Source organism: Watersipora subatra, unplaced genomic scaffold, assembly GCF_963576615.1.
Source record: "Watersipora subatra unplaced genomic scaffold, tzWatSuba1.1 SCAFFOLD_35, whole genome shotgun sequence".
In the NCBI taxonomy this organism is placed as follows: Eukaryota; Metazoa; Bryozoa; class Gymnolaemata; order Cheilostomatida; family Watersiporidae; genus Watersipora; species Watersipora subatra.
In genome coordinates, this window is record NW_027045221.1 from 68,847 (window position 1) to 645,562 (window position 576,716).

The 576,716-nt window shown below is 34.0% G+C and overlaps 6 protein-coding genes, 1 long non-coding RNA gene and 1 pseudogene across 7 annotated transcripts in view; 2 read left to right on the forward strand and 6 right to left on the reverse strand.

Moving 5' to 3' along the window:
- Positions 1-9,959: 9,959 nt before the first annotated feature.
- LOC137410003 (uncharacterized) lies at positions 9,960-382,114 on the reverse strand. The gene is made up of 10 exons (XM_068095633.1): positions 382,042-382,114; positions 381,844-381,940; positions 380,737-381,519; positions 19,764-19,987; positions 18,861-18,936; positions 15,818-15,952; positions 13,429-13,569; positions 13,122-13,177; positions 10,347-10,457; positions 9,960-10,135 (listed from the first exon to the last, which is right to left on the reverse strand). Exons 1-10 carry the CDS (start codon positions 382,112-382,114, stop codon positions 9,960-9,962), a joined length of 1,872 nt encoding a protein of 623 aa, XP_067951734.1.
- On the reverse strand, positions 96,930-122,084 carry LOC137409999 (cell death protein 3-like). The gene is made up of 10 exons (XM_068095629.1): positions 122,005-122,084; positions 118,415-118,498; positions 108,239-108,337; positions 107,725-107,829; positions 105,677-105,822; positions 105,346-105,522; positions 104,638-104,857; positions 104,117-104,347; positions 102,059-102,171; positions 96,930-97,578 (listed from the first exon to the last, which is right to left on the reverse strand). The coding sequence occupies exons 1-10, from the start codon at positions 122,069-122,071 to the stop codon at positions 97,456-97,458; spliced, it is 1,365 nt and encodes a 454-aa protein (XP_067951730.1). The 5' UTR covers positions 122,072-122,084; the 3' UTR covers positions 96,930-97,455.
- LOC137410001 (leucine-rich repeat-containing protein 40-like) lies at positions 217,151-316,726 on the reverse strand. The gene is made up of 17 exons (XM_068095630.1): positions 316,552-316,726; positions 316,027-316,123; positions 315,345-315,479; positions 310,041-310,181; positions 306,408-306,548; positions 297,349-297,489; positions 295,918-296,058; positions 293,737-293,877; positions 280,167-280,307; positions 278,046-278,186; positions 274,970-275,065; positions 266,702-266,842; positions 232,895-233,035; positions 232,138-232,278; positions 228,662-228,804; positions 219,637-219,884; positions 217,151-217,285 (listed from the first exon to the last, which is right to left on the reverse strand). The coding sequence occupies exons 1-17, from the start codon at positions 316,724-316,726 to the stop codon at positions 217,151-217,153; spliced, it is 2,439 nt and encodes an 812-aa protein (XP_067951731.1).
- On the forward strand, positions 367,454-373,748 carry LOC137410002 (aspartate and glycine-rich protein-like). Its single transcript, XM_068095632.1, has 4 exons — positions 367,454-367,457; positions 367,555-367,738; positions 371,880-372,175; positions 372,658-373,748. The coding sequence occupies exons 1-4, from the start codon at positions 367,454-367,456 to the stop codon at positions 373,746-373,748; spliced, it is 1,575 nt and encodes a 524-aa protein (XP_067951733.1).
- Positions 382,115-497,003: 114,889 nt separating the features above from the next.
- On the reverse strand, positions 497,004-498,831 carry LOC137410004 (general transcription factor II-I repeat domain-containing protein 2-like; annotated as a pseudogene).
- A 22,091-nt stretch (positions 498,832-520,922) lies between these two features.
- LOC137410000 (uncharacterized) lies at positions 520,923-524,475 on the forward strand. The gene is made up of 3 exons (XR_010980945.1): positions 520,923-521,111; positions 521,607-521,765; positions 523,598-524,475. It is a non-coding gene; the product is annotated as an uncharacterized lncRNA (long non-coding RNA).
- Positions 524,476-524,982: 507 nt separating this feature from the next.
- On the reverse strand, positions 524,983-531,057 carry LOC137410005 (uncharacterized). Its single transcript, XM_068095634.1, has one exon. The coding sequence runs from the start codon at positions 531,055-531,057 to the stop codon at positions 524,983-524,985; it is 6,075 nt and encodes a 2,024-aa protein (XP_067951735.1).
- A 45,372-nt stretch (positions 531,058-576,429) lies between these two features.
- Positions 576,430-576,716, reverse strand: part of LOC137410006 (leucine-rich repeat protein lrrA-like) — a 10,106-nt gene continuing 9,819 nt past the window's right edge. The window contains exon 4 of the mRNA XM_068095635.1: positions 576,430-576,586. Coding sequence (XP_067951736.1) covers positions 576,430-576,586 — 157 coding nt within the window. The remainder of the gene's footprint in view (positions 576,587-576,716) is intronic.

A 576,716-nucleotide genomic window follows, 5' to 3' on the forward strand; every position in this document is an offset into this window, starting at 1 on the left:
AAATACAATGCAAAAAATTGTTTGTTAAACTATTTCTGGCCACAAGCAGCCTGATGTCTACTACAGAAGCTGGTTCATCAATAAAAAATATTTTTTCACAAACAGATTTTTTGTGGAGAGAAAACTCAAAAAGATTTGGTTGTATAAGTGGATTTTAATAAACAGGCACCCAAAAATATTTTACTAAACGAGTATCTCAACGCAAAGTTTTTAGACTGACCTGCTTGGTAATTTAATCAGCTGGCAGCGAGACAAGTCAAGATACTCTAGTGACTCAAGCTTTACTATTTCATCAAGAGTATCAGGATCTAAAGGATTGCCACACAGGTCTAAGTTCCTCAGCTTGGTCAATGATGACAGTCTGTAACAGAGAGTTAGAGCAACTGATTTTCACAACAAATAAATAAGCCTAAATAACAATATATGCCAAGCTTTACATCTAGGAACAGTATGCTAGAATATTGTTTGTGTAGTCCAAAAATGTAATAAGCTAACATTGATGTCAACTCTCATCATATTGATGAGTGATGCTAATCTGTTACTAAATATTGTGGCTGACCGCAATGAATTCCACTTTTTATATCAAGTATTATCTATATTCATTAGCAAAGCCTTTGGAAAAAATGATTTTCTATGTCATTAATCTATTCTAAAGATCTACCTTAAAACATCAGTGTCTAATAAAATAATCAAGTAGCCTAGAGTCAATGTTTAGATAAGAGGAAACAAGTCTTTAACATTGGTAACACTGTTTTGCTAAAGTGGTTTTTAGGAATTTATGAAAAATATTACTGTCAATCATATAAACTCAACAGATTGTAGTAAAATTTTAATAAAACATTTTCGGTGAATTCGAGTTACATGCATGATCCCATTTAAACAAAAGTAAAAATAATAGATGGCAAAATTACTATTAGAAAACAGTAAAAAAAATTGTGGTTGAAATAGCTAACTTTAATAATTTAAGCTTACCTAGATGCCCGCTAAAGGCACACACAGCCATATGCTGATACAAAAGACTAAAATTTGTGGAAATAAACTAGCTCAGCTCAAATGATTGTTAAAAGACAATAAATAGCTTGTGAGTAATACATATATTTGTTTAACAAAGTTTGGAAAGGCATTGAACATTTACTAATTGTTTGTGTTGACTTTAATGCATTCCTGATTATGATCAAATCATGTAAAGTTTATCTGATTTTTAACCAAGGTTGCCCCATAATTTGCTGTTACAATAGAAGTAGAACAAGTCTTTGGAACACAAAGCTCATATCAACAACTTTTACCAGTTTATTTTTAAGTGCATAAAACAATACGCATTGAAACTTTACTAAAGCAATTAATAAGAGCTCCTTACAGAACTACCTCCCCAGACCAAAAATTCAGAGGTTTCCAATATAATCATTTCAATGGTTATACTTTACTTGGAAAAAACTGCTTCAATTTTTCAAATACTATTACAGTTGCTTCATGTTTTTCTTTCATTCTTTTTCAATACAGTGAGAAAATTTGGCACAATGAATTATAGTATTTTGGTTCCGCCTCCTGCTGCAATGGCTACTTTTTAATGTTATCCTCTGCATACGTTACAGCAAACTGCTTTATAGTCATACCAAAACTACAAGACTACAAAACTAGTAGACTACTAGTCGACTAGTTTTGTAGTAGTTTTCTAGTCGACTTGCAAAACTTGTTTTAAATAAATAAAAATATGTTGCAATGTAAAGAGCTATTACTTGTTTGAGAGTTATTATCAAGCGTCGATTTATCAGTAAGTTTTTTTGAACACTGGTTTTAAGAATAATCTTCTTAATGGCTAACTACTCATTTAATTTCACACTTGGTGACTCAAGAACAAAAATTATCAATGCTGAAAACTCACAATTTTTTACAATAAACCTGCGTCATGATACAAGAGCATCAAAAAGTATATTTAGAACTATATAATGAGATGCATTTGTACTATTATCGTTAGGGTGATAGAGAAATAGCACACAAATAGTTAATTATAGTTTGTACTGATTACATTTTATGTCCATTTAAGTTCAGTTCAAATAATTAGCATCAAACCTCGCAAGATTGTTCAATTGAGTTTATGTAGATACTGACTTGAATGGAAGTTTTTTAAGGTCGCAAGAACTCAAGCTGAGCTTTTCTAATGACACCAGCTTTTCCATGCCGACAAGTAAATCAGAACGCAGTTTATTCCAACTGATGTTCAACTCTCTTAGACTGGTGAGTGAAGCAAATCTGTAACAAAAAGTTGTAAATATCCACAAAATTGCTGGTATATTCAAAAAGAAGAAAGTATTATGTGTCGGTTATATTTTTAGGTGACACCCACTAGTCAGTGTGTAAGGGTAAAAAGAAACAGTTTATTGCAATTGATATTCAACTCTAATATATTGATCAGTGAATTAAATCTGTAATATAATATGATGTATGTATCACATATGGCTATATCTGCAATTTAAACTTCTGGTAGCAAATAATAAAAGTGAATCTGCTGATCATAACACCTTTTATATATTTTTAAAACTGTCAGTAGGTCATGCTCATCTTGGTTAAAAAATGAAGTATAATGTTGTTGTAATGTTATTTTTACACTGGAAGTCAGCTGTTGGGAACTGCATGATCAGTTTATATTTATTTTAGATCTTCTGAAATAATAAAATTAAATTTTTAGTTAAAATAGATAATATAAATTTCAAAATGCATAGTTCTATTATAATTCAAACTAATTATGAGCTTCGTGTACTAAAGCATGACACGATTACCTGATTTTATCAACTAAACAAAGTACTTCATTGATGTTACTCAACAAGATATGAAATCAGTTGATTAATAAATAAAAAACAAATAGAAACCTTTAATGAAAGCTGATAAACAAAGTTTTATTACCTTAATAATGCTTTGAAATTTAGTGCATATTGTAAAATATTATGGAAATTTAATCCATCGCTGTAGTAACAATGTGCTCATTAGTTGTAACAATGGCAATACTTACTTGACTGGGGAAATAGAAAATTTATTATGTAAAAAGTTAATTATGTGAAATTTTATAGGTCAAAGAGCAGACAAACCAACTGATTAAAAATGCGTTTCGCAGTCACGAACTATTTATTTCTACAGCTGCCATAAAAATTTGTTTCTCAGCTCTCATCACCTAACCATTACTGCTTATCACATATTCAAGTATGACTTGACTCAAAATTTAAGAAATAACCTAACTTGAAAACAGTAACAGTCAATCATTCATTGACCTTTGTCATATTTCACTTGGAATTCAATTTCTAAAATAGTTTCTGTGAATTAATTACTCATTTAGTTTCACGATTGGTGACTCAAGAACAAAAATTATCAGCGCTATAGACTCACCACTGTTTACAATAAACATCTATCATGACACAAGAGAATCAGAACTGATATTCAGAGGCAACAAAGTAATGACCTTTACTTGTGCTATTATATTTAAGGTAATAGAAGCAATAGCAAACAAATAGTTAATTTTAGCTTGTTACTAATTGTGTCTTATGTTCATTAAACTTTGACTAAAATAATTAGCATAGAACTTTGCCAGGTTAATCGATTGACTGTACATTAATACTGACCTAATTTGAAACTTCTTCAAGAAACAATAACTCAAGTTGAGCTTCTCTAACAACACCAACTTTTCCATATCGACAAGCGAATCAGAGTCCAGTTTATTCCTGCTGATATCCAGTTCTTTCAGATTGGTCAGTGAATCAAAGCTGCAACAAACAGACATAGAGAACCATAATATATGTAAAAGTAGTCAAACAGGTCACAGTAATACATGTAACTATATGACATTCAACTCTCTTAGATTGGTAAGTGAATCAAATCTGTAACAAACAGTCAAATTCTCATACTAAAGGTCAGCAGATGTTAGCTGTCTCATCAGCTTATATTCAGTTCAGATCTTTTTAAAATAATGTAATTCAAGTTTCAGATAAAATACAAAATATAACCTTTTACATGCGTATTTGTATCATAAACAACATAATTATGTGCTGAGAGCAAGTAAAGCATAAAACAGTTGCATGATTTCATCAGCTAAAATAAGTACTTTATAAATGTTACTCAATAAGCTATGAAGTCAGTTGATTCATGAAAAAGCAAGTAAAAATTGGTTTTGAAAGCTGATATAACAATGTTTCATTACCTTAAAAATGCATTAAAAACTTGTATTGTAAATTATTATGGGAATTTAATTCAGTGATATACAATGAATGTTTTGATTAGTTGTAATAATAACGCTTCTTACTTGAAAGAAAGTTTATTATATGAAACGTACTTCATGTTTCGTGCTAAATGTTAAGAATGTCTGCATCTGTTTTTAGTTAACTTCACTTGAGCTAATTAATCATTAACATTAATATATAATACTTGTGATCTGAGACATCACAGAGAGGGTTTACTGAAAAATAAAAAAATTGTTTCTAACAAATAAAAACTTATGTCGCAGCCTCCCGACCTATTTTTAAAAATTGAAATTTATAGATTGAAGAGCTGGCCAAATATCTGTAAAAATGCATTTCACAGTCACAATGTGTTTATTAATACAGCTGCAATAAAGTTGTTTCTTACCTCTCATCAACTAAGCATTACTGTTTATAATATAATCAAGTATGACTTCACTCCAAACTCAAGAAATATCTTAACTCGAAAACAGTGACAGTCAATCATTCATAGAAACTTTGTCATATTTCTTTTGAAATTTAATTTGTAAATTAGCTCCTGTGAATTAATTACTCATTTAGTTTTCCACTTGGGGATTAAAGAACCAAAACTATCAGCGCTAAAACTTACCACTATTTATAATAAACATCTATTATGATACCAGAGAATCATAAATTATATTTAAAGGCAGCAATATAATAACTTGTATTTGTACTATTATATTTAGGGTTATAGGAAAATAGCGCACAAGTAGTTAACTTTAGTTTACTACTAAGTGCATTTTATGTTCAATAAAATTTGGCAAAAATATTTTGCATGGAACTTTGCTAGGTTGTTTGATTGAGGGTATATAGTTACTGACCTAAATGGAAGTTTATTCAAGTGACAAGAACTCAGGTCGAGCTTCTCTAATAACACCAGTTTTCCCATACCAACAAGTGAATCAGAATCCAGATCATTCGAGCTAATATCCAGCTCTTTCAGATTGGTCAGTGAATCAAAACTGTAACAAACAGGCAAATGGAACCATAATATCTCTAACAGTAGTTAATCAGGTCAGAGTAATACATGTAACTATCTGACATTCAACTCTTTTAGATTGGTGAGTGAACCCCTGACAAATAGTCGTAAATAATAAAAATTTTGCCGGTATTATTCTATAAGAAGAAAGTTTTCTGTTTGTTTATAATTTTAGGCAACATCAACTTGTCAGTGTGTGAAGTGTAGAAGAAGAAATTTCATTGCATCTGATGTTCAACTATGATATATAGGTCAGTGAATCAAATCTGTAACACAATATGACATACTTACCAAATATGGTTATACCTACCATTTACATTTTAGTCATGAAAAACAAAAGCAAATCTGCTGATTATAACACTTTTCAGAAATCTCTAAAAGAGTCAGTAAGTCATACGTATCTTGGTTACAATATGAATTATCATGTTGTTTTCATGTGATTCTCACATTAATGGTCAGCAGTTATGAGCCAACTCATCAGTTTATATTCATTTTAGATTGCTCTGATTGCCTTGTAATTAAAGTGTCAGATAAATAACAACATAAAAACTTCAGATACATATTTTTATCATAAGTAAAAATATTTATGAGCTAAGCTTAACTTAGGTATAACACAGTTACCTGATTTCATTAACTAGAAGAAGTACTTTATTAACTCTACCCAACAAGCTATGAAATCAGTTCATTCATAAAAAAACAAGTAAAAACTGTGAATGAAAGCTGATATAACGAAGTTATATTACCTTAATAATTCAGTGAAGTTATTAACTATTGTAAATTATTATGGAGATCTAATCCAATGATATATTGTGAATGCTTTCATTAGTTGTAGCAATATCCCTACTTACTTAAAAGATAGTTTATTATGTGAAACATGCTTTTGCGTTTTGTGCTAAATGGTAGGCATGGCTGTATATGTTTTCAGTTAGTTCCACAAGTTCTTTATTATTATTAATACATTACGCTCATGATTTGACACATCAAAGATCAGGTTTTAATGTAAAATAAACAATTTGTTATAAAAAAATAAAATCTCATGACGCAGCCTCAAAACCTATTTTTTTAAATTAAATTTTATTGATCAAAGAGCTTCCCAATCATCTGTTTAAAAAAGCATTTCACAGTCACAAGCTATTTATTAATGAAGCTGTAACATAGTGTGACTTATTTATCAATTAAGGTTATACCTACCATTTAAACTTCTGGTCACAAAAATAAAAGGGAATCTGCTGATTAAAATACCATTTAAAAATTTCAAAGCGTTCAGTTAGTCATGCTTATCTTGGTTAAAACATAAAATATGATGTTGTTGTTATATTATTCTCACACTGAATGTCAGCAGTTGTGAGCTCTCTCATCAGTTTATATTCATTTTAGATCTTTCAAAAATAATGCCATTTAAGTATCACAGAAAATACAATATATAAACTTCCGAATATTTATTTTTATATTTATAACTAACTATGAGCGTAAGTAGAGCATAACGAAATTACCTGATTTCATCATTTAGATAAAGTCTTTATTAATGTTACTTGTCAAGCTATGAAATTGGTTGATTCATGAAAGAACAAGTAGAAACTGTTAATGAAAACTGATACAACACAGTTTTGTTACATTAATAATGCATTAAAAGTTAGTAAATATTGTAAATTCTTATGGAAATCCAATTCAGTGCTAAATTGTGAATATTTGCATCAGTTGTAACAGTGATACTACTTTCTTGACTTGCGACATGAAAAGTTTATTATGTAAAAATTCCTTTATGTTTTGTACTAAATGGTAGGATTGTCTGCATCTGTTTCAGTTAGTTTCATTCGAGCCAATTAAATCTTTATTAGTATTAATATATTATGCTTGTGATTTGAAAAATCAAAGAGCTGCTTTCACTAAGAAAATATACAATTTTTGTTTCAAACATATAAAAATCTTATGGCACAGCCTCCAAACATATTTTTAAATATGAAGTTTTATAGATCAAAGAGCAGGCAAACCATCTGATTAAAAATGCATTCCACAGTCATGAGCTATTTATTAATACAGCTGCCATACAAAAGTTTTCATAAATCCCATCACCTAAGCTTTACTGTTTATCACATGAAATTATTCAAGTATGACTTGATTCAAAACTTAAAAAATATCCTCACTTAAGAAAATGTCCCAGCCAATCATTCATTTGACCTTCGTCAGACTTTTTTTGGGAATTGTGTACCCCTACTGACAACTGATAATACCATGTAGCAGTAAATCAGAGTTTATATGGGACAGGTCAAAGATCTAAAGCTTGGTTATGCTCACTTGTTAAAGTTTAAGGATTTTATTAATGACTTTAATGTCCAAAATTTAATGGTGCCCAAATTTAGAAATTTAAAAAAAATAATATTTCATTCAAAATTAGTTGCATGCATCATTAATCCTAAGCAAAGAAAAAAGATTTGAGTATTTATATAAATTTTTGACCAATAGAAAGCTGAAGAGCATTAATTAATAAGGGAGTCTTTATTTAGCTATGAATGAAAGCTTCAAACTTGATGTTTAATAATTGTTGAGCTGTACCAGGCGGTTGAAGGCAACTAAAAGCAGCTCTAAGTATCCACAATATTGCTACACAACAAGACCAGCATAATTTAAATCAAAAAATATTTACCAAGATGACATACTAAGTCAGTGCTGTGCAACTGGTGGCCCTGGAGTTGCATGTGGTCCCAGAAACTTTTTATGCTGCCCCCAAACACCTTCTTAATCTTTTGTAATATTTAAAATATGCACTGCTGAATCAATGAAGATCACTGTCACAAGATGTCAACACAGTACATGTACCATACATGTCCATATCAAGACTAATAATGTATGCAAGCAATAACAGTATGAACAATTAAAACTGTTTAATCATTACAGGTACATGAAGTTGGGCGTTTGGAATTAGGAAATTGGGAAAGCCCAAAAACTCCAAAGGTTTTAATGGTAATTAAAGATGGATGATTAGTTTATCAGATAGATTATCTTTTATTCAAAACTGTTATAGTGTAACAAAATAAAATTTTGATTATGGAGACATGTGCAACGGTTCGTGGGTCTTAGTACTTACATATTTTCTACAGACTCTGTAATGTAAACTGAAATACAATCTCTCATTCCGTTGGTACACCGTCTAAATAAGGACAAGACGAATTGAAATAAAAACTGAAAATTTATTTGAAACAACTTTAATTGAAAAAATCAAAAGCACGCATTATGCGCAGGTGTTTTTTTGTGCCTGAATGGACATGGTGCATGGTGAAATTCCAGGAAAACACTTGTCCATAATTACCCCTAAATTACAGCTCAGAAACTAAGTAAAACCAGTTTCAATAACTTAATAATAAGCCTTTTGTTATGAAAAATGGTACAATGTTTGATAAAGTTATGGTTCAGTTCAGTTCATGGAATAGAAGAGTCACAGAAATGTAATTTCCGGGAAATAAAATTATTGGAAATTTCAGCCATGCAAAGGAAAGTTGCTGAGGTAATTGATTGCTAAAAGTCAATACTAATGTAAACTTATCCACCACTTGCCGTTATATTATGTTATTACACTTAATTTACCATTACGTTATTGTACAGCACGTGGCTGGCCGAAGCCACCCCGGGACTTTGTGGGACAGCTCGGATGAGCACTAGGGAAACCGCCACAGGAGACTTGGCACGCATGCAGGCCGCTGGACGTGGACCAGTAGCCTCCATGTACCTCTCTACGCAGCAGGCAACAGAATTCACGCTCAAGCATATGGAATTGGACAGATTCGAGCTGCAGCAGCTACACCGCATTGGCCCATTCTTCCGGCTGCAGAATGGGGTACTGGAGGCACGTACTGCTCCACACAGCCAGCCAAGGTGGTGCTCGGTCTGCCTCCCACCTCACTCGGTCCGAGAAACTGCCGTTTGGCAGACTCTCACCCTGGCCCACTCTGGGATAAGAAAAACTGTCAGCCGGCTCCGACTGACCTGGTATTGGCCTGGTATGACGACCATGATGAGAAGAAAGGTTAGGTGCTGTGAGGTCTGCAAGGGGACTAAGCACAGTAGCAACACAGGAGAGCAGGTAGCCGACAGAGGTTGTACGCAGGTCGCCCCTGGCAAAAGGTGGCAGTAGACCTGGTTAGACCGATGCCGGAGACACCAAGAGGGAACCAGTGGATCCTGGTGCTTTACAGACTATTTCACTCGGTGGCAAGACACACTGGCCCTCCCGGATGCCACGGTTCCTGTAGTTGCCAATGTGCTGGACGAGCAAGTATTTTGCTACATGGGCTTGCTGAAGCAAATACATACAGATTAAGGGACACGGTTCAAGAGCCAACTGATGGAAGAACTGTGCCTGATATGGCGAGTGGAAAAACGCGCACCACACCGTACTACCCTCAGGCTAACGGCATTGCGGAAACAAGCAACCGGCAACTTGGAGACTCACTACAAGCGCTTCTGCTAACACGAGGACAGGAGGAGTGTGACAGACTGCTGCCCCTGCTGATGCGGGCCAATAAGGGTACGCCACACTCTGTTACGAGCAAAACAGCAAACCTGCTGATGTTCGGCCAAGAGTTATGCCTCCCTGACCTATTGGAAATCTGCCCGCTTCCGCTCGAAGAGTGGTCTTCCTACCAGTATGTACAGGAGACGCAGAAGAGGTTAGAAGCAGCTCACAAGATATTGAGGGAGGCCCAACGACAGTGAGACAGGAGGACAAAGAAGAGCCACCACTATACGCGCCAGGAGAGTGGGTGTGGCTTCTGAACAAGCGCCGGCAAAAAGGAGAAGACCTTAAATGACTGGCCAAATACGTGGACCCTTTTAAAATCATAAAGGCCTGGGCATTGATTGGGAGACAGGGCCAGTCCTCTATCCAAAATGAGGGCTGGCTTAAACCTTACTATGCCTGCAAGGAAAAGCTAGGCCAAGCACCAGCTACACTCGAGCCGCGACGTGATCAAAACAGAAAAGGGGCCTGCGCAAAAAGACAAGAGAGGGACTGCCAGCTCAAACTGGAGCTGGCCAGAAGGCAAGCAGAGGAAATCTCACAGCAAAAAACAATAGGCGGTGAAAAAAAAGCCAGTCAGAGTTGGCCCGGAAGCAGGCAGAGCAGCTACTGTTCTTGGAGGACACGGTCTCCCTGTGGGAGGAAGAGGCTCGACAGCACTGGCTCTGGGCCCAGATATTCTCATCCTCCGGTGTCGGTAGGATGGCCTCCGTGGCCAGTCCTAAGGAGGAGAGTGTGAAGGAAGAGCATCGCAAGTAGAGCCGGTGCCAGCGTGACAGTCAATTGACAGGCCCGGCCAGGCCTCCCCCTCTTGCCCGAAGGCTAGGCCGGCAATAAGGATAGGATAGATGCGGGTCATGTAGCCAGAAAATGCTAGGGCGGGAATCAAAACCGCAAGAGGGCGGAGCCAACAAAGAGCAAAGAAGATAAAAGAAAGGACAATTGGAAAGGCAGGCAGAGCAGCGCAGCTCTCTGCATACGATAGACACTATATTCTCATACTGTTTATTATTTAAGTATGCATGCTGGACCTTGTTGTATTAATACAAATATGTTTATCATGTAAATATACATTGTGTGCTCAGATAACAACTCGGTCTTCGTGATTTACTCGACTTATGGGTAACTGTGAAAGTGGCACGATAAAATCCGCCACGCTATTACATATCTTACAATGTTCTTGCAGAATATTCTCATTGCTCATTATATTATGTTGAGCTTAGTAGTAATGGTTAGCTATGGTGACTGTAGCGTATTTAGTTTTTTTAGTGTTTTATGATCTCCAATAATATGTATCATCATTATATGTAAAGTACTAGGTGCAGAGTGTATTGTTGTGAGTTCTTACCTTCAATACAATTATGGTGTTAATATCTACACATCTATTGAACGATGTTATTTTTACCTATAGCGGTTTAAGAATTAAGTACCACAATAAGTATGTAGGCTACCTGGTATCATACGTTATTGCGCCTAATAATATATGCCATTTTCAGTAGGCCTTCAAGAAAAACACCACACAAATTTAAAAGATAAATATTATTAAAAATCATAGATTATTGTATTTGGGTAATGGTTGGAAAACAAAAAAATGCAAAGAAACAGTCTGTGGTGTCGTATGTACTCTCGCAGCAAACACGAGCGAAGCATGTGTTAGGGAGCTTGATGATAAATGCCTCTGTACACACAACTCCCGAAAATTATTTATCTATGGCCGTACCCAAACCCTTGTACCAAAATCTCATCAAAAAATATAACCATTTTTGTGTGGAGTCGTTTAAGTATAATAACGATACAAAACACATATAAACCTGTTTAAATATGTTACCAAGTCTTTGAAAAGTGTAGACAATATCTTAAAACTTACTCATCTGATTGGACTATACATAACAAAACAGATAAATTTGGCCTAAAATCGCCATTAAAACCTGACAAGTCTTTTTTAAACAAATTTAAGACCCGCCAACAAAACGCCGACAAAGCCGTGCGACAGATAGTAGAGTCATGCGCGCTTCACGAAAAAAACATGCACATTTCAGCAGTTTATGGCATTGTCCAACTGCTGAAGGTTTCTGTAAGTAACTTAAAAGTACTGAAAAGTAATCGTTTCTTTTTTGCCAATTTTAAAAATAACTCTGACGTTTTGAACACTTATAACGAGTACTTTGATATTCCAACTGATGTCCAAAGCAGTGAAAGTAAAGGAAATGACGATGATATTTTTTAACGATTTTTATAAGATTATTACAATATTTAATTATAAGAATAGTTATTCGATTTTATAAGATTATTATAAAAATTAATTATAAGAATAATCATTCGAATTTATAAGATCGAAGTATATAGTGACAGATGATGTGCAATATGTTACTGTTATTATTTTTCTAAGGATATTGTTGATGATACTAGAGCTGTGCTCAATATTGTGGTAGGCCTACTGCTAAGCCGTTTTTAATATCTGCAAAATTAAGTAAAAGGCCTACATTTTCTTTTAGATATACAGCTATTTCTATGACAACCAAAAAAAATCTGTTTAGATTTTTAACTTCAGCATAATTCTTTAGATATAAATACAAAAATCTAAATAAATATCACAATTTATTGATAATGGTTGCTATGACATTTTGAAATGTAAACAAAATTGTGCATTGATTTTCATTTCTCAAACTTTAATGCCAGTTTTCTCAGAACTATGTTTTTGCAGTAATGGTAAACATGCATTCAGTTTATTGAGCATAGAATTTGCTGTAATTAAACTGAAATATTTTTTTTTGCAAAATAACTGAGAATGTTCTACTTCTCATAGTGTAGATTACTCTAAATCTTACACAACCGACTTAACCATGGTTTCTGTGATCATGACCAATTTTTTCACTTCGCTCCAGTTTGCAAAAAACTTCCAGACGCATGTGAATGGTAATGCTTGCTTTCTGTTACAGATCACTGTCAAAACCATTCTACATTCAATACAACCAACTTTCAAACTGTTTATATTACACCAGCTTGCCATTTCACTTCTAATATTGCATTTCTCCTATTGCAGGGGAAAAATAAAAACATATATTATTTTCCTTTCATTGTTGCTGTTTGTTGTACATATTAACACCCAGTACATTACAGCTACCATTGCAGCTACCATTGCAGTTTTCTTATTTCACTGCAGTGCCATTTGATTGTTAATATTGAATTTCTCAACCAGCAGTACCCTTTATTTTTCCCATTATCAATTTAGTCATGGGCTGTATGACAGAGGAATTTCTTGTATTACAATATTACTGGGAAAAAAAACCTGTGAAATATGAAAGGATGCAAAACGCCAAAGCAGTTTAATATATTCCTGTCAATCTGGAGCCATAAAATGTCACATTATGCTGGGCTATCGTACCTGTTCTTGAGCATCTTATGACCATAATGTGGTCATTTTGCCGCATACTATTGCATCTAGGTAAGATATCACAAAAGTGTAAATATATCATGAGGCAATTTGCGTATCTTAAAGTTTTGATGTTTTAGATATATAGAATGTTATATAATAATATACTATAAATTTTGAGCGATGATAAAACTTCCAAAAAAGTTCAACAAATTGTATGCAAGTTTTTCATAAGAAAAAATCTCGCCGATAAGCAAGCAAACATCCATCAGCAAAAAACCCTAACAAGTCGACCAACGGAGGTTATATAGAAACTGACCTATATGGAAGTTCTGGCAAGCTACAAGAGTGCAAGTCCAGCTTTTCTAATGACTTCAGCTTTTCCATACCCACAAGTGAACTAGAATTCAATTTATTTCTGCTGATTTCCAGTTCTTTCAGCTTGGTCAGTGAATCAAAGCTGTAGCAAACAGTCATAGGTAACCATAAAATTGCTATAGTTATTCAATCAGGGCAGGGTAAATCCTGTAAAAATATTTTATTTTACTTCTCCTAACACATTGTTGTAAAGGAAATGGCAATAAAAAAATTAAGATAGGTTAGTCAGTCATGCAGGAGTTTGGTACAATTTATTAGCAGCTACTCCTTAGAATATTGATGTAAATATGCAATGTATACATTTGGGTGAGATTTTTATCATTAGAATCATCAAATTTTGTAATGCACTTTTCTATTGGTTACTTTCAATTATGGGTTCATAAAGCTCAGAGAAGTCAAGTAGTAGTGTCGTTAATTTAAGGATGGGACTTTATTTACATGTATTTACCTTCGTCTTAAAGTAGCGAGTTAGTAAAGGTGGCGTTCAGAAGAAGGCGACGTTCGGATAAAGGTGGCGTTCAAATAGAGGTTTTACAGTGATTAAAATTCAGGGTAAAATAATCTCCATCAACCGGCTAGTAACTTTTCATTGCAGAAAAGAATAAATGACTTTTTTTCCGTAGCAGTTCTAGACACTTGGAAAATATTTTTATTTTCTTTTATATTAACTCTTCCGCTACCGCAAGTTGATGTATCGGCTCGGGTTACCTTCTATTTGTCGCCGGAAGCTGATACATCGCTTTTTAGACAGTGCGTTAGTTTATCTATGATTACTCAGCTTTCGCTTCAGACAGACCAATAAGATTTGGTCTCCATAAAAACAAACTTTTTGCTAACGATATGGACTGATCATTAGGCCTCTCACTAGCGGCTCACTGATTATCAAACAGAAAGGTCACCACAGAAAAATGACAGGCAAAAAAGAATACCGTGATCGTTTACAGCTGTAGAAGCTTCTAACATTCTTAGCCATTGAGTCTCTAGTAACTATATATCAAGTGATTCTGACTCTTCTAGTGCATGTATTTCATGTGAAAATAGTAATGGTAACCAAATATTAAGGCGACAGTCAAAATACGACTATTGAAATTGCTGGCAAAATAATGGTGGTGAAGTTTGTAAAAACTTACCATTTTTAAATGAATTTACTTTAAGATCTTTTTTAGTTTCCTAATCAAGTTTCTGTTTTTTTCAAAACCGGTTCACTAAACTAAACTGATATCTTCGTTCTTTCTCAAGCTATCACAAAATTAGTGACGTTATGTCAACATTTGTGTGAATAAAAAAAATACGTTCTAAGCTAAGCTAAAAATAAATTTGGTAGCAAAAGAGTTAACGTGAAGTTTTAGAGTAATAGATTTGGTTATTTCATGATATTAGTAAATTATTATCTATTTTATGTTTGGCAAATGCTGAAAAAGCTTATAAAAAGAAGTTAATGGGATCATCCCTCCTATATAATCTCCAAACTTTCACAATAAAATGGCTTTTGAGAATCAGCCAGTTTATATTTGCATAATCAAAAAATCTTTCGTGATACCCCTATTATTCGTTCATTTAATCTTACAATGTGAAACCTAATAGTTTGTCGACCCCTTGATGATCCTTTTTTTCCCCTTAAAATATCAACAAAAATTTCTCCTAAAATTCAAATTTGGCAGTCGGTGTGCTGAATACCTCCGAATGGCAAAGAAGTAAATATTTCTAATCAGCTAAATCCCTCCCACAATGCATGAAAGAGATACAATGCCTGCTCTACCTTTTAGTTCAGCATTCTTTGCATTTCTTAAATGCTTGATATTGCGTGATTAGTACAAAAATTAGTGAAAAGTCACCAAAAGTGTATTTTACATTTATCGTTTATTATAATATTTACTATGGACTTTAGTTTATGATAAGAAAATGATTAACAATGTAACAAATCGATGCACCGTGAATTTCAACCCTTCAACTAACTCTTTTGAGTTTTTGGAACATAACCTTCGATGCGGTTGCACACAATTTTTAATAATAAATGGTAAAAAGTCAAAAACGCTTTAAGAAAAGCATTGTAAACGCTTTAACAAAAATTTGCATGATATTCTATGCTGGTATGGACAATCTTCAAATAACAGTCAAAAGTGGTAGTATTTTGAAATAAAACTGTGAAGAAGAGTTTGAAGTAATGAAAACTAATATCCATATTTTTAAAAGTGAGAATTGAAAACATAATTTGAAAGAAAAAAAAACTTTAATCAATGTTAGCTGTGAAACAAATAATTTGATAAAACTTTCTGCAATAATTTGCATAAGCCAATTGACTGCTTAATGTTTCATTTTCACAGACTGACCTGATTCTTGGGAATTTACATCTTTGTAGTCTGAGCCTCTCTAATGATGTAAGTTTCTCTAAAGCTTTAAAATCACTGCTATCCAATCTGGTATCCTCGATTTTTAATTCTTTAAGATTGGTAAATGACGCAAATCTGTAACAGGCATTTGTGTTTCGATTGTAGTTTATTTCAAAAATAAGATTACAAAAAAATTTCTAAATAGTGAAAATCTTAAAAAATAGCCTCAAATGTTGCATAAGTTATTGTTGCAAAATTTTCTGCGCATGTGGAGTATTACAACCAACATATTCTCTCTTCATTATTTTTCTATGTTCGCCACGTTCCTAAATGATGTGGAAAGTTGCTAACAAGATCCAAAAGCTGTGATAAAGGCGATGATGCTGTGTAATCTAATAGCAACAACCATACATCACAAACATTACTTGCCTGAGCTATGACACTAATCTACAGTTGACCAATTACGACTCTGATTTATTAAGATGTGATGATCCTTAAAAAAGAGAGAATGTGACGCAAAGATGAGCTCAGTGCAAACAGAAAAGAATAGCTCAGTTCATTAGATATGCAGATAAATGATGATCTCTAATTTCAACACGGCAATCATCTGTGCTAATTCAGTCCAGGGTAATGGAATCATCTACTGCCATGCTGATATGCATGCAGACATTTGAGTTTTCAGAACAAGTAAATAAAACAAAATTATAATAAGCAGTTTTTATTAAAAAAAACTTTTCAAAAATTTCTCACACACAAGGGTATAACAAATATTGTAACAGAAGAAAATTTTATACCGTTTTACTTGCTTTTCATGATTCAGCCTGGAAATAAAGGTTGCTTTGCAACAAAATTCATGTTACATTTATTACTTATCAAAAGGTTTCTCTTGTCTTACTTTGCTGTGTTGTAGGTGCAAAATAGGTAGAAATGGGATTACAAGCTGTTGAAATCTCAAAAACAATCAGATAATCGCAGCAATCAAAAAAACACTGTGGCTGAGAATCCCTTTATTTCTATGGCGTACTCAACTCGACATGGTTATTGTTTTGATACATGATGTTATCATGTGAAGTGAAAGGTCAATAAAAGGCTCAATATAAAACATATCGTAGCAATAGTTTATGACAAACACTTCGGTTCTACCAGAAAGCCATTATCAAATATAGATGCTCGCTACTGTACAGTTTCGTTTCAGCTTGGTCTAATCATCTAGTCGTAATCTGATCATGTGACCCATACTTCCTGCCAAATGGAGCAAATCATTTCTGCAGCATTTTTTGATTATCACAGAGGACCAGCAGGCTCCTCATTATTACCAGAGGGTGAAATGCACCCTTTCAAGCTAAGGTTAAAAAATTAAACTTGTTTTTAGGCTAGGTTTTGAGATATCAGTGCTCAAAGTAACAACATTACAATGACGATGAAATATATGTGTATGGACAATAGACTCGATTTTATTGAATGTGTGAACTATATTTGTGAAAATATTTCGCCGAATGAGGTTGCATGAAAGTGTAAACAGAAGCACGTCGTGTTCAACTACGTCCCATTTGAGCCGTTTTGGAGAGATCACAACCTACGGCGTTTTTGTTTTGGCTGCGATTCACGGTTCGTTATTTGAGCTTTTAAAAGCTTGTAATCACATTTCCACATACTTTTCACCAACAACACAGCAGAGTAAGACACGATGAACCTTTTGATACCAAATAACTGTAATATGACTTTTGTAGCAGGTCTACCTTTAACAATAAATCAGCTTAACATGAAAACCACCTTCTTCCAAGTAGTCTTAACATTTTAGTGGGTAATGACACTCTCAAGAAACATCTTACACCCCGGAGAACAACTATTTGAACACCGTCTTTTTTTTAATGCTGCCTAAAGTTGACTGGCACTATAGGAAAAAGTGTTGAAAATTAGAGTGTCACCCTTTACTTAAGCACCACCTTTTTTGACCGGCGCTTTGACTTTCTTTGATAATTACAAACCCACAATAGGATGGGATCGGTAAAAGTGTATACAAAATAGTTTGGATAATGACTCAGTTACATCAATAACACCTGATTATTTTGTGGTTGGCTGCTGTTTGTATCAAAGTCTGTTTTTTAGCTCAAAAGCTTATGACGTTTTCTTTAATGCTTTGAAACCAATTTCATAAAAATATGTGATAACTGCCTCAGACTAAAAATAGTTCCTTGTTTAATGTGGTCTTGATATTTTGATGTATGAAAAAAGCTGTTTAAAATGACAATGGAAACTGTACCACTAATTTAACTGTAACTTGTGCTGAAAGTTAATTATTATTTTTTCGCAAATGTGCTCTAAAAGCGGTGCGTAAAAGTTTCGCTCTGCTAAAAAATTGGTTGAACCCTAATATCAACTAATTTAGCAATACAAATGAACAGTTGAGGTCAGCAGACACTTTGAAAAGTAATAGGCAGCCAGAATATACAATGATTTCATATGAAATCAACGGTCAGAACACAATCTGTCAAGCAAATGATGCAAATACTTTTGTTTCGAGCGTTAATTGAAAGTGCTAGTTGAACCTGAACAGACAGTTTTGGCTGCAAACTGCTGCAAATATATTAATGAGTGCAATAAACTTTAATGCCGCATTTTTACATATAGTTATAAAATAAAAACATGTTTTCAAGTTGAGAAATAAATAGATAATTGAAAGCTCCCACAAATTGCAATGCAGGCCATAACATCAACATAAGATAATTGCCTGGAAAAATATCAGCTGAAGGATTTTTTCTCAGCTTCAGAGATCTACAACAATTTTGAGCTAATTTATAGTAGATTTATTGCACCCAGGAGAGTTATTGCCGCTCCTCTCGAAGTTGAGTGTAAAATATAGTCGGCATTTTCTCTGCCCAGAAAAGGGATAAATTTGGCTTACTAATTCTTTGACAAGCTACTTGAAAAGTGCAATGCCACCCTTGAGTTGAACGTCTCCTCTGATAAAACGTTACTAAGAGAAAAGGATTGAGAATAGAGTGCCATTGCGTTAAAAAAATATTTTACTGTTATTTGTTACCTTTCCTTGTTATATCTTAACTCTGCTGCACTTGATATGCTAAGCTTTTCTTCAGAAGTCAGCTCCGTCCCTTCACCTATACAACAATAATTATTTATGCCAAACCTATGCAATGCAACTATATATACAGTGATGTTGTGCACTAAGTATTGTTTTATTGTAAATATGATGTTAAGTCATAAGAGGGTAACAAAACATGATTGCCTATAGCCATAAACTACATTAAAAACTCATAAAGATCACCAAGCTAAAAGAGCGATCAAACTAAACAAAATTATTACACAAACGTCACAGAAACAGTAAAGCTGTCGTTGATCGCGGTTCAGTTTAGAAATGTAATTTGTTTTGCTCTGCATAAATTTTTAACAGTGTTTATTCATTTTACAACAAACTATATTTTTATAAATAGGTAACACAAATGCTAGTGTTTGACAGGAAACTGGGAGCACTTTGTTTTATATAGTAAGTCAACAGTCGTTTAATAAATCATTTCATTGACGTTCTTATTTTCTTGTCAAGTTTTCTTAATGACTGATTCAACTTATTTATTGTTAACTAAGTATTAAGTTATAAGTTAATAATCATTATATCAGTCAGCTGCTAGTTAGTAGGAGAAGTTGACACAGATGTGTAACACTTCACACGGCTAAGGCACCATTGTGACATAAGTAGTACTTAACCAGCAACAGAACCCGATGTACATAAATGTGTTGAACAAGGAATCTGTTTAAAACTGCAGAATCTGCCCCTGAGTGTATTAAAAGACACGCAAAGCACATTGTGATGTTCAAAGCAATCCTTGACACACCTGACAGTATTTACCACATAACGCAGTAATTAACATTTAGAGCAACATTTGACATGTGGAATGCTACGAAAAATTGGAAAGAACTTTTCTCAAACCAGAATAGAGAGATGATGTTGGATGAAGCTGGATATCAGAGAAGATGTCACCAAAGTCTCTCTCTATCTCATTCAGTGCTTCACTCAGAATAATAGCAATGTAAATGCTTGATCCATACTCTGGTATTTCTACTGTATATTTGCCTACCAACATAGCGATTGGTATCCAACGACCGTCTTTGTATTGAATGTGTATAACCTTTCCAGAGTCACCTTCTTCAAACCTTTAAATAGAAGTGAAAATTGATATACTGATTAGTGCAGAGTAGTAAAAAGTGATCTAGGGCCTCATGTGTGCATTAAACAAAGGTTTCCTCTCGAAAAACCCGTTTTCTTGAAGCTGTTATGATTTGTTGGCAACTTATATTTTTAACTACAGAAGGTCGTTAATACCTTTTCTTGTATTTAACCAACCAAAAATATCGACCTATATATTCCAAAAATACATATGAAAATGTTACCAAACTGTTTTCAACAATTCCAGATTTATCTGTGTGTATTTTCATATGAAAAATTACATCTAGCAGGTCCGGATCAATGAGCTAACATTTAAAGAAAATATCAAGGGCAAGCGAGTGTCCTAAATACTAACAGAATAAATACACAAACATGGCTACTGCGATTACCATGCTAATAACTGAATATTTTCAAAGACAAAAAAAAGTTATTTGATAGTAATTTTATGTTTATCTAAAAAATATCAGGTATGGATGTCGAAGATCAAAGGTTTTTGTTGAAGATCATTGCATTAGATATGAAACATTATTGAAAAACTTTTGCATGCAAGTTAGTGTTGTGCATTTGTGAAGGACAGCTAATAATTTAGCTCCCAGCTGGGTAAAACTTATTATTAATACTCAATTTTATAACATCAGTTGTTTTGCCACAGCTACTCGTGGTGCCATTTATCTTTTATAGAAAAATAAACAGTGAGTAAAGCAATGTTAAGATTAAATTGGTATGGCGCCTTCGCGGTATACTTTCATTTTCTTCTATAGACTGCCTATCTTCCTAGCTCTGTAAATTAATCTCATCAGTTATTGATGATGATCATTATGTCTAATAATAGCAGCTAGTAGTTACAAAAATCCTACTATATAGTTGGTTACTTAGCAACACGATGCTCTGATATATCAGGATTACTGTCTATAGTGTCTACAGAACTTTTACACCAAGTTGATAGTGGCTAAACAAACTTATATAAAATGTGTCATAGCTTTGTTATTCAGCAGAAGTTTTTTTTTGTGCAGATCCGCTCACATGTGACTGAATAATAAAGTGGGAAAATTATGAATATGATGGAAATTTTGTGAAACTTTTGGAATACTAAGAACTTTGGGCTTGTCAAGTTTTTTTAGTAAGAAAACTGAAGTTTTGCCATTAAAATGTTTGAAAAAGCTGAAGCTGATGGCTAAATTATGAATGTAAAAAATGGAATTTTTTAAACATTAGATTGCTAAGAATTTCATTAAATTTAAAGCCTTTCTTTCATGCAAGTCAAGTGTTACAATTGGTCACTAAATTTCAGAACTAATTGCAGAAACTATTTCAATTTTTCACGTTTTTTTTCATTACATAAGCTCTTTTTGCCGCTATGAACCTGGTACCTATTTGTGAAATGACAATCAATAAACCTAACATTTACATAAATAAATTGATATTTGTTTTATGCAAATATCATTTCATCTCCATTCACAGACCTCTGCGTTTGGTTGGATCCTGAAGAAGGAATCACAAAGGCAAGGTGAAGCCCCAAAACCAAACAGCCATTTCCCATAACATTGGGCGATGGAACAATTCGTCCATCATGACCTTCAACCATCACTACAGATTGCCTACGAGCGAGAAAGTTGATATAGGATTGATTTGGAATAGGCAGTGGCTCCACAGCACCATTCAGGGCTTGTTTTGGGTTCTGCTCTAACTTCAGAAAAGCAATGTCATTCATATGGGAGTGACTTTGTTCATCACTTTGGATTTCTGTAGTGATTCTGTACTTGACCAATGGAGTAGCCTGGAGTTTGCAAGGTTGAGTCTCATCTTCAACAAAGGTGTAGATGAACTGCTGAAAGGCAGGTTCAACAAGGTTTATTGAAACTGGTGGTTGATTGCTTTCATCTATGCCGCTTTGCAGCAGGTGTGCTGGGACAATAGCGTACTTTAGTTCAAGCTGATTTCCATCGGGTAGTTTCTCTTGAGCTGTTGCAATTAGTTCACATTCAGCTTCTTTTTGAACAACACCACTTTGATAGTCCACAAAAATCTTTCGAAGACTAGCCAGCCATGATATATATGGAATTCCTTGAGAAAGTCCAAGGTTTTTTATTCTGATATCAAGTCCGTATCCTGAAAAGACATTTTGAATCTCACAGCGGACTCTTTCGATATCCTCTCCACAGACATAGACGATTTGACCAGGTGCGGAGGAAACAAACATATGTCGGATACCATGTCGGACCTTTATTCTAAAACAAACCTCCAAGATTTTACATTTTGTCAATATACCATGAAAACTAATTCAATATTCAGTTTTAACCATGAAGAAATAAATGGAACACGGAGTAGATGTTGTCTCCCTACTTCTTATTAAAGCAAAATGCACAAAGCTTCAAATCACCGTCGTGTATGGTATACAGTTTGTGATACATGTCATTTGCTTTTAACATCCTTCATGAAATTTTTGTTTAATTATGATTCTTTTTCAAGCAATAATTACATTTTATAATGTTAACCTAACAGACATGATTAAATGTTATTAAACAAACTTTATGTATTGGTTATAGAACCTCTTAAACACACTATCTTATTTTGAAATCCAGATAATAACAAGGTACAACTGTTAAACCAACATCACTGAGCAAAACATACTGTTTCAGATTTTCAAAGCACTGTAAAGGGACCTCTTGGAGTTGAAAACAAAGTTGATCTTCAAAGAGATTTTCATATCTTGCTCGTATGATGTTATCTGCAAACAGAAAAGGGAAGTTTTAGCCTGAACCGATATCTCTTTTTCACAATCAGTACTTTGATTGAAATATTCTGCTTCCATTGCACATCACTGACACAACTATATTAATGACACTGTATTGTAAGAAACAGTTTTAAGACAACTACCAAAACATTACTTGCTGCTGTGTTTCTCGTCACATTGATTAATGAACTACTTAGCCAATAAACAACAAATGCGGGGGAATAGTTTTTATTGGCAAATAGAGACATAAGAAATATGAGCTATGAAATATTCTTGCATAAAATATTCTACAAATAAATACAATTACCTATTCCTCACCTTCAACCAAACTAACGTCTTCAAATGTGTTGTTAATGCAAGGTGCAGAAACTTTGTCTTCCACTTGTATATTGCTCACGAGTTTATGTGAATGATATTCTGCAAAATTCATAGTGATGATTAGAAACCAAATTGAGTACTTTAAATAGGATATTTCGTTTTACTGTTAAAAATAAAGCATAGGGCTCTGTAAAGATATGGTAACATCTAATATAGTTAACTAGCTGCATTACCCGTGTTCGGGAACAAATTTACGTAAAGCAATAGTTTTATTGAGAGTTGTCTTTCATACTGTAAAACAACTCCAACTATGCAATCTACTGAAATTTTTGTGCTGATCTGACTGCATACGCATATGCAGTCCTACATGTCAATAATGTTAAAGAGACCAATGGAAATATGCAATGTGTTTTACAGCTAGTCTACAATGCATCAGTCTCGAAACGCTCAAATCAGAATTGTCCTAATTTTGTACACAGAACTGATAACGAAATTGACATTGCTAGGCAAACTGACATTCTTCAAACTGGCAGTATTGAAGAGTTTTACATATTTTAGGAAATTCTAGAAAATATTTTCCTTTTGCACTGCTTAGCTGTCACCAGCATTTATTGAATTGAGACTTCTACATGCTTGAAACACTAATCATGACTCACCAGTTCTTCGTCTATAGCCTGTGTTTTAACATTGTATATACAAACTTTGCAGCAGTAATGTGGTCGTGTTGATAAAATTTATTATCAATAAAATCTACTATATAAACTACATATATGGCCTCTCGCCTTTTCAACGTAAGGCATTACATCTGGAGCATTTTTGGCCATTCGTCCCGTAGAAAAATTCGGCCCTATACTATGTTGCAGGACTGTAGTCAAGTGTAGTTTTCTGTCCATACACGGCGCCTGGTAGCAGCTGTTGGAGTTAGTGCATCTCGCTGTTGTCGCCGTTTCATCTGCTCAAAAAGTTCAGCTCACCGAGCAGCTGTTGTAGCTAGTGTATTATGTTCTTGTCGCCGCTGCATCTGCTTGGAGTTTTCTGCACGTCTGGCCGATGTAGCGGCTGCTCTGAGCTGTTTGAGTCGCTGCTGGGTCGGTTCAGTAGTCTCTGCACTTCTAGCGGCTGCAGCATCTATTCTGGCCTGCTCTCGTTGTACCTGTGTTTGTTCAGCGGTTTCTGCTCTTCTAGCAGCTGCTATTCTGTTTCGTTGTAGGCATAGCTGTGTTTGTTCTGCAGTTTCTGCACTTCTAGCAGATGCAGTAGCAGTTCCGCTTTGTTGTGGGTGTAGCTGCGTTTTCTCTGCAGTTTCTGTTTGTCTACCTGCTGCTTTGCGAATTCAGTCTCTTTATCTACGGGAATCAATCTGTTCTTGTGTTTGGGCAGTAGGCTTTTTGGAAGGCATTGCACTGCTTCAAGCATTTCTAAAATTAAATGAGATGGTGTGCTTTTTTTGTAATATACACTGCTCGCTTTCTTCTCACCGTCGCCTATCGCAACGCTCGGAGTGCCCATGCAAGTTCTGTAGTAGCTGTAGATCTGTAGTGATTGTAGCTGAAAAGAAAGTAAAAGTAACTCAGCTGCGGATTGAAATGAACATGTTTACTATCACAAACAGTGGCAAATCCAACGTTTTCAACCCTTTCACTGAAGTAGACTCATTCATGCGCTTTCCATGGTCGACTGCCGTAAACACATTTTTGCCACTTTCCCAGCAATTGCTAGCAACTGAATTTTATTATTCATTGATAACATAACCAACGATCTTTAAGACTTTTATAGTAGTGACAGTGTTGTCCGAAGATTTCTCTATAAAATTAGCCTAAAATTTAATTTTAAATCTTTATTTGAGAATTTCCAACTTAAAAACGAAGATTGTTTGTGCGAGTTCATTAAATGCGTCCGAGTTAAAAAACAAATAACCACTTATGTTGATGATACTATAGCCATTTCAGATTTTTGTGATTACACAGATAATCAAAATGCACAAAGTATAGATACAATGAATTTTTTGCATAGCAGTACTTGTTAACATGTTGGCAAAATCCACTATATAACCAAAACAAATGTTATAGATGGAGTTTCAAATTGAAAAAATATTATGAAGCAATATCGGCAAAATGGCTGGCAGTAGGCCAATAGCTAAATTTGTACGTGGACGCAAGTGAAAAGGTTATGCAGTGGAACTGTGGCAATTCATAGGCAATGCAACATTGAATAAGATGTAGGCCTACTAACCTTTTCGATGTAGAAATTTAGTAGGTAAAACGCAGTAGCAGTACCCGTGCAAGTTTTGTTGTAGCTGTGGTACTCGTAGCTGGAAAAATAAGTAAAAGTAACTTAGTTGCGGAAGGAAATGTACATGTTTACTATCACAAACAGTGGCAAATCCAACGTTTTTAACCCTTTCACTGAAGTAGACTCATTTATGCGTTTTCTATGGTTGACCGCCATAGACGCATATTTGCGACTTTCCCAGCAATTGCTAGTAACTGAATTTTATTATTCGTTGATCACATAACCAACAATCTTTAGGACTTTTATAGTAGTGACAGTGTTATCCGAAGATTTCTCTATAAAATTAGCCTAAAATTTAATTTTAATATTTTGGTTAAGAATTTCCAACTTAAAAACAAACAGTTTAATTACAGTTTAAAACAAACAATTACTCACGTTAATGACGTTATAGCCATTTCAGATTTTTGTGATTACGAAGAAATAGCAAATAGCAATAAAATAGCAATAGCAGCACTGACTTTGATGGTGGTGGAAGTAATGGTTTTGTAAAAATAAGCAACATTGTAAGGGATCGCTTCGTAGCCTCACATCGCTTTATCAATGCACTGAGTATAGATACAATGAATTTTTTGAATAGCAGTGTTTTGTAAACATGTTGGCAAAATCTACGATATTGTTATAACTCCTTTTACTGCTTTTATAACTAAGGCAATGCTATAACGACACTATATCTAACCTAGTTTAGCTATCTCAATCAATCACGTTACTGATGAATGCAATCAATGTAATAATTCAAAGTACCTTGAGTTCAGGTTTCCTATAATTTAAATAGCGTTCTTGAGTTGATGTCGATCCCAATGCGTCCACCACGTTGGAAATCCGGACTTCAAAAGAATACCTTTTTGTCCTCCGAATCTCCCACCTCAGGTTAGTTAGAGACACTCTGCCAGCGTGTAACAATCTTATTAGATCTTCCCTTAAACCTGGAAGTTCTAGCCTGAGACGCAAAGGTAAAAAAGATGTTGAGTTAGACTGACGATGTCGTTTGGTAGAATAACAATATTCTAGACTACCTCCACTTTCTAACTTTAGCTTAGTTCTTGTTGACGTGGTTGCACCCCATAAATCAATGTTATTGAAGGTTTCTCTTCCTATGAATGTTGTGAGTCAACCTCCGCAACATTCTATTGTTCAGAATATATAGACTCCGTCTTATGTTCAATTTCAGCTATTTACTATATAGAGAACAGCAATTTTCCAGTGGTTCAGATCAGATTGTTCTCACCAAGTTCTCACCTGATCGTATCAGAGTCTAGTATGCCACTAATCTTGTCTTAGTGTCAGCTGGTTGCAAGAAACAAATGTTTACGTGACCTTCCTGGTACACGTTAGCAGTAAATATTAATTATATGTAATTTACTACTCATTAATTTATTTAATAAGAAATAAATTTTATTTAATTCACTACTAATATTTACTACTAATTTAGTTTTACTACTTACTCATATTAATTAAGTTTGCTTTGTACGACCGAATCGAAAAAGAAAAGACCGCTCTATAATCTTTTTATACTACTCATATTTGGGAGTTATCGAAAACTAGATATATCTAGAAGACAACTCCAAAAGATACGATACTATTAGCGTAGTATTTATCGTCCACCCCTACAATGAATAGTAGTTTACGTATTATAATAGATGCGTGTACTAACCGGATATTTCCGTTAATGCGCCCTAGCGATGAAAGAAAAAACCACAGAATAGCCGCGCCCTTATATTAGCCGCATGGCTCACAAACCATCAAAAAAAAGTAGCGGCTAATAGTCCAAAAAGTGCGGTACTCTATAAAGCGGACAGATAGACAGACAACGATTGCCGTTTATATAGTAGATGAGCATGGATTCATTTAAAATAAATGTGAAATTTGGTAATGAATTTTCGCAACAGGTTATACCACATCACTACGTAATGTAAGCTCAGGCCATGTCCTGAATAGCTTTGAAACTAAATTCTCTAAAAGTAGCCAGTACCAAACACTACGGCTATAATGTATTTGTGAACTATGTATTGGTTGCAGTAATACTACAATAGTGTCTAAATATTTTAATATATTTATGTATCAACTGCTGGTTTTGGTTTAGCAAAGTTTTATAACCGCTGTAAAGGATTTTAGTTAGTCATATTTTGATTTTCAATTGCAGTTCCTATCTGTTAACCCTTTAAACCCTGACAACCAGAATACTGGCATTACATAGGGCATTTCAGAAACTCTGGAAGCTGGAATACCAACATTCACATGGTTCTGTTTACAATTGCTGCTTCTAAGTAACAGTGTAAACCAATGAAATTCATTCTTGCACAGTGTGTTAGACCAGAAATTTCACTTACATTCGTAACCATTTTTTTAATATTTTAATCTACTTCCTTTGTTGTAATAACAATTTTAACAGAATAATATTGCAAAAAATTGATCTGACTCGTTTGTTGGTATGTCATAGATAGTTGTGATGCAAACGAACAATTATATGATACTAACTTAATTTTTCAGTTTCTTTTGAATCATGAAGCGGCGATGAACACGTGCTTGATGGATATGATGCTACTGTAAAAACTGTTAAAGTTTTTAAAATAATACAAAGGTTTATGGTTTTAGTCTGAACAACGGTGGAACACTTTGTTTTCTATTTGGTAAAGTTTGCTGTAGGTTGCCGAGCTTTCTAATTATGTTTTGCCAAATACCGTTGTTCTATGAGTATATTTAGATATCTTCAATAAAACTTTAAAAAATTTCAATTTGTCACACTACCGATTGTGCAGAGTTACTGACACACATTGACATGGCCGGCCAGAGTTCATAAGGTTAATTAATGGTCAGTAAGTGCTATAACTCATATTTGGAATCCCTAATATCTGCTGCATCAACTATATCAGCCAGCATCTGCCATGTTTATGATACATAAAAAGCCCCAATTTTAGAGTAGGACAGAATCAGAAGTGCAGTGTGTCAAAGATTAAGATCTGGTACATATATAACTCTATCGCTGTACACCATGATTTAGAGACCATTTTATGTTATAACATCAATAAATGGATTTGTGCAAGTGTAAAGTTGTATAGAAGAAGTCAAGCCCTGCCATCTTGAATATAGATATAAACAAGTGCCAGTCACTTTTTAATATACTACATTTACATTCATGAAAGTATTCATCACAAAATAACAGTGACAATGACGAACATTGAATGACGAAATTGAAATCAAAGACAAATTGCCCTTTTGTGACCAATGGTCAATTTACCTTTAATAGCGCTTTCGTGCAATCTTACTGAAGCTTTTACCAATGGGTTGTCCTCTCCATGAGTTGTGCATGTGTGTAAAGTTGTCATAGCTTGGCATGCTGAGAGAAAAACAAGGATGTTTGCATTATTAAGCAGATTAAATGAGAATAGTTAAACTCTGACGGTATGTGTTTGATTAAACTTAAAAGAGATTATGTTCTAGTATGAAACAAAATGGAGTAAATTTTAATTTTACGTACACAAATTGGAGTGTTTAATATCAACACATTTAAGCATCACAGATGCAATAAGACAATTATAATTTGAATCTTTCATGCAAACTTCTATTTTTGCTTGCTTGATTATTGTCCAAATCGAGTTTTGATTCACTTCTTTTAGCTCACTGGTATGTGATAGTTTGTTCAAATGTTACCGACTAAAAACTTAGGTTTATTGTAAATCATGCTTTTTATCATCGAGGAGTAAATATTTTACAAATGATCAGTTTTTATAAGAGAAGCAGTATAATATCGGCTTCTGCATTCGCTAGGTTTGTAAAATCTAATTAAAAAGCTAAAAAATAGTATAGCTCGTATAGTAGCTAGACCTAAGCAAGAAATAGTAAGCAGTGCAATTTTTATATAATTTGTACCCCATTTCTAATAGCAGAATAATAATGCTTACATTGATTCACCACTGATTGTACAGTAGACTGGAATGCTATACTTTAGCATTTATAAAGACAGGTTTGTTAGAATTTTGCATATAACTAATCCATCCACCAGCATTCAACTGTTTCCATTATTCTGCACAAATCTATATGCACGAGCATGCTAACCTATCATAATGATTCTCATGAAGAATTGACATTCAAGGAAAACGAGGTAGTAATTTTAATAAAAACCACAAAATTTGCTACCGTCACTTGTTGTTTCATAAGCCGTAACGTTTTGGATTAAAAATTTGAAGAGCTAGAATTACTTCCCTGAACAAATGGCTTTGTATTTATCATTAAATATGCATTTGCCTTAATAGAATATATTTTCAATTTGGTTAATTGTTTTATTATAATGCTGAAGCATAATTTATGAATACCTCTAGTTTAACAAAGATTTCTACCTTACAATCTTGCTGTCAAATACCTGGTCACACATTTGACTGAATTGCCATATAATATTTAAATTTTATGGCTTTAGAGGGTTTAGTCTAATTTTCAAGATGAACAGTTTCCTACTTCGCAAAATTATATCTCAAACTTCAAAACATACAAGAAAATATTACAAAGTTATAAGTTACTGTGACTTTTCTTGATTTGTAAAAATCAAACAATATCTTCAAGTAGCTGTCAAATAGAGGTTGCATTCCGTAGCAGGTGTGACATTGTATCATTCAACTCTCATCCTAGAGTGCCATTTTATTAAAATGGGCATTAAAATCAAGGTAGAGTTCAAATAGAGGTTTTATAGTAAGTATAATAGAGGTAGCCCCTTAATAATGTTATAGCCTTTATGACAGCTAGGTAATCTAATCGTTACACTGATGCAAACTACCCACAGTGGCTAAACATTGCTACTTGCTTTCAGGCTGAGCCTCTTGTGAAGGTTCATGTTTCTCATTCTTGCTTCTATTTATAGAGTGTGTCAACTGTAGATTAGCTGTAAAAAGATGTCCAATAATTCAAATAAGTAGATAATAAATTAAAGTTTACACATGCAAAAATTTAGTTTTAAAAATTGTTTTCTTATGGTTTTCTTTTAAATGTAGATCTTATACTGAGTCTTAAATGAGGCTTGACATTAAAATTCATCAAATTGCTAACTTATCAACTCCTAAAAACGGGAAAGAACCACAGCGTTGATTATTAGTTATGTATGGCTACAGTCTGATTTTCTTGTTTTGAGTGTTTTGCATCAGATTTGTCTGGACGCAAACTCAGTTTCACAGTTTTTTGTTGATATAGTTAGATACAAAGATGTTTTAAATCAAAACCAAAAATGCTATAAAACAGATCCTACCTAACAAATTCTCTCCGGTGTTTTCAGAATCATCAGATGAGTCTGAGTCAGGTACTTTGCTTGCCATAGCTACAACAAATTTTACAAATAATTCATGCTATATAAATGACATGCAAACATATTGAGCAATCTATTTTAGGCAAACATTTCAAATGCAAGCAATGGTTAAGTGTAAAGTTTGCAGCAAAAATAATTTGGCGTACATTGTTTTTATTTCATTGAACTGTACGATGCAAACCGTTCATAGCAAAATATTTGGGTTTATAGACGTTTCAATTGTAAAATAAAACTCCATTGTAAACCAGCAAAATTAATTAGCTTTGGTTATGGGTTGAAAATGCTCAACTGTAAAAAGCAGTTTACATTCTTTCAGGATTAGTACTACAACATGCGGGTATTGAAGTATTCCATTGTGTTTCATGAACGTTATTATTTCATGACATTGCAATAACCTGTTTACTATCACACATGCATTGTCTCACCATGAGGTGATGAACAGGTGAGATATGCGTGTAAAGGGTGGTATCTTGCTGCAATCATTATAAACGTATTATGCTAAAAACTGGAATGAGTAGGGAACCAAAAAGCTTTTTTGTCATACAACCTAGAACTCTGCTAATAAAGTATAACACTGAATGGCAAAAACTAGAGCTTAATTAAATGATTAACGCTGTCTATACAAATAAACGATAAACTGAGTTGGGCCCATTAATCTTCAAATAAAATGCAACCGCGATGATGATCTTGATGTGGTTCCTTTCCTTTGTACTATTTAGTACCATACCGTTATCGTAGCAGGTTACTACCATTTAATTTACTAACAAATAAATATTATGACAAGCAACCCCTTGTTACCAATAAATTAAACCACAATTATTTTGTACTCAAATATGAAAACAAATTGAGTCGCTAACATTAAACTTGTTTATACAATACAATGCACCAGCGCCGTGCCGATCTAGCTGTAAGCAGCCATGTTGTTAGTTGTTTGAACATGTTTCTATGTAATAGCAACAAAAGTGATTTCAGTATTATTTAATACGCATCTTACAGTTTATTTTTGTTTATTTTTAAAAACTTTCTTAAAAGTAAATTATACATGTTTTTTCATTTTTCAAAAAAATCACAATCATATTTCAGCTTCAGAATATTAGTAATATAAGATTGACACTTTATTGGAACACGAAAGCAGAAAAATGTCTTCCACCCTAGGTAGCGCATTTCTATAAGTTGTTGGAAGCGTAAACAAAAAAGCGAAGTGCAGTATATGTCAGAAATAATTTGCTTACCACCACAGCACATCATCATTAGGATATATTTTAACTACATGTAATTCTCCTCCTACCGTGCAGAAATCATAACCAGCTGTCGCATACAGAAACTAATACTACTGACTACCGGCACTACTGTCGCCAGTGAGCGGCTATTCTCTAAAGCTGGCAATATTGTATGTAGGAAGAGGGCATCTCTTTATTCAGATAATGTGAATAAACTGTGCTGCCTCAACTCTTGGCTGACTTAATTATAGACTTTCATAGACAGTTTTCATACTCAGAATAATTATTACATTGTAACTTATGTACATTGTATATAACATGTACTACTGCTAACAATTGTCTAAAATATAATTAATCTATATGTAGCTGTATTATTTATTTTTGAATATGCAGGTTTTTGCTAGATTAATTTTAAGATTAATCGAAGATTAACTGGTTCAGACCAGTTAATAACCGCGATTAATTTTTATAATCATTGTGCAGCTTTAGCAAAAACACAGGGTTGATTTTATCGCAGTCCTCATGAGAAGGGCAAAGATATGGCTGCACTTTCTGGCGTGTGCCCAAACACAATTAGGCGGTTCACCAGCAATCTTTAATGCAAGCAAGCTTGTAAATAGCCCAAAACATAATGTATAACAAACTTCTCCGGAGTTAACAACAAAATTATTGGCAAATGTTGCACCTTCCAGGCAACGATGTAAACATCTCATAGTTTTGCTCAACACTATCAGTTTCACAAATTTCACACTAAAAGAAGACATGAAAACAATTGTGGCTTTTAGCATTAAATCTTTTTGAATGCAAACAAAGTGGCTACAATTTTGTTTTTAAACTGGATAGCTTTTTTATTTGAGTGTGCTTTGTAGTACAGGACTAGGTGTGCCCTTATTAAATCTATGAACTGTTCAGTGCTTATTTAATAATGTATTACTGTAAAAAATAGTAAAATTTCGTTGTTGAAAATTGTTGACCGTCAACATGAGAAAATTAGATGTCAAAAAGTTAATTATCGGCTAAAACAACCAATCGAAATAAACATTGTGTGGGATAAATCTCAGATTGAGCAAGTCTAGCATTATTGCTACGCATCAACTCGACCATTGCACAATATCATACTACTTAAGCCTAGTGTGTTTGCTCCTTACCAAATTTGGCTTTCTGCAATAAAGAACAGTAAATGTTTCAAGGTAGATTTATATCGTGAAGTTCAGCAACTACTCGTAATAACCTAACCCTGACACGATAGTATAGATTACTTAGAAACAGTTTATCCGTGGTTGAGATCCATATTTGAGTATACTTATTAACACTCCTTTCTTGGTTTCTGTTCTACCAGTTTACTGTAATCACCATCAATAATTGAGAACACTAGCGTTCAATACAACCAAACACCTCTTAACAAAACCTCAACAAAAACTTTATGAAGAAAATGCATCACAGATTCTATTCTCTGTTTATAACAAGGTGTGACACATTGTTATACAGCATGTTATGTTCAGATGTTTTACACATATTTTATACACTGATTTTATAATCTAGACTATACAAAAATTGTGCTATTGCACAAAATATTGTATCCCACTTCCGTAGCATTCCTAGCAACCTAAAAAATACTAGAAAATCTATTTGAACGTCATAGCGCTGTATTTTTTCAGCCGTACACTGTACTGGTGATTTGGTAGAGACAACATTCAATAGCAGTTTGCTCTCCATTTTTTGAATAAGCCATAAGATTTTATAAAGATTAATTTATTCCTGGTGAAGGCTGAGTGATACTAATTTCACCTTTATATTGGGCTCTCCTCCAGGCGGAGAGACCTGTCGTAGGCCTCAGAGTCTTTGATCAGCCATTTTTTGTACACCATAGTGTCTTACCGATCTAAACAAAAAACTGTTTTGAGTACAAAACGTGTTAGCTAATTACCAATATTAACCATGTTGGTGGTAACCTTTTTAAAGTTTTAAAGAAAAGACCATGAAACTGTGGCAGTAGAAAAGAAGTTTTATATGTCATTACATTGGTTGCTATAACATTGTATGCTTCTCCCAAGAAATATGAACATCGCTCATCATAATGCTTTAAAGTTTTCAGTTAAGATTGTAAATCTTATTATAAACAAATTTGAAGACAATGAGCTAGAATTCGACCTTAATGACTTCAAATCAAAGTTCAGTTTTGTGAATTGGGATGACCTTTGTTATTGAGCACACCATAACTGAACCTATGGCTACCGAGACAGCAAAAACAAAAACAATTTTTATTGTCAGAACTGAGTAGCTTTTACTACCAATTTATGAACCTTTCTACTTATCACTTTCTATTCTGGGTTTTTAAAGATTTAATAATGTCAATGCAGAGGTTATCTAAAGGTAGCATTTGATTATATGGTGGCGGTCTATGCATCAACACTTCTATTTTAGTGTCCTTTTATATAAGTTGTGGCGTTCAGATAAAAGTTGCTATTAAAAAAAGTGATTTTTAAATAGAGCTTCTACAGTAAGCATTACATGTTATACACTAACAACTATTCTTCAACTCTTTCAACCTTAATTGATGGTAACCTTAATTAAACCTTAACCTTAATAACCTAAACAACAAGAATACTGATTTCCATATGAGTCTGTTTTCAAGTGGTGTTTTTTAGTAACAGTGTAAGTCTGTGAAACTAATTCTTGAACAGAGCTTTAGACCAGAATATTCAGTTCCAGTTTAAACTGTTTTCAATTATCTTCATCTACTTTCTTAGGTATAATAACAATTTTTAGTGGAAGAACATCTTTGAAAAATCAATACAGCTCATTTGTTGGTAGGTCTGGGATGGTTGTGGAGGGCATGAAGAACTTTGTAATACTTTCTATAACTTTCCAGATTATTTTCAGTCATGAAATGATGATGAATGTGTGATTTATAGATATGATACTAGTGTAATTAGCTTTACAAGTTTTGAAACTCCTATGAATTTTCGTCATTATACCAATTACATTATGTCAATAGAAGTTACAGTACGCCCTCGGGTTACGATGTCCCTGTTGGATAGATTTCCTGCCTTGCAATATAGAACACAAGGTTTATTTGTTCCCACTATAGGAGGTTTCTTCGGCCTCACCATAAGACATTTCTCAGCCAGAGAACATCAATAGAAATTTTTCTTTAAATTAAAAAGTAACATTTAGTGTGCTGAATTTGTACAAACAACAAAAACGTCAGTGTGATACTTTCCAAAATTCATATCACGATTCCTGAAAAAGATACAGTGCCAGCTCTCTCAGTGCAGCATCTTTTGTTGCAAATTAGAGTAAAAAAGGAATTGGTAACAGATAGGTGATAAAATTTGAGACAATGACAAAGTTGAAGTTTAGTTTAGTAAGCTACATTCTGAAACTCAGCTTTAAGGATGTGTTTTGTGAGCTAAAAACAATGATTTTAAATTTAATGTTTTTGTTATACTTCTGTTCCAAAGGTAAGAACTCCCTATGGTGCATACTGCACATAGTATATTGTTTAGCTTCTAAATACCCTAAATTTACTGTTGGTAACCATAGTTAGTAAAGTTTCCATTATTTTTTGTTACCTATTTTCAATATGTACCTTATATATATAGAAATTGGACATGTTTTACCAGGGGGGTTTCGATTAAATACTTACTAAGGGTTTCTATACCTTTCTCTTCATTATTTTTGATCCAAAATTCCAACACTAAAACAAATTAAAATCATCTAGCGAGGATCAAATACATCAGCAAATGGAATCTGGAGAACAGACTTAAATGATCATCAAACCTTGTGAAAAATAGATCCGCAAATGTATTCCTTAGGAATAGATTCTGCACCATAATTTTTGCTGAAGGAAATTCAAATTATATTGTCAGGCAGATTGTGCATACCTTGACTGATTGCTAGTACATGTATTTTGAGAAACAGATTCTTTGGGTTCTAATTTCAAGAAAAAATGGTACAATTGCTTCAATGTCTAGATGAAGCTTGAATCACATTTAACAAGGAGAGGTGTACATTTAACAAAAAGAAGGAACATCTCTCAGTCATCGGATCAGCAAGAACACGATTCATGCTAAACAAAATTGCTCTCAGAGAAGCCAAATGATGTATTCAAGTCTGCCAAGCAAATGTTTAAGCTGACCCGAGAGATAGAAAGCCAACTTTATTTTTAGTACACAAATCCTTGTGGGAATAAATAATAACGAGACAGGTCCGGGGCTGTCACTATTATAGTATTACAAGCTGAATTGGCCTCTACTTGGTTTGAGTAAATTAATCTTCTTAGCCATGGGATGGCGTAGAGCAATTATTAGGTACAATGAAGAAGATAGTAGCCCAATTAACTTCAAAGCAACCATTTTTTACTATCAAGAGTCTAGCTAATCATAACAAGCCAAGATAAAAAGTTGTGCAGGATTAATTTCATATCCTAGGTAACTTCTGTATTTATGTGACAAGCACTGATAGTACCCCTAATCAATCAAGTGTAACTTTGAATATTTGCTAGTCACATTTCTTAACAAATTAGCGCAAGGAATTGGTTAGCACATAAACAGCGTAGGGCATACATGTATATGAATGCCGACTTGAGAAAATAACAATAAACCAACTACCTTGCCTGGCTGACCTTGGGAAAAGAGTCAATTCTATATCAGTGCTCATGAGTTTTATGTACACAATCTGCAAGTATAATAAACCAGTTTTGTACTTATTGTGCATGTGACTATACTCACATTTACATATATACTTGGCTAATCAAAGTAAGCTTGATGTAAGATTTTTGTTGGCTAGATGGAGTGATCTAAAAACACATAGTTTATCAAACTTAGCATAGTTACAGTATTTAAATTGCTATAGGAAATATTAAAAACAAAGAGCCATTATTTCTAGATAAAACAAACAAGAGTACAGGGCACCTACAAAAGATGTGTTTAATCCATTTCTAGGTTGGTATCGTGTAGTGAAAAAATCTTTCAAGGGTCGTTAAATCGGTGAAACCGTATAGAAACCATAGTAATTACATAATGAAAACATACTGTGGTAAAAATAATCTGACTTTTATACAAGTACCGCATGTATTAAAACTTAGTAACCAAGTAGTATGTTAACATTAGTAAATATAGTTACCTACAGTAACTTAAAATGTTACTGTGCGTAACTACATGTAACTTAATATGTGAAAATGATTGCTGAAACCAGAAAATCCTTGTTAACTATGAGCAGAGGTGGACTGCTAATTGTTATTTATGGGTCTGAGAAACTACTAATGGTGCTAGCATGAAAAGATGAGTGCGCTGTTTGATGCTGGCCTTTAGGTACACAATATTGTCAAGAGAACAACAATATACAAAGCTCTAAATCCAATGGAGTGATAAAAAATTGAAAATTTGTTTTCAAGTTTACAATATTTATAGATTTGCTGATTTTACAATTACCTAAACAAATCATAAAATAAATACTCCTATGTTACTCTGTTTGGAGAACTATGTAGAATAAGGTGAAAGGTTAAGTCAAAATTTAGCATAAAAAACTAACATATCACAATTAAAGTGTTAATGGATTTGGCAGGAATTAAAATTTGTATCAATTGCCACAAGAAAGGAGATCTTCTGTGAAGGGCTCTCTCCAACTGCTCATGATAAATTCTTCGTGATCTGAGCTAATATTTACAAAGAACTGGTTGATACACATTGCACTATTTTACATCACTTAGTAAGTGAAAATGATTTCTAGAACCAGAAAACTCTTGTTAACTATGCAGCAGAGGTAGGCTGCTAATTGTTATTTATGTTTCTAAGAAACTACTAAAGCATCAGTAAAGCAACATGCTTATAAGGCTCAGTTTAAACTACATGTAGCAGGTGCAAGTAAAAGTTATGGCACCATAAGCTGATGGATTGTGAATGTGTGGGCTAAGGGATAACCAAGCTCTATTTTTAGTGCTTGCAAGAAAGTAGGCAAAAGTGGTGAGCTGCAACCAGCTGGTAAGTTTAACTTGAATAATGATGAAGAAGATTCCGAAATAATGAGCACTGTAATAGCGGCAGCTGGTTAATTGGAATATGCATAATGAAACCTCAAGGGTTTTGGGGAACAGGGAATACTTTATTTAGTAAAGTTGATTAAGTTCACTGTTTAGCCTTGGTTGTTTTTACGCATGTTTTAAAAAGTTCTTATAATATTATGCAAGATATATTTTGATTGAGTACAGGAACAGACCACAGAATCAAGATTGATTCCTATGTTACGGTGCACTGTGTGGTGCGGCTAAATTTAGTTCATTATAACTATAATAACTAGTTAGAACTAAATGAACTCTGTCAGCATTTTTGACAAATACCATTTATTTGGTTTTGTTTAATTATAGTAAGGGGGGAGCTATGATGAAAACAAAAGATTATAAATAATAATGTAGTTACATTAGTCAAAAACTCCAGTACAAAGCACACTCACAATTTTCATAATTACAGATGTTCTCAAATGTGAATTTGAATATCAAAGTAAATGTTTAATATGTGTAGACAGTATGGAGTAGACAGTAGAGAGTAGAGCTGTATAGACAGGAGCTGTCATAGCCCATTAAAGCCTGGTTTCCATATGACAGCGCAATGATCGTGCGCGGTCCAGTGATCGTACGCAATGCATTTCTTGCGCTGCGATGCAGTGTTTCCATATCGCGCATTGGTGCCATGATTGCATTGGACAGGGTAGGTAATTTCCTTACTTTTTTGTAGGAGAGACCGATTTCTTCGGAAAAACCAGTCCTCCATAGCGATAATGCGCTGTCATATGAAAACCGGGCTTACTCTTTCATCTGGGAGACCAAGTTTTTTGGAAAACAGCCCTCGGTTTGAATTGTGGGATAGGTTGAAAAGGATGAGCGACGTATTGTGGGATATATCATCGTGCGCATTCGTCGCAAGGATCTATTCTGTTGGATCCTTGCGATCAGCGATCAGCATACGCGCATCGCGCGATCGTCGTGCGTTGACGTTTCCATATCAAAGCCGGCCTACGCATGACGTTGTGCGCCTTGTTGAGCGCCTTGCACTGTCATATGGAAACCAGGCTTAATCAGTCACAAACTTGTGGTTTGTGCATTAAGAACTTGACAGATATAAGACTGACATTACGGTCATACAAATAGGATTAGCTACAACTTGTCTCAAATGTGCCAATTTATTTAGCCATGAACAGGCTTAACGCATTAATCAGGTACAACAAGGCAGTCAATAGTTATCAATTTTAGGTCATAATTTATATGCTGCCACTATTCATAAGCTGCATCTCAAATTTTAAAGTTTTTTTTAGGGGAATATGTTAAATCGTAGGCATATTACTCCCCAATAAACCAATACAGTGCACTTTCATAGCACAATTATAATCCTCTCCCGGGTTGGCATCATATGGAAAAAATTGTATGCAGTTGTTATAAAAAACTATTGTAATTATATAATGCTTAATCCCTTGGTAAAACTCTTCTAAATTTTATTTAAGTGATGTACATATTAAAAATGAGTAACAAAATAGTAAGTTAACCTTAGTAACTATAGTTACCAACAGGAATTTTAGTATATTCAGTGTATTTATTGGTTATGATCAGCATTAAAATGTATTGTTTCAATGTGTTATGTGCATTACAATGCACTGTATAGAGTTGTTACCTTCAAGACAGCCGTAAGCATAGCATAAACTTCAAATTCATTTCAAACAAGTTTAGCTTACAGTACTAAACTCACACACTTAAAGCTAAGTTTTAGTATGTATTTTGAACTATTTTAGAATTTCAATCTTTTAAGACGGAACTTTTATCAACTAGTTTCTGTGTCAATTAGTGTATATCTTCGTTTTTACTAGCCGTTTTAACCAACCTGATTAAAGTTTTTAATGCTAATTCCACAAGATGTTATTTTCAAAAATTCTCTGGTTAATTCTTAATAAGTAGATTTTTGTTAGCAGCTTAAGAAAAGATGCCTCATCACTGACCTCCTGTTTGAAGGAAACGCAACTCTAACTTTACTACTGGTTTAAAGGAAAATTATTACTGTTTTTTACCTGAGAATAGCCATCGTTAGCCAACTTGTTAAATCAGTAGAAGTACTAGATATGTTTTAGCAACTTTTTGTTGAATGAACTATTTTAGCATTGTTACATTTCCATAGTTAATTTGAATTGTGTTCATTTTAATATTCAAATCTTATTCAAATTTATCAATAATTTGCATTATTTTTTATAGTTATATTTATATTTTTTATTATACATGTATGTAACCCCAAACTTCCCATGTGACAGTACATTAACTTTGGACGTAGTGAGTAGTTTAGAGCTAGCAATTTGCAACTGCATGTACTGTATAAGTTGCATATCAAACAATTGAAAATTCAAAAAACTCAGGCTAACAGGTGTGGCTTATAAACAAAGGTTTTAGGTAAATTAACTCAGCTCACAATTAGAATTTCTTACTACCGCTACTCTAAATGAACTTGCAATGATATTATTTATAATCCACCATGCCAATTTCATCCAGAGTATAAAAGAGCCCTGCTATCAGCACAAACACAGACCTTGCGTTAGAACAACTTGAAGAAATAGAAAATATGACATAAACAACATCCAAGTTCACCTTAAATCATAGAACCATGTTCTTAAAAAACTAATAAAAATTAAGGCATACGGGATACAGCCCAAACACGTAAATCACTTCATTTAAAAAGTTGCATATTAATAGATAGGTTGGTAACAAAGTAACTTAGGTGCTCAGTGATATTATTGCAGTTATTCAAGACACAATGGTTGACATTGCAAATTGGTCTTAATGAGTAGCCACTTTTAAACAAAATTTTCCTCTACTGAGCTCCTTGTATATTTTTTAAGAACCACACAAATGGGTATTGCGAATATGTAAGTTCATTTACTTCAGTATTGATGTAGCATTACTAACTACTATGCTGACCTTTCAACACAGACTATTCAGAATTCTTTCAATGGGCCATACCAGTTTGTCCAATCAAATGTCTGCAGGCAGGACAGAACTTCACACTTAGCTTTGTGGATTGAACAATTACTGTGCACAATCTCTAAATATTGTTTGATAACTAAAACTATTGCAGTAGGCACTTATATAACATTTACCTCTAATTATGAAAAAAAATCTGAATTCCACATACCATAACCAATTTATGTAAAGTTTTTGCTCTGTGCAACATAAAGAACTATATATACCGTAAAGTGTTAGTTGGTGCAAATTCTCAAATTTGAGCCGAAACAAGAGAATCTCGTAGTTAACCCTAAAAATATCGATAGCTTTTGCTGCAATGGAAAAAGGAAACGGCATGCGCATAAGACGATATTGTACCCTGGCAATATAGTTAGTCATTAGAGATCATCAGGTAAATTGACCAGGCACAGAAAATAAATAGCCGTGCAATTATTTAAAAGCACTTAAAAGTGATATATTTGTGCAAGTGTCTGAGAGTTGATATACCAAGTTAAGGTCAACAGTTTTAGTTTCATCAAAAGCTATTTTACTGTAACGTCACACCCTGGTGGAGGACAGAGAAACATCATTTCTAATAGTGAAGCCATTTTTTTGTTTTACTTTAAGAATTGCCAAAGGTTTTACATAATGTCTTTTCTGCAAAATAGAACGAACTGTCTAGAAAAGTAAAAAAAACCAATGCAAAATGCTAGTGAATGTGCGTGTTCCTATGACATTTTGTAAAATTACAGTTATTATGAACCATAAACTGAATAAAATTGAGAAAAGTAAAACTTTGTCAATGCAAACCATTAATAATAAAGTTACTTTTTAATCTTCAAATAAAAAAATTTCATTTACAAGTTTTTTTTTCTGGTAAGGCCTAAAGGAGGGAGTTTTGCAAGATCTTAAAACAGGTTACACAATTTACCTGTATTTTACAATTAGTATAACGTAATCTTCTATAAAGTAAATTTTCTAACAGCAGATTATTTTTGTTGGAGGAGCATCTACTGTTTTTTGTGTGTCACACACCATCATTGTGTGAAAAAATGGTAAAAAAAAAAATGATAGCTTACACCTTTTAGCACCTGTTTAGCCCAGTAATTTCTATTCCAGTGGCCTATCGTCTTTTAGCAGATAAGGAGTAAATAGCAAAGTAAACATGAGTAGAAATACACCAAATTTTAATTATTTTATGAGCAATTTGGTGAATCAGCTAGTCATATCTGTAGTCGCAAATCTTGAACATTTTAATATAAAGTTATTTGCTTGCATCAAAACTAGTTGACTACTTTAGGTGCTGATTTTTTCATTGGTTCTAACCAAAATCTCAAAATGAATGAAAAACACAGAATTATTTCGCCGAAATTCACAAAATTGTCAGAGCTGTTTATGCACACCAAAATCGTTGATGAAACACTTTTAATTGGCTTTACAAATTATCAGTTAACACGATTTTAGCAGCTTTCACAATTGGTATAGTCCAAGACACGTACTATGACGCACAATGAAAATACTAGTAGAGTTCAGCATAGTGCATACGATGCAACTGCTTAAATTGCGCTGTTGTTGGTTTTTTATTGTTTAGACACTATGGTTAAAAGCCATTTCTTTTTTAATAATAGCATTTTTGCAGTAAGAGTGTTGTTGTAAAAATAGTTGTTATCTTAAGCGCAATAAAGTCTGTTGCATCGTATTTACTATGGTGAAATGTGTTAGTATTTTTTTTGTCTGTCGCGTTATGTGCATCAGATTATATACATTGCAGAATCTGCTAGAATCGTGCTCGCTAATAGTTTGTTTAGAAAATTAAAAGCTTTTTTTTGATGATTTCGGTGTACATGCACGGCTTTACCAATTTTGTGAATTTTGGTAAGATAATTCTGTTTTTCGTTCTGTTTGCGATTTTCGTTAGAACCAACAAAAAAGTTGGCCTGTGTGGCCGTACCTTTAGTCTGTTTCCAACATCAATCAGAAAGGGTCTGCTTTCAACACGAGTAGTGGCAGTGAACACTTCATGTCTCTACTTAAAATGATTCTATCATTTAACAAGGTTGTTATCACGCATTACATGATTCATCACAATTGATTTTCACATCTTATAAGCCTTACAAATGAAAAGAAATGGTTTTCATGAGTGATAGAGCACTAATTATAAAGAGACTGTGTGGTCCATAGGAAACTATCAAACCTCTCAGCTTATAACCCATATTTTGAATGTAACTTTTTTACCAAACGTAAAGGTTGGTCTTATACAAGCGTAACTTTGATTGAAAGCAAACACAATGACATTATGCTGTCTTATTTCCAGTAAGTACAACTTGAACAACACTCAGCATGGATGTGATAGCTTTTTACTAGCAATTTGTTTTGTACAGTAGTGAAGGCCTATACGTGAAGAAAAGTCACATGTGAAGAGTCATTAAAAGGGGATACTACAACACTGGTGCATGTAGCTTTTTTTCCAGCTTAACTATGACTGCAATAACAGTCAGGGTTGAGCAAACACATGATCGCTAGCGTTTTATGTACATCACATGCCACGAGAAAGAATTTACCACAGAAATGTTTGATTTATCCATTAAATAGAACTAATGTTTTACACTGATTCTTTAATAATAGGCAACACCAACACCAACTAGTTTGCTAACAGTATTTTTTAATGAAATAATCAAGTATTTGAGTAAGATTAACATTTGACAGTGGAAAAAACATTGTCATAACATTTGAACGAATTATTTCGCCCAAAATTGTATTGCATTTGATACGAAAAAGGCCACGAATTTGATAAAAAGGCCACGAATACATGTGTGTTACAGTATGAGTTTTAAGCACTTTTTGGCTCAGGTTGTAAAGTACTAACATGGTAAAAAAGTTGAGCATGTTTTGACTAACATGAGTTAGCAATATTATTGTAGCCGTTTAATAGCCTTTAGCATTAACATTACATTAGAAACCAAACATTCAGCATTACCTCACCATTTAAGGTGTGTCAAAAACCTTTACAGCCGCAATACACCATTCACTTTATAACATTTTTTCTAAGTAGTTGATCAAATTAATTATTGCACAGGGTGTTAGACCCGACATTTTACTTACGTTTTGAACTGTTTTCAAAGATCTTCGTGTACTTCCTTTGTCATAGCAACATTTTATGTAGGGCGATATCGCTAACTAATTCGATTTGACACGTTGTTATACATGTATGTCATGGATAATTGTGATGACGATGAAAAATTATATTATAGTAACTATAATTTTTCAGATACTTTTGTCTCGTAAAACGAAAATGAACGTATGTTGATTACGATACTAATTTGAAGATTTTTAGTTGTATCTAAAACCATACTAATTATTATAGTTTGAGGCCGTCAAACAAAAAAACACTTTTTTCCCATTTGTTGAGAGTTGCTTGACATTTTGCTGGTGCTTTACTAATTACCATTACAATATGAGCATATTTAAATATGTTAAGTAAACTGCAAACTTCTCATCAATGGTCAAATAGCCAAAAGATAATAAGACACCATGGCAAGGACGGCCAGGGTGTAAATGATTAAACATAAATACTCATGGCCACTACTGCTAATGCCCAATATATACTCATCAGATGTTCATTGATCTACTATTTGTAAAATCTAAATAACTGTAAAGTGTCTGATCATGGCGCAGAAAAAATAACTTTTACAAAACAAAACGGAGCTCTGTAGGATGTAGGATGAGCTCAACATGTTCTCTATTGGCTAAATGCAAACAGACTATTGTTTATTTTTGATTAAATGGAGGCACAATAGGCGAACTATAAAGCTACTCATCAATATGAAACTTTTAAAACTAAGCCTGTAAATGTTGCTTCTTCTACCTAGATTTTTGCATCGATAGGTACGTACGACACGTTAGAATTTATAGGGTTGGCTTATATGTGAATTTCTATAAATTCCCTGATTTCGTACTTCTTTTTTCAATGTTGGCAAAATCGGCTTATATGCAAGGATATTTGGTAATTGAAGTCATCACAACAACTCTTATTGTTGATTCATACAAATAGTGAGCCAACACATCAATCAAGTGTTTCTCAAGCTACAAGATATAGCATATCATGTAAAGAAACCAAGGTGAGAAAATATTAAGCTCACTTACTCCATGGTTCAATGGTGAATTGAATGAATAATCAATCACAAAGCAAATGCAGTTCTTCAATAAAAATTTGAGATTTTGTTAACAAATTAGCAGTTAAAAAAAGATATTTCTTAATCTAAATTAAAATTTAGTATTTTGTTTACAAAATCATGTATCTGCCAATGTCGTGTATATTATTGTTGGAGTTTTGTTAGTGGGAGTGTCCAGTAGTCAATGGTATGATTTTAATCTTATCACTGCAAGCAGGTTGCTCAGTTAGGAAATGATTCAGCCATGGTAAAACTGCTGCAAAATATATGCATAGAAAATAAGTTCACTGCTACCCTTCATGTAGAAATAAATACTGTTGCATAGTGTATACACAAATTGTTTCTACCACAACTAAAGTCAGTAAGTTGAGCTCACAATTTTGTATGAGTTGTATAAAGCAGAACTTAATATTTCGAGAACTTTTTCTTATGACAAATTTGGTCCAATTTCTTGCGCTTGACTGAAAAAAAAATATATAGTTAATTTGTTCATGTTTCATTCTGATGCAGTAGGTAAGTTTTATAACTAAAGTATTAACATTTTATTGATTGTATGTAGTTGAAAATGTAAATGTATTTGACCAACTGTTGTAGGTTTATCTAGGTAAAGCAGTATCATAAACAATATTTTTTAAGAAAGAATATGGTGGTCTTTTTCAGCCATAATCTTTTCTCTAAATTTCATTTGCCAAAAAAAACTGTAACTATATTTTACATAAGTCTGCTTAATTTCCTATGCAGCCAATGGAGTCCCAACAATGTTGGCCAACATAATAGGTTATCTAGCTAAATACTTTTATATGTATTGCTGATAAAGATCAAGCCGACATTTTTAAGTTAGGTGTGAAATAGCAAGCACAAAACATAATTATTTCATTGAAATAATTTTGCACACAGGAGAGGAAACTAGAAATAAACTTGCCCGCTAAAGGGTTAGCGTATACATATCTAAAAGGGAAAAACAAGACACCAAACAGCTGGTAATTTGGTTTCAACTGTCGCAGTAACAGTGTTGGCATTAGAAGCTATTCACTTCAACTTTACCACTATCATTACTATTTTATCTACAGTACATCGGTATCATCTTATCTCTCTACACTTCTATTACCTTCGTCTTCTTGCAAAAGAGCGCAGCTACCAAAATAGACTAGAGGTTCATTTCTAAATATTTTCACACAAAACATGCATCTCACATAATTGACAAAAATAACTCTGAACTAACAGCTACCACATCAAACTAGTCATTTAAGGCAAATTACTACACACTTTTAATGCCTAGAATGCATCCCTGTAACCGTATAGAATGGTAGCAACAGTAAAACTTTAACTCAATTTTACTATTTCCAAATGATACTTTTTTCTTACAAAGTCAAATTCTCCTCAAAGCTCTACTCACATCACTCAATACTCCGTCTTGTCTCAAAGACTACAAAAACCATCACTGTCCTAAGTGGTAATCACCCCTCTTTTCAATACAGAATGGCAGCGAGCCAGAGCCAGTCAGCCAAGTAGCAATAACCAAGAAGTGAGAGTCAGTCTCCAACAACACTCTGCACATAGATAAGTTTAAGAGCATCCATGGTGTTTTCACGTTGTTGAACTGATGTCTCCTAAATTTTCATGATATTGTGAAGAACTTTACTTTTTCACCTAAGTTGGTCCCCTGCTCAGCCGAACGCCTGCCAGCCTAGTTCATTTCTGCCCTAATTGTCCGGCAAGGGGCCGGCTCAGCACCAATGAGTTGAAAAGAAATTGCTAGGCTAAACTTAAGAAAGAGGAAATGAAACTGGCCCAGCCAAGAAAAAAACTGGTCTAGCATTAGCAGCTCTGAGAAGAGCAACCAGACACAGAGAGAATGGGCAACTTTCCCATATATATTGATGCCATTTTTGGCCAAACAAAGCAGAGCACAAGGGAACCGCAATGCAAACAGTTGTGTATATGTGCCAACTGTTCTAAATAAGTTAGCACAAATATAGTATTTTGTCTCGAAACAAGAAAATGTTTTGGAGTTGATCAGTAAAGATCACACAGAACCATTTGGAATATCACACCTCAAATTTTCCATAGTTGTCAAATTGCAACTAGCATCTGAATTTCACCCAAAAAAAACTTACTGTTCTTTGCGATTTAAGATAGCCATCATATTAATGTTTTTTTTTCCGATAAGAAAATCCTTTTTTTCAAAAGTTTAATTTCAAAGTACATCTGTACAAGACATGCAGCTAATGATATCTAAACTCTCTCTCTTTTAATACCACCATAAACTAGTCAACTAACAGTAAATTTGGCACCTTTTCAAGTAGATGCTGTGTTAAGCCGAGCAATGTACCGAAAGCATAATTCAGCAAGCATAAGTCATCACTACAACAAACCTAACCACTGAACAACAGATGAGCAAATCAATACAAACATGCACACACTCACACATGAATACCATTCACACCACTCATACCACTTGCACAAGTTGTACTACTTGAAGCTTAAAGTAACATGGTCGACAGCCAGCTTTAAAAAATTTGTCAATTGCAGGCAAATGGCTTTCAGTTATTGACATCTTTTAAACGCTTAATAATGTATTAGGCTGACAAATACATTGACAAATGAAAATTAGCCACAGCTCAGTAAAAACCATTATATTCTTAGCGGCTTTGTCTATTGTATCAAAGGACCATTTGAATTGTAACACATATGATCAGTTATATGTGGTAGCTTTAGCACTTGTGAATTCATTTGCTTTTCTACATTTTGCTAAAAGATAGGAGCTTTACCAGACCCTCATGTACATAAATGGCCTACATTTTGAGGGAAATTTTGTAAGCAATAATTTAAAACTTGTGCTGGTTTTTGGTACACCTCAACTTCCTCACCGAATATATTAAAACTGAGAGTAGTCAGTGCACTGCCGGAGCAAGGACTTCTTCCTTAAGAAATTGTTAACACGGTGCCCAATGCTACGTTGAGTGACTATGCTGAGAGAGAATATTTTGAGAGAATAATTTTCAAAACCCCTATAAAATCTATAACTACTAACCTAGCCATTTCCTGATGGGAACAAATTTGGGAAACTTACACACATTGTTGGGTTTTACACCATCTTCAGATGGTGTAAAACCGTAGCAACCAAAAACAAACTGCAATAGTTGCTACAACATCTATTGGTTGCTTTAGCGCGAATAAATTTTTGACAAGTGATCAAAGAATAATATGAATGAACTCGCATTAAATATCAATCAGATACTGAAATTTGACCATCTACTCACTGCTCCTTAGTTTGCCCAGATGCCGTAAGTATGGCGGCACGCCGATGAAGCCAAAGACAAAAGTTGAGCTAACTGTGGCACAGCTGTATGACCACAGAGATGAAGCTTTCTACCTCGCAAGTAGGTCATGTGGTATACTATGCTCTGTAGTATTATGCTATTTACATGCAGAAGATATAAATTTACAGACACACAAACAAATGTCACGGACCACTAGTTTGAGGATTAAATGAGAATAATCCTGGTTACTCACCTGATAGTGACACTGATGAAGATTTAAAATGGAAAAATGTGTAAAACTCTTTAAGTGGTTGGCAGAAATTAGTATTGTGTCAGTACTTGGCTTGAGTATTGGTGACCAGTCTATCAAGGCAGGAAGAAGGGGAGGAGGTAGTAGGATGGGGAAGGTGGCAGGATGAGGGGGAGGTGGAAGGAAAGAGAGGAGGAGAGAGGACGAGTGGGAGGGAGGGAGAAGAGGGAAGAAGTTGGGAGGGGAAAGAGGGGGCAGAGGAAAGAGAGGAGGAAAGGATGAGGAGTAGGGGAAGGAGGGGGAAGGGGGGAGGGGAAAGAGAGGAAGGGAAAGGTAGAATAGGGGGAGAATGGAGAGGGAAGGAGGAGAGGGAGTGGAGGGAAGGAGGAGATGGTGTTAGAAGGGAAAAAGAAGAGAGAGGGAGAATAGGGGGAGAGGCATCAATCTCTTTCTTTGTGGGAGACCTTTTGACAAAAGGCAACTCCGCATCATTGTTAGTTTGAGGTATTCATCATAATGACTGCCAAGATTAAAGTTTGAGAGAAACTTTGGTTGATGTCCTATAGCAACAAAAAAATGTTGTATTGCTGGGGAAAAACATTAAGTTCAACATCATAAGGCAAATAAATTGTATATCAGGAGAGTTGTAAGTCGGGGTGCACTGTACAGCTACAGAAAACTCACCCCAGCAAATAGAAGGAAAAGGAACAGCTCTAGCCAGCAAAAAATTAATGCATTGCAAAGTTGCATGGTAGTGCACATGTAATGGAAAAAGGAATCGAAGCAGGATGGAACTTTCCAGCTGCCAGACATATAGAAGACCAAAGTTGCAGATGATTGTCAGCTGCAATAGTGTTTTTTTATAGCTGAGGCAAAAACTGAAATGAGTGCAGCGCTCCAAATCCTTTGACCTTCATAATGACAGTATCAGTAGTGCCTTGCGCAGAAGCGCCTACAAGAGAAGCCAGCCATAATGATGGGCAGTGTAGAGAAAAAGCGATGCGAGCACAGCCATCCAAACAGGGAGATTGCGCTGAAGCCTTAAATGCAGCAGAGAAGCCAGATTAGCACCATAACTGATCATATAGACTAACTCGTAATACTATTAATAATAAGGAGCTACAAGCTAAAAACCTTGAGCTAACACTGTTTACAATGCAGAGACAGTTAACCACAACAAATTTGGCCAGCTACACTGAAAAAACTGAGAAAGACCACAGTACTACAGAGAGGCGGAGAAACACTTTCTTAAATCTTCAAATGGGCAGCTAATCATAATTAATGAAAAAAGTTCTGATGTAGAAAGAGAGTTATATATGCAGAAGGATAAAGGACAGCAAGGGTGAACACTGTATGGGAAATTTTTTCCTCAAAATAGATGAGACAGAGGAAACAATCATAAAAGTGCCTTCTAGTATCACAGATGGCTATAAATTAAACTAACATTACAGAGAGAAGAGAGACATTAAATATGAAAAGTAATATACTTTACTAAAAAGGGCTATTTTACAGGAAACTAAAATAACACAGCAGGAAAAGAAAATGGAATAGTAACTGGGATATGCAAGGCCTACTGATCTGAAGCTAAGAAAAGAAGGCGATATACAAAGAAAAATAAGGATAGGCAACTTCAAAGGGCAAAGCGGTATCTACCACAAGAAAATCTATACAAATAACCAAAACGTCAAAATTTATGAAAACCTTTTGATGAGTATCAAACATAACAAACTCCCCAGCAAGAAACCACTGCAAAAATGAGAAAAGAAGAGCATTAAGAAAACATTACAGATCAAACAAGAGATCTTAAATTCCTATTGACCAACAAATAACCTATTAACCGACAAGCTCGGAACACAGCTACCAAAATCTGATCATACATGAGATCCACTAACACTACAGAGAAAATGGTCATGCACTAATGCAGCAGTTACTACCAGCATGGCAAATAACCAGCAAAATGAATAAGAAATGACCATGAAAATTAGAAAATCGAGGAAAAAATCTAGCACATAAATCAAGCATTGGAGTTGTCTGACAAACGTAAGATAAAAAACTTTCTATAGACAATGAATCAGACAATACACAGCATAGCTTAACCCAAGTACTTACTATAAAAAATTCTCAAATGTCTGTCTATTTCAGGGATAATGGAGGCAAATGGCTAATCCCCAATTAATCAAAATGTTATCAACTAAACCTGAACAATCTATACATTTACTGAAAGCTAACAAAGTGAACAATCTACATACATTATAGTGTAGGTTTTAAATGCTCATTACATACACTATCTTCGACGATGCATAATGGGGAGACAATTTAATAATTTTGTTCTAATATTTTAGGAGTTGTATGAAAAGGTAGTGTCCTTCTCTTGAAAATGTTTTCACAGAATCCAGCAACATTAAGTTTGAAGAACAGCTGCACAAAAATTCTAAAAATCATATTTATTGTTATTCATTTTATTGCAGTTTTATCTTAAACCGACAAAGTTAAAAATAAGGAGAGAAAATAAATTCTATAATACTTGAGTGTACAGACTGCATCAGATGAACGCGAACAGAGAAATACAGTAAATTAATTATATTATTAATATATTGATAATATAATAATATACTATATAATATAATTTTATAATATAAAAATATAATAATATATTAATAAAATACTAATACTATAAAAAATGATTAAAGTAATCACAGCTTATGAGTAAAGATCTCATAGCAGCCTAAATGACAGCCCATTTGGCATGCCACACACCAGGTACGGATTTGCTTGCGGAATTTGGCAGAGTGATCGGAACAGACAATGCAATCAAGTTCCCATATTCCGGAAGCGTGAGTTGATTGATGGCCCTCAGCAGTTGCCTCTTCTTTATCAACAATGGCCCCACTAACTGCATAACTATTTCAGACACAAAGTCGGTGATGTCCATCTTAGTGTTAAGGTTTTTCAGCTTGAAAAGTTCATGGTAGATACGAAGTGTAATGTCTATCAAGTTCCAGGCAACTTTTACCCAATACCTATGTGTTGCACGCTTGGATGCAATTTTATAAACCACGTTGTCCCTTAGGTTTACCTTGACTATACATACATGTATATTCTATAGCAAAACCATGATAAATTTGTTTTGCTTACGAGCCCTGCGAGAAGTACAATCCGTGACAGTATTTTTGCCAGCAGAGAGCAAAAACACAAGCTTGCGCTGGAATAGCTTATCACAATAAGCACAAGCTAAGATAGTGCCAGAGCCACTCTTCATGTACTTTGACTCCTGGACTTGTAGGCAGGCATTACCTAATGACTTTGGGTAGCCTCGAGAATCTAACCGTACCATGCCAGTAAGCATAGTACCATGAGCAAACAGATATTCTGCGAGTGAAGGTGTTGTGTAGTAATTATAAGTTACCAGATGATAGCCTTTATTATACATATTGGAAAGATTCATTAGGTGTTTGACAACTTAAATCGCTTGTCCCTCTTCAGATCGAATGTCAAAGTCTAATGAACAATAAAACCTCGAATGAGCCATGACACATTTTGGATACCAAATCTGCTTCAACCTGTGCTGTTGGCAGCACAGGTTGAAGCAGGTTTTAGATCAAGTATCACATAGCTGTGAATACACTTTGTTTTTCTTTAGATGCAACATGTGACTCTTACTAAGTTCTGCTGCAAAATGAAAAAACTGTTAGGACCAACATTGGCTCTGTGTGAAACTACTCTCAATTTCGCTTTTTTAAAAGGTCTATGAAATTTTATGTTTTAATTCTGCGTATCTACAGATCAAAAACATTGTAAAAGAACAATAAATTATTATTCAAAAAAATATTAGCGCTATGGAGATAACTGGATTGTTAGGAGCCTGAATGACTTTTCCCGAAAAATGAAACTGTTTCGGATTATGTTTGACAGGTTTTAAACTCTATATCCGACTTATATCTCATCGACCATGACGGTAACAACCAGATTAGCATACGATGGTTAGTCGATCAGTTCTACACTGTCTAGCAGTTCAATATAAAAATAACGATTATAAGATACATAGTTCTGTATGGCAAACAGCCCAACTAGCTTAATGATGATTACTAGCAATCATCCTTACTGCAGATGAATAGAACAACGTAAGTCTGGAGCCATTAAAACAAAACTATTAATAACATCAAGTACCAAAGAAGAATAACTTATGACCAGTATGGCCAAAACTGCAGGAGCCAGCAAGATTTACAACTTACTGAACCGTTACAGCATTCAATCTATATATTGTATAAGCCTCATCATCACTTGCTTTGTATTGGTATATCTATTTTTTATTATTAGAAATTAATTATACACTCTAATTTTGCCAACCATGTGATGGGTTTATTGCTTTATTCTTTTGTTCTATTTTGCTATTGATGAAACAAACAAACATATAGAATTATCAATCAACCACAAGCAAGGACAATGTTTATAACATTTGATTCATTTATGTTGACTACGTTTAAAGCATTATTTTGTTGGTAACATTGTATTGTACAGATCATAAAATTGTTTGAAATATTTTTTTCATTGAACCTACATGTTGAAACATGATATGAACACACTTAAGCAATAGCTTGACAACAACATGTGCAAAAATATTTCTAACAAGTTATGTATGTAGTTGGTAAAGCCTTAAGCCATGGAGCATAGTAAAATACTTTTTATAACGCATGCGCTAATAGTATTTAGCTCTCTGAATTGTGGCTGTCCTTTTCAATGTGTGTCAGTATCACTGGGCAGTTGGACCAGCAGGCAAAAGTTTCCAAACTGGTATTAAACATATCTAAATATGCTGATAATAACATAATATTTGGCATAGCACTAGTAAAAAATTTTGACAACATACAGCAAATATTACTAAACAGAAAAAAAGTGCGTTTAACAGTTCTTTAGGCTGGAACTATAAAAATTTTTTACAGCTTTAAAAACTTGCAAAATCTTTACAATAGCATCATATCTAGCGAGCATGTGTTCATCATCATTTCATGACTCAAAATATTCTAGAAAATTATAGTTGGTATTTTATAATTCTTTACTTGCATCACAAACATCCATGGCCTACCAACTTACAGACGAGTCGTTTTAATCATTTTCGCTATATTGTTCCGATAAAAAAGGTTTTTATGATGAAAGAAGTCAATGAAATATTTGAAAATGGTTTGAAATGGAAGCGAAGTGTCTGGTCTGAAGCCCTATGAATGAATTAATTCGATTAGTTTATATTATTACATAAAAACCGCATCTGTAAACAGTCATGTGAATGCCCATAGTCCGGTTGTTAGGGTTTTGACACACCCTATGCAATACCGGAGTACTGGTTGTCAAGGCTCAAAGGATTAAGTTGCTACCATTTAGTGAAGTATGTTGCAAAATTTCCCATATATTGCTAACAAAATAATTATAATCCTGACATCGGACTGCAAGCAGTTTCATCAGAAGACATCAAGAGTTTTAAAACAAAATTTCTATGGGTTTTGCTGTAAAGTGTCAAAATTTAGTCAGTGCTAGTTGGCATTGAAAAACGGAAAGCTATAAAAGCAGGAACAATTTAAAACACTAAAAAATGCATTTGCAGCAGAACAGCAGATGCCAATCAAAGCAGCAACAAAAAAGAAACTCAAGGCGCTAGTGACACCAACAACCTTCCAACATTTAAAAGAGCAGAACATTCAGCAAGGAACCTAGGGAAAATTTGATCACTAGAAAAGGTAGCAAGCAACGAAGACGTAGAGCCTTGAAGGATGACAGTACAAAACAACTCTTAGACTCATTAAATAGCCTGTCACTATGACCAATACAGCGTCAGTAGACAACTGCCTACAAAAATTTACCACAAATGAGAAAATGTAACCAAATAGAGGTAACTAAGTATACCAATGGTACTGTCATCTTTGCTTGAGCTATTGAAAAACATACCAAGTAGTTATATTTGACTCCTTACTAATAAATAGTAGCATAGATACTTCGAGAGTTTGAAGCTTGATACTGTTATAAGATCGCTATTCCTGAAGTATTATTGGCCTTACCACTTAAACCTTTCTGTCCCAGCCACTGTCACTCAAACTTACTACTTATCAGTAGTACAATACTGATATAATTTTGGAAACACGAATTACTTCCCTGCCCCTACTTGATTTTGCAACAAATTTTACACCGGCATGTTTTCCATTTATGCTAATGATTGGTATTGCATATGCTATGCTTATACAAAAAGGATGTCAAATCTCCAAAATATGGTTATGAAACATAATCGGTAGCTTGTATGTCATTAAAATACCTAACCTAAATATATAAACATACATGTTGCTAAAACGAGTGAGATGTTCCCGTAAGAGTTACTTTATAGTAAATTAAGAGACAAGTAGCAATAAACACCATCGTTGCTGCAATAAAAGGATTAATAACACACTAAATTCTAGATACTGCCTCCAAGTGGTTGAGTGCAAAACAACGAAGCTTCTGTTTTTAAACTTAGCCACTTATGAACAGTGCTTCAAGTTGGATATACAATCAAAGGTAGATGCTCTGACCAGTCTTGCAATCAGTAAGAAGCCCAAATATTCAATGAATTATTTAATGACTCGATCTTACACAGACTAATCTATAATAATGACTTGATCCTAAAAGGATTTTATGATATTTTATAGAAAACTAGATAAAGTGTGTTTCCTAAACTTAGAGTAAGAAAATATGACTTTATTACTAGGAAAGCTGACATACATTCTTGCTATGCCTCTTCATATGAAGATCGGTAACAAACCAACTCCATACTATTTTTAACACATGTGGCAGTCTAGGCTGTACTCCCAGCATTGCTGATTGCAACAGACCACAATTACTCAACGTTGTGTCGATCCAAGATAGCGTTTGTATTTGAATGTGATTGCCTGCTTCGCCATGGCTAAATGTACAGTACTAAGACAACCAATATGGTTTATTGACCAAATACAGCTGAGATAAACTGTTGGTTGTCCCATACATAATAGCGTAATAGTAAACAACCTTTAGTTTTATTAAGCATTATCTAGTACAATGAACTAACAAACAGGCAGTATACATTTACAGTAATAATTTAGCTAGATAATCACAATGGTATTTGTTCTTAATCAAATATATTTGTTGCTACAGCTAATCCTAAAGCTTTGAGAGTAGTTAGTCTATTAATTTGCATGTTTTATTATAAATTTCAGTAGCAATTACTTTGCTGCTTCTAAGAGGTCAAGTGTAAAATGTGTCTTCGTTTATGAGAAGATCCCAGCAAAGTTTGTTTTCAAATTATTTTACAAATGTTTCCTCATTTGCCCATTTAACCAATTTCATCTCTTCGTAATGTTATGTTGGAAGCAAAATTTTTGGTTTTAATTACATATAAGATGAATAGAAGATAACTGTTCATGTTGAAGTGTATCAATTGATAACGGATGTTTGGCAATGAGGATTGGCAGCAGTGGAGCATTTGTGTATAAACTATGACAACTATTTGCATACAAAACAGAGAATATACAATTTAAATGCATTGTCAATTGACTGAAAATTAAAGTCATTAATTTTTAGACTTAATAACTTGTGGCTAATAGTGTTTTCTGGGTAAGATTATCAAATGTTATTTCATATTAAAAATCTAGTGATATTATTATCGACAATTAATAATAATAACTTTAATTACTTAATAGCTATTAAAAGTTATAAGCAATTAATCACACACAGGATCAACCAATTAATACAAAGACACTAATCTGAAATCAATCATTCAGTCGTTAACATTTTGAGCACGACTGGTTGTTGCATATTTAAATATCTCCATTTGTATAACTGAATGATGATAATGATAATGATGATGATAACAGCTGGTGATAAATGAATTATAATGGAAATAGCTCATTTAGGAATACTTTATTTGCATAAAAAGTAACATGAAATCTAGAAAACACCATTAATAATCCTTTTTTATCACAGCATTAATTTAAATATTCACTATTTTTGTCAATAATGTGTTTCTGCCAATGTCACTTTATTTTAAGAACAAAATGTGTAATTTAGAATATGGTACAATATTGGAAAAGGTTACTTGATTAAGTAATGATTCGAGAACACAAAAATGTGTTTGCTGCTGAACAACAGACGATCAGAAAAGGAGCAATCAAAACATAACTTAAACAGCCAATAACACCCACAAGCTTCAACTCACTGTAAAAGCTGAAAATTTAGCAAAGAGTTTAGAGCCCACTCATTTCACTGAAAGAGGTGGCATGTCACAAGAATAAAGCTTTAAAAAAACAGAGAATCAACAACTTTTTGCCAAATTGAGAGGCCCGTCACTATGGCCATCGCAGCACCAGTGGACATTTACATATAAAAATTAAAATTGAAACTAAAGGCCATAAAAGCGTAGAGCTAGGTACACAAAGGATTTTGTAATCTTCTCTTGAGCTATTATAAATCATATAAAAGGATTGTAACTTTTGACTCCCTCTCAATAAATTAAGTTATAAATATTCTGATAAGTCAGGGTTTGGTACTATAAAAGGATTATCTCTAAATGTGCTTTTCGTAAACTCACAACTCAAAATCGTCCATGTGGAAAACTTATACTTTGGACTTACTGCCGAACAGTAAAATCATAACACAAAAATTTATGCAACTATGATAGATTGAAATTTTTGACAATACTGCGGAAACATTTATTGCATCACTGCCTCAACTTGGTTTAGCTAAAAATATAATTTTTCTGCTGAACTGTGCCCCTTTGACCGACATAAAAATTTGTCTTGAGAGAAATTATGTAAAAGTCCAAAGGTTTGATGTAAGATCAAATGCCCTAAAAAGTGTTCGATTTTACTAATCATAGTGATTTTAAATTAGCAAAACTTCTTTAATCATGAAGTAGCGCTTTATTATATCCTTAGGAAAGCCTGCAATGATAAAATCTAGAAAATCAACAAGGATAAATATTAAGCAACTTTCATGTTCAACTCATTACTTGTCTTGTTTCTCTTCAATACAGAGATCAAAGCAGCTTTCGGACAATGAAATATGGCAAAAGTTAAAAAAAATTGTTTTATAATTTTTACTATAAAAATGTGTGTATGAAATATACTCATGTTTGAATAGGTCATGTTGCTGTACGAATATTATAAATTTATTCATTCTTTTCTATTCAAAATAAAATAACTGGTTGCTTGAATGTCGTTAAAACATCTAATTTACATATAGATACATATTTTGCTAAAAAATGCCATGTGTTTGTAAATGTTACTCCATAGTAAACTTGCACACAAGTAGCAATAAATATCATTGTTGCCCAAAAAAATTTTTTTAACAACATACCGAGATCCAGATACTGCCTACCAGTGGTTGATTGCAGAACAACAGATTTGTTGTATTCAAACTAAGCTACTTCTAAACTGTACTTGAAACTTGATGACATTCAGAGGTAGGCATACTGATGTGTCCTACAAGTTGTGAGCTTTAAAATTTTGTCAGTCATTCAATGGCTTCATCTGCAACAGACTTTTTTATATTATTGCATTAATCATACACATAATTTCATAACTGATTGAATATTAGATACATCATAGCTGCTAATTAAAAGTACATTAAACAGGTCACATGGACTTTTTCTATGCATTTAGCCTTGCTATCAAAATTGTTCTTGTTGACAATTCATTATATTTCTTATAGCCTTTTAATAGCTTTGAGTGTTTTTACTTTATGATTTAGCAAGTTTTTGGTTAAGAAGCTTAGTGTAGATATTTTGCTGTTGCCTGCATAGCAAATTTTACAGCGCACATTCAGGACACAATTATGATATTCGATTTTATCCCCTTACACAATGGAACATTATGATGTTTTTTATCTCAACATATGAATCTTATTTCACATTATAAATTCAGCAAATTTTTTGATTATGTTCAATTTTGACAGTCGGTGTAATTATTGTGCACATCAAAATAAGAAAGACCTTGAAATTCTGTACGCTAAAAAATACTTTCACATTGCCTGAAAAAGACACGAAGATTGATTTATCTCAGCTCTACAATTCTCACATGAGTAACAGTGGTTTTTTCCTGAGAAACCAGTAGAAAAACTTGTGTTGTGATTCCTTCAAACATATCGACGGTCAAACAACTTCTTTTAGCCTGCTAACAAAAATTTAATTCATTACGAAACAGCATCAATCAGGCTTTTTGCCAAAATAGTTTAAAAAAAGTTGTAATAAGATTGACTTAAATTATATTGATAACAAAGCCAGATACTAGGAAGTGATAAAATTTTAGTAATGAAAAGTTTAAAGTCAATAAAGTATTTAAAAAATACAAATTAAAACTTAGCTTTAAGTGTTTGCTTAGTAAGCTAATCTTATTTTAAGTGAACTGGAAGTTTATGTTATATCTACACCTGTCTTGAAGGTAATGACACTGTGCGGTACATACTGCACATAGCAATATTAAAATTTAATGCAGATCATAACAAATAAATACACCAAAAATATTAAAGTTATTGTAGGTAACTATAGTTTTTAAAGTTAACATACTATTTTATTACTAACTTTTAATATGTGCACTACTTGTGAAAAATTGTAATGTTTTTTTGTGATTGTGACGAATGTAATTGCATATTTATGTGTGTACATACATACAAATGTAATTAAATATGTACATACATGTGTACCTACCTATATAAATATTTGCATATACACCTAAACATATGCAAATACACACACACATGCATATATTCATACTTGCACACCTGCGGGAATTTACGCATACTTGCATGTGTGCAAGTGAAAATATGTGTATCGTATACGCATGTAAACATATATATGATTAAATGCATGTTTCTATGCACACGTACTGTATACGCATGGTAGCCGGAAAAAATAAAAAGGTTTTGAAAATGAACAATGAGAGAATTAATTGTTATCAATGGAAGCCATGTAAATGCAAGCATAGATGCATACAAACATTGCAAATGTGTTCGCAAAAAATATTTAAGTATGCATATGTATGCACATACATGTATGTGCATGTATGTGTATGTGTACAATGTATGTGCATGTCTAATGTATGTGCACATACATTGGATATATGTTTGTAGTAGAGGAGGGTGAATTAAGTTGAACATATATTCAAGTTGAACCACCATAAGATTTGCCTTTTTCTGGATAGCTTTGACCTAATTTAGAGGTCACATCTCTAGCACACTGCGATTACGTCATTTCCTTTGAATAGCCAATCAATACAGCATGGCAATACAAGCTAAAATTATACATAATTCAATTTTACTGCCTAAAAGTAAATATGATGACATAATAGTTTTTGAAGCTGAAAGGTAAAAATTCATCTTGGCTCCTGCAATTTTTTATTTGTATATGTCTATTGCATAGAAAACAATTATTGATTATTGTTATTTCCATTGAACACAAATGTTTACTTTCATTTAATGAATCATTCTTGTTCTTTTTATAGGGCAAGTTGAACAAAGGTTGATAAGTATCGGTATGAAAAGTGATGGATTTTGCTCTACTTGATGTTTCTATGGAAACTTCAACTAGGAAAGTGGCTTTAACACATGACATAGATCAAGTTGCCCTAACACAGTACAAATTAAAAAAAGAAAATAATGACCCAACTGTGATCAGCTACTTTCACACGAAGATAGCACAAGTGGTCTTCACCAATAAAATGGAAAAATAATTAGCCTCTCACATGAATGAGCTGACCAATTCTTTCTATGGGTTGTGCAAGGAAAAAACTTTGGAGCTGGCTTATGAATTTTCAATAAAGATTCAGTTAAAAGTATCAAAATCCTGGGTAGCCAATAAGCAGGCAGGTAAAGTTAAGTATGATAATTTGTTGTAGACATTATAATAAAATATCTGGTTTAAAGTAACGAAAAAATTGGGGCAGAGAAAGAGAGATGAGAAAGTCGGCTATAATTAAAGACACGCCGGTCAAAGAGACTACTATTGAGATTGAAAAATTAAAGCAGTCATAGCCTAAAGTCCTAAAGTCAGTGAATTGTTAAGCACACTGTGGTCAATAATTTTGACACCAGCAAGGATGAGCCAGAACCTGGCTATCCGAACACTTGTATGACAATGCAATCACAGAAGGAAAAGAAATTCAAGCAAATGACATTTGTGCAGGAACTTCGATGACTGATGAATATAAAGGAAAAAACCAAATGGGTCTACAATGCTTAGATCTGGTCAAGAGAATGAGATCGATTGCCTAAAAAGAGTTGAGCACTTCAATCAGGTTATCAAGCCCGCCATCAATGATTCTTGCGCTAATGGAATTGGCAGAATAGTAAAAATATTAAAACCAATCTCAGAAGGAATTAAGAGTCATGAAATTGGTGGTTTAGCCTTTTAAATTGACAAGAAAAACAACATTATACGCTAGATGTAACTTATATTGTCATAATTTGCTGCACAATATATTATTCCTACTTGAAACTTAATTTGCTATATCATTACTATCATATGTTCAACTTGCCCCAGTAGGTGGTTCAACTTGAAATAGGGTCTGGGAAAGATGAACCGGCTAACAACGGTTTTTAAATAACCAGCCATGAACTAAATTTTATGGCTGTTCACTTGTAATGATGATGTTACATTGAAAACAGTTCTTTGTTTCCACCAAAAAAGTTAAATAAAGCAAATATCAATATTTAGTGATATAATCTGCCTTTTTGTAAAAATGGATGCAACTTACCCCGCCCTCCCCTGCCTATACTTACGTGCATACTTACCCATACACAACTACATACATACATGTATCTAGGTGAACTTATCTAGTCAACAATAGAAACACATATTTGAAGCAAAAGCATTGAATTTCTCAATTATTAAAGTTTAAAAAATTGCTTATATATATGTTTAAAAAGTTAGTAAGATTAGTGCTGGTTTCAAATATTTCAACACTGTTTTGAAATCAATAGTACGCTTTTGTAGGTATTGGCCAGGTTGTGAATGTTACTGAAATCAATAAGTATGCACTGATGCTTAAATGTTAAATTCAATAGTGTTGTAGTTATGCTGTTTTGAGAATTTTTATCAAGTGGCATTAACAGTGGTGAGGCAGCAGTAAGAATTTCACAGCCATGCAAAACGTAATATGATTATTTGAGGGTTTTCTCACTTCCACATTGCATTCGAGCGCAGCATATTTTCGTGAACACCAATCACAGATCAATGATAATTATAAAACCAACAGGATAGGCGATGGCTGTGATAATGGGGTTTAATAATCGAGCTCTGTTTGGAATGTGCTAGCCTGGGTTTTGGATCTAACACAGTTCTCGCGGGGTAGTCGCGGGGCCTTGTTAGGTTTTGGAAAAAACGATTTCCTTTTATCGTGTCATTAGCTTATTCAGTCAGTAGACCACCGTGGTTCACCATAGCAAACCTTGAATTTATAAAGTGTAGGAGTAATTTCGGACAAAAGTGCGTCCATAGAAAGCAAAACATTTCAACTTACCCATTTTTACCAATTTTGTGATTGGTAGGGGTCGCGATATATGCTTAAATTTAGATAAAATTTACCCTGAACCTCCCCAACAAGTCCTCTTTTCCCTAGTTTTTGATTAATATTTTGTCACTTCTAATATAAAATGACAAAGTATTTCATTGTTGTCACATTTTTTGACCTAAAAAACAAGATGGGACAGCAGGCAAAGCTGTGCAGTGTAGTTTTCATATTCAAAATCTAAATATAAATCCTAAGTAGGGTCATTTCACAACAACAACTATTAATATCAAAAAAATGCTTGTGAATGGCAATTGGCTGATCATAACTGTGACAATGATGTTGGCCACTATATTTATTTGAAAACAAAATGAAACCAACAGATCAGTAAAATAATTATTACTCACTATAACAAGTACATATGAGAGTTGAAGTGCAAGGTCATGAGCTTGCTAAACATAGGTTCTTAAAATTTAATGTATTGCTGTGCAGAAGTTTAAAAAGTTAGCAGTATCAGCTAATCTATGTATGGTGTAAACAGATACTATTGCACTATTATTTATTGCACTATTGTTATTACACTATTGCTGGGTTATACCTAGAGTATTGAGGATTTGAAGACATAGTGCAGAAGGACCTGATTTTCAGCAAATGCCAACCATACAATAGAAATTTGAAAACAGCCGGAAAATTACAGTTTGCTGTAATCTTGCAGTAAAGATGTAATGCAGTGCCTCACAACACTTGTGTTACACAAGTACGCATATACAATACATTAAAATACAACACATTCTAAATAACATCAATGAGTATCATCATCATCATCTAATTGTAATATTGAATGATAATAGAAATTGATTTAGTGTCGTGGATGCAGTGGATGAGCCTGAAGATGAGAACAAAAGGAAACATAGAAATAAGATGGTAAAAGAAATAATGACCTTTACCAATGTGGAATGCATGTCTAAACACACTAAGGAGACACTCGCTACATCTTATGTTGGCTCTAAACAATGAAAAAGCTTATAGTGAAGATCATCAAAGATAACTTAGCTGCCATTGACCATAAGAGCAGGGAACCATTTTGTAAAGAGTCACAGTGACAAAGTCCTGGCTATCTCCCAAACATTTAGTTATATTTATTTATAAAATACATATTAAAAGTAATGTGTAAATGGTGGTGTGTTCTCTAGTTCCGTCATTGATATAATCCCTTTCCAAAGAATATTGAGAGTCTAAATATCTTCAATTTTAAAGTCTAGAATGGGAAAACTCTTGAGTGACCACAGGACCTGTCAATTCATATAAAACGGGTACCGGGTCCTCCTCAATCACTCGTATACGCGATTATGCGACGATTAGACGTCTTTGTACTCTTATCGCTAGAGTTAATTGAAAAATTGAACAGAACATGTTTGATCCAAAAATTCTGCACAAATTATGCATTTTATTTTAGGCCGTAAAAACAAACTAAATCAAATTTTAACATATTTCTCCCAAATCTAAAATCTACATCCAATTGCATCCATGTTGAATAATCTGCATAAGCAGGTTAACTTTAACCTGCTTATATGTCATTTGTCTTGTCAAACCTTGTTGTTCTAACATACTAATTATTCAGTGCTAAAACCAGTCATAAAATCAAGGCTGCACTATTTTGTCAAAAAAATTTAGCTCATTTTTAAGCATTTGATTTTATCCTCTTAATTTGTAAATGACAGCATATTAGAGTACAAAAGGTACATTTGAGATTGTGATTTAAGTTTACAATTTTTATCATCATATATAAATCACAAGTACATGTGTCTACTAATCGGTATGTCTAGCTATAGCTAATAAAATCTTGAAATAAAAGCTTGCTTCGTGTTTGACATGGACTTACAGAGTTAGCAACCAAAAGTTTCTACACATACATTTTACCACTGAGCTACAGAGTCCTTAGAATTATGTTGCTCTTATCAAACACCATATACCATTTTCTCAATTTCCCGGGTTAAATGACGTATGAATGGATACACTGCACCCTTGAGTCCTGATGTCCTGCTATACAACATGTGTTCTCTTAAGTCTATGAAACTTACTGCTTCTTTGTCTTCATTACACTAAAGTGGATTTGTTTTGGTCATATGATGTCAACAATAATTTCTCCAAAAGAAAAACTTTGGAGATTGTTGTACTGATTATGAAAAATAACGTGCAGCTTTTACTATAACATCTTTATCGATATGGAAAATCAGCTTTACAAATGGCAAATTTTTATAGTTATATTTCGTTTTTATGCTATATTTTTATTGCATATTATTTATTGTTCATTGTTCAAGTGAACAATAAAAAATAGTTATTGTTACTCACTGAAAAGGAATAATGAAAATATTATTCATTTATGGTGAATAATATTCCATTCTTGCTACTTGTTTACAAAAGAACTTTGTAATCATTGACACATTATTAATAATGAACTTGCAGAAAGTTTTGGTAGCTTTTATGAGAGAGTATTAAGACTTTCTTATCATTTCTGATTATGTCTGATGCTTGAGGTGATTTTACAGCCAAAATGCTGAAAAATTCAAATTAAAAAAAGTTGATTGTAGTTCAAAGCCTCAGATCAAACGAAAACATGATTATGACGTTTATAGTCCCAAAGAGACTTGAACGCAACATCAAATATCAACATAGCAATGATAGCATCAGTGACGCCATTTTACATGCATTTTCATTCTGAGCATTTCAACCACCATCGATCTTTGTCAATTTCGATCCTAATCTATTTTGGCAGTCAGATTGCATCAAACATCACAAACAATTGAAAATAAATTTTGAATGAATTTCGCAAATAAATTCGAAATACAGAATAGGTCAAGAATTACTCTCCACAACAGTTTCTCATCTTAAGCTCAAATAAAGTCAGCATGACGTGAGCTGTTGGTTAACGAAGCTGCTGATCTGTGCAAAATCACTAGACTAAAACTAACGATGGAATAAATATTTTAAGTTATGAATGACCAGGCGGCTGAGGTGAATTGTGAATTTACACAGCTTGGCTCGGCAGAGCCAAGAGAGATTTGAGCCTACCGTACAAGACCAAGCTTGGAAAAGACCAGATCAGCAAAAAGTATGACCTGTTAGCTGCTAAACAATAAAGATTGTTAGTGATTGAACACAGAGTAGGAATTTAGGCAACGGACCACCTGCTGGGCTGGCAGAAGACTGTTATTTAAACGCCTAGATATGAATGCAGAGCTAAAGCTTTCCTTATCATATACAATTGGCAAAATGATCAATGAGGGAACTGGGCGAGGGAAATACCATATGCAGTTTAATTTATCTATAAACATTAATTGTGTTTTCATGTATTTGTTTATGTAAGTATATCTATATCTGTCTACTCAATTTAGAGGTTGGCTCAATGTGGAGCAGTAAAGGGTTCACATTGGAACCTTTACATTTTTTTCTGAGACTTTGTAAACTCAAGTTAAACCACTATGCAAAGTGCCTTGACACTATATTTAGTAGGTCACGTTAGACTCATTTTTACATGAAAGAGATTGTTACAACTCATTATGCTTTCATAATTTTATGATCGTCAAGCAATTGTGGAGTAGTGGGATAGTAGGGTAATGTTTGTTGGTTTACAGTTACCAAATTTTCTATTTTTACAAGTGTACACAAAGGTCTAAATGCAAGCATAAAACCATTAAAATGGTTAAAGGTTGACTTGCAACAAAATCCACATTACAGTTTTTTGATATCAAAAGATTCACCATGTCTTGCTCTGTTGTGTTGTAGGCTCAAAATATGTGGAAATGTTATTACAAGCTCTTAAAAGCTGAAAAAACGAACAGTCGATCGCAGCCACAAAGACCGCCGTAGTTTGGATTCTCTTTCTGAAATGGTTCAAATGTGACGTAGTTGCGGTAAATGGTTTTTGTTTACACTTTCATGCAACCTTATTTGTTGAAATGTTTTTTGCAAAAAATACTTCATGCATTCAATAAAACCATCTCTATTATTCTTACGTGTTCATTTTGACGTCATTGTAATGCTGTCACTTTTAGCAGCAGTAATTTATAACTTACCATAAAAATTAATTTAATTTTTTAACCTTATCTCGAAGAAGTACATATCATTGTCTGATAATCAAGACGAGCCTGTTGGTCACCTGTGATAATCGAAAGTGCTGCAAAAATTATTTGCGATGTATTGGGTCACATGATCAGATTGCGACTCGACAATTAGATCAAACCGAAACAAAACTGTAAAGTAGCGAGCATCTATATTTGATACAGGGTCTTCAGTAAAACCCGAAGTGCTTGTCATAAACTAGAGCTACGATAAGTTTTATATTAAGCTTTTTATTGTCCTTTAAATTCGCGTGAGAACATTGCGTGACAAGAAAATAACCAAACTGTAATGACTACGTCAGATAAATAAACACATTCCAATATACAAGGCTGTTCGTTTTTGAGCTTTCAAGAGCTTGTAATCACATTGCCATATATTTGGCGCCTACATCGCAACAGAGTAAGACATGGTAAATCTTTTGATACCAAATAACTGAAAGTTGAATTTTGTTGCAAGTCAACCTTTAAAGTTTAAAAACCATGGGTTTTGAACATGATTGCTTGTTCATTTTCAATTTACCATTGTCGACATTATTATTGTATACTTCAAGTCTTCAACTAAAGCAAAAGCTAACATATTTCTCTTAACTTGTACAGAGTAGAATCTGACCGTTTCACATTTGCACCAATTCATACTTGTTATTAGAGCAAGGAGTTACTTCACTTTTTGTGAGAGAGAGAATCCTAATGAGTGCAAACTTGTTAGGAACTTCCGTTGCAGCACGCTGAAGGGTTTTGATGCAAGCTTCAAAACCCTTCTTTGATTGAGAATTATAATTGTCATTATTTGCTGGCTGTGAACAACTTTGGACAATCTGTAGTCTACAGCCCATCATAAATTTCAAACTACCTCTCATTGTACTTGAAAAAGCTTTGGCATGCTCAGATTAGTAAGCTTTTGTCTAATAATAGAGCTATACTGATTACCTCGAATGCGTAACCAGTATATTGTTTACATTCCAAACTCCAAGTAAAGACTAAGTCAATATAGTTATTGTTTAAAAAGCCAAGTGTTGAATTTTCACCATTCACATGTTCACCATTTATTTCGATTTCACTGATGCTGAAACAACAAACAAAAATGTCCTCTTCTATGCTTGTGGTTTGGTAAACTAAGACTAAATCTCCCACTTATTATCTAATGTAAGCCCAGTATTTTATCAAAGGGCAACTTAACTCAATACACTTAAAACATTTGGTTGGAAATTTTCAGGGCCATTTTTCATTGTCTTATTATTGGCATTAGATTCTACCACTGAAATATTAGAATTTTTGCATAATATTTTATAACTATGTAGTTTTTTTGCAGTTAATCACATCAGATAACATTTAAGAGATAACCTTTACCACCAACCACAGTACTAATCATGCAAAATGTTACCATCCATAAAAATATACATATTTAGAGTGTCACTATGCAAATCAGCAATGAATACAAATGATTATGTAAAAAGAAAGCACCAATCCAAAAATGAGCAAACAATAAACCCAATAAATTAAAATATCCTCTTTCATTGTAATTTTTCAACAATCATCTTTTAGTGGCAGAATTTTATTGTCCAAAGAAAATATTATTTTTAACATTCCTATTGATTTTACCTTTAATGGTCATACTTCCTTGTCATAACTCGCAAACAACAGCCGTAACAACAGCCGTAAAAAACATAAAAATAGTGTAATGTACAATTTGTTGTCTTTTAAAACAAATAGATCTAATTTATTTTTGATAATCTTCGATTTGAAAAAAAAACATCTTAAATAAACAAAAATGTTTAAATCTCAAGACCCATACACTTACTCTCTCACAGAAATATCAGACTTTAAAAGATTGACAAGTTTTTATTTATAAATAATAAACCAATTAAGCCCAAGTAAACGTTTTTGTCAGTGGCCTTTATAAAACAGTACTTTTCATTATTCTATTAGCAGTCAAAGTGAGTTGAAGAATTGAGTTGGTTAGCCATTAGCAATGATTAGAAACCTTTTAATTCATTTATATCAATTGTAGAATATACATGTAAATGAACCCATGAGTGCAAATAAAAGGCAATATTCGATTTGCCGATGAAATGGTTAAATTTGTTTTCTCGATATTCTGTCAAAGTGTTTGCAAATTACGACACAACCATTTAATTGAAGGCGGCCTCTAATAAAGATTTGCTCTAAGAAAAGAGTCATAAAATAGAGCGCCATAGCCTTCAAATCAATGATATTTTGTATGTAGACAAAGTTTATGAAAAAGTATGTCCTATAATAGCTTTACCTTTACAAATAACTGTGTTTATCCACTATTATGGCTGTTGATTAACTAATCAGGCTGTTTGAAGATAGAGTCGAATGGTCCAGACTGCCATTCTTTCCTGGCTGAAGGGCAACTCCTCACCTTTTTATCTTCTCACCTTCTGACCTTTCGAGAAGTTGGTGGGAAGGTGAGAATCTAAACTATGCATATTTTTTCATAAAGTTAAAGTTTGCTAGTGTTCAGAAGTATAAGATTTTGAGAGTTTGAACTACATCAGTGCAATTTTCACCTACTACCGTAACCTTTAATTTGTCTTATAACAAGCTAAAGAGCTCCTCTTTTTGTGATTGGTCTCTTCTAAAGTTACCATCTTTCCTACAATATTTATGATAACAATGTAATCTGTGCAAATGTCTATTTTCCTTATATTTAGGATAAATTGTGTAATGCTTCAGAGTTGGTGGTGTCAATGCCAATATTGTCCCAAATTGTGAATTCTTTCAAATGATAATAACAGAAAACAAGTTCTAAAATTGCAATAAGAATTACTAAAAAAAACCATAATCATTCACTTTAAGTTTCCATATAAATAGTTTGAATTGAAACTGTTTTAGTAACAAATGACAAAGATTTTTTCAAGATTATAATGTGAAAATATCAAATTTAGGGACCTAATGTGATTAGGTTTTCTGGTTCTTCTTATATAAATTCCATTGCTTGAAATTTGGTTAAGTTTTTTAAAACATTTTGTTAGCTTTGATCATTTTTACAGGTTTTTATTTAGTTTACAAAATCTTTCAAATTTGCAATTTAGTATTCAAAATTCACTATATGCGAGTCACTTGTCAGCATTTTATAGCGACAATCAGGTTGTAGAAGTCGCTAGTTGATTGGCCTATAACAGTTGCAGTGAGAAAAAAACATTTTACCAACCTCCATTCTATTGGAATTCATAAAAAATTAGCCCCAATACAATTCAAATTTCAACAGTCATTTTGAAAATTGTGCTTTCTAGGTGGTCTCCAGAAAGCACCTAAAACACACCTAAAAATATGGGTTCTTTCCTTGCACTTTTATTTTGACTAAAAAAGTGCAAATGAATTTGAAAAAAAACTAATACTAGCCATTAAGATCAAATTCAAACTTGGACAGAAAAAAAATTTGTTAAATGACTAATAGTTCTGATGTAAAAAAATCTAATTGAACCAGCAAGGGAATGCATATCAGGGCTACTGTAAGTATGAATAAAACACCCATTAAAAGTTTTGAGGAAAAGCCAATTGTTAAATAACTTTATTTTAGAAGAAAACAGTTTGAAAAGCCTTTTTCAGTACTCAGGAGCTTGCTAAGACATACTTATAATGACTTCCATCATGTCAGCTTTTCTATACTGCGCTTTATCAGAGGTACTGCTTACATTACTTATTTTCTGTCAGTTAGTTCTAGCACTCCATCAAAAAAGAAAAGCAAGATGGAACACCTTAAATAAAACAATATTTACTGAAACATTTTCTAGTTCCTAGTCTGTATGATTTAGAAATATGTTAAAGGTTGACTTGCAACCGATTCAACATTAAAGCATTTAGGACCAAAGGGTTTACCAGGTCTTACTCTGTTGTCTTATAGATGAAACCATGTGTCAGTGTGATTACAAGCTTTTAAAAGCTTAAAAATGAAAAGCTATTCACAGCCATCAGAAAAAACGGCGTAAATTGGAATCTCTTTAAAAACAGCTAAAATTCGAGTTAGTCGAACGGGATGGCTTTTGTTTACGCTTTCATGCTACCTCATTTTTTAATTTTTCTTCACAAATGTCCTTGACATATTCAATAAAACTATCTATATTGTCCTTACGCGTCTATTTCATCATCATTTTAGTGCTGTCATTCTGAGCAGTGATATCTCAAAACTTACCTTAAACATTGGTTTAATTTTTTAACCTTAGCTCGAAGAAGTGCATATCATCATCGATAAACTTGAGAAGCTTGGTGGTAACCTGTGATAGTCAAAAAATGCTGAAGAAGTTGTTTGCCCCATTTGGCAGGCATTATGAATAACATGATCAAGTTATGACTAAATTATGAGACCAGGTTGAAATGAAACTGTAAAGTAGCGAGCATCTACATGTATATTTGATACAAGCTTTTCGGTAGAACACAAAACGTTTGTCATAAACTAGTGCTATGAGGCGTTTTACATAGAGTCTTTTGTTGGCTTTTAATTTCACATAATAAAATCATGTGTCAAAACCATAACCACAATGTTTGAGTACGTCATCAAAATACAGAGATTCCAAGCTACGGCATTTTTTTTGTGTGATGGTTGCGAGAACTGTTCGTTTTTAAGCTTTTAGAAGATTTCACATATTTTGCACCTACAACACAGCAGAGTAAGGTATGGTGTACCTTTTGATATAAAACAAATGTAATGTGCATTCTTTTGCAAGTAAACCTTTAGGATAATATAGGCTAATTGAGTAGGTGAATAATGTATGATGATTTCTGGTAAAGCACTAGGGGAAAAGACCGGAAACCAATAGAGTCACTAAACAGAAAAAAAAAGTTTGGCAGTTATTTGGGCTAGAATCATAAAAATTTGTATGATTTAAAAACTTCTTAAAAACATTTAAAGTAGCATCATATTTATTGAGCACACACTCATCATTGTTTCATGACTCAAAATGAGATGAAAATTAAATTTAGCATTACATAAGTTTTCATTTGCATCATACTCAGCTACGACCTCCCAAAAAACGTACCACACTAATTCTTTTGGGATTTCATTCCACTAAAAATTGTTATTATAGTCAAGTAAATAGATATTTGAAAATAGTTAAGAGTGGAAGTAAAGTTTCAGGTCTAATACCCAGTGCAAAATCTAATTTGAATGCTTCACACCGTTACTTAAAAAGGGGGAATTTAAGCAGAGTCATACGAATTTTGTTACTTGGCTGATAGGGTTTCTGATACACCCTAGGCATAAGCAATGCCGGAAAACCCGCCATTAGTGTTCAGTAGGTTGAACAAAATTTTTGTTTAGCTTATGTCGATCATTACAAAAAAATTATTACAGTCCTTTAATCCTTTCACTGCCATAAACACATTTATACGTATTTAATGTTTGATGCGACTTTCTCAGCAATTATGTAGCGCAGTGTAACTTAATTTCATTTTTCGTTGACAACATAACGGAAGATCTTCAGGAGTTTTATGATATTGACACCGTTGTTTAGAGGTTTCTCTTTAAAATTAGTATAAAATCGCAAAACAATTTCAACTATTTGTCAAGAATTTTTCAACCTAAAACTAACCTTTTTTCTTACTGATAATCAAACTATTTAGTATTATTATGGCTTTTGTAAGTACCTCCTAAGTTAGAAAACAGAGCATTACTTATGTTTATTACATTATTGCCAATTCAAATTTTTTGTGATTACACAGATAATTAAAGTAGCATCCCAAACACTGTTTGTAGTGTAAGTAATAGTTTTGCAAGAGTAAGGAGCATTGTAGAGGATCGTTTTAACTTTGTAGCGATCATAGTTTCACATACCTTTAGCAATGCGCAACGTATAGATAAATTGGAATTTCCGCTTAGCACTATTTGTTAATATGTTGGCCAAAAAATATAGCAAAATTGCTCTAGATAGAGGTTTAAGTTCAAAAAAATGGTATACATATCAAAAAACGAATTGGCAGTTTTCGAAAAAATGGCTGGCAGTAGGCCAATAGCTAAATTGGTACATAGGTGGCAGTGAAAGTATTAACTTTCATTAACATAAACTAAAATACCAAAAATTCAAAAAAATAAGGATTATTTATTTAACAACTCCTACTCTGAGAAGCTAAAAGTTACGTACTGAATGCGTTAAATAGAAGTTGTGCCTGGCCGTCAAATTAAAATGTATTAATAAAAAAAGAAGTATTTATCAATTTTAAAAGATTCTGGAAAGCTTCAACTTGAATACTGTCATGTATGTAGTAAGAGTTCTTAAGAATTTAAGCCGATCATTTCACCGACTTTAGAGCCAACTTTGTAAGTAATTTATTATTAAAGCTTTTATTGGTGCATACGTTTCAATAATTACATCTATTTGTTTTGTTAAAAGTTCAAAAAGCATTGATGTTTACTGGCAAAGTTGTTTGGTTCTCTCAAAATATACATTTTTTGAATAATGACAGTTGATTTTTTGCTTGTAATATCTCTTAGTTATTTATCCTAGGTGAACAACATATTATTTTTTGTTCAGGTTTCTGTCAGTTTTCAGTCACATGTCAGAGTCACATGACTTCCACACTCAGTACAGAAAATCTCTTTTCATAATATATTCTTAACTGGGCTTTGGGTTTATGTTAAAATAAGATAGAATGTACGTGTACTGTTACTCCACTTGTTCCTCTACCAAAGTTACATCATCTAGCCATAGCTACAGCCTTCCATTTTTCCTCATTTTTGTCCGAGTCTCAATTTTGTTAGGTAGCCTTATTTAGCATGTAGAATTACTTTCTGTAGCTTTAAAGTTATGCTAGTTTATTTGCTGTGAAATAGATTTATTTTGCTTTCTATATTAATAATCATAAAAGTAAATAATATGTCATTTGAAAGAGTATAAGTGAAAAATATAATTCTGATATTAATAGCAATAAAAAAATACTATGCAGCTTTGGAGCAATAACATTCAGTTAAAGAAAAAAAGACAGTTATACTGTTTTTATGCTTATACTGATACTTATATGTTTATTTTGTCAAAAATATTGTCTTTAGGTGGCTTAAGAGAATAATACACAAAATAGGTGAATTACTTAGCCAAAACAATTATTGGTACATTGGTGACAAAAACGTAAACATTTATGCAGTAAAGCCTCGTTTTTCAGCAGAAATCTGTTTGGTGGTTCGACAAGGGAGTTTTACTGAAATTGACAAAATATTTTTGGTCGTAGTAATATAATTAATTTTTTTTTAAATCCTCAAAAAAATTTTAACAGATTATTTCTGGACATGTTATGCCATAAACATGTACACCTATTATAAGAGACCAATAGAGTTCAAAATGCAATGAATGTTTATTAAAAAGAATATTAATAGACTAGGTTGGGGAATTTTCTATAGGGCTGTATCTAAAGCAAACTGTAGGTCAACATAGCAACTAAAACTCCAACCTCGTTTACTCAGTCTTGTATTTCGCATACCAAAGTGTTGAGGTGTAGAAAACTATTTCTTTCATTATATATATAAGGTATACAAATACAGTATATGCATGTATTTAATTTTATGTTTTTAATACAAATTTAAGTATATACTTATGTATATTTAGTATACATATATATAAACCAAAATATATTAGGAATAAGTAAATTCTCAGCAAACACGCTACAAATTTGTTTCGTGCAATGCACTTCTCAGACACTGTGCCAAAATGTTAGAAATAGGCAAATTTAGAAGTAAACTATTGTAGAAATCAAACTTAAGAATTTAGAGTTCTTAGAAACCGTGCATGACAATACAAGTGGATTTGTGTGGTGCAATTGGTAAGGCATTGGACTGTGGAACGAAATATCTGGAATATGGTCTCCCAATGCGAAAAGGCTTTTTCCAACTTTTTTATTACATAAATTTAAATATTTGAACGTTTACCCAGGCAACAGTTTCACTTATAAAAATTTTGAGCAATAAAAATGTGGTTGATTTATTAATCATTACAAAAAGTTATTTTGTATATTACAGTTTATCTACAGAAAAGAAGCTTTTATTTCTGTGTAATATTACTCTATCATCTATTCCTGTAAGGTGTATATTGTGCTGTTGCGTGTGTGTTTTAGTCTGCATCATAAAATTTATTTCCACATTCTTGTATTAATTTCATTCAAACTTCACTACATAGAAGTTGTTCCTCAAGCTGTCCGTGAACTAAGTTAACTTGATAAATCATACATTCTCTCATGAAACCGGAGAAAACTATCTCAGAGGTATTTTTTATGTATGGGCATACTCACTTTACAAGTTAATTACAGACAACTGTCTGTACCGTCTCCTTTGTTTTTCAACGTTATTATTTATAATATCACATCTTGAATAACGGATTGAAAAATTCACATTGTTTTTATTACTATTTATTATTATTACAGTAAATAATACAACAGACATCAGTGAAACTTAATGAGTATTCCAGTTTATTTATACTTTAACGAAATAAAAATTTCAACATAAAACAATTACAAATTTTTGGTAGCGTTACAGCAAACAGTTCATATTAATGAGGCTTTTACTGTGTTACTTTGCAAGATATGATAACTTAAAATTTCAGCTATGTGTTTAGCCTTAAGTGTTTCTTCGTTATGGTGATGATAATTAAAAGTGGATGGAAAGAAATTGGCGTGTTTAGTTCAGACAGGCAACTTTCTAGAAGCTGGATCATAGCACTTGAAAATATTTATACATTGCTATAGTCTCTGTATCAGGTGCTTCATCTTTAAAAATTAACAACATTTAATAGTCGGGTTAAAATAAATCTTTATACCATGTTCTAATCCTGGCTTTGGAAAACCAGACAAACTGTCTGACACAGCTGTTATATTAGTAATTTTTTTTTTAACTTTATTAAAGAAACATTAAAATATTTTTGATCATGACTTTTGATCATCACTTATCTGGTTAGAAAAAGAAATTAAAATATATCTTCAACGAGTACGTTCTTCTTAACCAAATTTTTTATTAATGTAATCGCTAATACCAAACCAGATGGAAGTGATGAAGAAACAAAAAGTTGTTACAACAAAACCAATAGTACCTCAGTTACTCTAAAATCATTAACCCTTTCACTGCTATCGAAGTATAGAGTTGGCTATTGGCCTATTGCCAGCTATTTGACTAAGTATTGGCAATTTTGCTACAAGATATGTATACAACATTTTTAACTTGCAAAAGATGTCAATGTATGTATTCCTATAATTTCTTTTATACATACTGTAAAATCAGAAGTAAACATTTGCTGATGCACCTGGAATCAACTATACTTTGTTGTATTTCACAACAATATACTTGAATAAATATATTATTAACAGTTCAAAGCATGCTCGTATACACCACTGTTCTGCTTGAGGATTCTTCCATAGTCTTACCGCTTTAAATTAGTTGCATATTTTATATGTGTTAGCTCCACCTCATTTGAAAACATTGCCGGTAATTACATCACAAGCTATTTATTTTATATGTTCAATAAATAAAATATCATAGCAAGTTAATGTTGATGAATTAGAATAAAAAAATATATTGACTAAACTTTGAATTTCATAAAATATACTTAGCACTTTACCTACCGACTGTATTTAGCATCGAACTGCAACTATTTAGTATTTATTTAGCAGAAACAAATTTAGACTAGAGACCATGCCAGTATATATTATTTTACTTGCATTAGTTTCTCTTACATCTTTGATTTTTCATCAAAATATTTCTGTTAACAATTATCTCTTGTAACAAAGCGATTTTTGGAGCAGTTTTAGTTTAGCTATAAGTTTCTAATTTTAATTCTGACAGTAGATATTTGAATGTTTAAATTTTTGAATTTTTTTCCTAAGTATTTCTTTTCTTTAGTTTATTCCACTGATGTACTTTTCTCTTATTTTCATCATTTTTATATGCCCAGTTCCAAACTGATAGGCATATTTTTGGTCGGGATAAGGTCAAGCTTGGGTTATCGCTACTAATTATTAATTATCTACATTACAATAAAGAAAAACTATTTAATCGTTGTTCAGAAATTGATAATTTTGGTTACCCAAACTGCAAGCTACAAGTTTACAAAGTCTTGCAGCAAAAACAGAAATAGACAGTTATTCATTCTGACAAATTGTTTTTTTCCGGTGGTTAGCTATGCAAAAAAAATTTAATCCAACACAAAATGATTGACATGTAAAGGAAAACGAAATTTGTCACATTATTAGCCACAGATATAAAAACTTGCAGCCTGAAATTAAGCGTAACATTTCAAAGGTAGCAATGCTCAATGATTAATTTTTAAAAGTTTTTAATCAACTTTGCTGTCAAAAGTTTAACGGCGCCCTACTTCAGCAATCGACGAATGTTGTGTCAGTAAACATGTATGGTATACATTATTACATCGAAACAATTAAATGAAGGCGAAGCTCTAGAACCTTTAGATTGTAATTTAATAATATTTATTGCAAAATGGCACAAAATGATTAAAGTAGCAAAAGTTAATTAGTCAAGAATGATTAAGCTTGACCAGATGCCTGTTGAACTGGATCTCGCTTAACTGGATTTGCGGTGAACTGGTTGCACGTTTTACTAAATGCACATTATTTACCTAGAATCTAAATATTCAAAAATTTTAAACTTTTATAAGCTTTTACTAAAAGTTTATATTGACACTTGATGCGTCATGTTTATAGCAAAAATTTGTTTTGCTGACTTAATTTCTAACCGAGCACCGTCTAAAAATAACTAGAACTGTCTAAAAATATGATTAAAACAGAGCAAGCTCTTAGACAGTGTAAAACTTGTCAACGAGTCTTGCAACAAAACATTTTAAATGCATATGACATCAAAGATGTGGTTGCGTCAAAAAGGTCGATTTAACGAAATTAAGTCCAATAAAATGCTAAAACATCAGCTACATTTTGATGTAATCTTTGTCTTTGTAGACTAACCCTGTCCAGAAATATATGCATTTGAATTAGGTCATCTTTCAGAAATCTCAGATTCCAGTGGGTGCTTCATTTGGGACGTAACAAGTGATACATGTGGAAAGAGACCACAAGCGATAAATATAAGATCTCTTCTTTAGCCAATCATCAGAACAAATTTTTTATTTAGGTCATATTAAATGTTAGCGCTCATAAAACGAGTTGCGTGTGATGTCCAAGATTCTTGTTGTTAGGGAGATTACTCTATTACTAGTTAGTTACATGCATCGACTACTGGTAGATTCTTGTAGCTACATGCATCGACATATTTATTTAACTATAATAATCAGACATGCAGACGGGTTATGGTTAGAGCTGAGAGGCATCAGCAGCGTTCTGCTGCAGAGGAAGATAGGAAAATGGAGTTAAATTTATCTTCAACTTTGAGTATCCTATACATATATTCTGAGCTAACGGTAATATTTTTAGTACCCCTAAATACATCTAATAATAAGTAAAATTACAACTTTTTGCTATCACGAATTATCGCTGCATAACTTTTTAATCGTTTCACCACTTTTTATCGTTTCCCTTAGCTATAGCATTTGCTTTGGCATTTTTAGCTAGTAAACTAGATTCATGATTATAGTTTATGTTTAGTGTGTAGAAAGTGAGAAAAATGGATTGATCAATGCTCATCTTCAACTCTCATAAACAAAGCTTTGAATTGTTGGCTTTGTTATTTATGCTTTTGTTAAACATTTATTCGTTTTGAAAATTACACTCACAGTCTATCTAACTCTCAAATTGAAAGCTTTCAGTAGACACGCGTAAGAACGATATATATATATCTATATACAATGTATATATATGTATATATATACATTGTATATAGATATATATATCGTTCTTACACATTATATATATATGTATATATATATATACATGTATATATATATACATGTATATATATATATATATATATATATATATATATATATATATATATATATATATATATATATATATATATATATATATATATATATATATATATATATATATATATATATATATATATATATATATATATATATATATATATATGTATATATATATATATATATATATTTGAATGACATTTATTACATTTGTTTTAATGCTGCAGGATGCTTATAGGTTCTTTAGCTGAGCAGTCGTGTCGGTCTGGCAACTGCCATAAATGGGAAAGATAGACACAAATGTGTGCTACACGAACCATAAGGTGTTATGTTAGTGTTTGCTGCAGTATATTAATTTGTCCTATTATATGAACTGAAACTATGCAAATGACCACAACTTAGATGAATGTTTTTAATAAAAACTTTGTGCTCCGATGAAATTTTTTTGGATTATAAAATTAAATAATAGTATAATATTGTTGAAGGCACTGCAAAACATGATTTGCAGAACATATTGAATAAGTTATAGCCCTGTTATCATCTGTGCTGAAATCTTCTCTTATAGATGGATTCATGAGGTGTAATAAGAGCTTTATTGACAGGTTTTTTTGAACAGCTTGACTCAATTCCAACGATCAAATATTAAGTTCAAAAAATTGTGTGCTTCACCCTACTAATTGAAAACAGCTGAGTCCACAAACCTCCAACCAGGTGCAAAAATGGTTTAATTAACCCTTTGCCAAAATTGGTGCGGTAATTCATTTCAATGAACTTGGCGTTTTTTGTGTTCACTAATTTGGTCTAGTCATAAAATCATTTGTTTTGTACTTGAATTAGCTATTCGAATGGGACCAGTAAATTTATCTACAAATTGATACTAATTATGACTAGATAACGTAGACTATACATGACTTTTTTGGATGCAGCTGGTTTCGCCATATATTCGTACATATTATTTCCAAAGATGGCGGCATGCTTGTTTTATTTAGTAGCTAGTTTCCGGTGTGTGTGTAGCTACTGAGAACCTAGCTGATACAAAAGCTATGATGAAATAAACTGACTCGACGACCTAATTCCCGTAGACCGGTAGAATTGGTAGTCAGTACTCAAATGTTTACACAGCTTTTAGAGGAAGTTAATATGACAAGTTTCCACTCCCCTTATTTGAGATGTTGGAAACATTCATAATAATGTGTTAGTAGCTGAATTAAAAATTTTACTATAACCAACATGAGCAAATACTAAATAAAATATATTTCAATTGAGCCGATATTAATAGGAGAGATAGAGACCAGTTGTATCACGCGTTACATCATTTTGAGCAAGTCTGGGCATGTTTTTTTTTGGCGTGAGCGTTTTCATGGGTTCAATTTTTTTCAATTTTAATCTTCAAATATCTTGAAAATGAGATTGCATAACACAACAAAAACCTTATCAACTGATAGACAAAAAGTAGCTTTCTTTTAAAATTAACTCAAATTTGGTGCAATCAAATCTTTAAGCATAGATATTATATTGTTCAACCATCGCATCTGATGGTTGAGAAATGTAATATTAGCAGTCAAATGGCACTGCAATGCAATAGAATAACTGCAAAGGTAGCTGTAATGTACTGGGTGTGGAAGTTATTATATACAACAATCAGCAACAATGAAAGGAAAATATTATATGTTTATATCTCTCGCCCTGCAATAGGAGAAATTCGATATTGGCCAATACTAGAAGTAAAATGCACGAATATTATTAGTATAACCAATATTATTAATATAGTAATAATAGAAAACCAATGCACAATTTTTGTTTACACTTCAAAACTTCATAGCTAGCAATATCAAGAAGTTGTGATATTTACATGTATATAGATTTTTAGGAAATATATTTAGAAAAGGGTTTGGTCATGACAAACAGCAATAATGAAAGGAAAATATTATTGGTTTATATCTCTCTCCTTGCAATAGGAGAAATGCAATATTAGAAGTAAAATGCACTGATATTATAAGAATAACCAATACTGCTAATATAGTAATACAGTAATAATAGAAAACCAATGCACGATTTTGTTTACAATTCAAAACGTCATAGCTAACAATATAAAGAAGTTGTGATATTTATATACACAACTTCAGTAGATGTTTAGAAAATCTATTTAAAAAAACTATTTAAAAAAATAATAACAGTAACATATTGCCCATCATCGATGTTGTTAGTGTGACTATAACACTTCAATAGTCATCCAAACTTATAATTAAATATTGTAATAATCTCATAAGAATCGTTAAAAGAAATGTCATCGTCATTTTATTTACTTTCATTGCTTTGGACATCAGTTAGAATACCAAAGTACTCAAAAGTTTCCAAAATGTCAGTTACTTTGAAATCAGCAAAAAAGAAATGATATCAGTACTTCTACGCTAATTACAGAAACCTTCGGCAATTCGCCAATGCTATAGACTGGGGAAATGTGCGTGTTATTCTTTCGTGAAATGCGCACGACTTAATGGTTCTATTCTCTGTCGCTCGGCGTTTCGTTTGCCAGTTCTAATTTTGATAAAAGCAAGGCTTGGCAAGTTTTAAAAACGATTTTCGGCCAAATTAATCTGTCCATTTGTGAATATTCCGATCAGATGGGTAAAGTTTAGGAATATATCAACCATTTTCGAAGACTTGCCGACATATTTAAATATATTTTTATGTGTTTTGTAACATTATTATACTTGAACAAATCTACACAAAAATAGTTAAATTTGTTGATGAGATTTCGGTACAAGGGTTAGCGGCGTTGTTGATGAATAATTTTCGTGAGTTGTGTGCACCTGCATTTATCATAAAACTCTCAAACATTCGCTTCGCTCGTTTGGTCGTACACTTTTCACTGTATACTTTAAAGCTTTTGACAAACTATGTTTTTTTCAACATGCTTGAATATTTAATAAAACCTTTTGACTGTTAACCTAATTAACTGTCAAAATCTGCTTCAACTTTAAACACATTATAAGTTTCTATTTGAAAAGTTATTTGCGGAAACTAGAATAGTAATAAATATTTTATGATTGACATGTAAATGAAAGCACAATTTTTATTCATTAGCTGTGACAGATAAGCAAAACTTGCGGGTTAAATCCAAGCTTATGTGAGAGAGAATGCAAAAATCAAACCTCATAAGTTATTATGCTAAGGTTTCTAGTAAGGTCATTTTGGTTTTTCATGAAGTGAAAAATCTATTGACGACCAAGTGTAGTGAAGTATTTAAGAAAATAAATCTTAGACAAACAAGTTGCCTGCATTGTGAAATTTATACGGTGATGAAAGATTAGAAACTTCCTAATGATACTTGATAACTATAAAACTGAGCAAGGAGAAGTTTAGTAAGAGTAGCTTTCCTTAATGATCGCAGATTGAGTAAGCTTACCTGAACACACCAAAAAGCCACATCCGGCAATTAGTGGATGTAGAAAAATTATTTTTGCAATTTTTAAAATTGTAACTGTCAAGTTTTTTTTGTATCGCTTCTAGAAAAAAAATGATTTTGTAAGTAATACATTATATGAGGCAACACAAATGGAACTGTACACTAAATGGGTCCATTCATCTGAGTATAAACCGTTATAAAACTATTTGAGAAGAGATGCACAGTCTTTCCTGGAAAAAGTAAATGTTATCAAGAATTTAAGATTAAAGAGAATTCATTGTCATACACTTGTTGGGCTTCAGATTTTGCAACAATATCAAGGTTGAGTTTTTTGTACAAACTTGAAAGGAAGTTTCTTTAGGTCCCAATGTCTCTGGTTGAGCTTATCTAGTGAGACCAGCTTTTCAATGCTCGTAAGAGAACCCGGCGCGAGCTGATCATCATTTACATCCAAGTTTTTTAATGAGAAGAGTGAGTCTAATCTGTAAAAATTATTCTAGGTTCCCAAAGTTTTGCTACTATTATTTTAGCAGCCATAGCAATTAATGATGCTGATCCATTTTAAATAAGTGCTACAAAGCCGAGCAAGTTAACCCTTTAAATCTGGGCCGTTATTGTCAATGTACATCCGTAACTCTGGGCCAATTGTCCAACGATTCAAAGTTCTTAAGCTTTGTTAAAAATATCTAAACAAGCTCATAAGATAACGATATATGGTAAAACATCAATAAAAAGTATTGCAACCCAGACAGCAAATGCCGTCATAGAAAAAAAACAACAGTATTTTCACTTACTATTCTTTGGTCTAGAACTATAAAAATTTGAACGATTTTAAAAACTCGTAAAAAATATTTTTAGTGGTATCATATCATATTCATTGTGCACTGAATATAATCATATATTCAGTGGTTATCATAAATTCATGAGTCAAAATTAACTAAAAAATATTAGTTGATATTACGAAATTCTTCCCTCACATTGCAATCATCCATGACCTACCAAAGAACCAGATAAATCAGTTTTTTTTGCGATGTCGTTCCAATGAAATTTGCTTTTATAAAGAAAGAAGCCGATAAAGATAATTAAAACCGTTACAAACGGAAGTCAAATTTCTTGTGTAACATATTGTGCAAGAATTAATTGAATTGATTTAAACTGTTACTTAGAAATAGCTTTAGTAGACAGATCCATGTAATGCCATTCTGACACACTTTACGCAATGTCAGAATACCTGTGGACCGGGTTCAAATAGTGAATACTAAAAAAAATCAAGGGTCAGTTCATTACTACTTACTCCAAATATTTTTGATTTTATGAAACTCAATTGCACTGATTCTAAAGCTATGAATAGTTTAGATAATAATAGTATTTTCAATTTAATAATTTGAAAATATGAATAAACAATTTAAAAGCGAGTATGAAGAAACACAAATAAAACTGAAAATCAACATTAGTCCATCAATTCACTCAAAAATGTTACAAAATAAAATAGACAAAATAAAGAGTCATTCTGAAAAAAGGTGTTCTACAGTGTTCAAGATTAGGTGAGTTTATCATGATACACTTATTCTGCTCTAGAGCTCGCGATTCGTCATTTAGGTTAAGTTTTTCCTGTCACCACTCAAAAGTAAAAAGCTTTTTAAAACATTTTGTGTTGTATTTTTAATGAACCCGAATTGTTAGGAAAATAATTTGTAACTATACCCACAGCATCGATGTAACCAAGCAATAAATACATATATAAACAAGTTGGCCTCAGCTAAAACCATGTCATTTTTTGTACAGTGAGATTCTATTTAGACCAGAATCGGAGTTTAGTTAGGCCACAATATGTAACTCAGTTTGAGCTTCACTAGAGAAACTAGTTTATCGGTGAAAGCAAGAGCATTATTATCCAGTTTATCACCACTGACACCCAACTTTTTCAGATTGGTCAACAAATCTATTCTGGAAAAATAATTATAATTAAACACAAAATTTGTATAATAGTTGGTATTACAATGATGTTTTCTTTATATTAATAACTTGCACTATATTATTGACTTAAAAGTGACAAGTTCAATTCATCTAGTAACATGCATGTATTAGGTAATTTTTTTCGACTTTGTATCAAGAAAGATTAATGACAATATTTAAAAAGATTATGCTTGTACCACACATAATTTTTTAAAATATCGTGTTATGTGCCATGGTGTGCAATTTTACGCTTCAACGTAAAACAACCTTCTAATAACCTTCTGACTTCTAATAAAAAAAATATTTTACCTCCCCCTCAATTTTAGGCTGGGTCTAAAAATTGTTTACTGGAAATGTAATTAAGACAAGTAGTAAGATTTTAGACATTTCATGTCCATAAATTGTCAGTTATATAAATTACTAACTGAATAACGCATACGGCACAGATAATAAAAATATTTTGGCACAGACAATTTCTTTTTATTTAACTTACCACATTTATCATTCTGAAATTCAAATGAAAGCATTAGAATTTATTTAATGGTTTTTGTTTGCTGTCTTTCATTGTTTCCAGTAAAAGAGAATAAAAACTGCCAATGAAAAATCCACTTTGTATTGAGATTAACTCTAGAACTATTTGATCTGCAGACAGATATTTATCAAATACATTACACAGTTATAGTAACCTTACTATAAAATAAATTGTTCAAAAACTCATTACATATTTAGTATTTTTGTAGAATCATTCTAAATATTTCAGCAAGAACGGTTGGCCAGATGAAAAATGCTTAAACTCACATTGCCCGCAAAATTATTGCAATCAGTATAAAGCTGTGGCAGTCAATACAGCTGTTAAGTATGAATTACACAGGAATGAATGCAGTACTGAAACTATACACATTACATGCAACTAATCTGATACCTTCATTTGAAAGTTACATTGGTGGAAATGGTATAGAATGATCAAAAGTGAATTTTCCCTGCAAAATTGTTTTATGAGCATTCAACTACTTTATTTGTATATTTGATCATTTTTAAATTTGGCCAATGTTCTTGAGCTGACTGACACCTGCTTTTGTAATTTCCACACCACTAGGAAGTAGACAAATAAATCATTGCACATTTTAAGGTGGCGGGACCATCGATAGGCACATCAACCCCCAAACTTGATACAGCTGGTAATGTCTAAAGATTTTGATAATCACACATAAATTTTACTACATTAAAATAATAATAAATAATTTTTAAAACTTGATTTTATAAGAAAAGTGAATTGGGTGGTTCAAAGACTCAAAAACATAAATAAAACGCTACTAAAGTTGTTTTCATGTGAAATAAGTATTAAGTAATGGGCAGAGAAAGTCTGTGCTAGTACCATGATTGTAATAAAAAGATTAGATACTGATACAATTAACACAAGCTAAGAAAAACAAATAAAAATCATGAATATGTTGTTTAATTATTTACAGTAAGTGTATAGGAGTGTCAGTATAAAAAATGCCTATCGTTGTAGAAATTATCCAATAAAACTTTAAATGCGGCAATGCCGGTGCAATTGTTATAATGACATGCCATAATTAAAAATATGAATCAAACACACATGAAACTTGCAGAAAAAATGGTAATATAAAATCAAAAATAAATACTGTAATGTGATTTTGGGATGAACGGTCATAATGAACTCAACACGTAGATGAAAGGAAATTATCCCGGTTAATGTAGTATAACGATATAACATGCAAGAAAATGCATAAGAATTATGATATGCTTAGAAAAGCTGCATTTAAAAAAAATTGATAAAAATGGTGGTAAAAAACTTAGCATTAATTAAAACCAATAAAAAATAATGAAAAATGTAAATCAATAAAATTGGTAAGGCTTTGTTTGTATTCAATCTAGCATGGAAGCTGCTCAGCACATAATCCAACGGTGAAAAAACCTTGTTTAAAACCAAATGCAGCGCACAGAAAAAATCTTGCTCAAAAAAACTCGACTATTGCATTGTTAAAATTGGAGGAATATTTTACATCTCAACAATCAAACTAGGTGCATTCAGATGCATGTATGCAAAATTACGCCCATATTACTTAGTAGATGCATTAAGTATAGATTCTACGAAACAGTAGAGCATCGTAGCAACACAGAGTAGTTTATTGAATGGGTGTTTCGTGCAAATCGGGTTTCAGAATTCACTACGAAGCAGAGTTTTATAGCTAAATCGTAATGGTCATATCTAGACATTGAGTAAACCAAAAGGCAAAAAGATGAACACTTAGGTTTAAATATATATATTTGTATATGTAATAAAATAGTGATATGTTGGTGTAAAGTATCATTTACCTGCAAAGTTTTAAAAATAAATAGTTATAGAAAGTTAGAACTGACAATAATTTACTATTGTGCTGTCACAAATATTGGTTAAAGGCCAGAAACAACTTAAAAAACAATGTGGCTTTATTTTAGTACGTGTATATAAAGATTTTTTCCTGCACCGGAAAAAAAGGCATCTATATAAAGTTTGCCAAAAGACACCTTTGGTTAATCAATTTACAATAATCAACTATGTACCCATAATGCAAAAGAAAAGGAGTTTATATCGGGGGTCCTCCCATGTTTTGTGACGATTCTGACGACCCAACAACAGGGATATTTAAAAAGTGACAGACGAGACGACCATTTATCAAAGTAGGTGACGAGGTGACGATAATTGTGTAGGTAGGATTACTTGAGGTACGACGGCACGTAACAAATTTTTCGTTGGTTCTGAGTTCTGGCCGAAATCACAAAAAACGCAGAATTAATCGGTCGAAATTCACAGAATTATTTGAGCTGTGCATGCCCACAGAGTTTGTTGAAGAAACGCTTTTAACAGATTACTGTAAACAAATTACTAGCTAGCACGACTCTAGCAGCTTTAGCAACTAGTATAGCCCAAGACATGTATCGTGACACACAATAAAAGTATGAAAGCAATTCAACGTAGAACACACGATGTAACTGTTTAAGTTGCGCTATTCTTTGTGAGCGAGCATGACTCTAGCAAAATAATTTTAAAATTTTTGTAGTCTGAAAACGTAATGCGACACACAAGAAATATATTACGAAACTTCACCATAGTAAATACGACGCAACCGATTTGATTGCGCTAAAGATGGCCACATTTTCTACCACAAAACTTTTGCTGCAAAAAAGGAAATACAATTAAAAAATAAACAATTTGTAGCTCTAGTGTCCAAACAATAAATACATACAATAACGCAATCTAAGAAGTTGCATCGTGTGTACTATGTTGAATTGCACTTATACTTTTATTGTGTGTCATTATACGTCTCTTGGACTACACTAAATGCAAAAGCTGCTGGAATCGCGCTCGCTAGCACGATTCTAGCAGCGCAGAATAATTCTGTGTGTTTCAATCATTTCGCGATTCTGGTTAGAACCAACAAAAATTTTGTTACGTGTAGCCGTACCTTTACTAACTTATTATTTGTCCATAAATCAACACATAAAACCGAAACTTCACAGTTTTGGTTTGAGGCATCTGGTCCAGCATTTATAGACTGCCAAATAATTAAAGTAAACTGCAATGAAATGTCACAACATTGACAGTAAATCCGTTTCCAAGTCTGTGACTGACAGTGATTATTAAAGACAATCTCGATCTATTTTCAGTACAAGAAATGTAGCCCTAAAAGCCTGAGACGGCTGTCACGCTTCGCGGAGTAATCAGCATCGCTCCCAAACATTACTAATAAGTTTGTGAAGGTCCCTGGTTGAGCCAAGCTTTTGGTTAGCAGAAGTTCAAACTGAGCAAGTTTCAGGGTTTTAACACAATCCAGTGCCACCAGAATGGATATTTGTATTAAAATAACGAAGTTGAAAAAAGAGGTTGTTTTGGTTACCACTTGAAAAAGGTGACAGTAATTTTTAAAGTGACGACAGGGATTTTAAAAGTGATGACAGTGAATTTAAAAGTGACGACAGTGGTTTTAAAAGTGACTATTCTGACGACAAATTTGTGTGATAGGACCCCCTATAATATTTGACTAAAGGTGAGTAGATGAAACATTGTTAATTGAAATGATTTTTTTTAATCCCAAATTTGATCTTCTGTTTAAATAATAATATATTTCAAGTTTATTATTCAAACTTATATTTTATCTTTCAACTCTGGCAGTTTATAGTGTAACTAGTTTGTCTAGTGTGTGTCTGGTTTGTGTCTGGGGTGCATTGCGTGTGTCTAGTGTCTGTCTAGCGTGGGTCTGGTGTGGGTCTAGTGTGTATTGGGTGTGTTTAGTGTGTGTCTAGTGTGGGTCTAGTGTTTCTCCGGTGTCACGATTACGGTGACTCTATTGTGTGCCTGGTGTGCGTTCAGTGTGCTTTTAGTGTGTGTCTGTTGTGGGTCTGGTGTGTTGGCTAGTGTGTGTCTAGTGTGTGTCTAGTGAATGTCTAGTGTGGCTGATGTGTGGGTCAACTGTATATTGTGTGTGTCTAGTGTGTGTCTACTCTGTGTTTAGTGTGTGTCTGGTGTGTAATAACTGTTAGTCTATTGTGTATCGAGTGTGTGTTTATTGTGTGTCTAGTGAATGCCCAATGTGTGTCTAGAGTTGGGTTGTAGAAATTATCAAAATCATATTTTTAATATTGGTTAATGTTATTTATATTCATTTATTAATCATAAGAAATAAATTAATTATACTTTTTATAGGTGTTAATTTGAAGTGATTGTAAAAAAAAATGTCATATTTTCTTAAAAAATGTTCAAAAGCTTGAGCTGTCTTTAGAAGTTTAGATGGAGATTGTATCTGCTTTTAAACAGATTATTTAGTTAAAATAAAGATATATATATACATTAAATACCAAACCTATAAAATCTGAGCTCTTAGTGTGATCATTGTAAAGGTTGTATTTTACTTGTTAAAACGAGATTCTTGTGTAAATACTATTACAACCGTTGTTTGAAGTGTGTAGCAGTTTTTTATGTGAAGGATATAATGAAAACTTAATGGAATAAAGCACAGTGTTTTTGTTCCTGCTTCAGGTTTGAATGCTTACCTCTCAAAGTAGTGAACTGTATAAATCCAAACTCAAAGTTTATAGTGGTGATCAAGTTGCAAAACTTGTTTCAAATATAGGTCAGAATTGGCTTATGCTAGGTTGCAGACAATTAGTTACTTCTGATAGTTAACTACTTGAGATTCAACATTAGGAGTGGAGTTACTAGCAAGCATGATCATTTGCAAGTTTTAGAGCATGTGACCGATAACCTATTACTCAGTTTAGCGCCGTCCATGCTGACTATCTAATAGGCAGAAGCAACACTTTAAATGGAGCAAGTTTTCTATTCTGATTGTAATGTTAGTTTATCTTGTCACACTTTTGGAAGAAAAACCTTTATGCCTATAGAGTCATATATAACTTTAGCCAAATTCTAGTTCATCATAATGGATCGTTAAAAGCGTCAGCAAAAAAAGTGAATAGGATAGCTGCTGTTAATAAATACAAAGGCAATCGATTAATGCAGGTATTACAGCATCGGTCTTCCAATATGAATGTCTTGAGTTGGAGTATTGTCGAAAGTTATCTTATATCCTAACCTTGGCCTTCTCGATACAGATAGACGACAGCCAGGGAAAACTGTTTTTTATAACAAAAAATATGTTGATTAGTCTTGTTGTACTTGTACAAAATATTTGTCATTAATTTTACTTTGCAGAATAGACTTCGTTGTTTAGAAGAAACAAGGAAATCAGTGTAAATGAAAAGCGAAAATGTGCCGTCCTCATCGACTTGTTGTAAAATCAGCGCAATCATGATATCAATCATCAAAGGGAAGAAAGTTTTCGATGCAAAAAATAATGCTGTAGCTATGTTACAACGCTCAATTTAAAAGAGTTCAGTCAATTTTTTTTGCATGGACAAAGGAGTGAGTTAGAAAAGATCTTGGAATGGATCAGGCAATCTACATGCACTTTATTGTTCTTAAAACAGAAATTCCCCATACCGTAAACTGAGCTGGAAAGGATTATTTATGCTGTGAGACCGCCTGCTGTAATCAAAAATTACAAAGACACAACAAAAAACTTCATGAGCCTCTCAATCGGTCTGAAAAGTGGTCAATATAATCTGGAACAATAACTGAGTTTTTTCTGAAAAACCAAATGTTTGCCAGAGTTTAGGATTAAATGATAATATTTCTCATCATGCTTTAAAGCTTTTGATTAATCTCAAACTGATCGAAATCATCTCAAACTGTTTGACAGCCTTTTGCAAAAGTTGTGGAGTTTGACAAACAATTTGACTCTACAAATTCAAAAAGTAGCAGATGCAGAATATTAAAAAAGTTTTAAAATGTCAAGACGTCTTCATTTGTTGTATCCATTAACATATTAAAAAAAGATTGAAATATTATAAGCAGAATTTACGTAATCATAAAGCTATTTATAACAATATATCAATATTTATATCAGAAATATATGAAATTATTATGCTAAATAAAAATCAATATTCTGTCCGAAAACTTTTTGGTTACCTGCGCAACGCCGAGTAGTACAGCTACTACTAATAATATAATATATAGTACAGCTAATAAAATATATACATATAAATATTATATACATGTATATATACATCTATGTATATACATGTTTGTTACCCGTGCAACGCCGAGTAGTACAGCTAATACTGATAATTTAATATATAATACTGCTAATATAATATATAGATATAAATATTATATACACGTAGATACATCTATGTATATATATATATATATATATATATATGTATATATATATATATATATATATATATATATATATATATATATATATATATATATATATATATATATATATATATATACATACATATATGTATATATACGTCAACCTATATATATATATTTATATATATATTTATATATATATTAATATTTGTATGTCAACTGTTCTGTAGACCATTTACATACACATCATAGAGCCTGTACCAAAGCCTCAGCAGTATGTGGCCTGTGTGATATGGTAGCCTAAGCTGTGCAAGCTGGTTCCACCAAACATACTTTTGCTATGATGTACTACTAATCCTAGTATTTCTAACTAATAATTACATATTTTATTAGTACTTGTACTAGAAATTTCTCTGTCATACAGCCCAAAACCTGATAATGGAATAAGTGACAATGGAAAAAAAATGGCAGTGCTGGTTGTTGAAAAAGTAGTTGTCAGCAAGAATTGGCACAGTATAGTTTAACTGAAAGTTGTTCGAGAGGACATAAAATGAATTTGAGCGAGCACGACTTTAAAAAGGAGCAAATAACAATTTTAACAAATATAGATAATTTAGGTAAGTTCAGCGTTCCGTTTAAGGTCGCGCATTCTAGTCTCCTCTCTTTTACGTTGTACTCATAACCTACCCCGTTACTCTTACAAGAATAAACAAACCTATCATTTATGTCATAAGCCCTACCATTTACCACACTCGGGGATGTGTGCTGCGACATAACTACAGTCTTACAATCATTACAAACTACTTCAAACAAACTAGTCATACCATATACCCTATCAGTCTCAACTAACCCTACATTAGTACTACAACAGACGGAACACACTATATGAGAAACTAAGCTATATAAAAATTCCATACTCACTACCCTAAAGCTGCTTGCCCTAACACTGCTTGCGGCGGTATCACCAGAAGCGGTGTCAGCACCAGCAGAAATAGGAGAGCTAGCAGGATACTTCCTGAAAGTCTCCAGCTTGCGCTTGGACGCAGAAACTGGAGCGGCAGCAGAAACTGGAGCGGCAGCAGAAGAATCTGAAGCAGCGACAGAATCTGAAGCAGCAACAGAATCTGGATCAGCACAAACTGAAGCACGAGATGTGGATGGTGCTGATGAGAGAAGAGATGTGCTCGGCGGTGTTGTGGTCTCATCAACTCTCTACAAATAAACATGTTTAGAAATTATTAGTTACAGATAATTATTTTTTGCCGAGATGTCATATTCATCTTGGGTTCATATTCTGCGATGTATACAGCATACTGAAGCACCACAGCTAACTTTACCACTGATAGAAAGGCCTAATAGAAAACCTTCAACGTGTATGTTTGGTATCGAATAGCATAACATCAACTCGGTATCATCGATCCATAACCAATATCTATTAATGGATACTATGTGAATCGTTTGGTTAGCCTAATGAAATGGGATAGTAGCTAAAAAGATTTCTAGTACCGAATTAAAACTAGTCGTAGTAACTAAAAATTGAATCGAAAAAATTACTAATAAAAAATAGCAAAGCGATAATGCTAACCTCTTCATCAGTCTTTTTAGACGGAAAGACTCGCTTTCGTTTCTTCTTCCCAAACGCAATGGCTGAATATGACTTCACCATATCTTCAATGTAAATTCAAGTATAAAAGTAGAACGTGTGTGAGAGCTTTGTAAATCGCTTGTAGCTAGGACCTCGGTCAGAGACAAAAGGAATGAACTAACCGCTGGCATCGAGATGTTTACAATCGCTACCTACGTCACCGGCATTTCATTGGCCAATCTTTATTATACGTCGATTTCATTTGATAAAAAAAAGCAGCTCCGATGCAAATCAAACCAGCTGGTTTGATTTGCTTCAACGTAATTCCTTTTGGCGGGAACAAAAAGGCTCTATCTCTTTATTGGTTGATTGAACGTGAATGTAAACAGTACCATTGGAGAGACCGCGTGTTGAGCTCTCATTTGGTATATGGATTACATTTGATATCGGCCGATAAGGTGCCATTTATTATGCAAATAAAGAGGTCGTAAGGGTCGAATTTTTGCGGTTTTCTTGCGGTTTGTATTATGACAGGGTGTCAATAACAAGCTTATTGTAGAGTTTTGCCTTAGTTTGTGTCAATCAAATGCATATCAGTTGAAAGAGCACATTCTACTGCTTACAGTGCTTCATAAATCTGCAATATAGAAAAATTGACAAAAAATTCTAAAAATTCCTATATACTTTAAACTTCGGCCTTAACAAGTAAGTCATTAATGTTACGAACTCGAGAGGGAGCAACAAATGATATTCCAGCGGTCATTTCGTGGTGTCCTATATTAAGTATACATAAAATGCAAAATTAGAAGTAAAATGGCAAGCTACTGTGTACTATACATAGTTTGAAAGTAGGTTGTGTTGTATGTATGTAAAATGTATGTAAAATTGTTTTGATAGCGATCTTTAACAGAAAGCAAGTACGAGCGTTTACGTGTCTGGAAGTTTTTGTAAACTGGAGCAAAATAAAAAAAAATGTTCTCGTCATAAAGGGGCATTGTAGTTTGGCCCTAGCTTGTATATAAGCTGTAAAGAATTTTGGCTAATGTTTTGAATAAGTTAATGAAACCTTCGGTAATTGGACAAAAAACATAGGCCAATAAACTGTGTACCACAATTTCGTACCTGTAAATCGGTCTACGCCTCAAACAGTCTACTTTTATTGCAGAAACATTCGGATAAATTTGATCACAAGTAAACAATGCCATAGACTGGTGAAATGAGCACGCTTTTCCCCTGAAATGCGCACTGCTAAATAGTTCTACCATCCATCGCACGGCTTCATTGGCGTATCATATGCCGTTCTTAATTATTGTTAAACCAAGCTTTTCAACGCTTTGTGGCGATTTTTAGCCGAATGGATCTGTTTATTTATGTATAATCCGATCAGATGGGTTAGTTTTAAAATATTGTGGTGACTTTTCAAAGACTTGGTAACATGTTTAAATAGGTTTATACGTGTTTTGTAATGTTATTATACTTTAACGAATCTACAAAAAAATGGTTAAATTATTGATGATATTTTGATACAAGGGTTTGCGACGTTGTTGATGAATACTTTTTGTAAGTTGTGCGCACATGCATTTATCATAAAACTCTCAAACTTCGCTCCAAGAAATAACTGGGCTGTCAATCAGGTTTTAATTTTTGTAATAGCCTGGGTAGCATTTCATATAATTGCAACAAATAGAACTACAACCTGTGCCACTCGGGTCATCTACCCACAGGCAGTAAGAAGGGAAAAGTTGAGAATCACACCTGACAGCCACTTTAGTCGCTGATTTGAGTGGCTGACCAAATCAAGTAACTACTGAATACTTAGGTAACTCTAATGGAACTCCAGAATATTAGAGTAATTCATGGACTTCAAAGGAGAACCCCAACTGAAGTCAATTAACTATGTAGAGTATAAAAAGTGATTTGTCACCGAATTTAGTTTTTTGCGCCTATGCTGAAGGCTTTGAGCTTTATCTAATAACATTGAGCCACCTGGATAGATATTGGCAGCCTTCTGTACACTTTTTTGAAATATTATGTAAACAATCATCTTATAGTGAGTTTAAAAATACTTTGTCACAGTATCAAGCTCATAGTGGTGCAATTTTCAACACTCTTGATACTTCGACGCATTTGGAAAAAGATTTTTTTCATTTACGATGTAAAATATTCTGCAAAGTTTTGTGACGCCAAAACCTTGAGGTCATTTTGATCACAGGCAATTTCTCTTTCGTTCCTCGAAAAGTAACTGTTTGAAAAAAGAGTTAGAAAAACACGTGGTGAAACTGCATTGCTTAAAGTTTTGCACCACGAAAAAATAGTTCAGATGCTAATATCGATTAGCTCAGCTTTGCAGAAGTGGATTTGAGGTCAAAAGACGTGTGAGAGGTATGGAACAGCCCAAAAAAATGTGAAAGGATTCCAAACAGAGGAAACTATCTGAATACAAATGGCCGAGCCAACGATGCAAATATTTTTTATTTAAACAATATTAATCTCCTCTTAAAAATGTCAATTTTTGCTTTCGATCAAATTATAAATATAGTTTGTTTATGTCAATTGTTCTTCAATATGTTTTTTAGAGCTTGATAGCTCATTATTAGATAATTTATAAATTTGCAAAAAACTATAGCACATTAATTGATAACATTATTTAGACAATTCATCTTAGGCTTGCAATGGATCGGCACTCACAATTCGTTTTCCATTGCACATAAAAAACCAATTTCGCCCAAAAGCTGTACTAAATCTAGCAATGCATGCACTGAACTCTCATGCAATCTGGTTACAAATATTTTTAAAATGAAAATAACTTCATCTTCAAAGTAATATCTTTTATCTACAGATAACCACGGTCAGCTATTTTCCTCATGAATATTAGTGTTTTCATATTATCTTTGATCAGTTATTAGTTGTTATATTTCAGGACTAGATGAGTTGATTGCCCAGACTTAATTTCTTCACCAGGTAGACTTGGTTTAGCTCAGGTCTTTTTTTTGCTATGTTTGGCTGGTCTGACAATGCACTCTATTCACAACTTTATTATTCTAGTACCCTGGGAGAGACTGGACTTGAAACCATAATCTTCTGGTTGACCAGATTAATGATGATAGATTCAACATTCATGAACAACATATATCATTCAATGAGGTCAGTGTTTTTATGCATCAAGTTATGTACACAATTGGGTTCAGTTTTTTTCACCCACAGAAATGGTAACACACTCATTGCTTTGCAGCGAGTAAATTAATTAGAGGTGCAGGGTTTATATACTACACTGAATGAAGATTTCTGCAAACTAATTGTTGGTAGTTGTTTTTGATTAGATTGGTTCAATTATAGTTGTGGTAGCTATCTTTAATCAATGATTTGTGTAGCTTTTCAAACCAGTTTTTTTGCACTTATTTTCTATAACTTGTTTAATGTTTAACAAACAGCAAAGATTCGTATTCCTGCATTCGCATAGCCATAAAAGTACCACTATGCATGACCAGCTATACTCGGTTTAGACGCATAACGTTTTCAAAACTACACACAATTTTACATGTATCTTGAATAGCTGGACATACATGTATTTTTTTAGTATCCCAAACACTTTCTGATGTTTTTTCATTTGAAAAGATACAGTATGTCATCAGTCGTCTTACAGTTTACACTTTGACCATCTTACCATCATTATGAATTGGTGCATGTTATACTGGATAAAAAATCTGACTTTCATTAGTAAGGCCTGAATTTAAACTTGGATGAACTTCAGTCATGATATACAGCCTTTTGAGCTATCAGCACTCATTGTGTGAATATACACTTCCGGAGCATCAGTTAATCTAATACTCTGTACTCTACTATACTATCATATACTTGTACCCTTCTGTTGCTAGAGTCTGCTCTAACACAGCGGCTGTATGTGTCACAAGAATTCTAAAAGCAATGATCAGAGATGAATATGGAAGGATGACGTCCAAGACTTTAGGAAATGCCATTGACCCTGTTGATATCATGAACATAAGTTCTCTTGAATGCCTATGTAAGACACTCGAAGGTGGCAACCGCAATTTCAAAATGATCTCGAAAGGTACTGTATTCTACTACTTGTTACTTTTAAGCATATTCACCTACTCGTGGGATGTCTTTGTGTAAATGTAAGCTGTATTTATAGAAGACACTTTTTGCCACAGGTCTTTTATGATATCAGTCAAGGTTACAATATTTTTAAGTTTGCGTCATTCTCGCAGTGCCAACTTGGCATTTGGCCAACTTTATTAGTTAATTTTTTGCATTGGTAATACCTGAAGTTGAAAGAACTTAAAATATTTTAGCTAAAGCCATTTTTCTGATCTCACTACAACGGGAGGACTACTCCTACAGGATCCTAAAATGTGGAACAGATGCTCTGTGACCTGTTCTTTGTCCCTACAAAGCGCATGGAAGTAACAATAACCTTGGTGAATATATCGTTATGTTTTTGTAGTTTTGTGAATGCATTAAATTCATGCTGTTTAGAATGGTAGTCTCTTTGATTTTACTAAAGCATTTTCAGGGTGTTCTGTTAGATTAGAAAGCATACCGTGCCAATCCTTGTATACATTGTATGCATTCTAATCCAGCGCTTGTAACGAGTCAAAGTGGTCGGAATTGGGAAGTTGTTGTTACAAATCAATAGTATTACAATCATAGTACCCTCATTAAACTTTTCACCTGTAAAAATTTATCTTATCAGTCAGGGACTATTGAGTCCCAAAACTGGTTTGGTTTTCAACCCTAGCTGTTGTATGTTTTATGCATGGGAGCCCATTGATTCATTTGAGAGTTTACTTTTCCGCTGAAATATATGCAGCAATGAAATTAACACGAGTGTACACTCACAATGTAATTATATTGTCTTGTCAGTAAAATTGAGATAGGTACTAAAATATGTTGATACCCTTAAAATATGTGAAGCGTGCATGCACCAGCGTACTATCATAAATCAGTTAACTTTCCTTCTTTAGTAGGAATGAGATAACTCCTGAGAAATGTTGCTAGTTCATGACATTGAAAAACGCACATCACTTCTGCCACCACTGGTGATGCAATGGATGTTTTCTTTCTGTTCCAATGACATTTCTGGCATAGAAAACATGCTCAAACCAACAAGGATTTTTGTGCTCACATGGTTTAAAAAGAAAATGAAAACTTTCCTTTTGGAATCAGTTTCTAGGACCCATCTCTTTAAATTATTTTACTATACTGTAGATAAATCCCAGTCGATGTGAAATAATAGTTAAGTCTCTCATAAAATTTAGAGAAGAGTGTGTAAAGGACTTTGTGTATAATAGTAAGTGATATGCATACTAAACAGCAGCAACTATCAAATTGGTACGTAAAAGCCTCTAAAAGATGATAAAAATAGCACAACGTGAATCAACTGTATGGCATAGAACTGACCCCAAACACCACTGAAACACAATAAAAATTGAAATTCACCCGCTGAAGGTACCCATACTATATTTCATGAAGAATCAGATTCAAAACGCATAAACTACCCAGATTAAACTCAGATGCTATGTGATCTGGTTCCTCAACATTATCAAGATAAACCAGATTAACATAATATAAGCAATCTACTGAGAATGTCTTTAGATACATATAAACCAGAAAGTAAAATTATGATATGTTAGATCGAGTTTCCATGTTTGACAAGTCATCCGTTAAAGCGGCAATGTCAAAAAAGATAAAAAGAATGAACTTCTTGCCACTACTTGAAACTTTGTCTTTCGATTGGTCAGTAAACACCACAGCTGTCTATAGACATTAAGGCTGTTAAGAGCAAAAAATATTAGCAGTTGATTAGTCAGGGTCAGGTGGGTTGTATCCAGGGAACAAGAAGAGATCCTTTAGAAGAGTGCAAGTCATAGTAGGCTGTTGACCCATCCTACGCTGTATGCTGTAGTTTCTGACCTTTGTCCTAATCTATTGTAGCAGAAAACAGTGTCAGCCAGTATATATCGGTAATGTTTCTTTGAATATGAAGAAATAATACATAAAGAACTTCTTTATAATTTTCTGCTAAGGCAAAGTGAATCCAGCTATAACACTTTGTCTAACATTAAAACTGTCAAACATTAGCTTAACCCTTTAGCGACCGCGCGGTTACGTTAGAAAATCCACTAGAGTACCGTGCAATAACTTGCGCGATTTGAGCTGTCGACATGAACGCTTAGAAACTGCAGTAACTTACAACAAAACTGTGGCAGTTACATAAATTAGTATGCATAAGAAAGCTGAAAAGTTTTTCTACAAGCTGATGTTTCTTCTATGTAGATAACTCGCAAATACTCACCAACAAAACTGTCGATTTGCTGAAGCTACGAAATTTTTATTTTTGTATGCCATTTTCAATTGTGTTTTTTTAATTGATATAAGTAATTGACAATGTTTTACTAATGATACTTGCATAGAGTCATATGTTCACAACAATTTGCAAAAAAAACTGATCGTCGAAGAGCATTGAACGCGGAGTTACAAGCTCCGTTGTAACGCAGGAACGCCTTTCGAGATTTTCAGCGTAAGGCTCTAACAACCTGCGAATAATGGAGGCGCGACATGGCCGTCTAAACTTGGCTATAACTCGCATGCAAATTCGCATGGAGCTGTAAATGAATATGCATTTGAAAGCTTAGAAATGTTTTAACAAACAGCCATATATTCCCTGTACATCGGCTGGGAACACTTTAGTCACAAACCAGATTTGACGAAGTTGTCACCACTCTACCTTGAAATTTCGATAACAAATACATTTTTAGAAGCAATATCTCTGCTAAAACCGGTTCATGATAAGCATCTGCATGGTGTCATATGTTTACAAGAGTTTGCAAAAAAATGGGTTGTCCAAGCGCATCAAAAGTGTAGTTAAATGCTCCTGTGCATCGCGGGTGCAGACCTACGAAATGCTCCTGACGCCATGGCGATAAGCAGTGCTGCAGTTACCGGACATGGCCCCTCAAACTCTGCTATAACTCTCGTGCAAATTTATATAAAACTGCAAATGAATATGCATCTAAAAGCTGAGATATTTTCCTACAGACTGAAATATTTTTCTCCTGGCAGCTTGCAAACACTGTAACTTCAGATCTATAATTATATTCAGTTATTATTTTTTTCTGTCAGATTGATATGCATTTCCTGAAACTATAGATTCATGTAACAATTTTGCAAACTGATCGCATGGATGCATGTGTGCTGCAGCAAAGATTAACTGGTTGTGCACAAGAAGAATTGAGTGGTGAGCCTGTATTCACAGTTGGTGAAGCAGCAAAAGACAGGAAGCAACATTTATTATGAGCAGAAACGGCAAATGATGGAGAAATCCTTCTGCCAGATGGCAGAACAATATGAGAACTGAACTCTTTGATTAGATGTGGCCCTGAAGAAGGCCGTGGGCAACAAATACAACATAACAATGCACAACAACTACAATATATCATGACATTTCAGCAAGTGTAAGTACAATAGCTAACAACACAACAAAGCATTTGCATAAACTAAATTATTTTAAATACAATTTGGAAATTTATCTAGCATGGTAAGGCTCAAAACAGGGTTCGCACAAAGGTACTCCACATGCTTGGCATTTAAATCTAGTTTCATCTCGCTTACGGGTGTTGTCATCAGCTCGCTTTGGGCAGCGCCTACAAATTCTATATTTAGCTTGTTTACTTTTTCCTGGACTATTTAACACTAATCGATGAGCGGAAGAAGTTGAAGCGCGGGGAACAGTGTTTTTGCGGCAAGATCCAGTGTATTCAAATATTTGTTCAATTAATTTCTGTCAAAACTCTAAGTCATTTATTTTACAACCGCTATGGATTCTATAAACTATGGCTGCATTGTACACACAAATATCTAATAAATGAAAAAATAGTTTTTTGTACCATTTCATGGTTTTACGCGCAGCGTTATAATAATGCAAATTTTGATCAGATTTGTCAACTCCTCCCACGTATCGGTTGTAATCCAAAATAGCAGCTTGTTTGCAAACTTTATCCACTTTATAGTTTACTTTGCCTGTATCTACGACATCCAATTTTTTATGCATAGTTGAAATTACAGAAATATATTTCTTATCTCTCCAACAGCCAATCATACTTTCTCCATTAGAAAAGCTTGTTGTTTCACTTTTTTTAATAGCTTTTCCATTGCAAACTTTCAAATCTTTAGGAACACCTTTTCTGTTTGCACGCAGAGTTCCACAAACATGAGTGTTATTTTTAATAAGTTCAGCTGCTAACTCTGGCGAATTATAATAACTATCCATATATAAACAACGACCCGAATTAAGCAAATCATTAATTTCATCCCTATGTTGTGAGTGATTCCTCTACCAGTTCCTTCGGCTTGTTCTCGCTCATCACCAATATACACAGACAGCTTGTGCACATAGCCAGAGACAGCATCGCAGAGAGCAAATAGCTTTATTCCAAATCTAGATCTTTTAGATGGAATATACTGCCTGAAGCTGAGCCGTCCTTTCCAAGCCAGCAAGCTTTCATCTATAGATATAAATTTACCAGGCAGCAAAACAAAAGATAACCGGTCAGATATCATGGCTAAAACATTTCCTAGCTTGAATAACTTATTGCCATCAGGGCTTTCCGAATTGTCAGTAAAATGCAGACTGTTCAAAACCATTAAAACTTATTCCTCGAAATCATTTTACTAAACATTGGCATTGATAATAACGGATTGGTAGACCAATAGGACACTAAAGTAGGCTTCTTGACAATACTCATAAGCAAAACTAAACCAAAAACTCGCCAAATATCTTTGCCATCGACAGACTCCCATGCATCGCCATGTTTTTGAAGGCCATATCTTTTTGTTTCGTTAACTATAACATTCATGATGGCCGATGTAATAAAAAGCTGTAAATAATTGAAAATACTTATCTGTCCAGTAATTCGACTTTGTACACCTGCCAAGCTCTCATCAATATGCAGTTCTTTCGGTTTTAGATCAGCTCCTCTTTGAAATCCAAAATTACTCCCTGGTTCAACGTCGGTCGTTTCACTTTCACTTTCGTCATCAGATTCACTCTGTCGATCTTCTTTTTCACTTTCATCGTCTTGCCCACATTCTTCTGACCTGAAATCCTCTTCTTCACTTTTGAACCAGTCGATATCATCCTCTAAACAAATTTTTTTAGCCGAGCTCAAATTATCACGTCCGTCCATGTTGATCAGTTTTCCATAAAGAAAGATCAAATCTTTACAACGTGTTCTTTTTGCACATGCGCATAAAATTTATCATTTATAGCGTCAAAACAGTAGTAAAAAACTTACTGAAATTGCTCAAATTTTTAATTTTAATTTTTCACGTTGTTTTTAAAATAAATAAAACATTTTAAAGAAGGTCTATCGAAATTGGCAAAAATGTCGGGTTTGTCAGTTTTGGTACGCTGAAAAATTGCTCGTAAACCGACAAAGGTCAGTCTTGGAACGCAAAGGGTTAAGTTCACCTGAAAAAATGAGATTTTTTGCATGTTTGAGAAAAAATTGGCCGCAACATTTAAACCAATTTTCAACTATGTCTGAAGCATTTCCAACCCTTTGAACCCTGGCCGATTTTGTCAATGTGTGCCAGTAACCCTGGGTAATCTGTCCAAAGATCCAAGGTTTTTAAACTTTCAATAAACATATCAAAAACATGCTCATATTACCATTATATTTGGTAAAACACTAGTAAACAAGTTGGGCAACTAACAGCAAATATCAACAAATAGAAAAAAAATGGTACTTCACCATTATTCGGGTTGAAACTATAAAAATTTGGGACGATTTCACAAAACTTGTAAAAAGATTTACAGGAACAGCATATCCGTTTAGCACTTTTTCATCATAATTTCATGGCTTGAAATATACTGGAAAATTATAATTAGTATCATTAAATTTTTTATTTGCATTAAAATCCTTCATTCCGACACAGCAATTACTCTATTGAAGATGAGAAATGAATCAATTAGTAATGTTTTTCAAACACTGAACTCATCTAAAGCTATGCAAATGTTTGCGTCATGTGGAGAGAAATTATTTGCTACTATGTCAAGTAATGACTTTTGTTGATGTACTACCAAACATGCTGTTATCACATGTCAACAGCCCACACCATTTTTTTATTGTGTATTTTTTCTAACCTTCAAGGCAAACGCAACCATATATATCCTTAACTGTGAGGAATACAACATAATAATACAATTTCGAAAAGGCAATTATTGGGTCTTCCATACGTGTCAGGTATATTTTTGATTGCGTTTGGTTAATACACTAGTTGTGTCGTAGTAATGTCTTAATGTGGTGAACATAGACATATTATTACCAAATAAATGTCAAATGATGAAATATGCATGAAATTCAGCTCGAACGTAAAGTGTCCATTGAAAGTAGTTTGTTCTTACCTGCTTTTCAAACAGATTCTTGAGGTCTCGATGGCAGGCATGTTTGGAAAGGGAGTCAACAACAGCATTGACAAACCAGGAACCATATCGACAATGCCTATATGCTACGCGACCTGTCAAATTGGAATAGCATTTCAGTGTATAATAATAGCTGTGAGGTAAACTCAGATCATTTTAACCATTTAGGTGCCATTTTGGCACTTCTGCGAAACACTTACATGACCTGCTTGCCATTGTCAGTTATGTTACTTTGCAGTGGCTCCAAATTTATCAAACTTATCAACTGATGAATGAGCATAACATGTTTACAAAACATCTACCAACTTGATATGTTCACAGTAGAAACATATTCAGTTTGCCTATGAGGCGGTTAAAGCTGTTAGGAGGAGCCTTTTATTATAGTGGTATAAGAAATAGACAAATAAATAATGATACCCTTTTTGTTGTGATATACGAAACAGTTTCTATATATAAACTTTGTAAAAGCACTTTGAATAGCAGTTTCATTACACTATAAACTTCTATATATCAATGAAATATTAGGAGAAAAGGTTATATTGCTTGGTAGTTGCTGAGCTCACCAATAAAAAATACAACGTTTTTAAAAAGTCCATCATTTGAAAACTTCATTGCCATTAACAAAACTTATGTTTACAGGATGTTTTTTTTCAACGCTGTTGCAATAACTTTTAGTCTAAATTCAAAACCATCCTTTGTTAGACCACTCATTTTCATTCATTTCTGTAGATTTTTGCTATGAATAATTAATTTTTTTGTGAGACAATTTTGTTTGTTAGTCGATCTTACTCAATATTTGTTTCATATTGTATTTCATTCTTTAACTCTGCAGTAGATTGTTCTAGCTTTTTTAAACTGCTCTCATGTTGTGATAATATTTCCAACCGCAAAGCAACATGACTGGCATTGGTTCAACATAAGCTAGAGCTCAAACAATTGTTTGAGCTTTAGCTAAAGCCGATGATGCTGATTACAAAAACAAGGTTTTTGTATTTGGCATCATTAGGTTTGCTGCAAGGTCACTCAGGACAACTACTATTAAATAAATTTGGGTGCTAAAAAGTTTTTAATGATATACTGCTTATTTGGTCTTCGTAAAACATGAACAATGCTGTGTTTTTTAGTTAAAACAAGTGCTGCAATGAGCTACGGAAACATGCGTTACAGGTCGCACTGCAGCTGTAAAATAATCTTTCTATATTGTTATATTTTCTAAACACATCATTCGAATGAGTTGAATACAATATCCAACTGCAAAAAATTACTCTTATATAATGAATATTTATTTATGAGCATTGATTAGTTAGTACATTGTTATGTCATACGTATACTCGACCAACATGAAAAAGTTCAGTAAAATGGTTAATATTTATGGGAATATTGAAAAGTTAACACTCATCAAATTCTGATAAAGATTCTTCCAAAGTATTAAAAACAATAGTAATTATTGTCGAGCATTTAAAATATGAATAAAACAGTGTTTCTTATTAGACATACTATTCGTGAACAACAAATAGTATTGTGGTTGATGGTGTCCCCTTAAATTTAGCCAAACCAAACCGATGCACAGCGAAGCCATCCCGAGCCAAGCCAGAGCCAATTGCCAGAGCCGTACCGGCTCAAGACCGAATCGAGCTGGACCGAGCCGTGCCGGGTCTAACCAAGCAGAACAAGGGTGGGGTTTAGCAGCTTATAAAAGCCTGAACCATTGCATAGCAGAGCAGAGCTGTTCTGGGCCTGTTCATTGCCTGTTACTTGATTATTTTTTGTACACCTTGATGAACTAAGCAGAAATATATGTATTGTACTCATGCATGAGTCTAGTACGAGTAGAGGAAAGTGAAGGTCACTCAAACCTTTACAGTATGTCCGTCAAAATAGTTAAACAAGATGTACTGAAATTGTGTATTTCCACTTCAAAACTTTTGCTAGAGACCAGTTCTCAACTTATTTAATACGCAACAAAGTAAATTATTGACCATCCAACATGTTCGCAATTAATCGTTTTCATCTAAAAAATTATTTAAAAATTCCACTCACCGCGAAAACTAGCTTCCCAGATTAGCAAGTCATCGGTGTTTAAGACTGCATGAGACCCCGGTGGGTGTATCTGAACGGAAGATGTAGTTGGCCGTGAAGGTGTCGGTAGTGTCATAGCTAAGTACGCACGAACTTCCATGGTAGGTGAAACAGAAAATGATGGCAGATTGGAACCTGGATGAGGCGATGAAGTGGCCGGTGGCGGGTCAAGACTCACTCTATCATGCAAATCTACAAAACATAAAGATTTCAAATTGGTAGAATTTAATAATGTACAAAAACGCAGAATTTAGTATATTAATATTCATTGAGGTTTCATCATAAATGATAGGTTAACTATATTCTTTTATCAATAATAAAAAAAGATAGACTCGAAACTATTCGACTTACAATATATAAGATTCTCAGTGTTTAACATGGTCAAACACCCAACCATAGATGGCAGTTTCATGCAGACTGTGAGAAAGAAGATGTAAGACGGACTCAATTTTACACATATATACAGAAACTAGGTAACTCACCTCCGGAGCAAGCCTGAATAATGATAAGTTTTGGTTTTCTGGCCATTGCTGGAAAGTTCTCTGCTGATAAGGCATTATTAATGTCTGTTTTATGTACCATTGTTCCGTCAGCTCCAGATATGCCTATCTCAGAACCATTACTCATGATGACCAATACAAACATCCCATAATTTTCATCTGCGTGTCTGTCTGTCTCATCCCTGATCACTTCCAACATGCGCTGAAAAGCATGAATGGATTAAAATGTTTAAGAGTGTTTGAAACTCAATAAATAAAACAAACAATAAAACTTTAGGAAGGGGTAATAAATTGCTTTCATGAACGGATTTTTGACAATGATGCGGAATCAGTACAATTCTAAGTCTAATTTGAAAATACTAATAAAATAAGAAAAGTCTTTTAAAACAATATTTTAACATAAGATGCGCTATGTTAATCTATTCCAACATTTACACCATTTATTGCACCGTTTTAATATTAAATGCAAAATTATTAATTTTTTTATTTTAAATTTCAGACCTGAAGCATCAAATTATGGTTTTTTATTCAATATTCTAAATTTCAACAATAAAAGTCCAAACATAATAATACCTTGGCTAAGCAATTTCTCAAATACCAGTATCCGTTCATCAAGTTTAGGCACATTGTTTAATATTATATTTTCTTGGAATGGTTGTTAAAATAGCGTAAGCAGATTTTAAAACAAACCTGACCAGAGAGATCTTCCTTACAAGAGCAAATAAATCCAAGTTGATGAAACAGATACAAGATTCTCTGACCATCTAGAGGAGAACCTTCCCTGACGTCTGTAAATCCATTAGGATCATTGAAAGTCATGTTGTTAATAATAAGGCAACGTCCTCTCACGGTGCTCATTCTGTAAACCTGTGTTAAGAAAAAGCACCAATAGAACCCGTAACAAAAAATGATATTGATTTAGTTTAGTTGAAATAAATTTGTCTAAACCTTAATGCAGTTGTATTTTCATTACTTAGTAGATATTGAACTCGTAGCTAGTTTACTGGCTAAGTGGGCTCACATCAGATGAGTGAAAGAGATCTTTGCCAAAAGATTTAGAGCATAGTTTAACAGTCCGTTCCTTAAAAGCCTCGCCTAAAGTATCAGAGAGCTCTCTGTCACTTGAATCTTTAGCTTGTTGTGGTTGAACCGAAGTTGTACGCTCATCTGTAAATAGCTGGGAAACATGAGTTACATATGTAGCACTGCAGCTGTAAAATAATCTTGCTAATTTTTTTATTTTTTCTAAAGACATCATTCGAATGCGTTGAATACAATATCTAGCCACAAAATAATTATTCTTACATAATAATTATTTGTTTATGAGCACTGATTAGTTAGGCAATTGTTGCGTCATACTTATACTGAACCAACATGACAAACTTGAGTGAATTTTTAAATATTGATGGAAATATTGAAAAGTTAACACTCATCAGATTCTGATAAAAATTCTTCAAATTATTAGAAACAATAGTAATCATTGGTGATCATTTAAAATATTAATAAAAAAAGTGTTTCTTTATTAGAGTACTTTCCAACTATGAAATGGTAGCAAGAACCTATCAATGCACATACTTTTCACAAATGGTAAGGCATTGTATTCATTGATGTTTTTTATGGCCAATAGTATTTCAGCAACAACAGATAGTTCTAAACATGCAAATTTACTCAACAAGCACTGAAAATTATAACACCAATCTTTTCAAGTAATTGTTAGTATGAGCATTCATTATTCAAAAATTCACTAACAAAAATTCGCTCCGTTACGAAAACAGCATAGTTCGAATTTTTTGGCCGAATGGAGTTAAAAAATATTTTAAACAGGATCACTAAAATTTATTCTGAATACGAAGACAAAACTGATAGTTGAGAATTTTTTTACGTTAAAAAACTAAAATTTTATAAAATAGTTTAAAAATGCATATTTAAAATTAGAGTTAAGTATGTGTTTTGTCAGCTAAACCTACTTGAGGTGAACTCGAAGTTTTCGTTACGCGTAGATTGTTCTTAAAAAAAAAAAAACTCCCTATTGCATGTACTCGACATGATACATTATAATGTTACAATTTTTTGCAAATCATAAGCACTAAATACACAAAACATGCAAAAGTTACAGTAGGCAACTATAGTTGCTAAGGTTAACATACCATAATGTTAATAATTTTGGTACGAACAGTGACTATATAAAATTTTGATGATTTTTTGCGAGGAAATGTTTGCATTATATAATTACTATACTTCCAATTTCCTTACATACAAATCTTTGCAATAAAATTTCAACCCTTTAACCGATTAAAATCATATCCTCAGGCTGCACTGCATAGATGTCTGACATATATAGATACATTTAAACATAAATACAACAGCATACACACATATTTATATCTGTATATATTAGTATACATAAATATATATATGCATATATATATGAACATATATATATATAATATATATACATATATATATGAACATATATATATATATATGAACATATATATATAATATATATATATATTATATATATATGTTCATATATATATATGTTCATATATATATATATATATGTTCATATATATATGTATATATATTATATATATATATGTTATACATATATATATAATACATATATATATATGTATAATACATATATATATATATTATACATGAGTGAGCATAAGATCTGAGCAGAGTGTTCATAATAAAATTAGTATATCGCTCTTAGTAAGAATGAAAAATAGCAATCAAGTGTTTTATCTTAAGTTATAGTCTGTTTTATTGATTTTATAAACAATCAGTACACAAATCACCAAATTTTAAGTTTAAGATTAATTATTGTTCGTATCGTGTCGCGGAATAAATTAGCCCTAACAAAAAAACACCAAAGAGGCATCACATTGCCAACACTTAGATTTAATAGCTGCTGTGTTTTGCATCACATTGAATAATAAGTTTTGTAGCCAATAAACAACAAATAAATTATAACGATAATATTGTTCTAAAATTTTTGATAATAAAGCTATTGATTGATTAAACTTATTCAACGAATAGATACAATTACCTATCTCTCACCTTCAGCCAAACGAATTTCTTCAAGTTTGTTGTTAATACAATCTGCAAAAACTGGTTTTTCCTCTGCTACATTTATATGGCTCACATGATTATTTGTTCCATGATCTGAAAAAAATAGTGATGATTAGTAACCACATTGAGTACTTCAAATAGTTTACTCTTATTTAGTGTTGAATATGTTGCATAGAGCTCTGTAAATATATGGTAACATACAATATGACTAATGAGCATGAAGTTATTTTAAATAAAAGGAACATGTGATGCTAAACTATTGCAACAGATATTGCCATATTACTACATAATATAAGCTCAAGTGGAGTCTTGAGTAACTATTAAACTGAATATTCTAAAAGTAGCCAGTACCAAGCGCTACAGATATAATGTATTTGTAAAATACATATGTAGTACAGTAATACTACATTTATGTTCACAAAATTATTAACCACAAAATAGTCAACCAGTGATGACCACATTAAAATACAAATTACTATTTAGTGACCGATGGCTAGTTTACCTTTAATAACATTGTCACAATATTGTATGGAAAAGTTCTTCAAAGAGTTGTATTTTTCCCAAGTTAGGCCTATCTGCGAAGGTGCTTTAACTTGGTATGCTGAAAAAAATAAAAAGATGCTGTATGACTACGCAGGCTGTATGATGACATTTAAACACTGATGGTATGTTTTTATTAAACTTAGAGTAGACTATGCTAAAAACAGTAACAAAATGTGAAAGCTAGCCAAAACTAAAAAAATTCATTTTTTGATTTGAGTCAAACTTGTCTAGCAACATATTAATGCCTGCAGCAAGTGACAGCTGGCTGTAGTAGACTTGAGGTTTTTAGCTTAACATTTGTGAAACCTTGTCTGATAGCATCGGACACATTGCTGACCATTATCCCGATTGTCATTATTCTGCTAAACTGTCTGTGTGCAAGCGTGGTAACTTATCATAATTTTTTGCATGAAAAAATGGCGTTTAAGGAAGAAAAATAGTGAGTTTCCGAATATGAGCAAACTTTGCCACCACCATGCCACCTTTTATAAAAAGAACCATGTTGAAATGAGAATCTTCAAAGCTAGGAATATTTCATTGAACAGATGGTTTTGTATTCATCATCAAGTATGCAATTTCTTAAGTAGAATAGATCATCAAATTAGGGAATTGCCTTGCCATAGTTGATGTAAAAACCTTTGTTGGTTGTTGTCTTTAACCTTATGTATCAGTCTCAAAGCCTGTTGTTAGGTATAGCTAGTTATTGCTATTAGAATCTAACAATGAAAGGTCCACTTTGTGCTAGATTTGATCTTGGAATTTTCCATTCACCAGGCAATAATCCAACCAATGTAGTTACCTGAAATGCAATGATCTCATCTGGCGATACGAGTCGTTATGTTCGTTAAAATACACATGGCACTCTTTGTTATGAAACGTCAATAAAACTTGCTTTCATAGCTCTTAATAGTAAGTTAAGCAATATCGATAGTGGTTTACTCAAATTAGCCATTGGCACTGTGCCAGGCTAATAGCCAGTGGCAGACAACTACATCACCTGTACTGATTTTAATATTCGTGCAATGCCAGGCCTTTGGCTAGTCTTGAATTAAAATTGACCGAGTTGATCACCTTTGACTAAAGTATCATATAATATTTAATTCTAAAGGCTTTAAGAAGAATTGGGTAATTTCTCTATGTAATGACACAAGTCTAACAAACTTCACCAAAGAGAGACATTCATTTTTATCTGGTATTATACCTTGTACATGTAATGGCACACTAAATTGAAGTTATTATGCAGCTTTTGTAGAAACTGCTAATGAAGTACACAACTTTGAATGAAGTTTGATTTATTCTTTTGCTAGAAAGCACTATCCCATGTTGTATTATCCTTGTATAATAGTAATTGTGTCAATTTTCACATGCGATTAAGAAGCAATAGTTGCTATCCGGTCTCAAATGCAACCTGTTATGAGAATGTGGAGCAATTTTGGTGCTATGAAAGAAAGTCGCTTAATAGGCAATTCTAGGTCCGTGAAGCGGAGATATCCATGACCCAAAATGGAAACAAAAAACCTATTTTCTGAGCAACCAGACAGTGTTATATAATATTTATTAGCGACCACAAAAAAATTAAAAATAACAAAAATCTCTGGTAGCTCCAAAATTTTTGCGGTATTTAACAACAAAAAAACGCCCTATGGCGTGATGCCGATAATTTTAGTTTTTAAGTCTAGATAACTTGTTTAAGCTCAAGTGAAAGCACAAGTATAATTATCTAAATTTACATGTAGCTCAAATTCCGATAGGCGTTTTTATCCGCAACTAGTGTCTAGTTTGAACTTTTAGAGGAATTATAGATGTAATAACAAAAATCACCAAAATTAAGTTATACTCAAATGAAATAACGCGTGAAATTAATTAATTGTTTAATAAATAACCGCAATAATATACAAATATATAGTTATTCCCCAGGAAATTCACATATATATAAACCCTTCCTGTACTAACTGGCATTACTTGAGTAATAAAAGATTCTTTCAACAAAAAATTGATTTGTATTTAACATATAAAAACCTTTGCCATTCTAACTTTCAAACTACATATCATGAGAAAATTGTTTTGTGTAGTTGAAATAAATTAAAAGAGATATTAAAAACTACTGTAAAGGTTTTCCAACTCTGTCAATTTATTGTATTTTGCAAGCTTCATCATATGGACAATTTTTTGATGAGGTCAAATAAGTTTTTAAAATATAAAACAACTTCAGAGGGTTTAAATGCAAATGTGAAACAATTAGCGAGTAAGTGCTAATTTAAGTCTGTTTTGCTACAATCACAATAAAAGATAATTTGGTAATGAAACCATAAATTCGAACTGAGAAAACAAAAATAAAAATCCTGAATATATTGAATGAACAATAACAATCATTGCTTAAAAGTGTGTGTATAAAAAAAATTACTATTTCACCAGAAGCTAATCTCTCGATATTTGTCTAGGTGTAAAAATGATATGTCGTACTGCCTTTGTCTGACCAATCAGAGAGATAATGTAACGGCTCTTCCAACGGAAATAATACAATTGTCAACGTAGAAATAATCGGCCTTTACCACAATTGAAACCTTACAAAAAACCATCAATGGAAGTTCAAGAAAATCGAAAAAAGCATATGTTTCATAGTGTTAATGAACTTCATAAAGTTTCAAATAATGCATAATTTAGCGTGTGCATGCCGTATATGGTAAATGATAGTGTCTTTAACAATCGTCCTGCATAGCTTAGTGGTAAAGTGCTCAGATTTAAAACTTGTGGATGCAATATCCGAGTTCAAATCTATCAGAACGCAGAACTTTAATTCCAAGATTTAAATAGTTATAGCTGTACATACCAAAAGACAGACGACGACAGACTAAAGACTTTCAGAAAAATGCATAAATACATGTACAAAAATGTGTATATATATATACAGATATATACATGTATATATACATATTTATATATATACGTAAACTTTGACGCAGAAATATTGTATGTATGAATATTCATATATATGTATGTACGTATTAAAATCTTTTATAGGTATGTAAGTATATACATACCTACATACTTATAGATATATAGGTATGTAGAAATGTATCAACTTAGAACTAAAATCAGAGTGCTCAACTCAAAATGAAGCAGTATAAATTGGAAAATTAAATTGTTCACTTATCTTTTTTCAGCTACTGACAGTTTCCTGCTAGTGCATTCTTCAGTCTGTAGACTTCCACTGAAACAAGATGGTGACTTTTCAAACATCTTACAATTTCACATGATTGGTGGATTTTGTCGCGTTCTGATTAACTTGTTACTAAAATTGCAAAGAAGATGACTCTTAGAATGAGGACAAGATGAGACAATTTCTCTTCTTTTATTAAGGGTTGAAATATCAGGTTTTTTAATAATGTAATATTTTTTAGAAATACATAAATTGCACCTTTTCCTTAAGTTACTGTAGGATTTTGCGTGTTTTAGTATAGTCCATTCAATCTTGAAGTTAAAATCTCGGCCTTTTAGTGCCCATATGTGTTTGCTCAGTTCTGTACCATTTCTTTTTGAGCTATTATTTATACTGTGTTTATAGTTACGGTATCTAGTTTTAAAGTTGGTTTCACAAAGTCTGACGTTGGTCTCAGCAGTGTTGCTGTCTAGTCTTGTCACTTGTGCTTGGTACACCGTGCTCTTCTGATGGCAGATTTGGTTAGGCGGACAGTCTGATTTAGTTCTGCAGTTGCATTTTTTGGTTTCGCTAGTTGGCGGATTTGAAAGTAGCTTTTTTATGATATTCTATTTTGTTTTTGATGTTAGACATAGTAGAGTAGCTCAATTTCAGGGTATTTTTGTTAAATATTTTATGTTAAGGATTTGTCCTTTGAAAGCACTTGTTGATCATAGTCAGGAATCGTTTTCTTATATTAGTTTTTGCACTTCAATTAAATGGTGGGTTATACTAAGTTATGGTTTATTGTTTAGTTTGTCTTTTTTTTGTTTGTTGAAGTTGTATTTTTAAAAGTAAGTACATGTATATGATTGTATCCACTGTTTGTCAGAGCTGTCTAGTATGGTTGTAATGCCTTGTCAAAAATATTTTTGCTAGAAGAAAATCTGTTCAGTCTTTTATTAATGTTAAGTGATAAGTTTTTAATTACGCAAGGGGGGTGGTTGCTCAGTTTATGTACATATAAAATAGTGATGTTAGGTTTAGTGTATGGTCAGTATGAGCCTTTGACTAAGTCAAAAGTCATGTCCATAAAGTTGACAATTTTCATGTTAGCTTTGATTGTTATTTTTAAATTGTTTGCTTTAAATATATTGCAAATCGTCTTTTTCATGTTTTCGACATACTGCATAATTATTCGACCCCCTAGCATAATTAAAAACTTACCACTAAACATTAATAAAAGACTGAACATACGTTCTTCTAGCAAACAGATTTTTGACAAGGCAGTACAACCATACCAGACACCTCTGACAAACAGTGGATACAACCAAATACTTACTTTTGAAAATACAACTTCAACTACCAAAAGATGAAGACAAACTAGACAACGAACCATGACATGGTATAACCTACCGTTTAACTAAAGTGTGAAAACTAACTTAAAAAAAGATTCCTGACTTTGATCAACAAGTGCTTTCAAAAGACACACCCTCCACATAAAATATTTAACAAAAATACTCTGAAATTTAGCTAATCTACTATGCCTAACATCAAAAACAAATAGAATACCATAATAAAAATCTACTCTCAAATCTTCCGACTACCGAAACCAAAAAATGCAACTGCAGAACAAAATCAAACTGTCCGCTTAACCAGAACTGCTTTCATAAGAGCATAGTGTATGAAGCACAAGTGACAAGACTAGACAGCAACACTGGTGAGACCCACGTCTGACTTTGTGAACCCGACTTTACAACTAGATACCGTAACCATAAACGCAGTATAAAAATAGCTCGAAAAGAAATGCTACAGAACTGAGCAAACACATATGGGCATTAAAAGACTGAGACATTAACTTCTAACTTGACTGGACTATACTAAAACACAAGCTAAATCCTACAGTAACTTAAGGAAAAGGTGCAATTTATGGATTTCTAAAAAATATTACATTATTAAAAAACCTGACAAGTCAACCCTTACTAAAAGAACAGAAATTGTCTCATCTTGGCCTTATTCTAAGAGTTATCTTTACTGCAATGTTAGTAACAAGTTAATCAGAGCGCGACAAAATCCACCAATCCTGTGAAACAGTGGGATGTTTGAAAAGTTACCATCTTGTTCCAGTTGAAGTCTACTGATTGAAGAATGCACTAGCAGGAAACTGTCAGTAGCTGAAAAAAAGATAAGTGAACTAATTAAGTTTCCATTTGTATATATATATGTATATATATATATATATATATATATATATATATATATATATATATATATGCTAGCAAAATGACCGGTGGAGCATGCGTATTAAAAAACAGCTTATAAACAGCCACATGTGATGTAGTTGCCTGCCACTGACTATTAGCCTTGCAAATTGGTTATGGCTAATTTTAGTAAGCTAGTATCCATATTGCTAAACTTACTAATAAGAGCCATGAGAGCAAACCTAGTGATGTTGCAGTGTAACGTAATGCAGAGACGCTATGCTACTCTTAGCTTTCCAATGAATTTGATGCATCTCGAATAGATCAGTTGTTCAGCTTATTGTCTGGTGAAAGGATGGTTTCAAGGTCAGATTTTCTGCGATACGGATTCTTCATTGCTAGATACTAACCAGCTATAGCTGGACATATGATAAAAAACTTGCAGTTATATAGAAAATAGCTTTTTTAAAGCAAAACCAGTGATGATTTAAAATAGATCTGTAATAGGCCTCAATTTGACTTCCCAAAATCTGACAAGCCATTTGAGAAATGCACCGCCAGCCTCTTTTTTAACGCCTCCTCCAATTGACTGCAACTGTACAAAAAGGGTAGACAGTTAAAGAGTCATGGCTTTCCATTAAAGGTGTTACGGTATATTTAGATGTACAGCTGTAAAACTGATAATGCTATATAATAGGTTATACCTGACAAATTATCTTCATTATCCATTGAATGATCAGATGAGTTCAAGTGCGCTACATTGCTTGCCATAGCTACATAGAAACTGCCAATTATATGTGTTGTATTAATGCTTAGGTACTATTTTGAGCTTTCTATCGTTGGTCGACATCTAAGAGCAAAACGGTGGTTAAGTGTACTGTCATACCGCAACATGCAACTGCCCAAACATACGAGAAAGTTGAAATATGAGCAGCCTTCTGAGAAAATTATTTTTGACATACGAGTAATCTTTGAGATACGAGCGTATAAGTCCATTCTCTATGGCCCCTATTTGACCAAATATGCAAGAGACCAGTTTTAGAATAGCTTTGTTTGATCTTGCTCATCTTGCTCAAACTTATTAAGGTTTGATCACAAAGGCACTCTTAAATTTTTATGACACTTGTAGTAGAAAGTTTATATTTTAAACAATAATTTTAATTTTCGTTCATATAAAATTTTGAATTCTGATATTACCTATTTTTCGGCCGGCTACATTTTTATTGTAAATCAACTTACATTGTTTGGTCTATTGCTGGCCATTCTCAAAACATCTTTGCTAACCATCATCTAGCCAACCATAACAAAAATACAAGAGTAAACACCTAGTACTGTTAATACTAATAAATATGGTTGTGTTAAATTAAAAATGTTTCTGTTGAACAGTGACAGCATTCACAACATCAAAGCTCACAGAGTTTTAAAAAAATAGTTTGATATTTTTATGGAGTGGTTCAGTTTTAGACTACACTACAGGTAACACACTCTATAGAGTTTATATACTAACCAATAAATTGCGGGATTTTAGTGTGAACATGTACCGAGAACACCATGTGATGCAAGGAAAATGTTTGCCTAAGCATCTTAAGATTTGACGGTACATATTTAACCCCTGGCAATATAGTGTTTATACGAGAGTACAGTGAACGCTTTTTTGATGCATACCTTCCATAATGTGAATTCCGCATGATGTGAAATTTTATGAGCAGTTTTTGCTTTGATTTATGGAACAAAATCTATAAAACAAAGGTTTCTCACATTTGATTTGAATAACAAGAATCTGATAGTTAGCCCTATAATGTTGTTTTCTTTTTTGAGCAAGAAAAGGACAGTCAGAGATCAAAATAGCAATGGCAAATTAAGTCGGCTATTAAATTTTGAGACCGAAATTTCATATATTCGATTCATTCGGAGAAGGAGCTTGGCCAATAAGCAGCCATCGCCTATAAGGAACTCCAGTTGACACAGACAGAAAAGCATTGGAAAGACTCATTGAATGCAGCTGTTTGTGGAGCATATGCACTTTGTGTATATTACATATTAGTTAAAATATACAGGCTTATATTACCTTACACTTACAACGGTTTGGTTAATTTTAGAGCAGTAAAGGAGACCAACAGATTTTTACATAATATCATGATGTGATTACCAACTTTTCAAACGTCATTTAAAATGTTTAGACAAAGGCTTAACATATATGTTAACAAGCTCTCAGTAAGTATCAATCACATTATCCAACTTTTTTAATGAGAATTTTAGCTCAAGAGTTGAATACAAAAACCCTTGTAAATCTAGCAATACTTATGAAATACGGACATCACTCAAACTTTCAGGGTGATTTTGAAAGCATTTACTAACATTTTTGAAGAGTTACATATTCTAAATACTATTTCAACCTTTGAACCCTAATGACTGGGGTTTCGACATTGCGTAAAATGTGTAAGAATCGAAAACATCCGGAATGCCAACATTCACATGGCTCTGTTTACAAAAGCTGTTTTAAGCAACTGTCAAAACCAATCAAATTAATTCTTGCACAGGATGTTGGACCAGAAATTTCACTTCCATTTGTAACAATTTTTGAATATCTGTCTACTTCCTTTGTTAAATAACAAATTATTTTAGGACGGTATCACAAAATAATTGATACTAGGTATAATTGATGATAGGTTATAAATGATTGTGACGCAAATAAATAATTTTAAAATACTAACCATAATGTTCTTAGATATTTCAAGTCATAAAATTATGATGAACATGTGCATGATATATATGATACAAATTACAAAGTAAATGTATTTAGGAGTTTTTAAAATTGTCCCACCACCAAACTAGCGGGAGAGAGGTTTGAGAGTTTTTATGATAAATGAATGTGCACAAAACTTGCGAAAATTATGCATCAACAACATCGCCAAACCCTTGTTTCAAAATCTAATCAACAAATTTAACCATCGTTTTGCAGAGATGTTAAAGAATAATAACGATACAAAACACATATAAGCCTATTCAAATATGTTACCAAGTATTGGTAAATTGTCGACAGTCTCTTAAAACTTACCCATCTGATCGGATTATACACAAATAGACAAATTAATTTGGCCGAAATTTGTCACAAAACGCTTGATAAGCTTGGTTTAAAAAAAGTTAACACCGGCAAACGAAACGCCGAGCGAAAGGGAATAGAGTCATTAGGCCGTGCGCATTTCACGAAAAAATAACGTGCACATTTCACCACTCTATAGCATTGTCAAATTGCCGAAGGTTTCTGTAATTAACGTAGAAGTACAGAACTCGTTTCTTTTTTGCCGATTTCAAAGTAACAGGCATTTTGGAAACTTTTGAGTACTTTGGTATTCTAACTGATGTCAAAAGTAGTGAAAGTAAAGGAAATGACAATGATATTTTTTTCTAACGATTCTTATGAGATTATTACAATATTTAATTATAATTTTGGTTGACTATTCAAGTTTTATATATCCTATAGTCTTAGTGTGGACTAACAACTTTGATGATGGGCAATATGTTACTGTTATTATTTTTTTCTAAATACTTTTGTTAAATATATTTTCTAAAAATCGATATAAGTATCACAACTTCTTGATATTGTTAGCTATGACGTTTTGAAATGTAAACAAAATTGTGCATTGGTTTTCTATTATTACTGTATTACTGTATTATTAATATCGGTTATTCTAATAATATCAGTGCATTTTACTTCTAATATTGCATTTATCCTATTGCAGGGGGAGAGATATAAGCATATACTATTTTCCTTTCATTATTGCTGTTTGTGGTATATAATAACACCCACACCCAGTAAATTACAGCTACCATTGCAGTTATCCTATTTGACTGCTAATATTGCATTTTTCTACCATCAGTACCCTTTCTTTTTTTCAACATCACCTTGGTCGTGGGCTGTATGACAGGGGAATTTCTAGTACAAAATTTTATAGTTATTGCCCGAATAATGGTGAAGTACTATATTTTTTAGATGACTTACTTATACTTACTTTTTTTAGATGTTTTACTAAATATCATTGTATTATGACCCCATTTAGATATATTTCATAAAAGTTTGAAAGGTTCAGATTGTTAGGCAAATTTCTTAGGCTTATTGAGCAAGACACTGGGTTGACAAGAACGACCGGGGTTTAAAGGGTTAACTGAACACAATACTCTCCAAAATTGCTTTGGGCTGACACTAATTAAAACCCGTCAGCTGTGGGTGTTGTCATTAATCTTTGGTTTTACAAACGTATGACAACTTTTAAATAGATGATCTTAGATGGAACTTGAATTCTCCACTCTTGAAACTTCTTTATTTCTTCCACAATATGTTAATATAATTATAACAATTTTCCATGACAAAAGTAACTGATATCAGTCTTTCCATTTATTTCCAATAACAAACCTGAACTTTTAAAGGTTCCTTTCATTTTACTAGATTGAGCAAGATATTAAGCAACACTGCATGTCAAATATTTTTAAAATGAATTTCCACATTCTGGTTATCGATTTAGATCAACTCAGCACAAATTGCAGAATGGTACAAAATAGTGAACAATGTTTAGTGATGATGTCACACACACAAACATACTACAGCTAACCATCTAAATAAATTTAAATAAAAGTATTGAGCAAAATCCATTTTAAAACAGACTGCTAAAGCCATATTTTAAACATTTGGTATAGGAAAAAGACTCCAAATGTTAAAATTGGCATTTTGCGATTATCACACTAAAACCATACTCTATCTCATTCAAACATTTAGTAAATCATCAGGTTGCATTACCTCGACTGATAGTCTCTTTGACGCCTTGTGGTATCTTTATCCAATGAGTGTCTACTCTGCTACCACCGCTTCTCTGGGGGAAACCTGAAATTGGATGGATCAAAAAATTAAGAGAATAATAATAATGACATGGTAACAGTTGCGCATAGGTGAAAAATGCTTCTTTCAATCACTCGCTCTCTTCAGCAACAATGATTTCGAGGTTTAAATGTGAGGAGATTTAAAACATAATAAATTCACTTCATGTGGAAAAACTATAAAAATAAACAAATAGCAATAAATCGCAGATAGCAATTGTTTCTTGCAAACTAATTATTTAGCTTGATAAAAAGCATTTTTCTACAACCGTAACTGAATAAAAGAAAGCAGATTTGTTTTTATTCAGATCAACAAAAATTAATTGATGCTAAAAGTGGTCATAACATGGAACGTGTGTGCTAACTGTTATATAACATGTGTTAACATGAGTTATGGTAATGATTACTGTTTATATTATAACAAATTTAGCAAAAAGCATTTACAGATAAAAATGAAGTTTTATTGCCAACCAAGTAGTTGGTGCAACTACTTAGTAGTGGCGACAACCACTTGCCATGGCCAACCAGTTGTATTACACAACTATAATGACAACAATCATTGTTTACGATAGACTTGGGTAACTGCTTGCACAAAAAACTTTTCAACTACCCTAACTTTTCAACTCACTTTATGAGTAAATGATACTGGTAAAAAGGAAGCTGTCTTTCCTGTCTTCATAAAAACAGAGGCAATTTTATACTTTTTTATGTCAAAAATCAATCCCTGCAGTGATGAAAATTGAATGAACAGAGAACCGAACTATAGATGTCTCAGCGTCTTAGAACTTGCATTTTTGTCTTTAGTTACGCAAATAATTGTATCAATTATCAGATATTTGTCTAGTCAACAGTTCAATAAAGAATGTGAATGTTTCTTATTCAGAAAATCCATTTTACATAGTGCAGACAGTTTTAATAATAAAACTTAGTAAAACTTAGCTCAGGAGGTCGATTTGCCAACACTTTGGTATAACGATCTTGAGCTACAAACATCATTCAAAAATTTTTTTCCTGTATGTCTTTTCCAAGTATTTCTTTGTTGCTTCTTTCAACAATGTATTCCAAACACCATTAAATTAAACTAAACAAGTTATTCTCAAACTGCTTTGAACTGAAGCCTTAAGATATCTACACATTTTTTGTTGTATACCTTTTCATAAGATATTCTACATGAAAAGTTGTATTTTATGTTATGAAAATAGTTTTCTTATTGCTGCCAAAATAGCTTATTCATTGTGAAGACGGCATGCCAATGCGTTGATAACTGAACTTACTGATACCAGCCTGGTAAAGTAGAAATGACCAACAAGGGCTTCTGAAGAACGTTTAAGAATCATATTTTGCATCAAACTAGACAAAACTAATCATGGCAATGTAATTCAAATTTAATTTAATTAGTGCATCATTGGTGCTGTGTTTTCTTCTAAAATTATAATTCACATTGTTAAGCAGTAAAGTACTTTTGAGGTTTTCTATAATCAGTTTAACTACAGCTTTTTCAATTATCTTTTTTAGTACCGGTAGCAAACTAATGGGTATTTGTAATTTTACTTGAACCTCTTTAAACAAGGGTTTTACTTTAGCTATTTTCATTTTACTTGGTACTTGAGAAGCTGTTATGCTGAAGTTTAAAATTTCAGTTATTACAGGAATAATATCTTCGACCGCATTATTATTTAGTTTTGATGGAATGTTGTCAAATGCCGTTGCTTTGGTTGGATTAAACTTTTCAAGAAGCTTGGTTACATCATTTACGCTGACTTGCGATAATTTGAATATTAAACTTTTAGTTGATATCATTTGCGTTAGCTTTACTGGATTATGATTGAAATTTTCAAAATTTTGGCCAGGGACGGACCAATCAAGGACGGATCAAAGCTTTCAAATTTTTGTACCAGGGATGGACCAATAGAAGTAAAATGGATATTAAAGGCGTTGGCTTTATCAATTTTAGTAATCAGTTCTTATTCATAATGTATTATAGATTTAAGGGCTAAAGATGATGATTCAGTTTTGCCAGTCCCATTATTAAAGATTTGCCACAGCTGTTTCAGCTCAGAAGCACTTTTTATTAAGGATTCAAAATGCTTTTTTTTGGCAATGTGGTTCGTTAGGTAGTTTCATTTTGCCAAATTCTTGTTTGCTTGATGACAGTATGTTGATAAAAAAATCCCTAGAAATAGAAACAGTATGTCTATAGTTCTAGTGATTTTTTCGATTACGGTCTTAGAGTGTTTTTTTGTGTTTATTTACATATCGTATGCTGTTGCCTCATTTTAGCTGAAGAAGGCGAGTGTCTGTTGTCAAATTGAAAGTTGCATGTTGAAATTTAAATACGTGGTTGTTGGCCTCAATAACGGCTTTTATGTAATAGTCTTTGAAGATTTTATAAATGGATTTTTATCTTTCATACTTGTTGTAAGTTTCTTTCACATACTGTTAGTCGATTTTTTCTGTATAAACCAGTACCTGTTGTTAGCTCATTTTTTAAAAGGGCAAATATATACTCTTTGACGAGCTTGCATGTTAGTGCTACATGTATATCAAAGCTGCCCATAAGTGATATAAAATCTGAATGGCATTTTCCCCCTCACAGCTTCCTCCCTCATTAAAACCAATGCACCATCTTACAGTGTACTTATTGTGATCATGAAATTAAGGTACTCACCTATGCCAAATTGAAGGTGCAGAGAGAAAAAAACTCTTAGAATTTTCAACTATTTAAACTTTGATTGAAATACATGTAGGTTGGTCCATTACAAATTAAATAGCCCATATTTTACTAGTAAAATTTGATCTATAAATAGCAAAAAACTGTATAATCTTCATGGGATTCTGTGTTTTAAATGAAATTCTGAATACTTTACGACTGATTTTAACGTTTAGTCTATATTCAAGACAGCATTTCTAGCCTCTCAATTGTACTATTGCTAATTACAATTTTATCCTCATTAAAACCTATTAAAGACTCAACAATTGTGAGATGCTCCAGAACCATTTGTATTTAAACTCAATTAGTATTTTAGAAATGCTTTATAGCTAGCAAAGAATTTTTGCTAGCAAAAAAGTTACTGTCAGTTGTAAATATGTTGCTGAGACCAAGCAAAAGGGCTTTTAAAGTCATTCAAAAATTAAACGTAGTTTTGTGTACAGCAACTCACTTGTTATTGTTCATTGCTGTGTTAAGTGCATAATCATGTGTAATGCAAAGCTAGAGTTTTTTTTTTTCAAAAAAACAGCTTTATTGACGTTGCATAGTTTGTTATTTCTAATTTTTATTTTTACTTTTATGTCGCTTTGCTAGCAAAATATTAACCTATAATATACATGTACTACATAAAATTAGTCTTTCAAACTTCCTTTGATAAGGTTACACTGATCTTGGTTTAAATTATTACAGCGTACTATCAGTTACTTCATTTATTTAAAATTTTTGATAAATTATATACAATTTAATATATCTAACTTACTGTAACACAAAGTTTGAAATTTGTCAGAAAGGATGGACAATACCTTGTAAGTTTTTTTGATCGTCATCAGGGTCATCAGCGGGTTTTGGGTCAGGCACTTTGCTAGCCATGCCTCTGAGTAGATTAGTGTTTCTGGTATCTAAAAGTAAAAGAAAATTTTACCCATGTTCATACTTGTTGACATCCTAATTAGTGCTAATTTCAGCAGTTTCAAATTTTGAGCTTTCAAATTTAAAACTGGAGCATCAGTTAGTCACCTAATAGTATTGATCTAATGCTATTCGGATTATTGTAGGGTGTTATGTTATGATGAGCTTAAATTTCAAGCATACAAAATTAAAAATTTCCTCTTTCTCATCTGGCTATAATTCCTTACCCTTTTCACAAGCGTACAATTATCCGTTAAGTATCATAATTATGTTGTTTTTATTAAACCATTAGCTCTATCAAGACTTGTGGCGTAGTTAAGTGGCTCCTTCTTACTTATTATGTTTAAATGGTTAGTTTGTAGGAAATATATAACTTAATAGAGTATAAGAGAAAAATATTCTTCAGGAAGCACAGCTAAAATGAAGCAACTCAACTCCTTAGATTTGTAATATATGTACATCTTTATTGTTGTATAACTTTTCATAAGATATTCTACATGGATATTTGTTTTTTATGCTATGAAAATAATTTTCTCGTTGCTTCCATAATAACTTATTGATTTTAAAGGTGGCACATCAATATTTTGATAACCAAAGTAACTGATATCAGATTGTTTTTTTAGAATTGACTAACAAGGGCTTTTAAAGGACGCTTAAAAGTCTTATTCTGCATCAAACTACCCAAGATTAAACATGGCTACAAAACTTCAATCAACCCATCACGCTGAATATTGACTGGTGAGAGTTTTACATTCTGGTTGGTTTCAAATGGGATCGACTCAAATTTCTGGACTGTTTAAAATGTAAGAATTTTCAATCATAGTTTATTAATTAAACGCAAATAAATAAACATAAAAAATATAAAGGTTCATTTGGAATACAGGTGTTTAATAGTTGTGGCTTATTTGGTACTAACTTTAACCATCAAACACTGCACTTTGGCTCACACAGTTACATCACATCAAAGGTATTATTACTTTTTTCTTGGCTTATTACTTATTACGTCATTTTGAGCGTGGAGATATCTTTGGCTTGTGCCTAAACACACTTGAGGGGTTTACCAACAAATGATAATGCACCCACGCTCACAAATTGTCAATAAAAATTTGTATTATCAGTTTCTTTAGAGTCAATGATAAATCTATGTCAATATGGAGCCTTCTAGACAAACCACTCGTTGTTATTTTATTAGGCTTATGATTATTTTATTATTTGATTATTTATTTTATTCTCACATTTAAAAATTGTACACTGCAAGAACACATAAGAGAAAATGATTCTTGTATTTTAGCATTTTTTAGCATTTGTAACATTTTGAGAATTTGTATATAGTTCACCTTGAAGTTTTTGTTTCAATATATGTAATAACGGTTTACTATTCTCAAGATGGTCAAACTGCGCATCGATTGACACCCAAATGTTGGTTTTACGACTGGGTTTTTTTTTGTGTGCTGTGTTGTACAGGACTGAGTATGATTTTATGAAATCTATGAACACTTTTGAGTGTTTTTTAAGTGATGGTTTAATTTTTACGAATTAGCAAAATTATATTGCTATACATTGGTGAATAGCGACAAAAAATTTACAACCAGAGCATCTCATTCTAGAAAAACACAACCAATTAAAATACATCTCGCCCGCGAGAAAGTTTTGATAGAGAAATTTTAGCGTTTTTGCTCAGCCTGAACTTGTTGGGTAATTTCCAGTATAAAGTGGCACTACATCTCGCAATATTGTGCTACATTTCGCCTCGTGCATTTTAGCTGTAAACATCCAAAAAATTAAATATATAAATCAGCATTTTTAAAAATACAATTATATACATATATATAATCCAAGTAGTCTTTTTTCGTGGTAATTTTATTTGTTACTTCAACTTGGTATGTCATGTTTTTGGTGGTGCACTGGACGCCTTGTGCAAATTTCACTTTGCGTTTGCATGTTCGGTTCAATTCATTTATTCATCTAGTGAGTTTATTATTCTGTGTGCTTATTATGCTCATCAAACTGGCGAATATGAGTAGCTGCTTTGAGGAGTGTATTTTTATGATTTGTGAAAAGAGCGTTCATCGCGGAAGCATGCGGTAATAATTTGGATGTATTTATTTTCTATTTTAGTTACAAAAGCTGAGCTCTATGTATATGTGTAGGTGATATAAACTTTTTTGCTTTGTTTACTCTGTGTTTTATTTGTGAGCTTTGAATAATATGTGCATTAGATTTTTCGTTAAAGTTAGATTATATCCACTTTGTTTTAGTCCAATCATGTTTTTTGTTTTTTTTTCGTGATTTTTCTGCCATCGTCAAAACTAATTAACCAAAATAAAAGAGCTAAAACAGTGATGAAGCCTATAATACGCAATAGCATAGCTAGTCGGGGCGTCATACTTGTCATCATCTTGTAATCAAGATCAACTTTTATGGGTAATTAAGTTTCATTCACCTGTTAGAAGTTGCAACCTAAATTCTCTCTTGAAACTGGCGACCTTCTGTATGCTTTTAATAGGCTTAGGGAATGGGTTCCAAAAATGACCTGTTGGAAATCTACCCTGCGATGGTCTGCACAGAAAACAGATTGTGAAAAATTTAGACAAGAATTGGAGAATCGGGTTCCAAATATTGTGCGAGGGATGCAATTACAATAAAATTATGATTGCTTAATAATTACATTGTATTAATAATTACCGCATTAAGTATAATGCGGTATGAATATAGTGAATTGATAGATAGTATGAATGATGATTTGAAAAGATACTCTTTGTGAATGGTCAATATCATGCCCTTTTGGAGGATCATTAAGTTCATAAGATGAGTGGGAGGTGCATTGCCTCATGCCTCAATGCAATATGAAAGTTTGGATATAAGCATGGAATTGTATAATAAAAGTAGGGGTTTGTTGGGTAAATATTTAGATCTGCGGAAGGGTAAGCCTGATAAAGTTCTCAGTTGTTTTAGTAAATAGTCGATGTGTTCTTTTAAGTGATATTAGAATCCATAAAAATACCTAAGAATTCTGTGTGATCTGTCTCACCAATTGGTTTGTTGAAAGTGAAAAAAGGATGAGTGTTAGCTAAATGAAATTTATTTATGTTTTTTTAGATAACATGAAATTAGTACTATAAGCATTTAGAGTTAGTTTGTTAGAAATGCACCAGTTTTGAATAGCAAGAAGTTTGTTATTTAAACAGTCTATGTGCTCGTTGATGTTAGAGGATTTAAAAAAAAGATTAGTGTCATCTACATATAGAAAGCACATGAAAAGATTGGTGACATGTGTTAAATCATTTGCGTAAACTAAAAAAAAGAGTTGGACCAAGGATGGAACCTTCAGGTACACCTCTTGCTAAATGCAGTATTGAAGATAATGTGTCACCAATAATAATAGTGTGTTGTTTACCTTCTGTTAGATAGCTTTTGATCAAGGTAATTTCAGTGATGTCAAAATTAATATTGTAGAGTTTTGAGTGCAGAATTTTATAATCTACTGTGTCAAAGGCTTTAATAAAACTTAGAAAGATGCAAAGAACACAATTACCAACGTTTAAGGATTTTAAAACATTGTCAGTCAATTTAATTAGTGCATCCTTAGTGCTGTGCTTTCACCTAAAACCATATTGCCTATCGCTGAGCAGTAAACAACCCTCAAGGTATTCCATAATCTATTTATTTACAGCTTTTTCAATTATCTTACTTAGCACTGGTAGCAAACTTAATTTAATTTGAACCTCTTTAAAACAAGGGTTTTACTTTATAGCTATTTTCATTTTACTTGGTACTTGAGAAGTTGTTAGGGTGAAGTTTAAAATATCAGGTATTACAGGAGCAATAGCTTCTGCCACATCATTAAATAATGTATATAGAGTGTTGTCAAGTCTGGTTGCTTTGGCGGGTTTAACCCTTTTTAGAAGCTAGAATTCATCATTAACGCTGACTTGCGATAATTTGAATGTTAAACTTTTAGTTGATATCCTTTGCGTTAGCTCTACTGGATTATGATTGAAATTTTCTAAATTTTGGCCAGGGATGGACCAATAGAAGCAAAATGAATATTAAAGGTGTTGGCTATATCAATCTCTGTAGTCAGTTCTTTTTCATTGTGTAATATAGTTTTTGGGGCTAATGATAATGATTTAGTTTTGCCAATCCAATCATTTAAGATTTTCCACAGGTGTTTAGGCCACGAAGCACTTAGGGATTGAAAATGCTTTGATTTGGCATTGTGGTTTGTTAGGTTGTTTCAGTTTGCCTAATTCTTGTTTGCTTGATGACAGTACGTTGATGACAAAATCCCTAGAATCATAAACAGTATGTTTATACTTCTAAAAATTTTCGATTATATTCTTAGAGTGGTTTTTGTGTTTATTCATGTATTTTTGTGTTTATCGTATGCTGTTGCCTCATACCAGCTGAAGAATGCGCATGTCTGTTGGCAAATTGAGCAAAACAGGTAAAAATTTAAATACATGTTTGTTTGCTCCAACAACAACTTTTATGTAATGGTCTTTGAGGATTTAATAAATTAACTTTTTATCCTTCATACTTGTTGTGAGTTCCCTTCACATACTATTAGTCCATCTTTGGTAAAAGTGCAAGTAAATACTATTCGACGAGCTTGCGTGTTAGTGCAATATTAAAGCTGCCCATAAGTGACATTAAATGTGGGTTGCATTTCTCTCTCCCAGCTTCCTCCCTCTCTTATTAAAACCAATGCATAATCTCACAGTGTACTTATTGCGATCATGAAATTATGATACTCACCTACCCTAGGACACTTATGTATTCGCGGCATCTAACTTTCGCGTTTTCGCGGTGTCATCCTCCCGCGAAAGTTTCATGTGCGAAACTAAACTATCATAACAAACGAGCAAAAAAGCGAAACTAAATAGCTTTGTTCATTGATACTGTAGAATGGAATTTTGTAACGACATTTATTTTAACGTTTTTAACGACCACTATAGCATCGTTAAAATATAAACCAATAAAATAAGTTGACTGTCAAAATTTATTATGTTATTATTTTGCAATTAATTATGATTATTTTCCCATTAAGAATGATTTATAATGATAGGAATTTGATGTCAATGCACACGCATTAGTAGCGTTATCGTTTGCTGGGGACATCTATCAATGCAGTGAGCACCGTGTGTTGAAAGAAAATAAGACACATGCACTGACACTCGCAGTACTAAACAAGCAGCATGGCTATGAAAAGGTTTGAATTCACCACTGACACCTCTTCAATGACTTGTGATTTTTTGAGATTTGTTTCGTTTTAAGTGATGTGACTGACGAGACGTTTTTAAATTAAAATAAGCAAAACATGACCGCAGTTAAAACGCTCAGAAAAAATAGATCTTTTTCTTTTGAGCGTTTTAATAAAGATCAATTTTGCGGATTTTATTTCAACTTCATTCGGAGGCTTTTACGCTTTCGATGGGACATGGCCAAGCGGGTGTTTGATAAAACTTAATCTTCTGCAAACCTTTATAAAAGTCGTTAACAAAGATATTTTGCCTCTGATGATCATAATAATGATGCCTAAAAACTACTAGAAGTTGATGTTTGTCTCTATGGCTTAGAATGAAGTGATATTCTACAGCGATAAAAACCGCGTCCATGGCCGTTGGGCATATAACTTTTCGAATAAATGATGTTGAGGTCGAGTTATCTGAAGGAATTTATCATTGCGTTGGAACTGACCAAACAAATCCGTTTGAGTTGACCTTGTGTTTGAGATGAAATGTTACATTTTATCTGAGGGCGAGTAATCCGAGTTGGACTGTACTTACCGTAAAAAATTCCCAAAAAGTTGGGGCGGTTCAGCCGGCCAGCTGCCCCAGTGAAAACGGGCCTGTTGATAGTCCAAGAAACAAATGGCAGCAAGCGATCAAATTGCATTATCGACCTTGCCCACACCATTCTACCTGCGGTTCACAATTACAAACTAGTCGCAAATTAAAAAATTTTTTATCGGTGAACTGAACCTGAGGAATCTAATTATGTTTGTTCCACTGCATTTATTTTCACATCATTATATTTTCGCACTCATCAGAGCTGCGAAATTAAGTTGCTTCGAAATTTTACTCTGTGAGCTACTCACGAAACTAAATACTAGCGAAATATAAGTGTCCTAGGGTATGCTAAATTGAAGGTGCAGAGAGAAGAAAACTCTTCAAATTTTCAGCTATTTAATCTTTGCTTAAAATACATGTTGGTTGGTTAATTACAGATCAAAAAGTCTCACAACTTATTAGTAAAATTTGACCTATAAAGAACAAACAACTGTAAAATCTTCAAAGCTTCATGTGTCTGAAATGAAAGTTTGAATACTTTACTACTGATTTTAAACATTTAGTCTATATTCAAGACAGCATTTCTAGCCTCTCAATTGTACTATTGCTAATTACAATTTTATCCTCATTAAAACCTATTAAAAATTCAACAATTGTGAGATGCTCCAGAACCATTTGTATTTAAACTCAATTAGTATTTTAGAAATGGTTTATAGCTAGCAAAAATTTTTTGGCTAGCAAAAATGTTACAGTCAGTTGAAAACATGTCGTTGAGAACAAGCAAAAGTGTTTTTCAATTAATTCATGGATTAAACATATTTTTGCATACAGCAACTCACTTTTTATTGTTCATTGCTGTTTTGATCCCACAATCATGTGTAATGTAAACCTAGAGATTTTTCTATAAGACAGCTTTATTGAGGTTGCATAATTCTTTATTCCGGATTTTTATCTTTCTTTTGGTCTCTTTGCTAGCAATCAATGAACATATATCATACATTTACTACATATATTTAGTGTTTCAAACCTCTATTGATGAGGTTATACTGATGCCCATTTGAGTTATTTGCCATACTATCAGTTACTTTATTTAACAAAAATATTTCACCAATTATATATATGTCATAATCTCTGACTTAGCGTAACAAAACGTCTGTAATTTGTCAAAAAGTATGGAACCTACCTGGTAAACTTTCTTCAGCGTCATAAAATTCGTCAGAGGAACTTGAGTCAGGCTCTTTGCTAGCCATGACTCTGAGTAGATAAGTGGTTCTGATCTCTAAAAGTAATAATACATTTTACTTTTGCTCATCTCTATTGATAGCCTAATTACTGGTAGTTCCAGCAGTTTCGAATTTTTAGATTTCAAATTGAAAGCTGGAACATCAGTTAGTCACCTAAAAGTTTTGATTTAATGCGATTGAGAATTTGGTTGGAGTGTTATGTTACAATAAGCTTAGATTTCTAGCATAAACTAATCAAAACTTTTCTCTTTTTCACCTGGCTATAATTTCCTACCCTTTTTGCAAGCATACAAATAATTGTACGCTCGTGAATAATATCAATAATATCAATTAGTTATCATCATTAAGTTGTTTTCATTAACCCATTAGCTCTATCAATATTTGTCTGTGTAGTTAAGTGGCTTTTTTACTTATTATGTTTAAATGGTTTGTTTGTATGAACTCTATAACTTTTTAGAACATAAAATAATAATATCCTTCAGGAATCACAGCTAAAATTAAGCAACTCAACTCAATAGATTGGTATGCTCACAAATCTACAGGGAAGACAACTATTTTTTTTAGATGAACGAAATTGGTTTTAGTCAACTTCACAATGGATTTTGTTCACTAATAAAGAGTGCTGAAATATAAGACTGGCACTATTTATACGATATGTACAAACTGAGGGCAAGGTCATCCTGTTCTGCATGAGATAAGGTATTTTACTCTGCTAGCAAGCAGCACAGATATCGTTTTGTGTCATTATACCAAACGATATTATCGATGAAAGTTTTTCGAACAGATACCACCAAACATAACATCAAAAGAAAGACAAATTGTCATTGAATCAATTTATTCAAGCTTCTAGGGAGTCTTTCAACGCAATTAACTTTTGTTTGAAAAGTTTGTTGGGAAATATGGTATACAAGTAATCTAAATGACTTGCTGGAAAATTGCTGGAAAGATAGATAGGTTAAAGTTTTTTTGGCAACAATAGCAGCTTCTCGGGAAAGTTGAATAGACTTTCGTTCTACTAATCAACATACATTTAAACAAAAACAAAAAGACTATAAAACAAAAATGTCTTCACATTCCAAAAAGGTTCCAAAGACCACCAATCTATCTCTAGAACAATTTTGTTGAGCAACTATTTCATAGCTGCAAAAATATCTGGCTTTGGAAGGTCTCTATAACTTTTCTTGGTTTATTGAATAAAAACATGATCTCTGAAATATTCTACATTATATTGTATAAAAAATTAACCTAATGCAATTGTAAAGTTTACTTTTTTCTACTTTGATTGCTGGTGTATGTCCTTTATTTTCTTTCTCTACATTTCTGCTATCCAACGTGAAACGCAAACTTATTAAGGTTTGATCACAAAGGCACTTTTTAGGTTTTTATGACACTTGTATTAAAAAGTATACACTTTTAGCAATGTTTTTTAAATTTTGTTCAAGCATAATATAGAATTCTGATAGTACCTATTTTTTGACAGACCGCATTGTTATTGTAAATCAAAGTACATTGTTTGGTCTATTGCTGGCCATTCTCAAAACATCTTTGCTAACCATCATCTAGCCAACCATAACAAAAATACAAGAGTAAACACCTAGTACTGTTAATAATAATGAATACGGTTGCGTTAAAATAAAAATATATCTGTTGAACAGTGGCAGCAATCACAACACCAAAGCTCACTGAGTTTTGGAGTTGGTTACCGCACATGCAGTCATTTCTTACTATCGCTAGTAATTAAATAAGAATAGAACGTTGTTATGTATCATCGACTCGCCAAATAATTACCAGACTATCATTATGTAATACTAACAGCACAAACAAGATGAAAATACACAAACAAATGTTTATGTCAACTAAAGAGAAAAAAAAGCTAGCACCGACACCATAAAAACAATGCATGACCTTCTATTAGAGCATTGAGAACACAGTCATAAGAATGCCTTCCAATCTTTACAAATGAGACCATCCTAAATTCAGTTTTTAAGAGTAGTATGTAGAGAGCAGGTAAAACTACTCATTACAGTAAAATATTTTGTTGTTTTGCTTCATTTAAAATGTAAAAAATATTTGTTATTAATTTTAGTTTGCAGAATAAACATTGCTGTTTAGAAAAAAGTAAACAAGTTGTTGTAACTGAACATCCACAATGTGCAGTTCACATTAACATGTTGTAAAATTACCAAAATTTGGGTCAGTAAAACCAGTGAAATTGATCATAAAAAAGACAAAGGTTGTTGGTGCAAACAAACTACACTGTAGTTACAATACAGCCCACTAAATTATAAGAGTTAAGTCTAGTTTTTTTTTGGTATGGCCAAAGCGGTAACTCTTATATGATCTTGGCACGGATTAGGCGATGTAAACGTACTTTACTATTTTTATGAAGTAAATTCCCTATAACGTAAACAGTCCTGGAACGGATAATTAAAGTTGTACGAGTGCCTGCTGTATATTTTTTTACAAACTTTGTTTACAAAATCTAAAAAGCTTCAGTATGTCCAAGCAAGATTCATTTTACTGTGCATGTGACAACACTTACCTCTACAGATTGTTTCATAAAATCAAAGAAAACTTGTTCTTTTGTTGGCTAGAGCGAGTGATCTGAAAATACAAAGCAACTTTAGCATGCATAGTTACATTGTTTAGACTGATTTTGTGAATGTAATAAGCAGACATTTATTGTGTTCAACTGAGAAAAACATGAGTGCACTGTGAGTGTCCCACAGTACAATACCTCATTTTAATATTTGCACCGGGATCGAGAAGTACCAGTATCGTCGTATTCAAAGTTTGGATAGATAGTTTCTCGTGGAACAGTAATCTTTTTTTTATAAAAACATTCTTTCACACAAGAATTTTTATCACTAATTCAACGCATTCCGAATTTGTATTTGGTTTTCTCAGTTCGTATTAATTGTATTATTACCGATTCATCTTTAATTGTATTCGCACCAAAATCGACTCAGTTTAGCTATTACTCACTAGTTATTTCATGTTTACACTGTTTACATGTTACATGTTATTTACATGTTTACCTTATTATAGTCATTTTATTTTTTAACTTATTGGACCTGCACCAAACATTTTTTTCATGGTATGAAATTAAATATGTTACAGTTGTTTGACAAAGTCTAAAAACCTTTACCTTTGTTCCGTCTTCACTCAATTTATTTCAACTACACCAACCCTTTTCTCAAGATATGTCGTTTGAAATTTAGAATGGCAAATGTTGTTGACTTTGAAATGCAAATAATTTTTTATCCAAAGACTTTTATTACCTGGGCTATGCTGAGTAGTAGAGTTGGTACCATAATGAAGAATTCATAAAAAATACACATCTTAGTATGGGTTGATCATTTCATCAAATGGCCTAAATAGTAACCAAAGACCAACTAGGCGCGACAGTTGCTGCAACATTTTTTTCACTTTGGGAGTAAAATCTGTGAAACAATCAAGCAAAGCATCACAGTTGATGTTGCATTTATGACCGATCAACTCCTTAAAAGTTACTATGTATATCATTGACATTTATATTTGTTTATAAATTTCATTCCTTCTTTATTAAACTTTTTAAGCTTTGTAAATAACTAAGTTTATTTTATAACAAGGTAGAATTTCTATCAAAATATATTTAAATTCTCAAATTTGCCACCCTTCATTATCAAAGATTTTGAAATATAATGTTAAAATACTCTTTATTTTATCTTGTCTTTGGACAACTTATTTTAATTTCCAGCACCAAACCAAAAGCAGCATTATATACTAATTAATAATGTTTATTCAATTGAAAACCATTAAATTTAATCATTTAATTTGAATTCAAATATTATTCAAATTGAAGGAGCTATATATTATTGATCAAACCAACTTCAATTTTTACTGTTTATGCATATTAAAACCTTTAAGTTATGTACAAAGTTTATTCCATTGTGAGTCAATAAAGACAATAGATATGCCCCTGGTAGGCATAAATAAATGTTAATAGATAAAAAAAGCAAAAAGCAGAAGACGGCAGAAGTATGTTGATGTAATATAGTCATTATTATTATCATTTTGTAGAATACATTCTACTGATCTTGTTATTTTTATAATTCATAATGATGGAACCAACAGTTTTAAAATTATCACCAAAATTATTGAAGGTTAGCCTCGCAAGCAGTTAAACTAAAACAATCTAGGAGAATAGCTACAGAAACTCTAACTCCATTCCTCTTCTTTGGAATAAAGCTCGTAATCTTCAACAATAGACTCTCTTTAAAATTCTACTCATACTAACTAATACGCTACCCTATCTCACAGACTATAAACAACTACTTGCGCACCAAAAGGTAATTTGCTCTATACAGAGTGGCGCCAATCTGTAGTGAGAATAGGCAATTACATGTTTGCTCCTGGGTGCGGCGCCTATAATATTGGTAGGCATTAGATTTGGAATACAGTCCAATCTCAGTTCTCCACCCTTTCGGTTTACAACAAAAATAAGTTGTGTCTCGAATTGCGAACATCAATTTGGTTTTCGTTTAAATTAGACCATGCAATTTGGAATTAAGCATCTGTAATGGGTTCGGAAATTGCAAATCTACATCTAACGACATTTTCATTAGCCACTTTGGGAAGGTTTTCAAACAAATGGATAAGAAAGTTACGCTTCACTAATTATTTACAAAAAGAAGAAACCAGCTGGGACAACGTCTCCTCTACCAAAGAAATTTGTTAAGGAGACGAAGCATCCAGTCAATTGCCCTAAATTGCTTAGGAGAAGGATTCTTCTTCCGATACGTGCAGTAAATATGTCATTGCTGTTTATGTTCGTTCCCACAATTATTTTGGTTGCAAATGGTTTGTTGCAATTTTTGCTATTTCCTTATCATTTCTATCAGATTTTACTAAAACTTGATTGCTAAATTGATGAATGCTAATTTTTTCACATAGACAGTAATATCAAGAGTGGGATAGCCTCTAAATTGTCTCTCCGTTCAGTCAATCAAAGACAGTACAATGTTTCAATTTCACACTTGAACCAGTATCGAGAAGTACTAGTATTGTTGTATGCAATTTTTGGTGGGTAGCTTCTGATGCAACAGTAATCATTTTTAAACCCACACTTTCTATGAACAAATTTTTACTATTAACTCAATGCATTCAAAACTTTTATTTGGTTTTCTCAGTTTGTAGTATTAGTTTGTTTATTAGTTGCATCAATGCTAAATCGTTTTTCATTATAATCATAACAAAACAGACTAGGCTGGCTGTTACTTTCTACTTGTTTCATATTCACATTTTAACACTTTTACAGCTGAATTATTTCTTTTCTAATTTATTTGATTTGTAGAAAACATTTATTTCATGGTAGAAATTTGAAAATTTACCGTTGGTGGACAATGTTTAAAAACCTTTACTGTTGTTCTATTTTCTCTTAGTTTATTGAAACTGCGCAAAACACTTTCTCATAATATGAAGTTTGAAAATTAGAATGTTAACTGTTGCTATAGGTTAAACAAAAATATGTGTTCTGTGCAAGAACTTTTTAATTCTTGAGCAATGCCAGGCATTCATCATGTGAAGCATAAATGTTCTTTCACAATAACAAATTTTGCATAAACCAGCAGTTACACAGTATTCCGACTAGTCGCTGAACAGGTGCACCCAAAGTTTGTAATGCTTTGTTCTGACATCAGATTAAGGCTGATGAACTTACATGCATAATGAATTTCAAAAGCGTTAACAGGTATTGCGTTGAGATATCTAAAAAATGGTGAATGGTAGTTTAATGAATTTGGTCTGCACTTATAAATAGGCATGTATATATTACTTTGAAAAGCAAAATCAACATCACTCAAAAAATTTATTTATGTTTCTTGAAATATCAGTATAGTATAAGTGTAATTACAGCCACGGTTGTAGTTTAATAACTTTCTAGAAAATAAATTTTACAAACTTTTGATTTTTTTATTGTGCAACATTTTAGCATGAGCCAACACGACTTCCATTATAGGCTCCAGCCAATTTAAAGATAGAGTTATAAAAAGTGTTACTAATGATACAAGACAGATTTAGTGATGTTAAGGTCACAAACTGTCATTAATAGTCTTTTTTGACTCCATACTTTTACCTTGAAAGATTAGGTGTGACAAAATATATATTTTATGTAAGATAGAGAAGTCCATAAGGAATCTTCTAGTCCAACGAGTAACCAAGAACTTCAAACTATCTTCTATGTGCTGCTTTCTGTAAAATGTGCCTAACATGTTAATTACTCAATCACAGACACACCCAAAAAATTCAATAAAATATATATAACAGTTTCTACTAGGTAAAGATCCATTTGTCATAGCCTAAAGCATTAACAAGAGGCTATTGACAATGCAGCATGACGATTACACATACCCAGTCAATGTACTCTTTCGACTCAATTGCCATGTACATGTGTGCGCGCATGTGTGCATGTGGTGCGTGTGTGTGCGTGCGTGCGTGTGTGTGTGTGTGCGCCCACGCCCTGATCGAGGTTAGATATGTTTTAATTTGCATAAAACTGTGAGTTCCCCAAGCATCAAACGGCATCATCAGTTGTAAATAAGCCATATAGGAAGCCAGGGCTGCCAATTTGATTGGCAGTGCTAGCTCTGCCAATCACATTAACCCGAAAATAACATTTTGTAGTCGTCCTTTTTCTGTCCACACCATTGTGAAAATAATTTACAAAACAATATACAAGTGTTCTACAACACTTGTACACAGAGAAAAATTTTGATTGAATTTTAAATCATTAATAAATCTAAATTCAGGGTGACAAAACTGTACTCAAAATTGATTTAATTTGCATTTAATAATGATTTACTTATGCCAACGCATACTGTGGCTATTAAATCATATTATGATTGATAGCTGAGCTTTTGTACAGCTTTGCTAGTGCCTTTTCAATCATATACTGATTGATGGTTGAGCTTTTGTACAGGTATGCTAGTGCTTGTTTAATCATATAATGATTGAAAGTTGAGCTTTTGTACAGGTATGCTAGTGTTTTTTCAATCATATTATGATTGATAGTTGAGATGCTGCAAAGGTATGCTAGGGCTTTTTCAATCATACAATGATTGATAATTGAGCTAGTGTACAGGTATGCTAGGGCTTCTTCAATCATATTATGATTGATTGTTGAGCTGTGGTACAGGTATATTAGGGCTTCTTCAATCATATTATGATTGATAGTCAAGTTGTTGTACAGGGATGCTTTTTGTTGAAATAACCAAAACTAAATCATTCTGTGATTCAGTGCTGTGCTGCTATGGATGCTCCCTGTTCACTCATAGTACCGTCATTTTTAAATCACAATAAAATTGTAATTTTATACCAGGAGAAGACAATTACAAACTTGAGTGAACTGATTACTATGAACTTCTTATTTTTATTTTCATGAAATACTGAGGTTAAATATATGTATAAGCAAAATATATTATGATAACATTAAAGCAATAATATGAATAAAAAGGTGAAAAATGAACTGTTTTGCAATGAAGTATTTACATGTAAATGTTTACAAATAATTATAAAAGGGAAAATATTTTAATTGAGTACTAGCGACACCAGCCAAGATAGCATCAGTTGGAGTTCTAGAGAAGCTGTTACTTGACTATCCCCATCATTTGAAGAAGTCTTATCTACAATGCAGAGGTTGTTGTCATCAATGATGAGAGCAGTCGTAACAGACGTTCCACCAGAACCCCAACTGATGAATGGGCTTGGATGTGGTACCTTAGCGTGATAGAGCCTTGCTGATTAAACTAGAGAACAAATAACATACAAATTTTGAGATAGCATAGCTTTGATGCGATAGCATAGCTTTTAAGTGGGTGATTGCAAAAGAATATGAGCTGCTTTCCAACAAACAAGAGCACCGTTGAACAGCACCTGAAGCTGGATTAATCTTGGTAATTTATTAATCAACTTTTGTACTCGGGAATGGTGCTAGACAAACACAGTAAATGTTTTGATAGAACTTATTTGGCACTATGGCTAAAGCCTGTCCCTGGTCACTTTTCATATCTATTTCTTTTCAAAAAGATAAAAGATAATTGACCTATCAGCTATAGAAATGTCAGCAAAACGGAAACTTGGGCTAGTTCACATTTGAGAGAGGGAAAGCAACTCCATTTCAGACTGAAGTAAAAAATTTTGACTTTACAATAAATAAAAAAGTTCTGGAATACTGGCAATTCTCCTTTTCTTCAGCGGAATGTGTCACCACTTTTTGTATCTTTCGTAATATACTGCACAGCCTATGTAATAATGCTACACAACCTATGTAAAAATACTTGCATACCAGTGCTTCCACCCAAAGTTAATGGTGTTTCCAACTTCAATCTTAAAAACTCTGAAGCATAGGAACTGGAAAAAATGCGTATTGGCCTTTTTAAAAACGTTCAGAGAAGTTACACGTGTAGTTGCAGAGCACCTCAAGTCATGCAACATTCAAACAGAGGCATACTGACAAGTCCTGTAACATTTAACAAACCAAATACTTGATTATAGAGTTATGTTTCCGTCTACTTGGCGATGACTTTAGTCTGTATTGATAACCCATATGTATGTATTTTCAGTAGATTTTATTAAAAAGTATCAATATTTTTTCTATCTTTTGTTACAGTGTTTTTACTTTAGAGATAGTCTGGCTGCCAGGATGTTTTAAGATTACAGTGGTCAAACCCTGATTGCTCAAAACACTCATAAACGCTCCGAAAAAATATTGTACAAAGTGATGTAACTAGGTGTGATTGTAGCCTTGATCAATGATTTTAATCCTGACGTGGGTGAGCGGTCAGATCGCCTCAAGCATTACCACCAATAGCAAATAATGCAAAGTTTCCGTAATTTCTGATAAAATCTGCTAAAATTTTGTGTAAGTTCAGTTTTAATGTTGGGTCATGTCGAAAAACGGTGACAACCATAACTCACTGGATTTAACTATGTTGCAGATATTGTGGGCCTATTTGTATTGCAACACATATAATCAATGATAGATGGTAAAACTAAGGCTTGCTCAGTAATTTGTTTCTCTGCATTTTTCCAGAAGAGAACATCTTAAACACATCCATGATAAAAACAAGAAAGTGCACAGATATTTCAATGTCATAACAGGAAGTGAACTATACAAAAACTATTTTTGTGAGCAAAATTATCAGAAAATCATCAAAAGATTCTTTAAAATATTTTTTGTTTGTATGCAAAAAGAATTGTTTCTATGAATGGGTGTTGTTTATACTGTTTAGTTAAGCGTTAAAAATTACCAAAATCGAAATAGGATTGTGATAATAAACGCTTTAGCCAATCACAGTTACATCTGTTTCTGATCTACCGAAATACATACACCACCATTTTAGATGTTGAAACAATGCATCAACAACTTGTTCCAGTCAGTTAACTAATGATTTGGTCAGGATTATTTTGGTGTAAGCAACCAGGCCTTCACCAAGAAAGCAGTCTTCTTAAAGTATTTATGCATACAAAATAGTAAATTGACAAAAGCTTTGTTATGGAGAAATATGCAAATGATACATGAAAAGTAGAGCACTGGCATATACATGTAGCATCATGATCCTTAGATACATAGACTGGATTACTACAGAAGTTAAATATAAGAAAATTAACTGCATTGACTAAGCGAAGACCTCTTCTAAAAATATTATAAACACAGTGTTACACATTATATCAGATTACCAGCTTGAGAAAGAATATACACGTACTTCATGGGATGATGGTTGAAAATCTTCAATGCCATAAAACAAGCAGCAACTACTGCTTTGACCAGGCTCTGTAGTCATCCAAACTTATAATTAATTATTGTAATAATCTCATGAGGATCGTTAAAAAAAATTAACGTCATTTCCTTTACTTACACTGCGTTGGACTTTAGTTAGAATACCAAAGTACTCAAAGCGTCGAAAATGTCAGTTACTTTGAAATCGGCAAAAATAAAACGATTTCAGTACCCCTATGTTAATTACATAAACCTATAACATGTATAATTGCTATATAGACTGGTGAAATGTGCACGTTATTATTCTGTGAAAGGCGCACGACTTAATCGTTCTATTCTCTGTCACTCGGCGCTTCAATTTCCAGTCTTAACTTTTATTAAACCAAGCTTGTCAAGCATTATGTAAAGATTTTCAACCAATTTAATTTGTCTATTTGTGTATAATCTGTTCAGATGGGCAAGTTTTAAGAGAATTTCGACAACTTACAAAGACTTGGTAACATATTTAAATAGGCTTATATGTGTTTTTTATTATTATTATACTTTAACGACTCCACAAAACGATGGTTAAACTTGTTGATGAGATTTCGATACCAGGGTTCTTCTCATCGTTGATGAATAATTTTCGTAAGTGGTGGGCACATGCATTTATCGCAAAAACTCTCAAACTTCACATCCGCTCGTTTAGTAGTGGGATCATGTGCAAAATGCTGCTTGCTCCACTCACACTTAAGATAGTTTTACCAAAAAATGATAAAAGCGGAACAGCAAAGTCTATCATTGTAGCAAACTCCAGACAAACTGTTACCAAAACAAAACAAAAGCCACATATATAAAAGACCAACAAGGATTTGCTGGTGGTAGGCACCCATGATTGCAATGTTAGACCTATTTAACAAAAATATTAGGTCTGCCTAGATTGTAATCGTATTGAGTATACAACAATACATATTACAAAAAATTTCCATTAAAAATCATGATTGTTATGCTAACTGTAGTGAACCCAATTTATTGCATCTATCCTGGGTCATCATGATTCACCTTATATAAACGAAGCCAGTTCCTGTTGCACTGACCACAGTAGTTTAGCAGCATATCTATTATATAGCCTTATTATAGCGTAGTGCAATTAACCAGTAAACAAGGATTAAAACTTTGTGAAACTTGGCAGCAATGATTCATTATGTGTATTTATCCTTAAATAATACCTTTTTTATAGATCTGAGGTGTAAACCAGAGATTCATACTTCTTGTGATAACATTTCAACATAAAAACATGTTTTTGTTAGTTTTGTATAAAATCAAGCGTAGGAATCAGCAAATTCATTTATTGTCCAGTAACTCCGTCAGTCACCTCACCGAATCGTGTAGTCAATTTTGACTACACTATAGACTATTTGCGTACATTTTGACTTCAATTATTTACTCACACGCAATACGTCATTTTATTGCAATATATAATCTTCTGCAATCATATCAGGATTGCTGACTCAATTGGGAATAGGCCATAGAGGTATGTTTTTTTATAATATATTATATCGTTCATGTCTCATTTCATTGTTTGCCTGATAGATTTTTACGGATTTATGAATGCAATTTATGTTTTAATTGTATTGCGGCTTATTATCATTTTAATCAATTCTATATAGGACATTAATAGTTTTTCTTGCTAAATACTTTTATGTTTATTATGTTATTAATCTCCATGTATTTGTTTACAGTTTTCACGGTTCAATGGTTTATGGTTTATGATTCAATAAACTATTATTGACCTAACAATCAGTTAGACTCCATCCTTAACTCCCTATGAGTCAATACAGTGAAAACTCTGGACTAAGAAGCGAACTCTGTCAAAAAGTGTAAGAAGTGAAATCTACTTACCTATGAAACAACCTTCAACCTAACCTACCAGACAAGAGAAAGATCATACCAAAAGAGACAATTCAACCCTAACTAAAGATCCCAAATCAAAGGACACTCAGACACTTGAAAAGCTGTAAAGACCAGGAGAGTCACACAGGAATTCATGTCAAGATAAGTGAAAGCCTAGATAGGACAAATAGTTAGCAGCGTTGCATTGTAAATAGAGTACACAATAGAGTAATAGTGTAAAAAGGTATTTTTAAATTTTGCGTCTTTTAAGTAAGGTAGAAGTTACATAGATAGGTAGGTTTATCACCTTTGTAAGTGGTTGAAGCAACAGCAATTGACTTCATTTGAATGGTTACGAAACGCTTGTTAGACCAATTAGAATTTCAAGCTTTCACAGATTTTACTAGGGAAATAGTGCATAGGGCCTAATTGACTTAACAGACTTTGCACACATCTTTAGGCAGCATTCCCACATTGTTACTCAGTGACAACAATATTTGTTTACAATGAGTGAGTCTAACTCAACATTAGTCAGCATTTCCAAAGGTAGTCAGGAAGAGCAAAGCAATTGCGCAACCCAGTCAGATATCATAGAACAAACTAATACTCAAAGACATTCTTCCAGAATTGAAACTAAAAAATTGTCAGATAGTTTGAAAAGTGACATTGAAATCTAAAGTGAGGTTCATGTTGCACTCTTGAAAGAGCTGAAAGATGCCTTAAAGTTTAGTAGATTATCTGAAATCAAACTGACTCTAGAAAAAAGTGCTGAACATACAAACGAGGACTTTGCCAACATTAGGAAGATCTCTGAAAAGCATGATTCTCAACTAGTAAAAGACATAGATAGACTTGCTAGAGATAGAAGTCCAATTTCACAAAGTGTTGATCAATTGCTATCTGAACAAGTTGTAAAGACAAAGGAGCCATCAGCTCAAACACACATAGAAAGCACCGAACAATCACATGCACTAATAAGCAGCGATAGTGTTAGACAATCACAAGTTGAAGCAGTGCATGTTGACATGGTGAATTCACATAGTGGCAAGCCACTAAAAAGCAGTGTTTTAGATACATCACAGCACAACTCACATCATACTGCTTGCAGTTCTAAGTCTCAAAAAGGGGCCACGGCTCAAAGCTTCCGATCTAGTAGCTATCGATCAGGCTCAGTAAAATCTCGATCAAGTTCTAGCAAATCGCACAGTAGCGTATCCATATTACATATGAAAATGGCTGAACTAGCTGAACAAGAAGTAGAACTCCAAGCTAAACTTGAAAATGAAAAACTGGAACACAAATTGCAACAAAAAAGAACAGAAATAAAACAGGCAAAAATTCAAGCAAAAATTACTGCAGAAAAACGAAAGAAGGATATACTTCTTCAAGCCATTAATGAAGAGCAAGAGGAAACAAATTTGAGCCCAGTGTTGCTCAGACCTCCTACAAAACCTCCAGTTAGTGTAAAATCACAAGTCACTTCCAATCCTGGTTTGCAAATCTTAGTACTAAGCCAAAATGAAAACAGTCATGAAATAATATTCCCACAATTGACAAATGCCATAGTAAATTATTTCACATCTGCTATGAACTTATCTTGCTTGCCACCTCCAGAACCTTTTGTGTTTTACGGAAATCCTCTAGAGTATGCTGATTGGAAAATAGCCTTTGATACATTGATAGATCAAAGAAATGGTACAACAGTTGAAAAACTGCACTACTTGAAAAAGTATGTCAGCGGTGCAGCAAAGGAAGCTGTTGATGGCTACTTCTTACTGCAATCGCCAGAAGCCTATCATACGGCAAAACAAACACTTCAAGACAGATTTGGAGATTCTTTGATTATAGCAGATAAGTTTAGAGACAAAATAGATCAATGGCCAAAAATAACTTCCAAAGATGGTGTTGGACTTAGAAAGTTTTCCAACTTTCTAAACCAATGTCAAATAGCTCTAGCTAGTGTGCCTGAACTTTCAATACTGAATGATAGTAGAGAAAACAGGAAAATGGCGGCAAAGCTACGACTGGCTGCACAACCAGTGGGTACGCAGAGCCACTAAGGCCAGACAAAAGGACAAAGGCAAATATCCAACATTTGCTTATTTTTGTTCATTCATTGCTGAAGAAGCAGAAATAGCTTGCTATGCTATGCTGGCAAAAAAACCCAGCAGATGCAAATGACAAAACCTTTGCAAAACGAGATAAAAAAGGTCACTCTTAAGACCAACACAACCGAAACTACACTGTCAGATAACAATAAGCCTGTAGTTATAAGTGCAGTACAGCAAAAAACTTCCTTCTGTAAGTTTAGCAGTGAACCAAGAGGACATCTCACCACTGAGTGTCATGATCTAGCTAAACAGCCACATGAAAAGAAACAAGAATTTGTCAAAATGAACTCACTATGCTTTTCATGTCTAGAAAAAACTCACGCGACTCATAGATCAAAAACTTGCACAAACAAAGCAACATGCTCAAAATGTACTAAAACACATCCAACATCATTGCACATAGAATATCCGACTAGCTATAGTCCCAACATGCCTTCTGGTTCAAAGTCCAATCAGGCTTTTAAAGATAAAAAGCACAATGATAGCCAAGTGTCTAAGACCGACCCAAAGCATGAAGCAAATGAAGAGAAGCATGTCTCTCACAATTTAGAAACTCCATATGTAGTCAAAGCTGCATCAATGGCAATACCTGTGTGGGTGTCTAGCGCAAATGAACCAAACAAAGAAATGTTGGTCTATGCCTTGCTTGATAGCCAATCTAGTTCCTCCCTTGTCACCACAAGTGTAGCCAATGCAACAAATGCATCCAAAACTGAAACTATGCTAAACCTAGCAACAATGACGTCTTCAAGTTCAACTATCATGTGTCAAAAAGTTACTGGACTTAGAGTAAAGGTCAAGATTCAAAACGAATAATCAAACTTCCTCTAGCTTATGCAAAAGATGAAATACCTGCAATTAAAGAGCATATTCCAACCAGGAAATCTGTCAATGCTTGGCCACATATGCGATGAGTAGTAGCAGAAACGGGTGCAGATCATGATGTTAATACACCAGTAGGTCTACTTATTGGTTATGATTGCCCGCTAGCATTTAGGTCAAGTAAAAATGTCATAGGTAATGACACAGAACCATTTGCTATGAAAACAGAACTAGGCTGGGTAGTTATCGGAAACCTTAACTCTAGGAATCAAACGAATGACAGAAGCATATGTCATAAGGTAGTATCCAAGGAGATAATATCTCCTCACAATGAAACCAGGAACATGGTGAACTTCTTGGTCAAGAAGGACACTTATAGCAACATAGAAACTGATACAAAAACAGAAATTCTTCAGGTCATGAGCACAGACTTCACTGACACCAAGGTCACAGAAACTGGCTTGTCAGTCGAAGATCAACAATTTATCCAAATCATGAAAGAAAGTACACATAAGGATTCTCAAGGTTACGTAGCAATGCCTCTACCACTAAAGAGCACACCAAGCTCACCAAACACCTTACCATCAGTAAAGCATCGCCTGAACTTGCTGCTCAAAAATTAGCCAAGGAAGCTCGAAAGGAAGTCAAAATATATGGACTTGTATCCACATGCATGAGTTCAAGAGCAGTTCATTTACAGCTCTTAAATGACACGTCCACTGATTCTTTCATTAACGCTTTACGGTCCTTTATAGCCATAAGAATATCGGCAAGACAAATCAGGTGCGACCAAGGTACGAATTTTGTAGACGCCATGTCGGAATTAACAAAGGAGTTGCAGAAGCAACTACCAAACCAGTCTATGAATACTGAGTTCGTATTCAACCCTCTACATACATTTCACATGGGGGGAGTTTGGGAGAGGCAAATTCATACAATAAGAAGTGTTTTGAAGGGTTTGTTCCGTAGGCATGGTGGGAGATTTGGTAGTGCAACTTTGCGCGCTATTCTTTTTGAAATAATGGCAATAGTCAATTCTCAACCTCTTGGTCTCATCACAGACGAACAGGTCCCTCATACCCCAAATTTACTTTTGACCATAAAATCCGATGTAGTGTTACCTCCACCTGGTCAATTTCCTGAACCTGATGTTTACTCCCGAAAACACTAGAAACAATTTCAGTACATTGCCAACGAGTTTTGGAAGCGGTGGCGTATTGACTATTTAAGCACACTGCAACAAAGGCAAAAATTGAATAAACCAACAAAAAATATTAAAGTAGGAGGCATTGTAGTGGTAAATGACAGTGATGCTGTTAGAAACGACTGGAAACTAGCCAAAGTTGTACAGTGTAACAAGTCTAAAGATGGTTTAGTAAGATCTGCTAGGTTGCTGATTGCTAATCCTGACTACCGTAAAGGCATGAAAAAACGGCAACGCCTAGATAGACCAGTAACAAAGATTGTGGTTCAGGTTGAAAACAAACTGTAAATACGAATTAGTGAAAAATAGAGTAAAATTATTAAATTTTAGGTGGGAGTGTAGTGAACCCAATTTATTGCCTGCATCCTGGGTCATCATGATTCACCTTATATAAACGAAGCCAGTTCCTGTTGCGCTGACCACAGTAGTTTAGCAGCATATCTATTATATAGCCTTATTATAGCATAGTGCAATTAACCAGTAAACAAGGATTAACACTTTGTGAAACTTGGCAGCAATGATTCATTATGTGTATTTATCCTTAAATAATACCTTTTTTATAGATCTGAGGTGTAAACAAGAGATTCATACTTCTTGTAATAACATTTCAACATAAAAACATGTTTGTGTTAGTTTTGTATAAAATCAAGCGTAGGAATCAGCAAATTCATTTATTGTCCAGTAACTCCGTCAGTCACCTCACCGAATCATGTAGTCAATTTTGACTACACTATAGACTATTTGCGTACATTTTGACTTCAATTATTTACTCACACGCAATACATCATCTTATTACAATATATAATCTTCTGCAATCATATCAGGATTACTGACTCAATTGGGAATAGGCCAAAGAGGTATGTTTTTTTTATAATATATTATATCATTCATGTCTCATTTTATTGTTTGCCTGATAGATTTTTACGGATTTATGAATGCATTTTACGTTTTAATTGTATTGCGGCTTATCATCATTTTAATCAATTCTATATAGGACATTAATAGTTTTTCTTGCTAAATACTTTTATGTTTATTATGTTATTAATCTCCATGTATTTGTTTACAGTTTTCACGGTTCAATGGTTTATGGTTTATGATTCAATAAACTATTATTGACCAAACAATCAGTTAGACTCAATCCTTAATTCCTTATGAGTCAGTACACTAACCATCACAGCACAATCATAACAATTTCCGGAACAACCATGAGCTTATTGAATGTCTATTAAAGTTCTAGAGAAAGTGTGATGTTTATCATTGAATTCATGACCACAGCAGTTTCCTGTTAACAGTTGCCACAATGGATGTTTGCGATAAAACAGAATGTAAGTGTGAATTGGAATTGGCACTATTCTTCAATTGAATACATCTTGATTGTAAGTAAATGATGACTTTAATATTTCCATCACTCTTCTGAAACATGAACTTTATTATTAAAAAGATTATCAAAGAAAGATTGTTTGACTGAGCGATGAAGAACTCTCATTAAGTTCATAGTCAACTGGTCCAATGTTGCATTAGTTTCCGAGAAGGTATTTACCGCATAGGCTGATGGTAGAGAAACACTAAATGGCATGATATAACCGACTGACTGAGCCACAACCTAATAAAACATTATCGGCACAATCATACTTTCTTTTTCCAAAACATAGTAGCTCTAGCAAAAAGTTGGATGTCTAATACATTCCAAAGGCTATACAAACTAAATATTACTGCCAAAGCTCTTCCAAACTACTTACAAGTATATTATTGAAAACAATCGTGCCTAGATATGTGCATTTTTTGGGAGTTGTCTAACTATAGCAGCACTGCGTATCTTCCATTTAGTAGTCAACTACATGCATAATTTTCAAGCTCACTTCCATTTGTAATGTGTCCATTTTCAAAAAGTGTTTCAAAATTGTGAACTTGTTGATGAGACATTAGGAATATCAATCAAAGCTCTCTATGAATGTCAAATACCATATGCAACTTTAAAAGTTTATCAAGTAACCAACAGTTTCACTACTATATATCCACTTAGGTACCAATTTAGGTGAATAACATAATTTTTAGCATTGCCATTGATCAAAATAGTAAGAATTCAGTAAGCACACTGCTTTCAACAGTATGATGTCTAAATTAAGTTAAAAGCATCATTGTACACTATGTCAGTGTACCCAACTCACAGCACATGTTTCGGAGTAAAATTGTCCTTTGCGTCTTTCGTGTGACAATTGTATGAAACAAAAAAATAGAAGTTTTCGTCATCAAAAATTTCAAAAATGTTTTAAAGTTTTTTCTATAGCTAACAATGCTTATGTCAAGAAACTCAGAACAGTTGTTTATTTTTTATATTTAGTAGCAGCAACACAGCAACGGGTTAGTCATGACCCATATTATCAAACATTTTTAAATTATAATAATTGTTTACTGCAGTTCATGAATCTATCAATATAAGAGTACACTTTGAGCAGGACTTAGACGAGTTACACTGTAAATGTTAGGTTCTTTTGACTAGTTTGCAACAAGACTACTTGCGTACATGTGTGTGTGTATATATTTTATTTTGTCAATTATTAGAATTATACATGTTACATGAAGCAAAATGCCGTGAAGTTTGTAACAATAACAGGTTGCAAATTGCTTACTGTGTGAGCAATTTTGCCAATTAACTTTACACTAGCTGCCAAAAAAAGCATTTTATATGTATTCACTTTTATTTGATTGCCATGGTGTTCAAATACCTATTCCCTGTGGTAAAATTTCATTAGAAGTGACATTCAAATAAATGGTGTCTTTGCATTTCTTAACTTACCCATCACGATTTTGGAAAACTAAATTTAGCGACGCATTGCTAATGCTACCAGTATGTTGCTCTCTTCTATGGTCAAAGCGACAGTAATGCCATCAGCCTCAGCATTTTTTAAGCAGTTATTTATATAAGTGTTCATTGAGCATGAGACTGAGTCAAACAAGGGACTACTTTGAGTAAAAATATCAGCTAGATAACACTTTTAATTATTTTGTAAGGGTCACTTTAATAGTCTTAAAGATGAAGCCACGCAGCTTTGAAGTAAAAAAAACAGACTTTAATAAACCATAAAAATTGCGACTATATCATCATGCAGTGTTCCTCAAGAGTATATTCACTCTTCAATAAAATGCTTCAAAGACTTTAGGTAAGATTGCTAACTACATCATAGCTGAAACTAAATAAATGTGTTAGGTTTAGACCCTAATGACTTTGAATCAGAATGTGACTCTGATTCTTGTGACAATTAATTTTCTCAGGTACCCCATCAAAAAAACGTTGCAACCACTAGATCACCAACCTGTGAATTAACCGTTAGTTGTGTAACTGATTGTTATTAGAATTATTTTGTGGACACCTTTCTGTCGATCACTTGCTATTATTAGTTTGTTAAGATCAACAAGTTTTGTTAAGATCGAGTTTTCTATGATCACAGCCGATTGCTGTAGATGTGGCATTTAAAAAAAAGTTGCATACAAAAAGAGATTTTACGGTGTTTTACCAGCAGACTCACTTATTTGTAGCACTGAAGATTTAGGCTGAAACAAATTCACATAACGGGCCGGGTTTATACTAGAGTCATTTGTTTGATATTATTGTTCTATATGAAGTCCACAAAACAATTCTACGATTTTAAGTGTGCAGCAATGTGCATCTGTCTATGTAACTGCATCAACTCAATAAAAACTGATGCACTCAGACAGGTGTTGGGCTAAGTGTTGGTCTGAACACTGCTGTCAACAAATCACGACAAAATTACTTGCCAATTCAGAAAAGTTTTTTGTGAGGCACTACACATATTGTGATGTATTCTTACGAATCGTTTGATATACTTTGTAATGTCAGTTTTTTGTCTATTTTGTGATGTTGCTTACATTAATCATATCTTTCCTAAAATATGTTGGCTAGTGATACGATATAACTAAAATGATTTATATTTCTTCAATATTTATTTACATCACTGGTTTTCTATAAAAATTGGTATACAACATCACCATCAGTTATTGCACGATGAAAATGAATGCGCCATCTAAAAACTATAATTTTTGTGCTATGCAAAACTCCAAGAGGCAACTTGAAGCAAAACCAGCTGTTAATATTTTGAGCTTTCAGCTCGCTGGCTTCAAGAATGCTATAGCCTATGAAACCGCTGGACCATTTGTTTGGTGCATATTGTTACTATGGAATAATAATAACGGTTTCCATTATTCCCAGACAAGCACAAAAGCGGGAAATTAACTATTGGCAAATAAAATAATACAAAAGATCTTATACCAAAAAATCATTGGGGCTCATCAATAATTTAAAAGGACTATTCAACCTAGTCTACTGTCCTGGCTACACACACAAAGGTTCATTGTTTGTAAAGCCAAGGCAATTGTGATACCAAAGAAATGCCTTTTTCATGTATTGTGTTAAAATGACTATCTTTGTCTGCGCTGGTACCAAAACATTTTTGGTAACTGTAGCTGGCCCAAATAGTCGATTCAACCTTATTCATTTACATTTAAACAAGCTCCGTCTAATATTAGCTGATGAGCGAAGATGACCATTAGTTCTCAGAAAATTACTTATACATTTCGGACATTCATGCATCATTGTATCCTCTATATTAGCAGCACTTTTACAATTTCAAAGGATTTATGAACTTTTTAATTTTTATTTTGTTATTGTCTCTTTCGCAGCCAAATTTATTTTCAGTTCTGTTCAAATTTTTGATTTTATTCTCCCAAATGATGACATAACGTCACTGATATTGTGATAACTTCAGAAATAATGAAGATATCAACTTAATATAAAAACAGCTTGTTGAGAAGAAGATATTTCATAACGAAATAAAAGAGAGATAAATAAAAACTTTAAATTAACTTCATTAAAATGACAAAACTTTTATAAACTTTATCAACGATATTTTGCAAGCAATTTTGATTGTCATATTTCGATTTTGCCATATTGTTTGTTTACTATTACCTTTTTTTCACATCAAATATATGCACTAAAAGAGTCAGAATCATTTGATATAAAGTTACTAAAGTTCCAATGCCTAAGAACATTAAAAGCTTCTACAGCTTAAACAATCACGGTTTTATTTTTGTCCGTGATCTTTCTGCAGTAATCTTTCTGTTTGATAATTAGTGAGGTGCTAGCGAGAGGCCCGCTGACCAGTTCATATAATTACCAACTAGCAGGTTTTATTGGAGAATACATTTTATTGGTCTATCTGAAATGAAAGCTGAGTAATTATAAAAAACTAGTGCACTTTCTAAAAACCGATTTATTAGCTTCCGGCCACGAAGAGAAGATAAACCAAGCTGATACATGGGCTTGCTGTCGCAAAAAAAGTTAAGCATCTTAGGCCAACCACATTTTGTCTGTAGTTTAGCAATTTCATCAACCTAAAGTATACCCTATATTAAAAACTATATTCGAACATCACCTTTAGTTAGACGCCCCTGCTATTTGAGTGCCACTTTGGAAGAAGTTTTCAAAAATAGAGCTTCACCATTTAATTGAATTTTACTTCTGTTTTAAGACCACTTCTATTTTACCACCGCTATTTGGCATTCTTTATTTTTAAAAACCTATAATAGCAAGTGAATATTGAAAAGCGTCCTTATAAGCGTACTGATAATTCCTTTAGTTCATCATTGGCAATTTATTCATTTGTTGTATCTGTTCATATCAAAATCTGTTTTCCAACATTGAGTTTCTATGATTTTTTGTTAAAATTTTCAATAGAACACAATAAAAATAATTAGTAGCTGTATCAGGCTGATAATAGTTTGTCTGACATAGTCTCAAGACTGTCATGCAAGTGAAAAGCTTTTAGTGTCTATGATGGAATCAGAGCTACAACTTATTTTGAGGCTAGAACTTTTAGGCTATTTTGAGTAAACAGTTTTAGTTTATATTTCGGTTGTAATTTGCAGTTTTTTTGTGTGCGAGAAGTGTGTATTCTAAAGTGCAAAGCGTAAAAGTATTGCTTTGCTAAAAATTGTTCAGCACTAATATTGGCTATTTCAGATGTGCAGAACCTGGGTTGAAGTGACATAAAACTACGGAAGGGATTGAACAGTCGTAAGAATATAAACAGGTTCCAAAGGAAATAGATGACTCACTTCATTTTGGCACCACCAAAAACTTTATAACTTATGTTATGAAACATGCTAATAAATAAATTTAATAGTACACATAATATAATAAAAAATAAATACAATAATCAAATTTAATCGTAAATAATAATATGTAATAATGATATAATAATAAATATATAAATAGTTATGCTAACAAGATGAAGTCTAGGCTAAGCATACAATGACTTGCAGGTTTGCAAGTAACATATATTAACTATTAAAGACTTTTGTCAGCCTTTTATGCGTCTTTATTTAGAGATCTACGACAAGTTGGACGTAAGCTGGCAAATTTCTCGCATTCAATAGGCAAATGCCGGTTTGCCCAAAAGAGAGTGAAAAACATAGGTGAGATTCAATTAGCTTGTAAAAGGTTTAAATTTATTTTCTCAATATTAGGAGGATGAAGTGGAACAATATGATCAGAGGTACTAATGCAAACCTATCTAATTATCTTTAAAAAAGCAATGTCATATCAACGCTTCAACACATATTCTTAACACAAGCAGGTAGTTATATATAAATTCTATACTCTGGGAATTCCATGCAGCTGTAAAAAACTTGAATGCAATTTTTTCATGTGACATGTGTAAATAATAGTTTGAATCTGATGTAAAATACGTGCAGTTTTAATCAAGCTGCACTTTATTATCATTGTACTCAAATTGATTTATCAAACATTACATGGTCATAAAAGATGTTGTAAATGAATAGGTATCAGTAACAACCATTTGAGAGATGAATGAATTATATTTATATTTTTTGCAATAGAATAAATTGTCAACCTAAAAATACATAGAATACTTTGGTATAGGCTGAAAATTTATGATCACCTTCAAGCGAAATTGACGTCAACATTAAACATACCACTTAATGTCACTTTGCATCTCTGCTAATTAAAATTTTTTGAAAAAGTGAAAAGAGGCATAATATTGAAAGCTGTTGAAATAGTGTAAAAAACTTGTTTTTATCATTATTTCCATGCAATCTGCCGCAATCGTAAACATATGTGTAAGCAATATGTAGGCATTTGATCAAAATTCTTTTGAAAAGTTATTCAAAACAACCGTTTTTAATTGATAGCATGACAAGAATAGTACACAAAGTAGCCGCTTTTCTGAAATTAGGATTACTTTAAAGGAAATTGGCTGTAGTATTCATATCAACATAATTTACGTATTTTTATGTGTGCACAAGTAACTTTCTTTTAGACTTTAATGATGTTAGTTAATGTGTTAGTAAGATTGTGCACACAAAACTATGAAATTATATATTTCCTTTTGCTTTTATAACTATATAATATTTGTATTTGCAACCGAAACAGCAGAAACAGTATTTGCATTGTATCCCACACTATCCATGGATATTTTTGTTGCTTTGTCTTATTAATAATTATATCTACCTTATTGTTGTATGGTTGTAGTTATAGGACTCAAGCATCATTGACTATGCTTTTATGACAGGTTCGAGTAGTCAGGGCAGGTCAAAATTAATGGCGTACCGATCTTGAGCAATATACAGGTTGGTAAAGAGTAGGATAGAGTCTTTTTTGATTAAACATTAACATCACTCACTTTTATTATTAAGATAACTATGAAACTCAATGGAAAAGCTAAAGTTGACAAACCAAAAAGTTAAAAGAATGGAAAAGCAAAGACTGCGGCATAATTCTAGCTACCTCTGTTTCCTTACCGGGATGACATGCGTTGAAAATTTATAAATCATAAATCTACACAGCCTTATGAGCCAAAACTAGAAAAAAAGAAAACAGTCCACACATTTTTCACTCAAACATACTATTACTGCAATAATTGGGTGCAAAATGCTACACTAACACCATAATCCTTCTATGTCTGACAGTGTTTTGAAAGAATTGGACAAAGTAGAGCAACCAGCCTTATCCTTGCAGCGAGCTCTGTACAAACTGTTACCAAAACAGCAAACTTAGAACAGATTTCAATGATCAATAGGGATCCACTGGTGCTAGGCGCTCATGAATGCAATGATAGATCTCTTTAGGAAGAAAACGGGGTATGTTTTGATTGCAGTCATATTGTGTATTGATGCAAACTAACAGGGTTGCTACTGCTTGATGTTTCATTATTAACCCTAATTTTCCTGCTAGCCAATACAGAACAATCATAGCAACTGTTTATAAAATTATAAGCATAACAATTGTCGATGATAGTTGCAAAGGTAATGAGATATTTCTCACGACATTCTTAGCCGAACCAGTTGTCAGCTAACAGCCGGCGCAATAACTGTATAAGATAAAACAAACACATGACATTTGAATTTGAGTAAGTTTTGAAGCTAATTGCTGATATTTTGACAGAACCTTTGTGAACAGTGTCTTTAAGCTTTCCTCACTTATTTATTTTTAAAATTACTTTCATTCTTGATTAAAAATAGAAAAATGTATTGAAACTGTTACACTTTTAATACTCTAATATTGTTAGTAATTAATCAGTAACAACTTTGGCATTTATTCTGACATATGTATAATTTTCTATTTCTAATTATTAGGTAATTTTTGTGTATAACTTTATTAAGTGGTTCAGTACGTATAATGTGTTTACATTATGAATTATAAAGTTAAAATTGTTACAATGTTTATGTTCTATTTGGCAACTTATCTGTACAGGCAACCACTTTAGCAAGCTTATTCAATGACAACTGAGAGTATTTTAGTTAATCATCTTTCAGTTGGAGTTTAAGTTTAACATGGCTAATAATTTGTATTTTGAAAATCCTATGTGTAAGATGACAAATACAAAAATTAAAGATTATTTTTAGTAGTAGCTCTGAATCATTGCATGATTAGCAGTGTGTAGATTAGCTTATAGTATAAGTAGTAAAATCAGCTCGTCTTTCAGACAACGTGTAGACAATCAACTATTTCATAGTTGTGCTATGCTGGCAAAGGAACTAAAGCTACATACATCAGATATCAGAATTGAACAGCAACTACATTATTATGCTAGTGTAAACTAGAAGCGACAGGTTGTTACACTACCATTAAGCAACAGGCTAATTATTTCATCATACAAATGTGACCCAGGCAATCAGAATGTACAATCGTGCTAAAACAACATTTTTGAGTTATTTACAGATTCAAAATTAGCAATATCTGAAGATTGTAATGCAATTTAAATTTTTTAAATCGGATTATATATGCCGAGGTTATGCAAGATTTAGTAGAGAAGGTCTCACGATGAACTAAAACTGTTGTTTTGAGTTTAGGCAGGATAAGGTTGCCGATTCATGAATCGTAAATCATGGTATTGTTTACAAATCAAAATGTCATAGCAACAGACCAATTAATCTCAACCTGTATTGATGAAACCTGGCTTTCTACACATTAAAACCCTGAAAAAGATGATGGACACATTTTTATTTAAATTTGATTGATGGTTGACCTTCCAATGGTCAGGGTAAAGTCAGCAATATATGTGGCTAAAAGCTCACCTTCCTGGAGATTTACATTAAAAGGGTATGCTTCAAACTGGGCACTTCTCATCAAACTATATTGCTATGACTGCATATAATGACAATCCAACGACTTATCAAAATGTTGGATGTGTATTCAAAATTGTCCATCTATACAGAAGGTCATGATAAGGTCAACAGAAGGTGACCATAGAGGGCATCAAGATGCGGAAATATCAACCCAACTCATCAAGTGACCATTCAACCTAGAGCTATTTTTATGTAGTTTAACACGCACACATTGTAACACAGAGTACACTGCAAAGATTTATTGTAGCCCATTCAACGGGTATGCTTGTTATATTAGTGGCAGTTTGTCCCAACACAACCATATCAAATGTGTCCTTCGGTAATTCTTGATACACAGTTCTAACGAGGCTTATTTGTTTAGATGACATAAAACTAGTGCAGAGTTCCTTACATTTGCATCCACATATTAGTTTGATGTCAACAGCTATAATGGGAAAGTTATCAGCAGTGATAGGCTGATCATTATTCTCTGTACAGTAATACTTCAACTTACGAGTGCTTCAACGTACGAGAAACTTGAGATACGAGCCAGCTTTTGAGTGAGTTTTTGCACTAACATACGAGTCATATTTAAGATACGAGCACGTGAGTCAGTTGCCAAGTATACCGAAGGTGTTTTATAACAACAGCATCAATCTGTATTTTTCAACTGCACAGGTTATACTTTTGTACCGTGTTTTTGTGCACGCGTTTCAGTGCAGAATTATGTGAATTAAAAGTAGACCGAAAGTTTGCCAGTAAAATGAAAAATAATACAAAGAAAAAGCAGAGGATAACAATTGATATTAAACGGAAAATTATTGAAAAATATGCAAAATGTGTATGCATGATTGAGCTAGCTCAGCAATATGACAGAAATACATCCACAATTATCAAACGGAAGAATTACATTCAGGGCATTTAGCTCGCATAATTACTAACCATAGTTTCTAAACGGCGCAGCGATCTTCACCACCGCTGATGGAGCGACCGCTCAGACATTGGATATAAGATAAACAATTGGCCGGTGACAGCGTAACTGAAGCGACGCTATTTGAAAAGGCCGGTGCTATCTATCAAAACTATAAAAATAGACCTTCGGACTAGTTGGCTTGTGGTCATGCATTCAACCTTTGTGACGAAACCTGTGTTCGTCCTAAACGCGACATGTTGAAAGGGCGACAAAGGCAAACGTCCTTAGATAGGTTCATCTTAAAACGGCCGGCTAGTCGTGAAAGCAAAACAAAGGAAAAATTAGCTAACTAGCGAGAAACTTCAAACTATGAACGCCGAAGAAATTTTAATTACGTTAAGTTAAAAATGAAAGTTTGCTTTTAGATTTGCTTCTAAGTTTGTCTTTGAAAATTTTGATAAAATCCAAATTTATCAAAGTCAACTGTTGTAATGAAGGATAACTTATATATATATATCTCTCTGGCAAATGCTAGCGTTAGCTGCTATTGTATGTATTTAATTTTACATGTTAATTTAACACATTTCCTTGCATTATTTTTTATTTGTTGCTTTTTAAAAGCAAGTGGTAAGTTAGAAAAAACACCAACATGTTCTTTCTGTTACGATATCTTGTTTTAAGTGTTTAATTTACATTTTACAGAGTATGGAAACCAATAAATATATATTTAATTGTTCTATATATATATATATAAATTGCACCAACATGCGAGTAAATTGACATACGAGCTCAGTCTCGGATGGCATTAAGCTCGTAAGTTGAAGTATGACTGTAATTTAATTAATTAGGATGATCGCTGCTACTCTCCTTATCGTTAGCGGCCACATATTGCGTAAGCAGCTGTATTTCTGAGGTTTCCCTATTATCACAATCCTCATCGCTTTCACTATAATCGGCCATAATCTGAGGCAGCTGACTCGGATTCTAAGTAGAAATACTTAGAATTACATCTAAATTATTAGCGTCAATTAGCCGTAATTTGTGCGACAGTTTATTTTATTTTAGCCTGAAGCGTTGAAACAGAAAATGGCCACATACACGCGCCCACCCGCAATTAGAGTCTATACTTGAGATCTTGGGTTATGACAAATTCCATAGCAACCACCGATATGGGTAGATTTAAATGGCAATTCTGGCTTTATGATTGGTCAAACGCAAAAATAAACAAGACCATGTGAAAGAGCAGGGTTGAATGCACTATAAACCACTGCTTGCTAAAATAGTGACGGTGAGTCATATAATAGCATATAGCACGCGTTGCGCTCTATTGTGAACAATCCAATTACCGCACGATTGTACATTCTGACTACCGGGGTCACAAATATACAATCAGACATACCACCAAAATGTCTCATCAGTCATTAATAAAACTTTAGTAAATATTCAAGAGCTTCAGGTTAAGAAATAGCTACTAAAGAACCTCCAACAATTATTTTCGGTTGAAAAAGTAAAAGTTTCACTAATGATTATGTTCCACTTGCAAAATACTTAAAACACTTATTATCAATGTGTTTTTTCACCACCATAATTTCCTTTACATGTAAATATGGCCTATTTATTAGAGATTAAAAAGATAAGAGTATTAGCAATAATCTCACCAGTTAAGGTGCTAAGCTACATCCATGTGATCTTCAAAATCCATCTTTCAAAGTTTTGCAAACAATACTAACGTCAGCTTCGTGCGTTCCTTTTGTCACTAAAAAAGCGCAAAAAGTATTGTGCAGTGAGCTTTTGCACAACAGTCAGAATAAAATCAATTATCAGCAGCTAAATGAACAAAGGACTTTGGGTTAACCAAGCATAATGGGCTTTGGGAAAAAGGGCAGTGATGCGTAACCAGTGCAACCGGTTATTTGTAATGCTTGCTGTAGTGAAATTCCAACCGTAAGCAGATAATATGGTGCACTTAGTATAGACTAATTAAAGTACGGCTGTGAGTTACTAATTGGTGCTCTTCAATTATATTAGATGCACCGTTTCTCTTAGCAGACGGTGAATTGCTGCCCAGTTTGTAGTATATCTCAGCAGTGATGAGACATGCTTTTTACTAGTGATCTGATGTAAGGAAACTCACATGTATGTTTTTGTTTATAATTTTTTGATTGGTCAATTATTTGTTTTTGTATTTCATGCTTGTAAATTCAATCTTGGAATTGTTGAAAAGTGTTTTCAAGTTTTAGGGGTGTCAAGCTCATGATAACATGAAACCTATATCATCCCTAAAAAGTTTCAAATATTCTGTTGGCTTCAGTAGCGACTATTCTGTGAGAAACTCTAAATTATTTATGAGATAGCCAGATAAGACGACAATATACTGTAGACAATAAATATCACCAGTGCAGTATGAAATATAATGCTAACCTATTTGTTGAGTATTATTTTCTCCATGACAAGCTAAATCATATCAGATGGTAATGACAAAGCATCAATACCAGGTCCAGCTGCCTATCAGACCCTAAGGCTGACGCCACAACTAGGCTAAGTCCTAGCCCATCAGGGTATCTAGTCCGCCGGTTAATTTTTGGTTTGATAAAAGAAAACAGCCAAGGCTAACAGAGAATCAAAGGTACGATAGGCCAGCCTGCAAGAGATAAGGTGTAAATAAAGAGGCCAGAAAAAACGAGTAGAGCAGAGATTGCGGGCAGTCTCTTGAATGTTGTTTTGTAGATTTTTTGCATGCACTTGATTATCTGTATTCATGTATTCGATGATTATGTGTTTTGTTGCCTTGTCCCCAGTAGGTGTTTACCCAGTAGGAAACTCACATGAATTTTTTGTTAATAATTTTTTACTTTGTCACCTTTTTCGTTTTTGTATTCTATTCTTATAAATCTACACTTGGAAATGGTTGAAATGTGCTATTTAAGTTTTAATGGTGTCAAGCTAAGAAAAAAATGAAACCAACCTAGTCAGTAAACAGTTTCAAAGTTCTTTTGGCTACAAACAAGACTATTCTGTGAGCAAGTTAAAATTACTTATGAAAGGGCCTGTGAAAATTTTATTACGCTATAGACAACATACATTCTCAGTGCAGTATTCATATAATGTTAACCTACTCGCTGAGTATTTTTCTCTCGGTGACCAGCTAATTTATTTCACATGGTAATTGCAAACCACCACTACCAGGGCTGGCTGCTTATATGACTTCAAGTCCGACGCAACAATAGGGCCAAATCCTAGCCCAGCAAGGACCCAGTGGTCGAAAAAGACTGGGTTGGCTGAAAGAAGACAGCCAAGGCCAACAGAAATCCGAATGTCCAATGGGACAGGCCTGCAAAAGAAAAGGCGCATATAAAAAGACCAGAGAAAAACACAAATACGATGACAAGTAAAGATGGCTGGTACTTCTTATTGAGCTGGGTAGGTTAATTGATCATGAAACTAATTGTGAATATTAAAACAAGGTGCACAAGGCAGAAATGGTACCGCTGGAAGTTGATATCAAAATCTATATCAGCTTATTATGCACTGCAAGCCAAGGGTAGTGCAGGCCCGTGCCGCTCAGAGCGGCATCACGCATAATACATTTTTAATGTGGTTTCAGATGTGGTTTGGCTTCGGTAATTTTGTACAGAACATTTCTCATTAGTGATTAGTTAACTAATGTGTCAATTATATTTGCACTTAACCAAAAGAAAGTTTTGTTACATACCAACTTTTTTTCCTTGCAATGTCATATTCAAGGTGACCAGCTACGCCTGAAGTGTTACAACTTCTACAATGCTCCCCTTGTAGACAACTTGTTACAAATCAACGACATGCTCAACTTGGTACTACCAATAGTTAAAGAAGGTGCTGAAAAACTCTCTGAGCTCATTATGTGTCACATTTTAAGCCTTCCTATTTTATGATATGAGCTAACGGAAAAAATATTGATAAAATTGGAATAAAATTATTTTACAAAAACATTGTGGTTGAAAGTAGTTATTATACCTTAGACGTGCCATTGTAAAATATTATATTTTGCTGTATATTTAATTACGTCCTAGTAAAATAACACTTGGGTATTTTTTGGAAATAACTTCTATATTTTTTCGAAAATAACATAAGATGAGGAGATGCTTCATGACAATCAAAAGTCACAAACTGTACATTTTTATATGGCAGCAACAGCTATTATCCCAATGCTTACAAATAGGCTAGTATGCAAGGCTGAAGTGAACCAAAATTATCTCATGTTTTGTTAAATGGAATACAATCCTGAATCTTACTCCATTTATTTCTTGACTTGTATGACAGCATAATGTTCTCTTAGCCTAAATAAGCCACACACAATGCCTCGCTTTTAAGGCTACAAATATACAAGAGATCAATATTGATGCTAAACAACAGGGTTTATATGTGTACGACAAGAACAAAAGCTATAGAGATACATCCCGCAAAGTTTTTCTTTAGGAATTTATTACAGATATTTAAAGTTAAAGATTAGAAAAGAAGAATTTTGAAGTTGTCTTTTCACGCCTTTAAAACAACCCAGGCATTATATAGATTTTATTAAAGTTCTTCAAACAGTTTTTTTTTAAATAAAGATGAAGCTAACAAATCTAAACATATTTTTAAAAAGATTGTTTGTTGCATTCTACATTTATTATAATTATTGATTGCATATGTCCCTCCCTTTTGCATCCCAAAGTGCCAACAACTTCGTTCTCGTTTATTAACCAATTTATCTTACTATTTATTGTTAACATTGAACAGATCATTATTATAACTTTGATAATTTTGCAGATCTTTTGATTGTTAAATAACTGTAAGGCCCTTATCTGGTAGTATACATTGCACACTGATGGTATATATTATTATTGACATAGCTGTAAGGCATAATGTATACCACCATTGTGTGATGATTAGAATGTATATTACATTGGAGATGCTGATTGGCTGTTGCAGATTGCTTCATATATATTTTCCCTTCATGATGATCGCATTAGGATTAGTATTTCATTGTTTCAGCAACACCAAGTAGTTAATGAGAATGCAATGCTGCAAACATTTTTGGTGCCGTAAACTGATGATGCTTGCTGATGCAAACTGTCAAACTACTATAAACGTGGATGGGTTTGAGATAGTTTGAACAATATTATTGTTAGGCAAGTAAGGGGAGATTACTGTTTACACATTGTGATACAGTGTGTACTGTCATTTACTTCTCTCAGCATAAAATGGAAGCTATGGAACGTTCGATAGCGGACAGGTCTATAGATGGCTAAAAATAAAACATTGCCAATGGATGTAAACTTGTAATATCACTAGGCTCTGATGGAAAGATAGAGATCCTTCAGTGTTTATTTTGTATCAGTTTCACAGAAAATATTTTAAGGATGACGACAAAAAGCGAGGATAAAAACCAGACAAATTAAAAAAAATTTAAATAAGGTAATAAAATTGTGATAAAGAAAGAATTAGAATTGAGTTTATTGACAGATTAAAACTTATTCTTAATGTGTGCTCACCTAGTTAAATTCATTTGAGTTAATATTGAATCAGCACAAATATGTATCCCACCAAATGTGTTGCTGTCAAGCCTGTATCAAACATCGGTTAGCTGCTGTCATTTGTCCGCAAGGTGAAAACTCAATACAGCGCTGCATATATTTCATTGCAGATCACAACAATTAAATATATATTTGTTATATTGTGAGTTTGAGGGCTTAAGTTAAAAGCACATTTTACATTGTATTTACTGGTTTTAAATTGTTTTTATGAGGATGACAACAGATTAATTTGTATTTAGCTTGGTTATATAAAAAAGTGCAATTAAGATCTGAAAAAAATTACATTCAAGCTCTGCCCCAAAACTGAATGTGTTGAAGTTATATGCCAAGATATGACTGTATGTAAGTCAGTGATAATGCAGGAATACCAGGTGTTAAAATGAATTATTACAACCTTGAAGAGAATGAAGATTAACAGAACCTAGTAATAATATCAGGAACTGTATTAATATCAAGAACAACCAGCAACACAACGCTACCCATAGCCTACAGCAGTATCTTGATAAATGATCACAATTTATTTCTGAGATGAGAGCTTGTCCGTCAATTTAGATCTATCTCAAATCAGTTTTTTTCCATACAAAACAGCTAAAAAAATTAAAACAGGTTTAACCACCACAAATCACTTCAAACGATATGTAAAAGAGCTAAAAAACATGATTTTTATCGTTCCAATTCAAAAATGTGTAAAATGTAGAAATTCCTGTCAAACTGTTAGATTCCGCATTAAAGTGCAACTATATTATGCACAACACTGTTCTTACAGTTCTCACCTTTGAGACATAAAGGAGGGGTTAGCAGCTGTGTGAGTCTTGGAGAAAGGTGAGTTTTCTACATACACATTAAACAATGAGTTTAACATTACGCCACACTGAACTAAGTTTTAAATGTGTTTAGCGTTTATTTTTTACTTTCCTTCCTAATGGTTAGCAGATTTTTCCTTGCTTTACATTTCGCTTTTACCTTTACTTTTAATTAGGCCTTTTCAATTTATCTAATCTATTTGCTCTGATCAACATAAAAAAAACAAAGCGGTTTTTTGTCAGCGTCAGCAGCTCAGTTTTCTAGCTACTATGTCAGAAATCATATCCCATTCTCATGCCGCATACTTGTCTTGTATCTCAAGCCAGAAATTTTAAACTTTTATAAACTTGGTACTCAAACAAAAGTAAACAATTATCTGCATGAGTTTAGCCAGCGAAAACATAACCCATCCTTTGGGTAATTTGGCACTTTGGGTAATTTTCAGTTAATTTAAAGTAATTAAGTTAGTAATTAAATAATTTTTAGTAAAATGGTAGAAAAATGGTTTCGTGATGAAGCCATAAGCAACAACAACGAGATTGATGCAAAAAAAACTCTTTAAAAAGTCAGACAACATAATAAGCCAATACAGTCTATGGAAAATAGTGTAGATGTAAATGAACTGTATGTATAGTTATATATGTACCAAGACCTTATCAGGGAAGGTAGAGCTGAAGAGTCAGTGATGCTATAGAATACACCATTTATAACTATTTAGGTATAACCACAAAAAGCAGGCCAACAATGAATCACTAATAATTTAAAATGCAGATGTTTCTCTTTCAAAATTAGGGGTGCAGTCACTGAAAAGATTAAAAGTAATAAAGCTGTATTCACAAGTATTAAACATCATGTTTATGAGACCATATTTTTTTCAAACTTATATTGCATGAAAAATATAAAAATCAATACAAACGCTGTGAGCAGGGGTGATTGAACAATTTTAATTGAGTTTTTCGCCCCTTTTGTGCCAGATTGAAAAAGAAGTAATGGACAGAAGAACGGAAAAAGAGGAATAGAAAAAAGGGAGAATGGTTGTGAAACCGAGTGCTCTAAATTCTACTCAAAAAAACATTAACGACTTACCATTAATACAAGAAATATCTTATCGCATGATTGGGGATGTAATTTTCTTTTATTTAGACGCTGCATCCAACTTTCATGCCCTGCAAAAAGGAAGAAAATTTTTTTTAATGGTATCTACTCTGTGTAAAACCAACTCAAGACATCTCTCTCGAATAATGCCAATAAAGTTTTATATTTTATCTTATGTGTAATCGACAATCACAAAATTTTTTAAAGCGCTTTTACTTCTCAAGAACTATGAGTGATATGTAGATAACTAGATGTTTGCAAGTTAGAACGATTTTCATGAGCATAGAAAAAATATTACAGGCAATATTAATGTGAAGTCATTCTTAGCTGACAAATATCTAACTGACTGAGACGCTAGGAAAACAATAACTAAACTCTGGTCATACACTACTCTCTCTAACATAACTGATATAAAACCCAGGTTTTAGAGCGGCAGCTAATACCGGCACAGCAAATAATAAGCAAAAAAGTCAACGATGACAATGGATATGCGGATAATCTCTTTTGAAATTCATGGAAAGAATTTTTTAGGAGTTTTTGGAGCAAAATGAGATCAGACTTTTCAAAGCATCAAAGTAGACACTACCCAACATACAGTTTGCCATAGTTGTAGCTTATAGTCAACTAAAAAAAAACATGATACAATGGCCAAATGCAATGTACCATATTTTTAGCAAGTCAGGAAATGAACCTCGGCCATACACTAAACATAAGATTGGTGTGTCTGACCAATATAAGATAAAAGATTTGCAATGGTAAACGGCTTGAAAGCTAACTAAATTAAAATGAACTAGATTGCTGAAAGTTTAAACAACTTTCATGAACAACATATATAACAACATAAGACAAAACTTTCCTAGATAGATTTGAAATCCTCTATCGCTGACAAACATCTCGATGACCGAGAAGCTATGAACACAATTAACGATTATTTTCATAAATGAACCTCTCTAACAGCACAGAGAAAAAGGCAGGGTAATAGAGCAGCAGGTACTACAGGCATAGCAAATAACCAGCAAAAAACCAGACAAAAATGACAAGAATGGGCTGATAATCTTTTTTTAAGTCAAGGAGGCGATTTTAGACGTCAATCAAGCATAGGTGTTATCTGACCAATATGAGATATGACTTTGTAATAGCAATGAAGCAGAAACTACCTATCTCAGCTTATGAACGACAAAAACAAAACAGCATGACAAAAATAGCAAATACAATGACAATCTTTTTTGCTAGAGTGGGGGAGTGAACCTCCTACATATGCAAAGCGCAAGAGTTGTCTGACCAATGTGAGATAAGACCTTTTAATGGCAATGAGGCAGAAACTACCTAGCTCAGCTTATAATCAACAAAAACAAAACAACATGACAAAAACAGCAGGAACAATCGGTTTTGCTAAATTGGGAGTGAACCTCCAACGTATGCAAAGCGTAAGAGTTGTCTGATTAATATAGGCTAAAAAATTTGGAACGACAAACGACATGAAAGATAACTAAACAAGGATTACAAGCAATCATTTATTTCAATCAAGTTACGTACATCAACAAAACAGCATACTCCTGCAGCTATAGGGCAGACCACTTGAGAACATGCCTAAGTACAAAGCAACAATAATTATGAATATTGTCACCAATTTTGCAGGAGGCAACAATATTTACAACTTGTTGAACCATTACAGCAGTCAATCTACTCAAGATCATCAATCAATCACAAGCAAGAACAATCCTCATAACACTTCAACCATAACTTGGGTTTTAACTATAATTAGAACATGAGTAAGATTTTTCATATTCAGAAACTTTCATAAATTCTTGCACTTTTCCCAACTTTTAAACTTTTTAAATTTTTAGTAGGTTATAACATAATATATTTGCCATGAAAAACTTTGAATTTTTTTAGTCAATTAAAAAATACATCCTCTGAAGAAAAATAAATTCATACTTTCGAAATTAATTAATTTGTTGGTCAGCAAAGACCTGCTTGTTTTAATAATAATGCTAGCAAAACGGTGTAAACACCAATTATTGCTTCCGCGGCAAAATGACTTTTGATTATTTTTGGTAGAAGTTAATGAATCCATTACCTAGTAACAATAAAATGCCAAATAAATGCTGGTAAACTTAATATATTGTCATTAGGATGTTCATCAATAAATTTTGATATTAAATGATCATTTGAAGCTTGCTGAATGGAAAAAACTAATCAGCAAGCGGTTCACTTGTGAATTGAAGAAATAAACCTTTTTTATTTGATTAAGTGGTGGTCAGTAATCCTTTAACTGATCAATTCAATATTAATTATTTACATGATAATAACAACGCAAAATCTAAAAACGTTGAATATATAGAGAAAAGTCATGGTTATACTAGCTTGGGCGATGATACCACATCCACGTGTGTTGTTATTGTGAATATCAAAAATGTGACTCTTAATAGCAACTTCAATACAAGCAACACCCGTGCTACTATCTTTAATGCACCAGTTATGACTACTGAAGAATCAGAAAAAAATCATATACAATAACGCACGCTTTTAATGCTTGAAAGAAATTTACTTCGTTGGTTACAAGTTTTCATCGCTTTTTTCATCGCTTTTTTCTCTCTTTTTCATCACATGACATTTTTCCTTTTACTCATAGCCCGACTTCACACTACCTGCCAATACTCCACTGTTAGATTATTTTGATTACTACTTCCTTCTTACTCAGCGAGGAAGAAATAATTTGTAGAAGTTTACAGTAAGAGAATTTAACAAGTATTACTATTTACTATTACTATTACTATTACTATTACTATTATACACGTGCAAATATTAGAGCTCTGCAGCTGCAGTCCAAACTTAGTTTATGGGAAAGTGCTACAGAGGAGTGATGGAGGGCAGTTATTAGACTGTGTCTGAACTAGAGTTTGTAATATGCTCCAAACAAGATAATTCATATCAATACAACACATCACATTTAACACCATCCAATAAATATGAGCTGTAACCATACATTTTTATAGAATATCGACTTTTTTGATTTGTCAACCAATTATTTGACCATTTTCCGACATTCATCGGAGACCTTTTTCTCAGCTTATGCATTAAATACTAACAAGTCAACTTTACATTAAGTACATGTTAAAACAATGACATAATATCATTTAACATAGCAATAAGGAATATCTCCCTTTTATCTTTTAAACCGACGAATTATCAGCAACGTTTTGTTATTTGATTATGTAGGTATTAACCGTATCATTGTTGAGATGGCTCTATTGGTAATATTTTCGTTCGCTAAAATTAATTTATTTAAACCACCAATGACGCCCATAACCCACAACCAGCTATAAAAACTGAAAACTTAGCAAGTTGTCTAAAACCCATTCATTTCACTCAAAGAGGTGTCAAGCAAAGAATAGAAAAATGTTGAGACTTTCCAATAATTTTTTTTAAAACTTCATTTGAGAGGTCCAGCTGGATGCCCTACATGAGAGAAACCTGTTGGAGGGCTTAAACCCCCTCCTCTCCACACCCCCAGGTGTTCATAACTAGTCGTCTAACATTAGCCGCCCCAACATGTAACCAGTGAATACAGGCCTGTGTAACTGTGACAAGTACAGCGTTAGTTACCAAATACCCATGGAAATGAAAAATATACCAGTGGCCATAGCCACATAGAGTTTAGTACAAAAAGGCTATTGTAATCTTAGCTTAAGCTATCAGATATTATATAAAAAAGGAGATACTTTTAATTTCCTTCCTATAAATAAAGTTGTAGATACGCTGAGATTTTGAGCTTTGATACTGTTATACAATGACTGCTCAAAATCTCCTTATTCTTAGCCTTATAACTTCAAACTCAAGCTTTTCCATGTCGCCATCTGTATTTCAGACTCGCTACTGAGCAGTAGAATAGTTATATATAAAGAGTGTTGAATGTTCTTTATTACACTTTGCATGTCGGATTATACATCATGCTAATTTATAATAGTCTGCCATGCAAATTCAGACTTCATTGCATTGTTGGCTTGGCATCGGTGTTAGTGATGTGACACAAGTGAGATAGTGAAATAAAACACCACAAACTCATTCATAAATGTTAACCTGGAGGTTGTAAACAGTTTAACAGCTAGTTTAGTTCTAGTCATTACCAAATCGCTGCACCAATCAGCTATAACAAGTTGTCCCCCATTTCACTCTTCCATAGTGTATCCAGTTGTAATAAGTATGACGCGAGACATGGAAACCACAGGAAATGGTAAATATACCGTGACCCAGCTTTATGACCAAAAGCTGAAGCCGATTACCTTGCAAGGGGATGTTGTGGTGTGACATTACTCACTAGGAGAATCTCATTTTAAACACCCTAAAGATATACTTTGGAAAAGTAGTATGAAGAATAATTGAGACTAAATCCAAGGTATTCACCTGAAATTTATGCTGGTGAAGATAGGATATGGAACAATGTCTGAGACTGGAAGTGGTTGACAAAAAATCGCCTAATGTCAGTTCTAAACTGAGTAAAAGTGATGAGTCTAATGACATTATTATCACAGATAGCCAACCTGAAATCACCAAGAAGCTGCTAGTAGCTGGATAGCTATAGCTCAACATTCTTTATACAAAAGAAACGAGTAGCAACAACTTATTGATGAAGCAAGCAATTATACAAATAAGAACTTTGAAATTAGTCTGCAAATAATGAAATTAGTTCAATTCCCACCAAAGACAAAGATTAAAAATAAATCTAGTCTGCAAAAAGAGACAACTCCTAAATGTGAGAAAGACCTTCTCTACAACACTTGATAAAAAAACTGAACCACCAGATCTGTCAAGGTTGCACGATCTATGGTAGCATGTAGCCTTGACAGTTGTAAACAAGTACATTGAGAAAGATAATCATTGTACCAAAATTTTGTTGCAGGAACCACCATGAACCAGTACACAATCACATGAAAGATAAACTTTAGTGAATGGATATGGAAATACCAAAATACTTGCATATACTAGAACAATGTGATCTAACGGCATTTGCATTTTATGAATTTTACCAAAAATTTCATATCATATTTAGATTTAAAAACTGATAATTATTATTGCTCATATTAACAAAATTCATAAAGTTTTAATTAACATGTTTATAACTGTTTAAAATTTGTGAAAAAACTGAAGTATTTTCATGACAAATTTGAGGTTTCACTGAAATTACTTTAAATTCAGAATCAGACTTTAATACAATATGGTGTAATACTATTTTTCTTACCTTGTTTACAAAACGAAACTTTATTTTGTTTCAACACCGAACTAAAATAGCTTTATATACTAGCTACAACTGCTCATTCAAATTCAAAACATTTCAATTCTACATTTTAACCAATATGAGTCAGTTAATATGTAAACCCATGCACTTGGTTAGCATAAGAATGCAAGCAGAAGAAACAAAAATGAAGAGAAATCAAAACACCAACGACTTATAAGTAGAAACAGCAAAGGAATCTATGGGAATGCCACCACAGCTACGGAAAAAGTACTAAATGAATAAAAAGGAGCTAACTCCAGTCAGCAAACAATCAACGTAATCAAAAAATACATGCTACAGTTTGCTCTTTAGAAAAAACAAACCTCAGCAAAATTAAACTCCGCAGCAGTCCCATGCATCAAAGACGAGAGTTGCTGATTATTGTTGACTATGATAGCGTAGTGCTTTATAATCACGAGGAATATAAAGATGAGTGGAGGTATTCAAATCATTTGTCCTTTACACAGACTACTTCTTTTCTAGGAGGAGTACACATTGTCGAAGCTTCTACAAAAGAAGCCAGTACAAACGATGAACAAGATAAAAAACAAACAATGCTATTACAGTCATCAAAACAGAGAAATTAGGCTGGAGCCACTGATACAACATAGAATTTAGCTGAGTACCATGATTGATCATACAGACTATAGGTGCAAACACACTAGGTGACTTTATCACATGCCTCATGAGGAAGGTGGATGTATCACTGACATGGGCCTAAATACACTTGGGCAATTCACCAGTCAGTAATAACATGGGCATGATCACAAACATTTCCGATCAGCTCCACCAGTTTTTCATGGTTTTAATACACTTAAGTAATGACTTGAACAAGTTATGCTTTTTTTATTAAGCCTATCTCACATTAACAAAATGCAATCTTTAAAAACACATGAAAAACATTATTGTATTTTAGCGATAGTATTTCATGATTTTTATATGTAATTTACTTCATGGAATTTAATATTTTGCAATATAATAAATGTTTACCGCTTCCAAGCTAGTCAACCAACACCAAAAATGACTCCCAAATGTTCGTTTTCAACTAAGTATCTTTGTAACTATTGTGTACTGAGTTGTACTGGACTAGGTGTGCTTTTATTAACACTTTGAACAATTATTTCTTTACTTTAATTAAACACATTTCAATTGTAACAAAATATAAAAACTTTGTTGCTGTACATTGGTAAACAATAACACCACAAATTTAAATCTAGAGCAAGGTTTTCTGAAAAAAAACAGCTAATTAGATGGAGCTAGTGTTAGAGGTGGAACGAGACACGAGACGTCTCGAGCATCGACCTGTCTCGTCTCGTATCGGTCTCGTCTCGACTTAACTATTGCCAAACTCGAGACAGGAAATAGAACTAAAGCGCCTGCGCACGGTTGTTAAAACATGGCTTCTTGCAGTAGCAACAACTTCATATATTGTAATGGATTGCGGGCAACTGCCTTTAAAGTTATACCCGGTCCGTTACTACCTGTTGCTATTGATTATGTTGGCCACTGAGTCTAATCATGTAGTCCGGACAACGGCCCTGTTAATATATTTTAGTTCGGTTCTGTGTCCTTAAAACAGATACCGGGTCGTATCTAATTACTCTTCGGATATTCCAATTTAATAAATAAGACTTTTGCGGGTAAAATATCTGTATTTTATCGTATCGTGTCTAAACACCAACTGCCCTTCATAAAATTCGCGCCTCCTTACGTATATACTACCAATCGCGGGTAAAACCTGTCCGGACACGGAGAAACGAATAAAAGGCCCTAGTCCGTATTCGGTTAACAATGACGGTTTGTTCGCTCAAAATAAGAATATACATGTGCATGTATACAGTAATTAATATAATTTCATGAGTAAAATTTAAATATAATTCACATACTACAGTTAATATACAAACAAAATTTGACATTAATGAAACGATAAAAATGAAAGTGTTATCGTGTGTTATTTTAGTTGCGGTATTTCTTTGTAGAGCGATGGCTATCGGTTTCATTACACATTACATTAAAAAGTAAGACCTATTCAATAGATGATAAAAATATACATTTACAAAGCAATATGTTTATAATAATTATGATCAATCAAGCTCAAAATTCTTAGAATATATAACTTCAGTATTTTAGAGCTGTTTGTGACACTTTTGTTTACAAAAACTACATGCATATCCTTATTAAAATGTTGTATTTAAATCGTTTACACCAGGTGAAAATTCAATCTAATAATAGTTTTATTAATTTTATATATACCAAGTAGCTAGTACTTGTGCAGTGAAATCATCACCAAATGCTCATTATTTTACTGTCTCATGTCTCGAGTCTCGAATTTTTACAAGACAGTGTCTCGAGTCTTGTCTCGAACTTAAAAAACCTGTCTCGTTCCACCTCTAGCTAGTGTGCTATGAAATTTCGATGGAGAAAGTCTTGCATTATTGCTCAGCATCAACTTGGTTGGCGTGTTCCTTCGCGGTTTGGCGCTACGCCGATTATGTTGCGCTACATATTGCCTAGTGTATTTAAGCCTCATGCCATGCTACACTTACCAATGAGGAGCTATAAGCTAAACAATGGGATTGTCCGCCTTCATGTAAACATAAAACTGCTTCACTACTTTTAGTTATTTGCACCATCGGTGATGAAAGGTCTGTTTCAAGTAACTATTAATCAAACCAAGGTTGGACAGTAGGGAGATACCACAAGTGGGAAAAGTAATTCACAGACTACAAAAAGGACTACCTTAATAAAAACCAAAAAAATTCTGTCATGAAAAGGGAATGGAAGAGTGACAGGGATATGCAAAAACAACAAAAAGAGAACTAACAAAATAAATTAATACCAAATAAAAATAAAAGGACAGACCACGTAAAGTTTTTAAATTGTTCACTATCACAAGAAGTTATAGCAAGAATATGAAACTGCCAAATTCATGGGAAAATAATTATGAGTAAAAAAATAATTGAACCCCAGCATAAAAACGTTAAAAATGAATAAATACAAAAAAAACAGTTAATTAAACATCATCATTTGTGCTTACTCTGATGATTGCAGGGCGCACACTCTCAGTACAATGTACCACTATAAAAAATTATGTCAAAGTCAAATAGCAAAAGCAGATGAGGAAAGTGGTGGGGCACCAAACAAGAGAAAAGATAACTTCATCAGAAACTTCACTCACCTAAGCAAGATTTGAGCAACAACAACTAACATGACTCGAAGACTAGAGGCAGTGCAAACCGAATGAGAAAATTTTATGCCTGGGACTGCTAATATGATATAAAAATGTTTTATCAAACAAGTTAGCAAGATCATGAATCATAACTTCCCATTCCAGCTACAAATACAGCTTGGTAAATAATATGACAAAAAGATTTATGCGCTTGTCGACCCACTGATCATAAACATTACGCAAGGGCTATAATAAAAAAATCAATCTATCTTTATGAAATCAAAAGCCTTTGTTTCTTCAATATTAATCACAAGGCTTAGAGATTTTAGAATTCATTTAAATAAAAAACCCAAAAAAGACTGTTTATACAACAAAACCATTGCTCTCAGGCAGACACGGCAGGAGTAAGGTGGAAAGTAAGCTATACACAAATGTAGCCAGGATGTTAGCAAAAATAATAAAAAGTTTTAAACGGTCCTTCAGCAGAAACCACCTTCAATAACATTTCTAATTAGTATTGGTAAATATACTATCATTATATTTCACTGAAGTTTCCATCATCACATGCTATAAAATTACAGCAAGAAAGCCAAGTATGAAGAAGTATATGATATGTGCGCAGCCAAACTTTTTGTGGAAGTTCCACTAACATATGTGATAACAAACTCGGTAGATTTAGACAACGGAGAGAAACAATAGTCTGGAGGTACAGGTAAACAATACGCTACCGTTACCACTATAACCAAAAGGTGGTTTTGCAAAATGAGTGAGCGACACAAGATATGAGAATATTTAGATCTGTCGAAAACATGTGGTGAACTTTAAAAGAGGCCTACAAACCAACCCTATAGCATGAAAACTGAAAACACGCTTTCAGAAATGTGCAAAGAATGGAAAAGATACATACATTTATTCTTCATGAGTTAGCACAAGCAAACACGGCTGTAATTAATCAAAAACATAATGAAGTAGAAGTGATAAAGCACATTGAAAGAACATGGTAAGCAGAGAGCTGGTGTGACCTTCACAACTTTTAGTAGCAGCAAAATAGACAGTCATGAGTAATAAAAAATAGACCTTCAACCAAAAATTAACATAAACTGTTTAAACCGCTGTTACAAATTACCGATGTAAAAGCAGTTCTACATCAGATAAATTGTTCTAAGCGGACAGGATATCAAAAGTTTTAACTTTCTAAGACCGCCATGGAGGCAACCTTGCAAACATGACAAAGCGCTATCAGAACTGAAACACACCTCTAACATTATAAAATGAAATTCATAATGAGTGGGTCACCGAGACGCCAAAATTACAATGACATTTGTCAACAGCAGTATGGCTGTTAAACAACAAACAACTCGCACAGGGCGCTCAACCCTAGCAAAATACTTAAGACCAGCTTGTTAAAAAAATTGCCTATGTCTACAGAATATTGGGCAATATTAAGGCAATAACAATGAGTATCATGATTCAATTCCGAAATACCCTAGCAATTATGCATAAAATTGAACAAAAACACATGAGTTCACAAATGAAGCAATGCAAAGAGTTGTAGCAAAGAGAAATAGCAAATAAATATGAAGTAAGAAAGTTTACGATTTTTAAAAACTGGAGCTAGAAGACTGATGATATCACAATTGGGCAACATCAATGGCAATAGTGACTATCTTATTTTTAACCATAATTATAATGCAGTAAGCTATTGTAAGTGTCGCTTGTATGTCTTGAGACATGCTCAACTTTATACTCACGATAGTTAGAGAAGGGGCTCAAAAAGTGCATGAGCTCACCATGTGACACATTTATGCCATCCTCTTTGCGATATCGGCTAATGCAAAAATAATACTAATAAATTTGAAATAAACGTATTTTACAAAAGCATTGTGGTTAAAAGTAGTGGTTATACCTTAGATGCACCATTGTAAATTGTTATATTTTGCTGTATAATTAATTATGTCCTAGTAAAATAACATTTGGATAGCATAAAAAGTAACCCATGAAGATACTACAACTCATAGCAACACAAGTTCAAACCAGTTCAGGTTGATCACAAATCAAATTTGCACTACAGTCTGGGAAGACCAATTCAACAGAGAGATAATGTAACAGATGCGGAATGATTGTGAAATACGCTGAGCATTGGAAGATCAAAATCCTAGATCAAAATTCTCAAGGACGATCACCAAAGGCCACACAAGCAACATGAACAAAAGGGAGACAAGACATATTGATACCACAACGGATAGATATTAAACCATAATGACATCAGCATAAACCTTTAAATGAATTGTCTTCTTACAAGGTTAGACAATGGACTAAAAAAGCAACTAACAGCAAGCGAGTAAGACGAACTAAATATTCAAGTCAACAGAAAATGACTGACTTTTCCGGCAATAATGTAAGATGAGGAGAAGCTTCATGACAATAAAAAGTCACAAACTGTACATATCCATATGACAGTAATAGCTATTGTTACAATGCTTCCAAATGGGCTAGTATGCAAGGCTGAAGCAAATCAACATTATCTCATGTTACCTTAAATGGCGTATAATCCTAAATCTTGCCTCATTTATTTATTGACTTATATGACAGCCTAATGTTCTCCAAGCCCAACTAAGCCGCACAGAATGTCCCGCTTTTAAACCTACAATTATAAAATACAGCAACATTGATGCTAAACAACAGGGTTTATATGCATACAATGAGAACAACAACTATAGAGATACATTACACAAAGTTTCACTTTAGCAATTTATACAAATTTTTAAAATTTGAATATTAAGAATGAAGAATTTTGAAGTAGTCAGCTCATGCCTTTTAAACAACCCAGGCATTATATAGCCCTTATTGAAGTTCTTCAAACAGTTTTCTTTAAATAAAGATGAAGCTAACAAATCTGAACATCTTTTTAAACAGATTGTTTGTTACATTCTACCTTTAAAATGAATGTTGATTGCACATGTCCTTCCCTTTTGCATCCCAAAGTGCCATCAATTTTGTTCTCGTTTATTAACCAATTTACCTGGCTATCTATTGTTAACATTGGACAGATCATTATTATATACCCTACAGGATGAATTTATTCGCGGAGTTATATTTCGCGAAAATTGTCTTTTCATTCATATTCGCGGATGAATTTATTCGCGGCTGAAAACTGCCACTCTCTAGGAAAAGTTAACTCTATTGCGGCTAGTAATAGTTATCCCTACGCATGCGCACACCACGTTTTCCGGTCTATATTTAGCTTACAACTGCGTGGCGATCATGCTATTCTACGGTAAACAATTTTTGCTGCATCCAGAGGTTTTCACGAATATTCATCGCTTTGGAGGCCTTTGATGAGCCAACAACTTGTGGTAAGTAATGAGTTTTTTAAATTTACTAAATTGGTTGAATTTTACTTTGGTTCTTCGGTAAAACGCAATATTATTATTTTTCCTTCCCTACTGCTTCATTATTTGTTTTAGTGTGAGAGAGAGATTTTTCATCATACACCGAAGAACAATGATTGCAAGGGTGGTAGATGTCATTCTTAGAAGATCACCAATCATTCAGGGAGGTCTGGAAATTGAGGTTGAAGTGACCGCAGCTACTTACGAGAAGAATATATCTGTTTTAAAAAAGGAACAAAAACGCCTTTACGAGCACAAATCTTAGGCCAACCGGCAGAACTTTGCAAAAGTAAGCCTTGAGGAGAGTTCTGATGATAACTTTCTTACTAGCCATGTAGTAGCGAGAGAATCGCCTTCAACACCTACCCAAGACAGTGACAGCGACAGAGTTGCTATTACCAAAATAACTAGTCAGAAAGCACCATTACACGCTAGTATTCACATATCAACAGTACCAGTTTAATTTTATTGTTAGACAACCGCCATATGGACTAAACTGTTTATATTTACTCCATTCATCGTTTGTAAAATTTTATTCGTATTTGAAATATTTTATTTGTACACTCAAGTTTGTAATAAATTATAATACAGCTATACATGAAATAAAATATATAATTTAATCATGTTTGCTACAGCGATATCAAGGAGTTGTTCTCGATGAAGGGGGCTAGGTTGACTGGTTGCCTCTGCCAATATTCCTGCCTTGATGAATATTACTACTTGTCTCTAGTTTTCGTAATCGGAGTAGGTTGTTTCATTCTCAATCTGCAGTAAACACCAAAAAGAAAAAATATTAACGAGTGTTGAGGAAGTACAAAAACGATAGCTGAAGTATTTGATAAAAGTGATCAGTTTTTAAACAAAATAATTAACTAATGCAGTTGATTATGGAAAAACGTATCTGCACTGCGAATCAAATACATACCATAATGTCCAGATCAGAATCATGATCGTCCTTGACTTCGGTATTAGAGATTGATGGAGTTGATTCTAATGTAAAAAGACTAAGAGAGCTTTTTTTGCTATGCTGAAGCCGTGCCGAATAACTTGTAAAAACCTTGAATAATTTTGTAAAGTTTGACGCAATGGCAATAAAGCTCGAAGCCTGGCGATGATTTTAAAGAAGTTTTGGAACTCGGCTACGTTTAGTACTTCTGCCTCGCGGCTATTTTCGCGATGACGCCATTCTGCATATCTTGTGACAACCTCGAATAATTTTGTAAATAAATGTGATGCATTGCCAATGGTGTTAGCTCAAAGCTCAGGCAATGATTTTAAAAATGTTTTGGAACTCAATTACATTTAGTATTTACATTAAAAACTAGGCTAGCGACTGGTTTTCAATTTGATGCAGTAGTTATTCTCTCTTGTGATTAAAAATAGAACTAATTATTCACTGAATTTAATAATTCGCGGGATTGACTGTTTGCGAAACCGCGAATTTTTATGACCAACGAATATTTTCATCCTGTAGGGTATTTGATAATTTTTCAGATCTTTTGATTTTTACCTAACTGTAAGGCCCTTATCTGGTAGTATACATTGCACACTGATGGTATACATTATTATTGACATAGGTGTAGGGCATAATTTATACCACCATTGTGCACTGATTAGAATGTATATTACACTAGAGACGCTGATTGGCTGTTGCAGATTGCTTCATATATATTTCCCCTTCATGATGATCGCATGAGGATTAGTATTTCATTGTTTCAGCAACATCAGGTAGTTAATGAGAATGCAGTTCCGCAAACATAGCTGCAAAAAATTTTTGCATGCCAAATGTGTTGCTGTCAATCCAGTCTCAAACGGTCATTGTCAAGCATGTCCCGAACAACTGTAGCTGCTACCATCTGTCTAGAAGGTGAGAAATCTATACAGTACCGTGCATATTTTATTGCAGATCACAACCATTAAATACATATTTGTTATTTTTGTAGCTAAAATGAAAAGCACGTTTTACATTACATCGTAATTACTGGCTCAATATGGTTTTTTTCAGAGAATGGTATCAGATTAATTTGTATTTAGTTTGGTTATATAGAAAAAGTGTCGTTATGATTATAAAGAATCATTTTAGCTCTGTCTCAAAACTGAATGCGTTGAAGTTATTAATATGCCAAGGTATGAATGTATATAAGTCAGTGATAATGCAGCAACACAAGGTGTTAAAGTGAATTTTCATAACCCAGAAAAGAATGAGGATCAACAGGGACCTGGCTATAGGTGAAATTGATTTTAAAACCCCTGAACCCCCCTAACCTATTGGATTAACAATAAAAATTATATAATTAATCTAACAGGATGTAAACACAATATATAACTATGGTAAGCTTATTATAATATTTATCACTAAGCTAATGCTGGGAGAATCTACACCAACAAATAATAGTTCACTGAGAGAAGATTACATAATAGCTAAAGCATTGAGATTACGCAAAGTAGTTTATGAATGTCACAAACTAGACCAGTCGCAATATGCTATTAGAATGTTTGAAGCAAATAACCAAAATGTGGCCTTTTGCTGCTTCTCATAGTTTATAAAGAATCATGGAAACAAATACAAATGTATACGGACTGGCTTCCTAATATTTTGCACCAATTTCAACTGACAACGCTTAACCAAACAACAGAGACGCTCTAACCTACAAATGCTAACTACTTTTTAATGGAAATGAGACAAACTGAGAGCTAGCAATGCTAATAAGGATACAATAAAAATGTTATTTTACCACGATATAACATACAAGTACAAAAAAATATATTCGACAATATGGCAAAAATAGTTTGGAAGAGAATAAAATAGCTAGGCAAGTTGGCAGGCTGCCAGTGACATCAGTATCAACCAGCACTACAATACTATTCTGCAGTCTACAGTAATATCTTGATAAATGACCACCCTTTTTCTGAGATGAAAGCTTGTCTGTCAATTTATTTGTATCTCAAATCAGTTTTCCCCAGAAAAAACTGAATAGAAATAAATCTGGTTTCACCAAATGAAAAAAAATTCCTCACTCGGTTAGTTAAAAAGAAAAAAACGTGCTTTTAATTGTTCCAACTCAACATTTGCATTGCATGGAAAAAATATATTTCTAATGGTTACAATCTGCAATAAAATGTAATAATATTATTTACATTACTTGTATAACTTGTATTACTATGTAAAAACATAGATAACCAATGTCATTACCAGTTATTAGCCAATTGGTAAAAGAAAGTATAATGAGGTTTGTTAGGCGCCATTTTTAATACATTTTTGTTAATCAAGTTATAATGATTAATGTTTTGGATAGCCAATATGACAGATAAACAGCATAATGTTGTAGCACATGGTTGAAGGTCGTCCTGTGGCAGCACAGGTTGATCAAAATCATTAAAATTAAAATTTGTTCTGATAATCACCTTCGTTGTACTAAAGAAGAATAGAAAGGAGGTCAGATTAGCTGTGTAATACAGAGCTATGAATAAACTTTGAAAAATACACCTGACCCACCTTTGATGGAAGAGATAAATTATCATATAGCCAGGAATACACTGCTCTTCTCTTTAGATGCTACATCAGACCTTCGCTCAATGCTGCTGCGAGATGAAACTTAGTGGATCGCCATCTACTAATGTATGTTTCGCAAACCACTCAAATGTTGCTTTAGAAGAAGGCCATTGGGATTTTCGGTTTCACATTTTGCGTATCAAAAGATCACAAACATCGTCAAAGCATGATTAATTCTAAAATATTATTAGACATAATTATCATCATGTAGATAATTGGGCCAAGACTAGAAATAAAACTTCTTTGCACCGATATCAAACTGATATCAACCGTCAGGCCAACAATGAATCGCTAATATTTTAAAACGCACGTGTTTTTTTGGAATTAAGGAGTTGAGTCATTAAAATTATTAAAAGTAATAAAGCTGGCTGTATTCACAAGTACTAGATATTAATTTTATATGAAATCATATTCTATCACACTAATCCTACACAAAAAAGCTGAAAATCAGTAGATGAGGTATGAAAAATAGCAGTTGAACAATTTTACTTGATTGTTCACTTTATCTTTGCACCAAATAGAAGGAATGGAAAAATGAAGTTGATAGGAGAATAGCAAAAATGGAAAAAGAAGGAAAAAGAAGTCAGACCGGTTGTGAATGACAGAGCTCTGAACACTACTCAAAAAGGCATTAATGATTTACCATTGATTGAAGATATATGTTGTCGCAGGGCTGGAAATGTAAGGTTCTCATCATTGAGCACTACTTACAAGTTCATCCGCTGCAAAATGAAAAAATACAAATAAAACAGTGTGTTGAATTACTCTGTGTGAAAACCACTACCAATATTTCCTTAATATAATGCTAATGAAATTTTATAGTATATACTACCTTATGTGTAATTACCGATTACAAAACTTTTCAAAGCACCATTTCTTTTCAAAAATCTCAGTGTTATGTAAAAAACTAGACTGTTGCGAGGCAGCATGACTTTCATGAGCGTAGTTAAATATGACAGGCAATATTAAATAAATTTAAAGTCCTCTACTCCGTAACTGATAAATATCTACATTTAACCGACTGTCCGGCATGTTATTAGTGCATTAGCTATTACTAGCATGGCAAATAGCGAGCAAAAACCAAACAAAACTCGCAATGGATGTGCAGATAATCAATATTTTTAAAACTCAAAACGAGAATTTTGGACCTTAATCAAAAATAGGAGTTGTCTGACTAACATGAGATAAGAAATTTTAATAGCAATAAAGCAAACACAACTCAGCTAAGTTTTTAACCAACAAAACAAAAAAAGGACAAATAAGACAATGCTAATGCACAATATTTTTGCAAACCAGGGAATGAACCTCGGACATACTCAAAGGATAAGAGTTGTTTGATCAATATAACATAAAATATTAGAATGATAAACAATGAGCTAACTAAAAAAGGATTTCAAGCAATCATCTATTTCAATGATGTACTATAATACATGAATAGAACATCATGTTCCAGCAGATATAAGAACAAACATCTTAAGAATATACTTAAGTACAAAAAAGAATAATTATGATCATTATCACCAACGTTGCAGGAGCCAACAAAATTCACGACTTACTGACCATTTACAGCAACCAATCTACATGAAGTCATCAATTATTGACGACTAACACCAACGATCTTTATAACAATTAAATCATTGCATTTTAAATATATATCTAGCATATAAAACTTTGCGTAATCAGAATCTTGCATAATATTCTGGGCATTTTCCTCATTTGCCAATTTTTCCTAACTCGAATAGGTTAACAAGTAACATCCTCGTTATTTAGAACTTTAAAAACTTTTATTCGATAAAGAGACAATCTTTTAAGCAAAAAAAATTTCATTTTAAAACTCAGTTCTATGAGGGTTAGCCAAAAACATGTTTGATTAAACTTTTAGCTGGGGAAACGACAAAATAGTAAATTATTGTTTCTGTTTAAAAACAACATAAGCGTAGTTTTTAGTAGACGTTTATAAAGCGGGCGCCTGGTAACAATAACAAAATAATATCAACGTTATCAAGTTTAAAACTGTAATTTCGATATTTCTCTATAACTTATGTATGATAGGGAAGAATTATCTAAAAAGGAATTTTTTGCTACCAGCCAAACAATTCCGACTTCAATATTCCATCCAAAAGTTTGAATTGGAAAAAAACTAGTCAGCAATCATTTTGGCTTTTGAAATGAAAAACTAACCCTTTTAATTGATTCTGCGGCGAAGCAACGGTGGGAAACAACATAATCATCATCTTTGGTACAAGCTTTTAAAGCCGGCACCTATTAACGAAAAAATTATAAGAAAGTTGTTAAGTTTAACATATTGTCATTAAACCTTTTTTCCATAAATTATGCTATTAAATGATCATCTGAACAATGCTTGTTTCAGCTACCAGCTAATAAGTTATGAAAGAAAAACCGATCTAAGAGATGTAAACTGAAAAAACTAGTCAGCAAGCAATTCAGTTTTTGAAATGAAGGAATAAAACTTCTATTTGATTCCGCAGCAGTCAGTGAGTGACTGACTGATCAATACAGTAATAACACACATGATAACAACAATATCAACTCCAAAAAATTTAAAAATATAGAAAAAATTCATGGTTATGGCAGCTCGAACAATGATAATGCTATATCCACTTGTACTGTTTGTCATGAATACCAAAAAGTGCCTCATAATACTTTACTACGACTACAGTTGCTACGAATAGGGGATCAGAAAATTAAGTATACATGTATATAATCACACAGGCTTTTGAGGAATCAAACTGTTACTGAAGTGGTGACAAGCCTTCATTGCTATAGAATTCTTTTTTCTCATCCAATGCCCAACTTTACACCACTTACATTTGTTCTACCAATAAAGCCTTTTGATTAATTTTTCTTACTAGTGATCAAGGTGGTGGAAGTAATTTGTAGAAGCTCAAAGTAGCAGAATCTAACCAGTTTTAGAAGTATACAGACACAAATATTGTAGCACGTCACTGACCGTCCAAACTTCAAATTGATAGGAAAGTACTACAAAGAAGCAATGAAGACCGAGTAAGAACAAAATGTAATTATTGGGCTGTTTCTGAACAAGGGGTTGTGACCAGCTCCAAACAAATTAACTTACTTTAATGAAAAACATCATATTCAAAACTATCAAGTAACTATAAGCTCAACCATGTGTGCTCACAAAACACCCACTTTATTGATCTGTCACCCAAAAAATTGACAACTTTCCAAAATTTTATTAAAGACTTTTACCAAACGTAATGGTTAACAACTAATAAGTAATTTAACTTTGAATTTTCGAGAAAATTTTAAATCAAGCAATTGAGAAAATCAACCCTTTCGGCAACATCTCCCTTGAAACCTATGAATCCACAAATTCTGCGAAATATTTTTCTGTTTGAACATGTACAGTACGTAAATATTGAATCATTATAAGGATGGCTTCTTTGACTTTTTTGTTCATTGAAATTGAAGATCAATAATAGACAACTCAATAATTAATTAACAATTAACCACAGAATTGTTCTTAATATTCACAATGTTTTTCCCTAATACGTTGCAGCAAAGTCCCTTATTTCATAAATAACGTTTAAGATCTTTAAACTTACATCTATTTATCCCATTATTATCACATTTTGTTTTAGCAATGATTTTGATGCTGTATGAACAAAAAAGAGATTGCGTGATGCAAGCTTTACTCTGCAACATAAGCAGATTGTAGCCAAACATAAAAGTAAGATAAACAATGTCAGCACCGGTTTTTAGCCAATGTGTAAAGGGAAATAAAATTGATTTTGTTTGCTGCAATTTTAATACACCTTGGTTAATCAAGTTATAATGATTCATGTTTTGGATAGCCAATATGGCAGATAAAAAGCGCGCGGTTGAAGCACAATGTTGAAGATCATCCTGTGGCAGCACAGATGGAAGCCGACATCACAAATATTAGAAATTTTCAGGAAAAACTGTTATAATAATAATTCGTTCTGATAATCACTTTGATTGTACTAAAGAAGAATAAAAAGGAAGTCAGACAAGCTGTGTAATACAGAGCTACAAATAGACTTTGAAAAATACACCTGACGCACTTACGATTGAAGAGATCAATTATAACATAACTAGGAATATACTGCTCTTCTCCTTAGATGCCACACAAGACCTTAGCTCATTGTTACTGCCATATGAAGCAACTGAATGGATCGCCATTTACTCTGTTTCCTAAACTACTCCAAATGTTGCTTTAAAAAAAGGTCAATGAGATTTCCGGTTTCACCTTTTGTGTATCTGTAGAGCACAAACATTTTCAAAGCATGAATAATTCAAAAGAATTATTAGACATCATTATTAATATGTAGATAATTGGATTGTGCAAACCTGAATAACAATTGCACTCCTTTAAAACTCTAACAAATCATTTCAGACTGATTATGAATCCTCAACAGCCTTTAAATATCTCATTAGCCATGAAGTTATGAAAATGATTAGTATACGGTAGTCATATTGTAAAAATTGTATAATATAACTTATCAAATATTTAAAGGTAATGCATATGTTTTAAAACTTTTAAATTTCAAGTATTTCTGGCAATGAATCAGTGAATAGTTTTATTTCTTATGCCAATACAAAAGAGTTCAATAATTAAGCAGTAAGGTAACTTGTTCACTTTACTAGCTCAACACCCAATGATGTGATATGTTGACAAATAAATTGAATAATCACTCTTGACCTTACCTTCAAAAACATGTCATATATTGGAGCCCAGTTCTAATAACAGCTGTGAGACAGCGTATCAGTGCATACACTAGTGCATCAGCTGTTACTAGCATGGCACTAGTGCATCAGCTATTACTAGCGCGACCACTAGTGCATCAGCTATTATTAGCATGGTACTAGTGCATCAGCTATTACTAGCATGGTACAAGTGCATCAGCTATTACTAGCATGGCACTAGTGCATCAGCTATTACTAGCATGGTACCAGTGCATCAGCTATTACTAACATGGCACTAGTACATCAGCTATTACTAGCATGGCACTAGTGTATCAGCTGTTATTATCATGGTACTAGTGCATCAGTTATTATCAGCATGGCAAAAAAGAGCAAGAACCAAACAAACCTGAAAATGAATGCGCAGATAATTGATTTTTGCAAAACTCAACAAAAGATTTTTGGACCTCAATGAAGAACAAGAGTTGTCTGACAATTATGAGATAAGAATAATATACAATCACACCGACTTTTATTGGTTAAAAATGTTACTGAAGTGGTGACATGCCTTCATTTCCCTACAATTATTTTTTCTCACCTAAGGCCCAACTTTACAGCACTTGGATTCGCTCCATCGTTAGAGAATTTTTGATTAATTTCCCATACCACTGAGCAAGGTAAAAAAATTTTGTAAACGCTCACAGTAGCAAAATCTAGCCAGTATTACAAGTATACGCCTGCAAATATTGGAGCTCGGCAATGACCACCCAAACTGCAAACTTATAGGAAAGTGCTGCAGGGGAGCAATGAAAACCGAGTGAGAACAAAAGGTAATCATTGGACTGTTTCTGAACAAGGGTTTGTGACAAGCTCCAAACAAATCAACTAACTTTACAAGAAAACAGCACATGGAAAACACCATATCATAGTTAATTGATAGCTTTACTATTCAAAATTATCAAAGAACTATCAACTATCAGCTCAGCCATGTGTGCTCACAAAACATCCACTTTATTGGTCTGTCAACAAAAGAATTGACAACTTTTCAACATATTTTTAAAGACTTTCATCAAGCATATTGATTAACAACTGATAAGTAACTTAACCTTGAATTTATGAGAAAAACTTGATACCAATTAAGAACCCTTTTGGCTATATTTCTCTTTAAACCTATGAATCGAAGATTTCAAAGCAATATTCTTTTGTTTGAGCATGTACAGTAGTTAAATATTGAATCATTGTAAGGATGGCTGCTTTGGTATTATTTTTGTTTGTTGAACTTGAACATAAAGAACAAACAACTCAATCGATAATCTCCTGTACCACAGCATTGTTCTTGATATTTACACTGTTTTTTACTAATACGTTGCAGCAAGCTCCTTTAATTAATAGATAACCCATAAAATATATGTTTAAAGTTACATCTATTCATCCCATTTTTATCCTATTTTGTTTAGCAATTATTTCGATTCTAAAAGAACAAAAAACCGCTTGGAAGACAAAAACTTCCGTAATACAAGCTTTACTCTGCGAAATAAGCAGATTTAAAAAAAACATAAATAACCAATGTCATTACCAGTTATTAGCCAATGGGTAAAAGGAAATAAAATGAGGTTTATTAGCCGCCATTTTTAATACATTTTTGTTAATCAAGTTATAATGATTCATGCTTTGGATAGCCAATATGGCATATAAACAGCACGAGGTTGTAGCACAAGGTTGAAGGTCGTCCTGTGGCAACATGGGTTGATCAAAGTCATTAAAATAAAAATTGTTCTGATAATCACTTTCGTTGTACTAAAGAAGAATAGAAAGGAGGTCAAATTAGCTGTGTAATACAGAGCTATAAATAAACTTTGAAAAATACACCTGACCCACCTTTGATGAAAGAGATAAATTATCATATAGCCAGGAGTACACTGCTCTTCTCCTTAGATGCCGCATCAGACCTTCGCTCAATGCTGCTGCGAGATGAAGAAACTTAATGGATCGCCATTTACTATGTTTCGCAAACCACTCAAATGTTGCTTTAGAAGAAGGCCATTGGGATTTTTGGTTTCAAATTTTGCGTATCTATAGATCGCAAACATCGTCAGAGCATGATTAATTCTAAAAAAATATTAGACATACTTATCATCATGTACATGTAGATAATTGGACTGTGCAAACCTGAATAACAATTGCACTTATGAATCCTCAACAGCTATTAAATATCTCAATGACCAGGAAGTTATGAACACAATTAGTATACTGTAGTCATAAACAAGGAAATAGCATAATATACAAAATAGCCAAAATTAAATAAAAAATCCTTTTGTATGGTTCTCAGCACCGAAGTTAACTAAATCAATTGTGCTTGGAATAATATATTTCAATCAAATGCTATACATGACTAGATCAGCATACTCCGGCAGTTATCAGAACAAACATCTTAAAACAATAAGTAAAAAAAATAATAAGTATGATTATTGTCACCGATGTTGCAGGATGCAACAAGACTTTCAAACTATTAAACTTTTATAGCAGACTATCTAAAGTAAACAATTAATCAACCACAAGAAAGGACAAGGTTTATGAAATTAGATGCAATACATTTTAGTTACATTAAACTCTTGCTTTATTAGGGAAATTGTAATCTACAAATCAAAGACTTTCTTGATATGAATTTTTGTTAACCTAAATGTTGAAACACGATAAGAACATACAATGTTCTTTGTAATAGCTTGAGAACCAAATGCTCAAATTATTTTCAACAAGGGATGTATGTAGTTGGTAGCGCCACGGGCAAAGGAGCGATGTAAAATTGTTTTTAATGTTAGTGTCAATATTATTTTAGTTCTTTCAACCCTGGCTGTCATTTTCAATGTGTGTCCTGTTTCACCTTTTGTGTATATATGGATCACATATGATCTTATCAGTTATCTTAAAAGTTATCAGCTCTACATGTATGTAGACAAACAAATTGCTGCAAGCCCGAATGCTTTTTACAAGCATATAAAACTGTTGCATATCATCATAAGACCTGTGTACAATTTCACTCAAATAAGCATTAAGCTTGGGCAATGAGCAACAATGATGGGCTACTATGACACCAGTTAGCAAAAAAACAATTTTAAGAAAATGAGCCGAAGCTCTATTTGATCTTCAAGTACATTAAAACTTATGATCACTTACCTCAGCAAAAGATTAAGCAATTGTTTGTCTGGTTTAATTTGTAGCTAAACATTCTACAACCCTCTCCTTCTGTACACTATAAACTATTAGCCTACAATAATTTAATATAATAAAGTTTTTTAATCATAATAGACTCAACAATCATTTAACAATAGTCTACCAAAGACCTTCACAATAATGGTTACAATTACTTGAATATACGTATGTTCACACCCCACTGATCTCTTTAAGAAAAAATGTGTTGGTTATCCAGAGAATTTAGACAAATTGTGTAATATAACTCATCAAATGTTTAAAGACAATGTGCATAGCTTATAACATTTGAAGTCACAGTATTTCTGACAATAACCAGTGAATAGTTTTATTTCTTAAGCCAGTACAAAAGAGTTTAACAATTGGACAGTAATGTAACTTGTTCACTTTACTAGCTCAACACCTAATAATGTGATATGTTGACAAATAGATTGATTAATCACATTTGATCTTACATTTATAAACAATGTTATTTATTTAAGCCTGGTTCTCATAACAGCTGCGAGACAGCGTAATCTCATGCACCAGAACAATGCGGTGCTAGGCTCGACGACGACTTAGGTTCGCATGAAGCTGTGTTGCTGGTCAAAGCAAAAGCAAGATATTAACTATGTTATTTTGAAATAACTGGTCTTCACTTGTACAATGTATTTCAGGAAGATTTTTGCCTGTGACCCCTTTTAAAGGTTTACCAGCAAAGAGCTCCAGTGTTGACTGCCTGCAACTACCACCAGTACTCGACACGTAAACTCTGATTTCATCACAGATGATTACGTGATGGTCATGTGATCGCACGCCGCAAACACCAACGTAACATCAGTTTTTGCGGTGTGTATGGGAACCAGGCTTTACTGGTTGTTCCTGAATTATTGCAAGACTAATAATAAAATAAGATTCAAACTACCATTGTGCATCACTATTGTATAATATTACATATAAGGATTTATTTTTAGAGTAGTAAACTACTAGTATTATTACTCTACATGAAATGAATCAAACAAATAATTTCATTATTCACCATTAAAACTGTCATCACTACAATTTTTTTCTGAAACAATGTGTTTTTTGTTTAATTTTATGTTTTTTGTGATATCTGCTTAGCAGCCCACATTTTCGTAATCCAACCAACATATTTTCTATTCTTTATTGATCCTTTTTCCTGTAAATGAATCACGATTAATGACAGAGATCTGTCTTGCAGCATTGATTTTTTGTTAATACGTACATATTATAAAATGTGGCATTTTTTTGCAAGGCAGGCCTATTTGCTGGCAACATATTGTTTTTTTTAACCAGGTGGTCTTCACTAGAACCATCGCCTCTCATTTCTGTGTGAATTGTAGTACATGTCGCCGATGGCACAAAAAGAACATGGACATTTTTGCCAACTGATATTTTAAAGGGCATATTCTCAGCTACACAGCCCCTGCCTCTGATGCTGACTGTGCTATTATGGTCAAGTGGTTTGAGTCAGAGAACTAGGTTGACTCGTACGGCAGGTGCATGCCAAACCCAGAATGGTAAAATCAAACACGTTGACCTCGCCCTATGTTCTGCATCGTTAAACAAAGGATACCAAAACAATACATAAAAAACCACAAAATCTTTCTTGATGAAAGGGATTTGCTCGTGATGTTACAATGCATTCAAAAAACATCAAACAGCAAATAGCAGACAGGCAGCAAGTAACATACATTGAAGGTTGAGTCAAGTAGCAAATCGCCCGATTTTTTAGCAATAACCGAAAGTGCTAAGACAAACCATAAAAATCAAAAGTCGTAACCATGACAGACTTGGATGACAGCAAAAACTCTAATTCTAGCGGTTACAATTAGATTAGCAGATAAGGTTAAAGCAAAACTAATATAAACTATGCCATGTTACATAGAAAAATGTCTGTGATCTGACACCGACATAGCACTTGACTCACCTGGCGATATGTTTATCGAGGCCAAATACACTACACTGGATGTAGCACTTTTGTAACTGCAAATACACAAAACATCATTATCGATACCAGACAAAAAAGCTCTTTAGGGGATAAAAAGAATATCAGCATCAAAAAGATTACAACAAGTACTAAATTAAGATAATAAGTTTGATATCAAGATATTAAGATAGTACTACAACTTTGTATCTAAAACCTCACAATATGACAGGATAATAAGACAGAAACCTAATGAAAAATAAGACTATATGAAACTATGACTATATAAACTTTAATGAAAAAGATCGAGTATCAACTGAGCATTTAAGTAAACCCGAGTATGAGTGGAAGGGTTCGCAGAAAGAAGTCAATTGATAATTACTTAAATCTACGGTTTCAATTGCTGATTTAAATATATGGTTTAAATCAGCAAGAGAAAGCTAAAGCATAACTAAAATAGACTATGCCATGTCACATGGAAAATGTTCTGGATCTCACAACCTCATAATACTTGACTCACCTGACAAAATGTTTATCCAGGCCAAATAAACTGCACTGGATGTAGCACCTTGGTAACTGCAAATATACAAAACATAATTATCAATACCAGACAATAATGCTTATTAGAATATGAAGAGAGTATCATATTTAATGAGATTACAACAAGTATTCAGTTAAGATACTAACAAAGAGAAGCACCTACTACAACTTTGTATCTAAAACCAGGCAAGAAAAGGCAGTAAAATGTAAGTATGGCAGGAAAATAAATCCACAAATCGGAAAACTAAAACTTAATGAAAAAGATGAAGTATTAACAGAGCATTTAAGGAAGCCAGTTTATGAGTGGCGGAGTTGGCAGAAAAAAAACACAAAGTATATTTGATAAATTACTTAAATATACAATTTCATTTGGTGTTTTAAATCTATGAATTAAATAACCAAATCATTTAAATAAATGATTTAAATCTATGAGTTAAGTCATTGAATTATATGATGTTATTTGGTCAAAATCCCATTTTTTTATTTTCTCCTTTTATGTCAACAATTTACAAAAATTCAGTATTTTTTGACAAACTATCTTATTTTGCTGCATGGGTAACATTTTTGTAAGCAGTCCTTTGCCTAGTACGACACTTTAGAAAAACCTTTGAAATTAGAACCTATGGGTTAATTTAGTTACCCTGAAAGCAGGATAAATTGTAGGGTGGTAATTGTAAGTAGTGCAGGTTTCACTGGCTATTAGGTTTAATTATTGGCATTGTGAAATCAAACTGTTATAAAACATTCTCCATTTTTGTTACGAGTTAATCAAAAATATGTAAGCAGCCGAGTACTGCAGCAAAACTATATTTGTATTTTGCATGATCAACAGTTTTGAACATAAAAAAGATCTACCTAAGAATTGTAATTTAGTGAATTAAAGTTTAGGGCAAAGGAGAAAACTAGAGTTGTCCTCTCATGTCTTCAAGACAAAGAAAGGGCCTGGATTTATATAATACATAATTTTAGTCAATAATTTAATTTTAAAAGTTTATACTATAGATTTTAAAAAATGTTGGATTTGTTATTATAGTAACTGATTTTCAGCTCAAGGTAACATGATACGGTCTGTATATTATAAAGCTATTGTTTTGGACACTAAGTCATAAATGGTGCTAGTAGTACCTGTTTATAACAGTTGGTCTTTTTTCGTGCAAACTCTTTGAGATTGTCATGTATAACACTTATAACCAATTATATTGCTCATAAAAACTAGTTTTGACCGTAAATTGCAGCAAACATATCAATGAGTGCAAAAGTTTTTAGGCAACATTGTTTAATCTAGTTATGAAATGAGAGAAAACTTTCAAATTTAGAACAAAAATAAAAATGTTTCACAAACTTCAAATCAGGGTACAAGCTATAATATAATTACAGGTTAATTGTCAGCGGGAGATATTAACTTGTAAAGGTATTTCTTTATGCATATTTATTTAGCGATATACAGAAAGTAGCGCGTATGTTAGCAGACTAATTGCATTCAAAAGAGTTAATGTTGCTTAGCCCAAAAGGGGGTGCAAAATGCATGTATAAGCAACATTGCTTTACACGTAAAAGGATTAAATTTATCTTCCTAAAAATTTTACGACTAAATAAAAGTCACCTTTAGTTGACTGCCACTATAAGAGAGCGGTTAAAAATAGAGCTACCATGGCATTCGAATTCAGGTTTTATGGTAGGTCAGAAAGCATTCAACAATTTAAGGTACTAAAATGATTTATCATAATGCTGGTGTGGATGAGGGTCTAAAAGGCCCTAAAACAAGTTAAACAAATTATATCACCACCAAACTACTCTTTAGAATCAACGATGTGATAACTATTCTGGTAAAGCGTAAACACATTATGTAACAATGATAAGAACACTATGATGGAGATCACTAATCTACATATTATTTGGCGAGTCAACAACAACAGTTGGAAAATTACTGGGAGACGATTACGTAATAGCTAAATCACTCAGATCAAACAATATAGCAGATTATAAATGCCACCAACTGCACAATGAGCTACAAGTATGCTATTATAATGTGAGAAGTGGATATAATGTATATTTCTACTGGTCATAGTCTATCATGGGTCATGGAAACAATAGCAAATGTATATGATTTTTACTCCTAATATTTTGCACAAACTTTAGTTGATGTAATAGTGCTAATCTAAGGAGACACACTCTAAGCTAAACCAAACACTGCATGTTATTAACTACCAAGCATTATGAACACAACCGTTTTTAACACTATTAATGGTGTAGATAAAACTTACTTTCCCAAAACATAACATACACAGACCAACTATTTTGGAAAAACCTGTAAAAATGGTTTAAAGAGAGAAAAACTGTCAGTCACAAAGTCATGTAGCCTGTGTGACCAGGAACAACCAGCAAAGCAACACCACATTTGTTTTGTAATACCTAGAAATACAATGATAATGCTTTTCAACCCCCCCCCCCCCCCGAGCTTGTCTGTTCATTTGCTAGTAACTAAGACAATATTTCCAATATGAGATAACAAAATGCAATCAAGTCAGCTCAACACTCTCAGATACTGACAATTTAATAGTCTTAATATACTATGAACTATAACTAGAAATAGCAGATAAACATTGAATAACAAATAATTCAAAACATAGATGTTGTTTGAGAGTTAGGCATTGAAATTCTTGCAAGCTCTAAAATCAACAATGCTGTACTTGATAGCTTTAGAAACAAATTTTTATGACACTCTATATTTTCAACCAAACGTGAAAAAAGAAAGTTGTCTAACTAACAAGAAAGTTAATAAAAACAGAATTCAACAAATTCAGTTGAACTGGCACACACCTTCTTCCTGTGTAATATAAAAAATGCCAGGGATTTCCTACAGCTTATGTATTACATAACTCTAAATAAAATTTGAAAATTTCATGAAACGACTCACTTTTGACTGGTGATATGAATTCCTACATTGCTGAAAATATACTGTTCTTCTTCTTCTTAATTTCTGCATCTGATTTTTACTCACTGCCACTGAAAAATGAAGAAACTGATTGGAACAGTAGTTATTCAGTATGGCACTACTCTTTACAGCTTATAACATTAGAATTACCATGTTTTTCATTGTTTCATTAGGAATACATTATTGTAGAAAACATAGACTTTATTGCCATCATTTCTCATAACCCTAAATGTTGGTACATGACAGGGGCAAACATAAGAAATAGCTTGAGAATAGAGCACACAAACATATAACAAGTTATTTGAGTATTTGGTACCATAGTCCATGGAGTAGCCTATGTAAGACAGTATTTTCATATTGCTAGTTCTAATAGTATCTTGATTTACTGCCTTTTATTAAAATGGTTTGAATGACAACCTATTTGAAAGCAAAAGAGTTGGTGTTTCACCTTCAAACTAGAAGTTGTATCATAAGCAGAGATCACTAGATTTGAAACAATATTAATTTATGGTTTGTGGTAAAATATCAAAATCAATCATGAAAAATCACAAGACAGCTAATGCCAGTTGGTATTTAAATAATGACACCTGTTTTAGCAATGACTAATGAACGCGGATCCTAAGCAAAGGACTGACAGAAAACCACCTCAAACTACCAGTGACACACACAAATCTCAACCAGCCAAAAGAGGTCATTATTCAGCCTTGTAGCCAACAGCCATTTCACTTCACTCAAATAAGTGTAATGCATTGAAGACAAAGCTTTGAAAGAAAAGAGCAAATAAACAACTCCTCGACTCAATCACAATCACTATGTTTCCATGACTCGCATAATCCGCATGTTTCAAATAATTCGAACGATCCGCAAGTTGAGTTACTTAGCAATCGAGCGTTTCAATGAACACCTGGCGATGCGGATTTAACACCAGTACTTGACCCCGTACGTCAAGTATTAGCCTAATTAATGACTCTATAAATAGCTAAGCAGTCTTGTCACGCTTAGCTTAGCAGCGATCGTTCGGAACGTTGGCGTATTGAGACTGCTGAAATCGAAATAAAACGACTGAAGCGTGAAAATGTTTTTAATGTAATAGCCAACGATAATCAAATGCGCATTAATAGCAATTACCGTTTCCACGATTCGCAAGCACGATGGATTCGATAAAGTTTTGCGTATCGCAAAACTCGCTTAGCTTGCGAATTTATGTGGATAGCTTGCGGAATTATGCCGTTTCCATGACGCGGTTATCTTGCGGATTGGCTCTAATTTGCGAATTATGCGGGTCATGGAAACACAGTGATAGGGAGACCTGTCAGTATGGCCAGCTGCCAGTTGACCAGTAGTTGACCTGTCAGTATTACAGCGGCCAGTTGACAAATAGAGTATATACAATTCCTCAACTGATTGAGAGACCTGTAAGTATGACAAGTTGAGACAGTTGACAGAGATTAATTGTGGACTAGAAGCACTAACTACATAGCGCTAAGTACACAAAGGATATTATTATCTCCGCTTGACTTTTTGTAAATAACACAAAACATTGGTTATTTTTACTTTCTCCTAAAAAGTAGTGATAGATACTCTGAAAGTTTCAGGTTCGATACCGCTATTTGTAAAATCACTATCTTTTTGGTATATTTAAGGCATGAAAACACACTAGGCAATATGTAAGGTGATATTGCGCTGAATGGTGCTCACCTGCACTGGAATTTTCCCAGCTAATTGATATTAAACAATATGGATAGAGTTTTGCAACCAGAACTTTATAGCTTGTTAGGTGCAATTTGATTCGTTGTTTTTGTACGAAAATGCGATGAGTTGGCTGCTAGTTTGTTTGTGTCAATGTTTACCAACATACTGTAGTATGATTGTTATTGTGTGTATTATCTTCTGTAGTGTAGGACTATAGTAGTTTAGTTTAGTGTCTCGATGTGTATTGCTAATTAATGTTAGCGTGCTTATTGCTTCACATCTAGAGCCCAACTGTCTCTATTTATTAATTACCAGTAAAACAGTAAAACACATAAAAAGGTCAGAGGTCAATAGTAGTCACATGATATTTGCCTCTTCTATTTATGTTCAAAATAACACAAAATAAAATGTATTCTAAAAGATTAAAAATTCAATGCTAATAAGTCTCATAGGCAATCAACATGTCAAGCTTCTAGTGCATTTGTCACGTTAACCAAACTTTGACATTCCGCGACCCACCACATTCGAGCAGAGCTCAGACAAGCCAACAGGAGAAACCCCGTCCAGCGGGTGAACCCCTCCAGCAAGTCGCAAGCAACAGCTCCCGTCACACAGGCACCCCGAGTGATCAGTCCGAAGCGCCCCAACTACTAATCCAAAGCGAGCCACTCAACCCCAGCACCAATGGACAACAGGTCACAACCCTGCATGACTAGACAACTCATAACTTGGGTCAAGGTGTAGTTAAGGCTAATCTATTACAGTAAATTTAACTAATTATATTTTAATTATTAACTACATGCATATCTCTTAAACATACATGATGACTGGCTAGCATACTTCTAACCAATTAATTTATGTACCCGCATGCATGTCCTTTGATCATACATGGTGACTGGCTATTTTTATTGCACCAGTTGAATTAATCTCATTTATCAACACGATACACTATTGATATTCACATGCCTTATCTTACCACCTGTCTACAAGCTACTTATTATCTATGAAAAACAAGATTTAGAAGTATGTCCATTTTTACCAATATAAATGTTGACTACCTATGCAAACTAATAAATTGAGTAAATGAGAATATACAGGTAAGCATAATCAAACATAAGACAATTCCAAAGTCACTACTCAGACACCATGCATTCCAACCTCCACTAGACATTGTCAAACAAGCATAATATACTACTACTACTATTAACTACCATATACTACACTACTATCTAATCTACCTAATTATATACTACTTCCTACTCCTCTTTCTCTTCCCTTTCCTATGAAAAAACTCAGCTATCAAAGAATCAGGAATATTTTTAGCTGGTTCCCAGGTGCGATCACTAAAACCTTTCCATTTTATTTTGAAATATCGCACACCCTGTTTTACAAAAGTATCTAAGAGTCTGTCAACTATATATAAGTCAGAGTCAGTTTGAGTTGCAGGGTTCCCCGCAACTACTGGTATGGGAGTGTCTATAGTTGTGCTACTATCTGTAGCAGCAGCAGTCTGTGGAGTTGTCTCTCCATTTCGGGGATGTTCAGTGTCAAACTCTTCAGAGTTTACTGGCCCATCTGGGTCTGGGTTTGCACTTGGCACTAGCCGCTCACCATAGTATGGCTTAAGACGACATGCATTTACTCTATGTCTAAACAGTTTCATGTCATTGCACCTGCGCAGCATATATGTGTGATTTGTGTATGCAGTGATAATCATGTATGGTCCTAACCACCTCTTACATAGTTTAGGGCTAAGTCCTGTTGCAGTTTTGCACAGTACAACCATACACGATCGCCTGGAGCAAATGTAGGCAAAGCAGCTTTGTTTTTCTGATCAAAGTTAGACTTGTAAGTTTGTTGAGCAGAAACTATGTTTGATTTTGCAATTTCACGAGCACGGTGCAGGTCAGACAAAAGACCATTCATGTATGCAGTGTAGTCTGGGCCACGTGGTGAAACAGGAAGCAACTCATTGTCAACTGGAAAGTTCATATCTCTACCAAACATCAAATAGCTTGGAGAGAACAATATGGACTGCATTGCAGGAGTAGCGCGATAAGCAGCCATAATGCTAGGTAAGAGCTTTGGCCAGTTAGTCTGATTTGTGTCAGACATAGCCCTCAGTTGTGTGAGAATAGTTGAGTTCATTCTTTCACAAGCAGCATTAGTTTGTGGATGATATGCTGACGTGCTGACCTTCTTGATTTCAAAGAGTTTACAGAGTTCACTAATTAATGAAGACATGAAATTTTGACCACGATCTGTTACCAATGTTCTAGGTGCCCCATATCTACATATTACTTCATCGTAGAAAGTTTCAGCAACTTCTGTTGCTTCTTGTGTCTTCAAAGAAAAACACTCTGGCCATTTAGTAAAAGAATCAACAACCAGAAGTATATGCCGATATCCATCAGCCTCTTTGAGTGGACCAATAAAATCCATGTGAACTCTACTAAATGCCTCTGTTGACACTGGCAATGGCTGCAATGGTGGGACATGATCTTTCCTAAAATCTCTTTTGCTTTGTTGGCATATCTCACAAGATTTGACAAATTTGAGCACATCTGTATACATATTAGGCCAAAAATATTTCAATTTGATCAGTTGGTATGTACGATCACTACCTTGATGACCCTCCATGTGATTCCCATGATAGAACTCCAAAATTGTAGGTACTAGTGATCTGGGCACAACAAGTTGCTTTATTGGGCCAATGTGTCTGCCACTAGGTGTATAGAAGTGATACAAGATGTTATCTTGCAAAAACCATATATTGTGACCTAATTTCTATAACTCTTGCCAATTTAGAATCATCAGGCAGCAAGCCCTCAGACAAAAAGTTTATATAATGACTCACAAGCTGATCACCTCTTTGTTCCTTCGGCTGTCTATTTTGTCATCAAAATTGACCGCATTTATGGTCCTAGCACCCATTTGTTCCAAAACGCTACCATCAATTTCAAGCTCATACAAACAAGGTTTGGGTGCATTTTCACGATGAATGTTTCCTGTGGCTAAAACAGGAAGGTGATCTACCAGGTCAGTCACTGTTTTCTCATTATCATTGTCATTTGTATATGGTCTTCTAGACAACCCATCAGCATTCCCATGCTTTTTGCCACTCTTGTGTTGTATTTCAAAATCATAGGGCTGTAGCAACAAAGACCACCTGCCTAATCGTCCATTAGTATCTTTAATGCTTTTTAACCACTTGAGTGAAATATGGTCAGCCAGCACAAGAAAATGTTTGTCCGCTATGTAGTGTTTGTATTTCTCAATAGCTGTAACTAAGGCCAGACCCTCTTTGTGACATATAGAGTAATTTTTCTCAGCGTCATGAAGCGCTCTTCCTCCATATTCTATCACAGTCTCTTGTCCATCACTGTTTATTTGCCCTAGTATAAAACCTACCGCCTTTTCACACGCATCCGTATATATTACTGGTTTTGAGTCTGCTTTAGGCAAGGCTAGAATTGGTGGTGAGACTAGAGAATTGCGTATTTGCTCAAAGGCACTTTGACATTCTGCATTCCAAACAAATTCTTGATTATTGCTAGTCTTTGTCAGTCCATGTAGCACACTAGCTATGCTACTGTAGTTGGGTATAAAACGTGAGTAATACTGTGCTACCCCAAGAAGTGATCTAACTTCACTAACAGTAGTTGGTACAGGATATTCTAGCACAGCTTTCACTTTGTCATGATTAACAGAAAGGCCATTATCACCAATTGTGTATCCTAGATAAGGAACCTTAGAGCAAGCTAGCTTACACTCCGCTGGGTGAAGTTTAAGATTTGCTTTTCTAAGCCTAGCAAAAACTTCAGTCAGATGCTTTTTGTGTTCACTCCAATTTTCTGAGAATACTGTCAGATATCAGTTTTGGAAGAAAACCGGGAGAACCTATTTTGCCAAGGAAACCAGCAACTACTATGACCCATGAAGACAACAACACTCGCAAAAAGGAAATTTAATCACCTATTCATCTTAGCACAATAAACAGACCACCCCAGGATGTCAGATGCTAGCTGGACGGGGAAAACCACAAATCTCTGTATCTTACCATAATACATTTATTATATTATTATTATTATATTATTATAATACATTTATTTATATGCTTATTCAGATTCACCACAACTCATCAAAATATTGCATAAACATTGGAAGGAGAGACGTGAGAGCTGAGCAGCCATCCAATCCTATAGAGAACCTGTACAGAGTAGAAGAGAGCCTCCATGCGTACATCCCCGAGCTACAACAAATGATTGAGTGTCTTACATAAACAATAACTGCATGACTTGAGCTTACACTTTAATCTTTGTATTTTATGCTTTTTACTTTATGTTAGTTTTAAATTTTACGTTTTATGCTAGTTTTGTTTTTTATACATTGGTAATGCCAAAGCAGTCCTCAGAAACTATCAAACTCATGAAAAACAGTCCTTTCAACTATATCTCCATGGGATTCCATTTAATCATAGAATTTCCCAAGGAGCTGGCTTCTAGCAGCAAGCAGAGCCTAAAAAAATAAGCTTTAAGAATTTTCACAGCTAAAATAAAATTTTTTAAAATATGACATTTATAGTAATAAAAAGAATGGAGCGAAATACATACTCCAGAATTTTTCTAGATTTTTAAAGCTAAAAACAAAAGAGATAGAGACACTTTTATAAATTCCACTCTCAGAAAATTGGCTAAGTTTTTTAAACATCATGGGCTTCCCAGAAAGATGAGCTCACGCGCTCCACCACGGCTGATCTATTGTGATATGCACAGTCAGCAATTGCACAAAGTTTGCAAAATGCTGACTAGAAGCCAATTAGAAGTTATTATTCCCAGACAGCTAGTATATAAGGAGCCTCTGAAAGTGATTAAGACAGAGAGGACAGGGGCGAGATAGACAGAGGACAGGCCAGAGAGAGGCCACGCCGGACAGGCCAGAGAGAGAGCGGGCCAGGGAGGCCAAGTGGGTGAAATTGTATACCCCTTTTACAACTGTTGCCTCGAAGCGAAAAAGCCATTTGGCTGAATACTACGATAATATTTGTACGTTTCTGAGGACACATTTTTATCGCTCATTTTGACGAGATATACACTTATTATACTACGAACAACGAATTATTTGAACAAATTTCTTTATTCGTTTTATGCCCAAGTGAGGTTTGCTATTGATAAATATACTTTATATCGAAGCCTGAGATAGGCCAATCTATTATTGATACGACAACAATATTTGAGTTTGCAACCAGCACTTGAAATTGACGCCCTAGAGAGGCTATATACTGATAAAACAACACTCATTCTACAGAGGAACATACATTGGTGCCCAAGCGAGGCAAGACAACTACTGAGCTGGCAGATAAGTATAAAATATTCAGGAGAAGACAACTTGTGTCAGAATTGCAGATACGGTAACAGATCATACACAAAATTCGCAGGATTGATTTGACAGTTGATTGATATAGAGAACATTTCTTTACCTGGCAGGAAGAGCCACTTTGCCAGTTCGAAAAAAATTATTTTTTACGTGAGAAAAACAGTCAGGAGTGCTACCTTACACAACATTATATAGAACCACACTAAAACACAATTGCATTTATAAGTTGTATTTTTAAATTTTGAAACTTTCATTTAGTTTGAATAATTATATGCATACATATTTATAAAATATTATTAAATTTTCTCCAGTGACAAAGCTGTAGCTTTGCACCACACTACGAGTAATTTAGATATACATTATATTTATACAAACAAAAATATATTTATATAATTTAAATATATTATATTATTTCGTTTATTACATATATTATTTAATTTATTATTTTTATCATTTTTCTCACGTGACAATACTATGATATCATCCATAAATGCAAGACAGTACTTCCAGCTAATACCTTTTAATGCTTTAGACATTACTGCTTGAAATGACATTGGAGCATTCATGAGCCCAAAAGGAATTCTGTTGAATGTATATACTGCATCATGGGTAATAAAACTAGATTTATCCTTAGTATCTTTGTCTAATGGCACTTGCCAAAAAGCACCTTTTAAATCCAGCACACTAAATATCTTAGCATCTGCACTGCCCAATGTATCTATGACTTCAGTGAATAGTGGTAAAGGCCATATCATTGGTTTAGTGACAGCATTTATGCGCCTATGATCTATTGCCATGCGCCAAGAGTTACCATCTGACTTCCTTACCATAACAACAGGGGAGCACCATTCACAATCGTCATTTTCCTCTATAATACCTAGCTCTAACAATTCTTTTACTTGTCTAGAGATTTCTTGCTTTATCACTGGTGAGGTTTAATAAGGAAATGAGCGTATTGGATGAGCTTCACCCGTGTCAATTTTGTGAGTATGCAGATCAGTGCAACCTAGATCAGTCCATGATTTGGCAAAAACATCAGAATTTTCCTCTTCCATGCTAACTAGCTCAGCCTCATCGTTGCTATTTAAAGCACATGTTGAAAAGTCAATGTTCAGCTCATTAGCTGAAGCTTGCCCATCAAGGGGAACCACTTTCTTGCTACACACTTGCGCGTTCATATGGTTATTATTAGCTGTAACAGCTAGTTCACTGGCTTTGATGTTCTTTGTGGTATTTGTGGAATGTCTGTTGATAGGGGAAATTCTAGCTATGGGGATTCCCTTTTGAACAGTTATGTCCTGATCTGTGTCATTTGATATATGATAGACTGGTTTGTCTCTGCTAATGATACAATGAGCACCTTTGCAACCTTGCAATGGACCAGAACTATAGTCTAAAGGTTCAGCTACACAGTCACGTAGTCCTCTATTGTCACTAGCTATTGCATTATCAGAGAATATTACAGGGAACACAACGATGCTTCGGGAAGGTATATCAAATGTTTCTGCTGTGATAACACTCACAGTAGGAAAGCGTTTATCTGAACTCTCAATGGTAGAAACAAATACACCTTCCAGAAACAAAGAGCCATCCTGATTGTCATATTCTACAGTGGCATTATGAGCCTTTATGAAATCTACACCTAGTATGATGTTATGACTAAGATTCTCTATAATATGAAACTTATGACTACAGATAAAACTACCTATACTAACCTCTACATCAGTAACACCTAATATAGGAACTACTGTGTTACCTACACTTCTAAGATTTAGAGTTGTCATGCTCATGCAAGAAGTTTGTGCCCCCGTGTCCACAAGTGCACGAGCAGAAAGGCAGCAAGAATAAGGCACTCAGAAAAACCCCCAAGGCAACCGGCGTGAACAGGAGCATTTGATTGCTATTGCCGAGATGATTTCCCGAGGCACCAGCTGAAGGCTGTGACCCAACTCTGCCAGACCTGCAGTAGGCCACAAAATGCCCCCGCCGGCCACAACCCCCCCTGTAGTTCAGTCGAGACAGAAGCACTAGCCACAGACGGTTGTGTCGTAGTCATAGGACCTGTTGTAGGAGCTAATATCCTGGCATACTCCAATATAGCTTCAACCGTGGCTGGTCGATGGCACATTACTTGCTTTTGTACATCTACTGGCAGTCCTCGCATTACTGCTTCTAACTTCTCTCTCGAACTTTTATTTGTTTGAGATATCAGACGGTCAATGTCCTCAGCAAATTGTTCTATAGTTTCTTTACCAATGTTCCACTTACGAGCATTAAGCTCTGCTGTTGCTCTCCATATTTGGTCGTCGGTTCTACCATAGCGTAGGCTCAGCTCTGACATAATTCCTTCAAACGTTGCTTTCTTTGCATTAGGCAACGAACTATAATAATTATAGGCTCCACCCGCAAGCAACAATGGTATTGTCCTTTTTGTTTTCACTGTCTGTCATTTCATTGTCCTGCATTACCAACACTAGCTTTTCTGACCATTCTATAAACTCCGTAGTTGCACCATAGCCTGAAAATGTTCCAATTAATGCTAATTCTGTCCTTGAAATACTTTTCTTAGGCTGCTGTGGTCGCACTTTCACTTCCTCTTCATTGTCTGACATTTCTCCCACAGCCTGATCACTTTGCTGCTGTAGCTCAAATAATTTTAGTCTGTCCTCCAAGCGTTTGAGCTCCTCTTCCTTCTCAGCAAGCCTCCGACGCAAAGTCACAGTCTTGGGTGGCATAGCTAATGATAGGTACTTCAAGATCAAATAAGGCTACCTCCACCATGTGTAGTATGATTGTTATTGTGTGTATTATCTTCTGTAGTGTAGGACTATAGTAGTTTAGTGTAGTGTCTCGATGTGTATTGCTAATTAATGTTAGCGTGCTTATTGCTTCACATCTAGAGCCTAACTGTCTCTATTTATTAATTACAAGTAAAACAGTAAAACACATAAAAAGGTCAGAGGTCAATAGTAGTCACATGATAATACACTGGCAACAATTTGCCATTTTGTTACCATGGAAACAGCATCAAAATCATCACAGAATTCACCTAGCAAGTTGGTGTTGAGTGAAAACACTAGATTGGCATAATAAAGTTGTACATGTATTTAATAAGACTCTCCTCATTCCTGTATGACATGACCAACAAAAGGTGCAAAAAATAACCAGAAAAAAATTAACATTTTGATGTCAATTGTTGCAAAATTAGACCATTTTAAAAATGGCAAGTTTTTCTTGCTTTCAAAATTGAAAACTATTTTGAAGTAATTACTACATAAAAGTGGTTAAAAATTATTGTTACAAATGCATGAATTGATTTGTGCGGATTTCTTCTTGTAGTGTGCAAGAAGTAGAATGTGTTGAGGCCCAAACCAGTAATATCTCATCGGTCTTCTGCATGCAATAAATTTGCCTAGTTTCATTGCCTCTTTAGTCTTATAACTCAAACCTGTCTATGTTGACCACTATATTTCAGACTCATCACAGAACAGTGGATCACTGATTTGAAAAGACTAGACAATTACAAGACATGAGACTTTTTAGGATTACGCACAATACTGATGAAACATTGCTTCAACTTTGTTAAATTTTCCTCAACTTGCCTAGTAACATTTTATTTTGGAGGCAAACATACTTTTGATGCTACTTTCAGTGACATTAATTTGCAAGTTTGATGGGAAATTTGGGAAAATTTCCAAAACTCAAAATTTATTATGGCCTTAAAAAAGCATGTGACGATATATGTTAGAGAATCAGCAACAATGAATATAAAGGAACTTCAATGTTTCACTGTTGAGTACTTTTGTCTTTTACTAATTATAAAGGTCAGAGTAGCTGCATTTTAAACGAAGATGCATTATAATCTTCAGGCTGAAATGACGAGTATGAAGTGTACCTATGGGTTATGTTGCTATAGGCCATTTTGCTGCACAAATATCAGAAAGTTGCTTAATCTATTGGAGTTACAATAGTAACAGATAGTAGACACTTTTCTCAAAAGCACAAAACTGATCTAAACAACTGTTTCAATATTTTTGCTGTGTTGTTTCACTCTTTGGTTTATATTATACACTATCACCTTTAAAACTGGCCATAGATGACAGCTACATACTTAGCAATCTAAGTGTAGCACAAACAATTTAGTCTATACCACCATTTTGGTCTAGGTATGCTAATTGTTGGCACTGTGGTTTACATGCTCACACAAAGGACGTCAAATTTGAAAACTGTGATTATGTATAATAATTGATTGCTTGTATGTCATTAGGTTACCTAATTAACATATAAAGGTATATGGAGCAAAACAATGGAGGTGTTGACATAATAGTTACTTCATAGTAAACTAAAAAGCAAGTATCAATTAATACTATTGTTGCAGGAATAAAATGATAAATAACTCGCCAACATTCAGATACCAGTTTCATGTGGTTGATTGCAGAACAGTTGAGCTGCTGTTTTCTATTTAAGCCATTCCCGAACAGTCTTTAAAACTGGATGACCTTCAAACGTCGACGTACTGATGATTCCTGCAACTAGTGATAAATGACATTGGTCAGTTAGTTATTCAATAGCTCGATCTTTTAGAGACTTTTCTTTGGGTATATTACAATATTGATCAAACATTTATTGCTTCAATGTCTCAGCTTGATTTAGTAACAAACCTTATTCTGGGGACAACTGTGCTCAATTGACTGACATCAAAATTAGTTTTGGGAGAAATTAAGTAAGGGTCCAAAACCTTGATATAAGGCTAGATGTCTATAAAATAATTCAAATGTAGTAATCACAGCGATTTTAAATTATTACCTAATCAAATCAAAAGAGTTAACCTGTGAAAAATAGGTTATTTGATCACAAAACAACATTTTTTTAAATCTGGAAAAGTTAGCCTTTATTATGGCTTTGAAAATGCACGTAACCAAAGGATTTCTGATGGCTTTAAGAAAGCATGTAGCAGTAAATAATAGGGAATCAGCAATAACAAATATTAAGCAACATTCTTGTTTAACTTTTTAGCAATCTTTTGATTACCCAATACCGATGTCAAAGCAGCTTTCAAAAATAAAATAAAGCAAAACAAGTTTGAAGAACAAGTGTTCCCTTTCTCAGTATAAAGGTGTGAGCGTTGTGTTGCTTTACTCAATAGTTTATATTAGTCATTGAAATGTTTAAACCCACAGCTGGATGACATGCACATATCTAGCCAGCTAAGAGTCACACAAATTATCAGACTTATACAAGCATATTGGTTAAAATATGCTAATTACTGCATCTTACGCAGAGAATAATTGTCAGGCAGATAAAATACAAAAACTTTGCACTAGTAAACACCTCAAAAGCTAACTGATTGAGGATAATGAGTGGATAACTTTTTCACAGGTTGAAGCCAATTGAACAAATACTCAAAACCCTCATAAAAATAATCAAAAGACTGTTTGACCTGGTAATCTATGTTTTTGTTTGTACTAAAGAAGAACAGAAAGGGAGTCAGGGAAGTTGCAATATACAGACCTCTAAGTTTACTTTGAAAAAAACACTTAATGATGTACCATTGACTCGAGCGATAAACTTTCACATGGCTGGGAATACACTGTTTTCCTTTGTAGATGGCACATCAGACTTTCACTCACTGCCTCAGCAAAATGAAAAAGCTGAATGGAACACCATTTACTCTTTATGAAAACTACACCCAATATGGCTTCGTAAGAATGCCAACGAGATTTCCTGTTTAACCTTCTGCCAACCTACATATCACAAACATTGCCAAATAACTGATCGTTCTAAAAAAATGTTAGTTTTATATAGACAACCGAATTTTTGCAAGCTTAAATGACATCTACATAGATATAAGACTGTTATAAATTATGTTAGGCAGATTTAAAATATCTCAAAATCTCAAACATGACAAATATCTCATTGAAAAGAAAGCTAAGAATTATTAGAGATTTATAAGATTAGAGATTTATAAGATTAGCATAGTCTGGTCATACACAACCAAACAGTATAATATATAAAACCACCTTTATAAGAAAACAGCTCTTGTATGGCAAACTGCTCATAAGCGAGCACAATGAGGATTACTAACAATAATCAGGACGGCACATGAATAGAACACAATACACCCTCAGTTATCAGAATAAAACTCTTAAGAACAACAAATCCAATTGAAGAATAATTAAAACCAATACGGCCAAATTTGCAGGAGCTGACAATATTTAACTGTTGCTGAACTTTTGCAATTTAATCTACATTATATGAAATCGTCAATCATGCACAAGCAAGAACAATGATTATTACATTTGATTCAATATATTTTAGTTACATTCAAAATTTTGCTTTATTCAGGACATTCTAATGTACCAATCGTAGATTTGTTTGATATAGTTTTTCACCAACATAAATGTAGAAACATGACATGAGGCTACTAAAACAATACCTTGACGGCAAAAAAGACTAGAATACTACTAAAAAGTTGTGTTTGTAGTTGGTACGCTCCATAGGCCAAGGAGCGTACTGAAAGATTTATATTTTTTTACCATATTTAAACCTTTTGAAGCCTGGCTGTCATTGTCAATGGCTGTATGTATCTCTTAGCAATTTGTCTAACAATCGGACGGTTTTTAAATTTTATCAAATACATGTAAATGTGGTAATAATACAAATATTTTAGGCAAAGCACAAGTAAAAAATCCGAAAACACACAGAAAATGTCTCAAACTGAAAAAAGTGTTTCACAGTTCCCCCGACTACAACCATTAAAAGTTTTTTCAACAAAAAAACTTGTAAAATTCTTTGCAACAGTTTTATATTCAGTGAGCATATGCTCATCATTGTTTTATGTCTCGAAATAATTTGAAAAATCTTAGTTAGTATCACATAAATCTTTACTTGCATTACAATCATCTCTGACCTACCAACAAATTAGTCAGTTCAAATTTTTTTAACAAAATTGTTCCAATAAAAACTGATATTCTAATGAAGGAACCAAATAAATACATTTAGAATTGGTTAAAAAAAAGTAAAATTTTCGGTCTAAAGTCTTATTTAGTTATTAAGTTCCATGAATAACATTTTTACATAGAAACGTCATTTGTAAACAGACTCATGCGAAAGCTGCTGTTCCGGTCATTAGGGTTTCTGACACCCTTTGCAATTCCGGAAAACTAGCCGTCAGAGTTCAAAGGGTTAAGGCACTGCTTTTTAGTGGAACAAACTGCAAAACTACATGCAAGCAAAATAATTAAAATTCTGACATCAGACCATAAGCAGTTACATCAAATAAAACAATAAAATAATAAATAGCAAAATAAAACAGGAACAAGAAAGAAACTCAAGTCGCTAGTAACACCAACAACTCTCCAACATTTAAAAGAGCAGAACATTCAACAAAACATCTAGACCACATTCACTTCACTCGAAGAGTTGACAAGCAATGAAGATATAGAGCCTTAAAAGATAAGAGTGCAAAAACAACTCGTAGAGTCATTGAGAGGCCTGTCACTATGGCCAGTATAGCATCAGTAGACAATTGCCTACGGAAAGGAACCATAAACGAAGAGTTATAACCACATATAGGTAGCCAAGTACACAAGGGGTTTTGTCATCTTTGCTTGAGCTATTGAAAATTTTATCAAAATAATTATTTTTGACTGCCTTCTAATAAATAGGGTGGTAAATAATTTGAAAGATTGAGGTTTGATACTGCTATAAATAACTATCACTGAAGTATTCTTGGCCTTACAACTAAAACTTGTTTGTGCCAACCACTATCACTCAAAACCTACGACTGAAAAGTAGCTCAATGGTGACAATTTGATGGAAACATTGATTGATTTGCTGCCTCAACTGAGTTTTGTAGCAAGCTTAATTTAAACATGCAGTTCCAGATATGCTAAGGATTGACATTGCATATTATACACTTACACAAAGGATGTCAAAGTCTAAAGAGTATGATTATGTAGAATGACTGAAAGCTTTTAGGTCAATAAAACACCTACAGTAATTTACATATATAGACATACAAGCTGCTGAAACAAATGTCTTGGTGGCATAAGAGTCACTATGTAGTACACTCAGAAAGTAGAAGTAGAAATAAATACCATTGTGGATGAAATAAAATGATAAATAACACATAAAACTCTAGGTACTGCCTCCAAATGGTTGATTGTAAAATAACAAAGCTGCTGTTTTCAAATTAAGCCACTTCTCCACAGTACTTGAAGTTAGACATCAGTCAAAAGTAGACACGCTGACGAGTTTTGCAACTAGTAACAAGCCCAAATATTCAATGACTTATTCAATGACTCAATCTTACACAGACTTGTCAAAAATAGCGATTTGATCCTACACAGACTTTTGATAGTTTAGTGAAAACTAGATAAAGTTTGATTACTAAACAAAAAGTAATAAAATATGACTAAATTACTAGAAAAACCGACTTACATTTTTGCCATGCCTGCTTCATAAGAAGATCGGTAGCGAACTAAATCAAAACTATATTTAACACATGCAAAAGTCAAAGCAGTACTTAGAGCAATGCTGATTGCAACTGACTCTAATCACTCAACGTTGTGCATCGCTCCGTGATAGCGTTTCTATTTGAATGTGATTGGCTGCTTCACCATGGCTAGATTTACAGGAATAGGACCACCCATATGGTATATTGACCAACCACAGCTGTGATGAACTATGTTAGTTGTCCCATATATATTAGCTTAATAATACAAAAACCTTTTGTTTTGTTGAGCATTATCTAATACTATGAACTAACAAACAGGCAGTATATATTTATGCTAAGCAGTTAGCTTGGTTATCAAAATGTTACTTTTCACAATCAAATTTATCTGTTGCTACAGCTCATCCTAAAGCCTTGATAGTAGTCAATATATTATTTTGCATTTATATTATAAATTTTAGTAGCACTTATTTTGTAGCTGCTGCTAAATAGCCAAGCGTAAAATATGACTTTGTCTATGAGATGGTACAAGCTTAGTTTTTTTTTGTTAATTCTTAAACAATTATTTTCCCATGCGCTCATTTTGCGCTCATTTAGCCAATTTATCTCTTCGTAATGAACCAAAATATATGCTAGGAGCATAAATTTTGGTTTTGTTGGAAATACAGATATTAATACAGATAATACGGATAGAAGATAGCTAGTCATCTTTTAGTGTAAAGATTGATGGAAGTGTTTGATCCTAGTTCACGGCAGCAGTGCAGCATTTCTGAGTAGATGAGGATAATTATTTGGATACAAAGCAGAAACTATTCAATTTAAACGCATTGGCATTTGATAGAGATTAAAGTTATTTATTAGAATTAATAACTTTTAGTTAATAGTATTTTCTGGGTAAAAACATCGAATTAATATTTTTTCATATTAAAAACCCGATAATAATATAATTATCAGTAATTATTAATTTTAACTTTAATATATATACATTTCTCAAAGTAGCTCGCATGTTTGCATTCAGGCGATAGCTATTAAAATTTGGAATAAACAATTTGCATCGATGAAGATTTGATCTCAGACCCTCCGGTTCACAAGTTCGGCCCTGTACGACTTGTGATGTGTGATTAGTGATTTGTTTTCATCAACAAAATTAGTTAAGCAAAAGAAAAAAGCTGGAGGAGTGATTAAGCCCATATTAAGCAATAGCATAGCTAGTCGTGGAGTTGGGCTTGTCGTCATCGGTTTTATTCACATGTTAAAAGATACAACCTGAGTTCTCTCTTGAAACTGGCCACCTTATCTATGCCTTTAATAGACTAATAGGGAGCTCCCTTTAATAGGGAGCTGGTTCCAAAAAATGGCTTGTTTGAAATCCACCCTGCGATGGCCTTTGCTGGAAGAAGATTGTGGGAGATTTAGACAGAAGTTGGAGAATCGGGTTTGACATTTTGTGGGAATGATTTAATTACAATAAAATTATTGATGGGCTAAAAGTATGATGTGGTATGAATATAATGAACTGATAGGCATTATAGATGATGATTTGAAAGTGTGAGTGAGGCGGAGGTTTTTTGGTGAATAGTCCTTATTATGCGTTTTTGAAGTGTTATTAAATTTGTAAGATGGTTAGGAGGTGCATTGCCCCATGCCTCAATGCAACATTAAAGTTTGGAATTAACCATGGAATTGTATATTAAAAGCAATGGTTTGCGGGGTAAAATTCAAATGTGTGATAGAGTAAGCCTGATAAGGGTCTCAGTTTTTTAGTAAGTATTATATGTCTTTCTTCCAAGTGAGATTAGAATGAATGAAAATACCTAAGAATTTAGTGTGATCTGTATGAAAAATTGGTTAGTTGATACTAAAAAAGGGATGACTGTTAGCTAAATAAAATTTTTTTTTTTTTTAGTAACATGAACTTAGTTTTATCAACATTTAAAGTGAGTTTGATAGAAGTGCATAGTTTAGGCGACAGACATTAATTTGTTTGATAGCTGATATATCTTGCTATATGTGAGCAAATACCCAATGACTTTGCGTAATACGCAGGGTCATAGCACAACTTCATGAGAAGATGGTAGCTCTCATTATTATGTGTAATCAAATTTTCCATTGATATTGTGCCAGGCTAATAGCAAGTGGCAGGCAACTCTCATTACTTCTTATTGTTGATAAGCTAATTCTAATACCAAGGCAATGTCGAAAAGCACAGCTAGTTACTTAGTATAATTATGTAAAAGGTTACAAGCATTAGCTAAACCAATTACTACAAAGACAATAATCTGAAATCAATTGTTCAGCTGTTAACATTTTTATTGCTAATGGCTTCTGCATATTTTAATAATTCAATTTGTATATGTTGGTGGTAACTGAATTTTATATGTGGATAATATTTTATCTGTGGAAACATTTATTTCTTCACTGCCTCAATATGTTTTAGTTAAAAACTTCATTTTTCAGACCGACTGTGCCATATTGACCGACATAAAATTTGCGTTGGGAAACATTAAGTAGTTCAAAATGCTTGGCGTAAGATCAAATGGCTTTTAAATTGTTCAACTTTGCTAGTCATATCGAATTTTAATAATTGCCCAAATGAGCAATTGTTACCCTGAAAAAAATGCTTCTTGGTTTACAAAGTAGCGCTTTTTATAGCCTTAGAAAAGCATGCAATGATAAGTGCTAGAAAATTAACAGTGATAGATATTAAGCAGCTTTTGTATCCAACTGATTAGCCATCTTGTTTTCTATTTGATACATATGTCAAAGCAGTTTTTAACAATCAAATAAAACTTTTAAAATTTAAAGAAAATGTGTGACAATTTCAGTACAGAAGTATACTCATGTTTAAATAGGTCATGTTGCTGTGGGAATATTAGAAATTTATTCATTCTTCTGTATTCACATTATCACAAGCTCTAAAAAGCATGAATTTTTATCCATGTAACTATTTTTTTCTCCCTTGTTTCACTCGTTAGTTCATGTTAGCCAGTAACAGGTTTAAAACTACAGCTGGATGATATGTAAATATCTAGCAAACTAATAATAGCAAAAATAGTCTATCTTATACAAGCAGTGTTGGTCCAGATATGCTAATGATTGATATCGCATCTTACACAAAGGATGTCAAAATCTACAAACTGTGATTATGCAAAATAACTGGTTGTTTGTATGTCATTGAAACATGTAATTTACATATAGATAAATTTAGTACAGATGCAATCGAGATTTTGACGAGGGAGTTAGTACATAGTAATCTTAGAAAAAAAGGAACATTAAATACCATAGCCTAACTACCCAAATAGAAAAATGAATAGCGCACCATAATCTAATTACTGCTTACGAGTGGTTGATTGTAGAACAACAGGTTGGCTGGATTCAAACTAAATCATTCCTAAACAGTAGTTGAAATTGGATGACATTCAGAAGTAGGCAGACTGATGCGTCCTACAAGTGATGAGCTCAAAAATTAATGTTAGTTATGCAATGACTCAATCTGCTAAATAGGCTTTGTATATTAATAACTTGATCATAGACCAACTTTTTATAGCTGGTTAAATATTAGATGCAACGTAGCTGCTAAATAAAAGTAAAAAATTATGCCTTTTTTATTTTAGGAAAACTCTAAAAAGCTGATTTACATTTTTGCTATGACTGCTTTATAAGGAAATTAGTAGCTGATATACTCCATATCAGTACTCCATGCCAGATCTTCTGCACATATTTCACATGTGCAGAAGTCTAGGCATTGCTCTTGGGTTGCTGATTTGGAAGTAACCGATGATAATCACTTAACGTCATGTTGCAACGTCATAGCTTTTGTACTTACGCGTAATTTGCTAGTTGATCATACCTAAATGTACATGACCACACATATAGATCATTGGCTAACTACTGCAGAGATCAATTATGTTGGTTACTCATTGCAAATTAGTTTAATAGTAGCAAAACTATTTTGTCTTTTCAGAAACTATTTGGTTCTATGAACTAACAAACATGTCATATGGACTTAACTATGCACTCAGCATCGCTATCAGAATTCTCATTTTTATCAATTGAATTTATCTCCGGTTATGGCCTCACAAAGCTTTGAGAGTTTCTACTCCAAAATTTTGCAAGTTTTTTTGTCAATGAGGTCTCTCTAAGTATTTTTCTGCTGCCTGCATAAAAAATATGGAAAATTTTGTTTATAGAACTATAGAAGTAAAGTTTGTTCGTTATTTATCAAAAATTGTTTTTTATGTGTTGAATTCGCCAAGTTTATCTATTTGCATTGTTATGTTAGGAGCATGAATTTTAGTTTTGAGTTTCTTACTGATAATACAAACAAAAAGCAACTATTTATATCAGAGTGTATTGATTGACCACAAGTATTAAACACTGCACAGCAGCGATACAGCGTTTGTGAATAGACTTTGATAATTAATTGTGGTAAAGCCAGAAATATACAATTGAAATGCATCGTGTCGATTGACTAAGAATTAAAATCATATGTTAATATTAATAGTTTTTAATTATACATTAAGTACATATACATTTGTAGAATACATTAAATTTGGCATTTGATTATGTTCGTGATAATTTAATCATGATGGGATAAGCTTCTTTAGCGTTGTCGTATCTGAGCGAAAATGAACATTGAGCTCAGACAATTTCATTACAAGTATTTTGTATTGTTACCTTGTTTTAGATATTTGTACTGTTTGTCATTAATGCAGTATATGTTATATTGCTATGAAAAATAAATGCAGTCTTGCAAAGAGTTTGCATTGCAGTTATTTGGCATCAAAAGGTTCACCATGTCTTACTCAGATGTTTTATACTTTCAAAATATGTGGAAATGACATGAAAAGTTCTTCAAAGCTTAAAAACTAACAGGTTAAAAGCGGATGTAGGTTGGATTCTCTTGATTTTGATGACGTACTCAACTCCATGTTGGTTGATATGGTTGTTTCATGTGATTTTATCCCGTAAAATTAACTGCCGATAAAAGGCTCAATAAAGCGTCTCATAGCACTAGTTTATGAAAAAAACTTTGGGTCGTACCGAAAATCTCTTGAGCGCCCCTCGAGCTAAAGTTAAAAATTGAATTGATTTTTATGCTAAGTTTGGAGTTATCATTCCTCAAAGTTACAGCATAACAATAAATATGAAATAAATGCAATAATTGATGAAAAAGACAAAACTAATATGATGAATGAGGTGGCAGGAAGTTGTAAACAAAAGCACACTGTGTTCAACTGAATCAACATGGATCTGCTTTGAAAAGAATTCCAATCTCTGGCGTTTTTGTGATGGTTGTGAATAACTGTTAACTTTTTGGTTTTTAAAGCTTGTAATTACACTTCCACATTTTTAAGCCTACAACACAGCAGAGTAAAACTTGATGAATCTTTCGATATCAATTAGCTGTAATGTAAAATTTGTTGGGAGTCAGCCTTTAAATTTCAGATTTTGACCAAGTCATGGAATCTTGCAGCAGGCTAGGTTATTAATCTGTAAATTCTCATTTGTAAACAGTGCACCCTCAGGATACCATTACCCTATACAATTTTTTAACCTTACGAAGCAGAACATGATAATTAATTCACCTCATCATATCAATCTTATTTCACCATACGCACTCATTGGTTTTGTCTGAGTTCGATTTTGGTGTTTGGTGTGCTTATTACAAGCATCAAAATAAGAAAGACGTCAAAATGCTGTTCGGCAAAAAACATTTTCACCGAAAGCAACACAATGACCGATTTCTTTTAGCTGAGCAGTTGCCATGTGTAAAATGGTAATAATTTCTCTTTGAATTTATTGGCAAAGTTAGAGTTGCGATCACTTCAAGCAAAAGGTCAGTGTGATCAGACAACTTCTCTCAAACCAATATGGGATAAAATTTAGGTGATGAATGCTTGAAATTCAGTAATATACAGTAGTTAAAAAAACAAATGTATGTTCAGTAAACTGAACTTATTTAAAGTGATTTCAAAGTTTGTATTAGACTGACATCTGTCTTGAAGGTGGGAACTCTTCACGATGCCGACTGCATATAGCAACAATACCTTTTAATGCAGATCATAACTAATAAATACACTAAAGATCATAAAGTTAGTGTAGGCAACTGTAATTATTACGTTTAAATTACTTTTGTGTTGCTAACTCTTAATATGTACAGTACTTGTATAAAACTTTGCCAGGGGATGTTTGCACTATATTATATAATTGCTACTGCTTCTATTACCTTTCATGCAATTTTTTTACTATACAACACCAACCCTGGAACGGAATAAAACTATACTGAAAATGTGCACAGTATTTGAATAATTGTAAAAGCTAAATGTTGTAAGTACATACATGTACATGTACTTTCATACATATATGTATATAATATATGTATACTATTTAAGTAAAAGTAAATAAAATATATATGGTCATAAATATATATATTGATTTAAATATATATACATCAACTTTTGTTTATATTGATAGCAACGCACACACACACACGCACGCACGCTTGCACACATGCGCACGCACACACAGGCACACCCACACACTCACACGCACAAAATGAGCACAGTTAAAATATATATATATTAATATATATGTTTATAGATACATTCATTCATTTTAGTGTATGTGTATGCTTTATGTACAGGTGTATATGTATATATATACATACATACATACGTGTACATACAAACAAACATACACACATGTATACATTCAAACATGCATACATACGTACATACATACGTATATACATACATGCATACATACATACATATGTATGTACATACATATGTACATACAGCCGTACATACATACATACATACATACATACATCCGTACATACATACGCACATACATGTAAACATACATACATATGTACATTACACATGTACATACATACGTACATTACACATGTACATACATACGTACATTACATATGTACATACATACGTACATTACACATGTACATACATACATACATACATACATACATACATACGTACATACATACGTACATACATACATACATACGTACATACATACATACATAAATACATACATACATACATACGTACATACATACGTACGTACGTACGTACGTACATACATACATACGTACATACATACGTACATACATACGTACATACATACGTACATACATACATACGTACATACGTACATACGTACATACATAGATGTGACACCTAAACAATACCTGCTTGTGTCAACATTCACCAGTTTCCACACCTATGAAACTATAGTCATTATTTACCTCCATCTTTAGACCTACCTATAGGTTTGTTGATTGGCACAGGCTGCCCGGAAGCATTTGAACTTTTAGAATCCATATCAGGAAAAAGAGGAGAACCTTTTGCGCAGTGAACTATGTTGGGATGGACCCTGCTTTAAAAAAAATCCAGCAAGGAAAGGAAAAAGAAGCTACAGAGAATATAATCAATTCAACAACATTACTTGACTCTAATAAACAAACCATGGCCTCTCAAAAAGATATGAAATTAATTGAGATGCAAGAAAAGCTTTTAAAATATGAAAAGATTAAAGTACTGAAGGATTCAGAACCTGAAGTAAAAAAGGTTAAGGAAGTCAAACAGACCAAAGTTAGTCCAGGGGCCCAGATGTTTGACAGATTCCTGATGTTCAGTAGTCTCGAGAAGCTGTTGACTTCTAAAGCTTATTTGCTAAAAATCTGCCGAATTAAATCATGGAACAATATTTATGCCCCCACAGTCACAGAACTAGATGTAGCAGAGAAGTTTGTTATTCGAGTAGCTCAGAGAAGGCATTTTGCAGCAGAGTCACATGCATAAGAAAGGAAACGACAGATATCCAGAACTAGCACCATACTTCAGTTTGATCCATATATCGATGGAGAAAGACTATTGCGCATTGGTGGGAGAGCTAAAAGCAGTATGATGTACAAGCTGAGTGAAAATCATCCAATTACCATTCCTAAGAATAGTCATATAGCTAATTTACTCATCACAGAATGTCACAAACAATCTCACCTAGGATGAGCAAGCGCATATATTGAATGCAGTTAGAGAGAGTGGCTACTGGATTATCGCTGGTGCCAGAATGGATAGAGACATAGTGAACACATGCATCCAAAGTAAAAAGCAAGAACAAGCCAATATAATGGGATGAGCAACCTTTTTGCAAAGACCAGTACAAAAGCTTGTGAAACTTCTTTAGGAACTGTACAGAAATACTACTAGAAACTACATTTTAATCATTTATAATTTATGTAGACCTTACTTTAGTAATTTCATGTTACATATTTATGTTACTCTCATCTTGTCATTATCAGTATAATAGATTGTTTTTAATCACTTTAGGTTGTTATGTGGGCTATATAAAAAATTTAATAGTAAGATTAATTTGTTGCAATTTTTAAGTTTTGTAGGAGTGTAAATGTTTCTGATTTTCAAGAAATTGGACTAGTGTTTTGTTTCATGGCATGATACAAAAAGTTATGTAACAAGTGTGAACAGTAGATCAAGAACAGTTGTGCACTGCACAACTGTTCGTTGCAGATCGGTTTGTGCTCTGTCTGAATTAGTGCTTTTTTGGTTATTGTCACGCCATGGGTGTGTGTTTGGATAGGATTGGATTAGGCTCTTAGGGCTGGTTTTGTTGACCAATGAGATGTGACTTTATGGTGTGCAGACACATTTTAAACTTTTGCCGCCTTGAACCATTCGCTCAGCATGTTCAGTCAGTTTAGACTATTTAGTTAGACAACATTCCACAATGTTTTCAACAACATTAATTTGTTGTTAAAAATGCATTCAAGTAAGTATTTTGGTTTGTAGTGTGATCCATTTTATGGTCGTTTAGAGAGTAAAGATTTAATAGTAAAGGAAACAAAGGTTAGAAGTGCATATGTCTTTTTACACTTTATTATCTTTTGACTGCATACACTTGTTTACATTTTTGTTTGTATTCAATGTAATTTGAAAGGTTTTATATGTGTTATTGTACATTAGTGTGAATTTTGCTATGTAATTTTAGACTTCACGATGAGGCTGATGTGCTGTTGGTGTCAGTGAAACTGTGAAATAAAGTACCATATTACCAAAATACCAATACTCATTGGTAAAAATCCAAGCCTTCCTAGTTGTAAACAGTTTATGAGTTAGTGAATGTTTTGCAAATACCGATTCGCTATTACATGTATATAAATTTTTGGTGTCCTCACTTGGGAGTTGGCATTATAAATTAACTATAGGCGCTTACATTCTCTTCACCACATTTTCATTTTATAAAACTAACCTCTGCAATCTAACCCTAAAACTAATAGCAGGGTTAGATTTAGGGTAACAACTCTAAATCTAACCCTGTAATATGACATTATTATAGATAAAATAACAATGTCATATTGCAGGGTTCACTGTATTGAGTATATATACATTATTTTCTAGAGGTGCCATAATTTTCCAATTTTACAATGAAAAAGTTTGAGGCCTACTTCGGTACTCTTTTGATTGTTAGTGCGTGTCATTTCACTGATTTTCATTCAATCCTAGTAACCAACTATCCCTGCTAATATTAAACCAGCTAAGCTATATTTTGCTATTGCTATATACATGATGTGCTTGTATTCTATTAAGAAAGTAACCACCACTCACTTGACTGTAACTTATCAAGGCTACCTATAGCTCCACTGCTTGGAGTTGTCTCATACTAATTGTCTTTTTGATACATATCACAATCATCTCTAAACACGTGTATGTAATGAAACTCATGGCTTACAAATGTATATACACACACTCATACTATGTGCCCGTCTGTGTTTCTGTTTTACCATATACCTAATTTAAATGTATGTACAAGTTGTAATATAAATTTACTAGTAAAAATGGGAGTTGTACTACTTATTTTCATTAGTTGACATGTTATATATTGTCTAAGACCAATGGCAGACAAAAACTAGGTAGAGAACAAAGGTTACTGGATGAAAAGCATTAGAAAAAGCAAAAACTAGGTGAGTGCAAAAGCTAGGAGCCAAAGAATGGATGGAGACTAATACTAGGAGAAGGCATAGCTAGAAAGTAGCTAAAACTAAGAGAAAGACTGGTCGTTTTGTCCAAAAAGAAATGCATCCTCCCCTGAAGGATTCTATCATCCATAAGCTGTAAGTCATACAGAGTTTTCATAATATGTGACCAACACAATAATTCATTTATTGCAGCCATGCAAACCAACACAATAAATCATTTTTAGCTGTTTCCACAAAGCAAAGTTGTCATAGACGAAAAGCACTAAAATAATTATAATTAGCTTTCAATGGCTTTAAGTGCCACACATTCACTTAGCGAGTCACAGCATCCGCTTGAATTCGTTATCATGGACCTTCATGTTCTCCAATCAAAGCAAAAACTGCTGTAATTTTCATGAAACCGTAAAGAATACACAAATGGGATTCAAACACATTGCGCATACTGAATTATGAAATCGTTATGCAAAAAATTCAAAAGCACGAAATATGTTAGAAACAGGGTGTCTAGAGTGCCAGCATCCCATTAGCATTTCATCACTGTCAATTAACTCATTTCACTAATATAGTTTTCCTACGTTTTCCCTTGAAGACTGGTTCACTATATTGACGTATATCATGGTTGTACTGTCAGCAACTATTCACTCAACTCTGTGCCACAAAAACCAGCGGCATAACCAAGACAGGAAGAATACATTGATAAATATTGTAGCTGTCATACTTTCCAATGATTTGCCTTGCATCCAACATATTCAACATGTTCGAGGCAATGTGCTCCGCTTTGGCGTTAGTTATTGACCATCACTAACTGGTTGGTCTACATTTTATTTCATGAAAGATGCTGTGGGAATAGTATTTCTTTGTTTCTTCGACCACATTCAACAAATAAACTGCTATGCTGCAGACTATTTGTTGATGTGCAAATCAATGGGTAATATAATGATAACGTGTACAATGTAATCACAGACTATCACCTAAGTATTGTGCAATGAACACGGACATATGACGATATAGTAAACATTGATATTTGGTGTCATCTGTTAATCTGCAACATACGGTCATTATGTCAAGAAAAACAATAACTACAACTGGCAAAAGCTTAGATCAAATGCAAAAGCAATTAAAAAGCTTAAAACAATTAACTTTGTGTTCACATCATTTTAGAAAGACTGTAGAAAAAATATAAACTACATTGTATGTTAAAACAAACAACTCAAAACAAATCTTCGTAAAATGAAAGTAGTGTAGATTCTAGGATGTACGCCGAGTTTAGAATGCAAATAACATACTAAGCAAAAAGCTCCAGCTTAGGCGTAATGTGCCAAAGACAAGTGCATAATTCTAATTGCACTAAAATTAAATGAAATTATGCTAACCTAATCTCAACAACTACAACCAAAGGCAAGCTGGTCATGTTAGATAGCTTGTTATAATTAGTATTTCGACCTTTTTGCTACAACCATTAGTACCAAGATGCGACCGTTCTGAGGCAGATAAGATGGCAATATTATTATTGATTTCAGAATTACTATTACCACAAAAAGTAATTAACTACAGTCACTAGTACCATTGCTCAATAAACAATTTCAGAAGATCATTCATCCGCAATTGGTAAAACCTCACTAGCTGTAACGCATTTGTCACGACTGGTATTCGCGAGAGAGAAATTGCAACAAAAGATGAAGTTTCTACAAAATAAGATGGAGCTCAGCTTGGACTGTAAACATGCTTCTTATTGACCCAACACAAATAAATGATTGTTTCATTTTGTATAAGTACAGCTGCTGTGATAGGCTAATTAAGGAACCACTCAGTAATCATAAACATATTGTGCAAAGCCTACAGAAAAAATACCAAGCCACTCTTGGACATACTGATACACTGAGTCAATCTGCACTACACAGCTGGTAATACGCAATGAGTTATGCTTTCATGCAACAGTTTGTCATGATAGGTGGTACAGTCAGTCACAGCTTCCTTGGCCAGCTTGTGTGTAAATTTTCCCATAAATTTATTCATTTGGCTGCTGCTTTTTTAAGGTTGGCTTACAGGCAAGATAGGTTTGTATCCAAGAGTCTACAGTATTTTCATAATTTAGTAAGGCCATTGTTTTACAAAAAACAATTATACTAACTAGTATATATATATATATACATGTATATATACGTATATATAAGTATATATATATATATATGTATATATAGTTGTTTCCTCACCCCAGTTAACCCATATGGGTGGTAATTTATGCTTTAACTCGGGTCTCCTACCAGAGACCTGGTAGTTTGAGCACTTGCCTCAAGATCTTAGCTGTTCCCAATAGAGCACCTTTCTGCAACTCACCTGAGTTGATTGCTATCGTTATCTGGACAAGCCACATTTTATGCGCCGGTGTTATTGCGCCCAGTGCCCCAATGACTACTGGGATCACAGATGTTCTTACATCCCAACATTTTTCAATATTTCTCCATGAGGGAGATATTTCTCTACCTTTTCTTTTGTTGTTCCGGCCATATTGTAGTCATTGGGTACTGCCATATCTATTATGGTGGCCTTTTTGTTCTCCTTGTCCACCACCAAGATATCTGGTTGGTTTGCTAGGACGTGCTTGTCAGGCCGGATGTTAAATTCCCAGAGGATCTTACCGTGGTCATTTTCATTGACCTTACCAGGAGCTTCCCATGAATTATGTGGTTTATTAAGGCCATACTCATCACTTGGAATTCCATACACAACACCTGCGACATCATTATGCCGCTCTGCGTATGCGTTTTCTGCAAGTCGCTTGCATTCACTGATGATGTGTTGGATGGTCTCAGGTGCATCTTTGCACAGTCTGCAAAGGTGCACCTGTATATATATATATATATATATACGTATATATATAGATATATATATACGTATATACATATATATATGGATATATATTTATATATATCTATATATTACATATATATATCTACATGTATATATATATATATGTACTAGCTGTGCTACCTGGCGTTGTTCGGGTAATAAAAACGTAAAGATGTAAATGGCAAAAACAAACATATATATATGTATATACATATATATAGTTCACCCATTTACCAGAATAGTAGTATACTTCTTGGTTAGATGGTTTCCAACCAATCCTTGCTTTGCCAGTATTATTAAATCGGTTTCGATTGGTCACTTAACAATCAAATCCAACAATACATTAGCACTAAAAATTGTGTACTCCAATGAATATAGGTCTTAGAAAAGTTATTGAGCTCTGGTAGCCCCTGTTGAGTTTACAAGCAACAAATTTGCTGCTTTGAACCACTGTTTATAAAGGCCTATATTATAAGTCCCAAGCAATGTCTCTTTAAATCATTTGAGCCAAGGAGAATCAAGTATAAAATTGTGCATGAAAAAAAGCAAAATTGCCGTTGGTTTTTTTATTTAAAAAAATTAGCATTCCACCCAGTAAAACAATTTCAAAATTTTGTACTTTTTCGTAAGCATTTCATGCTTTAAAAATTCCTACTCCATTTACTACATATAACGCAGACCCTTCTTTGATAGCTCCATAACTTTCATCTTTCTCCTCAGCATTGGGTCTTAGATGGAACGTTTCATATGTCTGAAACTTTGGTCAAGTTCAAGGAATGCAATTTTAATATTTTTATGGTCAAGTCTCAAACAACAGCTCTTTGATTAACTTGAGCGATTGCTGTGTTGTTTCATTAAAGTATTTTAACCAATTCATATGCTAGCCCCAGCATCGTGACTAGCTACGCTACTGCGCAGGTGAGTTATCGTTGAACCTACTCTTTCTCATTTCTCACTGTTATGTTTGTTTTCTTCGATGAAATAAAACCAACAGTTCAAAACAAATCTTCAGGTAAAATGAAAGTAGTGTAGATTCTAGGACATACGCTGAGTTTAGAATGCAAATAACATACTAAGCAAAAAGCTCCAGCTCATACTTAATGTGCCAGAGACACGTGCACAATTCTAATTGCACTAAAATTAAATGAAATTATGCTAACCTAATCTCAACAACTACAACCATAAGCAAGCTGGTCATGTTAGATAGCTTGTTATAATTAGTATTTTGACCTTTTTGCTACAACCATTAGTACCAAGTTGCGACTGTTCTGAGGCAGATGAGATGGCAATATTATTATTGGTTTCAGAATTACTATTAGCACTAAAAGTAATTAATTACGGTCACTAGTACCATTGCTCAATAAACAATTTCAGAAGATCATTCATCCGTAATTGTAAAACCTCACTAGCTGTAGCGCGCTTGTCATGGCTGGTATTCGCGAGAGAGAAATTGCAACAAAAGATGAAGTTTCTTCAAAATAGGATGGAGCTCAGCTTGGACTGTAAAAAGGCTACTTATTGACCCAACACAGATAAATGATTGTTTCATTTTGTTTAAGTAAAGCTGCTGTAATAGGCTAATTAAGGAACCAATCAGTAATCATAAACATATTGTGCAAAGCCTACATAAGCAATACGAAACAGCTCTTGGACATACTCATACACCGAGTCAATCTGCACTACACCGCTGATGATATGCCACGAGTTATTCTCATATGGAAAATTTTGTCATGATAGGTGGTACAGTCAGTCACAGCTTTTCTGGCCAGCTTGTGTGTAAATTTTTCCATAAAAATTCTTCATTTTACTGCTGCTTTTTTAAGGTTGGCTTACAGGCAAGATAAGTTTATATCCAAGAGTCTACAGTATTTTCATAATTTAGTCAGGCCATTGTTTGACAAAAAAACAGCATATGATTTTTGTTAGGAATCGTCTGTCAGTTGGTACTTGGTATTAATTGTAAATGCAAACAAGGATGTCTGCAAGTATTTATATCTAAGATTTCTACTTGGTTTTAAATATTTGATTCAAATAAGGTTTCGTCTATTGTAAATTACGTTTCGTATCAATTTCTGCAACTTGATTTCCTGCTGCCAACTTCTATCTCTGGGCTAGTTTATTTAATTCAACCACATCAAAGCTTTTACACATTACACAAAATTTTTCAGTACAATTTGAAAAGCTTTAAGAAATTAGTTTCTGTTCTTATGCAAAGATGCATGATATGTATCAACAGGTTTCATTGTTGATACATTATTTTACTTAGCAAAACTGCCACAACCTTTCAGCAGCATCATCAAACCTAGTGGAATAATTCCAACCTTCATTACTCTAGGAGATAGCTTCTATAGCCTAGCTAAATGCGTGTAACCATTTTGTTAAATTTCAAATATTTCTATTTCTTACATTGAGAACCTCTTAAAATTGTTTAAAGTGCATTGCCTGTTTTATCGCATAGCAAAACAATTTTTCAGGTGAACACAGACTGTAAAAAAAATTGATGAATTTTGATTAGTGTTTATGATTTTTAAAAATGTATAAAAATTAGCAACAGATTATATCACTCAAGATCATCACTTATAAGCAACAAATATGAAGCAAACCACAAAAAGCATGTTTAGATAACAGTATTTCTAAACAACAATAAAATATGAGTTATGGAATAACATAAGAAAGTTTGAGTAGTCACCATATTTTACCCTGGAAAAACTATACTAAAGATGTTATATGACCACTAGATTACTAACAGGCTTCATATGATCGGTTAATAACGCGTAATGATATGAGTGGGCAGAATGAATAAGTTCTGTGACTTGAGGAGAAGCAGTGCTTTACCCTTTCATCGCTTCATCAGTTGGATTAGCAGGTACTTCTTCTTCATACATGTGTTCTAAAGTAGCATTGAGGAAAATCTTTACAGTTCATTAATGGTAATGAAGGAAAAAAGCAACATTAAAAAACTATCAAAATTGACATATAAACTAATTTTAGACCAACCTTACAGAGTGAAGATAGTTAGAAACTCTAAAATAATAAATCTATACATATATATATATATATATTATATATTATATATATATGTATATATATATATATATATATATATATATATATATATATATATATATATATATATATATATATATATATATATATATATATATATATATATATATATATATACTGTGACTACTGACAATTGGCCTTCTGGACTTGGTGTCGGTATATTTAGTGTAGTTTCCTTTTTATATTCACAGAACCCTGTAAGTGTGAAAGTTATATTGGGTTGCATATTATATTTCAATGAATGCTGCATTGGTGCCTTATTATTAAGCTGTGAGGTTGAACAGCCATTTTCACATGATGCTATAGATCAATTATAATATTATCGTTTCAGATATGTGGAAAAATACGAAGCCAACAATTCTTCAACTCTCACTCTAAACTTCCGCTTAAGGATGTTGTTCTCCATGAAACAGGAAACTACAATCAAGGAACACCCTATCAACTGCTCCAATCGGTATTATGGTCTCACCCGCGAAGCTACTCGAAAGTTTGTTTATGATTTGGTCAAGGACAACAACATCAAGACGCTCAATTCCTGGATAACAAACAAAGTTGCAGGAGAAAAATGGCTGGTTGGTTTTACGGCGAGAAACAAGGAGCTATCTCTGCGACAACCTGAGGCAACTTACATTGCCAGAGCAGCAGCCTTCACGAGAAGAAATGTCAGTAGCTTCTTTGATTCATTGGAAGAAGTGTACAAACATATGAATGTTGATGGCTGTAGAATATTCAATCTTGACAAATCCGGGAACACTACTAGATAAGAACTACCCAAAGTCATATCACCAAGAAGTCAAAAACAGGTCGGGCAACAGACAAGTAGAGAGAGAGGTGAATTGGTCACCTGTTGTGCGATAGTCAATTCAGTCGGTAACAAGCTGCCCCCAGTGTTGATTTTGCCAAGAAAAAAGTATTGCAAAAGGTGGTTCACAAGAACAACATCATTTGATCTTTGTCTTCCAATTAAAAAGGATTAAAAAAATTTGGCAATAGGTACCAGTTAATCGAGTCTAAGAGCAAAGCAAAATACGGCATTAGATAATAAAAATAAGAAAATTAATACAGAAAATATAATTAATTTCAGTGTAAAATCAAATGTTTTTAAGTATGCACATAGTGAGCGAAGGCTATTTAACCTACAGGTACATTAAAAGATTAGGTTACTTTATGAAGTGTCACAAAAATGAACTCAACTACCTTCAACCATCAACCCTCTTTTGCACCTCGATTGGTTGCTACCTCTTGTGTTGATGGTAAGAATTCCATGCACTTCTATGCATAATATTATTATATTTAATCTCGAAATTTATTGGGCTTAATCTTTTAAGCCCTGGCCTTTAGTTCTAATCAATGTGTGTCAGTAACCCTGAGAAATTTGCCCAACGATCTGATGTTTTAAAACTTATGTTAAATTAGGTCATTCCGCATCTTAGTATCACTAAATGAGTGATTTAGATGGCACCACTAATACCACTTATTAGCAGGTATTATCAGTACCACTAATGATGTGGTTTTATTAGCATCACTCAAACAGAGATATTTATCTTGATGATTTATTATAAACTCTCTAGAATGCAGCAACATAATTAAAGCACTGTTTAAAACCGCTCAAGCCATGGTATTAGTTTAGTCCCACTTGTGGTGTGGTAGCAATTAAAACTCAACCAAACCCCATACTGGCTTGGCAGCCACCATGGATATTCTATAGCTATAGCAATTGAATAGGCTTGTCATTTCATGGTAACACAGCAAATTTTACACAAAATGAGCGCGAGTGTTAGAAAGTTTACGAGACAGAAAACAATTAATATTGTAATGATATATTAAAATATTATGTGTTGCATTTTATAATTATATAGTATTTGTCCAAAAGGCAAATAGTTATTTCTTATTTCTTGTTTTTTAATATCAGACCACGAGTGGTGCTAATTAATACCACTGCATGAGTGGTTTGGAAATGACCACTCACACCACTGGACAAGCCATATTATTCATACCGCTTTCTAAATGGTATTAATGTGGGGATACAGTGTAAATATATCTATATCTGCACATAATACAATGATAATTGGTAAACACTAGTACAAATTATGGTAACAGTAAGTGCCATCAAACAGAACAAAACAGTATTTCACCACTGTTCGGGCTAAAACTATAAATATTCAGAAAATTTTAAAACTCGTAAAGATTATTTACAGTAGTACCAGATCAATTCAGCAAACGTTTACCATCATTCCATGATTCACAGTGAACTGGGAAATTATAGTTAGTATCACAAAACTCTTCATCACAATCATCCATGACCTACTAACAAACGAGTTGCATCAATTTTCTCGCGATGTTTTTCTAAAAAATTCTGTTGCTGTAACGAAAAAGTAGATAAAGCTGTTTGAGAACTGATTGAAATGGAAGTGAAATTTCAGGTCAAACAATGGGTGCAAGAACTTATTTGATTGGTTTTACGGAGATACTTAGAAATGCACTGATGAGGCTTCAATGGCCGAAACAGTACTCTATGTAGCATGAGTATAAACATGTACATTTATATATGTACATATATACATATGTATACACATGTTTGCACGTGTGCACGTGCACAGATGCAAGCAGCTAGCTACACATTCACAGATGCACGCCCAAGCATGCATGCAGAAACACACGTGTACACACAAGCAACAAGGGTTTTTATTGATATGATCCTCCTTATTGGAATATATATACTTAAATATACAGTATGTATATAAATATATATACATATATTTGTATATGTATATATATACTGTATATATATGTATATACATATATATATATAAATATATATATGTATATACATATATATATATATATATATATATATATATATATATATATATATATATATATATATATATATATATATATATATATATATATATATATATATATATATATATATATATATATATATATATATTTAAATATATATGTACACCATGTGTATATACATATACATGTAGTTCTCGAAGTTGTCGTCCGCCGTCTGTTTTTGTTATCTGTCATCCTTCGGTATGTTCAGCTATGGCTAATAAAATTTTGGAAAATAAATTTTTCTCATTTTATGATGAACCTGAACTCACGGAAAGAGAGGGAAAAAGGGGGAAAGAGGGGGAAGAAAGAGGGAGGAAAGAGGGGGGAATAAGAGGGCAAAAGTGGGGGACAAGAAGGGAGAAAAGAGGGGGCCAGAAGGGGGAAAAGAGGGGGGAGAGGGGGAAAGAGGAAGGAAAGAGGGTAGAAGGAAGAAAAAGGAGGAAAGGGGGGGATAAAAAAATGAGAGAGAAAATGGAGAGAGAGAAAGAGGGGAGAGATAAAGAGAGGAGAGTTGAGATAGGAGGGAGAGAAAGTTGAGAAAAGGGGGAGAGAAAGTTGAGATAGGGAGAGAGAGCGTTGTGGTGGATGGAGAGAGCGTTGAGATAGGGAGGAGAGAGAGTTGAGAAAGGGGGAGAGAGTTGAGAAAGGGGGGAAGGAAAGTTGAGATAGGGAGAAAGAGAGTTGAGATAGGGAGAGAGAGAGTTGAGATGGAGGGATAGAGAGGGTAAGAGAGGGGCAGAGAGAAGGGGAGAGAGAGAGGTAGAGAGAGAAAGAGGCAGAGGGAAAAAGTTGAGAAAGCGTGAAGAGAGAGGGAGAGAAAGAGGGAGAGAAAGAGAGAGAGAGGGATAGATGGAGGGAAATAGAGGGAGAGAGAGATAGAGAGAGAAAAATGGAAAGAGAGGGAGAGAGAAAGAGAGGGAGAGAGATGGAGAGAGAGAGAGAGAAAAAAGGAAAAAGAAGAGAGATAAGGGAGAGAGAAAGAAGAGAGATAGGGGAAAGAGAGAGGGGAGGGAGAAAGGGGAGAGAGGGGAGAAAGATAGGAGAGAGAGAGAAAAGGGCGAGAGAGAGGGGAAATAGAGAAGGGAGAGAGAGCTGGAGAGAGTATGAAACAGTATTTTTCTTCCTACAGACACATACTTCTATGCAAGAATTGTTATTATTATTTGAACACATTCAGGATTTTTATTCTCTTTTGTCAGTTCGTAGCTTTTTTATCATTACCAAATCATGTTTTATTGTAATTGTAGCCAAACAAATTTAATTTAGTTATTACATGGTACTCATTTCAATTTTACACCAGCCCGACCCTTGCATTTAAATTTATGCGCAGTAGAGTGGATTTAGGGTTTTCAAATATTTGAAATCTATATTTATATAGATTTCAAATAATTAAAAAACAAATTTCAAGTGCAGAAAACTGAATTGACTTTTAGGTGTCACGGTAGAACTATATTTTTGCTGAATCCATGATTAACTGTAGATCACAAACAAAGAATGATATCTGAGTCTCAGCTATATGTTTGCATAGAATTAGCTCAAAGATAAACATAGCATACATATAATTAACTTTCACCTTTTTTTGCAGAATTTCAGTAGGTAATGCCAAAAATATTTGTCGTAGTACCCGCAATATTTTTGCTGCGAAAGCCTAAAGTTTCTGTTATGAAGCGTTCATATAGTTTTTTTAATTGAAATAGTATGCAAAAAATCAATGCATTCAAAAGAAAACATTGATGTTTTTGTTCATATAGTTTTTTGTTTTCTGCAGAAACACTGCTGTTTCTGCGGTTTTACCAAAATGCCAATCTCTACTCGTTAAGATAAATGTATATTATAGTGATTTCAAATGATATATAGTAATCAAAAATATTTGATCCCCCACTGTTGATGACTATCACTTGAGAAAGATGTGTAGGTCGTCGTTAACAGTTTTTTCTTTCATATGTCATAAAACAAAAATGTAAAAATCTGAAAACTATGATGTTGTATTGTGAATTCTGAGTCAAATGCAATCTAATTGGTTCACTTTTCAGCAAAATGATGGCCCAATTCCCTCAAGCTAGTATTTTATTATTATTGCCATTTTTGAGTTGATCTGCTAAATCTGTCGGCCGTGATCCAAACTTTTGTACAAGTGCAAAGGCAGGCCATCATATAGATTATGTAATAGTATGAACGAAGTGAGCAAGTGAAGGTAGTGAAGGCGTTTAAGCTTGTCCTGCAGCTAAAATATATCAAACAAACCAGGAGAGCAGCCAATTCATGTAACATGAAACATTACTAGTACAGTCATTCTGTTGAGACTAGACATTTGTGATTAGATTAGTTGATGGTAAGTATCGGGTGCAGTCAAGGCTGAAGCTGTGTGTAATAGTTTTTTAACTTTTAAACAACATCTGTTGTGGTGAAAACTTGGAGCATTGTGCAGTAACCGAAATATTCCAGCCGCAATGATTGAAAAACCAGAAGTGTCAGTTGCTCTGCATCATAAATTTTACACCAACGTGCAGCTGCAGTAAACCTCGATTATTGCACATTCACAATATGCATGATTTGTTGAGTTTCAGGTATCATAGAAGTGAAAGCCCGGTTGCATGATCAGTAAATAAATATCGTGTATTAAAAATATGTAATGCACAGCAAAATTGCAGCATTCCGCACACTAATGATGTAGTGCATTTACAATGTGTAACAACTTCGTTTGATGGAATAGTTAGAAGTGGTGTATAAGTAAGCTGAGCAATACCTCTGGTGATGCGGGTCTTTGAAAAGCCAATATCCCAGATGTCAATGTCAGTGTGTGTTGGTAAACTCCTGAGTACTGAGGGATACTCTTCAAATTGGTTACCTTCCAGCTGAAGTTGTCTCAGGTTCTTCAGCCTTTCAAAACTACAACGAATGTTTCATCACCGCTTACTTTAGTCTTGGTATGCATCCCCTCACTAGTTTTCTAAGACGATCTCTTTTGGCAACTTTTATGAGATGTTATAACCAGTGAAACTGGATACCAGAAGACTTGCTATCAGTCATAATAGCATGCTTACAGCCATTATATTATTTATTTGTTGTCCATGTAAATTATATTGGCAAACTTTTGAGCACTGAGGGATACTCTTCAAAGTCATTCTCATTCGGCTGAAAAAAAATGTCTCAATTTTTTCAGCCTTTCAAAACTACAAACAAATGTTTCATCTACACTTACTTTAGTCCTGGTATGCATTACCTCACTAGTTTACTTATACTATCCCATTCAGCAAGTTCAAAGAGCTGGTTCAACCAGTAAAACTGGATATCATAAGATTTGCTATAAGTTAAAATGGCATGTTTACAGTCCTTATGTTTATGCTTACAGTCATAAATAGTTTTCTTAAAGGATGGAGCAAGATAAATGTGCATGAAATTTGTTTCACGCATATCGTAGCGAATGGTAGTAAAAATATCGTAGTGAATATAGTAGTCGGGATGCGATGGTAGGAAAAAGGAACAAATGTAAATTTAAATTTTTACATTTTATAAATGTTTAGCTAGCAGCAGTTGACGTGTAACACTTGCTTATGGAAATCAGCTTATACGCCGAGATCAGCCTGGTCTATGTGAGTAAACAAAACTATGGTTTATGACTAAATCAATTTTTTTTATAGTTGTTATGGTATGGCCAACGTGGTATCAAAAGTAATCACAAATTGGGTAAAAATCAGAATATGTAACATTGGCAATCTTACAAGTAATTCAAATAGTTTATACATGGAAATCAGCAGCAGCTCACAAGCTTTCCTTGTAACGCATTGCAGAAATTAAATAGAAAAGTAAGAGAAGATTTCATGCTCCCCACTTTCTTAGATCATTTAAAATTCTCAATTTCCTTTCTATGTTGAACAAATAAAGTTGTGGCTGACCGAGAAAAACAAAGAATATGACTTATTACTTATTTAGTTTTATGCATGGTGACTCAACAACAAAATATAACAATGCTAATCATTACTTCTCACAGATTACTTCTTACACCAAAAATCATTACTTCTCACAGATAATGCGTGTACAAGCATCGTTATATTTTAGCATCAAAACTACAATTTTAAGTTGCAATAGAGAACTGAAAATGCTGACAGTTATCTTTGCAGTGAAATATTAAAGAAAGTGCAAACACGAAGGGCCATGATTAGTAAAAAGAGTTAAAAGAATTTTGTTAAATTTTGCTGAACAAAATAACTTAACTGGTGGGTTATCTGTTAATAAAAAAAATTACAGACACCCCTGTAAGCAAACCTGCCTTTCAATGTTTTGTATTGAGCAGTTTATATTTAACTTGAAAAAAAATTGCGAATTGCACTGTGCATTTGTTTACGGGTATTATAACAGTCATGAAAATCAAAGACGACATCATTTTTTATGATAAATGTTATGTATTTCAAAGTACTAAATTCTTAGTTATTTTTATTTTTAATCAGCTTCCCAATTTAATTATTCCCTATCCACACTGATGCCTGTAAGAATTTGGAACCAAATTAGGTTGAGAAAACTCAGATGAAGATTACCATGAAATATTCTGTAGTGTTAGCATTGAATATTTAGGCTACTGATAATGTGCATACCGCAAAACCTTTATTCAAAACCTCTTGGGCTGGGCTTTCAAACCTTTCCTTATAGTGGTGTTGTATTAGAATTAACGATTAACATATAGAAGAAGCTTTATCTTTTGGCTAAATTGTCAGATTGTTACAAAGTTAAATCTAATGCTTTTATGAGCAAAGCGATGCTAATTTCACCTATAATTCACACTGTGCATTGGGCAGAACAACATCAATGCCGTTAGTATCAGCATTCTGTGGAAAGTCGGAGTCCCTAATTTTGATTTAGTTATAATTATGTTAGAAAATTTCTGAGCTCCTAGGGGTATTATTCACAGTTGTTATCACTGAGCTAAATAATTTTAAGATTTGTCAGTCTTTCGGTACTATAAATAAATGTTTAATGCACTCTTACTGTAGTCCTGTTATGTTCAACCTCACTACTTCATTTTGACCATCCTTTTGGATAGATCCTGTAAGCTGGTTTAATCCTTAAAACTGGTATAAAAAACTAGCTATATATTAAACTAGCATTTTTGCAATCATTATATTTTTTATTTGCTACGCATGTCAATTACAAATTGTTTTTTTTCTCTAGAAAAAGTAGTGAGTTGCTTGTTAATTCAAGTTTGTTTACAGCTGTCGACTACACATACCCAAAACTTTTAAAAAGCATTTTGATTAGTTGGTGAAATATCATAAAATAAATATTAGGTCACCAAAGATTTGTCTATTTATTAAAAATTATTTATGTTAAATTTTTATGGATTAGGAATTAGTTAGCAGAATACGCTGTTTTTGAGTGCTGTCGCTGACTAGGGCAATTCACATATTAATGTGTAGATAGAGTTCATGGCAATGAAACATTGGTGAGTCACTCGGGCATATTAAAAATTTACATGGTTGATTGAAAAACGTTTTTAACTATATATTATTATTTATATTATAGTATCCTATATATTATTGTATGCATGTATATACTGTCTGTGTGATGCCGGATCTCTGGCATCGCACAGAAAATAAAATATTAGCCAAATGAATTTAAGTAAGGTTTCTGGTAAGCCAGTAAAGGTAAGCTTATGTTTACTAGAGCAAGTGCTGTGCTTGCATATGGCTTAATAATAGTTGTTACAAAAAATGTCAAATTTATTAGTTAATGATACCAAAGAAATTTAACATGAGTATTTTAACCACTGTAATGAATGTGATATCACTCATTCTCAGCTTAGGTATTGCACAGGAGTGGCTTAGATTGATGGTCTGACGACAGCGTGGTTCCCTCTGCAATGCACCTTTTTAGTCATGATTTCAATTGCCACAGATGTACATAAACACCACATCTTTTTACTCACAAAAATATTATGACAATATTTCACACAACACTTTGATTGTTCAGCTAAAATTAATTGTATTAAAAATATACAAAGCTCATTGGTAATGCAACACAAAAATTTCCCTTGAACAAAATTCAACCTGTTTCTTGTCACAAGCAGGAAGTCGTCTACCACAGTTGTTCCTCACTGACAAATACGTTTTTTGATAAACAAAACTGTTGCTGTAGAGATTAAACTGATAAAGATTTGATTTTCTAAATAGATTTGAATAACTCAGACATTTTAATGAATGTGTGCTCGACGCAAAGTTTTAGACTAACCTGCTTGGTAATTTGGTCAGCTGGCAGCTAGTCAAGTCAAGATCCTCTAGGAACTCAAGCTTGACGATTTCATCAAGAGGATCAGGATCTAAAGGATTTCCCGATAGTTCCAAGGTTTTCAGCTTGGTCAAGGATGAAAGTCTTCAATAGACAGCTACAGCAACTAATGTTTAGCAAAGGCAAATCACCATAATTAAAATTTTTGTTAAATTGCACATAAAGATTACTAGAAATTCCCCTGTCATACAGCCCACGAACAAAGTGATATTGAAAAAAAGAAAGGGTACTGATGGTTGAGAAATGCAATATTAACAGTCAGATGGCACTGCAGTGCCATAGGATAACTGCAATGGTAGCTGTAATGTACTGGTTACTGTAATGTACTAATTGCTGTTGTTTTTCTTTTATTTCTCTAAACCAATTCAGTCCATCACCCGTACTTTTTGTTATCTACTTACTTTTTGTTAGCTGAACTGATTGATAGCGTTTAAACAACTTTTAAGCGGAGAAAAAACATTGTCATGAGTTCAAGTCTCTTAAGGTTCGGAATTTTATTTCTAAGATTTTAATAGCTATAGCCGGAATGCAGACAGATCAACAGACAACGACATACTTTGAGAGAATATATATACATATGTAGCTGAATTCTATCGGTGTGAACTTATGCAAATTGATGTTCTGTGTTTATAGATATTGTATACATCTGCCAGTGTGAATTCAAACCAAAATGTTGCTCTGAATTTAGATATGAACTGACCTGAAAGGAGGTTTTGTCAGGTTACAAGAGCTCAAGTTGAGTGCTTCTAATGACGTCAGTCTGTCCATGCCAACAAGAGAATCAGAATCCAGTTTATTTAGGCTGATATCCAACTCTCTCAGATTGGTCAGCGATTCAAAGCTGGAAAACGTGGTCATGGTTAGCCAGAGTATTACTAACATTGTTCAATCAGGTCTAAGTATCTCATGTTGATGATACCTTTAAGAAAACTGCGAGCACTATTTCATAAGTTTGCTGCAAAGAAAAATTTTTTGCTGTGCTCATTTATTACCGAGCACATCAAGCATAAAACTGTCTATTGTGCTAAGCTAATTTATTGTTATGTATCTATATATACGCACATGTATATATATATACATATATGTGTATATATATATATATATATATTTATATATATATTGAAACGTATCATACTAAGAACTAGAATCAGAGTGCTCAACATAGGATGGAGCAGTATAAATTGGAAAATTAAATAGTTCACTTATCTTTCAGCTACTGTCAGTTTCCTGCTGGTGCATTCTTCAGGCTGTAAACTTCAACTGGGGCAAGATGGTGTCTTTTCAAACATCCCTTTCTTTTCCGTGATTGGTGGATTTTGTCGCGCTCTGACTAGCTTATTACTAAAATTGCAGAGAAGATAACACTTAGAATGAGGACAGGATGAGGCATTTCTGTTCTTTTATTAAGTTTTGACATGTCAGGTTTTTTATTAATGTAATATTTTTCAGAAATACATAAGTTGCACCTTTTCCTTAAGTTGCTGTAGGAAACATACCAAATCCTACAGCAACTTAAGCAAAAGGTGCAATTTATGTATTTCTGAAAATTATTACATTATTTAAAAACCTGACATGTGAACACTTGATGAAAGAACAAAAATTGCCTCATTCGTCCCTCATTCTAACAGTTATCTTCTCTGCAATTTTAGTAATAAGTTAATCAGAGCACGACAAAATCCACTAATCATGTAAAAGAAAGGGATGTTTGAAAAGTCACCATCTCGCCCCAGTTAAAGTTTACAGCCTGAATAATGCACCAGCAGGAAACTGACAGTAGCTGAAAGATAAGTGAACTATTTAATTTTCTAATTTATATTATAATTTATAAATTTTGTATATTTATTTTTTAATTTATATGTATATATATATATATTTATATATAGTAATTCAAAACAGGTAAATAAACATATAAAAAGAGAACTCTACCCCAAAAACTTAAAAGATAATTAGTGGATTATAAAAAACTTGAAAAAATATTAAGAAGAAAGTAAAATTTTATTCATTGCGCTACAAATTTGTTTCAGGCGATGCACTCATCCGACACGGTTGTACTAAAATGAATAGCTTTCCCGAATGTGCTTATCTTTGTCGTGTAATGGTTTTAGAGAGGGTTTTGTTGCTCGCATCAATAATTGTTTTCATGTTTGGTATTACTGAGTAGCTCAGTTTCAAGTTTTGTCTTTTAAACATTGCTTAGAGTGGGTGTTTCTTTAGAAAGCATGTCGTAACTATGCTGAAGAATTTTTGTCCAATATTGGTTGCAACATCGGCGCTGATTGGGGGTTGTACCATGTTATTTTTTTGTCTGTTATGTTTTTTGGATGTGTTCATGTTAGTGTCATATTGTAGTTTGCTGTTGTACCTACTCTTGCGGAGTGCTTTTTGGTATGGTAGCTAATATTTTCCATGTTATAATGGATGTTGAATTGCTGTCTTTCAGTTTCTAAATGTGCTTGCTCTGTTCTGTGGGGTGCTGTTTGTTTGTGTGTTTAAACGAGGCTTCATGATTGCTGTATCTGGTTTTAAATCTGTTGAGCAAAGTCCTATGTAGGTTGCTACTCGGTTGTTTGTATGGTTCTGCACTTTTGCTTGGTATACCACATTTTAGCTATGCATTTTCTTTCCAAAGGACAATTGTTTTTTCGGTTTGCAGTTGCAACTTTTTCCATTCTCTTTTCTTTGTTGTGTAATGGTTTTATTGGCGTTTTTGCTGCTCTCATCAATGACTGTTTTCATGTTTGGCATTACTGAGTAGCTCAATTTTAAGGTTTGTCTCTTAAATCTTTCCTGGAGTGGGTGTTTCTTCAGAAAGCATGTCATAACTATGCTGAAGAGTTTTTGGCCAATGTTTGTTGCATCATTGGCGCTGAATGGTAGTTGTACAATGTGACTTTTATTTGTCTGTTAGGTTTTTTAGATATTTTCATGTTATTGTAGTTTGCCGTTGTATCCACTCTTGTAGAGAGCTTTATGGAATGGTTGCACTGTGCTGTTAAATTGTTGTTCATTTGATGAAAGTGCGTTTAATCGTTTGTTTATATTGTCGGGTAAGTTTTTTCAAAATGGAAGGTGGATGGTTGCCTTGTTTGTGCACATATAGTATTGTGTTACCTGGTTTTTGGAAAGACTTGAAGCTGCCATTTTGTAGATTTAAAGTTACATCAAGAAAGTTTACTGATCGTTTGCTTGCCTCAATAGTAATTTTCAAGTTGTTTTTTATTAAGTATGTTGCATATAAGTTTTTTTTCTCTCTATAGCTTGTGGAGTACCCTTGCAAACCACAAGTTCATCGTCTCTGTATTGTCCAATACTGCAAGTCATTTCCTTGGCTACTTGAGTCAGTAAGTTATTCCCTACTAATTCACATATCTCCCCTCCGTCATAGCTACCCATAGTCCTGTCAAACAAATTATTAGAGTCCTTCTTTGACAAAGCTGTGTTGTTGTGAAATACCAGCAACTTATTTGCATGTAGTATGATTGCCTTTTCGTCTTCTGTGATTTATGTTATGTTGCTTGCAAAAGCTAAAGTTTTTTTTAATAGTGCCTCTGTTCTTGAAAGGTAAAATTCCCAAACGTCAAAAGTAATAAATGCTTGCTGTTGTTTTTTTTTTATTTCTCTAAACCAATTCAGTACATCACCCATACCTTTTGTTATCTACTTACTTTTTGTTAAAAAACGCTGAACTTATTAATATTAGCGTTTAAACAACTTTTAAGCGGAGCAAAGATTTTATATGTCGCCAGTTGGAATACCAATTGTTTGTGTGAGAGAAAAACTTTTAGCTAGTTTAACTCTGTGCTAAGCTCAAAGTATAGCCGTGGAATAGTTCTGCAGATAATATTTCAATTACTCAAACTAATAAATAGCTGTTAACATACCAATTCAAAAATAATTTAATCTATAAAAAGTCTATCACTAAGTAAAGCCAAACTGTCTGCAGAAGTTTGGTTTGCTACCAACCGTTTTGTACTACGACACAGTCCTGCTGAAGAATGTGTTAAAAGAAGTAAAAAAATTATTATGAGTTATTTTGCAATATGAAAGTTGAAAATCGCTTCACCACTTTTATTTTATAATTTTAATAGCCCTTGAAGTTAATAAATTAATTGAAAATTATAAAGCAAAATGTTGATATAGTCACATGATACATCCAAATATAAACAAGTTTCTATCAGACTAAAACTGTTCCAATGCATTGCACAATGATTATCTTTAGACTAATCTGAATGGAAGTATTGTCAGCTCACAGGACGTCGTTTTCAGCTTCTCTAGTGACACCAGTGTGCCAATGCCAGCAAAAATCTCAAATTCCAGTTTACTGAAACTGACATCCAAATCTTTCAGAGTTGTTAGTGAAGCGAATCTGTAGAAAACATGATAGAAAATTGATACTGCCGCTGGTACTAGATGGTACTAGCAAGAATCTAAAAATGTTACAAAATCTTCATTTGAATGACCGTTTCAGCTTCAGTTTTCTTTCGTTTCAGTTTTTGTCAGCATTATGATCGTCATTTGTATGTCTCAATCGTTTTTGTGTAGTTATTTTTGACTTTTGACAGATTATTATAATCATGCATCCTACAAATTTGCAAAATATTGTTTGATAACCAGACTTCGTTATCTGACCTGTGCTTCCAATTAATATAGTTTCAAAATTCAAATTTCTTTTGAATAAAAATCGATTTTGCTGAAAACTACCAAACATGTCAATTAATGCAAGGAAAATTATCTAACACTATTATACATTTATAAAATATAAAATGCATTCAATATCATTATATTAAAAAATAATATTCCCTGCTAAAAACTATAACAGATAGTAAGACCTTCATATGCTATCAGCAAACAGAAGATGTCAGCTTGTAGAAAAGTTTGTTTCTCAACTTTCCAAACACATTTATTTATGTCTTTATGACAAAATGGAGATAAACTATAGCTGTTTTCTGACACCAATCTCACGTCAAAATATTGCCTCTAATTAGCTCACTAATTTGGGTGCATTGCAGCCATGTGCAGCCATCAGCAAAAAGGGTTAAAATATATTATGTTCTATTTTTGTTTTCAATAGTCACTGGACAAAAAGGTCTTTCTCTCCTGCTGAAGAGTTGTAGCAATGATCTTTAAATCATGTAAAAGCATTAAAAATAAATTATATGATTTTTAAACAAGAATGCAATGTACAAATATTAGAGAAGTTTTATCTAAAAAGAAATCATGTATTTAGTTCGAGTGATTCAAGTTTGCTTTAGCAATTATAAATAATTTGAAATGGGACAATATGATACATATTACTTTATAGAGACAAAACTAACTAAGTTTACATCGGTGTGATTATTTCCCATAAGATACTTTGTAAAATACAGACTACAATCACTGAAAATAACCACAAGAGTAGTAATCGCAAAAGTATCCTTGTAAGACAATCATGAAAACAGGAAAGGACTACTGAATCGTACAAGTAGAATCAGATGCTTTAATTAAATAACACCATGTCTAGCTAGACACTTGGCAGCAGTGCATTATAAAGCAGCTGATTGTTTACCAGAAAAAGAGTATTATTATTTGAATCGCCAGTAATTGTAGAAATACCAAGGTATAGGAGAAAATATATGAGTACAAAATCATTTCTAAAAATGTGGAACATTGGGAGCTATTCAAAATGTAACTAAATATCATTGAAAAGTATTTTCACCTGCTAGTTTCAAACACCTATTTGCTACAGAAGCAAATTCTATAGATATACATTGAAAACAGGAAAGGATTTTACTGAATCCATACAAGTAGAATTAGATGCTTGAATAAAATAAAATCATGTCTAGCTAGCCACTTGGCAGCAGTGTATTATAAAGCAGTTGATAGTTTACTAGCAATATAGTATTATTATCATTATTGGAGTCACCAGTCATCAAATGCTTAAGAGTAGTATATAGAGAGAAGATCTAAACATAAAAGTGACGGATCCAGCGGGGGGATAGAAAAAGGGGGTTGTGAATTAAATTGGCTAGGGGTGTAGATTGAATCGTGTGGAGTTGAATGAGATGTTGGGGTTTGGGGGGAAATTGTGGTGTAGAGTAGGGGGTTGAATTTGAGGGGTTACGGATCCGCTCCTGGCGTAATCGGCGGATTATCTGTGGATGAGTCTTCCGATTAGCGGGGGATGAGTCATCCGATTAAACGCGGATTATCGCGGGATTAGTCGGGGGAATCGTCGCGGATTAGTCGGGCGAATCGTCGCCGATTATCGGTGGAATAGTGGGGGTGAATATCTGGGACATCGAGGGCTGGATGGTTTTCCGGAGTGGATCTCGCGGATTATCGAGGAGAGCGAAAGATTACCTACCGGATGAGTGAGGGGGTTAATATCTGGGACACCGAGGGGTTGATTTTCCGGAAATTGTTATATATTTGAAACATTGAATATATATGAGAAAGTGTTTATGTACAAAGTTATTTTTTGAAGATTTGATGATTTTGTAATGTTGAAGCTCTTGAATAGTTAAGAATTTTAAGGAATTTTATTTTTCGAATTTGTTTGCTTTTTTTTGTATGTAAGATTGAAATTTGTTGGAGAAATTAATATGTTGAATGAAAGATCAGTTTTATTACAAAATTATTCACTTTAAAAGATATATTTATATGTATTATTCATTATTTCCATCATCATTTTGTTTCAATAAAAATAAAATAGTTTATGTTTAACTTGAAATATATGAAAATATTCAAGTAGATAGGACACAATAAAGATAATATAGAATAAATGAAACATTGAATATATACATAAGAAAATGTTCAAGTACAATCTTTATCAGTACTTTATAATAATTGTACATATACTTATTCTCTGTACTTTATTAACACACCTGATGATCTCTTACAGCACTTTATAATAATTGTACAAATACTTATTCTCAGTACTTTATTAACACTCCTAATGATCTCTTACAGCACTTTATAATAATTATACATATACTTATTCTCTGTACTTTATTAACACACCTGATGATCTCTTACAGCACTTTATAATAATTGTACATATACTTATTCTCAGTACTTTATTAACACACCTGATGATCTCTTACTACACTTTATAATAATTGTACACATACTTATTATCTGTACTTTGTTAACACACCTGGTGATCTCTTACAGCACTTTATAATAATTGTACACATACTTATTCTCTGTACTTTATTAACACTCTTGATGATCTCTTACTACACTTTATAATAATTGCACACATACTTATTATCTGTACTTTGTTAACACACCTGGTGATATCTTACAGCACTTAATAATAATTGTACATATACTTATTCTCTGTACTTTATTAACACCCCTAATGATCTCTTACAGCACTTTATAATGATTGTACATATACTTAATATCTGTACTTTATTAACACTCTTGATGAACTCTTACAGCACTTTATAATAATTGTACATATACTTATTATCTGTACTTTAATAACACTCCTGATGATCTCTTACTACACTTTATAATAATTGTACATATACTTATTCTCTGAACTTTATTAACACTCCTGATGATCTCTGACAGCACTTTATAATAATTGTACATATACTTAATATCTGTACTTTATTAACACTCTTGATGAACTCTTACAGCACTTTATAATAATTGTACATATACTTATTATCTGTACTTTAATAACACTCCTGATGATCTCTTACTACACTTTATAATAATTGTACATATACTTATTCTCTGAACTTTATTAACACTCCTGATGATCTCTGACAGCACTTTATAATAATTGTACATATACTTATTCTCTGTACTTTATTAACACTCTTGATTATCTCTTACTACACTTTATAATAATTGTACACATACTTATTATCTGTACTTTGTTAACACACCTGGTGATCTCTTACAGCACTTTATAATAATTGTACATATACTTATTCTCTGTACTTTATTAACACTCTTGATGATCTCTTACAGCACTTTATAATAATTGTACATATACTTAATATCTGTACTTTATTAACACTCTTGATGAACTCTTACAGCACTTTACAATAATTGTACATATACTTATTATCTGTACTTTAATAACACTCCTGATGATCTCTTACTACACTTTATAATAATTGTACATATACTTATTCTCAGTACTTTATTAACACACCTGATGATCTCTTACTACACTTTATAATAATTGTACACATACTTATTATCTGTACTTTGTTAACACACCTGGTGATCTCTTACAGCACTTTATAATAATTGTACACATACTTATTCTCTGTACTTTATTAACACTCTTGATTATCTCTTACTACACTTTATAATAATTGTACACATACTTATTATCTGTACTTTGTTAACACACCTGGTGATCTCTTACAGCACTTTATAATAATTGTACATATACTTATTCTCTGTACTTTATTAACACTCTTGATGATCTCTTACAGCACTTTATAATAATTGTACATATACTTAATATCTGTACTTTATTAACACTCTTGATGAACTCTTACAGCACTTTACAATAATTGTACATATACTTATTATCTGTACTTTAATAACACTCCTGATGATCTCTTACTACACTTTATAATAATTGTACATATACTTATTCTCTGTACTTTATTAACACTCCTGATGATCTCTGACAGCACTTTATAATAATTGTACATATACTTATTCTCTGTACTTTATTAACACTCTTGATGATATTTTACAGCACTTTATAATAATTGTACATATACTTATTCTCTGTACTTTATTAATACTCCTGATGATCTCTTACAGCACTTTATAATAATTGTACACATACTTATTCTCAGTACTTTATTAACACTCCTGATGATCTTTTACAGCACTTTAGAATAATTGTACACATACTTATTCTCTGTACTTTATTAACACTCTTGATGATCTCTTACTACACTTTATAATAATTGTACACATACTTATTCTCTGTATTTTATTAACACTCTTGATGGACTTTTACTACACTTTATAATAATTGTACACATACTTATTCTCTGTACTTTTTTACCACACCTGATGATCTCTTACAGCACTTTATAATAATTGTACATATACTTATTCTCAGTACTTTATTAACACTCTTGATGATCTCTTACAGCACTTTATAATAATTGTACATATACTTATTCTCAGTACTTTATTAACACTCTTGATGATCTCTTACAGCATTTTATAATAATTGTACACATACTTATTCTCAGTACTTTATTAACACTCCTAATGATCTCTTACAGTACTTTTTAATAATTGTACATATACTTATTCTCTGTACTTTATTAACACTCTTGATGGTCTCTTACAGCACTTTATAATAATTGTACACATTCTTATTCTCAGTACTTTATTAACACTCCTGATGATCTCCTAATACACTTTATAATAATTGTACATATACTTATTCTCTGTACTTCATTAGCACTCTTGATGATATCTTAATACACTTTATAATAATTGTACATATACTTATTCTCAGTACTTTATTAACACTCCTGATGATCTCTTACAGCACTTTATAATAATTGTACATATACTTATTCTCAGTACTTTATTAACACTCTTGATGACCTCTTACAGTACTTTATAATAATTGTACATATACTTATTCTCTGTACTTTATTAACACTCCTGATGATCTCTTACAGCACTTTATAATAATTGTACATATACTTATTCTCTGTACTTTATTAACACTCTTGATGATCTCTTAATACACTTTATAATAATTGTACATATACTTATTCTCTGTACTTTATTAACACTCTTGATGATCTCTTACTACACTTTATAATAATTGTACATATACTTATTCTCAGTACTTTATTAACACTCCTGATGATCTCTTACAGCACTTTATAATAATTGTACATATACTTAATATCTGTACTTTATTAACACTCTTGATGAACTCTTACAGAATTTTATAATAATTGTACATATACTTATTATCTGTACTTTAATAACACTCCTGACGATCTCTTACTACACTTTATAATAATTGTACATATACTTATTCTCTGTACTTTATTAACAATCCTGATGATCTCTGACAGCACTTTATAATAATTGTACATATACTTATTCTCTGTACTTTATTAACACTCTTGATGATCTCTTACAGCACTTTACAATAATTGTACATATACTTATTCTCTGTACTTTATTAATACTCCTGATGTTCTCTTACAACACTTTATAATAATTGTACACATACTTATTCTCAGTACTTTATTAACACTCCTGATGATCTTTTACAGCACTTTAGAATAATTGTACACATACTTATTCTCTGTACTTTAATAACACTCCTGATGATCTCTTACTACACTTTATAATAATTGTACATATACTTATTCTCTGTACTTTGTTAACAATCCTGATGATCTCTGACAGCACTTTATAATAATTGTACATATACTTATTCTCTGTACTTTATTAACAATCTTGATAATCTCTTACAGCACTTTACAATAATTGTACATATACTTATTCTCTGTACTTTATTAATACTCCTGATGTTCTCTTACAGCACTTTATAATAATTGTACACATACTTATTCTCAGTACTTTATTAACACTCCTGATGATCTTTTATAGCACTTTAGAATAATTGTACACATACTTATTCTCTGTACTTTATTAACACTCTTGATGATCTCTTACTACACTTTATAATAATTGTACACATACTTATTCTCTGTATTTTATTAACACTCTTGATGGTCTTTTACTACACTTTATAATAATTGTACACATACTTATTCTCTGTACTTTTTTACCACACCTGATGATCTCTTACAGCACTTTATAATAATTGTACATATACTTATTCTCAGTACTTTATTAACACTCTTGATGATCTCTTACAGCACTTTATAATAATTGTACATATACTTAATATCTGTACTTTATTAACACTCTTGATGAACTCTTACAGAACTTTATAATAATTGTGCATATACTTATTATCTGTACTTTAATAACACTTCTGATGATCTCTTACTACACTTTATAATAATTGTACATATACTTATTCTCTGTACTTTATTAACAATCCTGATGATCTCTGACAGCACTTTATAATAATTGTACATATACTTATTCTCTGTACTTTATTAACACTCTTGATGATCTCTTACAGCACTTTATAATAATTGTACATATACTTATTCTCTGTACTTTATTTATACTCCTGATGTTCTCTTACAGCACTTTATAATAATTGTACACATACTTATTCTCAGTACTTTATTAACACTCCTGATGATCTTTTACAGCACTTTAGAATAATTGTACACATACTTATTCTCTGTACTTTATTAACACTCTTGATGATCTCTTACTACACTTTATAATAATTGTACACATACTTATTCTCTGTATTTTATTAACACTCTTGATGGTCTTTTACTACACTTTATAATAATTGTACACATACTTATTCTCTGTACTTTTTTACCACACCTGATGATCTTTTACAGCACTTTAGAATAATTGTACACATACTTATTCTCTGTACTTTATTAACACTCTTGATGATCTCTTACTACACTTTATAATAATTGTACACATACTTATTCTCTGTATTTTATTAACACTCTTGATGGTCTTTTACTACACTTTATAATAATTGTACACATACTTATTCTCTGTACTTTTTTACCACACCTGATGATCTCTTACAGCACTTTATAATAATTGTACATATACTTATTCTCTGTACTTTATTAACACTCCTGATGATCTCTTACAGCACTTTATAATAATTGTACATATACTTATTCTCTGTACTTTATTAACACTCTTGATGATCTCTTAATACACTTTATAATAATTGTACATATACTTATTCTCTGTACTTTATTAACACTCTTGATGATCTCTTACTACACTTTATAATAATTGTACATATACTTATTCTCAGTACTTTATTAACACTCCTGATGATCTCTTACAGCACTTTATAATAATTGTACATATACTTAATATCTGTACTTTATTAACACTCTTGATGAACTCTTACAGAATTTTATAATAATTGTACATATACTTATTATCTGTACTTTAATAACACTCCTGACGATCTCTTACTACACTTTATAATAATTGTACATATACTTATTCTCTGTACTTTATTAACAATCCTGATGATCTCTGACAGCACTTTATAATAATTGTACATATACTTATTCTCTGTACTTTATTAACACTCTTGATGATCTCTTACAGCACTTTACAATAATTGTACATATACTTATTCTCTGTACTTTATTAATACTCCTGATGTTCTCTTACAACACTTTATAATAATTGTACACATACTTATTCTCAGTACTTTATTAACACTCCTGATGATCTTTTACAGCACTTTAGAATAATTGTACACATACTTATTCTCTGTACTTTAATAACACTCCTGATGATCTCTTACTACACTTTATAATAATTGTACATATACTTATTCTCTGTACTTTGTTAACAATCCTGATGATCTCTGACAGCACTTTATAATAATTGTACATATACTTATTCTCTGTACTTTATTAACAATCTTGATAATCTCTTACAGCACTTTACAATAATTGTACATATACTTATTCTCTGTACTTTATTAATACTCCTGATGTTCTCTTACAGCACTTTATAATAATTGTACACATACTTATTCTCAGTACTTTATTAACACTCCTGATGATCTTTTATAGCACTTTAGAATAATTGTACACATACTTATTCTCTGTACTTTATTAACACTCTTGATGATCTCTTACTACACTTTATAATAATTGTACACATACTTATTCTCTGTATTTTATTAACACTCTTGATGGTCTTTTACTACACTTTATAATAATTGTACACATACTTATTCTCTGTACTTTTTTACCACACCTGATGATCTCTTACAGCACTTTATAATAATTGTACATATACTTATTCTCAGTACTTTATTAACACTCTTGATGATCTCTTACAGCACTTTATAATAATTGTACATATACTTAATATCTGTACTTTATTAACACTCTTGATGAACTCTTACAGAACTTTATAATAATTGTGCATATACTTATTATCTGTACTTTAATAACACTTCTGATGATCTCTTACTACACTTTATAATAATTGTACATATACTTATTCTCTGTACTTTATTAACAATCCTGATGATCTCTGACAGCACTTTATAATAATTGTACATATACTTATTCTCTGTACTTTATTAACACTCTTGATGATCTCTTACAGCACTTTATAATAATTGTACATATACTTATTCTCTGTACTTTATTTATACTCCTGATGTTCTCTTACAGCACTTTATAATAATTGTACACATACTTATTCTCAGTACTTTATTAACACTCCTGATGATCTTTTACAGCACTTTAGAATAATTGTACACATACTTATTCTCTGTACTTTATTAACACTCTTGATGATCTCTTACTACACTTTATAATAATTGTACACATACTTATTCTCTGTATTTTATTAACACTCTTGATGGTCTTTTACTACACTTTATAATAATTGTACACATACTTATTCTCTGTACTTTTTTACCACACCTGATGATCTTTTACAGCACTTTAGAATAATTGTACACATACTTATTCTCTGTACTTTATTAACACTCTTGATGATCTCTTACTACACTTTATAATAATTGTACACATACTTATTCTCTGTATTTTATTAACACTCTTGATGGTCTTTTACTACACTTTATAATAATTGTACACATACTTATTCTCTGTACTTTTTTACCACACCTGATGATCTCTTACAGCACTTTATAATAATTGTACATATACTTATTCTCTGTACTTTATTAACACACCTGATGATCTCTTACAGCACTTTATAATAATTGTACAAATACTTATTCTCAGTACTTTATTAACACTCCTAATGATCTCTTACAGCACTTTATAATAATTATACATATACTTATTCTCTGTACTTTATTAACACACCTGATGATCTCTTACAGCACTTTATAATAATTGTACATATACTTATTCTCAGTACTTTATTAACACACCTGATGATCTCTTACTACACTTTATAATAATTGTACACATACTTATTATCTGTACTTTGTTAACACACCTGGTGATCTCTTACAGCACTTTATAATAATTGTACACATACTTATTCTCTGTACTTTATTAATACTCTTGATGATCTCTTACTACACTTTATAATAATTGTACACATACTTATTATCTGTACTTTGTTAACACACCTGGTGATCTCTTACAGCACTTTATAATAATTGTACATATACTTATTCTCTGTACTTTATTAACACCCCTAATGATCTCTTACAGCACTTTATAATAATTGTACATATACTTATTCTCTGTACTTTATTAACACTCTTGATGATCTCTTACAGCACTTTATAATAATTGTACATATACTTAATATCTGTACTTTATTAACACTCTTGATGAACTCTTACAGCACTTTACAATAATTGTACATATACTTATTATCTGTACTTTAATAACACTCCTGATGATCTCTTACTACACTTTATAATAATTGTACATATACTTATTCTCTGTACTTTATTAACACTCCTGATGATCTCTGACAGCACTTTATAATAATTGTACATATACTTATTCTCTGTACTTTATTAACACTCTTGATGATCTTTTACATCACTTTATAATAATTGTACACATACTTATTATCTGTACTTTGTTAACACACCTGGTGATCTCTTACAGCACTTTATAATAATTGTACACATACTTATTCTCTTTACTTTATTAATACTCTTGATGATCTCTTACTACACTTTATAATAATTGTACACATACTTATTATCTGTACTTTATTTATACTCTTGATGATCTCTTACTACACTTTATAATAATTGTACACATACTTATTATCTGTACTTTGTTAACACACCTGGTGATCTCTTACAGCACTTTATAATAATTGTACACATACTTATTCTCTGTACTTTATTAATACTCTTGATGATCTCTTACTACACTTTATAATAATTGTACACATACTTATTATCTGTACTTTGTTAACACACCTGGTGATCTCTTACAGCACTTTATAATAATTGTACATATACTTATTCTCTGTACTTTATTAACACCCCTAATGATCTCTTACAGCACTTTATAATAATTGTACATATACTTATTCTCTGTACTTTATTAACACTCTTGATGATCTCTTACAGCACTTTATAATAATTGTACATATACTTATTCTCTGTACTTTATTAACACACCTGATGATCTCTTACAGCACTTTATAATAATTGTACACATACTTATTATCTGTACTTTGTTAACACACCTGGTGATCTCTTACAGCACTTTATAATAATTGTACACATACTTATTCTCTGTACTTTATTAATACTCTTGATGATCTCTTACTACACTTTATAATAATTGTACACATACTTATTATCTGTACTTTGTTAACACACCTGGTGATCTCTTACAGCACTTTATAATAATTGTACATATACTTATTCTCTGTACTTTATTAACACCCCTAATGATCTCTTACAGCACTTTATAATAATTGTACATATACTTATTCTCTGTACTTTATTAACACTCTTGATGATCTCTTACAGCACTTTATAATAATTGTACATATACTTAATATCTGTACTTTATTAACACTCTTGATGAACTCTTACAGCACTTTACAATAATTGTACATATACTTATTATCTGTACTTTAATAACACTCCTGATGATCTCTTACTACACTTTATAATAATTGTACATATACTTATTCTCTGTACTTTATTAACACTCCTGATGATCTCTGACAGCACTTTATAATAATTGTACATATACTTATTCTCTGTACTTTATTAACACTCTTGATGATCTTTTACATCACTTTATAATAATTGTACATATACTTATTCTCTGTACTTTATTAATACTCCTGATGATCTCTTACAGCACTTTATAATAATTGTACACATACTTATTCTCAGTACTTTATTAACACTCCTGATGATCTTTTACAGCACTTTAGAATAATTGTACACATACTTATTCTCTGTACTTTATTAACACTCTTGATGATCTCTTACTACACTTTATAATAATTGTACACATACTTATTCTCTGTATTTTATTAACACTCTTGATGGACTTTTACTACACTTTATAATAATTGTACACATACTTATTCTCTGTACTTTTTTACCACACCTGATGATCTCTTACAGCACTTTATAATAATTGTACATATACTTATTCTCAGTACTTTATTAACACTCTTGATGATCTCCTACAGCACTTTATAATAATTGTACATATACTTATTCTCAGTACTTTATTAACACTCTTGATGATCTCTTACAGCATTTTATAATAATTGTACACATACTTATTCTCAGTACTTTATTAACACTCCTAATGATCTCTTACAGTACTTTATAATAATTGTGCATATACTTATTCTCTGTACTTTATTAACACTCTTGATGATCTCTTACAGCACTTTATAATAATTGTACACATACTTATTCTCAGTACTTTATTAACACTCCTGATGATCTCTTAATACACTTTATAATAATTGTACATATACTTATTCTCTGTACTTTATTAGCACTCTTGATGATATCTTAATACACTTCATAATAATTGTACATATACTTATTCTCAGTACTTTATTAACACTCCTGATGATCTCTTACAGCACTTTATAATAATTGTACATATACTTATTCTCAGTACTTTATTAACACTCTTGATGACCTCTTACAGTACTTTATAATAATTGTACATATACTTATTCTCTGTAATTTATTAACACTCCTGATGATCTCTTACAGCACTTTATAATAATTGTACATATACTTATTCTCTGTACTTTATTAACACTCTTGATGATCTCTTAATACACTTTATAATAATTGTACATATACTTATTCTCTGTACTTTATTAACACTCTTGATGATCTCTTACTACACTTTATAATAATTGTACATATACTTATTCTCAGTACTTTATTAACACTCCTGATGATCTCTTACAGCACTTTATAATAATTGTACATATACTTAATATCTGTACTTTATTAACACTCTCGATGAACTCTTACAGAACTTTATAATAATTGTACATATACTTATTATCTGTACTTTAATAACACTCCTGATGATCTCCTACTACACTTTATAATAATTGTACATATACTTATTCTCTGTACTTTATTAACAATCCTGATGATCTCTGACAGCACTTTATAATAATTGTACATATACTTATTCTCTGTACTTTATTAACACACTTGATGATCTCTTACAGCACTTTATAATAATTGTACATATACTTAGTCTCTGTACTTTATTAATACTCCTGATGTTCTCTTACAGCACTTTATAACAATTGTACACATACTTATTCTCTGTACTTTATTAACACTCTTGATGATCTCTTACTACACTTTATAATAATTGTACACATACTTATTCTCTGTATTTTATTAACACTCTTGATGGTCTTTTACTACACTTTATAATAATTGTACACATACTTATTCTCTGTACTGTTTTACCACACCTGATGATCTCTTACAGCACTTTATAATAATTGTACATATACTTATTCTCAGTACTTTATTAACACTCTTGATGATCTCTTACAGCACTTTATAATAATTGTACATATACTTATTCTCTGTACTTTATTAACACTCCTGATCTTTAATTAAATTAAACTAGTAGACTTGCTAGCATCACATTCTAACTGATATCTTCAAATAATGGAAAAGACTGTGAAGTGATATATAATACACAATCTTTCGATAAAATCATGACAAAATACTTTTGGTAAAGAGAACCCTGTTATCATTCATCAATCTTTGAGAGAATAAATGATACATACTACATTTATTCAAAACAATACATATATTCATTTTCTTTATATTTTCTTCAAAACGAATACTTACCTATACCTACCTTAGTACAATTCCTCCATCTGTCCATTGGGCCTTCTTTTTTTTTTTGCTCATCCCTCCATTTACTGGGTAAGAGACTGTTATGGAATGGTTAAGCCAAACCAAACAGGAGAATTCCATAGGCAAGCCTAGGAAAACACTCAGGTCGATTGCCAAGGCGCTTGTCCACACGACAGCCTGAACACAGCGACACTCAACGATCTTAATCGCGAGTAGCCGGCTAACAGAATTCTAGCTGAAGCATACAAGCCTTGTGGTATCAACGCTCGATTGCCCCAAAATCTCAATCTGTATATAAGTAGGCATCAGGAGCAGGACTAAGTGATGAAAAGGAAAATTACACTGAGCAAGCTTCTTATACAGAGTATTGAAGAAGAGTGGCGTATCCAACAGAATCAATGAAGCGAAAATAGTAAACAGATTTTCGCGAAATTGAATTTCGCGAAAGTGAATTTCGCGAAATTACACATTATATATATATATTATATAGTCATCTTTCGCGAAATTGAATTTCGCGAAAGTTAATTTCGCGAAATTACACATTATATATATTATATAATCAACTTTCGCGAAATTGAATTTCGCGAAAGTGAATTTCGCGAAATTGGATTCCGCGAAATTACACATTATATATATATTATATAGTCAACTTTCGCGAAATTGAATTTCGCGAAAGTGAATTTCGCGAAATTGCACATTATATATATTATATAGTCAACTTTCGCGAAATTGGATTTCGCGAAATTGGATTTCGCGAAATTACACATATATATTATATAGTCAACTTTCGCGAAATTGAATTTCGCGAAAGTGAATTTCGCGAAATTGGATTTCGCGAAATTACACATATATATTATATGTGTAATTTCGCGAAATCCAATTTCGCGAAATCCAATTTCGCGAAAGTTGACTATATAATATATATAATGTGTAATTTCGGGAAATTCACTTTCGCGAAATTCAATTTCGCGAAAGTTGACTATATAATATATATAATGTTTAGTTTCGCGAAATTCACTTTCGCGAAATTCAATTTCGCGAAAGTTGACTATATAATATATATAATGTTTAGTTTCGCGAAATTCACTTTCGCGAAATTCAATTTCGCGAAATATGACTATATAATATATATATATAATGTGTAATTTCGCGAAATTCACTTTCGCGAAATTCAATTTCGCGAAAATCTGTTTACTATTTTCGCTTCATTGATTCTGTTGGATACGCCACTATTCTTCAATACTCTGTATAAGAAGCTTGCTCAGTGTAATTTTCCTTTTCATCACTTAGTCCTGCTCCTGATGCCTACTTATATACAGATTGAGATTTCGGGGCAATCGAGCGTTGATACCATAAGGCTTGTATGCTTCAGCTAGAATTCTGTTAGCCGGCTACTCGCGATTAAGTTCGTTGAGTGTCGCTGTGTTCAGGCTGTCGTGTGGACAAGCGCCTTGGCAATCGACCTGAGTGTTTTCCTAGGCTTGCCTATGGAATTCTCCTGTTTGGTTTGGCTTAACCATTCCATAACAGTCTCTTGCCCAGTAAATAGAGGGATGAGCAAAAAAAAAAAGAAGGCCCAATGGACAGATGGAGGAATTGTACTAAGGTAGGTATAGGTAAGTATTCGTTTTGAAGAGAATATAAAGGAAATGAATATATGTATTGTTTTGAATAAATGTAGTATGTATCATTTATTCTCTCAAAGATTGATGAATGATAACAGGGTTCTATTTACCAAAAGTATTTTGTCATGATTTTATCGAAATATTGTGTATTATATATCACTTCACAGTCTTTTCCATATTTTGAAGATATCAGTTAGAATGTGATGCTAGCAAGTCTACTAGTTTAATTTAATTAAAGATCAGGAGTGTTAATAAAGTACAGAGAATAAGTATATGTACAATTATTATAAAGTGCTGTAAGAGATCATCAAGAGTGTTAATAAAGTACTGAGAATAAGTATATGTACAATTATTATAAAGTGCTGTAAGAAATCATCAGGTGTGGTAAAAAAGTACAGAGAATAAGTATGTGTACAATTATTATAAAGTGTAGTAAAAGACCATCAATAGTGTTAATAAAATACAGAGAATAAGTATGTGTACAATTATTATAAAGTGTAGTAAGAGATCATCAAGAGTGTTAATAAAGTACAGAGAATAAGTATGTGTACAATTATTCTAAAGTGCTGTAAAAGATCATCAGGAGTGTTAATAAAGTACTGAGAATAAGTATGTGTACAATTATTATAAAGTGCTGTAAGAGAACATCAGGAGTATTAATAAAGTACAGAGAATAAGTATATGTACAATTATTATAAAGTGCTGTAAGAGATCATCAAGAGTGTTAATAAAGTACAGAGAATAAGTATATGTACAATTATTATAAAGTGCTGTCAGAGATCATCAGGATTGTTAATAAAGTACAGATAATAAGTATATGTACAATTATTATAAAGTGTAGTAAGAGATCATCAGGAGAGTTATTAAAGTACAGATTATAAGTATATGTACAATTATTATAAAGTTCTGTAAGAGTTCATCAAGAGTGTTAATAAAGTACAGATATTAAGTATATGTACAATTATTATAAAGTGCTGTAAGAGATCATCAAGAGTGTTAATAAAGTACAGAGAATAAGTATATGTACAATTATTATAAAGTGTTGTAAAAGATCATCAGGTGTGTTAACAAAGTACAGATAATAAGTATATGTACAATTATTATAAAGTGCTGTAAGAGATCATCAAGAGTGTTAATAAAGTACTGAGAATAAGTATATGTACAATTATTATAAAGTGCTGTAAGAGATCATCAGGAGTGTTAATAAAGTACTGAGAATAAGTATATGTACAATTATTATAAAGTGTAGTAAGAGATCATCAAGAGTGTTAATAAAGTACAGAGAATAAGTATATGTACAATTATTATAAAGTGTATTAAGAGATCATCAAGAGTGTTAATAAAGTACAGAGAATAAGTATATGTACAATTATTATAAAGTACTGTAAGAGGTCATCAAGAGTGTTAATAAAGTACTGAGAATAAGTATATGTACAATTATTATAAAGTGCTGTAAGAGATCATCAGGAGTGTTAATAAAGTACTGAGAATAAGTATATGTACAATTATTATAAAGTGTATTAAGAGATCATCAAGAGTGTTAATAAAGTACAGAGAATAAGTATATGTACAATTATTATAAAGTGTATTAAGAGATCATCAGGAGTGTTAATAAAGTACTGAGAATAAGTATGTGTACAATTATTATAAAGTGCTGTAAGAGATCATCAAGAGTGTTAATAAAGTACAGAGAATAAGTATATGTACAATTATTATAGAGTACTGTAAGAGATCATTAGGAGTGTTAATAAAGTACTGAGATTAAGTATGTGTACAATTATTATAAAGTGATGTAAGAGATCATCAAAAGTGTTAATAAAGTACTGAGAATAAGTACATGTACAATTATTATAAAGTGCTGTAAGAGATCATCAAGAGTGTTAATAAAGTACTGAGAATAAGTATATGTACAATTATTATAAAGTGCTGTAAGAGATCATCAGGTGTGGTAAAAAAGTACAGAGAATAAGTATGTGTACAATTATTATAAAGTGTAGTAAAAGTCCATCAAGAGTGTTAATAAAAAACAGAGAATAAGTATGTGTACAATTATTATAAAGTGTAAAAAGAGATCATCAAGAGTGTTAATAAAGTACAGAGAATAAGTATGTGTACAATTATTCTAAAGTGCTGTAAAAGATCATCAGGAGTGTTAATAAAGTACTGAGAATAAGTATGTGTACAATTATTATAAAGTGATGTAAGAGATCATCAGGAGTATTAATAAAGTACAGAGAATAAGTATATGTACAATTATTATAAAGTGCTGTAAAAGATCATCAAGAGTGTTAATAAAGTACAGAGAATAAGTATATGTACAATTATTATAAAGTGCTGTCAGAGATCATCAGGAGTGTTAATAAAGTACAGAGAATAAGTATATGTACAATTATTATAAAGTGTAGTAAGAGATCATCAGGAGTGTTATTAAAGTACAGATAATAAGTATATGTACAATTATTATAAAGTGCTGTAAGAGTTTATCAAGAGTGTTAATAAAGTACAGATATTAAGTATATGTACAATTATTATAAAGTGCTGTAAGAGATCATCAAGAGTGTTAATAAAGTACAGAGAATAAGTATATGTACAATTATTATAAAGTGCTGTAAGAGATCACCAGGTGTGTTAACAAAGTACAGATAATAAGTATGTGTACAATTATTATAAAGTGCTGTAAGAGATCACCAGGTGTGTTAACAAAGTACAGATAATAAGTATGTGTACAATTATTATAAAGTGTAGTAAGAGATCATCAGGTGTGTTAATAAAGTACTGAGAATAAGTATATGTACAATTATTATAAAGTGCTGTAAGAGATCATCAGGTGTGTTAATAAAGTACAGAGAATAAGTATATGTATAATTATTATAAAGTGCTGTAAGAGATCATTAGGAGTGTTAATAAAGTACTGAGAATAAGTATTTGTACAATTATTATAAAGTGCTGTAAGAGATCATCAGGTGTGTTAATAAAGTACAGAGAATAAGTATATGTACAATTATTATAAAGTACTGATAAAGATTGTACATGAACATTTTCTTATGTATATATTCAATGTTTCATTTATACTATATTATCTTTATTGTGTCCTATCTACTTGAATATTTTCATATATTTCAAGTTAAACATAAACTATTTTATTTTTATTGAAACAAAATGATGATGGAAATAATGAATAATACATATAAATATATCTTTTAAAGTGAATAATTTTGTAATAAAACTGATCTTTCATTCTACATATTAATTTCTCCAACAAATTTCAATCTTACATACAAAAAAATACAAAAAAAAAAACCGAAAATAAATTCCTTAAAATTCTTAACCATTCAAGAGCTTCAACATTACAAAATCATCAAATCTTCAAAAAATAACTTTGTACATAAACACTTTCTCATATATATTCAATGTTTCAAATATATAACAATCTCCGGAAAAGCAACCCCTCGGTGTCCCAGATATTAACCCCCTCACTCATCCGGTAGGTAATCTCTCGCTCTCCTCGATAATCCGCGAGATCCACTCCGGAAAACCATCCAGCCCTCGATGTCCCAGATATTCACCCCCACTATTCCACCGATAATCGGCGACGATTCGCCCGACTAATCCGTGACGATTCCCCCGACTAATCCCGCGATAATCCGTGTTTAATCGGATGACTCATCCCCCGCTAATCGGATGACTCATCCACAGATAATCCGCCGATTACGCCAGGAGCGGATCCGTAACCCCTCGAATTCAACCCCCTACTCTACACCACAATTTCCCCCCAAACCCCAACATCTCATTCAACTCCACATGATTCAATCTACACCCCTAGCCAATTTAATTCACAACCCCCTTTTTCTATCCCCCCGCTGGATCCGTCACTTTTATGTGTAGATCTGCTCTCTATATACTACTCTTAAGATATTTTTCCTGAAGGCAAGAGCAACATTCAAATTTTAATTTGATATAACATATAATTGGTATTTAACATCTGTTCATTTACTTTATATCTAAGCAATTAAGGAAAGATGAAGTTTAGAAAAAGTTTTGACACAAAATAGGTGTAGACCTGTAATATCCTAACCTTACTATCAAACATTTTATTCATAATAAAATTTAACAAAAACTCACTAAACATGGTTGTCATCAACCTTGAAAAAAACTTTTCATTGCAGATATAAATAAAACAATTACTTCAACTTATGTAACAAAATATTGAGCTAACGCTTTACTTTAGTACCCAATTTCTAACTTATATTGAATATTTCTGTGGTGCAGTTCTAAGTAAGTTGGTAGAAAGAAATTCATGTGGACCCTAAAACTTTGGTAGGGGAATAGGTGACATTGGGCCATGTATCCCCCACCAACTCTGTGAATAGGTGACATTGGACCATCAACATGATGCTGGCGCATTTGCCAGCATCCTCGCCGAGCAAGGCTCGTGAACCGATTTTGGATCGGCTAATGTGGAATTCTAATTGTAGACATGTCAGGAGTTATCTTATTGGCTACACTTAGCATTAATACAAATAATCATGATATCGAGCCCTATTCTATTATTTCGGCTCATTCGGTGCAGCTTTTAATTTTAGTCCTACCGCATCTGATGAATGCATCGCATGAAACAAATTTGTAGCACAATTTCTAAAAGTTTACTTTCTTCCTAATATTAGTACCATAAGTTCATACTCCACTAATAATCTTTTAGGTTTTTAGTGTAGAGTTCTCTTTACATTTGCTTTTGTACCTGTTTTAGTTACTATATATATATAAATTTTTATATGTATGCATTTATATATATATATATATATATATATATATATATATATATATATATATATATATATATATATATATATATATATATATATATATATATATATATGTATATATATATATGCATATTTACATGTAGGCATATACATGTACATAAAAAAATATATTGAACAGAAAGTAAAGTTTAAGATAAAGCGATACAAATCTGTTTCATGTGATGCACTCCTAAAACGCTGTTTCACTAAAATTTTAGTTAAGGCCGAGGAATGTTTTGCACGAAGCAGATATGTAGCACTCTTACTAAATACTTACTTTTTTCTTAATATTTTTTCTTTTATTCCATACTCTGCCAATTATCTTCAAGGTTTTTAGTGTAGTTCTCACTCATATAACATTGTAAATAAGAACCATTTTTGACATACACATGAAAAATTCAAGACAATGTTGAAGAAGAAGCTAGTATTAGAATGATACTGTTATATATATATTTATATATATATATATATATACATTGTACAACGACGGACAAATACACAAACTTGAAGCAATATATAAATTATATAGAACTCGCTACATAGAAGTAGCTATATGTCGCATAGATTTATATTCTAAATATACATGTATATATATCTACATACATGTATATAGATATATATACATATATATATATATATACCCGACGTTGCGCGAGTAATAAAAAAGTCTTTAGACAGAAATTGATTTGTATTTAACATATAACAACATTTTCCATTCGTACTTTAAAACTACATATCATGAGACAAGTGTAGTTGAAATAACTTGAGAGAAAAAACTAAAAAAAACTAAAAGTTTTAAAACAACTGTAAGTTTAAAACTTCATAATTTGTCAGAAATGCTTTTTTGAAATAGAATAGAAGGAAAAATAAAGACATGAGGCGTGTAAATGTAGAATTAATAGCAAGTAATGGCCTAAATGGGTCTATTTTGCTATGACTACAATCAAAAATTATTTGGTGTACAATTATGACTTAAGTTCGTTTCTGTGCTGGCATGCGAACATATTGTAGGCTATAGACGTGCATACATGTAGAGTCGTATGATAAACAACCATAGTGATTAATTTATGTGATTACTTCCTGGTAAAAATCGTCACCATTAAAAGTAGTACCAAAATAATATGTTAAACTACAGTATGTAACAATACTACATTATGTAACTATAGGTACCCACAACGTTTTTTTTTGCAATTTTTTGTTATGATCTGGATGATAATATAGCATCACAATCTACTGTGTGGAAAGTTATTACCTTTGTGACAGACGTGTGCCATAAATGCTGGCTGTAACGTAAATGAACTTAGTTTACTAAACACATACCTAAAGAACGTTTTAGCATGTACTCTAGTAAATTTCAAACTTTCAACAAAGGTTTTATTAAAATAGTTTACTATAATCGTTTTTACTGTAACGGATACCGGATAACTGGTTAATGGTTACCGATAACTTGCCATGGCAATTTCAGTAATGTATATACTGTATATACAATTTCAGTGACGTATATATTGTAATAACACACATTATATAATCACTACACAAATTGCCAAACTGTGAGTTCAAGATAAATTAGTCCTGAGGGCGGAACACATTTGCTCTAACGAAAAAAAGATGAGGAAGCATCGTGTTGCATATAGTTAGATCCCAAAATATTTATTAACAGGGGCATAGCAACGCAAAGACAATTTCCAAAATAATTAGCAAGTTATAGCATTTGCTCTAGTGTGTATAAGAACGTCTGGTAGCATTACTGCTGGTATGTCTCAGTGGTAGAGCATATAGATATAAAACTTTTAGTTACATTTGTCATGAGTTCAAGTCTCTAAAAGTTCGGAATTTTATTTCTAAGATTTTAATAGTTATAGCCGGAATGCAGACAGACCAACAGACAACGACATACTTTGAGAGAATATATATACAGATGTAGCAGAATTCTATCGGTGTAAACTTATGCAAATTGATGTTGTGTGTTTATAGATACTGTATACATCTGCCAGTGTGAATTCCTACCAAATATTGCTCTGAATTTAGATATGAACTGACCCGAAAGGAGGTTTTGTCAGGTTACAAGAGCTCAAGTTGAGTGCTTCTAATGACGTCAGTTTGTCCATGCCAACAAGAGAACCAGAATCCAGTTTATTTAGGCTGATATCCACCTCTCTCAGAAAGATCAGTGATTCAAAGCTGGAAAACATGGTCATGGTTAACCACAGTATTACTAACATTGTTCAATCAAGTCGAAGTATCTTTATTGATGCTATTGCTAAGACAACTGCTCAATTGGAGGTATATAGATACTGACCTGAATGGAAGTTTCTTCACGTCACAAGAATGCAAATCTAGCTTCTCTAATGACACCAGTTTCTCAATGCCAACAAGACAATCAGAATCCAGCCTATTTAAGCTGATATCCAACTCTCTTAGATTGATCAGTGATTCAAAGCTAGAAAACATGGTCATGGTTAACCGCAGTACTACTAACATTGCTGAATAAGATCTGAGTATCTCATGTTGATGATACTTTAAAGAGAGCTACGATCACTATTTCATGTTTGCTGCAACAAAAACTTTTTGCTGTGCTCCTTTACTACCGAACACATCAAGCATAAAACTGTCTATTGTATGAAGCAAATTTATTGCTATATATGTATATATATATATATATATATATATATATATATATATAATATATATATATAGTTCAGTACTGTCTGTAGCATGAGTATATGCTCCCTCACTTCGGTTTGGTTGAGCACTCTGTGAGAGGTGCGGCACTATTAGCCTTTGTGCAAAGCTCATCACTTTTGTGATTTGAGCACTCTGGTGCCAGCACATTGACTTTCTTAAAGTCTGTGAGGCAACCTAGTTGTTTCATGGCAGGAAGTCAACTCTCATTGGTAATGGGATTTGTGTCCCTTGCCAAAAGCTCTGAGCTGCACTGATGAGGCTTCAATAGCCGAAACAGCACTGTCTGTAGCATGAGTATATGCTCCCTCACTTCGGTTTGGTTGAGCACTCTGTGAGAGGTGCGGCACTATTAGCCTTTGTGCAAAGCTCATCACTTTTGTGATTTGAGCACTCTGGTGCCAGCACATTGACTTTCTTAAAGTCTGTGAGGCAACCTAGTTGTTTCATGGCAGGAAGTCAACTCTCATTGGTAATGGGATTTGTGTCCCTTGCCAAAAGCTCTGAGCTGCACTGATGAGGCTTCAATAGCCGAAACAGTACTGTCTGTAGCATGAGTATATAATATATATATATATAACTATATATATATATATATACATATATATATATATATATACATGTATATATATATATATTCATATATATATGTACATGTAGGTATATATATATTGCATATATATTGTAAAGGTTTGTGCAACCTTCACTTTCCTCCACTAGTACAATACTCGTGCATGATTGTAATACATATATTTCTGCTTAGTTCATCAAGGTGTACAAGAAAAAATCAAGTAACAGACAATGAACAGGCCCAGAACACCTCTGCTCTTCTAAACAAATGTTTGAGCTTATATAGCTAATAAGCTTCGCCTCTGTTGTACTTGGCTGGACCCAGCATGGCTCTGGCTTGGATTGACTGAACTCCGACCTCATCAACACGCCTGACTGAACACAGCTTGGCCGCCTTAACTCAGCTCCCAGTGGACCTCATTCCACAACACTCTCCTCCATTGGGGATCATGGTCTCCAATCTAGACCTTGGGAGAGAGCCTACGGTTGCCGCATGGCCGACCTCCGCTTCTCCTGTCAGTGTTCTGTCCAAGTCTTCTACATCCGTGTCTGAGGCAGCTGCCCCGGGGCAGCTCGTGCCGACCTCGGCGGCCACCTTCTACCACACCCGATCTCCCTGGTCTGCTGCCACACCGACTGGCTTCGGTACACTTAGGGCTTCCTCAGCTTCTTTCAAGCTCCTGGTGAACGAAGCCAACAGCTCTGGCAAAAATGCATCACATGCGTCATCCAAGTTTTCCAACAAACTGAGGGAGTCCATTGTGAGGGAGCGCTCCAACAGAAAGTCCCTGGTAGCGGCTGTGAGAACTACCTCGTCATCTTTTTGTCCCACCACCGGGTCGTTTGCCAGTGACTCCATCGAGTAGCACACCCCGTTCCCAAAACTGGTCCGGCCTTCCGGTAGTCCGGGCCGGCCTTGGGTTGTAATGGACAGGTTTCGATAAAGTCTCCGGTGTCGGAACGGTTCCGGTCTCCTCCGGGTTTAAGTTTGATTCTCCCGATTCTAGTGGGAGCAGATTGGCTTCTACCAAACTTGGCGAGCGTCTTGCCGGCCCTGGTGTTCTCCTTCCTCTGGTCCGGCCAAGTTTTCTCCCGGAGTTACCTCCTGTCCTTGCTTTTCAGCAGCCTCCAGCAGCAAACTATCCCAGTTGGAGGGGCGGCATTATCGGCACAGGGTCCACTCTGGCTTCTTCCTGCCTGCTCTCCGGCCTGCTGTGTTGAGCTTCCTTCATTTTTGGACTCCTCCTTGGCTCCAGAGTGGCTGGGGCCTGTCCCAACCTCTCTTGGCAAGTACGATAGGGTTTTAGCCTTCCTTCGCTCTGAATGAAAGACTGGCCATGTTGTTTCACCAGATATGTGTGGTTCCCCCAGGCCTTCAGGACCTGGTATAGTCCTACGAACTTAGTCTGCAGCTTGGGATTTTCTCCCCGTGTCCGGCAGTTGTTCGTGAGCCATACCCAGTTGCCTGGAGCGTACAGCGGTGGCTCTTCCCTGTCTTCTTGCCGCACCTCCATCTGGCTTTGCTGTAGTGCCTCGTGCACTGTCTGCAGTCTCCACTGCACCTTCAGAGAATGCTCGTGGGCAGGAACAAATTTGGTTGGTGGAGGGTGGCTTTTCAGCTGGTCTGGCAACCTCAGCTCCCATTCCAACATTAGCATGTTGGTCGTTTCTCAAGCAGCGGAGTAGGGGGTGCCTCTGTATGCCCTCATCAGCTGGGGAGCTGTAGGTCCCACTCATCCTGTCCCCGAGCCAGGAGCAGTGCCCTTAAGGAATCTCCAAGTCCCAGGTTATTCTGCTTCACGAATCCATTTGCCTGTGGATGATACGGAGTAGTGTGGGTCTTCCCACGTTCAAGAGTTGGCACAATTCGGCCATCAGTCTGCTCTCGAACTGCGCTCCCTTGTCTGTGTGGGTCTGGTCAAGCAATCCAAGGTAGGAGAAGACCTGCTCATCCAGTGCGTTGGCGACTACCAGGGCCGCAGTGTCAGGGAGTGCCAAGGCGTCCTGCCACCGGGTGAAGTAGTCGGTGAGAAACAGCGCCCACTTGTTCCCCTTGGGATGACAGGAAATGGCCCGACCAGATCCACGGCAACCTACTACCAGGGGAGTCCTGTGTAAATCCTCCTTTTTCTTCCGGTCGCCTTCATCCCCCATGCTTTGCGGCCTGGCACACCTTGCGATTCTTGATGAGCCGTCTGACTGTGGATGTCAGTCCGGGTAAGTACCACGTCAGTTGGAGGCGACCTATCGTTCGTTCAAACCCTAGAGTAGCCAGGGCGTGTGTTTGTTACACAGTGGTTTTCCGCATGGCCGGGGGGCAGATGGCGCACCATCCAGGGTGGCCCTGCAGAACCTGCGTGTTTCCAGCAGGTCGTAGTGTCGTATGCGCAGAGAGCCCTGCATGTGATGAAGAATGTCCAGCTCTCTGCTCCCGACCTCCATGTGTTCTGCTGGACCCTCCTCTCCTGTAGCGATGGCACAGTACATGATGGCAACTGGTCCTTGACCGATAGCCTGTGTCCTTAATAGTTCACCTTTTGGTCTTGTCACACCTGGCGTGCTTGATAGCCCTTTGCGGGAACATCCGGCACCAAGGTTCAATCCCGCCCCTGTTGGGGCAGAAGTCCTGTGCGGGTTGCCGGCCGACCCCCGGGGTATGCGACGTTGCCCACAGTCGATCCCAATCTCTTGAGGGCGGAAGTCCCATCCAGGCAACTGGTCGGTACCCACGCGGCTAACGGCCCTTGTTCTCTTGCCAGCTCCTTCCGTGTGGGGCCCCCGTCCCTCTGTTCAATGCTTGCGCATTGCTAGCAGTCCTCGCAGGTTTGCCTGCCCAATCCATCTACATTCCCGTGGCGAGTCCCTGACTGGAGCTCCAGGATGGAGCGGAACTGTGCCTAGATTACTGCCTACTTGGTTTGAGGGTTCCCTCCTCCTGCATAGCCACCGGAATGATGCATGCTCTGTCCGTAGTAGAAACTCCTGGGCGTACGTATTTGGCCGAAAGTGTTTGACCGGCTTCACTGCCACCAGTAGCTCCCGTCGAGTGACGCTGTAATTGCGTTCCAAGGGGGTGAGGGTATTGCTGTAGTAGGCAATGACTCTAGCAGCTTTCCTGTACTTGGGGCAGCACGGTCCTCACTCCACATCTGCTGGCATCCATGACCAGAATGTACTGCCTCCGAGGATCTGTATAGCCCAAGATCAGGGGGTGCTGATGCTCTCCTTCAGCGTATTGAAAGCAGCTTGTTCTTCGGTGCAAAGGGTGTGCTTTAACGGCGAACTCCGGACTATATTGTCGGTAGTAGCCAACCGTCATGAGGAATCCTTGGAGTTCCCTCACTCCGCGTGGACTCAGCCACTTTGCTACTGCTTCCACCTTTTCGGGGTCTGTAGAGACGCTGTCCTGGCTTACTATGTGTACCAGGTAGCGGACCTGGGGTTGCAATAGCTTGCACTTAGAGGGCTTCAGCTTTAGTCCGGCATTGTTGAGTCTCTGGAAGACCTCTTCCAGCTGATGTAGATGCGTATCGGTATCCGAGGCGGTGACGATAATATCATCGCGATATAGCAGCAGAGTTCTCTAGTGGAGGCCGTGTAGAACGCATTCCATGTGTCTTTGGAAGGTGGCCGGAGCGGAAGTCAATCCGAAAGGCAACACTTTCCATTTCTACAGTCTGGACTGTGTCGAGAAAGCTGACTTCTCCTGCGTCTCTGCATCCAAGGGTACCTGCTAAAATTTGCTTACCAGGTCGAGCGTGCTGAAATAGCAACTGCCAGACCGGGCGTCCAGGTTGTCGTCAATCCTGGGTAGTGCGTAGGCATCCTGCTCTGTGACGACGTTGAGAAGGCGGTAGTCAATGCAGCAGCGCCCCTTCCCATCCTTCTTCTAGACCAACACCACAGGGGAGCTCCAAGCTCCTCCGAATGGCTCGATGAGTCCTCGTTTGAGCAGATCCTGGACCTACTTCTCGGCCTCTCCCTTCTTCTCCGGTCCGAGTCTGGAAAGGGGTTGTCAGATTGGCCAAGTGCCCTCTTTAAGTGAAATAGAATGTTCCCCCTCCGACGTCCTTCCCATTTCATCATCACCCATACTAAACTCGGTGGCATACCGACGCAGCAAGGTTGCCAACCTTGACGTTCGTCCCTTGCCCTCACAGTTCAGCTGGGCTGCCTGGAACACTTCCTGAAGGTGAGCCAACATTCCATTGATTCAAGTCAGACCGGCGTCACACAGTAAGGGATCGTCCTTTCCGTTTTGTTGGGTTTTTCCCAAAGGTTGGTCCTGTACGGCTCCTGGCAATCAGTCAAAGAGCAGCTTATTGATCAGATTTGTTGTGCATACTGTGTCTAACACACACTTGATGGGCTGCCCTTCCACTTTTTCTGGGAGGAAATAGCTGGTGAAGTGAGGTCGGCTGAGGTAATCATTCTTTGCCCCTACAGCATCAGCCAGCGTGGGCGTATTTCTGGCCAACAGATGTCGCTGCAGGGCAGGGTTCCTTAATGAGCTGCAGAAAGTCTCCATAGCCATACTATTTTGGTGTCAATTCAGCAGGTCCCTGTACGCAATGCGTACCAACCTCTGGACCTCCATAGCATGCTCCTGAAGTGTCGTCCTTTCCTTTCGCCTAAGGGCGTTGAGCTGGTTTAGCGCCTGCCTGGTGGATAGCCTGAATCTTGTCTGGAGGGCATTTAAAATAGCCTCCTGGTCGTTGGCCCGTCCGCAGTCCTCAGCCTTTTCGCCCAGTGCTGCCCGGACATGCAATAGGGTTGCTCTTTCCATCCACTGGTTGGCGTCGGATACCTCCGTGAAGCAAGTAATGAAGTACTCCATATCTCCCTTTTCAGTGAACTGGGGAGTTCTAAAGTGTGGTGCTGGCTCTTGAGCTCTTGGCATCAGTAGTACCCGCTCTAGTGCCTCGACTAGTCGGTCGGGTCCCGGGTCAGCAATTCTTGTTCTCTTATCGGCCATGTCTGGCTTTCAGTAGGTTTCTGCTCTCTTCCAAGAGCATTGCCTTTACTGTGTCTGTCGGCTCCTTTTTGAATTTCTTCCTGTAGAAAGCTCCTCCCCTAGGAGCTCTCTGCCTCTTCAGACAAGTCCTGTCAGAACCTTTAGTAAGTTTCTGCTCCCGAAGCAGTACATCCACTGGGTCCAATACTGCAGGGCTTTCTGCAGCTCTCTCTGGGTTTCTTCCTGTAAGAAGTTATTTTAGTAGGAGCACGCTGCCTCTTCAGGTAAGTCCTGTTGGATCATTTAGTAGGTTTCTGCTCCTGGAGTGGTGTATCTACTGGTTCCGATACCTAAGGGCTCTCCACAGCTTTCTCTGGGTTTCTTCCTGTTGTCCGGAAGTTCTTTCAGTAGGAACAGTGTCGCCGTTTTTCAGACAGCCCAGTTCATCCAGAATCAAGTAATCATCCCAGTGTCCAGTGGTCCTGATGCGAGTTCTGTGGTGGAGTTCTTGGGATCGTCAGCAATCTCACTGCTGCCACCAGTGTATAGGTTTTGCGCGAACTTCATTTTTCCTCCACTAGTACAAGACTTGGTGCGTGAGTTTACACATATATTTCTGCTTAGTTCATAAGTTTTCCAAGAATAATCAAGTAACAGGCAATGAACAGGCCCAGAACAGCTCTGCTCTTCTGCACAAATGTTCGAGCTTTTATAGCTAGTAAGCTCCGCCTCCGTTCTACTTGGCTGGACCTTGTACGGCTCGGTAGATCTACCATCTTGTAGATTTACAGTTACATCAAGAAATTCTACTGATCGTTTGTTTGCCTCAATGGTAATTTTCAAGTTGTTCTTATTAAATATGTTGAATATTATTTTCTTTGTTCTCTCTATAGCTTGTGGAGTACCCTTGCAAGCCACAAGTCCGTCATCTCTGTATTGTCCAATACTGCAAGTCAATTCCTTGGGTATTTGAGTCAGTAAGTTAGACTCTACTAATTCACAAGTCTCTGCTTTGTCATAGCTACCCATAGTCCTGTCAAACAATTTATTAGAGTCCTTCTTTGACCAAGCCGTATCATTGTGAAATACAAGCGATTTCTTTGCATGTAGTTATTGTCTGTTCGTCTTCTGTGATTTATGTTATGTTGTTTGCAAAGGCTAAAGTTTTTTTAATAGTGCCTCTGTTGTTGAAGGGTAAAATCACAAACGTCAAAAGTAATAAATGCTTGCTGTGGTTTTTCTTTTATTTCTCTAAACCAATTCAGTACATCACCCATACCTTTTGTTATCTACTTACTTTTTGTTATCACCGCTGAACTGATTGATATTAGCGTTTAAAGAACTTTTAAGTGGAGCAAAGATTTTATATGTCACCAGAATGCAAACTTTTTGCGTGAGAGAAACTTTTAGCTAGTTTAACACGTCTGCGCTAAGTACAGAGTATAGCCATGGAATAGTTCTGCAGTGATATTTTGATTACTCAAACTAATAATTAGCTGTTAACATACCAATTCAAAAATAAATTAATGCATAAAAAGTCTATCACTAAGTAAAGCCAAACTGTCTGCAGAAGTTTGGTTTGCTACCAACAGTTGTGTACTACTATACAGTCATGCCGAAGAAAGTGTTAAAAGAAGTAAAGAATTATTATGAATTCTTGTGCAATGTGAAAGTTGAAAATCTCACAACCACTTTTATTCGATAATTTTAATAGCCCTTGAAGTTAAGAAATTAATTTGGAATTAAATTGCAAAATGTTGGTGTAGTCACACGATTCATCCACATAGTTTGCCACATAGTTCATATAAACAAGTTTCTAACAGACTGAAACTGTTATAATGCATTGCACAAGAATTATTTTTAAACTAACCTGAATGGAAGTATTGTCAGCTCACAAGACCTCATTTTCAGCTTCTCTAGTGACACCAGTGTGCCAATGCCAGAAAAAAACTCCAAGTTCAGTTTACTGCCACTGACGTCCAAATCTTTCAGAGTGGTTAGTGAAGCAAATCTGTAGTAAACATGAAAACAAAATTGATACTGCAACTTGTACTGGAAGGCGAGAATCTAAAAATGCTACAACTTTTTTATTTGAATGATCGTTTCAGCTTCGGTCTTTTTCCATTTCAGTTTCTGCCAGCATTATCTTCATCATTTGTAGGCCTCCATCATTTGCGTGTGTTTATATTTGTCTTTTGACATATTATTATATTCGTGCATCCTACAAATTTGCAAAATATTGTTTGATAACTGTATGACTTTATCTGACCTGTGCTTCCAATTAATTAAATTTCAAAATTCAATTTTTATGTTGAATGGAAATAAATTTGGCTGCAAATTACCAAACATGTGAATTAATGCTAGATAATTTATCTAACACTATTATACATTTATAAAATCTAAAATGCAATCAAATTTATTATATCGAAAAATAATATTCCCTGCTAAAACTGTAACATACAAAAAGATCTTCATAAGCTATCTGCAAACGGAAGATGTCAGCTTGTAGAAAAATTTGTTTCTCAACTTTCTACAGCACATTTATTTAGGTCTCTATGACAAGTTGGAGATAAAAAATTGCTGTATTCTGACAGCAATCTCATATCCAAATTGTGCCTTTAAGTAGCTCACTATAATTTGGGTGCATTGCATTTTTTGTTACCAATAGTCACTGGACAAAAAGGTCTTTCTATATTGCTGAAGACTTGTAGCAATGTTCTTTAAAACATGTAAAGACATTAAAAATAATTTATAGAATGTTCAAACAATAATGCTATGCGAAAATATTAGATAATTTCTATCTAAAAAATCAAGTATTCAGTTTAAGTGATTCGAGTTTGCTTTACCAACTAAAAATAATTTGAAATGTTACACTAGTATACATTCTATTTTATAGAGACAAAACTAACCAATTTTACATTGGTGTGATCACATCCCATAAAATACTTTGTACAAAAGAGACTACAGTCGCTGAAAATGACCGCAAGAGTAGTAATCACTAAAGTATAATTGTAAGACAAACATAAAAACAGGAAAATACTACTAAATCTGTACAAGTAGAACTAGATGCTTGAATTAAACAAAATAACATTGTGTCTAGCTAACCACTTGGCTGCAGTGCATTATAAGGCAGTTTATGATTTACTAGCAATAAAGTATTATTGTTGAAGTCACCAGTGATTTCTGAAATACCAAAAAAAAAGAAAAAATATATGAGTACAAAATCATTTTAAAAAATGTAGAACATTGGAAGCTAATCGAAAATTAACTAAAATTGATGGAAAATTCCTTCATCTGATAGCTTCAAACGCCTATTCGCTACAGAAGCAATTGCTATAGATATAGGTTAAAATAGAATTAGATGCTTGAATAAAATAAAATCATCTCTAGCTAGCCGCTTGGCGGCAGTTGATACTAGTTTTACAAAGCGGTTGATATTTTACTAGCAATATAGTAGTTTTATTACTGGAGTCACCAGTCATAAAATGCTTAACATACAGTTCCAGAAGGCAAGAGCTATAATTCAAATTTAATTTGATATAACGTATATTTAGTATCTTAACTTTGTTCATTGAATATGTATCTAAGCAATTATGATGAGATGGAATTTGGGTCTTCGAGTAATACGGGAATGCTATGCCAAAAACTGAACCAATGAAGTAACAAAAATATATATTAATTGCCAATTTGCCCATAAGCACAGAAACAGAAGAGTAGATTATGCAAAAAGAGAAATGCCAAAACAGCAAGAACCACAGAGGTACTTTATGCAAGGGATGAAGTCATAACAAAAAAGGTGTTAAGTAATTTAATCTAACTTTGTCAAAAGTAGATTCACTAGTAGCTGGCATTATTTGTAATGTTTTTTGGTCATGTTATTACCTTTCAAATGACATTAATATTTACGACTTTGTTGGTAATATTACCACTAACTTGTTTATGGTGAGAAAAATATTTAATTGAGGTGGTCGTAGGTAGATGTTTAATATAATCGTCTAAAAATAGGTTTTTCAATATATGACATAAAACTGTAAGATTTTAAACACAATTGTGAGAAGATAGAAGAGGAGATTTGAAAAATTTCAAGTAGATCTTTTTGAAAAAGCAAGAAAATTGACACATATATAAATTCACAAAATATAAATCTAAAACCTATTACTGTAACTCAGATAAACTAAGGTTGGCTATTATAGGCGTGCAAGGTTAAACATTTTTAATACTTTTCATGATCATGTTGGTGAAGTATTATTTAAGTGATTTAATGCTTTATCTGCCATCCATGTAAAAATTTAGCATCCACCTACTGCCAGCTATTTTACTGAAAATTTCCGATTTTCTTTCAAGATTAGTATACAATTTATTCTTGTTTTAAAGTATATTTGGAAAACTTTATTATGTATCTTATTTTGCCAACATGACACCAAACATTGATATGCAAAAAAGTTGACATATCTATTGTACATTATGTTTGATGCATTGCTCAAGCTATGTGAAGCTACAATTGCCACGAAGTGAAAACAATCTTATACAATGTTCGTGACTCTTGCAAAACTATTACATTCACCACCACCATCAGATCCAGTGCTGCCACTTTCTTATCTGTGTAATCACTAAAATCTGATTTTGAGTTGGCTATAATGTCCTCAACATGGGTAGCTTTTCGTGTTTCAACACGGGAGGTAATTGTGAAACCAATAATTGCACTAAATAGTTTGAACATCAGAAACTAAATTTTTTTGTTCTTGAGTTGGAAGTTCCAAAAGAAAGGATTAAAATACTGTCGCAAATTTAGGCTAATTTTAATGATAAATTTTCGGGCAACGCATTCAATAACATAATATTCCAAAATACTATTGGTTATGTTGCCAACAAATAATGAAATAAAGTTACTACGTAATCGCTGGGAATTTGCAAAAAAACGCGTACCACAGTCGACTATAGATTTCGCATAAACACGCAGTTGGCATTGAAAAGGTTAAGATGACTGAATTACTGTCTCAAACTGATGTTTCAGCATACAAGCATTGCTGTAATTTCCAAAAAACACTATTTCACTATCTTCCAAATAAAATGACACTGCCACCATCTGCTTGAGAATAGGTTTTTCCGTTCATTTAAAGGCTTTACTAAAAAGAAAAAGTTGCCCCTTCTTAGCTACTCAATGTGAAATTCGAATCGTAATATATTATATTTGTGGCTGCTGTAATAAACTGAATATACCTTGATTGCGGCTTGGACCAAATTACCAAAAACCATCTGAATACCTCAACATAAAGGAATGCAATTATTTTTTACCACAGTCAGTTGATAACAGTGCAAAGAAATGAACTCGATATAATTTTCAAATATGATATCTATGCAAGCAAGTAAATACCACATTGTTTCCAACCATGAGAACAAAGCTTTAGAACTTTCGAAAACCTAATTTACATGATAAAGTAAATTGTGTTTTTTAACTTTTTCAAGCAAAATTAGTTTGTCACAGCTTTGCAACACAACATAATAATTTTTTTTCGGTTTTTGAAAATATCACATCGCTTTGCAGACAAATAAAATTTTTATTTAATCCCTGTTTAATCATGATTTTTTTATCCACAACTATCTTCTCGTTTTAACAAAACTTGAAACTTTCAAAAACTATGCTTATTAAGAGACTTCAAGGTCTTTAATTATTAATAACTTGCCTTACTAATTTATCCTAATTACAAAAACTGACTCAAAAGTTTTTCAGAGAGTAACTGTAGAAAAGTATTACTATTTAAACAGTTTAAACTAATAACAAAAACAGGGATCATCGACTGACATACAACTAAAGGTGTTAATGGTTCTTTACCAATGTGGTTGCGTCAAAAAGTACGATTTAATGAAATTAAAACCAGTAAAAAGTTAAAACACCAGCTACAATTTGTTGTCATTTTTGTATTTTAGACTAACCCTGATCAGAGATTTATGCGTTTAAATGAGGCCATCTTTTTAAAAGCTCAGTTTCCGGCAAGTGCTTCATTCATGACGTAACAAGTGATACATATGAAAGGAGTCCACAAGCAATAAATATAAGACCGCTTCGATTGGCCAATCATCAACACAAAATTTTTAGATAGGGCGTAATAAATGTTATCACTTGTGAAACGCGTTGTCGGTGATCTCAAAGTTAGAATTTTACTCTATTATAAGATCGCGTCGACATCGATATTTACTAAGTTAATCAACATCGTTACTTTAATGAATTACTCGATCGACACGTTTGATTGACGAACAACATAATTGTAAAAATGCTTCCTGTTCCTGCGAAGGTGAGTCCGAGTTTTTTGAGCATCAGGCGGTTAAAGTTTGGGACAGGCCGCTTATAGTTAGAGCTGGCAGGCTTCAGCATTGTTATGGTACAGAGGAAGATAAGATAATGGAGGTAAATTTATCTTTTTATTCTGAATCTCCCATTATAGATATGCTGATGTGTTTACATTCAAATTATATTTCTCTCTTTGAGGCTATAATGTAAACTCCTGTGCGAGCGTGTGAGATACAAACTCACAATGAGTTGTTGACGGCTTCTTTTTAATCCATAGCATCTAGCAATACAATACAAACAATACAATGGCTTGGATTGATGAATATACTAAAGGTCATAGTTTTAGTACTCATCAATACATTTACTAATTAAAAGAATTATAACTTTTTGCTATCACCAATCATCGTTTTATAATTTTGTATCCTTTCACCTAGCTATAATTGCTCCAAACTTTCTTTCGAAGCTTTAGCTAGTAAATTAGAATTATGATTGGACTTTAGATGTACACTTCTCACTTGTAGAAAGTGAGAAAAAGCAATTGATCAATGCACACCTTTAACTTCCAGAACCGAAGCTTCGAATTATTGGTTTGGCATATTTATGCTTTTGATAAACATTTATTTTTAAAATTACACTCGCATTCTATCTAACTCCCAATTTAAAAGCTTTCAGTAGATACGCGTTAGAATGATGTATCTATGAATGAAATATATTTATTGCCCTTGTTGTATTTGTTACAGGATGTCTATGTGATCTCACCAGCAAAAAGGCTTTGTCAGTATAGAAACTGTCATAAATGGGAAAGAGTGACTTGAATGTGCGCTGCATAAATAATGATATTTGTTTGAGTTTACTGCAGTAGATGAATTTGTAGATGAAAATGATGCAAAACATATTTTGTAAAACAACGAAGACATCATAGCCCCATTGACACCTGTGCTAAAATTTTGTCTGATAGATGGATTCATGAAGTGTAATCAGAGTTGTATCCAAGGGACTTTTGCAAATCTCGACCATTTGTTTAGTACTTGAATTAACTAATCAAATGTGACCAGTGAATTCTTTTCTACAAATTGATACCAATAATGACTTGATAACGTTGACTATACAATGTACATGACTTTTAGAGATGGAGCTGGTTTTGCCACATATTCTTTTAAAAAACGCAGCTTGCTTATTTTTATGGAGCCTTGGTGCCCCCTGTTCCAGGTTCTCAACTCAAGTTGTTGAACATGTTCAAGTTTCACAGTACATACATAGTTTAATTTCCGTTAGGTAATGAGTGCCGGTCAGTGTGTCATCGTTAATTTAACTAAATCTATGGTTATGTTACCGTAATACCAGTAGATTGCACGTTATATTTACAAACAGGGAAAAAAGATGTTACCCGGTTTACAGAAGCCAAGTTTTTCAAATCGGTCTATAACCCGTGCGTGGTAAACTCGAGTTCTTGGTAAAAGCAATAAGTTCGAGATTTACAGTACATAAATAGTTTAATTTTTATTAGCTAGCAAGTGCTTGTCGGTGTACCAATGTTAATATACCCAGATCTGCGGTTATGCTACTGTAATACCAGTATATTGCACTTTATTTTTACAAACTCGAGTTTGTAAATATGACTCGGTTCATCAACGTGCAAACTCTGGGCACTCTAATTCTCCATATATTTTACCTAGTAACTAGTTTTGCTGTGGTAGCGATGTAACTGTGCAGATAAAAAAATTTGTTCCAATTAATTTGATTTACATAACTACCGTAGACTGGTAGACTTGGTAGTTGGTACTAAGATGTTTACACAGCATTTAGAATAAGCTAATATGACAAGTTTTTGTTTTCCCTTGTTTGAGGGGTTTGAGACATTGGTAATAGTGTATCTGTAGCTGGATTTAAAAATTTATTCTCGCAAACATGAGCAAATACAAGGTAAAATATATGCCAATAAAGGCCCGTAGGACTAGACTTTATCACAATAGCCAATTTGAATATGAGAGATAGAGACTGGTTTTATCACGCGGTACATCATTTTGGCAAGTTTGGGCATGTTTTTGGCATGATCAATTTTACCGGGGTCAATTTTTTCCAAATTTATTCTTCAAATATCTTGACAATGAGATCGCCTAACACAACAAACTACATATCATTTGACCGACAAAAAAATTAATCTTTTTTTAAAATCAACTCAAATTTGACGCTACCACATCTTTAAACCAATATAAAAATTAGATAGCCCGAAATTTTGGTTTATATTAAAGTGACAGATTTTAAACTTTATAACAACCATTTGCCAATTTTCATGGGTTTTATGAAATTATATTGTTTCAATTTTAACACAGACTGACTGTAGTAGAAATATTGAAAAAGAATTTTTAGTAGCAATCATAGACAAGTGTGGCTAGTTTTTTGGACATTTCTCAGAGATGATTTGCTGAATTTTATACAACTTGATTGAAATCAAAATTCATAAATCTTAATTCATAATTCAAAAATCTTAAATTTAACAATCAAAGTTGACAGGACAGTAACTTAAAGCACGTAAATTACATAATTTTTTTAATGTATATTTCAATACATCAGAGTCTTGGCTTTCGAAGTAGCCTATATTCAATACACAAATAATAATGGAACTATGAAAAACGGGGTGTCAAAAGTATGTCCTGCAAAAAAAAACACTTGATTCAGGTACTCAAAATGTGACATCATAATTCTCATTTAGCCTTAGGTCGGTGATCTATTTCTCTGCCATTCAAGCTGTGTTTTTTCTGTGACAATTGGTGCTGTTAAACCTAGAAAGCGCTAATAATAAACTAAGATTCTAGATAATCAACAATGCCCGCGATCGTGCTAACGCCCGACCAACACAAGCACATGTACTGGGCTAATTAACTATGCTTCACTAAATGTACTGTGGTTGATAAAGGTAATGAAATCACATTGATTAAATTATGACCAGCGGTTGTGTGGCCCTAGGACTAAATTTCAATCGCACTTTCGCGAGATCACACAATGCTTCAAATTAATTACACTCGATCGTCACCCTCAACATCACATTAAAAATAAAAACCTAGTTCATAATATCATTGGGAACATAAAGTATGGATCTTGGATTCTGAGGTACTTATCATAGAAATAATATGTACATCGAGAACTAATGACACTGATTCCTTTGTTGTCTTCATTCGTTCTCTGGAGTTGTCCTACCTTCGCCTGCCACTAGCATCATTACCGTCATTATCGTAGTTGATAAATAAGCGCTAAGAGCACACAACACTGAATATGAGAATTGTGACATCACAATTTTTCGAGACTATGCCAGTAAACTTTTACGTGGTAGAGCTCTAGGGAAATCCTATAAACACCGACCAATGTCTGTCTCACCATGGCAAACAATAGCTTATTCAAAAGCCAAGACTCAGATGTATTGAAATACACAATAGAAAGTTATGTAATTTATGTGCCTTAAAGAATGTTATGCATTAAACTAGACACACAGAATTAAGGAATAGTAGGAATTAACACAATCACTTTTTATTAATTTCAAAATGGTTGCAATGCAAAAGTACATTCTAACAATCACAATTTTTAAAATTACAATAAAGATAATACAAATTAAATATTTTTCTTTTCGGTAATTCAAATATAACAGTTATATTTTCAAAATCAATAAAAATTTGAAGATCCGAAAAAACCGCTTCATGTAATTAGCTTCCACTTACTTGCCCATTTTCATTTTTTACACATTTCCCAGTTATTTCTGGTAAAGAATGCAAAGAAAAAGTTTTTTTTAATGAAAATGTTCATCAAAAAAAACAAAGCCCTAAAAAATGTGTTTGTATATTATTTTTGTCTTACCTGAATGTTGAGTTGGCAAGTTTGCAACCACGAATGTCTATTTTCTCTAGTAAAGCTAAATTTTCAATGACAACAGGACCAGTAAAATCCATTTTGCTGCAAGAAAAGTCCAACTTCTCAAGCTTGGGCAGTGAAGCAATTTTGTAACAGAAGATCTTAAAAACATCAGCAGCGTCTAAAGTTGTTTTCAAAATTAATAATAACATGTTGAAAAAAGATACTTCTATAGGAACACAACATATTCTGCAAATTAGTTCGGCAGGTCAAAAGTTTAACCATACATACTACGGGTGATAACACTTTGGAAGGCAATAATCACTTTGTATCATGCATCATAAAGTTACAATGATAAAAACTGAATGAATGATGTAATAAAAACATTTTTTATAGTTGTGAAGTACTACAGACATGCTAGCATAAATGCAGATTTTGCAAATAAATGGTAGCATAAATGCAAATATTGCAGAAAGCAGACGCTGGGAAAAATAGATGGAGAGAAGTTTAATTTAGCTAAAATCTAAGTTTTACCTAAACAAAGTTTAGTAATTATAACTAGATAATTATACTAGAAATATTAAAATATAACTAAAGCGGTGAATATAACTAATTAATTGCACTTAAAGTTTTGTTCTGTAAATAACCTTAACAAATGAAAACAAACTATAAACTGTGTAAAACATAAACTTGAATTTGTTTTAAGGTAAAGTTTAGTTGCCCATCAATACTTGATATGAATGTTAAAAGTTATCAAGCACTAGTTGATTACATTTTTTTTAAAGTAAAAAACTAGTAATTCACAGAGTTCTCTGATAATTTCAAATTGAAAACTATGAATTTTTAGTAAATTACTCAATTCAGCCTCATTAAAGATATAAATAAACTATTTACCATTGTACATGCATTCAAATTTTTATTAAAAATTTTAGTTTTGCTGACTGTAAAAAAGATAAAAAGAGTTCCATCGATTTAAGATTTACTTTAAAAAAAATTTATATTTCTTTATTAACACAAACATTTTTCTGCTATGTTTTATTATTTTGATGTGTATGAAAGTCATCAAAAATGTTTAACCGTACTACCGAGACATTGCTGGTTTTTTTCATTATTCCAATTGATATTTCTACATGAAAAGAAATTCAGCAGTCAAAGTCGTTCACCACATAACTGAAGGTTTTTATTCAAGTTTCCAACAAGTATTATAATGTTTACACAGTCTTTAAGTCTGTCTGCACAGAATAAACAAACATTGTAATTATTTACTGTAGAATTAGTTGGCCCAGTTGCTGCACAGTATCAATGAAAATTGCTAGTTATGGCTCTGCAAAATTTAAATTTGTTGGACCAAATACTAAACAATTTTTTCTCCAAACTAACTTAAACTTGTGGTACATTGTCCTGACATATAGATAAATCTCATCAAAATATGTCTTAGTACTGTAGTTCTTGAGTGATGAGTTGGTAAGGTTGCAGCCACAGATGTCAAGTTTTTCTAGTGAACACAAATTATCAACTATAATAAGGCTTGTTGAAACCATTTGATTGGAGGAGAAGTCTGACTCTTCCAATTTGGGTAGGGAAATACTTTTGCAAAATATGGTTTACAAAGTTCAAGGTAAAAAGAAAGCCAACTTCAATACTAATTCTTACATATGAAAGCAAATATTTTAATTACAATACAAATTATTTGGTGATTTAGTTTTACATGGAAAATGGTCAGACATGTTCTGTTCAATATACCTAACCAACCATATTCACTGCATACATTCAAACATTGAAATAAAATAATTACATTATAGCGAAGGCTCCTATGATGTGCTGTATCCATCAAGAAGCCTTTGCTATAATCTTCATTAGCCATCAAAAAAATACGTGAAATCTTGTTGGACATTTTTCAGCTATGAGTTGTTGACTCTTAGCCAGCTTCATTGGATTGAAATCTAACTAACAATGCTAATAGGACATCAAACATTATGACCATTAAACATTAACTTATGTGTACGTTCAATATTGGGCGTTACAGATTTTGCAGATAAACAGTAGCATAAATGCAGATTTTGCAAAAAGCAGACGCTGGGACAAATAGATGTAGAGAAGTTTAATTTAACTAAAACTAAGTTTTAACCTATCAAAGTTTAGTAATTATAACTAAATAATTATAAAATAAATACTAAAAAAATAACTAAAGCTTTAAATATAATCAATTAATTACGCTTAAATTTGTTTTTTTCTAATAACTAACAAATGAAGACAAACTGTAATCTGTGTAAAACAAAAACCTGAATTTGTTTCAAGGTAAAGTGTAGCTGCCCAGCAATACTTGATATGAGAAAGTAAAAGGTTGTCAAGCACAAGTTGATTACAACTTTCGAAAAATAAAAACTATTAATTCACAGAGTTCTCTGATAATTTTAAAATTCATTACTACATTAATTCATTGCCGTCATTATCGGAGTTGATCAATAAGCGGTAAGAGCACACAACACTGAATATGAGAATTAAGACGTCACACTTTTTCGAGACTTTCCCAGCTTATGCCAGTAAACTTTTTTGCAGTATAGCTCTGGGGAAATCCTATAAACACCGACCAATGTCTGTCTCACCATGGCAAACAATAGCTCATTCAAAAGCCAAAATGCTGATGTATTGAAATACACAATAAAAGATAATGTAATTTATGTGCTTTAAAGAACGTTATGCGTTAAACTAGACACACAGAATTAAGGAATACTAGGAACTATCACAATCACTTTTTATTAATTTCAAAATGGTTGCAATGCAAACGTACATTCTAACACTCACAATTTTTAAAATTACAATAAAGATAATACAAATTTAATTTTTTTTTTCGATATTTTAAATATAACACAGTTATATTTTCAAAATCAATAAAAATTTTAATATCCGAAAAAACCGCTTCATGTAATTAGCTTCCACTTACCTACTCATTTCCATTTTTTACACATTTCCAGATTGTTTCTGGTAAAGAATGCTAAGGAAAATGTTTTTTTTCATAAAAATGATCATCAATAAAAAACAAAGCCCTGAAAAATGTGTTTGTATATTATTTTTGTCTTACCTGAATGTTGAGTTGGCAAGTTTGCAACCACGGATGTCTATTTTCTCTAGTAAAGCTAAATTTTCAATGACAACAGGACCAGTAGAATCCATTTCGCTGCAAGAAAAGTCCAACTTCTCAAGCTTGGGCAGTGAAGCAATTCTGTAACAAAAGTTCTCAAACAAATCAGCGGCGTCTAAAGTTGTTTTTAAAGTTAATAATTACATGTTGAAAAAAATATTTCTATGAGAACACAACATATTCTGCAAGTTAGTTTGACAGGTCAAAAGTTTAACTATACATACTATGGGTAATAACCCTTTGGAAGGCAATAATCACGTTGTATTATGCATCATAAAATTACAATGATAAAAACTGAATGAATGAAGTAACAAAAACATTGTTTTATAGTTGTGAAGTACTAGAGACACGGTAGCATAAATGCAGATTTTGCAGAAAGCAGAGGCTTGGACAAATAGATGGAAAAAAGTTTAATTTAACTAGAAACTAAGTTTTATCCAATCAAAGTTTAGTAATTATAACTACATATTTATACTATAAATACTAAAAATATAACTAAAGCTGTAACTATAACTAATTAATTACACATAAAAAAAATTTTCTTCTAATAACTTTAACAAATTAAGAAAACTGTAATCTGTGTAAAACAAAAACCTGAGTTTGTTTTAAAGTAAAGTGTAGCTGCCCAGCAATACTTGATATGAGTGTAAAAGGTTGTCAAGCACAAGTTGATTACAACTTTCTAAAAGTAAAAACTAGTAATTCACAGAGTTCTCTGATAATTTTAAACTGAAAACTATGAATTTTATAGCAAAATACTCAATTCAGCCTCATTAAAGATATAAATAAATTATTTACCATTGTACATGCATTCGAATTTTTATTAAAAATTTTAGTTTTGCTGACTGCAAAAATGATAAAAAGAGTTCCATCGATTTAAGATTTACTTTAAAAAAAATTTATATTTCTTTATTAACACAAACATTTTTCTCCTCTGTTTTATTATTTTGATGTGTATGAAAGTCATTAAAAATGTTTAACCGTACTACCGAGACATCGCTTGTTCTCTTCATTATCCCAATTGACATTTCTACATGAAACGACTTTCAGCAGAGTCAAAGTCGTTCACCACGTAACTGAAGGTTTTATTCAAGTTTCCAACAAGTATTATAATGTTTACACAGTCTTTAAGTCTGTCTGCACAGAATAAACAAACATTGTAATTATTTACTGTAGAATTAGTTGGCCCAGTTGCTGCACAGTATCAATGAAAAATTGCTACTTATGGCTCTGCAAAATCTAACTTTGTTAGACCAAATACTAACCAATTTTTTCTCCAAACTAACTTAAACGTGTGGTACATTATCCTGACATTTAGATAAATCTCATCAAAATATGTCTTAGTAATTTAGTACCTGAGTGATGAGTTGGTAAGGTTGCAGCCACGGATGTCAAGTTTTTCTAGTGAACACAGATTATCAACCTTAATAAGGCTTGTTGAAACCATCTGATTGGAGAAGTCTGACTCTCCCAATTTGGTGAGAGAAATACTTTTGCAAAATATGGTTTACAAAGTTCCAGGTAAAAAGAAAGCCAACTTCAATGCTAACTCTTACATGTGAAAGCAAATATTTTAACTACAATACAAATTATTTGGTGATTTAGCTTTACATGGAAAATGGTCAGACATGTTCTGTTCAATATACCTAACCAACCATATTCACTGCATACATTCAAACATTGAAATAAAATAATTACATTATAGCAAAGGCTCCAATGATGTGCTGTATCCATCAAGAAGCCTTTGCTATAATCTTCATTAGCCATCAAAAAAATACGTGAAACCTTTTTGGACATTTTTCAACTATGAGTTGCTGACTCTTAGCCAGCTTCATTGGATTCAAATCTAACCAACAATGTTAATAGGACATCAAAATTTATGACCATTAAATATTAACTTATGTTTTCGTTCAATATTGGGCCTTGTAGACAATCAAAATAAAATCTTATAACAATTAAATAGAAATGTGAGATATAGAAATAGTCAAATATGCATAAGTTGAGTCATATGAATGTTAACTATAGTAAGTTATGACGCTTTTGGTTCTTGTTTCCTCTTACCTGAGCGATGATTTGGTCAGCTTGCAAGAACGCATGTCAAGTTTCTCGAGTGAATCCAAACTTTCAATGACAACAGAACTAGCAGAGTCTATGGTACAGTAAGCAAGGTCCAGCTCTTTAAGGTTGGACAGTAAAGCAATTCTGAAACAGAAGGTCCTGTACAATCCAATGGATTCAAATCCTACCGTTTATGATTACTGTTGCAAGATGACGCATATATTTCTATAATAATCTGAGCTTTACGTTTCCGTTCTAGATGTTAACAGTCTAACCATACATACTTAGGTAATCACATGTTGGAAGGCAAATATTACTTTATATTGAGTAATATGGAAATGCTATGCCAAAAACTGAAACAATAAAGTAAAAATAAAATATTAATTATCAATTTGTCGATGAGACACAGAATCATAAGGGTAGATTATGCAAGAGGAGGAAAAATATAAAATTCCAAATTTTCTGAAAACTATTTGCTAACTATTTTAGGTTTCATGAATTGCAGCAAGTTTAACTGAGACTGAGTGTGGTGAAACTTTGAAAACCAATTTTTAGTAGCCATCAAAGACCAGTGTGACTAATTCTTTAACCATTTCTCAGAGATGAGTTGCTGACTTTTATACAACTTGATTAAAATCAAATTTAACAGTCAGTTGACAGGGCAGTAAACTTATAGGACGTTATGCGTTAAACTAGACACATAAAATTAAGGAATACTAGCAATTACTACCATCACCTTTTATTAATTTCCAAATGATCGAAATGCAAACGTACAGTCTCACACTCACAATTTTTAATATTACAATAAAGATAATATAAACTAAATATTTTTCTTTTCGATAATTCAAATACAACACACTTATATTTTTGAAATCGATAAAAATTTGAAGATCAAAAAAACAGTTTCATGTAATTGGCTTCCACTTACCTACACATTTTCATTTTTACACATTTCCAAGTTATTTCTGGTGAAGAATGCCAAGAAAAAGTATTTTTTATGAAAATGTTCATCAAAAAAAAACAAACCCCTGAAAAATGTGTTTGTACATTATTTTTGCCTTACCTGAATGTTGATTTGGCAAGTTTGCAGATAAACGGTAGCATAAATGCAGATTTTGCAGATAAACGGTAGCATAAATGCAAATTTTGCAGAAAGCAGAGGCTGGGACAAATAAATGGAGATAAGTTTAATTTAACTAAAACTAAGTTTTAACCTATCAAAGTTTAGTAATTATAACTACATAATTATAAAATAAATACTAAAATATAACTAAAGCTATAACTATAATTAATTAATTACGCTTAAATTCTTTTTCTTCTAATAACTAACAAATGAAGAAAAACTGGAAACTGTGTAAAACAAAAACCTGAATTTGTTTTAAGGTAAAGTGTAGCTTCCCATCAATACTTGATATGTGAAAGTAAAAGGTTGTCAAGCACAAGTTGATTACAACTTTCTAAAAATAAAAACTATTAATTCACAGAGTTCTCTGATAATTTTAAACCGGAAATTAAGAATTTTATAGCAAATTACTCAATTCAATCTCATTAAAGATATGAATAAATTAGTTACCATTGTACAAGCATTCAATTTTTTATTAAACATTTTAGTTTTGCTCTGCTTCGCTGCTCTGCTTTATTATTTTGATATATATAAAAGTCATCAACAATTTTCAAGCATGTTACCAAGACATCAGTTGTTCTTTTCGTTATACCAACTTCCATTTCTACATATAAAAAAATTCGAAAGAGTCTAAGTCGTTCACCACTTAACTGATTGTTTCTGTTCAAGTTTCCAGCAAGTAATATAATGTTTACAGAGTGTTTAAGCCTGTCAGTATAGAATAAAAAATATCGTAATTATTTTACTCCAGAATTAGTTGGCCCAGTTGCTGCACAAAACCAACGGAAAATTGCTACCTATGGCTCTGCAAAATTTAAAATTGGTGGACCGAACACTAAACCATTTTTTTAAACTAACTGCAACTTGTGGTACATTGTCCTGACATATTATAGATAAATCTCATCAAAATTTATTTTTTTACTGTATTACCTGAGAGATGAGTTGGTGAGGTTGCAGCTACAGATGTGAAGTTTTTCTAGTCAATACAGATTATCAATCATAATAAGGCCTGTTGACACCATCTGACAGTAGGAGAAGTCTATCTCTTTCATTTCGGGTAGTGAATAATTTTGCAAAATATGGTTTAGAAAATTTCCATAAAAAGAAACCCAAGTTCGATGCTAACTTTCTCATGTAAAAGCAAGTATTTCTAATAGAATACAAAATATTTGGTGATTTAGATTTACATGAAAAATGGTTAGGCATGTTCCTTTTAATATGCCTAGCCAACCATCCTTACTGCATACATTTATACGTTGAAAGAAAATAATTAAATTATAGCGAAGGCTCCTATGATGCACTGTATAACTCATGTAACATGAACTCTATATAAAGTCGAGATTTCATGTAAAGTTTTTGCTTCCTACTAGGTAAAAAATTCCATAAAAGATAAAGTAAAAAATTGGGCAAATTCTCGAACTCGATTTCAATGTGAATCTGCTATACTGCATCTTCGAAACAAAGAATGATGTGCATTCAGCGTTACACTTATTATATATACAACTTTGGCAACAACCTAGTTCATTGTTAGAAGTTTAAATGTGTCGACAAAACAGAGAGAAGGGTAGCTGCGCTATTGTTAATAAATAGAAAAGCGAGTGATTGGTGCAGGTGTTACAGCATCAATCCACCAGTCTGTATGTCACAAGTTGGATCATCATGTAAAGTTTTCGTTTATCCTAAAATAATCTCTTGGATACATATGATGAGGAGCAGGTAGTATCATCTGTCTGCAAAATTTTTTGTCGTTTTTCTTTTTTTAGACATGAAATATTTGTTATTGGTTTTACTTAGCCGTTTAGAAAAAATCAGCAAATTGTTGCAAATGGATGTCGAAGAAGTGCGTTCCCATCAACTTGTTGTAAATTTCATGCAATCATGGTCTATGAAACCAGTGAGATTCATCATAAAAAGAAAAAAAAGTTGTCGATGCTAGCTAATAATGGTGCAGTTTCGGTAAAGTCCACAAATAGAAAAATAGATCAAGTATTTGTATATATATTTAAATTTAAATAAAGAATTTATTTTGCATATGCTCGTAGGGGTGAGTTTGGAAAGATCTTGGAACCGTTTAAAGTATTTACATAAATTTTACGGCTCATATAACATAAAATGCCATTAACGTAAACGTTCTGGGAGTGAATCACTTACAATGTAAAAGCGCCCACTGTATACCAAAATACCTTGTAAATATCTTAAAACGCCATGAAAAAAGGAAAGCATTGAAGCCCTCTGCATACACATTAATATTTTGTAGGAGGAGACTGTGAGTGTAGCAAAACTTAGTTTAAGACTAAAAATAACCAGAGTTTATTAGTTGTGTTTCATGGTGTTTCTAATTTTCATTAATACAGCCCTTTAATATCCAATGAAGAAACTGAAATATTTTAATAAACTGCAAGTTTGCATCTCAGAAAAGACTTTATTATATGGTAAAATCCATTTTTACACCTTATCATGATATGGTGGAAATATTTTACCTTGGCTATCCCGCTGCAAGAAAATAATTACTACAAATTTTATTATTTGCTTTGAATGTATGATATATATTCGTAATATTCATTAGTCATATATTCAATAAATGAAATTTAACTTTAAGACTGTTCGACATCAAAGTTCCAGTAGTTTTATTATTCGACATATGCAACATTTGGAATGAAGAATGGTTGAAAAACTGAAAATATTTGTGATCAATGAAAATATATTTTTTATATAACATGCAGATGCTGAGTTAAATAGTGGTTGGATATTTTGAGTAAGGGTAAGTTGTGTTCATGTTCTTTATCAAAAGCTTGGTGAAGCGTTGCGTATCCAATTGTTCAAGATACATGTAGTTACTTCTTTATAGTAATTCTAATTTATATTCCAGCCCCTTTGTGCCTTTCAACATTTTTAGAGTCCATAAAGCGTTTCTTTACTATCTTTAAGGTCAAATGGCATACCAATTGTTAGCTTGAAAAGCATATTAGTACATTAAATAATTCACAAAAAAAGATTTTTTACCTAGCTACAGCTAGGCGAGAAATTTTTTTAATAATGACCACAGTCATGCATGGCAGTTAAAAATAGCTTGGTAATACAACAAATTTCGTACAAATGCTAAACACTGACTTTTTTGCGGATGATTGTGGATTTTCAAGCTGAATTTTTAATTGAGTATGTATGATGCAAAAAATGTTTGAGAGATCTATGAAATTGCATCAATAGGGCATTTGCTGATTTTTATTTACAATTGGATTATATTCATACTTTGATAAAGATATTATGGTCGAATTTGGACTTATATTAGAAGTTAATTTAATCTAAAAATTCAGAGCGTACACTTAATTTTCTTCATAGTGACAACCTAAAACTTTATTATTTTCTTATAATAGATTTAGTCAGCTTCTTATGTTATTTACAAGTCATTAAAGTTTAATTTATTATATTGATAAAATAATTCATAAAAAAGTGACTGATGGTTTCATTTTTCTAATATTATCCCACACTTTCACTGTGAAAACATGTTTTCAAACAGTGGAAGTTCAGACTTAAAAGTTAGTGTGAACCATTTTTGCTTATTTTACCATAACTGTATTACGATTGCGGCTGCTCTGACAAAAACACAAATTTCGGAAAAAAAATCCCAATTCCACCCTTCCTCAAAATATCCGGAAATAAGTTGTCGTTTCTGAACCCAATCTCAGAAAGTTTGTGAAAAACTTGAGAAAAAAGTTATTTTATTTATGTAAATTGTATGCATTGTCAAAAGTAAAGGAAGATAAAAGAATATAGTTTCAACATTTTTATTTAACAACTTTAAAGCTATTCAGCACGATTTACAAATTAAACAATAATTGTTAATGCGTTTTTATTTAGCCAAGAGTTGATATGAATGGACGATTATCAATTGCAACCACATTCACCGGTTAGAGTAAAAAATAACTTTAACATTTGTAACTAATCCATGTTTTTTGTGAAAAACAGGAAATTGGTTTTACACGAATGTAAACTGTAAGACTTGAGTTCAAGTTGGGTACAGGTTTATGGTAAATTTTTATACTTTTCTGATGCTAAGAATTTAAAAAAAGATGTTATAGAGTTCATGACTACTAAACTATGTTGCAATCTCACAATGAAAACAAAAATATTAGCAAACTCAAACAAACTATAAAAGTGGAAAAACAAATATATGAATTAATTTTAAATTAAGGTAAGTTATTGCTGTATTTAAATAAAAGAGTGTGTCATAGATTACAAACAAATCTCACCAAAGATTATCATAGAAATCAAACTTGCTTGTTGTTATTTCGAATTTGATGGAAAAAGTATTCAACCAAATCCACTTTTTGACTAAATATTGATAAAAAGAAGGCAATGCAGATGCTCATCATATACATGTATTTTATTATTTTCTAAATTACAATTGAAAGATAAAATGAATAGTACATTTTTACGACTCATTCAAAAGTGAACCTATTCTATTTCAAAACTGATAAAATTTTAGACTCAGACAAAAAACCGCTTCATATGATTGGTTTCCATTAAAAGGTACCAAGCCTTGATAGCAATCATTGTGGTGCAAAATAGTAAATCACACAAGATTGTTTACATGCTTTATCAGATTACATAAAACAGCAAAAATCACTCAAACAACTTCTAAAACAATTTCTCAAGACAAATATATTTCTAAATATTGACTCTTCCAAAAAAGAAGTTTATATGTCACCAAATGATTATCATATGAAAAAAGGCATCAATTGTGATTATTTGTTGATTAGCAGCAATCAACAAATAACAAAAATATTAAGTGGCCGAAAACTCTAGCTTATATGTATGAGAAAACTAGTCTCAATCCTTATAATTCCTTTTTATTAATGATATGTGGGTTTGTTAATGCAAAATGATATTGTCACAAGGCAAATAGGCACTGAATTTGCAGAAAAATATAAAGATAATGTTGCAGTACACTTGTTTACATTGTGAAATCTAACTGAAAGTTTCAGCTTATTACAATTTAAACAATATAAAGCTGTAGAACACAATTTGAGTAGTACTGACTCTAAATAGTTAGCCAATTTTACCTTGTCACAGCAACGTCTGTATATGAGTGAACAAATCTCCAGTGCAACCACAATTCTACGTGGCAGTTAAAAACAGTTTGATACAAACACCCATATGTTTTGTGAAAAACACTGCAAAATATCTATTTGTTGGTATACGATGGTAGATTGTAATATATACATTAGAAAAATTGAGGGTCAAAAAGAACCGCTTCATTCAATTGGTTTCCGGTAAATAGTAACATGTCTTATATATTCTGTAAAACCTCTAATTGAGTGTAATGGAGCTCCATTTTTTCAACTCTTCTTTTATAGTGGCTATCAATTAGACGTGGTGTTCAAGTAAAAGCTGAGGTTTTATTTTTCAAAGGACTCGTCAGAATTTTGAAAAATTATTTTCAGCCCTTCAAGGGTAAATCAAATCTTGCCTACATGCTTTGCCCTCTTTTTCCGGTTGGGCAATCCGTAAACTTTTGAATGAAATACATCTGCTCACTTACCAACAATTTTTCAAAGTTATTTTAATCAATACGCCTAGAGAAACCAAAATATATTTTGACAGCTTATATCTTTGGCTTGCAATTAACCAAACAAACAAACAAACAAACCTGCACTGATATTATAGCCTGTGTCAAGCTTTGCAACTTGTTGAATTTTAAAATTTTTATTTCAATCTAAATTTAAGAACATATTTTTATTTTATATTTTTAAGTAACAGTTTTACAACCAAGCTCATTGCACTTATTGATATGTTTGCTGAAGTTTTCAGCCAAAACTAGCTTTTTATGTGCAATAGACAATGAATTACCAGCGCCGATCAATTGTAAGACCAGATTACCACAACGATGATATAAAAATAATGCTAAAAATCTGCAAATTTTAAAGTTACGTAATGATAAAGTTTCACATGCTACAAACATATATTTATGACCATGATGCATAAATAAATCATACTTACAAAACATGCAGAAACCAAAAATTAACAAATTTTATATTAAAATATTTGCGTCATTTGCTAAATTACTGCGTTCTGTTGGTTGCTTTTGATTGAACGAACATTTTCTGGTTGTCAAATACCTTCCACAATGTCTTCTGATTTCAAATATTTTTTCAGAACTAGTTAACTAGTGAATACTGGCATATAAATGATTTTTAGCAGAGCAATACTTTTACGAGTTGTATTTAGCACAGAGGCAATGTATAAACATTTTGCTCACTAAATGTAACTACTGGCAAAAACCTAGTCATTTATCTACCAACGCAAATGTAAACCGTCTTTTATACAAATGCACTAAAAGTATCAAGACCGCGTTCAACAGGAAGTTACTATCAGCCAAAAACAGTTATCAATGATTTCCATAGTGTTTCTTTCAAGGCTTTAATGGAAAAAACTTCAGAGTTGAACAATGAGAGAATTAGTTGTTGTTGTTGTAAATGATTCATTTTTAATACAATTTTGTGAACACTTTTTTACTGATCACTTGATATAATAGGTTGATAAAAATAAAATATTATCAAAAGAGCGGTCAAATGGAGATGGTTCAATTAGACAGTGGCACTTTATTTTTTCATTTCTTACCTCAAAGTGGTGGTCAAATGGGTCGCGGTCACAGCAACCATGGTTAAGTCGCTAATCACAAAGTTGAGTTATCTGACTTTAAAGCTGCACTAGCTGATTTTATAATATTGGTAGCGATTTTTGTAACACGTGCATGTGGACCAATCAAAGAGTGATCTTTGTGAATCTGAAGTCAGTTTAGCCAATAGAATTCTTTAACCCTCGGAAAAACTCCTTTAGAACCGTCGCTATGCTAAACGGGAAGTACTGAAAAATGGCATCCGAAAAATATAATCGTTTCTTTTTTATCGATTTTTAAGATAACTTTGACATTTTTGACACTTATATGAGTACGTTAGTATTCCAACTGATGTCAAAAGCAGTGAAAGTAAAGGGAATTGTGATGCTATTTTCCTAACGATTCTTGCAAAATTATTACAATATTTAATTGTAAGAAAAATTATTCATTATTATAAGAATACTATCAGATTTGATTACTGTATAAGAACAATTATTCAAATTTGCTAGATCAAAGTATATAGTGACCTATGGTGTGCAATATGTTACTGTTGTTATTTTCTAAACTTTGTTGATGATTTGGTTGTTCCCAATATTGCGATACTGCCAAGCCGTTTTTAATATCTGCAAAATTAAGTAATACAATTTCTAATAAATATGCAGCTATTTCTATGACAACCAGTTAAAATTTGTTTAGATTTTCAAATTCAGCGTAATTTTTTGATAAAAATACGAAAATCTATATAAATTTCACAACTTTTTAATATTGGTTGCCATGACGTTTTGAAATGTAAAAAAATTGTGCATTGCTTTTCGTTTCTCAAACTTTAACGCCAGTTTTCTCGGAAATATGTTTTCGCACTAATGATGAACATGCATTCAGTTTTTTTACCATTAAATCCGCTGTAATTAAGCTAGAATCAAAATTCTTTTTGCAAAATAACTGTGAGGGTTTTATCCTTCTGCTAGTATAAATAACTCTAAATCTTATAATCCCGACTTAACCGTGGTTTTTGTGATCGTGACACAAATAGTGTTGGAGTTCAAAATGAGGTGGCATAAATTACAGGTTTCTCGGTATATATACACACATATATGTATATATACACATATATTTGTGTATATAAATATTTATACTCAATTATATATACATATATGTATATATGAACATTTTTCATACTGATAGCTATATATTGATATATATACAAATGTAGATACGCAAATATATATATACATATACAGCATATATATATAAAACATAAAAATAAATACATATATATATATATATATAAATATAGTAATAATTATATATGTGTCTATATATTTTTATGCATTTATATATTTGAATACATAAATATCTATATATGTTTTAAAAAAGTCTATCAACGATCTTAAGAAAAAAATGCTAGGAGTTATTTTCTTGGTTACACTTAACACTAAATCATGTGATTTAGTGTAAAGTTTCGCCTGCCGTTTCACTGTCACTTTCGCAATCCAATTCACACTTTTGATCTTCTTTTTTAATTCCATCGTCTTCTCCACATTTTTCTCACCTAGTATCTTCTTCTTCACTTCTAAACCAGCCGATGTCTTTCTCTAAACAAACTTTTTAGCAGAGCTTGAACAATCGCGTGCGTACACGACAAATAACTTTCCAGAAAAGGAAGATCAAATCTTTTACAACGTGTTTTGCGTGCACATGCGAATTAGTGATTATTTATAACCTTAAAAAGGTAGTATAAAGCCTACCAAATTTGATGGAACTATTAATTTTAACTTTCAACGATTTTTTTTAAAGAATAAAATATTTTAAAAAAGGCCTATCGTAGACTGAAATTTAACGTGATTTCACGGGGTTCGGCCTCTGAGACATTGCCCGTTTGACGGGCTTTCACGAGTTTTGTCCTTAAAGAGTTAAGTTACATGCGGCTGAATACTGTTATTAACTATCTCTATGATGTCGCTTTCAGAGTTTTAATGAAAACATGTAAAGTTTTTAGGTTAGAAAATGGCTTTCAATATGTCATAATCATTCCTGCTATTACATATATTTTTCTTGAAGAGTATTCTTATCATTAACTAGAATGCTTTATAGTTTTTAGGTCAGATTCTAACTCGCATCGTGGACCAAACTGAAGACAGTTGATCGTATTTAAACCTTATTGACTTAGAGTCAGAGTCTAGTCCAGACTATTGGAATGATGAATTTTTTCAGATACCCTGTCTTGAACACTATGGCAACCTCACAGCATACCGAAAATAATTAACTGTTATTGATAAACATTATGAGCATTATTACAATTGTTGAAAATAACAAAATAATGACCATACCATTAATACTCATTTTAGTACTGTTTTGTGGACAGACGCTTGGCTGTTGATTGCTTTGTAGCATGGGTTCATAAACATCAAAAAAGTCAAATGGTTCTTGCAAGCAATTAAAGGGTGGCATTGCCTTTTTGACCTTTCTGTTATTGTACTTGTAGAGATATATTAGATGTGGTGTTGTAATAGATGTGGCATCCCAATTGAGGTTGTACAAGAAATACGTTTCTGGGTGATTTATTCTTCATCAATCGGCGTGTCACTCGATTTCATTAACCACATAAATATAATGCCTTTTACAGTAGTAGATCTAGTCAGAATATTGTTTCGATTTTTTATAATAATAAAAGTTTTCACAATAATTAACTTGGTTAACTTCATATACCTGTATTAATACAAGTCATATTTCAGTTTCATAATGCTGAAAGAGCTTACCAATAGATGTTGATAGGTTTATTACTCATTTACAATCCCCAAACTTTTACTATGAATCTCAATAATTAATCAAACCAAAAGTAAATATTGAGATTCATATCAAAGATACTTCATTATCTCTTTGCACACTGTCGCTAGATGAGATAAGATGGTGCACACGGCTTAAATGCACAAGTTTGTTGAGCCTTTGATAGCCATACACAACATATTACAAACTCGCAATAATGTTTTTCTATCACACCTGTGGACCTTTAAAGTAATTTACAACTAACATCGAAGTTGTCCAGGGAAGCCATTTTTTTATATACAGCGATTGTTTTCCAAGGAAGCTGCCTGAAAAAAGAACATTTTCTTTCATTTGCAAACTTTGATTGTAAATTAGTTTTAGGCTCGACTATTCACTACAAAATTAGTCTATCACAAAACACAGATAAAATAAGTATATGACCAGTCTATTAAACAGTATTTAAAATTAGGCTACATTAGTTATTAGGTATATGTAGTATAATGGTAAGATAAGTTTTAATTTGGGTAGTAAAAACATTCTTAGCAGCGATTGTTGACCAACAAAAGAAATAAGTAATATATAAAATAATCAATAATAGTTGCATCAACGTAGATAAACTAACGTTGACTATAGGCATGTAGGGTAAGTGTTGTTTATAATATCTATGAAAGCCTTGATGAAGTATTATGCAGCTGACTGAAAATGAATGAATCGCTGTTTAATACTGATTATTTAGCATAATAACACTTCTGCAATTGTATACAATACTAATATACTATCCAAATTAGCTTGCTACAGCAAAAATCTGTTTCTGAATTTTTTTTCATTTCAAACATGTTCCTAAAAAAGTTTTATTTAACACAAAAGTAGTGTTTATCTTAAGTAGCCACTTGATGTGTATTTTAAATTTTCCACGGTTTTTAACTGTAGTAACAAACTGATTTATGTGTTTAGATGCGACAAGCAATATTAAAGCAAAACCTTTCAGAATACTACATACTGCTAGAATGCGACTTTTTAGTCGCGTATGCATGTACTTGATCAAAATGAAAAGAGAGAGAGATGAATAGGGAGATGGATAGGGAGAGAGAGAGTGAGAGGGAGAAGGATAGGGAGAGGGATAGGGAGAGAAAGAGGAAAAGGGAGAGGAAGAGGGAGTGGAAGAGGGAGAAAGAGAGAGAAAGAAGGAGAGTGAGAGGGAGAAGGATAGGGAGAACGAGAGGGAGAGGGGAAAGGATAGGGAGAGAGAGGGAGAGAGAGAGAGAGAGGGAGAGAGAGGAAGAGAGATGGAGAGAGAGAAAGGGAGAGAGAGGGAGAGAGGGAGAAAGATACTTGATGAAAACTTATATTTTCATAAATATGTAAGCATATCAATACTGCATTGAGTTTTAGTCTAGAAAACCAGGTTTTAAGAAATAATGATACCGATTTTGAAAAACCAATTTTTATCGAAAGTCATAAAAGCAAATGTCACAAAAAACTTGATTTTTTACCTATGTATTTTGCTATCATGAATAGTATATCAATCTGAATGTTATTGAACATGCTTCCTAACTTTCACAACTTTTTAAGTTAGGTTAAATTCAATGTAAATTATGAATTGTTGGCAACTTATCTAACCATATATTACCATATTATGATGTAAAATGCTATGTTGAAATTATAGGCTTAGAAAACCGCACAATGGCTTTGGGTAGATGAAATTATGTAACACAGTGATTATGAGCTCTTTGCCAGTCTGTTTATTCAAATGGTTCGGCCCGGGCCAAAAGAGGGAAGAAAGAAAAAGCAATATGCAACAACACCAATATTTAGCAGACCCTGACTTGACCGACGACACAGCCCTCAATAGATTTTTAATCCGATCAAAGGCTCCTGAGTTAGGCCTATGACTGATGATCGGTGTTTGAAACTGCTCAGAAAGGAAATAGGACCCCTCAGGTGCAAAGGAAAGCAATTTTTAAGAAGTTTCAGAACTGGCAGTTTATTTTATTCCATATTGATTGTACTTGTACATGTATATAATTGTGAAATATATACATGTGCGAGATATTTCTGTAATGAGTGGCCGACAGCAATTCTATGGGGTTAAGTCCTACGTTCAAAGTTACTTGTCACATGTTTATGCAGAAAGCTTTATAAGAACACCTATCAGCTAAATGATTAATAAATCAAAATTAAAGAAAATTTTTATTTTGATAACTATGTTTAGCAATATTGCATGAAACTCATTTATCTCATTGATATGTTTGCAAGATTTTTCAGCCAAAAGCTGTTTTTTTTGCGCAACAAAAAATGAGTTCCGAGCCGCAAGCCTTTAAAACAGAGTTTGGATAAGCGTGATGATGCAATCAGATGATATGGTATAAATCTGTGAGTTTATAAGTTATATAAGAGTCTAACATTTGCTCAAAATATACATTAAAAATGACATTAACAGATAATATTTATCACTCATGAAGACATAAAATTTAAACATTCTTTAAACGAACATATTTCTATCTTTTGCTTGGCTAGTCCCATTCTGATTGATGTTTTTGGTTGAACTCTTCCTTACCTTCTGCCTTTAGCTTTTAGTTTTGCACTGCCAGACTAGATGATATTTATCATCTAAAAATTTAATTCAGCTTAACACAACTTATATGAGTAGCTATTGAGAATAACTATGTTCGCGAATGACTATTCAAACCAAAATTTACATGTACAGTTTTAAATGTATGCTGAGCACAGATCGTTGTTTTCAAGTGGTAATACAGAGTTTTTTATGATTACTAAAGCCAATAACTAGCTATTGTAACAACAATTTCTAACGGATAATGTGACTTTAAAAAATTATCTCCCAGAGTAAAGCCAAATAGGCCGAAACTGGCTTGTTATGCTGGGTCAAGTCTCATACAGCGATATAATCGGTTACAGAGTGGTACAGGCTGATTACTTATCCAGCAACTCAATTTGCTATACTTCCAAAGCCATAAAAAGAGGTTAAAAGCCAAAACTCAGAGAGTAGTTTTCATAAATGTGACAAAACTTTACAAAGTTTTTTTAGGACACTATTTCACCCTTACCTTAGTGGCAATTTAGTGAAATTGCAAAAGTTCATTTTAAGCTTCTCTAGTGAATCCAGATTTGCCATCATAACAGAACTTGGTGAATCCAATTTACTGTAAGAGAGATCGAGTTCTTTCAAGTTGGGAAATGAAGCAATTCTGTAACAGAAAATCCAGAACTATCCAATGATCTCATACCCTGCATTCAAAGGTGATTGTTGCATGCTGAAAAAACATTTCCATAAGTATACAACATATTCTGTCCATTGATTATATTTGTCAGCACTCTAACCATGCATGTACTGAGTAATCACTCAATGAAAACCGACAATCAAATTGAATCGACCCTCGTAAATCTAGAATATTAAAAGCTGATCGAACGGGGTTGTAAAAATTGAAAAAAAGGAGTATCATTGCAAAATTACTATGGGACCTGTTAGCATAAAATAATTTTCTTGCCAAAAGCTAAAACTGTGACAAATAGGTGAAGTAAATTTAAGCATAATTTTTATTACATATAGTTAAAACTTTTGTCAGTAGCAATAACGGTAGTGGTGAGGTAAAATACCCCAGCTTTCATCAGTTTAAATAATTTTCCCATATCACCCATAAGCCCATCAAAATTATGGGTGATATGGGACACAAGAAAAAGGATATTTGGGCCAAACTAATAGCTATAGGCTGCTAAAATTTTTAAAAAATAGCAAGATAATCGAGCCGTTCAACAAAAAGATGAAATTTTAGTCGAGTTTGTTGGTGAGATTGCTGGAAGCACAAGCGTCCCATATCACACAACTTTCCCCTGTAGTTTCAATTTATATGTCGCTCAGTTTTTACATCAAGTTGGTAAAGAGTAGAGGTTTCTAATGATTGCTCTAATGCTTTTGCTACTAAATGATACTTCATAGCCAGACATAATAACATATTTGATAAAATGTAATATCTGAAAAGAGTGTTAATAAGTTGGCATATCACAAAGCTGATGCCATAAAAATGCTACCGATCTGTTGTAGAAAAAGCTCATACACTGTTTAGGTAGTTTTGGCTACAAACACATGCATGTTTAAATCTAATGATTTATCAAAACTATTACAGCTGAAAATACAATAATCACTCTTTGATATTCCAATTATTCGATAAAAAATACACTGAGTTTATAAATCTAGCATTAGTGAAACATCTGTAGGTGTAATGCATCTGACACATCTGGTCATTGCTAATAAGATTTTTGTGATGAAATGATCTAAATAAATAAAACCAACATTATTGAAATGAGCTAGAAACATAGTTTTTATTGGCGCAATGCACATAGATAATTAATTTAATTCCTTCAAGCACAGATACCATAACCACATTAACTAGCAAGCCACCAATCAAAAATGTTTTGTATGAAGCATACAAAAATCCACAGTAAACCGCTATTGGCTCACAAATGCTTTACCGCACCATATTATATGAATTGTTGTAGCGTGCTACATAATGTGCTACAGTGTGCGCAATGACAGGCAATAATAGGACTTTGCCTAAGCAAGGGTTTGTGAAAATCCCCAAGCAAAGTAACTTAATTTATTAGAAAAAATTACCTTCAAAACCATTCATTAAATATCAGCTCAAAACATGTATGTTCACAGAATACGTCCAATTTTGAATTACTAACAAAACTAAGACAACTTTCCGACAGTTTGAGGAGAAATTGAATGAATGAATGCTTACCATAAGCATGCAGGGTAAACTGCCTTATACTCTCTATGACCATCTTAGTGAGGTATTATATAGTTCATTTAAAGTGAATGAATTACTTTTTACACAGATAGTTTAGCACTCTAACACTTATGTATTTTTTAACAATATGCAGATATATTATTCTCAATATCAAATGTACAGCAACCATCCGCTTGAGAAAATCTTTCCATCCCAAACATTTTCGGAAAAAAAGCTGTTGTTAATACAAAAAGGCTGTATACCTGTAGCAGCTACTTGATGCAGAATTTAAAATTTAAACCATGTTTTTGGTATAAAAAGTAACAGCATTTTGCAAATATATGCTACAGGCAAGCTGAAAATGAAAACCACCAGAATGCAACTAAATGTTAGAATGCAATTTATGTTGTCAAATGTACGGGAAACTGATAAAAATGTAAAACAAAACAAGCGTGAAAAATCTTGCAAAACTGTTTTTGGCTACTTTTTATGCCCTACCTCAGCGGAGAATTAGGGAGGGTGCAAGAACTCATGCCAAGTTTCTCCAGTGAATCCAGATTTTCAATAACAACAGGATTAGCAGAATCCATTTTGCTATAAGAGAGGTTCAGTTCTTTCAAGCTGGGGAGAAAAGCGATTCTGTAACAGATGGTCCCTAAATATTAAACTACATGTACTTCAAATCCTGCCTTGAAAGTTATTTGTTGTACGTTGAAGCAAATATTTCTACAATACCACGGCATATTCTGTTATTTGAGTATATTATAGTATATTATATATAGTATGGTATATTGAGTAATTAGTCATTGAAAACTAATAATTACAGCATTTTTATCATTGTGTATGGAGAATGATAAGAAATGAATGAATGTTTTGGTTAAAAAAAAGAAAAAGAGTGTTGTTGCCAAATTACTATAGACACACGGCAGTGTAAGTGCAATTTTAGCTAGAAGGAAAAACTGGGACAAAGAAATGAAGCAAATGTAAAATTTACTAGGACTTTGTATTATCAAAAGATAATAATTATGTTTTGTTGGTTTTCTATTGAACAATTACACAGCTTTTTGTCAGCCCAACTGACCAAACTCCAGCTTCATATGAAGTCCGCTAGAGCCACATTGTGTTGCCTATGGCCACGCACAAATGGCTTTGCCAAGCAATATTGTTTGACTTGTGGTAGCAAAATGCTACTTGACTTGTTTTCTATATATCGCATTAAACTTTACGAGTTGTGAGTTTTGTGATTTCGGGTGAGTTGTGTTTGATTTTATTGCCCGCCTGGTGAAAATCTGCCTGCGAAATTGAATAAATAAATTTGTCTTGTGTGCTTGGTTATTTGCACTCTGAATTTTGCTTCTGTTTTAACTAGGTCAACATCTTCTGACTTAATTTTCTTTGGCTTTAAAAATAGTTAATATTAGTATCCAAACATTTTTTATAGTTTGGGCAAGAAACTTACCCATAGTCTTTGAGATCACATATTACATCTATTAAATATGTTTAATCAATCATAAAGAAAAAATTTGAATCACTTGTACAGCTTTTGCATGTGTTCTAAGCACATAATGTAGCACTAAACATTAATACAGAGTTTATTGTAATTACTTTATCAATCAAATGTTGTATAACAAAAATTAATAATTGTATGACAATAATTAATAATTGTATGAAAATAAATAATTATTGTATGACAAACTTCTAAACAAAATGTTTTAAAAAAATAAATCAGAAAATTAAGCCAATAGAACTGACATGGGTTTGTCATGCAGCGACAAGTCTCTTGCTATGATATAATTGATTGTGGTAAAATACCGGCTTGTTTCTTATTTAGCAACCAAATTTGCTGTTTTTCTGGCACTGTGCAAGAGTAATTTTTTCCAATGCAACAAAGTATTGCAAAGGTCTTTTGGGATATCATTTTGCACCTACCTGAATGGCGATTTAGGAAATTCGCAAGATCCAATGGAAAGTTTCTCCAGTGATTCCAGATTTTCAATGACAACAGAACTACATGAATGCAACTTACTGTGAGAAAGGTCGAGCTCTTTTAACTTGGGAAGTGAAGCAAGTCTGTAACCAAATATCAAGAATAATCCAATTGATATATCAATGCATTCAATTGTAATTACTGCATGTTGAACAAACATTTCTATAAAAAAACAGCATATTCAGTCATTTTGTTCTTATTGTCAGCACTCTAATAATGCATGTATTTGATGATCACTCATTGGAAACCGGTAATTATATCGTATCGAGTATTGTATATTTAGAATGACAAAAAACAAAATTAGTGAGGTAGTAAACAACTAAGGAAAAGCAAGTTTTACTGCCAAATTATCAATGAGACACAGTAGCATAAATTCAGATACTGTACAGTAGATGCAGTTTTTGACGGAGGCAGGACCGGTGACAAAAAGCTGAGCTGAATTATATTTATACAAATTCTACAAGTAATCAAAGCCTGATCATTTTATATTATTGATTTTTTATTGTTTGTTTTTACCGCTTCCACCAGCTTAACTGACCAATCATCTTTGTTTTTCAAAACTGCACAAGTCTCATATTGAACGTGATTTTTAGCATAGAGTCAAGTATTTTCTATAGCTTTATTTTATATGTTGCTCACTTTTTATGTCGAGCTTTTCAGGGTTTAAATTGTTTAACAATTGCCTTAACACTTTCACTACCAAATTAATTTTTGTGGTGTGACCAAATTAAAAATTTGACCAATTCTGATGTTTAAAAAACATGTGTATAAGTTGGCATATCATAAATCTGATGCTATAAAAATTCCAAAACTGTTCTGCGAGTCTGGTTAAGGGATTTTTTTGTGACTAGTGCTGCAGTTGTTAGCATGTCCAAGTCAAATGAATTATCAAAATTAATCCGTCCAAAATAAAATAATCATTCTTTAGTAGTCATATTAATCGATAATATAACTTAAAGTTCAAAGATCTAACATTAATGAAACATTTGTAAGTGCAATAAATCTGACATGACTGATAGATGTCAATAATATATTGCGGTTAAATGATATAAGTAGATAGAATAAATGCAATGTAGATGAACTCTAGACATATATAATACTGGCTCCATGCATACAGATCATTGTTTCAATTTGTCTAAGTACATATAAAATTAGCTCAATAACAAGCTAATTACTAATCAGAAATGTTTTATGTGAAACCTACTGAAGCCAAACTATGCCACTCTTAGCCATACCCGAATGCTTTCCTGAGCAGTATTATATGATTTGTATTAGCGAAATAACTAACTTACTCATATTTTATATATTAAATCAAACTTCAACCATTATGAGTGTTCTGAGTTCAGATGAGTAGTGGTAATGTTTTTATCATCAACCTAGCAAAGTCCTGCCTGTCAAACTGAATGAGTAAATTGCCGAACTGAATGATGGGTGATACATAAAACGAATAAAACATGCATAAGCTGTGTTAAATATAATCCTAACTAATGAGAGAGGTTCGGGAGTGTTGATATTCCATATCGCTAAATTAATAAAGCATTGCTTGTTGAACTAAAAACCTGTATTACAGCCTAAAGTTGCAGTACAATCTTTAATTGATTGCATGGTGCGGTATTTTTTAACACTTTTATTAGGGGAAGTTTCATTGGAAGTCAATTTTAAATAGAGGATCGAAGTGTATTCTTCAATAAGGTGATTATACTTGTTATCACTGACCTAGTGAAACCCTGTTTTTCATATTGACCAGATTTGGTCAAATGTCAATAATCGCCAAATTATAAGACATGTGATATATAAAACTGATAAAACATGCAACAGCTGAGCTAAATTTAATGTTATTTATTGGGTAGGTTTAGTCGCGTTCATATGCTTTACAACTACCTTAGTGAAACCATTCTCGCTGGATTGATCAGGGGGTTTCAGAAGGGGAAACTACTAGCATCAATCTTGGCACTTTTATTAAACTGTTTTTCAGATACGCCCAAAGTACCAGACTAGGTAAAACAACAAACTAGTTTGTGTAAAACAGCTAAATAAGTTACTAATTATGTTGATGATTTCATTTTCAAAGTTTAAAAGAAAAAACTTAAACTTTTAAAATTACCAAAATGGACTCTGATACACCACAGTAAATCTGCTATTTAAAATATTAATTTTGTGGTGTCCCATTAACCCTTTGACCAGGTATTATAAGCCCCCCAAAAAACAACCAAGACTCATGTAATTTATTTTCAAAAATTCAATAAAATCGATATTTTATGAACATGCATAGCTCAAATCTTAAACTTATTTATATGAACAAAATTTTTTGTACATATACATTCATTCACGTGTCTACTACTAAAAAAAAATTACAACCGTGTGCAATTGTCCCTGTATGAAATGCTTGGAAGCATTTTTTTTGGTAGAGTCAAACACTATAACGTAGCCGTGCGATCCACCATAACGATCGTTTTCTCTGCATATTCCAAGTATATTAAAAGTCCAAAAAGTTTACATCACTTCTATCATTTGAATTATTTTTATTCTGATCAGACAAAAAATCACTAACTATCGCAGGATAAAATATTATTTTATTTTAATGTTTTGAAAGTCGAGCCGATGTTGACTGGTTTTTCCAACTTTTAATCTTTTCCAAGGAATCGCGATTTGTTTAGCTTTTAGCACAAAGCAACGCCTCTCAGATAATCGTTTCATATCGTAAATCATCGACTGATATCTTGTTGATGATATTTAAAACTTACTAGCGTTCATATCCTTTGTTTAACGTTACTAGACGACAGCTTTATAAACGTCTGCCGAAATAGACAGAAATGTCGTTTCCCGACGCAACCAGTAAACGACATTCTGGTCGTTTCCTCTGCCAAAGGGTTAACTAGGTCATCATGCAATAACAACTCAATAACAACTCATGCAAGCACTTTCAGTTTAATACATACATTTGCTACGCGCAAGATCATAGAATAAAAAGTTCATAGTTCACTAGCAAGATCAAAATTAATGGGTTCTACTCTTTTCATTGTTGATGTGCCTATTGTACTAATCTTTACTAGATGGCTCGATGGGCTGGCCCCTGGACTGAGCTGACCCAGGCGTTTGTGTTTTGCTTAGCTGGCCTTAACCAGGTGGTCCGGAGTCGTGGCGCAAACCGAGTTGGTCTAAACTGTTTCGAGATACCGTCATTCACAAACCTTACATGTATGACGTAGGATATGCTAGAACTGCGTTTTTATTGTTCATCAAAACCCTTAAAAAATTTCAAGTAAGATTGTAATTTGCAATGAAAAATAAATAGATGAAAATGGATCGGATTAGAACCAAAGCAACGTCGAATCGGAGTTTAGTTCTAACTATGGTGACGATAGATCACCGCAGGTACACTGTCACAAAAATTATAGTTACCACCACAGCAAACGCAAAAGGGCTAAATTGTATTAATTAATATTAGTAACATTTTCACAATAAATAAAAGCAATAATATATTCATTATAACATTACTGGTCATTGATGTACCAATTTTTCGACGCTTTACTATTGATCACTTTCTATTATGAGTTCATCAAGATTATTAGAGCCAAATATTAGTGCAGTTCAAATAAATTCGTTCAGGCATTCGTACAGATGTTTTATGATACTGTAAGTTAAATCCAACGCAAAATATTCCCTATCAACCGGCCAGTGACTCAGTTTCAATGCCGAATAAAATGAAAGTCATTTTCAGAAGTAGATCCTTACATTTGAAACAATGTTTTGATTTCATTTTGCATAATAATTCAAATATTTAGAATAACATATTTGGCTTACTCCTTGTATCAGTTACAAGTAATATATACAAGTATACAGTATTTTCAATTATTTAATGTTTAAAAAGCTTATAAAAAGAAGTTATTCAATTTATTACTCCTATATAGTTCCTAAACTCTAGACTCTAAAATCTAACCAAAACTTAATAAAAAAATTATTATTGAAGGTAATCTGACTTTTATTGGTGCTTTTATTGACTTTTAATTGTTAAATAAAGATAAACTCATTAATCGACTTTAATGCAAAAGTTTTTTTGAACCTTTGGTAGCCATTAAAATATACATGTAATTAAAATTTACAGTGAACTATTTTCAAATACCTCTGCACAGTAATTTGGAGTAACGTTAATATTCACTCAGTGAGGTTTTCTCTTACACAGATCACATATTCTTCATGGCGGCATGCTTAACCCTTTGACCGGGTATAAACCCCCCAAAAACAACCGAAATTTGTGTAATTTATTTTCGAAAATTCAATAAAATCGATATTTTATTAACATGCATAGCTCTAATCTTAAATTTATTTCTATGAACAAACCATTTTGTACAGAAACATTCATTTATATATCTACTGCTCAAGAAAATACAACCATGTGCAATTGTCCATGTATGAAATGCTTGGAAACCTTTTTTTTGTACAATCAAACCCTATAACGTAGCCGTGTGAACCACCATAACGATCGTTTTCTTTATATATTCCAAATATATTAAAAATCTAAAAAAGTTTACATCACTTCTACCATTTGAATTATTTTTATTCTGATCAGACAAAAAATCACTAACGACCGCAGGATCAAGTAATATTTTATGTTACCGTTATGAAAGTCGAGCTGACGTTGACTGGTTTTTCCAACTTTTATTATTTTCCAAGGAAACGCGATTTGTTTAGTTTTATCACAAAGCAACGTCTCTCAGATAATCGATGTATATTGTAAATCATTGACCGATATCTTGTTGATGATATTTAAAACTTACTAGTGTTCATATCCTTTGTTTAACGTTACTAGGCGACAGTCTATAAATGTCTACTAAAAGGGACATGAATTTCATTTCCCCACGCAACCGGTAAACAACATTTTGGTCGTTTCTCCAGCCAAAGGGTTAAAGGTTGACTTGCAACAAAATTCACATTACCGTGAATTGATATCAAAAAATTCACCATGTCTTACTCTGTTGTTTTGTAGGTGCAAAATATATGGGAATGTGACTACGAGCTATTAAAAGCTAAAAAACGAACAGTTAATCGCAGCCACATGAGACCGCTGTAGTTTGGATTCTCTTTCCAAAACGGCTCAAATGTAACATAATTGTGGGAAATGGTTTCCGTGTAAACTTTCATGCAACCTTATTCGTCAAAATATTTTTACAAATATAGTTAACGCATTCAATAAAACTAGAGTTGCCCCGATTTTGGTATCGGAATCGGTATCGGTGCCGATATGAGTGTCAAGTATCTGAATCGGTATCGGCCACTCTTTTGTCAAAAATCTGAACCTTCCGATACTTTTTACAGATCAACCATTCAGCAGAAAACTGTATTTTAGCCTGCTATACTAATAAAAAATCATCAGCTGTAAGCTTCTTACTTTTACTTAATGAATTTCAGGCCTGCCACACAATTTATTTCATGTCTATAGCCTGATCAACACAGCGAAGGAAACGTTTTATTGCGAGCAATCACGAACAAGATAACAAAAGTGGGAAACAAGAACGCAGTGTAATATTTCTATTTACTAGCATTACGAAAGTAATTTAAACAGTCGACGCATAAAGTTATCCATCACTCTCTTGATCCTGACGATACAATGGATCGTTTGTATAGTACAAAAAACGGTAACCCCAGTGGCGTATCGGTATGTAGCCTGTCCTCCAACATCTGTTGCAAGGGAATCCCCCTTCAGTACGCTCGGCTACATTGGTAATGATGGGAGAAAAGAGACGTCTTACTGAGATAATTGAATCACTAACGGTTTTTAAAAGAAACATTGATTTGCTCTAAACTTGTACAGACACAGCAGTTCATCCAACAATAGAAGAGGGACTTCGTTATTACAGATAGAACTGTACCACTAACAGTAATTACCTTTATTTGCAAATTACAAGAAACATGGACTGTTTTGTTACTACATGTACGGTATGTCAGTATGTGAATATGTATATATTTTTTTCCATAAATGCAAACAAATAAATACAATAATACTCATGTTTTCTTTGCATTATGTTTGTATTTGCATAATAAAGTGAGCTACTATCTATGCAACACAAAAGATCTGAATCGGTATCTGAATCGGATTATTTTTCAATTAGGATCGGTATATCGGATCGGTATCTGAATTGGCTGGTGAATTTAGAATCGGGGCATCTCTAAATAAAACCATGTCTATTGTTCTTACCCGTTTGTTTTATTGTCATTGTAGTGCTGTCACTTTTCGCAGTTATATATTATAACTTACCGTAAAAATTCATTTAAATTTTTAACCTTATCATGAAAGAGCACATATCATTGTCTAATAATCAAGACGAGCCTGTTTTCACCTGTGATAATCAAAAAGTGCTGCAAAAATTATTTGTGAAGTATTGGGTCACATGATCAGATTATGATTAGACGATTAGATCAAGCTGAAACCAAACTGTAAAGTAGCAAGCATCTATCTTTAGTACGGGGTCTTCGGTAAAACCCGAAGTGTTTGTTATAAACTAGTGCTACAATAAGTTTTACATTGAGCTTGACCGTCATGACTACGTCAAATAAATAAACAGATTCCAATCTACAGCGGCTTTTCGTTTTTTGAGCTTTTAAGAGCTTGTAATCAGAATTCCACATATTTGGCACCTACAACACAACATAGTAAGACGTGGTGAATTGTGTAATACCAAATAACTGTAATGTGTACTTTGTTGCAAGTCAACCTTTAAATATACCACCCAGAAAGAGACTTATTGAAGAACGGAGTAATCTAATTAATGATCTACGTATAGTTTTCATCTAGTTCGATTCCCTACAATACTAAGCAAATATAAAACATGGGTAAAACCAGAATTATATATGGTCTATTAAACACAGGCTAAAATTAAATAGAAGCCAGGAATATAATTTCAAAAAACTTATAGGTTAACCTGAAATCACAAGAGTCTTATGCAACTGTTGAAATTTTTAACTTAATATCTGTATTTTTAACGTTTGTTCCATCAGTTTGGTTTCTTGGACACCGATCTACATATTTGACTCTCACAGCTAAGCAACAGTTATTAAATAAGAAAGACATGCAGAGTAATCAACATATACAACACATTTAAAAAAAAAAGTTTTATGAAGTTGTTCATCTACCTGATAGACCAATTTGTTAAGTTTAAAATATGTTTGTTAAGTATTTGAACTGAACAAAAAATTTAATGACACCATAATTAGCGGTTTCTCTTTACTGTAATGCACGCTTTAAAGGCAGGCAGTATTGCAATTCTATAACATACTGCTATGAATTATTTTATTTTAGTATAAAGGTGATTGTTGCATGCTGGACCAAATTTTTTCAAAAAAACAAAAATATTGTCTTATTTAGTTTTAAAAGCCAAAAATCCAAAAATACATACTTTTGGCTGTATAGTCAAAGCAACTGGAAGCAAAAAATTGCATGTTACACAGTAACGAAAAGATGCTACAAAAAATCAATAAAGTACCAAAAATAAATGAAAACATGTTTTGTTATTCCCCATTTGAAATCAAAATACAGCAGCGCAGGGGTAAGTTGTTCAATAAATAAAAAGTTCTGACAGAGACATATTATGAAAATTAGTCCAATTTTGTAAAATAATATTCAGTAGTAATTTAGAATTTCTGTTTTGCTGTTTTCATTGGCAATTCTAATTTTTTCATTAAATAACTAGCTTACGGCTTAGTAATTATGTTTTGTTTTTTTGTTGGTAAATCAAAACTGACTTATTTATTAGAGAAGGCGATTTTTTATAATCGTCTAAAATGAGTTATATTAGAGAGTAACTGCCTATATCAAACTCTACACTGATTATCGCGGTTTGGGATGATGCAGTCTTTCTCTAGATATGGTCTAGAGAATGCCAGCAAACTGCTACCCAGTTGAAAATAAAAGGCTGGCAAAAAATGTGGCAACATTGCAACACCAGACAGTCAACTAAACGGCCCACTTGGTTCAACAGCTAACAAATCAGGTTCGACAATTGCAAAAAGAAGGTTGCTTTAAGAAGGCCAATCAGGACAAACACCTTCAGGGTTGGGTTTTCAAAAGCCAAGGGCATGTCCAGAAGGACTGTTCTAGCAAGAAACAGCCGAACTGGCAAAACAGTTTAACATTCGAATTGTGTAGGCATGTTTTCACTTCATCTCTAAATTTAATAATATTGCATAAGAGCTCATTGCACTCAATGACATGTTTGCTAGAACAAGTGGCCAAAACTGGATGTTTTGGGCAAGAGAAAATGAGTTTGGAGTTTCATTTCATAGAAAGCTGAGTTTTAATAATGGTAATGAAGTTATCAAATGATATGCTATTAAGCTACCAATTTAAATGATCTATAACGATAACCTAACATGTGACATAAACAAACAATCTTTAAAACACTTTAAGAAACGAAGAAGATAATTTTAAACAAAAAAGGGTTTTATTGTTTGCTTAGCTTGTTGCATTCTGATTGTTGCTCTTTTCCATACCGTCTGACTTCAAATCTGCTTTAGAATTACTGAACTATTTGATACTGGCGTTCAAAAAAGATTAATTAGACAAGCAAAACTTTTATGCCAAGTCATTGAGAATATATACTGTTTGCGTAAATAAAAAGGAAACTTTAGACACATTAATATCTTCCATATGCAGGCTAAAAACAGAATTTGACTTGAAACAGTAGTACAAAGCATTTTGCAATTACGGGAGTCAATAATCAGTCGTAACACAAATATACAAAAAACAGATTTTAAAAAGCATTATCACAAAGTGAACCCGCACTGGCTGACATGGGTTTGTTATGTTGGAAGGAGTCCCTTGCTATGATATAGTCAGATCCGGTGCGTTACAAATTAATTATTTATCTGGGCACCTAAGTTCCTATTTACAGGTCTTAAGTTTAAATAATAAGTTTTTGCATAGAGGTTAAAAATAGAAAGTAACACAAATTTTCATAAATGCAAGTCTTGCAGAAGTTTTTCAAGTATACTATACCACACCTACCTTAGTGGAAAATTAGGAAGGTAGCAAAACCGCATGACGAGTTTCTTCAGTGAATCTAGATTTTCGATGACAACAGGACTAGCATAATCCACTTTACTGTAAGACAGGTCGAGATCTTTCAAGTTGGGCAGAAGGGCTATTCTGTAACATAAGGCCCAGAAATATCCAAATACTTCCAACCCTGCATTCAAAGTTACATGTTGCATGTTGAAGCAAATATTTTTACAATATCACAGCAAATTCTGTATTTTGGTTCTACAAGTCAGCATGCTTACCATGGGTATATTGAGTAATGACTCATTGGAAAATAGTAATTACAGTTTATTTAGCGCTGTAAGTTTAGAATAAAAAACATTGAATAGATAAACTAGTAAAAATCAAGGAAAAATGACTTTACTTGCAAATTAACATAGAGAAACAAAAGCTTAAATTTAGATTTTGCAGGCGGCAGAACATATGACAAAAAATCAGGTAAAACTTTGCCTTACAGAAAAGGCGTACTGTATTGTCAATACTTTATAATTATGTTTTGGTGCTTTTCTTTTGGTCAATTCAACAGCTTTTTTATCTACACCGACACACTTCAACATGTTGACTGCACAAGCCGCATATTGACCATAATTTTCAGCTTCGATTGTAGCAATCTGCTCAAGAGTGGAGGTTTCTCACGGTATAACTCTTTCGCTACTAAAGTAATTATTTTAGTAGTACATAATGACATGTTAGTATTTACTACTTTTTGAAAAGTGGGTATACGTTACGATAACATATATCTGGTGCTATGAAAATGCCACTGCAGTGTTGCAGAATGAGCTCAGAAATTTTTTCATTAGATTTTTCTGCAAACGTGGGCATGTTAGAGGGAGACGATGTGTCAAAATTATTATACCTAAAAGTACAATAACAACTTATAGCAGTTCTATTGTTCAATAGAAAAAACCAAGATTTCAAAGATCTAACATTATTGAAACATTTTAGCTGTAATGAATCTAACACACCTGGTCATTGCTAGTAAGATATTGGAGTGAAAAAATTTACCTGAGTAATATATACACAATCAGTATGAGCTGTAAACATACTTTATATTGGCTAAACGCCACAAGTAATTGTTTTCATATGTTTGCAGATGCAAAGCTTCGTTGCCTAGCTACTCACAAATCAGAAAGGTTTTGTATAAAGCCTCCTTCCGCCCCACTATGTTGCCTCTGTCATCGAATATACTTTGCTGAGCCATTTCATATGTTTTTGGTAACAAAATAACTAAATAATTTTTTCTATACGACACCAACTTTACAAATCATCAGTGTCAAGATTGTGGGTGAATAGTGTTATGTTTTTCATCAACCGCTTAGTTAATCCCTGCTTGTCAAATTGAACGAGCGATCAAATTATATGATATGTGATACATAAAACAGAAAAATCCTCCATAACCTAAGTTAAATTCAAAGGTTTCTAGTTAGCTTAGATCAGCTGTGTTCATACTTTCTATCAATACTTCAGTGAAACATTGCTTGCCAGATTAAACACCTGTTTTCCGGAGAAACTGACTAAAATAAACTATCAAAACAGTACCTTCTTCAAGTACTGAACATACTATTTTTAGCTTTGTTTTATTCCAGTTTCATTCACTAAAAATCTAGGCTGGTATAAAGCACAGAAAAAACCATTATACTACATGAGTATATCACAACAGCCTATATTTTTGTTCAAATAACAGTGAGATACTTTTAAATGGCATTCAGATTCACCTGAAACTAAGAGAGACTCATGCAAATGTTTTTAAATTGAATGGCAGCATTTTTAACAATTATTTTACCTGCATTGGTTTCTATTTTTATAGCTACAGTTTTGGCACTAAAATTTGAGCAAGAGACTGGAGAAAAAATTCACACGGAAAGATTCTCAAATATACAAAATCAAGTCAAAAATAATTTTGACTAACATTTTACATCTACCCAAGTGCCTAGCTGGATAAGTTGCAATTAGGCTTGTCAAGTTTTCAAAGAAAGCTAAAATTTTCCTGCCAACATAACTAACAAAGAACTCTTTAGTGCAATAACACGCTTTGATAGCAAACAGGGAGCTAATTCTATAGTATATGATTAAAAACCATCATATTTTAATATTAGGCTGGTTGTAACATGCTGACTAAATTCTTTCCACAAGAACCAAATAGTTTGGTTATTCAGTTCTATTGGTCAAAATGCTTACCATACATACTTGAGGTTCCCCTTTCTAAATATTGAAGGCCAATGATAAAACTGTATCTAGTAATTTGATAAACCAGGGAGAAAAAATAATCAATAAAGTAGCACAAATTATTGAAAAAACATTTTTAATGCCAATTTACCAACAAGACACAATTTTGCATGGTAAGTCATGCAATAGCTAAAAGATCATACAAAGGAATCTTGTAAAAATAGTTCAAATCTGTCAAAGTAAACTCAGCAGTAATTAAACATTCTTGTTTTACTGATTGTCTTCTGGCCATGTTATTATATTTAATGATTAACATTTGACTAGTTAGTTCCTATGTTTTGCTATATTTTTTGTAAGATACATGTAAAAACTAACTAAATCATTATGGGGAATTATTTTTTGTCAAATTGGCCCAAGTATATGTTTTCTACAATGGCTTGAAAAACAAGTTATAGTATTTATTAAATATATATAACATATTGGTAGAAAAAGTTTTGATTTGGGGATTGAAATCTTTCAAAGTAGGGATTGTTGATAGGCAGAGCAGAAAAGTGACAATTAAAAATAATAAGATATGAATCAACTTAGATGAATTAATATTGACCATAAGCGTTTAGGGTAAGCTTTGTTTTTACTCTCTATGATCATATTAATGAGATACTACGCAGGTTAAGTATAATTGCTGAGTGAGTGTTTACTCTGAAGATTCAGCTTACCAAACCTTATATAATTATGATAAAAACATTTTAACATCGTCCCCCCAAATTGGCACAGCATAAACAACTGTTTGCTTGGGAAACTTTTTTCCATCCCAAACAGGTTCTGAAAAAAGCTAAATAAAACTTAAAAGTATTGTATACCTTTAACAGCAGCTTGATGCGTAATAACAGTTGAAAGCAGCATTATTTATATTGATTTGTAGGCCAGTTGCATTCTGTTGCTTATTTGGCATGAACTAAACTTATGACTTCTGACATCAACTATCTTGCCTCAGATAACTGATATTAACATTAAAACCGTTTCTTTGTCCGAGCAAAGCTTTTATGCAAGTCCATTGAGAATACATATTTTTAATGTATTTAAAAAGCATAGATGTTAGTCCTAGAACAGTGGTACTGAGTCTATTGTCTTACTGAAATCAACACTTGTAATATAAAATTTAAAAAATTATAAAGTTATAAAAAAGTGTATCAGAAAGTTTAACCACAACAGCCGACACGGGTTTGTTAGGCCGGAAAAGTCTTTAACTGTGTTAAATGCAGTCAATGCAATAAAGGCTAATTTTATATCTAGCAATTTATATTTCTGAATACAAGTCTTCATTTTGAACATTCAGGACCATGCAAAGAGGTTGAAAGCAAAAACTCAGACAGTAATGTTTGTAAACGCGACAAAGTCTTGTAAAAGTAGTTTGGGGAACAAATCCACACCTACCTGAGTGGCGATTTAGCAAGGCTGCAATGACGCATGTAAAGTGTCTCGAGTGAAGTTAGATTTTCAAGAGCATCAGTACTAGCTAAATCCAATTTACTGTAAGAAAGGTAGAGCTCTTCCAGGTTGGGCAATGAAGGAATTCTGTAACAGACAGTACAGTTTTATCCAACGACTTTGTTAATAGTTGATTGTTCATATTTCCCTGAGACTACATCATAATTCATTATTTGAATTCACAGAAGCACCGTTTAATTATGTCTATATTGAATAATTACTTTTGGAAGCAAATAACCATATTATATGGAGCAATCAAAATCTATAAAAAGTGAATGAAAAGACAAAAAGGAAGGAAAAACGAGTTTTATGGCCAAAATGCTATTGAGACACAGTAGCCTGAGGGAAATTTTTAAGAAGCAGAAACTGGGACCAAAAAGATGAGGTGACACTTGGTTTTATAAATGATCACACATAATAGAAATGCAATATTTTTGTTTGGGCTTCTTTTCTATTTTTGATTACCACAGCTTTTTTCAGCTTAACTGACTAAATTTCAACGTTTTAATCAACTGCAATGGTCACATATTAATAATGATTTTCAACAGGGAATCAAATGTTTTTACAGCTCTGCATCATCTGCTGTTTATTTTATGACAAGCTGATCAGGAGTAGAGGTTTCTAACCTTTTCCTTGAATCTTTAGCTACGAAATTAATTTTTTAACTGAGCTTAATTGCCTACTTGGTACAAAACAATATATGAAGAGGGTGTGTATAAGTTGTAGTAACACTGATATTTTATATACGTATATAGTACTTTATTGGCCATAATTTTATTTCAAAAATAGAAAAAAAATTTTAAATAGGTCATACAACAATAGTAAATCAAAAACAACAATAAAAAGAATAAACAGTTAGCCATTAAAATTAAATAAATTAAAATGATGCCATGAAAATGCGACAATTCAGCTGCCGAATGAACCCAGACTGTTTTTCCGTTATTTTTGCTGCAGCCGTGAGCATTTTAGAGTCAGACGACTTATCAAACCTATTGCAGCTAGAAATAAAATAATCCCTTTCAGTAGTCGTATTATTCAATGGAAAAAACTCGAAGCTCATAGATATACCATTAGTTAAACCACTGTAGCTACAATGAATCTGACACGACTGGATAATAATATATTCTGATAAAATACTCCAAGTAAATAAAATGAATACAATCAGGACGGGCTGAACACATATTTTGTATTGGCTCAACTCACACAGATAGCGTTTGCTGTATGTTGATATACAGCATCAACTGGTTTATTATATGCAATAAAACACAAGTTACAAGTGTCGATCAATTATAATCTGTTTTCAAATTACTGCAAGCATACATGCAGCAACCAAAGTTTCAGATTTAACACAAATATTAACATTTTAAAAATGAAAATATCTGCATCGTTTGTTCGGACAGCTGTACTCTTATTGTTTAATCTGATTAGAACTTTTTCATATTTTTTCGGCTGTCCGATAATGCATACCGACCTCAACCTGTCTTCTGCACAGTTGAGCTAGTCAATATTAGCATGAAAACAACTTGTTTGGAGGGTGAAACCTTTTACGCAATGCCATTTTAATTAGAAAATTCTAGCGGCTTAGAGAGATACCCCATGTAATCAAAATAGGCTCAAAATGTTAGCCTCAGATTAATAGTAGCAAATTTTCCACTGTAACTTCGAAAAAAAATTTCCACACACATTAAAACATAATGACTGCGTTACAAGTGAAAATGCTATTAGTCTGATAAAGTTACCAGTTATATCTATGGTGTTGCAATCGTAGTTTCTAACAAAAACCTACAAACTAGGAGTTGAAAAATAAAGATTGATATGGACAGGAACCACAAACAAATTAATTGTTATTGATGCAATCAAGTCATTGTCAGAATGGTTTGCGGACTGTTTTCTACTGACCACTTGCTAATATGGGTTCATAAAAGTTAAGAATGTCAAATAGTATTGATTAAATAAAAGTGGCTGGCAAACACAAGCCTCATTCAAATAAAGAGTGGCGTTCTATTTTTCCTAAAGTAATGTTCAATAACAGATGTTAGGTAATTGTTTTAGTATTTTAGGTACATATATTGTAAGCTCATTAACTAGCTACTCGCTAATTAGAATTGTTTCTTATGAAACTTACTAAAGCCATCCTACACTTCTTTTAGCCATATACATACTCTTTGCCAATAGCCATAATATAGTACTATTATAGATTGTAGCGGCAAGGGAGCCAACATACTCGTTTGCTATTCACGCCATCAACCTTAAATTTTAGATGATTTGTGTTAACGTTTTCTATCATCCACCTAATTTTCTATCATCCACAAGCCCTGCTTGTCAAATTGAACAGATAAATTGATCAATTATCTGATATGTGATAAATAAAACTAAGAAAACATGCATCAACTGTGTTTAATTAGATGTTTATTATTGAGCTAGTTTTAGTTGTGTTTGTACTTTATCACTACCTTAGTGAAATTTTGTTTGTTGGGTCGAATGCATGTATTGCTACTTCAAATTACCGTAAAGCCTCAATTTGAACACCTTGGTTCTGTAAGTTCCAACCGCTCTGCTAGTGTTGTGTTTTTCAGCTCTTCTCTTGAAGTGAAATTTTATTAGGGTTTATTTTTAAATAAACGCTGGTGCTGTATATCTTCAAAACTTAGTCAAAATATGAGAAATATAACTTTCATCTCTTTTGTGAAGCAGTGCTAATGACATCAATACGTTGTAATTTTTTTCAGACGGAGCGACATTACCGCCTCTACAAATTCAGACCTTAAACTTTTTGTCATACAACTCCAAAGCTTCCGATCTATATTATACTCTCCACACTGATCCACCAGAGCAGGCCCTTAGTTCTTTTACTTGTAAGACACCTGCAAATGGATTTTATTCAAACCAGCACTCAAGTCTTCTTAAACTCTTTCACAACTGTGAGCCAAAGTATTGGCTAGTATCGCAATACTAGAAGTACATGCTGTAAGCTGATGAATCTGTTAATTAGTAGGGTGTCCCTTTTCTTTTTATTACAAACCTACAGATTAGTTAGACCAATCAATTTTTGTCTCCAACCAAACAACCTTGTTGTTGATCAGACGCAATCAAGCAAAAAAAAGAAGTTTTCAAAGCAATTCCATTTCTACTTACTTGTCGAAACGGAAAATCACATTGCTATCGTCTTGGCAATAAGAAATTTATCATGTTGTTTAATGCAAAGGACGCGTCAGAGGTTTTTTTGAGAATGGGATTCGCCAAAAACCTTTTGCCTATCTTGCAGAGGATTTTGTTTTAAGTAATATGCATATTTTATTAAAACAAAAAATCTATTGATTCTCGAGATATTGCATAAATAATAGCGGCTTATTAAATTTTAGAAAATCCATTTGAATTAATTTGGTCAAAATAATAATTTTAGCGCAATAGAAAAAAAGTTTATTTGCTGAAATTATTTGTTATTTGCAGAGTATTTAATCCTGCAACAATATGTACCATGGCACATCGGTGAGATAGTTGAACTAGCAGTCAAAACACCATAACTGTTGTTATCATCCATCTTGATTTTGCAGGACAGTCGTATACAAGCTTATATGTATTTAGGTCGTGCACCGACTTGGATGAGTTTGCAGGTTTTTTTTACCCACAATTGTTTGATGAAAACACTGAACTACTGCTGCTCCGATGTTCAGAAGCTTTCTGAAAGCTAGTATATGCCTCGAAATGCACTCAACACACTTGATCAAAATTTTGGTCAGCCAAGACACCTTTATTGTTTTGACTCGAGGATAATAATTGAGGCACATACCCAATTGTTTTTCCACTAACAATCAGGGAACTTAAAACCTATCGACTACAACCAACGAAACCTGCAACCTCGCTCACTACCATTATTACGCCCCTTAGTATTTATTTAGTATGACACTCACAGGCAAAATCACTAGATAAGCATAACGTCATAGTGATGTATTGTTTCATTTTAGCAAAGATTAAAATAGAGATAATTGATTAGACAAAATAGAGTCTCAAACTGATTTAAACCTAATGATTTGACTGCAAAGTACGTGTCGACAAATAAAACTACATAAGATCAACTGTAAAGTTATTTCTTGAACCATTTCTTTGTTCCAGCATAAACCAAAATAGAAAAACCCGCCTAAAATCTGCCAGTCATGGCTTTGCTCACCTTTTACTCTATTTCTACATTTGTTATATATGTGAATAATCATAGTGTGTTCGATTAACGTGAGCGGAAGCCAAATTACTTTAAGATCTAAATCAGTGGCCTCACATTCATTAAGATGTAAAAAAACCATTGCTAACTGTATCATGCACTTGACCATTCAACTGTGATTAATTCTTGGCTTTCAAACTAAACTTTTTATTTTTTGAGAAAAGCAGACAGGTGATATAGAGACATAAAAACATAGGAAATTTAACTTTTCCAAACGAACAGCAACTAGCTCAAGCTGTGCTACTCTACCAAAAATTTATCAGTGGTGATCTGCATGTAGGTTTCAATGGTCTTAAAAATGCTCACACCCCTTGTCTTTTTACCTGATAAAACAAAAAACTGGTGAAAATAAGGAACTAAACTCTCCGCATAAAAAAAAATATTTAATTATATTATTGGTAGCCTACTGCATTTTGATTTTTATTTCATTCAAAGTATAGTATAATTTGAAGGTTCAGGACAAGGTTACTATGACCACTTTATTGTTGCTCTTAAAATAGCTTTGACAATGAAATTCAGTTCCACAAAATTGAGGTCATTTTAGTTTATGCTTCCTGCTAGACATTATTGATCAAGCATTTTTTGGTCATTAGTTATGTGAGCTAGTTAGTTACATAAAATGTTTTTATTGAATGAACAAAGCTATAAAATCCTTCTGAAATCAAGCGAAAACAACAAACACAATGCATATTGACCATTCAGTATAAAATGGCATAATTATGTATGTTTTAACCTTCTTATGTGAATTATACTAAAAATATTGGTGAAACCTGAAGATTTTAAAACTAGTAGCTGATATTCAATATACTCACTTCCCAATTTTCACTTGAGGTCACATTATGTCATATTCTCCAACTATGAAGCAGAGTTGAAACTTTATGAGTACTTAAAAACAATTAGAAATTTCAAGTAGTCTGAACTAACAAAACATTTAGATTTTGGAAAAACATTATTCAGCCTATAATCTTTGTTACACAATTATGGCAATGCTTTCTTAAATTATATGCTTGAACAAATCGCTGTCTTAAACTGACCTGATCTCTGGAAGTTTACAGTTGCGCAACTTGAGTTTCTTGAGTAATGTAAGTTTTTCTAAACATTCAACATCACCAACATCCAAGTTGGTGTCCTTGATTTCCAACTCTTTTAGATATCCTCGTGAAATGGCCCTGTAACAGACAATCATGACTTACAATTAAAAGTTTACCAAGAAATTGGTACTGTAGTTCTCTATTATTGAAGATTGTAGGAAACTTTTAAGTTTCCTTTACTACTCAACAAGATCGAAATTCACTGTGTGTGGCGCAAGAAAATGTATATAGACCTACATGTATTTGTAAAAAGTATATATATATATATATATATATATATATATATATATATATATATATATATATATATATATATATATATATATATATATATATATATATATATATATATATATATATATATATATATATATATATATATATGGATATACATATATATATATAAATATATATATGAGCGCTTCAATGTGTGCATTTGCAAGGAACAGTATACAAGAGAATGCTAGGAACAACTCATCATCGTCACTTCAGGCACTCCTTTTATAAGAACCTCTGGCTCTAACTCATCAACAGCAAGTCTGACTTGCAAGTTGATCTTTGGCTGACCAAAAACCACACCAGCTATAGTGTTTTAGTCCAGGCCTGAGCTCACTTGTAACATCACTTAATCTGATATCGGCTAGGCAGTCGGATTAGGCATTCTTTCATCACTATCCCCTCTTTGTTTCCCTTCTCCCTACTGGGAAAGACCCTGGGACTGTCTACTCAGCACCGGAAAAATAGATCAACTAAGACCAGAGACGGTGCTATCACAAGCTATATTCTGAGTGCCAAACATTGTCTTACAACAACATGACCTGCTCTCATGAGCTTCTGGGCTCATGAGAGCAGGTCATGCCGTTGTAGATTGATTTGGTGGTTCATTGATTTGGTGGTTCTAAGAGCCATCTTTTGCCAGAGGTGGATATTGTCTAAACATTAGCGGGCTCTTTCCTTTTGCCGCCGATTGAGAGGCTCATTGTCTATTGAGCCTCATAGTAATCTGCCTAGTCAGTCGGCACACAAATTTGCTTGTGTGGGTTTCTGTTTGGCTCGCCCTCTGCAATAATAGTAGCTGCTGATCACATCCTTTGTTCATTTCTTTTGCTTTGCTAGCAGACTGTTGGCACAATTTTTGGTGGATCCAAACTTGCTTGGCCGTAAAGACCATCCGTGATTGCCGAGTTGGCTTTGGCTGTGGCTACTCCATTTGTTGCTTTGACCGGCCTATGTAAGTATGGAGGTATATATGTACATCGCTTCAGCGAGCAGTTGGCAGACCATCCTCTCATCTGAGAAAAGGCAAACCACTTGGCTTTGTCCATCAATTAGACAGTCCTAGTGCACTTGGAATGTCTGTGAGCACTCTGGGTGTATTTACATTATCACATGAAATGAATTGCTATCGGCATAAACACACATAGATAGCGAAGCACTGGATATCATGCTGTCTAATCATTTCAATGCTGGTGGTGAGGTCACACTGCCCAAAGGACTAGACTTTTGCCTCGCCTCAATCATGTTTGACTGAGTAGCTCCATTGACAAAGCTTTTGGCTAGGGCATTTCCTTTTGTGCAAGCTTGGAAAACAACTTCGTCAGTTCTACATGTGGCTTCCTGGGCGAAGATGGTGTTTTCATTGGGGTCAGTCATTCAGTCCACAGAAACTCAGTCAAGCAAGAGATCAAAACTAATTCGAGGAGCACAGCTTGTTTGACTTTCTTCTCCAAAGCGAATGGATTGTGGATCTCAAGGGCAGCGATCTGAGCTCACTTTGGCTATTTGCTTGAACGCTGAGTGTAAACCAGATGTGACTTGACATGAGTTTCTTTGGGAAACAGAGTCACCCATAAAGGCAGCTTGGCCAACATGTTCTACTTATTTTATGCCGGTGGGCCTACTACCTAGTTTGTGTCTGACGTGCATGTAATTTTAACAAGAACGTCGGCTACTCATTTGAGTCTAGAAAGTCTACCAAGTATTATTTCTTACTTGCCTCTAATTGCTCTAACACTCTCAATGGATCTGTGATATAACTGACAGTCTCATCCGGTTGAGCCATGTCAACGGATTGATCCAAAAATAGAACAATGTTGGTGTGTAAATAGCAGTATTCTATGAATGAGTACTTGTCCGTTGAAGCGCAAAAGTAAATTTCCTCGGTCTACTAAGATTCCAAGATTGCCACTTTACCTCGTGCTTTGTATTCATATGCAAAGGTCACTCGGGATTGGCTGCTACTGCCCATAGCTGCGTCCAGTCTCCATATTGGTCCAGTTGCTGAGTGGTCCTAGAGGGCCGAGGGTTGTGCAGAGTGACACCAGGTTTTGTTGGTTCTGGACTTGCTGGATGGACTGATTATTTTGGGGTACTGACTTATTGTTCCAGCTGCCTCCGAAACTTTTCCAACCTGGCTTCAAGTTTTTTGCTGAGCTATAAGTCCTTGGCAGCCTCAGCTCTTAGTTTTTAGTTACCACTCAGTGTTGACTCATCTTAAAGTTCTTGATTCTTGGCCTTGGCTTCTTTTAAATTAGGGCCTCATTGAAGCTCTATCATGGCTGATTCTCTACTAAAATCTTTCAGACAAATGTGGAATAGCAAGCTCAAACTAGCTTTCGTTTAGTAACAAATATTGTCAGTGTCACTTGATCGGGCAAGTGTGGTTGAGCCTGGTTTTAATAATCTGATAAGTTGGTCTGGAAAGTTTGGCTGTTTCTTCCTTCGTGTCTTTTGTTCAATGGCAAAGCCCGATTTTTCGGGGTATGGATTAAAGAGTCCAAAGTGCAAAACTTGGTTTCTCGCAGCTCCCATCGAGCTGCAGTTTGACAATTTTTCTTTATGCTAAGTTATTTCTATAACACTCCTAGGGTAAAAATGTTTTATAATCAATTACAATGAATTAAAAACAAAACTATATACAATTATCTCATTATTTGTAGTTTAGGTTAACCATAGCAAATAACTATTTTTTCTTACAAGCGAATGAATAAATAAGGATGACAGCCAATCAGCCGATTAAAATAACAATACAAATACTTTTTGTGAAAGAGCATAATGGACCACTTGGCAGAATTATATGTGATTAATTATGTGAATTAGTCCGTCAAGCTTAAAATTTATATATAGTTTTACTAATAAAGTTTGCAATGATACCATTGGTAAATGTTTTATATAATTATCTACCTTTCTATGTGATGTTTGAACTCGGCGTCACTTGATATGTATAGGTGTTCCTTTAAAATTGGCTTGGTTCTTTTTTCTAAAAAAATCATCACATATGTTAAACTTTTTGAACATTAGATGAATACTTGGCTATGTATGGTGATAAAAAATTTCTAACACATAAAATTCATTTTTATCTTACATATACAAAATTTACATTCTATCTAACAATTTTCATACCATTAGAAAAGTGATTTCTGTTTTTCAAATAAAATGAGAAAAAAACTTAAAAACTTTAAAGGTTTTTAAATGTGAAATATTTAGCATGAAATGGTTAGATTAGTTAGTGCCACTACATCAATTACAATGAAAAATTGTTTGAAATTGATACAAATTACACAAATTGGGAAAACCAATTTAAAATAATGAATATTTTGAATTAATAATATCATTGAGTACGTGTTATCATTATTTTAGAGGGGGTATACAAAAGTTTACTGTGGCAGCCTATCAGAATTTTGAATTTAATAATACCAATACAAACAGTAAAGTGAGATACCGAATTGGAATACATCAATGAAGCAGAAAAGCAGTGAAGAGAATGAGGGCACTTCACCTGATCCAAAAGAAAGACAATGTAGAAGCAATTCTTACTCGGATTAACACAACATGCAAGTGTCTATGTGAAAAGATTTTAGTTTTCACAAACTTATCCATTTCTCATAGGACGAAACAGAAATTGAATGCATTAGTGGCACATTTGAAATTGAAATGGCTCATTTATAAGCTTCAAATTAACTAATATGTAATTGAGAGGTTTTTAAAAAACATTAAAAAATGGAAAAGGTAATACTGATTAGTAATAGAAGTGTATACTTTACTTGTAACCGGCCATCGCGAGAACAATAGATAAGATTGAAAATGGTGAAAAATGGGTTAGCCTAATGGTTAGACACGCCTGTCAAGAGTTGTGAGGTGAAGCTCGCAAGTTGAAAGCTAGCAAAAAAAGACTTTCATTTTTAAAATTTGATAGCTATAACTGAACATATGAATGGCAGACAGAAAACAGACAAACCGATCTTGAAGTATAAACACATTATACATAGTGTATAATGTATATATACAGTAAACTTAGTATATAAAGTATATAATATACATGTATATGATATATGATAAATATAAATGACATAATGATACATATACACAAATTTAACTTGATATACACATAATATGTACATATACTCATATAGTATATATACTCACAGAGTATATGTATAAATGCATCTCAATGTTTTTGTCCATCTGTTGTTCCCGATATGTTTAGGTAAAGCTATTAAACTCTAAATACTAAAATATTTGTTTCATGATCAAATTGAACTGCCAATGTTTCCCAACCACAATACTGTACACATGCTCCTCTAAACACTAGGCTACACAGCTCTTACCATTCCAGTGCTATTGTTATATACTGTATATCCTTTTCCCTACCGCGCCTGATGAATTATGTATTAAGTAATACACTACGTCCTCTAGTTACAAAGCCCTTGCAATAAGATATTTTCGTCCTAATTTAAAGAACCATGTTTTTACGTTCTCGTTGTACTAGGGTGAATTTATTTTAGTGCATACGATATCTTAGCTTTGTGATTGTACGCACTAAATTTCAACACACAAAAACACACTATTCTTTTGTAATCTCCTGGTTTTAGATAGTTTTCTAATATGGGAATCAAATTATGTTTATAAGTACTTTATATAAGAATTATTGCATTCACATCATTGCATAAAACTTATATGTTGTAATATAATTGTCTGAACAAAGCCAATTTTTCAATGGACATCTTCTTAGGCTTATGACATTCATTATGATGCGCATGAAGAACTTGGTGATTTGCTGGATAAATCTAAAAAAGCGAAAGGTGTACAAAGCCACTGATGTTCTAATCAAAAACATCTTTAGCCAAAATAACACTTAAAAGATAGAAATAAGATTGATCTAATTTGAACCACAATAATTGTTTATTCTATTATTCAATATATTATCTAGTATTCAGAAACATCTGGGCTCCAATGTTGATGAATTTTACTTGAGAAAACATCCAGGTCGCAGTTTACAATTTTCTTTTTATTCGTTATGAGAACAAAAGGAAAAAATTCGAAAACTGAGCTATTTCACTGTGAATTCTGAGTAGAAGGAAAACTAAATTGTTTACTTTTTTAGAAATATCCAACATCCTAACTTTATTGTATCAAATTTTTGAATTGGTTTGCTAAATTTGTAATCCATGATCCTTGTTTTTGTTTAAGTGCTAAAGCAAGCCTTATAAAGGCTGTTCATCAGAATCAATGAAGTGAGCGAATGAAGGTAGTGAAGGTGTTAATTTTGTTCCAGCAACTAGAATGTCTCAGACAGACCAGGAGGGCAGGGTACTTGTCTAATAATAAACATTACGAACATGCCTGTTCTGTTGAAACCAGACATAAGTGATTAGATTAGTTGATGGTAAGTATTAGTGCTGGGCACGGATAATAATACTCGTTGAACTCGCGAGTTTGTCTCCTCTCGAGTATCGGGTAATAGAGGATTCGAGTGATTTGATCTTGCGGGTTCGGGTGTTGACTTTCGAGTTCGGGTTTGGGTACCCGCATCCGTCGAGTAGTGTGAACAAAATATGGTCTAATGCACCCTGCGCTCTCGATTGTTCAACAACCCGTCTGCCAACATGGTGAGCACGAATCTCAGTGAATAAAATAGTGAGAAACAATTAATAAATTGAATAGGAATATAATTCCTTTGTAAATTTGAAGATATGTCTAATGATTAATAGATTTAAGCATAAAATCCGTATCAACAAACCCAATACTGAAAAACCAGTTGGGCAAAAAGTACTCATGCCCAGCACCAGTAAGTATTGCATTCAGCTAAAGCTGTAGCTGTGTTTGTAATCTAGTTCACTTTTCAAATTTCAAACAACATCTATTGAGGTTAAAACTTCAGGCAATGTATTATAATTGTGAAATTACATCACTGCAGTGTCAATTAACCCTTACTATCAACTTCTTACTATAGTGTGGTTGCAGTACACCTGTGAGTTCATTGTTTGATGACTGCACATTCATACATGTATGAAATGTTAGGTTTCGAGAATGTTGGAGGTAAATGTGGACTGAATAACAATAAACGACCTGCATTACAAGCATTAGCAGTGAATGCCGGTCGTGCATTATAAATATGTAATGAACAGCAAAATTACTACATACTGCACAAAAATTACCATAAAACCTTTATTTGAACGCTATGGCAATATATTTTTTAACCTTTTCCTTAAAATTGTGCTTTATTAGAGGTGGTAGTTAAATAAAGGCTAGTGTTGTACTTTTTCAAACGCTAATGTCAGAATGTTGGTAAGACAAATTTAACCCTCTTATGGGTAAACTGAATGTTACCTATATTTTGCGCTTTTCTTTGGGCAGTGTGACATTAACTCTTTTAAAGGCAAGAAAGTTGTTAACTCATTTCCAACTTGTCAAAGATTTTTAAATAAAAAAGCACGAGGAAACTGATACATGTATTTACCAGTTTATATCTATTGCTTGCAGTTTACCACCAATGATCGAATAGCCTGCAGTGAAATTTGTTTGAGCTTTCAAGTTTTTTGTTTCTTTTTAAATTTTATAGTATATTTCCATTTTTTAACTTCAGTTAACAAGGTTGAATAGAAGCTCATTGCAATAATCAAAATGTTTGTTACAGTCCGCAGAGAAAACTTGCATATTATGTGCAGTAGAATGGGAGCGACGACCTTCAATCCATTGTGAACTGAGTTTATATAATTGCAATTACGCTATCAAATAGTATGTTTTTAGTATGCAAATTAATGTTTTATAAAAATAATAATTTATCAAATGTTACATATGTATATTCAAAAACAAGCGACAAACCTAAATTATAATACATGCAGGGACAAAAATTACCACTTTAAAACTGATATTAATATTTTCCAAACAAAAATATCAGCATTGTTTGCTCAGCCGGTGTGGTTTTGATTCTTGACTTAGTTTTAAACCATATCAGCAATTTGTGACTGTTCAATACCTTGCATAGCGTTTTTCAGTTTCAATTTCTCTCTGCACAGCTGATTTAGCTGATATCAGAATTCAAACACTTTTTCAGCAAAGCAGTACTTCTTATGCAATGCCATTTCAAATGAAAACTTCAAGTGCAAGTAAATAAAATGTGTGTGTGACCAGAATAACCTCAACATTTAGGCTTCAAAATTTTAAATCTTTTGTGGTAGATTGTTTATCCGTAGATATTTATTACTAAGTAAAACCTTTTTGTCAAAATCTTGAGTACAACTGAATGCAATGGTTACACAAACAAGAAGGGTAATTGGTGCATAATGATTGACAATGAGCAAAACCGAAAAGCTTATTAGACAAGCTAGAAATACAGGTGTGATGACTAAATTTACAAGAACTAGCTTACTAATATAGAAACAGTTCTCAATCAAAGGATAGTGCTCCATTTTGTAACACTTCTCTGACAGTGGCACTCAACCAGACTTGGCATTAAAATAAATACAAGATTTACTGTAGGTAGTGCATTTAAAACTTGTAATAACTTGTTTGATAGAGGTGCTAAAAGTGACTGATAAAAAAGCTGGGCAGTACCTCCTGCGATATACTTCTTGAGAATGTCTAAATCCCCGCCTTTAATCCATGTATGTTCTAGCAAGTTCGAGATCACTGAAGGATACTCTTCAAAGTTGTTTCCACTCAGCCAAAGTCTTTCAAGTTTCCTCATCCTCTCAAAACTGCAAATAAACATTTTATACTTACTTACTGTAGTCTTGGTATGCATAAACTTACCTAGTTTATTTAGACCATCCCTTTTAAAAAATTCTAGCGGCTGGATTGACCAGGAAAACTGGATTTCAAAAGAATTGTTTTTAGTCGAACTAGCATGCTTACACTCGTTATATTATTTGTACATGTCAAATAATCATATTTTGTTTTTTAACTTTTAGGAAAAGTTATTGCTCTTTCAAATTAAGGTTCCACTTTGCTTAACCCATTCAGGACTAATTAGTTATTGGTTGACTGCTCCCCCAGCCTAATTAATTTTTCACTAGCCTTACAATTGAAATAGAGCTACACAAAATCGAGTATAGCTAGAGTTCTTTTCAAAATAATCTTGATTTGTTTTTTGCAGCTTAACAAAGACATTCCAGGCTACAAATTGATATAAATTTTTGTGCACTTTTACAAATTTTACTAACCACAATTTCTAATAATTCTGTAAACTTTTTTTGATCAAAATTGTTTTTTATGTTTCATAGCAGCTCACAAGCAGTTTTTTGGTAGACATTGTTGGACCTATGTTAGATTGATAGCAAACTTTATCAGCAGCAATTAAAAAAAATGATTTCTCAATTCCAAGCAACAGAACAGGTGTTACTAGCTTCTAACCAACACTACCTCACTGACAGTTTTATCAATTATATAATCAAACAATTTGTTAATGTACATGTATATTGAAATGCATTGCAGAGGTTATTATGAATATATTATGCATACAAAAGATACTCAAGTTACCAGCTAACAGACAATCAATCACCAGCAAAAAAATAGGTGTAAAAATACAGTAAAATATATTGTAAAAAATACAGTAAAAATGAATATGCATGAAAACGGAACAATATATACATGTATAATATGGGTGTGTTCATAAAAAAATGATGACACGGTGAGAGTTATTTGATGCCAACTAGCCATGCATATTTGCTCCCATTATAAGTTAGTTGATGCAGTATTCATCAGATATTGCTGATGAAGCCATAGGCTCATCATCAACGGCATCATTACTCACAAGCCCTTGACTGTCTTCACCTTCATGTAGCAAATATGATCGGTAGTAAGCAACCTATTTGCTTTCAAACTTCTCGTACAGCCTAGAAAAAAATTGTGCTTTAGTAGCATTTCAGCGTAAATACCTGATAGCAAATTGAAAATAAGTAGTCTACCGCAGCTAACAATTGGTAATACAAATTGCAAATATTTTTTGATACTCTAGATATAAACACAGAAAGTCATGAAGATGATTACTGTGGTAAGTGTCCCCTATCAACCAATATTAGAGCCTAGTGGTTGGGGCTAGTTTATAGTAGATGTTGAGGTTGAGAACTATATGCTTGACTAATTGTGGGTTGAACAATTGGATATAAATGAAATAAGAAATTTTTATTATCTTGTAGTTCTACAAGGAAATCATAAAACTATTATTTATTATGGGGTAATAGAGTGATGATTTCATGCTGCAAAAAGATCTAAATTTTATTGGATTGAAAATGTTATAATCATGTGTATCATGAAAAAATCCATATCTTACACTGTTAGAATAAAGTTTGTTAGAAATTCACAAGAAAAATTTCGACCTTCTATCGTTTTTTTCGGTAAAATTCTATAAATAGCCACATAAAACTTACCTTCTTCCATCAGAAAATTCTCATTTTCTTCTTGAACATTACTTTTGATGCTATTTTCTTTCCCTGAGCTGATTACCACATCTAATTCACTTAAAAATTTTGCCATCGTTCGGATAAACCTTTTCCAAAATGGCGATCAACAAATTTTCAAAACAGTTGTTATCTATCACATAATTTGTTAGTTAAAACTTTCTTGTCCAATCACATATTTGGTATCAAAATGATGCCCAGACTCTTAAACTTTGTTTGGTGAATGAATAAAACCGATGTACCTAAACAGCTAAGCAATAGAGCAAATCAAAGTTTAACCCGAAGACTTCGGGAACGGGCCCTGGAGAGCACAACTCTTCCCGAAGTGATCAGGAACAGTCCTGAATGGGTTAAATATTCTCCTTTGTCTATAGTATATTCGACTTTGACTTGAAATATTTTCATGAAATGAACAGTTTGAAGTAAATGACTGTGAATTCTATTTACTCAATCTTATTATTTGTAAGAGCCATTATTGCGATTCTCAGCAGAAGTCATTAACAGGGAAGTGCTCAAACATTTTTTGGCATAGAAATAATTTTTTTAAACATTTTGCAACAGCATAAATAGTTTGATATTATTAATAAAAAAAAGAAATATGCTTAAATTAGGTGGTCTGCATGAATATAATAGTAAAATAGTAGCTGGCGTGTTATTGTACAAAAAGTAAACAAATCGTTAGGTGTGACTGCCATTTTACGACAGTTATAGCTATCAGCGGTTTTTGAAATGACAGCATTTTTGATGAGGAATCTTTGTAAATGTTATGTTTACTCCGACGAATCCTTTACTAAAAACTTGAAAGCATCGAAAAGCACTGAGACCAATTGCGAGAAAGAACAGTTAGTAAGATTGTAATAACAAGTAAAGATGAAGCCATTTGGTGAGAACTACACTAAAGTAGTTCAGACCACAGAAATCTTATCTGCGAACATTAGCTAATATTTTACTTTATCAGAATCTTTGCAGATGTTATCTTCATTAATACCTTGGCTGTCTAGTGCACTGTGAGAGATGATCAGGCATGTTGATAAAGCACTAAGACCAAATACAATCATTCAAGCACAAGTATCAGTTTATGACAAGGGATCAGCCTGATCCATGTGACGAAATAAAACAACTACCGGTTTCTACTTAGTTGTTATGGTTGACCAAGCTGGTATTAGATATACATTGTCATACAGAAATTGAAATAATAATATTAAGTTAGTAACTACCTTGTCATATAGAATTAGTATTATTAAGTTGGTAACTAACATGTCATGCAGAAATGTTACTATCAAGTCGGTTACTACTTTGCAAAATAGAATCAGCAATAATAGTTATACCTGTTATATCAATCATTCAACAATCCTATACTCCAAAATCTAACGCCTGTTACGCTAGGTACGAAAACTCAATACTGTCAACATTTGTAAAAATTGAGATGGTAGATGGCTAGGTCAATCATTAAAACAGGTTACAATGGGTACAATATGGTTACAATCAATAAAATTGTCGTATAAAAGCCGGCTACTAGTAAGCATACGTACTACTGCATTGTAATTTTTACTACTTTAACTGAACATGAATTAAAATTCTATAAACTGAAAGTATTCAATTTGCTTTGGTATTTTGACCTATAGAACTAAGTTACAGGTGAATTGTAAAAATAATAAAGTTCCACAGCAGTAAAGTTTTATTCTGAATTTATGAAAAATGTTCCTAGGTTGATGACATATAAAACAACATACCAAAATATGTAGCTTAAGTACCACCTAGCAATCCAGGCATGCATCGCCATTATATTAGTCACTCTTCATGAGACTCTACTCAGACTCTTACGCCTAATACTTTTGTTATAGAAAGTCAAAATGGTATAAATACATGGGTACTTCAACACTTGGCAGTGTTAAGGTACAGCCACACATCACAATTTATTCGTTCATTCTGATCAGAATCAAGAAATGAACAAAAGTGTTTACGCTGTGCACGCACACCAAATATTCATCAAAGCGCTTCTAATTGGTTGACAAAACTATTTTCGAGCATACTTTTAGAATTTTTCTCTAGTGGAATAGTCCAAGACACCTACCACGACACGTAATAAAATTAGCAGCGCAATTCAACCTGATACTTACAATGCAACTGCTTAGATGCGCTAGAACTAGCTAATTTTTCTATAATGGCACGTCAGCTGCTAAAAAAAATTGTTATTAATAAAAAAGAAACAGTTTGTAGCCATAGCGTCCAAAGAATAACAAATCATCAATAGTGCAATCTAGGTAGATGCGTCGTATGCACTATGACGAGTTGCACTGGTACATTTATTTTTTGTCGTTATACCGTGTCTTACAATATATAAATTGTAAAAGCTGCTAGCTGCTGTTATAGCTGAAAATCATTTTTTTTGAAATAGCTGTATATTAGCGATGTTCCCACAAACGTAAATGTCAAGAGATTAGTTGATAGGTAGGAAACTTAGCAGTTACAATACATTCCTACAGCATATATTATCTCTACATAACGGAAACAACTATGCATCAACAACCATTGCTTACATGCTGCATACGTGTACAATGTTCTTATCATTATTTTGATTGTCGAGCTGGGAATTATCTACTCAATCCATAGCAACACTATAGTAGGAACACGACTCCTATTCAGTTCATCCATTTATGTAGAAGTAGCTTAATAGTTATATTCATTCTATGTCTAGCAACTAAGGAAGCAACATCAGGTAATTGTATACTAATAGTTGATCGATCAACCTGTATATTGTATCGTAATATCTTACGACTAAACTGCTATTCTAATCCCAACCCAGACACTAGAGGGTTGGTTGGAGGTGTACATACAGTAGCGTATATATATGAGGCATCGTTAAATGAACTATAGCATTGGATTAGCCTTGTTGTAGAACCGTAACCTGACCATCACCAGACTACCTCCCACCTATCGACATCGACACTCACATAGACATTGAATAACACTATAGCACCAGCTAACAAAAGTCTTCTGCACCTAACGACAAACACAACTGAAATGAAGACTATCCATATATAAGGAGATTACGACTCATACTAGTACTGAATGTAGATAGCTCAATTACAACAATATAAGCCACAACACTGCTAGCTGTAATAATAGGCGCTCAAATCGCTCGAAGAATTTCATAATTAAACCAACTAAAAGTGTTTCAGCGACAACTTTGGTGTGCATGCACAGTTAAGATAATTCTGTGGATTTCTGTCAGATAGTTTGTCCATTTCGTGATTTTGATCATAATGAACAAAAAAATTTGTTGCAAGTGGCCGTACCCTTAGAGTTACTTAGGTGCTGTGCTATACAAGTATTGCCATCCCTCTTCAAATATACAATTCATTAAAATACTATCACTAGTAGTTCATATTAAGTGCAGGCTTATCTACCTCTCCGGCAACTGCGTAATTTGGCAGTCTGTCAAGTTTAGCTCCTCTAGTGAAAACAACTCTGTGATAGCATGAGAGAATTCGCTGATAGGGTTTCTAGAAAGAATCAATTTTCTCAGTGACTTCATTACGCCCAACCTGCAAACAAACATTAAAAACCTTTTACAGCTCATGGCCCTCTTACTATACTAAAACCAATATTGAGGTAGTTAGCAAACTTTAGAAATAAAAGAATTTGACACAGTTGAAAGAAGTTAATCTTCTAACTTTGAAAAGTTACATTTATAAACTGCATAGACCGTACTTTGGCGCAGAACTTTCCTGTATATAACTTGGTGTATTAATTTTTTCTGTAAAAAATTTTTTTTAAATTCAGATCAATTTTAATTTAATTTAATTTAAACTAAAATTTTAATTAGTCACAAAAAAGCTGGGTATGTAGTACTAAAATATTTTCAACTGATTTCACATTCTCTTTAGACCCACTGGTTTGATGAATCATGATCTCTGCCAGTAACAAATGAAGTAACATAATTTATTTGTATCATGTACATACATAAAAAAACTTGAAGTATTAAGATGATGTTGCGCTTTTCCTAACTAAAACTACAGGATGTGACTTACTCCACAGGTTTTACATCCAAGTGGTAATTTATAGAGACATGAATATGTGGTTCTAATTCAAATCCAATATTTGTATTCACTATATACTTTCTTAAAGGTTTTCCTGCTACAAAGTTCGCATTACAGTTATTTAGTATAAAATAATTCACCATGATTTACTCCGCTTGGATGTAGGCGCCAGAAATGTGGAAATTTGATTACAAGCTTATAAAAGCTAAAAAACGAACAGTCGATTGCAGCCATTACCAAAGCGCCATAGATTAGAATCCCTTTCCCAAACGGCTCAAATGGGACGTAACTGAACTACATGACTTCTGTTTACACGTTCATGTAACCTCATTTGTCAAAATTTTTTCATCAATCTACTTCACACAAACATTAAAACCATGCCTATTGTCCTCATGTGTCTGTTTCATCATCATTGTAATATTGTCACTTTTAGCACGGATATCTCAAAACCTACAGTAAATACTTGTTTAGTTATTTAACTTTAGCTCGAAGGAGTGCATATTATCGTCTGATAAACTTGACGAACCTCTTGGTCCCACGTGCTGGGCAAAAAATGGTGCAGAAAATGTTCATGCTCTTTGGCACGATGAATGAGTCACATGATCAGATTACGACTGGATGATTACACCAAGCCGGAACCAAAAATTTAACATAGCTGGCTTCTATATTTGACATGGGCTTTTCGTTAGAGCCCAAAGTGTTTGCCATAAACTAGTGCTACGAGAGATTTTATATTGAGCTTTATATTGGCATTTCAATTCACATAATAACACCACACGTCAAAACATTAACCAAGTTGGCTTCAGTAGGTCAGTGAAATAAAAAATTTCTAGCCAGTGACTCTTTTATGATGGCTGCGATTAGTGGTTCGTATTTTTAGCTTTGAACAAATGTAATAACATTTCCACATATTTTGCACCTACAGCACATCAGTGTAAGACATAGTAAATTTTTTGATACTAAACAACTGTAATGTGAATTTTGTTGCAAGTCAACATTTAACATCACCACACCCATTTATGAGCAGTACGTAACAATCACATCATGCATACACATCAGGCTTCATGATTAAAACACGTACTTTGTGAATATCATAGACAAATAGCTGCAGGAAGCTAACCTATATGTATAACTGGCAGCAAACCAGGAATGATAACTTATGAAAGACTGGTTTGAAATTTAAAACATAGAAAAAAACTAAAAATTTAGGCTTACAGGAACCGGAACTAAGGTTTTTGGAGGCCTGTAAATAATAACTCTCCTTGGTTTTTTCACCCTTAATAACCGTCATAATTACACGCAGTGGACATAAAAGAAACATCAGGCATTTGCTCTAAACCTATGTATTACAATTTAACCACTTACTAATGTTTAGAAGAAAAAAATTAGTGATTGCCAAGTGATTGACACCGGAAATAAAGTGTTCAGTCATTCTGTTAAAAAATATATAGTCAGATACATCAATCTATTTGTGAAAAAAACATTATTCAACTGTATAATTTAAAGTTCTTATTTCTATACGATTTGAGGATGCATGAAAAATTTAGCTGTCACAAGATTATAGGAGACTGAGTGCAATGAAATTTGAAAAAAAATTATTAAATTTACAGTACTCAGATACTTACACCTAATACATTAGTAATACAGATTTATTATGGTAAAATACTTAGGTATTTCAACACTTAGCAGTATTAAGGTGCAGCCAAACGTAACAGATTTACTGTTTATTCTGACCAAAATAACAAAATTGGCTGAGCTGTGCACACACACCAAAATTGTCGACAAAAGACATTTAATTGGTTGAACAAACTATTATCGAGTGCAACTTTTGCGGCTTTTGACATTGGCATGGTCCAAGACACCTACCGCAAAAAACATTATCAAGTATTAAGAAGTATCAGCGCAATTCAACATGATACAAATGATGAAACTGCTTAAATGCGCTAGAGATAGCTAATTTTTCTACAATAGCACATTTGCTGCTAAAAACAAATTGTTATTAATGAAAAAGAAACAGTTTGTAGTAATATTTCCCAAATGATAAGAAATCAACAATAGCGCAATTCAGGTAGTTGCATCGTATGTACTACGCCGATTTGCGCTTGTACAGTTATTGTCTGCCGTTATACGTGTCTTGACTATATAAATTGTAAAAGCTGCTAGAATCGTGCTCGCCAATTGTAATAGTTGGCGCTCATTATCTTGAATAATTTGCCAAATAAGCAAATTAAAAGCGTTCGATCGACAATTTCAGTGCGCATGCGCAGCTAAGATAATTCTGTAAATTTCTCCCGATTAGTTCATTCATTTTGTGACTTCATCATAATGAACAAAAAAATTGTTACATGTGGCCGTACCTTTAGAGTTACTTAGGCGCTATACAAGAACTGTCATCCCTCTTCAAAAATATAATATATGAAAGTACTATCATCAGTAGTTTATACATAGTGTAGGCCTATATTTACCTATCTGGCAAGTGCATGATCGAGCAGTCTGCCAGGTTTAGCTCTTCTAGTGAGCTCAATTCCGTGATAGCTTCAGAGACTACGCCGATAGGGTTTCGAGAAAGGATCAATTTTCTCAGTGACTTCATAGCGCCCAACCTACAAATAAATATTATGAAACTGATACAGATCATGCCTTTCTTACTAAACTCAAACCAAATATTGAGGTAGTTAGTAGACTTTAGATTTAATTGAACTTCACACAGCTGAGAGAAATACACCTTTTCATTTGTTAGAGTTAGATTTATAAACTGCATAGACTGTAGTTTGATGCATGACTTTCCCGTATGTAACTTATTGTATTCGTCTTTGTTTTTATAAATGCAGGTAAAATTTTAACTCTAAAACTTTCAATAGTGACAAAAAGCTGGCTTTGTAGTACTACTTTTTTTTCAACCAATTTTCCATTCTCGTTAGATCAACTGGTTTGATGAATCATGAGTTCTGCCAGTAACAAATGAAGTAAAATAGTTTATTTGTATCATGTATTTGTAGATACATATCAAAACTTGAAGTATTATGATGCAATGCTGATGCCAACTACAACTACAAAATTGGACCTGATCAATCGGTTTTACATTAAAAAATTAATTTATAGAAGGATGAAATTGAACCAATAGTTCAAAACCAAAATAGATATTCACTATATACTTGCTTAAAAGTCTACTTGCAACAAAATTCACATTACAGTTATTTGGTATCAAAAAATTCACAATGTTAACCTCCGCTGTGATGTAGGTGCAAAATATGTGGAAATGAGATTACAAGCTCCTAAAAGCTAAAAAACGAACAGTCTTTTGCAACCATGACAAAATCGCTGCAGATTAGAATCACTTTTCTAAACGGTTTGAATGGGACAGAACTGAACAAGGTGGCCTCTGTTTACACCTTCATGCAGCCTCATTCGTCAAAATATTTTTATAAACATACTTTACACATTCAATAAAACCAAGTCTATTGTCCTCAGACGTCTATTTCATGGTCATTGTAACATTGTTACTTTGAGTACTGAAATCTCGAAACCTACCATAAAACTTAGTTTAATTTTGAAAAAAACTGAGTTCAAAAGAGGGCATATCATCCTCTGATAAACATGATAAACCTGTCGGTCTCATGTGCTGGTAGAAAAATGCTGCATAAATTGTTTGCGCTATTTGGAAAGATGTATGAGTCACATGATCAGATTACGACTTAATGATTAGACCAAGCCGAAACCAAACTTAAACATAGCGAGCATCTATACTTGATACAGGATTTTTGGTAGAACTCAAAGTGTTTGACAAAAAAAAGTGCTACAAGACGTTTTTACTGAGGTTTTTATAGACCTTTTAATTCACGTAATAACGTCAACTGTCAAAACAATAACTAAGTTGGCTAGAGTAGGTCAGCAAAAAAAGGATTCTAGCTAGCGGCTCTGTGGTAATGACTGCAAATAACCATTCAATTATATCTTTGAAGAGCTAGTAATCACATCTTTACATATTTTTTACCTACAACACAGCAGGGTAAAATATGGTGAATATTTTCATGCCAAATAACGGTAATGTGAATTTTGTTGCAATTCAACTTTTGATATCATCACATCCATTTATGAGCAATGTGTAACAATCACATCTTTCATACACATCAGGCTTCATAAACAAAACACGTATTTTGGGAATAACAAAGAAATTTAACTGTGGCAATTAATTTATAAATGTAAGTTGCAACAAACCATGAATGATAACTTATGAAAGACTGGTTTGAAATTTATAAGATAGAAAAAAACTAAAATTTTATGCTCACAGGAACCAGAACTAAAATTATTGGAGGTCGGTAAATAATAACTTTTCTTGGTAATTTCACCCTTAATAACCACCATCATAATTACACGCAGTGAACATGAAAGAAACATTAGGCAATCACTCTAAACAAATGCATTACAGTTTAACCACTTACTGATGTTTGGAGCAAAAAAAAGTTATTGCCAAGTGATTGACACAGGAATGAAAGTGTTCAGTCATTCTGCTAAAAATATATATAGTCAGATACATCAATTTAGTTGTGAAAAAACATGACTCAACTGTATAATTTAAAGTTCTTATTTCTATATGATCTGAGGATGCATGAAAAAATTAGCTGTCACAAGATTACAAGAAAATGAGTGCAATGAAACTTGAAAACATTTTTTTTAAATTTACTCTACTCAGATACTTACTACTAATACTTGAGTAATACAAATTCAAAATGGTAAAAATACTTAGGTATTTCAACACTTAGCAATATTAAGGTGCAGCCACACGTACCAGATTAACTGATTACTCTGACCAAAATCAAGAAATGAACAGAATTGTCTGAGCTGTGCACGCACACAGAAATGGTCAACAAAACGCTTTTATTTGGTTGAACAAACTATTATCAAGTGCAGTTTTATGCGATTTTTGTGCTTGGTATGGTCAAATACACCTGCCAGACATGCATTAAAAGTATCAGCGCAATTCAATCTGATAAAAAGGATGAAACTGCTTAGATGTGCTAGAGATAGCTAATTTTTCTACAATGGCACATTTGCGGCTAAAGAAATTGTTATTAATAAAAAAGAAAGTTTGTAGACATAGTGTCCAAACGATAAAAAATCCACAAAGTGCAATCTAGGTATTGGCATCGTATGTACTATGTCGAGTTGCGCTGGTACATTTATTGTGTGTTGTTATACGTGTCTTGGACTATATAAATTGCAAAAACTGCTAAAATCTTCCTCGTCAATGGTAATAATTGTCTCTCATTATCTCGAATAATTTGCCAATTAAGACAATTAAAAGCGTTTCATTGACGGTTTATTTTGGTGTGCATGCACAGCTAATATAATTCTGTAAATTTCAGCCAATTTGTTCATTCATTTCCTTATTTTGGCATAATGAACGAACATTTTGTTATGTGTGGCCGTACCTTTAGAGTTACTTAGGTGCTATACAATTACTTCCATCCCTCTACAAAATTATTATATATTGAAGTATTATCACCAGAAGTTCATACAAAGTGTAGGCCTATCTACCTCTCCGGCAACTGCGTAATTTTACAGTCTGTCAAGTTTAGCTCCTCTAGTGAGAACAGTTTCATGATAGCTTTAGAGAATTGGCCGATAGGGTTTTTAGGAAGAATCAATTTTTTCAGTGACTTCATAGCACCCAACCTACAAATAAATATTATGAAACTGATACAGATCATGCCTTTCTTACTAAAACAAAATAATGAGACAGTTGGTAAACTTTTGATTTGAATGAACTTCACACAGCTGAGAGAAATGTACCTTTTCAATTTGAAAATTTAGATTTATAAACTGCATATACCCTAATGTGGCGCAGAACTTTCCTGTGTGCAAGTTAGTGTATTAGTCTTTGTTAAAAACCTTGTTTTTATAAATGCAGGCAAAAATTCGACTTTAAAATTTCCTTAGTAACAAAAAAGCTGGGTTTTTTGTACTAAAATATTTCCAACTGATTTTACATTATCTTACGACCAACTTTTTTGTTGAATTGTGATTTCTGCTAGTGAAAATGAAGTAAAATGATATATTTTTATCATGTACCTACATATCAAAACTTGAAGTATAATGATGTAATGCTATTTCCAACTAAAACAAAAAATGTGACCTGTTCCATCGGTTTTATATTTAAAATTTTAATTTATAGTTGCATGAAATTGAACTTTTAGTTCAAAACCAAAATATGTATTCACTTTATACTTCCTTAAAGGTCTCCTAGCAACATAATTCACATTACAGCCGTTTGTTATCAAAAGATTCACCATGTTTTACTCCCCTGTTATATATGTGCAAAATATGTGGAAATGTGATTATAAGCTCTTAAAAGCTAAAAAACGAACACTCTAAAGCAGCCATTGAAAAAGCGCTGTAGATTTGAATTCCTTTCCAAAACGGCTCAAATGGGACGCAACTGATCAATATGGCTTCTGTTTACAGTTTCATGCAAACTCGTTCGTTGAAATACTTGCATAAAAGTACTTGGCGCATTCCATAAAACCATGTCAATTGTCCTCACGCATTTTTTTCAGGGTTATAGCAACATTGTCACGTTGAGCACTGAGATCTCGAAACCTACCGTAAAACTTAGTTTAATTTTTTTAACTTATTTCCAAATAGTTCATATTATCCTCTAATAAACATGTTGAACGTGTCTTTTTCATATTCTTGTTGAAAAATGCTGCAAGAATTGTTCACGCTATCGGGCAAAGTGTACGGGTCACATGATCAGGTTATGACTTGATGATTAGACCAAGCCCAAACAACACTGTAACATAGCGAGCATCTATACTTGGTACAGTATTTTCGGTAAAAATTAAAGAGCTTGACAAAGAAAAGTGCTATGAGACCTTTTTTATTGGGCTTTTTATAGGCCTTTCGATTCACGTAATAACACCAACTATCAAAACAATAACCAAGTTGGCCAGAGTTAGTCAGCAAAATAAAAGATTTTAGCCAGCGGCGCTTTTGTGATGACAGCGAATACTCGTTTGTTTTTCGACTTTTAAGAGCTTTTAATAACATTTTTACATAATTTGTACCTACAAAACAGCAGGGTAAGACATGGTGAGTTTTTTGATGCCAAATAACAGTAATATAAATTTTGTTGCAAGTCAACCTCCTACATCATCACCTCCATTTACGGGCAGTACATAACAATCACATCATGTATATGCATCAGGCTTTATGAACAAAACACGTTCTTTGTGAATATCAAGGAAAATTAACTACAGCAATTGCTGTAGCTACCTTAACCCACGACCAAACACAAGCAGAGCAATTGTTTGAGAGATTTATGATAAATGCATGGGCACACAATTCATAAAAATTACCATACAGGATGAAAATATTCGTTAGTTATGAAAATTCGCGAACAAACAACTCCACGAATTATAAAATTCTGTGAATAATTAGTTCTTTTTTTAATTACAAGGGAGAATAACTACTGCATAAAATTAAAAACTAGCCGCTAGGCTAGTTTTTAATATAAATACTAAACGTAGTTGAGTTTCAAAACATTTTTAAAATCATTGCCTGGGCTTTGAGCTAACACCATTGCCAATGCATCACATTTCTTTACAAAATTATTAAAGGTTGTCACAAGATATGCAAAATGGCGTCATTGCAAAAATAGCCACTAGGCAGAAGTACTAAACGTAGCCGAGTTCCAAAACTTCTTTAAAATCGTCGCCGGGCTTCGAGTTTTATTGCCATTGCATCAAACTTTCCAAAATTTTTCGAGGTTTTCACAAGTTATTCGGCATGGCTTCGTCATCGCAAAAAATCTCTCCGAGTCTTTTTACATTGAAATCAACTCCGTCAATCTCTAATACTAAAGTTGAGGACGATCATGATTCTGATCTGGACATTATGGTATGTAATTGATTTGCAGTGCAGATAGGTTTTTCCATAATTAACGGCATTAGTTAATTCTTTTGTTTAAAAACTGATCGCTTTCATTAAATAATTCAGCTATTGTTTTTGTACTTCTTTACCACTTCTTAATATTTTTTCTTTTATTGTGTTTACTGCAGATTGAGAATTAAACAAACTACTCTGATTATGAAAACTAGAGACAAGTAGTAAAAATTCATCAAGGCAGGAATATTGGGAGAGAAGCAACCAGTCAACTTAGACCACTTCATCGACAAAAACTCATTGATATCGCTGCAGCAAACATGATTAAACTATATATTTTATTTCATGTATAGATATATTATAATTTATAACAAACTTGAGTGTACAAATAAAATATTTCAAATACAATTAAAATTTTACAAATGATGAATGGAGTAAATATAAACAGTTTAGTCATTATGGCGGTTATCTAGCAATAAAATTAAACTGGTACTCTTGATAAGTGAATAGTAGCGTGTAATGGTGCTCTCTGACTAGTTATTTTGGTAATAGCAGCTCTGTCACTTTTTTGGGTAGATGTTAAAGGCAATTTTCTCGCTACTACATGACCGGTAAGGAAGTCATCATCAGAACTCTCCTCGTGACTTACTATTTTAAAGTTCTGCCGGTTGGGCAAAGATTTGTGCTCGTAAAAGCGTTTTTGTTCCTTTTTAAAAACAGTTACATTCTCCTCGTTAGCAGCTGCGGCCATTTCTACTTCAATTTCAAGACTTCCCTGAATGATTGGTGATCTTCTAAGAATGACATTTACCACCCTTGCTATAATTGTTCTTCTGTGTATGATGAAAAATTTCTCTTTCACACTGAAACAAATAATGAATCGGTAAGGATGGAAAAATCAACATTGCGTTTTACAGAAGAATCAAAGTAAAATTCAACTAATTTAGTAAGTGTGAAAACCTCAATACTTACCACAAATTGTTGGTTCATCAAAGGCCTCCAAATCTATGAATATTCGTGAAAACCTCTGAACGCAGCAAAGAATTTATAGCTTAGCACGATCCGCCCGTAGTTGTAAGCTAAATAGAAAACAAAACGTGCAATGCGCGTAGTCGTGCATGCGTAAGGTTAACTCTATTGCTAGGCGTAATAGAGTTAACTTTTCCTAGACAGTGGCAGTTTTCAGCCGCGAATAAATTCATCCGCGAATTCGCATAAAATGACAATTTTCGCGAAATATAACTCCGAGAGAAAATTCATCCTGTACAGTATTCATCAACACTCTTGTACCGAAATCTCATCAACGAATTTAACCATTTTTCAATGGAGTCGTTTAAGTATAACAACGATACAAAACACATATAAACCTAGATAAATATGTTAACAAATTTTTGAAAATTGTTGGAAATATCCTAAAACTTACCCATCTGTTCGAATTATACACAAATAGACAAATTAATTCGCCTGAAACTCGCAATAAAAAACTTGACAATTTGTTTTAATCAAAATTAAGACCGGTCAACAATACGGCAATAACGCCTTGCGACAGATAGTAGAACTATTAAGAAGGGCACACTTCATGAAAAAAACGTGCTCATTTCACCAGTCTTTAGCATTTTCTAATTGCAGAAGGTTTTTAATAATTTTCTGTTTAGATATCTCGCAAAAAATAATTAATTTTAAAAATAATTATTTGATTTAAAAAGATCATCATAAGAATAATTGTTCGAATTTATTTTGCAGAAGGGTTCTGTATTAAACATAGGCCATCTGAGGCGTATACCGATTTACAGGTACGAAATTGTGAAACACTCTCTATCAACCTAAGTTTTTTCCCAATTACTAAAGGTTTTATTAAATTATTTAAAACATTAGCCAAAATTATTTACATCCCTGTACAAGCTAGAGCCGAACTACAACGCCCTTTACGATGAAAACATTTTTTTATTTTGCTTCAGTTTGCAGAAAACTTCCAGACATGTGAACGCTCATACTGGCTTTCTGCTAGATCGCAATCAAAACCGTTCTACGTCCAACACAACCAACTTTCAAAGTGCGTGTATTTTAGAACTGCTTGCCATTGTACTTCTAATATTGCATTTCACAGATATGATAAACATATTTCCTTATTGCTGTTTTTAAGTTACATACATTACATTAGGTTAGGCATACAGCATTAATTAATATTCATTTTGTTGTTGTAAAACATAAGTTTGAGATAGTATTCTTATGATAGTATTCTTATTCTTCGTGTGAATTTTTCACAACCTTCTGTTTTGTATAATTGACTTTTGAATAATTGAATTCAATTTCAAAACAACTTGACAAATACCATGGACATACAACTTCTCAGGACCCCATGTCGTTGCCGACGCAGTGGCCGTCGACGTGTCTTTCAATTATTACAGCTCAATAGGATGATAAATAGAAAGTCTTCACAGCGACCATCAGCATCAAGTGCTCATGTTCAACAACACGCTACTTCAATTAATAACAACACTCATCTGATTCAGAGAATTATTTAGTAGATGTTGTGGGCGATGTAAATGACATGGACTTGGCAGCCTCTTTGTTTCCAAATTATGATCATGACTTTATGGTCATCATTGACCATGAAAATATTACACAAAACAGTATTGCTCCTCCCAATGCTGCCCCTCTTCATCACATTCCTCATTTTCAATCTTTAGATTGTCCGGATTTTCAAGGACTGCGTTACAACTTTCTAGGCAGACTTGACAACAACAAATTACAGCTCACGGTTACTGGATGTAATGAGAAACGTTTCATTACATACATTGTTGAAATACAACTATGTCATATGTGCCAACAAGTTCTCTGTCAAATTCGTAGATTACTAGAATTTACTTTTTGAAGTTGTGCTCCCTCAAATTTATTTTATTTCATCTCGAACTACTCTCATTGACACTATACTCTGTCAATTCCTGCTGACAACTACTTTTTCAACAATCAGCAGTACCCCTTCTTTTTTCCATTATCACCTATTCCATTATTAAGTTATGGGCTGTATGACAGGGAACTTAGAGTACAAGTAACTTGCAGCAAACTAGGAATGAGACCATATGAAAGGCTGGTTTTAAATTTAAAACATAGAATAAAACTAAAATTTTAAGCTTATAGAAACCAGAACTCAGTTTATTAGAAGCCGGTAAGTAATAACCCTCCTTGGTAATTTTACCCTTGATAACCACCATCATTATTACATGTAGGTAACATGAAAGAAACATCAGGCATTAAATCTAAACAAATATATTACATTTTAACCAATTGCTGATTTTTTGAGAAACAAAATAGTTAATGCCAAGTGATTGACACAGGTTAGAAAGTGTTCAGTCATTTTGCCAATAAAATGTAGCCAGAAACATCAGTCTACGATACATAAGAAAACATGATTCGACTGCAAAAGTTATATGTAGTTCTGATTTCTACACGATCTAAGGATGCACAAAAAATTTAGCTATCGCAAGATTATATGAACTGAATGCAATGAAACTTGAAAAACAACTTTTTAAAGGTTACGCTACTCAGATTTTTATACCTGGTAATTCATATTTAGTATGGTAAAAGTACTTGGGTAATTCAACACTTAGCAGTATTAAAATGTGGCCACACGTAACGGATTAATTGTTTATTTTGACCACAATCAAGAAATGAATTGAATTGTCTGAGCTGTGCACGCACACCGAAGTAATTTGACGAAAGGCTTTTAATTGGTTGAAAAAACTATTATCAAGCTTAATTCTAGCAGCTTTTGCCATCAGTATGGTCCAAGAAACCTACCATGATGCACAATAAAGGTTTCAGCGCAATTTAAACTGATGCATACAATGCAACTGCTTAGATACGCTAGAGATAGCAAGTGTTTCTACAATGGCAGGTTTGCGGCTAGAAAAGTTCTTATTATTAAAAAAGAAAAACTTTGCAGCCATGGTGTTCGAACGATAAAAAATCAACTATAGCAATCTAGGTAGTTGCATCGTATGTACTATGTCGAATTGCACTGGAACATTAATTGTGCGTCGTTATACGTGTCTAGTAAAATATAAATGGTGAAAGCTACTATAATTGTTCTAGCCAATTGTAATAAATATCGATCACATTTTTCTCAAATAATTTGCATTATAAGACAATTAAAAGCGTTTTGTCAACGATTTTGGTGTGCATGCACAGCTAAAATAATTCTCCAAATTTCAGCCAATTAGTCCGTTCATTTCGTGATTTCGTCTAAATGAACAAAAAATTTGTTGTGTGTGGCCGTACCTTTAGAGTTACTTAGGTGCTATACAAGAACTGACATCCTTTTTCAAAAATATCATATATGAAAGTACTATCACCAGAAGTTCATACATAGTGTAGGCCTATATTTACCTATCTGGCAATTGCATGATTGAGCAGTCTGCCAGGTTTAGCTCTTCTAGTGAGCTCAATTCCGTAAAAGCTTTGGAGAATTCGCCGATAGGATTTCTGAAAAGGATCAATTTTCTCAGTGACTGCAATGCGCCCAACCTGCAAAAAAAATTTGAAACTGATATAGCTGGTAAATTGACAGGTGGTAAATTTTAGATTTTAATGCACTTCAAAAAGCTGAGCCTCATTATTGTTCTGAAAAGAAAAAGTTTGATTTACATTATGCATGGAAATTCTTTCGGCGTTCTAACTTTCTGCATATAATTTGTTGCTTAAGTGTATGTTGAAAATTTATTTAAAGGAGGTCTTTCCAAATGCCTTTATAATTTTGACCCTAAAATTTTTGTTAGCGATATAAAAAGCTAGGTCTGTAGTACTATAATCTTGTTAGCTAAAATCTTTTCAGCTGATTTCACATTCTCTTTAGACCAACTGGTTTGATGAATCATGATTTCCGCCAGTAACATATGAAGTAAAATAATTTAATTGTATCATGTACATATATATCAAAACTTAGAATATTATGATGTAATACTATTACCAACTAAAATCACAAGATGTGACTCACTCCATCAATTTTACATTCAAATTGTTATTTATAGAAGCATGATGTTGAAGTTTTAATTGAAAAACGAAATATCTATCTACTACATGCTGCCTTTAACAACATTACATCCATTTATGAGCAGTATACAACAATCACATCATGCATACACATCATGCTTCATGAATAAAACACGTACTTTGTGAATATCAATGAAAATTAACTGCGGAAAGCTAACTTATACGTGTAACTTGCAGCAAACCATGAATGATTACTTCTGAGAGACTGGTTTGAAATTTAAAACATAGAAAAAGACTAAAATTTGAAGCTTAGAGATACCAGAACTAATTTTACTATAGGCTGGTAAATAATAACACTCCTTGGTAATTTTACCACTAATAACCACCACCATAATTGCACGCAGTTAACATAAAAGAAATATCAGGCATTCACTCTAAACAATTATATTACAATTTGACCCTTTACTGGTTTTTTAAGCAAAAACTTAGTTAATGTCAAGTGATTGACACACAAAACAAAATGTTCAGTCATTTCGCAAAAAATTGGTAGTCAGAAACATCAATCTATAAACAAGAAAACATTACTGAACTGTATAATTTATAATTCTTATACCTACACGATCTGAGGGCGCATTAAAAATTTAGCTGTAACAAGATTATACGAGACAGAGGGCAATGAAACTTAAAAAGATGTTTATTTTAAGTTTACTCTACTCAGATACTTAGACCTAATACTTGTGTTATACTACTTAAGAATGGTAGAAATACATGGGTATCTCTGTGGTTAGCAGAATTAAGGTACGGCCACATGTAACGAAATAACTACGCAATAAACAGAACTGTGTGAGCTGTGCTTGCACAGCAAAATCGTTGATGAAACGCTTTTAATTTGTTGAAAAAACTATGATTGAGCTTAATTTTAGTAGCTTTTGCTATAAGTATGGTCTGACACACCCTCCACAACACGCAATAAAAATGTTAGTGCAATCCAGCCTGATACAAACGATGCAACTGCTTAGATGCGCTAAAGATAACAAATATTTATGCAACGGCACGTTTGCTGCTAAAAAATTGTTATTATTAGAAAGAAACAATTTGTAGCCATGGTGTTCAAACGATAACAAATCAACGATAGCGCAATCTAGGAAGTTGCATTGTATGTACTACGTCGAGTTGCTCTGGTATATTTATTGGGGTCGTTAATTGTGACTTGAAATGTATAAATTGTAAAAGCTGCAATAGAAATGTGCTCGACAAATGTAATAATTGGCTCGAATCATTCGAATAATTTGCCAATTAAGCCTATTGCCTGTGTTTCATCGACGAGTTTGGTGTGCATGAACAGCTGAAATAAATTTGTAAAAATTGGCTGATAAGTTCGTTCATTTTGTGATTTTGTCAAAATGAACAAAAATTCATTGTGTGGCAGTACCGTTAGAGTTACTTAGGTGCTATACAATTACTGCCATCCCTCTTCAAACTGTTGTATATTAAAGTAATATCACCAGAAGTTCATATAAAGTATAGGCATATCTACCTCTCCGGCAGCTGCGTAATTCTGCAGTCTGTCAAGTTTAGCTCCTCTAGTGAGAGCAATTCCGTGATAGCTTCACAGACTTCACCGATAGGGTTTCCAGAAAGAGTCAATTTTTTCAGTGACTTCATTGCGCCCAACCTACAAATAAATATTAGAAACTGATACAGCTCATGCCCTTCTTACTTTTCTCAAACCAAATAATGAGACAGTTGGTAAATTTTAGATTTAATTGAACTTCACACAGCTAAGAGAAATGAACCTTCTCATTTTGTAGAATTAGATTTATAAACTGCATAGACTGTACTGTGACACAGAACTTCCCTGTATGTATTTTGGATTATTAGTCTTTTTCAAAAACTTTATTTTTATAAATGCAAATAAAAGTTTGACTCTAAAATTTCATTAGTGACAAAAAACTGGGTTTGTAGTACTAAAATATTTTCAACTAATTTCACATTCCCTTGAGACCAGCTGGTTTGATGAATCATAATTTCTGCCAGTAACGAATGAAGTAAAATAATTCATTTGTATCATGTACATGTAAATAAATATCAAAACTTGAAGTATTATTATGCAATGTTATTTCTAATTAAAACCACAAGATGTAAACTACATCATCAATTTTACATTCAATTTGTAATTTATAGAAGCATGAAACTGAAGTTTTAATTCAAAACCAAAAGGTGTATTCACTACATACTTGCTTAAAAGTCTACTTGCAACAAAATCCAAATTACAGTTATTTGGTATCGAAAGATTCACCATGTTTTACCACGCTGTGATGTAGGTGCAAAATATGTGGAAATGAGATTATAAGCTCTTAAAAGCTGAAAAACAAACAGTCTATTGCAATAATTACGAAACCGCTGTCGATTAGAATCCCTTTTCTAAATGGCTCAATCGGGGCGTAACTGAACGAGATGGCTTCTGTTTACACTTTCATGCAATCTCATTCGTCAAAATATTTTCTTAAATATACTTCATGCATTCAATAAAACCATGCCTATTGTCGTTAAGTGTCTATTTCACCATTATTGTAACATTGTCACTTTGAGCCCTGATATCTTGAAACCTACTGTAAAAGATTCTTTAATTTTTTACCCTTAGCTTGAATTAGTGCACATCGTCCTTTGATTAACATGATAAACCTGTCGGTCTCATGTGCGGATTGAAAAATGCTGCAGAAATTGTCGGTGCTACTTGGCAAGATGTACGGGTCACAAGATCAGATTACGACTGGATGATTAGACCAAGCCAAAACAAAACTCTAACATAGCGTGTGTCTATATTTGATACCGGCTTTTCGGTAGGACCCAAAGTGTTTGCTATAAACTAGTGCAACGAGACACTTTTTATTGAGCTTTTTATGTCTTTCAATTCATGTAATAACACTACCTGTAGAAACAATAACCAAGTTGTCTAAAATAGGTCAGCAAAACAAAAATATTTTAGGCAGCGAATCTTTCGTGATAACTGTCAGTAATCATTCATTTTTCAGATTTTAGGAGCTTGTAATCACATTTTCACATATTTTGCACCTACAACACAGCAGGGTAAGACATGGTGAATTTTTGATACTAAATAACGGTAATGTGAATATTGTTGCAAGTCAACTTTTAACGTCATCACATCATATTACGAGCAGTACGTAACAATCACATCACGCATACACACCAGGCTTCATAAATAAAACAGTTACTTTGTGAATATTAAGGAACATTAACTGCATCAAGCTAGCATCATACATGTAATTTGCAACAATCCAGGAATGATGACATTTAAAAGGCTGGTTTAAAACTTAAAACACAGAAAAAGCTATAGTTAAAACCAAAATAGTTAATGCCAAGTGATTGGCAAAGGAAAAAATGTTCAGTCATGTTGCAAAAAAATATGTAACCAGAAAATTAGTCTATAGATAAGAAAAACGACTCAACTGTACAATTTATGGTTCTTGTTTCTACACGATCTGGGGATGCATGATTAATTTAGCTGTCACAAGAGTACAGGAGACTGAGTGCAATCAAACTTGAAAACATTACTTTTAAATTTAATCTACTCAGATACTTTCTACTAATACTTTAGTAATACAAATTCAAAATGGTAGAAATACTCGGGTGTTTCAACACTTAGCAGTATCAAGGCGCGGCCACACGTAGTGGATAAATCGCCTATTCTGACCAAAATCAACAAATAAACATTACTGTCTGAGCTGTGCACGCACATCAAAATAATTGACGAAACGCTTTTATTTGGTTGAACCAACTATTATCAAGCTTAATTCTAGCACCTTTTGCCATCAGTATGGTCCAAGACACCTACCACAATGCACAATAAAAGTATCAGCGCAATTTAAACTGATGCATACAATGCAACTGCTTAGATACGCTAGAGATAGCAGATGTTCCTACAACAGCATGTTTCCTGCTAAAAATGGTTAATTAAAAAAACAAATTTGTAGCCATAGTGTCCGAACGATAACAATATAACAATAGCGCAATCTAAGTAGTTGCATTGTATGTACTACGCCGAATTGCGCTGGTACATTTATTGTGTGTCAATATACGTGTCTAGTAAAATATAAATCGTAAAAGCTGCTATAAAATCGTGCTTGCCAATTGGAATAATTTGGCAAGCACAAATGTCTCGAATAGTTTGCCTATTAAGACAATTAAAAGCATTTCACCAACGATTTCGGTGTGCATGCAAAGCTAAAATAATTATCTATGTTTGAGCCAAAAAGTTTCTTCATTTGGTGATTTCGTCAAAATGAACCAAAAGTTTGTTACCTGTGACAGTATATTTAAAGTTACTTCGGCGCTATAGATTTACTGCCATCCCTCTTCAAAAATATCATATATAAAGTACTATCATCGGAAGTTCATACATAGTGCAGGCCTATATTTACCTGTGCGGCAACTGCATGATCAAGCAGTCTGCCAGGTTTAGCTCTTCTAGTGAGCTCAATTCCGTGATAGCTTTGGAGAATTCGCCGATAGGATTTTTGAAAAGGATCAATATTCTCAGTGACTTCATTATGCCCAACCTGCAAAAAACATTTTAAACTTATACGGATCATACCGGCTCTTACTATAGTCAAACCAAATAATGAGACAGTTATTAGTTATTACAGTTGGCAAACTTTAGATTACATGAATTTCACACAGCTGAGAGAAATGAACCTATTCAGATTAAAAGTTTAGATTTATAAACTGCATAGACTGCACGTTGACACAGGACTTTCGTGTATGTAACTTTGTGTATTAGTCTTTTTTGAAAACTTTCTTCTTATAAATGCAGATAAAAGTTTGACTCTACAATTTCCATTTGTGACAAAAAGCTGGGTTTGTAGTACTAAAATATTTTCAACAGATTTAACATTCTCTTAAGATCGATTGGTTTGGTCAATCGTGATTTCTGCGAAGAACAATTGAAGTAAATAACCTATTTTTATCCTGTACATACATATCAAAACTTCAAATATTTTGTTGATGTGCTGTTCCCAATTAAAACAAAAAGATGTGCCCTGCTCCATTGGTTTTACACTGAAATTGTAATTTGTAAAGGCATGAAACTGAAATTTTAATTCCAAACCAAAATAGGTATTCCCTATATACTTGCTTACAAGTCTACTTGCAACGAAATCCACAATACAATTATTTGGTATCAAAAGATTCACCATGTTTTAATTCGCTGTTATGTAGGTGTAAAGTATTTGGATATGACATTACAAGCTTTTAAAAGCTAAAAAACGAACAATCCATCGCAACCATTACAAAAACGCTGTAAATTAGATTCCTTTTCCAAACCGACTCAAATGGGATGTAACTGAAAAAGATGGCTTCTGTTTACACTTTCATGCAACCTCATTCGTCGAAATATTTTCATAAGTATACTTCACGCACTCAATTAAACCATGTATATAGTCCTCACGCATATATTTCATGGTCATTGTAACATTGTCACTTAGAACACTGACATCTCAAAACCTACTGTAAAAATTTCTTTAATTTTTTAACATTAGCTCGAAGGAGTGCATACCATCCTCTGATAAGTATGATGAACCTGTCGGTCTCATGTGCTGATTGAAAAATGCCGCAGAAGTAGTTTGCGCTATTTGACAAGATGTACGGGTCACATGATCATTTTACGACAAGATTATTAGACCAAGCCAAAACAGAATTGTAACAAAGCGAGCATCTATATTTGATATCGGCTTTTTTGGTAGAAGTCAGTGTTGTCAATAAACTAGTGCTACGAGGCATTTTATAGTGAGCTTTTTATTGGCATTTCAATTCAAGCAATAACACCACCTGTCGAAACAATAACCAAGTTGGCTGGAGTAGGTCAGCAAAATAAAAATATTTTAGCCAGTGGCGCTTTTGTGATGGCGTGAGTTATCCTTTGTTTTTTAGCTTTCAAGAGCTTGTAATCACATTTATGCATTATTTTCCCCCACAACACCGCAGGGTGAGACATGGTGAAATTTTTTATACAGTTTAACTGTAAGGTGAATTTTGTTGCAAGTCAACCTATACCATCATCACATCCTTTTATGAGCTGTACGTAACAATCACATCATGCATACACATTAGGCTTCATGAATAAAACACATACTTTGTGAATATCAAAGAAATTAACCGCAGCAAGCTAACTTATATGTGTAACTTGCAGCAACCAGGAATGAAACCTTTTGAAAAGCTGGTTTGAAATTTAAAACATAGGAAAACTAAAAATTAAGCTTAGAAAAACCAGAACTAAGTCTATTAGTGGGCAAAACAAATAACAAATAATTGATGATCTGCTATTCCAAAATAAATCCACACGATAAGATCTACTCCATCAGTTTTCTGTTCAAATTCCAAGTAATAGAGACATAAAATTGAAGTTTTACTTGAAAAACAAAATATTTATACACTACATACTGCCTTTAACAACATCACATCCAATTAGAAGCGGTACACAACAATCACATCCTGCATACACATCAGGCTTCATAAATGAAACACGTACTTTGTGAATATCAAGGAAGATTAACCGCCGAAAGCTAACTTATATGTGTAAATTGCAGCAAACCAGGAATAATAACTTGTGAGAGACAGGTTTAAAATTTAAAACATGGAAGAAAAACTAAAATTTGAAGCTTAGAGATACCAGAACTAAGTTTATTGGAGGCTGGCAAATAATAACGTTCCTTGGTAATTTCACCACTAATAACAACCACCATTATCACACACAGTTATTGTGAAAAAACTATCATGCATTAACTCTAAACAGATATATTACAATTTAGCCACTAACTGAATTTTTGAGGAAAAACTTAGTTAAAGTCTTGCGATCGACACGCGAAAGAGAATGTTCAGTCATTTTGCAAAAATTATGTAGACAGAAACTTCAATCTATAGATAAGAAAACATGACTGAACTGTATAATTTAAGGATCTTATATCTACACAATCTGAGGATGCATGAAAAATTTTGCTGTTACAAGATTATACAAGACTGAGGGCAATGAAACTTAAAAAGTTATTTTTTAAGTTTACTCTACTCAGACTCTTACACCTAATACTTTTGTTATACAATTTCAGAATGGTAGAAATACATGGGTATGTCCGTGGTTAGCAGTATTAAGGTACGGCCACACGTAACGATTTATTCGTTTATTCTGACCAAAATCACAAAATGAGCAGAATTGTCTGAGCAGTGCTTGCACACCAAAATTGTCGATGAAACGCTTTTAATTTTTTGAACAAACTATTATCAAGCATAATTCTGCAGCTTTTGCTATCAGTATGGTCCAAGACACCTACCACAACGCACAGTAAAAGTATCAGCGCAATTTAAACTGATGCATACGATGCAACTGCTTGGATGCGCTAAAGATAGCAACTGTTTCTGCAATGGCTCATTTGCTGCTAAAATAATTGTTATTATTAGAAACAATTTGTAGCCATGGTTTTCAAACAATAACAAATCAACAATAGTGCAATCTAGGAAGTTGCATCGTATGTACTACGTCGAGTTGCTCTGATAAATTCTTCGGTAGTCGTTAAATGTGTCTTGGAATGTATAAATTGGAAAAGCTGCTATAGAAATGTGCTCGACAAATGTAATAATTGGCGCTCGAATCGTTTGAATTATTTGCCAATTAAGACAATTGAAAGTGTTTCATTCATGAGATTGGTGTGTGTGTGTGTGCGCAGCTAAATTAATTATGTAAGTTTCAGCTGATTAGTTTGTTCATTTTGTGATTTCGTCAAAATGAAAAACAAATTAATTATGTGTGGCCGTACCTTTAGAGTTACTTAGGTGCTATACTATTACTTCCATTTCTTTACAAAATTATTATACATTGAAGTACTATCACCAGAAGTTCATACAAAGTATAGGCATATCTACCTCTCCGGCAGCTGAGTAATTCCGCAGTCTGTCAAGTTTAGTTCCTCTAGTGAGAGCAGTTCCGTGACAGCTTCACAGACTTCACCGATAGGGTTTCCAGAAAGAATCAATTTTCTCAGTGACTTCATTGCGCCCAACCTACAAATAAATAGTATGAAACTAATACAGCTCATGCCCTTCTTACTATATTCAAACCAAATAATGAGACAGTATATTGGTACAGTTGGTATATTTTAGATTTAATTGAGCCTCACACAGCTGAGAGAAATAAACCTTTTCAGTTTGTAGAGTTAGATTTATAAACTGCATAGACTGTACGTTGACGCAGAACGTCTATATATGTAACTTGGATTCTTAGTTTCTTTTTTAAACTTTATTTTTATAAATGCAGATAAAAGTTTGACTCGAAAATTTTCATTATTGACAAAAAAGCTAGGTTTGTAGTTCTAAAATATTTTCAACTGATTTTACATTCACTTAATGGCTTTTATTTGGTTGAAAAAACTTTTATCAAGCATAATTCTAGTACCTTTTGCCATCAGTATGGTCCAAGACACCTACCACAACGCACAGTAAAAGTATCAGCGCAATTTAAACTGATGCATACGATGCAACTGCTTAGATGCGCTAAAGATAACAAATATTTATGCAACGGCACATTTGCTGCTAATAAAATTGTTATTATTAGAAAGAAACAATTTGTAGCCATGGTGTTCAAAGGATAACAAATCAACAATAACACAATCTAGGTAATTGCATTGTATGTACTTCGTCAAGTCGCTCCGGTATGTTTATTGTGGCTCGTTAAATGTGTCTTAGAATATATAAATTGTAAAAGCTGCTATAGAAATGTGCTCGACAAATGTAATAATTGACGCTTGAATCTTTAAAAAACTTGCAGATTAAGCCTATTGAAAGTGTTTCATCGACGAGATTGGTGTGCATGTACAGCTAAAATAATTCTGTAATTTTTAGCTGATCAGTTCATTCATTTGGTGACTTTGTCAAAATGAACAAAAGATTCATTATGTGTGACCGTACCTTTAGAGTTACTTAGGTGCTATACAATTACTGCCATCACTCTTCAATATTATTATATATTAAAGTATTATCACCAGAATTCAAACAAAGTATAAGCCTGTCTACCTCTCCGGCAACTGCGTCATACCGCAGTCTGTCAAGTTTAGTTCCTCTAGTGAGAGCAGTTCCGTGATAGCTTCACAGAATTCGCCGATAGGGTTTCCAGAAAGAGTCAATTTTCTCAGTGACTTCATAGCGCCCAACCTACAAATGAATTATGAAACTGATACAGCTCATGCCCCTCTTACTATACTCAAACCAAATAATGAGACAGTTGGTAAATTTTAGATTTAATTGAACTTCACACAGCTGAGAGAAATGAACCTTCTCATTTTGTAGAATTAGATTTATAAACTGCATAGACTGTACTTTGATGCAGAACTTCCCTGTATGTATTTTGGATTATTAGTCTTTTTCAAAAACTTTCTTTTTATAAAGGCAAGTAAAAATTTGACTCTAAAATTTTCATTAGTGACTAAAAAGCTGGGTTTGTAGTACCAAAATGTTTTCAACTGATTTTAAATTCTCTTTAGACCAACTGATTTGATAAATCCTGATTTCCGCCAGTAACCAGTGAAGTAAAATAATGTATTTTTATAATGTACATACATATCAAAACTTTGAGTATTATGATGTAATGCTATTTCTATCAAAAACCACAAGATGTGACTCAATCCTTCAATTTTACATTCAAATTGTAAATTATAGAAGCATGAAAATGAAGTTTTAATTCAAAACCAAAATATGTATTCATTACATACTTGCTTAAAAGTCTACTTGCAACGAAATCCACATTACAGTTATTTGGTATCGAAAGATTCACCATGTTTTACTCCACTGGGTTGCAGGTGCAAAATATGTGGAAATGAGATTACAAGCTCCTAAAAGCTAAACAATCAACAGTCTATCGCAGCCATTACAAAAGTGTTGTAGATTATTATCCCTTTTCTAAACGGCTCAATATGAACGTAATGGAACGAGATGGCTTCTGTTTACACTTTCAAGCAATCTCATTCGTCAAAATATTTTTTAAAATATGTTTCATGAAATCAATAAAACCATATCTCTTGTCCTCAAGTGTCTATTTCACCATCATTGTAAAATTGTCACTTTGGGCACTGATATTTCGAAACCTACTGTAAAAGATTGTTTAGTTTTTTACACTTAGCTGGAAGGAGTTCATAACGCCCTTTGACAAACATGATGAGCCTGTCGATCTCGTGTGCTGATTAAAAGATTCTGCAGAAATTGTCTGCGCTACTTGGCAAGATGTACGGGTCACATGATCAGTTTACGACTGAATGATTAGACCAAGCCGAAACAAAACTCTAACATAGCGAGCATCTATATTGGATACGGGCTTTTCGGTAGAACCCAAAGTGTTAGCCATAAACTAGTGCTATGAGATGTTTTATATTGAGCTTTTTATTTCTTTCAATTCATGTAATAACACTACCTGTAGAAACAATAACCAAGTTGTCTAAAATAGGTCAGCAAAACAAAAATATTTTAGGCAGCGAATCTTTCGTGATAACTGTCAGTAATCATTCGTTTTTCAGCTTTTAGGAGCTTGTAATCACATTTTCACATATTTTGCACCTACAACACAGCAGGGTAAGACATGGTGAATTTTTGATACTAAATAACGGTAATGTGAATATTGTTGCAAGTCAACTTTTAACGTCATCACATCATATTACGAGCAGTACGTAACAATCACATCACGCATACACACCAGGCTTCATAAATAAAACAGTTACTTTGTGAATATCAAAGAAAATTTACTGCATCAAGCTCGCTTATACATGTAACTTGCCGCAATCCAGGAATGATAAATTTAAAAAAGCAGGTTTAATAATCAGTACATAGAAAAAACTATAATTTGAAGCTTATCTAAAACGAGAACTAAGTTTGTTGAAGGCCGGTAAATAATAACTCTGCTTGGTAATTTTACCCTTAATAATCACCATCGTAATTACACGCAGTGGACATGAAAGAAACATCATGCATTCATTCTAAACAAAAATTTTATAATTTAACCACTTACTGATTTTTGAGGACCAAAATAGTTAATGCCTAGTTATTGGCACAGGAAAAAAAAAGTTCAGTCATTTTGCGAAAAAAAATGTGGCCAGAAACATCAGTCTATAAGTAGGAGAAATGACACAACTATATAATTTAAAGTTCTTATTTCTACACTATCTGGGGAAGCTTATTTCTATATGATCTGAGGATGCATGGAAAATTTAGCTGTCACAAGATTACAGGAAAATGAGTGCAATGAAACTTGAAAACATTTTTTTTTAAATTCACTCTACTCAGATACCTACTACTAATACTTGAGTAATACAAATTCAAAATGGAAAAAATACTTGGGTTTTTCAACATTTAGCAGTATTTATGTGCCGCCAAACGTAACAGATTAATTGTTTATTCTGACCAAAATCACGAAATGAACAAAATTATCTGAGCTGTGCACGCACACCAAAATAATTTGACGAATTGCTTTTATTTGTTTGAAAAAACTATTATTAGGCATAATTATGCAGCTTTTGCTATCAGTATGGTCCAGGACACCTACCACAACGCACATTTTATGTATCAGCGCAATTTAAACTGATGCATACGATGCAACTGCTTAGATGCGCTAAAGATAACAAATATTTATGCAACGGAACATTTGCTGCTAATAAAATTGTTATTATTAGAAAGAAACAATTTGTAGCCATGGTGTTCAAAGGATAACAAATCAACAATAACACAATCTAGGTAATTGCATTGTATGTACTACGTCAAGTCGCTTTGGTATATTTATCATGGCTCGTTAAATGTGTCTTGGAATGTATAAATTGTAAAAGCTGCTATAGAAATGTGCTCGACAAATGTTATAATTGGTGCTCGAATCGTTTAAATAATTTGCAGCTTAAGCCTATTGAAAGTGTTTCATCGACGAGATTGGTGTGTGTGCACAGCTAAAATAATTCTGTAAGTTTCAGCTGATTAGTTCGTTCATTTTGTGACTTCGTCAAAATGAACAAAAAATTCTTTACGTGGGGCCATACCTTTAGAGTTATTTAGGTGCTATACAATTACTGCCATCCCTCTTTAATGTTAATATATATTAAAGTATTATCACAAGAATTCAAACAAAGTATAAGCCTGTCTACCTCTCCGGCAACTGCGTCATACCGCAGTCGGTCAAGTCTAGCTCCTCTAGGGAGAACAATTCCGTGATAGCTTCAGAAACTTCGCCGATAGGGTTTCCAGAAAGAATCAATTTTTTCAGTGACTTCATAGCGCCCAACCTACAAATGAATTTTGAAACTGATACAGCGCATGCCACTCTTACTATACTCAAACCAAAGAATGAGACAGTTGGTAAATTTTAGATTTAATTGAATTTCACACAGCTGAGAGAGATGAACCTTCTCATTTGTTAGAGTTAGATTTATAAACTGCATAGACTGTACTTTGATGCAGGACTTTTCCTGTATGTATTTTGGATTATAATTTTTCGAAAACTTTCTTTTTATAAAGGCAGGTAAAAATTTGACTATAAAATTTTCATTAGTGACTAAAAAGCTGGGTTTGTGGTATTAAATGTTTTCAACTGATTTTACATTCTCTTTAGACCAACTGCTTTGATGAATCATGATTTCCGCCAGTAAAAAATGAAGTAAAATAATTTATTTTTATCATGTACATACATATCAAAACTTTGAGTATTATGAAAAAATGCTATTTCTATGTAAAACCACAAGATGTGACGCACTCCATCAATTTTACATTCAAGTTGTAATTTATAGAAGTATGAAATAAAAGTTTTAATTAAAAACCAAAATATGTATTCACTAAATACTTGCTTAATAGTCTACTTGCAACAAGATCCACATTACAGTTAATTGGTATCGAAAAATTCACTATGTTTTAGTCCGCTGTGATGTAGGTGCAAAATATGTGGAAATGAGATTACAAGCTCCTAAAAGCTAAACAACCAACAGTCCATCATAACCATTATGAAAGTGTTGTAGATTATTATCCCTTTTCTAAACGGCTCAATATGGACGTAATGGAACGAGATGGCTTCTGTTTACATTTTCAAGCAATCTCATTCGTCAAAATATTTTGTTTAATTATACTTCATGATTTCAATAAAACCATGTCTATTGTCCTCAAGTATCTATTTCACCATCATTGTAACATTGTCACTTTGGGCACTGATATCTCGAAACCTACTGTAAAAGATTGTTTAATTTTTTACACTTAGCTGGAAGGAGTGCATGTCATTCTTTGATAAACACGATGAGCCTGTCGGTCTCATGTGCTGATTAAAAAATTCTGCAGAAATTGTCTGCGCTTCTTGGCAAGATGTACGGGTCACATGACCAGTTTACGACTGGATGATTAGACCAAGCCGAAACAAAACTCTAACATAGCGAGCATCTATATTGGATACGGGCTTTTCGGAAGAACCCAAAGTGTTAACCATAAACTAGTGCTACGAGATGTTTTATATTGAGCTTTTTATTTCTTTCAATTCATGTAATAACACTACCTGTAGAAACAATAACCAAGTTGTCTAAAATAGGTCAGCAAAACAAAAAGATTCTAAGCAGTGATTCTTTCGTGGTGACTGTCAGTAATCATTCGTTTTTCAGCTTTTAGGAGCTTTTAATCACATTTTCACATATTTTGCACCTACAACACAGCAGGGTAAGACATGGTGAATTTTTGATACTAAATAACGGTAATGTGAATTTTGTTGCAAGTCAACTATTAACGTCATCACATCATATTACGAGCAGTACGTAACAATCACATCATGCATACACACCAGGCTTCATAAATAAAACACTTACTTTGTGAATATCAAAGAAAATTTACTGCATCAAGCTCGCTTATACATGTAACTTGCCGCAATCCAGGAATGATAACTTTAAAAAAGCAGGTTTAATAATTAAAACATAGAAAAAAACTATAATTGGAAGCTTATCTAAAACGAGAACTAAGTTTGTTGGAGGGCGGTAAATAATAACTCGGCTTGATAATTTTACCCTTATAATAATCACCATCGTAATTACACGCAGTGGACATGAAAGAAACATCATGCATTCATTCTAAACAAAAATTTTATAATTTAACCACTTACTGATTTTTGAGGACCAAAATAGTTAATGCCTAGTTATTGGCACAGGAAAAAAAAAGTTCAGTCATTTTGCGAAAAAAAATGTGGCCAGAAACATCAGTCTATAAGTAGGAGAAATGACACAACTATATAATTTAAAGTTCTTATTTCTACACTATCTGGGGAAGCTTATTTCTATATGATCTGAGGATGCATGGAAAATTTAGCTGTCACAAGATTACAGGAAAATGAGTGCAATGAAACTTGAAAACTGTTTTTTTTAAATTTACTCTACTCAGATACTTACTACTAATACTTGAGTAATACAAATTCAAAACGGTAAAAATACTTGGGTATTTCAACACTTAGCAGTATTAATGTGCGGCCAAACGTAACAGATTAATTGTTTATTCTGACGAGATTGGTGTGTGTGCACAGCTAAAATAATTCTGTAAGTTTCAGCTGATTAATTCGTTGATTTTGTGACTTCGTCACAATGAACAAAAAATTAATTACGTGGGGCCGTACCTTTAGAGTTACTTAGGTGCTATACAATTACTGCCATCCCTCTTCAATGTTATTATATATTAAAGTATTATCACCAGAATTCAAACATTCAAATATTTTGCACCTACAACACAGCAGGGTAAGACATGGTAAATTTTTGATACTAAATAACGGTAATGTGAATTTTGTTGGAAGTCATCTTTTAACGTCATCACATCATATTACGAGCAGTACGTAACAATCACATCATGCATACACTCTAGGCTTCATAAATAAAACACTTACTTTGTGAATATCAAGAAAAATTTACTGCATCAAGATCGCTTATGCATGTAACTTGTTGCAATCCAGGAATGATAACTTTAAAAAAGCAGGTTTAATAATTAAAACATAGAAAAAAACTATAATTGGAAGCTTATCAAAAACGAGAAATTTACATCGCTACCGACCACAGAGCATTGACATCAATGTTTGCACCTGACCAAGGAACTCCTGCACTTGCTGCTAACTGATTAGCAAGATGGGCTCTCTTACTCAGTCAATAAGAATATGAAATTGAATATTGAAAGACTAACAAACATGGGAATGCAGATGCTCTCAGTCGGCTACCTGTTGGACCAGATGTTGAGTTTGACAGAGAGGAAGACGATGCTGACGTAGACATCATTTGCACTATTAAAACTATTGGAGCTCAACTTAACCCTACAGATCCAGGAGTAATAGTCAATAAATCTTCTGAAAGCATTATTATCTCTACAGTCAAGAGATATACGATAGAAATATGGCCACATCGAGAGGAAGCAACACCAGCTAATTCTGAAATCAAAAGAATTTTAAAAGTTAAAAAACTCACTATCTGTCTGTAATGGTTGTCTAATTTATGAAAACAGAGTAGTAATTGCTACCAGCCTACAAAAAGAAGTACTGAAGATATTGCATCTCGGACATTTGGGATACAAAGGATGAAGCAGCTAGCACGCACAGCAGAATACTGGCCTAGAATGGATGCTGACATTGCGGAGACAAGCAAGTTGTGTACATTGTGTGCTGAAAATCGGAGACTACCTTCAAAGTATTATGTACATCCATGCATGCTACCAGAGAAACCATGGAGTCGTCTACACTCAGATCATGCTATCAACTTTATGGGAAGTACTTGGCTAGTTCTCACAGATGCTTACACTAAATAGGACCAGTTCTAGATCGACAAAAATCGACTAATGATCTTTTGGAACAAGATTTTTCACACTTTGGCTATCCACACACTTTAGTTACAAAAAATGCTACTACCTTTAAATCACACGAGTTTCAACAGGGGTGCAAAGAAAGAGGAATTAAACCCTTATAAGAAGCTCCTTATCATCCTGCAACAAATGGAGCCGCTGAGAGAATTGTGCAATCGCTTAAACAAACTTTGAGGAAGTCTACCCTACCACCTAATGCAGTATTATTAGAAATCCTGATGCATTATAGAAGAACACCGTTACAGACTGGATATTCACTAAGCCTACTGCTACATGGGAGGCAAATTCGATGCCAAATTGACTCAACTACTCCATCACTAGCCCATTCGGTCGAAGAAAGACAATATAGAAGTACACAGCTTCTGAATGACAGTCAACAAGATTCACAGCTATCAAGTTGGAGATCCATGCTATGCATTATAAAGTGGCCCTAGAAGATCTAATCAGCCTCGATGGGTTCCAGCATTAGTGACTAAAGTCTATGGCCAGCAAAGTGTTAATTCTATAGTATGGTCTAGTAGACCTACATTGAGACGACATGTAGAACAACTACAACCTAAATTTAGCATAGAAGAAGACCTACACCCTAGAGATATATCTCAAACATCAGATAAAGAGAGTGACAGGCTACCTATACTGGTGCCTCCCGAAAAACCAGTGTGTCAACCAAAGAGACCAAATTATTGACATCCTCTAGACAGTGATTATGGACCAAATAATCCACGAATACTATCTAGAAGGAGACAGAAAACGCAATTTTAACCGTAACGTTTTGTCTGTTCATGATATCTCCAGACCTGTGAGGAGGTGTTAGATTGCCATCATAAAGCTTAAATCAAGCTAGCTTTGCGCTATCTATTCTAATATAGATTAATATTCTAATACAAGTTATGCTTTTGTTAAACTATGTATTAGATAGCCATAGCTAAGGCTTATATAAATTAGGTCTGGAAGGCAACAGTGCAATACATACTATGAGAGTGAGCAAACCACATATTGTGTTATTATTCATACAGGTAACATTTACTACGGTTATACCTTCCTTGTTATCTCTACGTTTTAATGCAATACATACTTTGAGAGTGAATAAACCACATATTGTATTATTATTCATACAGGAACATAACACTGTCGGTCTTATGTGCTGGTCGAAAAATGCTGCAAAAATTGTTCGCGCTAGTTGGCAACATCTATGGGTCACATGATCAGAATTTGACTGAATGATTAGACCAAGCCGAAACAAAACTGTAACATAGCGAGCATCTATACTTGATACCGGTTTTTTGGTAGAACCCAAAGTGTTTGCCAAAAACTAGTGCTACGAGATGTTTACATTGAGCTTTTTATTGGCCTTTCAAATCACGTAATAATACCACCTGTCGAAACAATAACCAAGTTGGCTGGAGTAGGTCAGCAAAACAAAAAGATTCTAGCCAGCGGTGCTTTCGTGATGGCTTTGAGTAATCGTTCATTCTTTAGCTTTTAAGAGCTTGTAATTACATTTTTACATATTCTGGACCTACAACACAGCTCGGTAAGACATGGTGAATGTTTTAATATCAAACAACTGTAAAGTGAATTTTGTTGCAAGTCAACCTTTAACATCATCACATCCATTTACGACCAGTACGCAACCGCCACATCGTGTATACACATCCGGCTTCATAAATAAAACACGTACTTTGTGAATATCAAGAAAAAATAACCACAGCAAGCTAACCTATATGTGTAACTTGCAGCAACCCAATAATGCGGACTTATGAAAGGCAAGTTTGAAAATTAAACCAGAAAAACACTAAAATTTGAAGCTTTCAGAAACCAGAACTAAGTTCATTGGATGCCAGTAAATAATAACTCTCCTTGGTAATTTTACCCTTAATTTGCGGCCAAACATAACGGATTATTCATTCATTCTGACCAAATACACAAAATGAACAAAACTGTCTGTACGCACACCAAAATAGTTGACGAGACATTTTTAATTGGTTGAACAAACTGTTATCTTGCGTATTTTTTGGCAGCTTTTGTCATTGGTATGGTTCAAGATACTTACCACGACGCCAAATAAAACTATCAGCACAGTTCAAATTGATACGTATGATGCAACCGTTTAGATGCGTTAGAGATAGCAGATGTTTCTACACCGGCATGCTCACTGCTAAAAAAAATTTATTATTAAAAAAGAAACAATTTGTAGGCACTGTGTCCGAACGATAACAAATCAACAATAGTGCAATCTAGTTAGTTGCATCGTATGTACTACGTCGAGTTGCTCTGGTACATTTATTGGATGTCGCTGTATGCGTCTTGGATATATAGTGTAAATTATTAAAGCTGCTAGAATAATGCTTGCCAATTGTAATAGATAATAATTCATAAATAATAAAAATTTGCCTGAATATTTTGCCCATAAAGCCAATTAAAAGCGTTTCATCGACGATTTCGGAATTCATGTGGAGCTAGGATAATTCTGCAAATTTCAGCCGATTGGTTCGTTCATTTCGTAAATTCGTCAGAATTAACCAAATGTTTGTTACGTGTTGCCTTACCTTCAGAGTTAATTATGTGCTATACAATTACTGCCATTCCTCCCCAAACTCACTATATATTAAAGTAATATCACCAGAAGTTCATTCAAAGTGTAGGCCAATCTACCTCTCCGGCAACTGTGTAATTTTGCAGTCCGTCAAGTTTAGCTCTTCTAGTGAGCTCAATTCCGTAAAAGCTTGAGAGAATTCGAAGATAGGGTTTCCAGAAAGGATCAATTTTTTCAGTGACTTCATTGCGCCCAACCTACAAATGAGTTATGAAACTGATACAGCTCATGCCCTTCTTACTATACTCCAACCAAATATTGAGGTAGTTAGTAGACTTTAGATTTAAATGAACTTCACACAGCTGAGAAAATGAATCTTCTCAGTTTAAAAAGTTTGAATTATAAACTGCATAGACTGTACTTTGGCGCAGAACATTCCTGTATGTAACTTGGGTTATTAGTCTTTTTTGAAAACTTTATTTTTATTAACGCAGGTAAAAGATTGAGTCTAAAGTTTGTATTAATGACAAAAAAACTAGGTCTGTAGTACTAAAAAATTTTCAACTGATTTTACATTCTCTTAAGACCAACTGGTTTGATCAATCGTGATTTCTGCCAGTAACAAATGCAGTAAAATGATCTATTTTTATCCTGTACATCCATATCAAAACTTGAAGGAAGTATTATGATGTAATGGCATTCTCAACTAATACCACATGATGTGCCCTACTCAACCAGTTTAACATTCAACTTGTAATTTATAGAGACATGAAATTGAAGTTTTAATACAAAAGCAAAATATGTATTCACTACATACTTCTTTGACTTCTTCAGACTCAATTTATGAGCGGTACATAATAATCACCTCATGCATGCACATCAGACATCATAAACAAAACACAGACTTTATCAATATCAAGTAACAGCAGCTGCAGCAGGCTCACTTATACATGTAACTATAGCAGCTAAGCAGGACTGAGAATTTAAGAAAATCCGGAATGAAATTTGAAACAGAAAAAACTAGAATTTGAAACTCAGAAAAACCAAAGGTAATTCAATGGAAGGCCAGTAAATTATAACTTGTCTTGGAAACTGTATTCTCCATAACCACCATCATTACTACACAATGTTTACATGAGAAAAATAATTCAAGATTTTATTATAAACAGTTATATAACAATTTTACCACATTTTGATTCTATGAGAAAAAGTTGTCTAATGCCAAATTATGGTCAGAGGAGAGGAAGTGTCACCGGTCATTTTCCAAACAGTATTTAGTCTGAAACACCAGACTATACATAAGAAAACATAGCTCAAATGTTTAATTTATGGTACTCATCTTTACAACATCCAAAGTTGCATAAAAAACTTAGTTGTCTCAAGATTATAGGAGACTGAGTGCAATGAAAGTTGAAAAACTATTTTTTATCTAATTAGTAATGTTAGGTTGGTAGCTGCCTTGTCATGTAGAATTTGTTTTATTTACTTGGTAACTACCTCGTCATACAGAATAAACGTTACTGAGTTGGCAGCGGCCATTTCATACAGAAATAGCATTATTGAGTTTGTAATTACCTTGTAATGCAGAATTAGTATTATGGAGTAGGCAGACACATAATGACTGACATGATTAGAATGACATGACTAAAATGAATGACACAATGATTGACATACTGAATTAGTATTATTAAATTGTTAACTAGCTCTTCATAGAGAAATAGTGTTATTAAGATAGTAACTACGTTGTAATACCGAATTGTTATTATTAAGTTTGCAGCTACCTTGTCATACATACTTACTATTATAAAGTTGGTAACTACGTCTTATTACAGAAATAGTAATAAATTGGTAACTACGGTGTCATACAGAATGATTATTAATAGGTTGGTAACTAATTTATCATACAGAAATAGTACTATCATGTTGGTAACCACTTTGCCAAAAAATAATTGACAAGAATAGTTTCAACCGTTATAACAATTATTCAACATTCCTATTCATAAAAATGTATTGGCTGATTTGGCGTGTAGGAAAGTTCATTATTTTTAGCAGCTCTAAAATTTAAAGGCTAGACACCCGGGCTAGAGTTACAATTTCTAAAACTACCAATTAAGAGCCGGTTAGTAATCAACATATTTCTGTATTGAAACTTTTACTAACTTTTACCAACATGAAATGAAATTCTGTAAACTGAGAATGATCCAATTGTTTTGTATTCTGACATCAGGAACCAGCTTACAAGTAAATTGTAACATCAACATTTTTTATGGCAGTGAAGTTTCATACTAACTTTATGGGAAGTTTTCCTGCATTGATACAAACATACCATAATGTATAGCTTAAGTACTGCTTAGCTAATATTTGATATTATTTCTAGATTGCTACTTTATTTCGGGGTAGCAAGTAATTACAGTATGACAGCAGTATGACAGGTAACTAACTACCTTGTCATACAGAATTACAGTTATGAAGTTGGTAACTACACTGTCATACACAATTTATATAATTAAGTTGGCAACTACCATATAAGGGCATCATTTGATCTTGATGCGGATAAAACACTAATCAACTTGAAATGTTAACATGGAAATAATTTCGTCTTGAATTAGAAAGACATTCATAAATAACATTGCAACTCAACAGTATTGTTGTTTCTTTGTTCCTGAATGTTCACTAGTTTATACGTCATAAATTTCGACCTACACAGTCAAAAAAGTAATTTGGAAAAAAATTTATACAACCACATTCATAAATATTTTAATTTTGAAAAATATATTTGGCATGTTCTTTCATCCCTACCTGAGTGATGATGTAGTTAAGTTGCAACTGCACATGGTAAGTTTTTCTAGTGAATGCAGATTTAGGATGAAAACAGGACTGGTCGAATCTATTTTAGAGTCAGAGACATCCAGTTCTATGAGGCTGCGCATTGAAGCAATTCTGTAACAAACAGTTCAGGTTTGTCTAGCAAACCTGATAGAGAAAAACTTTGCCTTCAAATTTAAAAGTTGCATATCAAAGGAAATATTTCTAAAATAACAAATTTTGTCACGATCTCAGAAACCATGGTTAAGGCGCAAATCGCGAAGTTGAGTCATGCGCAAGCTGCACTAACTGAATTTATAATTTTTGTAACAATTTTTGCAACACTTGCATCAGGACCGATCAAAAGTGCTCTTTGTGAATCTTTAGTCAATTTAACCAATAAAATTATTCAAGCCTCGGAAAAACCCACTTTAAACTGTTGCTACATGAAAAAAGATATACTGAAAAATGGCATCCTGTAAAATTAATCGATTCTTTTTTGCCGATTTCAAAGATAACTCTGACATTTTGGACTCTTTGAATGAGTACTTGCGTATTCCAACTGATGTCAAGAACAGCAACAGTGAAGGGAGTGATGATGCTGAATGACCTGAAGCCACTCTAATTGACAATTATGAAAACTATGAAGAGGTAGTACAGTGTTTAAAAGAGCAATAAGCTGTTCGGGTTAGAAGTGCTATTGGGGAATATATGGTTTAATTATAAATTAAATTATTCAATTTTACATGATCAAAGTTCATTGTTTCTGATGTTTTTGCCATATGTTACTGTTACTATTATGTTCTTAAAGATTTTTTTAATGTTATTACATACCTATAAAATTACTTATTCAATTTTATTACATTTTTAAGATTGTTATATGATTTAATAATAAGATAAATTGTTCCATTTTCTAAGATCAAATTTCATAGGTCCTGATGGTGTCTGATATGTTACTGTTATTATTTTTCTAAAGATTATCTCGGTGATACTGTGGCTGAGCTCAAAACGACAATACTACCAAGCCATTTTTACTATCATCAAAATTAATATTAAGTATCACATTTTGTGATAGATATACAAAACTTCCCAAAAACAGCCAACAGAAATATGTTTAGATATTTGAATTCATTATTTTTGTTGTGTATAAATACAGAAATCTAGATAAATATCACATTTATTTGATATTGGTTGCTATGATGTTTTGAAATGTAAACAAAATTGTGCATTGGTTTTCGTTTTTTCAAACTTTAACACCAGTTTTCTCAGAACTATGTTTTAGCACTAATCTGCACAGCATTTGCTGTAATCACTATATAATCAAAATAGGTTTTTGCACCGTGGCTGAGAATTTTCTACTTCTACTAATGTAGATAGCTCTAAATTTTACACAACCGACTTAATCATGGTTTCTGAGATCATGATCCCATTGTATTATTTTATTTAGTTTGACAGGTCAAAAGTTTAACCATACCAATTCAGATAATTAATCACACAGTGGAAGTCAACGATTACATTATCAAAAAATGTTACAATACAATTTCAAAAATCTAAAACATAGTAAGTATAAGAGATAAGTATATATTTAAATTGTCAATTTATATTTGCAACACCCGAGTGCAACTGTAGGTTTGGCAGAAAAATCCTTAAGAGTATTGTAATACAACTTCGTCAAATTAGGTAGAACCAGAACTGACATCAAACTTCAGGCTTTTTTGTTTCTCTATGTTTACCCATGCAGGCAAATTATAACTAAGCTTCAATGTTTCATTAGGCTGTAAAATCAGAATGTAGGTAATGAGACAAATTAAAAATATAGATTCAAATATTTTTTCAATTTATACTGAAAAAAACATTTTTTTTCAAACTTGTCGCTAAAAGCGGAAATCAGAAAGCCTTAAAATTTTGGTTTTAAACAAACCGCACAAGTGGCGAGTAAGAGATGACTTTGAAAATAAAGTAAAATATTTGCTACATCTTGGAATATTGTGGCAATGATAAAGAAATACAAAATTTGCTAAATTACCATGGCAGAGTGCCACAAAATTCAAAACCCAACACCGATAGACCATGACGACAAGCTGTAACCAATCTATTTGGCTACAAACATTTTAACTATATAATTATAGCTGATTTCTTCTTGAGATATCTAAAAATCTCCAATTTTCACCATATGGTCAGTTTAGCAGTTGCCATTTTTGAAGACGATATTTGGATGTCATCACATTCTAGAAGCCGTAATACATGATAGTGGTCTTTGTTACCCAAGCTACAAGTTCCAACAACTTGCTAATGAATACTGTTTTGCGAGCGTGATCAGCTCTCCTCAAAACCTGCAGGTAATCAGTGAAGCAGAGACAGGTGTAAACGCTGCGAAAATTCTGATAACGAATTTCTAGATCCTTTTCTTGCACTAATCTCCCGCTAGAAATAAGAAGTAAATTTTTGTTCTATATCATTTCAATCTTCAATCCACCTAATTACAGTGCACAGACCAACTGAGCTGCAAGGAAGTCCTGTTGATTGACCTGTTCTTTTGTTAACTCAACTTAAAAACCTGCTTTACAGCTTTAATAGTGACATCTACTAGTACAACAAAAAGTGCATATAATCTAAATTGTGGCTATTCACACCTAGTCTATATCTCAAGGATAACTGATCGACTGTTATATATTTTGACAACAGAGAATAGTCTAACGAAACACTCACGTACAATACAAGCATATGGTCAGGCCTTTCACTTTTATTGCTATTGTAACTGAAAATAATTTGCAACCAATAATATACTCTTTTTTTTCTAATAAATGATCTATGTATATTGGGCATTTCACGTGTTCTAGAGTGATATAGTCTTAGGTCACAAGTGTGTCAAGTTGTATTTCAATTTTTAACTGCATTTTGACACAACTGGGTTAGTTGGCCAATCTTCCATGGGGTCGTTTATCTTGGATTTGAAGGCTTTACATAGAATTAACACCTGGTTTGAAAAGATGCAGATTAGTTTGTGTTGTATAAACTGAGTTGCTAGACAAATTAGGTGGAAACTGATTTGAATGATTACAAGGTGTCTTAGCTGAAGTTTAACTTTCCACTTAGAATAAAAAGCCGAATTAGAAAGATATTCTGTATGGACTTGCCAGATCAAACCACTATTATCTTTATGGTTTTGTAGGTAATCTCATCTGTAGCATCGCTTTGTTGTTGATATGAGCAGCTAAACACACAGTTGACCATCTAATTTTCATTAGTTTGACTATAGTTTCACTTCAATAGCAGGGAAAATTTTCACTTAACAACTCATGTTGTAGTTATCTTTAAAAGTGAACTGCTCAAATGTTATAGTGAAAGAAGCAGCAGTTTAATTATGTAACTGGTAGTAGATATAAAAGCAAGGGATGAGGCATGTTTTGTGATGGGTGATATTAGGTGCCAACCTCAACCTTGACTCCTTGACTCCCAGCGAGCTATGCTCCAGCTATAACACCGCCAGTTCTAGTTCTCTGCACACCAAGCACTTCCTAACAACCATCACCATGCCATCTCTTGAAACCAAAGACCTCACTTCTATCTAGTCAGGAACTAAATTCTGACAAAATATTTTCAAGTCCTGATCAAACAGAATATTATGAAACCGACAGTTATGACTCCACAAAAATTGTCAACTACTATCCAACAGCTTTCATAAGCACATCTGATATATGATCTCCTAATTTTACTAACTGAATCTCGATTCAACTCAAACAGGGTGATTGACAAGAGTGTTGTACTGATCGAGTCATCTTCTAATAGGAATTCTACAAAGCTCAAGCAGTCAATTGTCTTCAATAATAGATTTCCCCTAAAATAAACACAATGGCTGAATCGGCCACAATGCGAATGCACCTAAAATGCCATTATGACTACAGAGAGAACGTTCTGTCACTGCTTATAATTCTGTTACATCAATATGATTACCATCAACCTCCTGAGCCAGAACTCTACCTCGACAACCTCATCATCAGTTTTAAATAATATTCCGAGAGCAAGGTTGCTGATATCGCATCATACAAACCCCTTATCAGTATATCAAGCCAATCATATACCTCAAACATGATCTTTATCATTACGCAAGGCTTTAGTGGCACATAGCATAGATATATAACTCTAGAAAGAATATGATCTTCTTAACCATAATAACTTGTCTGTCTCTCCGTGAAGCTACATGCTACTCTCAATAGACCACCAATGGGTGAGTGGTTGAACCTGTAGCAAACGCTGACTTCTACTGTGTGTCGGCGTGCAAGGATACTGATCAGTAGCCTTTGACCAGTTCCATGACACTGTAGTACTGACTGCTGAACAATGCATTGTGGCTGTTGTTGATCTGGACAAAGGGGTAGGCGTGATGGTCTGTAATGACATTCATCAACTGGTAGTCGACACAGAACCGTCACTTGCCATTGTTCTCCCAGACCAACTCTACCAGAGAGCTCCAGGCGCCTCCATCCGGTTCAAGAGGCCCTTTGCTCAGTAGCTCTTAAACTTCCCACTTTGCATCTGCCTGCTTATTCAGTCCCAACTGATGGAGAGGCTGTCAGATAAGCTGGATCCCCTCTTTCAATGGGATGGAATGCTTCACATCAGAGTTTTATCACACATATCCGTTGTTGGAGCGGAATATGCCCTGATAACTTGTCAGCATAGTGTTAGTCGACTCAGTGTGCTGAGCTGGCTAAACTATGACCGAGTCTTTTGCTGTGATGTTAAGACTCGGTCCCGTTGTGGCATCAGTCATAAAATCAGCTGGGCATTCGTCCCTGATCTCGGCGCCCTGCCGTTGCAATAAGCTATAGCACAAACGGAAAAGTATTTTTTATTCAACCAGAACAACAAGCATCGCAAGTATATCAAATCCTAAATTAGAATTTTTTTAAAAATAAATATACCACACCTATATTGTGGCATTCTTAAACTAAAAGTCATTGGATTATAGATATATCGAACTGTGTAGTGAACGGTGTGAACTAATTGCTGAAAACACACGCTGTAACATAAAAAGACACAGGGCAAGCCACAATTCACCAAAATAATACAAATTTTAAAACTGGCAGCTGTTATGCAAGGTACTAATTTCTCTATTTTGTATCTAAGGTTACATAGTGTCATATTTTGTGACTAAAAAGAAGATTTAAGACTTAAAATCAATTATTATAAATTAAAAGCTTTTGGTAGATTAAACTAACAGACCATTTGACTCTGCGAAAAAAAAACATTCTTTAGCTCGTAGTTACTGTTCAACAGTTGAGGTAATGTTTTATCAAACTACGGAATAACTCATTCACTATCACAAGCCGATGTATCAGTTCAGGTTATCTTCTTTTTGTGCCCAGAAGCAGATACATCAGCTTTTAGACAGTGCGCTAGTTTATTTGCAGTTACCTATTCTTCACTTCATATAAATCAATAAGATCTCCATAAAACCAAGCTGGCTGCTAACAATATAGACTAATTCAAAGGCTTTTCATTAGGAGCTCAAATTTTATAAACAGAAAGTTTGCCACAGACAAAGCATGGTTGAAAATAGAATGCGGAACAGCTGTGGAAGCTTTGAACATTCTCAGCCATCAGGACTCCAATCACTCTATATCGAGTGAATCTGACTCTTCTAGCAACGAATCTTGCTAAGAAATAGCCCAGTGTAATAGTGCTAACAGCAGTACCACTATCGTAACAGAATATTATGGTGACAGTCAAAATATGGCTATCGAAATTGCTTGGCAAATATTGTTCATAAGGTTTGTGAAAATTTTGTCCCTTTTAAGGAAGTTAGTTAAAGATAAAGTTTTCTAATAACAAGTTTATCCTCAACAATCTGGTATTGGAATTCAGTTGATATCTTCGCTCTTTCTCAAGTTATTACCAAATTAGTGATTTTATTTCACATTTGTGAGAATAGAAAAAATTTGGGTCAGAGCTAAAATTAAATGCGGTAGTGAACGAGTTAAACCAATTGACTGCCAATTGTATCATTTTCACAACCCAACCTGAGTCTTTGAAATTCACATCTGTGCAGTGTGAGCTTTTTGAATGACGTAAGTCTTTCTAAGGCTTCAACATCATTGCTATCTAATTTAATGTTTGTGACTTCCAAGTTCTTTAGATTGGTCAGTGAAGCAAACCTGCGACAGAAAACCATAACAAATTATTGCAAATTAACCAAACCCAGTGTTGCTGTATATTAACTCATTTGAATAAAAGTATTAGGGTAACATTGTTTCATTCTCAAGTTTATTTAATTTAAATGTAAATCTTAATACAGTTCTCTCACTCATGATAGCTAAATTCCAGATAAAAAACTAATATGCGTTGGTAAATAGGCTGAGAGTGAGCTAGATCTTTCACTCAAAATAACGATACTCGTAATCTTCTGGTGGCATTTTATTAATACCATTGTAAATATATCAGGTAATTATTTACCTTTCCCTGTTATGTTTCAACTCAGCCTCACTTGATATCCTAAGGTATTCCTCTGAATTCTGCTCAGTTTCATCATCTATTGTATACAAAGATAATTACATAAGCTAAACTTACTGAACATGAAATAATGTTGATATGGCACAGTTGTTTTGTTCTACTTCAAAGGAGATGGAATTTGTAGTCAGAAATAAATAATAAAATATAACTATTAATAATGTTTATAACTAACAAACCATAAACTCCTTTAAGAGTTTTTTAGAAAAGTTCTGTCATTTAATAATTGATAGAGTCGAATAATCAATAATTATAAAGTCAAAGAGCTCAGAACTAGTGTAACACCAGATAAACTATTTTAAATACATTTTTAGGTTGTTTACGTTTGCTGTATTGATTTATGGCTCCTGTCATTTCTTTACACTGAGCCAACTTTTAGAATAGTTTTCATTGTTTTGAATTCTATAACTGCTTTTGAATGGTTCTATGCGGTGATAATACCATGAAATTTTGTTGTAATTCGATGCCACGGTCAATTTGATATCAACAGAATTATAAAACGATTACTGTTAGCACAGTATTGTAATATGATAAGTAGTATTTAGCAAACAGCAAAACTTAATGCGCATATCAGTATTCGATTAGGAATACGTTGGATATAGTGCAGAAAATGCCAATGAACGTTTTATTAGACACACAGAGCAATTTGTGATGTTTAAAGCAATATTTGACACACAGGGCAATGTTTACCACATGGTACTGTAAACTAAAATTGAGAATAATAGTTAAAATGAACCACCATAAAAGTTGGGAATTTTTTATACCAGAATAAAAAGAAGCTGTTGGATGAAGCTGGATGTTGGAAATCTTGTCTCTGAAGTCTCTCTCTATCTCATTCAGGGCTTCACTCAGAATGATAGCAATGTAAATGCTTGATCCATACTCTGGTATTTTTACTGTATATTTCCCTACCAACATAGCAATTGGCATCCAATGACCTTCTTTGTCTTGAATATGCAGAATCTTTCCAGAGTCACCTTCTTCAAACCTATAAATATAAGTTCATTTTGATACACTGATGAGCGCTTGTACGCACATGCAGCAATGTACAAAAAACCCAGCTGGATCTGGAAGCATGTGTGTGCGTGCGTGTTTTGTGTGTGTGCGCGTGTTTGCGCGTGCGGGCATTAGCGCGCGTGCGTGCTTGGGTGTGTGCGTGCTTAGGCGTGTGCGTGCTTGGGCTTATGTGTGGTTGGGCGTGTGTGTGCTTAGGCGTGTGTGTGCGTGTTTGTGAGTGTTTGTGAGTGTTTGTGAGTGTTTGTGAATGTTTGTGAGTGTGCGTGAAAATTATAATTACAACTACTCTCCTTGAAGCTAACCACTTTTACAATGGCTTTCGTTGTTACACAGAAGCACATGATACTTTTTAGCTCATTAAAAGCCTTAACTTTTATAGCCTAAAATCTGCCTATAAAGATGTTGCATATATGTTCTCGGCTGGATTACCATGGAAAGCAATGTATCAATGACTGCTGGTACGTCTTTAAAAACGAACTCCAATATATATTTTTGTGTGCATCAATCTTTTATTGATAAATCAATTTAAATTATGAATTACTATAAACTTTCTCGTTTGCTCTTAACTAACTACACATAAGTGAGTTTAGTGAGTAGTTTTGGTTTTTATACTGTCTGGTTTTAAAAAATTGTAAGGTTCTTTTCAAAAAATCAGATCGATACATTAGTATTATAAAGAAGATAAACTGTTTAAGTAAATTTTACTCAGGCTATCCAGGTTTGTACATACCAAAATACAACAGTTATTGGGTCTCTGAAAATGGTCTCACATTTGTAAAGCAATTAACAGGAGTACCACATGACCATGACTAATAGCTACAGTTTTTACGCTAATAAATATTTTCAAATACAGAAAAAAATGAGCAGGCAGACGACTAGCCTATCACTTTCAATAAATCATGAACAAAAAAATTATTTTGTGATTTGAGATTTTTTTTTCTGAAAATATCTCAAGTGTGGACAGTGCTACAGTAAACAGGCTGGAAATTTCATCTCATTGGTTTAGGGTAAAGATCATTGCATCCAATGAAAGCTGCGAATGTTAAAAGTCTTACATCTATGTAATTGGCTACGTAGCTAAAAGGTGTTCTGTTCTACTAAGGTTACCTTTTTGTGGTTAAAGTGGCCATATACATAGTAGTGGTACTGGTGGTACTAGTGATACTGGTGGTACTAGTGATACTGGTGGTACTAGTGATACTGGTGGTACTAGTGATACTGGTGGTACTAGTGAGACTGGTGGTACTAATGATACTGGTGGTACTAGTGATACCGGTGGTACTAGTGATACTGGTGATACTGGTGGTACTGGTGATAATGGTGATAGTGGTGGTACTAGTGATACTGGTGGTACTAGTGATACTGGTGGTGATACTGGTGGTGATAATGGTGGTGATACTGTTGGTAGTAGTGGTAGAGGTGGGGTAGTGGTGGTAGTAGCGGTGGTGGTGGTGGTGGTAGTAGTGGTATTGGTGGTGGTACTAGTGGTAGTGGTGGTAGTGGTGGTAGTGGTAGTAGTGGTGGTAGTGGTAGTAGTGGTAGTAGTGGTAGTAGTAGTGGTAGTAGTAGTAGTATTAGTAGCAGTAGTAGTAGTGGTAGTAGTAGTAGTAGTAATAGTAGTAGTAATCGTAGTAGTAATAGTAGTAGTACTAGTAGTAGTAATAGCAGTAGTAATAGTAGTAGAAATAGTAGTACTAGTAGTATTAGTAATAGTAGTACTTTTGGTAGTAGTAATAGTAACAGTATTAGTAATAGTAGTAGTAATAGTAGTAGTGATAGTAGTAGTAATAGCAGTAGTAATATCAGTAGTAATAGCAGTAGTAATAGCAGTAGTAGTAATAGTCATAGTAAAAGTAATAGTATTATTATTGGTAACGCTAACGATTACGGTAATGTTAAAGGTAATTTTAACAGTAATGTTAGCGGTAATGTTAACGTTAATGTTAACGGTAATGGTAACGGTAATGGTAATGTGTACGGTAATGGTAACGGTAACGGTAATGGTAACGGTAATGGTAGTGGTAATGGTAACAGTAATGGTAACGATAATGGTAATGGTAATGTTAACAGTAATGGTAACAGTAATGGTCACGGCAATGTTAACGATAATGGTAATGATAAAAGTAACGGCAATGTTAATGGTAATGTTTATGGTAATGTTTATGGTAATGTTAACGGTAATGTTAGCGGTAATGGTAACGGTAATGGTAACGGTAATGGTAACAGTAATGTTAATGGTAATGGTAACGGTAATGGTAACGGTAATGGTAACGGTAATGTTAACGGTGATGGTAACGGTAATGGTAACGGTAATGTTAACGATAATGGTATTGATATATGTAACGGTAACGGCAATGTTAATGGTGATGTTAATGGTAATGTTAACGGTAATGGTAATGGTAACGGTAATGGTATCGGTAATGGTAACGATAATGGTAACGGTAATGGTAACGGTAATGTTAATGGTAATGGTAACGGTAATGGTAACGGTAATGTTAACGATAATGGTAACGATAATGGTAACGGCAATGTTAATGGTAATGTTAACGATAATGTTAACGGTAATGTTAACGGTAATGTTAATGGTAATGGTAACGGTAATGTTAACGGTAATGGTAACGGTAATGGTAACGGTAATGGTAATGGTAACGGTAATGGTAACGGTAGTAGTAACGGTAATGTTAACGGTAATGGTAACGGTATTGGTAACGGTAATGTTAACAGTAATGGTAACGGTAATGGTAATTGTAACGGCAACAGCAATTTTAACGGTAATGCTAACGGGAATGGTAACGGTAATAGTAACGGTAATAGTAGTAGTAATAGTAGTAGTAGTAGCAGTAGCAGTGCCAGTAGCAGTAGCAGTAGAAGTAGCAGTAGCAGTATATGCAGTAGCAGCAGTAGTAGTAATAGTAGTAGTAATAGTAGCTATGATAATAGGACCAATGATAATAGTAGCAGGGGTATTAGTAGTAGTAATAGTAGTTACTAGTACTACTGTAGTGCTAGTAATATTAGATAGCTAAGAGGCTATTAGCTATACATTACTGGGTAGTAATGAAGAGTTAGCATTGCAACAAAGCTAGTTAATACTGGCAATACGAGTATCAAAATAATCTGTATAAAACATATAACGGGGTTGTTATTAGACAATATTTTCTCTTTTGGCAAAGAGTCTCTCACAGACTAAGGGTTATAAAATTCAAAAATTATGAATATAAATGATGAAGTTGTGTGCAATAAACTATTAGCCTACTAAGAACATTGGGCGAGTTAAGTTTTTCTTGCACGAAAAAAAAAGTTTATCGAAAAACGGTCGGAAACAGTCAAAGCTGCCTGAAAATATTCATAAATATTAAATTCTGTGACGTTATTCTTAGATTACTAAGAATGTTGTTAAACATAAGTTTTTTTTGCAAGGTATGTGAAGTTTTACAGTAAATTTAACTTACCAAAAAATATTTTGATCAACACCTTTATTTGAACCCACCCATCAATAGAATGGCATTAAAGACAAACGGTTGAAAAAACCACACAGAAATTTAATTGAACACCACCTTTATTTGTCGACCACTATGACATTTTTCGATATATGTGAACCCATATTAGAAAGCGATCAATAGAAAGGTGTCCACAATTTACTACTAATAACAACTCAGTTGATCACAGCTATTTTGGTTGTTGTTGCTGTGTGTACCATAGTCCATGTTGTAACTCCAAAGCTTTACATTTTGTTTTGTTAAAACTTTGAAAGCAACACAATCCAAATAATTATAAAGTGTTTCAGGATAATATTAGTATTTTGTTTTACGCGCTTTTGATACTTTGACAGAGGTAAAAAATGATTTATCAGTTGCTATGGAATCTGTAACACTATTTGAGGCTACACGATTTCTGCTTAGCAGGCATGTGCAAGATTACACACAGTTTCTCTTTTCTGGGCAACAAGTGTATTTAAAACGACCAAATTTAAAAGACTTGCCCTGCAAAAAATAATTTGAATGCAAATATCAACTAATGAATTGGTGCAGATGAACAGTGAAGGTCAAAAGGCATTGTAGAAGGAAAATAACAGGCAAGAAAAGTTGATATTAGTTCAACCAAAAGCAGCAACAGAACGCAACTGGACAAGCCATTGATGAGGATAATTTTGTTTTAAACATGTTAAGTTTTGTTTCTGCTTGTATTATATGATTTGTGTCATGCAAGTGCCAAGTATTATTGGTACTTTGCCAACAAACATTATGCTTATTAGCTAAAGCTTTATACAAGCTAATATATTATAGTACTGTCTCATTATAGCTATTAATAATGCTTGTAGCTTTTTACAAAGCTTTTCTATGACCAAACATATAAATACTTGGGTTTTCTGTTATCAAATCAGTTGTCTCTGGAGAGTGCAATAAACCACATTTCTCTAATTTAATACTCTATTTGATTGCTTCTGTGCAGAAACATAACAGAAGCTAATTGGCGACAAGGATTTCTCTTTTGAACAGTTACAAAGAGTTTTGTTCAGATTTTATCATTGATAAAATCGATACAAAGAGTTCTAGTTTATTACAAGAGTAACTGTTCAAAATTGCACCACTACAATGGCAGAAGTAGCAGACCTGATCAAGCTAATGCAGAAGCAGCAGGAGGACCAGAGACAGCAGCAAGAGGAATACAGACGTCAGCAAGAAGAGCATAGACAACAGCAGCATGAGGAGTTCAAGCAGCAACAAGAGGAATACAGACGTCAGCAAGATGAAAGAATGGAGGAGAATAAGAAACTGATGGAGCTACTACTACAAAACCTACAACGGAAACAAGAAACAGCTGCAACCGCTGTTCCAGCCTTCCCAGGTTTTGACCCAACAGCAGAGCTACTAACAGATTACATAGACAGATTCAACACCTTCATTGCAGCAAATTCTATTCATCAAGACAAGATTGCTGGCACTTTTCTCACCAACCAACAGCCTACACTCTACAAGCAGCTTAGTAATATGGCAGCTCAGCTTTCAACACCCAAGCAGATCAACGACCTCAACATGGATGAAATACTGGAATTTCTCAAAGACCAGTATGACCCTAAGCGCTTCATTGTTAGAGAGCGTTACAAGTATTGGAGTGACATGCAGAGGAAACCTGGAGAAACTATTCAAAAGTTAGCTGCCAGAATTCGTCAAGATGCAACTACATGTGCCTTCATAGACATTACAGATCCATTAGATGAGGCTCTCAGAACAAGATTTATCTGCTCTGTAAACAATGAAGCAGTTCTCAAATCTCTCTTCAAGGTCAAGGACAATGAACTCAACTTCAACAAAGCTATACAGGTAGCACAGGAAACAGAAGAAGCAGCTAAAGTTGCCAAAGAGACAGTTTATGGAAACTCGTCTAAAGTCAACAAGGTTGCTCAACAAAAATCAAGATACAAACCACTCCAGAAAAACAACTCTACACCTGACAAGCAGAAGGAAGGAAAGCTATGCTACAGATGTGACCGAACTAACCATACAGCGGATGACTGCAGATTCAAAGCAGCCACCTGCAACTTTTGTTCTAAACAAGGTCACATAGAAAGAGCATGCAAGAAAAAGAAATCATCTGCAGCAGGAAAACCAGTAAAGATGATAGAATGCACATCAACCAAGATGGTGAAACTTGCTGAAAACATCAAACTGGAGGGAGACAACTTCACACTTGAACTGGACACTGGAGCTTGTGACAACTTCATCTGTAAATCAATATGGGAGAAGCTAGGAAAGCCAAACCTAAAACCTACTACAGTTAACTACAAATCAGCCTCAGGACATCTCATAGAGACGCTTGGCAGATGTGAGCTAACTGCCCAATTGGATGCACAGAAAGAAGTCAGACTACCATTTGTGATTAGTGCTGTACAAGATCTCAACCTACTAGGAAGAACTGCTATACAGCAACTAGGCATCTCTATTGATGACAAGCTACAACAGAACCTTGTATCAACAATCACAGAGAACCAGCCAGATGGGAGGTTACAAATCAAGTGTAAGGAGATGTGCAAAGAATTTCCAGAAATATTCAAAGACGAGCTAGGATGTCTCAAGAACTTTGAACTAGAGATAAACTTCAAACCTTCAACAAAGCCAGTCTTCTGCCGACCCAGACCAGTTCCTATTGCCTTGACAGAAGAGCTCAACCAAGCATACGAAGCAGGTGTAGCTAAAGGCATATGGGAACCAACTCAATTCAACCAGTATGGAACACCAGTTGTACCTGTACGCAAATCTACAACAGGTCAAGCTGCAGGGAAGATCAGAGTATGTGGAGACTACTCCAAGACTATCAATAATCAGCTAGAAACACATAGGAAACCTATCCCACTACCAGAAGATCTAATCAGAAAACTAGGTGGAGGCTATTGCTACACAAAGATTGATTTAGCAGATGCCTACAATCAAATATTGTTGGCACCAGAAAGTCAACGACGACTAGCACTATCAACACACCGAGGAGTACTACTACAGAAGAGGTTGCCCTTTGGCATAAGCTCAGCACCAGGGTATTTTCAAGAAATCATGGAGCAACTGACACAAGACCTCCCAGGAGTAGCAGTATACCTAGATGATATACTAGTGAGTGGAGCCAATGCAGAGAGCCATCTACAAAACTTACGTCGACTTCTTCAAAGATTAGAAGAAAGAGGGCTCAGATGTAGAAAAGACAAGTGCTGTTTTGCTCAACCGACAGTAGAGTATCTGGGACACAAACTCACTTCAAAGGGAATCACTAAAGGAAAGAAGGCAGATGCAGTACAACAGATGCCAGTCCCAACAGACTTAACTCAGCTAAGATCTTTCTTAGGAGCTACACAATTCTACAGCAAGTTCATACCCAATCTGTCACAACTCACAGGACCATTGCATAAACTGACACGCAAAGGAGAGACCTGGAAGTGGGGCACTGAACAAGAAAAGAGCTTCAACAAACTGAAAGATATGCTATCAACTGATAGTGTCTTAGCACACTTCAACCCAGATCTTGACATTGGAATCTCATGTGATGCTTCAGAAACTGGACTGGGAGCTGTACTATTTCAACGTTATCCTGATGGAAGTGAGAGACCAATAGCCAATGTTTCAAAAACACTGACCAGCACACAGAGGAAATATGGACAAATACAAAAAGAAGCTCTCTCAATCATATTTGCTCTAAAGAAGTATCACCAGTACCTGTATGGTCGACGGTTTATCTTGGTAACTGACCACAGACCTCTTCTCACACTTCTAGGACCTACCAAAGGAGTTCCAGCTCTAGCAGCCAACAGACTAGCAAGATGGGCACTGGTACTAAATCAGTATGACTACACCATAGAATACAGATCTACCCAGCATCATCAAAATGCAGATGTCCTCTCAAGACTGCCAGTTGGACCTGATAAAGAGTTTGATGCAAGAGAAGATGAGGATGATGTTGATACAGTATGCACTATTCACACTATTGGACAACAGCTCAACTCTACAGACTACAATGTTCTAGCAAAGGAGACAAAGAAAGATCCAACACTAGCCACAGTAATGCGCTACACAGCAGAAGGATGGCCTGGTAACAAAGAGATGAAGGAGACTCAGCTGTCACTCTTCAACAAGATCTCAGATTCACTTTCTATCACTGAAGGTTGTCTTCTATATGGCAACAGAGTAGTCATTCCGGTCAAGTTACAACAGGAAGTATTAAAGATCCTTCACCTTGGACACTTTGGAATGGAAAGAATGAAGAAGCTAGCTCGAACTGCTGTCTATTGGCCTCGCATTGACTCTGATATAGAGGAGACAAGCCGACAGTGCACTGCCTGTGCGGAACACCAGAAGCTTCCACAGAAGTATCCTATACATCTCTGGATGCTACCTGAGAAGCCATGGAGTCGTCTTCACTTAGATCATGCAGTGAACTTCATGGGCAGCCAATGGCTAGTGATGATAGATGCCTACTCAAAGTATCCATGCATACACAGGACTTCATCTACTTCTACCAGAGCTACCACAGACATCTTAGAGGAGATATTCGCACACTTTGGATACCCTCACGCCATAGTCACTGACAATGCTACCAGCTTCACCTCAGGAGTGTTTCAGCAGTGGTGTCAAGAGAGAAGCATTGTTCACCTCGCTGGAGCACCCTACCATCCAGCTACAAATGGCGCAGCTGAAAGACTAGTACAATCCTTCAAACAAGCCATGAAGAAATCGTCACTCCCACCTAAATCTGCACTACAACAGTTCCTGATGCACTATAGAAGGACACCACTTCCTACAGGATACTCTCCCAGTCAGCTGCTGAATGGAAGACAGATGAGATGCAAGATTGACACCCTATTGCCATCACCCGCACACATAGCACAGTTTCATCAATCCAGAGAAGTCAACCGATCTGCAGAAAAGACAGTTAGCAAGATACACAGCTACAATCTTGGAGCACCATGCTATGCCTTGTATCATGGACCTAGACGCAACAGACAACCTAGATGGGTTCCAGCCATTGTTACTAAGATATATGGAACTCGTAGTCTCAATGTCAAAGTGGTACCAAAGGGACCTACTTGGAGAAGACATGTTGAACAACTCAGACCAAGATACTCAACAGAAGAAGATCAAGACCCTGGAGATAAACCTGATATAACAGAGGAGACAAAACTGCAACTACCAGCCCCTACAACTGTAACAGAGCAACCTCCGTCTAGAAGAAGACCACGCAACCCTCGTCTACCTGATGGAGATGAGTATAGCAGAGACAAACCCCGAAGGTCTAAGAGAACCAGAAAGAACATTTAGCTTAGTGAGGAGGTGTCATGCAAGTGCCAAGTATTATTGGTACTTTGCCAACAAACATTATGCTTATTAGCTAAAGCTTTATACAAGCTAATATATTATAGTACTGTCTCATTATAGCTATTAATAATGCTTGTAGCTTTTTACAAAGCTTTTCTATGACCAAACATATAAATACTTGGGTTTTCTGTTATCAAATCAGTTGTCTCTGGAGAGTGCAATAAACCACATTTCTCTAATTTAATACTCTATTTGATTGCTTCTGTGCAGAAACATAACAATTTGCAAACGTCTGCTTTTTTCGAATATGCATTTGTAGGTTTTGGTAGATTTTTACTTTGTAACTTTTATGATTTGTAACTTTGTAGTGCGTTATTTGATAGCTACTTTGCGGTTATTTGAATTTAAGTTACAATTGATCGACGCTGATAATTCCTCTTAAAAAGCCAAATTCGATTGAAAACTGTGGCGAATATAACAATGAGTTCAGTGAGCTTTTATGCAACATTGTTAGATTTAGGTATAAAATAAAAACATGCCTTCAATCTTAAGATGAAGTAAACAATATCATAAACTTCAGCCAATTTCAACACTCGCTATAAGATCATTGTAGGTTAATTTCAACTACTAAGTATCAACCAGTAGAGATATTATTAGGAATCAAAATACATACTTATTCAGACATCTACAGTTTGGAGAGAAGTTAAAGCCAATTTCCTGTATCTCAAAGGACTTACGTAGTTCCGCTCAAAACATAGTGCAAAATATGGAAGGCCATTTGCAACGCCCCTAAATAGGGTTAGATTTAGTTTCCAAACAATTTTGAGGAGCTTTTCGAAACGTATAACGCCATTCTTTATTCAACCGTAAGCTCTGATAGTCAGAATTACAGGCAATGGTTTAAAAATCTCTGTGGCATTCAAAAAGATTTTTTTTTCCAGTTTTTACAAAATTTATGCAAGAAACAGAAACTTTTACCGCTATTGGCAAAATATCGGAACTGCTTGCATTATTTATTTCAAGTTTTTTAAGTTTACTCTCATGAAATATAACACTTTTTGCCTCTCTGAATTTTGTATCAAGTGTTTCAAGGAATAATACCTACTCAAATAATCCTGGCAATTACACAAATAGAAATTCATTTCTTTTCTAAGCGTAAATTATTTTATCTCTAATACAGACCTTTGTATTTGGCTAGATTCTGTAGAAGGGATGACAAAGGAAAGGTGAAGCCCAAAAGCCCAGCAATCGTTTGCTACAACTATGGGCGAAGGAACGATCCGTCCTACATGGCCTCCCACCATCACTACAGATTGCCTTTCAGCAAGAAAGTTGATGTAGGATTGCTTAGGAACAGGCAGCGGCTTTACAGCAGCATTCAGGAGTCGTTTTGGTTTTTGCTCAAACTTCAGAGCTGCAATGTCATTCATATGCGAGTGACTTTGTTCATCACTTTGTATTTTTTTTGTGATTTGGTATTTGAAGATTGGAGTAGCCTGAAGGTTGCAAGCTCGAGTATCATCTTCATGAAATGTGAAAATGAATGGTTGAGAGGCTGGTTCAAGGAAGTTTATTGAAACTGGTGGTTGATTGTTTTCATGATCACCACTGTGCAGCAGATGTGCTGGGACAATGGCATACATCACCTCAAGATGGCTTCCATCAGACTGTTTCTCTTTAGCTGTTGCTATTAGTTCACATTTAGCATCTGTCTGAGCAACATGCCTGCTTTTTGAAAACTGATTTTTAAATTCTGTAACAATCTTTTGGACACGAGCTTGGAAGCACATATTTGTAATTCCACCAGAAGATCGTCGGTTTTGAACTCTGACTTCAAACCCAAATTCTAAAAAAACATTTTCTATCTCGTCACCGAATCTTTCGATGCTTTCTCCGTAAACACAGACTATTGGTCCAGGCGCAGAAATAACCAGCAGATGTTGGATCCCATGTCTGACTCGAATTCTAAAATAGACCATTCCGATTTGATATACTTTGAGCCTAGCGTAGGAACCTTGACATTCTAGTGTGATGTATAATTCTGGTACTGAGCTCTCAGTTTATTTGCATCTCAAAACATTATTTCTTATATCAAATCGCTAAAGACAAATTTATCCGTTACCAAAAGATGAAAGTTGTTAGGATCGATGATAATTAGCGTACATAAATCTCATGACATTGCTAGTGGTATATAATCTCGTTGAACCGCTTTAAGAGCTCATATGTCAGAAAAGTCCCACTGATAACGACATGGAAAATGATAGACTAACATTAATCAGCAAAACATACTGTTCCAAGTTTTGAATGCACTGCGGTAGCACCTCCTTGAGTTCAAAGCAAGGTAGATTATCACCGAGGTTGCTATAGGTAAGTCGTATGTTGCTATCTGCAAACAGCAAAAGAAGTATTTAACCTAAAATGTTTCTCTTTTATTCTTCCTTTCTTCTTTTCATCTTTTCATACTGGTTCAAACTAAAAAGATCATACAGCTTCTCAAGTAAAGTGGAAGGTGGTGATTGGAAAGACATTCAGCCTTAAGGATGCTTTGACAATGGGGCATGGCTCCAGTCAACGGTTTTTGCTTGCCAATTGACTATGACTCATCCAGGCGAGATTTGTGAGCCATTGTTTAAACATTTTGCTTTTAAGAAAAATACAAACAGACTCTGAATGTAATAAATTAACCAGGCATTATAATCAATCTTCAAGGGACTTCCCATCAATACTGTGTCTTAATATTTTATCTTTAACATCATTTTCACAATCAGTACATGTTTTGTGATTTTGTCGACTTTACTGTGCGTATGATTAGCATCAATATTTCTTTTACAACAAATCAATGTGTTTCCAACAATATTACAGCAGTTATTAGAACATTACTTGCAGCATTGTTTCACACCACTTTGAGTAATAAGCTGATTAGGCATTGAAAAAAACAAATAATGCAAATAGCAATATTTGTAGTTTTCAAATGCAGGTTGAGGTATTTCGGGTTTGAGCTACACAAATTTTTCCCTAAAATTTTATATTGATGAAAATAGCTGTTTATTCCTCACCTTTTGGCAAACAGAGATCTTCCAATTCATTATTAATGCCAGGTGTAGAAACTTGTTCATCCTCTTGAACATTGCTAACAAAACCTTCTGAATAATACCCTGCAAATTATGTAATGACCTTTAGTAACGACATTTAATACTTCGAGTTTGATTTATCATATTCAACATTTAACTCTTTTACCACTGCGCTAAACTCGCTATTCTGACCAAATTAGGTCAAACAGATTTTTGACAAATCGTTGTTCCACTAGGGTTTATGCAATATTTCAAGAACCAATACAGATATTGTTTTACTGTAAAATGCGTCTCATTCATAAAACACAAATTTCCACAAGATATGTATAAAAAAAAATTGCGAATCTCATTATCACACTAATTATGTTACTTTCTTAGCGGTGAATTTCTTATTGCCATAATGTTAACCATTCTGTTTTCCTGTTTGAAAAAAATGATTCGAAATGGAATTGCTGAGCCAAAAGAATGTTTATTAACTAACTGCATATGATTGACAACAAAGTTGTTTCGTCAGAGACTAAATTTGATTGGACTAGATAATGTGGGGCTTCATAATAAAAAGAAAAATTGAACCTTATTAATAAGCCGATGCATCTGCTTACGGTCTGTACTTGTGTTATCACGAATGCCGACACGTTGGCTTACGGCAGCAAAAGAGTTAATGGTCTTGTATAGAGCTTTGCAAAGACATGGTAACATTCAAAGCAATACCAAATTTAGCAAGCCAAAGTTAAAAATCTATTTCACAGCATAAAATCATGTCAAAATAGCAAAAAGATTCAATTAAAAGATTTTCTCGACCTTCGCTTCCAAGAAGCACAAGTAGCACAAGCCATAAAATTTGAACGATAATGAACAATTGTAAATAAGTCATACTGGCCTTAAATCACACTTTTTGAGAAAAAAAATTAATAAAAGTTAACCCCAAAAGCAGAAATGTTAGTAATTTAAAAGAATCATCTAAAATTTAAACGACAAACAAACTAAAAAAATAAAAAGAGGCAACAGATGGCTGAACAGTATACCTAAGTCACATGTCTGTGACAGGGGAGTTAAGAGAGGATGTTAATACTGAATTTCAACAAATACAAATTAAATAACATAAGTTGTTTGCAAAACAGTTCATGTCTCTCCAAATAGCATGTAGGTAAAATCATATAAAATTTTCATTATAGCTACCATTTTATGTACTCTGGTAACTTTTGAGGTAAATAATGGTTGTCCATTGCAGTTTTAATTTTTTAGTGAAACTGAATCAAGACAGAATAGTTTCAGTTGGCCCAAACATCCATCATTTGTCGATACTTGCAATAACTCTTGAAATAGCTCTACAATGGTATTGTAAAAAATTTAGCTCGATTTATACTTAGCTGCTCTCACGGACTACGCAAAACCTTTTTAACCCTTCTCCTGCAATCCAAGTATCAGAATTTATTTTTGGGTACTGCAAGCCATTTTACTAAAATTTGCAGATTCGCATTGTTATAAGTTTGTGCTTTTTTTCCAACTTCAAACACTATCTATAAATATCATGATTTTATTTTTAGTTCAATATTTTTATTTTGTTATTAAAACCGTCATCACTGATAAAAATTATTAATATGGGCCTCAGGTGCCCTCTTGAGGAATAGTTTTTTTATACACTAGTCATAATATTTGTCTAACAAGGAGGGATTACTATGATATTTTCTAAGCATTAAGTTAGTTCGATTACCAAACTTTGTGCTTGATTTTAGATGGCATAGAAAGGGTGTAATTTGATATGTAAACCATTCTGAAACCTGTATAAGTTCCAACTAAATGTCCGATAAGTGCATCTCGTCTAAGTATAACTTTACGTTTACATAATTACTGCTTCAGGCTTACATTTGACTACAGATTTTTCTAATGAATGTAATACACAATAATCTATGTAATTTTTTGATATAATTGTGTGATGGACAGATCTTTTTATAATTTGTTTACAGCTTAACGTCAAGTTAGTTAAAAAATACTCTACTCATTACTCGATGACCATGAGAATATCTCTAATATCCTTATTGATTGAGAGAACATAGAACGGAAGGTCATCCAAAAAATCTAATGCCCACTAATCTAAGCAATCAGTGTGACAGATCAGCGCTGTATCATTATTTCTGTGTTGCACTATTATTACCATAATTAGCCTGATACATTTGAATCGTTTTCAGATTGTTTTGCTATAACTATAGTTATATCACCATGTTAATAAAAGCGATATAAAACATGAAATAATGCTGATAGATCTCATTTAATCTTTTCAAGTAATTTTTTATAAGCAGTGTTTTTTTAACTTGTTGATGAATCAACAGATTAAATCCAGAAAATAATAGCAATAAACAGTATAACTTGAGCCGATCACAAATTAGGATTAAATTATAAACATTTTTATAACCATATGGCTATAAACCAACTTTACACACTAATGAAGTTGTGAGGCTGTTGACTTCAAACAATGTTTGTTTATTAATGAATTAGCCACTGAACTAAACTAAATCAATAATAAAACTAAAAAGTAATAGCGGCTGCCGAATAGCCAGCAGAAACTTATATATTTCTATATAACCTGTATTGAATATATATAAGCTATATATTCAGTATAACCTAATATTTAATAAAAGTGTGTATAAATTGTCATAACATTTGATTGCTAGAGTCTATAAAGAGAAGTTTGATACCAGATTATTCAGCATCAAATAGTACATTAATTCATGCTGCACAGATAGAGCTAAAGCAAATTTAAGCCATTCTACTATGACATTGAGCATGTCTGATTTGTACGATTTATCAACATTATTAAAGCTCGCAGCATTATTATTACTATGAAATATTAATAAAATCATTCAAAGTAGTACCAATGTTTATTAAAAGTTACTCAAAGTCCATAGATCTAAAATTAGAAAAACGCTTGTTGTCACATTGAGTCTTACAATGCTGCTCATTAGTAAGAAAAAATCACCATGAAAATAATGTTTTAGCAAAGCGAAACTATGCTCAGGGTTGAATGTAATGATATTTTATACTGACTTAACAGATGTAAAAAATTGTTTTTCGTTTTTGGGTGCAAATACAATATGCCAAATACTTTGACTATTTACTAAATGGGAAAATCTGGTACAAAACCTACTAAAGCTGCATCACGAGGCATCATGATTCCTAATATTCGGCTGGTAATATCAAAAGATATACTGAATTATAAATCCATTTATGGTAACAGCATGAAATACAAGGGCTAAGGAAGAACATATCTAATACTATTTACCAGCCGAACATGCTACAGGTAAGATTTCAAATCTTTCCTAATGAGTAGGGATAGGATCAAATAGACCGAGTCAGCTATTTACTCAGCTGAAAGCATGACACAAGCCGGATTCACATAATAAGAATCACCATATGACCACTGAGTCAGAGATCAAAATACTAATAGCCAACTAAGTCGGCTATTAAAATTAGAGACCGAAATTTCATATATTCGATCCTTCAGGAAAGAGAGCTGGGCCAATAATCAGCCATCGTATATAAGCAGAAAAGACATTGCAGGTATAAGCAGAAAAGCTTTGGAAAGACTCGTTGAATGCAGCTGTCTGTGGAGCATATGCACATTGTATATATTTACATATTTATTAAAAAATACTGTTTTATATTACCTTACACTGAAAACGGTTTGGTTCATTTTGGAGCAGTAAAGGAGAGCAACACATTTCTTCATAATATCATGATATGATTACCAACCTTCACACGCTATATAAACAATTTAGACAAAAGCTTAAAATACTGTATATGTTAATAAACTCTCAGTAAGTATCAACCACAATATCCAACTTATCTGATGTGAATTTTAGCTCAATGGTCGTATACAAAAACACTTGTAAATCCTATAAAAATTATGAAATACGGACCACACTCAAACTTTCGGAGTGATTTTTATAGCATTTACTAGCATTTGTGAGAAGTCGCATATTCTAGATATTATTTCAACCTTTGAACCTTAAAGCGCCATTGTTCCGGCAATGTCTGTAAGAATTGCGAACATCCGTGATTCCAACATTCACATGGCTCTGTTTACAACAGCTGTTTTAAGCAACTGTCGAAACCAAAAAAATTAATTCTTGCACAGGATGTTGGACCTGATATTTTACTTCCATTCGTAACAATTTTCAAATATCTCTGTCTACTTCCTTTGTTATATAACAAACTATATTAGGACAGTATCATCAACTAATCAATACTACAGTAATTTGATCGTTGTTAGGTTATAAATGATGATGATGCAAACAAAGAATTTTTTGATACTAACCATAATTTTTCAATATATTTCAAGTCATGAATTTATGATGAACATGTGCTTGATATATATAATACAAACAACAAAGTAAACGTTTTCATGAGTTTTTGAACTTGTACAAACTTTTACAGTTATAGCCTGAATAATGGTGAAGTACTATTTTTGTTAGATGACATTTGCTGTGGTTGCCCAATTTTTGTTCCAATGTTTTACTAAATATCATTGTATTATGAGCCCATTTAGATATAATTGATAAAAGTTTAAATCTTTGGATTGTTAGACAAATTGCTCAGAGTTACTGAGCAAGACATTGGGTTGACAAGAACGACGGGGTTCAAAGGGTTAGTTGAACTGAACACAATACTCTTCAACTTTGCTTTGGGCTGACACTAAACCCGTCAGCTGGGGGTACTGTCATTAATCTTTGGTCTTGCAAAGGTATGACCACTTTTAAATATATGATCTTAGATGGAATTTGCATTTTCCACTATTGAAAGTTCTTTATTTCTTCCATAATATCTTAATATAATTATAAGAATACTTTCATGACTACCGTAACAGATATCTGTCTTCCCATTTATTTCTATTGGCAAACTGGAACTTTTAAATGTTCATTTTGCTTTTACTAGAATGGGCAGGTTATTAAACAACACAGCATACCAAATATTTTTAAAACTTTCCACATTCTGGTTGTTATCGATTGAGATCAGCTCAGCACAAATTGTAGAACGGCACAATATAGTGAACAATGTTTATTCAAATTAAAGGCTGTGGTAGCCATAAAGGTAGAACAAATTTTCAAAAGCAGTTGATATGATCATTCACTAAATCCATCTTACAATAAACAGTTATAAAGTTTCAAAGCCTGTAGATTTAGTTTTACCTAAAACATTAAAATTTTGTAAATGAGTCCTCAGCGTGTAAGCAACCGAACGAAATTTCGAAAAAATTTAATGAAGTGTTTTTTTACAGCAGACTGCTGAAACACTATTTGAAACATTTGAAATGAAGAAAAGCATTTAAAGGGTGAATTGAGCAATTAGTTATGATGTCTCACAAAAAAACCTACAACAACTAACCATCAAAACCAAATTAATTAAAAATATTGAGCAGATACCATTTTTACAACAGACTTACAGACTTACTTTTTACAACATATTTTAAACAATTGGAATAGGAAAATAGGATAAAGACTTCAAATGTTGAAATCGGCAATTTGCAATGATCACACTAAAACCATACTCCATTTCATTAAAACATTTTGTAAATCATCAGGCTGCATTACCTCGGCTGATAGTCTCTTTGACTCCTTGGGGCATGTCTATCAAGCATGTGTCTACTTCCCTACCACCACTAGCAGCACTTCTCTGGGGGAAGTCTGCAATTGAAAGGATTAAAAAAGTAAGAGAATAATAATAATGACATGGTAACAGTTGAGCATTGATAAAAATTCTTCTTTCAATCACTCGCTCTCTTCAGCAACAATGAATGCGAGGTTTAAAATTGAGGGTGTTTAAAACACAATAAATTCACATTATGTGGATGAATTATAAAGATAAACGGATAGCAATAACTCATAGATAGCAATTGTTTCTTGCAAACTACCGTACAGGATGAAAATATCCGATGGATAAAAAAATTCGCGATTTCGCGAACAGTCAACTCCGCGAATTATTAAATTCCGTGAATAATTAGTTCTATTTTTTATCACAAGGGAGAATAACTACTGCATCAAATTGAAAACTAGTCGCTAGGCTAGTTTTTAATATAACTACTAAACGTAGGTGAGTTCCAAAACATTTTTAAAATCATTGCCTAGGCTTTGAGCTAACACCATTGTCAATGCATCAGATTTATTTACAAAATTATTCAAGGTTATCACAAGATAGGCAGAATGGCGTCATAGCGAAAATAGCCACTAGGCAGAAGTACTAAACGTAGCCGAGTTCCAAAACTTCTTTAAAATCCTCGCCGAGGTTCGAGTTTTATTGCCATTGCAGCAAACTTTACAAAATTATTCAAGGTTTTTACAAGTAGTTCGGCATGGCTTCATCATCGCAAAAAAGCTCTCCTAGTCTTTATACATTGAAATCAACTCCATCAATCTCGAATACCGAAGTTGAGGACGATCATGATTCTGATCTGGACATTATGGTATGTATTTGATGTGCAGATACGTTTTTCCATTATTAACTGCATTAGTTAATTCTTTTGTTTAAAAACTGATCGCTTTCATTAAATACTTCAGCTATTGTTTTTTTACTTCCCTGACACTGGTTAAGATTTTTTTCTTTTTTGTGTTTACTGCAGATTGAGAATAAAACAACCTACTCCGATTACGAAAACTAGAGACAAGTAGTAATATTCATCAAGGCAGGAATATTGGCAGAGAAGCAACAACAACAACAACAACTTCATTGACAACAACTCCTTGATATCGCTGTAGCAAACATGATTAAATTATATATTTTATTTCATGTATAGATATATTATAATTTATTACAAACTTGAGTGTACAAATAAAATTTTACAAACGATGAATGGAGTAAATATAAACAGTTTAGTCTATATTGCGGTTGTCTAGAGCAATAAAATTAAACTGATACTCTTGATAAGTGAATACTAGCGTGTAATGGCGCTCTCGGACTAGTTATTTTGGTAATAGCAGCTCTACATCGCTGTCACTGTCTTGGGTAGATGTTAAAGGCGATTCTCTTGCTACTACATGGCTGGTAAGGAAGTTATCATCAGAACTCTCCTCGTAGCTTACTATTGCAAAGTTCTGCAGGCTGGCCAAAGATTTTTGCTCGTAAAGGCGTTTTGCTCTTTTTTTAAATCAGATATATTCTCCTCGTAAGTAGCTGCGGTCACTTCTATCTGATTTTCCAGACTTCCCTGAATGATTCGTGATCTTCTAAAAATGACATACACCACCCTTGCAATCATTGTTTTTCCATGTATGATGAAAAATCTCTCTCTCACACTAAAACAAATAATGAATTGGTAGGGATGGAAAACATGAATATTGCGTTTTACCGAAGAACCAAAGTAAGATTCAACTAATTTAGTAAATGCGAAAAACTCATTACTTACCACAAATTGTTGGTTCATCAAAGACCTTCAAATCTGTGAATATTCGTGAAAACCTCTGAACGCAACAAAGAATTTATAGCTTAGTATGATCTACCCGTAGTTGTAAGCTAAATAGAAAACGAAACGCGCAATGCGCGCAGCCGCGCATGCGTAAGGTTAACTCTATTGCTAGATGTAATAGAGTTAACTTTTCCTAGAGAGTGGCAGTTTTCAGCCGCGAATAAATTCATCCGCGAATATGCATGAAAAGACAATTTTCGCGAAATATAACTCCGCGAATAAATTCATCCTGTACGGTAATTATTTAGCTTGATAAAACGCATTTTACTAAAACCGTAACTGAATAAAACAAAACACATTTGTTTTCATTCAAATCAACAAGAAACAAGTGATGATAATAGTGGTCATTACATGGAACATGTGCTACGTGTTATATAAAATGTGTTAACATGAGTTATGGTAATGATTACTCTTTATATTATAACAAATTTAGCAAAAAGCAATTACAGATGAAAATGAAGTTTTATTGCCAACCAAGTAGTTGGTGCAACTACTTGGTAGTGGCGACAACCAATTGCCATGGCCAACCAGTTGTATTACACAACTATAATGACAACAATCATTGTTTACGATAGACTTGGGTAACTGTTTGCACACAAAAACTTTTCAATTACCAAAAATTTTCAACTCACTTTATGAGTAAATGACACTCGTAAAAATTAAGCTGGCTTTCCTGTCTTCATAAAAAGCAGAGGCAATTTTACACTTTTTTGCCAAAAGTCAGTTACTGCAATGATGAAAATTGAATAAACAATGAACCAAACTATAGATGTCTCAGCGTCTCAGAACTGGCATTTTTGTCTTTAGTTATGCAATTCATTGTATCAATTATCAAATATTTGTCTAATCATCAGTTCAATAAAGAATGTGAATGTTGCTTATTTAGAAAATAGATTTAACATACCCTAGGACACTTATATTTCGCTAATATTTAGTTTCGTGAGTAGCGTACAGAGTAAAATTTTGCTGCAACTTAATTTCGCAGCTCTGATGAGTGCAAAAATATAGTGATGTGAAAATAAATGCAGTGGAACAAACATCATTAGATTGCTAAGGTCCAGTTCACTGGTACGAAATATTTTTTTAATTTGGGACTACCATACTTTTCGGACTATAAACCGCAACTCTATCTAAGCTGCATCTGCTTTATTTTCCAAAAAACGATAATAAACAATACATAAGCCGCACCTTGGTATAGGTCGCAGAACTAAGGACTGTGCTTTTTAACGTGGCAGCAACTTTGCTGTTTAAAACAAAACAGTGTAGAATGGCACAGTTTCGTATTATCCAACGCTTTTTAACTTAGTGCCTAATGGGACAGTACCATGAGGCATTGTTTCGCATTTTCTTTCACCGCTAGAAGCACACTAATTGGAGATTCCCGTTAGTGTGCTTTAGTGGTAAAAGACAAAGCCACAGATTAGCTGCACCTTTATATAAGCCGCATGACTCAAATCATCAGAAAAAAGTAGCGGCTAATAGTCCGAAATGTACGGTATTTGTGAACCGCAGGTAGAAATGTGTAAGCGAGAACAATAACGCAATTTTATCGCTTGCTGCCATTTGTTTCCTGGACTATCAATGACGTCAAGGTCCCTGCCGCAGTGACTGATGGGGTACCAATATCAGAATTCAAGTATTATAACACGCGGTGCCGCGGTGGCCATGGCTCCATGTTGTTATTGCTTTTGGTTGGTAATAAAATTCATCACCACAATAATTATTATTTAATTTTATGACTTCAACTACCAGAATGTCATCCTCATCAATTACAAATTCAATGACTAAAGTAATATCATCAACTTCCTCATTTGTCTAGGCTTTTCAAAAAAAGACTCGTTATCTTAATTTGTTTTGCCCTGCTGCTCAGTCGGTGTATTAGCTATAATGAGTTTAGCAGAAGTTGCCCAATGAGCCAACCACACAAAAAAATTGCCTGCATTTCTAATATGACGATTTTATTGTGAATATCAATGAACAAAGCCATTTAATTTTGCGTTTTCGCTCCTTCGTTATGATAGTTTAGTTTCGCTCATGAAATTTTCGCGAGAGGATGACTCCGCGAAAATGCGAAAGTTAGATGCCGCGAATACATAAGTGTCCTAGGGTAGTGAAGACAATTTTAACAATAAATTTTAGTAAATCTTAGCTCAGGAAGTCGATTTGCAAACACTTTGGTATAACGATCTTGAGCTACAAACATCATGCAATAAATTTTTTCCTGTGTGTCTTTTCCAAGTATTTCTTTGCTGCTTCTACAAACCATGTATTCTAAATACCATTAAATTAAACTAAACAAGTTATTTTCAAACTGCTTCGAACTAAAGCCTTAAAATATCTACACCTTTTTTGTTGTATACCTTTTCATAAGATATTATACATGGAAAGTTGTTTTTTATGCTATGAAAATAGTTTTCTTATTGCTTCCAAAATAACTTACCTATTCATTGTAATAATGGCACCCCAAGGCCTTGATAACTGAACTTACTGATACCAGCCTGGTAAACTAGTAATGACAAACAAGGGCTTCTGAAGAACAATTAATAATCATATTTTGCATCAAACTAGACAAAGCGAAACATGGCAACGAAATTCGAATTAAATTTAATTTAATTAGTGCATCCTTGGTGCTGTGCTTTCTTCTAAAATTATATTGCCCATTGTTAAGCAGTAAAATACTTTCAAGGTATTCCATAATCAGTTTAATTACAGCTTTTTCAATTATCTTTCTTAGTACCGGTAGCAAACTAATGGGTATTTGCAAGTTTATTTGAGCCTTTTACTTTTTTAAAGGGTTTTACTTTAGCTATTTTCATTTTACTTGGTACTTGAGAAGCTGTTATGCTGAAGTTTACAATTTCAGTTATTACAGGAATAATAGCTTCGGCTTCATTATTATTTAGTTCTGATGGAATGTTGTCAAATGCAGTTGAAATTAGTTAAAAGTTAGATTAGTTAGAGTTAAAATTAAAATTTTAGTTGATATAATTTGCGTTAACTTTACTGGATTATGATCAAACCTTTCAAGTTTTTGTGCCAGGGATGGAACAATAGATGTAAAATTGATATTAAAGGTGTTGGCTTTATCGATTTCTGTAGTCAGTTCTTTTTCATCATGTATTATAGATTTCAGGGCTAATGATGATGATTAAGTTTTGCCAATCCCATTATTTATAATTTGTCACAGCTGTTTTTCCTCAGAAGTACTTTTTATTAGGGATTCAAAATGCTTTGATTTGGCATTGTGGTTTGTTAGGTTGTTTCAGTTTGCCAAATTCTTGTTTGCTTGATTACGGTCTTAGAGTGTTTTTTTTGTGTTTATTTACATATCGTATGCTGTTGCCTCATTTTAGCTGAAGAAGGCGAGTGTCTGTTGTCAAATTAAGAGTTACATGTTGAAATTTGAATACTTGTTTGTTGGCTTCAATAACGGCTTTAATGTAATAATCTTTGAAGATTTTATAAATTGATTTTTATCTTTCATATTTGTTGAGATTTTCTTTCACATACTGTTAGTCGATCTTTTCTGTATAAACCAGTACCTGTGGTTAGCTCATTTTGTAAAAGTGCAAGTAAATACTATTTGATGAGCTTGCATGTTAGTGCTATATCAAAGCTGCCCATAAGTGACATAAAATTTTGTATGGCATTTTCCCCCTCACAGCTTCCTCCCTCTCTCATTGAATTCAATGCATCATCTTACAGTGTACTTATTGTGATCATGAAAGTATGGTACTCACCTATGCCAAATTGAAGGCGCGGAGAGACGAAAACTCTTTGAGTTTTTAACTACTTATTCTTTGATTGAAATACATGTAGGTTGGTCAATTACAACTTAAAGAGTCTCATATCTTACTAGTAAAATTTTATCTATAAATAGCAAACAACTGTATAATCTTAATGGCTTTCTTTGTCTTAAATGAAATTTTGAATACTTTATGACTGATTTTAAACATTCAGTCTATATTCAAGCCCGCATTTATAGCCTCTCAATTGTAGTATTGCTAAATAAATTTTTATCCCTATTCAAACCTATTAAAAATTCAACAATTGCGAGATGCTAAAAAACACTTGTACACAAACACAATGAGCATTTTTGAAATGGTTTTTAGCTAGCGAAGATTTTTGGCTAGCAAAAAGTTACTGTCAGTTGTAATTATGTTGTTGAGACCAGGCAAAAGGGCTTTTAAAGTCATTTAAGAATTAAAAGGAACATTGTGTACAACAACTCACTTTTTATTGTTCATTGCGGATTAATCGCATAATCATGCGTAATGCAAAGCTAGAGTTTTTTCTATAAACCAGCTTTGTAGAGGTTGCATAGTTTGTTATTCCTGACTTATTTATACTTGTATGTCGCTTTGCTAGCAAGGTATTAACCTATACAATACATGTACTACTATTTAGTCATTCAAACTTTCTTTGATAAGTCTATACTGATCCTGGTTTAAATTATTACAGTGTACTATTAGTTACTTCATTTATTGAAAGTTTTTGATAAAATATATACAATTTACAATCTCTAACTTACCGTTACACAAAATCTGAAATTTGTCAAAAAGGATGGACAATACCTTGTAAATTTTTTCCATCGTCATTAGGGTCATCGGAGGGTTTTGGGTCAGGCATTTCGCTAGCCATGCCTCTGAATAGATTAGTGTTTCTGGTTTCTAAAAGTAAAAGTATTTTTTACCCATGCTCATATTTATTGACATCCTAATTACTGTTAATTTCAGCAATTTTCAATTTTGAGCTTTCAAATTGAAAACTGGAGCATCAGTTAGTCCCATAATAGTTTTGATCTAATGCTATTGGGATTTTTGTAGGGTGTTATGTTATGATAAGCTTAGATTTCAAGCATACATAAAATAAAATTTTTCTCTTATTCACCTGGCTATAGTTCCCTACCCTTTTCACAAGCGTACAATTATCAGTTAATTATCATCATTAAGTTGTTTTCATTAAACCATTAGCTCTATCAAGACTTGTGTCATGGTTAAGTGGCTATTTTTTACTTATTGTGTTTAAATGGTTAGTTTGTAGAAAATATACAACTTAATAGAGTATAAGAGAAAAATGTGCTCCAGGAATCACAGCTAAAATAAAGCGACTCAACTCATTAGACTGGTAATATATGTACCCCTTTCTTGTTGTATACTTTTTCATAAGATGCTCTACGTGGAAAGTTCTATTTTATGCAATGAAAATGATTTTCTCATTGCTTCCAAAATAACTTATTGATTGTAAAGATGGTACATCAATATTTTGATAACCAAACTCACTGATATCAGCTTGTTTTTTTAGAAATGAATAACAAGAGCTTTTCAAGGAAGTTTAAAAGTCTTATTTTGCATCAAACTACCAAAGAACAACATAAAATTAAAGCCAACCAGAATAACATTCTGGTTGGCTAAGATTGAGATCGTCTCAAATTGCTGGACTGTTTAAAATATGAAAATTTTCAATCTTAGTTCATTAATTAGACACAAATAAATAAACATAAAAACGTTATAAAGGTTCGTCTAGAATACAGCTGTTTTATATTTGGGGCTTTTTTGGCACTACCTTTTACCATCAAACACTGCACTTTGGCCAGCATAGTTACAGCCTATTATAGGTATTATTACATTTTTCTTGGCTTATTACTGCAAAGCTGCAAACACACCAGTCGATTATATTGCACGCGTCATGACGAGCGCGGAGATATCCCTGGCTTGTGCCTAAAAACACTTGAGCGGCTCACCAACAAATGATAACGCAGGCACGCTCACAAATTGTCAATAAAAAATTGTATTATCACTTTCTTTAGAGTCAATGATAATTCTATGTCAATATAGAGCCTTCTAGACAAACCATTTGTTATTATTTGATTTGACTAATGATTATTTTATTATTTCAGTATTTATTTTATTCTCACTTTTACAAATTGTAAATTGCAAGAACACATAAGAGAAAATGATGCTTGTATTTTAGCAGTAACGTTTTGAGATTTTTTATATTGTTCACTTTGAATTTTTTTTTCAATATAATAAATCTTTGCTATTTTCAAGATGGTCAACCTGCAAATCGATGGACACCCAAATGTTGGTTTTACGACTAGGTGTTTTTTATCATTTTTCCGCGTTGTGTTGTGCAGGACTGAGTATGATTTTATTAAATCAATGAAAACTTTTGAGTGCTTTTTAAATGATTTAAATTTTAAATAATTTTTATGAATTAGCAAAATTTTAATGCTGTACATTGGTGAATAGCGACAAAACATAACAGCCAGAGCATCTCATTCTAGGAAAACACAACCAATTAAAATACATCTCGCCCGCGAGAAAGCTTTGATAGAGAAAGTTTAGCAATTTTGCTCAGCATGAACTTGTTGAGTAATTTCCAATATAAATTGACACTATGTCTCGCAATATTGTACTGCATATCGCCCCGGCGTTTTAGCTGTAATTATCAAAATCATAAAATATATAAATCAAAATTTTTAAAAATACAATTATATACATATATATAATCCAAGTATTCTTTCTCGTGTTAATTTTATTTGTTTCTTCAACTTGGCATGTCAAGTTTTTGGTGGTGCACTGGATGTTTTATGCAAACCTCACTTTGCGTTTGCATTTTCGGTTCAGTTCATTTTTTCATTGAGTAAGTTTGTTATTCTATGCGCATATTATGCTCCTCAGACTGGCAAATATGAGTAGCTGATTTTAGGAGTGTATTTTTATGATTTGTGCAAAGGGTGTTCATCGCGAAAGCATGTGGTAATAGTTTGGATGTATTTCTTTCCTTCTTTAGTTGCAAAAGTTGAGCTTCATGTATATGGGTATAACGTAGATAGCATAACCCACAATCTGTAAGTTCTCAAAAATGATGAACCATACCTGGTATATTTTCTCTAATGTCATCAGAGTCGTCATCGGAACTTGAGTCACGCTCTTTGCTAGCCATGGCTCTGAGTAGATTAGTGTTTCTAGTCTCTAAAAGTAAAAATAAATTTTAAGATATCAATAAAGATGAAAATGAGTTAGATTTATTTTTTACTTTTAGAGACATAGGTTTATTGTTATGCTATGATAGTTCCTATACTGCTCAGTAGCACCATACTTGCCTAGTTGAGAAAAAAAGCGTGAGATTGACTGTAAATGTAGTAGTTGAATCTGAAGCCTAGATATCTTTGCGAAATTTTTTTTTCATTGGTACGTACATAGGAGGCTCTTCCACGGTTTTTGTTCAATATTCTGGTACTCTACTATCAATGCGAGGTCATGGTCGTTTGCCAAAGATATGTCATAGCTCTATGTATAATCTTTGTTTATTGGTAAAAAACTGTAGAGCAAACCGTTAGACATCAATCTTGCTAAATCTAAATAGCTCAAGTTTTATGGCAAACATACAGTTTAATAGCAATCTGTTTCATTGTTGCTAACTTTGTATGATGAAGAGGCCCCGCAACTAGAAAACAAAAGGAAAACGACAAGTAAAAAATTAAACCACTACTTTTATTGAAAAAGCTGGAAGAAAACGGGCAATTTTGCGCAAAAGGGAGACTGACCTAAAAAACTGGAGGTTCTCAACCAAACTAGAAGACTTGGCAATGATGGCTAGCAGTATTGTTACAACATATGTATTTTTAAACTTTGAAGTTGTGGTTTTGATCGTAGGAAAGATGAGAACATATTTATTTAGAATACATGAGTGGTCGCACAACTTCCAATTATTCTTAGCTGACAAGTTTACATGCCAAGAAATTTTTTTCATGTGAGTGCTAAAGTTTTAGCTGCAGCTGCGCGCAATTTTGGCCAATAATTAGGATATCAATAAAGATGAACATGAGTAATTACCGGTAATTCCAGCAGATTCAAATTTTAAGCTTCCAAATCGAAAGCTGGAGCATCAATTGGTCACCGAATAGTATTGATCTAACGCTATTGAGAATTTTTTTGGAGTTTTATGTTATGATAAGCTTAAATTTCAAGCATACAGAAATCAACTTTTTTTATTTTTGTCACCTAGCTATAATGCTCTACCCTTTTCACGAGCGTACAACTATCAGTTAATTATCATCATTAAGTTGTTTTTATTAAACCATTAGCTCTATCAAGACTTGTGTGCGTAGTTAGGCGGCTCCTTCTTACTATTATGTTTAAATGATTAGTTTGTAGGAAATATATAACTTATTAGAGTATAAGAGAAAAATATCCTTCATGAATCACAGCTAAAATGAAGCGACTCTACTCACTAGATCAAAATGCTCACAAATCCACTGAGAAGACAACTCCGTTTTTTGTGGATGAATGACTTTAATTTTTAGTCAACTTAACTTAACTAATTCAGAGCTCTAAAATATAAGACTGGCATCATTTATATGTTATGTACAAACTTAGGGCAAGGACATGCCGTTTTGCATGAGAGAAGTTATGTTACTCTTCTAGCAAGCAGCACAGAGCATATTTTGTGTCATTATAACAAACGGTATTATTGATAAATATTTTACAAACAGATACTACCAAACATAACATTAAAACTCAAAAAAATTGTCACTGAATCAACCTATTCAAGCTTCTAGCGAGTCTTTCAACACAATTAGCTTTTGTTTGAAAAGTTTGTTCAGAAAAATGTTATACATGTAGTCTAATTGACTTGCTCGAAAATTGCTGAAATGATCTGTGAAACAGATAGGTTAAACTTTTAATGGCAGCAATAACAGCTTCTCAGGAAAATTAAACAGACTTACATACTCCCAATCAATATGCATTTAAACAACAACAAAAGCACTATAAAACAAGATTGTATTCACATTCAAAAAAGTTCCAAAGACCACTAATTTATTTCTAAAACAATTTTATCCTCAACTTTATAATAGCTGCAAAAATATCTGGCTTTGGAAATTCTCTTTAACTTTTCATGGTCTGTTGAATAAAAATGTGATCTATGAAATAATCTACATTATATGGTATAAAAACTTTACTTCATGCAATTGTAAAGTTTATTTTTTCTATGTCGATTACAGGTGTATGTTCTTTCCCTTCTTCCTCTACATGCCTGCTATCCAATGTGAAATGCAAATTTATTAAAGTTTGATAACAAAGGCACTCTTAGATTTTTGTGAAATTTGTAGCAAAAAGTATACATTTATAGCAAAATTTTTAAATTTTGTTCAAACATAATTTTGAATTCTGATACTACGTATTTTTTGTCAGACCGCATTGTTATTGTAAATCCAATTACATTATGTGGTCCGGGGCTGCCCACCTTAAAAACATATTTGCTGACCATCATCCAGCCAACCACAACAAAATACAAAAGTAAACACCTAGTATTCTCAATACTAATGAGTGCGGTTGTGTTAAATTAAAACTGTATCTGTTGAACAGTGTCAGCATTCACAACACCAAAGCTCATAAAGTTTCCAAAAAATTTTTTTGATATTTTTATAGTGTGGTTCAGTTTTAGACTGCACTACAGGTAGTGCTGGGCACGAGTACTTCTTGGTCAACGGGTTTAGACCCGCCCCCTTCTGTTCGGGTTTTTCGAGTATCGGGTAGCTAGTAGTGCTAGGCTCGGGTATTTCTTTGCCTACGGGTTTTTCGGGTATCGGGTTTGTTGATATGGATTTTATGTTTAAATTTTCTAAACAGATATATCTTCAAATTTACAAAGCAATTATATTTCTTTTTAATTTATTTATCATTTTTCAGTTTTTATTGACTGACATTCGTACTCGCAGCGTTAACAGGTGGATTGTTAAACAGTCAAGATAGTCTGGGGCTACAGGGCATTTTCGTGTCAACAGGTGGCAAAAGATAGGGTCTATGGTACCTTAATACTTAAGCATGTTCTATGTACCTCTCTGACTTTTTGTAGATGGTGCTCCAAATATCATAAAAAACTTTACATTATCAGCTTTTTCCGTTAGTAAGGCTTGTTGGCTTAGTAAAACTTGGTTATAATGAATTATGTAATCCATAATAGCTAGCTGTGGTAATCAATTTAAACAGAGTTATTAAATGTTCACTGCTACTATCAACGCTGATAGCTGTTTCTAACAAGGCGATAGCGGAAACAGACTAAGAACCTATGTGTTATCGGTGATAGCGAACACGCGCCGTATTAAAAATGGCATAGATTTGTTTACGTAGCCGATTTGGCTAATTGCGAAAATAAAATTTGATGTAAGTATTTCTTCTCACCTTTTAATGACAAGTAGTCACTGCTTGACTGCAATATTTCTAGTAGGCATAATAAATAAGGTATGATATATTTTATTCTATCTATTAAATTAAAGACATGTTAAACCCCATTGTCATGCCTCCTTAGCAAAAATGACACAGAAATGCTCTGTGGTCCCAGACTAAGAGCGCAGGGTGCAATAGACCGAGTTTTTGTTAACACTACCCGACAGATCCGTGTACCAAAACCCGAACTTGAAAGTCAAAACCCGAACCCGAAGGACCGGAATACCCGAAATCTCTATTACCCGATCCTCGAGAGAAGATAAACCCGCGAGTTCAACGAGTATTACTACCCGTGCCCAGCACTAACTACAGGTAACATGCTCTATAGAGTGTATATACAAACCAATAAATTACAGGATTTTAAGGTGAATATTAGGGTTATCTTTATAATATTTAGTATTACTGTAACAGTTTAGTGCATCATGAGCAACTGTGAGGTGCAACTAAGAAGATAATAATATGCTATGTTACCTCACATGCAGTCATTTCTTACTATTGCTAGTGTTAAGAAGAATACAATGTTGTTATGTGTAATCAACTTGCCAAATATTCACAACACTATCATTGTGTACTACAATCAGCGCAAACAAAATAAAAATGCCCAAGAAAATGTCTATGTAGACTAAAAAGAAAAAAGCTAGCATCGACAGCAAAGACTCAATTGATGACCTTTTATTAAAGCATTGAGAAAACACAGTCACAAAACTGCCTTCAAAGTGTTACAAATGAAACCTCAATTCAGTTTTTAAGTAACCAAATGGCTTCAGCCATGGAAAGACTTAGACCATTTATTAGGTACAACTAAAAGTAAACTGACAATGTTGAGTTTACTTCGCCCTAAATAGGCCTTTAACCTTTTCCACACCGTTCTCGTAATCTTACGGGCTGAGAGCGCAGTCTCAGCGCACCAAACCCGTAAATGCCCATCAGCTCTGAGGCTTCGATAGGTATTTTTTAAATTCATTTATTTATTTTAAAAACGGCACTTACATTTTTAATAATATTTTGAGGAGTTTTAAAAAATATCATACTGCTATTTTGAGGCTATAAATAGTCCCTTATACACATGTGCAAAAAGAACACGTAGCTAGAAGTTGATCGTTCTTTATGGAAAGCTTATCATCATGAACGGACGTGATATTTCAAGCGCTGCTAAAAAGATTTGTTTACAGGAAGTTATAGACTGGTTTGAAAGTGAAGCAGAGGATTTAAGTGCAGAAGAAGGTGAAGAAGACGATGGATGTGAAAAACAAATTTAAGAGAGTGAATCGGAGTATGAAAGTGAGAGTGAAACGGCCGGCGTTGAAGGAGGGAGTCATGACAGATTTCAAAGAGGAGCCAATTTTAAACCCAAAGAATTTCATTTTGATGACAGCTTGGCAGGTGTAAGAAGCCGAATTCTTAGACAGATACATGTAAGTATTTTTGGCTATTTAAAGCTGTTTATTACATCAGCCATCATAGCCATCATGAATATTATACGGAGTTATTGAAACAAATAGATATGGCCTTCAAAAACATGGCAATGCCTGGCAGCTAGTCAATGAAAAAGATATTTGGCGAATTTTTGGTTTAATTTTGCTGATGGGTATTGTCAAAAAGCCTACTCTGTCGTCTTACTCGTTGACCGTTCACTTGTTATCTATGCCGGTGTTTAGTAAAATTATTTCAAGGAACAGGTTTTCAGTGGTTTTAAACAGCTTACATTTCACTGACATTTCGGAAAACCCTGCTGGCAATAAGTTGTTCAAATTAGGAAGTGTTTTTGCTATGATATGTGAATGGTTATCTTCTGTTTTGCTGCCTAGTAAATTTATATCTATAGATGAAAGCTTGCTGGCTTGGAAAGGGCGACTCAGCTTCAGACAGTATATTCCATCTAAAATATCTAGATTAGGAATTAAGCTGTTTGCTCTCTGTGATTATGTGTCTGGCTATGTGCACAAGCTGTCTGTGTACATTCGTGATGAGCGGGAGCAAGTAATTGAAAAAGGTGAGACAACAAGCTTTTCTAATAGAGAAAGTATGGTTGGCTGTTGGAAAGATAAAAAATATACTTCTGTAGTTTCAACTATGCATAAAAACATGGGTGTCACAGATACAGGCAAAGTGAATTATAAGGGGGATAAAGTTTGCAAACCAGCTTTTATTTTGGATTACAACAAATACACGGGGGGGGGGGAGTTGACCAATCGGATCAAAATTTGCATTATTATAATAATGATGCGCGTAAAACCATGAAACGGTATAAAAACTGTTTTGTGTCATTTATTAGATATTTGTGTATACAATGCGGCCATAGTTTTTAGAATCAATAGCGGCTGTAAAATAACTGACTTACACTTTCGACAGAAATAATTTCATCAGATATTTGAATATACCGGTTCTTGTCTCAAAAACAGTACTCCCCATGCTTCAACTTCTTCTACTCATCAAGTAGTGACAAATAGTCCAGGGAAAGGTAGACCAGCAAAATACAGAATTTGTAGGCACTGCAAAAGGCGTGGTGATGACAACAAACCTAAGCGAAGCGAAACTAAATTTAAATGTCTAGCATGTGGAGTATATTTGTGCGAGTCATGTTTTGATGCTTACCATGCTAAATAAATTCATTTTATCTTTTATATAGCGTGTGCAATCGCTTCATTGCTTTGTATCACTTGCTCGTGTACATACACTTGCTAAAATGTCATTGTATATGTATTGTATCTGTTGTGCATTTCTAGGTTGTATTTGTTGTGCACTTACAGGTTGTATTTATTGTGCATTTACATGTTTTATTTGTTGTGCATTTACAGGTTGTATTTGTTCCAGACCGCCTTTTTCAGGGCACCCACATCAAAGAGTTCAGTTCACATGCATTCTAGCAGTCCATGATTTGCTGTTTGTGCTCATAATAAATGTTGCCTTCTGTCTTGTGCTGCTTCACCAAATGTGCCAATGCAGGCTCACAACTCAATTCATTTTATGCACAATAACTTTTGCTGCAACACACATGAATTTGTGCAATGTGTTTAAATGCAAAATTGTTACATAAATCTAGTTTCGAGAAATGCATAAGATCATAACTAACATCAGCAAAAAATCATAACTCTCAATATATAGATCTCAGGTTGTAAAGCTTGGCAAGCTGTCTGGAGGAAAAAATCAGTGTAGAAAATAATCTCAGCCATCAAATGCATATTAATTTGCAGCTAAATGCCAATTTGCACAAAAGTTATAGCAGGGTTTGAACAGTCATGTCAGGTCTTGTCAGCCATCTCGTGCACTGCTTATAGACATGGCGTCATTAGCATTTCTAAGATCTGCACCCGCAATGCACATGAGCGCCTAACTCTGCTTTTAATGCACTTGGAAAACCAATTTTTTGCTACGTGTTGCAAACGTATATGATGCCATGCAGATGCTTATCATAAACTATTTTTTAGAGCTATTGCTTCTAAAAAGTTATTTATTATCTATATTTTATGGTAAAAAGCTGACAGCTTCGTCAAGTCAGAATATTGACTGAAATGTTCACAGCCGATTTGCAGGAAATATGTGGCAGCCTGTTGATAAATTTCTATGCTTTCTAATGCATATTTATTTGTGGCTGTATGCCAGTTTGCATGGAAGTTATAGGCAAGTTTAGGAGACCATGTCAAGCCTCCTTTTTTCGCTGGTCATTAGGGCCACGCGCTGAGAATTTTGAGCGGCGCTCATAACTCAGAGTTATGATCGGAGATTATAACTCCACTTTCATTGCTCTTGGACGACCAATTTCTTTTGCAAGTTGTTGTGAACATAAGAATCAATGTAAGTATTATTTATACAACATTGTCAATTACTTCTATAATCTATAAAACACATTGGAAAAGGACGTACAAAAATAAAATATTAGTAGTTTCAACAAATTGAGACTTCTGCAAGAAAGCAATTGCAAGCTATATATATAAAAAAGTATCAGCTTGTAGAAAATTTCTCAGCATTCCTATGCTTGTTACTTTATGTATCTACCTTAATTTTGATGAAAGTTGATGCAGTTTTTTTGCAGTCGTGTCGAAGGTTTAAATCGCCCTAGTAAATACTCTGGTGCGCTGGGGAATTCCCAGCCGTAAAGTGCCCAGTCGCTAAAGGGTTAATACTAACAAGTATTTAGATAAAAATGTAATGAAGCTATTTATAGCCAACTTTCTCAGCATTCACACCAGCAGCACAAACAATGATTTTATATTAGAGAGGCGTGAAAGAATATAAAAGGGACATGACACAGCATATAAATCCATCCAAAATCACATCAGTTTTTGTTTGTAAATTGACTTAGGATTGCATCGCGTGTGGAAAGCTACACCAATGATGAATGAAAGCAGTTGATTTTAAAAAATGCCTATTTTTATATACATTGTAGGTAACTCAGCAATTTAGCTGCTTAGATTTTTTAGGATTCAGGTTCACCAGCTGAGTGAGTAATCAAATTTGATTTGATTGGGAGTTCATCTTGCTACATTTGCAGAAATGAAAACGGTGTGCGTGTAGCGTTATACCTTTCATTTATAACTTTCGCGACAATTAGGTTTGGCGTTGTAAATCGTAAGACGTGTGGAAAAAGAAAGAATAAGACGGCTGCGCAATAGTTTGTAAATACAAAAGCCATCGACTGCTGTCACAGCACCTGTCTAACAGTCTGAATGTCATGAGTTGGAAATAGCATCAAAAGTTAACTTTTATCATAACCTTGACCACTAGTTACAGATAGATGGTGAACTGGTAAAACTGCTCATTATAGCAAAAAAAATTTATTGTTTTGCTTTATTTTAAATGTAAAGAAATATTAGTTATTAGTTTTAGTTTGCAGAATAGACATTGCTGTTTAGAAAAAAAACAAAATCTTTGTGACTGAACATCGAAAATGCGCAGTTCACATCGAAATGTTGTAAAATTACCGCAATCGTGTTCTATAAAACCAGTGGAATTGATCATAATAAACAAATTTTTTTGGTGCAAACCAACAATACTGTAGTTACAATACAGCCTATAAATTATAATAATAAAGTCAAGTTTTTTTCTTTTGGTGTGACCGACGCAATAAGCCTGATTTGATCTTGGAACGGATTAGGCAATGTAAACATACTTTACTGTTTTTATGAAATAAATTCCCTAGAACATAAAAAGTCCTGTAACGGATTATTAAAGTTCTACAAGCGCCTACTGTATATCTTTGTTTACAAATTCTAAAAAGCTTCAGTATCTCATTGCAAATTTCATTTTACCGTGCATGTGACAACACTTACCTCAGCAGAGAGCCTCAAAAATCAAAGAAAACTTGGTCTTTTGTTGGCTAGATAGAGTGACCTGAAAATACAAAGCAAGTTCAGCATGCATAGTTTGTACATTGTTTGGACTGCCTTAGTGAATGTTATAAGCAGACACTTATTGTGTTCAGATGAAAAATCCATGAGTGCACTCTGAGTGTCCCACAGTATAATACTTCATTTTAATATTTGTACTGAAATTGAGAAGAACCAGTATCGTCGTATTCAAAGTTTGGATAGATAGCTTCCGGTGGAACGGTAACTTTTTTTTATAAAAACACTCTTTCACACAAGAATTGTTATCATTAATTCAACATATTCAAGATTTGTATTTTGTTTTTTTTTCAGTTCGTAATAATTGTATCATTACCGATTCATCTTTCTTCGCAATCGTATCAGAATCGACTCAAATTAGCTATTACTTACTAATTATTTCATGGTTACGTATAAACCCTATTATAGTTGGCTTTTTTCAACTTATTGGACCGGCACAAAAGATTTTCCTCGTGGTATAAAATTTTAAAAGTTACAGTTGTTTGACAAAGTCTGAAAACCTTTGCAGTTGTTTCATCTTCACTCAATTTATTTCAACTACACCAACCCTTTTCTCATGATATGTCGTTTGAAATTTAGAATGGCAAATGTTGTTGACTTTGAAATGCAAATAATTTTTTATCCAAAGACTTTTATTACCTGGGCTATGCTGAGTAGTAGAGTTGGTACCATAATAAAGAATTCATAAAAAATACACATCTTAGTATGGGTTGATCATTTCATCAAATAGCCTAAATAGTAACAAATGACAAACTAGGCGCGACAGTTGCTGCAACATTCTTTGTCACTTTGGGACGAGTAAAGTCTGTGAAACAATCGAGCAAAGCATCATAGTTGATGCTGCATTTATGACCGATCAGCTCCTGAAAATTTACAATGTATATCATTATTTACATTTATATTTGTGAATAAATTTCAATCATTCTTAATTATTTTGTTTTAGCTTTGTAAAGAACAAAATTTAGTTTATGAAAAAGTAATTATTTAAGTTTATCTTATGAAAAAGTAGGAGTTCTATCAAAATTTATTTAAATTCTTGAAATTACTATCTTTAACTATCAAAGATTTTAATATATTATGTTAAAATACTGTTTATATTATCTTGCTTTCGATACAATTTATTTTCACTTCTTACACTAAAAGCCTCAAGATATACTAGTAATACTGTTTATTCGATTGAAAAACAATTGAGTTTAAACAATTTAATTTTAATTCAAAAACTATTTAAATTCAAATAACTTCATATTTTTGATCAAATAAACTTCAACTTCTACTGTCTATGCATATAAATACCTTGACGTTGTATACTCAGTTTATTCCATTGTGAGTCAATAACGACAATCAATATGCCCCTGGTAGGCACAAATAAAGTTTAATAAATAAAAAAAGCAAGAAACCGAAGTATGCAGAAGTATGTTGTTGTAATCTAGTCTATATTGTTACCATTTTGTAGAATACTTACTGCTGATCTCTTTATTTTGACTGTTCCTAATGATCAAACCAACAGTTTTAAAATTATCATCAAAATTATAGAAGGTTAACATCGCAAAGGGTTAAACTAAAACACTCTAGGATGATAGCTACAGTGAAACTTTAACCCCATTCCACTTCGTAGGAATAAAGTTTGTAATCTTCAACAATAGACTCTCCTTAAAATTCTACTACTACTAACTAATACTTTATCCTATCTAACATACTATAAACAACTACTTGCTTACCAAAAGATAATCTTCTTCATACAGAGTGGCACCATTCTGTAATGAGAATAAGCATTTACATATACTTGCTCCCCAGTGCGGCGCCTATAGATTGATAGACATTAGATTTAAAATACAGTCAAGCCTCAGTTCTCCATCAACTCAGTTTACAACCAAAGACTTGGAGCTTTTTTTCTCGAATCTCGAACATCAAACTGGTTTTTGTTCAAATCGGAGCATGTACATTGGAATTAAACATTTGTAATGGTTCTGGAAATAGCAAATATACATCTAACGAAATTTTTATTAGCCACTTTCGAAAGGTTCTCCAACAAAGGGATAAGCAAGTTACGCTTCATAAATTCTCTGAAAAAAGGAAGAAACCAGCTTGGACAACGTTTCTTCTACCAAAGAGATTTGCTAAGGAGAAAAATCCTCCAGTCGAGTTGCCCTAATTTGCTTAGGAGGAGGATTCCTCTTCAAAGATGTGAAGTAAATATGCCATTGCTGTTTACATTCTTTCCCAATACAAATTTTGTTGTAACTGGTTCCTTGCATCTTTTTTCTATTTCTTTAGCATTTTCATCAGATTTTACTAAAGTTTGATTGCTAAGTTGATGAATGCTAGTTTTTTTCACGGAGAAAATTATAATATCAGGAGTAGGATAGCCTCTACATTATCTCTCTGTTCAGTCAATCAAACACAATCCGATATTTCGATTTCACAATTGTACCAGTATCGAGAAGTACTAGTATTGTGGTATACAATTTCTTGATGGGTAGCTTCTGATGCAACAGTAAGCATTTTTAAACACAAATTTCTATGAACAAATTTTTACTATTAAATCAATACATTCAAAATTTTTATTTTGTTTTCTCAGTTCGTATTAGTTGCATCATTGCCAAATCGTTTTTCATTGTAATGGTAACAAAACAGACTAGGCTGGCTGTTACTTTCTACTTGTTTCATATTTGCATTTTAACATTTTTAAAGCTGATTTATTTCTTTTCTAACTAATTTGACTTGTAGAAAACATTTATCTCATGATAAGATTGTAAAAGTTTACCGTGGCTCGACAACGTTTAAAAACCTTTACAGTTGCTTTCTGTAACATGTGCCTAACATAGTAATTACTCAATCACAGACACACCAAAAAATTCAACAAAATATTTATGAGTTTCTATAAGGCCAACATCCAGTTGTCACAGCCTAAAAGCATTAATAAAAGGTTATTGACAATGCAGCACAACGAATTCACATACCCACTCAATGTACCTTTTTGATTCAGTTGCCATGTACATGTGTGTGCGTGCATGTGTGCATGTGCATGTGATGTGTGTGTGCGCGTGGGCACGTGTGTGCGTGCGCGTATGTGTGCACCTTGATTGAAGTTAGATATGTTTTAATTTGCATAAAACTGGGAAATCCCTAAGCACCAAACATCATCCTAAGTTGTAACTAAGCCATATAGAGAGTCAGTGCTGCCAATGTGATTGGCAGAGCTGGCTCTGCCAATCACATTAATCCGAAAATAAAACTTTGTAGTAGTCCCTCTTCTGTCCACACCATTGTGAAAATGATATATAAAATAATATACAAGTGTTCTAAAACTCTTGTACTGTTTAAAAAAATTGCCAATTGTTGGTTTTGATTGGTAACTTTTTTTTTCTCCAATTAGTTACATACATATGACTGAATAGCCTAATCCATCACAACTCCTGAGTTTTAGTACAATTTTTGAATGCCCCGAGTATATTTTGGACATTGGTCTTAGACCCAAGAGATTATTACTGAAGAGTATTCTGATCAACTCTGCATTGAGGTATGGCTCCCAGACCAGGGGACAAGACCAAAGCAAGATAACATTTTTTTAGTTTTGTATGAGAGATAATATCTGTGAGCCGCCTAAGAGTACATCACCATAAATATATTTATTTGTTTACAAGACACCCAAAATATGAGTTACTTGGTTGAGGCCTTTACAACACCCACCAATAAAAAGCATTGTTGCTTAGGACCTGTTTGGTGCCACATGCCTATGCCTTGTGAAGGTGTCATTAAAACTACCAAACTAGTCTACATCAGTAGTAATATAAATAATGTCATCTTGATTGGCTGAATTTGTTGATTATAACAAATGTGATTAAATCTATTTTATATTTACCATAAGCAAGTTGATTTTAAGATTGACTTTCGAAAAGCAGCTACAAAAAAGTTTTCAAGCAAACAATTTATAAATCAAAAAGAGTATATGCTTATTGCACCTGCTAACAGCTAAATTTTACATAAATTTTTAAGCAATTATAGATGGGTAATAACTTATATTTGGTTAATGCACACAATGCAAATACATTTGTTTCAAATATGTTAATTTTTGTTTCTGCAAGTATTATAAGTTATTTGGTGTTTTATGACACTCATTCTTAAATATATGTTTGTAGCATCTGATAGGTTGTTGTTATACAACTTATAAAATTACAAATTTGTAGTATATTATTTGATAGCACAATAGCGGATATATAAAGTTTACAATTAATCAACAGTCATAACTTTTTTCTGCTGCACATGAAAACCTTTTTTGCTGAAAACTGTAGAAGACATCCCAATTGGTGCAATTAGCTTTTATGCAACATTGTTAAATATAGTTATAAATTAAAATTATGCTTTCAAATTGGAAAAGGAATGAAAAATTGAAAGCTTCAACAGGATTCAAAGCAAGGTGCATAAGGCAAGGCTATAATATTATAACAGCTTAACTGCAAGCAATAGATATCAACTAGTGGAGATATTTGTTGGCTCCTAATGTATGTTTATTTATTAGATGTATGATAAGTTCAAGGCAAGTTGTCAGATTATCACATCCAAAATGGCAAAAGCCGCTCCGCCTGTAGGAGAATGCAAAACATAGGCGAGCCTCGCTTCACTCATAATATGGTTAAAGATTTCTTCCTAATATTCTGACGATCTAATTTTAGAATACAACACCAACATCTATATAAACACCACCTCCATTCGGCTATCACTATAGTGGAAGGTTAGAAAAATAGAGCGCCATTGCGATCAAATTGAGATTTTACGGTATATTATATAAAGTTGGTTATCTAATGTCAGTTAGATGAAGTTATAATTTATTATAAATGGCTTTTTTAAGTAATAATTGATTTAATTGCAAGTTTAAATACCCAAAAAAAGGTTTATTCAGGAAAAAAAATTGGTAGTTGTACTCAGGGGTCAGGAACTTTTTTGACTGAGAGAGCCAAAAAAGCCCATGTGTTTCGAAGTTCAATTCTAGGTGAGCCATATTTACAGTTTAAATTTCAAAAACATAAAATAGAAAAGGAAGACCAACAAATTTAGTGTGTTTGAAAAATTGTACGATATAAAAAATTGGGCTTATTTTAAACAACAATGTTAAAATAGTTGTTTCTCTTTTAGCCATCTTTTGGCTTGAAGTGTTCACCTTTTAGTCTAAAAATGATTGGAGTGGTCACTGTGCGGCCGGTGCAAAGTGGAGTACAGAAAGCAATAGGAACTCTTTGCGAACAAGCCACATCAAAAAGTTGTAAATGGAAATATATCCATATTAAGTAGACAATTTTTTTATGTTGTTTATTGTTACAGTAATTTCAGCAATATTTGTATTATTATGATAATTAAAATTACAGCAAAATTATGGGTTATTTTATCGCTGATTTATCAAAGAGCCAGATGCAATCATCAAAAGAGCCACACATGGATCGAGAGCCATAGGTTTCTTACCCTCGTTATAACTTTCAGTTTATATTCTAACCTCCAAAAAATAGCCTAACAAACTGACATAATTCTCATAGTTTTCCTTTACTGAACAAGTAATCCCAGCCCATAATCAGGATGATTCTTATTTAATAGTCATTCTTACTCCAATATGATTATTATTGGCTGTATGAATAAATGTTGTAAAGATATAACCAAATTAGCCAGTTATTGCTAGCATTCAAAATAAACATACTTAAGGTGGAAACCAATTGATGTAACTCTAGTGGAAACCTGATTACATGCTCATATAATGTACCTCAACATGCCTCCCTCAAAATAATAAGCCAAAGTTACCATAAAATAAAAGTCTGAACTAAATTAGAACAAATGATCACTTACCTCAGTATAAGCTGAAACACCTGCCTCTGTAATTTAACTTGTTGCTCAGCGGCTTTACATCCGTTTGCTTAAACACAAGCTGCCAACAATGAGCCTACAATAGTTTATTATAACAAGTTTTTTTCTTTTCAGTCACAACTGCCTGAAAAACAAGTTGAGATTAAACAGACTCACAAAGCTCACAATGTTGTCAAACGATTTCCTTATAATGATGTCTGCATTCACCTAAATACATGCTTATGTCATGCCAGTCTCTTTAGAGGGCAACATGACTGCCTAAAGAATTTAAGCAGATAAGATCATTTAAAGAGTATAGTATCACAATAGTTATAGAGAGGTTTTGAATATTTCAGTGCCTGAAATTGACTTAACCATTCAACAGATAATGCTTGACCTAATTTACCTGGCCTTCATGTACCCTAATCAAACCAAAAGCTGTTTTATTTTTGGTATAAAACAATGAAGAATACACGCTGGGAGTCAAACATTGGATAAGTGTCCAATAGCATAACACTTGTACAAATTATTAAAACATGCAATAATTGGTTTGATACAGGGCGTTAGCAACTAAATATAATTGCAAATGAGTTTCATTGTATGAGTTTTATTTAAAGTCAATTAAGTAATTGTTCTATGTCTGACTGGTTTACTAGGATATTTTTTGTCGCAACAATTCATGTAAGAAAACTTTTCATAGATAGTAAATGTTTCACAATACATATAAAGAGTATAGTATAATGTGTCAAATAGTAAAAGCCAGTGCGCATTGTTTAAACCAACTGAGTTAGCCATTTCTGACAGTAAATCAGTGACTAGTTTCACTTCTTAGTCTAATACAAATGCATTTAAAGATTAGCAGCAATACAGTTGTTTGTTAATCCCACGAACAAACGAGCGGAAGCGAAGTATGAGAGTTTTTTTATGATAAATGCATGTGCACACAACTTACGACAATTAATCATCAACATTGAGACGAACCCTTGTCTAGAAATTTTATCCACAAATTTCCACATCGCTTTGTAGATTTGTTAAAGTATAATAACGATACAAAACACATTTAAGCCTATTTAAATATGTTACCAAGTATTTGTAAACCGTTGGCATTATCTTAAAACTTACCCATCTGATCGGATTATACACAAATAGACAGATTAATTTGGACAAAAATCTCCACAAAATGCTTGAAAAGCTTGGTTTAATAAAAGTTAAGACGGGAAATTTAAAAGCCGAGCGACCGAGAATGGAACGATAAAGTCGTGCGAACTTCACGAAAAAATAACTTGCACATTTCACTAGTCTATAGCATTGTCGAAGGTTTCTGTAATTACCGTAGGAGTACTGAAATCGTTTCATTTTTGCCGGTTTCAAAGTAACTGACATTTTAGACACTTGAGTACTTCGGTATTCTAACTGATGTACAACGCAGTGTAAGTAAAGGAAATGACGATGATATTTTTTTCTAACGATTCTTATGAGATTTTAAGATTATGAGATTATACTTATTAGATTATAAAAACTATGACGTTTTCAAATGTAGACAAAGTTGTGTATTGGTTTTATATTATTACTATATTAATAATAATGGTTATTCTAATAATATCAGTGCATTTTATTTATAATATTGGCCAATATTGCATTTCTCCTGTTGCGGGGGAAGAGATATAAACATATAATCTTTTCTTTTCATTGATGCTACTTGTTGTATATAATAACACCCCACCCAGTACATTACAGCTACCATTGCAGTTATCCTATTGCACTGCATGGCCATTTGACAGCTATTATTGCATTTCTCAAACATCAGTACCCTTTCTTTTTTACAATATCACTTTGGTCGTGGGCTGTATGACAGTAGAATTTATAGTCTTATCCAATGCAGTTCATAGGGTTTAAGCTATTTGCATACATCAAATACTTTACAATAGCAATGAGGCAAACTTCTTGGTTCAGCATCAAAGACTAGTTACCCAGATTATGAACTGTTTTCATGTTACATAATTCAATCTTTCTTACTTAAAACTTATTCAGCCACATTGGTTGATTTTGTTCTATGCGCTTTTTGCTTGGTAGAAAGAAGACATAGAGCTGCAGCACGTTGAGCAGACATAGTTAAGTATACTTGTCATCAGACTGATATGTTTATTTATTTACTAAATAATGGTATTAACCTTTTGAAAAAAAATAAAATACCTTGTAAATTTGATAAGTTATTTACACTGGCAATAATTCATTCATAAAAGTGACTTGATTGCTTTCAAATATCTACACGGATTTTGCTAACACCACTTATCATAAGTATTTTTCGCTAGTGTGAGCGCAGTGTACAGTAATGTCTTTAAACAAACAAATAATATGTAATAGTGTGATTTTTGTAAACTATATAAAAATTATTGGAAATATATAGCATCTTATAGCCTTGCTGTCTAAACAAGAAAATAAATAACATACAAATTTTGAGATAGCCTAGCCTTTGAGTGGGTGATTGCAAAATAATATTAGCTTTCCACCAAACAAGAGCACAGTTGAACAGCACTTGAAGCTAGATTAATGTTCGTAATTTATTAATCAACTTGTGTACTCGGTAATGGAGCTAGATAAACACAGTAAATTTTATTATACAAATTGTTTGGCACCATGGTTAAATCTTGTCACTGGCCAATTTACATATATATTTATTTTCAAGAAGATGCAAGATAATTGACCTTACAGCTATAAAAACTTCAGCAAGACATAAACTCGGGCAAGTTCACAATTGAGGGAAGGAAAGAAAGCAACTCGATGTCGAACTAAGGTAAAATGATTCAACTTTTCAATACATAAAAAGGTTCTGAAAAACTGGCAATTCTCCTTGTTTTCAGCGGAATGCGTCACCACTTTTTGTATCTTTTGTGATATAGTGCACAACCTATGTAAAAATTCTACACAACCTATGTAAAAATACTGGCATACCAGTGCTTCCACCCAAAGTTAATGGCGTTTCCAGCTTCAATCTTGAACACTCTGGAGCGTAGGAACAGGAAAAATTACGGACTGGCATTTTTACAAACGTTCAGAGAAGTTAAACGTGTAGTTGCAGAGCACCTGAAGCTGTACAACATTCAAACAGAGACATACTGACAAGTCTTGTAAAATTTAGCTAACGAAATACTTGATGATAGAGTTATGTTTCTGTCTACTTGGCATCAACTTTAGTCTGTATTGATAACTCATGTGTATGTATTTTCAGTAGATTTCATTAGAAAGTACCAATATTTGTCTATCATTTGCTATAGTTTTTAACTTTTGAAGTAATCTGACTGCTAGGATGTTTTAAGATTACAATGTTCAAACCCTGATTGCTCGAAACATTCATAAATGTTCATAAAATTTTTTTGTACAAAATGGCGTCACTAGTTGTGATCGTAGCCTTGAACGATGATTTTAATCCTGAAGCAGCTTAGCAGTCAGATCACAACAACCATTCCCACCAATAGCAAATAATATCAAATTCCCATAATTTATGTTAAAATCTGCTAAATTTTTGAGTAAGTTCAATTTTTACGTTGTTTCATGTCGAAAAATGGTGAAAACCATTACTTACTTACAGGAGTTAACTATGTTGCAGATACTGTGGACCTATTTGTATTCCAACACATATAGTCAATGATAGGTGATAAAACTAAGTCTCGCGCAGTAATTTATTTCTCTAAATTTTGCCGAAGCAAACAGCTTAAAACATCAATGATAAAAACAATCAACCGCACAGATATTTCAATGTCATAACACGAAATGAAATGCTCTTAAAAAAAATTGCCCTAAATTAGTAGAAAAGCATCGAAAGTGTTTCAAAAACATTTTTTCTCTTTATGCAAAAAGAATTGTTTCTATGAATGGGTCTAATCAATACTGTTTATTTGAACGTTAAAAATTACCAAAATTGAAATAGGATTCTGGTAATAAATGCTTTAGCCAATCACAGTTACATATGTTTTAAATCTACTGACATACAAACACCAGCATGTTGGATGTTGACAAAATGCATCTACAACTTGTTACAGTCAGTTAACTAATGCTTTGGTCAGGATCATTTTGGTGAAGGCAACCAGGCCTTCACCGGGAAAGCAGGCTTCTTAAAGTAATTATGCCTACAGCAAATGTCCTTTGACAAGAGCTTTGTTATGGAGAAAAATGCAAACGCTACATGAAAACTTAAGCCCTGACATATAGCATCATGATCCTTAGATACATGGACTTGATTACTACAGAAATTAAATATAAGAAGAGTAACTGCACCTACTAAGCAAATACCTCTTCTAAAAAGATTATAAACCCAGTGATACACATTATACCAGATTACCAGCTTGAGAAAGAACATAGTTCATGGGATGATGGTTGAAAATCTTAAATGCCATAAAGCAAGCAACAACTTTACTGAATTTACCTTATTCTAAAGAAACCAATTTTATGGAATTAATGTGCATACTTGCAAAAATATAGCAGATATTTTAACATGGTAAACCTATTATTGGCGTAACATCTTGCAATTAAAGTCCACAGCATGCAAAATAATTCAAAACCAACTTCAAAAATTTGCCAAGGTTTGTGCAAGTCTACCCCGGCACACAGCTTTTGTCCGATATATTTGTGTACAACTATTTAGCCAAAACTTGATTGTATACAAAATCACTGACATTCTACAGACAGGCTTTAAAACTAAGTTTTAAATGTGATTATGTAAAAAAACATCTATGAAAAGTAAGTCACAAAACAAACAGATCTTATTTCCATCGAATGGTATAAATAATAACCAAAAACCAACTAGGTGCAACAGCTGCTGCAACATTTTCTGTCACATTTGCTCTGGTAAAGTTTTGTGAAACGATTGGGACATAAACCTGATTGCAACATATTGCATCCAACGTCGATCAACTGCTGAAAAGCTACTACCCATATCATTATATACAATAATATCTATTTATCAATTTAGATCACTCATTATAAATTTATTTCAGCTTCGTAAAAAGCTAAATTTTCTCAATAACAAAAAGGAGTTTCTACCAAAATTAATACAAATTTCTGTATCTACCAGCTTTAACTATGAAAAATTTTAATATATTGTTTCAAAATACCATTTATCTTGTTATGCTTTTGAGAAATCTTTTTTTCAGTTTTTCCACCAAACAAAAATAGATTTGTATACTACTCAATACTGCTTAAACAAATAAATAAAAACTTGTTTTTTAATTTAGATAACCTAAATTTAGTCCAAATCTTATTCAACTTCAAAAATGTATTTATTACTATTCAAATAAAGTATAATTTTTACTGTTTTTGCATAAATAATTTTTTACATTTTCACTATGTAAGCATATATACCATTATGAGTCTGATAAAGGTTACAGATTTGTACCTGGTTGGCATAAATAAATCTTAAAGATCCAAGAAAAACATAAAAGAGAAGTCAGCAGAAGTATGTTGATGTAATCTAGTGATGACTAGTATCATGTTGTAAAATACTTTCTATCGATTTCTTCATATCGATAATTCATATTGATCAAAACAAGAGTTTTAGAATTATGATCAAAGTAGTGGACGGTTAGCCTCGTAAAGTGATAAACTATGACAATCTAAGAGGATAATTACATAACTACAGCCTACAAGGATGAACTCTTTGAAACTCCACTCATACCCAATAAAATTATGTCTCATATTGCAGACTAAAAACAACTACTCGCTTACCAAATGGTAATCTTCTAAATACAAATTGTCGCCGAGTCAGCACAAGTCAGCCCAGAGCCTGTCAGCTAAAGAGTAAGGGTCAAAGAAAGGAAAGATTTTAGCCAAAGACAATTAGCACATGATATTTGATGGAATCAGCTTTTGTTACACACACGTATGTTGTTAAATGGATATCACCTAAATCCATAAGTTTAAGCAAAGGGTTACCATCAGCCATTTGTTAAGCATGCCGCTCAAAGCAGCCATAACTGTATTTTATTAGAAAATCAGTCAACTGACTAGTTTGATAACACAAAATAAATACATAGGAATGTGGTATTGTTTGGTTTGCAGCAATACTTAAGAATTAAGTCAATATTATTACAATTTGGGTCCGGAGCTTATAAAATAATGTAGGATTAGGTTTCGCTTATTACGAAAAGGCCAATATTCTTTGTCATAACTAATTTCTTTAAGATAGGGTTGAGGCTTGACAAAACACACACCAATGAAATGTCGCAGTGGTGTATACAATGCGTTGGTGCCACATGGTCTTGCCTTATCAATGTGCCATTCAAAAGCAAGCATGTTAGTCTACCTTAGTAGATGTATAACTAATGTATTTGTGATTGGCTGAATTAGTCGATTATAACAAATGTGAATAAATCTTTTTTAATATTCAACATAAGTAGGTTACATTCAAGATTGACCTTTAAAGAGCAATAAACCAAAAGTCCTCAAGCCAGCTATTTATAAATCAAAGAACCACATATTTTTATTGCTACTGTTAACAGCTGTATTGTAGATAGCTGTTTGTGCAATTAAATATGAGTAGGACCTAAAATTGTGAGAACCTTACGTAAAATTTAATAATCTTTCCAAGTTTTTTCAAGCTTAGTTTGGTGTTTATAGTCAAGTTTAGTTTCAAATATCCTATTTATCTTAAAAGATCTTATTTATGTAAAATTTTCAAATTTTTTAAAAATCAGTTTGTTATTTTATGTAGTATTGATCGATATGTAAAATATCATTGGGATGTGATGTGTAATATAGTAATATGTGACAAAAAAGACATTATGATTGTAATAAGACATTGATTAAGCTTACGAAAATTACAAAACTTTTTTTAAAAATGAATCTTAAAGTATCTTTTAGTCAGATCTTAATGAGAGGTGCCAAAATCTGGCAATTCGCAGAGTAAAAATCATATGTTACATTTTTTGTTCCATAGTAATGTAATTATTATGAAATATTTTTGTTTAGCTTATTTTTGTTAGCCTGCTCTATTTTCTCCAAAATTATTGTGATACGACAAACAACATTAATTTTGATAATTCCTTAAATTATGAACAACTTCATAATATTTCTGTTATATGAAATTAACTTTGAAAGCATGTGAAATCATTGCTAGAGCTTTGTCAACTGTTAACTGCTTGTTGTACGACTTGTTGTATGCTTTTTAAACATTGGATAAGCTTTCAATAAATCTTGTAATCTTTGTTTTTGAAACAGATATAGTTAGTCATTAACCGGTAAATCTGACATTTAGCACCTGCTTTAATTGTTCTCAAAGTAAAGCTTTGAGAAATGTACTTGTAATTGAGAAACTTGCGCAAGCGTCGCAAACTTACTGTTACGGTCAGATCTCTAATAGGATGCCATCTTTGTTTGAACTCAGTCTTATTCGACCACCACTATGGGAATAGATCTGAAAAATAGAGCGCTACCCTTTAGTACCCATTTGACCGCCACTTTGGCATTTTTGATCTTAAATGAACCCATAATAGCAAGGGATCGGTAAAAACGTGTCCACAAAATCATACTAATAATGACTCTGTTACATCTATAATAATTAATTACTTTGTTGCTTCTGTCCATATCGAAATCCATTTTCTTACTATAGAAGTTTTTCCGTGATTTTTGCCAAAACTTTGATAGCAACATCATAGAGAATATTAGTAACTGTATTGGGCTAACATTAGTTCTCTGTTTATGCGGTCTGGATACTTCGACGTATGTGAAAAATGGTTTATATTTACCATGTTATGTGAACAACTAGTTTCAGACTAAAAGTTGTCTTTAGCAAGCTTGCAGCTAAAAGTTTCTCATTATTTAGGCGAGATGCAATGATCGAAAGTGTTTCTCCAATAAAAAAATGGTTTGAATGCTAATACCAACAAGTTTAACAGCGCAGAACAGGAATGGCACTAGTGCATTAGCTATTACTAGCATGGTACTAGTCCACCAGCTATTACTAGCAAGGCGCTAGTCCATCAGCTATTACTAGCATGGCACTAGTGCATCAGCTATTACTAGCATGACACTAGCGCATCAGCTATTACTAGCATGGTACTAACGCATCAGCTATTCCTAGCATGGCACTACTGCATCAACTTTTACTAGCATGGTACCAGTGCATCAGCTATTTCGAGCATGGCACTAGTGCATCAGCTATTACTAGCATGGCGCTAGTGCATCAGCTATTACTAGCATGGTACCAGTGCATCAGCTATTACTAGAATGGTACTAAAGCATCGGCTATTACTAGAATGGTACCAATGCATCAGCTATTACTAGCATGGCATTAGTGCATCAGCTGTTACTAGCATGGCACTAGTGCATCAGCTATTACTAGCATGGTACTAGTGTATCAGCTATTACTAGCGTGGCACTAGTGCTTCAGCTATTACTAGCATGGCACTAGTGCATCAGCTATTACTAGCGTTGCACCAGTGCATCAGCTATTACTAGAATGGTACTAATGCATCAGCTATTAATAGCATGGCACTAGTGCATCAGCTGTTACTAGCATGGCACTAGTGCATCAGCTGTTACTAGCATGGCACTAGTGCATCAGCTATTACTAGAATGGCACTAGTGCATCAGCTATTACTAGAATGGCACTAGTGCATCAGCTATTACTAGCATGGCACTAGTGCATCAGCCATTACTAGCATGGTACCAGTGCATCAGCTATTACTAGAATGGTACTAATGCATCAACTGTTACTAGCATGGCACTAGTGCATCAGCTATTACTAGCTTGGTACTAGTGCATCAGCTGTTACTAGCATGGCACTAGTGCATCAGCTATTACTAGCTTGGTACTAGTGCATCAGCTATTACTAGCATGGCACTAGTGCATCAGCTGTTACTAGCATGGGACTAGTGCATCAGCCATTACTAGAATGGCACTAGTGCATCAGCTTTTAGTAACATGGCACTAGTGCATCAGCTATTACTAGCATGGCACTATTGCATCAGCTATTACTAGCATGGCACTGGTGCATCAGCTATTACTAACATGGCACTAGTGTATCAGCTATTACTAGCGTGGCACTAGTGCTTCAGCTATTACTAGCATGGCACTAGTGCATCAGCTATTACTAGCGTTGCACCAGTGCATCAGCTATTACTAGAATGGTACTAATGCATCAGCTATTAATAGCATGGCACTAGTGCATCAGCTGTTACTAGCATGGCACTAGTGCATCAGCTGTTACTAGAATGGCACTAGTGCATCAGCTATTACTAGAATGGCACTAGTGCATCAGCTATTACTAGCATGGCACTAGTGCATCAGCCATTACTAGCATGGTACCAGTGCATCAGCTATTACTAGAATGGTACTAATGCATCAACTGTTACTAGCATGGCACTAGTGCATCAGCTATTACTAGCTTGGTACTAGTGCATCAGCTGTTACTAGCATGGTACTAGTGCATCAGCTATTACTAGCATGGTACTAGTGCATCAGCTGTTACTAGCATGGCACTAGTGCATCAGCTATTACTAGCTTGGTACTAGTGCATCAGCTGTTACTAGCATGGCACTAGTGCATCAGCTATTACTAGCTTGGTACTAGTGCATCAGCTATTACTAGCATGGCACTAGTGCATCAGCTTTTAGTAACATGGCACTAGTGCATCAGCTATTACTAGCATGGCACTATTGCATCAGCTATTACTAGCATGGCACTGGTGCATCAGCTATTACTAACATGGCACTAGTGCATCAGCTATTACTAGCATGGTACTAGTGCATCAGCTGTTACTAGCATGGCACTAGTGCATCAGCTATTACTAGCTTGGTACTAGTGCATCAGCTGTTACTAGCATGGCACTAGTTCATCAGCTATTACTAGCATCGTACTAGTTCTTCAGCTATTACTAACATGGCACTAGTGCATGAGCTATTACTAGCATGGTACCAGTGCATCAGCTATTACTAGAATGGCACTAGTGCATCAGCTATTACTAGCATGGTACCAGTGCATCAGCTATTACTAGCATGGTACTAGTGCATCAGCTATTATTAGCATGGCACTAGTGCATCAGCTGTTACTAGCATGGCACTAGTGCATCAGCTGTTACTAGTATGGTACCAGTACATCAGCTATTACTTGAATGGTACTAGTGCATCAGCTATTACTAGCATGGCACTAGTGCATCAGCTGTTACTAGCATGGGACTAGTGCATCAGCCATTACTAGAATGGCACTAGTGCATCAGCTATTACTAGCATGGCACCAGTGCCTCAGCTATCACTAGCATGGTACCAGTGCATCAGCTGTTACTAGAATGGTACTAATGCATCAGCTATTACTAGCATGGCACTAGTGCATCAGCTGTTACTAGCATGGCACTAGTGCATCAGCTATTACTAGAATGGTACTAGTGCATCAGCTATTACTAGCATGGCACTAGTGCATAAGCTATTACTAGCATGTCACTAGTGCATCAGCTATTACTAGCATGGTACTAGTGCATCAGCTATTACTAGCATGGCGCTAGTGCATCAGCTATTACTAGCATGGTACCAGTGCATCAGCTATTACTAGAATGGTACTAATGCATCAGCTATTACTAGCAAGGCAATAGTGCATCAGCTGTTACTAGCGTGGCACTAGTGCATCAGCTGTTACTAGCGTGTCACTAGTGCATTAGCTATTACTAGAATGGCACTAGTGCATCAGCTATTACTAGCATGGTACCAGTGCATCAGCTATGACTAGCATGGTACTAGTGCATCAGCTATTATTAGCATGGCACTAGTGCATCAGCTGTTACTAGCATGGCACTAGTGCATCAGCTGTTACTAGAATGGCACTAGTGCATCAGATATTACTAGCATGGTACCAGTGCATCAGCTATGACTAGCATGGTACTAGTGCATCAGCTATTACTAGCATGGCACTAGTGCATCAGCTGTGACTAGCATGGCACTAGTGCATCAGCTGTTACTAGCATGCACTAGTGCATCAGCTATTACTAGAATGGCACTAGTGCATCAGCTATTACTAGAATGGCACTAGTGCATCAGATATTACTAGCGTGGCACCAGTGCATCAGCTATTACTAGCATGGTACTAGTGCATCAGCTATTACTAGCATGGCACTAGTGCATCAGCTGTTACTAGCATGCACTAGTGCATCAGCTATTACTAGCATGGCACTAGTGCATCAGCTATTACTGACATGGCACTAGTGCATCAGCTGTTATTAGCATGGCACTAGTGCTGCAGCTATTACTAACATGGTACTAGTGCATCAGCTATTACTAGCATGGTACTAGTGCTTCAGCTATTACTAACATGTCACTAATGCATCAGCTTTTACTAGCATGGCACTAGTGCATCAGCTATTACTAGCATGGCACTAGTGCATCAGCTATTACTAGCATGGCACTAGTGCATCAGCTATTACTAGCATGGCACTAGTGCATCAGCTATTACTAGCATGGCACTAGTGCATCAGCTATTACTAGCATGGCACTAGTGCTGCAGCTATTACTAGCATGGCACTACTGCATCAGCTATTACTATCATGACACTACTGCATCAGCTATTAATAACATGGTACTATTTCATCAGCTATTACTAGCATGGCACTAGTGCATCAGCTATTACTATCATGGTACTAGTGCATCAGCTATTACTAGCATGGCACTAGTGCATCAGCTATTACTGACATGGCACTAGTGCATCAGCTGTTATTAGCATGGCACTAGTGCATCAGCTATTACTAGCATGGCACTAGTGCATCGGCTAGTACTAGCATGGTACTAGTGCATCAGCTATTACTAGCATGGCACTAGTGCATCAGCTATTACTGACATGGCACTAGTGCATCAGCTGTTATTAGCATGGCACTAGTGCATCAGCTATTACTAGCATGGCACTAGTGCATCGGCTAGTACTATCATGGCACTAGTGCATCAGCTATTACTAGCATGTCACTAGTGCATCGGCTAGTACTAGCATGGTAGTAGTACATCAGCTATTACTAGCATGGTACTAGTGCATCAGCTGTTACTAGCATGGTACTAGTGCATCAGCTATTACTAGCATGGCACTAGTGCATCAGCTATTACTATCATGACACTACTGCATCAGCTATTAATAACATGGTACTATTTCATCAGCTATTACTAGCATGGCACTAGTGCATCGGCTAGTACTAGCATGGTACTAGTGCATCAGCTATTACTAGCATGGCACTAGTGCATCAGCTATTACTGACATGGCACTAGTGCATCAGCTGTTATTAGCATGGCACTAGTGCTGCAGCTATTACTAACATGGCACTACTGCATCAGCTATTACTATCATGACACTACTGCATCAGCTATTAATAACATGGTACTATTTCATCAGCTATTACTAGCATGGCACTAGTGCATCGGCTAGTACTAGCATGGTACTAGTGCATCAGCTATTACTAGCATGGCACTAGTGCATCAGCTATTACTGACATGGCACTAGTGCATCAGCTGTTATTAGCATGGCACTAGTGCTGCAGCTATTACTAACATGGTACTAGTGCATCAGCTATTACTAGCATGGTACTAGTGCTTCAGCTATTACTAACATGTCACTAATGCATCAGCTTTTACTAGCATGGCACTAGTGCATCAGCTATTACTAGCATGGCACTAGTGCATCAGCTATTACTAGCATGGTACTAGTGCATCAGCTATTACTAGCATGTCACTAGTGCATCAGCTATTACTAGCATGGCACTAGTGCATCGGCTAGTACTATCATGGCACTAGTGCATCAGCTATTACTAGCATGGCACTAGTACATCAGCTATTACTAGCATGGCACTACTGCATCAGCTATTACTATCATGACACTACTGCATCAGCTATTAATAACATGGTACTATTTCATCAGCTATTACTAGCATGGCACTAGTGCATCGGCTAGTACTAGCATGATACTAGTGCATCAGCTATTACTAGCATGGCACTAGTGCATCAGCTATTACTGACATGGCACTAGTGCATCAGCTGTTATTAGCATGGCACTAGTGCTGCAGCTATTACTAACATGGTACTAGTGCATCAGCTATTACTAGCATGGTACTAGTGCTTCAGCTATTACTAACATGTCACTAATGCATCAGCTTTTACTAGCATGGCACTAGTGCATCAGCTGTTATTAGCATGGCACTAGTGCTGCAGCTATTACTAACATGGTACTAGTGCATCAGCTATTACTAGCATGGTACTAGTGCTTCAGCTATTACTAACATGTCACTAATGCATCAGCTTTTACTAGCATGGCACTAGTGCATCAGCTATTACTAGCATGGCACTAGTGCATCAGCTATTACTAGAATGGCACTAGTGCATCAGCTATTACTAGCATGGCACTAGTGCATCAGCTATTACTAGCATGGCACTAGTGCATGAGCTATTACTAGCATGGTACTAGTGCATCAGGTGTTACTAGCAGGGCACTAGTGCATCAGCTGTTACTAGCATGGTACCAGTGCATCAGCTATTACTTGAATGGTACTAATGCATCAGCTATTACTAGCATGGTACTAGTGCATCAGCTATTACTAACATGGCACTAGTGCATCAGCTGTTACTAGCATGGGACTAGTGCATCAGCTATTACTAGCATGGCACTAGTGCATCAGCTATTACTAGCATGGCACTAGTGCATCAGCTATTACTAGCATGGCACTAGTGCATCAGCTGTTACTAGCATGGGACTAGTGCATCAGCTATTACTAGAATGGCACTAGTGCATCAGCTATTACTAGCATGGCACCAGTGCCTCAGCCATTACTAGCATGGTACCAGTGCATCAGCTATTACTAGAATGGTACTAATGCATCGGCTATTACTAGCTTGGCACTAGTGCATCAGCTATTACTAGAATGGCACTAGTGCATCAGCTATTACTAGCATGGTACCAGTGCATCAGCTCTTACTAGCATAGTACTAGTGCATCAGCTATTACTAGCATGGCACTAGTGCATCAGCTTTTAGTAACATGGCACTAGTGCATCAGCTCTTACTAGCATGGCACTATTGCATCAGCTATTACTAGCATGGCACTAGTGCATCAGCTATTACTAACATGGCACTAGTGCATCAGCTATTACTAGCATGGCACTAGTGCATCAGCTATTACTAACATGGCACTAGTGCATCAGCTATTACTAGCATGGTACTAGTGCATCAGCTGTTACTAGCATGGCACTATTGCATCAGCTATTACTAGCATGGCACTAGTGCATCAGCTATTACTAGCATGGCACTAGTGCATCAGCTATTACTAACATGGCACTAGTGCATCAGCTATTACTAGCATGGCACTAGTGCATCAGCTGTTACTAGCATGGTACTAGTGCATCAGCTATTACTAGCATGGTACTAGTGCATCAGCTATTACTAGAATGGTACTAATGCATCAGCTATTACTTATATTGTACTAGTGCATCAGCTATTACTAGCATGGTACTAGTGCATCAGCTGTTACTAGCATGGCACTATTGCATCAGCTATTACTAGAATGGTACTAATGCATCAGCTATTACTTATATTGTACTAGTGCATCAGCTATTACTAGCATGGTACTAGTGCATCAGCTGTTACTAGCATGGCACTATTGCATCAGCTATTACTAGCATGGCACTAGTGCATCAGCTATTACTAACATGGCACTAGTGCATCAGCTATTACTAGCATGGTACTAGTGCATCAGCTGTTACTAGCATGGCACTATTGCATCAGCTATTACTAGCATGGCACTAGTGCATCAGCTATTACTAACATGGCACTAGTGCATCAGCTATTACTAGCATGGCACTAGTGCATCAGCTATTACTAGCATGGCACTAGTGCATCAGCTATTACTAGCATGGCACTAGTACATCAGCTGTTACTAACATGGCACTTGTGCATCAGCTATTACTAGCAGGACACTGTCACATCAGCTATTACTAGCAAGGCACTAGAGCATCAGCTATTACTAGCATGGCACTAGTGCATCAGCTATTACTAGCATGGCACTAGTACATCAGCTGTTACTAACATGGCACTTGTGCATCAGCTATTACTAGCAGGACACTGTCACATCAGCTATTACTAGCAAGGCACTAGAGCATCAGCTATTACTAGCATGGCACTAGTGCATCAGCTATCACTAGCATGGCACTAGTGCATCAGCTATTACTAGCATGGTACTAGTGCATCAGCTATTACTAGCATGGCACTAGTGCATCAGCTATTACTAGCATGGCACTAGTGCATCAGCTATTACTAGCATGGCACTAGTGCATCAGCTATTACTAGCATGGCACTAGTACATCAGCTGTTACTAACATGGCACTTGTGCATCAGCTATTACTAGCAGGACACTGTCACATCAGCTATTACTAGCAAGGCACTAGAGCATCAGCTATTACTAGCATGGCACTAGTGCATAAGCTATTACTAGAATGGCACAAGTGCATCAGCTATTATTAGCAGGGCACTAGTGGCTCAGCTGTTACTAGCAGGGCACTAATGCATCAGCTATTATTAGCAGCCACTAGTGCATCAGCTATTATTAGCATGGCACTAGTGCATCAGCTATTACTAGCACGGCACTAGTGCATCAGCTATTACTAGCATAGTACTAGTGCATCAGCTATTACTAGCATGGTACTAGTGCATCAGCTATTACTAGCATGGCACTAGTGCACCAGCTATTACTAGCATGGTACCAGTGCATCAGCTATTACTAAAATGGTACCAATGCATCAGCTATTACTAACATGGCACTAGTGCACCAGCTATTACTAGCATGGTACCAGTGCATCAGCTATTACTAAAATGGTACCAATGCATCAGCTATTACTAACATGGCACTAGTGCATCAGCTATTACTAGCATGGCACTAGTGCATCAGCTGTTACTAGCATGGCACTAGTGCATCAGCTATTACTAGCATGGAACTAGTGCATCAGCTATTACTAACATGGTACTAGTGCATCAGCTATTACTAGCATGGTACCAGTGCATCAGCTATTACTAGAATGGTACTAATGCATCAGCTATTACTAGCATGGCACTAGTGCATCAGCTGTTACTAGCGTGGCACTAGTGCATCAGCTGTTACTAGCATGGCACTAGTGCATCAGCTATTGCTAGCATGGCACTAGTGCATCAGCTATTACTGACATGGCACTAATGCATCAGGTATTACGAGCATGGTACTAGTGCATCAGCTATTACTGACATGGCACTAGTGCATCAGCTATTACTAGAATGGCACTAGTGCATCAGCTATTACTAGCATGGCACTAGTGCACCAGCTATTACTAGCATGGTACCAGTGCATCAGCTATTACTAAAATGGTACCAATGCATCAGCTATTACTAGCATGGCACTAGTGCATCAGCTGTTACTAGCATGCACTAGTGCATCAGCTATTACTAGAATGGCACGAGTGCATCAGCTATTACTAGCATGGCGCTAGTGCATCAGCTATTACTAGCATGGTACCAGTGCATCAGCTATTACTAGAATGGTACTAATGCATCAGCTATTACTAGCATGGCACTAGTGCATCAGCTGTTACTAGCGTGGCACTAGTGCATCAGCTGTTACTAGCATGGCACTAGTGTATCAGCTATTATTAGCATGGCACTAGTGCATCAGCTATTACTAGCATGGTACTAATGCATCAGCTATTACTAGCATGGCACTAGTGCATCAGCTGTTACTAGCGTGGCACTAGTGCATCAGCTGTTACTAGCATGGCACTAGTGTATCAGCTATTATTAGCATGGCACTAGTGCATCAGCTATTACTAGCATGGTACTAATGCATCAGCTATTATTAGCATGGCACTAGTGCATCAGCTATTACTAGCATGGTACTAATGCATCAGCTATTACTAGCATGGTACTAGTGCATCAGCTGTTAATAGCATGGCACTAGTGTATCAGCTATTATTAGCATGGCACTAGTGCATCAGCTATTGCTAGCATGGCACTAGTGCATCAGCTATTACTGACATGGCACTAATGCATCAGCTATTACTAGCATGGCTCTAGTACATCAGCTATTACTGACATGGCACTAGTGCATCAGCTATTACTAGCATGGCACTAGTGCATCGCCTATTATTACCATGACACTACTGCATCAGCTATTAATAACATGGTACTATTTCATCAGCTATTACTAGCATGGCACTAGTGCATCAGCTATTATTAGCGTGGGGCTAGAGCATCAGCTATTACTAGCATGGCACTAGTGCTTCAGCTATTACTAGCATGGCACTAGTGCATCGGCTAGTACTAGCATGGTACTAGTGCATCAGCTATTACTAGCATGGCACTAGTGCATCAGCTATTACTGACATGGCACTAGTGCATCAGCTATTACTAGCATGGAACTAATGCATCAGCTATTACCAGCATGCTACTAGTGCATCAGCTATTGTTAGCATGGCACTAGTGCATCAGCTATTACTGACATGGCACTAGTGCATCAGCTATTTCTAGCATGGTACTAGTGCATCAGCTATTACTAGCATGGCACTAGTGCATCAGCTGTTATTAGCATGGCACTAGTGTATCAGCTATTATTAGCATGGCACTAGTGCATCAGCTATTACTAGCATGGTACTAATGCATCAGCTATTACTAGCATGGCACTAGTGCATCAGCTGTTATTAGCATGGCACTAGTGCATCAGCTATTACTAGCATGGCACTAGTGCATCAGCTATTATTAGCACGGCACTAGTGCATCAGCTATTACTAGCATGGTACTAGTCCATCAGCTATTACTAGCATGGCGCGTGTCCATCAGCTATTACTAGCATGGCACTAGTGCATCAGCTATTACTAGCATGGCACTAGTGCATCAGCTATTACTAGCATGGTACTAATGCATCAGCTATTCCTAGCATGGCACTACTGCATCTACTTTTACTAGCATGGTACTAGTGCATCAGCTATTTCAAGCATGGCACTAGTGCATCAACTATTTCAAGCATGGCACTAGTGCATCAGCTATTACTAGCATGGTACTAGTCCATCAGCTAATACTAGCATGGCGCTATTCCATCAGCTATTACTAGCATGGCACTAGTGCATCAGCTATTACTAGCATGGCACTAGTGCATCAGCTATTACTAGCATGGTACTAATGCATCAGCTATTCCTAGCATGGCACTACTGCATCAACTTTTACTAGCATGGTACTAGTGCATCAGCTATTTCGAGCATGGCACTAGTGCATCAGCTATTTCGAGCATGGCACTAGTGCATCAGCTATTACTAGCATGGTACTAGTCCATCAGCTATTATTAGCATGGCAAAAAAGAGCAAAAACCAAACAATCCTGAAAATGAATGCGCAGATAATTGATTTTTGTAAAACTCAACAAAAGATTTTTGGACCTCAATGAAGAACAAGAGTTGTCTGACAAATATGAGGTAAGAATAATATATAATCACACCTGTTTTTAATGGTTAAAAATGTTACTGAAGTGGTTACATGCCTACATTTCCCTACAAATATTTTTTCTCACTTAAGGCCCAACTTTACAGCACTTGCATTCGCTCCATCGTTAGAGAATTTTTGAATAATTTCCCATACCTCTTAGCAAGGTAAAAAAAATTTGTAAACGCTCACAGTAGCAAAATCTAGCCAGTATTACAAGTATACACCTGCAAATAGTGGAGCTTGGCAATGACCACCCAAACTGCAAACTTATAGGAAAGTGCTGCAGGGGAGCAATGAAAACCGAGTAAGAACACAAAGTAATCATTGGACTGTTTCTGAACACAGGTTTGTGACAAGCTCCAAACAAATTAACTGATTTAACAAGAAAACAGCACATGGAAAACACCATATCATACTTAATGGATAGCTTTGCTATTCAAAACTATCAAGGAACTATCAACCATAGAGTTATCTCCCCTTAGAGTGATAACTACACGAGGGTTTCCGGTGCCAACACGGTGCGTTTAGGCCAAGCCCTTTTTTGTGCTAGTCAGTCGTAGTGATTGACTAGATCAATAACATCAGCCATGAGAAAGGTTAAACAAGAATCATGATTTTCCAGTTAAATTAGTAATTAATGATCATATTAAAGAAATGATGATTTTAGTTTATTACTCTAATATATGCTTATTATTTAAAAGAATTCAATACCTACCAGGGATGGCTAAACATATTATGGAAATGTTTACTTTTCCATATCCATTTCCATAAACATAAATATTTTCATAATTTTAGGGAAATGGATATGGAAATTTTTATTTAAAAATATGGAAATAATCCGGAAATGGAATTAATATGGAAATGAATTATGGAAATTTTATGGAAATGGAAGTAATATGGAAATGAATTATGGTAACATTATGGAAATGGAATTAATATGGAAATGAAGTAAGGAAATTTTATGGAAATACTATGGAAATGGAGTAGGGAAATGTTATGGAAATGGAAATAATATGGAAATGAATTATGGAAATGTTATGCAAATGGAAATAATATGGAAATGAATTATGGAAATGTTATGAAAATGGAAATAATATGAAAATAAATTATGGTAATGTTATGGAAATGGAATTAATAGGGAAATAAATTATGGAAGTTTTATGGAAATGGAAGTAATATGGAACTGAAGTAGGGAAATGTTATGGAAATGGAAATAATATGGAAATGAATTATGGAAATGGAAATTGTGACATACACGTAATCCCTGATACCTACATGACTTTCAAAGGCACTGAATTGATAGTGTTAAGTAAGTGAGTTAATGCAATCAGTTACTCATAGATAAGATAGATAGTCATACTTGGGTTGTATTACATTAGTGTGATGGAAAGCTAATCGACTGCCATCAACTAGGAGCTGTACTGCCCAAGTAATAAAAAAGTCTTTGGACAGAAAATTTATTTTTATATAACATTTACCATTCTAACTTTTAAACTTCATATCACGAGAAAATATTTTTAAGCAGTTCAAATGAATTAAAGAGGAAAAAGAAAACAACTGTAAAGGTTTTCAAACTTTTTCAAACAACTACAACATTTAAATTTCATATCATGAAATAAGTGTTTTGTTGAAATAAATTAGGAAAAAAAAACTGTAAATGTGTTTAAATGTAAAATAATTAACAAGTAATGGCTAAATATAATCTGTTTAGCTATGATTACAATGAAAAATTATTTAATGAATAAGGTAATGCAAAAGTCTATTTTATTTTTATATAGTTATAATTTAGTATAATTAAGTATAATTTATTTTTATTTAACATATAACAACATTTGCCACTTTAACTTTCAAACTACATATTGTGAGTAGTGTTTTGTGAAATTGAAATAAATGAAGAGAAGAGAGAAAATAAAAACAACTGTAAATGTTCTCAAGTTTTTTTAAACAACTACAACTTTTAAATTTCATATTATGAAAGAAGTTTTTTGTTAAAATGAATTAGGAAGAAAAATGAAATTGCAAATGTGTTTATATGTAAATGTGAAATAATTAGCAAGTAATGTCTAAATATAATCTGTTTAGCTATGATTACAATAAAAATTATTTAATAAATAAAGTAATAAAAAAGTCTATTTTATTTTTAAATAATTATAATTTAGTATAATTAGGTATAATTTATTTTTATTTAACATTTAACAACATTTGCCACTCTAACTTTCAAACTTTTTGCTTGCTTACATCAAGCAAAGATGTCCACTAGTTAGTGGACATCTTTGCTTCAAGCTAGTCTATGTATTTGATTGATATGTATTGAAATCTAATATTACATGCAAGGGCTGTTTGTGAACTGTGGTGTCAATGAATCACTCTATCACCATACAATTTCAATACTTTCAGTTGATGGCAGTCGATTAGCTTCCCATCACACCAATGTAATACAACCCCGGTATGACTATCTATCTTATCTATGAGTAACCAATGATATACAGCCCCCCATGTGTGAGGGCTGTATATCCTTGGAGTAACTGATTGCATTAACTAACTTACTTAACACTATCTATTCAGTGCCTTTGCAAGGCATGTAGGTATTGAATTGCTTTAAATAATAAGCCTATATTAGAGTAATAAACTATAATCATCATTTCTTTAATATGAGCAATAATTACTATCTTAACTGTGGAAATTCATGATCATTCTCATGGCTGATGTTATTGTTCTGTCAATCACTACGATTGACTAGCACAAAAAGGGGCGTGGCCTAAACGCTCCTTGTTGGCACCGGAAACGCTAGTGTTGTTGAAGGCACAGTTATCACTCTAGGGAGAGATAACTCTATGCTATCAACTATTAGCTCAGCCATGTATGCTCACAAAACATCCACTTTATTGGTCTGTCAACAAAAGAATTGACAACTTTTCAACATATTTTTAAAGACTTTCGTCAAGCATATTGGTTAACAACTGATAAGTAACTTAACCTTGAATTTATGAGAAATAATTGATACCAATTGAGAACCCTTTTGGAAATATTTCTCTTTAAACCTATGAATCGAAGATTTCAAAGCAGTATTCTTTTGTTTGAGCATGTGCAGCAGGTAAATATTGAATCATTGTAAGGATGGCTTATTTGGTATTATTTTTATTTGTTGAACTTGAACATAAAGAACAAACAACTCAATCGATAATCTCCTGTACCACAGCATTGTTCTTGATATTTACACTGTTTTTTACTAATACGTTGCAGCAAGCTCCTTTAATTAATAGATAACCCATAAAATATATGTTTAAAGTTACATCTATTCATCCCATTTTTATCCTATTTTGTTTTAGCAATTATTTCGATTCTAAAAGAACAAAAAACCGCTTGGAAGACAAAAACTTCTGTAATACAAGCTTTACTCTGCGAAATAGGCAGATTTTAAAAAAACATAGATAACCAATGTCATTACCAGTTATTAGCCAATGGGTAAAAGGAAATAAAATGAGGTTTGTTAGCCGCCATTTTTAATACATTTTTGTTAATCAAGTTATAATGATTCATGCTTTGGATAGCCAATATGGCAGATAAACAGCACGAGGTTGTAACACAAGGTTGAAGGTCGTCCTGTGGCAGCACAGGTTGATCAAAATCATTAAAATAAAAATTTGTTCTGATAATCACCTTCGTTGTACTAAAGAAGAATAGAAAGGAGGTCAGATTAGCTCTGCAATACAGAGCTATAAATAAACTTTGAAAAATACACCTGACCCACCTTTGATGGAAGAAATAAATTATCATATAGCCAGGAATACACTGCTCTTCTCCTTACATGTCACATCAGACCTTCGCTCAATGCTGCTGCGAGATGAAGAAACTTAATGGATCGCCATCTGCTATGTTTGGCAAACCACTCAAATGTTGCTTTAGAAGAAGGCCATTGGGATTTTCGGTTTCACATTTTGCGTATCTATAGATCACAAACATCGTCAGAGCATGATTAATTCTAAAATATTATTAGACATAATTATCATCATGTAAATAATTGGATTGTGCAAACCTGAAAAACAATTGCACTTACGAATCTTCAACAGCTATTAAATATTTCAATGACCAGGAAGTTATGAACACAATTAGTATACTGTAGTCATAAACAAGGAAATAGCGTAATATACAAAATAGCCAAAATTAAATAATAAACTTTTTGTATGGTGATCAGCACAGAAGCTAACTAAATAAATCATGCTTGGAACAATATATTTCAATCAAATGCATTACCTGACTAGATCAGCATACTCCGGCAGTTATCAGAACAAACATCTTAAAAACAATAATTAAAAAGCTAATATATATGATAATTGTCACCAATGTCGCAGGATGCAACAAGATTTTCAAACTATGAAACTTTTATAGCAGCTAATCTAAACTAAACAATTAATCAACCACTAGAAAGAACAAGGTTTATGAAATTAGTTGCAATACATTTTAGTTACATTAAACTTTATATTTATTAGAGAGATTGTAATCTACAAATCACAGACTTTTTTGAAATGAATTTTTGTTAGCCTAAATGTTGAAACACGATAAGAACATACAATGTTCTTAGCAATAGCTTGAGAACCAAATGCTCAAAACCTTTTTGACAAGGGATGTATCTAGTTGGCACGGGCACGGACAAAGGAGCGTTGTAAAATTGTTTTTAACGTTAGTGTCAATATCATTTTAGTCCTTTCATCACTGGCTCTCATTTTCAATGTCTGTCCTGTTTCACATTTTGTGTATATATAGATCAATACATTTTACAAGCACAGTTAATTGTAAAATTTATCAGCTCTACATGTATGTAGATAAGTAAATTGCTGCAAGCCCAAATGATTTTTACAAGCATATAAAACCGTTGCATATCATCATAAGACCTGTGTACAGTTTTGCTCAAATAAACATTAGGCCTGGTAGATGAGCAACAACGATGGGCTACTACGACACCATTTTGCAAAAAAAACAAATTTAAGAAAATAAGTGGAAGCTCTATTTGATCTTCAAGTACATTAACACTTAGGATCACTTACCTCAGCAAAATATTAAGCAATTGTTTCTCTGGTTTAATTTTCAGCTGGACATCCTACAACCCTCTCCTTCTGCACACTATAAACTATTAGCCTACAAGAATTTAATATAATAAAGTTTTTTAATCATAATAGACTCAACAATCATTTAACAATAGTCTACCAAAGACCTTTCAATAATGGTTACAATTACTTGAATATGCGTATGTTCACACCCCACTGATCTCTTTGGAAAAAATGTGTTGGTTATTCAGGGAATATAGACAAATTGTGTAATATAACTCATCAAATGTTTAAAGACAATGTGCATTGCTTATAACTTTTGAAGCTGCATTATTGCTGGCAGTAACCAGTGAATAGATTTATTTCTTAATTCAGTAAAAAAGAGTTTAAAAATTGGACCGTAAGGCAACTTGTTCACTTTACTAGCTCAACACCTAATGATGTGATATGTTGACAAATAGATTGATTAATGATATTTGACCTTACCTTCATAAACAATGTTATATCTTTAAGCGTGGTTTTCATAAGAGCTGCGAGACAGCGTAATCTCGTGCAGCAGAACAATGCGGTGCTAGGCTTGACAGCGACTTAGGTTCACATGAAGCTGTGTTGCTAGTCGAAACAAACAAAAGAGATTAACTATGTTAATTTGAAATAACTGGTCTTCACTTGTACAATGTATTTCAGGAATATTTTTGCCTGTGACCCCTCACAATGATTTACCAGCAAAGAGCTCCAGTGTTTACCGCCTGCAACTACCGCCAGTACTCGACACATAAATTCTCATTTCATCACGGATGATTACGTGATGGTCATGTGATCGCACGCCGCAAACACCAACGTAACATCAGTTTTTGCGGTGTGTATGGGAACCAGGCTTTAGTGGATGTTCCTGAATTATTGCAAGACTAATAATAAAATAAGATTCAAACTACTATTGTGCATCACAGATGTATGATATTACCCATAAAGATTTATTTTTAGAGTAATAAAATACTAGTATTATTACTCAGCATGAATTGAATCAAATAAATAATTTCACTATTCACCATTAAAACTGTCATCACTACAATTTTGTTTCTGAAACAATGTGTTTTTTTGTTTATTGTTATGTTTTTTTTTGTGATATCTGCTTAGCAGCTCACACTTTGGTAATCCATCCAACATATTTTCTATTCTTTATTGATCCTTTTTCCTGTAAATGAATCACGATTCCTGACAGAGATCTGTCTTGTGGCATTGATTTTTTTGTTAATACGTACATATTATAAACTGTGGCATTTTTTGCAAGGCAGGCCTATTTACTGGCAACGTATTGTTTTTTTAACCATGTGGTCTTCACTAGAACCATCGCCTCTCATTTCTATGTGAATTGTAGTACATCTCGCCGATGGCCCAAAAAGAACATGGACAGTTTTTTTCCAATTGATATTTTAAAGGGAATATTCTCAGCTACACAGCCCCTGCTTCTGATGTCGACTGCCCTATTATGATCAAGTGATTTGAGCCAGAGAACTAGGTTGACTCCTACGGCAGGTGCATGCCAAAACCAGAATGGTAAAATCAAACACGTTGACCTCGCCCTATGCCCTGCATCGTTAAACAAGGGATACCATAACAATACATAAAAAACCACAAAATCCTTCTTGATGAATGGGATTTTCAAGTAATGTTACAATGCATTCGAAAAACATCAAACAGCAAATTGCAGACAGGCAGCAAGTAACATACATTGAAGGTTGAGTCAAGTAGCAAACCGCCTGATTTTTCAGCAATAACCGAAAGTGCTAAGATAAACCATAAAAATCAAAAGTCGTAACCATGACAGACTTGGATGACAGCAAAAACTATAATTCTAGCACTTACAATTAGGCTAGCAGATAAGGTTAAAGCAAAACTAATATAAACTATGCCATGTTACATAGAAAAATGTCTGTGATCTCACACCGACATAGCACTTGACTCACCTGGCGATATGTTTATTGAGGCCAAATACACTACACTGGATGTAGCACTGTTGTAACTGCAAATACACAAAACATCGTTATCGATACCAGACAAAATAGCTCTTTAGGGGATAAAAAGAATATCAGCATTAAAAAGATTACAACAAGTATTAAATTAAGATAATAAATTTGATATCAATATATTAAGATAGTACTACAACTTTGTATTTAAAACCTTATGATATGACAGGATAATAAGTCAACAAATCGGTAAACGGAAACTTAATGAAAAGTAAGACAGTATGAAACTATGACTATATAAACTTTAATGAAAAATATAGAGTATAAACTGAGCATTTATGTAAGCCCGAGTATGAGTGGAAGGGTTCGCAAAAAAAACTCAATTGATAATTACTTAAATCTACGGTTTCAATTGCTGATTTAAATGTATGATTTAAATCAGCAGGAAAAGGCTAAAGCATAACTAAAATAGACTATGCCATGTCACATGGAAAATGGTCTGGATCTCACAACCACATAATACTTGACACACCTGACAAAATGTTTATCCAGGCCAAATAAACTGCGCTGGATGTAGCACCTTGGTAACTGCAAATATACAAAACATAATTATCAATACCAGACAATAATGCTTATTAGAGTATAAAGAGAATATCAGGGATAAAAAGATTACAACAAGTATTCAATTAAGATGCTAACAAAGAGAAGCGCCTACTACAACTTTGTATCTAAAACCTCACAATATGAAAAGATAATTAATCAACAAATCGGCAAACAAAAACTTAATGAAAAATATGACTTTATGACAGGATGATAAATCAACAAATCAGTAGACAGAAACTTAATGACAAATATGACTATATGACAGGATAATAAATCAACAAATCGGTAGACAGAACTTTATTGAAAAAGATAGAGTGTCAACAAAGCATTTAAGGAAGCCCGAGTATAAGTGGAAAGTTTGGCACAAAAAATCAAAAAAATTTTGATAAGTGATCTAAATCTACGATTTCATTTGCTGATTTAAATATATGATTTAAATCGTTGAATTATATTATTTTATTTGGTCAAATTCTTGTTCTTATTCTATTCTTGTTAAAAATTTACAAAAAAATCAATATATTTCGACTGACAATCTTGCTTTGCTGTATGAGTAACATCTTTGTAAGCGGTCCTCTGTCATAAATTAGAGAGTGCGGTGAGAATTGATTACATGCGTAGAACAACACTACATAAAAACCTTTGAAATTAGGAGCTATGAGTTTAATTAGTTACCCTAAAAGCAGGATCAATTGTGAGGTGGTAACTATAAGTAGTACAAGTTCCCCTGGCAAATCTGTTCAATATTTGACAATTTGAAATCAAACTGTTATCAAACATTCTTCAGTTTTATTTCCATTTAATCAAAAATATGTAACCAACCAAGTACTACAGAAACTGGCAAAACAATATTTGTATTTGGCATGATCAATAGTTTTGGACATAAAAAGAGTTTTACCCAAAAACTCTAAATCAGCGAATTAAAGTTTTAGACAAGGGAAGAAACAAGAGTTGTCCTCTCATGATATCAAGACCAATAAAGAGCCTGGATTTATGTAATATATGATTCCAGTCCAATTATATTGTTTCATGAAAACTAGTTTTTACTGTAAATTGCAGCAAACATATCAATGACTGCAAAAATCTTTAGGAAACATTGTTTAATATACATGTAGTTACGAAATGAGAGAAAACTTTCAAAGTTAAAACAAGATAAGAAACAAACAAATTTCTCGAACTTAAAATCAGGTACAAGCTATAATACAGTCATAGATTATTTGCTAGCCTAGATATTAACTTGCAAAGGTATTTCTTTATGTGTATTTATTTAGCGATGTACAGAAATAAGCAGGTAGGTTAGCAGATGTATTGCATTCAAAAGAGTTAGTGTTGCTCCGCCTAAAATGGGGTGCAAAATATAAGCAACATCGCTTTGCTTGAAAAAGGGTTAAATTTTTCTTCTCAAAAGTCTGACGACTAAAGTCACCTCTAGTTGACAGCCACTATAAGTGAGCGGTTAAAAATAGAGCTACCGTGGCATTCGAACTCAAGTTTTATAGTAGGTAAAAATAATGCAACAATGTAAAGTACTAAAACGATTTATCATAATGCTGGGGTGGATAAGGGTCTAGCAGGTATAACAGGTTAAACTAATTCTACCACCACCAAACTATTCTATTGAATCAATGATGAGATGTGATAACTATTCTGGTAGAGTGTAAACATATTATGTAACAATGAAAAGAACACTATGATGGTGATCGCAAATCTACATAATGTTTTGAGAGTCAACAACAGTTGGACAATTACTGGGAGACGATTACGTAACAGCTAAAGCATTCAGATCAAACAATATAGCAGATTATAAATGCCAACATGTTCAAAATGAGCAATAAGTATGCTATTATAATGTGAGAAGCGGATATAATGTAAATTACTACCCGCCATAGTCTATCATGGATCAAGGAAACGATTGCTAATGTTTATGGATTTTACTCCTAATATTTTGCACAAATTTTAGTTGATGTAATAGTGCTAATCTAATGAGACAATGTCTTTGCTATACCAAACACTGTATTCTATTAACTAGCAAACATTATTAAAAACAACAGTTTTAACACTATTAATGATATAAATTGTAGATAAAACTTACTTCACCACTTTATAACATACACAGACTAACTATTTTTGAAAAACTTGTAAAACTGCTTTAAAGAAAAAGAGAAGCCGTCAGTCACAAGGTCATGTAGCCTGTGAGACCAAAAACTACTAGCAAAACAACACCACATTAGTAATGTGATAGATAGAAATAAAATGATAATGCTTTTTAGGGCCCAAGCTTGTCTGTCCATTTTCCAGTAACTAAAACCAAAATTCCAATATGAATTAACAAAATACAATCCAGTTCACTCAACACTCTCAGATACTGACAATTTTATAGTTCTAATATACTATGAGCTATAACTAGAAATAGTAGACAAACATTGAATAACAAATAATTGAAAACCGAAATGTTTTTCTTTTGGGAGTTGGGGATTGAGATTCTTGCAAGACCTAAAATTTTTGATACTATATTTAATAGCTTTAGATACAAATTTTTATGATACTATATCTATTCAACCAAACCATGAAAAAGAAAGTTGACTAACTAGCAAGACAGTTAATAGAAACAAAATTGAACAAATTCAGTTGATCTGGCACACACCTTATTTCTGTGTAATATAAAAATGCAAAGGAATTCCTACTGCTTGTGTATTGTAGAGCTCTAAATAAACTTTTAAAATTGCACAAAATGACTCACTTTTGACTGGTGATATGAATTCCTACATTGCTGGAGCTGTACTGTTCTTCTCCTCAATTTTTGCATCTGACTTTTACTCACTGCCACTGCAAAATGAAGAAACTGATTGGAACAGTATTTAATCTGCATGGCAAAACACTTTACATCTTATAACGTTTGAATTACCATTTTTTTCATTGTTTCATTAGGAATACAGTATTGTAGAAAACATAGACTTTATTGCAATCATTTCTCATAGCTCTAATCGTTGGTACATGGCAGGGGCAAACATAAGAAATAGCTAGAGAATAGAGCACACAAACATGTAACAAGTTATTTAAGTATTTGGTATCGCAATAGTCCTTGGAGTATGTAAAACAGTATTTTCTTATTGTTAGTGCTAATAGTATTTTGAATTACTGCCTTTTAGTAAAATGGTTTGCATGGCTACCTATTTGAAAGAAAAAGAGTTGGCGTTTCACCTTCAGACTGGAAATAGTATCATGAGCAGAGATCACAAGTTTTGAAACAACATTTTTATATGGTTTGTGGTAAATTATCAAAATCAATTGTGAAAGTCATAAGACAGCTAATGCCAGTTGGTATTGAATTACTGACAGCTGTAAAAGCAATGACTAATAACAACAGATGCCAAGCAAAGGAACAACATAAAACAAAATGAAACTACCAGTGACACACAGAAATCTCAACCAGCCAAAGGAAATTAATATTCAGCCTAGTAGCATATAGTCAATTCACTTCACTCAAGGAAGTTGCATGCATTGAAGACAAAGCTTTGAAAGAAAAGAGCAAATAAACAACTCCTTGACTGAACGAGAGACCTGTCAGTATGACAAGTATAGGGCCAGTTGACCATTACTGACAGAGATTAATTGTGGACTAGAAGCACCAACCACATAGCACTAAGTACACAAAGGATGTTATCATCTCTGCTTGAGCTATTGGAAATAACCACAAAATATTGGTTATTTTAACTTTTTTCTAAAAGGTAGTGATATATACTCTGAAAGTTTGCTGTTTGATACTGGTATATGTAAGATTACTAGTTTAAAACTTTGGCAATTTTAAGACATAAATACACTATTTGCTAAGCTAATTGATATTAAACAACATCGCTAGGTTTCTGCAACGAGAACTTTATTGCTTGTTAGGTGCATTTTGATTAGTTGTTTTTGTACCAACATGCATTGAGTTGGTTGCTAGATTGTTTGTGTCAATGTTTAGCAACATAAACCGGCAACATTTTGCCATTTTGTTACCATGGAAACAGCTTCAAAGTGAACACGGAATTCAACCAGCGAGTTGATGTTGAGCAAAAATGCTAGATTGGAAAAATTGACACTAAGTTTTTCATTTTTTTAATGTGAGTTTCCTCAGTCTTGTATGACATGAAACACAAAGATTACAAAATTACCCAGTAAAAAAAACATCTTCTGGATGTCAATTATGGCAAAAATTAGCCATTTTGAAAATGTAAAATTTTTATTGTATTAAAAAATGAAAACTATTTTGAAGTAATTAATCTATAAAAGTGGTTAAATATTATCATTAGAAATGCATGACTTGATTTTAGGAGATTTTTCTTCTAGTGTGCAAGTCGTAGATGTGTTCAGGCACATGCCAGCAATATCTCCACTATCATCTGCATGCAATAAATTTGCCTAGTATGCCTTTTGCCTTATAACTGAAACTTGTCTATTTCTCTATTTCTCTATTTCAGACTCATTACAGAACAGTGGATCACTGATATAAAAAGACTAGAAAATTACAAGACAAGAACTTTTTGGTTGTACTCACAATACTGACGAAGCATTGCTTCACTGCCTGCCACTTTCAGTGACATCAAAACTTCTCTCAACTGAAATTGAAGTAAAGGTACAGAATGATGCTTTATATGAGAAGAAATGAGCTTGAATTGGTTCAACCGATAAAGCCTACAAAGTAATCAGAGTGACTTTAAATTAGTACTCTTTTAACTTATATAAAGCTATAACTTATGCAAAAAATCTTCTTTAATCCACAAGTAATGTTATGGGAAAATTTGCAAAACTTATGCCTTATTTTGGCCTTAGAAAAGCATGGGACGATATATGTTAGAGAATAAGTACCGATAATATAAAGCAATTTCAAGGTTTCACTTTTGAGTACTTTCGTCGTTTACTAGTTATAAATGTCAAAGTAGCTGCGTTTTAAAAGAAGATGCAATGTAATACTCAGGCTTGAAGCACGAGTATGAAGTAGAAACATGGGTGATGTTTCCATAGACCATTTTGCTGCACAGATATAAATTTTCTTAATCAATTGGAGTTACTAATGTAACAGATTGTAGACTATTTTCTAATGGGCACAAATCTGATCTAAACAACTGTTTCAGTATTTTTGCTATATTACTATTATATTACTGTATTATTTGTTTCACTCCTTGGTTTATTTTATACCCTAACCCGTCTAAAAGTGGCAATAGATGACAGCTACATACTTGGTAATCTAAGTGTAGGACAAACCATTTGGCATATACCACCATATTGGTCTAGATATGCTAATTGTTGTCACCACAGTTTATATGCTTACACAAAGGATGTCAAAATTGAAAACTGTATTTATGTAAAATAATTGATTGCTTGTATGTCATTAAGACACCTAATTTACACATATATGCATATGGAGCTAAACAATGGCGGTGTTGACATAAAAGTTACTTTATAGTAAACTAAAAAAGGCAAGTAGCCATTAATACCACTGTCGCAGGAATAAAATGATAAATAACCCACCAACATCCAGATACTAGTTTCAAGTGGTTTACTGCAGAACAATTGGGCTGCTGTTTTCCATTTAAGCCATTTGAGCACAGTCTTTGAAGCTGGATGACATTCAAATGTAGACATACTGATGAATCCTGCAACAAGTAATAAACCAAAAGGGTCAGTTAGTTATTCAATGGCTCGATCTTCTAGAGACTTTTTCTTGGGTCTATTCACTAGATTGAGAAAACATTTACGCTACCATGTCTCAGCTTGATTTAGTAACACTTTCAGTCTGGGGACGACTGTGCTCATTTGAGTGACATCAAAAATTGTCTTGAGAGAAATTAAGTAAAGGTCCAAAAGATTGATATGGGACTAAATGTCCTTTAAAGTAATTAAAAACTAGTAATCACAGTGATTATAAATTATTGCTTAATGGAATCACAACAATTAACCTGTGAAAAATAATTCTTTGGTCACGAAGCAATAATTTGGAAAAATCTGCAATACTTACACTTTATTGTGGCTTTGAAAATGCACATAACCAAAAGGCTTTATAATGGTTTTAGAAAACGTGCAACTATAAATGCTAGAGAATCAGCAATAACATTAAGCAACATTATTGTTTAAATTTATAGTAGTCTTTTTTTACTCAATACTGACGTCAAATCAGTTTTAAAACAATAAAATAAAGCAGAAAAGTTAAAAAAACAAGTGTTACATTTCTCAGTATAAAGGTGTGAGTGTTGTGTTGTTTTACTCAATAGCTTATATTAGTCATTAAAATGTTGAAACCCAAAGCTGGATGACATACACATATCAAGCAAGCTAAGAGGCCCACAAATTATCTGGCTTTTACAAACATTTTTGTTAAGATATGCTAATTAATTATTGCATCTTACACGGAGAACGTTAGAATATACCAGCTATAACTATGCAAAATAACTGATTTTTTGTAGGTCATAAAAACATCAATATTAAAAAAATATTCATATGTCTCTGAAACAGAGTATATTTTGACATAAAAGTCACTCCATAGTAAATTCTGACGCAATTAGCAATAAATATCCGATGTAAAAACAGTCCTACATCAGATATATTGTTCTAAGTGGACGAGATATCAAAGTTTTAACTTTCTAAGACCACCACGGAGGCAACCTTGCAAATAGAACAAAGCGCTATCAGAACTGAGATACACCTTTAACATGATAATTTAGAATTCATATTGGGTGGGTCACCGATACGCCAATTTTACAATGACATTGGTCACCACCAGTATGGGTGTCGAAAAATAAACCACTCTTCCATAGGGCACTCCACTCTAGCAAAAAACTTAGTACAACCTTAAAAAGACAAACATTGCCAACATTTACAGAGAATGTGGCAAGATTAAGGCAATAACCATAAGTATCATGATTCAATTCTGCAATACCCTTGCAATAGTGCATAAAATTGAACAAAAACGTAGGAGTTCACAAATGAAGCAATACACGGAGTTGCAGCAAAGCAAAATAGCAAATAGAGATGAAAAAAGAAAAATTAAGATTGATAAGAACTGGAGCTAGAAGACTGATGATGACTGGTTCTTAGAGAATTAGGCGCTGAAACTAGACACTGAACTCAATACAATGACAAGTAATGATGGCTGGTACTTCTTATTGAGCCGGGTAGGCTAATTGATCATGAAACTAATTGTGAATATTAAAACTAGGTGCACAAGGCAGAAATGGCACAGCTGGAAGTTGATGTCAAAATCTAAATCAGCTTATTATACACCGCAAGCCAGGAGTAGTGCAGGCCAGTGCCGCTCAGAGCGACATCACATTTATGACATAGTTAATGTGGTTAAAGACGTGGTTTGGCCTCAGTAATTTTTTACAGAACATTTATCATTAGTGAGTAGTTCACTAATTAGTCCATTAGGTTTGCACGTTAACAAAAAGAAAGTTTTGTCACGTATCAACTTTCTATTCATTGCAATGTCATTTCTTTTCATTGCAATATTCACGGTGACCGGCTACGCCTGAAGTGTTACAACTTCTACAACTATCTGTTGAGCAATATCAACGATGAAAGTGACCATTATATTCTTAACCATAATTATCATGCAGTAAGCTACAGCTGTAAGTTTAAGTGTCTCTGACTTGAGACATGCTCAACTTGATACTCACGATAGTTAGAGAAGGGCTGAAAAATTCTCTGAGCTCATTATGTGCCACAATTTTAGCCTTCCTCTTTTTAGATATGAGCAAATGTAAAAATAATATTGATAAAATTGAAATAAAATTATTTTACAAAATTATTGTAGTTAAAAGTAGTTATTATACCTTTGATGCGCCATTGTGAAATCTTATATTTTGCTGTATAATTAATTATGTACTAGTAAACTAACACTTGGGTAGCAAGAGAAGTAATCCATGAAGATACGACAACTCATAGCAACACAAGTTCAAACCATATCAGGTTTATCAAAAATCAAATTTACACACCATTCTGGGAAGACAGCTTCAACAGGGATATAATGTAACAGGTGTAGAATGATTGTGAAATATGCTGAGCATTGGAAGATAAAATTCCTACATCATAATTTTCAAGGAAAATCACCACGTACCACACAAGCAACCTGAACAAAAATGAGACAAGACACATTGATACCGCAGCGAACACATAATGAAACCATAATGACATCAGCATAAAGCTCTAAATGAATCATATTCCCACAAGGTGAGACAATGGATTAAAAAAGCAACTACCATTAAGCGAGTAACATGAATTGAATATTCAAGTCACCAGCAATTGACTGACTTTTTCGAAATAACATAAGATGAAGAGATGTTTCATGACAATAAAACGTCACAAACTTATATGCATATTTATATGACAGCAACAGTTATTATTCCAATGCTTACAAATAGGCTGGTAGGCCTGGCTGCAGTAAACCAAATTGATCTCATATTATGTTAAACAGCATATAATCCTAAATCTTACCCTGTAGATATAATAAATCCTAAATTGGCGAATAGCTATCATTTCAATGGAGCAAAAGTGAGGCCTATAATTGGCTGGTGTTTTCACGACGTTACGTCGCAGTGGTGTGCATCACAGCTTCAGAGCTTTCTATTGAGCAATGAGTTTAGCAGTAAAAGCATGCTTGTCATACTAGTTTTCAAGTCATAAACGTAACAGTAAGACCAAATTCTCAGTGAAATGTCACCAGAGGTGACTACAACACCCCAGGTATATCCTGAATTGTCCATAAGGAGACAGAACTTCAACTCAAAACAAGAAGTTCTCAACAATATCATGAACTATATACACGTATGCAATTTAAATACACTAAGCGGAAAGCTGCTCGTGGAAAATAATAGGAAAACTTTCATCATTGGTTTTGAGTCAGCAGCCAAATATGTACATGACATTGCTCAATATCATTTCAGCAACTCCCCTTACATCAACTACTTCCTAACCTTTAAGATCAACCAAGATCACATCGAGACTCTTTTTTCCACTATAAGATCTATCGTGGAAAAGGTAGGATGGCTATAACAATAACCTGGATATGCAGTGCTTTAGATCTGCACTTCGAGCACTGCTCATAAAAGCAGATATCACACCAAGTTCAAATGCTAACTTTATTGATCTGGAGGTGAGCAGGGCTGAAAAAACTGGCCAACTCCTGCTACATTTTCTGGCTAGAACAAAGAAGAAGAAAGAGACAAAAGCTGAGGAAGGTGAAGATTAGGAGTTTGGTGATGAGGAATTTTTTCTAACTCAAATGTGATGACTGTATCAAGTTCTTGACAAATAAAGAAATAGTGGAAAGTAGAAATAGTGATGACATAACCCTAATCTCAGTTAAAAACAGAGGAGGATTTGTGGCACCATTGATAGGCAGAATATGTGTTGCTGCAGAAATTTAAAGTGCTTACGTTCACGCATGGAGAGCTATGGTATCCCACAGAGAGCTTTTAAGCAAGTAACATCACAGACAATAACATATATGTCTTATTACAGTCAATCAATTATTACCTCAATTACATAACCTTATTACATAACCTCAATCATGGTTTTACACATGCAATGCATGCCAACAGTCTACTCAAAACTATGGTAAATCGTTATATTAAAATCAGAATACACTGTGCCGCTTCAAGCAGGAATCTAGTTCAACCAACCTTAGACAAAAGCTATCTCGTCCAGTTATTTTCAGTCATGTCTAATGGGTGTTTAATACAGTGGTCCAGCTTAACTGCTTCTAAATCTCATTTGATTAATTAGTTTGTTATTAGCTTAATTTCTATTCGGTCACTCTTTGTATTATCAATGATATAGAAGCTTCTAAATCATCGGTATTATTCATTACCATGTGCGTAAGATTCTTGCCTTTCTCGTCCAAAGTCATAATTTGAGTTTTATTTATTCTTAATAAGATATGCAGTCTCAGATGCACAAACTATGGAATAATTGAGTAGTTTTTAGTGCTAAGTCAATAGGAGTTAATAGATCAGCTGATTCACTTTACACATTACCACAACGTAGCGTCATGCTAATTATAGGCCTCACTTGTTTTGATTATTCGCATATCTAGGGTTTACTATATTTATGTCTTACCCCATCTATTTCTTGACTTGTAGGACAGCTTAATGTTTTCCAAGCCCAACTAAACCGCACAGGATGTCCCGCTTTTAAGCCTAAAATATACAAGACATCAATATTGATGCTAAACAACAGGGTTTACATGTATACATGTATGTGTACAACGAGAACAACAACTATAGAGATACATTACACGAGGTTTCTCTTTAGGAATTTATGTCAGATATTTGAAGTTGAAGATTGGGAAAGAAAAATTTTGAAGTTGTCCTTTCATGCTTTTAAAACAACCCAGGCATTATATAGACCTTATTAAAGTTCTTCACACAGTTTTCTTTAAATAAAGATGAAGCTAACAAATCTGAACATATTTTTAAACAGATTGTTTGCTACATTCTACCATTGCTTTCCAATAACTATCAGTGATATGTAGAAACCTAGATTGCTGTGAGGCAGCATGACTTTCATGAGCATAAAAAAACATTACAGGCAATATCAGATCAAATTAAAGTCCTCCATAACTGAAAAATAATTAACTGACTGACTGGCCGGGCACTAATGCATCTCAGCTCATATTAGCACAGCAAGTAACGAGCACAAACCAAACAAAAACTGACATTAGATGTGCGGACAATCATTGTTTTATATATCAAAAAGAGAATTTTAGACTTCGATAAAGAAAAGGAGTTGCCGACTATTACGAGCTAGGAAATTTTAATAGCAATAAAGCAAACACAACTTAGCTTAGCTTGTAACCAACAAAACAGAAAAAAACTGACAAAAAGACAATGCCAATGCATGATCTATTTTGCCAGTCAGGGAGTGAACCTCGGACATACACAAATCATAAAAGTTGTCTGACCAATATAACATACAAAATTTAGGATGATTAACAATGAGCTAACTACATGTAAATGAGGATCACAAGCAATCGTCTATTTTAATCAAGTGTTATACATGAATAGAACATCATGGTTCTGCAGATATAAGAGCAAACATTTTAAGAACATACTTAAGTACAAAGCCAGAATAATTCTGATCATTATCACCATTTACAGGACTCAATCTACATGAAGTCATCAATCGACGATGAACACCAAAAATCTTTACCACAATTTTATCATTGCATTTTAGATATATTTAGAACATAAGACTTTTTGTAATCCGAATTTTTCATAAATTTTTGTGCATTTTTCTAATTTGCCACCTCTTCCAAACTCTAATAGGTTATAAAATAATATCCTTGGTGTTTAATACTTTAAAAAAATTTTGTCAATAAAAAGAGGCAATCTTTGAAGCAAAAGGAATTTCCATTTCAAAATTCAGCTCTACGAGGGTTAACCAAAAACATGTTTGTTTAAACCTTTTGCTGGGGAAGTGACGTAATAGCCATTTATTGATTCTGTTGGAAAACAACATAAGCGTCGTTTTTGATAGAATTCTACAAAGCCGGCGCCCGGTAACAATAAAAAAAATAATATGAATGTTGTCAAGTTTAAAATATAGTGTTTAAGATATTTATCTATAACTTATGTATGATATGGAACAAATATCTGAAAAGAAATCATTTTTTTCTACCTGCAAAACAATTACGATTTGAATATTCCATCACAAAAATGTGAAATGAAAAAAACTGTACGGCAAGCACTTTGGCTTTCAAAATAAAGGATTCAAACTTTTAATTGATACTGCGACAGTATCAACTGTAGGAAACAACATATTAACATCATCTTCGGTAGAAGCTTTTAAAGCTGTCGCCTATTAACAAAAAGATTATAACAATGCGGTTAAGTTTAAAATACTGTCATTAGAATACTTATTTGTAAATTATGACATAAAATGATCATCTGGGAAGGATTTTTTCTGTTACAAGCTAAGAAATTAGGAAATAAAGTCTGATCTCAGAGATGTAAACTGGGAAAACCAGTCAGCGAGCAATCCAGTTTTCAAAATAAATGAATAAAACTTGTATTTGATCCTGCAGTGGTCAGTGATTGTCTCACTGATCAATGCAAAAATAACTCACTAGATAGCGGAAATGTCAACTTTAAAAACTTTGGAAATATAGAAAAAAAAGTCATATTTATGGCAGTTTGAACTATGATAATGCTATATCCACTAGTACTGATGTCACGAATACCAAAAATTGCCTCATAATAGCAACTCCAATACAAGCGACAACACGTGCTACTAGCTTTAATACATCGGTTACTATGACTCAGGGATGAGAATATTGAGTATACATGTATATAATCACACAGGCTTTTATTGGTTAAAATGTTACTGAAGTGGCGACAAGCCTTCATTGCTCTACAATTCTTTTTCTCAACCAAGGCCCAATTTTACACCACTTGCATTTACTCCACCGTTAGAGAATTTTGATCACTTGTTCCTTACTACTGAGCAAGGTGTAATTTGTAGAAGCTCACAGTAGCTGGATTTGACCAGTATTACAAGTATACACACACAAATATTAGAGTTCAGCAACCATTGTCCAAACAGCATACTTATTATAGGAAAGTGCTACGAGGGAGCAATGAAGACAAAGTAAAAACAAAGAACAATAATTGGGCTGTGTCTCAACAAGGGTTCGTGACAAGCTCCAGGCAAATTACCTTACATTAATAAAAAAACATCAAATTCAAGCCTATCAAGTAACTATCAGCTCAGCCATGTATGCTCACAAAACACCCACTTCATTGGTCTGTCGGCAAAATATTGACAACTTTGCGACATTTTTAAAGACTTTCACCAGGCGTAATTTTTACCAACTAATAAGTAACTTAACATTGTATTTATGAGAAAAATTGATAGCAAGTGAAAACGTTGTTACAATATCTCCCTTTAAACTCATGAATCGACAATTTCGGAGAAATTTTGGTTTGTTTGAACATGTACAGTAGGCAAATATTGAATCATTGTTGATATGGCTTCTTTGATAGGGCCTATTTATTTTGATCATTAAAATTGAACATATAGAATAGACAACTCTATCATTAATCTCTTGTACCACAGCATTGTTCTTGATATTCACTCATGCATTGTGGCAAAGTCCCTTATTTTATAAATAACCTTCAAGATATTTAAAGTTACATCTATTCATCCCATTGTTATCACATATTGTTTTCAGCAATGATTTTGATGCTGGAAGAACAAAAAGCACCATGGGAGAGAAAATACTTGTATGATACAAGCTTTACTGTGCAACAGAAGCAAACCTTTAGCCAAATATAGATAACCAATGTCAATACCAGTTATTATCCAATGGGTGAAAGGAAATAAAATGGTTTATGTTAGCCCCCATTTTTAATACATTTTTGGTAATCCAGTTGTAATGATTCATGTTTTGGATAGCCAATATGACAGATAAAAAGTACAAGGTTGTTGCACAGAGTTGAAGGTTGTCCTGCCGCAGCATAGGTTGAAGCTGACTTCACAAATACTAGATATTCTCTAGAAAAATCTTTAAAAAATAATTGTTAATTATCCTGTTTTTGAATTAATGTTTTGATAATCACCTTTCTTATACTAAAGAAGAATAGAAAGGAAGTCAGACTATCTAGTAAATGTCGAGCTAAAAATAAACTTTGAAACACACACCTGACACACCATTGACTGGGGAGATCAATCATCACATGGCTTGGAATACACTGCTCTTCACCTTAGATACCACATCAGACCTTCGCTCAATGCTACTGCCAGACAGTGAAACTGAATGAATCACCATTTACTCTGTTTGTAAACCACTCCAAATGTTGCTTTATAAAAAGCCAATAAGATTTCTGCCTTTAAATTTTGCATTTTTTAAAGACTTTCACCAAGCGTAATAGTTACCAACTAGTAAGTAAATTAACATTGAATTTATGAGAAAAATTGATATCAAGTGAAAACCTTGTTGCAGTATCTCCCTTTAAACCCATGAATAGACAATTTCAGAGAAATTTTGGTTTGTTTGAACATGTACAGTAGGTAAATTTTGAATCATTTTAGATATGGCTTCTTTGGGATTTATTTTGTTCATTAAAATTGAACATGAAGAATAGACAACTTAATCATTAATCTCTTGTACCACAGCATTGTTCTTGATATTCACAATGTTTTTCACTAATGCAATGCGTTAAGGTTCCTTATTTTATAGATGACCTTCATTGTTAAATGTACATCCATTCATCCCATTGTTATTACAGTTTGTTTTAGCAACGATTTTGATGCTGGTAAAACAAAAAGCAGCTTGGGAGAGAAAAAGCCTGTTGGATACAAGCTTTACTCTGCAACATAAGCACGCCTTTAGCAAAATATAGATAACCAATGAGGAATGGGAAATAGTAAATGAAAAATGAGAAATATGGGAAACATGAGAAATAGTCTGAGATCTTACACCTACATAATACTTGACTCACCTGACGAAATGTTTATAGAGGCCAAATGAACTACACTGGATGTAGCACCTTTGGAACTGCAAATATACAAAACATCCTTATCCATACCAGACGACAAAGCTTATTAGAGTATAAAGAGAATATCAGCTATATGGAGATTAAAACAAGTATTAAATTAAGGTACTAACTTTAATATTAAGATATTAAAATAGTACTACAATTTTGTATCTAAAACCTCAGGATATGACAGGATAATAAATAAACAAATCAGCAAACAGAACTTTAATGAAAAAGATAGAGTATCAACTGAGTTTTTAAGTAAGCCCGAGTATGAGTGGAAGGGTTAACAGAAAAAATCCAAAAAATTTTATAAATTACTTAAATCTATGATTTCAATTGCTGATTTAAATATATGATTTAAATCGTTGAATTATATAATGTTATTGGGTCGAAGTTCCGCTTTTTTCCCAATCTTGTTAAAAACTTACCAAAATTTAGTAGGTTTCGACAGACAATCTTGTTTTGCTGGATGAGTAACATCTTTGTAAGCAATCATTTGCCATAAATAAGAGAGTGTGGTGAGAATTGACTACACGCGTGGTACGACACTACAGAAAAACCTTTAAAATCGGGACCTATGAGTTTATTTAGTTACCATGAAAGCGAAATCACTTGTGAGGTGGTAACTATAAGTAGTATAAGTTCCCCAGGCTCTTCTGCTCAATAATTGACATTGTGAAATCAAACTGTTATCAAACATTCTCCATTTTTGTTTCCATTTAATCACAAATATGTAACCAGCTAAGTACTACAGAAACTGGCAAAACTATATTTGTATTTGGCATGATCGATAGTTTTGGACATGAAAAGAGTTTTACCAAAAAAACCGGAAATCAGCAAATTAAAGTTTTAGGCAAGGGATGAAACTAGACTTGTCCTCTCATGTCATCAAAACAAATAAAGAGCCTGGAGCCTATGTAATATATGATTCCAGTCAATAATTCTAATATATAGTTTAATTTTTAAATATTATACTAAAAGTTTTGAATGATGTTTGATTGGTTGTTATAGTACCTGATTTTCAGCTTAGGGTAACACGATACTAGAAAGCTATCGGTACGCAGTATATTAGGAAGCTGTTATTTTTGACTACTAAGTCATAAATGGTGCAAGCAGTACCTGTTGATGACAGTTTTTTTTCATGCAAGCTCTTTGAGATGGCCATGTATGACACTTATAACCAACTATATTGCTCATAAAAACGAGTTTTGACCGTAAATTGCGGCAATTATATCGATGAGTGCAAAAATCTTTAGGCAACATTGTGTAGTATAGTTATGAAATGAGAGAAAACTTTCAAATTTAAAACAAGATGAGAAATAAAAGGTTTTCACGAACTTCAAATTAGGGTACAAGCTATAATATAATTGTAGGTTAATTTCCAGCGGCAGATAGTACCTCGTAAAGGTATTTCTTTATGCATATTTATTCAGCAATATACAGAAAGTAGCAGGTAGGTTAGCAGATTTACTGCACTCAAAATAGTTATTCTTGATCTGCCCAATGGGGGTGCAAAATATACGCAACATCGCTTTGCACGAAAAAGAGTTAAATTTACTCTTCTCAAAAGTCTGACGACTAAAGTCACTTTTAGTTGACTGCCACCATAAGGGAGCGGTTAAAAATAGAGCCACCATGGCATTCGAATTCAAGTTTTATTGTAGGTCAAATATAATGCAACAATTTAACCCATTTGCAGGTGATACGACATTAATGTCGTTTTGCGATAGTGATTCTAGTGGGTGGTGCGACATTAATTTCGATATCGTAAGCTCGTTCGATATATATTAAGACTTACTACTGGTCTGTGTTCATTTTTCTATTAAATTAAATACTTTTTAAAGTAAAACAACACACATGAGGACGTGAATAACTATATTTTAGACATGTATCTTTTTATTTCAACTTGTTTTGGGCGATCGTTATCAAACGCCCTTGCTATGTTTATTTTACTCAGTGAGATACTAAGCTTTCCCCCCTCCCCGAATGGATTTTTATGCTTTTATGTGAACAAAAGAACTTGCTATAGGTCTATGTACGTTTTTCTATCTAATTAAAAAAAATTTAAAAGTAAAAGAACACATGTGAAGATTCGAATAACTACATTTTAGACAGCTATATTTTTATTTCAACTTGTTTTGGACGATCGTTATCAAACACCTTTTCTATGTTTTTTTTACTCCGTAAGATACTAAGCCTTTTTCCCCCTTTTCCTTTTCCCTTTTCCCCCCGAATTGATATTTATGCTGTACGACCGTTGTCGATGCCCTTTCTATGTGCCTTTTTTACTTAGTAAGATCCAAGCATTGATTTTCGTGTGAACACAAACAAGCATTTTATAATCATGGCTTCATCTTCCCAACGACCTGCTAGATCAACTTGAAGGGCCCAGTTTGTTTTGGCATTGATTCTATAGCTGATGACTCAGACAATGACTCAAATTTTTTTGATGTCAATCTGATGATAGACAGTATGGACTATAGACCTCAAATAGACTGTATGGACTATGGATCTGTGATATGGACTAAGTCTAAACAGTGGCTAATATGCATTACAAAGTGTGGTTCTACTTATAAAATATTTTATTTGTAATATAAATACAGAATTTCTTTTATTCAACAATATAACATTATCGCAACAACAATCAATTTCTCATTTCTTTTCAAAATTTACATGTGTAAGGGTAGTTTAAATAGCTCAAACAGGCACAAAGGGTGTAAAACAGTTTGTAAAATGCCTTATATGATACAAACCTATCATACAACCATAATGTGGCAAAAAATATCATTTCATTAAAATTTTAAAATTTTCATTTTTTTTAAATTAATTCAACCAGGGCGATCAGAAATAGGCTGAAAAACTCACCTGCAAAAGGGTTAAGGTGCTAAAACGGTTTATCATAACGCTGGGGTGGTCGAGGGTCTAAAAGGCCCTGGTAGCAGGTTAAACTAATTCTACCACCACTAAACTATTCTATTGACTCAAAGATGTAATGTGATAACTATTCTGGTAAAGCGTAAACACATTATGTAACAATGATAAGAACACTATGATGGAGATCACTAATCTACATATTATTTGGAGAGTCAACAACAAATGTTGGGAAATTACTGGGAGACGATTACGTAATAGCTAAATCATTCAGATCAAACAATATAGCGGATTATAAATGCCACCAACTGCACAATGAGCTACAAGTATGCTATTACAACGTGAGATGTGTGGATATAATGTATATTTCTACTAGTCATAGTCTATCATGAATCATGGAACCAATTGCTAATGTATATGATTTTTACTCCTAATATTTTGCACAAACTTTAGTTGATGTAATAGTGCTAATCTGAGGAGACACACTCTAAGCTAAATCAAACACTGCATGCTATTAACTACCAAGCATTATGAACTCCACAGTTTTTAACACTATTAATAATATAGATAAAACTTATTTCACAATATAACATACACAGACAAAATATTTTGGAAAAACCTGTAAAAATGCTTTAAATAAAAGGGAAGCAGTCAGTCAAACGGTCAGGTGGCCTGTGAGACCAGGAACAACCAGCAAATCAGCACCACATTTGTTTTTTAATACCTAGAAATACAATGGTAATGCTTTTCCAGGACCCGAGCTTGCCTGTCCATTTGCTAGTAACTAAGACAATCTTTCTCATATGAAATAACAAAACACGATTAAGTCAGCTCAACACTGTCAGATACTCACAATTTAATAGTCTTAATACCTACTATGAACTATAACTAGAAATAGTAGACAAACATTGAATAACAAATATTTCAAAACAGAGAGGTTGTTTGGGAGTTAGGGATTGAGATTCCTGCATGCTCTAAAATCAACGATGCTGTACAAAAAATCAACGATGCTTTAGAAACAATTTTCTATGATACTATATATTTTCAACCAAACCTGAAAAAGAATATTGACTAACTAACAAAAAAGTTATTAAAAACCGTATTGAACAAATTCAGCTGATCTGGCACACACCTTCTTCCTGCGTAGTATGAAAAATGCAAACGAATTCCTACTGCTCGTGTATTACAGAGCTCTAAATAAAATTTGAAAATTTCACAAAATGACTTACTTTTGACCTGGTGATATGAATTCTTACATTGCTGAAAATGTACTGTTCTTCTCCTCAATTTTTGCATCTGACATTTACTCACTGCCACTGCAAAATGAAGAAACTGATTGGAACAGTATTTAATATGCATGGCACTACTCTGTACAATTTATAATGTTTGAATTACTATTGTTTTCATTGTTTCATTAGGAGTACAGTATTGTAGAAATCATAGACTATATTGCCATCATTTTTCATAACCCTAAATGTTGGTACATGGCAGGGGCAAACATAAGAAATAGCTTGAGAATAGAGCACACAAACATATAACAAGTTATTTAAGTATTTGGTATCACCATAGTCCTTGGAGTATGTAAAACAGTATTTTCATTTTACTAGTTCTAATAGTATTTTGATTTACTGTCTTTTAGTTAAAATGGTTTGCATGGCTACCTATTTGAAAGAAAAAGAGTTGGTGTTTCACCTTCAAACTGGAAAATGTATCATGAGCAGAGATCACAAGTTTTGAAACGATATTATTTTATGCTTTGTGGTAAAATATCAAAATCAATCGAGGAAAATCTTAAAAAGCTAATGCCAGTTGGTATTTAAATAATGACACCTGTATAAGCAATGACTAATGACAGCAGATCCTAAGCAAAGGACCAACAGAAAACAACCTCAAACTACCAGTGACACATGGAAATCTCAACCAGCCAAAGGAGGTCATTATTCAGCCTAGTTGCCAACAGCCATTTCACTTCACTCCAATAAGCGTAACGCATTGAAGACAAAGCTTTGAAAGAAAAGAGCAAATAAACAACTCATTGACTCAATGGGAGTCCTGCCAGTATGGCCATTACAGCGGCCAGTTGACAAAAGAGAGTATATATACAATTTCTCTACTGATTGAGGGGCCTCTCAGTATTACAAGTAGAGTGCAAGTTGACAGAGATTAATTGTGGACTAGAAGCCCTAACCACATAGCGCTAAGTACACAAAGGATATTATTATCCTTGCTTGACCTTTTGAAAATAGCATTAAACATTGGTTATAATAATATTAATAATAATAATATTATTATAAGCACTTAATAATATTAAACATTGGTTATTTTTACTTTTTCCTAAAAAGTAGTGATAGATACTCTGAAAGTTTCAGGTTCGATACCGCTATTTGTAATATCACTATCTTAAAACTTGTTATATTTAAGGCATGAAAACACACTAGGCAATATGTAAAGGTAATATCACGCTGAGTGGTGCCAACCTGCACTGGAATTTTCTCAGCTAATTGATATTAAACAATATCGATAGAGTTTTGCAACTAGAACTTTATAGCTTGTTAGGTGCATTTTGATTGGTTGTTTTTGTACGAAAATGCGATGAGTTGGCTGCTAGTTTGTGTCAATGTTTACCAACATACACTTGCAACAATTTGCCATTTTGTTACCATGGAAACAGCCTCAAAATGAACACAGAATTCACCCAGCAAGTTGGTGTTGAGTTAAAACACTAGATTGGCAGAATGAACACTAAGTTGTTCATTTATTTAATAAGGCTTTCATCATTACTGTATGACATGACCCACAAAAAATACAAAAATACTCAGTAAAAGATTAACATTTTGATGTCAATTGTTGCAAAGTAAGACCATTTTAAAAATGGCAAATTTTTGTTGTTTTCAAAATTGAAAACTATTTTGAAGTATTTACTATATAAAAATGGTTAAATATTATCGTTAGAAATGCATGAATTGATTTGTGCGGACTTCTTATTGTAGTGTTCAAGGCGTAAAATGTGTTGAGGCACATGCCAGCAAAATCTCATCGGTCTTCCGCATGCAATAAATTTGCCTAGTTTGATTGCCCCTTTAGTCTTATAACTCAAACTTGTGTATGTTGACCACTATATTTCAGACTCATTACGGAACAGTGGATCACTGATATGAAAATACTAGACAATTACAAGACATAAGACTTTTGGGAATTACTCACAATACTGATGAAACATTGCTTCACATTGTTAAATTTTCCTCAACTTGCCAAGTAACATTTTATTTTTGAGGCAAACAAACGTTTGTGGCCACTTTCAGTGACATTAATTTGCAAGTTTTATGGGAAATTTGGGGAAATTTTCCAAAACTCAAAATTTATTATTGCCTTAAAAAACATGTGACAATATATGTTAGAGAATCAGCAACAATGAATATAAAGGAACTTCAATGTTTCACTTTTGAGTACTTTTGTCTTTTACTAATTATAAAGGTCAGAGTAGCTGCATTTTGAAAGAAGATGCACTATAATCCTTAAGATGAAATGACGAGTATGAAGTGTACCTATGGGTTACGTTGCTATAGGCCATTTTGCTGCACAAATATCAGAAAGTTGCTTAATCAATTTGCGTTACTATTGTAACAGATTGTAGACACTTCTCTCAAAAGCACAAAACCGATATAAACAACTCTTTCAATACTTTTGCTGTGTTGTTTCACTCTTTGGTTTATATTATACACTGACACCTATAAAACTGGCCATGAATGACAGCTACATACTTAGCAAGCTAAGTGTAGCACAAACAATTTAGTCTATACCACCATAGTGGTCTAGATATGCTAATTGCTGGCACTGCGATTTACATGCTTGCACAAAAGACTTCAAAATTGAAAACTGTGATTATGTATAATAATTGATTGCTTGTATGTCATTAAGTCACCTAATTTACATATAGATGCATGTGAAGAAAAACAATGGAGGTGTTGACATAATAGTTATTTCATAGTAAACTAAAAAACAAGTATCAATTAATACCATTGTTGCCGGAATAAAATGATAAATAACTCACCAACATTCAGATACAAGTTTTATGTGTTTGATTGCAGAACAGTTGAGCTGCTGTTTTCTATTTAAGCCACTCCTAAACAGTCTTTGAAACTGGATGACACTCAAATGTAGACGTACTGATGAGTCCTGCAACTAGTAAGAAACGACATTAGTCAGTTAGTTATTCAATAGCACGATCTTCCAGAGACTTTTCTTTGGGTCTATTATAATATTGATAAAACATTTATTGCTTCAATGTTTCAGCTCGATTTAGTAACAAACCTTATTCCAGGGACAAACTGTGCTCATTTGACTGACACCAAAATGAGTTTTGGGAGAAATTAAGTAAAGGTCCAAAACCTTGATATATAACTAGATGTCCTTATAATAATTTAAATGTAGTAATCACAGTGATTTTAAATTATTACCTAACCAAATCAAAAGAGTTAACCTGTAAAAAATAGGTTATTTGATCACAAAACAACATTTTTTCAAAATCTGTAAAAGTTAGCCTTTATTATGGCTTTGAAAATGCACAAAACCGAAGGATTTTCGATGGCTTTAAGAAAGAGTGTATTATTGATTATTGCTTTAATCAGCAATAACAAATATTAAGCAACATTCTTGTTTAACTTTTTAGTAATCTTTTGATTACCCAATACCGATGTCAAAGCAGCTTTCAAAAATAAAATAAAGCAAAACAAGTTCAAAGAACAACTGTTAAATTTCTCACTATAATGGTGTGAGGGTCATGTTACTTTACTCAATAGTTTCTATTGGTCATTAAAATGTTTAAACCCACAGCTTGATGACATGCACATATCTAGCAATCTAAGAGTCACACAAATTATCTGACTTATACAAGCATATTGGTTAAAATATGCTAATTGATTACTGCATCTTACGCAGAGAAGAATTGTCAGGCAACCATAAAATAAAAAATTGGCACTAGACACCTCAAAAGCAAACTGATTAAGGACAATGAGCAATCTTCAATTTTAATTTAGTTCAATAAATGAATAAAACAGCATACTTCTTCAGTTAGCAAAAAACATCTTAAGAAAAATGAGTACAAAGCCAAAATAGCTATGATCATTATCACCAACCCTGCAGAAGGAAACAAAATTTGTAACTTACTTAACATTTACAGCCGGCACCCTACATAAAATTGTCAATCTACCACAGGCAAGAACAATCTTCATGTTTTGTTCAATATATTTTAGGTATTTTAATAACAGGGGAATCAATTTTGCTATTCAAAATCTTGCATAAAATTTAGTGCATTTTAAAATGTCGTTTTAGTATGTATTTTAACTTTTTTACTTTTAGTAATATAGTTACTATTCAAAACTCGTGAAACTTTTAGTCAATAAAAATAAACATCCTTTGAAGCAAAATAAATTCACAATGCCAAAATTTGTTTCCTTGTGAGTAGCCAGAAGAAACAAGTAAAGGTCATATAACTCTATTGCTAACATCTTGTACTACATCATTGTTCTTAGACCTGCACGATTTGTCTCCCCATGCCAATTCGGTTATCGACCTCAACTTCAATCGAACACCGTTTATAACCGACACACATGATGACTCACCACGGTGTCAAACGGTGTCACAATTGATTGCGGTTAACCTGACACCGAGACAACATGAACATCCTCGTTTCATGAACCTTAACTTCAGATTTTTGTAATGAAATTTAACTCTTTCACTGCCAACCATGTACAAATTCAAGTATCTACCCAGTGCCAGCCATTTTACCGAAAGCTGCCGTTATTGCTTCATGATATGTATACAGTATTTTTTTTCAATCTTTATCTAGAACATGTTTGTTATGGTACATATTTTATTTTGACAACATTTTAACCAACATTGCTATCCAAAAATTCAATGGATCTATACTTCGTGCGATGATAAAGCTATGTGAAGCTACGATCGATGCGAAGCTAAAACGATTCTCCACAATGTTCCTTACTCTTACAAAACTATTACTTTCACCACTATCAGAGACAATGCTGCTACTTTAATTATCAGTATATCACAAAAATCTGAATTGGCTATAATGTGATCAACATAACTAATTACCTGTTTTCTGATTCGCACGCGGTACACAAAAATGAACTCACACAAAAAAATCTTCGTTTTAGGTTAGAAAGTTTAAAATTGCTTCGTTGTTTTAGGCTGATTCTTTTAGAGAAGTTTTCGGACAACACTGTCATCTTCGTACACGTCTTAAAGACCGTGGGTTATGTTGTCAACGAATAATAAAAACAGGTTACTACGTATTGCTGGGAAAGTTGCAATAATGCATCTATGGCAGTGGACCCTAGAAAACGCATAAAAGCGTTTATGGCAGCGGGAGGGATAAATAGCTTTCGAGAATGGATGTGATATCTACGTATATGTAAAGTAAAGAGTTAAAAACCTTTCGAGAGAAAGTAGTGTCAATTTCCATGGAAGATTCCGTGTAACTGCCCAAGCACGCAGACACAGTTTTTATGATATGGAAATCGAAACCGCACCTCAAACTCACACCGGTTAACCAGTGTTTTCGGTTTTGTTCGATGTCAGAAAATTAACCATTCGGCTCGATTAAATATAAACTAACCGCAACCACCGAATCAAACCGAAACATCGTGCAGGTCTAATTGTTCTCAATATTCGCAATGTTTTCCACTAATGCATGGCGACCAGCGTCACTTATTTTAAAGACAACCTAACGATGAAGACCTAAAGATTAAGATTTTACATCCAATCACCTCATTATCATATATATATATATATATATATATATATATATATATATATATATATATATATATATATATATATATATATATATATATATATATATATATATATATATATATATATGTTGTTTTCGGGAAGGATTTTGATGCCTGATAGATAAAAACCGGCTTGGAGGAGAAAAACGATCATATTGCAAACTCAACGCTGCAACATAAGGAGGAGTTTTTTTGGCAAAACATTGAGAATAGATAGAAAAGGTAAATGCCAATGTTATGAGAAAATATGCGAACTGAAGTAACATTGGTTATGTTAGCTACCATTTCAATACTTTTTCCCTAGTAAGTTGCAATGGTAAATGTTTCGGAGACCCGATTTGGCAGATCACAAGCACAAGCTCGTAACACAAGGTTCAAGGCTGTGCTGTAGCGGCACAGGTTGAAGACAACTGCACAAACACTCAAAATCGTCATAAAAATAATCAGAAGATCGTGCGACCTGGTAATCTCCTTCTTTGTCTGTACTAAAGAAAAATGGAAAGGGAGTCAGGCAAGTTGCGATATACAGACCTCTAAATAAACTTGGTAAAATACACCTAATGATGCACCATTGATTCGAGCGATCAATTTTTACATGTCTGGAAATACACTGTTTTTCTTTTTAGATAACACACCAGACTTTTACCTACTGCCCCAGCAAAATGGAAAAACTGAATGGAACACAATTTAATTTTTTATGAAAACTACTCCCAATGTGGCTTTATAAGAATGTCAATAAGAATTCCTGTTTTACCTTCTGCAAACCTACATATGACAAACATTGTCAAAAAACTAATTGTTCTAAAAAAATATTCGTTTTATGTAGACAACTGAATTTTTACAAGCCTGAATGACATCTACATACATATAAAACTGTTACATAATATAATAGGTAGATTTTAAAATCTCAATGACTGACAAATATTTTATTGACCACTAAGCTAAACGCATACCAATTAGCATACCAAACAGTATAATATATAAAATTACCCTTTCTAAGAAAACAGCTATTGTATGGCAAACAGCTATATATGCGAGCACAATGAGTGTGCTCATTGCGGGAGCTGGCAAGATAGAACACTTGCTGAACTGTTACACTTTTTAATCTATATAAAGTTATTAATCATCTGCAAGCAAGGACAATAATTATTATATTTGATTCAATATATTTTATTAATTTGGAAACAATTGCTTTATTCAGGACATTCTATTGTACAATTCGTAGACTTGTTAGGTATAGTTTTTTATCTACATTAATGTTGAAACATGACATGACTTAAGCAATACCTTGACAACAAAAAGAACAAAAAAAACTTCTAAGAAATTGTGTATGTAGTTGGTTAAACCATTGGCCATTGAGCGTACAGAAATATTTTTAACAGTATTTAAACCTTTTGAAACTTAGCTGTCCTTGTCAATGTGTGTAAGTATCTTGTAGCAATTTGTCTGACAATCGGAAGGTTTTCAAGTGTTTTAAGTGTATCTAAATGTGCTCATAATACAAATATTTTTGTCAAAGCACAAGTAAAAAAAGTTCGACCACACACAGAAAATGTCACGAACCGATAAAAGCGTTTCACAGTTTCCCCGACTAAAACCATGAAAAGTTTGTTCAACAAAAAAACTTGTAAAAATCTTTGCAACAGATTCATATTCAGTGAGCATATGCTCATCATTGTTTTATATTTGGAAATAATCTGAAAAATCTTAGTTAATATCATATAATTCTTTGTTTGCATCACAATGTTCAATGACTTACCAACAAATTGGTCGCTTCAATTTTTTTACTAACATTGTTCCAATAAAAACTGTTATTTTAACGAAGCAAGTAAATACTGTTAATGAACGAAGCAAGTAAATACATTTGGAATTAGTTGAAAATGAAATTAAAATTTTGGATTAAATGCCCTACGTATGAATTAATTTCATCAGCTAATAATTTTACTTAGAAATGTCATTTTCAAACTGCAGACTCATGTGAAAACTGCTATTCCGGGGAGTAGGGTTTCTGACACCCTTTGCATTGCCGGAAAATTAGCTGAGAGAGTTCAAAGGGTTAAGGCACTGCTTTTTAGTGGAACAAACGGCATAACTACGTAAGATGCAAACAAAATCATTAGAATTCCAATATCACACCATGAGCAGTTACATCAGCAGGCATCAAAAGTTTTAAAACAAAATTAATATAAGTTTCACTGCGAAGTTTCAAAATCTGGTCAATGCTAGTTGGCATTGAAAAAAATTGACAGCTCTATCAGCAAGGCAAATCTGAAGCACAAAAAAGAGTGCAACCAGCAAATGCAAAGTAAAACAGGAACAAGAAACTCAAGTCGCTAGTAACACCAACAACTCTCCAACAATTAAAAGAGCAGAACATTTAGCCAGGAATCTAGACTCCATTCACTTCACTCAAAGAGTTAGCAAGCAATGAAGATATAGAGCAGTGGTTCTCAACTACCTTGGAGCCATGGACCCCCTGAGCTCTTTATCTAAAAGTCATGGACCCCTCTATAAACATCATAATATATGGTGTTTATAAAAAAAAAACATTTTAAATTGGCGTACATTATAAATTAGAATAATATAACAGTCAATAGATTTGACATGTTTCTATTTATTTACTTACATAAAGCAATGCTATACTAAATTGCTTTGACTGTTAATTTTTAGTTTGTTAGTGGGATAGATTATACTTTTTGTTTTTCACCAAATTCTCAACCTTTGGGGAAATGGTTGACAAAGTGCATCGCATGTCGTCTTCAAGTCCCAGTTGGTTTCGTTGTTTCGAGTTGAGAACAACTATGGAGGAGAAAGCAGACTCGCATAAGTATGTAGACACAAATGAAAGCAGAGTTCGAAGGGCGTATTTGGCTGTCTGCGGATGAATCATGGAAAGCCAAAATTCTTCAATGGTTTTATCTTCGTAAACATCTTTGGTTATTTTACCGATCTGCTGGTTTCATTTTGTTGTCAAATAAATATAGTTGCCGAATATTGTCACAATTACGATCAGTTAGCTGCCATTAACAAGCATTCATGATATTAATAGCCGTCATTGGGAAATGACCCAAATTTGGTTTTACATCTAGATTTTGAGTGTGAAAACTAAATTGCACAGCTTTGCTGCTGTCCCATCTTATTGGCCAGGTCAAACAATGTGACAATGACAAAAGAGTTTGCCATTTTATATTATAGGTGGAAAATATTAATCAAAACTAGAGAAAAAAGGCCGTTGTTTGGATGATTTCGGGTAAATTATATTTAAATTTAAGCATATACTAAGACCCCAACCAATCTGAAAATTGGTAAAATTAAGTAATTTGAAATGTTTTATTTTCCATAGATCTTAGTATATCGCTGAAATTGAAGAGGGAAAGAGAGAATTATGTGTTTGCTGGTTACAGGTTTTGTTGTTTTGTACTACTAACCAGAAATCAGGTACTATTCAGCGATTGACGCACATAGGTGATAAAAGTCTAGACTCAAAAACCTAACAAGACAACGTGACCACTTCGCGGGAATTGCATTAGCCCGGAAACTCAGGCTAGCACAATCCCAACAGACTTCGATCATTAAACCCCGCCCATATGATAGCCGTCGTCTATCCTTTTAGGCCTTTATATCATTGATCCAACCACTATGACAGAAATAGCTGTAAATATCTAGCTAGAAAAACTAATACTGGCACCAGCCTGTGGACCCCCTCAAAACCTTTTGTGGACCCCTAGGGGATCCATGGACCACCAGTTGGGAACCACTGATATAGAGCCTTGAAAGTTGAGACTGCAAAAACAACTCTTAGACTCGTTGAGAGGCCTGTCTCTATGGCCAGAATAGCATCAATAGACCTCTTCCTACAGCAAGGAACCATAAACAAAGAATTATAACCACATGTAGGTGGCTAAGTACACAAAGGGTTTGTCATCTTTGTTTGAGCTATTGAAAATTTTATCAAAATGGTTATTTTTGACTGCTTTGTAATAAATAGAGTAGTAGATAATATGCAAGTCTGAGGTTTGATACTGTTATAAATCACTATCACTGAAGTATTCTTGGCCCTATAACTTAGACTTGTTTTTGACAACCACTATCACTCAAAACCTACGACTGAAAAGTAGCTCAATGGTGAAAATTTGATGTAAACATTGATTGATTTGCTGCCTCAACTGAGTTTTGTAGCAAGCTTAATTTAAACATGCAGTTCCAAATATGCTAAGGATTGACATTGCATATTATACACTTACACAAAGGATGTCAAAGTCTAAAGAGTATGAATATGTGAAACACCTGATGGCTTTTGTGTCATTAACACACCTAATTTGCATACATAATCATTCGTGCTGCTGAAACAAATATCATGGTAGCATAAGAGTCACTATGTAGTACACACAGAAATAAGTAGAAATAAATACCATTGTGGATTAAATAAAATGATAAATAACACATAAAACTTTAGATACTGCCTACAAATGGTTGATTGCAAAATAACAGAGCGGCTGTTTTCATCTTAAGCCACTTCTCCACAGTACTTGAAGTTAGACATCAGCCAAAAGTAGACACGCTGGCGAGTTTTGCAACTAGTAACGAGCCTAAATATTCTGTAAATTATTCAATGACTCGATCTTACACAGGCTTGTCAAAAATAGCGATTTGATCCTACACAGACTTTTGATAGTTTAGTCAAAACTAGACAAAGTTTCGTTACTAAACAAAAAGTAATAAAACATGACTAAATTACTAGAAAAACTGACTTACATATTTGCCATGCCTGCTTCATAAGAAGATCGGTAGCGAACTAAATCCAAACTATATTTAACACATGCAAAAGTCTAAGCATTACTCAGAGCAATGCTGGTTGCAACTGACTCTAATCACTCAACGTTGTGCATCGCTCCGTGATAGCGTTTCTATTTGAATGTGATTGGCTGCTTCACCATGGCTAGATTTACAGTAATAGGACCACCCATATGGTATATTGACCAAACACAGCTGTGATGAACTATGTTAGTTGTCCCATAGATATTAGCTTAATAATACAAAAACCTTTTGTTTTGTTGAGCATTACCTAATACTATGAACTAACAAACAGGCAGTATACATTTATGCTAAGCAGTTAGCTTGGTTATCAAAATGTTACTTTTCACAATCAAATTTATCTGTTGCTACAGCTCATCCTAAACTTTGATAGTAGTCAATATATTATTATGAATTTTTATTATAAATTTTAGTAGCACTTATTTTGTAGCTGCTGCTAAGTAGCCAAGCGTAAAATATGACTTTGTCTATGAGATGGTACAAGCTCAGTTTTTTTGTTATTTCTTAAACAATTATTTTCCCATGCGCTCATTTTGAGCTCATTTAGCCAATTTATCTCTTCGTAATGAAATGAACCAAATTATATGCTATGAGCATAAACTTTGGTTTTGATGTAAATACATATTGAAGTTCTCTCCTGAAACTGGCCACCTTCTCTATGCCTTTAAGAGACTTAGGGAGTTGGTTCCAAAAAATGGCTTGTTGGAAATCCCCCCAGCGATGGCCTACAGATAATACGGATAGAAGATAGCTAGTCATGTTTTAGTGTAATGATTGAATGCAAATGTTTGACCCTAGTTCATGGCAGTAGTGCAGCATTTGTGATTAAATTAGGATAATTATTTGGATGCAAAACAGAAACTATTCAATTTAAATGCACTAGCATTTGACTAGAGATTAAAGTTATTTAGTAGAATTAATAACTTTTAGGTAATAGTATTTTCTGGGTAAAAACATCAAATTAACTTTTTCATAATAAAAAGCCGATAATAATGTTATTATCAACAATTATTAACTTTAAATTTAATATATATACATTTCTCAAAGTAGCTCGCATGTCTGCATTCCGGCGATAGCTATTAACATTTGGAATAAAGAATTTGCACCGAGGAAGATTTGATCTCAGAACCTCCGGTTCACAAGTTCCACCCTGTACGAATTGCGATTTGTGATTAGTGATTTGTTTTCATCAACACAGTTAAGTTAAGTTATCATTATTAGTTGAGCAAAAGAAAAAAGCTGGAGGGGTGATGAAGCCCATAATACGCAATAGCGTAGCTAATCGCGGTGCTGGGCTTGTCATTGGTTTTATTCACATGTTAAAAGATACAACCTAAGTTCTCTCCTGAAACTGGCCACCTTCTCTATGCCTTTAAGAGACTTAGGGAGTTGGTTCCAAAAAATGGCTTGTTGGAAATCCCCCCAGCGATGGCCTTCACTGGAAGAAGATTGTGGGAGATTTAGACAGAAGTTGGAGAATCGGGTTTGACATATTTTGGGAGCGATGTAATTACAATAAAATTATTGATGGGCTAAAAGTATGATGTGGTATGAATATAGTGAGCTGATAGGTATTATGGAGGATGATTTGCAAAAAGGTTTGGTGTGAGTGCGGTGGAGGTTTTTTGTGAATAGTCCTTATCATCCATTTTTGAAGTGTTATTAAATTTGTAAGATGGTTGGGAGGTGCATTGCCCCATGCCTCAATGCAGTATAAAAGTTTGGAATTAACCATGGAACTGTACAATAAAAGCAAAGGTTTGCGGGGTAAAAATTTAAATGTGCGATAGAGTAAGCCTGATAAGGGTCTCAGTTTTTAGGTAAATATTATATGTGTTTCTTCCAATTGAGTTTAGAATGAATGAAAATACCTAAGAATTTAGTGTGATCTGTCTGACAAATTGGCTAGTTGATAATGAAAAAGGGATGACTGTTGGTTAGATGAAATTTTTTTTTTTTTTAGTAATATGAACTTAGTTTTATCAACACTTAAGGTGAGTTTGTTAGAAGTGCATAGTTTTGGCGACATACATTAATTTGTTTGCTAGCTGATATATCTCGCTATATGTGAGCAAATACCCAATGACTTTGCGTAATACGCAGGGTCATAGCATAACTTCACGAGATGATGGTAGCTCTCATTATTTAGTGTAATCAAATTTTCCATTGATATTGTGCCAGGCTAATAGCAAGTGGCAGGCAACTCTCATAACATCTTATTGTTGATAAGCTAATTTTAATACCAAGGCAACGTCGAAAAGCACAGCTAGTTACTTAGTATATGTAAAAGGTTACAAGCATTAGCTAAACCAATTACTACAAAGACAATAATCTGAAATCAATTGTTCAGCTGTTAACATTTTTATTGCTAATGGTTTCTGCATATTTTAATAATTCCATTTGTATATGTTGGTGGTAACTGAATTTTATATGTGGAAAATATTTTATCTGGGGAGACATTTATCGCTTCAATGTCTCAATATGGTTTAGTTAAAAACTTCATTTTTCAGCCCAACTGTGCCATTTTGACTGACATAAAATTTGGGTTGAGAAACATTAAGCAGTTCTAGAGGCTTGGCGTAAAAGCAAATGGCTTTTAAATTGTTCAAAGTTGCTGGTCATATCGAGTTTGAATAAATGCCCAAATGAACAAATATTACCCTGAAAAAAATGCTTCGCGGTTCACAAAGTAGCGCTTTTTATGGCCTTAGGAAAGCATGCGATGATAAGTGCTAGAAAATTAGCAGTGATAGATATTAAGCACCTTTTGTATCCAACTGATTAGCCGTCTTGTTTTCTATTAGATACAGACGTCAAAGCAGCTTTTAACAATCAATTAAAACTGCTAAAATTTAAAGAAAATGTGTTACAATTTTTAGTACAGAAGTATACTCATGTTTAAATAGGTCATGTTGCTGTGGGAATATTACAAATTTATTCATTCTTCTGTATTCCCATTATCACAAGCTCTAAAAAGCATGAATTTTTATCCATGTAACTATTTTTTAATCCCTTGTTCCACTCGTTAGTTCATGTTAGCCAGTAACAGGATTAAAGCTACAGCTGGATGATATGTAAATATCTAGCAAACTAATAATAGCAAAATAGTCTGTTTGCAAGTTGTCAAGTTTGCACAAACATGTTGGTCTGGGTATGCTAATTATTGACATTGCGTCTTACTCTTACACAAAGAATGTCAAAATATACAAACTATTATTATGCAAAATAACTGGCTGCTTGTATGTAATTAAAACATCTAATTTACATATAGATAAATTTAGTACAGATGCAATCAAGATGTTGACAAAGGAGTTAGTACATAGTAATCTTAGAAAAAAAGGAACATTAAATACCATAATTACCCAAATAAAAAGATGAATAGCGCACCATAATCTAATTATTGCTTAAGAGTTGTTGATTGTAGAACAACAGATTTGCTGGATTCAAACTAAACCCTTCCTAAACAGTAGTTGAAATTGGATGACATTCAGAAGTAGGCAGACTGATGCGTCCTACAAGTTATGAGCTCAAAAATTAATGTTAGCTATGACTCAATGACTCAATGTGCTTTAGGCTTTGTATATTAATAACTTGATCATAGACCAACTTTTCATAACTGGTTGCATATTAGATGCAATGTAGCTGCTAAATAAAAGTAAAAAATTATGTATATTTTTTATTTTTTAATAATTTTTTATTATTGTATTTCCTTTTTAATTTTAGGAAAACTCTAAAAAGCTGACTTACATTATTGCTATGACTGCTTTATAAGGAAATTAGTGGCTGATATACTCCATATTATGTTTCACATGTGCAGAAGTCTAGGCATTGCTTTTGGGTTGCTGATTTGGAAGCAACCGACGATAATCACTTAACCTCATGTTGCGACGTCATAGCTTTTGTACTTACGCATAATTTGCTAGTTGATCATACCTAAATGTACATGACCACACATATAGATCATAGGCTAACTACTGCAGAGATAAATTATGTTGATTACTCATTGCAAATTAGTTTAAATAGTAGCAAAACTATTTTGTCTTTTAAGAAACTATTTAGTTCTATGAACTAGCAAATATGTCGTATGGACCTAACTACGCACTCAGCATCGCTATCAGAATTCTCATTTTTATCAATTGAATTTATCTCCGGTTATGGCCTCACAAAGCTTTGAGAGTTTCTACTCCAAAATTTTGCAAGTTTCTTCGTCAATGAGGTCCCTCTAAGTATTTTTCTGCTGCCTGCATAGAAAATGTGGAAAATTTTGTTTATAGAACTATAGAAGTAAAGTTTGTTCGTTATTTATCAATAAATGTTTTTTATGTGTTGAATTCGCCAAGTTTATCTATTTGCATCGTTATGTTAGGAGCATGAATTTTAGTTTGGAGGTTCTTACTGATAATACAAACAAAAAGCAACTATTTGTATCAGAGTGTTTTGATTGACCACAAGTATTTAACACTGCACAGCAGAGATACAGCGTTTGTGAATAGACTTTGATAATTAATTGTGGTAAAGCCAGAAATATACAATTGAAATGCATAGTGTCGATTGACTAAGAATTAGAATCATGCTAATAGTAATAACTTTTAATTATACATTAAGTACATATACATTTGAAGAATACATTAAATTTGGCATTTGATTATGTTCGTGATAATTTAATCATGATGGGATAAGCTTCTTTAGCGTTGTCGTATCTGAGCGAAAATGAACATTGAGCTCAGACAATTTCATTACGAATCTTTTGTATTGTTACTTTGTTTTAGATATTTGTACTGTTTGTCATTAATGCAGTGAATGTTATATTGCTATGAAAAATAAATGCAGTCTTGCAAAGAGTTTGCATTGCAGTTATTTGGCATCAAAAGGTTCACCATGTCTTACTCAGATGTTTTATACTTTCAAAATATGTGGAAATGACATGAAAAGTTCTTCAAAGCTTAAAAACCAACAGGTTAAAAGCGGATGTAGGTTGGATTCTTTTGATTTTGATGACGTACTCAACTCCATGTTGGTTGATATGGTTGTTTCATGTGATTTTATCCCGTAAAATGAACTGCCGATAAAAGGCTCAATAAAGCGTCTCATAGTACTAGTTTATGACAAAAACTTTGGGTTGTACCAAAAATCTCTTGAGCGCCCCTCGAGCTAAAGTTAAAAATTGAATTGATTTTTATGCTAAGTTTGGAGTTATCATTCCTCAAAGTTACAGCATAACAATAAATATGAAATAAATGCAACAATTGATGAAAAAGACAAAACTAATATGATGAATGAGGTGGCAGGAAGTTGTAAACAAAAGCACACTGTGTTCAACTGAATCAACATGGATCTGCTTTGAAAAGAATTCCAATCTCTGGCGTTTTTGTGATGGTTGCGAATAACTGTTAACTTTTTGGTTTTCAAAGCTTGTAATTACACTTCCACATTTTTAAGCATACAACACAGCAGAGTAAAACTTGATGAATCTTTTGATACCAATTAGCTGTAATGTAAATTTTGTTGGGAGTCAGCCTTTAAATTTCAGATTTTGACCAAGTCATGGAATCTTGCAGCAGGCTAGGTAATTAATCTGTAAATTCTCAATTGTAAACAGTGCACCCTCAGGATACCATTACCCTATACAATTTTTTAACCTTACAAAGCAGAACATGATAATTAATTCACCTCATCATATAAATCTTATTTCACCATACGCACTCATTGGTTTTGTCTGAGTTCAGTTTTGGTGTTTGGTGTGCTTATTACAAGCATCAAAATAAGAAAGACGTCAAATTGCTGTTCGGCAAAAAACATTTTCACTGAAAGCAACACAATGACCAATTTCTCTTAGCTGAGCAGTTGCCATGTGTAAAATGGTAATAATTTCTCTTTGAATTTATTGGCAAAGTTAGAGTTGCGATCACTTCAAGCAAAAGGTCAGTGTGACCAGACAACTTCTCTCAAACCAATATGGGATAAAATTTAGATGATGAATGGTTGAAATTCAGTAATATACAGTAGTTAAAAAAACAAATGTATGGTCAGTAAACTGAACTTATTTAAAGTGAATTCAAAGTTTGTATTAGACGGACATCTGTCTTGAAGGTGGGAACTCTTCACGATGCAGACTGCATATAACAACATTACATTTTAATGCAGATCATAACTAATAGATACACTAAAGATAATAAAGTTAGTGTAGGCAACTGTAATTATTACGTTTAAAATACTTTTGTGTTGCTAACTCTTAATATGTACAGTACTTGTATAAAACTTTGCCAGGGGATGTTTGCACTATATTATAAAATTGCTACTGCTTCTATTACCTTTCATGCAGTTTTTTTACTATACAACACCAACCCTGGAACGGAATAAAACTATATTAAAAATGTGCTCTGTATTTGAATAATTGTAAAAGCTAAATGTTGTAAGTACATACATGTACATGTACTTTCATACATATATGTATATAATATATGTATACTATTTAAGTAAAATTAAATAAAATATATATGGTTATAAATATATATTGATTTAAATATATATACATCAACTTTTGTTTATATTGATAGCAACGCACACACACACACACACACGCACGCACGCACGCACGCACGCACGCACACACACCCGCACGCACGCACGCTTGCACACATGCGCACACACACACAGGCACACCCACACACTCACACGCACAAAATGAGCACAGTTAAAATATATATATATATTAATATATATGTTTATAGATACATTCATTCATTTTTAGTGTATGTGTATGCTTTATGTACAGGTGTATATGTATATATATATACATACATACATACATACGTGTACATACAAACAAACATACACACATGTATACATTCAAACATGCATACATACGTACATACATACATACGTATATACATACATGCATACATACATACATATGTATGTACATACATATGTACATACAGCCGTACATACATACATACATACATCCGTACATACATACGCTTATACATGTAAACATACATACATATGTACATTACACATGTACATACATACGTACATTACACATGTACATACATACGTACATTACATATGTACATACATACGTACATTACACATGTACATACATACATACGTACATACATACATACGTACATACATACGTACATACATACATACATACGTACATACATACATACATACATACATACATACATACATACATACATACATACATACATACATACGTACGTACGTACGTACGTACGTACATACGTACGTACGTACATACATACATACATACATACGTACATACATACGTACATACATACGTACATACATACGTACATACGTACATACATAGATGTGACACCTAAACAATACCTGCTTGTGTCAACATTCACCAGTTTCCACACCTATGAAACTATAGTCATTATTTACCTCCATCTTTAGACCTACCTATAGGTTTGTTGATTGGCACAGGCTGCCCGGAAGCATTTGAACCTTTAGAATCCATATCAGGAAAAAGAGGAGAACCTTTTGCGCAGTGAACTATGTTGGGATGGACCCTGCTTTAAAAAAAATCCAGCAAGGAAAGGAAAAAGAAGCTACAGAGAATATAATCAATTCAACAACATTACTTGACTCTAATAAACAAACCATGGCCTCTCAAATAGATATGAAATTAATTGAGATGCAAGAAAAGCTTTTAAAATATGAAAAGATTAAAGTACTGAAGGATTCAGAACCTGAAGTAAAAAAGGTTAAGGAAGTCAAACAGACCAAAGTTAGTCCAGGGGCCCAGATGTTTGACAGATTCCTGATGTTCAGTAGTCTCGAGAAGCTGTTGACTTCTAAAGCTTGTTTGCTAAAAATCTGCCGAATTAAATCATGGAAAAATATTTATGCCCCCACAGTCACAGAACTAGATGTAGCAGAGAAGTTTGTTATTCGAGTAGCTCAGAGAAGGCATTTTGCAGCAGAGTCACATGCATAAGAAAGGAAACGACAGATATCCAGAACTAGCACCATACTTCAGTTTGATCCATATATCGATGGAGAAAGACTATTGCGCATTGGTGGGAGAGCTAAAAGCAGTATGATGTACAAGCTGAGTGAAAATCATCCAATTACCATTCCTAAAAATAGTCATATAGCTAATTTACTCATCACAGAATGTCACAAACAATCTCACCTAGGATGAGCAAGCGCATATATTGAATGCAGTTAGAGAGAGTGGCTACTGGATTATCGCTGGTGCCAGAATGGATAGAGACATAGTGAACACATGCATCCAACATAAAAAGCAAGAGCAAGCCAATATAATGGGATGAGCGACCTTTTTGCAAAGAACAGTACAAAAGCTTGTGAAACTTATTTAGGAACTGTACAGAAATACTACTAGAAACTGCATTTTAATAATTTATATTTTATGTAGACCTTACTTTAGTAATTTCATGTTACATATTTATGTTACTCTCATTTTGTCATTATCAGTATAATAGATTGTTTTTAATCACTTTAGTTTGTTATGTGAGCTACATAAAACATTTTAATAGTAAGATTAATTTGTTGCAATTTTAATAATTTTTTAAGTTTTGTAGGAGTGTAAATGTTTCTGATTTTTAGGAAATTGGACTGGTGTTTTGTTTCATGGCATGATACAAAAAGTTATGTAACAAGTTGTGTGCACTGCACAACTGTTCGTTGAAAATCGGTTTGTGCTCTGTCTGGATTAGTGCTTTTCTGGTTATTGTCACGCCATGGGTGTGTGTTTGGATAGGATTGGATTAGGCTCTTAGGGCCGGTTTTGTGGACCAATGAGATGTGACTTTATGGTGTGCAGACACATTTTAAACTTTTGCCGCCTTGAACCATCCGCTCAGCATGTTCAGTCAGTTTAGACTATTCAGTTAGACAACATTCCACAATGTTTTCAACAACATTAGTTTGTTGTTAAAAATGCATTCAAGTAAGTATTTTGGTTTATAGTGTGATCCATTTTATGGTTGTTTAGAGAGTAAAGATTTAATAGTAAAGGAAGCAAAGGTTAGAAGTGCATATGTCTTTTTACACTTTATTATCTTTTGACTGCATACACTTGTTTACATTTTTGTTTGTATTCAATGTAATTTGAAAGGTTTTATATGTGTTATTGTACATTAGTGTGAATTTTGCTATGTAATTTTAAACTTCACAATGAGGCAGTTGTGCTGTTGGTGTCAGTAAAACTGTGAAATAAAGTACCATATTACCAAAGTACCAATACTCATTGGTAAAAATCCAAGCCTTCCTAGTTGTAAACAGTTTATGAGTTAGTCAAAGTTTTGCAAATACCGATTCGCTATTACATGTATGTAAATTTTTGGTGTCCTCACTTGGGAGTTGGCATTATAAATTAACTATAGGTGCTTACATTCTCTTCACCACATTTTCATCTTATAAAACTAACCTCTGCAATCTAACCCTAAATCTAATAGCAGGGTTAGATTTAGGGTAACAACTCTAAATCTAACCCTGTAATATGACATTATTATAGATAAAATAACAATGTCATATTGCAGGGTTCACTGTATTGAGTATATATACATTATTTTCTAGAGGTGCCATAATTTTCAAATTTTACAATGAAAAAGCTTGAGGCCTACTTCGGTACTCTTTTGATTGTTAGTGCGTGTCATTTCCCTGATTTTCGTTCAATCCTAGTAACCAACTAGAAGAACATCCCTGCTAATATTAAACCAGCTAAGCTATATTTTGCTATTGCTATATACATGTTGTGCTTGTATTCTATTAAGAAAGTAACCACCACTCACTTGACTGTAACTTATCAAGGCTACCTAAAGCTCCACTGCTTGGAGTTGTCTCATACTAATTGTCTTTTTGATACATATCACAATCATCTCTAAACACGTGTATGTAATGAAACTCATGGCTTACAAATGTATATACACACACTCATACTATGTGCCCGTCTGTGTTTCTGTTTTACCATATACCTAATTTAAATGTATGTACAAGTTGTAATAGAAATTTACTAGTAAAAATGGGAGTTGTACTACTTATTTTCATTAGTTGACATGCTATATATTGTCTAAGACCAATGGCAGACAAAAACTAGGTAGAGAACAAAGGTTACTGGATGAAAAGCATTAGAAAAAGCAAAGACTAGGTGAGTGCAAAAGCTAGGAGCCAAAGAATGGATGGAGACTAATACTAGGAGAAGGCATAGCTAGAAAGTAGCTAAAACTAAGAGAAAGACTGGTCGTTTTGTCCAAAAAGATATGCATCCTCCCCTGAAGGATTCTATCATCCATAAGCTGTAAGTCATACAGAGTTTTCATAATATGTGACCAACACAATAACTCATTTATTGCAGCCATGCAAACCAACACAATAAATCATTTTTTAGCTGTTTCCACAAAGCAAAGTTGTCATAGACGAAAAGCACTAAAATAGTTATAATTAGCTTTCAATGGCTTTAAGTGCCACACATTCATTTAGCGAGTCACATCATCCGCTTGAATTCGTTATCATGGACCTTCATGTTTTCCAATCAAAGCAAAACTGCTGTAATTTTCATGAAACCGTAAAGAATACACGAATGGGATTCAAACACATTGCGCATACTGAATTATGAAATCGTTATGCAAAAAGTTCAAAAGCACGAAATATGTTAGAAACAGGGTGTCTAGAGTGCCAGCATCCCATTAGCATTTCATCACTGTCAATTAACTCATTTCATTAATAAAGTTTTCCTACGTTTTCCCTTGAAGACTGGTTCACTATATTGTCGTATATCAGGGTTGTCCTGCCCGCAACTATTCACTCAACTCTGTGCCATGAAAACCAGCGGCATAAGCAAGACAGGAAGAATACATTGATAAATATTGTAGCTGTCATACTTTCCAATGATTTGCCTTGCATCCAACATATTCAACATGTTCGAAGCAATGTGCTCCGCTTTGGCGTTAGTTATTGACCATCACTAACTGGTTGGTCTACATTTTATTTCATTTGCAGTATTTTCATAATTTAGTAAGGCCATTGTTTTACAAAAACAATTATACTAACTAGTATATATATATATATACATGTATATATACGTATATATACGTGTATATATATATATATATATATATATATATATATATATATATATATATATATATATATATATATATATATATATATATATATATATATATATATATATATATATATATATATATATATATATATATATATATATATATATATATATATATATATATATATATATATATATATATATATATATAGTTGTTTCCTCACCCCAGTTAACCCATATGGGGGGTAATTTATGCTTTAACTCGGGTCTCCTACCAGAGACCTGGGAGTTTGAGCACTTGCCTCAAGATCTTAGCTGTTCCCAATAGAGCACCTTTCTGCAACTCACCTGAGTTGATTGCTATTGTTATCTGGACAAGCCACATTTTATGCGCCGGTGTTATTGCGCCCAGTGCCCCAATGACTACTGGGATCACAGATGTTCTTACATCCCAACATTTTTCAATATTTCTCCATGAGGGAGATATTTCTCTACTTTTTCTTTTGTTGTTCCGGCTATATTGTAGTCATTGGGTACTGCCATATCTATTATGGTGGCCTTTTTGTTCTCCTTGTCCTCCACCAAGATATCTGGTTGGTTTTCTAGGACGTGCTTGTCAGGCCGGATGTTAAATTCCCAGAGGATCTTACCGTGGTCATTTTCATTGACCTTACCAGGAGCTTCCCATGAATTATGTGGTTTATTAAGGCCATACTCATCACTTGGAATTCCATACACAACACCTGCGACATCATTATGCCGCTCTGCGTATGCGTTTTCTGCAAGTCGCTTGCATTCACTGATGATGTGTTGGATGGTCTCAGGTGCATCTTTGCACAGTCTGCAAAGGTGCACCTGTATATATATATATATATATATATATATATATATATATAGTTCGCCCATTTACCAGAATAGTATACTTCTTGGTTAGATGGTTTCCAACCAATCCTTGCTTTGCCAGTATTATTAAGTGGGTTTCGATTGGTCACTTAACAATCAAATCCAACAATACATTAGCACTAAAAATTATGTACTCCAATGAATATGGGTTTTAGAAAAGTTATTGAGCTCTGGTAGCCCCTGTTGAGTTTACAAGCAACAAATTATATATATATAACGAACTATATATATATATATATATATATATATATATATATATATATATATATATATATATATATATATATATATATATATATATATATATATATATATATATATATATATATATATATATATATATATATATATATATATATATATATATATATATATATATATATATATATATATATATATATATATATATAGTTCGCCCATTTACCAGAATAGTATACTTCTTGGTTAGATGGTTTCCAACCAATCCTTGCTTTGCCAGTATTATTAAGTGGGTTTCGATTGGTCACTTAACAATCAAATCCAACAATACATTAGCACTAAAAATTATGTACTCCAATGAATATGGGTTTTAGAAAAGTTATTGAGCTCTGGTAGCCCCTGTTGAGTTTACAAGCAACAAATTTGCTGCTTTGAACCACTGTTTATAAAGGCCTATATTATAAGTTCCAAGCAATGTCTCTTTGAATCATTTGAGCCAAGGAGAATCAAGTATAAAATTGTGCATGAAAAAAAAGCAAAATTTTCGTTGGTTTTTTTATTTAAAAAAATTAGCATTCCACCCAGTAAAACAATTTCAAAATTTAGTACTTTTTCGTAAGCATTTCATGCTTTAAAAATTCCTACTCCATTTACTACATATAACGCAGACCCTTCTTTGATAGCTCCATAACTTTCATCTTTCTCCTCAGCATTGGGTCTTAGATGGAACGTTTCATATGTTTGAAACTTTGGTCAAGTTCAAGGAATGCAATTTTAATATTTTATGGTCAAGTCTCGAACAACAGCTCTTTGATTAACTTGAGCAATTGCTGTGTTGTTTCATTAAAGTATTTTAACCAATTCATATGCTAGCCCCAGCATCGTGACTAGCTACGCTACTGCGCAGGTGAGTCATCGTTGAACCTACTCTTTCTCATTTCTCACTGTTATGTTTGTTTTCTTCGATGAAATAAACCAAACAGTTCAAAACAAATCTTCAGGTAAAATGAAAGTAGTGTAGATTCTAGGACATATGCTGAGTTTAGAATGCAAATAATATACTAAGCAAACAGCTCCAGCTTAGGCCTAATGTGCCAGAGACACGTGCACAATTCTAATTGCACTAAAATTAAATGAAATTATGCTAACCTAATCTCAACAACTACAACCAAAGGCAAGCTGGTCATGCTAGATAGCTTGTTATAATTAGTATTTTGACCTTTTTGCTACAACCATTAGTACCAAGTTGTGACTGTTCTGAGGCAGATAAGATGGCAATATCATTATTGATTTCAGAATTACTATTAGCACTAAAAGTAATTAATTACGGTCACTAGTACCATTGCTCAATAAACAATTATCGTTCATCCGCGACTGGTAAAACCTCACTAGCTGTAGCGCGTTTGTCATGGCTGGTATTCGCAAGAGAGAAATTGCAACAATGATGAAGTTTCTTCAAAATAAAATAAAGCTCAGCTTGGACTGTAAAAATGCTTCTTATTGACCCAACACAAATTATTGTTTCATTTTGTCTAAGTACAACTGCTGCAATAGGCTAATTAAAGAACCAATCAATAATCACAAACATATTGTGCAAAGCCTACCAAAGCAATACCAAGTAGCTCTTGGACATGCTCATACACTGAGTCAATCTGCCCTACACAGCTGATGATACACAATGAGTCATTATTTTATGCAAAATTCTGTCAATAAGCTGGTACAGTAAGCCACAGCTTTCTTGGCCAGCTTGTGTGTAAATTTTTCCATAAAATTCTTCATTTTTCTGCTGCTTTTTTAAGGTTGGCTTACAGGCAAGATAGGTTTATATCCAAGAGTCTACAGTATTTTTATAATTTAGTAATGCCATTGCTTGAAAAAAACCAGCATGTGATTTTTGTTAGCAATCGTCTATCAGTTGGAACTTGGTACTAATTGTAGATGCACACAAGGATGTATGCGAGTTATTTATATCTAAGATTTCTACTTGGTAAAAAATATTTGATTCAAATAGGGTTTCGTTCATTGTAAATTACATTTCGTATCATTTTCTGCAACTTGATTTCGAGCTTCCAACTTCTATCTATTTGCTAGTTTATTTAATTCAACAACATAAAAGCATTTACACATTACACTAAATATTTTAGTACAATTTGAATAACTTTTAGAAATTGGTTTCTGTTCTTATGCAAAGACATGATATGTATCAACAAGTTTCATTGTTGCTTCATTATTTTACTTAGCAAAACTACCACAACCTTTTAACAGCATCATCCAACCTAGTGGAATAATTCCAACCTTCATTACTCTAGGAGATAGCTTCTATAGTTTAACTAAATTTATGTACCAGTTTGTAAAATTTCATGTATTTCTATTAAATACGTTGAGAACCTCTTTGAATCATTTAATGTGCATTGCCTGTTTCATCGCAAAGCAAAACGATTATTCAGATGGCCACAAACTGTAAAGAAATTGATAAATTATGATTAAAGTGTATGACTTTTAAAAATGTATAAAAATGATCAACAGATTATATCACTAAAGATCATTCCTTATAAGCAACACATTTGAAGCAAACCACTAAAAGCATGTTTGAATAACAGTATTTTTAAACAATAATGACATATCAGTAATTGAATAACATAAGAAAGTTTGAGTAGTCACCATATTTTACCCTGGAACAACTATACTAAATATGTTATATGACTATTACATCACTACAGGCTTCACATGATTGGTTGCTATCATGAGATGATATGGGTGGGCAGAGTGAATAAGTTCTGTAACTTCCGGAGAGGCAGTTATTTATCGTTTCCGTCTTTATCAGCTAGACTAGCGGGTACTTCTTCTTCTTCTTCTTCTTCTTCTTTTTCTTCTTCTTCTTTTTCTTCAGACATTTGTTCTGAAACAGAAAAATTCCAAAAAAATGTTCACAGTTTGTTGAAGGGAATGATGAAAGAAAGCAAAAATTAAAAAAACTATTAAAATTGACTTATAAACTAATTTTAGACAAATCTTACACAGTGAAGATAGTTAAAAACTTGAAAATAATAAATGCATACATATTTATATATTGTTACATATTTTCAAATTTGGATGCATGCTAAAAACTGGATTGTAAAATATAGGTCAGGAATACTGTGGTGGATGCCGGGCCATGACATTGTAAATCGTGTACTTAGATATTTTTATATGTTATATTTTGCATGCTGTGATGTTTTTTATTATATCATTGTTTTACTTGTTATGCTACCACTTATCATCACTTAAATTGTTGTCATACCAACGCACTAACGATCCTATTTATTCATCTTGTTAGCCGGTATTCTTACCGTTAACCGGAACGGGTGATATTATTATATATAGAGGAGCGTGCTCACTTAGTTGAGCAGAGCAGATCGTTGTACGCTCCTCAGCTAGAGTAATTTCCTCCTATAATAAAAACTGGAACGAAATCACACGCATTTTATTTCTTTATGAAATAATAAAGATTGTGCCTAGTGAAAGCTTGCAAATTCCTTTACAATCCACATATATACAATATACATATACAATACACAATATATATACATATATTATATAGATATATATATATATATCTATATAATATATATATTATACATGTATATATATATATGTATATATACATGTATATATATATATGTATAATATGTAATATATAATATAACATTACAATATATTACAATATAATATTACATATGTAATATGTAATATATATATATACATGTATATATAGTCAAAGTACCGAACCAGGCATATTGTACTAAACAATCAGTGCAATGTTGAGTTTTGTGGGCCAATATTATATGCATAGGTGACGCATCAAACCCGTGAACAAACGCACCTAGATCGTGGTGCCTGGAGATTGAGCCTACGACATCGAGGCTTTGGCATTCAAGGAAAACACTCCTATTGCTTAAGCTATAATGTGTTAAACTTGCTCAGAGCAAAACGAAAACATACATATAAACTTTGGCAGTCATGTCAATCAGGCAAAAATCCAAAGATGCTAATTTTTAAGTCGATCAATAGGTGTTGGCTGAATATTGGACCAAACGGCTTTGAGGATAACACGATTCATTGTTTCAGGTCAGACGACCCGTTTAAGACTGGGCTGGAGTGTCTGCAGGAAGCAAAGGTTAATGCTGGCATTACCAATAAAAATGACATACAACTACTCGACGCTGATGAGCAAGTTGTAGAGAATGACAAGAACTGTTGCAACAGCAATGTATCATTTGACTTTCCACACTAAATATTTTTTACATACCAGTAACTACCTTTTTTGTATTATATATAACTCTTGTATCATATTTCTTGTCTCATAATTTTATGTTTGTTATTATTTTATCATTTGTTGGTCGTTAAATTATTTTACATTTAGCTTTATATTGGACTAGCTGCATTACGCGTGTTCGGGAACAGATTTACGTAAAGCAATAGTTTTATTGAGAGTTGTCTTTCATACCATAAAACAACTCCAAATATGCAATCTACTGTAATTTTGTGTGCTGATCTGGCTGCATACACATATGCAGTTGTACATGTCAATAATGTTGGAGAGCCCAATGGAAATATGCAATGTGTTTTCCAGCTAGTCTACAATGCATCAGTCTCGAACCACTCAAATCGGCATTGTCCTAATTTTGTACACAGAACTGATAATGAAATTGACTTTGCTAGGCAAACTGACGGTCTTTAAACTGGCAGTATTGAAAAGTTTTACATATTTTATGAAATTTTAGAAAATATTTTGCTATTGCACTGCTTAGCTATCGCCAGCATTTATTGAATTGAGACTTCTGCATGCTTGAAACACTAATCATGACTCACCAGTTCTTCGTCTATAGCTTGTGTTTTGACATGGTATATACAAACTGCGCAGCAGTAATGTGGTTGTTGATAAAATTTATTATTAATAAAATCTACTATATAAACTACATACATGGCCTCTCGCCTTTCAAACAAAAGGCATTACATCTTGAACATTTTTGGCCATTCGTCCCATGAAAAAATTCAACCTTATACTGTGTTGAAGGACTGTAGTCAAGTGCGAAGTTTTCTGTCCATACACGGCGCCTGGTAGCAGCTGCTGTAATTAGTGCATCTCGCTGTTGTCACCGTTTCATCCGCTCTGAAAATTCAGCTCACCGAGCAGCTGTTGTAGCTAGTGCATCATGTTCTTGTCGTCGCTGCATCCGCTCGGAGGTTTCTGCACGCCTGGCCGATGTAGCGGCTGCTCTGAGCCGTTTGAATTACTGTTGGGGTCGGTTTAGTAGTCTCTGCACTTCTAGCGGCTGCAGCATCTATTCTGGCCTGCTCTCGATGTACCCGTGTTTGTTCGGCAGTTTCTGCTTTTCTAGCAGCTGCAGTAGAAGTTCCGCTTCGTTGTGGGGGTAGCTGCGTTTCCTCTGCAGTTTCTGCTCGTCTTGCTGCTGCTTCGCGAATTTGATCTCTTTCTCTACGGGAATGAATCTGTTCTTGCGTTTGGGCAGTAGGCTTTTTGGAAGGCATTGTACTGCTTCAAAGCATTTCTAAAATTGAATGAGATTGTCTGCTTTTTTGTAATATACGCTGCTCGCTTTTTTCTCACCGTCGCCTATCGCCAAGCCCGGAGTGCCCGTGCAAGTTCTGTAGTAGCTGTAGTTCTGTAGTACTCGTAGCTGAAAAAAAAAGTAAAAGTAACTCAGCTGCGAAAGGAAGTGAACATGTTTACTATCACAAACAGTGGCAAATCCAACGTTTTCAACCCTTTCACTGACATAGACTCATTTATGGGTTTTCTATGGTCGACCGCTGTAGACACATTTTGCAATTTTACCAGCAATTGCTAGTAACTGAATTTTATTATTCGTTTATAACATAACCAGCGGTCATTAAGACTTTTATAGTAGTGACAGTGTTGTCCAAAGATTTATCTATAAAATTAGCCTAAAATTTAATTTTAAATCTTCCTTTGAGAATTTCCAACTTAAAAACGACGATTTTTTGTGCGAGTTCATTAAATGCGTCCGAGTTAAAAAAACAAATAACTACTTATGTTGATGACACATGACAGATAATTAAAATGCATAAAGTATATGATACAACAATTTTTTGTATAGCAGTGCTTGTTAAGACGCTGGCAAAATGAAATATATAACCAAAACAAACGTTATAGATAGAGTTTGAAATTAAGAAAATATCGTATACATATTATTTTGTTTTCCACCACAATATTAAGCGATATCGGCAAAATGGCTGGCAGTAGGCCGATAGCTAAATTTGTACACGGACGCAAGTGAAAGGTATATGTAGTGGAAGTGTGGCAATTCATATACAATATTGATTAAGAAATACTTACCTTTTTGATGTAGAAATGTAGTAGGTGAGAACTGCGTTTTCCCGTGACCGCAATAAATCAACGTTCGCGTGACCTTCTCGGTACACGTTGGCAGTAAATATTAATCGCATGTAAATTACTATTCATTAATTCATTTTATTTAATGATTAGTGCATTTGTATAGATGTATAGGCCGCTGAACTCAGAATGGTGCTTTTTAACACAGCAGCAATTTTGCTGTTTCAAACGCACCAATGTCGTTGGGCGCCGTAAAGAGGCGCGCTTACCAGATATGACGTGTTGCGTGTAAAAACTATGAAAAGGTTGTACGTATAGACTATAGAGGCGGGTACTAACCCGAGAATCACGTTAACGCGCCCTAGATACCTAGTAGCGGGTAATAGTCCGAAAAGTACGGTACTCTATAGAGCGGACACTTAATCACACACACACAACGATTGGCGTTTATAGATGTTATTGTTTGTAGATGTTATTGCTTGTCATTTAATAAATAAAATTTTACTCTCCAAAATCTTGAGCAGCTAGAGGAAAAATTGAATGCCACCTTTTTTGGAGGTCCTCTCTAATTAAATTCCATCATTAAAGAAGAGTAAAAAAGAACACCATTGCATTCAGATAATGGTTTTACGGTATATACAAAATGGGCCGCCGACTGAAAGTCAGTTTTTATTGGCAATGGGTGTTACCTTTTTTGCTATCTCTGAGCTGCACTAATGATCCATAAACATTTGAAACAGCATGCAACATGTATGTAACATATATGGTTGCATATGCATACATATGTACATGCATACACATGTGTACATGTACATGTGTATGTACACATATGACTGTTGGTTAAATTTCAATAAAATAATGTACATCCTATCTGAAATCATAAAACCTTTAGCACTATGAAAAATTTCAACAAAAGTAGTAAAGCAGTGAAAGCTAGCCCAGTCTAAGCCTGCAATCTAGAAAGGAATTAAAAAGATAATATGTTACTGATATTCACAAAGAGAAAGAGAGAGAAAGAGAGAGAGAGATAAAGAGAGAGAAAGAAAGAGAATATATATGCTGATTTGCTGCCTTTCAATTCCAAATGTGCATGCTCGATTCTGTGTGGTGCTGTTTGTTTTTGTGGGTAAACAAGGCTTTATGATTGCTATACCTGGTTTTAAATACTACTGAGCAAGGTCCTACATAGGTTGCCATGTGGTTTGTATAATTATTCACTGTTGCTTGGTATATCACTTCTTTAGCTCGGCATTTTCCTTCCAAAGGCAATTGTTTTTTGTCTGCAGTCGCGACTTTTTTTGTTGTGTTCTATTTTTTGTATAATAGTTTTAGTGAGTTTTTGTTACTTGCATCACTGATTGTCTTCCTGTTCAGCATTACTGAGTAACTCATCTTTAAGGTTTGTCTATTAAAAATTGCGTGGAGTTGGTCTTTCTTTGGGAAGCATGTCATAACTAAGTTGAATAATTTTTGGCCGATATTGGTTGCAACATCGGCGCTGAATGGGAGGTTGTAGGATGTAATTTTTCTTTGCCTGTTACGTTTTTTGGATTTTTTCAGGTTGCTGTCATATTGTAATTTACTGTTGTATCAACTCTTGTAGAGTGCTTCTTGGTATGGTCGCACTGTGATGTTAAATTGTTGTTCATTTGATAAGAGTGTGTTTAATCGTTTGTTGATATTGTCTGGTAAAATTTTCAATATGGAAGGTGGATGGTCGCTTTGTTTGTGCACATACAGTATTGTATTCCCTAGCTTTTGGAAATGTTTGAAACTGCCATCTTGTAGATTTAAAGTTACGGCAATAAAGTTTACTGATTGTTTGTTTGTGTCAATGATAATTTTCATTTTATTTTTAATAAATATATTGCATATTAGTTTTTTTGTTCTCTCTATAGTTTGTAGTGTCAACTTGCAAAATCACAAGTTCATCATCTCTGTGTAGTCCAATACTACATTTAAAGTCTTTGAATATTTGGGTCAGTAAGTAAGTCCCTACTAATTCAGAAGTCTCCGCTCCGCCTTAGCTACCCATAGTCATGTCAAACACTTAATTAGAGTCCTTCTTTGACCAAGCCGTGTCATTGTGAAATACAAATAAGTTTTTGCATGTAGTATTGTTGTCTTTTCGTCGTCTGTGATTTCTGTTATGTTGCTTGTAAAGTCTACTGTTTTTTTATTAGTGCCTGTGTTATTGAAGGGTAAAATTCACAAATGTCAAAAGTAATATAGTGTTTCTGTTGTTTTTCCTTTACTTCTCTAAACCAGTTCAGTACATCACACATATTTTGACATAACTTTAGCTTAGTTCCTCTTTTCTCTATGTTGTGGATGTTTGTGGGCAGTTTTTTGCTAATGTTTCCTATTTTATACAGTTAAACAACTACACTCATCAGATAAAATTTGCCTCATAGGCAAAATTTACTAAAAAGGTTTTATCTGATGAGTGCAAACGTTTCAACTGTACGAAACTAAATAGTAATATAATGTTGTCAACTGTCTAGTTCTATGGTTTAACACATTTTATATATCAATATATGTGTATATATAAATATGTATATTTACACATACATATATTTATATATATATATATTTACATATACATACATTTATATATATACATACATATATATGTGTATATATATACTAGCTGTGCTACCTGGCGTTGTCCGGGTAACAAAAACGTCTTTTGAACAGAAATTAACTTGTATTTGACATATAACAACATTTTTCATTCTTACTTTCAAACTACATATCATGAGAGAGGTTTCAGGTTCAAGATATATTATTACCGTAGGGCGGAGCAAATTTTCCCTAATGAAAAACGCATCGGGTTGAGTATTCTTAGGTTCCAAAATGTTTTTCAACAAGGACATCGTAACGTATGAGCACAGTTCTAAAGTAATTAGCGTGTAATAGCATATATTATAGTGTATAAGAGAACATACGACATTCGCATGGCTGTTATGGCTCAGTGGTTCAGCGTCCGGATAAGAAACTTGTGAATGCGTTTTTCGTGGGCTCAAATCCATTTCTACAGGGAATTTTAGTATCAAGATTTTGATATCTATAGCCGAAATACAAACATACGACAAACATGCTTTTAGAAAAAATATATTTATTTGAATATATATATATATGTATATATATACATATATATATACATACACACATATCTATCTGTATACTCATGTATATATACATATACACACACACACATGCACTAGTTGAATGCTCGGCTTTGCTTTGTAATTAAAAGTGTCTTTGCACAGAAAAAATAATTTATTTAGCAGCATATAACGACGGAAATATTCTAGCATTCAAACCTTACATAATGAGAAAAAATGTTTGGTAGAGGTAAATTAATTAGAAAAACAAATGAAACATCTGTAAAAGTGTTCAAATTTAAAGATGAAATAACTAGTAAGTAATGGCTAAATGAAGTCTGTTTTGATACGATTGAGGTGGAAAATGATTTGACAATGATGTTATATCTGATATCCGCCATGTGCAGATGGACATAAAAAATAACAAGTCACATCACTAATCGACTTTCCCAGATGCAACTTACAAATCAAATTTCTACAGTTACAGCATCTAAAATATCTAGAGATGGGATGATCACTATGAAATGTCAACTTCCAAATTCAATCTACCCATTGTATTTTTAGGACTTTGAGGACATAGCTTAAAGAAATCTCAGATAATCACCAACAGATTGTAGTTCTAGCCCCGACTATAACAACTTGTGTCAATATCAAAGTCCGTGTCTGATACCAATCTACACCACACTTGGGATAATGTTCAGAGATTACATATATTGACATCTCCACTCACGCAAAACAACAAGAAGTAGTCAGAAACCTAAAACTGCAAGATTCACAATCTCAGATCTGAAACATAGAGTTTCACTTCTGGAAACTAAGGCTAACCCTTAGGTGGTGTAAAATAATGAATATTCACTCATAATCGTGACTTTTTTATTACAGCTTCATGACGGTAGGCAGATGTGTCAACAGAACAAGCCAGACAGTCAATTACTGAGAGAACAACAGAGTGACTATATTTTAACTCAATCGCAACCGACTAAGTTTCATGTGATCTACCTTAAATTCCAGTTATTTCTCAGAAAAATGCTATAATTTAACTTATTACTACAGAAAACTGAATTGAGATAAATTAACCATTCAATTTTCAAATAACCAGCTAAGTCTCTTTTTTCAGATGGTATAGAATTCAAATAGATACTTCATATTACTTATATGTAGACATGTGTCTCAAAAAAGGTAGTAATAGAAAATTTCTGATTTTTCAAAAACTTCACTTGCTGACAAAATTAGAATTTTACAACAAAAATGCTAAAAATATTAGTAGTTTGACTAAAATTATTGTTTTGCAACGTATAATGCAAAGTTATAAATAATATTTTTATAAAGAACAGTTAGGCTTAGTCATGAATATGAAAATTATGAAACTGTAATTTTGAACTTTTTCTTGCGAGTTTCATCCTTCAAACGAAAACATAGCAAATCTACATGTCAATATAACTCAAATAAACTGTCATAAAATGTTTTAAATAATAAAAATAGGTTCAATAACTCTGTTCTTGACTTTTTAGATTTTATAGACAGCTCTAAGAATCAATACAATCTTTAGTCTGTCTACGGCCGTCTGCCTAATTAGTACATTTTTTATTCAAGAATAACAATTCAAATCGTCAAAATTAAAAATTACTAAAAAATTTGTAGCATTAAAAATAATGATTTAATTTGATTTATGCAGTCTTTCACTGTTTTCTGACTTTTTTGAATCTGAAATTTACTTCTGGAATGAAGAAAAATGGATCGCAAACGATCCATTTTTTTCATTCCAGAAGTAAAATTTCAAGACACCATGATGAATCCCATTTTAGGTAGACGTTGATATGGGTTTATTATTTTAGTTATAACTTTTGCCAGAGATATCATCAATGCATTTTTCTAAGTGTTTTTGATTGACCAGAGATTTTTCTTTACATACAATAAAACAGTTTTTTCTATAATTTAGATAAAACTGTATCTCGAATGGGTAAACATCCGAGGTGAGATAACTCGTGTTGGTAGCCTTGCTATGATATCAATTCGCGAGTTAACTTGCAAATTGATATCATAGATAGGCTAATTGTGATAACATATCACAATTAGTTAAGTGCCAGCCATTCAGTTACCTATTCTTACAATTTGATCTAAATGTATAAATATATATCTGTTTCTTGCTCTCTGCATAAACATAGGGTTATGGAAAACTCCTCGACATTCATTACCTTAAGAATTTCAACTCCTTTTAAACTGTAATGATATACTATATAAACGGCAATCGTTGTCTGTCTATCTATCTATCTGTCTATCTGTCTGTCCGCTTCATAGAGTACCGTACTTTTTAGACTATTAGCCGCAACTTTTTTCTGATGGTTTGTGAGCCATGTGGCTTATATAAGGGCGCGGCTATTCTGTGGAGTTTTCTTTTCCCGCTAGGGCGCATTAACGGGAATCTCCGGTTAGTGCACGCCCCTATACATAACCTACTATTCATCGTATGGATGGACGATAAATACTGATATGCTGATAATATCTTAAACTTATGAGTTGTCTTTTCGATATGTTGAATTACCGATAATTCCCGAATATGAGTAGTATAAATAGATTACAGAGCTGTATTTTCTTTTGCAATTTGGTCGTACGAGGCAAACTTAATTAATATGAGTAAGTAGTAAAATTAAAGTAGTAGTAAATATTAGTAGTAAATTAAATAAAATTTACTACTAATTCTATTAAATTAAATAAAATTTACTACTCATTAAATAAATTAATGAGTAGTAAATCTACTATATAAACGGCAATCGTTGTCTGTCTGTGTGATTGAGTGTCCGCTTTATAGAGTACCGTACTTTTCGGACTATTAGCCGCTACTAGGAATCTAGGGCGCATTAACGGGAATCTCTGGTTAGTACACGCCTCTGTAATACATAACCTATTCATCGTTTTTACACAAAATCACGTCATCTCTGGTTAGCGCGCGCCTCTTTACAGTGCCCAACGACACTGGTGCGTTTGAAACAGCGAAGTTTCTGCCGTGTTAAAAAGCACCATCCTGAGTTCTGCGACCAATACAAAGCCTATACAGCTATAAAAATGTACTAATCATTAAAAAAAAAGATTAATGAATAGTAATTTACATGCGAATAATATTCACTGCCAACGTGTACCAAGAAGGTCACGCGAACGTTGGTTTTTTGCGGTCACTGTAAAAACTGCAGTTTTCACCTACTAAGTTTCTACATAAAAAAGTAATTACCTCTTATTCATTTTTGTATTGTCTATGAATTGTCACACTTCCACTACATAACCCTTTTACTCGCGTCCATATACAAATTTAGCTATCGGCCTACTGCCAGCCATTTTGCCGATATTGCTTAATATGTGTACAATATTTTTTCAATTTCAAACTCCATCTAGAGCGTTTTTTGGTTATATATTTTATTTTGTCAACATGTTAACAAGCACTGCTATACAAAAAATTTGTTGTATTTATACTTTGTGCTTTGATAAAGCGATGTGAAGCTACAAAGGAAAACGATCCTCTACAATGTTCCTTATTCTTACAAAACCATTACTTTCATCGCCATCAGAGTCAGTGCTGATATTGTTATTTTAATTATCTGTGTAGTCACAAACATCTGAATCGGCTATAATGTCATCAACCTAAGTAGTTATTTGTTTTCTAATTTGGACGCCTTTGATGAACTTACACAAAAATGTTCGTTTTAAGTTGGAAATCCCCAAACAAAAATTAAAATATTAAATGTTAGGCTAATTTTGTAGATAACTCTTAGGACAACAATGTCACTACCATAAAAGTCCTAAAGATCGTTGGTTATGTTATCAACAAATAATAAAATTCATTTACTAGCAATTGCTGGAAAAGTCGCAGAAATGTGTCTACGGCGGTCGACTATAGAAAACGCATAAATGATCTACTTCGGTGAAAGGATTGAAAGCGTTGGATTTGCCACTGTTTGTGATAGTAAACATGTTCATTTCCTTCTGAGTTACTTTTGCTCCTTTTCCAGCTACGAGTACTACAGAACTACAGCTACTACAGAACTTGCACGGGTACTGCTACTGTGTTTTACCTACTAAATTTCTACATCGAAAAGGTTAGTACATTTCATTCAATGTTGTATTGCCTATGAATTGCTACACCTCAACTACTTAATAATGTTGAACTTGCCACTGTTTGTGATAGTTGGACGAGTTCATTTCCTTCAGCAGCTGAGTTACTATTTTTTTCTAGCTACGAGTAGGCCTACTGTAACCTACTACTACAGAACTTGCACGAGTACTCCGAGGGTTGCGATAGGCGATGTTGAAAAGAAAGAGAGCAGCCGGTATCGACTTACTGTCACCCTGCTTTAGCCATGACCAGCTGTACGTCGCCTGCTAAAAAGTAGTCACAAGCTGAAAACTGTTTGTTCATACACCCGACAAAAAAAACAAACAATGTTGTCTATTCGCATGTGTTGCATTGAACTAACATTGTGTTATTGTTATTTCATGCTATGTTCTTCATGTTCTGCTATACCGCATGCATAATTTTCTAACATATTTTTCAGTAAATACATATTTTCATGCATTCGTTATCCTTATTGTATTTCATAAAAAGGCTATCATGTTGGCGTTATGTTTTATTATTGTAACGTGCTAATGTAGTATCTACTTTGACATCACACTGTCTGTGCTGTTATACCTATAGATTTTATCGACACAACGTCATTGCTGTTTGTATATACCATGTCAAAACACAGGCTATAGACGAAAAACTGGTGAGCTTTGATTAGTGTTTCAAGCGTGTAGTCTCCATTCAATAAATGCTGGCAATAGCAAAATCTTTTGTATAATCTTTTAGAAGATGTAAAACTTTTCAATACTGCCAGTTTGAAGAACTTCAGTTTGCCTAGCAATGTCAATTTCATTATCAGTTCTCTGTACACAAATAGGGCAACGCCGATTTGAGTGATTTGAGACTGATGCATTGTAGACTAGCTGTAAAACGTATTGCAGATTTCCATGGTTCTCCCCAACATTATTGACATATATGACTGTATATGTGTATGCATAGTGTGATCAGGGCAAAAAATTTCATTAGACTGCATATTTGGAGTTGTTTTACAGTATGAAAGACAACTCTCAATAAACCTCTTGCTGCGCGTGAATCTGTTCCTGTAGGCAGGTAATGCAGCTAGTTTAATATTAAACGTTAGCTAAATTAATCAACAAGATAATTGACTAAACCAATCAATAGACAAAATCAGACCTTATCTAAAAGCTATTAACACTAAGTACCTAAAGCAGCCTATCTGCAATCGATCATAAACTGAGCTATTTTTAAGAAGTTGTAGGGTAATAAGTAGAATAATCCAGTTTTATCAATTACCAGCAGTACAATGATACTATTAATACAATCTAAGAAAAAAATGAGTAAAATGAAATAATATAACAAGATGTACATTGAAGTGTCTGTATAACAAAGGTTACTTTTGCAGCAGAAGCTATACATCATAGCTTTTAATATGGCGATACCGGTACTTCTCAATAATGGTACCGCTCGATACGGGTGCCAAAGTTTCATTGAGATGTCGAAATGTCCTTGTCGAGTAATTTGTCTGCCAAAATGGAGAGAGGATGGCTAAGGTCATTGCTACCCTAGATAATATAATTCTTCATATGGACAGTATTTAGACTTTACAAATTTAGCAATAATACCTTGGGAAAACCAGAAGTAGGAATGACACAGTACATTTGACATTGAAACGAGTCATTCGAAAAATACAAACTAAAAATAAGCAAAGATGGCAAGAATTTAGCTGCTAAAAATATCACAAAATAAAACTAACAAAAGGTGGTATTAATTGATGAAAAATAAAAAAAGTCCAGACAGTGCATGATCAGGATACTGAGATTACCCTGTTATACGATTTTTTTTATTTTGTGAAACAGAGAAATATGTTTTTCTTTTCATGTCACCATACAAAACTAATTTTGCCATACGCATTCAATAAAGTTTTTGCCCGAATTCTAATTCAGCAACCTGTGTACATATTAAGTACATGCAAATAGCAAATACATCAACAAACTGTTGACTGAAAACCTTTTCCTGAAAACTGAATGAAAAGACTGAAAACCTGAAAGAGACACAATGACTGATTTTGCTCAGTCATTGTGTCTCTTATCTCTCATTGTATGATTTATCGTGTTTGAAGCGGTAATATCTTCCTTTAAAACCTGAAAAAAAAGTTGTAGTTGCGATTCCTTTAAACAGGTCAGTAGTCAGACACCTTTCCTTAATTTTCTAAGAAAAATGTACTTCATTAAAAAACTGCATCAATCGAGTTTTTTTGCCGAATTATATTGAAAAAGTATTGTAATGAGATCAGCTAAAAGTATAGTGAAAATGAAAACAGAAACTGATATGTAATAAAAAAATTTGCGATAAAAAAGTTTAAGTTCTGTAAAATGGTTTAAATATATACTAAAACACTGCTTGAATGTTGTGTTTAGTAAGCTACACCTTTTAAAGTGAACTCAGAGTTTGTCATACATACTTAAATGTAGGAACTCTTTACCGTGCAAACTGCACAATTTGTAACATAACAAACAGCATATTGTAACATAACTTTTTGATGCAGATCATAACCGATAAATACACTAAATAAGCTCAAGTTACTGCGGGTAATACTTTTTACTAATGTTAACATAGTATTTGTTTACTAATGTTTAATATCTGCTTACTTGTATAAAAATTTGACGATTTTTACCAGATGTTTGCGTTATATAAGTAATGTGGTTTCTATACACTTTCATACAATTTTTTACTTAACGAATCAATCAATAAAAAAACAGAGTACAAATATAGTATGAGCAATGGGAATGGTAACAAAACTGTTTAGTCTTGTGGTTAAGTGCATTTGTTTGCAAACTTACATATAAATATTTTTTTTCAAAGCTTGTCAGCATGTCTGAAATTCAATCTGCATCCCAATTTTAATAGATATATATACATTTATATTCCTCAAAGTACGTGTGTTGGTACGCATTTTTGCCATAGATATAGCATTAGCACACGCTGATTGTTTTACAGATGCGGCCAAGCGTTATGATGCCCTTATTAAGAAATATTTTCCATAAGGTTCAATTACTATACTCTTCCTCCGCGGACAAGTGTACTATATTCTAGATAAGAGCCTTGACATTCTCTCACCTTTCTGTCAGGAAAAGGATGCTATCGTACCAGTATCGAGAGATAATAGTATCGCCGTATTCAAAGTTTTGTTAGATAGCTTCTGGTGGAACAGTAAGATTTTTATGCCCACATACATTTATGCAATAATTGCTATTTTTAATTCAACATAATCAGGAATTTTATTTTCTCAGTTTCTTTTAATTGTATCGTTACCGAATGATACTTGATTGTAATTGTAGCAAAACCGACTTAATTTAGCTATTACTTGCCGATTGTTTCACATTTACATTCAATCAATTTTATAATTGTTTCATTTTATTTATGAATTATTTCAGTTTCAGAATTATTTGTCCTGCAATAAACATTTTCCTCATGATATTAAATTTGAAAGTTACAGTTGATTGACAAAGTTTGAAACCCTTTACGGTTGTTTTTTTATTTTCTCTAAAACTATTCTAACTACACGAAACACTTTTCTCATGATGTAGTTTGAAAGTTGGAATGTCAAATATTGTTATATGTTAAATAAAAATTATTTTCTGTGCAAAGACTTATTTATTTTCCAGGCAATATCTGGGTACAAGTACAGTTTGTGGTTTAGAATGTTAAAAAAAACTTTACCAAAGTTGTTTTCTCACCTAGGAACTGATTAAAATTTACATAGTTGCATTTTAATGGGAAAAATGTTTTGCATCTCGGCCAACTCGGTTTTTTAAACAGCCTTCTGTAACGGATGATGTTTGAGAACCGAGGTTCCACTGTACATTATTAAAATATATAGGTCGCTGAAAGTTATGAAATTTTAAATTTACAGTGGTTTGAAAACTTTTACAGCTGTTTTGTTTATTTTTAATTCAGTGGTCCTGCATAAAACCTTTTCCTCATGATATGAATTTTGAAAGCTATAGATGTTTGAAAACCTATATATTTGTTTTTATCTTCTCTTTTCATTTATTTCAACTACTCAAAAAACTTCTCTCATGATATGTTCTTTTAAAGTTAGACTGAAAAATGTTGTTACATGTTAAATAAAAATCAATTTTCTGTCCAAATACTTTATTATTACCCGGGCAACGCCGGGTAGCCTAGCTAGCACACAAATATATATGTATACATAAAGTCAACAAAACAGACTATGACTTTAGATAAAACACTTGATTACTATTAGTTTCATCCTTTGTGAAGGTAATGTTCTAAAGCAGGGGTGTCAAACTCAAATTCACAGTGGGCCAAAATCAAGCAGAGAAGTAAAGTCACGGGCCAAAGTCAATATTTATTGAAAAATTAACTGCAACTGATATGTAATGTTTAACCTTTTCATATGGAAACAAACTTTAGTTTTGCTTAAACACAGAATTTGGAACAACCAAAGCTTTATATTACAAAAATGTGAGAAATTAAATTTGAAATAAAAGACACGGTGAAATCCATTTCATATTTAAATAAATAAAGTAGTATGTCTCTCCCCTTATCCTTTCCAGTTCCTTTTTCAAGTAAATCTTTTTCAAAGCCAACAACAGAACCAAAAATAATAATGTTATTCGATAAAAATCCAACATTTCAACTATTGACAGACCATGCCTTGCAGTAGAAAAAGTGCATAAGAAACAGATATATTCAAGCTCAGTTTGCTACGCTCTGATTTACTCTACACATTGGTCTAAGCCAGATACCTGGCATCTTTTCTTAGATGCAAGTTCCTCAAAGTCTGGAGTCAGGCTCTGAGCTGAGGAAAGCCTCAGGACGGAGTGAAGGTGCTCATCAGTGAGTCGACTTCTGTGAGGTGTTTTGTTCACCTTCATCATAGAGAACAGTTGCTCACATAGATATGTGCTGCCGAACATTGAGAGCATCTGAGCAACTTGGGTGCGTAATTGAGGCATCGTGTCGGGGAGGAAACATGGAAACTGCGCAGCACCAACAGAGTCATATTTTGATTTGAGCATGTCATTACATTGGAATTCAATTAGCTCCATTTGGAGGCTGGTTGGTGCGCTTTCCACATCGATCGCAAACGGGTTACTGAGCAGTTCAAATCTCCCTTTCTGAGCCTCGAAGTCGGCAAATCGCCGGGAAAACTCGGCGCTGAGCGCGTTGATTTTTTCAGGGAACTGTGCGCTAGGCAGCACGGCAGGAGGAATTTGCGCTGCCATGGTTTGGCAGCATGGAAAATGACCAAAGTTTCCTTGCACCATCTGTGTCTTCCACAGATGCAACTTAGTTTTGAAGGCCCTCACAGTTGCGTACATGTCTGTGATGACGTGGCCCCGTCCCTGAAGCTGCAGGTTAAGCACATTGAGATGGCTCACAATGTCAGAGAGAAATGCCAGCGCACACAGAAACTTTTCATCTCTCAGCTCTGTTGTGTCCTTCCCTTAAACTCTTAAACTTCCCTTAGTTCTCTATAAACTGACAGATTTCCTCGCGCAGCTCAAAACATCTGTTCAGTACTTTCCCTCTGCTTAGCCATCTCACCTCTGTGTGATAAGGCACATCTCTGTATTCTGAATCCAACTCCTCCAGAAAAGACTTGAACGGCCGGTGATTCAAACCCTTGGCTCTCATGAAGTTGACCACTCCTTTTATAGAGCTCATAACATGTTCCATTTGCAGAGCTTTGCCACAGAGCGCTTCCTGATGAATGATACAGTGATAAACTGTAAGCTTACCTGCATTTTCCTCCCGCATCTTCTCCTGAATCCTGCCGACCAATCCACTCTTTTGACCGCACATTGCAGGCGCACCATCTGTTGTCAGTCCCACAAGTTTATCCCAAGGCAGGCTCATTTCAGTCATACATTTGGATACTTCTTCAAAGATATCTTTTCCTGTGGTCGTTCCATGTATTGATTTTAATCCTAAAAGTTCCTCTGTGACGCACAGGCTCGAGTCTACTCCACGGATGAAGATTGGCAGCTGGGCAGTATCAGACGTGTCGCTGCTCTCATCCACAGCAAGGGAGTATGCAATAAAATCTTTTCCCTTTTTTATTAGTTGTTCATGTAGATTAGTGGAAAGCTCACACACGCGCTCAGCCACGGTATTTCTGCTCAGGCTCACGTTTAAAAATTCTTGCTTCTTATCTGGGCACACGATGTCGCAAACTTTGACCATGCACTTTTTGACAAACTCTCCCTCACTGAAGGGCCGGGCTGATTTTGCGATCTCTGCTGCCACAATAAAGCTGGCCTTTACAGCAGCTTCACTTTTTGATTTTGCTTTCGTGAACAAGGTCTGCCTGCAAGCCAGACTTCTTTTCATCTCCTCCACCTTTTGCAGCTTCTGCTTTAGGTCCAGGTCCTTGTACTTTTCATGTTTCGTTTCATAGTGTCTTCTTATGTTATATTCTTTTATTACAGCCACGCTAGCTCCGCACACAAGACAAACAGGTTTGTCCTTTATAGTCGTGAACAAATAATTTGCCTCCCACCTGTCTTGGAAGGTCCTGTTGTCTATCTTTCGTTTGACCATTTTTGTGGAGGGTGAAATTATTAATTTGTCCGATGCGACCGGGGCATGGATGACTGACTGTAAACGGAAGTAAGGAGCGCTTGCCGAGTTTTACTGCGCGGCAAAATACTAGCAAAGCATTATGGGATTTGTAGTATTAGCGGCACAGTATATACCGCGGTCAGATCTAAAAAAGATAACGATTTGTGAGTTTCTAGCCCGCAGTTCCTAACTCGGTTTGAAAACTGTGTAACTGTGTTGGCGATTATATGTAATCAGTAGTACCATGGACCTAATGGATTTATTTAATAGAAACATAACTGTTTTGTAGCTAGACTAATATTTGCTGAAAAGACAGGTTCCAATATGTATTTAATAGAAATATAACTGTTTTGTAGCTAGGCTAATAATTGCTGAAAAATCAGGTTCAAATTTGTATTGTAATTAGAAGAAAAAGTAAAACGGTTTTGTAGGCAATCCAAAACCTGCTGTAGTCATACAAAATAACTGTTTTGCAATGTAGTACATATGTAATAGTTTGTAAAAATATTATCAATGTACAAGCTCTATTCAAAAGTATACTAAAAACCATTTACAACAACAGCCTACTACAACTACTCAGTGCAACTAGCATTAGCAGTTTTGTAGTTGCGTAGAAACGGCCTTATTAACGCGCGGTTATATTGTAGGCGCCGAAATTAATTTACGTGTACATTCCGCAACCGATTTAGGAATTGCGGCTAAAAACTCACAAATCGTTATCTTTTTTAGATCTGACCATATACCGCGGGCCAGCTCTAATGCACATTTGATATGATCTCGCGGGCCAATTATAATCACACTGCGGGCCAAATTTGGCCCGCGGGCCTGAGTTTGACACAAATGTTCTAAAGATTGATCTTAAACGCATGAAACCAATAGTAATAAAGTTTATTATCTAAAGTTTTTGTCGGTTTTATTGATTTCCCTGATTTTATCCTTGAGCATTCTGCTCGAATCTTACGCTTTTACGCATGTATATGTATATATATATATATATATATATATATATATATATATATATATATATATATATATATATATATATATATATATATATATATATATATATATATATATATATATATATATATATATATATATATATATATATATATATATATATACATATACATATGTGTATATATATATATACATATGTATATGTATATATATATGTATATATATATATATATATATATATATATATATATATATATATGTACATATGTATGTGTATATATACATATGTATATGTATATATATATATATATATAATGAGGGGGGAGTGAGGTGAGTTGAACCTATGTTCAAGTTGAATCACCGCAAGATTAGCTTTCTTCTGGATAGCTTTAATTTATAGGACACACGACTAGCGCAGCATGATTACATCATTTTCTCTGAACAGCCAGCCAAGACAGATTTGCAAGTTAAGCTAAAAATTTACAATTTAGTCAATTTTACTGCCTAAAAGTGAATATGATGGCATAATAGACTTTTAAGCTGGAAGGCAGACATTAATTTTTGCTGCTGAAATTTTTTTACTGGTGGACGTCTATTGCATAGAAAACCATTACTGGATATTGTTAGTTCAATTGAACGCAAATTTCAACTTTCAATTATTGAATCATCCTTGTTCTTTCAATGGAGCAAGTTGTACCAGGGCTGATGGGATAAATTGAACATATGCTCAACTTACCCAATCAGGGATATGCTCAGCTTATCCCAGATATTGATTTGTGTACGGGCACCCATTTGCCGTATTTGTTATGCTTCGAGGGTATATACAGCTAGAAAATCCTGGCAACACAAGCCAAGAAGTGATGGATCTTGCTCTACTTGAAGTTGCTGTGGGAACTTCAGTTAAAAAAATGGCTTTAGCACATAGCATAGATCAAATTACCCTAAGATAGTATGAGTTGAAGAAAGAAAATAATGAGCAAACTGTGATCAGCTATTCTGGCACGAGGATAGCACACATGGTCTTCAGCAATAAGTTCGAGAAAGACTTGGCCTCTTACATGAAAGGGCTGACCAATTTTTTCTACAAATTGCCTAATAACTAAACTTTGGAGCTGTCCTATAAATTTGCAATAAAGAATCACCTAAAATTACCACCAAGTATCACCAAGGGAAATATTACCTTGCCTGTCATATGTCAGAAAAATATTGAACATAGGAAGAAAGATGAGAAAGTTTGCTTTAATTACTGAAACAATTGCCAAAGAGGCAATTGAGATTAAAAAAACAAAGCCATCATAGCCTAAAGTTTCTTATTTTGAAAGTTATGAATAGTGTTATGCACACTGAGGGCAAGATTTCGGACACCAATGATGATGAGCCAGTATCTGTGCTATCCGAACACTCTTGTGACAATGAAATCACATATGGAAAAGTTCAAACCAATGGTGTTCAAGAAGGAACCTTCTTTCTTGTTAAATACAAAAGAAAAAAAAAACTGTTCTAGACTGCTCAGATTGAAGCCATATCTATTCAAAAGTAAGATATTGATTCTTTGACAAGAGTTAGGCACTCATTTCAAGTGCACGTTTCGTGTTACTCTGTACATACAGCCATAACGGTTTTCATGAAAACCAGATACATAATGAGGTATTGATTTAAGCTTAACCCAACCCTTATACAATTGCAAGATTTTATTGTTGCTCAATGTTAAATTTAAGTGGACCAACAACGTGACGTTAAAGATTTTGACTGATGGTCATTGGTTGGTTATTGGATATTGATCGTGTGCATAAATTCTTGGGTTTCCGGTATCATGGAAGTGAATGTGTGGTAGATAACAACAAACAATTTGCATCAGGAGCACAGTTACATAATCAGTAAATGTCTACAATGCATTACAAATATGTAATGTGTGGAAATAATTACTGCCTACCGATGAGTAATGGTTTAGTGCAGTTACAATGCAGTTAAAAACTTTGTTTATATGAGTAGCTAAAAGTGGCTGATAAGTAAGCTGAGTAATACCTCTGGTGATGCGCGTCTTTAAGAAGTCAATTTCCCTGATGTCAATGTGAGTGTGTGTTGGTAAACTCCTGAGTACTGAGGGATACTCTTCAAAGTAGTTTCCTTTGAGATACAGATGTTCCAGCTTCTTCAGCCTTTCAAAACTACCAATAAAAAATTGATTCACACTTACTATAGTCTTGGTATGCATACATTCACCAGTTTACTTAGCTCAGCCCTTCTGGCAAATTCCATGAACTGGTGTTGAAAAGGCCAGTAGAAAAGGAAAACTGGACTTGCTATTAGTCTTGCTATTAGTCAAGCTAGCTTGCTTACAGACATAATATTATGTATTTGTTGTGTGTGTCAACTATGATTAGTTTGTTATCATTTAGGAAAGTTGTTGTATTTCAAACTTATTTGTTGTCTCTTTCCTGTCCATTGCCCACAGCAATGCCTATAAAGCAATTTGCTTCATTTGGCCAAATATTTTCAACTAATAGTGTTAGGTAAGCTATGTTGTCAAATATTTTGTGAGAAAAAAAATTGTCGAATTTTCATTGAATTCAACAGTAGAAATGTTATTCAAATGGTTTTTTTAGCTAACTTTGTTCATCATTGGCATATGGACCCTGACATATAGAGAGTTGGCGTATTACAATGAACATGTTTTTGAAACAATAAAACCGATGATGAGTATCTGAAATAAATTCAAAATTTATACAAACACACACAGCAAAATATAAAACAATATGGTCTACCGGAAAGGAAGTAAGGAAAAAAATCAAATAAAATTCTTAAAACTAATATGATCATTTTTAATTTGAAGCAGACTATTCAAGCTAGAAACATTTTCTTGTAGCAAAAAAATTTGGCTTGCACGAAACTATTTTGATGAGACAAGCAGTTTGAAGTAAATGACTTTAAATTATATCTACTAGAAATTCTACTGTCATACAGCCCACGACCAAAGTAATAATGGAAATAAGAAAGGGTACTGTTGGTTGTTGAAAAAGTAGTTCTCAGCAGGAATTGACAGAGTATAATGTAAATATACTGTAAAAATAATGTAATATAATGAAAAATCAATATTAATTTTAGGACTAGACCTAAACTACTGTATGTAATTTAAATAACAACAACAATAATGAAATAAGTTTATTATATCTCTTCTTATATTGAAATGCAATATTAAAAGTAAATTGGCAAGCTGTCGTGTAATATACAATTTGAAGGTTGGTTGTTGGTTAAAATAAATATTAGTTCAAGCTGTAGACCTAAACCACTGTAAGTAATTAAACTAACAACAGCAATTACAAAATATGTTTATTATATCTCAGAAATGCAATATTAAAATTAAAATATATTGTAATATACAGTTTCAAAGTTGGTTGTGTTGAATGTAGAACGGTTTTGACAGCGATATGTAACAGAAATAAATATAAATAAAATAAATATTTAACTATCTCACACTTGTTTTACAATGATTAAATAAATATTAATTTAATCTGTAGACCTAACCTACTGTACGTAATGCAACTAACAACAGCAATAATGAAATATGTTTATTATATCTCTGAAATGCAATATTAAAAGTAAAATATATTGTAATATACAGTTTGAAAGTTGGTTGTGTTGAATGCAGAACGGTTTTTACAACGATATGTAACAGAAATAAATAATAATAAAATAAATATTTAACTATCTTAAACTTATGTTTTACAATAATAAAATGAATAAAAATTCAAGCTGTACACCTAACCTACTTTACGTAATTTAACTAACAACAACAATAAAGAAATATGTTTAATATATCTCTGAAATGCAATATTAAAAGTTAAACGGCAAGCTGATGTGTAATATACAGTTTGAAATTTGGTTGTGTTGTGAATGTATAATGGTTTTGACAGCGATATGTAACAGAAAGCAAGCGTCAGAGCTGCTTTCAAATGACTTTTTTATGACTCAAATCAAATCAAGTCATATCCGGCGAACTACAAATCCAATCCCCCACCCTTGTCAGCAGATTCGAAGTAAATCAAATCAAATCAGCCCAATAATGAATTCAAATCCTGAATCATTTGAGAATGATTTGAAATACTCTTTCAAATTGTTCGCTCAATTGTCGCATAGTATGATCAATCTACAGTATAGCTGTAGCGGCGTAGTTTGTACTCCTATCCATAGGACCTGAACCAGGGGGAAGGGTGGGGGGGTTCGCCCCCCTGCCCGTTTTGGGTTCTATAGATAGGAATAGTATAGCTGTGTCTCTGTACCACTATATGTAGTATGTATGCTAAATTCATCACTAGATACGGCTTTGTTCTTTGTTCTACGAGGTATGTTAAAACATCATTGCAGAGCACATCATACCATTGGTTCGATCAATGAATGAGTGGAGGGTTATGTAACAGTTTATGGTCATGGCGGTGACTTTGCTTTTATGGAAGCTTTTAAGCAAGAATGTACAAATGTAAAAAAAACTTTAGATGTTTGTTTAAAGTTACAAAATATAAGATACAAATATAAGATAAAACCTGAAAATATTGGCAAGTGAAACACAGTTACTGAGGCTTAAACTTGAAAGAGACGAAACTAAGCAAAGAGCCTATCATTAACAGTTACATAATATTAACACATTTACTTAAATACACTTGTTGCATTTTAGAAAACCTAACTTGCGCAAGTTTTCAGATGTCAATGAGCTCCTGTGTGGCCTCATGATGAAGCCACTTTTACTAAAAACCCTTTCTATGGGAGCTGATGGAGCTGGTACTGAAAGGACCTTCCGCGCCAGCTTGCTAAGCCTCAGTAACTGTGTCTCATCTTGCCAATAGCTTAGAGTGTTACAAGAAGATCTGCTTTTCGGCATATACTTTTCAATCTCTTGATTTACTGTACCCGGTTACTTGTACTAGCTAAAGGTGCCCTATTCAAAAAATCTGCGAACATATCTTCATTATCACATATTTGTATTTGCTGAGTGCATGTGACTTCCTCTTTCTTCACATCGTCCTTTTTAATCGAAATCCCATTTTAAGTATTATACTTCACTTAGTAAGTGACTGTGTTTAAATTGTTATTAATTGTATTATTATACATATAGTATAATTAATTTTAAAAATAATAATGTATACATAAATGGTAATGTTAAAACTATGTATGATATATAATTATTACATTTATTATACTTACTTAGATAAACTGTTATTGTTATGCTATTCATTTATAATTTAAAAAAAATAAATTAATTCAAAATTTTATTTAATATTATTCTAATAAAATTGATATAACAAATAAAATTTTAATTTATTTTATTAACTAAATTCTTCCCAATTATAATATAATGTATATTTATATTCATGAACATTGTCATTACTGTGAATATTGAATATGTCCGCAGCATGGAATAGTATTGTATAGAATATTATATATATTATAATACTCTATTCATTCATTCATTCATGCCGTAGGCACAGCACAAGTAAAGTTTATTTTGACTAGTGACTGTGAGGTTAGAGTGGGATAGCCACAACCATATTCTAGCAATCAAATAATTGACATCAAAGTATTCAATGCCAGCACCACAACTACATGTATAAACATGCCTTTTCCACAACTTACCAGAGCTGCTCATGTTGATTTATTTTACACACACGACACACGGTCTTTTTATTTTCTCTGCAGAGGGACACACATGCGGTTGCTTAGCCTCGGTATCAATGGTTTGGATTTCTTGCCAAAGTTTGGGCTAACTTCGCCAACGTTGAAAAAATGTTTCGATTGGTTACAGAAGACAAGGCTATCGATAGCGATGTGATTTTATTTTTTTTTTTTTTCAAATCAAGTCTTCAATTCAGCCCGAAAATTCAAATCAAATCAAGTTATTTCCAAAACTTTTAAAATTGAATCAAATCAAATCACCCTCTGTGTCAAATCAGTACAATATGATTTGTTTCAAATATTCAAATATTCGAATATTCAAATCATCATGATTTGAGAGCAGCTCTGGCAAGCATTGGCATTTGCGCGTCTGGAAGTTTTATGCAAAGTGGAGTGAAATAAAGAAATATTCTTGTCATAAAAGGGCGTTGTTGTAATGCTCTACCTTGTAGATAAGATGTAAAGAAATCTGGCTGATTTTCTAGATAATTGGAAAAACCTTCGGTAATTGGACAAAAACGCAGGCTGATAAACTGTGTACCACATTTTTGTACCTGTAAATCGGTCTACGCCTCAAACAGTTTCAAACAGTACGCAAACTTTCTTGGCAATTGAACAATGCCATGGACTGGTGAAATGAGCATGTTTTTCTTGTGCTGACTTGCGCACTGCTAAATAGTTTTACTATCTGTCGCACGGCTTTATTGGCGTTTCTTAGGTTGGTTGAAACTATTAATAAACCAAGCTGTTCAAGTGTTTTGTGGCGGTTTTTGGCAGAATTAATCTGTCTATTCATGTATAATCCGATCAGATGGGTTAGTTTTAGGAATTTGTGGTAACCTTTCAAAGACTTGGTAACATATTTAAATAGGTTTACATCCGTTTTGTATCATTATTATACTTAAACGACTTTACTGAAAGATAGTTAAATTTGTTGATAGGACTTCGTTGCAAGGGTTTGGTGACGGCCGTTAACGGATAATTTTTCAGGAGTTGTGTGCACATGTGCATTTATCATAAATCTCCCAATCAATCGCTTCGCTCTTGTTTGGTCGTGGGAATATATTTTGGAGTTTTTTAGCACTTGTTCTGGTTTTTTTCTCAAGAAAATCTATTTGTATGTAGTCTTGATACAGTTTTTGCTGTTGACAGAAATTGGTTGGAACATTAAGCAAATAAGTATAAATAGTTTCATTAAAGAGAGGAGAAAGAGAGCTATACACAAATGGTTTTGCATGCTTGAATATTGCAGTAAAGTCAGTAGCTGAAATGGGATGGTAGGTTCAACAATTCTTTAGATGTGAATTTTCATTCTAGAGAGTTTATAGCTTTAAGCTGTTTTTGATGGAAGCATATTCTTTGGGAAAAAAGATTTTGCAAATTTTATACTTACTGCAACGAATTTTTTACTGTAAACTTTAGGCACTGAAAAGCACCAAGACCGATCATCTGGAAGAGGAGTCATTCAGGTTGTTATGTAATAAAAAGGTAAATATTATGACAGTTGACAAGACCTGGCCTGTACCCAGGTAGTTAAAACTAAAAAACTCTTATCTGAGTACTTTACAAAACATCTCCCTTTACGAAATGTTATGCAGAATTTACCAGCATAAGCATTTTGCCAGTCTAATACACTGTAAGAGATGATCAGGTGTGTTGATAAAACACTGAGACCAAACAAAGTTATTCAGAATTACCACAAAAAAGTTGATTAGCATGAATAAAAAAACTAACTGAATTTCATGAATTCAATATTGGCAAAATCAAGTTTTTTTTTAAACCTCTAATTCTGTTTCCGAACAGACTGACACAACCTGTATTATATTAGTGAAAAGACGATAAATGAGAAGTGCTTCAGTTGGCCACCTAAATATTACAGTAAAAATTTGCTAATGCAATATACTAACATCATTAAAAGTGAATGTTTTGGTTGATAGCAAGTAATTTCTCAAAAATGCATTGGAACTTATAGACTAATTACCTGCATCAAACAGACACAGCTCCTTGTAAAGGTTAAGATATTCTAGGAAATGATATATCAGTAAATGTATTTTTGCTATTTAAAGTGCTGTTATGCGTCTTGCTTGAGTCTTAAAATGAAAGGGAGTATCAAAACCAGATTATCAGCACTGTGTAATAATTGTGTAAAACTAGGTTATAAAAGATCAGCTTATGCGTTAAGATCGGCCTGATCTATGCGTGTAAACAAAACAATTGTCTTTAACTGATTAAAATTTATACTGAATTGCTATGACTTAGTCTGCATGGTACCAGAGACGATTAGGAAGCTCTGCAAAATAATAGAAGATGTAACACGGGATATTCTATTTCAAATGTTTTTTTAATGGAAATCAGCAGCAAAGCATGTATAATTTTGAATTAAATTGTTAAAAAGTAAAAAACAAGAAAGTCTTTTCTTTTTTCTTTTTTACATCACTAAAAATGCTTCCTTTCACTTTTAATGTTTATTACATGAAGTTTCCGCTAATAAAAGAAAAAAACTTGAAGATTTACATCTAAAACTCAATTTACTCATACCAAAATAACTGTCATAGATACAACCACACTATTGTTAGTATCATTATGTGAATATGATTGACTATAACGGATGTCAAAGCGGTCTATTAGAGATGGTGTTTGAATAATTTTTTTTGAATCTTTGAATTTTAACTTTGTCTCTTTACTGTTAGGTTACCTTTCAATGCTTTTTGGTTTAGCTATTTATATTTAATTTTCATGAATGATTTTTGTAAATTAATAGGTAGGCTACATTTTATTCATGGGTACTGTGGTGGCCGAAGTGAGGTAGACGTTGCTGACTACATTTTGGGACAAAACTATCACTTTATTTTAATAATCTTCAGTAGAAATTGTTGTATGTATATGTATATCTTTGTTTAATCATTTGCTATGTTTTTCTTGTGTATTAAAAATGCCTTAACAAAACTTTTGTAATCGTCATCACGGGTTTGACCAGACAAAACTATGTAATACTTTATGTTGTCATCGTATGCCGACCATATAAAAAGCTGGACCTTTTCTGTGATGACAGAGTAGTCTTTGGCTATAACTGTGCCTGGTACATGCAAATACACACGGAAGCACTCTACTCTCATTTGTGATTATTTCTTAGCTTAAAAGAGGGGAATGGCCTAACATGCCATGAAAAACTGGACAGCGTCATTTATCGTATAATAACAGCTGTAAAAATAAAAAAACATCAATAGTTTTAATAAAAGTAATGGATTTTAAAGCACTGAATTTTTAGCTTCCCATTTTTAATTTGTTACCTAATTTAATTATTTTCAGTTCACACAAACTTTTGTGAAAATTTGCGACTACGCAATAGTAAGGTAAGTCAAATAAAGATCATCATAGAATATTTTGCAGTTTTAGCCTTAAATATTTATATTAATAATAATGTGCATACCATGAAACCTTTATTTGAACCCTATTTTTGAAAAGTCAAATGTGTACCTATATTTTGCTTCATCCTTTGAACAAAGCGACGTCAATGTAATTGGCCACAACATTTGTGCTATATAGGGTTCATGTATGGAAATATCAGACCATGTTAAAGAAGGAATTACAAAGTGTTAGACATAAGACGGATGCAGCAAATAATTATTTCAATAGTGTTCATTTCAACATTTTAAGAAAAAACGGGAAGCTTTGCAAAACTTAAAACCATGCCAAAGATATGCCAAAGCAATGGCTGAAATAATGTCATGCGGTGTTTCCATAAAGTATTATCATCATTCACCATAACTCTTCAACTTTTCAGATCAGATTGAAAACCACATTGTAGATGAATCTGGAGACGATGGACATGGTTTAGATTTTGGTGAATAAAATGAGAATGTTGTTCTGGTGGTTGTGAAAATCAATCTCTTTAGGTAACCTGCTACTCAAACCATGGCAAAACTACGACAAGGACAAAACTATTTTACTGTCATTGATGCAATCAGGCCATTATTAGTACAATTTTATGGACAATTTTTTACTGATGACTTTATATTATCGGTTCATAAAAAACTAATATAATGAAGTAGTGGAGGCGTTTGATTGAAGGGGACCGCTGCATTTTTCAACTCTTTTCCCATAATGGCATTCTATTAGACATAGTGTTTAACTAAAATTAGCATTCGAGTACAGGTTTTTACGGTAAAAGGTTTTTGAAACTTTTAGATTTTTATGTGTTTTAAAGAATGATATCAAAAATAGGCAATTCGATATGCTACAATCCAAAAACACACCTTACTTATTTTCACAAGATGCACTATTTTGATCGACTACAAATAAGCAGAAGTGTTAATTATAACAGGGAATTAATTATGGTACTATTAAAAGATAAAATTTTACTACTTGGGTAAAATCATTTATAATCAAAACAAATCTTCCGAGAAAAACAGCGCAAAGTATACGTTTGAGCAAATTTAAACCTGCATCATGCCACAATCAGCAACCTATTGACCACAGCAGTTCCTTATTGGAAATGAGTTTTTTGATTGAAAGAATTATAGCTGTAAACAAAAACTTCATAAACGTTTTATTTCATAAATATAATACGATAACTTAGGTACCAAAATATTTTTGACTTGTAAAAACTTTGACAGTTACATTCAATTTTAGGAAAGTAAAATTTAGTTCAGGCAACCAACATAGACATGTCGGATTAAAAATTCGAAACAACACATCAAAAAAGGATTAACTACATGTACTTTAAATTTATGGCTAAATCTGTGAAGAACTTTGTACTAACTCTTTCACTAATCCGCAAAAATCGCTATTCTCAACAAATTATTAGAACAAATTTATGAGAAGTTGATATACGGTTAGTATTTATGCAATATCTCGAGAATCATTGCAGATATTAGTTGCTGAAAAAAAATCTTATTCGAAACAAATGTTTAAAAAGTGTAAATTTGTTTAGTGAATGTCAATTTCCCAAAAAGATCCCACGCTTCCTTTTCACCGAACAACCCATTGAATTTTTTATTGCAATGACGGCAACTATCTGGTTTTTTCATTTTAAAAAAATAATCAAAAATTAAATTGCTTAGCAAAAATATTTTTGATTGGTTGCACGCAATTGGCAACAAGGTTGTTTCATTGGTGACTAAAGTTTATGGGTTTAGCAAATGTTTGGGCTTCTTAATGGAAAGACAAGTGATACTGTCTGTTCTTCTATTACCCTGAAAGTCAATACACCAGCCTACAGCAGGTAAATAGCTAATTGTCGTGCAAACTCTTTAGAAATACAATGCAAAATTTATTGTGAAAAACTATCTCCGGCAACAAACAGTTTGATGTCCACCACAGTAGTTAGTTCATCAATGAGAAATAATTCTTTTTCGAAAATGGTAGACTTATTGTAGATGGAGAACTGCTAAAGATTTGGTTTTATAAGTATATTTAAACAAAGAGGCAAACAACAACAATACAGCTAAATGTGTTCATCGACACAGTTTTTAGACTGACCTGCTTGGTAATTTATTCAGCTGGCACTGAGACAGGTTGAGATACCCCAGTGACTTAAGCTTGATTATTTCATCAAGAGTATCAGATGTTATGGGATTCCTCCATAGGCTCAAGAACGTCAGTTTGGTCAATGATGAAAGTCTGCAATGGAGAGCTATATTTCCGTGTTTTTTCTAAACTTAATTCAACCTAAATTGCCATGTATGTTCAACTTTACATCCAAGAGCAGTATGACAGAATATGTTTGTTGTAGCTGAGAATGTAACTACCTTTAATTAATAATAACTCTCATCAAATAGATGAGTGATGCTGATCAGTTACAAAACGTTGTTGCTGAGTATATTAAAATCCATTTTTATTAAGCATTATTTACCATATACTCGTTACCTGCTCATGTGAAAAAACTGACTTTATGACAATCATATATCCTAAAAATCTACTTGAAAAAATCAGTGACAGACGAAATGATCATGTAGTCTAAAATTAATGTTTAGATGAAAAGAAAAAGCCTTTAATTATGGTAACCCTCAATTGCTAAGGTTGTTATTAAGAATTTACATGTAGAAAAAAACTTACTGGTAATATTATAACATCATCAGACTGTAGTATAACTTAATTAAGCGTTTTCAGTAAACTCGTGTGACATACATGATCACATTCAAACGAAAGTAACAAATACTAGTTCGCAAAATAATTATTAAAACATTGGAAAGTACTCTGATTGAAATAGCCAATCTCAATGATTTTTGCACGCTTACCTGGATGTAGACCAAAGGCACACAAATTCATGTGCTGATGCAAAAAATTATAACTTTTTGAAATTTCTAGTTTGGCTCAAGAGGTTGTTAGAAGATAAATACATGTAGCTTGTGAGTATTGCATGTGTTTGTGTAACAAAGTTTAAAAAAAACATTGACCAATTACTAAATGTTAGTGTTGGCTTTCAATTTACTCCTGATTATACCCAAGTCATATGAAGCTCAGCAAATTTCCAATCAAGCTTGCTGTCGTTTGGTACAAGTAAAACAAATTTTTGGCACATGAGATCTACTTCAACAGCTTTTATCAGTTCATATTTAAATACCTAAAGCAACAGGCATTGAAAATTTAATGAAAAAAATAATAGGGACTTGTTACTAAAATACCCTGCTCAAGCTGAAAATTTTAGGGCTCTTCACTACAACAATTTAAACGGTTATATTTTACACGAGAAAAGCTGTATGAATTTTCCAAGCACTTACAATTGCTTCAAATGATTTTCTGTTTTTTTTTAATAGATTAAGCGAATGTGTCAAAATGAAGTATAGAGTTTTAGTTCTGCTTCATGATGTAATAGCTAACTTTTAGGTGATGCTCCATATACACAACAGACAACTGTTTCATAACAGCATAAATATGCTTGTTTCAAAATTAAAAAATGACACATCAACAGATCTTTGACTACTTTAAATATGATGTTAAAAATATAAAGTGATTGGTATTCTTAATGATAAAAAACTCTCCGGAAATACAAAGCAGAAAATTGTTTGAAAAACTATTTCTGGTCAAAAGCAGGTTTATGTGTACTACAGCTGTTAGTTCATTAATGAAAAATGATTCTTTTTCAAAATAGCAGAATTATTGTGGATGGAGAACTGATAAATAATTTGTTTTATGAGTGGATTTTAATAAACAGGCAACCAAAAACATGTATATAACATGTTTACTAAACATGTATATAAATGAAAAAGTTTTTAGACTGACTTGCTTGGTAATTTATTCAGGTGACATTGAGACAAGTAGAGATACTGCAGTGACTCAAGCTTGACTATTTCATCAAGAGTATCAGGATCTAAAGGATTCTGTGATAGGTCTAAATCTCTCAGCTTGGCCAATGATGAAAGTCTGTAACAGAAAGCTGCAGCAACTTATTTTTATTACAAATAAGTCAGCTTAAATACCAATATACATGTAGGTAAGACTGTACATCTATGAACAGTATGATAGAATATTGTTGGTGTAGCCTGAGAATGCAATACCCTATCATTGACATCACCTCTACTAAAAATAGATGTGTGATGCTAGTCTGTTACAAAATGTTGTTGATGGCTGCATTGAATTTCTTTTATATTTCAAGTATTATCTATATTCAATGGCAAACCTTTAAAAAATAACTTTTTTTGTCATTCTCCTATTCCAAAAATCTGCTTCAATAAATAAGTCATTGATAAGTAGCCATCTAGCCTAGAATAAATGTTCGGATAAGAAGAAACCAGCCTTTAACCTTAGTAACACTGGTTATTTTTACTACAAATAGCTCAGCCTAAATAACAATATTATGTGCATCTGTACATCTAAAAGCAGTATGACAGAAATATCTTAATAAATATATTCAGAATATATTTTAGTATTCTGACATATTTAATTTATATTTTTGATATATATATTTATTTATAACTATAAATATATTTTTTTATATATATATCAGAAATGTTTAGAAAATCAGTGACAGATAAATTAACCATGTAGCCTAGAATCAATGTTTACATGAGAGGAAACGCAAGCCTTTAACCTTGGTAACACTCTGTTGTTAAGGTTGTGATAAGGGTTTTATGAAAAATCTTACTGTCAATCATACAATATCAGCAAAGGGTAGTAAACCTTTAATGAAGTATTCTCAGTAAGTTCGAGTTACATGCATGATCTCATTTAAACGAATGTAAAAAAGCTAGATCTCAAAATTCTTATTAAAAAGTTGAAAAGAACTGTGATTGAAATAGCTAACTTTAACAATTTAAGCACACTCAGCTGCATGCACGCTAAAGGCACGCACAACCATGTGCTGACACAAGAGATTAAAATTTCTTGAAATTTCCTGTTTGGTTCGATAGGTTTTTAAAAGATAAAATACTTGTGAGTATTACATGTTTTTGTGTAGCAAAGTTTAAAAAACATTGACCAATTACTAAATGTTAGTGTTGGCTTTCAATTTACTCCTGATTATACCCAAGTCATATGAAGCTCAGCAAATTTCCAATCAAGCTTGCTGTCGTTTAGTAAAAGTAAAACAAATTTTTGGCACATGAGATCTACTTCAACAGCTTTTATCAGTTCATATTTAAACACCTAAAGCAACAGGCATTGAAAATTTAATGAAAAAAATAATAGGGACTTGTTACTAAAATACCCTGCTCAAGCTGAAAATTCTAGAGCTCTTCACTACAACAATTTAAACGGTTATATTTTGCATGAGAAAAACTGTATGAATTTTCCAAGCACTTACAATTGCTTCAAATGATTTTCTGTTTTTTGTCTTTTAAATAGATTGAGCAAATTTGTCTAAATGAAGTATTGAATTATAGTTCTGCTTCATGCTTTAATAGCTAATTTTTAAGTTGATGCTCAGTATACACAACACACAAATGCTTCATATTTATACTATAAAGGAGTTGTCTGCTTTTTAATAGCTATAACAGTAGAAACTATTTAGTAAAACTATATAAATACTATGATCATGCATTAATGGCTACTTTTTGAGGTAACTATATAGCCGCTTCATAGTAGAAGTGTAGATTAAAATTGCAGAATTATAGCGTCTTGAAAATGAGTCTTTAAATTACCTTTTTTATTGCTATAGATGACAACTTGGTAAAGATTTGGTTTCATGAACAGATGTGAATAACTTGGGCATCCGATTATGTTTGGCCTATGAAAACGTTGACAAGTTCACCTAATTTCAGGAAACTAAAATGCAGTTCATTCTACCAGCTTAACTGTGCTTGTTTCAAACGTTTGCATGATTTTTACATAGCACATTTCATGATTTAATAACTAATTTTTAGGTGATGATCCATATACACAACATGCAACTGCTTCATAGCCATACAATAAAGCAGTTCGCTTTTTTATAGCAACTATATATTAAGATATGTACTCTATAGTAAAGATATATACATGTATATATATATATATATATATATATATATATATATATATATATATATATATATATATATATATATATATATATATATATATATATATATATATATATATATATATATATATATATATATATATATATATATATATATATATATATTTACTATATAATTACTTTATTGTTATTACTTTATTATTACTGGTTTTAAGAATTATGTTTTCAATGACCAACTATTCATTTAGTTTTACGCATGGTGATGCAACAAAATATAACAACTTTAAAAACTCACCATTGTCGCAAACAATAAAAGGAACAAGCATCAAGATACTAGAGCACTAGCCTGTCTTGACAAACTGTTGTTTTTGCGGTGTTGTCCTTCAAAGAAACATTAAGAGCTGAAGAAATAAAACTTAAGAATAAAATAAATTTAAAATAAAATCAATAAGAACAAATAAATCTGATTGATACATAAATACAAATAAAACTGACTGAGCGCACAAACAGCAACATTTTTATTTGCTTTTGTTGACTAAGTTGTTAAGTTCTACTAAGAGATTGGTATCTGGTTAAACGTTTTTATCTTGTTTTTTTTCTACTTAAATTTTTGGGCTAAATCCATTATGATTACCAATAGAGCAACCGACATAACACTGCAGTTAAGCCGCATAGACAAAAAAGAACAACTCCTTTTTAGTGCAGCTGATGCATCAGGTGCAATGCATATTGTGACAAGCTGTTGTTTTTCTTGCTCCGCTCGACAGGGGACAACTCTGCAAAAACAGCAGTTTGCCAAGACAGACTACCGAAGCATCAAAAAGTACATAATGCAGTAATGATATAAAACTGAAAATGCTGACAGCTATATCCATGTCAAGAAGGTGTGAACGAAAATTTCCAAGACTGCTAAAAGAGTTAAAGCAATGTCACAAAAGTTACTTCTGAACAAAAGAACTTATCAGGTGTTTGTAAAAAAAAACTCACAGAATGTGTATAGTATGATATACCTGTGCGTAAGCCTGAGTTTCAATGCTTCCTGGTTTGGTGGTTTACATTTCATACGTAAAATAGTTTTTGCAAATTAAACGGTAAGTTTATCGGCATCATAACTCTTGTAATAATCAGAGGATTGAGTGAATTGATAGCATAAAACATTTATTGGAACCCGGTGGGGTTGTATTTTAAATTTTGTTTCTGGCATTGTATTAGAGGAAATAATCAATGTATAAAGGATGCTTCATTTTTTGATCAGATTGTGAGATTTTAGAAAGATAAAATTTAACCTTTTTAGGGACAAATTGGCAGTAATTTTACCTAGATTTTTTACTATCCATCAGGTGGAGCATCTTCAATGCTCTTGACATCAGCAATTTTGCTAAATCAGTTTTCATATGCGTCGGAGTAACCACCTGAAGTAAAAAAACTACTTTGAGTAAAACATTAGATGGATAGAGTTATTAATTATTTCAATTGTGTCGCTTTCAACGCTTTCAAAAACTGTAAAGCTTTGAAGTTAAAAAACAAACGTTGATACACTAAATCAATGGCTGAAATTACATACAGCAGAGTTCAATAAAATTAGTGTTATCATTCACCAAAGCCTTTCAACTTTTCTAATCCGCTTGTACACCAAATCATAGATAAAATCAAATGATTTAGACCTTGGTTACTTTCACTCAGAGGATAGTTCTGATGTTTGTGACAATCGATCTTTTCAGGTACACTGCTACTAAAACCATAGAAGCGCTACTGCAAAGGCAAAAAACTAACTGCAATGATACTACCGCGCTATTATTAGTACCATTTTCCAGATAATTTTCTTCTGATCACTTTTGATTAAGGGGTTCATACAAACCAAACAAAATAATCGTCAAAGTGGTGTTCGACTAGCGGTGGTGTTAGGTTTAGCCCATATCCCCTAGTAGAGTTTTATCATATGTAGCTTTTGAATAAAACTAACTTTGAAATGCAGGTTTTATGGTAAATGTTATTTACAACTAGCAGTTTTTGTTTCGATGTAATTTATAAAATGATGTCAATAATAGATAATAAAATATGCTACAATTCAACAACCCAGTTTACCTACTATGACAGCATGCACTTTTTTGATATACTGAATGAACAGTGTGAATAATGGGTTCATAACAACAAATATGATGTCAAAGTAGTGGTCTATTAGAAGTGGTGTTTGAATAATAAAATGTGTTTTTTAAAGTTCCATTTTAACTTTGTCTTTTCACTCTCAATTCCCTATAGCAAATCCTTTTTAAAAAAACAGTTTGTTTAATTTGGCATAATAACATGAAATGGTTGTGTTAGGTCGCTTACATTTCAAACCAATTTTTGAGGCTTCAATTGTATAGAAAGTTGCATATAATTCCAATGCATAAAGCTTGTAAGATGATATTAAGCTCACTGTGGCTGACTTTGGTCGATCCCATAGCAATGATTTGCTCATGGCTATTGCTGCTGGCTAGTGACCCTGGTATATAGAAAGTTTATATGGTAAATTGCAAAATAATTTGCAAAATGCTTTGCAAAAATAAATAAAAACCTGTGATGATTATTCAGAATGAACTCAAGTTTTACCAACTAAACGAACAGCAAAATTTAAAACAATATGGTCCACAAAAAACGATTTAAAAACATAATCGAATAAGATTCTGAAAACTGATATGATCATTTTAAAGCATACTATTTGTGTTGAAAACATTTTCTCTTGTGTATATTAATATAGACTTCAAAAAATATATATTTTCGGGAGATAAACAGCTTTAAGCAACTGACTATGAGTTATATCTAGTCAACCTTGTTGTGTTTTAGAGCCTGTTCTTATTATTTTCAGAAGAAGCCATTTGATTGCTGAGACAACTTTTGGCATTGACATAGTTTTTGAAACAATGCAAACCAAGCATAGGCAGTCTTACCAAAAGAAAGGTGCATAAATTGTGTTGCACACATGAACCTTGTAGTATAAATAATAGTTAGAATTTGATTGTATAAAGGGTAAACAAATTTGGAGATGTGACTTGTTCATTTTTCCATGACTAAATTAGCGGAGTGCAATTTGAGAGTTTTTATGATAAATGCATGAGCACACAACTTTCGAATTTTTTTTATCAACAATGTAGCAAACCCTTGTTTCAAAATCTCATTGACAAACTTAACCATCGTTTTGTAGAGTCGTTAAGGTATAATAACGATACAAAACACATTTAAACTTACTTAAATAGGTTACCAAGTCTTTGTAAATTGTCAACAGTATCTTAAAACTTACTCAAATGATTGGATTATACACAAATAGACAGATTAATTTGGCCGAAAAATGCCACAAAATGCTTGAAAATATTGGTTTAATAAAAGTTAAGAATGGCCTACGATACGCCAATAAAGTCATGCGACAGATAAAAAATTTATTTAGCAGTGCGTATTTCACGAAAAAACCATGCTACTTTCACCTGTCTATGGCCTTGTTTACTTGTAATCGAATTTATTCGAAGGTTTCAGTAATAAACGTAGACCGTTTGAGGCATAGACCGATTTACAGTTACAAAATTGTGGTACACAGTTATTCAGCCTATGTTTTTTTTGTCCAATCACCAAAGGTTTCATTGAACTATTTAAAACGTTAGCCGAATTTCTTTATGACTTATGTACAAACTTAGGCCAAACTACAATGCCCCTTTATGGCGAGGCTTTCCTCTCAGTCTAGCAAGAGGTTTGACAATAGACAAGAATCAAGGTCTTACCATAGCTAAAGCTGTCATTGATATAATCCACCACGAAATAACCCCTGGAATATCATTTGTTGCTTTCTCGAGTTCGCAACATCAATGACTTGCTGGTTAACAACTTCGCTACGGAGCGCATCACTCGATTAGCTATCAATGACCAAATCTTACAACACAAAATAGAGGAGACTAGACTGTGCGACCTTTAACAAATACTGTATACTTATAACATATATTGTAATATCAACAATTAACCAATTACAGATGGTTCCCAACCTTAGAATGAGTTACGTTGCAAATGATTGTTCATAAGATGAATTTGTTCGTAAGTTGCTTCAGTGCTATATTTTGTATTATAATTTATGTTTAAGGCCTATATAAGTATATTGAAGGTTTATACAAATATAATTAAGGCTTGTATAAGTAACCTACATTAGATTGTACTGAAAAAGATATTTAATAAAATGGAGATAATACTTTGGTGGACGCCGGGCCATGACACTGCATTTCTTATTTATTGTATGTCTTGTCCTTTTGATTATATTGTTATTTAACCGTTATGCTATCACTTGTCGTTGTTGTCATATTTCTTTTTGTATGTCTTGTCCTTTTATTATACTGTTGTTTCACTTGTTATGCAATTGTTATATATGATATCCCGTCATAGCACTATCACTTATCGTCACTTATATTGTTGTCATACCAAAGCACGAGCGGTCCTATTTATTCACCTTTTTAGCCGGTGTTCTTACTGTTTGCCGTTAGCAGGAGCGGTTGATATTATTAAACAAAAAGGATCGCGCTCACTTAGTTGAGCAGAGCAGATAGCTGTACGCTCCTCGGCTAGTGAAAATTCCTTCGCTAATTAAAAGCTGAATAAAACTACGCGCGCTCTCTTCTCTTTATTTATTAGTCTAGATCGTGCCAAGTAAAGACCAGCAAATCCCTTTACAATACGTACAGAAAAAAAAAGTTCTTTGCGCACTGGAGATACGTTCACGCACCTATGCACTGCAACAAACTCGGCAGAGAAAGGTGGATGCTGGGTGGTGCTTCTGCGTAGTGCCTACGCGCATACCTGTTTGTATGTACCATTGTTCATAACTCGAATGTTCGTAAGTAGGGAACCGTCTGTACTCGTATACCTGGTTTCAACCCAACTTTACCTCCAAAATAAAATGTTAGATGCACCTTTTTAGAGTCGTGCTCTTTCAAATTTAATTTATATCATCTCAAACAAGTCTCATTTACACTATACTCTGTCAATTCTTGCTGACAACTACTTTTTCAACAGCCAACAATACCCTTTCTTTTTTCCATTATCGCTTTGGTTGTGGGCTGTATGACAGTGAAAATTCTAGTATAATGATGATAGCTACCAGTGGCTATGGAAAAAAGAGCATTTGTGGTTGAGAAACTTATGCAAGCTTTATGTTACGTTTATGTTATGTTACGTTTATGTTACTTTATGTTTATGTTTACTACAACAAATGTTAAACTTTAAATTTGAGACATACACGTAGAAAAGCACTGAGACAAATCATGCAATGGAAAAATCACTCAGATTGTTTGTTATGTAGTAAGAAATAACGTTAATGACAGTAGATGAGGACTTCACTCAAGTAATTGGGACTACCGAAATTCCTATCTGCAAACATTAGCAAACATGTTATTTTATCAAAAGCTTTGCAGGTATTGCCAACATGATCACATTGACTGTCTAGCGCACTGTGAAAGATGCTTAGGTTGGCCTATAAAGCACTGAAATCAAGAACAACTATTCATAATTGTCATAAGTTGGTTGATTAACTCGGGTAAAAGAACCAATTGTATTTCATGAATTCGAAACTGACAGAAGGATATATTTTATCTTAAACTATAGTCCTGTTCTTCAGCAAATGCAAATAGAAGCAAATAGAATGTAAATAAAATTTATTTAATCAGCCACTGAAATCTCACAGTGAAAATCAGCAAATGCAATTACACCCACATCACTAAAAGCTAGGGTTATGTTGATGGCGGGTAATTGGTGGAAAGTGCCTCAAAACTTGCTGTCTAACAACAAACAACAAACAAATACAGCTCTTTGTAGATGTTAAGATATTCTAGGATGAGGTTATCCTTAAATATTATGCACCTATTTTGAGCCTTAAAACCAAAGTGTGTTGTAGTCATTGAGTTGTTAATGCTGACCATTGAACTTAAAACCCCTGGAATGGCAAGAGGTCATTCGCGAGTACGGAAATCCGGTCGACGCCATTATCAGTTAATGTTCAAGTTAATTTCATTGTGTTCAATGTGAGAAAGAAATCTAATTTCAGATCTAACAGCTATGGAAGGTCACGAATACACCGCTCAATCAAAGGAACAGACTACTGAGATTGCTACTAATAATTTATGTACGAGAGATAAGGGTGTAGGTGCACAGTGCTATTGCTATTCCATGAACTGCAAAAACCGCAAGAATGGACTTTTAAAGGAAAAGGCATGACATTTCACAAGTGAGTCACTTCTACTACTAGTTCTGTTACTATTGCTCAAGTCTACGACTACTAATAGTTGTGCTACTACTAGTTAGTACTGCCATTAGTTAGTTCCACTACACTAGTCACTGGGTGAGTGAGAGTCGATCAGTGCAATGATATACAGCCCATTGGGGCTGTATATCATTGATCAGTGTCACTACTGAGTGTACGAGTTTGACTGTATTTTGTCGGTGATTAGATAAATTTATAAGCTAGTGAGTGAAATGTTCTTCCTTCAAAACGAAGGTTTTTTATTATTTAAATTTTGAATTTTTTTTATATTAATATTTTGGAACTACAACCCATTAGGTTATTTCTAAATATTTATATTTGAAGGAAGTGTTTGTCGTGCTTATAATATTATTTATTGTTGTACCTGGATCTAGCTAGCAGTAAGGAGATAAGAGTAATAATACTATTGTTATTACTACTGTTGCTAACTAACTACTACAGTTTCATTTTAATTTTTAGATTTCCAAACAAAGCAACTGAGAACTCTCGTTATTTACAATGGTATCGCAACCGCAGAAGAGTGAATAAGCCTGATCCTTGAGCACTTATCTGCAACGAACATTTCAATGATCCATGTTTTAACAGCAGGTTAAAACGTTTGACTGAAGCCATTTAAAGGTAATATTTTTCAATGTTGAATGATACTTTTCAATGATTAAATTTAAAACCAAATTGTCAAGCACAGTGCTGCAAGGTTGCTCAACTTAAAGTAGCTATATCTAAAAAAAATTTAGAAACCTCAAACAGCACCCAAAACAGTGACAGCTGCCACAGCAAGTGCCTATGAATATGTCTGCAGCTTAGCAGTTGTGTGATCTGTTCTCTGTGATTCTTCATCTTCGTTTCTGGGATTTAATGTCCAACCAATGATATACAGCCCCAAAGGATAGCCGACGGCGCTCATATGGGCGGGGTTTAATGATGAAGCTCTGTTGGGATTAACCCGAACACGGCACCCAAACAAACAAATATGCTGAATAAAGCACCTTGTAAATTTACGAATATTATGAACTATAGTGGTTATTTTACTTATCTGTTGAATTCATTTTGTTGTCAAATAAATATAGTATCCCAATATTGTCACCGTTATGATCAGTCAGTTGCCATTCACAAGCATTCATGATATTAATAGTCACAATCGTAAAATAGCTCAAATTCGGTTTTGCATTTAGATTTTGAGTATGAAAACTACACTGCACAGCTTTGCCTGCTGTCCCATCTCATTGGCAAGGTAAAACAATGTGAAACCGATGAAAGACTTTGTCAATTTATATTAGGGGTGGCAAAATATTAATCAAAAACTAGAAAAAAAATGCCGTTGTTCGGGTAATTATATTCAACTTTAGGCATATACTACGACCTTTACTAATTTTAAAATTACTAAAAGTAGGTAATTTGAAATGTTTTGTTTTGAATAGATACATTATTTTGGTTAGGTATTACCCCTACATTGCAGAAATTCAATGTTTGCTATTGTGACCCGCGGGGTCTACTGGCTGAATAAGCTAATGAAACGATAACAGCGATTCGTGTTTTTTAAAACCTAACAAGGCAACGCGACCCCCCCCCCCCCCCCCCCCCCGCGAGAGTTGTTTGCTTTGAAACCCAGGCTAGCACAATCCTAATAGAGCTCCATCATTAAACCCCGCCCATATGATAGCCGTCGGCTATCCTTTTGGGCTGTATATCATTGGTCCAACACATAAATTATGCTGTCCTTTTTATCAAATGTTAACTGTGTAAATGTTTTTTTCATTTCCTAGTTGTTGTAATAAAACTACATAATACTCCTGCAAATCATAAATTCCAAATTGATAGCAATAACTTGCAATTTAGAACACAAAACATCTTTTTGGAACAAAAAAAATCAAAAAAATCGATTTAAATAAAAAAAAATCAAATAAAACAATAGAAATCGATTTTTTTGATTTAAAAAAAATCATCAATTTTTAACAACCCTGCCTACAACACAACAGGGTAAGACATGGTGAATCTTTTCATATCAAATAACGGTAATGTGAATTTTGTTGCAAGTCAACCATTAAGCTTTATGCCTAAGATGGGTGTGAATGACTTCCAGTGAAAATTGCTACATTTTCATTTTACATAGCGATATGGTAACATTTTGAGCTGTTTTATTTTCATTTATTTTATTACTTGTATGGTTGTTTATTAAGGGTACTATGTTTATGTGAATAAGACATTCATTTTTGTTGATTTTATGTAATTGTTATAATTGATGTTTTTGTTTAGGGGGTTGGAATAATAATCCTACTGTTACTCAGTTTAAGGCTACCTTCGCAAACTTATCATCAAATGTGGTGCAGAATCAGATGCTAGTAAGACAGGTAATGTTACTGCTCAAAACGAGATTCTCATCATACAGGCTACTCCAGAAGTTGATCAGTTTGTGGAACTCAATGATTTCAGATGTCAAATTTCTGTTATAGGTAACAGTATAGTCTATATAGTTGGCTACATTGTGCAAAAGCTAACTAAAGTGCTGTCGTGACATTGGCCGTCAGTTGCTGGTTACCACTAAGTCAAATATCCAGTACCGACATCTCTATACTCTACTCAAGCTACAAAACAATGGAGGATTGGTGCGTCCATCAGACGATGTCATCAGGATCCTGCTAGTTGCAGATCAATACTTTCGTATTCATACAAAGCCAGATCCACTCCATTGTGTGGTGTATTTTATCAGTAGTGTAAGGTCTAGTGATGTGTTATGCTTTGGGAAACACCTTACGGATACGGCAGATGGCATATCCAACCACTGCGTCATTGATGAAAAACTTTATTCAGTCATTTTATGATCTCCGACAGCACCATTATGCTAAAATCCTGCACTCAAACTGCAAAGTGCATCTTTGTGGCATACAATACTAAAGTAGTACTTTTTAAAGGCCAGTAACAATATAATCGCTGTAATATTCATCTGCAGCTGTTGTTGTGCTGTTATTCCTAATCTAATTTAGTTCTAAGAAACTGATGCACCTTGGCTCAATATCCACTTCTATACAAATCTCCTTTTACACAGTTTCTGTAACGTATATGTATAAGTTTAATCATCTGATTACACTAATTCCTGCATTTCCTTGTTTGCATTATTTTGATTATTCTCTATTACAACAGTTTTTCATTTCCGTTTAGTTGTTGCAGTAGTTCATTCCATCTTTTACAGATACTGTATTATACATATCATACATTCATAAGCTATTATCACATAAATCTTGAAAACAGTTTCTGTTTTGGCAGCATACCTATGTGTTGTTTTTATCGAAATACTTCATGTGCTAAGTTTTTCCATATGCATTTTTGCATATGTAATATAAATTTTAATATAATGGAACTGTTACGTCTTGTATGGATTTTCAAATGAGTATAACTGATGCTTGGAATGTGTGTGTATACGTTTATTCCGTTGACCGTAAAACTGCAAAGAAAATATTCATAATGAGTGCAGCTATATAGTATGTACATAAACAAAACAAAGTGAATGTATGAACAACCAAATTTAGTCCCTTTACCTCTAATCATCTGTCCATACAGACGAGCAAATATATTGTCACTAACAGTGTAGTGTGAGTGAGGACGAGTGTTTCTGTGCTGAAGTTCTCGCTTTGTCCTGATCACAACTGTGGCAAGGCATGCTTTTATATGGCAGGCAAAAGTTAATCCTTAGCTTGTCTTGTAAACGATGAGTAGCTTAACGGACAGCAATGTACTTATGCCCAGCAAGCTTATTAGCGGATTACGGAAAGCCTGCACATCGCAAAGGAACAATTCCTGGTGACTTCCATTACACCCCCTCCGAAAACCCTTTAGTTTTCTAAATATCTGGAGTTGTATGTAGAAGTATTAGCTTGTGAACTGGTCTCTTTAGTTTATTTTTGGCCGTTTGCAAGGTCGCATGCCTCACATAGCCATCACTGTTGGTCTGCACTTCCGTTACTCTCCCTAGTTGCCAGTTGCATCGAGGTAACTCGTCATCCATAACTATTACCACATCTCCAGGCTTGAGGTTGATCTTGGCATTTTTCCACTTTTGCCTTTTCTGTAAACTCTGAAGATACTCCAATTTCCACCTAGACCAGAATTGCTCAGTCAGATATTGCACGCGTCTCCATCGCTTGCGACTGTAAAGGTCTGGTGAAGTAAAGGAGCCTGGTGGTGGTAGGAGATTTTTATTTTTCATCGTCAACAAGTTGTTGGGAGTCAGTGGAATTGGTTCCAAATTTTGATCGGAGTGGAGTGTAGTGGTAGTAAGAGGTCTTGAATTTACTATATACATGCACTCGTATAGCAGTGTACGAAGACTGGACGTATCAATTCGATTAGTGTTGGATTCTATGAGCAAACCTCTAAGAACATTCCTGACAGTGCGAATCATACGCTCCCATGTTCCTCCCATGTGGCTTGCGGTTGGAGTACTGAAGCTGAAAGAGCACTGCTTAGTGCTCAAGTACTCCTTGATGCGAGGTTCAGATAGTTCTTTTACCGTTTTTCCAAACTCGTTGCTGGCTCCAACAAAGTTAGTTCCATTGTCTGAGTATAGGACTGAAACAGGGCCACGTATTGCCAAAAAGCTGCGTAATGAGTTGATATAGCAGTCAGTGGTCATGTCTTCTAACACTTCGAGGTGCACTGCTCTGCTTGCCATACATGTAAACAACAGGCCATATCGCTTGCATTCTTTACGATAATCCTTAACTTTGAATGGACCAAACACGTCGACCCCTGTGTGCGTAAATGGCGCTTCTGGTTCTGTTCGACATTGTGGTAAGTTGGACATTTTCTGACCAACTGGATTTCCTCGTAGTTTAGTGCACTTGGCGCAGTGGCGAATCATGGTTGCAAGCATTTTTGTTCCTCCACCCACTAGGTATACTCCTGCTGCGCGAAGAGCATTTGCTGTAGTGGCACGTCCTTGATGAGCAGCTTCTACATGTTTGAAATAGGCGAAGGCTTTTGTGACCTGAGATTTTCCTGGCAGAATGGCAGGATGCCGGACTTCATAACATGAAAGAGAGTCTCTCAGGCGACCACCTACTCTAATGACTCCACACTTGTCTAAAAATGGGTCTAGACTGGACAATGTCGTTGATTTTGGAAGCCTGGCTTTGCCTTTGAGGAGCAGCAGCTCGTTTGCGAAATAGTGCTGTTGTACCAGCTTGACTATCATATTAAAAATTAGTTTGCTTTGTGGGGAACTATCCGTTAGCTTGGTTTTTTGACAGGCAGTGATGAATATGACAATATTGCTGACAATTTTGGTAATTTTGATCCAGGAACTCCATTTTTCGAGATTGTCAACTAGTCTATTCTCCAATATTCTTGTGGTTGTAGTATGGATGAAAACTTTCCTGATCTCGGGATCCTCATTATTTAGTGTGTATATTGTGGATTGCGGGGTTGGTCTGAAGTCTGGCTGGTTGAGAAAACTTGGTCCATTTAACCAAGAACTTGGAATATTTTGAATTTCTTCTCCGCGTGATGCCAAATCCGCAGGGTTTTCTTCTGTGCAAACATACCTCCAGTCGGTGGGATCGGTCGAGTCTCTGATCCTCTCGACCCGGTTGCACACAAAGACGTGAAATCGTTTTGCCTCATTGTTGATGTAACCGAGAACGGTTTTGGAGTCAGTCCAGAAATAGCGTGTAAGATTTTGGTAGTCGAGCTCTGTTTTGATGAAGTCTGCTACCTTGACTGCTAGTGTGGCTGCCTGCAGCTCCAGACGTGGGATGGTTACAGCTCTTTTGGGTGCTACTCTTGATTTACCCATTATGAGGGACACCGCGACCTTGTAGGTGGTGTTGTCTAAAAGACGTAGGTAACTACAGACACCGTATGCTACGGTGGAAGCATCGCTGAATGTGTGAAGTTCTGCTCTGTAGCTATTGGTAAATTCTGGAGTTAGGTAGCATCGTGGGACCTTGAAAGAAATGAGGTCGTTGGCACTTTCCTTCCAGCTGATCCAATCAGTCATTTGGTTGGAAGTCAATGGTTCATCCCACCCAACTTTGTCGTGGCAAAGGGATTGAAGTAGTAACTTTCCTTTCAAGGTGAATGGAGTGAGAAATCCCAGTGGATCGAATACCGAAGCGATAGTGGAGAGTATACCACGTCTGGTGCAAGACTTGATGTCAACCTTTAAAAATTTAAACACATCTTGTGTGATATCCCAACATAGTCCAAGGGCTCTCTCCGTACTCAAATCTGGCGTGATTACCTTGTTTGTCGGGTTTTCATATCCCAGACTGTTAGATACTGCCTCATTATTTGACAGAAACTTGTGGAGAACCAGGTTTCCCCGTGCCATCATTTCCTTGGTCTCTGACATGAGACTGACTGCATCCTCAGCTGTGGGAACGCTGACCAAGCCGTCATCAACGTAGAAATTTTTCTGCACAAATTTTGCGGCTTGTGGAAAATCCCTTTTGTTATCCTCTGCCAGCTTCTTCAAGCCAAAAATTGCACAACTTGGAGATGACACAGCACCAAAGGGATGAACATTCATCTGATAGTCCATGATATCCGCAGAGTTAGGTTTATACCAAAGGAAACGAAGGTATTTTCTGTCTGGTTGGTCCACTCGAAACTGATGAAACATCCTTTTAATGTCACATGTGACTGCAACTTTGTCTTTCCGAAACCGACACAGCAGACCTGTCAGACTGTTGTTGAGGTCAGGACCTTGTAGAAGCAGTTGGTTCAAGGAATGGCCGCGGAATGTTGCACTACAGTCAAATACCACTCTGAGTTTGCCAGGTTTTAGCGGATGAGTGACACCGTGATGAGGAATGTACCATCCAGCCTCCTTCAAATCTTGAACTGGCTCGGCTTCCCCTTTTGAGATAATATCCTGGATGAACTCAAAGTACTTGCTCTTTAATGCAGGATTGCTGTTGAGCCGTAAGTCCAGTCCTTTGAATCTCCTTAGGGCATAATCGCGGTTGTTTGGTAGTGTTGGCGTCGTTTTGAATGGGAGTGGCATGGTGTAAAGGCTGTCTACCTGCTTGATGGAGGTTTGCATCTTTTTTAAGAACAGGAGATCGTGCTGAGACATACGAGGGGTACCATGGATCACAGAAAGATCATCCTCCAAGCAAGCTATTACCTCTTCCTTGGTGAGCTCTGATGTTTCGATTCGGTGAATATAATAGCTAGAATCAGAGGCAAGTTGGCCGCCAATGATTGACCAGCCCAGCTGGGTCTTGACTGCATAGGGTAGCGCGAGGTTAGATTTGTTCCAAATGGTTGTGAGGGGGAGAGATGCGGCTGAGCAGTTGTAGCCTATTATGAGTCCTATTTCACAATCTTGCAGCGGCGCTAGGTGCCTCTTAAGGTGCTTGAGGTGTTCCCATTGACCTGCTGTTTGTGGTGTAGGAATATGGCGTCTGTCTGCTGGGATTGAGCTTTGCGAGTATGCTTTTGGTATAGTGATGGCATCAGATTTGCAAGAATTAAATGCTCGGACTCGCAAGTTTAAAATTTCATTGCACCATTGGACTTGTCTTCGTGTGGTGACTGTAGATATCTTTAGCTGTTTCCTTGTTTTATGGGTACCCAGAGTGTCACAAATGTCATCAAGGATGATTGAGGTGTTTGCCATTGTGTCCAAGAGCGCGTATGTAAGTATTTCCTTGTTTGGATCCTCAGCTGAAGACAAGTATACAGGAACAATCATAGTAGTGAGTGAGATGGTCCTTTTCTGTGGTATGCTGCCAATATCATTTAATTCGGCGCCACGTATTTCTGCATCTACTGTATTTGATTCGCATTGAGTGGCGTTGACCCGGGCAGATGGCGATTTAGGTTTGGGCTTGTCATTGGTGCTTGCTGGCTTTGACTTTCTGTATTTATGTGTACAGGTTGGGTGCCTTTTACCACAGGCCCTTTGTTGGCAGATGACTATTTCAAGGCAGTCAGCCATGAGGTGCCCTGGTTTCAAACATTTGAAGCAAAGACTTTCTCTGCTGAAGAAGGTTTGTTGTTCATCATTTGAGAGTTTAGACAGCTTCCTGCAAACCATAGTGTTATGTGAACCATGAAGATCACAGAAAAGGCAATACAACGCAGGACTTTCCTCATGAATGTTAGTGAGACTTACCTCATCCACATCTGTGGCATGAGCAAGGAAGTTATGCGATTTCTCTGGTTTGGTAGCCTGAGATCTTGAGTTGCTTTTCCTGGCTGTTAGAGCATCAAATGAGGTAGTCTTATCACAGGCAAGGACAGCCTCTTTCATGACAAAGTCTGCATATTCAGAAAAAACTGGGTTTCGCTTTTCTTCAATTTTGCGAAGTCCAGCTTCACGGCTCCATCTATTGACTAGGTGGTTGGGGAGACAACTCGCAAAGTTTTTTAGTTCTCGTGGATCATTGAGACGTTCTAATTCATCAATCTTTGACATGGCTAGCTTCGATTGCTTGAGAAAATCAGCATATTCTCTAAGGTTGTCGGGATTTGTGGCGCTGATTTTTGGCCAAGAGTCCAGTCGGTCCCTGAAAGCATCAGCAATTTCAAAGGGATCGCCATATCGTTCGTCAAGTGTCTTCCTGGCCTCTGCATATGCTTCAGCAGTATTGAACATGATGTATCCCTGTACACATTTCAGTACCTTACCGCTGACATAGGTTTGCAGATAGGAGAGCTTCTGCGCTGGGGAAAGGTCTTTTTCTTCAATTAGCAAGTCAAAGGCCGATTTCCACTGAGGGTACTCAAGGGGGTTTCCAGAGAAAACGGTTGGCTTTGCTGGAGGTAAACTGTTTATATCTACAGACCTTTTGATCAGCGACAGGACACTATTGACGTTAGAATCGGCTTGCATACTCGTTTGTTGGAGATCAACTAAGCGAAGCTGCTCAGGAGGTATACTTAGTCGATGTTGTACTGTACGGATTTCTTCCTTCATACGGAGAATCTTTAGCTGACGATCTAAAGAGTTCAACTCGTCAGATTCAGATGACGCTGTTAAAGCCTGTGTGATAGGTAAGCTGGAAGCAGCAATGGATGAGCCAGTGTGGTGTATGTTAGGCTGTAAGGAATTGGCGTTGCTACTTGCATAAGATGGGTAAGTATCAGGTTGGTTAGTCTGCGTGTTGTACCGGTTATACGCTGGAATATGGGTGTGTCCTGGTGTTCCCAATGATGAATCACAAGCTCCTACACCTGACATTGCTTGCTGGTCTGAACCCATTTGGCTGCCTTCCGTTTGGTCAACAGACCTTTGCTCGCACAGTGGTGAAGATGCCTGTTTTTTATTTCTTGCAGGAGAACTTGCATGCGGCAAGTAAAGGTGAGACTGACTGGCCCTTTGAGTCATCGTATCTACTTGAGGCTGACTCAACACTCCGTTTCTTCCAGTTTTCTGCAACTGATGACAATGAAGAGGCATTGACGTTGAATACGGCTGGACTGCTCCGTAGAACATTGGAGTTACACTAGGCTGATTGTTTGCCAGGGACAAAGCTGCTTGTGACTGACAAATGGTCGGAGACATTAGGGATGCATGAGAGTGGATGAACTCCGGCAATGGGGTAGCTGGCTGACTGGATCTTGGAGACATTGAGGCCATGTTTCCTGTTGTGCTCAACGGTAGACTAGCCTGCGAAAGGTCTACCTGAAAGGGCACAGGTTTGCTGACTAAGTTGCCGGTCTGTTGATTGTCAAAGTTTGTGGCTTCATGCCGACTTGTCATTATATGGTGAGAAGGTAATGCCTGGGCAGCTTGGTTCCTTGTAAGATAGCTTTCCTTCTGTCCAATGTGGTAATGAGATGAATGTGATCGAGGTGAGGAAGCAAATTTTTGAGCGTAAAAGCTCTGGAGCCTCTTCACTAAAGTTGCCTTCTCGCCCGTAGAGTTTAATCTGTTTTGCTGAAGATCAGCTTTAAGATTCACCATACTCCAGTTTGAAATACTGTCTATAAAGAGTTTTTCCATTGTTGTAAACTGAGCTAGTTTACTTGATTTGGGTATAGTATATGTTCTGTGTGCTTGAGTTAGCTACTCGAAAGGAATTGCATTCTCCTGGCTAGCTGAGTGGAGTTTTAGCATATGCTTGGGTTGCCGTAACGTCAATAGGCAAGGCTATTCAGCGTCAGATAGTGTTTGGGTGACTGGTCTGGATATGCCGTCCATGTGCACAATGTTGTTAATTGTCCGGCTCTCCACAGAGTTTCAGAGGTAGAGTTTTACTGTTACGTCTTGTATGGATTTTCAAATGAGTATAACTGATGCTTGGAATGTGTGTGTATACGTTTATTCCGTTGACCGTAAAACTGCAAAGAAAATATTCATAATGAGTGCAGCTATATAGTATGTACATAAACAAAACAAAGTGAATGTATGAACAACCAAATTTAGTCCCTTTACCTCTAATCATCTGTCCATACAGACGAGCAAATATATTGTCACTAACAGTGTAGTGTGAGTGAGGACGAGTGTTTCTGTGCTGAAGTTCTCGCTTTGTCCTGATCACAACTGTGGCAAGGCATGCTTTTATATGGCAGGCAAAAGTTAATCCTTAGCTTGTCTTGTAAACGATGAGTAGCTTAACGGACAGCAATGTACTTATGCCCAGCAAGCTTATTAGCGGATTACGGAAAGCCTGCACATCGCAAAGGAACAATTCCTGGTGACTTCCATTACAGGAACAGTTGTTATTTGCCTGAATATATCATTTGCTGGGTTTATGCATTTGTAATACAACAGTTTGAATGAGTAACATGGTCCACGAAAATCTATTATACATCTACTTATCATTTGATATATTCTACTCCATATGTTATAAATAGGTTTTCTTCTATCAGGGCACTCTAAACGTTGTGTAGGAGTAGCTTTCATTAACACCCAGCTGGAAAATAACTATTCAACATGTACATTTCTGTCATTTTTCTTCGTTTGTTTACAAACGGAACTAGCATTCGATTAGCTCTCCAATATGGCGCATACGTTTACGTATTATTATCAACGTAAAAGTCACGTGATTGCCATTCCAGGGGTTTTAAGTTCAATGATGCTGACACTCGGTTATGAAAGAACAGATATTTACAGAGATCAGCAGCTTGATCTACATATGTGACTCTACAAAACCATTTTCTTTGACTCATTTAAATTTCTACTGAGTGGCTAAGATTTTACACACATGGTATCATAAAAGATCAACAAAATTTTATAAAATAGCACAAGGTATAATGTGAAAAAACTCTAATTCAAATGTGTCATCCGTATAAATAAGCACCCGGCAAAACACATTTTTTTACAATAATGCAAAAAAATTGAAAAAACGGGAGAAAATTTTCTGCGTTTTACTTTCCTAGGCCACCTAAAATGCTGAACTTCCTTCCATATGCAATTTGAATAAATTTATTTAAGGCGAATAAAGGAAAACTAAATAAATGACTTGTTAATTATTTAGCTTTATGCTCTATGGTGAATCAAAAACAAATATTAACAGTACTAAAAACTCACTACTTCTTAAAGACAATAAACTAGCATCAAGATACCCGAGATTCAAAAAGTATATTTAGAAGTATAAAGATATTGATCTGTGTTTGTACTATTATCATTAGGAGGAGACATTGTACACTATTTGCCACCGAAAGGAAGTAAATCGTCTGCATCACCAGCGATTATCGAGGATGATGAGAAATTTAAGAAACTGGATTCAAAGCTAGATGTCATTATCTCTCAACTCAGTGAGTTCAATGTAAGAATTACATCGGTTGAACGCAAAACAGCAGAGTTTGAAGACACGTTCGAATACCTCAGTAAAGAAATTAGTGACCTAAGAGCTGAAGTTAAAGAGTTAAAACAATCTAAAGCCAATGTGGAGAAAAAGCTTGACTCTTTCGATAGTTTAAGCGGGAAGGTAGATGCTAGCGAGCAGGCATCCCGTGGCAAATGCATTGAATTGAATGGAATTCCACATTCTAAAGATGAGAATTTACTTGAAGGCTTCAAAAAGATTCTAAAAAATCTGAAATTAGACTACATAAACCCAATGTTAGACATTGACAACATGTACCGTATACGCCAGACATCACGAGTGATAATTCGTTTTCTACACACCAGCAAAAGAGACAAGTTTTTCATCGATTATCGCAGGAACATTCAGGATACGTCTTCTCTTGGATTTTCAGATAAAGCAAAGATTTATATCAACGAAGTTCTTAGCCGATCACAAAATGAACTCTTCTGGAAGACTAGAAACTTTAAAAAGGAACATAGTTATAGGTTTATATGGACATTTAAGCAAAAGATTTACTTAAGGAAGACTCCGGATTCCGATGCTATCGAAATTTCATCTGAACAGGACTTAGACACACTGAAACTAGTATAAATTTTTGTTTATAATATAAGCATAGAAATGTAGATTTATGGATATGTACATAACATGCACTGATTATGATCTTGATAAACTTGATACTTTTTCACCTAACTCTTTGACTATTTTGAACGCTAATATTAGAAGTTTGCGGAGGAATTTTTCTCATCTTGAATCTATTGTGTACAGCACTAGTAAACCAATTGATATAATATGTCTTACTGAAACTTTTATATATGATCATGAAATATCTTTCTATCACCTGGATGGTTATATATTTTTAGGCGTTCAACGTAAGACAAGAAGTGGTGGTGTTGGAGTCTACCTGCGCAGTGGCATTGCTGGTGGGGTGGCTGGCGTCGCGGTTGAGTTGACCGGAACGGAGGCTGTCACTTTCACTGTCGGAGGTGGGGTTGTTGGCGTGTTTCAGACTGGTCTTACCATGACGGTAGTTTACAGGCAGCCCAGTGCTAGTATTGGTGACTTTTTGCATGACCTGGACAACTATCTTCAATCTATATCACCTTCATCTAATCATATTATGGTAGGAGATATTAACATAAATACTCTTGAAGAAAGTCATACCTCTTCAGAATATTTAAATATTCTTTCCAACTATGCGTTTGTAAACGTGATAAATATTCCTACAAGAATAAATACGTGTCTGGACCATATAAACATTAATTTTCATAACCACATTATTGTGTCAGGCACGTTGTACACACCATTAAGTGATCATCTACCAACTTTCATTAACATTGATAGCCCTTCACGTTTTTTGAATGTTTTTGACAGCGCAAGCTTTTCATTCCGGGATTACAAAAAATTTAATGAGAACTCGTTTTTGAGAGATTTGGCAGACCTTGACTGGAACCATTTGTTAAACAACCAATCAACACTAGATGAAAAATATGATACCTTCTTACAAAGTTTGTTACATGTTTGTAATACTCATGCACCCAATAAATCTTTTAACTCGCAGTCACAGGCAAAACCCCAAAAAAGAAAAGCTTGGATTACCACAGAGGTTTTAGACTTAATAAAAAGAAAAAATTATCTATATCGCAGAACATTAAATTCTCCGTTAAACATGAAATTAATAAATAAATACAAAAAAATTAGGAACAACCTAACAACAGCTCTACGGCTTTCTAAATCCAAATATTTTGAAGAGAAGCTTAAGGCTGCCTCAAATGCTAAACACTTATGGAATATTGTTAATCAGGAACTAGGAAAAAGCACTGTAACATCACCGGTGCCTAAATTAATTATTGACGATCGAGACCAGGTTTTAGAAGATGAAAAAGGTATTGCCGACCATTTCAACAGTTATTTTGTAAATGTTGGACCCAACTTAGCTAAAGCGTTTGGTAATACCTTTCAAGAAGAAAAAATACTATTGCACAGTAATCTGTCAATTCCAGAATTTCAATTTAAAAAAGTTGATAGCACCAAGGTGAAAGCATATTTGCAAGATTTAAATATAAAAAAAGCTACCGGCTTAGATAATATTCCAGCAAAGCTATTAAAGCTTGCTTGTTCCTCAATTTGCAATCCTTTGACAAAATTAATTAATGAATCTTTAGAAAGTGGCCAAATCCCAAAAGCTCTTAAAATAGCCAAAGTAAAACCTTTATTTAAAAAAGGCTCAGTAAAGCTTTGTTCAAATTATCGGCCTATTTCAATACTGCCTGACATAAGCAAAATACTGGAAAAGATCGTGAACACACAAATAATGCAATATTTAGAAAGTAATAATTTGATTCATGAAAACCAGTTTGGATTTCGGAAAAATAAAAACACTACACTAGCTCTTACTCAATTCACAAATCAAATTTTAAAAGCATTTAATGATGGGAAATCCGTACTCGGAGTCTATCTTGATTTTAGTAAAGCCTTTGATACCCTTGATCACCAAACTCTTTTATATAAGCTGAAACAGCTAAAGTTTAGTTCAAATTCTATTAAATGGGTGGAAAACTTTCTTTCTCAACGAAAGCAAGTCACCATTATTGGACAATCTGTCTCTGATGAACTAAGCATTACATGTGGTGTTCCCCAGGGATCCATACTTGGCCCTACTCTTTTTTTAATTTATATTAACGATTTACCAAACATTTTAACAGTTTTTACTCCCATTTTGTATGCCGATGATACAAACTTATTTTTAGAATCCAAAGACTTAGATGAGCAAATTTCTGCAGTAAATAATGAACTGAATGAAATCCAAAAATGGTGTACTATGAACAAACTAACATTAAATGTAGACAAAACAAACTTTATGATATTAAAAAACAATCAAAATAAATATGAATTCCCCAGGACCGCTTTAACTTTGCATGGTAAAATTTTAAACCAAGTCGAAAGTGTAAAATTTTTGGGTGTTCACATTGATACAAATTTATCATGGAAGGTTCACATAGAAAAACTTTTTAATAGTGTTAGACCTTTGTTAGGACTCTTATATAAATGCTCAAGGTATTTACCCCACAAAATTTTGGTTTTAATTTACAACGCATTTATTCATTCTAAATTCAGTTACTGTATTGAGGCTTGGGGAACGCCCCAGGTAAATACTTAAACAAACTTCAACTTCTACAAAAACGAGTTCTCCGAATTTTACATAAAAAACCTAAATTAGAACACACCCGCCCACTTTTTCAAAAATCTTCAATACTGACTGTGAATAAACTCTATAAATTTCGAACTCTCATCGCGTCTCATCAATTATTCTACAGCCTTAAATCACATCGCATTCATCAATATCCCACTCGCTGCTCTTCCTTAAATCTAAAGCTACCTCCCTCTAAATCTGCTTCGGGTCATCGCAGAATGTCATACCAGCAGTCAGCACAATGGAACGCTCTGCCTGATGAACTGCGTAGGGTTGTGAGTATGCCCACTTTTAGACGTGCCCTCAAGCTGTACCTGTTGAGCGGTGAATAAATAGTTTCTGGCTGCTTGCTGTTAACTTGTGGCCCAGCGCCTTGACTAGCAATGCTACTGCGCAGTTTGGGCCTCATCATTATTTCTTTTCTTTTTCTTTTTTTTTTCTGTTTTCATACTTTTTGATGAAATAAAACAAACAAACAAACAAACTATTAACAATTTTAGTTTGCTACTTAATACATTTCGTGTCCATATACCTTAAATTTAAATATTAAATAGTAAGCGTGAAAAAGTTATATAGTTATGTAAGCGTGTAGTAAAGCCTGCAAAGTTGTTCGATTGAGTTTGTATAAAGACTGACGTAAATGGAAGTTTTTCAGCTTACATAAACTCAGGTGAAGTTTTTCAAATGACATCAGTTCATCTATACCGACAAGTGAATCAAGATCCAATTTTTTTAGTACACATGACACTTTTTAGATTGTTGAGTAAATCGAATCAGTAACAAACAGTCCGGAGGAAACCACAACATCGCTAACGTTATTCGATAAAAAAAGTACAGTAGATGATCTTAAAACATTGACCTCCTACATTGTAAACCCCTGATAACGTACATAGTTGATGTAAAGTATTTTCTGTGAACAACCAAACAAAAATTCAATCAACTTAATCTGGCAAGTCAGGAGAGTTCTCATATTTGTTTTGAATGGTAACCTAATTTGCTGCATTTGCGAGAGAGAAAAAACGATGTGCCAATAACGTTTTATCTATTATATATATACAACTTATGTGAAATTCTAGTTTATCATGATTGATCATCAGATGTGATTATAAAACAGAGAATAGGGTAGCTGCGCATTTGTTCACAAACAATAAAAGGGGATTGATTTGTGCAGGTGTTACCACTTCGGTCTACCAACGTAAAATTTTACTAGTTGGAGCTTTATACAAAGTTATCTTTTATCTTAACGTCCACTGAGCCATAAACAATGAACAGGCAGTATTACTCTTTTAAAGAGCAAATATTTCTTGCTTTGCTCTATTGTAAACATGAAATATTTGTTATGAGTTTTAATGCATAGAATAGGCCTTGCTTTTTAAAAATACTAGCAAATTGCTGTAAATGAACGCCAAAGATGCATTCTCTTTACATCAACTTGTAGTAAAACTACTGCAATAATGGTCTATAGACCAGTAAAGCTGATCAACATAAGGAACAAAGTTGTCAAGGAATGTAGTACTGCAGTTACAGTAAACTCCAAATAAAAAGTTAAGCCTAGTTTTTTGGGTTAGGACTAGCCTAATGGTGAAAAGGGTTAAGTTTGACAAGATCTTGGAACTTGATTTTATTGTTTGTATAATAATGTATAATATATACCGTATAATGTTAACGTTTCTGGAACATATTATTTACGTTTTAGAAGCGTCTAATACTTGCGATTATTTGATTATATGTGATACTTTTAGGTGTGTGTGCATTTTAGTTAATCAATTAGTAGAAATATAACATTAGGCCAAAATAAAGATATACTAATAATATTGGTTGAACAAAATTGAAGCTTAGTTCCAATTGTTAAGGTGTGATAAGGCCCACATGCACATTAGCACTACAGCTAGTCAAAGCGCTGGGTCCACAGAAATTGGCATGCTTAAACGGCAGGTCTTCCTTCTAGGATTCTCGGTTTAACAAATGGCTTTTCATATTAACTCTAAAGCTAGTAAAAGCAGAGATTTTGTTTAAGTCTATTGGCAGACTGTTCCATTGTGATGGTACTCTGTATGCAATTGTTTTTTGATCTGAAGTGTATAAAATAATGGTAAAGATAGATAGGTTTCTAAAAATCTGGTGTTATAGTGTGAATCTTTCTTGGTTTGGACATCACTTGAACAAAATTTTGAATGAGCTATCAAGATAATTTTATACTGCTGAAGCTAATACTGATAAGTGTCACTATCTTGTCAGTGTGAAAAGTGTAGGAGAATGCAGTTTATTGCAATTAGCATTCAACCCTGGAATATTGGTTGGCAATTCGAATCTGTAGCATAATACCACATAATATTTACGTATAAGGTTAAACATGGGCTAAACCTACCATCTAATATTTAGTCTTAAAAATAAAAGTGAATCTGTTGAGCATCCCCCTTTTGGGAATTTATAAGACGACCAGCAAGTCAACCTTTTCTTGGTTACAACATGGATTATATTGTTTTCGTGACAACTTAAACTTCCTGTTCTAAAAATCTGTTGATTATAACACTTTTAAAAAACTTCCAAATTGTCAGTAAGTAGTTTTCATGCTTATCTTGGTTAAAACATGAAATATCATGTATTTGTTATTTTAATCTCACACTGCTGACCTTCTCACACTGAAGGTCAGCAGTGTGAGCAGTCTTATCAGTTTTCATTCATTTTAGATTGCTCTGAAATATTTTATTAAAATGTCAGTTGAAATACCAAAATACAAACTTTAATTGCATATTCTTGTCATAATAAAAAATAATTAACACAATTAACACTTAAATAACACAATTGCCTTATTTCATAAACTAGAAGATTGACTTTATTAATAGTACTCGACAAGCTACACAATCATTTGATTCATAAAAACAAGTAAAACAGTTAATGAAAATTTATATAACCCAGTTTTATTACCTTAATAATTTATCAAAAGAAAATATTGTTCAGTATTACACAAAATTAACTTGTTGCTATATTGTGAATAGCATTATCACGCGTTTCAATGACGTTATATAACTGGGGATATAGAAAATTCAATTCTGTTTAGTGTTAATTCTACTTGTTGTGCTAAAGGAAAGAATGTCTGCGCGTATTTTTAGTTAATTTATATTGAGCCAATAAATTCATTACTAATTTGAATATACATGTATTAGGCTGGTGTTTTAGAAGTTAAAGAGCAGGTTTTTCAAAACAATAAACAATTTATTGCTTCAAACTAATAAAAACTTTTGGTGCAGCCTCCAAATACATTGTTAAATCTTATGAATTTTTAAAGACCAATGAGCAAGCAAACCATTTGATGAAATTGCATTTCACAGTCACGAGCTATTTATTAATACAGCGGCCATACAATATTGTTTCTCACTTTTCATCACCTAAACATTACTGTTTATCACATATTTAAGTATGTGTCTTGAGTCATATCTTGACAACCTATCTTACTCTAAAACAGTAACAGACAACTGTTCCTTGGACTTTTGTCAAATTTCAATAAAAAATTGCCCTTACAACTAACTGATGAAACATCATACATCAGTAAGTCTGAGTTTATCTGAGGTAGATTGCATGTTTTGAAAATGGCAATACTTAATTGCTGAAGTTTAGAGATTTCATTAACGACTTTAATTTCAAAAGTTTAGCAGTACCCAAGTGTAACATATTCATTAAGAAAATTAGATTTTGGTCACAGTGACTCGTATGCATTTGCGAATTTGAACAAATGTGATAATTGTTGGTTTTTACATATTTATCTGACAAATATTATAAAGCTGTTGAGTAGTAATTGATACGGGTCTGTACCTAGATATGAATGACAGGTGGAAGCTGTCATTAATAATTATAAAGCAGTACCACATAATGTGAATAAGATCACAGTAGTGTGAGCACTGTGCAACAAGTGGCTTTGCAATGGCATGTGGCCCTCTGCAATCTTTTATGCGGACCTCAGGCAGCTTTTAAATTGTTTCTAACAATATGCAAAAATCGCACTGCTCAATCAACGAGCATCCTTTTCACAAGATGACATCTAGTACATGTACCATATGCTGTATCTACATGTATTACATGTACCATATATGCCAATATTGAGACTGATATTTGCTACAAACAATAAGCAGTAAGCACCTTTTAATGACTAGAGGTACATGAAGTCCTTAAAAAATGGTAAAAGATTTATTGATCCCGAACAAATGGAGCATTACCCTATCTGAGGGAATATATTTTATTAAAAATTGTTTTAATTGTAACAAAAGAAATTATCATTATGGAAACATGTGAAAACATGTTTTGGTCCTAATAGTTCCATACTCACAATAAATATATTAGTGTAAGTTGTAATACAATCCCTCATTCTGATGGTATACAATCCGAATAAACAAAACACCAAGTTAAAAAATTGATAATAATTCTGCCCATTTTTTCATTCAAAAATACAAAGCACGCATTATGTGCAAGTGTGTAATGTGCTTAAACATACATAATGAATTTCAAGAAAAAAAAACTTGTACACAAATACCTTTAAGTTGCTGCTGAGAACATAAGTAAAACCAGTTTTACCGGCGCAAAAGTAAACCTAAAACTCTGAAAAATTGTTCGATGTTTGACAAAGTTATTTTACAATTCAGCTCATGCTACAGAACGGTCACATAAATGTAGGTTTTAAGTACATAAAAATTATTTGAAATTGTAGTCATTCAATGAAAAGTTTCTGAGTCAATTTAATTCTACAAGTTAATAAAGATGTAAACTTATCCATTACTTTGCCTTTAAATTTTATTATTGTCCCTCAACAAAATATGAACTCACAAAATATTACGTTATGCTGTTTTCAAACTGAATTCAGCATATATAAAGTGTCACAAAATTTTACTTCAATATTTTTTTTTCGGTAAAATAATATTAAAACGCAAGGTAAAACAAAAGCAGCTGTCATTTTGCTTTATGGTTAGAATGATTGTGGGATCCTAATTGACAACCCTTCTATAGTAGCTAGCAATTGGAGGTCGCTTTCAAATAAAGGCTTGTGGTGTATTTTTTAAAATTATATTTTGTCCCCTTTTTGAGGTTAAGTGACATTAAACTTTTTGGACTCGCCTTGAATCGCTGACTCGATAAAGATCACTTAATAAAATTGCATTAAGAAGCTGACAACTATATCTGGCAGTTGATATATTTTGCTTGCAATTAACCCACGATGATATTATAGCCTGTGCACCACTTTTCAATTTGTTGGACTTTTCAATTTTTATTTATGCTTTTTATTTATTTGACAACATATTTTTATTAATGTGTATGTTTAACAATGTTGCATAAAAGCTCATTGCACACGCTGGTTTGCTTGCTACAGTTGGCAGTCGGAACTGTCTTTTTATGACCAATAGAAGAGTTATGAGCTTTGATTCATTTAAGCCGTGTCAAGTATAGTAATCTGTAACCAAGCTATAAATAGGGAAATTTACAATTTACATAATGATTACTGATTAAATGCTACAAATACATATATTCATAAACAAGTGACATAGACAAACCATAACTATATTAAAAGCCAAAAAGAAACATTTTTAAAACAAAATCTTTTTGCATATTTTGCTCAGATACCTGCGTTTTGGTTATTGCTTTGGATGGAATGAACACCTTCTAGTTGTCCAATTGCTTCCACAATGTCATCTCATTTCAACTCTGTTCTGCACTTCTGAATTATTTGATATCAGCGTACAAACCACTTTTTGGCAATTAAATACTTTTATGCATTGCATTTAGCACAAAAGCAATCTAAAAAGGTTTTTCTTGCTAAACGCAACATCTAGCACAAAACCAGTCGTTAATCTACCATTGTAAATTTAAACTGTGTTTGGACACACACATTTAGAAGTTTCTACACTTTTTAAGTTTTAACTCTTTGGGGACGAATCACGTGAAAGCCCGTCAAACGGGCAATGTCTCAGAGGCCGAATCACGTGAAAGCCCGTTAGAAATCAGTCTACGATAGACCTTTTTTAAAATATTTTATTTTTTAAGAAAATAGCGTTTAAAAATAAAATTAATTATTTCATCAATTTTAGTAGGTTTTGTAGTAATGTTTTGAGACTGAAAAGTAATCCCTAATACGCATGTGCAAGAAGAACACGTTGCAAAAAATTGCTCTTCCTTTTTGGAAAGCTAGTCAAAATGGACGGACGTGATTGCTCCAGCTCAGCCAAAAAAGTACGTTTAGATGAAGACATCAACTGGTTCGACAGTGAGGAAGAGGATATCAGGTCAGAAGAAAGTGGGGAAGACGATGCATGTGAAATAGAAAATCAACAGAGTGAATCTGATAGCGAAAATGAGAGTGAAACGGACGGCGATGAAACAGGGAGTATTTACGGCTTTCAAAGAGGAGCCGACTTAAAACCCAAAGATTTGCATTTTGATGAAAGCTTGGCAGGAGTAAAATGTCGAATTCCTGGACAGATAAGTATTCTTGATTATTTAAAACTTTTTATCACATCGGCCATCATGAATGTAATAGTGAACGAAACAAATAGATATGGCCTTCAAAAACATCGCGATGCCTGGGAGCCTGTCGATGACAAAGATATTTGGCGAGTTTTTGGTTTAGTTGTGCTCATGGGTATTGTCAAAAAGCCTACTCTAAAATCTTACTGGTCTACCCGTCCCCATTTATCTACGTCAATATTTGGGAAAATAATTTCAAGAGACAGGTTTTTAACGATTTTAAACTGTTTACATTTCACTGACAACTCGGAAAACCCTGCTGGCAATAAATTGTTCAAGCTAGGCAATGTGTTATCCATGATATGTGAGCGGTTATCTTCTGTTTTACTGCCAGGTAAATTTATATCTTTAGATGAAAGCTTGCTGGCTTGGAAAGGACGGCTTAGCTTCAAACAGTATATTCCATCTAAAAGATCCAGATTTGGAATTAAGATATTTGCTCTCTGCGATGCTGTCTCTGGCTACGTGCACAAGCTGTCTGTGTACATAGGTAATGAGCGAGAGCAAGCTGAAGGTACCGGCAGAGGAGTCACCCACAATATAGTAATGAAATTAATGAATGGTTTGCTGAATACAGGTCGTTGCTTATATATGGACAATTATTATAATTCGCCAGAGTTAGCTGCTGAACTTATAAAAAATAACACTCATGTTTGCGGAACTTTGCGTCCAAACAGAAAAGGTGTTCCTAAAGATTTAAAATTATGTAATGGAAAAACTATTAAAAAAGGTGAAACAACGAGTTTTTCTAATGGTGATTGTATGGTTGGCTGTTGGAGAGATAAAAAATGTATTTGTCTAATTTCAACTATGCATAAAAACATGGAAGTCGTAGATACAGGCAAAGTAAATTATAAAGGGGGTAAAATTTGCAAACCAGCTGCTATTTTGGATTACAACAAATACATGGGGGGAGTTGACAAATCAGATCAAAACTTGCATTATTATAACGCTGCGCATAAAACCATGAAATGGTACAAAAAATTATTTTTTCACTTATTAGATATTTGTGTGTATAATGCAGTCATAGTTTATAGAGTACATAGCGGCTGTAAAATAACTGACCTAGAGTTTCGAAATAAATTAATTGAACAGATATTTGAATACACTGGATCTTGCCGCAAATACACTAGTTCCTGCGCTTCAACTTCTTCCCCTCATCGACTAGTGCTAAATAGTCCAGGAAAAAATAGAAAACCAAAATATAGAGTTTGTAAGTGCTGCTCAAGGCGAAATGATGACGGCACCCGTAAACGAAGCGAAACTAAATTTAGATGCCTAGCATGTGGAGTATCTTTGTGCGAGTCATGTTTTATTCCTTACCATGCTAGATAAATTTCTTTACAAATTGTAATTTATTTAGTTTTGGCAACTGTTTCATTGCTTTGTATTTTTAACTTTTGTACATACATTTGCTGAAATGTCATCTAGTCTATTGTATTTGTTCTGCATTGCATTGATATGTTGTATTTGTTGTCCATTGCCCTTTTCAGGGCAGCCAACTAATCAAAAGAGTTCAGTTCACATATTCTGCAATGTAGCAGATTGATTTCTCCATGATTTGCTGTGTCTGTTCATAATAAATGTTGCTTCTTGTCTGTTGCTGCTTCACCAAATGTGTGAATACATGCCAACCACTCCATTCTTCTTGTACACAAACAGTTAATCTTTGCTGCAGCGCATATGAGTCTGTGCAATGAGTTGATATGCAAAATTGATACATATATAGCTTCAAGAAATACATAATAATAATTTGAATGCAAAAAATCATAACTGCAAACATATAGATCTCAAGATGCTAAGTTTTCACAAGCTGTCTGGAGGAAACAATCTCAGTCTGTAGAAAAATATCTCAGCTTTCAGATGCATATTCATTTGCAGCTTTATGCCAAATTGCACAAGAGTTATAGCAAGGTTTGAGCTGCCTTGTCGGGCGACTGTTGCAGGGTTATCGACATGGCGTCATGAGCATTTTGAAGGTCTTCACCCGCAATGCACCGAAGCTCCTAATTCTACTTTTAATGCACTTAAACAATTTTTTTTTTTTGCAAACTCTTGCAAGCATATGACACTGTGCAGATGCTTATTATAAATAATTTTCACAGAGTTATTGCTTTTAAAAATGTATTTGTTATCGATATTTTATGGAAAAAGAAGTGAAAACTTGGACAAATTAATAATTTTTCAAAAATAATCACAGACTATTTCCAGGAAATTATTGGCAGCATGTTGAGAAATTTCTAAGCTGTCCAATGCATATTAATTTATAGCTCCATGTCAATTTGCATGCAAGTTATTGCGATTTTTAGGGGGCCATGTCAGGCCTTCAATTTTTGCTTGTCTTATAGGTCGCGCACTGAGAATTTCGAGGGGCGCTCCCGTAATGTATCGGAGCTCATAACTTTACTTTCAAAGCCCTTAGACGACCAATTTTTTTTGCAAACTGTTGTGAACCTATGAATCCTTGCAAGTAGTATTTGTACAACATTCTCGATTATTCGTATCAATTTGGAAAATGCAATGGAAGTTGGCACATGAAAATAAAAAAATCATCTCTTCAACAAATTGACACGTTTGCTGGAAAGCATTTGCAAGCTAATTGCATGCAAAAACAATGAGCTTGTAGAACAATTTCTCAGCTTTCTCATGCATGTTGATTTATGCCACTACCGCAGTTGTGATGTAAGTTACTGCAGTTTTTATGCAGTCATGTCGAAGGGTCAAATCGCCCTAGTAATTGCCCCCGTCCGCTGGTACTTTCCAAGCCGTAAGCCGACCGTCGCTAAAGGGTTAACAAAATAAATTAAAAGTTTTGGAGTTAGATGTTGAGCAAAATTTTTGTAATTATTTAAAAAATTCATTATTATCACAATTTTGTGGAAACTTTTCTAGGGTCGGATTTAAATGATAGTTTTGTAAAGATCCAAGATTGTCAAATGGAGGTGCGTTCAACTAGAGAGGGGAATTTTATTTTTCAACTATTCTTTCACAATAGGGATAATAAATTGGTGGCATTCAAATAGAGGTAATGTTCAATAAGTGGTTTTACGGTGTATATTTCTCTATATACACAAACTTTCTTTTTTTGTCGTAAGCCACTGATGTGCCTTACTTAATGAATGCATCATAAATGCATGTCAAGATTCATTAGTAAGAATAGGTACTGTATGAATTTCAAGTAAAATGAACTGCAATAAACTAGTTTAAAACTAACCTACAGAAAAATGCAAAAAAAAATTATAAGATTTGCGACCAATTCTTAGAATGACGATTTCAAAGGTGATGAAAGGTTGTGAAATTTCCAAAATTACTCTCATAAAAATTCAAAACACTGGCTAAAAATTTTTTTTTTTTTTGTTTAACTTAGCATAGGTTGTTACTATACATGCACTGCAATCTAAAGCTTGACAAAAAAAGACATAATTCAGTTTTTTTCATGAATATCTAAAAGTTAAAAAAATATGGGACACTCCTTTTATTAAACCTTGGTTTATTTAATTAATTAATTAAGTTGATGAAACTCGCTTAGTTTAACTTAAATTGTAGTAATTGAATAATTTTACCCAATTTAAACTCTTTAAAAATTGTAAAATAGTTTGCCAAAATATTATAATATCAATGCATGTGAACTATCACTTTATACTTATACACCAGCAACGTCATAATTTAATACCTATTTTGCTTTAAAGCTTAACCCGTTCCGTACTAATGTATATTAGTTTAAATAATAAAGAATAATATCTATTTACATTAAGTTATTGCAAGAAGCAGATGTTTTGAATTTTACTGAAAAATCTAAAGACTTCGCTAGCAATAAATTGCTCAAGCAATAACATATATTTGCCGCTATATGTGACCGGTTATCTTCTGTTTTGCTCCCTGGTAAATTTATGTCTATGGATGAATGCTGGTCGGGTTGGAAAGGACGGCTGTGCCTCAGGCAGTATACTCTATCTAAAAGATCTAGATTTAAATTAAAGTTATTTGCTTTCTGTGATGTCGTATTTGGCTATGTGTACAATTTGACAGTATACATTGTTGATTGTAGAAACCTTTTCAAACACACCTATGAATGTTGGTGGTGGATTCCACATGTTTTTACTGTTGGCCCGTTGCATTGGCCCGTTGCGCTAGCCCGTTGCGTTGGCTCGTTGCGTTGACCCGTTGCGTTGTATCTTGAAATTCAAATAAGTCAGCCGACTTCAGAGCCAGTTAATTGGAAGCCTTAGTACTGGAAACAGTTAAATTACTAGCCTTAGTACTGGAAACAGTGTTTACTAGAGAACAATGTTATTAAACAAAGGTTGTTAAAAATAGACAAAGGTCAGTAAATTTAGTTTATGTATTTTTGATGTAATACCTTTTATTTGCTGTAAAGATACACGTTTCAACAAATTTAATTTTGGCAATTGGAAGACATTTAATGGAAAGGTTAAGCAGCCACCAGCATCAGTTCCATGACTTTTATAACATATACTGTATGCTATATTACGCTATTGTTTTGTTCAGTTTATGTTTTGATAATTAATTAGTATTATGTAATACTTTTGCCTAGTTCATGTGAAGTTATGTTTTACTGACTTCACAGTAGTCTAAACATAACAAAGACTAGCAGTGAAACATTCTTTATACAAGCAACCCCAAGTAACTACATGTATAAGCAGGACGTAAAAGTCTCCACAGTGAAGTCTTTCCTAAAAAAGGGTAAAGAAAAGCAAGCGAACATATGGCTACAGAATTATCTCAAGAGAAGACGATTCCTGTACGACCGCAACCCTGAGCACAAGCAAGCAAAGGAACGGCTACAGAATTATCTCAAGAGGAGACGATTGCTGTACGACCACAACCTTGAGCACAAGCAAGCGAAGGCACGGCTATAGAATTATCTCAAGAGAAGACGATTGCTATACGACCACAACCCTGAGCACAAGAAACAAAGGCACGGCTGCAGAGAACTTGGATCAATAAGGAAACAATCTGCTGCAACACCACTAGCCTGAGTTCATAGCACAACAGCTAAGTAGCCGTTGGCAATATTCAGTTGCCATTTGCCAAAACACATTGCATATCTATATGCACTAACACTTTTGCTTGCTAATATATAGCATTTTTTACTTGATCAATAGTAACAGATCCCCAACTTATCATACAACTTGTTTGTGAACCTTGATGATACTTCATACCACAAACACTCTCATGATTCATTCGTAGGGCAATTACACTTCATAAAATAGTTGGGTTCACGCTGTTTTTGCTTCAAATCGTTTTAATTTTTAGTAGGATCTTATTCTACATAAATGTGCATCATTTTAGTCTGTTTTTTTCAGTTATTGCAAGGTTTACTGTATTTGAAAGCGGATGACACTTTGAATTGTTACGCAAAATCTAAAAAAAAATATCTCTTGCGTTAGTAATTAACCGTTATTGGCTTGACTCATTTTGGTGCTGCTTGCATGTTTTGGCGCTGCACTGAGATGGCCGATGCCGAGCTAAGCGAGGAAACGGTGGAGTCACATACTGACGCCTCAGACACGGACATCAAAGGTACACATTTGCAAAATCAAGTTGAAACAGAAAAAACTGAGCAGTTCGGATAGTGCTAGTAGTCATCAGCAAGCAACTAATGCTGACAATAATGTAGATGCTGCTTTAATTAGAGAAAGCACTGTTAGACGCTCTTCAAGATTGGCTGCATTAAAGAAGTCCAACGACGCTATGCAGCTAATGAACATTATCGGCACTACAATTTTAGATCACCAGAATGTTATCGATATGGTTAGAAAAAACTTGACGGTGTTGATGTTAGCATTGAAACGCTACAAAATGATGTGACAGAGCTAAATGAGTTTCGTAATCACTTTGATTCAACATATGAGGAATTGCCAATTATTTCTGACAATAAAGTTATTACAACTGTTACAAGCATGTACATTGAGCATATCAGTGAGCTTCAAACAGTGGAGCAGCACTTACAGCAAAAAATAGAACAATTGGAAGTTCAACAAGATAAAGAGAAAGAGCTACAAGATGAAGAAGCAGCAATGCAAGAAATGAGGAAGCAGCTGGAGGAGAACAATGAGGTTGTACAACTAAAGAAAGCGAACCAAACAGAGATTAGCACCAATTTCAGTTCTTTCATTACAGTCTCTACACAGTTCAGTTACCAGTACACCAACAAAGCCTGAGAATTGCCTTACAATGGATTTAACAGAAGGCATTACAAGAAAAAGACTAGAGCCTGGCAATGCACGTTCACCACAACCTCCGCCTTCCACACGAATCATTTCTCGCAGGCCTGCAATGCAGATCCATGATCTCACACTTCAACAGTTGCAATCAGATGAGCTCAGGTCGCATAGTTCAGTCGACCTACCACAACCGAGGGAACCTAACCCTGGCAATGTGGATGTCAAGTCAAAAACACATAATGACCTTGAACCCATTCAACAGCTTGCACAATGCCTTGTCACAACGATGAAAAGCACTAAACGCACAGCTCTGGAACCCAGAATTTTCACCTGGAACCCACTAGAGCTTAATGGCTGGGAGATTGATTTTGAACGTTATATAGAAACTGAAGGCTTTGTTGGAAAAGAGCCGCTTAGGTATTTGAAAAAAATATGTGAGTGGAGAAGCTAAAGACTGAATATCAGGCTACTTTGCACTCAACTCGGAAGCTGCATATAAGGATACCTGCAAGCAACTAAGAAGAAGGTATGGTAAGGATAGCAGTATAGCTTGTGCTAAGTAAACAAAGTTAGAAAATTGGCCAAACATCTGTGTGAACGATGGCAAACTGTTACACAAAGTATGCAGACTTCCTGTCACAGGTCAAAGGTGCCATGATTTCAGTGCCAAAACTGAAAGCCCTAAACGACAGTGATGATATAGAGAAAATAGTCAGAGTACTTCCTCGATGGATGGAAACACAATGGGTGAATCTCACCAGACAGTTAGAAAAGAATGAGGATAGGGAAGCTCATTTCCATGATTATCACTCTTTAATAAATGAACAGGCTGAGATCCAGAACACCACCCTGATGGCAAATGATCGACCTCCAGAGAAGACTAGAGATGACAACAAAAGATGAGGCAAAGCAATACAGCACACTACTCTAACCACAGCAACAATCGACAAAAGTGTGAAACACTGCGCGTACTGTGAGAGACAACCACAACACAGCCTTTTGTTTCAAGCTAATAGCCATGTCACATCGTGACACAGTTGAAGTCTTCAAAAAGAAGAGACTTTGTTTTAGCTGTGCACAGCCACATCACATGACTTCCCAGTGCAAGGACAAAGTCAAGTGCAGAAAATGTAAAGGAGATCACTTAAAGTGCCTCCATAAATCGGCTTAAGACTGGGAGGAAACAAAAATCAACAAAGGTAAGCAAGAAGCCAAAAGAGTTAGTGGACAAAAGCCACCATCTGATACTAAAGAAAAAGTGTCAAATGCTGCCGATAGTAGCGGCACAACAGAGCTACTCAACATGGTTGTGCCTGTGTATATCTCAGTCGCAAACGCTTCAGATAAAACTCTTGCCTATGCAGTACTGGATAACGGTTCTGACAGTACCTACATAGCTAAAGACATAGCCAAGAGGTTGAAGCCACCAAGTGTATCGAAGCAGATTACCGTAACAACACTAAATGGAAAGAAAACTAGCCACTTGAGCAAGTACAAAATCGCTGTGGGTTGCTTCGAAGGAGCACCATATGGCCAAGACCACAGAATAGAAGCATACGAATAGGGCGTGATACCTTGCAACCGGATGCAAATTCCTACCTCGAAAATTGCCAGCTCAATGCCTTTCTTGAAAGAAATTTCTCAACTCTTCTCTCCCAAACTGGATGCACCAATATTCTGCTCACTTACTAGCACCACATGAGACGATAATTGGAAAAGAGAACAAACCCTTTGCGGTCAAAACTGTTCTGAGAGGGACCCTGTGCGGTGGCAATAATGAACACCCAAGATCACTGCACACTATACTTCTTGCACAGGCGTCAGAGTTTGATGACCGGAGAAAGATGTCGCAAAATGACATAAAGTTCACCAAAACACTAGAAGATGGAATGGAGCGATCCAAAGATGGGTCGATCACTCTTTCACTTCCCTTCAAGGATCTACCAACTATGCCCAACAATAAGGTTCAAGCTAAAGAAGACTGGAATAATTAATCCATAGACTCAAAAAAGACCAAAATTTGAAAAAAAGATAACTTTCAGTTCATGGAGAAGGTGATTAAAAACGAACATGCTGAGAAAGTTACCAATCACTTCACACCACAAAGAAAAGTGTGGTATCTTCCACATTTTGGCGTATACCACCCAAAGAAACAGAAGCTACGCGTGGTATTTGATGCAAGCGTGAAGTTTCTAAACATATGTCTGAATGACGAACTTCTGGGCGGACCAGATCCTATAAACAGCTTACTAGGAATTCTTCTAAGATTCAAAACTAAACATGTTGCCTTGTCGCGTGACATTGAAAAAATGTTTCACAACTTTAAAGTTCTTCCAGAGCACAGAGATTATATTAGGTTTTTGTGGGTTGACCTCAACTTAACAACAGCAACAGAGTACAGAATGACAGTGCACCTATTTGGTGCAACTTCATCGCCAGGTGTTGCAACCTTAGGTTGGCCTACAGAAAGTCTTCAAACAGCCCTATACCAGATTATGGCCAGTGTTAACGGCATACCTTTCTCAACAGTTAGTCTAAGTGATACAGAAGCAATTATCGCTGCTAATCACCTGCTGACTATGAAATCGCAGCATCTACCACCTCCTCCTAGACAATTTGACAGGACTGAGATCTATGGAAGATTCATGTACCGGAAGACCCAGCAGTTAGCGGAAGAATGCTGGACCACCTAGAAGGCACAATATCTCCCAAAGATTGAGAACCGGCCAAAGTGGGAGGCACCCCGGCAAAATATCAAAGTGGGAGACTTGGTTGTCATAGTTGACAATAACGAACCCCGGAACTCCTGGAAAACTGGAGTAGTAGTGGCCGTCTATCAATGATCTGACGGCTTGGTAAGGAATACCTCAATCACGACTGGTACAGCTGACCTTGATACCTCTGGCAAGCTTAGGCACCCCAGAGTTACCTTAGACAGGCTCGTTCAAAAATTGATCAGAATTATGAGCGCTGAGTAAAAATTAGAATATTCCATGCTTACATATTGCATTACGTATGTTACATTATGTATAACAATAGCCTTTGATTTATCCTGATATTAATTACATATTATTTACTGGTGGTAAATTTTTGCAAATTTAAGTGGGAGTGTAGAAACCGTTTCAAACACACATATGAGTATTGGTGGTGAATTCCATATGTTTTTACTGTTAGACCGTTGCGTTGGCCCGTTGCGCTAGCCCGTTGCGTTGGCTCGTTGCGTTAACCCGTTGCGTTGTATCTTGAAATTCAAATAAGTCAGCCGACTTCAGAGCCAGTTAATTAAAAGCCTTAGTACTGGAAACAGTTAATTTACAAGCCTTAATTCTGGAAACAGTGTTTACTACAGAAAAATGTTATTAAACAAAGGTTGTTTAAAGGAGACAAAAGGTCAGTAAATTTAGTGTATGTATTTTTGATGTAATACCTTTTTTTGCTGTAAAGATACATGTTTCAAAAAAGTTAATTTTGGCAATTGGAAGACTTTTAACGGAAAGGTTAGGCAGCAACCAGCATTAGTTCCATGACTTTTGTATTATATACTGTGTGCTGTTTTGCGCTATTGTGTTGTTCAGTTTATGTTTTATTCTTTAATTAGTATTATGTGAAACATTTGCCTAGTTCATGTGAAGTTATGTCTTACAGACTTTACGGTAGTCTAAATATAACAAAGACTAGCAGTGAAACATTCCTTCTTCAACCAACCCCAAGTAACTATAAGCGGGACGTAAAAGTCTCCACATGGATGAATGAGAGAAAGCTGGAGGCAATGACAGCGGAGTCACCCACACCGTTGGCAAACTTGTATTTTAGCTTCTTCAAATGCTGTACTACTTTGTAGTGATAGCCTTTGTAAATCCATTTGCTGATATGTTACTATCTAATATATTTTATTTATTGTACATTGGTATTCCCATTGCCCTTTACAAGGCAGCCGCCTAACCGAAGAGTTCAGTTCCCATATTTTTCTGTAATCTAGCAGTCCTTGAGTTGTTTATAATAAATGCTGTTTTTGTTTTGCTGCTTCAACAATTGTGTGAATAGAGGCTCACAACTCAATTCTTCTTGTACACAAATGGTCATTTGTCGCTGTAAACAGAAGCAAGCATAAATCTTTGCTAGGAGTTTATATGCAACAATGTTACATAAACTTATAGCTTCAAGAAATGTATAAAAATTTGACAGCAAAAATCATAACTACAAATACGCAGAACTCAGGGTGTAGTCTTCACAGGCTGGCTAGAGGAAAAGTTTAAGTCTGTAGAAGATTTGTGCAGCTTTCCAATGCATATTCATTTACAGCTTCATGCCAAATTCCATGTGAATTGTAGCAGAGTATGAGCAGCCATGGCGAACAAATGTCTTGCACCACACATCTGGATGGCGTGACAAGCATTTCAAAGATATGCACCCGCAATGCATTGGAGCTCCAACTCCACTCTCAGTGCGCTTAGACAACACATTTTTTTAAACTGTTGAGAGCATATGATTCAAATGCCTCTCAATAAACATTTTCATGTATCTATATTATGTATCCACATAAATTTCTATGTAAGTTACTGCAATTTTATGCGGCAATGTCGAAGGCTAAAATTGACCTAACAATCGGCTCGATATGCAGTACATTTTCCCGGCGCTTGGTAGCAAAAGGGTTAAGAGGAGCCATTACAATTAAAATGCAGCGTTGAAATGCAACGTTCTTTAAAAGGCATCCTATTGATTGTATTTCTCATGGCATATGAAGATGTTGTTATGAAATAGTCATGAAGTATAGTTGTTTTTATGTTTTATACAAATAATATGTCACATAATTACATATTGAATATGTTTGTGTTACAAAGATTTTGAAAAAGTTCACTAAGATGTAAACAAGTTTCTCAACCAAAAGTAGCTCACCCATAAGTAAGTGAACTTTTGTCAGCATGAACACTACCAAGTTGTTCTAAAGAGTTTATGCAGTTACTGACCTCAATGGAAGTTTCGTCAGGCCGCAAGAAATCAAGTTCATCTTTTCTAATGACTTCAGCTTTTCCATACCAACCAGCGAATCAGAATCCAGTTTATTGTGGCTGATATCCAACTCTTTCAGATTGGTGAGTGAACCAAAGCTGTAACAAACAGTCATAGGCAACTATAATACTGCGAAGGTTATTCAATCAGATCAAATTAAATAATATATAAATACAAAAATATAAAAATATTAAGAGACAATTAGCCTGTTTTAAAGTTTTCTTTGTTTTAAATAAAAAAGACGTTATACGAGACACCAAAATTTTAGCGTGTTGTAAAACCTTTCGAAATTCACAAAACTGTACATCAGTTTCTCAACCAACTTAATCTAACCCATAAGTAAGTGAACTTTCGTCAGTTTGAACCCACCAAGTATTTCTAATGAGTTTATGCAGGTACTGACCTGAATGGAAGTTTCGTCAGGCCGCAAAAACTCAAGTTCATCTTTTTTAATGACTTCAGCTTTTCCATACCAACCAGCGAATCAGAATCCAGTTTATTGTGGCTGATATCCAACTCTTTCAGATTGGTGAGTGAACCAAAGCTGTAACAAACAGTCATAGGCAACTATAATACTGCGAAGGTTATTCAATCAGATCAAATTAAATAATATATAAATACAAAAATATAAAAATATCAAGAGACAATTAGCCTGTTTTAAAGTTTTCTTTGTTTTAAATAAAAAAGACGTTATATGAGACACCAAAATTTTAGCGTGTTGTAAAACCTTTCGAAATTCACAAAACTGTACATCAGTTTCTCAACCAAAGTAATCTAACCCATAAGTAAGTGAACTTTCGTCAGTTTGAACCCACCAAGTATTTCTAATGAGTTTATGCAGGTACTGACCTGAATGGAAGTTTCGTCAGGCCGCAAAAACTCAAGTTCGTCTTTTTTAATGACTTCAGCTTTTCCATACCAACCAGCGAATCAGAATCCAGTTTATTGTGGCTGATATCCAACTCTTTCAGATTGGTCAGTGAATCAAAGCTGTAACAAACAGTCATAGGCAACTATAATACTGCGAAGGTTATTCAATCAGATCAAATTAAATAATATATAAATACAAAAATATAAAAATATCAAGAGACAATTAGCCTGTTTTAAAGTTTTCTTTGTTTTAAATAAAAAAGACGTTATATGAGACACCAAAATTTTAGCGTGTTGTAAAACCTTTCGAAATTCACAAAACTGTACATCAGTTTCTCAACCAAATTAATCTAACCCATAAGTAAGTGAACTTTCGTCAGTTTGAACCCACCAAGTATTTCTAATGAGTTTATGCAGGTACTGACCTGAATGGAAGTTTCGTCAGGCCGCAAAAACTCAAGTTCATCTTTTTTAATGACTTCAGCTTTTCCATACCAACCAGCGAATCAGAATCCAGTTTATTGTGGCTGATATCCAACTCTTTCAGATTGGTCAGTGAATCAAAGCTGTAACAAACAGTCATAGGCAACTATAATATTGCTAAAATTACTCAATCAGGCAAAGTAACTCATGTAAAGGTATTTTGTAAACTAAAATGTTTTTAAAAGAATATCCACCTGTTCCAAAATGTTTTAGTTTTTCATGAACTACTACAAGTAAAAGTTTAATCATTAGAATCACTAGATCTATGAAGCTATTAAAATCTCAATCACAAAATTTTTAAACATGTAATTTTACAAAAAAAACTCCTGATTTTTAAGATTATTACATTTTGTCCAACCATAAACTGTGAAAAATAATAAAGATTAGCTTTAACAAAACAATTAATTAAAATTTAATTTAATTAATCAAAATAAACGTTTTGGTCTATGTCGCTGCAATGGAAAGGTGTTGAGGAATATACTTTATTTTTTGTTGTTGTTGTTTTCTGTATAGATATAAAAAATATATCTCAAAATAGTTTAAAAGAAAACCATTTTTGTTACAGCTCAGATATCAACTCCCAATAATTTTAATTTAGAAACACCAGGCTAACTGTAGTGAACAACTGCGATACAGTTTGATACTAGTCATCAAAATTTGCCACCATAGTGATAGGCTCATTTGTATAAACACAATGTGAATTGTAATACAGTAGACACCATAAAATATTAGGTTTTGTTTGTGATCATAAGGTGAACATGTCGAATGAAGTAATATAAAAGTTAATCGTACTTATCTAATGCAAACACTCCCTGATAGAAATAATCAAAATTCTTTATTATTACTATACATATTAAAAAGTAGCAACAAAATATTATGTTGACCTTAGTAACTATGGTCATCTACAGTAACTGTTGTGTATTTAGTTTATTCAGTGTTAAACACCTGCTACAAAATATACCATTATAATTTAGTATGCACAGAATATACCATAAGAATTTCCCACCTTGAAGACAGAAGTATAACATAAATGCTGAGTTTAACTTAAAGGTTGACTTGCAACAAAATTCACATTACAGATATTTGGTACCAAAAGATTCACCATGTCTTACTCTGTTGTGTTGTAGGTGCAAAATATGTGGAAAGGTGATTACTAGCTCTTAAAAGCAAAAAAAAACAGAAAATTGCAGCCACACGAGACCGCCATAGTTTGGATTATCTTTCAATAACGCCTCAAATGTGACGTAGTTGTGGTAGATAGTTTCTGTTTACACTTTCATGCAACCTTATTCGTCGAGATATTTTCATAAAATACACTTCACGCATTCAATAAAACCATGTCTATTGTTCTTACGCGTCTTTTTTATCATCATTGTAATGCTGTCACTTTTAGCAGTGATATCTTATAGCTTACTGTAAAAATTTGTTTAATTTTTCAACCTTAACTCGAAGGAGTATAATTATATATATATATCATTGTCTGATAATCATGACGAGCCTGTTGGTCAACTGTGATAATCGAAAAAATTCTGCAGAAATTGTTTGCGAAGTATTGGGTCACATGATCAGATTTTGACTTGCCGATTAGACCAAGCTGAAACAAAACTGTAAAGTAGCAAGCATCTATATTGGATACGGGCTCTTCGGTAAAACCCAAAGTGTTTGTCATAAACTAGTGCTACATAAGTTTTATATTGAGCGTTTTATTGACCTTTCAATTCACATGAAAACATCACGTGACAAGACAATAGCCAAACTGTAGTGACAACGTCAGAGAAATAAAGAGATTCTAATCTATCGCTGCTTTTCGTTTTTGAGCTTTTAAGAGCTTGCAATCGCATTTCCACAAATTTGGCGCCTACAGCACAATAGAGTAAGGCCCGGTGAATCCTTTGATACCAAATAACTGTAATGTGAATTTTGTTGCAAATCAACTTTGAATAAAATTAGCTCACTAAATAAATACTTGAAGTTGAAATAACGATATATTTTACTAAACTTCAGCATCGTCATCATCTAAAACTTTTTCAATCGTTTGTTTTCAGTTTCATTTTTGCTTTAACTAATGACGCATAATTACAGACAGAGATAGAGCATGCATCATATTGCCAACTGACATATTTTCTTATTCCGTTGTATTCAGCACTCCGACTACCAAAGTAGGCTCGTGAAAGCATTTTTTGTGATACAATATGACAAAAAAGTCCCTATAAAAAGGGCTAGATAATCATCTTGTTCCCCATTGTAAGGTGAAGGATAATGTGTAATGTCGGCTGCTAAAGTTGGCTGGTGGGAGTATTTATAAGATTTTAATTTTATAAGAACGTTTTGTTGGTACAGTTTGGCAAAAAAATGCCATATGCAGAAGGACTGAAAATCATGACGTTCCACATTGTATGATAAAAAACATTTTGGCGATTGTTGTGAATTGCTCCCTAATGGTTTAAATAGCATAAACTGGTTTTGGACTTTTTTAAATAGATTGATCGTACATACCGATGAGGGTATGTATGAGCACAGATGGTCATCACAGTTGTTACTTTTTAGTATATAACTGCATTTAAGTTTGTGATTTGCAATGTAAAAAATACTAATGCTGGTTATAAATGTTTATTTAGAATAGAGATTTACTACACTACTCTGCACGGTTTTGCTTAACACTAATATTTAAGATAGGGTGCTGTCATGGCTGATTAGGAAGAAAGTATATAATACCTTTTTAATCTGAATACACAAACACACCAGCTTTGAAATTTCTTTTTCAACATCTTATATTGTGAATATGTTTAGTTATGCACTCTTGTTCAGGCTGTGGAGACTAATTTGATTATAGCTGGTTTAGACACTTGCAAAAGTGTAAAGCCATAATAGGCAATACCAAAATTAAGTTACTAGTATAAGATACTTTGTATTCTATAAATGCAACAATTAAAATACAAAATGGGCAAAATTTTGAAATATGGAAAGTTTTATGATATTTTGTATTACATAATATTCCCTGTTTATTTGAATTCCATTCGCTGTTGACACATCATCTAAATAAAAACTTTTATATCTACTAGAAGACCAGTCAGTTCCATGCACTGTAAGAGATCATCATGAGTAATTGGTACATGCTAACTTATCACATGTGGTGGCAAGGTGACTGAATGATACAGTGGTAGTGTCCTTGCTTTAAAGTCTGATGTCCTGGACGCTACTCCTATGCATAATAATACATTTTACCTGAGCTATATTTAACCTTTCAGCTGTTTGCGAGAACCGCTTTCAGAATAGGAAAGACTACTAATATGATACAATAACATTATTAAAAGCTATGTGTTTACCATTAAAAATATGTGGAGTACATTAAAATGAAATACCATCCCTAAAATCAAGTAGCTGTTGTTATTAGAAATATATTTGTCACCTTCTATGAAACATGTAATATCAACGTTTCAAATGTTATTTTGCAAAAATTTAACCAGTCACAAGAGAATTTAACAGTTTTTGGAAAGCAAATTGGTACAAAAAAAGTTTGAATATGATTCAATCATTTCGATGCATTTAGATTTATTGACTGCAGTAATTGTATATCAAAACATGTTAAATTTAATTTATTTCGATGTCACCCATACAGCCCCAAATGCCAGCATTTTGACATTGCTGACGGTGTTTCAAAAGGCTGCTTTATAAGAAAGATCATTGACCACTCAAATTATTTCTTGCTTTCAATATGAGAGCCGAGAGTTTATTACAACTCAAAACTAATTTCATCAACTATAATCATCTACTTCATTTAATAAAAAATCAATTTACTGGGATGTTATCCCGCAAAAACTGATACGACCAGTTTGTTGGCACCTGACAGAAGAAGGTGATTTAGATAAAGATATAAATGATACTAGCTATAGTTTGTAGGTAATTTTCAACCATAAAACAATGATGAATGTGTAATCAATTAACATTAGGTTACTAAAAAAAATCATAAAACTTTATAAAACTATATAAATTTCTATGGTTTTAGCCGTAGAACTGTGAGATAACATTTCAGTTATATTTGGTGAAATTTGCTGTTGGATTTTGCATTTACATGTGTTTTATCAAATGTCATTGGATTATGAGCATTTTTAAATATTTTCAATAAAGGCTTCCAATATTGCTGATGTTGACAAAATTGATCAAGGTTTCTGACACTCGTTGTCAAGGAAAGGTTAAAAAGGTTAATAGCGAATACAGTTTTAATTTGTGCACATCAACTAAACAATAATCTTTTTACTTAAAGTAGTTTAAGAATGGAGTACCACAATTGCTATGCCGGCAAAGTAATACAATCGCTATGCCGCGACTTAACACCATGCGCAACTGATGCTACTATCACATATGACATTTTAAACAAACTTTCAAAAGCCACCAAAATTACAAAAGGTAAAGGTAAAAGTAAATAATAAGTTATTGTAGTTAGGTAAAGTTCAAGATACAGCATATTACTCCAAAAACAAGTTTGCGATATCGCATTTGTTATTCCATTCTGACTGAGAAAAGAACAGAACTGAGAGGAGACAAACTGAGAGATATGAAGTATACAAAACGCCAAAGCAATTTAGTATATTCTTACAAATCAGATGGCCATAATAGCCATAATGGCCATAAGATTTCACATCATGCTGTGTTACCCTAGGTGTTCATTAGTATATTATGGCAATAATGTGGTCTTTTGCAGCAGAAGTTAGCATCCTGATGGGATATCACATAACTGTAAATATATCTTGAACCGAATAGTTTGCTTCTGGAATTTATTGGCACAGAATAGAAGATTGTGATTCAAAGAAAGACTTAAATGACAATAACTATAATTTTTTGGATGATCTTTAGTCATAAAACATGATGAATGTGCACGCGAGGAATAGTTTAGAAGTTTTTGAAGTTTAGAAAAAGTTTTAGAAGTTTGTAAAACTGTATTAATTTTTATGGTTTCAGCCGACCAACTGTGAAACAAATTTTCTTTTATTTTTTGGTGACATATGCTGTTGGTTGTTTGTTTTTTGGCAAGCATTCTATCTAGATATCTTTGGACTATGAGCATTTTTGAATATGTTTAATAAAGTTTTTCAACATTTCTATTGTTAAGACAAAGTTGAACATGGTTGCTGACACTCATTGACAAGCACAGGTGCAAAAGGTTAATAGACAATAAAGTTTTAATTTGTGCATATCAACTAAAGAATAACATTTTTACTTAGAGCAGTTTAAGAATGAATGTACCACAATTGCTATGTAGGATACCTAATATCATGTACAACTGGTGCTACTAACATATGGCATTTTAAACAAGTTTTCAAAGAACAAGCCAAATTTAAAAGCTAAAGTAAATTTAAATCATAAGTTTATTTACATTTACCTTCAACAGTTTTACATTTACCAGTTACAGCTGGGTAAACCTCAGAATGCACAATATTAAACCAAAAGCAACCCTGTGGTGTCATGTTTGTTATTTAATTATGACTGAGAAAAAACTGAGATATGAAGTATGAAAACACCAAAGATGTTTAATATGATCAAAATTTACTGAAATTGATAAAATAATTAATTTTATTTTCAAACATTGTTTTCTTAATAAATAAAATATTTTATTTATTAAAAAAATAGCATTAAAAATAAAATTAATTATTTCGTCAATTTCAGTAGGTTTGGTAGCAATGTTTTGAGGCTAAAAAGTTATGCCTAATACACATGTGCAGGAAGAACGCATATCAAAAAATTACTCTTCCTTTTTGAAAAGCTAGTCAACATGGACGGACGTGATCTCTCCAGCTCAACCAAAAAAGTATGTTTAGATGAATACATCAACTGGTTCGAAAGTGAGGAAGAGGATATCAGGTCAGAAGAAAGTGAGGAAGATGATGGAACTGAAAAAGAAGATCAACAGAGTGAATTGGATTGCGAAAGTGACAGTGAGACGGTTGGCGATAAAACCAGGAGCAGTTACGGATTTCCAAGGGAAGCTGACTTAAAACCAAGATATTTACGTTTTGCTGACAGCTTGGCAGGAGTAAAAGTTTGAATTTTTAAACAGGTAATTTTTTATCATTTAAAGCTTTTTATAACATTGACCATTGTACATGTTATAATTAACAAATTATAATTAATATCTCTCCTGTAAGGAAGTGAACTTTCGTCAGCATGAATCCTAGGAAGTTGTTTTAAAGTGTTTTTTAAAGTGCAGAAACTGACCTGAATGGAAGTTTCGTCAGATCGCAAAAACTCAAGTTCATCTTTTCTAATGACTTCGGCTTATCTATATCAACAAGCGAATCAGAATCCAGTGCATTCTGGCTGATATCCAAATCTATATCAACAAGCGAATCAGAATCTAGTTTATTCTGGCTGATATCCAACTCTTTCAGATTGGTCAGTGAACCAAAGCTGTAACAAAAAGTCATAGGCCACTATAATACTGCGAAGGTTATTCAATCAGATCAAAGTAAATCCTATCAAGATATTTTATTCTGCATCTCCTAACACATATTTTTTTTAGAAAAATTGTTATAATAATTGAAAAGAAGTTAGTAGGTCATAAAGGAAACCAGTATGATTTATTAGTAGCTAGGCCTCATAGTATTGATTTAACCATTCAATATATGCATATGAGTAAAACTTGTATCACTAGAATCCACATAAATGCGTCTATGGCAGTGAAAGGGTTAAAATACAAAACAAGCAAAATTATATAAATCGAGGAATGAAATGAGGTTAAAAATAACCCATCAATGTTACACCTTTATCAAATAGCCAATCTTCTTCATTCACTCGACTCCAGGTGACTGCAAGTCTTGACAGTCAAACCAGAAGCATGACAGTCTATAGTCAACTAGAGAAATATAATCATCTACTATATAAACGGCAATCGATGTCTGTCTGTCTATTTGTCTGTCCGCCTTATAGAGTACCGTACTTTTCGGACTATTAGCCGCTACTAGGTATCTAGAGCGCATTAACGAGAATCTCCGGTGAGTACACGCCTCTATACATAACCTATTCATCGTTTGCCGTTTTCACACCCAATCGACATAATTATTACAACTCTATGGCTTTGTTTTGGTTTCATGACATGCAATGCTTTTTTGTCCTCGACGTATTAGTGCTAGTTTGTTTTCAGCAAAACGATATCCACAATAGACTCTCTCGGTATTAGAATTTGGCGATTAAATTTTATTAACTCTATGAAACACGATGCCGTTTTTGCGAACCTCTATTTTTTGCTTTTCCTACGATTCAATTGCTAAATTGCTGTTAAGGTCACTACTTTTCAAGCGGACAATTGTATTATCTTGAGTAGGAATAGCATCTAGATTATCTTACTTTCGATCAGATAAAGACACTACAATATTTTATTTTTACATAACATATCATCGTACCAGTATGGTCCTATTCAGAGTTTTGATAGATAGTTTTTGGTGGAACAGTAACTTTTTATACACACACTTCTTTGCAAGAATTGTTATTAATAATTCAAAATATTCACGAATTTCTTTTTTTTCAGTTTGTATTAATTTTATCATTACTGTATCATATTTTATTGTAATTGTTGCAAAACTGACTTAATTTAGCTATTACTTGCTAATTATTTGAAGTTTACATCTAAACCCTTTCACAATTGTTTTATTTTTTTTTTAATTCATTAGACTGGCAGAAAACATTTTTTTTATGATATGAAGTTTGAAAGTTACAGTTGTTTGACAAAGTTTGATAAACTTTACAGTTGTTATTATTTTCTCTCAAATTATTTCACCTACACAAAGCACTTTTCTCACGATAGGTTACCTATCATGTTTTATCATGTTACCTATGTAGTTTGAATGTTAGAATGGCAAATGTTGTTATATATGTTAAATACAACTAGATTTTCTGGGCAAAGACTTTTTTATTACCCGGGTACAAGTACGGCTTATGGTATAAAAAGTTGAAAAGATACTTTACCGAAGTTGTTTTCTCGCCTAAGAGCGGATTAAAATTTACATTGTTTTATTTTTATGGGAAAAATTGTTTCGGATCTCAAACAACTCGATTTTCGAACTACCTTCTGGAACTTATTATGTTCGAGAACTGAAGTTCCACTTTACATGATCAGAAGATATAGGTCGCTTAAATTATGAAATTTTAAATTTACATCAGTTTGAAAACCTTTACAGTTGTTTTATTTATTTTTAAATCTGTTGTCCTGCATACAACCTTTTCCTTGTGTTATGAAGTTTGAATTTTGTGGTTGTTTGAAAAAATTTGAAAACCTTTACATATGTTTTATTTTCTCTCTTATTAATGTATTTCAACTACACAAAACACTTCTTTCATGCTATGTACAATGTAGTTTGAAAGTTAGATTGGCAAATGTTGTTTTATGTTAAATACAAATCAATTTTCTGTGCAAAGACTTTTTTACTACCTTGGCAATTCCAGGTAGCGCAGCTTGGCTTAGGGTCGTGGCATCACTCAGGGATGTGGGGGAAACCTTTTTTGCCCCGAGTACAGCGAGAGTCTCTAGGTATGGCTTTCCCGTTGAGTGAGTTGGCGAGTGCTAAGCGATTGATTGCAAAGCAATTGACTGCTAAGTGATTGATTGCGAGTGTCAGGCGATTGGTTGCGAGACGATTGGTTGCGAGTGCAAGGCGATTGGTTGCAAGGTGAGTGCGAGGTGATTGATTGCGAGGCAATTGTTTGCGAATAGAGTGCAAGGCGAATGATTGTGAGGCGAGTGAGAGGTGGTTGCAAGGCGAGTTTGAGGTGATTGATTGTGAGGCGATTGATTGCGAGGCGATTGATTGCAAGTGCAAAGCGATTGATTGAAAGGCAAGTGCAAGATCGCGATTGTCAACTGCTTGGCAGGTAAAAACTGGTCCGCCGAGGCGGGGGCTCGGCGGCAGAAATGCGCGATGGTCAACTGCAAATATAGACAGGTATAAACGCATGCATGCATCTAGACACATGAATCTAGAATATTTACTAGATTTTGTACGCATCTATCTGTAAGACACATTGCAGATTTCTTTGTTTCACCCAACATTGACATGCATATAAGAATGCATAATCTAATCAGGACAACAATTTCAGTAGACTGCATATTTTGAGTTGTTTTACAGTAATAAAGACAACTCTCAATAAATCTTATGCTGCACGTGAATCTGTTCCTGTAGACGGGTTATGCAGCTAGTATAACATATAACTATATTATCAACTATAACTCCATTCAACAAAAAAAAACAATTGACTGGGATATTATAGCGCAAAAATTGACACGTCCCATTTAATGTTGTCAGTCTTACGCTTTCTCAGCAGCTCAAAATTGATAAGCTTCCAAATTCGTTGAAGGCTGGTACAATTACTAAAAGCTTGCGAATAATTTTGATATTTAGAATTCCTTAAGCGTATGCGCACATCATTTCTAAATTTATTGTATTTATATTTCAATTTCAAATTTAATTGATTGAACTGAAGCTAACTTGTGTAAAAATGCATTATAATAACAATCTGCATCTTTTTAGTATAACTCATTCCAATCAATAAGCTTAAGCCTGTCATTCAGTTTTTGATAATTAATGATAGTGTATAGCTTAAGATTCTCAGTCTTAAATTATGTATGAAAGAAGATGTGGGAACATGATCGCTGAAGAGTGTTTATAACTCCGGAAACTACAGTGTGACCACTAAAATTTGTCAACATATGATCCTAACATGTCCATTTGTTGGAAGGTTTAAAGTAATGAATTAGAATAGTAGTGTTGTAGAAGCAGTATGATGCAAGCAAGGTGCATCATACTGCTTCTACAACACCTTCTGCAGTCACCTTGCCTCATGTGGTAGCAAGGTGACTGAATGGTATAGTGGTAGTGCCCTTGTTTTAAAGTCTGATGTCCTGGACTCTACTCTTAGGCATGGCAATATCTTTTTCCTGAAGCTTTTAGCTGTTAGAGAAAATGACTTTTGTAATAGGATATATTATAATTATTGTGGAGGACCGGGACATACCTGTGTACTATTTACTGCACTCATATATATATCCGCACTATCATTTAACCGAACCTCTCGAACTTCCTTTATTGCATACTTGAACTGCCTTTTTATTATTATATAACTGTATTACTGAACTGCCTTTTTATTATATAACTGTATTACTGAACTGCCTTTTTGTTACATAACCATCCTGTTATATCTGGCATATCCTTTGTGATATAAATAGATCAGTAGGCGGAGTTAAACGATAGGCGCTGGCTATATAAGCCAGCGCGGTAGACAGGCAGGGGGTTCTTGATTCCACTCATACTTGTGCATACTTGTATTGAAGACATCATTAATAAACTGCTATACACTCATACGAACTGCTTCTATTGACGCCTGCCTGGTTGGCTCACCGATTGTACAAGCAGGCTCAGTGCAACCAACAGACGGAACTGCCAGGGTGACTCTAAGAAGGCTAGGAGGCGATCCACGGCCTTGTCTAGACTCGATCGGGTGTGCCATGGCACAAGAGATCCAGTCTTAAGACCAGCCACTAGTGGATCCAGACTAGCCTGAGATAGAGATCCAGAGGCAGGCCGGGGGTTTGGTTTCGGAGCAAGCCTGACTACTAGGTTCTTGTCTTGGACTGACTTGACCGCCACGGGCAGGTCAATCAGGCTTCGGACAAGGGCAGCCAGTAGCCCAGGTTGCGACTCCCTGGTTAGGAAGTAAAGCTGACTCAGCTACCGGAGTCAGATCCTTTACACTGGTGGCAGCGGTGGGATTTGCTTAACCCACAACAGGACGACTAACAGGGACCAAAAAGACGATGCAGGTATGACCAGACGGGCTCGCAGCGCGGAAAGATCGGAAGCTCTCCGAGAGGAGGGACTAGGAGGTCTAGAGCGACTGACGGGTGTCTTGGAAAGACTGCTCGTCAATCAAGGAACACAGAGACCCCCTGCACCAAGAGAAACATTCAGAGCCCCAGAATATGACGGGAATAGCGATGTAGAGGCCTTCATCAGGCAGTTCAACGATGTAGCCGTTGCAAATGACTGGGGGCCAGGGTCCGCGCTGTTACACATCCGAGAGAGACTGCGAGGGCAGGCTAAGGACTGTGGACACGGGCAGACCATACACGGCGTATTTAACAACCTCCGGGCCAGGTTTGGACTGACACCCAAAGAAGCCAGAGCCAAACTGCAGGGCCTAAAAAAGGACCAGCAAGCAACGCTATTTGAGCACGCCACCCAAATAGAGAAGCTGACCGACATCGCGTTTGGGGAAATGTCAGATCGCCTGAAAGAGGAGATGGCCGTAGACACGTTCTGTGGTACGCTGGGCAATGTTTATTTGCAGCAACACCTGCTAGCGGTGCCTACTCCTACGTTGGAAGCAGCCGTGAGAGCAGGGAACGAGTACTTACAGTTTCGACCTAGTATAGCGTCTCACCAAGCCCAACCCTTCAGGTTGGACGTCAGGGCAGTCCAGCCAGATGAGACAGGACAGGGCGAGGGAGAACGGGGCCCCGAAGAGCCGATTGTGGTGGCTAGGACTACCCCAAATACCCTCGAGCTGTTATTGACCTCGGTGACGGACCTAGCCAAAGAAGTGGCCAAGTTAAAATTGTATATCCATCGACCGCAGTCTATTACAGAAAGCGGGACCAAGAAAAAGGAAATGGCGAGATGCTGGGGGTGCAACCAGGAAGGCCACCAGAGGAGAAGTTGTCCCCGGAGGCAGGCAAATCAGAGGACACCCTATAGGCAGGACCAGGGAAACGCCTACGGCCCGCAGCAGTAGGTCTACCTGCTGGCTGCACAAGGGCACCCGGACACGAAAAACACAGACAACGTAACAACACAAGTCGAAGGGAATCTGGGGTTGATCCGGAGGGTTGGCAGCATCCGACTAAAACGGCGGCACCGGTCAAGAGACCCCCGGTAGAAACGATTCTCGTCTACAACCCATACCAAAGTCTATGGGAACTGGACGAGGAGGAAGAGGGATGCGAGGCGAGCCCCCGGGACTCACCGCGGGTGGCCAAACAGGCGCAGCGGCAGTACCTCCACCAGATCCAGAGACTGGACGAGAAACGAAGAGTTTATGGACGTATCAGAGAACCAGAGAGGCCAGTGCGGAAGGGAGGTCCCACTAGGGCCGAGCACCCCGAGCAATCTGGACAGCAAGGGTCGGGAAAGAGAGCGGATTCAGTGGTAACTGAAGCTCTCGAGAGACCAACGCTGTACAGATCAGGAAGAAGGGAGCTTGCGACCCAGATGGAACCCCGCCGTAAGCCTAGACAGGTTAGGTCAGAGAGAGATGGCCCCACCGGCGCTGATCCGTTCAGGAGATCCGTATCAACCGGATCGGGATGGAACGAGGACCCAGCAATGGCGGAGCATCTCCAGAGACCGGAGTACCATAGACCCAGAGACGAAAAGGGCTGGAATGAAGCCGAACCCCCGAGACGGGGGCCGACCCGAGGCGGCCATCTCCGAGGAGGGAATCTAGGCCAACCCACGAGTCCGGTGTCAGGTCCGACAGGCCGGTACGGGGAGAGCACAAGGCCAGCCACTCCCGAGGAAAGCCTGGAGGACCAGCTCGAAAAGAGTCCACCACCGGACAGGCCTAGGGGACGTCCGAGGAGAAAAATATCGGAAGAGATGCTCGATACCGCCGCAACGGGGGAAGGGTTGCCAAGGGTTGGAGCCTTGGAAAAACCCCATAGGTCGAGCTACTTCCTACCGGGAAAGGTAGAGAGGCAAGACCTCCTGTTTCTCATAGACACCGGCTGCAACACTAACCTACTCTCCAAAAAAGTGTTCGACAGAATGCCGGAGCGAGTGAGGGTGCAGTTAGAAGAGAATGACCGGTACGGACTCATGGCAGATGGTAGCAAGCTTCAGTTTTATGGACTGATAAGGCTAACCGGAAGGATCAGGGACGTGGCTATAGAGGAGAACTTCCTTGTAAGCCAGATCAGCGAAGACGCTATTCTGGGTATGCCTTTCCTGATCTCCCACAAGTGTCAGATTGAATTTGGCCAACCCGTCATTTCCCTAGGGAATAGGCAACTTACTTGCACCGACAAATACGGGAGGATAATGGTGTCCAACGTTCACGCATGGAAGAAAGTTACTATCCCTCCCTTGTCGGAGGTAAGAGTGACGGGGAAGATCTCCGCCAAAAATTACGTCCCGATGGGCTTGATAGAGGGCTCTGATCCACACATACCCGTGGCATGCAGCCTGAACAGGCCTGGAGAGGGGGGTGATGTCACCATACGATGCCTGAACCCCGGACGTCAACCGATAGAGTTGGGCGCCGGACACGTCATTGGCTCATACACAGCTGTGGAAGAAGAGGACATACAGACGGATCTCTGGTCTGGGCGGAACACGGGAACCTCGACGAATCAGGAGTGGGGTGTGCCACTGTAAGGACGGGGGAAGCCGTCCCGGGTCACCTGGTTGAGCTATATCGGCAGGCCCTCCCAGGATGCCGGCACGAAGGAGAGAAGCAGAGCCTGGCCCATCTTCTGACCAGGTACCAGGACGTGTTCAGCAAGTATGATGGCGACGTAGGAAGGACCGACCGGATCGCCCACAGCATACCCCTGATGGAGGGTGCCAGGCCGGTCAGACAACCCCCCCCACCGGTTGGGACCCCTCAAGGAGGCCGAAGCGGATAAACAAGTACAGGAACTACTGGAAAAGGGTTTGATCGAACCTGCCAATGGGGCATGGAGTTCCCTGGTCGTCATGGTGAGGAAGAAGGATGGCGGATGGAGATTTTGTATTGATTATCGACAGCTGAATGCGGTCACCCAACAAGATGCGTACCCCATCCCTAGGATTGATGAAAGCCTGGACGCCCTGGCAGGAAGCCGATTTTTTAGTACGTTGGATCTGACCAGTGGATACTGGCAAGTACCGTTAGATCCGGACGCTCAAGAGAAATCCGTCTTTGCCACGAGAAGCGGGTTGTGGAAGTGGAAGGTACTGCCCTTCGGATTGACGTCGGCCCACGCCACCTTCCAAAGACTGATGGAGTCTGTACTTCACTGGCTCCATTGGAAAACCCTCTTGCTATACTTGGACGACATCATCGTAATTGCTCCAGACTTCGAGACCCATTTAGCCCGTTTGGGAGAGGTCTTCCAGAGACTCGCCGCCGCGCAGCTGAAACTGAAGCCCTCTAAATGCGAGCTCCGCCAGAGGAAAGTGAGGTACCTTGGCCATGTGGTGAGCCCAGAAGGAGTGTCCACGAACCCAGAAAAGGTAAAAGCAGTGGCCGAATGGCAGACCCCTCGAAATATAAAGGAACTGCAGGCCTTCCTGGGGACCACAGGGTACTACCGACAGTACCTGCGAGATTACGCCACTAATGCCAAGCCACTCACGATCTTGACTAGCAAAGGGAAGCCTTGGAGGTGGGGAGAAGAAGAGCAGCAGGCATTCGAGACCCTCCGACAAGGCCTGATCTTGGCACCAGTGCTGGGGTACCCCAACCCAAAGAGTCAATATACTCTGGACACAGATGCCAGTAATGTGGGAGTGGGGCCGTCCTGTCTCAGAACCAGGGGGGCAGGGAGACCGTAGTGGCATACTACAGCAAGACCCTCAGCCCGGCCGAACAAAATTACTGTGTAACTCGCCGAGAGCTCCTGGCAGTAGTAAAAGCCGTCAAGCACTTCCGGCCCTACTTGTATGGTCAACAGTTCGTGCTCTGCACGGACCATGCCTCCCTGAGATGGCTGTGTAGGAGGAGGGAGCCGTCGGCTCAAGTAGCTCGGTGGCTGGAGATTCTGTCAGAATTCTCGTACTCACTGGAACACCGATCAGGGGTCAAGCACGGGAATGCCGACGGCCTGAGTCGACAGGTCTGCCCAAACGACTGTCGACAGTGTATCCGAATAGAGGAGCGAGACGGGGGCCCTAGCAAACAGGCATTGCTGGAAGGAGAGTCCGACACCGTGGCCGCAATTAAGCTACCAGGAGACCGAAATTTCCGACAGCTGGTACAGAGCCAAATGGAAGGGACACAGGCCGTGGCCAGGATGTACTGGGCAGTAAAAAATGATCAAGAGCTATCAGAGGAGGAGCTGACTCTAGGGAGTAACGAGCTCCGGGTCCTCCACAAGAGACGGGGGGCTCTGAGGTTATCCCCCAACGGCGTCCTGGAGGTCAGACTAACGACGAACGGCCACCCCAGATGGTGTACCCTATGTCATCAAGCGGACCGGAGCCGGGTAATGTGGGACACGCACAGGCTTGCCCACGCGGGGGTTCACAAGACTGTAAAAAGATTACTGCTCAATTGGTATTGGCCGGGACTGAATGCCGACGTGAGATGACTCATCAAGACGTGTGAGATCTGTCAAGTGGCAAAAACCGGCGGGAATCACGCAACTAGGAGCAGACACCAATTGTACGCCGGGCGACCGTGGCAGAAGCTAGCGGTCGACCTGGTGGGACCAATGCCAGTGACTAACCGGGGGAACAAGTGGATACTAGTGATTAGCGACCATTTCTCCAGATGGCAGGATGCAATAGCGATCCCGGATGCAACTGCCCCGGTGGTAGCCACAACCCTGGACGAAAGGGTGTTCTGTTATTTTGGCCTACCCGAGGAATTACACTCCGACCAAGGGGCTCAATTTGAGTCTAAACTCATGGGAGAATTATGTAGTCTATGGAGTGTAGACAAAACACTGACTACACCATACCACCCCCAGGGGAATGGCATTGTAGAAAAAAACAATCGGAGCCTGGGAGATTCCTTAAGAGCCTTGCTCCTGCGCCGTGGGCCTACAGAGTGGGACTTGTTGCTGCCACAGATAATGAGGGCTTTCCGGGGCACTCCCCACTCCGCCACGGGAGAAACCGCGAATTACATGATGATGGGCAGGGAACTGCGATTGCCAGACCAGCTCTCAGAACTCGTTGCAGTCATTGGCCAGGCGGTACAGCCCTACGTACTGGAACTGGCCAGCCGGCTGGAGGAAACGTATGAAATTCTCCCAGACCGCCAAATGAAAATCCGGGTGGAGGACGACGAAGAGCCCCCATCGTTTGGGACCGGTGACTTGGTGCTGCCGGTCAACAAGAGACGTAGACGAGGAGAAAACCCCAAGTTACAGCCCAAATATGTGGGACCCTATACAGTCACTAGGTGTAATCCCAACCATACGTACCAAGTAGAGAGACAAGGACAAATATCAGTACAAAACGAGGAGAGATTAAAACCATACTACGCGTGTCCAGAGGCCGATGGGAGGGCCCCGGCCACCAAGGAACCCTCCAGGAGGCCAAACATGAGAGGTGCCACTGGACGAAGAGAGAGGAGGCTGGAAGAGCTAGGGGAGATGCTGCCCGCAGTAGAGTACACTAGAAGGGAGCCCCCCACCCCCCCCACCCCACCCCCCCCACCCCCCCACCCCACCTCCCCACCCCACCCCCCCACCCCCCCCCCCCCCCCCCGCCAACACGGCAGGAGAGGATGGAACCTCCCCCGGATATGGACAGTAACACGTTCAGGAGACGACTTCTGGAGGTCCTGGCCAGAGAAAGAGGGTCTGCCTCGGGCAGTCACGATCCCACCGGAGGGGTTAGGGAAGCAACAGAGCAAACCGGTATATCCAACGCAGAACCAGAGGAACCAAGTCTCGGGCCCTGTTCCGAACCCCCGGTGGAGCCTTTCGGACAGGATTTGACAGAAGGAGAGACAGACAATACCGCAGTCGATGAGACCTCCGACTCCGGGGTCACCGAACAAAGGGATCCGCCCCCACCCGAAGTTTCTACACCAGCACCAGCTGAAGAAGAGGTGCAAATGAACGCAGAACCAAGGAGAACAGAAAATGGTATGGGAGAAAGACGAGACGGGAGACCCCGGCGAATGGTGGGTCCTCCTATCAGATACGGCGAGACTGTGTGCCACCAAATCGACCCAGAAGAAGAAGGACCGGAAGCCAGAGAAAGACAGGCCGAACTCAGGGAACGGTATCAGTCTACCAAAGCTATGGTGGAACAACTGGAGACCTTGATAGAGAGGGAAGGTCTGAGGATGAACTTAGAACTGATGTCTCAATATACAATTCTAAAAGAGTCGGTTGCCGAACTAGAAGAGATGATGGCCGCAAGCCGCCACGGAGGAGAGCAACCAGATACAATCATACCTGACCGAAATATTCCGGGAAAGGGGGCAGAGACGGAGGCAGACGAAGAAAATCAAGCAGGAGAGGAACCATCCGGCAATGAAGGCCCTCGACAGCAGACTCCGAACGGCAGAACAATTCAGGAACAAGAGCACGGCAGGACCGGAAAGCGGCCATTTTATGAAACTGAGACAGCCTCCAGTCACTTCAACCGTTGCGCACTAACGAATAACCAGCTCTCTCCACAAACCTATATCACGAATATGAGACCAACTTCAGATGAAACCAACGCCATCGAGGATCCAGAACTGCAGGAATTATTAACAGAATTGGATGAGATCCTGGAGGAAACTGAGATAACGGCAGAGAACCAAGACGTCGATCAGGTAAAACTACCTGGGAATAACATAGCCAAGAAAAATATCGCACCCATTGCCTATAAGGGAGCGAGGCCGGTAGAACCGGCGATAACCAATACCAGGATGGTGCAAATGGTAGGGAACAGGGCGCCCCAGGACAAAGCCAAGCCAAAACAGGCCAGGCAAAATTCTGAGGGCCAGAGTTTCCAAGTCAGGAGTGGAGGTAAACCACTCCAGGGTGGCCCTCCGCTAGAGACTAGCCAGAGGCACCAATTGGATACTCGACCACGACCAGGACCAGTACAAGCCTGCTTGATAAACCTACCAACGTTTCCGGTCGATCAAAAAAAAGAGAACGGACTGCTCGAGAGAAGAAAAAGCCGGGAAACCCTCGACGGAGTAGCCGAGGATATCTGGTACTCCCCCACTTTCTACGCAAGGATGGAGGCCGCGAAAGACCGCCAGAAGGGAGAGTGCAGACTCTGTGGCTTCAAAAACAAGGACAGTATGGTAGTAAGGAGACATATTCGGCAACACTTTTGGCGCTACTGGTGCAAATGTCAGAAAAATTCATCGTCATTCTTTAGTATATACAAGCACCAAAAGAAAGCCAAGGATTCCGGACTACACCCTAGCATTGTATACCAAGTAGATCAGGAGTGGTACACCGATTTTTGTACATACATTAAATGGACAGAGTGCCCCCCGTTTGGAACCTGCCTTCCCATAAAGGATGGGAACGGATGGGTACGAAGTAGAAGGATAGGACAAAAACGACTAAGGACAGAGTCACCAGAAGAAAAGAGGTGTACTGGACAGGAGACCCTCCAGGACGACGGGAGGGACGGACAAGCCGACCTCCGCGTCCATTTAAACCGATGCCGAACCGCCGGAGGAAGAGAGGAGCGGGTCCAAAGGCCTTTTCCCCAAGGGTACGTAATCCCAAGGGTAAAGCAGAGGAAAGCGAGACTCGTCAACCAGGAAATAAACACACTGCCTAAGGAAGCTGGGATAGAGGTAGCAGGAGAAAGCGAGACTGCCCTGGAGATCCACGTCAATGCGGACGACATCGCTGGGGTATACGCCGGAGCCGATGGCAAGACCAAGGAACCTACCAGCAGCAGGGTAACCAGGGCCATCGAGAACACACGGGCCCGGCGAGAAGAGTACAACCGTAGAGCGGGAAGAGAAGAGGACCGATACCAATGTTACATCCGGATGGCCGAGGAATGCCGTATAGAAGCTCAGAGGTTGAGAACACAAGCGCGACGTTTCCACTGAGAACACTTAATTGTTCACCCCTGGCCAAACCATTGGGGGGGGAGAGTGTATAGGACAGGGACATACCTGTGTACTATTTACTGCACTCATATATATATCCGCACTATTGTTTAACCGAACCTCTCGAACTTCCTTTACTGCATACTTGAACTGCCTTTTTATTATTATATAACTGTATTACTGAACTGCCTTTTTATTATATAACTGTATTACTGAACTGCCTTTTTGTTACATAACCATCCTGTTATATCTGGCATATCCTTTGTGATATAAATAGATCAGTAGGCGGAGTTAAACGATAGGCGCTGGCTATATAAGCCAGCGCGGTAGACAGGCAGGGGGTGCTTGATTCCACTCATACTTGTGCATACTTGTATTGAAGACATCATTAATAAACTGCTATACACTCATACGAACTGCTTCTATTGACGCCTGCCTGGTTGGCTCACCGATTGTACAAGCAGGCTCAGTGCAACCAACAGACGGAACTGCCAGGGTGATTCTAAGAAGGCTAGGAGGCGATCCACGGCCTTGTCTAGACTCGATCGGGTGTGCCATGGCACAAGAGATCCAGTCTTAAGACCAGCCACTAGTGGATCCAGACTAGCCTGAGATAGAGATCCAGAGGCAGGCCGGGGGTTTGGTTTCGGAGCAAGCCTGACTACTAGGTTCTTGTCTTGGACTGACTTGACCGCCACGGGCAGGTCAATCAGGCCTCGGACAAGGGCAGCCAGTAGCCCAGGTTGCGACTCCCTGGTTAGGAAGTAAAGCTGACTCAGCTACCGGAGTCAGATCCTTTACAATATGATACAATAACATTATCAAAATTTGGAATGTTTTTAATAAAAGAATAGTACAGTACATTAAAATATCAACCTTTAGCTTCAGATAACGACTGTTGTTATTAAAAATCTTTAGGTCACATTCTATGAAATATTTATTATTAACAGTTCAAATGTTATCTTTTGAGATTTTTTTGGAGAAAAACTTTACTCGGAAAAAACAGCCACACACAAGGTTACACATTTTTTGTTAGTAATTTTTAAAAAATAACAATTAACTATAATTGTTCGATAAATATATATAGATTTATTGACTGCAGTAATTGTATATTGAAGGTTATTTTGTTAAATCAAGTTTCTTTCAATGTCACACTTGCAACCATAATTGCCGATATTCTGGAATTGCGTACAGTGTGTCAGAAACTGTGACCAGCAATATAGCTGCATCCTTTTGGCTCTGCTTTGAAAAGTTGTTTCTGAGGAACAGCGGTGATCAATCAAATTCTCTCTTGCATTTGATAATAAAGCGGAACGTTTACTCCCACTCTAATCTTATTTCATCAAATATATCTAGCTTTCAATTGATAAAAGAGTGATTCACTGGGAATTTATTGCGGAAAAAATGAGACGACCCAATTATTGGCATGTGATAGAAGATTGTGATGCAAATATAAACCTAAATGATAATAACTACAATTTAGTGGGTGAACTTTAGTCATAAAACAATGATGATTGTCTACCCGATGAACAGGAGGCTACTAGAAAAAGTTTTAAAAGTTGGTAAAACTATAGGAAAATGTTTGTAAAGCTTTTATTTTATATTTTGTGACATTTCCTGTTAGTTGTTTGATTTTTGGCAACAGCTCTACTAAATATCATTGTACTATGAGCTTTTTTAAATAATTTTATGCCTTTGAAAGGTTTCAACATTCCTATCAGAAGACAAAATTTAACATTGTTGCTGACACTCATTGACAAGAACGGGTGCAAAAGGTTAATAGAGAATAAATTTTTAATTGGTGCACATCAACTAAACAATAACATTTTTATAAAGAGTAGTTTAAAAATAAAGTAATACAATCTGAGGCTACCTGATATCATGCGCAACTGGTGCTACTGGTGCTACTAACATTTGCCATTTTAAACAACCCTTCAAAGAACAAGCCAAATTCAAAAGCTAAAGTAAATTTAAATCATAAGCTTATATTTACATTTACCTTTAACAGTTTTACATTTTCCACATACAGTTAGGTTCAACTTCAGGATACAAAATCCTAAGCCAAAAAATGTATGTGGTGTCACATTTGTTATTATGATATGACTTAGAAAAGACCAAATGACATATGAAGCATGTAAGCACTAAAGCAGTTTAATATATTTTTGTACATTAGTAACCATAGGATCTCACATAATCTTGTGTTATTATTTGTGTTTATGAGTGTCCCGTGGCTATAAAAAGGGTCATTTTGGCGCATATATTTGCATTCCGAACAGACATCACAAAAATATAAAAATGTCAAGAGACAATTAGCCTGTTTTAAAGTTTTCTTTGTTTTAAATAAAAAAGACGTTATACGAGACACCAAAATTTTAGCGTGTTGTAAAACCTTTCGAAATTCACAAAACTGTACATCAGTTTCTCAACCAAATTAATCTAACCCATAAGTAAGTGAACTTTCGTCAGTTTGAACCCACCAAGTATTTCTAATGAGTTTATGCAGGTACTGACCTGAATGGAAGTTTTGTCAGGTCGCAAAAACTCAAGTTCATCTTTTCTAATGACTTCAGCTTTTCCATACCAACCAGCGAATCAGAATCCAGTTTATTCCACCTGATATCCAACTCTTTCAGATTGGTGAGTGAACCAAAGCTGTAACAAAAAGTCATAGGCCACTATAATACTGCGAAGGTTATTCATTCAGATCAAAGTAAATCCTATCAAGATATTTTATTCTGCATCTCCTAACACATATTTTTTTTAGAAAAATTGTTATAACAAT

Bases quoted from the DNA above. Each gene is read 5' to 3' on its own strand.
- LOC137410003 (XM_068095633.1), bottom strand. From the start codon at position 382,114: ATGCCCCATTGTCAAAGCATCCTTAAGGCTGAATGTCTTTCCAATCAC. The intron at 18,937-19,763 runs GTTTGAGAAAAG...ATTGTTGTATAG, and splicing joins AACATCATCTCTCTATTCTG to GTGAAGGGACGGAGCTGACT. The intron at 15,953-18,860 runs GTAACAAATAAC...TGCCTGTTACAG, and splicing joins TTAAGATATAACAAGGAAAG to ATTTGCGTCATTTACCAATC.
- LOC137410005 (XM_068095634.1), bottom strand. From the start codon at position 531,057: ATGGTGAATCTTAAAGCTGATCTTCAGCAAAACAGATTAAACTCTACG.
- LOC137409999 (XM_068095629.1), bottom strand. From the start codon at position 122,071: ATGGCTAGCAAAGTGCCTGACCCAAAACCCGCTGATGACCCTGATGAC. The intron at 108,338-118,414 runs GTAATGCAACCT...TATTTTTTTCAG, and splicing joins CAAAGAGACTATCAGTCGAG to CATACCAAGTTAAAGCACCT. The intron at 105,523-105,676 runs GTGAGCCCACTT...TTCTTAACACAG, and splicing joins ATCTCTTTCACTCATCTGAT to GTTTACAGAATGAGCACCGT.
- LOC137410001 (XM_068095630.1), bottom strand. From the start codon at position 316,726: ATGGACAAAGCCAAGTGGTTTGCCTTTTCTCAGATGAGAGGATGGTCT. The intron at 315,480-316,026 runs GTGATGTTACAA...TGTCTGTTACAG, and splicing joins CCTAGCCGATATCAGATTAA to GGCCATTTCACGAGGATATC. The intron at 275,066-278,045 runs GTAAGACAAAAA...CTTTTCTTGCAG, and splicing joins CTTGCCAACTCAACATTCAG to CAAAATGGATTTTACTGGTC.
- LOC137410002 (XM_068095632.1), top strand. The intron at 367,739-371,879 runs GTAGCTCTTAAA...TTGTGGTTAAAG, and splicing joins TTCAAGAGGCCCTTTGCTCA to TGGCCATATACATAGTAGTG. The intron at 372,176-372,657 runs GTGGGGTAGTGG...GTAATGTTAAAG, and splicing joins TGTTGGTAGTAGTGGTAGAG to GTAATTTTAACAGTAATGTT.